The 576,716-nt window shown below is 40.5% G+C and overlaps 5 protein-coding genes, 3 non-coding genes and 1 pseudogene across 15 annotated transcripts; 7 read left to right on the top strand and 2 right to left on the bottom strand.

Annotated features, from left to right (window-relative positions):
• Positions 1–39,415: 39,415 nt before the first annotated feature.
• Fbxo3 (F-box protein 3) lies at positions 39,416–71,136 on the top strand. Of its 2 annotated transcripts, none has more exons than XM_076847030.2 (11): positions 39,416–39,542; positions 43,709–43,798; positions 46,146–46,309; positions 54,411–54,525; positions 55,773–55,977; positions 56,662–56,707; positions 60,196–60,280; positions 61,114–61,236; positions 63,171–63,286; positions 65,062–65,252; positions 69,968–71,136. In XM_076847030.2, the coding sequence occupies exons 1-11, from the start codon at positions 39,439–39,441 to the stop codon at positions 70,139–70,141; spliced, it is 1,413 nt and encodes a 470-aa protein (XP_076703145.1). In that variant the 5' UTR covers positions 39,416–39,438; the 3' UTR covers positions 70,142–71,136. The 2 variants fall into 2 exon arrangements, with proteins under 2 accessions (XP_076703145.1, XP_076703146.1); XM_076847031.2 differs by lacking the exon at positions 69,968–71,136 and adding an exon at positions 66,305–69,937.
• Positions 50,800–50,938, top strand: LOC143393284 (small Cajal body-specific RNA 21). Its single transcript, XR_013090580.1, has one exon.
• Positions 71,137–80,032: 8,896 nt separating the features above from the next.
• Positions 80,033–100,871, top strand: Cd59 (CD59 molecule (CD59 blood group)). The gene is made up of 5 exons (XM_076847029.2): positions 80,033–80,128; positions 80,675–80,750; positions 88,909–88,993; positions 92,713–92,814; positions 99,736–100,871. Exons 3-5 carry the CDS (start codon positions 88,927–88,929, stop codon positions 99,960–99,962), a joined length of 396 nt encoding a protein of 131 aa, XP_076703144.1. The 5' UTR covers positions 80,033–80,128; positions 80,675–80,750; positions 88,909–88,926; the 3' UTR covers positions 99,963–100,871.
• Positions 100,872–112,254: 11,383 nt separating this feature from the next.
• On the top strand, positions 112,255–114,355 carry C2H11orf91 (chromosome 2 C11orf91 homolog). Its single transcript, XM_076847028.1, has 2 exons — positions 112,255–112,876; positions 114,163–114,355. The coding sequence occupies exons 1-2, from the start codon at positions 112,387–112,389 to the stop codon at positions 114,246–114,248; spliced, it is 576 nt and encodes a 191-aa protein (XP_076703143.1). The 5' UTR covers positions 112,255–112,386; the 3' UTR covers positions 114,249–114,355.
• Positions 114,356–136,040: 21,685 nt separating this feature from the next.
• Kiaa1549l (KIAA1549 like) lies at positions 136,041–386,497 on the bottom strand. 3 transcript variants are annotated; one of them, XM_076844328.2, is made up of 21 exons: positions 386,251–386,497; positions 237,208–239,721; positions 236,204–236,812; positions 234,121–234,236; positions 230,147–230,366; positions 229,167–229,300; positions 223,261–223,423; positions 221,802–221,861; positions 216,475–216,626; positions 211,496–211,667; positions 202,892–203,055; positions 196,199–196,383; positions 190,120–190,247; positions 183,010–183,191; positions 179,960–180,177; positions 173,884–174,013; positions 157,763–158,113; positions 145,767–145,864; positions 143,308–143,456; positions 141,093–141,244; positions 136,041–136,322 (listed from the first exon to the last, which is right to left on the bottom strand). In XM_076844328.2, the coding sequence occupies exons 1-21, from the start codon at positions 386,495–386,497 to the stop codon at positions 136,041–136,043; spliced, it is 6,426 nt and encodes a 2,141-aa protein (XP_076700443.2). The 3 variants fall into 3 exon arrangements, with proteins under 3 accessions (XP_076700443.2, XP_076700444.2, XP_076700445.2); XM_076844329.2 differs by having other exon boundaries at positions 239,377–239,721; XM_076844330.2 differs by having other exon boundaries at positions 190,120–190,244; positions 239,377–239,721.
• Positions 386,498–406,127: 19,630 nt separating this feature from the next.
• Hipk3 (homeodomain interacting protein kinase 3) lies at positions 406,128–494,233 on the bottom strand. Of its 5 annotated transcripts, none has more exons than XM_076847022.1 (17): positions 493,707–494,233; positions 463,598–464,693; positions 429,245–429,368; positions 423,387–423,506; positions 422,343–422,429; positions 421,452–421,636; positions 420,093–420,252; positions 419,556–419,679; positions 415,557–415,678; positions 415,191–415,318; positions 414,940–415,101; positions 414,722–414,784; positions 414,132–414,428; positions 413,690–413,830; positions 411,897–412,132; positions 411,102–411,229; positions 406,128–410,058 (listed from the first exon to the last, which is right to left on the bottom strand). In XM_076847022.1, exons 2-17 carry the CDS (start codon positions 464,689–464,691, stop codon positions 409,582–409,584), a joined length of 3,648 nt encoding a protein of 1,215 aa, XP_076703137.1. In that variant the 5' UTR covers positions 464,692–464,693; positions 493,707–494,233; the 3' UTR covers positions 406,128–409,581. The 5 variants fall into 5 exon arrangements, with proteins under 5 accessions (XP_076703137.1, XP_076703139.1, XP_076703138.1 ...); XM_076847024.1 differs by having other exon boundaries at positions 415,191–415,315; XM_076847023.1 differs by lacking the exon at positions 493,707–494,233 and adding an exon at positions 492,893–493,228.
• Positions 459,731–459,837, top strand: LOC143393170 (U6 spliceosomal RNA). Its single transcript, XR_013090490.1, has one exon. It is a non-coding gene; the product is annotated as a U6 spliceosomal RNA (small nuclear RNA).
• Positions 494,234–521,899: 27,666 nt separating the features above from the next.
• Positions 521,900–522,033, top strand: LOC143393316 (U4 spliceosomal RNA). The gene has a single exon (XR_013155355.1). It is a non-coding gene; the product is annotated as a U4 spliceosomal RNA (small nuclear RNA).
• A 41,016-nt stretch (positions 522,034–563,049) lies between these two features.
• LOC143393196 (U6 spliceosomal RNA) lies at positions 563,050–563,148 on the top strand (annotated as a pseudogene).
• The last annotated feature ends 13,568 nt before the right edge of the window (positions 563,149–576,716 follow it).

Raw genomic sequence — 576,716 nt, 5'->3', positions numbered from 1 at the left:
AAGGCACTAAGCAATTCAGTGAGACCCTATCTCTAAATAAAATACAAAATAGGGCTGGGGATGTGGCTCAGTGGTCAAGTGCCCCTGAGTTTAATCCCTGGCACCAAAAAAAAAAAAAAAAAAGAAAGAAAGAAAGAAAAGAAAGAAAGAAAGAAAGAAAAAGAAAAGAAATAGAGGATACATTAACTGGCTACTCTCATTTCTCTCCACCCTGATCTTATAAAACATCTTGCCAGGATGTTTATGAGCCAAACATTACCCACACGGGAACCTGGTTGAACAAGGCCCTTTCCAGAAACACGCAGCATTGGGAAAAATGTGGTGGCCAGATGTCTTTGAAGAAGGACAGGGGCACATAACATTAGTGCTATGTGGTGTAAATACAGGGTAGAGTTTGCCTGGGGAGACCCGTTGTCCTACAGAGAGGAGGGTGAGGCTGGGCAGAGCTGGCCTGGACACAGCCCATCATGCACTCTGAAGACGCAGGTGGGGTGGAGGGTTAATGCCGCGCTCTGGAGCTTGCTCAGGGTGGAGTTTCTGGGGCTAAGAACATCGTGACTACAGGAGGAGGAGGAGGGGAAAGATGTCCTTTTGCTCTTAGCACCACTATCCTGAGGTTGTGACACTCTCATAAGTTGTCAGACCTAAAGAGTCCCCAGAAAGGTCACATCCCTTCCATGTTCTGAGGGTTTCAAGAGGAAGGATCCCAAGGGAACTCCCTGGATGCTGCCTCCATCTCTGCCCCAGCCCATCCTCCCCCAGCGGCATCTTTCTAAGGCCCAGCTGTACCGCATCCCTCCCAGGCTCAAACCCTTCCCAAGTCTTCACTGCATCCAGGTTGAACCCTGGCACACTTCATGAAGATCTTTGGTTCCTCGGTCTCCTGTCAAGGTCAGTGTCCACATGCGGTGCCCTTTCTGTGTCTATGGGGGCAATGCCCATGGCTCTCCACACCTTAGATGGTTTCATCAATGCCCATGATTTATCCTGATCCTCTGGTTTGAAATGTAACCCCCACCATTCATGGGCCATTGAAGTCCAATCAATCTTTCACTTCTGCCGAAATCTCCGGGAAATACTTCTGGAATTCTAGCTCTTCCTCTCTCCCTACTCTGGTCTCCTGGAACGCACAGGCCCCTGCATGGCTGGGACTGTTCTCCAGGCGATTCCTACAGGCAAGTCTGGACTTCTCCTGCCCATGAGGAGATCCTTGAGCCAGGGCCCTCAACCCTGAGCGCAGAGGGGAGGAAGGGGAGGAAAGAGACATTCCTTAGTGTCCTCTCAGGGTCTGGCCAGCTTAAATATGGAAGAGCATGTGCTATGGAGGAAGAAGAACTGAGCCAAATGTCAGGGTCCCTGGGTTGTGGTTCTGTCTCCCAGGAACTCCTAAGCCCACTGTTGATCCTAGAGTTGTGAAATGGGAACAAATGGGCTGGGCTAAGTGATTCCTAAAAGCATTCACACTTTTAAGAGACTCAGTGTTTTCCATTAGCGCTTCTCAACTTTGCATGCCAAGAACACCTGAGGAACTTCTAAAGTAATAGCAGTGCCTGTGCCACCACTCCCAGGGATAAAAAGTGCAACCGGCTTGAGGTGGAGGCCACGCACCAGCCATTAGCTCTTCCAGCTGGACATGATAACCGACACCTGTGGTCCCAGCTTCTCAGGATGCTGAGGCAGGAGGATCATGTGAGCCCAGGAGCACGGGGCCAGCCTGGGGAATAGTCAGCCCTGTCTCAAAAGCAAACAAAACCTTCTGAGATGATTCTCACATGCAGACAGGGCTGGGAACCTGAGAGTGACAGATTTGGCAGGGGAGAACAGCCAATTAAGATCTGCTGATTTGGGGCTGGGGATGTGGCTCAAGCGGTAGTGCGTTCGCCTGGCATGTATGCGGCCCGGGTTCGATCCTCAGCACCACGTACAAACAAAGATGTTGTGTCTGCCGATAACTAAAAAAAGTAATAAATAAATATTAAAATTCTCTCTCTCCCCCTCTCTCTTAAAAAAAAAAAAAAAATCTGCTGATTTTACTCCACATGGTGGCGTGTGCCTATAATCCCAGCTCAGGAGACAGAAGCAGGAGGATCCTAAGTTCTAGGGGCCCGCGTGGACAAGATAGCGAGCCCTATTTCTATTTTAAAAAATTAATTTTTACGCAGGCAAAGTTATGGCTTCATGCTGTCCCCTGCTGGTCATGCCTCTTACTTCAGGCAGAATTCTCTGCATCTAAGGGTTGCAAACTGGAGCAGGAAAAATGTAATGAAAGATAGAAGAGAAAGGAGGAAGAGGAGCAGCTTGGCTTCTCTGTGACCCACGGGGTCACAGACTCACAGGTGTTCCCCCTTACCACTTTCCCCCGTGGTTAGTAAAGTGAAGGGCTGGGGATGTAGCTTAGTGGCAGAGCATTTGCCCAGCATGTGCAAGGCCTCGGGTTCGATTCCCAGCACTACATCAACAAACAAATACATAAATGGGAAAGTGAGCCTAATAGGTAGTCAGGTCAGCATTAAGCATGAAAAACTCCCTCTAGCCCCATAAACGGGGTGTAAGGGGACTTGAGAAGGTCCCCTTAGTGTCCTCTCAGGGTCTGGCCAGCTTAAATATGGAAGAGCGTGTGCTATGGAGGAAGAAGAACTGAGCCAAATGTCAGGGTCGCTGGGTTGTGGTTCTGTCTCCCAGGAACTCCTAAGCCCACTGTTTATCCTAGAGTTGTGAAATGGCTTAGGGAGGAGCAGAGCCGAGCAGGAATTTTGAGATAATGAGAGTAAAGATAACGAGGTCTAGAAAAAGGAATAGTCAGCATTAGCCTTATTATTATTTACCAGTCATTGTCACATTGGGCAAGATCATCTCTCTGAGCCTGGGCAATCCCTGCCCACCATACCACACTACTTGGCTAATAGACATGTCTCTAATGTCTAATGTACTAATAGACAAGTCTCTGTCAAGGGCCAAGGAGCCTTAACAGATTCCAAATTCTCCAAACCCCTGCCCCCTTGATACACCATGGAAATTTCCACACATGGTTGTGAGCCTTAAAAACACGAGGGAGATTGTTGCTTAACATAAAATTAAAGAGTGTGCTTGAAAGTATTACTTCATCATCTCAATGTGATCTATATATATAATATTTATAGAAAATTTAAAAGTAGGCAGGTCTTCCAAGCTTAAAGCTTACAGGTAAGGCTCGGCTCAGGAGGAGTGGAAGTAAAGGGGCGGACTGAACAGCTCCCAGTGTGTGGTAGGACATGTGGCATGAGTGTGTTTCATGGATGAGGACCACACAGGGCAGATGAATAAAATCCCTGAGAGTCTTTGGCATCAGCACTAATTATGCCAAGGCTCATAGCGTCACATCCCAAGGGAAATGTATAGGATACCTATGGCCTCTGATGATGGCCAGGCACCACCCACAAGTGGACATCTGTAGCTCTTCTGTCACTTTCTGGGACATCCTAGGAAGACAGTCATGAAGGGAAATCTTCTCAATGTTCATAACTTTGGGCAATGACCCCGGTAGTGCCCTTTGCTTAGAAGGAGAAATCTCCAGAAATGCAATTATATACAAATTTATGGGCTGGAGTCTACCAGGCGACCGGCACGCTGGTTTCATTAAAGAGGTTCGTAGCATAGAAGTTAACTAGTGAGATGGAAATAAACACACAGACTCAGTTACCTTTTTCTATGACCAGGTCCCAGACGGCTCTCCCCTCTGGCTCTCACCTCGAACCACCCGGTGGGACAGCAAGGCTTACTCAGGACTAGCAGGAGAGAGAGAGAGCACGCCAGGGAGTGGCCTTTTATTGGGGAACAAGAAATTCAGGGGAAAATTCCATCCAATGGTCGAGGGGGACAGCATTCCAAGGTCAGCGTCAGTGATTGGTCTCAGGGTCAATAGTCAGTCACACTCCCACACGGACAGGCTCTCGCACCTGGAGAGGGTGGGGATTAGCTCCAACACAGAGAGCCTCACACCCAGTCAGGGAGGTGCCCAATCACGTGCGAGAATGGCTTCCCACACTGGAGCCAATGCATGATGATGGTGAGGACTGCACAGAATGGTATGCATTAAGCTTTCCAGTGTTTCCACATGTTCACTGGCCACACCCCCTCTGTCTTGCACTTGATCCGGGCAGTCTCAGCTGCTCCCTTTCCTGAATTCCTGAGACTCAAGTGGGTCTCCTTAGGCTTGTCCTTGCCCCATCCTAAATCGCACCCCAGCAGCGCTCTAGTCTGCAACCTTGTTTCTCTTTCTTGAAGCCTTACTAAGATTTGCATTTTTTTGTGAATTCATCTACTCACTGAATGAGCTTTCCCCTGAGGACATGGAGTTCAGGATCCCTGAGCCATGTGACCAGCTCTGATAGATGAAAAGCAAGAAGGTGAGCAGAAACCTGGTCTGGACAGGTCCAGAAAGTTACAGGTGGCCAGAGCTGCCCCCCAGTTCGGCCCTGCTGGCCTTCCTCTCTGGTGTATGTCTTAGTTGTCCTCCTTGCCAAAGTCACAGGTGTGCTGTGGGCCTCTTGTTCCTTTGTGGCTCATCTTGTCAAGGAAATTATTCTTCAAGACCACTATCTCTTCTTGGGGGAAACACTTTTTGTCTTTTTGTGGGGTTGGTGTTGGGGATTGAACCTGGGATCCTGTGCATGCTAGGCAAGCACTCTACCAACTGAGCTATATTCCCAGCCCCACTTTTTGTCAATTGTTGAACGACCTTTGTTGGCGGGCCTCTTCCACTTTCAGGCTTTTCAATCCGAATCCCTCTTCGATTATCCATTTAGTAGAATTTCTACCAAAAAAAAAAAAAAAAACAAAAACCAAAAAACAGTTTGAAATACTAAGCAAAACTTCAGGTAGCATTTATTTTGATTTTGGAAGTAATCTTATAGTTGTAGAAATATCTTTTTTAGGGGATTACCAGGGATTAAATCCAGGGGTGCTTAACCACTGAGCAACATTCCCAACCCTTTTTATTTTTTGAGACAGGGTCTTGCTTAGTTGCTTAGGGCCTAAGTTGCTGAGGCTGTCCTCAAACTTGCAATCCTCTTGCCTCAGCTTCCCAAGTCACTGGGATTATAGTGCCTGGCTAGTTGTAGAAAAACTTGCAAATTCTACAAAAACAAAATAAAGTCATCTGCTACCTAATATCGCAGGGGAATTGTGAGAATTTTGTAATATCTTCCTTTTGGATTTATAACTAGTTCTAAATAATAAAAGCATACTTTAAAAATATTTGAATGCATTATACATTCCATTTCTAATCTTTTTCAGTTCTTTGTATTATTTCCCTATGTCAGTTTTTCCCTTAACTACATGTATTTAGCAGCAATATGTGTTTTTGATCTGTTGGAGAATTATAGAAGGTCATTATTTTAAAAGTGAATCAAGTTGGTTGGTGGCACATACCTGTAATCCCAGTGACATGGGAGGTTTAGGCAGGAGGATTGTAAATTTAAGCCCAGCCTCAGCAATTTAGCCACTGTCTCAAAATAAGGAATAAAAGGGACTGGAGAATGTAGCTCAATGGTAAAGCACCAGAGTTCAATCCCCATACCAAAAATAATCAACACAAGAAATAATAAACAATGATCATACCTAAATACTTCATTTTAATTTCAAATGAACCTATTTCCATTCACCAATGTTTTGGTTGTGGTCTGAAAGTTCTTTCTTGCAGATCAAGGTCACTTATTTGAAGTTCTTGCATAAACCATACCCAGCATATCCAGTTTTGATTTCTGTAACATGGATGGAAAGCAGAAATGACATGGCTACCTGCTGAAGTGTTTGCATGTTTCTCCAGGCTTGTGACCAAGTACAACTGGCTTAAAGAGGAGCTCATCTAAGACATGGCTGAGTCTTAGATGGCATGATGCTGAGGTTTTTGGAGCCTACATGTGCAGGTTGGCCAAGAGAGTCCTGTCAGCCACTAGCATTTTACAGGAAAGCACAGAATGGCAGTTAATTTGGCAAATAAATTACTGGAGTTGAAAAGCATCTGCCCTTGCTGCTTTGTGTATAAGCCACAGGTTGTTATCCAGTCCCCAGTTGTTGGGGATTCCTACAGTTTCCAGTTTTATCATCTCAAGTTCACACAAATCCAGGATTCCTAGGATGCATTCCTGGAGCATTTATGTGCGTGCTTTTATGTGTTTGAAATACTCATCTTTGAGATGCCAAAAATATGTGCCAAGTTCTGCTTCCTTCCATCAGAATGGAGAAGAGCAACCATTTGAATTCCCTTCTAACATCACTCAGATCAATAATGATTTTAAAACCCACAAAACTTGTTTATCCTGATAGGTAAATTTATCAATTATATCCCATCCGGATGGCATCTGTTTTATTTATTGTTTTGAGATGCAGGCAGGGTGGGGTGTGGGGGGACCTCCCTATTTTGCCCTTGGTGGGCTCAAGTAACCCTCCAGACTTAGCCTCCTGAGTAGCTGGGAATACAGCAAGTACCACCATGCCTGGCTTCAGATGGAATATGTGTGATTCAGAAATGAATACTTTGCTTTTAAAACATTACATTTCCTTGTGAATTAGTGAAATACCCTGTGCTGTTTTTCCTTTCAGCTATTTCTATAGTTTGTCTCAGTTTGCTTCCAACGCATAAATTAAGGATGCTAAACCTTTTCCCATTGTTGACAGGAAAATGTGAACGTTAGCTTTGCTTCTGTCATTGAGAACAAATTGCAAATATAAACTCATTTAAACAGAAGCCCAAGGGGAACAGACCTGAATTTTAACATTGAATACAGGTAATTTTGTGCAGTTTATTTTTTCTTTCATATGGTTAGTTAGCTTATTTAGTGTGAGCATCCAGATTATTTGAGGCCCAAGCTCAATGTAGTTGTAGTTTGTATATTCTTGGAACTCCTCGGGGGAAAAGATACCTGGATTGAGTCCCTCATCCCCATGCTAAGGAGTCTGCATTTGATCTGTGAGTGGAGAATCCCACCCCTGGCCTAGGTCCAGCCCCAGCCCTCTCCATACCATTCCCATGATGGAACACCCATGGCTTCATTCTATTGGGCTAAATCATGTCCAGAATACTTGGCCCTCACTACTTGGTCCATTGGAGCAGTTGACATTGTTAGCCTTATAATCCTGGCCTTTAAGCATTGGCTGTCGCGACCCCTTGCCCGCAAGGAAGACGCAACTCAGGAATCTTCTTTCAGCAGTTTATTCAGGCCTTGATTAAAGTATCTTTTAGTGACCCCCCTCTCTCCCGAGCGCCCAAGCACAGCCTAATAAAGCCTCCCACGTACCAATCTTAAGCCGCCACGTGGATCTTTCTTATAGGGTGGCAAGGGATAGCGTGCCAACTCTCCACAAAAGAATTTGTTTACCACAGGCCACAGTGGAAGCCGGTGCCATCTTCTAATGGCGGCCACAATCTACAACAATGGCTTACCACAATTGGCCACTCCCCACAGCCATTTTTCCTACCTAAAGCCATCGGCTTTAACTGCTGCCCTCAACCATTATCCAGTCAACAATCCCCTCCCCCAGTCCTGTGCATACCCCTGCCCATTCCCTTGATCTACCCGTCTTGGCTTTATGCCACTGGGATAAGCTATTTCCCCAATGCTTGGCCTGAAGCCACTTGGTTCATTCCAGCTGGCTTCACAGATCAGACCTTCAAGTCTTGCTCTATACGGATTGGCCACTACCCACTACACTTTTTTCCTCCTGGAATATTGGGCCTCCATCCTGTCCTTGACAATTGTCCACCCCAGCCTCAACCCCCATTGGCTACATGCTGTTGGCATTCAGCCTTGTCCTAAACACTTGGTCCTTTGGAAATAGATCTCTATATCCCTGGCCTAAAAGTCTTGACTGTTAAGTAAGGCCACTCCCCATTGTCACCTTTGCCACCAAAATCCATGAGCCTTAATCAGAGGCCTCAACTGTTTTCTACTCATCAGCCCGAGCCCCAGCCCCAGCCCAGCCCTGTCCTGACCTCTTCCCATCCTATCATCCAGCCTCCTTGGCTTTATCCATCTGGACTAAACACATGTCCAAACATTGCCACAAACTCTCGACCCATTCCAACCAACTTCTTGGCTGGCCTTCCAGTCCTGGCCTGTAAGTTTTGGCCTCTTCCCATGGCCACTTTTTCTATCATGAAGGCATGTGCCTGAATCAGTGTGCTCAGCCCTTTTCCATTCACCGGCCTCAGCCAATGCCCAGTCCCAGGCTTGGTCCCTGTTGGGGATGCAAATCAAGTCAAGATGGCGCCTGACAGTTTGCCGGGAGGAGTGGTTTGTGAAGCAATGCCAGCAAGCCATTGAGATGGTGGGGATTCCTTATTGGCTGACTGCTGTGTCTAGATGATTTTAATTGAGTCAAGCTGTGTGTAATCAGTTGGGTATATATACCTCTGCTGTCCCACAATAAAGCGGCTCCTGCTACCTCGAGTGCCCACTACTTTGAGTTCTCACTCAGTTCCTGCTGAGTTCACTTGCAATAAAGTAGTCCCATTTCAACCTTCAAGTTGCTTGTCACCTCTCGGTTATTTTGTCCAGCCAGACTGCGGCAGGTCCCAGCTGCAGCCTTGTCTATTCCATGACCAAGCACTTGACTTCATGTTGCTGGGCTAAACTCAGCTCCCAGCAGTGAGCCTCAACCATTATTATTATTATTATTATTGTGTAGGGGGACACAATACCTTTATTTTATTTATATGTGGTGCTGAGGATCAAACCCAGGGCCTCACACATGCCAGGCAAGTGCTCTACCACTAAGCCACAACCCCAGCCCACCTTAACCATTCTGTGAATGCCTGCTATTTTAGTGCACTTGGACGGTTCCGTCTTGCCTTTATATCTTGGGTTTGTTCCACTGCTACTTTCATCCTGGTGGAAGCAACTGGTCTTACTCCCTTTCCTTCACCCTCCTGAGCTCTCCAGGCCCACTGCAAGGCCCAAACCCTACCCTTCACCCCAGCCAGCACCATCTCTTCCTAATCCATCTTTGAGTCCCATTCCTGTGACCTGATCCATGTCCTCTTTCTGTGGTATTGCACACTTCTATTCATCCCCATCCACATGTGTACTTGGTCCATCTCTAGAAAATATTGTAACCCGCTGAGATCTCAGTCTTGAGATGTAACCATCAGATTTTGAGGGACTATGGTGGAGTTTCCTTTGTTACTTCAAAGCTATGTGAAAGCTGGGCATGGTGACACAGGCCTGTAATCCCAGCAGCTCAGGAAGCTGGGGAGGCAGGAGGACCACAAGTTCAAAGCCAGCCTCAGCAACTTAATGAGGCCCTAAGCAACTCAGTGAGACTCTGTCTGTAATCAAATATAAAAAAGGGCTGGGGATGTGGCTTGGTGGTTAAGAGGCCCTGGGTTCAACTCCTGGTACCAGAAAAGAAAAGAAAAAAAAATGGTGTGAAGATTCATGTACTCACATTTTACTTTATTGAGCATCTGTGTCAAGTCAGGTGCTGAGGAATGCAGGTCACAAGACATAGCATCTGTGCTTCAGTCTTATAGACCAATAAGCTAATGAGGAAGCTACTATTTGGCAGTGGAGTAAATGGATCACCAAAGGCCTGCAACCAACTTGTGTAATGGAGGGAAGTTTTCAAAGGATGGGTCCTGTGAGCTCTCACTTCTTGGATACCTTGGAACTCCTGAGGTAGAGATTTCCACACAGTGGGAAGGCATCTGGGAAAACTTGGAAGAAGAGAAGTGGCAATACACTATAGGGAGTAGATTTTAAGGAACAGAAGAGTGATCAAGATCAATTCCAGTCCAGTCATTCTCCATCCTGGCTACACATACAGTCACCAGGAGAGGTTTTGAAAATGCTGATGGTGAGGCTCGGTTCCTACCCCAGGCCAGGTAAAGAGAACCTCTGAACCATGTGTAAGTATTAGGGTGCAAATTCACAGCCAGAAACATCTGCCTCAGTTGTAGTCTTGCTCCAGGTTTACTGGGGGAGGGTTGCAGATGGTGATCCTGCATGCAATTGTATGAGTCATTGAATATCTATTTGAATAAATACACATTGGATATGTAATTGAATAAATGCAGAGTGTCTGGCACATAGTGAGCATTCAAAGCTGCTGTTCACTGCCATTATTTCCCAACCTTTCCTTTGTCATAACTACTGATAATCATTAGTTCTGGTTGTCTGTAGTCATTGGAGGGAGAGAAATAATGGAGCATGGTTTAATGGCCTGCATGGAGGGTGAAGCTGTGTCAGGGGAAGTGGAAGGCCATGGAGTATGTTTGGACTGGGCATGGCTATGTGAGGGCCATGATTCTGTGATGTTGTCTGGGAGAGACCCAGAGTGTCTCTAGAGGTGGAGATCAGATTCCCAGATTAGGGAAGTAGTGAGACACCCTTCCTAGTCTCTGGATACATAAAGGAGGCTGGGAGCTGGGTGGGGATGTTGGTAGATGGGACCAAGATGGCGGACGGGAGTTGGAAGGCAAGTGAAGGGCACTCTAAATGAAGGAGAACCCTGGCAGTTTCCATAGGAAGGGTTTGTGGCAGGAGGGTTCCACGGGGTCTGGGAGTTAGTTGGTGTTTGGGGGACATCATGGAAAGTATTTGTATGTAGCCTGTTGTGGCAACACAATACTGATTGCAGAGGGCTTGATCACTGAGTTGGGAATGAAGAAGTAGAAAGAATCATCTTGGGAATCACCATTTCAAAGCGTAGTTGAATAATATGGACTCACATTGTCCTGTGCTTCAGAGAAATGGCACTTATACTCCAGAACTCATCACTGTTGTGTAATTGAATTTGTGCAGGTGAACCTTCTAGATGTGCTGGTTTAGGGAGTGAGATGGGATGGTAGGGGCAAGGCAAGTCTGGGTAGGGCATGGGCAGTAGCCAAATGAAATTTTTACTGTGGCCCAAGTTGTTATTTGAACTCACACTTAAGCAATTGAAGTATATTTTACCTACTTCCAAAAAATAATGAGTCTCCGCCAATTTGAAACAGACTTGTTTGGGACTCAATTAAAATTGATGAAGAAAATTTTAGTGAAATGAATCTATTTTATGATATGTCTAATTTAAAAATAGTTATTATGTTCTATTCACTGTGCACATCTCTTGGCATATATTCTCTTTTAGGAGAGGACTATCATTCTGAAAGTGAGCCTAGTAAGATACATATGAATTTCCTTAAATACAGAAATATAATTAAGCATCAGAACATTAATTTTTATTTTGAAGGATCTCATAATCATTTATTATTGCTTGAGTATGTATTAGTCATGCTAGTATTGCTAAGGATGCATGTAAATTTTGGATTTTTGTAACTTAGACATATACATATTTCTTGTAAAAATGTATTTGAAAATATCAAATACATTCACAAGTACAACTTATTCTGCTTTAAGATTTAATAAAATGTGATCACACTGTGAATATGGTGCTCCTAAATATATATCTTTTGATAAAATGTGAATCTCAAATTTACTTTAAGAAAACATAATTTGTGTATATAGAACTTATGTATGTATTTTTCCCCTAGAAAGAACTTGAACAAGTGAGTCCCAGGCTTCTTTCTGGGGGACATTTTTGTAAGTCATTGTGAATATTTAAAAAATGCAATATCATGAATAATTAATTGTTTATATAAAATAAGTAGCATGAGTAATGATCTTGCATCATTGATAATCATGTTCCTTCTGAATGTTATGGAGTTTCTTTAGTGTTTTTTTTTAAATATTTATTTTTTAGTTGTAGTTGGACACAATACCTTTATTTTATTTATTTTTATGTGGTGTTAAGGATTGAACCCAGGGCCTCGAACGTGCTAGACGAGCACTCTACCACTGAGCTACAACCCCAGCCCTCCTCCGTGTTTTTTGAATAAAACGCAAACAAGTCCTTTTTTAAGAAGTATTTTCCTAAGCAAATATTAGGACCACACAGGTGTTCTCACCTGCTCAGTGCAGACTGAAGGTGGACCTGTGGGTTTTCCCAGAGTGGCTAGGAACTGCTCTGGTATTTGAGCTTGTCAGAGAATTTGACATCAGGTATCAGGTGAGGATGGAATGGGTAAAGGATGCCTTCCTGGCTAACGGTTTATTTTCACACCTTTCTTCTTGAGTTGATGGAGGTTTCTTGGTTGTTTTGTTTTTGTTTATTTTAGCTGCTTCCTATGTTGCAAAAGGTTTCCTTGAACTTGGCCTTCGGGAAACCTGAATTTCAAGTTCAGCTGTACCACTGCTTTACCATCTTTGTATCTGCTTTTCCAGTGGAACCTAGACCAGTGGTTCCATTAAGCTCTTTCTGATATTCATATGATACATATAAAATATCAAAGATATAGTTGTGAAAATGAGGATAAAAACATCTAAGGTGCTGGGTACCTGGGCATGTGGCTCAGTGGTAGAATACCTGCCTAGTATGGGCATGGCCCTGGGTTTAACCCCCAACACTACAAGGAAACTGTGCACAAGTATTTGGGCATGGAAGTCCGCATGTGAGACACTAGTTTAACTTTCTCAAATTCTTTATAAGAAAGTTACTGGTGCCATACAGGGTAGGTGCGTTTTTTGTCTGTAGTGGTTTTGGAGAAAGACTTCTGAGGATTCCGGAGCCAGAAGTACAGGTGAAATGTGCATCAGCCTCTGTGGCCTGTCTCTTCAGATCTCTGTGAAAGTGTCTCCTTGCTGTAGTTTTGAAGGAGGAAATCAAGAGAGAATGCAAGTTGACACGTTCACTGTCTGAACTCTGGTCATTCTTATAGGGATGTTCTGACAGTTGGTGCTGATGAATTTCAAAAACAAAACTCTTTCCACCTTAAGGATATTTCCAGATCTGGCAGGTACTCACTCATCTGAGAAATTCATGATCATCAGGAAACCTCCTCTGTGCTGGAAGTTACTGCAGAATGGAAAGAAATAAAGACCAATGAGTGAACCACTAGATAAAATTATGGTGAAGATATATACTTTAACAACTAGCTTGGATTCGAGGCAGGGGTATACATTTCTCAGAGACAGCATCCTGATTGTTTCATAATAATGTAATGCGTTCTCATGTTTGATTTCTCGATTTCTTAGAAAGCAATTGTTTTGCTAAACTTATAACTAGTCCCAAGATGCTGCTGAATTTCAGAATTAATATGCAGCCATGCAAAAGTGTAGTATCCCGACTTTTTTTCTTTTTATACATATATATTTAGTTGTTGATAGACCTTTACCTAATATATTTACTTATATGTGGTGTTGAGAATTGAACCCAGTGCCTCATACATGCCAGGCAAGCGTGCTACCGCTAAGCCCCAGCCCCACCCCCAGTCTTTTTTTCTTTCAAAAAGGTTTTAAATTTTTGTGAATTTTTATTAAAATATTCCAACCACATCAGTGTCAAAACAATAAAAAACTGAAAGTTCGAGCATTAAAAGATTAATGGAAGGAATTGCTAACAAGGGAAATTGAGCTTTTTTTTTCCTGAAAATATTTTTAAAATAGCTGATTGGAAATAATTGTCATTGGATTTACTCTTACTCACTATCCACACCATGCTTTTGGTTTCTTTCAAGTCACTAAATTATTTTTAAAATTTGTTTTTGTTATGTGCTCTGAGCGGGTGCCAGATCTTACCTACTACAGAAGTCTATTCGGAAGTTCATTTTGTTCACCTCTTTGTAATTTGTTTGGGTTTAGATTTATGAGAAGTTAAAAACATGTTTTGATTTCATGAAATTAAAATATATGCCATGAGGACCTAATTGCAATGATTCAAGTTGCTTGATTTTATTACAGGGGACTCGACCCCTGTGGAAACCCCCAGGTTGATCAGAGGCTTTCTTGACCTTTGAATGCAGACAGTCTTTTATAGTTTCCCAAGGTCTCTTTGCCCTGGTGTCATTTGAGTCTCTTAAAAGAATAGCCAAAGAAACCAATGGGCAAAACCAGGTGGAGGGTCTGCCAAGTTGCACAGAGGGTCAGCGTTAGAGCCCGGCCCAGAGCCCAGTTCATCTCCAACTCCTCTACCATGTTCGTCCCAAGGCCTGGAAGAGGCAGTGGTTGGGATATAAGAGGTTGCTCTTTAGTTCCCCTTGTAAGCTGATCAAGCCCCGACGCATAACCTCCAGATACAAGAAGCAAACGGCAGCCTTGCTGGATCTAATTGATTTGCTAGAGCAGCTCACAACTCTCAGGGAAACACTTCAGTTTATCAATTAAAGGTTTAGTAAAGTATACGGATGAACATGCAAATGAGAAGATGCATAGGGTGAGGTCTGGGAGAATCCTGAGCATATCTGCACAAACAGAGGCTGGCCATCCTCCTGGGATGTGGATGTCCTCGCCAATGAAGAAGCTCTGAACCCTGTCCTGTTGGGGTTTTGTGGAATCTTCATTTTATATGCATGACTGAGGACATCCTTGAACATTGGTGATCAATACAACTTTTAGCCCTTCTCTCTTCCCTGGACTTTGGAGTTTGGGAAAGTCCCACCCTCTAATCTTGCCTTGATCTTTACTGTGACTTAGTCTCCAGCCACTAGTCATTTCATGACAATATGACTTCCAAGATGCCACGGATTTTAGGAGCTGTTTCTCAGGAAGACCAAATATATATTTCACAATATCACACCTTCTGAAGGGATGACACTAAAACATCAAAGAGATATTGCAAACAAGTTACAAAATGGGTATTACCATCCATTGCAAAATGTGCTTTCCCCCCAGATGCCAGGAGATGGCATAGTGGAGACTAGCATTCAGATCTCTGATGTTTTGAGCAGTCACTAAGATAATGTCTGTGTTCAGTACTAACATTTAGATAAAGTCTCACAGTATGGGCGAGGACAAAGCTGTAGATTTTTCTTTTTGAGCTGTATGAATTACTTTTGGTGTCTGATTTTTCTTTATTCTAATTTGTGTTATCTTATAAAAACATTCCCATTACATGAATTATTACTGTGAACATTATACTCTGCTTTACATTATTATATGAAATAGCACTCTTTAGTCCTCAAAATGGAAAGCAGTGATATTTTGGGTATTTAAAAACACTTTTAAAGTGGTTAAAATGACAAATCATGGTGTGCTTTTTTTTAAATTAGTCTTTTCATTTTAGTTGGCTGTGAATCATTGATGTGTTCGATTCTTCATCTGTTTTTAGGTGGAGTAGAGAATAAAAGCTTGTTAACAGTATTCTTGGATGCTGAAACAATGGCAGGAAAAGGAACAGAGTATTGCCACAGCCTGAAGTTGACACAACAGCTTGGCAGGTGTCATCTCCCCTTAAGTCTGGGGTGTGCTGGAAGGTGGGTGGGAATGATCTTGATTGGTCATTTCGGTTGAATTGAGCTGTGTCCCTGGAAAGGGCAAATGTCTAGGATGATTCATGATCCTGGGTGCCTTACAAGCCTAAGCTCAGAGAACTTGCAGGTGCAGCAGTGAGCACGTGGCCTGCCCTCAACACAGTGAAGATGGTTTGTGCAGTGAATGAGAGGTAGGGATGGAATCCCAGCTCAACTACTAGCTAGCTTTGGTGAGCAAATTCCTAACCTCACTTTCACTTCTCTGTGCCCATCCGACAAATGGATGCAAATCCCCCTACATCCTGGGCTTCTGGTGATGATAAAAGGAGATAATGCATGTAAAGCACCTGGCAGGCAACAGGGTTCAGTAAAGGATTTGGACATAGAATGTCCCAGAAAGGCTCAGGTGTTAAAGGCGTGGACTCTGGCCTGTAGCACTATTGGTAGATGGTGGAGCTCTTAGGAGGAGGGACTACTGGAAAGTTTTAGGTCGTTGGGGGCATGCCCTTGAAGGGGACTGTGTCTCTTCCTCTTTCTATTTAGTTCCTGACTAGGAGATAAACTGGCTTCCTCCGCCATACATTCCTACCTGGGTGGTGTTCTTCTCCACAGACCAATCTTGGGCTGACTAATCTTTAAAACTGTGAATCACAAACAAACAAAATGTTCCTCTTTTTAAGTTGATTATCTCTGGGATTTTGTGACAGTAGCAAAGAACCAACTAACATAGGTAAAGTCCTTCTGGTACTTGAGAACTGACTGGTAGCCATGAACCTTCTGGACCTTTCTGTTGACCCTAAAGCAGTGTTCAGGGAGGCCCTTTGTTAGTGCCTGTGAAATTCAAGCAGCAAAGAAGGGAAGGGAGAAAGCAGAGCCCCAAAAGGGTAAAGGGATTTTTTTTTTCCTGGTCTCATTTTAGAAAACTGCAAAATTCTTCTTTTGTTTTTAAGTACTTCTTTGTGTGTGTGTGTGTGTGTGTGTGTGTGTGTGTGTGTGTCTGTGTAATTAGCCTTATTAGCACATTGTTGTACTCAAACCAATACAAAACTTTTTATTTTTTTATTGCTATCACAATTAACAAAAGTACTGTTCCTTTTCAGAATCCTTAATAAGTCAGTAAGAGGTATTCATATTCATTTGGAATTCTATTTTGGCTTTTTTTTGGGGGGGGGGTATGAGCATTGAACCCAGGGGTGCTTTGCCACTGAGTCACATCCCCGACCCATTTTGTTTTTTTATTTTGAGACAGGGTCTTGCTAAGTTGCTTAGGGCCTTGCTAAATTGCTGAGGCTGGCTTTGAACTTGTGATCCTCCTACCTTAGCCTCCCAGGTCACTGGGACTGCAGGCCTGCTCCACCATGCCCAGCTATTTCAGCTTTTTATTCCATAAAGTAAAAGTATGTAAATTCCCTAATAGGTTATATCAAAAGTCATAACACTGTGCTGCCTCAGGATGCTTTTCGGATGCAATGGGCCCATGTCCTGAACTCCCCAGCCACTGTTCCAGCAGGACACTTCAGGATCCTCGCTTCTCATCTTTGGATACAGAAGCTTCAGTATTAGAAAGGAGTGGGGTTCTCTTCCAGCATGTGGTGTGGGTACACACCACCCAGAGATCTCTTCATTTCATGGAGAAGGTCAACCACATCTCCAGAGAGTCCAGTTGAGTTTCGCCCGCCTTCCGAGATCACCAGGCCAAACACTACAGTGCTTGACTTTCACCCGGGACCATTTAGTCTGGGTAGGAAGAAGGAATAATGGACCTCATTGATACTTGTTAATTGGTGAAATGATGTGAGGATTTGGAGGAGGGAATGTATGTACTGTCACCATACCAGCATTATGTATTTTGATGATTAACATTTTGGGTATGTTTGTTTCATATGTTTAAATAAAAACCACAAATTATGAATGAAGTGAAGAAAAAATCTGCCATTTGATAATGCTCCTGTGTCCTTGAATTATGACTTCTCCACAAGTCATTTTCTAAAGCTTCTATTCCTTGAGTATTGTCACCATCCCTCCTGGTCCAATAGTTGGTTTTGATCCCAGCTCTCTGGTGCTTGGATTGAGCGTAAACCAGGGTAAACCAGTTCCCCCAGGTGTTTGCACAGTTATGAGACAAACTGCAGGACTCCTAGCCCTTTTACTACAGGAAAGACCAGCTTCCTCCCTTCCAGGGACAGGAGGGTATGTTTTTATTTAAAACCAGGTGGATTCACATTAATTTCTCACCTGTGCATCCCTCTTCACAGGAGAGTTTTTTGAACATCCTAGGGTTCATTTGGCTATTTTGTTGTGTTGCTTTTGGGGAGGGGGGGAGGCAGGGTTGTTTTTTTTTTTTGTGTGTGTGTGTGTGTGTGTGTGTGTGTGCGCTTTTTCAGGTGGAAGCAACTTTTCACTGCATTCTTTAAAGGAACCACTGCATTTGCACAATGTTCTCATGCAAATGAGGGTTTGGGGCACTTTTCTTCATTCATTGCCTGTCTTCTGGGTAACCAGAAGTTTACTGCTGGGGTTGTGTATTTTCAGCTGACTGCCTTCCTTCCCCCATACTACAGTTGGAGAACTTCTAATAATGGTTCTGTAACTGGCAATGATAAAATAGAGGTCCTTGGCCAACTTTGGCCAATAGTACAGAATAGAAGACACAGAGACAAACCCACACATCTACAGCCATCTGATCCTTGATAAAAGTCCCAAAACCATACATTGGAGAAAAGACAGACTTTTAACAAAGGGTGCTGGGGAAACTGGTTATCCACATGTTGAAGAATAAGACTAGATCCTTACCTCTCACCCTACACAAAATCAACTCAAAATGGATCAAATATCTAGGAATTAGACCAGAAACTATGCAAATTCTAGAAGAAAACATAGGCTCAACACTCCAGCATGTAGACTGAGGCAACGACTTTCTCAATCAGACTCCTAAAGCTCAGGAAATATTGCCAAGAGATAATAAATGGGATGGCATCAAATTAAAAAGCTTCTGCACAGCAAAGGAAATAATTAGGAATATAAAGAGAGAAGCTACAGAATGGGAAGAGAATCTTTGCTAGCTACTCTCTGACAGACAATTAATATCTAGAATATATAAAGAACTCAAAAAACTTTACACCAAAAAAAAAATCAAATAACCCAGTTAATAAATGGATAGGCAAATTAAACAGACACTTCTCAAAAGAAACTCAAATGGCCAACAAATATAGGAAAAAATGTTCAACATCATTATCAATTAATTAGAGAGATGCAAATTAAAACTACACTGAGATCTCATACCAGTCAGAATGGCAGTCTACAAGAATATAAACAATAAATGCTGGAGAGGATGTGGAGAAAAGGAACACTTTTACACTGTTTGTGGGATTGTAAATTAGTACAACCACTATGGAAATCAGGATGGAGTTCTCAAAAAACTAGGCAAGGAGCCACCACATGACCCAGTTATAGTTGGTATTTGTCCTGAGGAATTAAAGTCGTCATACTACAGTGACACATGCACACCCATGTTTATAGCAGCATAATTCACAATAGCCAAACTATGGAACCAGCCTAGGTATCTGATGGGATTAACTTGGTGTTGACTCAGGCAGGGGGGTGTGGCTTGAGAAGGTGGGTCACTGGGGGGCGTGGCTTTGGGGTAGATATTTGTATTTGGCAAGTAGAGCTCTCTCTACTTCTTGATGGATATGTGAGCCACTTCCCTCTGCCACACTCCTCTGACATGATGATCAGCCTCACCTCCAGCACGGAGGTGTCTGTGGCTGTCGATGGACAGAGACCTCTGAAACTGTGAGCCCCTCAAATAAACTTTTCCTCCTCTACAGTTGTTCTTGTTAGATCTTTTGGTCACAGCAGAAAAAAAAAAAAAAAAAAAGCCGACTAAAACAATACCCATCAACAGATGAATGGATAAAGAAAATGGGGCATATATATATATATACACACACACACAATAGAATTTTATTCAGCCATAAAGGAAAATGAAATTATGCATTTTCAGGAAAATGGAACTAGAGACCATTATGTTAAGCAAAATAAGTCAAACTCAGGAATTCAAGTGCCCTATGGTTACTCTCATATGCAGAAGCTAGAGCGGAAAAAGGAAAAAGAAAGGTGGGGGCTGACTCATGAAAACCAGAGGGAGATCAGCAGAGGAAGGGACCATGAAGGGGTAAAGGTGGGGAAGGAGTAGGGGACGAGCTAGGGAGTGACACTGGCCAAATTTAAATTGTTCTATTGTGTGCATGTATGAATATGTAACAGCAAATTCCATCATTATGTACAACTATAATGCACCAATAAAAAAATGTGGAACAAAAAAGAAAAAACAAAAAAAACAAAAAACATTATTAATGTATTTCATCCTGAGTTAAATTGTGGGTACTGAATTCCAAGGTTCTTCCTGCTTTGAACCTCCAGCTCCCCTGGTGAGCCCTCCAATGCACTCAGATTTAATGTGTTCCAGTGATGCTACAAATCCCGCCTGCCAGCCATTGTTACTCTGTGGAAGTCCATTCTCGCTGTTTCCTCTGATTTCTGGCTTGGTTCTCATTTTTATAAGGAAGGATACTCTGTGCTTGTATGGCACTGTTTTTGAGCAAGCTTAGAAACCTGGAAGATGATTTTGTTACTTATGAAAACAGCTGCAGGGAAGGGTTTGGACGGTTCAGTGAACTCTAAAGTTTTCCTTAGCCACAGACAACATTTGGGCAGGAAAATCTTACCCAGAACCTGCACTGGTAAAGCGCTTGAAAGTGGAGCTTCACTGGTGCAGGGATTGGAGTGGAGGGCTTCTGAGGAGTCACCAGGAGGCCTGTGGGTTCCCTAACCTCCCCTCAGGGGAACGGGAGTGCAGCAGAGAAGATGTTTTCTTGACTCCTGAGGCTGTTGTACAGGAGTGTTTCTCTAAATCAGCTCCAACATCACAGGAGTAAACCACTTCCCAATTCATCCGTGTGGTATGTTGTATCAGCCCCTTGTCTTGGCAGACACAGAATTCAAATCATAGAGGCTTAATGTATTTCATCTGAAGCAAGAGACTTGCGAATTTTGGACCACCCCCTGCATTATTGCCGCAGTCTGGCTGGGCACAAAAATCACGAGCCACTCACAGCCTTCTAGATTCAAACAGCAATTCTTTATTCCCGAATTCACACTGGCCCTCTACAAACACGTTCTGGGGAAATCCACGTTCTCTCCCAAATCCACCTCCTCTGCCTCCCAAAAACTCTCTGAATCCCGGGAGAACTCAAGGGGAACTCAGGCAGCAGGATACGCCCTATTCCCAGCAGGAATAATCTTAAACCTGGAACCACCCTAAACCCGGATTGTCCTAAACCGGAACGTCCTAAATCCAAGGAGAGCCTACCGCCCTGGTCCTTGAGCAAGGTCACCTTCCACGAGTCCTTCCACTAAGCAACATGGGGTACGCTGGCAAGGAAATTGTCATACCTACTTGGCTAATGGCTCCCAGCACATTATGAACATGTGTAATTATTTAGAAGCTTATGACTTTTAATTTTTTTAACTTTTAAAAAATTGTAATTGGAGAGCCATGTTCAAAGGCTAAAGATGTTCTTGTTTTGTTTTGTTTTGTTTTCTTCTCTAAATGAGAAGCAGAGCCTGGTAGGGGGTGCTGAAGGGACACAGCCTGACCTGTAAACAGGGCTGTGGGGCCTGGCTGCCCTTCCTTCCCTCTGCCCAGATCTGGTTTCTCTGAGTTCCCTCACGGAGGTCATTGTCACCTGCTCCCCTGGATTTCTGCAACACAGCCGCTCCTTGCTCCTCGTGCTGGCATGCCCCACATTGTCCTCTCACTGTGGGCAGCTGCTGCCGGAGAGTTTGGGATCCCAGTGCTGAGGACGCCTTTTTGCAGCAGTGAGCAGGGTGACCTGGTTTTGGTGACCAGGCTACTGGGACCAAAATGAGCACTGGCTGGCATCCAGGATGTGTGCACATGAGCCCGTCCACCCTCATTAGCATGCTGAGGCCATGGAGTGTCCCTGTGCTTTGGGAACTGGCCTGTGACATGAGGGTGGAGCTTCACTGAAGTCAAATGTGCTCTGATGCCGTTGTTTGTGCCTCTCTCCAAACTCCTGGAAAATGAACCCCCAGTGCAACAATATTAAATTCCTGGCCTGTGCCGGGTGATGAGTCAGGAGGGCAGCGAGGTCATGAGTGGATGGCTGTTTGTGTAAAAGGGCTGGAGAGAGGGACTTTGGTCTCTTCCATGTTTCCACACTTCTTCCCTGTGAGACAGCTAGACCTGACTTCTTCCCATCCTCCAGAAACCAATAGAAATAAACTATATTGGTTTCTAACTTCATTTCATTGTGGTCCATGAACATACTTGGTCTTCTTAAATTTATTGAGATTGTTCTCTGGTCTGTCATGGAGAAAGTCTCCTGTGAGAGAACATGTTCTGGTATTTTGGGGTGCAGTCCTCTATAGCTGTCTGTTAGGTTTGGTCAGTTTACAGTATTGCTCAAATTTTCAGTTTCCATGTTCTGTCTAGTAATGCAAGATGGGTATTGAAGTCTGCAACTATTGTTCTAAGTTTTTGCTTCACATGCTTTGGAGTTCTCCATATATATAATAGTTTCATCTTTTTGATGGGTTAATCTTTCACTTTTAAGTCTTTTTTTTTTCTCTCTGTTACTAAGGAATAAACCCAGGGTGCTGGGAGCCATCAGCCAAGTAGGTATGACAATTTCCTTGCCAGAGTACCCCCATGTTTCTTTAGTGGAAGGACTCGTGGAAATAGGACATTTTGCAGCTACATTGCATGTAAGGTGACCTTGCTCAAGGACCAGGGCGGATCCGTGTTTAGGGTGTTCCCGGTTTAGCATAATAGGAGATTAGGGTGTTCCCCGTTTAGAATAGGGCGTATCCTGCTGCCTGAGTTCCTCTTGAGTTCTTAGGGTCAAACAATATATTTTGGGAGACAGAAGCCCAGAGGTGGATTTGGGCAGAGAACGTGGATTTCCCCAGAACGTGTTTGTAGACGGCCGTGTTTGTGGACGGCCGGTGTGAGTTCGGGAATAAAGGATTACTGTTTGAATCTACAAGCTGTGTGGAGGCTCGTGATTTGTGCCCAGCCAGAGACTGCGGCACCCAGGGCACTTAACCACTAAGCCACATCCCCAGCCCTTTTTAATATATATATATATGAATATACATATATAAACATAAATAACATTAATAGAAATATAAATTAATAGAGTATATTAATTTGTAATATAACATACTAATTAAATATGACATACTAATTAAATATAGATTAATATAATATATTAATAAATATATAATATATTAATGTTAATATAAATTAATGTATTAATATTTTTTTAGTTGTTGATGGACCTTTATTTTACTTACTTATTTATATGCAGTGCTGAGAATCAAACCCACTGCCTCACATGTGTGAGGCAAGTGCTCTATTGCTGAACTACAACTCCAGCCCCCCTTTTTTATATTTTATTTAGAGACAGGGTCTCACTGAGTTGCCTAGGGCCTCCCTAAATTGCTGAGGCTGGCTTTGAACCCCTGATCCCCCTGCCTCAGCCTCCCAAGCTACGGGGATTACTGGCTTAACAGTGAGCGCCTGGCTCAGCATATATTTGGACTGTGTTTGCTTTTTTGAGTTTTTTTTTTTTTAATTTGGGATTTTTAGTCCACTCTGCCAATATCTACTTTTTAATTGAAGTGTTTAACCCATTTATACTTATGCAATTAGTATCTGGTAGGATTTACGTCTGCCATTTTGCCATTCAGTTTATACGTATCTTTTATTGTTCCTCTAGTCTATTTCATTTGATCCATGTGATCCCAGGACCTTTTACTGAAAAAATTGAACCTTTCCTCTACTGACCTGCTATAGACAGCACTGTTTCCATAAGAAACAATATTCTCACACATCTGGTGCTCTTATGAGCTGTTTTATTGCATTAGTTTGCTTTGTTTTCTGTCCCTGGTACAATATCACACTGAACTAGTTGCTATAGATTTATATCTGGTAGGACAATTCCCCATGCCTTGCTCTTCTTCATCAAGGGGTTTGACTTTTCGACTTTTCCTTTTCCATATGAATATTCAAATACGCTTGTCAAGTTTTAGTAAGATATCTGTTGGGGTTTGTATTTTTCTTGTTGAATACTCAGATTAATTTTGGATCATTTATATTTTGGTGCTACTACTGCTTCAAATATATTTGTAATAAATTAAAAAAAGTAAAAGCTCTCGTTTTGTTTAAGTGTTCTTTAACGTCTTTACATAGTTTTTCAAATAATCTTGCATATATCTGTTGGATTTACTTCCAGGTGCTTTCTATTTTTCATTGCTATAGTGAATGTAATTTAAATTTCAGTTTTCTAATTTTATTCATGGGTAGAAATGTAATTTTCTATGTTGGTTTTATACTGAGAAAACTTAAGACACATTCATATTCTAAAAATTTTCTGTAGATTCCTTTGAATTTTCCAAACATATAATTGAATCATCTACATATCATGACAGCTTTTTTTTTTTTTTGTACTGGGGATTGAACTCTGGGCTCTCTACCACTGAGCTACATCCCCAGCTCTTTTTAATTTTTATTTTGAGACTGGGATGGGATCTTGCTAAATTGCTGAGGCTGGCCTCCAATGAGCAATTCCACTGCTTCTGCATCCTTAGTAGCTGGGACCACAGGTGTGCTCTGCTGGTTTCCAGGATTTTCTTTTTTTTTTACCATGTATTTTAGTATCTTGCTTTTACTTCACTGACTAAATCCCTCAGTGCAGTGCTGAATTGAAGCAGTGATAGTGGATAGCCATGTTTCATTCTAATTCTCAAAGGGAATTTTACAACATTTCACCACTGAATACACCAGACATGCAAGATGATGAATTTATGGATAGTAAATTCTAGAAGAGTTAAAACTGTCTAGAAGACAGTTAAAACTGTCTCTATACTACCTATAGAGACAGAAAGTAGATCAGGCGCTTGGTCTGGAGATGGAGGAAGGAGTGACAGCCAGGATGAGGGACTCTCTGAGGGTGATGAGGATGGAGAACATGTGACAGTGGTTACACAGATTTAGACACTTATTAAAACTCATTGAACTGAAGGACAATAGTGTCCATAAATCGACTGGTCAACAAACATGAAAAAATATTCGACATCTCTAGCAATTAGAGAAATATAACTTAAAACTACGATGGAATATTACTCAGTCATAAAGAAGAAAGAAAGTATAGTATTTGGTGCTAAATGGTTTGAACTGGAGACTATCATGCTAAGCAAAATAAGCCAATCCCAAAAAACCAAAAGCTGAATGTTCTCTCTGATATGTGGATGGTAACCCACAATAAGGGGGAAGGAGTAGAAGTTCATTGTATTAGATAAAGGGAAGTGAAAGGAAGAGAAGAGATAGGTATAAGAAAGACAATAGAATGAATCAGACATAACTTTCCTATGTTCACATATGAATACACGACCAGTGTAACTCCACTTAGCTCCACCTCGTTTGCTGCTGGGAGAGGCAGCCTGGTGCAATAGAAGGAGGTGCTTTGAAGGTGGGTCCATATTTCATTTCTAGCCACAGCCCCTCCTAACTTTGTGTCTTTGTGTTTCTTGGATTCTCTGAGGCCCAACTTTACTAACTATAACATTGCATGAATGTGGGGAAGCTATGCCCAAAATTTTTTTTTCGAAGGGGCAGGGTACTCTGCTCAGCTGTTGTGGTTACATTTCTTTCCCTGGGGTCTAGTGTTGGGAGGAGCTTCATTTCTACTAATAATATTAACAGGGTATCAAGTCACACTCCTTCTCCCATTCCCTTTCCTCCAATGGCTTTGTGGGTGATTCTTCCATCCATCCACCAACTACAGTGTTGCTCCCTCTTTACACTCTGAGGCCACCTAGGGCATGCTGTTATTCAAGAAATTACCAAACAATGTAATGGTTTATTGTACAGCACTTTTGGAGAGAGCCTTTGCTCTATTTTGCAAGGTCTTTTGAAGTTCAGCTTGAAGGATACATATTTTCTGCCCACTCAGACTAGAAGCATCTTGTGGGCAGGGTCTTCTCCACTTTCTTTGCTTCCGGTGTAACTCTTGTGCTTTTTAATACTAGCTATGCCAGTGACATTTCATTAAGAGTTGTAGGGGACATAAAGATGGATCAGCGATAATTGGGAGGTTGAGGTAACTTCTTAGGAAAAGAAGTGCTCTATACCTCACTCTTATTACATACTTATTTTAAAATGCCATAATGTAGACATGGGATACCCAACAGATAAATGCCTAAAAATTTAAAATTAAAGTATTTCCACTGGGATCTGGGCACGATGGTGAACTCCTGTAATCCCAGGAACTTGAGGCTGAGGCAGGAGAATGAAGAGTTCAAAGCCAGCCTCAGCAACGGTGAGGCACTAAGAACTCAGTGAGACCCTGTCTCTAAATAAAATACAAAATAGGGCTGGGGATGTGGCTCAGTGGTTGAGTGCCGCTGAGTTCAATCTCCAGTACCAAAAAAAAGAAAAAAAAGAGTATTTCCATTGGGATTTTATGGACTTCCATTCCTCAACACATTTAAATCTTGCATATGGTAACCTGGAACTGAATATATCTTTGCATGCTAACATCTTCAGCTAATTACAGATAAGAAATAAAATGGCATAGTTAATTTCTAGGAAGTCATTTCTATAATAATTACTAATAATATAAAACAGCCTTTAAAAATAGAGCACCTGAATCAAAAGAATTCCAGCTGTAAAAGAAAGCATATTATTAAAATTGATAAAATTGTATAATTAATCAGTCTAGAACTGATGAAGCATAGAAAAAAATTCTAGACCTTGAAACCATCCCCGCTAGATACCGCCACACCTCTGTCTCTGCAGTCATTTTACTTGGCAAATCCTACCTTTAGCAAGATGCTCAACTCAGCTGTCACTTTCTGTGCAAAGCTTCCCTTCACTGATGTACCCACTAAATTAATCACTTCCACCTGTGCGCTTGTGTTGGCAATGATGTTATCCCAGTTGATCCCACTGTGAATGTCACTCACACGCAAGTTTCTCTTGTCTGCCGAACCATCACCAAAATGTGGGCTGATTCCAGGAGTGTGAGTGCGTGAGTGTACATGTACATACACAGCAAGATTTTGAACTTGCCAATTTCACTATTTCCTGTCCCCGGTTCCTTCCATTCTCATTTCACCTTGATTTATCTGTATCTGCTTCCCCTGGGTGTAATTTATTCTTTGTTTGTTCTTGTACTGGGTATTGAACCCAGGGGCGCTAAACCACTGAGTCACATCCCCAGCCCATATTTATATTTTATTTAAGAATGCGATCTCACTGAGTTGCTTAGGGCCTTGCTAAGTTGCTGAGGTTGGCTTTGAACTTGAGATCCTCCTTCTTCTGCCTCCTGAGCCTCTGGGTTTACAGGCATGCGCCACCGCGCCCTGCCTAACTTCCCATTCTTTTGGTTGTGAGTAGGGTGGAGTTACACTGGTCATGTATTTGTTTATGAACATAGGAGAGTTATGTCCTATTCCTTCTATTCTTTCCCATTCCGCCCCCACCCCCAGCCCCGCACCTATTATGAGTCAGCTTCCACGCGTCAGAGAGAACATTAGGTCTTGGGATTTTGTGATTGGCTTATTTCACTTACTGTGATAGTCTCCAGTTTCATTTATTTAATGACAAATACCATAAATTCATTCTTTCTTATGGCTGAGTAATATTTCATTGTGTAAATGTATCACATTTTCTTTATCCATTCATCTGTTGAAGGGCAACTATGTTGGTTCCATAGATTAGCTATTGTGAATTGAGCTGCTATAATCATTGATGTGGCTGCATCACTGTAATATGTTGATTTTAAGTCCTTTGGGTATAGACCAAAGAGTGGAATAACTGGGTCAAATGGTGGTTCCATTTGAAGTTTTCTGAAGAATCTCCATACTACTTTCCAGAGTGATTGAACTAATTTGCAGTTCCACCAGCAATGTATGAGTGAACCTTTTTTCCCCACAGCCTCACCAATATTTATTGTTACTTGTATTCTTGATAATTACCATTCTGATGGAGTAAGAGGAAATCTCAGTGAAGTTTTAATTTGCATTTCTCTAATTGCTAGTGCTACTGAACATTTTTTCATCTATTTATTGACCATATGTATTTTTTCTTCTGTGAAATGTCTGTTTAGTTTCTTTGCCTATTTATTGATTGGGTTATTTGGTTTTGGTATTAAGTTTTTTGACTTTTTTATATACACTGGAGATTAGTGCTCTATCTGAGTTGCAAGTGGCAAAGATTTTCTCCCATTCTGTAGGCTTTCACTTCATGCTCTTGATTATTTCCTTGGCTGGGAAGAAACTTTTCAGTTTGATACCATCCCATTTATTGATTCTTGATTTTACTTCTTGTGTTTTAGAAGTCTTGTTGAAGAGTTTGGTTCCTAACCTGACATGATGGGGAGTTGGGTCTATTTTTTTCTTCTAGTAAGCATAGAGTCTCTGGTCTAATGCCTACATCCTTGATCCACTTTGAGTTGAGTTTTGTGCAGGGTGAGATAGAGGTCTAATTTCATTTTATTACATATGCATACTTAGTTTTCCCAGCACCATTTGTTGAGGAGGCTGAATTTTCTTCAATGTATGTTTATGGTGTCTTTGTTTAGTATGAGATAACTATATTTATGTGGGTTTGTCTCTGTGTCTTCTATTCTGTAACATTGGTTTTCATGTCTGTTTTGGTGCCAATACCATGCTGTTTTTGTTACTATAGCTCTGTAGTATAATTTGAGGTCTGGTAATGTGATGCTGAGAATGGCTTTGAACTTGTGATCCTCCTGCTTCAGCCTCCCAAGCCACTGAGATTATAGGTGTGTACCACCATGCCCAGTGTTATTTTCTAATTTCAGCAAAATGCTTAATATATTTTTTCTCTTACTTGCTCAAAACAAAACAAGGTTTTAAATTTGCTCTAGGTAAGTTTTGGCAGAGAAATAAAATTGCAAGTCATTCTGGCTGTCTTACTGCCACATAATTTTATAATATCTGTTTTAATTTTTTGACCAAAGAATTAAGAGGATGTTTTTATTTGCTTTTTTAAGGTCAATGAGTTTTTGGATCATGTACTTATTATACATTCCTGATTTTACTGTATTGGGGCCATAGAATGTGGTCTGTACTGCTACATCTGGAACTCCATGTTTTGTCTCTAGGTATTTTGGGAGCCACTTAGAAATACATGACAAATGAAAAAAGCTTGTGACTTTTAATCTAGTAATTCCACATCTAAAATGTATGCAATATACACAACTAAAACAATTCCAACAACAAAGGTATATGAATATTTATCACTGTGTTGTTTATTGCAATACAATTGGATAATTTCTAACTATCTCAGTAGGAGACTGATTTAATATGGTATGATGCATTCATATTAAGCAATACTCATCAGGCATTTGTATTAAATGCAGATTAATGTCTCCTAAGAAGGAAAAGTATTCATAATTTGCTTTTAAAAGTTTATACAACAATATAAGCATAACCCCCTTTTAAAAACCACAACATTTCTTATATGTCTGTATGAGGAAAACACACAGCTAAGTTGCAATGATATTTGGGAAAGATACTTTTTTTTTTCCTTTTTATAGTCCCACAAGTTACTTGTGTAATGAAAAGAACTGTTTGTTGAATAAACAGAGGTTTGCAGAAGATCTCAAAAGCTAAATTAAAGAGGTTTGATAATATTCTGTGGTTATTTATTTATTTATTTATTTATACCAACCGGGTACTTCCCCAGCCGTTTGTATTCATTTATTTATTTATATTTTGAGACAGGGTCTTGCTAAGTTGCTGAGCTGGCCTCAAACTTGTGATCCTCCTGCCTCAGCCTCCCTAGTCATTAACATTACAAGCATGTGCCACCTCATCTGGCTGTAGAAGATTTAAAAAAAAAAAAAAGGCAAAGAATGAAATCATTGCTTTGGGAAGAACTATGTGGTAAACATTATATATATATATATATATATAATTTAAGTGGATAAATATAATTATGTACTTCAAGGAGAGCAATTGGGAAGCTATTCTGACAGCCTGGATGAAAGGAAATATCAGAAACAGGGAGACATAGGAAGATTCAAGGTCCTGTGGAAGCCTGGAGCTCATTATAAAATATGCAAATTGCAGATTAGTTCATGATGACTTTTGCTTTTTCACAAAGCCTGCTGTAACAACTGAATAAAACAAGGAATAGTTACCCTGGGAATTATCTGAAGCAAAGTCAGCCGGTCCCTGATCTGAGTTATGAGATCATTCCCTTCATTCTCTAAAGACACAGTGAGGAAAGAGGAGGGTAGCATCGCGCTTTGCATTAACTACCTTGTCTCTTGGCTTATGCCACCTTTATATGATGTGTTTGGTGCTGAGCCCTGCAGGGCTGAAAACTACAGTTCTCTGATGTTGAACTTCTGTTGCATACTGTCAGTGGGGGGTACTGGTGGGAGACTGGAAGGCTGCAGGAGTTGGAGGATTCTCTTGTTTCCAAGTTCTACCAGCCTCCCTTCAGAGCTCTCAAGTGCTCTGATATGCAGCCCGATGGTGTCCTTTCAGGATCCAAAGCACCCACTGTGAGGTTGTCCTTGTCAAAGGTCCAAGTACCAACCAGGAGACATCCCCTTTGAGTGGCTTTATCAGGGGCCTCTATAATCTGGAGAGGTCTTATGTTTAATGTTGGAGTCCTGTATTCTGTATTGACTCTGCCAGAGTACCCTACATGCCCCGTATTCAGCTTGTTCTTTGAATAAATTATAAAATATTGGCAGTTAGAGTTATTTTTCTATCACAACATTTAAAGCTTAAGTTACTTAAATGCAAGATAGCTGAAATTGTATCTCCACATAAAGCTGCAGACCATCCCATATGGTGTTTTCCACAAATTTGGATGAGGCTAGATCAAAAAGGAGAAATGAGCATTGATAGTCCTGAGTTTTCATAGTCAAGAAAGGAAGAAATCTTTCTTTGGTCCAAGGTCCAAGTCACAAACAAGTAACCACCACTAATTGTGATAACGTGCTTGGAAAACCAACCAGTCCTTGAAGCCTCATGTAATAACCACACCTTTGTAGCTCAGCTAATCACCAATAGCCCCAGGTTTCTGAAAACCAGCCAATCAGTGGCAAACAGTATTCTGCTGGCCAGCCCAAGAGGTTATTATTGAACATCTTTTTTTCATTAGTGAGTGTTCAGTGGACCAGAGAATAAAACGAGTTGAATGTTCCAGGCGCGGTGGCACACGCCTGTAAACCCAGTGGCTCAGGTGGCTGAGGCAGGAGGATCCTGAGTTCAAAACCAGCCTCAGCAACAGTGAGGTGCTAAGCAACTCAGTGAGACCCTGTTTCTAAATAAAATATAAAAAAGGACTGGGAATGTGACTCAGTGGTCGTGTGCCACTGAATTCATCCCTTGGTCCCCCTTCCCCCCAAAATAAGAGTTGAATGTGACTACTGTATAAACCACTACAGTATAAATGAAATGGTCTGCAAATACAAGGAATTTTCTAGGCAAATGTAAAACAAGGAAATATTAAGGTGAGCCAAATCATCAGAAAGTATAACTTGAAAAACTAGGTAGGTAGTTTATGTGCTTGTTATTTCAGATAAAGAATGAATACTCTTTTTTAGTGTACGTCCTATGTGGTATTTCTATTTTAATGTACATATGCATAGGCAAGTACAAATAATTCAAATTTAACTGGGTTTCTTGGCATTTGTTGTTTGATTCTCGTTTAAATTTTTTTTTACCCCCCCTTTTTAAAAATTTTACTGCTGGTGGTGCTGCTGGTGGTGTGTGGGCACGTTAAATCTGGAAACGCTAACTTCAGAGCATTTGCTGTGAGTTACCAGGTCTGAGACATCATGTGTTCATGTGTGGCCTGTAGACATCATGAGTTCACCACTGATGGACAGACTGGCAGAGTTGGCCAAGAGTACAAACTTACCCAGTAACACTGGCGGCTTCCATGTGTTGAATGAAGTTCTGGTCGGGTGTTCCCAGTCCTGATGGCTTCATTACTTTGGTGGGTCAAAGTGGAGATTGAATGGGCCATTGTAGATGAACCTGTAGACGAACCAGATGACCTTGCTTACTCCATCAGGCCTTTTACTCGGCTCTTTAGCTTTTGTCTCCTAGCCTTTTCCAGGGGTGTGCCATACTGGTAGGCCTTCACTAATTCAGTCTTTGGATGGCTCCAGGTCCTGACAAAATAGTTAGGTGGTTAGTGATGTTCCTGTGTGTGACGGCCTGGGAGAAGGCTGCTCCCATCTCCTGCTTCAGGTAGGAGGGTTGCATGGCAAGGATTAAGGCCATCCTTTCCCTGGGTTGCTCCCAGCCAATGACTAAGTCCAACAGGGTCTTAATGTTGGTCCATCTTGGGGTCTCCACACTTCTTCAAAGGACAACTTTGGCTTGAGGACTCTTCCTCATCTTAGCTGAGAGATTCTCCGAGATGTGGTCCGCTCCAACGTTCTGCCCAATCATCCTTCTTTTGTCTCTTCATAAATGGCCCATGCCTGTCATCCCAGCAGCTAGGGAGGCTGAGACAGAAGGATTGCAAGTTCCAGGCCAGCCTCAGCAACTAAGCAAGACCCTACTCTAAATAAAGAAATAAAAAGGGATGGGGATGTGGTTCTGTGGTTAAGTGCCCCTGGGTTCAATTCCTGGTACCACAAACAAACAAAACCCCTCCCAACAAAAACAAGTGTTAGGCCTGTGTCATGGTCTCAAGGCTACTCCTGCTCCCTCCCTTTTGTCCCTCACAAGCCTTCCCACTCCTGTACCAGTCTACCTTTCATTAACTTAATCCTGTCTTGGCATTTAGTTCTTGGAGGATTCTAATTGAAATACAATGTGAAGGTTTCTTTCCATCAATCTTGGAGTTGTCTATTCTATAGCCAAAAATAGCACCTGGCATTTGGCTGATGTTTCAGCACATCGAGTGTGTGGGCCCCAACAATTTATGACAGTGGTGTGTGTGTTCCCCCATCTCAGAGACAAGCCATCCGTGAGCCATGCCTGTCAGATGGGAGTCTTACCAAAGAGTCCCCAGTGAGCCCAATGGCTAGGTTTTCCAGTGGGTGGAACTTCCTGTGTCTGAAGGATAGATCACCACCTCTTCCTGAAGTTGGGTTAAGGTATCAGGGACCAGGTTGAAGCTCTGTTTGCAGATGCTGTTTCCATTTTGTACAGAACTGAGTATTTCCATTCAGATAGGACTCAACATGAGGTGAAGATATGAGGTGTCAGAATCTTCATATTTCCTTTCCAGTAATATTCTCTTTTCCCAGAGGGGATTAGTTTCAGCCTTGGTAGCAGAAGGAAGCCCTTGTGGACTTGACTGGTAAGAAAGTGGAATCCCAATTCCAAAGTCTCAATCCACTGTGAGGTTGATCCCTACAATCTGTGACTCCGTGGGTCTGAAGATGATGATGGGAGACTCCAGGACATGGTTTGCTTTGCTGATGATTGGATTGCTTTCAAGGTTTCTGCCATAGGTATCCCCCCCCCACACACACACAATGTAGTTACTTATTTCTTATGCAAATCCTATAGTAAAATTCTTAGATATGAAGAGTGCTGTTCCCAAAACAGGTCAGTGAGAGGTTGGGCCTCCATCCCTGCCATCAGCCACAGGAGAAGAACCTTGACTTTAATATTAATAGAGAACAGGATGTCTCTTTGGGCTGTGGCACAGGAAGTCCCTGAGAAGTTCACCTGGGAGACAGGATTATTTCTTCTTCCTTGGAAACCCATCCATTTTGGGCCAACTTTTCTAAGATAAGGTGCAGTGGAATGCACACAGTACACTCAGTCGAGGTGTTATCAATAGAAAGTGGAAGGTTTGGCTCAAACTTGCAGTTGTCACTATATTGGCATTTTTTCAACTCACTGATAAGATATACTGGGGAGTTTGTTACAGCACCACTTGCCTTGGTGGATGAAGGCAAATGACATCATAAGTCTTCTCAAGAAATAGACAAAGCATTCCAAGGAACATAACAGAGTTCAGTGAGGAGAGTACTAACAGAGCTCTGAGCTGGACTAAGGAACCAATTGGGAACCAGGCATCCAAAGGAGTCTGCACAAAGGAACACAGTCACATAGTGAGGTGCCCAGGGGTTAGCACCAGAGGGGAGCTGTTACTATCCCTGAAAGAGCAATGTGAGGGGGCAGTTTTATCTGGATCAGGGGATCTGAAGATAGGAAAGAGGGAACTGGGCACCAGGCATCCAGAGGAGTCTGCACAAAGGAACACAGTCACAACCCAAACCTCCACAGATGGAAAGTAAATGCCTTGATTTCTCTTTTCTCTTTCCTTCCCCAGTATTCCACTGTCGAGGGCCATCTGTGGGCTGTGTGTGGATGACATCAGCATCATAGCCAGTGAGGGGGTAGATCTGGCATTGGAAACTTCCCATGGCAGTCCCATCAGAATAGATCACCCAAATGCAAGAGCATGGGAGATGGGGTGACCTGCTGCAGCCACTCAGCCTCTCAGAGATGGGTGTAACCTGCCAAGATGCCAGTCAATCTGCTGACTGCAAGACACCCTGAAGCAAGACTCCTCCCCTGAAACCTTATCCCTGCCTTTGATGCATCCCCTTAAATAAACCTTGGGAGCCATTTTTTTTAATCGTCCAGCCCCAGCTCCTGTGTGAGCTGGATCTATCAGAGTCTCTGCTTTAAAACTATTTTTCTGACTCTTTCTCTTTTGTTCTTCACGAATCATTTCTGACTTATTTTTTTTCTGGTGGCTTACACCCTCCTGGGCAGGAAGAAGGACTCTCTGGTGAGGCACGGGCAGCCTCTCCATTTCCCGCCAATGCTTACCATTGAATAAGCCCCACCAGGCTGGATAACAAGGAAGCCCAGGTGAAGGAGTTTGTATAGATCAGTCTTCTGGGGTACAGAGAGGGAGAGAGCCTGATTTTTCTTCTCTTCCTGTAGAATATAAAAAAGCAAATACTTGCCCATGCAAGCCTATGACACTAAGTGTCAGTGCAAGATCAACAGTGGCCACTGAACTGTTTAAGCTTCAACAGGACACATGCTGACTCTAGACACTAAGGGCTGCCCCAGCCATGTAGCGCTATTGAACTGGTGGGTGGTGGTGTTCAGCACCCTGGTCAGTATTACATCTTGGTTGAGAATAGTGCATTTTGTCTTTGCCTGGTGGGAGACTTTATTTCAATAAAGCAATCTTGGCAGGCTTTGAGATTACGGGCCATTCTTGGCTGTAGACACACTTAGTCCACCATATTAGAAGACACAAATAGGGAACACTTAAAATATATCCAAATGGCAGTTCCAGAAGGTTCATGGGCTGTAAGAAAACATGAACAAAAGGAAAAATAAGTGACATTTGGTGAATTCAGGAATATTTAAAGTTTCTGCCTAAGAAGGGAGCAAGCAATAAGTCCCAGAACTCAGTTTGAATAGTTGCTAGAACTGTGCCTATAAATCTTTTACATCTCTTTCATGATTCTCATTGGCCAAGAAATTGGCTGTGGTTTTGCTTCATGGGAGCAGCTAAATCCATTCTTCATCACCCCAGTACTTTTCTCCTTCTCCCTGATCTCAGTACACTGATGAATTTTCCTGGGCTCTGAAGAGGTGGGTCTTCTTACCAATCACCAGCAGCCTTTCAGCTCAGGTGGCTTTTTGTTTTTGTTTTTTGAATTTTTTTAGGGGGGAGGGTGCACTTATTTGGGGAATTAAGGTCTCAATGTTGTCCTCCCGTCCCTCATTTCCAGGGCTCCCAGATGGCTCCAAAAACACGTAGCTAGCCCTGAGTCAAAGTGGAGCTTGGGGCACAACTGACATGTAGCTGCAGTTCAGAGGCTGAGGACGCACAAATCCAAGGCTACGTGCTATAATTGCAAATTGGAAATCAGGGCTCAACAGAGAAGGAGGAGAATGTAGACGATCCTCTTGCCCCATTCCATTGCCCATCCTAGATTTCAGCTCTCTTGTCCCATTTGTAGGACCCCCCCTAGGATTAGGCAGAGTAAGACTAACACATCCCAGAAAGCAGCCAATGGAGCTGGACCCTGAACTATTGTGTTTTACATATGGGGAGGGGGTACATCTAGCCCATTATTTAGAAGAACTCTCTAGAGCTCAGCATCTCCTGACTTCCTGTCATACCCCAAGCTAACTCACTCTGCTGAGGCAGCCAGTTACTAAACCATGAAAACGAGGGGGAAAATGAAGATCCATGGCCATTTGGATCTGTCTGTCCCCAACCAAGCTTTTAGGGAGTATACTTTTCACCTTCTAAAGAAGAGTCCCAGCACTGTTTTCTTCTCAGTTCCTGAGCCCAAATGCTACACATGATAAAATGTGAATTAATGTCTGAAGAATTTATCTGAATGGCCCTTGGGAACTTCAAAGCCAAAGCTACAATGTGATTACCAAGAAGTAGGGTATTGTCTGGTAAGGACTGTTCTAGTCAAGGTGACACTGGGGTCCTGAAGTAAGTATATTTATTTCTCAAGCTTTGTTCATTCTATTCCTGAGGAAAAAAAAAAAAAAGGAAACTTTAAAAATAAATTCCACATACGAACATAGGAACAGCAGCCATAGGCATGCTTAGTCATATCTGGTTGCAATGGATAAGGAGTTATAAGGGGCACTGGTCATAGGCATGCTTAGCAAAAATTGGTTGCAATTGATAAGGAGCCAGCTCCATGGACATGCACAAAGAACATGCTCTGTTGTAATTACATCATCTCACTGGACATGACCAAAGGACATTGGGTGAAACCAATGTCTCATTAGGTGTAACTAATAACCAACGAACAACACCAACTTGGAATTATGTTTCAACTGTTTGTCCTGCCACATCAAAGAGCTTTGCTCTGAGGACATCAGTGAGACTGGCCGCCTTGCTGTCTGTCCCCAGATTGAATCCACTATTCCCTGACGTCCAACAGTCGGCTGGAGAGAACCGTTAGACAACAGCGTCTGCTCTTCAGTTAAGAGAAGTTGCATGGCATCGGGACGTAATTTGGGGCTCCTGGTTGCCCTAGGATTGTGTGATTTGCTTATAGTGTTTAATTAGTGTGCATTGAATGCTAGTTGGGGTGCTCCAGCACACCCAACACTTTTTGCATTAACTGTGTTTGCATTGGTGTGATCAAATACATGCTTGCATTTAAAGACAATCCTCCTTGATTAATTATAAATAGCGCTGCTCGAAAGAGTCGCTTAGGGCCTTGCTAAATTGCTAAGACTGGCTTTGAATTTATGATCCTCCTGCCTCAAACTCCAAGTTGCTGGGATTACAGGCGTGCACCACCATGCCCAGTTCCTTTCCCTCTTCCTTAAGCATAGAAGACCTGGATTAACAAGTCCTGGGCTCTTCCTTCCTATCCCTTTATCCAGCCATTATTGGTGGCAGAGTGGGGTCAATAGGAAGCCAACAACCAGGAAAGGAAGGGCTGTCCTGGATCCTAACTACCTGCATTGCTTCCCCAACCTCCTTCACCTGTCTCATAACATGTTGGAGAGAAAATGAAGTCTGGGTTGAGGCTACCTCCTCAGGAAGGCCTGGTCTGTGGCACAAGGGGCTGGCAATCCAATGGTATCTTCCAAAGAAGGAATGGCAGAGGGTGGCAGTGTAGAAAAGAGAGGCTGAAGGCGCATAGTGCGCGTAGTGGGAACTCTGGACCCAGTCACGAGGGAGAAGCAAGTCATTCATCTGACTTGCTTTTCACCTTTTAGTGGTATTCATGGTGGGAATTAATTTTTTTTTTTTTTTTTTTTTTTTTTGGTACTGGGGATTGAACTCGGGGCCCTTTTCCGCTGAGTTACATCCTCAAGCCCTTTTTATAATTTTGTATTTTGAGAGAGGGTCTCACTAAGTTGCTCAGGGCCTCACTAAATTGCTGAGGCTGGCCTTGAACTTCTGATCCTCCTGCTTCAGACTCCCAAGTCTTTGGGATTACAGGCATGAGTAACCACACCCAGCTGAGAATTAACCATTTAAAAATAAACAAAAACATGTGTTCAGAGATACAGCTCTTCCCTTTTGCTTTAGACTTTACTATGGCTTGCATGGCCTTATTTGATTTTGTTTTTATTTAAGATTTCAGTGTTTTGTTTTCATGGAAACTTTTTTTTGCATCAAATTTGATTTTTTAAAGACATGGCATTAAAATATTATTTCTCTTGATTACTGAGGTGTTTTTTTTTTTTTTTTTTTGGCACTTCTCTTCTGTTTTATGCCCCAGACAAGTGCCTCTCTCACTTCACCTTAGACCTGGTCAAGACAGTAATATAACTTCATTTTTTGGTCTTCTGTATTAGGTCATAGTTTAGAGCAAGTACAAGAGCAATGAGATAGTAGAAGCAAATGCAGTGTACCTGAAAACCCCACCAGTGTTTGGATTTAAAACAAGTAGCCTATCTGAGAGAGAACTAGAAATAAGCAGAAATTAGGATCAATTGCCTTTATAAACATTTACCTACATAATAGGCACGATTCCCTAGTAAACAGAAAAGACTGCTGTCTTGGGCCAACCTGGATTTAAATTTTCTACTTATCAAATGCCATACTATGTCCTGAGTTTACAAGGATAAATAAGTCTGAGTTTACAGTTTGGAGAGACAAACAAATAACAACCAACCTGAACCCAATTCAGTAAATAATATATATGCATAGATACTTTGGAAGTTCAGAGATATGGGCAAGAGGTTATTTCATTTTTCTGGGCAAGGGTAGGGGTTATAACTATAAAAACAAAACCATAAATAGAAGGCATTAATGACATAGTGAATTGAGAAAATAGACTTTTTGGAGAGAGTGAAGGAGTTTATTTGCACTTTTCCAAATACCAGAGAAACTTTCTCCAGGACATGACAAGTAGAAAATTTAAATCCAGGTTAGTTCAAGAACAAGTTCAGCAAACTTAGTGACTGCTGTATGTATAAGCTTGGGAAATATTTATTGGGTATCTAGCCAGGCACTTGATAAAAACAAAGGGTTATTATCATCTTTAATTCACATTAGGAGGGGTGGTTTTTAGAGATGAGGAGCAGGCTCATAGAATTTAGATAAGGTTAATTCGTCCAACATGTCACTATTAGTCAAATAAATGACAGGTACGTGAAGTCCAGGTCTTCATGGACTCCCCAAGCCCTCACCTATCCCTACACCACACTGCTCCTAGAAAAGCAACGGGAAAGAAATCCGACAAGGCATGTGTTCTTTGGTTCAGGATCCGTTATACTTACTTCTTCCACTCCCATTTTAATACCATCCTGGCAAAGCTGAAGAAACAGCCATCTTGTGCCCCTGTCATTATGCCCTCCGGGGGTCTCAGTGCATCCCTCTAATCCTCAGAGATCTAAACCTTAGCCAAATAAATGAATTTAAAAATCTATTTACTATGTACTTTGCATTGCCCTAGTAGGCTGACAAATAGCCAAATTAAGCGACAGAGACGACACTTGAGTCAGTCTTAAGAATACTTGTTGCTTGAGGAGGGGATGGTAAAATTATGCCCTGGACGATCATCTGCCAGCTGGGAAGACGAGCCTTCTTCAGCGTCCCTGGCTGATTCCTAGTCTTGCTCCAATCGAACGGACAAGCCTGGGACCAGCCCTGCTGTGTGGGAGGGACACGTGCGACCAGGGAGGCTGAAGTGGGAAACGTAGAGTTCCTGGTTGGGAAAACGAAGAGAAGCGACGGGTTTTGGGGCCCAAGGACAGGGAGTAGTTAGTGTGCGATTTGGGGTGAGTTTTTGGGGATTCCGGGTGTAAATCTGCCCACGAGGGACTGAGGGGCTGCAATAGAAGACTCGGGAACAAAGGCTGACAAAGATCTGGGCAGGTTTAGGAGCTGCAACGAGAGGAGGGATCTAGGTAGGTGGGAACACCAGCAGAAGCAAATGCTGCGGCGGAGAATCCAGCGCCCGCCCGCAGCCCGCAGCGGAGGCGGAGACGGGGGCGGGGCCTCCCCGGGAGCCGCCCCGGGGTCCGCCCTGAGGGCGGGGCTAGCTGGCAGTTACATAACAAACCTGTGCGAGCGGATGGGGAGCGGCTCGGGCGGCGGCGGGGGCGGGGCCGGGGCGGGGTTGGGGCGGGACTAGGCTTGCACCGGGCCAGGCAAGATGGCGGCCATGGAGGCCGAGACGGTGCCTATGACCCTGGAGTCGCTGCCCACCGATCCCCTGCTCCTCATCTTATCCTTCTTGGACTACCGGGACCTAATCAAGTAATAGGGCGGTGCGCATAGCCGGGGTGGGAGAAAAGGCGGTGAGGCAGGAGGGAAGGAGGCTGGGGACGCCGACAGGACTGGACCCTGGCGGCACCAGAAGGTGACGCCAGGGCCGCCCTTATCTTGCAGAGCCAGCTGGGCCGGGGGAGACCGGGCGGAGAGGGCCGGGCCCTGGGGTCTTTCTCCCGTTCAGGCCTCAGGCCCCAGGAGACAAGAGCTCTCTCTTCCAGGCCTCGCCGAGGCCCAATTGCAGGGAGAAAGGTAGCGCCCGGGTGCCGCCCCGCCGCGACCCGTGGACCACCGCTGGTTCCGCAGAGGCCCCTTTGGGTCTGGCCCAGCCCTGGACGCCGTAGATAAACCCCTGTCCTGGCGGTCGCTTGTCTCTGTTGGCCTCCTCGCCTGCAGAATCCTTTGCCAGCGTGGGCAGGTAGAACGCGCAAGGAGGCAGGCGACCCCTGACCCCCCAGGTGCCGCACCCGTCACGGTGGTCTCTGGCAGAGGTTACTTCGGACTTGTGTGTTTGAGAATTGTTTTGTTCTCAACTGTCCTCCTTATGACTGGACGCTGGAATTTTGTATTTTGGTTCTGACTTCCGGTGATGCGATACAGGTGACTGTCTTTCGCAGGGTTTCCCACTTTAGAGCATCTGTTCCAAAAATAAACACCGGTTGCTGGTAAAGGTGGTTCAGTTCTTTTAAGAAATTGGGATAGTCTGGAATGGAGAAAGAAAAGGCGCTTCCTCGACCCCCGGGTGTCAGGATTGTTTACATCCTTGACAGCGTGGCTTTGAGTTTCTTGTGCTACCTACCATGAATGTTTGCAGAGGAGACAAAGTCGCTCTCTGTTCTGGTAGGCAAGGCCTGTTTCGATTTTTTTTTTTTTTTAATAACCGTTGATTCTAGCCGTTGATGATTGTGGTTTGTGTTATTAAGGGTCCTTATAGATATACATATTACTTGGAGTTAACAGATAGCTAGATGTTGGTTGGCCTAGCTAAGTGGTTTCAGAGGGATATCTCTAGTTTCTTTCTGGCACCTATACTAGTACCTGCTACTGCTTTTATTTTTCTAGAAAAATGATTTTTTTCCCCCTACTCAGGCTGTATTAAAGAAGAGAAATAGTTTTTCTTCAGGAAAGACTGTTCAGCTCGAACTGCTTTAATCTGGAATATTCTGTTGCTATGACCTCTTGCTGTCTAGACACCCCACCCCCTTTTGATTGCTGCCAGAGTGATCATCCCAAGACACATCTGGCTGTCATTCTCAGTACGAATTAAAACCTTAAAAACCTTCATTACTCCTTATTTACAGATTATAACCCAAACTTGTGGGGCATATAAGGCTTTTATCATCTGGCTTATTTTCTAAGGCCTTTCAGATAGCAGAAGCAAATACAGTGTACTTGCTTCTTTTTCATTTTGTGGCTTAAGCTCTTGACCTTGCTGGAAATATCTTGCTCCCTTCTTTTTTTTTTTTCTTTCTTTTTTTTTCTTTTTTTCTTTTTTTTTCTTGTTTTTTTTTTCTTTTTCTTTTTTTTCTTGCTTTTTTCTTTTTTTTCTTGCTCCCTTCTTAACCTGACAAGGTGAAATTCCTCTAAGACCTTCCTTTACCTTCTTCCTCCCTGTACAGAATTTATTTGCCATACCAAAAATATGGTATGTTCTCAAATGTAAAAAATGTTTTTATCTTTATATTCATCATTTATTCAACAGATTTTTGTTTTTTGGAGTACCTTCGGTGTGCCAGCCTATTAAATGTTAGGGATACAATAGCGAACCAGGCAGATAAGGTATCTCATGGAGCTTACAGACTAATGGGCAAGATGGAAAGACAAGTACATAAGAGGTGCTTAGTGCTTGGAAGGAAATAGATTGCTCTGTTAAAAAGTTGGGAAGAAGAGACAACCGATTCACAGCAGAAGGAGCTGCCATATATGAAGCAAGGCATAGTGCAGTACTGGCAGAGGGAACAGTGTTTTCAGAGACTGATGGGATTTTAACAGCATGGCCTATTGGAGGAGCTAGAAGGCTGGTGTTGTTGGAGGTAGGCAGTGACTCACAGGCAGACTGACTTGAGGCTGGTGAGATCATGTAGGATCTTGTGAGCCAGAGGGAGGAGATTTTATTCTAAATGCATTAGGTAGCAATCAGAATTTTAAACAGATGCACCTGACCCCTTGATAAATGCTTGTGGAAATCAGTTGAGTTGAATACCATTGAATTTTATGCACAGACGTGTCCATGTACTTAAGCTTCATCCTTGTACCATATAGTCCAACTTAACAAATGTCCAGCCAATTGCCAAGCACTGACAGGTTTAGGACATATTTGCCCAACTGTATTGGTTTAGATTGGATTAATTCACTGGGCTCTTGGTATAATATCAGTTACATAGTTTCTCCATTCCAGGTTGATTTATCACACACCATTTTCTACCTTCATTGTGTGTCACAATAACCAGTGGCAAGTTTTTTTAATAAAAATTTTTCTTTTATTAGTGCATTGTGGTTATAATAGTTATAACCAAACTATAATAGTTTGATTTATTTTGACAAAATCATATGTGCGTGGAATTTGATTTACTCCATTTCAATACCCAGTGCTCCCTTTGTCCCTTCCTTCTTTTCCACTCCCACTTCCTATCCTCTACTGGTCTTCCTTTCACTTATTTTTTGGGGCAGGGGGTACTGGGGATTGAACTTGGGGATGCTCAACCACTGAGCCACATCCCCAGCCCCAGGGTCTTACTGAGTTGCTTAGTGCCTTGCTTTTGCTGAGGCTGGCTTTGAACACGAGATCCTCCTGCCTCTGCCTCCCGAGCCACTGGGATTATAGGCATGGGCCATTGCTTCCCGGCTCAATCATTTTCTTTCTTTGGCACTTTATAGATATGAACAGTGGTGGAATTCACTGTGGTATGTTTATACATGCATATTGCATAATTTTTGTCAGATTCATTCTATAATAGTGGCACTTTTTAAACATCCCAATGCCTAGGGTACAGCTCTCACTTTAAGCCAACTGAATCAGACCCTAGAGCAGTAGTTTCAACCTTGAAGTGCATCAAAGTCACCTTTGGTTCTCATTCCCAATTCTTTTATGTTGTTTAACTACTGGGGCAAGAAGAGGGAGAGTAATCAAGAATAGGGAAAATGGAACCTGAATTTGTAAAACTAGAGGAATTCTTGTGTTTACAAAAGTTAGTTTGGTTATTCCCTGAGCTCAACAGAAAAGGAAGAAGATGCTGTTTCTATAAAATTTGAAAATCAAAGGCTGATATGTTTATCATAGATAGATAAGTTTTTAACATGCCTACTTTTGGCCTTTTGACAAACTCCATGTAATGTAAGATTTCATGAGTTGATTAGTTATTGCCCAAGTGAGATCTTTGTATATCTACTTTCTATAAGTTATGATTTCTAAAGGATAGAAATCCACTTTCCTAATCTTTTCTAATCTTAGGTTCAGTTCTTTTTACAAATTAAATATGGTAGGGTCGCATTATGGGATTAGAGCATTATTGTGTTGGTAATCTCCATATAATAAGAAAATCATGTGCTTCTAGTAGTTCATGTTTTAGGGCAGTTGATAACTTGTGTAGCCATAAATGCCAAATAGAACTATAATGATGTAGATATTCTTTTTTAGGGGTGGACTATCCAATAGTTGCTTTAATGAAAGAATATTTTTTAGCTACAGTATTTTTTTCCTTTAAGAAAAAATTAGAACAAAGCAAAGGGCATCTTACAGATCTTGAAAAACACCTGAAAACCACTTTGTTTACACCTGAATAATGTTTCTTCCAATACATAGAAATGATTGCTATTCTGATAATTACTACTCTGATAAATGTAGAAAAGCTCCTTGATCTGATGTTGACTCTAATTCTATATATGTATTTATTTTTAATAGACTCTTGGAAATTGCAATTGTAGTGGTTTCAGGATTTATGTGTGAATCAAAATAGTTAAGATTTTACTACTCACAAGGGGTTATACTAACACATTAAACAAAATTTAGAAAATATTGTTTGTATTTATAAGGACAGCAAGTGGAAAATAAGTAAAAGGAATAAAACAATTTTCTAAAGACTATTTTCATCTTTACTTTAAAAATGTTTTTAAAATTTTTATTTTATACTAATTGTGAATTTGGTTACCACCAGTTGTTGCTATGTCAGTCGAAGACTCAGCCAGCTATCAAGTCATGATCCACTGTGGAGAAGACATTGCAAAAAATACTGGCTGATATCTGAGTAAGTATTCAGGGAACAGGTATTTTTTTTTTATGTGTGAATGGGGTTGGGGGATTAAATTTTTTAGAATAAAATTTCAACTTATGTTTTAATAGATTTGTAATAATTGTACATGTTTATGGGCTGTGGTGTAATAATTTCATACATGTGTATAATGTGTATTAACCAAATTAGGCTAATAGTATTTTCCTCTCCTTAAACATTTATCATTTCTTTGTATCTGGAAACTTCTTTTAGTTCTTTATAAAATATTATAAAATATATAATGAATTGTTGCAAACTACTATGCTATAGAACACTCAAAATTATTCCCTGCTTAACTGTATCTTGGTACCTGTCATTCAGCTCCATCTGATTCCCCTCTGTTCTCTCCTTTCTAGCAGCTGATGGGGAACATGCATTCTCAAAACTTGATCCTTATAACACTATTCTGTATTCTCTCTAGACTGTATCTCTATATCTCTAGACTGTATCTCTGTATCTCCTCTGATGGCTGTTCTTGTGCCTGCCGATAATTTTGGTATGCTCAGTTCTTGGCCCACCATTCTCTCCCTCTGTGAACTCTGCATGTGTTGTTCCAGTTCCTGGTGACCACCTGAGAGTGCTCCTAACTCCCAGACCTGAGTCTCTCCACTGACATCCACCACCCAACCCCAGGCTCTAGGCTTGTTGTCTGCTAGACTTTTCTCTTGGCTGTTCCACCCAGGTTAACAAATTTGAGAGAATAAAAGTGTAGATAAAAGTGAGAGTTGGGAAAGGTGAAAGGAAAGATGGGAATACTAACACCTTTCTTATCAAGGATAGTAACAAAAGTTGGGGAAGAAGTAGAAGTTTATTATTTAAAGCTGCAAGCTTTTAGTTCTATCAGATTAAACATTAATAACAGAGCTGTCTCATGTATGGAGGAGGAACTGAGAAGGGGGTATTTGAAGTATTGCTCTGTCCTTATCTTTCACTTTGAGATATTGACTTATATTTCCTTTGAGGGGTAGGGCTTAGAATGGGAAACTAGGTTTTTTTTTTTTTTTTTTTTTTTTAACCACAAGTCCTTTGGTACTTTTAAATTACTTTTATTTTATTGTTGTTGTTATTATTATTTTTTGTGGCTCTAGGAATGAAATCAGGGCCTCATACATGTTAGGTGAGTGTTTTACCACTGAGCTGTCCCCAACCCAGTTCTTGAGTACTTTTTAGTTTTTAATATTTATGTATAATTTAGACTAATAAAAAGATGCTTCCCTTTTTTCTTCAACCCCCATTAAAAAAAAAAAAAAAAGCCCACCTCATTTTGTTCTTTTCCCAGTCCTAAACCTATCCTTTTGTGTTTCTAGTCTTCATGGCAGCTGCATCTGTCTAGGTATCCAAGCCAGAATTGGGAATCATCTTTGATCTCCTGTCTTACATTCTTTCAGTTACCTTCCTGAGGTTAGCTTCTGTATATTTCTCATGTCTTCCTATTCATTTCACCTCGCTTAGTTCAGTTCATCTTCTCTTACCAGGACTATTGCAAAACCTTCCTAACTCCTCTCTATGCCTCTAGTTTATATCCCTCAAATCTACCCCATTAATCTAAAACCACAATTCTGCTTTTTTAAAAAATATTTATTTTTTAGTTGTAGGTGGACACAATATCTTTATTTTATTTTTATGTGGTGCTGAGGATCGAACGCAGTACCTCACACATTCTAGGCATGCACTCTACCACTGAGCCACAAACCCAGCCCCAATTCTGCTTTTTAAATCTCCCTATTGAAATCCTTTAGTGGCTCTACGCTTCCTACAGGAGAAAGCCAAAGCTCATTAGTAGGTGACCTTCAGGTCCTCTGTGGCTGTTCTGTCCTCTCCCACTTGTACTTTATTCTTTCTTCCAAAAAAAGTGTCTTTATTTTTTATGCCTTCAGTGGCTAAATGTTTGCAGAATTATACCAAATTGAAATGTTGAAATATATAGTTATTTTAATGCTTTGTGATTCTCTGGCTTATTCTGTTATTATCATTAGATTCTAAGTGTTCTCTAAAATAGAAGATACCTTTTTAAATTTTGTAGGGGTACTATTCACATTAGTACCCCTACAAAATTTAAAATTTTATTAAGGATTAGAAAACTTACAAAAAATTAAGTAGAAAGTAAGAAAATAGTGACTCAATCCCATCATGTCAGCAGTAATTCCTATTACAATTTTTGAGGTATGTATCACTTTTTGTTATCTAGTCTCCCATTGTGGCTAAAATAAGTGAAGAAGAAAGGCAAATCACAAACTCCCAATAAAGTGTGTTGGTAAGTGTTGAAAATATATCCTGGTATTATTTGAAAATATTTTTAATCTCATTTTTAAAATCTGTTTAGGGAAGAGAAAACACGGAAGAATCAGTGTTGGAAATCTCTCTTCATAGATACTTACTCAGATGTAGGAAGATACATTGATCATTATGCTGCTATTAAAAAGGCCTGGGATGATCTCAAGAAATATTTGGAGCCCAGGTGTCCTCGGATGGTCTTATCTCTTAAAGGTACTGGAAATGCAGGGTCCCCCCCCCCATTTGGTTACTATTAGTATAAATAGATTATTTTAAGTAACTTTGAATCTATTATCTGTGCAACTGTGCTAATCTAACCTTGTCTGTAATTCACCAGTCACATTTGGCCAAGGAAGCAGAATACCAGTATTATTAAATGCACCTGTGCTGTAGAGCCTGCCCTGTTTTTGTTCAGCCTTGGGACCCACATTGTTATTTACTAGAAGAGAAAGCTGAACAACTCCTTTCATCTTTTTGTTTGTTTTATGTAAAGAAGTTAGTAATGCTATGCTAATGCTAAGATTGTTTAACTATTGTGATTTCTTTTCTTTTCTTTTTTTTTGTGCTGGGGATTGAATCCAAGGCTTTGTGTAATCCAAGCTTGGCAAATGCTTTACCACTGAGTGGCATCCATAGCTCTTCTTATTTTTTTATTTATTTTGAAACAGGTTCTTGCTAAGTTTCTTAGGCTGACCTTGAACTTGCTGACCTTGAATTTGCCTGAGATTACAGGCTTGCCCCACCACGCCCAGCTTATCATTTCTTTTTGAAAGTTTTTTTCTTTTTCTTTTTTTTGGTGTGTGTGTGTGTTTGTGGTACTGGAGATCAAACCAAGACTTCACCCATACTAGGCAAATAGTGAGCCAATGAACTACCCACAGCCCAAAAGATAATTTTTTATTTGAAAACTTTTTATATAGTATCGGCATTCTTTTTATTTTCAGTACAAGTAAATGTTAATCTAATATTTGGAAAAATCCTGGGTCTTTAAGAATATAAGAGCAGTATAATAAAACTTTATGCTTATTTTGATATTTACACAAAGTGGTGAAACTAAGATTTCAGCTGAGGTTTATTTGACCCCAGAATTCTGTGTACTTTCTACTATACTATTATTGTCCAATTTTGGCAAGAAATATTAACAAGTTATCGTAATCTTATTGGTTAACTAATACCAATGAAAATGCATAGATATATTGCCACTTATCTGCTTTGTCTTCCAACATTTTTCAGATTTCTTCAATGAAAGAAATGTACACATGTTTTGGTTTTATTAAGCTAAAATTGGAATCCATTCTCAAATGTTTTCCTTTATTTAGAACCAATATCTCTTTTGAAATAGCATTTCTTTTCTCTTTCATATTTCCATTATAATTTACTATGCAAATATCACTTTCATACCCATTGTGTCTAAACTGAATTTCTAGAAGGTAGAAGAAAATTATTTCAGTAGAGAGGGAGTAGAGTAGAGCTTTGAAGAAAAGAACCTTGGTTAGTGTTTTTAATAACATGTTTGCTAGGAAGAAAAGAATAATATTATTCAGCTGGTATGTGGTATGAAATATTTCAAGAGGACAATAATTCTGAAAAACAGGTATTTAGTGGTGATAAGTTAAATAGGTAATAGCTTGCAGTAGCTATTATTTATTAAGTATAAGCTAGGCACTAAATTGAATATTTTGTGAGTATTCACTTAATTTGCAAAAATCCTATGAGACAGGTAATTCTATCCCCCTGCCCCTGACCTCCAGTGCTGGGACTTGAACCTAGGGACACTCTACCACTGAGCTACATCCCCAAAATATTTTTTGTTTTGAGACAGAGTCTTGCTCACTTGCCAAGGCTAGCCTTGAACTTGGGATCCTCTTGCCTCAGCCACTAAGCCCAGCTGTATTTTTATTTTATAGGGGAGCTACTTAAGGCATTAAAAAATGACATTGTTTTCCTTCACAAAACAAAAGGTAAAGCCAGGTATTGAATATAAGGCTGACTCCCACCAAACTGGTTGAAGGGAGAGAGGATCTATCCTATTTTGTTTAGAATGTCTTAAGTCTCTTTAAGGTCTAGTCCAGTGTTGGGACATTTGGAATATGAGAATGTAGACAGCTTCTTCTCTCTTTTTTTTTTTTTTTTTTTTTTGTTGTTGTTGTTTTGCATTCAATTTGGTATTCCTAGGCTCTGCTGTTTTGTACCTAGCAGTTGGAGGTAGGGGTAGGGTTGTCAGAGAACTCCTTGACAGTTCCTGCTTTACTGCCAGGTGCCAGTTCTCAAGGACTTGTCTTGAATGGAACAGGATAAAAATCCTTGGTATCTACAGTGCTGGGAACTCTAGGAGCTCTGGGCATATGCATTTTACAATTTTAGCAAGAGTCTAGCTGCTCACCTCAGATGCCTCATTCCCTGATTCAATTTCAAAGTTATAGAAGTGGCAGATAAGAAGGATAATTGGTGAGTAAACAGGCATTAGGCTTGGGACACATTTTATGAAGCGTACCTTCAAATTTCATATTTATCTTACGTGTTGGTTTAGAATTTTGGAGTTGAAAGAGCATTTAGAGATTATTTAGACTAGGGGCTGGCAAACTTTTTCTTTAAAGAGCCAGATTGTAAATATTTTAGGCTTTCTGGGACACATGGTCTGTTGTTCAACCTTGCTATTTCAGAAAAGCAGCCATAGACAATACATAAGCAAATGGGTATGGGTAGGTTCCAATAATACTTTATTTATAGAAATAGGCAGCAGGCTAGGATTTTTAGCTTGTGAACTACAGTTTGCCAATCCCTAGTTTATACTAGCACACTCATTTTGCAGGTGAAAAAGAGCCGAGTGTAAGGCCCTATAACTAGTAGTAAATGATGGAGGTAGAAGAACTCCAATCTGGGTTTCTTGGTTTCTAGTAGCCTTTCACTGCTTCCTCATTTGAGTAGGTGAAGGGGGAAGGGAAGTGAATGAATATTTGTTAAGTACCAGTAAAATACTTTATTAAATAAGCACATGAAATCTTATATAATCCTCACTATAATTCTTTCAGGTGGGTGGTGGTATTATTCCCATTTGCAGATGAGAAAACAAGCTGAAATAACTTTTCAGTCAATAAGTAATAGAGCCAAGATAAGAACACTGACTGTCTGACTTCCAAATTCCATCAGAGTAGTATGCCTCTTTCAATCTTGATTTTACCACATTATAAATATCTATTTCTTTACATTTCTCTTTTTTATGTATTGTTTTGTTTTTACTTTTTTCTCTTTTCAAGAAATTCTTAGTCTCTTAATCTTATATGTTAAATATCTAATATCTACAAATGTTAGTTTATTTAGTTCAGGCATTCATCTTGGGGCCTTATAAACTTTTTGTTTTAGAGTAGTTTTAGGCTTATAGAAATGTTGCAAAGATAGTTCTATATATCCCTCAGTTTCAGTTACTCCTAATATTTCACCATATGGGACATTTATCAAAACTAAAAAGTTATCATTAATATGTTGCTACTAACCAAGACTTCATTTGGATTTACCCAGGTTTTTAAATTTTATTTATTTATTTATTTATTTTATTAATGTCCTTTATCTGTTCCAGGATCTTGTCTAGAATAGCACATTGCATTTAGTTGTCATGTTTCTGTAATTGTCTATGGCAGTTTCTCATTCTGTCATTCCTTGTCTTTTTATGACTTTGACAATTTTGAGAAATACTCATTAGGTATTTTGTAGAAAATTCCTCAAATTGGTTTTGTCTGATATTTTACTCAACATTAGACTGGAATTATGGATGTTCAGAAAGATTCTTGTAGAATTGAACTACCTCTCCCATCACATATCATACATGGGTACAATAATGATGTTAAAGGATGTACAGAAATGTGCATAAATCACAGGTGCTCAACTCACTGAATTATTCAAAGTGAACATGTTCCTCATAATACTCCCCAGATCAAGAAAGAAGAGTCTCATTTCTACCTAGAAGCCTACTGATATCTCTTGCCTTTTTTGTAGAGTCAACCAACTGTCCTGATTGCTAATGCCAGCGATTTTTTTCTCTTTGAACTTGATATAAATTGCATGGTTAAGTATGTATTTCATATGAATTGTTTTTGTTTTGGTTGTGAGATTAAATGCTGTTGTGTTTAATGGTAGTATTAGTTAGCTTTTCTTAGCTCTGACAAATACCTGGAAGGAATTATTTTGGCTCATAGTTTCAGAGGTTTCAGTCCATGATTGGCTGATTCCAAGGCAGAAACATCATAGTGGTAGGGAGCAACGGAGGAAAACTTCTTAGCTCATGGCAGCCCAAAGCCTGGTACAGTCATGTGTCCTTGATTGTAGGCAGTTCTATGAATAGAATTGATTTTACACCTGCCATTGGGCCATTATTATATGAAACAGGTGAAGGAATTTTGCAGATATAATCCCAAATTAGTTGAATTTGAGTTCAACCTTATCAAAAGGGAAATTATCTTGAGTGGGTGTCATTTAATCAAGTGAACCCTTAATAAGGACTGGCCCTTCCTGAAGTGCCACCAAAAGAACAGAATTATACCAATAATCAGTGAACTTGGATGAAGATCCCAGGCAAAAGATTTGTAAAATGAGCTAGCAGTCCCAATTAACATCCTGATCTCAGCCTTGCAGGACCTAAACAGAGGATCCAGTTGAGTCGTGGCTGGGCTTCTGACCTACAGAAACTGAAATCATAATGAATATCTTGGCTCAGTTTCCTGGGGGTGGACTCAGCCTGTTCCACTTCCCCTCAGTCGAGCCTAAAGTAAAGAGGCCAGGTGTCTTCTTATATGGGAGAGATGTTTAAGAAAGGAACCTTACCTGGGCTGTCCTAGCCTCACATTTTCTTGAAAAGCAAAAAAAAAAAAAAAAAAAAAAAAGAGGTATTTTAAGCTGCTACTTATAACAGCAATAAAAAACAAGTATACCCAGTATGCTTGTAGATAGGTCTTTTTTTCCATTTTGGTTCTGTCACTTTAAAAATTATATTTCGAAGCTGTGTTATTAGGTTCATAAAATTAGAATTATATGACCTGTGTTGTGAATTAAACCTTTCTGTCATTGAGAAAAGCCCTCCATTAGCTGCAATAAAGCTGTTTGCCTTAAAGTTGTGCGATTTTAGGAGAGCTATTTCAGCATTTTTTTCCCTTCTGTATCTATGTAAAGTTTTATATCTTGTATATAATTGTGTGGTGGTCTTTTTGTTTGGGGGGTTTTGTTTGTTTGTGGGGCTAGGAATTGAACCTAGGGCTTCCTGAATGCTAAGCATTTTAACCTGGTCTGTCAGTTTCTTTTCATTAAATTATTTAGCCTATTTGTGTTTAGTGTTTTTCTAATGTATTTGAATTTAAATATCATGTTCACTGTTCTTTGTGTTCTTCCTAATTATGTTTTGTTCCATTCCTTCCCTCTTTTATATTTCATTTTTAGGGCTTACCTCAGATGTTAAAATGTGCATCCTTGACGTATTAAAGAATAATGTAAATCAGTGTTTTTACCACTTCCTGGACAATTAAAATTGAACTTTGGAGTACTTTCATTCCAGTCACCTTCCTCCTGCCTTTTGTATTATAGTCTTTGGGGGAGGGGAGTGTTGGGAATCAAACTCAAGAGCCTTGACCATGTTAGGATCTTGCTCAACCTCAGTCCCTAGAATTATAATTTTTGTGATCTTAATTTTCGGTAGTTTTAAAATCCATGAAAACATTTTATATACATTCACTATTATTTTAGAATAACCAATTTACTTTTTCTGATTGTTCTTCATTCCTACCTGTATGTTCATGTTTCCATTTGGGAATATTTTATTTTTCCCTAAATAATTGTGTGTGTGTGTGTGTGTGTGTGTGTGTGTGTGTGTTACCAGAAATTGAATTAAATTCATGATGCTACATCTCTAGCATTTTATATTTTTTGAGACAGGACCTTGCCAAATTGCTGAGGCTAGCCTCAAACTTGCAATCCTCCAGTTTCAGTCTCCTAAATCCCTGGGATTATAGGCAGGGGCCACCTTGCTCAGCTCCTTTTAGTTTTTCTTTTTTTTTTTTGTATTGAGGATTGGACCCAGAGGTGTTTAATCACTGAGCCACATCCCCAGGCCCATTTTTTATATTTTATTCAGAGACAGGGTCTCCCTGAGTTGCTAAGTGGTTTACTGAGTTGCTGAGGCTGGCTTTGAACTTCTGATCTGCCTTATCCTCCTAAGCTTTGGATTACAGGCATGTGCTACCGTGCCCAGCAGTCTTTCAATAGGGAACTGCTACTTCTGAATGTTTTCATATTTTCTTAGTCTAGAAATGTATTTATTTCATCTTCCCCAGTGGAGAATATCTTCACTGCATATAGAATTCTAGGCAGCACTAATTTTTTTCACCACTCTGAAGACATCCTTCTTCTGACTTCTATTGTTTCTATTGAGAATTCAGTTGTCAGTCTTACTTTGTTCCTTTGAAAGTTATTATATCCCCTTTCCCCTCCTCTAACTGCTTTTAAGATTTCTCTTTGTTTTTGACTTTAGCAGTTTCACCAGTGATTTGTCTCAATGCAATTGTAGGGTGCTTTTTGTATCATGGTTTGATATTTTCATCAGTTTGGGATATTTTCTGCGACTGCCTCTTCAAAACTGCTGCCTGTTCCTGGTTTTCTTCTTCTTCTCTTTCTAGGATCCCAATGCATGTATCTCAGATTTTTTCATTGTGTTCTCCCAGTGTGTCTTACATTCTCTTTTTATTTATTAAAAATAATGAATATTAAAAAGAATATTAAAATATTACATTATTTTTTATTTTCCCACCTCTTTTTGTCTTCTGATCCAGTTTTCAGTTTATCTTTCCTTTTTCATCTTTAAACTTATAATTTGCTGTTAAACCCTTTCGGTGTATTCTTTTTTTAAAAAGAAATTTTTTTGTAGTTGTAGATGGCACAATATCTTTGTTTTATTTATTTATTTATATGGTGCTAAGGATAGAACCCAGTTCCTCACACATGTGAGGTAAGTGCTCAACCACTGAGCTACAACCCCAGTCCCCTTTCAGTGTATTCTCAATTTTAGTTATTATAATCCTTAGCTCTAAGATTTTCATTCAATTTAGTTTTAAATTTCTAGTTCTCTCCTGAAAGTCCTGTCATTTAATTTATTGAATACATCAATTGTCATGTTTCCTGACTTCAGTAACTGATGTATTATAGATTTGGCTGTATTTTTTCCCCTCAGGTCAGATCTTGGCTTTATGTAAACCTTGGTTTTTTTATTGTTTGCTAGACATTACTTGAGCGTGGGGAATAACATTATTTTCTTCTAGAGATTTATTTCTGCTTTTGATTGGCAGCTCATCCTTGGACAAATCACCTCGTTCCAATCAGACATTGGAATCCGGGCTTTATTCTTTGAGGATTGATCTATTTTCATTCACCCCTATCCGTAGGATATGACCCTTCTGGATCCTCGCCAACAAAACTAATGTTTTTGAAATCAGTTTGTGTGTATGTGTGTGTGTGTATACATATTTTTTTTCCACCTCAAGTCAGATCTTGGTTTTATGTAGACCCAGTTTTTTTGATTGTTTACTAGATATCCCTCTCTCTTTCTTTAATTCTTTCTTTTTTTCTTCTTCTTTCTTTTTTTAACCTTTGAGCAATGCAGCACAGCTACCTAAAGTGTTGATCAACTTGGGCCATTGTTGAAAGTGGATATCTTCTTCTCTTGGTGTTTGCTATTCCTTCCTATCTTTAAATAAAATCTAGAATATGTGGCAAGTTTTTAAATATGCAAAATTCAAGTTAGTGGCCTCCTCATAGCATGAACTACACCTTTATGTTCCCATATTTCACATAAAAAGACTGTTAAAACTCTAGAGCAATATCAGTTTAGAGACTTTCTGGAATTTTTTAATTTTTATTTTAAATAAACAGATTTTTAAAATATTTTATTTAAAATAAACAGATTTTATTTTAAATAAACAGATTTTATTTTAAATAAACAGATTTTTAAAATATTTTATTTAAAATAAACAGATTTTAAAAATCAGATTTAGAAAAACAAGATCTACCCCAAGCTTTGTTCTGTATTGTAATACAATTATTGTGCATCTCATGGGTGCCCCCATTCCACATTTTAATGAGTCCTGTTGAGAGGAAATGAAAGAATTTGCTCATTCCATGTTTCAAATAAATTTCAATTCATTTACCTGTATTTCAGTAATACAATTTGGACAGAATTCTCTTGTTGAGAGATTGTTTCAGAGGTTAGCAGATAGATTCTATTTCTTTTTAGATTGCTTTGTATCTTCATAATTCTTTCTTTGGTGTGCATTTGCAGAGGGAGCTCGTGAAGAAGACCTAGATGCTGTGGAAGCGCAGATTGGTTGCAAGCTTCCTGATGACTATCGGTGCTCATACCGAATCCACAATGGGCAGAAGTTAGTGGTTCCTGGGTAAGGTGTTCAATGTTATGGTTATTTTAGTGATGTAAGTTACTTTCTAGAATGAAAGTAAATAAATTGTATTTCTAGTTACCCTTAACAGTTAAAGCATTTATAGGAATTTCTTCTTCCTCCTTACAGCAGTCATTATACAAAATCTATAACTTGAATTTAAGTTTATCAAAATAAATACATCTCATAAAGATACCATTTCAGGGGCGCTGGGTTCGATCCTCAGCACCACATAAAAATAAAATAAAGATGTGTGTCCACTGAAAACTAAAAATAAATATTAAAAAAATTTCTCTCTTTCTCTCTTTCTCTCTCTCTCTCTCTCTCTCTCTCTCTCTTAAAAAAAAAAGTGAAGTCTGGTGAAGGAAGGGGGAAATGAGTAAGAGGGGAGAGGGCTTAAGTATAATTGTGAATATGTTGTAATTAAACTGTTAAGAACTCTTGACATGTTCATCCTGCTATAGGCCAGGTAAATTGTTTGGAGAGTTTGATATAGATTCTATCTAGTCTATATGTTAAAAAAAAAAAGTGATAATTTGGGTCTGCGGATGTAGTTTAATGGTAGAATGCTTGCCCAGGCATGCCTGACCCTGGGTTTAATCACCGGTACCAGAAAATTTTAAAAAAGAAAAGAGTTTTATCTTTTTCAAGTGCAACATATAATTGAATGGCCTAATTAAGACTTCTAAAAAGATGAATCACATTAGGAACCAACAGGTAACCCTTTACCTATGTTATTGTCCACATATATGAAGCAAGATTGATTTCTTTTACCTTGCAGATTTCAAGTTTGTGAAATTTGGGACATAGTTTAGGCCAGTTTATCTGATTTACAATGTTTAGCCTGATTATTCTGTCTGGTTTCATGGAGTAAACTAAAGGATGTATCAAGATAAAGTTATCAGAGAATTTATCCCTTTAAAAATTAAATTAACCATACATATAGCAAACACTGGCAAATGAATAGATCATGGCAAGATGGATTCTTTAAAGAAATAAAATTACGCTTCTTTTTTTTTTTTTTTAAGCTGACATTTAGACAATTTAGACATTTATTTAAATCAGAACCTTCTGTCTGATCAAAAAGAGTTTGAATATGTAGAACTATAGTGTTTTGGTTTTCCCTATTTAGAATTATGCTAATCAGTACTTATAAAGTCATCAGTATGAAATTACTCATCAAAAATATGAAGCATAGCTATTTGTTTGACACTGTGAGTTTTTTCATTTCATTTTCATCTCCTCAGGTTGTTGGGAAGTATGGCGCTGTCTAATCACTATCGTTCTGAAGATTTGTTAGATGTCGATACGGCTGCCGGAGGATTCCAGCAGAGACAGGGGCTGAAATACTGTCTCCCTTTAACTTTTTGCATACATACTGGTTTGAGTCAGTACATAGCAGTGGAAGCTGCGGAGGGCCGAAACAAAAATGAAGTTTTCTACCAATGTCCAGTGAGTAGGAAGTGTTAATGTGGTTTTTGGGATACATACTAACAAACATACAAAGATGTGCTTTAGATGTTATCAGAGTTGTAGAAGAGATACAGAGCATTGTGCATTTTAGTCAGAGAGCTGATATTCTGACATAATGGTATGGAATGCCAAAAGAAAATTTTACCATGGGCAAACATTGCATGCTATTGTATATGTAGACCGAAAGCTGTGATTTGTGTTAAGACATTTTAAGTTTAAGAGAAAGTAATGAGGAACTTCTTGTTGAAGTAATTAATTGTAACATATGCTTCTGACTTTTAATAAATTTAGCTTTAGAACATCCCAGAATTGTTCAGATCTCTTGACTCTGAAACCAAAAGCCCTTTCTTCTAGGCTAACAAGCCATATATCTTATAACCTCAGCTTCCTAATTATGTTCTTAAGGAGAATTTCCTAAGTTCACTGGAACAATATTAGCACTACCTAAGTTTATTTTATTGAGAAGTGTCCTGCATTCTTCCAAGGACTTTATAGAAAGAGCCTAAAAAAGTATAAGAATCGGAACTAAAAGTGTGAGGAATATCTGAATGTTGGTTAGAACACTAATTTTTATTATTATTATCTGTTTTGCCTTGTTCCAAGAAAAGATCCAGGTAATGAAATAAATGTATTTATATCAATTACATTCTTTTTCTCATTTAGGACCAAATGGCTCGGAACCCAGCTGCTATTGACATGTTTATCATAGGTAGGAGAAGAAAAATGTCATTTTTTTCCCTTTCTTCCTCCCAGTTAAAAAAAAAAAAAAAATGAGTTGGTAAAACCTTTACAGTTATGAGCAGCTGGCAGTTTTATACTTGGATGTTTTAGGGCTTTTGGTTTATAAAGTACTACATGTCAGCTATCATTGGGAAAAAAAATTGTGCCCTATGTTATCTTGTGCTCTTAATGCTCTTTATAGATCAGTGAGATACATGGCATTACTGTATGTGTAGTTTCCTTAACACATACATACATCTTCCATTGATCATATTAATATATAATTGGAGATAGAGTTATATAAAATGACTTTATACTTTTTCTTTTTTGGTGCTAGTGGTGTAGTAAGATAATGATAAATCACAATAGAGACCTCAAGAAGCAGCAGTCTTCAAGACCAGTCTGAATTATGTGCTTCAGAAACTCCTTGGCACAACTAGTTTTTCTTGGCCATAAAAGGGTGTTTCTTACAGTTTCCCTTTGGTACTGGAGATTGAACCCAGTGGCACTTTACCACTGAACCTACATCCCTTTTTCATTTTTCATTTTGAGACAGGGTCTTGCTAAGTTGTACAGTATAGTCTTGAGCTTGCCATCCCCTGCCTGAGCCCAGTAGCTGGGATTATAGGTGTGTGCCATCATGCATGGTTTTTAAGAACCTTTCAGTTGGTATGCAAGTGCAGCTTACCCTTTTATTCTTCATTCAGTCTTATCAGGTTTACCTTCTATCTATCTAACAGAAGCTTCCTAACCATCCTGGTTTTTAAAGGCATTGCTGGCACATTAAGCATCCCAATATTAATAGTAAAGAGGGGTTCTGGGAGGGTAGCTCAGTGGTAGAGAATGTGGTTAACATATGCAAGGCCCTGGGTTCAATCACCAGCAGCAGCAAAAAAAAAAGGCCTTGCTGGTTAAGTTGTCTGTATTTAGTATTTAATTATATCTTCTAATTTAACTCTTAAGCAGAAAATTAGTGTCCTCTTGTTCCATTCTGTGACATAGCCCAGGTTTGTGGCATACTTTATAATATCAAGAAGATCTCAGCAGGCATGGTGGCACATTACCTGTAATCCCAGTGGCTCTGGAGGCTGAGCAGGAGGATCGCTAGTTCAAAGCCAGATTCAGCAAAAGCAAGGTGCTAAGCAACTCAATGAGACTCTGTCTCTAAATAAAATACAAAATAGGCTGGGGATGTGGCTCAGTGGTCGTGTGCCCCTGAGTTTAATCTCTAGCATCTGCCTCCTCCACCCAAAAAAAAAAAACAAAACTTACCTAGTAAGTTGTAAAAAGCTTTTAAATTTAGGCCCTAGCTTTCAACTCACTCTGACTCATGTGGTCTCTGGTTTTAAGTTAAACACTTTCTGGAGATTGTGCACATGCTGGTTGCCCCCCACCCCCCACCCCTGGCATCTTTGCATGACACACCTTCAGAGATGACCATCACAGCTTTAGCTCAGTAGTGCTACTCAGTTCATGAACTAGAGGCTGCTGGGACAATAAGGTAAGCTGCTGGTAGGCTCTGAGTTTCTTACTTAGTTTGGTGTTTATCTGACACAGTACAGAAGAAACCATTGCAACAGAGTACTAACAATAGTCTGATAATGCTATCATAGAAGCTGGGATTTCTCCTAGAATGGGAGAGCAAGGAAAGAGATGTGAGATCACTGAGGAGAGAGGAAGTGGGAAGTCAGTGCTGGGGGAAGAGCAGCTTCTTTTTATTATCTTGGCAAAACCCACTACTACCAAAGAAACTCACACATGGGCTTAGTTTAGGAGGTAAATTAAGCAGAAATTAAACATGTAAATTGCATCTGAATTCAATTAGGTTTCAGTTTCATGGGATGATAGCTCTAGGCATTCAGTGCTCTATTAATAGATACTTAAGATGAGCTTAATAGTGAATGCTGCCTACTCTGTTCTTACCTTAAAGAACATATATTGGTTTTGTTTTGTAATAAGTTAAAGTACACTTAAGTATATCATGCCAATTTCCTTTTGATGCAAACCATAAAAAACTCGTTTCTTATGTGACATTTCATGAGGTACACGAAATGATTTTTAAAACTCTTCAGCGAAATTACTAGTTCTAAAAATGTAAACTTGAGTAAAAATACATTAAAATATGTAAAGTAAGAAATCTAGTAGAAAATGAAAAGAGGCACATGCAAGGAATAAAAAATAAAATGTAAAATTATACCTTCTATGATTTTTTTCCTCTTTTGTAGTACCTGGGGATCAAACCCAGAGTCTTTTGTGAATTTTAACGATATTATTCATATACCTCCCTAATATCTTATTCAAAATGGATGGCTGGGGCTGGGGATGTGGCTTAGTGGTAGCACGCTCACCTAGCATGCATGAGGCACTGGGTTCAATTCTCAGCACCACATAAAAAAAAATAAAATACAGATATTGTGTCCACCTAAAACTAAAAAATAAATATTAAAAAAAATGGATGGCTGATCAGCGATCTTTGGACAAATAGCATTTAATAAATAATGGGTCAAGTCAGATGGGCCATTAGGAGACATTGAGGAAAAAGCCAACCATTATAGTTTACTTTCTCTTAGTGCCTTTAAAATTTGAAAGCTTTGTATTCTCAGATTTAAGCTAAATTATATATTTATCATACCCTAAATAAGATAATAAGAACTATACATTTAGCATTTAACATTCAGTTTGGTGGATGCAGAACTGAGTTAATTGAAACCAGATTACAAAGAAATTGATTGAACACATTAATTAAGGGATTAATATGTGTTAGGCATTGAGCTGTATTAACAATAAATCACAGGGTCTGATGGAGCTATGTTGTATTACCTAGCTATATAAATATAACTCATCTAAATACTTGTCATTGATCCTGTTACTACATTCTGGGTCTGGACTCAGCTGTTCCCATAATTCTTTCCTGCTTCAAGCTGGTCACTGAGAATATAAAGGTCATTGAGCAACTGAATATGTAGTCGTATGCAACTAGACCGCTTTGGGATTGGCCTGATGCCCAGAACTCTACAATGCCATGTCCTTGGTAAATGACCAGACTAAGCCTGGCTTGTGCCAGAATTTTGAATGTGAGTCGGGATGTAACTGAACCAGTATGTATACTGTTCATCTGCGAATAGGTGCTGGTATTTTTCTTATAGATTCTTCCTAGACATTGCTGTATCTCCTTTGTCTTATGTGTTTTAGAAATTATAGGCAGGTTTTTCATTATTGTACCAGAAAGTGTTATCAAGTATATTTAAAAAATAATTTGAAGATAGCTGTGGGATTCCCAAACAAAAATTGGGAGGAGGGAGAGGGAGAGAATTCTAAGGAAATAACGTAGATAGAGAATAGATATCTCTAAATAGTTCCAGTTTTAGTATCACACCTTAAGCATAGAGAAATTATAATTGTTTCTTGTGTAGATTTTGCAAAAATGATTTGTCCTTTTTTTTTTTTTTCTTATTTTTCTCCCTTTCCGGCTTATAGGTGCTACTTTTACTGACTGGTTTACCTCTTATGTCAACAATGTTGTATCAGGTGGCTTCCCCATCATCAGAGACCAAATTTTCAGGTATTTCATTTGGGGCTTTTTGGATGGAAATGATTAAAATTCAGAAAAAGCCATTCATCACAGATCATGAGATGAAGTTTCCCCAAGAAGGTTAATAACAGAACCTCTCATTATCTTGAATCTTATTATTTTATTCTTAACTTCAAAGCCAAAACATTTAGATATTTAATCAGTTAGGATTTTTCTTATCTTGGAGCATGCAGACAGAAAACTGACTTTAATTTAGAAGCTATGAATCAATATTAGGTATATAGTTTCTCTGGGGGAAAAAAAGACTCTTTGCCAATGAATAGATTTATTATGAACGGCAAGACAGCAACTCCTGACAAATATTTTTTATTATCTCTAAATGGAACATTTAAGTGTTATAGTTTAGTATTAGAGGTGATATTGGTTCATAGTAGCTTTTGTGGCAGAAACAATATATTAATTACTTATTAGATGCCTTTGGTATAGAGACAGGAACAGTAGTTTAATTGTACATTAGAGGCTCACAGTACATACTTATATATATATTTTATACATTTTTTTTTCTTGTCAGAGCCATCATTTAGCAGATGTAGCTGGATTTCAGATATTTCCAAAATTTTCTTTTTATTTTAGTTTCCAAAATAATTACCAAATGCAATCCATTATTTGAACCACTGGTCATTGTCCTTGATTGCTGTCATTACTAAGCCAGAGTTTAATATATTTCTAATTTTCTTTTAAATTTAATATGATTTCAATTTAAATTTTCATCCTAAAGTATAAGCAATTGTGCATTGTATCTTTTTAAACCTTTTGTGGAATTGAAATTGTTTTTAACATATTCAATTTTTAAAATTTTCTAGATATGTTCATGATCCAGAGTGTGTGGCAACAACTGGGGATATAACAGTGTCAGTTTCCACATCATTTCTGCCAGAACTCAGCTCTGTCCACCCACCCCACTATTTCTTTACATACCGCATCAGGTGAGAATTTTAAATGGGGCTGCCTTTCAGTTCATGGTGGAATATATCTACTAAGTGGGTTGCTCTTGCCCCATTTGACGTGATATATAAAAGGCTTTGTACATAAGGTCTGGTGTATGCTAGACAAGCTCTCTACTACTGAGCTACATCCCTAGCCCTAAAATGCATTTTGAAAGATAATTTCTTGCTGAAATTTGGAGGAAGGTAGATACATAGAGTTTTTGTAATGGACTTTGACTTTATTATTAACCTCTAAGTTATTTAAATTATTTCTTGGCCATATACTGGGTATAAAGTATTGTGCCAGGTACTGTGATTATAACTGAGTTATAATCATCAAAGCTCTATATTAGAATTGTAATGAATTCTAGAAGCTGTCAGTTGCCAAACATAAAACCTTGCATTTTAAGTTTCATCTCTCTTGTCTATATTCAATTGAAAAAAATCTAATAAATATTTCCTGAGTGCTGTATACATGTTATTGTATACAGTTATAAAATAGCAAATCTTTAAAACTTACTTTTGTTAGAAGTATTCTGTGTTATGACAGTCTCTAAGGGAGTAAGGATACTTTATTTTAAAATACATTTTTATATATTTTATACATTAAATGTATATTTTATATGTGTAAAATATTTATGTTTCTATAGAAAAATATTTATGGATATTTATATTCTAAAATAAGATGCATATTTTATAAAGGAAATGTTTAATTTAAATATTTACAATATATAAAATATATTACATATGTTAAATATATATTTCATTTTAATATATCTATAGAAAATATTAAGCTGTTTATTTCATATATAAAATGTAAAATTTTTAAAAGTATTTTTTTAAATATTATTTTTTAGTTGTAGTTAGACACAATACCTTTATTTTAATGTGGTTCTGAGGATTGAACCCAGGGCCTCACACGTGCTAGGCGAATGCTCTACTGCTGAGCCACAACCCCAGCCCCTAAAAATATTTTTATATATTTTAGTATATAAAATGCATGTAAACTGGGCACTGTGGTGCATGCCTGTAATCCCAGCGATTCTGGAGGCTGAAGCAGGAGGATCACAAGTTAGAGGTTAGCCTCAACAACTCAGTGAGCCCCTAAGCAACTTAGTGAGACCCTTTCTCAAAATAAAAAAAATTTAAAAATGACTGGGGATGTGGCTCAATGGTTAAGCACCCCTGAGTTCAATTCAATCCCCAGGCTGCCTCCCCATCCTGTCCCTGCCAAAAAAAAAAGGGCTTCTATACATACTTCAGGTATTTTAATAATATATACCCATGAGAAAGCATCCTGGGATTTTGGTATTACATGTAGCCTTTGAAATGTCCAAATATAGGTATAGGTGGTTTTTGTTTTATTTAATTGAGATCCTTAAAATATGTACTTATAGGGCACTCAAAGTGAAAATAAAAGATAGCAGATTCCTAGAGAAAGAGGGAGATGATAATATGGAGAAACAGAAGTGAAGTTTAATTCTGGTAACTGTTGACATTTTGCTTTGAGCTTTTTAGAAGCTGATGGAAACGAAACAAAACTGGGAAAGAAATACCATCACTTCTTTGGATATTTTTTAATGGCAATATACTCTAGAAAGCATTTGCTGAATAGATCTTTATTTGAACAGCAAGAGAGTCTTCTTACCATTGTATTTCTTTATATTTATGTTGCCCTTTGTAAGGTTGATCCTCACTGAAAGTTAAGTGCACAAATTGAGTGAAAGCATTTCTTGTGGGGGAACAACTGTTTAAGCCAATATCTCTGAGAACTTAGAGAAACTTAGAAAAAACTTAGATAATATTTGACTTTTGTTTGGGTTTCTAGTTTCCTTTGGAAATTTTCTTTCATGTATTAACTCTTAATACTGTAGCTCTTAAACAAAAGAAAACACACAAATTTCAGATTTGTATCTTTTATCATTTTTCTCCAGGATTGAAATGTCAAAGGATGCACTTCCTGAGAAAGCATGCCAGTTGGACAGTCGCTATTGGAGAATAACAAATGCCAAGGGTGATGTAGAAGAAGTTCAAGGACCTGGAGTAGTTGGTATGTAACTGAAGTTTTAGGTTTACACATCAGTTTATTCAAAGGAATTTTAGACTTTGCCTCCATAAATGTGTTGTATAGATGTTGTTGTCAGTTAACTTTTCTAAGGCTAGGGGTGTAGCTCAGTGGTGTAGTGCTTGCCCAGCAGGTGTGAGGTCCTGGGTTCAATCCCTAGCAAAACACACACACACACACACACACACACACACACACACACACAAAGTTAACTTTTCTAAAATTATACCAAACTCCATTGTTCAGGCATTGATTTCTCTTCCTGAGGCTCATTTGGGGTTAATATTCTTGCTTTCATTGTTCTTTTTTTAAAAACTGATTATTCATTATTATATTTTGTGAGTTAAGATAGCATAAACAGAGAAAATAGATTTCATGTTGGTAATCTTTTTGAAGTTTGGAGGGAGATGTTGAAATTAATAGCACAGATGTTTTAATTATTTGAATTTCCTTCACTTTAGTTCTGCTTACCATTGACATTCAACTTTTTTAAAAATTATGATGGGGGGAATAAAGATGTAGCTCAGTGGTAGAGTGCCTGCCTAGTATGTCCAAGGCTCAGGGTTTAATTCCTAGCACCACTAAATAAATAAATTAAAAAAAAATTAAAAATTATGATTATTCTAAGTTTCTGAACTATCAGAATATTTAGGATTCAGTATGTGCTTTAGGAAAATAGCATCTAAGCTGTATACTCTTATTATTAGTCCTGCATGTACATAGCATTCAGTTTAATGTTTTCTAATTCATTGCCGTGAATAAATATTCTCCATTTGTTTTGTTTATCTTTTGCAATAATGAGGATTGAATCCAGGGGCACTCTACCACTGAGTTACACCTCCTGCCCTCTTTCTTTCTTTCTTTCTTATTTATTTATTTATTTTGTGAGACAGTCTTGATAAGTTGGCAAGGCTGGTTTCAAACTTATGGCCTTCTGCCCCAGCCTCCTGAATTGCTGGGATTACAGGTATCTGCCACTGTACCCACCTCTTCGTGTTTATACAGTGAATTTTTCTTTGACTGAATCTAGTGCTAAGGAAGTTTATTAAGCCATTCTTCTTCTTCTTTTTTTTTAATTTGGTCTATTGGTGTAAGGACTCCCACTTTGACATTTTGTCTGTTCTGAATACTTAGGATGACAGTTCTCAACCTTATGTTTTATTCTCTTGCTGCTGTTAAACAGATTACCCTTATCCCTGTTTGAGCTACTATCTGGGACACTTTTTCATTACTCATGTTTGTTTTGGTCCTAGGAATTGAACCCAGGGATGCTTTAGCACTGAGCTACATCTCCTGTTCTTTTTGTTCATAACTTTGAGACAGGGTCCCACAAAGTTACAGAGGCTGGCCTAGAACTTAGATTCCCCTGTCTCAGCCTCCTGAGTAGCTAGGATGGTAGGTGTGGACCTATAATCATCACACCTGGCTTATTACTCATGTCTTAAATATTTCGTTTTTGATGCCTTAAAACACTTTGAATTTATGTGCCTTTTTTCATTTTGTTGTGATTTAGGCTATATTCCCCATCTGCTACATTGTAGAGAATTTGGGGAATATAGGAAAAAATGTCAAGAGGAATAAAATATTTGCTTACAATTCCCTCATTGTTAACATTTTGTTGTGTGTCAAGTTATTCCCCACCCCCAAATTGTGCGCTTACTTTCACATAATTTACATAGTGTCTTAGAGAACAGACCTTATTTACTGTAATGGGGAGCTAAGTTTTCTACTTCGGTGTATTTTTACTGTTTTCTCTGCAGGTGAATTCCCTATCATCAGCCCAGGTCGGGTGTATGAGTACACCAGCTGTACCACATTCTCTACGACATCAGGATATATGGAAGGATATTATACCTTCCATTTTCTTTACTTTAAAGACAAGATCTTTAATGTTGCCATTCCCCGATTCCATATGGCATGTCCAACATTCAGGGTGTCAATAGCCCGACTGGTAAGTTAAATTTTCCCCTCTAGTGTTGATGTATATGACTTTGTAAAATTAACTCTACAGAGGATCTTTGGTTAGGCAGACAAGCAATTTGTTAGTAAGTTTCTACAGAACCCTGGACATTCGGAGGAAATATGGAAGTATCTTGGGCATGTGAATATGTTAGGGGAGATGAACAGCAGATAAACTAAACTCACTACTCTTCAGCCAGAGAAACTACTGTTAACCTGTTCTAAAGAGTCATCTTCTTTTCCACTATTTCCAGAAACAGTTCTGTGGTCTAGATATCTTAGAAAATGAGAAGTACCACGCTAGACTGGTTAGATTGACTTTATTTTATGAAGACTGGGAAGTTGATTTTTTTACAATTTTTTTTGCTAAAATTCCCTGTGTAGTAAAATAAACAAATATTCTGTAGCAATTATGATAAAGAGGGTAAATGGGTAGATTTGTATTTTTAACAGTTTCTTTCTGGGACCATTTCTCAAGTTAACCACGTATATTTTTAAAACCTCATGTTTAGGGTTACCTTATAACAGGCATAAAGTAACCAATTTTATGGACTATAAAATGATAAAAGGAAAATTATGAAGTGTAGGACTGAATGTTCAGATAATGCTCCCATCTCCTGGACTGGTCCTGATGGGTGGGTCTGAAATAAGTCTGGAAAGACGGATGTGATATTAACCTGACCCTGAGATGACAGTCTCAACTCCTATTCCGAAAGAAAAGGATGATGATGAGCCCTTAGGCATTGATATTTGTTTTATGGTGAAAAGAAACTACAGTCTGGATTTGGAAGTGAAATTTTAATTTTCTTCCAGATGGAGGAATACTAGAAATTGTATTTCCAGTACTAGAAATTTGCCACTTCCTGTGACAGACTTCCATTTTTTCACTAGCCCAGTGTCTGTCTGAGATTGGTCTATCTTATTCTTAAATGGTTGATATTCATCTGTGAAGCTATATGGGACTGGAGTTTTCTTTGTGGGAAAAATTTAAAATATAAGTTTAATTTCTTTAATATTCATATTTTCTATTTCTTCTTGTTTCAGTTTTGGTAATTTGTGCCTTTCAAGGAATTTGTCCATTTCATCTAAATGTTGAATTTATTGGCGTAAAGTTGTTCACAATATTCCCTTGATATCCTTTTAATGGCTACAAGAATTGTAGTCATATGTCCTCTTTTGTTTTTAATATTGGTATTTTATAGCTACTCTTTTGTTCATCACATGATTATTATCATTTTTGTTGATTAAAGGAACAACTTTTGGTTTCACTGATTTTTCTCTATTCATTTTTCTATTTTATTGATTTCTATAGTTATCTTTCTTTTTCTACTTTGGGTTTAATTTGTTCTTCTAGCTTTTTAAAGTAGAAGTTTATTGATTTTAAATTCTAAGCACTGTTTTAGCTGTATTTCATAAATTTTGGTGTGTTTTTGTTAACATTAGTTCAAAATAGACCCAATTTCCTTGTAACTTAATTTTGACCTGTGACTTTTTTTTACCAGTGTGTTGATTTCTAAACATTTGGGAACTTTTCAGTTGTCTTTTGGTTATTGTTTTCTAATTTCATTGTGGTTAGAAAACTTCCTCTGTATTTTCAATACTTGTAAATGTTTTATGGCCCAATCTTATGTGAAGAATTTACATATGTTGGTAAATAATCCTTGTGTATTTGGAAAGAATGTATATTCTGACATTGAGGGGAATATTAATATATACAGGTCAAACTGGTTAACAGTGTTTTTCAAATATCTGTATATTTATTGCCTTGGGGGGAGGGGGACCTTTGTTCTGTCAACTACTGAAGAGATGATTGTTGAAATTTCCAACTAAGATTACAGTTTTTGTCTATTTCTCTTTTCTGTTCTGTCAGACTTGCCTCATGTATTTGGAAGCTTTATAATTGTGTACAAATGTGCTTAGGATCGTTGTGTCTTTTTAATGAAGTGATTCTTTTATTATTATGAAATTTCCTTCTTCATCTCCATAACATACTTTGTCCTAAAGTTTAAAGAGCACTAAAGCTTGTTTGGCAGCTAAGCTACTGTTGGGTCATCTTAATCCTTTTGAGGATTGTTTTCTTCAGTATTCGATGGGGCAAGTGTAAAGTGCTCTCTACTTAAGGACAGTCATTCTCCAACGTTTCAGTTTCATGACCCTCTTAGACGCTTAAATTCAGTAAGGGCTCCAAAGAACTCTTGCTTACATGGGTAACATTGATAATTATATTAGAAGCTAAAACTGAGAAGTTTAACAATATTTACTTAGCAGTTCCTTTTAAAATTACAATAAACAAACCCATTACATGCTCAACCCTCTCAACCATATATTTATTTACTTAGAGTTTTAGTTTCTTCTTAAGCACAAATAAATATATTAAATCTTGACCTGCCTTATGGAAAATGTTTCTTCTCAAGGATGAGAAATCAGTAAAGAGAAATGAGAATTCTGGACATAATTCTAACTGACATAAAAAAGGCAATGGAGGTTGTATTTGTCAACCTTTGGTTTCTATATTAGTTTTCTTGATATGTAAATTCAATTGTTTTGCTCCTTTCTTTTGTCCTCTACCAGTCTGATTAATTAGAAGGCTTAACATTTCCTTTTTCTTTATACTCTGCCATTTTAAAAAATGCTGTTGGTCAGTCTTTGTCTTTCCTTGCAGGCAGGTTGTTCATTTATTGTGCTTGTCGGAGGGTGTTGTAGAAGCTCCTGCTTCTCATTTCTGTCGCTGTATTCCTCTTTCTATCTGCTGTTGATGCACAAGCACTTTCATTTGAGCATCTCCCTCTTTAGCCACATGAATCTCTCTTAAGTTTTTCTGTTTTCTTCATTATCGTAATTAATAATCATACTACCTGGAGCTCATGTTCTAGTATTTTCAAAGTCTTCCCCTTCTTGCCTTTGGGACTTACTGAATTTTAAAGTCGTCATTCCTTAGATTAAAAAATAATAATAATGGGATATCTTATACGTCACATCTGTGTATCCTTTCGGATTGTTATTGTTAGTATGAAAATAAAATTCTAAGTGACCCAAATCCTTTCTCCTACATTAATTCATTTTCTCATTCAACAAATATTTGAGTACTGTAGTCAACAATACAACCAAAATCCTTGCCTTGAAATTTACATTCTAATTAGAAGAAAAGCTGTAACAAACACTGTGTGCTCCTGTCAAGTAGTAACGAGTGCCATGGAGAACAGTCAGGGGATAAGGAGTGTCCTGTTGGGCTCTGATGTAAAGATGTGTCAGGAAAGGCCTTGGTGACACATAAGCTGAGACATGAAAGGAGCAGAGGGCGCCGGGTGGATATGTGCAAGAAGAGTGTTCAGCCAAGGAGCAGCAGGTGTGGAGGTTCTGACGCAGTTGTGTGGCCGGTGTGTGAACCAAGGAGGCCAGTGCAGCTGGAGCTTCATGAACGAGGAAGGGAGCAGAGCGGGTGAGGTGAGGTCAGAGGGTGGGGGTGCTGGATCATAGAGTGCCATAAGAGCCCTTTTAAAAACAAGAGTGGAAGGACTTTCACTGACATCATGCCCGAAGTTTCCAGTTCTCAGATTACCAACTAGAATTCTGTCTGATATATCAACATTTAAGAGTTGTTATATCAGACAGAGAGAAAATTGGCAGTCAGGAGTAAGTCAAGGCTTGCTTAGAGGTATTGCTTGAGCAAAACTGAAATTTCCAAGAGATGTTTAGATAGTGCACATTCATCATCACTCCTGTCCTGTTCTAGAGCCTCCAACAAGTGACTGTTAGAGCAGAGGCTGCCCTTTCCCCACAGTGTGGATCCATCTTAGAGGTACACTTCTAGTGAATTGGCAAGTGACACTGACTTCTGAAGCTAAGTTAGAAAAGGGCAATACGCCTTCAGCCTAGTTCTCGCTCTCCTGGAACACGTGCCTTTGCTGCCCTGAGCCACCACACAAGAAGTCTAGTTACCATGAAGCCGCCGTGCTGGAGAGACGTGTAGAGACACCACTTAGAGAGAAGGTGGTACCAGGAGCCCCAGCTGTTTCAGTCTGGAGACTTGGATTACCCCAACCTAGTACCAGACATATGAGTGAAGAAACCCTTGAGGTGACACCAGTTCCAGCCACCATCTGATTGTGACATCACAAGTACTCGAACAACCTCATTGAGTACTTCCCAGATACCCAACCTGCAGAAACCAGGAGAGATAATATATGACTGTTGTTGTTTTAAGTCACTAAAAAAATAAAGAACTTTTTAAAGTTAGAGGCTACCGATGTTTGAATTAAAATGATGTGTCTTTTTGGAAGGAGCTCAATAAAAATCTTTTGAGACCTCTTTCTGACAGTGCATTAAAGTTACCAGTAGAGGTCATACCTGATATTTTCACATCCTCTTTTCTGTAAGTATATAGAGAAACCAAGAATTGTTATGTAGTACATTAGTAGGAGAAGTTCAGTAAAACTTTATCTTGGACTGTTAGTAGTCTACTTGCTATATTGTATGAATTATAACTACTGTGTGGGAGGAAGTATTGTCTTAGTGAAATATGTCTACCATCATAACAATATATATTTTAGTCTGCATCAGCTTGTGCATTATGAAAATTACACTCTTATAGTCTGTCAAAACTCATTTGGGCCATGTATGGATTCTAGATAAATGAGAATTTGCATTAAATTACTATAAAAAACTAATGGACAATAATCTTATCAAAAGATTGTTTTCTCTTTCAAGGAAATGGGTCCTGATGAATATGAAGAGATGGAAGAAGAGGAGGAGGAGGAGGAAGAAGAAGATGATGATGAGTCAGCCGACATGGATGAATCAGATGAAGACGAAGAGGAGGAGAGGAGGAGGAGAGTCTTTGACGTTCCCATTCGCAGGCGCCGCTGCTCCCGCCTTTTTTAGCCCGCCTTCTGCTGGCGGAAGCACTGGATGACTCTAGTCTGTTAAATAGAATTCTCAATAATGTAAAATAACTAAATTGTGCTTGGCATATAGCAGGAAACTAGCATGAAATATTGTTCCAGGCCCTGGGTCCTGGGCGACACTACATTAGGAATTGGATTGTTTTGGTTTGCTTTGTGGTTTTGAGGTAGAAGAGGAATTGGGAATTTTCTTTTCCAGGAGTCAGTAAAGGAACAGGCAGTTCCCATTTCTAGCTAAGGAACAGATAGTTCTCTGTTTTAAAATATTTTCTACTTACAAAAAAATATAGAAATGGAGAGGGAATTGTTTTGAAATAAGGATTTAAAATGTAGCAGAAATACCTACTCAAGGATAGAGAGAAACTATGTGACTGAATGATTCTGTGAAAAGACTTCTTACAGTTGTGAAATATTTAGAAATGAAAAAAAATTTGTAATTAGACTAATTCATTTAGTGATTCCTAATATTTTGTACTCACGGGGAACTAATTGACTAAATAACTTGAATGCTAATGGTTTGTCCTTTCTTAGACAATCTGTCCTTGAATTTAAAGTCTTTGTCACTAAGACCTTGAATTTAAAGCTTTCATAATTACAACCTTGAATTTAAAGTCCTCAACATGATGACTTTGAATTTAAGTTAAAGTCCTCACACTCTGATGTTTATCTCATTATTTACAAAGGTATCACTTGGAAATGTAGTGTGTGAAAGTATGTAGTGTGTTATTACCACAAGTTTCTTCACAATGTCTCATGTTGTCTAAATTTGTAAATACTGCTTCTGTTTAGTTTTTCATTTATACACTTGACCGTCTAACTTTGTGATAAGTGACATGAATTTTATGTTAGGATTAAGGATGTTTTCCTGAAACATGGATTTTTTTTTTTTGTAATTATATAATTGAGAGTTTGGAATGAAATCCTTAAGTGTCAAAAACTCATCTTTTAAAAACAAAGTTTGGTTGCAATCCTGTATTTTGTGTAATTGCCTATTTCCCATAAGTTAAAGTTAATAAGCCTTTACTCTTAAGATGGAAGGTGGCATTGACACTCATTGGCCTGCAGCCAGAGTATAGCAGAGTCATCTCCTAGCTTTGTGTCCTCTTGTGCTCCACCTTCCATTTTCCCCAGGAAGGGTTCTTTTGTAAAGAAAATAGTAGAAAGAGAGAGTAGTGTTCAGGCTAAGCAGCTGTAATCAGGGACCATGAAGAAAAACTTCCCCTTCTCTGTTGACTCATAACAAAACATAAAATACAGCCAGTCATTTGTCCTGCTTTTTTTTCACAATGCTGTTTCAGTCAACAACGGACCACATATACAATGGTCTGCAGCCTCATATATCTTGTGTTTACCGCATCTCTTGAATATAGCGCTCTCTCTCGTGCTTGATTTAATCTCATGTTGTTTTGTTCACCATGGCCTCTAAGCGAACAGAATCCACTAATACTGCCATTAAGAGGCGCTATCTATGTCAAGTGATTGACCTGCAAATGAAAAGTTATTGAGGACTATGGAGGTGGGAAATCAGTAATGGTTATTGCTCACCAGTCAGCCATCCCACCATCACTACCATCTTGAAGAACAAGAACAAAGTGATGGAAGCTGTTTAAGGATCTGCTTCACTGAAGCCAACAAGACTAGCAAAAATTCAAGACAGGTTTCTATTTGGTATAGAGAAACTTCTAATGACCTGGATTGAAGACCAGGGAGAGAAGTTCATCATGATTGCCAGGGTCCTTCCCCAGCAGGGTTCAGGGAGTCCTGAAGGATGAGTGGTGTCAGCGCAAAGGATTGTTCCTTTGATTGTTCCAGAGAGAGAGCTCTCATGTAGCTTTCCCTGGGTCATCTTTTATTACAATTTTTCTCATTATGGATTCAGAATACATCATTGATTTTACAATTTCCAGATTTTCCCAAGATGTGACATTTCCTTAACAATCATTATGGGTATAGAAAAATGTGTCATCAGTTTACATTTTTCCAGGATGTGACATTTCCTTATCAATTTTATGGGTACAAAATCATTAATAAAATATGTCACTAATTTGCATTTTTCAATTTCCCCAAGATGTACTATTTTCTTATTAACAGATGCCAAACTACATAATTTAAGTCTCCCAACCTATCGTTAACCTTTAAAGTACACCTGTACTAAGATCCCATCTAAAGAAGTCCCTTTGAATCTTATACTTAAAATATCCTAAAGTCTATAAACTATGCTTACAGCATCTTAAGGACCCATACAGCTAAAAACTTAAGAATTCTAAACTTAAGACTCTAAATAAAATAATATTTCTAACATTCTAAAAATGTGTCTTTAAAGCTACTTTAATTAATTCCCACATTTATTCTCAAAATTGGTTGAGCTGCTTTTGTTAAAGCACAACATAAAGAAAAGACCACCAACTTCAATTTAAATCAAAGCAAGCTTGTGTCCAGGGCTGTCTCTCCCAAAACCCATGGGAATAGAAGACAGCCCTGCAGCTCTCTAGGAGTGCAGCTTATAGCACAGAAAGCTGCAAAAAGAGGGAGGTGTCTTGAGAACTTAAATAGGATTTTGACAAGCATAACACAAAGGCAGGTAGTAGGTTTAATAGTCCAGCACTTAGGGAGTAAATTTAGATCCCAAAATAAAAATTTATGAGGCACCACTAGAGTTGCAGAGAGGGTTGTTATCTGGTCAGGGAAAACCAGGCATGGGTGAGTTCAAGGCATGGACAGGCATTCCAAGCAAGTTTAGAAAACGCAGTAATTTATAATAAAACCCAAATTAACTTTTCATAACCTTTGTGGCGAGATGGTTCCCAATCTTAAGAGGGAATTAGGCTGGGTTGATCCCTTTCTCAAAGAGTTTGTTTCTTGTCAAGGTGCACTATTTCTTTTTTTTTTATCATCTTAATATATTTATTCAATCATCACACACTGCTCCCTCACATTCCCTACTTTCTTTGTTTTTAATATTTATTTTTTAGTTGTAGGTGGACACAATATCTTTATTTCATTTTTATGTGTTGCTGAGGATCGAACTCAGCACCTTATGTGTGTTAGGCAAGTGTTCTACCACAAAGCCACAACCCCATCCCCACCATTCCCTGCTTTCCCACTTCCACGTATTAAGGAGCTAAGGTGAACTCAATACATTAATCTACTTTAAAACATTTCTTAAAAGCTATACCAATATATCCTGATCACCATTTTAGGAAAGAATAAAACAAATCCTGTAGTTAATAAAAAGGGAAAATTATAATGGATGGAGATTCTTGAAGTAAGGGGAAAACGATTTTAAGTGCAAGATAAAACATTAGCTCTCCTGGCAGATTTATCTATAACATTTCTCTGTAACACAGGAGACAAATAATTATTAATCAAAGCAGTAAGACACCATTTTTAAAGGAATGCTTTGAAGGCTCACAGGGAGAAGGAGTTTTATCTGTTTTTGTGTGTGTGTGTGTGTTTTTTTTTAAAGGCTAGGTAGGGTCTCCATAAACGGAGATGAGGGTGCAGGGCAGGAGAAGGTGCACTATTTCTTATACCTTTGTAATCTCTTTCACTGAAAGGCAAGTTCCAAACATCAGTCCACTAACCGCCAATATTAACTATGCTCATCATAAGTCCCTATGTGAGGTAAAAGAGGATTTATAGAAAAGGGGGGAATGTATCTTTATTTGCCTTAACTTTCCTAAGTGTATAACATGACTTTCCCTTAATCAAATAATGGTGGGTTTGTGCAATAAGCATAATAATTAGGCTTTATAAGGAGCCAGAGATACGGGCTTGGGTTCTTAGTTGATATAATTATTAAGGTGGTGCCTAAAGTTCTCATGACCTTTTGGAGGATGACTGTTGTTTATTATCAGTTTTGTCCTCAATGTGCTTGAGATAGTAGAAAAAAACCTTCTGTCCTCGATATGCTGAGAAGTAGTAAAACAGCTTTCAAGGCATGAACTTCCTGTTATGTTCTAGCTATCAGAAATTCAATTTGGCCTGGCATTAAGCATACTCATGCTTCCTGTCAGGAATATGAGCATGAAAATGAAAAGTCAAATTTACATAAAAAAGGGTCTCATGGTTTCGGTTTCCCACCAGTGAGGCTTTGCCAGCACTTATCATCACTGTGACATTGTCAAGACAGTGGGAGGGGGCGTGCCTTCACCAAATCGATAAGAGAACAAATTCAGCTGAGCATCGATCCCACCAACAAAGAGAAAAGACAACAAATACAAGTTGCAAGAGATTACTTCAAGAGAGATACTGAAAAAAAACAAATCCTTGAAATAAAAGAAACAGTAAGCCAATTAAAAAACTCAATAGATAGCATCACCAACAGACTAGACCACTTGGAAGACAGAATCTCAGACAATGAAGACAAAATATAGATTCTTGAATAAGTTGACCTCACAGTGAAGATGGTAAGAAACCACAAACAGAACATCCAAGAATTAAGAGATACCATCAAAAGACCAAATTTAAGATTCATTGGGATAGAGGAAGGTTCAGAGATTAAAACCAAAGGAATGCACAATCTCTTCAATGAAATATCAGAAAATTTCCCAAGCATGAAGAATGAATTGCAAGATCAAATATTAGAGGCCTATAGGACACCAACTGTACAAAATTACAATAGATCTACACAAAAGACACATTACAATGGAAATGCCTAGTATACAAAATAAGGATAAAATTTATAGGCTACAAGAGAGAAAAATCAGATTACCTATAAGGGAAGACCAATTCAGATCTCAGCAGATTTTTTCAAAGCTAGGAGATCCTGGAACAACATATACCAAGCTCTAAAAGGTAATGGATACCAACCAAGAATCTTATATCCAGCAAAATTAAGCTTCAAATTTGATGATGAAATAAAAACCTTCCATGATAAACAAAAGCTAAAAGAATTTACAGCAAGAAAGCCTGTACTTCAGAACATTTTTGGCAAAATATTCCATGAAAAGAAAATTTAAAACAATGAAATCTGCAAAGGGAAGAACTACAATAAAAGGAAATCCAACCAAAGGAGAAACCAAGTCAGGCAAAACACCAAAAATAAACAAAACTGACTGGTAATACAAATTATATCTCAATAATAACCCTAAGTGTTACACTCTTAACACTTACACTCACCAATCCAAGACATAGGCTGGTAGATTGGATTTAAAAACAGACCCAACAATATGCTGCCTTCAAAAGACTCATAGGAAAGACGCCCACAGACTGAAGGTGAAGGTTGGGAAAAAACATCACTCACATGGACTGTGGAAACAAGCAGGGGTTTCCATTCTCATATTAAATAAAGTAGACTTCAAGCCAAAGTTAATCAAAAGGAATAAAGATGGACATTTCATACTGCTTAATGGAAACCTACATCAACAAGACATCACAGTTATAAATATATATGCACCAAACCATGGAGCATCTACATTCATCAATCAAACTCTTCTGAAGTTCAAGAGTCAAACAGATCACAGCATAATAATTCTGGGTGACTTTAACACACCTCTTTCACCACTAGATAGATCTACCAAACAAAAGCTAAAGAAAGAAACTATAGAACTCAATAACACAATCAATAACTTAGACTTAACTGACATTAATATAGAGTATATTATATCCATCAATGAGCGAATACACTTTCTTCTCAGCAACACGGATCCTTCTCTAAAATAGACCATATGTTATGCCACCAAGCAAATCTTAGTAAATACAGAAAAGTAGAGATACTACCCTGCATTCTATCAGACCACAATGGGATGAAATTAGAAACAATGAAATTGAAACAAAAGAAACAATTGAAAAAAATTGAAAAAAAATAAAATTGATAAACCATTAGCCATGCTAATAAGGAGAGAGAAAACTCAAATTACTAATATCTATGATATATTACAATGGACACTACAGAAATACAGAAGAAAATTAGAAATTATTTGGAAAATTTAATAAAATTTTATTAAAATTAAGATTTAATAAAATTTTTTTTTATTTTCCAATAAAATATAAAATATCAAAGACATCGACAAATTTCTAGAGGCATATAGTATGCCTAAACTAAATCACGATGATATACACAATTTAAATAGATCAACTTCAAGCAAGGAAACAGAGGACACCATTAAAAGTCTATCAACCAAGAAAACCCCAGGACAGGATGGATACAAAACTGATTTCTACAAGACCTTTAAAGAAGAACTGACACCAAATACTTCTCAAACTATTTCATGAAATAGAAAAAGAGGGAATGCCAGGTTTCTGTTCTCGTTGACTAAAAGGCTCAGGGGTCACTCCAGTTGAACTGGGCTAACTGGGCTGCACGAAATAACCACACAAGAGACATAAATACCTTTTTCTTTGGGGTTGCTGTAATGGCTCCTCTTACCTTAAGGATCCATGGGAAGAGAGAGCATGTGCTGACCCCTTTTATTGAGGAGAAGCTATTCAAATGAGGCAAGGGGTCAGGTTTCAGGGAGCTGAGTCTATCTTCATGATATCCACTGTCAGGAGGTTGACTGACATTTGGGTAGGCCACACCCAAGGGCACAGTAAGAGAAGGGGACACACACACACACACACAAGGCACTTCCATGGAAGATTCTATCCTAAACACTGCAAGGGGTTATATTACAAAGAACAGGTGAGCATAGCTTCACCCATGGGGCTGTAGCAAGACACACCCATGCATGAGACACTGACCCTCGAACCCAAGAAGGGTGGGGAAAGCTCTGCCACATTTCTGTGACTGAGCGCCTCAGCATCCAGCCGGGGAGTGTGACTCAGTCATATGCAAGGTTGGTCTCCCACAAGGAAACACTGCCAAATACATTCTATGAGGCCAATATCATCCTGATTCCAAAACCAGACACATCAAAGAAAGAAAACTTCAGACCAATATCTCTAATGAATATAGATGCAAAAGTTCTCAATAAAATTTTAGCAAATCAAATACAAAAACATATCAAAAAGATAGTGCATCCCAATCAAGTAGGGTTCATCGCAAGAATGCAGGGTTGGTCCAATATGTAATTCCTCACATCAATAGACTCAAAGATAAAAATCATATGATCATCTCAATAGATACCAAGAAAACATTTGATAAAATACAACACTCCTTCATGTTCAAAATGCTTGAAAAACTAGGGATAACAGGAACATGCCTCAACATTGTAAAGGCTAACTATGCTAAGCTGAGGCCAACATCATTTTAAATGGAGGAAAATTGAAGGCATTCCCTCTAAAAACTAGAACAAGTAGGGATGCCCTCTGTCACCACTTCTATTTAACGTAGTTCTTGAAATTCTAGCCAGAGCAATCAAACAGATGAAAGAAATTAAAGGGATACAAATAGGAAAGAAAAACTCAAATTATCACTATTTGAAGACAATATGATTCCATACCCAAAAGACCCAAAACATTTCACCAGAAATCTCTTAGAACTAATAAATGAATTCAGCAAAGTATCTGGATATAAAATCAACACCCATACAGAAATAAGCTATTTCTGTACATCAGTGACAAATCCACTGAAAGTGAAACTAGGAAAACCATCCCATTTACAATAGCCTCAAGAAAAATAAAATATTGAGAATAAATTTAACAAAAGAGGTGAAAGACCTCAATGAAAACTACAACACGCTAAAGAAAGAAATTAAAGAAGACCTTAGAAGACAAAAAGATCTATCTTATTCTTGGATGGGCAGAATTAATATTGTCAAAATGACCATACAACCAAAAGCACTATACAGATTAAATGCAATTCAAATAAAAAACCCAGTGGTATTCCTCATAGAAATAGATTAAGCAATCATGAAATCCATATGGAAAAATAAGAGACCCAGAAAAGCCAAAGCAATCCTTAGCAAGAAGAATGAAGCTGGTGGCATTACTATTCAGACCTAAAACTATACTACAGAGCAATAGTAATTAAAACAGCATGGTGTTGGCACCAAAATAGACTGTAGACCAATGGTACAGAACAGAGGACACAGAATCTAACCCACATAACTTCAGTTATCTCATATTAGACAAAGGTGCCAAAAACATACATTGGAGAAAAGATAGGCTCTTTAACAAATGGTGCTGGGAAAACTGGAAATCCACATGTAACAAAATAAAATTAAATCTCTATCTCTCACCATGCACAAAACTCAACTCAAAGTGGATCAGGGGCCTAGGAATTAAACTCCTATGGTGAATTAAAAACAGAATCAATAAATGGGATGGATTCAAAATAAAAAGCTTCTTCTCAGCAAAAGAAACATTCTGTGAGGTGAATAGAGAGCCTACAGAATGGGAGCAAATCTTTACCACAAGCACATCACATAGAGCACTAATCTCTAGGGTACATAAAGCACTCAAAAACCTTAACAGAAAAAAAAAACAAATAACCCAATCAATAAATGGATCAAGGAACTGAACAGACACTTCTTGGAAGAGGATATACAATCAATCAACAAACATATAAAAAATGTTCAACATCTCTAGTTTAGAGAAATGCAAATCAAAACTAAGATTTCATCTCACTCCAGTCAGAATGGCAGCTATCAAGAACACAAACAACAATAAGTGTTGGCGAGGATGTGGGGAAAAAAGCACTGGTGGAACTGCAAATTGGTACAGTCAATGTGGAAAGCAGTATGGAGATCCCTTAGAGAACCTGGAATGGAACCACCATTTGACCCAGCTATCCCTCTCCTCGGTTTATACTTACTTAAAGCACTTAAAAAACAGCATACTACAGGGACACAGCCACATCAATGTTTATAGCAGCACAATTCACAATAGCTAAATTATGGCACCAATCTAGATGCCCTTCGGTAGATGAATGGATAGGGAAAATTTGGTATATATACACAATGGAACATAACTCAGCATTAAAAGAGAACAAAACATGGCATTTACAAGTAAATGGATGAAGTTGGAGAATGTAACGCTAAGTGAAGCAAGCCAATCCCCCCAAAAAAACCAAAGGCCAAATGTTTTCTTTGATATGAGGACACAGAGGTATAATGGTGATGGGTTGGTGGGGAGCATGGGAGGAATGGAGGAACCTTAGATAGGGGAGAGGGGAGGGAGGGGAAAGGAGGGGATAGGAAAGGTGGTGGAATGACTTAGACAGTTACCCTAAGTATAAGACACCAATGGTGTGAAAATATTCTGTGTACAATCAGTGTCTTGAAAAATTGTGCTCCATGTATAATATGAAATAAATTACATTCTGCCATCATGTATAACAAATCAGAATAAAAATTTTTTTTTGAAAGGCTACCTTTCAGGTGTGCCCCGATGGAGTGTTGAAATTCACTTGTGAATTTGGGGAGATAGTCACTTCCTAGTGCTTCTGATGACATCTCCTTCCTATGGAGAACAGGTCATCTGGCTCCCTGCCTCCAGGTTAGGGGAGAGGGAGAAGAAGCAAAAAGAAAAATCATGTCCCTTTTAAAATAAGCAGCACGGGCTATCTTCAAAAGGTGAAGTGGACTCCTGCTACAGTTCTAAACTGTAAGCTTCTAAACCCAGAGCAGAATTTTGTCCAGGTTCCTAGCAAGATGACAGGCATCCACAGGGCTGTGGTTGAGGAACTTGGAGTCTGCGAGCAGGAGGGAGCCTCAGGGCTAAGTCCCAGACAGGTCACGTGGGAACAAGGCAGGAGCAGTTTGAATACAAACACCTTTTGGAAAACATTAATATCTTTATAAACTTTTTTTTTTTTTTTTAGTGGGGGGCGGGGATCCGAAGTCTTTCGGAGTAGCTTGTGCTTATTTTCGGTAACAAAAGCGAAGAGGCTGCCAGAACTTGGGTCCCCCGGGGTCTGAAACGTTAGTCGAGTCCCGGCGGCAGCGCTCGCTGGGCCCGGGAAGGAGGCGGTCACCGAGCCCGGCCCGGAGCGGGTGGAGGCGGGGCCGAGCCTGGCCCGCCCAGCGGTGCCGCGGAGTACCCAGGCCGCGCTGGCTGCAGCCTCCTCGCCCCGGCGACTCCGGTAAGCCCCGGCCGTGCCCGCTGTCCTCCGTCCCCGGTGCGCAGCCCCCCGCGGGTGTGCCCGCTGCCCTGCGCCCCGGCTTTCAGCTGGGCAGTGCGTCAGAAGCGCGCGTGGTGAGGGGTGGCCCCTGTTTACCAACCAGAAAGGCCAGGGTGGGACACCCAGAAAGAGCAGGGTGGGGCGCCAAAAAGGGCGGCGTGGGCGGAGCAGCGGGACCTCGATCCCAAACTCCCGGCCGCCTGCCTGCTCGATCCCTTTGGGATCCGGAGCACCGGCCCCGACCTTTACCTCCAGAGAAGCTCTGGCCGTGTAGAGAGGAGGATCCCCGAATCAGCCTCCGCGCGAGCAATGCCCTTTTCTTCCCTCGGAGGTTGAATTTTGGAACTGCACGGCAGAGACCTTTGTTTTCCCAGATCTGCTCAGCTGCACCCTCTTTAGAGCCAGAAGGTCGAATTTTTTGACAAAAACGTTAGGGAGTGCCGTTCACGAAGAACGGGTGCTCCCTAGGAAATTGCCGCAAGCCATTAAACCTCATTTTCTCATCAGTAAAACCGTGGACCTCGCTTCATATGGTGGTGGCAAGGACCAAGTGAGATCGCAGAAAGGCCCAGCCTGGCACCTGGTAATTGTGGCAATTTTTTCAGGTCTCCCTGTGATCTCTCAGCAGTTTTTCAGATTCCCCACTGGAGGGAATTTACTGCCTCGAAGAAAGCACACAAATCTCTGTCAGGGAGGTGGCAACATTTGCCCATAGATGGCTATTTATAGTTCCTGGGTAATTTATAATGGCAGGCAAGGAGGAGTTCCTCAGTACAAACCCAACTTTCCTGAAATTTGTGGCATGTACTTTGATAGTGAAGAGTAGAGACTTTGCTCTAAGGAAAACATTTCCTTCTGCTGAGAGGTTTGGAAGATGAAAGATGGATTTTTAGGGTGGGAGGACCTGGATGAGAGACCAGAGATTTGAGTTCCTGGAACAAACTATAGGGGTGCCCTTGTATGGGAAACTGCAGATTTGTGTGCTCTCAGGTCTGGGTGGCTCCTTCTGGCCCTTTGGGTGGCTGGGAGGGGCTTTTCCATTATGATGGTGCTTTTTTTTTTTTTTTTTCCCTCTCCCTGTTGATGTCATTAGTGTTTTGAACTGAGTAACTGATCTTGGGGTGCCTCAGCATGTTTGGCAATAGCATTCCAAGGTTTTAAGGACACAGATGTTTTAGGTCCTTGACACTACTAACACCAGGCTCTGTTAAGCCCCTTGTGAGTTACCAGACTCTGATGAGTAGAGGTAAGATGAATCCAATGTGGCTTTGCAACTTTCCTATCACCCTAGGATAGGTAATTTCACACCCACACTACCCCCTCCCTCTGGGAGGAGGCCTCTATTAATTTCCTATAAAATGAGGACATCAGGAGTTTTAGAATCTGTCTAATCTTGAAGATCATCAGGCCCAGGCTCCCAGGAGAGTAACTGTTCTTGTGGGTGACAGTGAATCCTACAGAAATTTCAGATGTTAAAATTTGAGGGGAGAAGAGGATTCTTTCCTTTATACCCCTCAACTGAATGTATTTCAGAAACTGAACTCGGTAGTCTCCCACCACAGAGTTATGATTCTGAGCTCAGATCTCCGTTTAAATAGTGTTCCACCGCTTTGCAGTAATGAGGTTGCTATGTTAGTTTTCTTTTTCTTGTTTGTTTTGTTTTGTTTTGAGATGGGTTCCTGCTGCACAGCCTAGGCGGTTCTGGAATTAAAGCCACTCTCCCACCCCTACCTCCCAAGTAACTGAGGATATGGGAGTAGCTGGGACTACAGGAGTATCCCGCCACGTCTGATTTACATTGGTTTTTCCTGGCTTCGGAAACAAACTACAAGTTTAGCAGCTTAAAAAAATACAGACTTATTAACCTTGCTGTTCTGTCCTCTATCTAGAGTCTGACACAGGTGGCACTGGGGCCAAAGTGGGGCAGCAGCCTGTGCTCCTTTCATATGGTGGTGGCAAGGCACCTGCACACACACAGTGGGCTCACGAATTACTATTGGAGGGATGACCAGGAGGCAGAGGCCAAGACTGAACCTACTCCCTAGTACTAAATATACCAACCTGTGGATGCCTTCATTCCATCACTGAATCATAATGATGTGGTGGGGAGACTCCTGAGGCAGGAGGATCATATTTCAGCTTCCGAAATACATGCTTGCTCACCTAGGTTACTGGCAAATACAATCCTTGTGAGAGGGGGACAGGTCTGGTTTCCTTTCTGGGTGTGTGTGAAGGACCAGTCAGTTTCCTTGGCGTGGAAGCTTTCCTGTCTTAACAAGAGGGAGTTGAGTTCATCTCTCCTCCCTCTTTTTCTGTTGTCACATTTTCTGACAGAATCTGCTGTATCCTCTCTGACTTTGAATGATCCTCTGATTATATTGGGCCCCCTGGGTAACCTAGAATAATCTCTATAATCTTAATCTCATCTAACAGCCACTTGCCATGTAAAGCTGCCTCTAGTCACAGATTAGAAATGCAGACATCTTTGGGGGCAAGAGGTAATATTCTGAATACCACAATTGTGTCAACTGGCTCTCTTTCAGCCTCAGTTTCTTATAACTGGAGCAGAGATTACATTTACTTTATAGCATTGTTGTGAAGATTAACTCGGTAACTATGGCAAGAGTCCTCAGCATAGCAACTGATCTATAATATTTGCTCCCTACATAGAAGTTAACACAGAAACAAGGGCTTGCCTAATAGCTTGCATTTGGTAACATATTGCATTCGATGGTGTGATCACATGCCGCCTGAAGAGAAGAAACTTCTCATTTTTTAATCAGAATCAGCAGCTCCTTTTACAGCCCTGCTGGGACACCCTATATAAAGTAGTCTCGCCCTTGCGCCAGGTCACTGTAGCCTAGTGGTTTCTAGTGTGGATTCTGGCCCAGCACCTGGGAACCGGCTAGAAATGCACCTTCCTGGGTGCTACACTAGACCTACTGAATCCCAGGTATAGGGCGGGGTGGGGTCTGTCAATCTGTGATTTGGATGTTCAGTGAAATTGATAGCTAGTATTGTAACCCCCAACCCTTTATTTTCTTCCTTTTGTCCCTCATTGGTGCCCACCCCTACTAGAGTATAAGGCTCTGACCTTGATCAACAGCAGTAGCAGGTGCCCAGACGCACCTGCACACACACAGTGGGCTCACAAATTACTATTGGAGGGATGACCAGGAGGCAGAGGCCAAGACTGAACCTACTCCCTAGTACTAAATATACCAACCTGTGGATGCCTTCATTCCATCACTGAATCATTACTTATTTATTTATTCAGTCATTTATTTTAGGGATACCAGGAATTGAATCAGGGGTACTCGACCTGAGCCACATCCCCAGCCCTATTTATATTTTTTTAAGAGACAGGGTCTCACTGAGTTGCTTAGCACCTCGATCTTGCTGAGGCTGGCTTTGATCTCACAATCCTTCTGCCTCAGCCCCCTCTCCCACGCACTGGGATTACAGGTGTTCACCACCACGCCTGGCACTAAATTGTTATTTAAAGCGTTAAGTGCTTTCTGTTCAAGCATCTCTGGGTTGCTAATGTATATACAAGGTAGGTAAACACATACAGTTTTAATGATATGTTCAGATATCATATGTTTGTGCTATTTAGGGAACTCGGGGCTTTTGGATGGTCAGTGTCACATTTTTGTTTTCCTATTTAAAACAATGGGCTATAGGCTCACACTATATTTTCTACCTAAATACCCCAAACATTTGCTACTCAAAACCTTTTCAGTAAGGGATGCCCATATTTGTAAATCATCTTGCCACTGTTTAGCTTCCCCTTGCATTTCAGGTGGGTGGAAATGAATAAATAATTGTCAAGTAGTTTTTATTATAGAATGAGAGTCTTCAGTCCTTGGGCAATCTGGTTTTTGCCTCTTACTGTCTTCTGTAGGAATCTTCACTGCAGCATCTCTATTCTGCAACCTCTGCTGCCCGAGTCTTTCTAACGGATGGGAAGCTTTTTACATTCCATCAAGAGAATTGCCTTCCAGATGTGCTGACCATTAGTCCAGGGCCCACCCTGGCATGTAGCAAGGCAGATAGGGCAAACAGCTGATGTTCAAGAAATCCAAAATGCTTCCCTTGTTGATCCTAATTTTGTCTTTGGAAATTACATGGAGCCAGGTGCCATGGCACAATCCCAGCAAGTTGGGAGGCTGAGGCAGGAGGATCGTGAGTTCGAAGCCAGCCTCAACAAAAGCAGTGCTAAGAACTCAATTTGACCCTGTCTCTAAAAAGATATAAAACTAAATAAAATACAAACTAGGGCTGGGGATATGGCTCCGTGTTTGAGTGCCCCTGAGTTCAATCCTCTCACCTCCTCACCCCCCATAAAAAAAGTCTTCCTCAGCAGTTTGGAGTCAGTAACTCTCTCTGGTACACTTTCTCAAATAGAACACAGTCCTGGTTCCTTCTACCATTTCTCCTGGCTTTTGTCTGTTTTGCTATTCTGAAAAACTGGAAGAAATTCAGAAATGTAGCATCTTGACTAAAATATTATTCCCAGGTCAAGTCTGAGCCAGGACAGAGTGAACTCCAAGGTTGTGTGTACATTCATCTATTTGTACATTCGTCTATTTGTCTCTGAAACTGACACAGGGCATTATAATCTGGGTTGAGTTTTTTAAACCTTCACATCTTATTTTTATATTCTATCTTCATGTAAAATCATTATTGACCACTTTACAAATTAGGAACTGAGGGAAAGGATTTGACTATTTCAAGGTTGCGTAATTAGAAGCAAACCAATATTATAATATAGGTGTCACTTTTAGGAAAGACTAGAAAATCACCCAGGTCCTCATTTTTTTACAAATATGGTCTGTTATATTTCAGACCTAGAAAACACACACACACACACACACACACACACACACAAAACTTGTTTTTTAATCTTGACTGTTTTGAGAGCCTGTATATATTATTTCATACCTAATCAGGCAGAGTCGTAGAAAAATGAAGCTAAGAAACCAGCAATGAAATGATGCATAAGTACATTAAAATAATTTCTTGTTTTTAGAGATTTTGTATAAAAAATATTTGGTGTTAGAAAAAAGTTAAGCAGGAACAACTGCTCCTAACTGTACCACTCTATTAAACACCTTCCAAAATATTCAGAGGAATTGATACATTATTCCAAACATTTTTTTATGCAGGTGTGTGTGTGTGTGTGTGTGTGTGTGTGTGTGTAAATAGATATAAATACGTTTAATAGAAAAAGTAATAAATTATAGCTATTTTTAAACTGAATTAAACCTTGTGAGCACCTTCCATTCCAGGAATTCTTCATGCCTCTGTGTATTCAACCCCATACCTTGGACTTTTGCTCTTTTAAACAACGATTGTTTAACTTTGTTATTTGCTTATTCCTGTGATGAAAAGCCTATTTCCATTGCCCATTAAGGAATTTACTTTAGAGTCAAGTACCCAGAAAAATGTGTCCTTAGACATAAGCCTGGCTTAAAGTGTGATCTGCAACCCCAAAATGGTATTTTTCAATAGGCCTCCCATCTTATCCTGAGGACCCCAGTCAGAATACCTTTGGGCTGTTTTTGGGAATTGTCTACCCTCAGAGGAAAAAGGCTTGTCACTGTCTTCTTTGGGGATTGTCAGTAGTGCATTCTTTGGAAGAACTAAGCCTTTTTGGGAATAATATCAATATTATTAGAATAGTTATGTCAGTATTATTAAAATAGTCCATAGGAACGGACACACTGTTAATACTGAGTCTTGATGTTTTTAGAAAAGGGAGAAGTTGACACCTTCTGGGTGTGCCTTCCTTTTAAGCTGTGCTTGGTCTGGGTGGATATTGATAGCACTTCTGGTTTAGCCACCATGTTATCTACACTTAACTTATGGGCGCCTTTTTTTTTTTTTTTAAATAATGGAGGGTATTTTAGACTAGGGAGGAGGTTCAAACCATCAGATTGAGTTTTGGTTTTCTTTTAAATTCTGAAATAGATTTACCAAAAGATAGCTGATAGTGCACTATTAAAAGGGCATCCGGGCTGGGGTTGTGGCTCAGTGGTAGAGCGCTCGCCCAGCATGTGTGAGGCACACCATATAAAAATGAGTAAATAAAAAAATAAAGATATTGTATCCAACTACAACCAAAAAAAATTTTTTTTTTTTAAAAAAAGGGAAACATCTGCAATGTGTTTATTTTCCTGATACTTTTGATGATAAAACTAACACTTGGTTTCTTATAGACTATTCAGGGGATGGGTGACAAAAGGTAGAGGATCATAAAGAAAAAGTCACAGATAATCCTGTTTAATGGTACCTGCTGTCAACATCTTGGGATGTTTATAAAATTGCTTTAACCAATCAGCTGTTCCCTTTTCTGTCTCCCCACCAGCACACATGCCATACAGCCATGCTGCTCTGGGAACCCCGTGTTAGTAGTGCTGAACCAGTCCTGGCATCAACACCACCCTGGCCACTTCCTTCTTCTGCCATCTTTGCCTTCATGGAAGCAGCTCCAGTGACTACTAGCTAGTTATTGCAGAGTCCAAACTAAGACTTCAAACTCCCCTTGCAACCCAGAAACCTGAAGGCTACCTTAGGTTTGGGGCTTCCATCTGGAGAGCCATCTGGAGAGTTTATCTTGCTTCTTCGACCAGTGCTACCCTTTGTCTACCCGCCACTTCACCCTCCAGGACTCCCTCCCTTCTGATTTCTTCTTCCTGAAATGATGCATAAGTACATTAAAATAATTCTCTTGTATTACTTCTCAGTAATACCAGTAGTGTCTGCTGCTTTTGGAGTGCCTTCTCTGGCCAGGTATCATGCTGTGAAGCATGTATGACTGTCCCCATGGAGGTCCCAAGTAACATACAGCAAATAAGTGGCAGAGCCAGAACTGTTCAAGGCATTGTTCAAAAGCCTCCAGAGTAGTCTCAGAAGCCACACGCTTGACAAGTTCACGGTCTTGTTCCTGCTCTCTTCTCAGGCCAGTTTTTTCTAAAGCACTTTATCACCACTTTGTCATAGAAAGGTTCTGGGTAAGGGATCCAGTGTGTTATAACAGTGCTACTTATGTCAAAGACCTAGAGCTAGCAGGTCCAGCGACCTGACACCTTGCTGGTGCCTAATCCAAGTAAGGAGGCTCCTTCCCTCCTACTCTGTTGGGAATCCTGACCCAGCACCTATTCTGAACTTTTAGAAAGTGCCTGAAGTGCTTTTGCTCTTTGGGGACCTTGGATCCATACCCCTATCTGTTGGGTACCTTGACTAACCTGAGTCTATCTTCTTTCTACCCAGAAACCCCAGAGCATGGGGAACCAAGCAGGAAGCTGGCAGTATGCCAAGGGAGCTGGAGGAAGTTCCACTTGTAAGGAAAGGCCTGGCCCTGGTTGTCCTTGACACCCTCACTTTTTTTTTTTTTTTTTTTAAAGATAGAGAGAATTTTTTAATATTTATTTTTCAGTTTTTGGTGGACACAACATCTTTATTTTATTTTTATGTGGTGCTGAGGATCGAACCCAGCGCCCTGTGCATGCCAGGCGAGCATGCTACCACTTGAGCCACATCCCCAGCCCAACACCCTCACTCTTGAGCATGACTCAGCGTTTTCTTTTGTGGACATCACCAGACCCTGCCCTGTGCAGCTTCTCAGTCCTCCACTGGCCTTCATCCACCACTTCCTGCATAGCACTGCCCTTCAAAGATGTGAGAGATTATGGTCCAAAAGCTTTAGGGACCGCTGCCTTCCTGACCCAGGGGAGGGCAGGTGACTCTCCCCACCAAGGCCCCAAATGTCTGCTAGACCTGTCGGGCTTAGGGGAGTAGAATGTACAGCACCTTCACTTACAGCATCTGTCACCTCCTTACTTCAGGATAGGCCCAGGGGTAAAGGGGTGGTGTTGGGAGAGTTCCTAAATCTGCTACCAAAAAGCTTTGCACTTAGGCCAGTCTAAAAAGCTTTTGTGCCTTGTTTTCCTTATTGACTGAAAAGAGGGCTCAAAGCACTCAGCCTTCCCTTCTCAGATGATGCTTCCTGCTGTGTTAGTCACTTATGTAATGAGGACTAGTCACTGAGGTTGCCCAGACCCTCTCTTCATATCCCCAGGGGGAACAAGGACGTGTCCCCATGGCATCTGTTAGGGTGGGGAGCCACAGCTTCCATGCATGCTAAGCCTTTGCCACCTGTTGGGCTGCTGAACACATGCTGCTGCCTCGTGGGGACATTCTTGGTTCTCTTTGTGGCCTGGTCTGGCCCTCCAGCTCAGCCAGCAGGTTGGGGTGGTGCCAGCAGAGCAGGAACTTCAGTTGTCATATTCATTAGTTTTCTGGTATTTTCACTAGGCAGAGCAACCCTCTGGACAAGAGAGTGGTATTCCCACTGCGTAGTAATGAACACTGAGGCTTGTAGGGACTGGGTTTATTCGAGGGTACATGCTAGCTGAGGTTAGAGCTGGGGTGGGGTCCAGCTATGGACCCTCACTGACTGAGCCCAGTGAGCTTGGGTTCCCCCATAGCTGCCCCTTTGCCCAAGTTGGGCAGCATTTTCCAGTGAGCTGAGGTCTTGGGGAGGGAGAAGAGGTCCAGTACTGGGACCCAAGAGGACCCCTGGGTTCATGGCATCCTAGCCTGGAAGTTTCCTGGTATTGGTCTGTCAGCACCTTCCCCATGTTTTCTGAGGCCCCTTTGACCTTGTGCTCTGGGTTTTGAGATAACCAGCAGTCACTCGTTGTTCTGTAACAACTCCTCTTGTCCCTTTCTTACAGACTCTGTGGACCATCACCATGAGAAGCAGAGGAGGACTCACCCTACTCGGAGTCCTGCTCGTTCCGGTTGTCCTCTGCCACTCAGGTGAGTGGTAGAGAGTCTCTGGACACAGATACGCACCATCCTGCCTGCCTTGGTCCTGAATTTTCTTCCTCTTAGGCCTCTGGGAGACGAAACTGTCACGACGGGCCTCAGTTTCCACCCCAGTCCCTCTTCCAGGCCTGGCTTTGGTTTTTGTGCCTCCAGTGTTACAGGTCTGAGGTTTTATGACACCTCCTTCCTAAGCTGTGACCTTGCTGTCACTGGGACACCTTCCTGAGTTACAGCCCGTCCTGAGTTACAGGGCTGCCTTTTTCTGGGCAGGGGAACTGAACAGCTTAGGTTTCACCAAAGCCTATGGTTTCCCACCACAAGCTACCTGAGGATTGCAGTGGAAGCCTGCCTTACAGTGCTGGGCAAGTCCCTTCAGGTCCTTCCCAGTGTCCCCAGAGCCTTTTGAGCTCAATCCTCCACTCTGTGGCTTCTCCTTAGCAACAGTGATGATGATCATAGTGAGAGCAGCAGCTAAAGCTTAGAGCACTTCCGTGCTGATCAGTCTGCCAGTCACGGTCCTTGTATTTACGTGTTTAACCCTCATGTCAACCCAATGGAGTAAGTACTGTGTTATCCGTGTTTGACAAATGACAAGATTGAGACTCAAAGAGAAGAAATAACTTGTTAAAGAACACCCAGAAGTGTTTCACCAGAAGTGAACCCTGGGTGCCTGTCTTCACACCTATTCCAGGCCCCCCCTCCTGGGACGCCTGTTCTCCTGGGCTGCCCCTTTCTGAACCATCCTTCCCCTGGTTCCTGGAGGAAGTTGGCCCGAGTCTTCTGTAATAGAACAATGGTGCCACTTGATTTTGTTTCATCATAAGGATCTTCCTGCCTGTGTCCTGTTGGTACAGCATCCTGGCCACTTCTGATGCCTTTCCTTCTGGGGTTGGGGTGGAAGGGAGAAAAAGAAGTGGCAATATAATGAATAATTAAAAAAAAAAAAAAGGTCTCTGCAGTGTTGGGTGTATTCGTAGTCACCACATATTGATGGCTTACTGTGTACTAGGAACCAGGACAAAGCCTACCTCATCTGATCCCCCCAGCCCTCCATGAGGGGCCATGCTCTTGCGCTAATTGGACAGTGGAAGAGACTGCAGCAGGAGAAGTAATTTGCCCAAGGACACACCTGACTGCTCTCTCCCTTTCTGAGAAAAAAAGAGAAGTCAGGATTCCCCTCCTCACCCGCCTTCCTCATCACCTCCCGTAAGGAGGTTATAATGTGGTCCCCCTGTGTCACAGCACGGTGTTCCTTCCTCAGTTCTTCTATCCAGTGTATTGCCTGTAATTACGATAGTAATTGGAATGTGAAGTTCACCCACACACACGGGAGAGAGAGAGAGAAGAAGAGAAAGAGGAAGAAGAAAAAGGGAGACGGACAGAGAGAAGGGAGGGGAGAGAGAGAGTACCCTTGCTGTTGCCCAAGACACCGTGAAACCTTGGGGGAACTTTTGTGACACAGGCCATTATGTCATAGGCAGAAACATCTCTCAGGCAGAAAATGACATTTGATCCTTACAATGAAGCAAATCAAGTAGCACAAAGGTGCCTGCTGTTACAGAGGTTGAGACTTAGGACAACTTCCTTTAGGAATCAGGGGAAAATGTCCCAGGACCAAGTGGCCCTGAGGGTCAAATCCCGTCCGCCTTTGGTTAGAAGTCAGAATATCAGACCATTCACTAATTACTTGTGTTTGATCCTGGTTTCCCCCCAACGTGTACCCTTTCCTTCTTGTCCCACTCGGGACAATTAGAAGAACGTCTTGGTTAAACCATACTTGGGGTTAGAACTGGTGGCCTGAGTCGCGTCTCAGTTCCATTACCTAGCAGTTGTGTGACTTTGGGCGGGCTAGGTGAATCTTAGTCATGGATTTCTCTTGCAATATGGAGTTGAAGTCCCTTGACACCTTCACCTTATAACAATTCTATGAAGGGCCTAATGCATAAGTGCACAGACATTTGGACATTAGATGAATACATTAGATACGCAAATTTCTGCCCTGCAGAAATTCCAAATATGGGCCTCGACCCCTAACTAAAGGTTTGTCAAAAAGCCAAATAAGCTCTGGTTCCAGCCAGGATAAGATTGACGCCTATGGGTGATCTTTTAAAATGGCCCTCAGACAGCCAGATTAATACCACACCTTCCCTCTTCCAGCTCTTTGGGTCTTCCATTCTTTTTTTGTTCCAGGGATTGAACTCAGGGGCACTTAACCACTGAGCCACATCCCCAGACCTATTTTGTGTCTTACTAGAGACAGGGTCTCATTGAGTTGCTTAGTGCCTCGCCGTTGCTGAGGCTGACTTTGAACTCAAAATTCTCCTCCCTCAGGCTCCAGAGCCGCTGGGAAGACAGGCGTGTGCCACTGTGCCCGGTTCTATTCTTTCTTCTCATGTGTACATACACGTCGGGCACAAGGAAGAGACTGTGAGAAATGGTGTTCTCGTGCCTTCTGTTATACCTCTCCACTCGCCTCGGTATGGCCAGTGCTGCCCCTGGGGAAGAGTGGGCAGAGCGGTCTGATGGAGCCCTGCCTACAGGGTTGGGGGCCTGCTCTAGCTCTGCCGCTTTGAGGCTGAGTGTCCTTGTCCTTAGTTGGGTCACTTCCTCTCTCCAATCATCTGTAAACCGAAAGGGAGGAGTTTTTTTGCCCTGATTTTTCAAGGGGTTTATCTGGAACCTTCCCAAACCACAGGATCTCCTGTGGGTGGGATTTCACACCTGAAAAAGCAGATTTGACCATTTAAGTGCTGTAGAGAGCTTGACTCTTCACTGTGCTCAGGCAGTGAGGATCCACTTTCTGTTGGACTTCTGGAAACTCTCCTCATTCCCTGGAGATGACCTTAGAACTAGAAGTCAGCTTTCGGGCTCCAAAACCCACCCCGGTTTAATCCTAACATTCTTCTGTGAAATTTTACACGTTTCATCTTTGAAAATGTCTTTTTACAGGTAGTCACCACTAAATACTGAAGTCATAGCAGAAGCCACGTAGTGGCAGGAAGGTCATTCTCTCTGGTCCTAGAGAAGGGCGTATCCACATGACTCAGGGAGATTTCCTTTTGACTCTGGATTCCTCAGCTTCTCCCCATTACAAATGTTGACTGTGACTCCTCTTCTTTTTTTTTTGGGGGGGGTCACTATTGTGATAAAAATAGAGAAGGAAAAATAACCCAGGAAAACCCATGGTTTAGCTGGCAAAGATGAGTCCTAAGAACCTGACTACTGGCCCTGGGTTAGTACCTTAGTAGGGAACAGGTCAATGATCATACCCTATCCCAGAGGTTGTCCCACTTTCTATAAAGGGCCAGGCAGTAAATATTTAAGGCTTTGCAGGTCAAGAGACAAAATCAAGTATATTATGTGGGCTCTTATATAAGTAACAAGAGAGGAAACAAAAAAAATTGATGTACAAAATTCACAGTGCAATAAATGACTACAAATATATACTGTATGTTTGCTAATGAGAGGAATAGAATATTTTTAGGGAGGATCATGAACACCCATTTGTTTCCTCCAAAGTAGGTTGTTGATCATGAAATCCTGGTCTGGATGGTTACCGTGTGGTTCATGATGGAGGCTGATTGTCAGGCAGGGAGGAAAAGTGCTGAGCTCACTCTGTACTTGTGATGGTAGAAACCTCTGCCTTACTTTTATTGGGTGAAGTCAGTATCAGTGTAACAGGTCCTGACAGGTTTTCTTTCTGATTGTAGAGTTTGCCCTGCAGTGCTACAGCTGTGTTGACCCTGTTTCCTTCTGCAACGAAACCACCCGCTGTCATTTAGACTTGGATGCGTGTGCCATTGTTAAGGCTGGTAAGAGCTTCCCATTCCCTGTCTCCAAAGTGCAATGAACCCATGGGAGCCTGACCAACGTGTGCCTCTCTTATTATTCAGCTCCTATTCAACAAGTAAAGTTCTCAATGATTGTCGCCAGCTATAGATAAGACTTTTTTAAGCATTTGCCATATATTTTTTTTATTGAATACTTCTCATCTACCTCTCAGGATGATCTTTTATCCTCATTTAATCAATGAGGAGACTGAGGCTCAGATTAAGTAATGGACTAAGGTCAAGTAACCAAGTCAGGATTTGAACAAGGAAATTCATCTGATTCCTAAATTTGTGCTTTTAAACCGTGATACTGTGCTGCCTCCAAAATTTTTGAAAACCTCTGAGTGGCCAAAATCCCAAACACTGACAACATCAGATAATGGCAAGGATGGGGGAGAAACAGCAGCTCTCATTCATTGCTAGTGTGAATGCAGAATGGTCCAACCATGGATTATAGCTTGGCAGTGTCTTATAAAAGCACCATTTTGATTCAGCAATCTCATTCTTTATTCAAATGGATTGAAAACTTATACCCACATAAAAATATGCCTGTGGAGATTTACAACAGCTTAACTGATAATAGCCAAAACTTGGAAGCAGCCAAGAGGTCTTATAGTAGATGAATAGATAAATTGTGGTACTTTCAGACATTAGAATTTTATTCAGCATTAAAAAGAGATGCGTTATCAAGTCATGGAAAGACACAGAGGAATCTTAAATGTATTATTAAGTGAAGGAAGCCAACCTGAAAAGTTTACGTTCTGATTCTAGTGACATGACATTCTGGAAAAGATGAAACTATGGAAACAATAAGAAGGTCAGTGGCTGCCAGGGGTTATAGCAAAAGGAGGGATAAATAGGGGAAGTACAGAGGGTTTTCAGAGCAATGAATTACTCTGTATGATAATGGATACATGTCATTATATATTTGTCAAAACCCACAGTATTTATGCAATTGTTAGGATATTGTTTGTCCCCCACCAACAAGATCCATGTATTGGAGGCTGAGCCTTCAGTATGACAATATTGGGAAGTGGGACCTTTAAGGGGTGGGGCCTAATACAGAGTCCCTTGGGCGTTGGGTAGGAGCCTTCAAAAGGAATTAAAGTTGCTCTTATGTAGTTCTTATGAGAGGGTTATTATAAATTGGCTGAGCCTGACCCCACCGAGCTTTCTGGCCTCCTTTTTTGAGATATGAACCTTTTTCCCACACATGCCCCTACCATGATGTGATGCCACCCTCTTTAGGCCCTCACCAGAAGCCCAACCAATGAGGAGGCCCAATCTTCACTTTGAACCTCTTGAGTTGTAAGCTGCATAAACTCCTTTATAAAGTTAGCCGATGTCAGGCATCTCATTAAAGTAGGGAAACAGGCCAATACAATACACAACACCAGGAATAAACCCCTAATATAAATTGTGGGCTTTGGGCAACAATGATGAGTCCATGTATGTTCATCACTCATAACAAGTGCTATCACACCAGTTGGGTTGTCGCTAGTGGGGAGGTTGTGTTTGGGTCTCTCTATTTTCTGCCCAGTTTTGCTGTGAACTTAAAAGTGATCAAAGGAATGCAATTTATATTTTCTTTAAAGGTCATGTAAATCTCAAACATTTTTCTTCTTCTCATAAACATAAGTCCCAAAAACTTGAGCCAGATGTGTAATAACCAGAAGTTTTTTGAAATATGGTCATCCCTCCATATCTGTGAGTTTCTCCTCTGGGGTCAACCAACCACAGATCAGAACTCTTTGAAAAACAAATAGGGGCTTGTGTGGGAGAAAGGTTCATATCTCGAAAAAGGAGGCCAGAGAGCTGGGTGGGGCCAGGCTCTTGTCTACACTACTATGTACATACTTTTTTCCTTGTCATTATTCCCTAAACAATACAGTACAATGCTATTCTCATAGCATTTACATCATATTAGGCATTATAAGTGATCTAGAGATACAAAGGGTGTGCACGGGTTATGTGCAGATACTACCCCATTTTATGTATGGGACTTGCACTTTCTCAGATTTGGGGCATCTTCAAGGGGTCCTGGGACCTCATTTTTCCCCCCAGCTGTAGAATGGGAATGTTTACCTCCAGGATTACTGGAGCAGTTAGAAGAAAGAATGAATATGATAGTATTGGGCAAAGTCTAGAAGAGAGTCAGGCATTGAATGCTAACTCAGCCACCACTCAGTGGCCTCCTGACAGTAGTAACCCTGTTAAATGTACTTAGAGTCTTAGAGGATGATGACAGTGCCCTGAATAAGGGCCACACCTAGAGGTGCTTAAGACAAGAAACTATTGCTTTCAGTAAGTTTGAATCAAGCCTTTAAGATGGGGAGGTCGTGCAAGCAGAGAGAGCCTCTAATGCTGTGAGACTGATAGAATCCACTTGACTTTGGGCAGTTCTGATGTGGTTTATCATTCGAATGTGATAATTCGAGTGCTTGGCACGCTGCAGGATGCATAGTAAGTGATTAATTGGTAGCAATTATTAAGAAATTGCTCTCTGTTCTCCTCAAGCTATTAGGCTTCACTAATTAAAATCATGGCAACTTTAATGCTTTTGAAGCTCCGATACTTAATTACTATTACATAAAGCAGTATCTTGTCCTATTGAACATTAGCTTCTCCTGTAATATTGGAAGTATCTATTTTAATAGGCATGACTCAAGAAAATAGAGCCATTTTGAGAATGATGGCTAGCTTCTGCTTCTGGACTAAGAGATCATTAAAATCCAATCCCAGTACCCATCCTTCCTGAGGAAGAGGGCAGGATAGTTTATATATACCTGCAGTTATGAACTTAGAGATGTTTTGTTAAACCCCAAGCTATGAATGAAAATAGATAAAATAGTTACACATCTTAAATAAGGAAATGGGCACTAGCACAGAAGATAAGAAAATGATTCTGGGGCAAAGATGATACCTTATTATATGTACAATATAATCCCTAGTATCTGGCACACAATCTGACACAAGGACACTGTTTTATTGGGAGAGGAGAATATATCATAACACCTCTTTCTCAACTAATACATTTTTTTCATTCAACATGCTTTTTATGAATATTTTAAAAACACTATAAAATCCTCATCATATATATTTCTGCCCTTAGTTTCCTACAGTGCCCATGGATATTTTTCTAAAAATGGGACTGTCATGGTATATGCTTATGGAAATTTTTCCTATACTACTGAGTAGTCTAATGATTTTAAGTGAAGTTTAAAATATTTTAAAAATAAGTCATTCATATGATAAATTTAAAAAATCTTGTTTCCTGTAGAAATGTAAATGAAAACTACTCTTCCATGAGGGTAACATTGGATTCATTCCAAATAAAAAATATTGCATTTACCCCATGCATAAATACTTCATTTATGCAAATGGATATTCTACATACTCTTCCACGTCTGTTCTTCTTCTTTTTTGAGATATTCATATGCCACAAACTGTGCATTTTAAAATGTACAATTTTAGTAGCTTCTAGCATATTTACAAGGTTGTGCATCTATCACCACTGTTTAATGCTAGGATACTTTTGTCACCCCAAAAGAAACCCCTTACCTATTAGCAGTCACTTTCCATTCCTCCCTCCCACATCCCTGCCAGCTACTCATTTAATTTTGTCTTTGTATATTTGCCTGTTTGGGGCACTTATGTAAATGGAACCATAGAGTATTGTCCTTTGTCACTGGCTTCTTTTACTAAGCCTTATATTTTCAAGGTTCACTCATATTAGAGCAGCTATCAGTATGTCACTTCCTGTTATGGCCAAATATATATTTATAACATTTATGCATAAGCTCTTGTATGAGCATAGCTTTCCATTCTCCTGGTTATTTAGACTCAGGAGTAGAATTGCTTGATCATATGATAACTCAATGTCGAGGAATAGCCAAACTTTTCCAAGGTCTCTGCACCATGTTACATTCCCTCCCACCATGTCTGAGGGTTCTAGATTCTTATTTACTAGCCAACACTTGTTGTTTTCTTGATTGTCTTGATCTTATCCTCCTGGCAGGTATGAAGTGATATCTCATTGTGATATTTCTTTTTTCTTTTAATATTTATTTTTTAGTTATAGGTGGACACAGTATCTTTTATTTTATATTCATGTGATGCTGAGGATCGAACCCAGTACCTCATGCATGTTAGGCAAGCTCTCTACCTCTGAGCTGCCGCAGTCTGGCTGGGCACAAAATCACGAGCCACTCAAGCAGGAACAAACTTTATTTTTTGAAACTGCCGCCAATGCTCCGTGTCCGGGAAGATTCCCAATCGACCCACGCCGCGTTCTCCCAGAACCCAAGAGGAGGGTCCTCCTCCGGAATTCCCTCCTACCGCACTTCCCCAACCTATGGGAACTCTCCAGGAGTCCCGTAGCAGGCCGTGGTGGACAGCAGGAGTCCAATATCCATATGAATGCAAATCTTAACATAATCATATCATCTCGATGGCTTGCTGGTGCCACCTTTCAACCAAAAATCCCATGCATCATATTACTTGGCTGTGGCTCTTAGCATCTCCCCCCTTCTGTTTAATTAAGCAACAAGCAATGTGGCTAGGGACCGTGCCTGTTAGGTTTGTCCAATTCAACATATGGTTCTTACCCGTCACTGACTACCAGTCCAGCATATAGCCATACTTGTGGATAGGCCTATGCATCAGTGGGCGGGGGGGGGGTGAGGTTCTTTGCCTCACCTCTGTTGGCCTCCAAAATTAGACCATCACTAGTAGAAGGGAGGAGGATACAGAAATGCCAGGACATCAAGTCAATTGACGGCTTCTAGGAAAAATTGCATCACTGGTGACACATCAGCAAAGATACGCCAGCACTACCATAATTCGCGACAATAACAGATAGATCACAATGCATACAAGTGATACATCGTCCAGGCAAGTTCTGTAAGCAGTTCAAAGCGGGGGAATCTATCAATATGTCTTAGCACTGAGCCACAACTCCAGCCCCTGATTTTGGTTTTCTTAATGATTCATGATGTTGGGCATCGTTTCATGTGCTTGTTGCCTCTATTTGTATATCTTCTTTGGAGAAATGTCTATTTATTGCCTATATTTCTGTTGGCATGTTTGTTTTTTATTCTGGAGTTATAAAGCATTTGAAGAAATTATGAAAGAATTTCATCCCATGGAATTCCATGCAGATAAGGAATGACATAGGCCCATAAGTTTGGTGTGGAAACAGCCTGAGTTAAAAACAAAACACACATGAAAAAACTACTTTCCTCCTCCCCCAGCTCTATGCTTCTGCTAAAAGCTAGATGTTTTATATATTCTGGCTACTAAATTCTTATCACTTAATTTACAAACATTTCCTCTCTTCCTGCATGTTGTCTTTATTTTTTCAATAATGCCCTTTGAAACACAAAAGTTTTTAAACTTTGACTTAGTCCATTTTTCTGAATCCTTTTTTAAAAGTCGAAATGTGTTTTATTTTTAGACAACCTAATGACATGTTTTTTTTTTTTTTTTTTCACTTTCAGAATAAAGGAAGGGCTGACATCAGCCCCATTTGGCTTAATTCCTGATGTTGTGTAGCTAATAAGCAGCAGCCAAATTGGTCAAAGTCAAGTTTGTTAACATTTTCCATTTCTAAAGGATCCATAAAGAAAATCATGCATGGGGTCACACACTCCTAACTATAGCCTGAGGGAGCAAACCTTCTATCTAGATTCATGTTTTTACCAATAAAGATGGTGTAGTTTTGAAATAATCAGGGATATACTGGATTTGTTCTGCACTTCCTGTCATAAAAGGTTTTACTCTGGCTGGGCAAGGTGGTATACACCTGTAATCCCAGAGGCTCGGGAGACTGAAGCAGGCGGATTGCAAGTTCAAAGCCAGCCTTAGCAAAAGTGAGACACTAAGCAACTCAGTGAGACTCTGTCTCTAAATAAAATACAAAATAGGGCTGGGGGTGTGGCTCGGTGGATGAGTGAGTACTTGCCCTCCTCCCTCAAAAACAAAAGGTTTTACTCTTTCTGGTCTGTTCTTCAAATTTACCTTTGATGGATTTCATGTGATCTCTGAAGTACTTCTCATAGGCCTCTTCTGTGAGGCTGGTTTCCAGCAAGTGATGGTTCATGACACATCAACCCCAGAGATGGCAGTACATAGGTACCTTCACCCTTGGGGCCTTCAGTAGAAGCCTTTCGGCCAAAGAGAGACTCACCAGTGCCAACCTCTGTCCCTCTTGAGGTCTCATCCTCCACCTTCAAGCACAGCCTGTCTGCAGTCCCCTAGACGGTGTAAATGTTTGAGGCACCTGACTGGAGGGTGATACCAGCTTTTATCTTGGGGAGGAGGGAAGTTGGTCTTTTGTGTTTTGTTTTAAACTCAGGCACTTATTGTGCCCCAACAGGCCTGTGTTATTCCTTATCTGCATGGAGCACCGCTGTATGAAATCCTTTCATAATTTCTTCAAACACTCTTTAATTAGCAGACTCTTTGCTTTTCAGCTTCTTCTTGCTATATGGATAGTACTTCAGTGACCATTCCTGAGCTTCTATTGTTTACCTTTTGTACATCATAACCTTTTTACTTCATAGGGTAAACTCTAAAAGTAGAATTGCTGAATCAAAAGGGATTTTGTTTAAAATCCTGGTAGATAATACCAAATTTCTCTCCTAAATGTATAAATGCCTAAATGTGTAAATATGCTCTCCTCCCCCTCTTCCCCACCCCCTTCCATCCCACTCATCTCCACTGGCTCTGACAAGACAGGTCTTATGGAAGAGTTCTCAGTCCCTCTTACGCCCCAACTGTGAGGACCCTTTTTGACTAGATCTAATTCCACAGAGTGAGTTCCCAGCAGTAGAATGGAGGGTTCAAGGGCAGATTCAGAACTCTACACAGTTGATTTCTTACCCCGTGTGTGTCTCCCCACAGGGCCACGAATATATCACCAGTGCTGGAAGTATAATGATTGCACTTTCGAAGAGTTTTCAAAAAGATTAGGAGAGCCTGAGCTAACATATAGATGCTGCCAGAAGAAGCTGTGTAACCGCGACTTCGAAAAACCAGTAAAAGGAAAAGGGGGGACGGTCACCTTATCAGGGAAAACCATACTGGTGGTGCCGCTGGTTCTGGTCACATCCTGGAACTGTTTTCTCTGATTCAACACCAGGAAGGATTCTGCAGGCTGTCCCCTTCTCTATCTTTCCCATTTCCTGGCAGCTGCCCTCCAAAGCCTTTATTCTTTTTCCACTGGATCCTGCTGGGAAGGAATAAAATTGTCCGTCCTGGAACAGTTTGGATAAAAGAAAGGAACTCCAAGAGACTTGGAAGACGAGTCTTGTGCTCAGGGAAGGTGCACTTGACAGGTTTGAGTGAAGCATGTGCAACTCCGTAGGTCACATGCTCCTGCCTCTGCTCTTGGGAGAACCAGCTGTGTGGGGATAGTTTATGTGGGTTCTTAGCAACCCTTAGGCATTTCCCTCTGGTTCCTTGGGAAATAGCATGAGCAGTACTTTCAGGGGACAGGGGGATTCTTTTGAAGACTCCCCGTCACAGGAATTGCTTCTGTTAACCTCAGAGCTCCTGTGTTGCCGTGTAGGCACACTGAATATTCTAGATGTTGGCTATCAGTAAGAAGCAATGAGATTTTTTTTTTCTTTTTTTTTTTTTTTTAATTTGTTAAGGATCAAACCAGGGGCCTCTCGCATGTTAGGCAAGTGCTCTACCAATGAGCTACCTCCCCGCTGCCAGAGCAATGAGGTCCTTAATGCAGAAAGAGCGGGTTCACGGCGCTGTTCTCAGCTAGAAGACATATGGCAGGGACCGGGTAAGGTTCCTAGATGGCAGGGTGTACAAACACAGGCTTTGTCTTTAGAGAGAATTGGGGAATTTGAGGTTTTCCATGTGTCTAAATTTTGTGTGGGCATTGTTGTCTTTCACTAGAAAGATTTAATTGCCTTAATGAGTATTTAAGCTCTATTCCCTCCTTTTTCACCCTGCTTGGAAAAGTGGGATATCTTGACTTTGCCACATGTAATTTAAGAATAAACGTTCTATGCCACACCACATGGCTGGGAGTACTAAGTGTGCCTATTTTAACTGTTACTGTTAGGAAGACGTGTGTGTGTATGTGTGTGTGTGCGCGCGTGCGTGCACATGTGCATATGTGTGTGTGCTCATGCATGTATGGAATGCATGCAATGGGAATAGCCTTTGGGGCTGCCATGTGTGATTTCCCAATGCCATCACTAATAGCAACAGATCAGGAAGCATATTTTACCCGCCTGTCTGCATTCAGTGTGGTGATTCCTAGTTAACTCAGCACAGATGATATAAAATACATTCATGTGGGCTATTATCACGTTAAGGCGAGATTGCAATAAATCACCAAGTTGATCTTAAAGCAGGAGACAAACTTTATTCACCAACTGGCGATCTGGATCCACCAGCTGGCAGGCCAAGGGGTAGGCTGCAGGTCTACACCCTTCGACCCCCTTCCAGGGTTTAATATGGTTTTATAGTCCAAAACCATATTAAAGCATAAGTGGCTGTTACTATGATTCAAAACCATAAACAAATGTCATGAGATCTAAAGTCATAAGCAGAGAAGAGAGTGGGTCAAAACATCCCTAGTTGAGGACAAGTTAAAGACAGTCAATTTCTGACAGAGTACATTGTCCAAGAAAAATGGGAGCCAAAGAAAGAACACTTTTACATTATATAAGTATTTCCATTTTGTGTTGCCAAATGTGCTATGCTAAGCAACTGTTGATGGGTACAGAGGTGGGGCTTTCCCTGGGAGAAGCATTTCTTACATGACTGGAGTTTCAGGGCAAAATGGAGTCTCTTTGGTCATTGCCTATATAGCCTGACCCATAACAATCATAGTCACCAATGTTGAAGCTTTTGGAAGCTCTTCCTTTTGCCTAAACAATGGTATATCCCTTTCGGGAGGATAAAAGTTTCCCTTTTCCCCATGGTTGTTACTGTATAATTCTTAAGATCCCATAGGCTTAATGACATGTGTATTCCTGTGTTCTTGGTTGTATTTAATAGCATAGCATGGTTTATGCAGATGCAAGAGGAATTTATTGATTAACTCGAAAATTCTTGATTTTATATCTGCTCTACAAGTGAAATGCATTGTGTAGTCTTTTAGATGATAATGCAAAAAATGTTGCTTTTCTGAAAATAGAATATAATCAAATGGATGAGTGTGGTTTATTGGTCCAGATGCAGTATGCTCAGCGATGGCAAATTGAAGAAGGACATTTGGGCAGTATTGGTTTTCATCTGTTTATGCCACTACCTAAATATTGAAAAGCAGAGACTTCCTCACCTCTGCCTTGAGTGATCCATGGTAACACTGTTTTTCTTCACATCATCAATTCAAGACATGACTAGTTAGGACTCTTTCCTCAGTAGGCCTTTTTCTGCCTGAGGAAGTACTGATGGTGCCCACAGCCACTGACTGAGTCTCTTATATTTAAGAGTTTTAAGGAACAAGAACTGATTTTGACTCACTTATGCAGAAAATGAAATTTTTGGAACCTTGTGGGGAAATGCCTCCAGATTCCCCAAGGCCAACAGTCCCTGAAAAGTCTCTCAAGATTCAGATTCCGATATGAGACTGTCTGCCTGTTCTCTTGGGACACGTATTCACTTCTTGGCCCGAGTACATTGGGGAAAAGGTAGTTCTTTAATGCAGAATCTGGGTGCTGCTAGGTGGGGAGAGGGCTTCTGATCAGTTAAACTCAGCAAGCAACATATAGATTGCCTTAAGCCTTGAGATTTCTTTCTGTAGAACATTGCTATGATAATGCCACAGACCAAGGTTGAGTCCTGGACTCAAAAGCAACAATGAAGAGGCCAGAGAGGAGCTGAGTGTGATCTAGAAGATCTTAAATCTAGTGATCTTTGCATGGCTTTACAGAAATTGTCATAGTATCAATATTGGCTAGTGACAACTCCATTGGGTCTTTTTTGGGGAATGAGCCTTGTGTGCAAGGTACACATCTGATGGGTGGGTAAGTGAAACTCCTTTTATGTCCTGAAGGGTGCTGATCATTGTCCAAGTTCATCTTGGACGTACTGGGCTTTAAGGTATGGGTATATTCTTCTTGTGTCCTCATAGTCAGCCCCATGACTGAACATCATGTGGTGTATGTCCTGATATGAGTCTGACCAACTCACGAGTTTTGGACTTTCGGCTTCCTGAGAGAATGGACCAGCTTTATACATCTTAGTCCTCAGCAGGACCAGATGATTTATCTTGCACAGTAAGTCAACTCTTTATTGGTGTTCATACCTATTGATGCACATAGGTTTCTATTACTTGAACATATCTGAATTAATGCTAACAGTTCTTCTTGTTAAAGGATTCTTGTGCTGAGAAGGCAAAGCTGCCTGAAGGTCATACCCACCTGACATTCATTTCAATGAAGGCAGCTTTTTGGTGAAGGGTTCTGAGCTCTGTGTCTTTTTTTTTTTTCTCCCCTTGTTCCAGGGGCATTTAACTACTAAGCCACATCCTCAGCCCTTTCTATATATTTTATTTAGAGACAGGGCCTCACTAAGTTGCTTAGGGCCTCACTAAGTTGCTGAGGCTGATTTTGAACTTGTGATCCTCCTGCCTCAGCCTTCTAAGCCTCTGGGTTTACAGGCGTAAACCATCGCCCCGGTCTGAGCTCAGTGTCTTAACAGCTCAGTGTCTTAACAGCTCAGTGTCTTAACGTACATTTTCATCCATACTATCATCTCACTTTGCATAAGATGAAACTACACTTGGAGAAGTTAGCTGAATTGCTCAAGGCCACCAAGGCAATAGTTTCACAGCTCCCTAGGTAAACCACTCTACTGTCCTACTCATCTGCACACTGTCTTTAATGTACTCTCCAGGCTAACTTTGAAAGGAAATCTGGAATAAACCCCTGGTGCTTTTGTGCTTTGAAAAAAATCAATTGCTGTCTTAGGAAAGCAAACATTAAATGCAGTCATTTGTTCCTGAAAAATTCCCCAACAGTGTGAGCTTCACAGGACCTCATTAGACTTTTCTGGAAACAGAAGATCATTTCAGAACACAGTGTCTGCCACTGTTTCTAAATGCCCACTGTTTCTCAGAGAGATTTCATTTGAGGAAGGCAGCAAAGTGAGTGGGTTTAGTAGTTGGGAAATTGGGTTCTGTATCATCCACTAATTTGCTAGATCTCTGATTAAAAGGTTTTTTTTGTTGTTTTTTTAAAACCTTTCTAAGCATTGGCTTTTTGCACCTACCTCAAGAATTGTTGTGAGGCTCAAAAGAATGCACTTGTAAAGGGTCTGGCAATAATAAAGATGCTCAAATATATGAATGTTATGGTTTGGATCTTCAGTGCCTTCCAAAAGCTCCTGTATAGAAGGAGGCTTGGTCCCCAGCTGGTGGTGCTATTGGGAGGTGGCAGAACCTTTAGGGGAGAGGTCTAGTAGAAGGAAGTTAGGTCACTGGGACCTAACTTGAAGGGGATCCTGGGACTCTGGCCCCTTTCTCTTCCTCGTTGCTTCCTGGCCACCATGAGGTGAGCAGCTTTGCCCTGCCATATGCTCCCTGCCATGATGTTCTGCCTCACCACAGGCCCAAAAGCAGTGGAGCATGGTCAGGTACTTCAGAAACTGTCAGCCAAAATAAACTTTTCTTCCTTATAAGTTGTTTATCTCAGTTTTTTTTGTCACAGCAATGGACAGGTGACTAGAGGTCTTGGACCTCCAGTGAATCATAGTACATTTATCGCACTGGCTGACATAAGTAGAAATGACTAGAGGTCTTCTTTTCAAATTTCTTTTATTATTCAGTATAAAAATTTATAATAGATAGTCTTATTTATCTAAACTAAAGCTGTTCGTATACATTCGTATTATTTAGGGGCAAGATAAATGACCACACTGAGTGCCTTAATTTCTTTTTCTTCTTATTTTTTTTCCTGTTTTTTTTTTTTTGGTACTGGGGGTTGAACCCAAAGGTACTTTACCACAGAGCTACAATCCCAACCTTTTTTATTTTATTTTTAAATTTAGAGATGGGGTCTTGCTAAATTGCTGAGACCAGTCTTAAACATGCAATTCTTGCAGTTGCTTATCTCTGGATTTTTTAATGGAAGAAAATCAGACTCTATCAGATGATACTACTCTAAATTGGACTGTGTATTGTTTGCTTGCAATTCTGGCTTCCGCCTTGCAAGTTGCTGGGATTACAGGCAAGTGTCACTACACTCAACTAAGTGCCTTAATTTCTAGGTAGGGGTCTGCAGTGCTCATTGGCGGTAAGGATGTTTTCTTTTTTCCCCAGCTGCTGGGTGGATCTCTGAGTCTTTAGAGAAGAGGGAGAGGATGTGCCCTGCAGAAAACAAACTGGAAAACTCCAACTTCCTCAGCTGTGGGTGGGGCGTTCCTTTCTGTGATCAGCTCCTCTAGGGCATTGCTGTTCCTGCCCTTGCTATTCTTAGTTGTAGCTTCTGTTTGTTGAGCCTACATATAATCATTGCTCATTGTCTCCACTGACCCCACCAACCTGGTTGTGGGCTTACAGATAGGTCGATCAGGCCACCTCAAGTGTTTACACCAATAGGATGGTGGTGGCCCTTATTGGTTTAAGTAGCTGTCATATTCAGTGTGATCTGGTGTTGTGGCCGGAACTGGAATTTTGAATTGTAATTCATATTCTCCACCAGTATGGACCTAGTGGGACCAGGGAACATAGTGGTCATAACTCGAGAGCTTCTTATGTGCCAGACCCTACTTTAAGCACTGTTAATATACCAGGTCACTTGATTTTCTGAATTTTTATTATGAATAGTATTGTCTATACCCAAACCCTTAAGAGTGCTTACAGATTATAGATGACAACACAAATTTACTGACTGGGGCTCAGAAGCTTGCCCTTGGATTCAGTAAGATCTAGCCTTATTCTAATGCCCTCTCCCCTTTTCTATTCCTTGAACTAGTTTGAGAAAGTTTGTTTCTGGCCACCAAAAATTTCTGTCCAGAAATTTGGGGGAATTACATCTATCTTTTTATGTTGGGGGGACTATTAATACAAGTAACCTACTCTCCTCTAGCCAAAATTTCTCCCAAAATTTGACTTGCATGGAGTTATGCAAGGACTGAAAAAGAAATTTTTTTTGGGGGGGGGTTAACAGTAAACAATACACAGGCATTTAACAGTAAATAATACATAGCCCACCTTAGAGTGGTTTAATCCAATGGAGTCTGATTTTCTTCTATAACCGATCCAGAGATAAGCAACTGCAAGCCTCGGCTCAACGCCTGACAATATCAAGGCCGGAATCTCAGTGATATTCTTGTTTTTTTCCTATGAGCACAAAATAACTGCACAAGTTTTTGCGTTACATTCAAGTTCATGGCAGGAAGAGAAAATGAAGGGGAAAGTTCAGTCATTTTTGTCTCTCTTACTAGGAAAGTAAAATATTCCCCAGAAAACTCCCAACTATCTTCTGATCATATCCTCTGGCTGGAGCTGTGTCTTGGGGGGTGGGCGTTGGCAAAGCCTCTGTGGGTGAAGGCAGAAAGGGGCCTTAAGTAGATAAGAATAGCCTGCCAACCTTGTTGAGCACTTGATTCCTTCCTGTTCCTGAATTCCTGAAGTTGCCCTGGTCTCTGCACCATTGAAAAAGCTAGTTCTTAAGCTTTTGACTCCATGAGTCATCTTGTAGCCCTCTGGTAAAAATCTGTGACGAATTCTGTGGCTACCTACAGAACATTCTGACACATCTATTTCTTTCAGTCAGCAACATGAGAACTCTTAAGTACATGGTCAATAAGTGTTGGAGACACAGTTAGCCCAAAGTAGCCCAGCTAGTTGATGCTGGTTGGGGGGTTTAAACCCAGCCTGTTTATCTTCTAGGCTTCTGCACACACTATTTCATTAAAATACCTCCAGGGTTCAGTTTACTAAAAAAGAATTTTTTTCTTACCCTGCAGCTGTGTAGGAACACATCTACCAAATAACAGGAATAAGGGCTGGACTGCATTTTTAAGAAACTTGCTTGTAGAGGGAGGTGGGCCTGAGTTCCCACCTCTAGACCCACACAATGGTTCATTCAAATCAATAATAAAGGAAGTCTGTTCTGGGTTTCTTAGACTAGCTTGGCCCTTAAATCTTGGTACAAACAAGCCTCCTGCTGAGAAGAGAGGTGGCAGTCCAGAGGTCATGAACACAGCCTTGCCTTGGGTGCTGGGGGACAGTGGGGCAGCTGTGGAGGGTGAAGAGGCACCACTGAAGCCAGCCTGCTGACTCTGATGCTAACCATCCATAGGACTTTGGGTGAGTTACCTGCCAAGTCTCAGCTTTCTTATCTGTAAAATGGGAAAAATGGCACCTACAGCTTTGGGTTAAAAAAAATATAAATGAGTTAAGACAATCACCTGAGACATTGTGGCCTTTCTCTATATGCCTATTATCATTGTCAGAGATACTCAGCTTCTCAGGGAGGGCCTTGCCAAATTATCTGGAGTAGGTTTGGTTTTCTAGGGGTGGTATACCCCCTCTGCTCCACTGACCTCATCAATTCACCAGTGCTCAAGGCTTCAGCCCAGCCTGTGGCTTTCCTAACCAGGCCCTGCACTGGGTTATATATAACTGTATAAAAACCCCGGCCATACTTTAGGAAGCACCTACTATGTGTCTCCAGGACTGCTTATGCATACTTTCATCAAGTACATCAACCCCCATGAAGCAGTTATTTAGTTGATAGATCAGAAAGTTGAGGTTGAGCTGGGTGCTCGGGAGGCTGAGGCGGGAGGATCATGAGTTTGAAGCCAGCCTCAGTGATTTATTGAGGCCCTAAGCAACTCAGTGAGACCCTGTTTCTAAATAAAATACACAAAAAGTCTGGGGATGTGGCTTAGTGGTTAAGTGCTTCTGGGTTCAATGTCTAGTACCAAAAAAAGAAAAAAGAAAGTTGAAGTTCAGAGAACTGATCTGACAATCCCATGTTCACAGAATCCTAGATTCAAACACAACTCTGTTGTATAGGTTGATGAATATCCCTAATCCAGAAATCCAAAATTCTCCCAAATCCAAAACTTCCTAAGAGCCATATCTGCATTCCAAAAGTTTCAGCTTTTGGAGCATGGATTACAAATTTTTAGATTAAGGGGAGTTCAATCTGTAGTCTATGCAAATACTAAAAAAAAAAAAAAAAAAAAAAAAAAAAATCAAATTAAAAAACCTCACAAAAATAAACACACACAAAAACAAAACAAAAACAAAAAAATCGCCTCCAGAATCTGTAACAATTCTGGTCTGAAGCGATTTGGGAATTTTTTTTTTTTTCAGTACTGGCGATTGGATCCAGGGGTACTCTACCACTGAGTTATAGCTCCAGCCTTTTTATTATTTATTTATTTATTTAAAATTTTGAGACAGGGTTTCACCAAGCTGGTGAGACCTTGAACAAGCCTTGAACTTCCAATTCTCCTGCCTCAACCTCTTTGAGTCCCTGGGATTATAGTCATGTGCCGCCACACCTGGCTGTTCCAAGCAGTTTGGATAAGAGTTATTCAACCTGCATTCCAAGCCACAAACACTACAGGACCCCAAAAAAACTGCCAGGCACCCATGGCTGGCAGGGTGTCCAGACGCAGAGCTAAAGCAATGGAAGGAAGCTAGGGGAACAAGCCAGAGGGGGCATTCTATATTATCTCCAAAGGAAGCAATGGGATGATGGAGGGAAGCAGGCGAATGACTCAGCTGCTCCCTTCCCTCCCGGCTGGAGAGAGCTCTGCAAACGAAAATTCCAAATGCCAACTGCAGCGGCAGTGATTCAGCCTGAGTTAAACAGAGAGTGGAAGTCAGAGTGTTGGAGAGGAACTTCTATGCCCCAACCGACTGTTGAGTTTGGCAAAGAAAGAACCCACCTGCCTGACCATGGCCTGTTCTTTGCTCTAACTGGAAAGGCTTCAGCCCAGCCTGTGGCTTTCCTAACCAGGCCCTGCACTGGGTGAGAGGGCTCTGTCCCAGGTGTGCTATTAGCAAGCCCACGGCCTTCCAGATCTAGAGCCACTTCCTGCAGCTGACCTTTATTGCAAAGGCCTTTCCATTGGTTCCACAGGAAGGTGGGGCTCAGAGTGTTTGGAATTGGATCCAGCTCCAACAGCTGGTGCTTAATGGGGAATGTGAGTAAGAGGCAGGTGACACAGAGCTTTGAAATCCAGGAAGGGAAGGGTTTTATTTAAGTTGTATTTAAGCCTGCTGTATCTCTGCATCACCAACCTTAGTTTTCAGAAGATTTATTTGCACAAACTGTTATGTGCCAGGCTATATGGGAAATGACTAAATAGACTCCATTTTTTTCTGAGACTCCATGTCATGTAGGAAATGCTTCTCCGGTGGGAACACCCTGTCTCTGTCCCACTGACAGTTGCTTAGCATAGCATACAACTATAAAGGTGTACTCTAATTCTTGGAGGGTGTCAAAGGGTGTAGACTTGCAGCTTGTCCCTTGGCCCAACAGCTGGTGAATCCGGACTGCTGGCTGGTGCATAAAGATGGTTTGATCTCCTGCTTTAAAATCAACTCAGTGATTTATTGCAATCTCGACATAACAAAACAACCTACAGAATTTTGCCTTATCTACTGTGATTTCTTATTACCCCCTATGGACTTTATCTTCAGATTTGGGGTTATCTCAATGTTTGTTGATTGAGGCACTTGAGTTTTATTGTGTAGTTGTTAGAGAAAACATTTTTTGTCATCAGTTTCTTATTTAAATAACTACCAGCAATAACTACATGAATATAATTAAGCTATCCAGTATAAAATCTATTCAGATTATCTCGGAGTTAAGGGTGGGAAATCTGTTAAGCTTTTCCTCTTCAAAAGGATATATACATGTAAAAATTTGATTATATTCCATCATTTACAAAACATAATGGCCGAATCTCTTTCCCTTCTAAGGACCTTCAATACATAATAACAAAAGCTAACTTTTGGGGCTGGGGATGTGGCTCAAGCGGTAGCCCGCTCGCCTGGCATGCGTGCGGCCCGGGTTCGATCCTCAGCACCACATACAAACAAAGATGTTGTGTCCGCCAAGAACTAAAATAAATAGATATTTAAAAAAAAAAAAAGCTAACTTTTACTGAGCAAAATATCATGATTAGGCATTTAGAATATCTCACATAATCTTGCCAATCCAAGTGAGTAGGTGCCATTACTATTCCCATTATATAGATTAAAAAACTGAGGGGCTGGGGCTGTGGCTCAGTGGTAGAGCGCTTGCCTGGCATGCATGAGGTGCTGGGTTCAATCTTCAGCACCACATAAAAGTAAAATAAAGGTATTGTGTCTACCAACAACTAAAAAAATACATTGAAAAACAAAATTGAGGTCCAGAAAAGTTTCATTCACACAACCAAGTACATGTCAATCCAGGACTCAGTCCCAGATCTAAGTCCAAATACCTGGCTCTTACCACTATGATGGTTCTCTACAGGATAGAAAAACATTTTTCCTCTACCCTCTTGGTTCCAATCTATACCTGGGGCCTGTGGATTAAACTGAAAAAAGAGTAACAGAAGAAAAGAATTATTACTCACATGTACATAGGGTAGAAAGGAAGGGGTAGCCTAAAAAAGTGGTTAGGCTTGAGAACTTATATGCCACTTACCAAAGGGTGATAAATTGTGGAAAAGTGACCAGAGAAAGGGGGAAAATGTTTGGGTTTCTAGGGACAATCAATTATGGGAAGGTAAATAAATAGGAGAAACTGCTGGAAGGCAAGATTTGTTAGGCAGACTGAAGTTAGTACCTTCTCCGGTAATGAGTTCTCCTTTTCTTGGCATGGGACAGGAGGAAGGACATCTTCACAATGGGAAATTTATACTCTGATTTTAGGCAGGAAGGGGCAGACAGGGTTTCTTTTATGACTGCTGTTTCTCAATTGCTTTTGCCTCAAAATAATTCTTACACCATAAGTTGCATATTTTGGGGTGGTATCTCCTTTAATTCCCATTACATATAACACTATTTTAAAAGTTTCAAATATTTATCAGTTCCCTATGAGGTTTTTGGTTGTTTGTTTTTGCAGTACTGGGGGTTAAACCAGTGTGCTGTACCACTGAGCTACATCCCCACCCCTTCTTATTTTTTATTTTTAGACAGGGTCTCACTAAGTTTTGAGGTGGATGTCCTGCCTCAGCCTCTAGAGTTGCTGGGATTACAGGTCTGAGTCAACACGCCCAGTTATCAGGCCATATTATATGCTAAATATTAGAGGATCCTTGGGCTGGATTTTTGCCTTCAAGGAGCTCACAGCTAAGTGTGTGTGTGTGTGTGTGTAGGGGGGCTCCCTAGTTGCAGATAAGCCTCTCTGTTTATTTCCCCTTGCATTTGGGCATAGTTTCTAAGTTTCAAGTGCTTCACACATTGAAGCATTGTTCTTCTGCTTGATAATCACAAATAACTCAAGGAGACAGTCTGTTCTCTTATTTCTATTTGATAGAAAACTTACTTAGAAGTCAAACAACTTGCCAAAAGTTATCCAACTTGGACATCTGTCTGCTTTGTAGTTACATGCATGCACACACACACACACACACAGACACACACACAGAGCAAGTGTATATATAGCATTCACTTGTGGAGCTGCTACTGACTCTGACGTTGACTCCTTATGCATTTACACCAACGAACATTAGGCTGAGGCTCTCAAGGAAAATTTATTTCCCCCCAGTCTATGACTAATACTCACAGGCTATTCGTATGCATACATAAGCACGTCCCTTGGACAGAATGTCCAGGTCTCTCATGAAGAACAAGTGAACTGATTGAGGTGGGTCCAGCAGGATTTCCTTTTGTGGGTTATGGTGTTACCTGTCAGCCCCTGATATTGTACATTTGGTAGAGAACAAAACTTCATCATTTCCTTCAGGGCCATTACAAATCCAGACCAGAATTCTGTTTTCCCAAAATCTTCTACGACACTGCTAAGTGTGCCGGAGAAACATGGATTGGTTCTAACAGCCATTCCCAACCAATCCTCTTCTCCTTTGCTTCGCCACTGTGGGGAATGAGTAGTCAGCCGCTTTTTTCTCCGGGGCTCTGCAGCGAGGAGTGGTTACTAAGGCAATGAGGGAAGTGTGCTGGCGCAGGGGGAGACTGTTGGGAAACATTTTCTCTCCCTGATAAAAGGAGAGAAAGGCTGAAAAAGGCTTTCTCTCGCAGCCTGGGCCAACTCCTTGCTTCCAGTTTCTGTGTAAGATGGACACGTACCGGCTGGAGGAACCGAAGAGCAGCGGGAGCAGCCGAGGACCAGGCTGGAAGGCAGCGCTGCGTTAACCTGCGGGTTAGGCCTTGGGGCGTGGCTTTCCCACCACAGAGGCGAGCCCTGACGTCAATGGGCGGGCCACGTTCTGGGGCGTGGCCTCCGGGCTTCAGAGCACCGCCTGTCTAGGGCGGGGCTGGAGAGAAAGGGTGGGGCCGCGCTCCGTCGGGGCGTGGCCTGTGGAACCCGAGAACCCCGGCGACACGGGGCCCCGGCGCGAGTCTCTGGGCGCGGGGTTCCTCCCACGCAGCCTCTCATTCAAAAGATGCCGAAGGGGCGGCGCGGCAGTCAGAGCCCCACGATGAGCCAGCGGCCGGCTCCGCCCCTCTATTTCCCTTCCCTCTACGACCGCGGCATCTCCTCGTCCCCGCTCAGCGACTTTAACATCTGGAAGAAGCTCTTCGTGCCGCTGAAGGCGGGCGGGGCGCCGGCCGGTGGGGTGGCTGGGGGCCGACCCCTGCCTCAGGGACCTCCGGCCCCGGCCCCTCCGCCGCCTCCTGGCCTCGGTCCCCCCAGCGAGCGCCCCTGCCCTCCGCCGTGGCCCTCCGGCCTGGCCTCCATCCCCTACGAGCCACTGCGCTTCTTCTACTCGCCGCCGCCGGGCCCCGAGGGGGCTGCTTCACCCCTGGCCCCCGGCCCCACCACCCCACGGCTTGCCTCCGCCTCCCACCCGGAGGAGTTGTGCGAGCTGGAGATCCGAATTAAGGAGCTGGAGCTGCTCACCATCACTGGGGATGGCTTCGACTCCCAGCGCTGTGCGTGACCCCCTCAGGGGCCACCTGAGCCCATCCTTTTTTGCCCTGGCTCCCTCGTTGGCGCCATGCTGAGCCCCACAATGTGGCTTTAGGCTCAGACTCCAGTCCCCAGGAGTCCCTGATCCAAAATCTGTCCCCCAGAACCCAGACCCGCGCCCTCATCCTGGATTTCAACCGACTCCTCCCTGCAACCACACATCTGAAATTTTTGGACCCTGTAGTCTCAAATTACATCCTGAACTATTCTGTTAATCTGGATTCTAAACCTCACACCTGAAACTTCACCAGCCACTACCCACATTCTGAACTTTAATCCTGCACAATAATACCCCATCCCTGAGTAGGGAGCTTCACCTACCACGGACAGCTCTTATCTAGAGAAGTTAACCTTTAATGTTCACTCTTAAACTGGAGTCTTCTGGAGGGAGGTGGGGGAAGTAGGTGAGGTTCAGTTGTAGTGTCTATAAGGGGAACCCCAGAGACATTCACTTTTCAGTGCCGGAGGGCTGCCTCCCTGTGTCCCTTTAGTCCCTCACCAAGGTCCTGGACTTTGCCATCTGGTTTTAGATTCAAAGTCTTAGGGATATGGACCAGGCCAGATCAGGTGTGCTCATGTGGGCAGGTATCCTCTGGTGTGGGAGCCAATGTCTCCATGTCGAAGGGTAAAATGGTTTGGGGCCTTTTGCACAGTAGAGTGTTCAGTAGCCATAAACTGCCCTTTCCCACCCCTGTTCTGGCTAAAGACTACTCCAACTGCTGTATACCACTGGTTAAACTGGTTGCCCTTGCCACACAAGGAAGGGAAGTATGAAATAACCTAAGTGCTTAGGTCCACGGGGCCATGAGAATGGTTCTGATTCATCAGACACCCTGTAACATACTTTTTATTATAGCCATGGAAGGAAAACAATCCCTAGAAAACTTGGGTTTGTCTAACCCCTAGATTTCTTTATTTTAAAAAAAATTTAAAATTTTTAGTTATAGATGAACACAACACCTTTATTTTTTATGTGGTGCTGAGGTTCAAACTCAGTGCCTCACGTACTAGGCACGTCCTACCACTGAGCTACAACTCCAGCCCAAACTCCTGGATTTCTTGACACTGTATTTCCCCATTAGATGTGTTTTGGCTATTAGGTTTTTCCCACCCACTCCCCACCCCTGCCTTGGATCACAGATGGTTTGGGGCTCACGTAGGGAGCACAGTTGCTTCCTAGAAGCTTGCTTAGGAAGAGTTAGGCAAAGTCCTCCTTTCTACTACAGCTGTTTGTTTTGCTCTCCTGCAGATAAATTCCTGAAGGCGCTAAAAGATGAGAAGTTACAAGGACTGAAGACCAGGCAACCTGGAAAGAAGTCGGCCTCTCTGTCCTGAGCTGCTGCCCTCCAGAGCTGGGCAGCCGCCTCCATAGGTGTTAGTGCTTAGATAATGTCTCCCATTTGTTGTCATTTCAAAGATGGTTATTTTCTGTTCTGTATTTACTGCTGTTCTTGTTGCTCCCAGCACATACTTCACATACAATACCCACTTGTGTGGTAAATCTCATGGTCTCTCTCCTCTGTGCCGCTGCTGGGGGAAGTCCTTATAGGGTATTGAAGCTGCTGCTAAGCCAGCATTCAGCGTTTCCTGACATGAGAGGAAGGGCCCCCCAATATCACCACATTCACACAAACCAGAAGGATGGATGTGTAGGAGGGAATTAGAAGAAACCAAGGGCAATAGATATTTGGTTCTGCTGCTGTATCTCTAGAGGCTCAGAAAGGTTCTTTGAGGACCAGAACTAAAACCAGATGTTTTTCCCCTAAAAACATCTTTTAGTCCATGCAAGTATTTAGTGTTTTATTTTTTTGTTTTAAAAATATTTTTTTGGAACACAAAACTCTCTACTAGTCTTATCAAAGCCATGATCCTTCCTAGAAATTCATGTGTAGTATTCAAGAAATACTTGTCAAGTGCTGTTGCATATCCATGCCCCTTCCTTAGAATGGGGTAAGGAGACAGACTGACAGGTAGTATTTTAAATAAGCAAACCACAATATGGTATCAAGAAGATAACATGCTTAGGAGGATAAAACAAAGTAGTAGGGTAAGGACAAGATCAGAGGAAGGCAAAGTAGAATTTCAAATAGGGTTTCTTTTTGGAGGGGACGGGTATTGGGGATTGAACTCCGCAGCACTCAACCACTGAGCCACATCCTCAGCCCTATTTTGTATATTATTTAGAGTCAGGATCTCACTGAGTTGCTTAGCATTTTGCTGTTGCTGAGGCTGGCTTTGAGCTCTAGATCCTCCTGCCTCAGCTTCCCCAGCTGCTGGGATTACAGGGTGTGCTACAGTATCCAGCTCAAATAGGGTTTCTTGAGAGGTATTTTTCAACAAGATTTGGAAGAGATTAAGGGTCATAGCCATGAAGAAACCTGGAGGAATGTTCCAGGCAGATGGGCCTAAGGTGGGAGCATGCCAGCATTGTTGAAAGGCAGCCAACAGCCCAGCTGACTGGAGCAGGAGGTGAGAAGAGAGTGGTGGTGGTGAGTCCAGAGAGGCCCATGTGTGTAGGATCTTACAGCCCTGATGAGGACACCAACCTTTACTCCAAGTGGCAGTGGTTAGATGGCTTTCAGCCAAGGTGTGACATGACCTGACTTGTAGGTTAAAGATTTTTCCTATGCGCTGTGAATAGACCATAGGGCTTTCAGCTGGCAAGTGGGAAAAGCATTTAAGAGGCTGTAGTGATTAGTGGTCCTAAAAAAAAAAAAAAAAAAAAGATGCTGCAATGAGGGGGTTGGAATACAGGGTTACTGAGGTCTGAGACAGGAGTCCACAGGTTTGGGGGAGAAGATCAGCTGTTTAGTCTGAGATAAGTGAAGCTCGTCTATCTAGACATCTAGACTTGGTAATGGAGATGCTATGTAGCTGAGGGCTATTTAAGCCTGGAGTTCAGAGGAAGGCTTGAACTGGGGCTATAAGTTGCAGAGTTGCTGGGCATGTAGGTGTATTTGAAGGGTGAGATCAAGTGAGACCAGCAAGGGAGTGAGTGTAGGAAGAAAGAGAGCCAATTATAGAGTATCTCTAATCCCAAATCCAAGATGCTCCAAAACCAAAAACTTTTTGAGCATATGTGACACCATAGTGGAAAATTTCCATCATGAAAGTATTTTATGGACAAAATTACTTAAGATATGGTATAAGACTTCCTTCAGGTTATGTGTTGGCCCCCTTTCCAACACTGTTGCATTGAGGATTCATTTTCCAGCGTGAATTTTGGAGGGAATAGGAACAGACCATAGTGGGAGTGGGGGGCGGATTTAGCTCCTAGCAGAGAGATTGACTTTAGAGGAGAGTACGGATGATCCATCTGCAGTAATAGGAAGCTACATCTATGGTATAGGGGTGTAGATGCCAGTAAGTCAGGTGGTGGGAACCCTGGGAGTTGTATATTCACACACAGAAGCATGTGCAGCATGCTCCAGCTTAGGGATGCAAATGCGCATGCTTGCAAGTCTGGAAACCCTGCAACTGAAGACAGGAAGCCAAGGAGACTATGGAGAACAGACACCTAGCTCCAGTCAGTATTGCCAAGATAGGAATGTGGGCACAGGGTAAGTAAGGGCTCCTTGTTTCTCAATCTCACCTGTGAATTCAGATCTTTACAAAACACTATGCAGGTACGTAGACCAAATAAAGACTATATAAATTCTCCCTAGAGTTGGCAGACTCAGCTCTGCCTACAGGAGCCCTCCCACCCTGCGTGGGGATTTGGAGCCCTATCTCTCCTTCCTGGAAGATGCCAGATTCGAGCCCAGGCTGATTGCTGCTAGAGAAGCTCTCTTGCTTTCCCAGAAAATTTCAGGCTCACCAGACCAATAATGGGAAGGGGCTGAAGAATCTTAACGAGAATAAGAATAAACCAAGCATGGAGAAAACCCAGTACAGAGATCATATGAAGACAGATATGTCCGGGGGGCCTTGTTTTTCCATTCTCTCTCCAGAGTCCAGACAGCCCCACCCAGAACATACTCATAAAGTGGCCATTTAGTAAGTACCCACATGTGCTAGGCACAGGAAGCCAGTTGATGTGAGTGATCTCATCTGCTGCTCCCCACCACCTTGTGACAGATGGGTCCTATTCTTGGCATGTTTTAAAAGTGAGGAAGTAGTGTCTCTGAGAGGTCAAGTGACTTACCCTCAGGCACAGAGCCAGGACATGGCAGGGCCAGGGTGGAACTCAGGTCTGTAAGACTCCTCTGTGAGGTACAGATGCAGAAGCTCCAGGGGAGCTGTAAAACAGAAGCATCTGGCATTTCTTCCAAGAAGTTCAGATCCCTTTGCATCTCTTGGTGCCTTGGGAATAACAGGTGACAGGGCAAGCCATCAAGGACAGTGATCCTGGTATCTTTTCAGCCCTGATGCCTCAGTGCCCACACACACAGCTGTTAAGTGAACTTGCAGCAGGACCCTTTGCTACAGCATAGGTGAACTACGCAGCTGCCATTAGACCTCATTCCCACCAACTCCCACGGGCCCATTTCCTGCAGACCAGACTGGAGAAGCAAATAGGTTCACAGCTTAGTCTTAAAGTCCCAGCTCCCAACAGCACTTGGGAGTTCTTGTGGAGGCCTTGAGTGGGCTCAGTGGGAGCCAGGGGTATGGGTGGGGCAGGGGTGGCCTAAGTGCCATCCATGTGGCATATGTCCTTTCAACCCAGGTTTAAATTCTGGGTTTCCAGTTTCAGGGGAAAAAAGAATCTGGAAAAGGACAAAGAAGAGTTCACAGTAGGAGCATATAATCAATATAAAATTTCAGAAAGAATGTTCAGGTTCTGGAGATCTGTTGTACAGCATGTGACTATAGTTAATAATCATATGCTAAAACAATATAATCTCTACTTACTGGCAATTTCTAGGCATCACACATAACATTAAGCTTTTTACATGGACCATTTCACTTAGTACCTATAATGATCCTGTAGGGTAGAGACTGCTATCCTCATTTTATAGGTGGCCAAAATTGAGGCACCAAGAAATAAAGTAATGTGGCCACAATATTACAGCTAGTAAATACAATTCAGACAGGGGCCAGTTCCAGAGCCTGTGTTCTTACTTGCTGGGCCACAAAGCCCCCATGCGCACACCCTGAACAGAGCAGAGTGGGAAGTATGGGTGACGGTAAATTGGGTTCTGGCAGGAAACAGTGACACACAAAAATTGGATAATTCAAAAGAGTTTAATAAAGCAATGGTGCTAGGCCAGGGGCAGTGATGCACGCCTGTAATCTCAGCTAAAATCAGAAGGCTGAAGCAGGAGGATTGAAATGAAGTTTAAGGCCTGCCTTACCAGTTTAGCAAAACCTTGTCTCAAAGGAGGGTGGTAGCGCTGGGGATATAGCTTAGTGGTAAAACACTCTTGGGTTCAATTCCCAGTACTCCCTCACCCCTGGCCCTCAAATAAATAAAGGGACTATATTACAGACTGACTGACTGTGCCTCTTACATGTTGAGACCTATGCCCGATGATGGTGTTAAGAGGTAGGGACTTAGAAGTTTGACTAGATCTCGAGGTAAGACACTTATGGATGAGATAAATGCCCTTATAAAAGAGTCCCCTCTCTGGGGATTCTCTGGGGACTCTTTTATAAGGGTATTAATCTCAGTCAAAAGGCCTTTCCTTCCCTCCTTCCACCATGTGAGGTCACAGCTAAAAGGCACTATCTAGGAACCTGACCCTCATCAGACAGAATCTGGCAGCACCTTGATCTTGGACTTAGCCTCCAGAATTGTAAGAAATAAGCACCGGTTGTTTAGAAGCTATCCAACATAACTCCCCATCACCAACAAAGACAGGCTCTTGACTATGAAAGGCAGGGTGGGAAACCACCAGCAAGAGTAAGGGGAGGGAGGAACAGGGAGCCTCTGTGGTAAAAGACCCTGCAGAACAGGAGGTGTGGCCCTTGCATAAAGCCACAGTCAGTCCCAGTGACCCTGCAGGGAAGGAGCACAACTTGCAAGAGATCAGGGTAAGGAGAGTAGGTCCAGGATATTTTAATAAGCATGAATACTACCAGGCATGTGTTTGGGACTGGCTGGGTTGCTGCCCACAACTTACCAAGTAAGGGTGGGTGAGTGGATTGCAGTGAGTTCCTAGGAATGCACGGACCCAGTCCTGGCATCTACCACTCTCCCCACAGCTTGGCCCAGTTTTGGTCATAACTACTGTTATCAGCATCCAGTAGGATGGGGATTGTGTGATTGTCAGCTTCTCCAGAACAACATGGAATGGAAGAGGTTGTTCCCCCAAAGGAAAATATGCACTGGGGAGTGTGATGGCGGGAACACCACTTGCCAGGTATACTGGATAAGCAGGGTGGCTTGGAGGAACCAGTATGTGTGGCTCACAAGAGCAGATTATCCAATGTTCAAGAATTTTGTGAACTGTTAAACACAACTATTATTAAAAAATTAAATGGCATTAACTTACAATTGAACTCTATTTAAAACTAAGATAAATATTGACAGTTCATCATTTCCTATATACGGATATGTATATTGCTATATTTCACTATTATCTGTGCTCTTGAGGCTGTTTATGCCTAATGCATCTGTAGGTTGGCAATAACTATGTAATGGTATGCCAATGTGAATGCCTTCCTAATGATGTTGTGTTGGCACCTTGAAGTTGGCCACAGTGAGAGTATGTACATATGGAAATTGTCAGATTATGGAAACTGGCAGATCAGGGTTGTTTTTGCCCCCCAACAAGAGTTGGGTGTTTTACACTTATTAGCACAACTCCTGCTAAGTGGGGGACAAACGCACCACTTAATTTATGGCTGAGTTGAGAGACTGTTGCTTCAGAATGTTCAAAGTTGAGCTGAAAATAGAAGTGAGGCTTGCAGCTGCTTCCAGCCTGGTTTGCCCACTCAGTGACAGATGTGGACAGGCAGGAAAGAATTTGGTCCTGCCTGCCCGCGATGACAGGCTGACCTGGGTCTGCCTATTATAGAGACTCAAGGAGAGGATGGAAAAACGCAGGATGGTACTGACTGTCTACCGATGGAAATGGGGCCAAGGAATGTTCTAGACCTGACCTATCAGATTAGCCATTTCTACCTTCCAGAAACCAGGGTAAACAGAGGAACAGCCTGTAGAGGAGGGCTGAGCCCTTCCCCTCCAGCGGCCGCTGAGGGAGAGGATGGAACATGAAACCTAATAGAACACGCCGCCAGCTATTTATATCATGATCTCTCTTTTCCATCCTGACCCCTAATCCTGACAGGAATACAGATTCCAGCATGTTGGAAAAACTTTCTGCTATCTTAGTCATCTCTGCCTCATGACATGTGACAAAGGAGTCAGGCCTGAGGGACTGTGAAGCCTGGTTTCTGGGAACAGGAGGAAGAGAGATCCAGTGGCTGCTTCAAAGCTTCCTATCCCACTGAGAGCTATGCTGGTGCCTCAGGACACTGGCCTTTTCCCTTCAGTGGTATCCTGATTCTGTCACTCACAGGTATGTGACCTTAGGAAAGTTACCTAACCTTTCTGAACCTCTTTCCTCATCTGTAGAATGGAGACCATTCTCCCAGGATGGCTGTGTGTGGTGGGGTGGACGACAAATAAGACAACAGATGGGAAACTTCCACGAATTGGGAGTCCCAGTCTGCGGAGGACACAGCCCTCACTGTTGAGCTGCATGGGTGTAGGAGTGGTGGGGGCCGCCAGGCATGAGCTGGAGAGAGGCCAGGCCAGTAGGAATGGAGAAGCACTGGATTTTCCCCACCCTAGAGCTCAGCCCTCATCCAGTGGTGAGGGGGTGAGTGCCTGGGAGGGAGGCAGGCTGGGGCGAGGGTAACTCTACTAGAGCGAGCCAGCACATTCTTCCCACGCAGGATGGCATCTCACGTCCAACAGACAAGACCAAAAGGCTCCACCAGAGGTGGTGCAGAAGGGAGAGCTGATGGCCATTAACGGGTCCTTTCATTCCATCCATGGATATGAGCACACCCATGCAGATGGCCACGTGGCACCTGGAGGGAAGGTGACTAGACAGGAATCCAGAAAATCTATGACATAAAGCAGGAGAATCTCCTAGTCCAGGGCTCTTTTGGTTATGCCGGGGGAAGGGAGGACAGAGGGCCACCCCAGCTAGCTAGCTTCCTTAAGTAGGGCTCTTTGGTTATAAGCAATAGAAACTAACCAAGGGGAACTTCAACAATAGCTGTGCCAACATTTAGGAGGAACAGAAGGGGACACTGCTGCTGTCCAACTCGGCTCCAGCTGCCATTTCTTGGAGAGAAAATGCGTTTGGCCCAGTCTGTGTCACGCTGCCATCTCTGTCCACGTTGGGGAGGTGATGCGGGTTCTGTGGTTGCAGCCCCTCCCCACCTCGAACCACTCGGAGCTGGAGAGCAGTTTCCTACCCAAACAAGGACCCTGGCAGACAATGCCACCGCATGTCCCCTTCCTGAACCTCACGTGGATTGGCATCTGCCTGGAAGCCACCAGGAACCCAGGCCACTCACCTCCCATCTTGTTCTGCTGCCCCCTCCTGCCTTTTGTAGTCAGCTTCCTCACAACTGAGCTCCTGGGTAGCTCAGAGGAGTGACGTTGGGTTCCAGGTGGACACAGTGGTGAGCAGGAGGTTCTCTCTAAAGAAGAGCAGTGTGCAGTCACATGACCCTGGTTTATGTGTCCCCAGATTGTGAATCACATAAGTCCCTCTCCAACTCTGGGTGCTGAGTGAAAGAAGGGCCAGAGAGAGGCCAGGTAGAACCTGCCCTTGGAAGGAAGCAGAAACCGAGATGTACTCCCCTCCAATGGCTGGGGTGTCACTTCTTCTAGGGAGTCTTCCTGGATTCTTCTCCCCAGCTTGGGTTCTGTGTCCCTGCTCTGAGCTTTCCTTTGCACTCTGAGCCTCCTGCCTCCTGGGACTTATCACCAGCTCCCCCGCTCCTCTGTGACTGGGACAAGGTCTGCTGTCATCATCGTCCTCCTGAGCGTGGGGTTTTTGCACAACACTCCTGTGCTTGTTGAGTATGTGGATGGCTGTGGACCAAAAAAGGAAACACAGCTCCTGGTCTTACAGTGTGACTTAAGGCCCAATCTGAAACATTAAAAACATTGTTTGAAACATTAATTTGCATAATCACAAGAAAGAATGATCACAAAGTCACAAGAAAGGATGATCTAGATATGACAATATCCTAGGACCATCTGGGTCAGGTGGCTCTTTATGACAGCATGGAGGTTCACAGTGCCTTGAGTTTTTGACTGAGATTAGGGATGGGTCTTAGATAACCCTTCGTGTCTGGGAGATGGTATATAATGTAGTGATTAAGATTATTAGCTCTGGGGCCAGACTGCATTGAAATCCCAGCATATATAAGCTGTGTGACTTTGGGAAAAACTACTTAACCTTTCTGTGTCTTCATTCTGTCATCTGAAAAATGAGGGGATTAATAGTACCCAACTTCACAGGTCAGAATGAAGTTTAAATAAGTTAATGTGCAGGAATCTTAGAATAACGTCCAGTTTAAAGCACAAACTCAATAAATGTTTGTTACCCCATTGATCTTTTCACAAAAAGGATAATAATAATCATGAATAATCACCCAGGATTATTAATCTCCTCTCAGAGTTTAACTAGATCCAGTGCAAACCTTCAGTAGCTCTGGGAACAATGCATGCAGATTTTCATGCAAATGTTCTTCAAATAAAATAGGTTTTTAGCTTCTCTGAGCCCTTTTTCTCACTTGGAAAGTGTGTAGGAAAGTTCCCTCTGCCTGAGGCTGTTGTCAGTTGACTGAGATGATAACATACGTTCATTGCTTGGCTCTGGATGTGGGTGCAGCCCAGGTTCACACCCTCTCCTTTGCTTCTTGGGTGCACTGAGCAATTTGCATCAAGGTTTCCAGTCTCCTAATACAAACTTACCACCAGGTGGCAGTAAAGATTTAGAAGTGCACGGAACCCCTACCCCCCCCACCCCCCAACCCACCCTCTAGTCTTCTCACATCCAGGGCTGACATTTAGCTGTCTGTTCATCATTACCTAGAAGAAAATCCAATTTGGAAACCTTTGGGGAGGTGGAGACTGCAGCCACTGAAGACATTCATTGCAAAAATAAACACAGGGGCGGCCCTGGCCTTTCCCAGAGGCTGCAGTTGGCCTCCTGCTGAGAGCCACAGGGCACGCTGGGTATTCACCCCAGGAAGATGTGCTCTTTTCAAAACTGGTTTCAGGGTGAAGAACCCAGTTCATGTGAATTACAGAAGCCTGACCAGACTCATTGACTCCTTTTTCTGGAGGCTGGAAGTCCAAAATTAAGGTGTCAACTGATTTGATTCTTGGTGAGGACTCTCTTCCTGCCTTATGGATGGCAACATCACAGTGTCCTCGAATGACATGGAAAAAGAGAGAGCTCTGGTGTCCCTTCCTGTTTTTATAGAGACACTGATCCCTCAGGAGGGCTCCACCCTCATGACCTCATCTAAACACAATTATCTCCAAATAATCCACCTCCAAATCCCGTCACTTTAGGGATTGGGGTTTCAGTATGGGAACCGGGGGCAGGGCGGAGGCAGGTTCCTTTCAGAGCACTATCTAAAGTATGTACCCAGTAACTGTGTGCTCTTCTGCTGTTTAGCTCCCTAGTTCCTATTATGCAGGCATACATCTAATATCTATACTAGAACTAATGACTATTATCTGTCACTTTTATTATCCATAATGGCTGGATGGTCGAAATGAGCGCTGATAGAACTTTCTGTAACAATTGAAATATTCTTTATCTGTGCCATTTAGTAATGGTAGCCATTAGCCACATAGCTATTGAGATTTGACATATGGTCTTTGCAACAGACCATATTTTAAATTTTATTTAAATACATTTTAAATTTTAAATTTATTGGATTTTAAATTTTATTTCATTTTAATTGTTCAGAATTAAGATCAAATAACCTCATGGAGTTAGTAGCTACCATCATGGACACCTGAGGTCCATTTGCTCCCTTTCTATGATTGATTAGATCGTGCTGTTTGGAAAGAGGGAAGCTTTGAGTTTTAAGAAGGGTTGGTTTCTGGGGTTTACTGTTGTGGGGGCAAAAAAAAAAAAAAAAAGATAATAAGGCTCAGAGAACTGAATTAACTGCCTAAGGTGACCCGGAGGGTCCATGGTGTGGCCTCCCTACATCTCCAAGGCTCCAGGTGGTAGTTCTTTCTACCAGGTAAGCCTCCAGGAATCCAGGTTCCTTTCTTCTCCCTCCTGGAGGTGACTTGGCAAGAGTCATTTGATCATTAGGACAGGCTTACTTGTTCGTAGTGCTCTGCTTAAGCATGTGTGAGCGTGCATGAGCATGCATGTGTGTGAGTGTGTGTGAGCATGCATGTGCATATGTGTGCATGAGCAGGCCTTTTGCAGAGGTCATGCAGCCTGTTACATAGGAACGAGGGTGATGTGAGAATTTGAACTATGCCCATCCAACCCCACATCACAGATTGGGTGCATTTCAAGGACTGAAGTCATTGCATGGTCTTTTAGGAACAGAGCAAAGATGCTTAATGCAACCATTGCAACAGGGCCAGAGGGCACTGGAAAAGGTGTCTTGGGGTCTGAGCACAGGATGGGAGGGTGGTGGAGTTTCTCTCAAGCTCTACCGTAACACCACAACCGCCAATGTCAACTGTCAACAGTGAAGCATTGTCTGGTGCCTGTCCCTGTGCTGAGCACTCCATGAACAGCATCTTTTCATGAGGAAGATGTTCTCGACCCCATTTTACAGAGACACCGAGAGGCACACAGCTAGGATTTGAGTGAGCTGCTCCAAAGCCCGAGGTCTTAAACCTTCAGCTCGTTTTTTAGTAACTGGCTTCAAACCATTATTGTCTCCCTGTTTCCTTGTGCCCACCTCAGTGAACTGATACGAAGGCTATCTGCATGGGCAAATGTGATGATCACCGAGACGGGACTCCAAAGTGAGGACGAGCAAGTTTTCTCTGATCACAGGGGGGTGACCTCCACCTTCAGGACACGGCAGCAGGCAGGAGGGCAGTCGTATGGAATCTCCCCTGATGCCCTGCCATTCTAAGCTTGCTGCCACTCCTTTAAACGCACCGTGCCCAGGTGCATCTTACGGAGATGCTGGGACCAGGGCCTTACGTCCTGGGGCATCGATTGCCCACAACGGCTCCCAGGGTGGGAGAGAGTTATCACCACACTCAAGAGTATGTGGAGGCTGTGAGTGGGTCCCCTCTGTGTCACCTCGGCCAGGTGAAGAGCTTCCCTTTCACAGCACCGTTCACGTCTGCCCAGGTGGAAGTCTGCCCTCTGCACTGGTGGCTTATTGGTGTCCCAGGCTGTTGAAAAAGGAGGTGGCCCACGGAGGGTGGGTCGGCTGAGGCTGAGTACAGGAGCCACTCCTAGGTGATCGATGGGTGAGGCAGCAGCTCTGGAAGACACAGAGCTCCCCATGGCTAGAGGGATCCCAGCAGAGGCTACACAGAAATCAGCACTCTGCCGTGCTGACTGTGGACAATGCTGTGCAGTGGTCAGCTACGCACTCTCTTCTCCCCCCTCTGCAGTGCCTGTGGTCACTGGGTCTTCTTTTCATTCCATAGAAAAGGCTCAGAGAGGAGACGTGAGTTACCTGGAGTCACACAGTCAGAATGCGGTCAAGGCAAATGTCAAACCGAGGTCTGGAAGGCCCCAAATCCTAAGGTGGGTGTTACAGTTTGGATCTGGAATAGCCGCTGAAGGCCCAAGTGTTAAAGGCCGAGTCCCCAGCTTGGCGTGTGGTGGAAACTTTAAGGGGTGTGACCTAGTTGAAAATTTTGTTTCATTGGGGATGTCTCTGCAAAGAGGTGGGACACTGTACTTCTGGTAAAGAGGTAAGCAGCCTTGTTCCATTGGGTGCTTCCTACCATGATGTCCTGACTCACCACAGCCCCAAAGCAATAGGGCCAATTGATCATACACTGAAGCCTCTGAAACCATGAGTCCATATAAACCTTTCCTCTTTTTAAGGTGATTTTCTCAGGTATTTTGTCACAGTGATAAAAAGCTGAGTCACATAGCAGGGATCCCTCTCAAGTGTGATCCCCATGCTCGTGACATAGATTCGGAGCCAGTGTAAAGTCATTTCACGTTCCACAGTACAAAGATTTTGGTGCCTTTCATCCTACATGTAATTTAAAATACAAACAATCCTAAATGCTAAAATAAGAATAAAGAAGTTCAATAAAGTTGAATCCTCTACCACCACCATGCTGCCCTTTTTTTCCCCTAAAAATAACCAAAAACAAACAAGCAAACAAAAACCCTCCCCATCTTTCTCTCACTTCTCTATTCTACTCCCTCTTATTTTGAATACCTGCCTTTTTTGAAGCCCTAATTATGTTTAGTCTCTGACCAGGTAAATGATATCACATATAAGATTTATCCTGGTGATGGCTTTTAATCCAACCCCAAAGTTGGATAAATCTCACCAAATCCCCTTCCACCTCAAGGAGCCTGGGATTCTATCATTTCAAAGTCAGCAAGCCGCATTGGTTCATCCCATGACCATGTCTGAGGCCCTGAGAACACTGCAAATGCTCGTTAAAATAGTTTCCTTGTGGGGGAAATGGGAGAAAGAAATATTGTGAGAAAAGACAAAATTGCAAGCACAAATATCAGCTGACACTTTGGAAGTAAGGTTACCAGTAAGACAATGTGCTTTATTTCACATGTAAATTTGCCAAGAAATAAGCACAATTAAGCTAAATGGACTTGTGCGGCAAAGAAAAGAATTAGTGAAAAGTTCTACTCAGTGTGCCTGTTTGGATTTGCTCCATAGAATGATATGTTTCAGAGGCTAAATAATAATCTGATACATTTTGAATGCCATGTTATGTATAGAGGCAAAATAAGGTGTTTAGGGGATATGTTTCATCCATAAAGAAAACATTCCCTAATGTTCTCACTTGGATTGCATAGAGTAATTCCCACACGGCCATCCCTTCTCTTATACCGGGGCTCCTGATTTCATTGGGTGGCTACAGCTCAGAAATTTGAGATTGTAACTAACATTTGCTGATTCTTGGCAGTTGGAAATTTGCTCTCTTCCTCCCCCTGGGGGGGATTCTGTGGGCATCTTACAAATTGGTTCAAGATAATTGAGAAGGAAATCAGAAGGTGCAACAGCAAAGTGTGTCCTTTTCTAAATCTAAATGCTTCCAGAAAGAAGTGGATTTGGGTTTTCCTCTGGCTGGCTTTTATGGGTGGAAAAGGCACTGAATGAATGGTGAGCCTTTAATGTGCTGGGCTTTGGGTCACAAGGACTAATATCCTTGACCATGAGCTCTAAGAGGCAGGAGCTGCATCTGCTCACGATTGAATCTCTGTCACTTAGCACTGAGTCTGAAGCACAATAGCGCTCAGGAAATGTTTACTCAACCAACGATGGATAAAAAGGATGGCTCCCTCAAAGGTTCTATCAGAGTTTCCCAGAAATTTAAATGAAAGATCAACAGGATAAGCATGCATGTCCCTGGGAGAAAGACAGTTCTAACAGAAGGACAACCCTGAAGCCCTTCTCCAGGGCTAACGTCTGCTCAGTTATGGTGTCTGGATTCTGGTCTCAGCCCTTACTAGGTCCCTTTCTAAAAGAATTGGTCACAAAGAAGGCTTAAGCTAAAAGGGAAGCAAACTTTTAGTCTCCAGGGTCCCTGAATGTTAATACACAAATCAATTTTGGCGATTTGAAGGCTCTTCACTTTTCATGGTCTTAAACCTACCCAGTCCCTTCCATTCCTGCTGCTGAAACTTGACCTAGAAAACGGACTTCTCAGGAGCTCACAACCAACCTCTAGCTTCATCTCTATGAATCCCAGCAGAGGGAGATAAAGCATAAAAAAATCCAGCTCAACATTCAGCTTACTGGAAGACTCTGTGCCCCCCGTCCAGCTATTTCCAGGTGTTCCATAGGCAAGACATTTGGTGGCAGCCTTAACTTTATTTTAGGTCACGTTGCCGTTGTAAGGATGCAGCATCAAGGGCGTGACTCCCACAGGCTCCGTGGATGCCTCCAAAGCCTTATTCTCCCGGATCGAGAAGCTGGTGACAGAGCGGGCTTTGTGAGAAAAGCAAATTCTGTTACACCTTGAGTGAAGGCCCTTCAGGGTCCAGAGCCTACGAGATCAAATTTGTAGTGAAACTGTCGCCATTAACAAAACTTCATTTCCATTCCAATGAGCCAGATGGCCTCTATCCAAATGTGGATTTGTGCACAGGCAAACTCAAACATTGAGATGTTGAGAAAGCAACTGTGCAAGCCAATACTGGTCCTAACTGTACCTCCAAGAGGTCAGAGAGAGACTCCAGGGCACTTGTCTCCTAGTGTCTTAGTCTGTTTGAGCTGCTATACCCAATGCCATAAACGGAGTGGCATAGAAACAATAGGAATGTATTTCTCACAGTTCTGATCTGAAAAGTCCAAGATTAAGGCAGCAGCAGATATACCATCTGGCAAGGTCCTGCTTTCTGATTCACAGGTGGAGGAAGGAGGGCAGGGATCTCTCTGTTTTATAATCTCATCTCCTTAGTTCTCCACCTCCAAATACCCTCATATCAGCTGTTAGGTCTCGACATATAAACTGGGGGAGGGGCCACACAAGCACTCAGTCCCTGGCACCCGTTCACTCTCCGCGTACGTTTTGCCGGTCCTTGCTCTTCACTCGTGCTTTGGATCCACAGCATATTCCTTCTGGTTCCAGTGGTCAATGGAGCTCATGAGTCAGATGCATCATATTTGCTCACAGAAGCCCAGAGATTGTCCATTGGATGGAGGTTGCTGTCCTGTCTCTGGAGGGGACCCAGCAGGGAGGAGGGAGATTTCCATGAGCCTTTTCTAGCTCCCTGGGTCTGTGTCTACCTTCCATTCCTGGGACTAAAGAAGGCATCATCCCTTGCTTTCATTTGATCTTTTCATTTGTCCTGAAATCCAAGAGCCACCAGGGTCCAGGAGGAAGGATAGAGAGGCGTAGCGAGCCCCTGAGTCCCTGGATCACCTGTACCACCTCCTCTGCAATGGTCCCCATCCTATTGGGGGTTTCACTAAAAGCTTCACCCTCAGCATTGCTGCGAGGCAGTGGCTTCGGGTCATCTTTTGTGTATTTTGATTCCTCCTTCCACAGGAGCAAAGAGAGGAGTACGAAATTGCTCCTTCAGTCTCTTAGGTACTTTTAAAGGACTTAGAGAGCTTCAGCAAGCTGGGGTCTAGTGAGAAGCAGTCCTGTGCTGCTGTCCAGGTCTCCTGGATTCTCCAAAGCCCTGGGGTTGTGACTCAACATTAGGCACAGGGACTCCTCAGAAGCTTCCAGAATTGGCTTGCTTATCTGTTTTTGTTAAAAGAGACAGACTTTCTTATCTCTTCTCTGAGTTTCGACCATTCTGTTTTGACATGTGCTGCTAATAGATCCCATTTCTTGTTATTTCCTAAAGAGAGAATCTGGTTGGGTCTCTCCTGTCCATCAGTGTAAGTCAGAGGGCAGAGCAGGAGGCCTAGACCATGGCCTCTGGGTGAGGCTGAACATAGGCAGGTGTCAGAAGTGCTGGGTTTAGCACAGGGTGTGAATAGGTGCTTTGCGGGGGGGGGGGTGTCTGTGTCCTATTCCCTACCCCCACTCCCAGTCTCCTTGGAAGCCACTGACTTTTGCTCTGAGAAGGACACCTGAGCGGACATTGGCTTCTTCCTCCCTGGGGCCCCAGTTGCTTCTCTGGGGCCTGTGAACTGCCAAGGGCACACTTTTCTTTTGGGCCCATGAGCTCATGCCCCAAGTGGGATGGCTTCTGGAACCACCGGGGGTCCTCCAGGCCTGCCCCTGCTCTTCAGCACCCCCAAGCAGATCCCGTTGTGGGGCTGGGGTGTGAAAGAGATGCCACCTCACCATCTGGAGGAGGTAGAAGGAGAAGCAAGCAGGTGTGGGGTATGAAAGCCTTTGTCATTTTATTTTACAATAAAAAATTCTAACAGCATATGAACACTCTGTTCCCGGCAGAGGCAAAGGACATACAAAGTTAATTAGAAAGCAAAGCATTAAAATAACAACAGCTACATTCAAAGCTTCTGCTCAGTACTTTGCCCAATGTGTCTAATGTGATTGGAAAGAATCACGGTCTGGGCTTTTCACCCAGAGTGAAAGCACACATACACGGACTTACACGGACTTACACACCCTCCAACTCCACGTGGGGCTGGCTTTTGTGAGCAATCCCAAACTTAGGAATTTCTTTATTTTTCCTTAAGCCTTGTCATGGAACACATGATAATAAAAATCCATTCAGTGGTTGGAGGAGCTGAACTATTTTGCTGGTTAAAACTGAACTGTGAAGCTAATACTTTAGTGGGAATTCCTTCAAATATATTTCTCAAACCATTTTCAGATACCTTTCTTTAGGGGTGGGGTACTGAGGGCTGAACTCAGAGGCACTCAATAACTGAGCTACATCCCCAGCCCTATTTTGTATTTTATTTAAATCAGGATTTCACTGAGTTGCCTAGCACCTCACTGTTGCTGAGGCTGGCTTTGAACTCGTGATTCTCCTGACTCAGTCTCGTGAGCCACCAGGATTACAGGCATGAGCCACCATGCCCAGACATTTTTCAGATACATTATGCTATGGGTTCCTCACAACCAGCACGGGAGGTAGGAAGTACAGATGTTATACCCTTTCTATAGATGAGGAATTAAAGACAAATTCAAAGTGAGTTGCTCGAAGTCTAGAATATTTACATCTCTTTAAAATTCCCAGTCCATTGATACTCCTCTGATTCTCTTGGGTACAATTTTTTTTCTCCACTCAAATTGTGTGGGGGTGGAGGTGAGTTAAGACAGAAGGAAAAGTTGAGGAAAAGTAAGGCGAGCCCAGGGTTAATTTATGTAAAATATATCAGTGGCCTCCCTCCATGATTTACAAAAGTCTGTGACCAAGGTCAGAGAATGAAAATAATCAATATCTAGATTTTATTGTATAATGGCTCTCACTAAAGTATGGGTCTGACCTTTGGAGACAAATTCTGCCTTACTAAAAATTTCTTTATCTTTAAAACCTGCAAACCAAAGTGACTCAACATCTCCCAAGAGAATTTGTTTCTGGCACAATTATATTTCCTAAATATTCCTTCTCAGAAACATTCTACATTTTAGTATTTATCAACTAGCATTTTTCCTCCTTGGTAGTGCTGAGGATTGAACCCAGGGCCTTATGCATGCAAGGCAAGCACTCTACCAACTGAGCTATATCCCCAGCCCGTAATGGTCTAGCATTCTGTAATAGTTCACCTAAGAAATCAAGAGACCTTTCAATTCTCAGGACACTAACTTATTATATCCGGAAGGTCACAGCCACTATAATATCAGTTTCACTTGAAACCAATTTTGTTTCAAAAGTCTCTATTGAGAGGCTCATTGGTTTTTTCATCCATGCAAGTGTGTGGCCATGAGCCACATTAATAGCACCTGAGCTAAGATCATGCAATTCAATTTACAAGTATTTACTGTCTGCTGAGCAAGACATTGTGCTAACTGGGCCTTGGTCAGAAATCCCTTCTTAGGCCCAGCAGCAGTATTCAGTAACTGGTGTTGGGGTCAGAGGTGCCAGGGCAGTTCAAGCCAGTCTACTAGGGTCTCAAGTGGATGTACTCTCACCTGATATGCAAGTGAGAATGCTCTTTATCTCTTTGGCAGCATCCATAGGGATTGCTCTCTGAATACTGCCTTCTCTGTAGCATTCTAGCAGGACTCATCATTTCCAGTGTGCAGTAGGTTCCCTTAGAAGATCCTGCTCAGTCATACTCCTTCCTTTGGGTACTAATCCTCCCCACCTGTAAACTCCCCCTTGAAACAGTCAACCCAGGAAGGCATCCTTGTATGACAGGACCTTGACTCCCAGGTCATGGCTGATTGGATAGGCAGGCACCTGACCCCAAGGAGGCTCACCCAGAGCCAGATGAACTGGACCAATCAGATTCTTCAGAATTCACCTGCGGGGGCACAGAGATGCTAGTCAGAGTGGTGGGCTCTGGGAAGGAAGGAAAGCTCGAGTGGAGTGGGTCCTGGGGTGAGTTTGTTAGCTACATATTTGCTAATGAGTAAGCCACAGGAAGCACGAGATCCGAGCAGATGTGCGGAGAGAAACGGATGAGCTCCATGAGGAGAGACCGTGAAGGAGCAAGAGCGCGAGCATGCCTGGGCGGCTGCCTCCATCCCTTGCCTCCAGGGACCTGTGTTTTGTTTCTGTGAAATGTTCCTGAATTACCTCCACACTGTGCGAGTGTAAATGGGTTTCTCGTCCTTGCAAAATTCCTTGACCAGAACACCTCTGAGGTTGGACTGAAGGGCAGAATTTAACTTCCAACACATAGACCCCACTCAGTCAGTATTCCAAGCCAAATTATTATCCTTCTTTAAAGTCTTTAGCTGTATTTTGTGGGGAAACTCCAAATTATTTTCTGGTGTGTGGTAGGAGGAATTTAGGGTTAAGTTCAGATCCTGTCATCAAACTTTAAAAATTGCATTCATTGAACATTGAGCACCTGTGTGCTACATAGAAAAATTTATATGTAATCAGTATTAATCAATATTAAAAATTTTGATCCACTTCTCTAATTTCTGTCTTAAATTTAGAAAAGCATTTCTTTCAGAAGGTATTTAGATTCCTCGCCCCTTCTTTTCTACAGGCTCTCTCTCAGAAGAGCTTTTTTTTTTTTTTGTCTTAAATCATATATCAAATGATTTCCTTTCTTCCATCAAGATTATTCAGAAACTACATGCCCTTTTGCTGGATTCTTAAAATAACAAACGCACAAGATAACTTCTCCCCAGACTAGAGAATTGATTCTTATATAATCCACCCTTGAAGAGGCAGCTCTTCCCCACAGGTAACAGTTGCTGTCTTGTTATTGCACATGCCTCAGATCACAGGTGCTAGGCCACACAATAGACTTCTGTGTTCCTGCACCTCTGGATTGCCTCCCCGGATGCAGAGTATGGCATCTGCTATCTCACAATGACAAGCTGTCAGTGCTCTCCTGCCTGTGCCAAGATAAGAAGTCACACACCCCGTCCCCCCCAGTTCTGAACAAGAGTTGAGGACACCATTTCCTGGATAGGACTCTCTGGGGGGAAAGCCAAAAATGCATTTCTTTTTCATGAATGCAGAAAAACTTGCATCAAAACCAGTGCTGAGAAAATGTTTATTAGGCCCCAAAGGTATTGTCCTCTGTACACTGTATCCAAAGTTCCTGACATACTCCACCATATGTTGCCTTGGCAAGAACATTACGGAGTCCCTCATATGACCCTTGTCTATTTTTTAAACTTGCAGGCACAAAGGAATGTGTCGCCGATGTGTGCAGGCAGCATGGAAGATGGAGAGCAAGTTGGATGGTGAATCCTCAGGCTTGGGCTAGATCCTCAGGCCAGTTTCTCCACTCGTCCAGACTTCCTCCTCCAAGTCATGGAGGTCCATTATGGCTTCTGCGTCTGCCTGGAGGACCACGATGAACACGAGGTCACTGCTGCCTCCTCTAAGCTCTCACGGAATCCTATTTTTACCTCCATGAGGCACTCTTGACTATCGGTCTTTTCTCAGAGTCACCTGTCCAGGCATCTGTCACCTCCATAAGGTTAGGAGACTCTTCAGAGAAGGGAACACACATCGTCGTCTCAGAAAACCACACAAGGACTCTGCTTCCCCATTGGTGGGAAAACAGGAACAGATTTCTTTTCAATGTAAGTTTTTCCTTCCAAATACTTTTTCTTGAACCCGTGACGTCTGATTTAAGAGAGTGTCTGATATAGCACGCTATATTTGAGTTTTCTCAAGCATTTCAAGTGGGGACCACCTATTTCTGCAAAGACTGTGATATCTAGAGCTCCATCCCCTTAGCCATCTGGAGTCACACCACTGCAAACTATAGATTTATGGTCTGTGTGTCACTGGAACATCCAAAGCTCAGACACTGTCTTTTGAAACATGTACATATATTTCAATGACACTGAGGTCTTGAAATTTCATTTTTGCATACAGTATTTCCAGGCATTTACCAAGCAGACAAAGTACTGGGTTAATATCATTGCACTGATGAAATATTGATATTATTGATAAAGCAGGACAATGTAGCTGATTTTATCAGACTCATACCATTTGCATGAAAAGGCTGAGTTTCTTTGGCTCTTTGTTCATTCAAGTGCATTGGATGCCTATTTGGATAGCCTTAGGCATCGTGTGAATCTGTCAGTAAAATCTCGCACTGTCCACAGTGTTCTGCAAGCTGACTTAGGTTTTGGACTACAACAACTGGCCATTGGTAGAAATATACCATATATACACGTGGAAATTACAAAAATACATTTTATTTATAGCTGATTTCTTTTTAAGTAACAAAAAACTAACACTATGAAAGATCGACCAGCATACTAAAAGGACACTACCTAGTATCATCCGAACAAGAGTCTTGTTTGGGGAATTCCATGACACATCATCACTAAACATTCCAGAAAGGGCTATTTGCCATTGGAAATAAAAACAGCTTCTTGGAAAAGCCTGTGCTTTAACAGCTTGAATCTCCCATTCAAATATGGTTCTGTTCCTACTCTTTTCGACTTTTCTATTTTTACCTGCTTCTTTCAGTAAAGACCAAAGAAACTCATGAGGACAATGGGAAGGTGGGCTCAGAAGGGAATGGGCAAGCTGAAGCTGATGGATCATGGGTAAAGGCAGGACAGGACCTCGATCTCCAACAGACACCAAGCAAGCCCCCAACACCATATGTGGCTCCCAAAGTCAGGCAGGGAGCCTAGTGCCCCCGGTCCCTCTGTGACCCACAGTCAGTAGCTGTCTTGCTTGCAGGACAGGTAATCAGTGGTTGGCACCCAGTGCTGTGGGCAAAGTCTTCCATCCAGAGGTCTGGAGATCAACATCTCCATGCCAGGGAGAGTGACACGGAACGTCCTGGTCACAAGGTAGGACCCCTGTCACTTCAGCAAGTGTCTTCCTACATCCATCAGCTATGGAGAACTGGTGAACTCCACACACTTTGTAAAAGGTTATTTATGTTGAAACTCATATCAACAGATTTCCTATATTTGGAAGCTTCTATAAACAGAGGCCGTGGCCTGGGACGACTATGAGGTTACAACTCGAGTTTCTAACAGGAATCAGTGACTATTTCCTTTTGTACCATTCGGCAGCACATGCTGGTCATCGCTGTTGAAGAGATAAGATTTTCTTGGAAAAGTCAATGCATCTATTATCCCCCCCAAAGACAGAAGCTCTGTTCTTGTGCCACCTTCAAAGCCGGCAAAAGAAAACCCTCCACAAATAATGTTTTTCTTTTGTAGGACCCTAAAAGCTCTTGGCACTGATTCTCTCTTTCCATTAGATCCCAACTTGGAGGGTACTCTATTTCCAAAATGACAACACCTTTTAAAAACTCTGTCAACACAAATCCACCATTCCTGTTCATCTTCTCTCTTTCTCCACCTTTAATTCACAGGGAAGAAAGATATCATGGCTATTTATAGGCATAGCCACTGGTACTGATTTCCATCCAATTCATTTGACTTTGAATCTGAGCCTTTAAAAGCAAAGGGACTCAAGTTTCTTGGCTGGAGTCGGTGTCTCCCTTACAGGCTAGAGATGACGTTAGTGATCATGGCCGTGGCTGAATGAGAGAGTACAGGCTGGTGTTTAATTCACACTCCTACATTGCCTTTAACACGGAAAGAGTTAACATGCAGAGGTCACCGAAGATAGAGCTGGGTTCTCCCCCTTCTGGTGATTTATTAAAATGTAGCATTGGACAGGAATCTGTACATTAGCTAGTGCCTCTCGTGACTAAGGCTCCTTAGGGAAATATACCCTAAGGATGATTCAAACACTCGGCATAACAGAGTATCACTCACATGGTCCCAGGCAGGGACGTCTTGACCCACCGTCAGTTGCAAAAAAAACCAAGAATCTAGTCGTTCATGAACGTCCACTGTTTCTCAGAAGCCCTCCTCTTCACCTTTTCTGAAACTGAGGGTGAGATTCACCCATTATCTATGTCTCAAGTCCCCACACACTGGGTGTGAGTGACCCAAAGCCTGCTTCCTTGGAGTCTAGAAGTGCAGAGTCCCACGGGGCTAAGGCATTAGACCTGGAACTCAAACATGTCCGTCTGCTTCTTGGCCAGCTTGGCCACCTCCTCCCGGATGGCCTTCACCAGGGCCGCGGTGGAGATGTTGGTCAGGGGGGTGTCGGGTGGGTCGTTCTCCGCCAGGCTCTGCTGCGAGGCCGCTGCGGAGGCCACGGGGGCCTGCTCCAGGCTGGGGTGCAGGTTGGTGGGCTGGCTGTACTGGCGAGGAAGCCTGGAGGGTGAGCTCTGCTGATACCGGGACCGGGGGTAGGCCTCGATGTACCCGGGGAGGGGGACCTGTGGAGGACATTGGGAGAGAAGAGAAGGGCCTGGGATTAGGAGGGAGCTCACGTCACAGGACACACTGGGTACTGAAGCAGGAGGGGATGAGGACAAGGAAAGGGGTTTAAAAGAAAACAGAAAATGGAAGCCAAGTACCACTGTACGGATACAAGATCTAGAATGCGTTTAGAAAACAGGTCATTTGGACTCACTGAATATGCTGGTTGGATGAATTAAATAGGTGTTTTAAATCTTGCTGAAAACATTAGGACTATATCTGAGTCTCCATCTGAACCTCCTGGCTTCCTTATTAATTTAAGTATAATCCAGTCACTAGAACTATTGCTTGGGAGTGCAGGGGTTTCTTCTCTATAATAGCTACAAATCCTGGAACCCTGTGCCAAGGGATCTCCACACATTATCTCATTTAATTCTCAGCAGCAGCCCAGGAGTTCGGTACTGTTATCCTTATTTAACAGGTGAGAATACCGAAGCAAAGTGTGCCCCCCGGTTTTCAAGTGGCAAAAGCCAGCAAGCCACTGGGACATGCTTTGCACAACCGCATCTGGCTCCAAGGGCTGGGAATTAAACCCTGCACTATGGTGTCTTGGATCCAGGATATGATCTAGTTTCCTGAAAAAAAAAAATGTTCTCTTTTCATTTAAAAATGAAAGACACATTGTTCTGTACTTAAATACATGGAAACTCTTAGGAATAAGGACAAGGCAAGGACATGGAATTCAGAAGTGACTCTTCCACAGAAAGGGTGCCACAGTTGGAGATGTTGTTCTAGGCTAGTCCACAGAGACCTTCATGTTCCATAATGCAGGCTGGATCACTGCAGAATGAGTGACACTGCTGCCACAGCACAGGGTGCTGTGGGGAAGGGGGCATGTGTGGGCAGCTGTCTGGGAGAGGCCACAGGGGTCAGTCTACTTCCAGGAAGATGGAACAGGGAAAAGCAAGTTCAAAGGCATGGTGGTGGGGAGGGGTGCAGGGAGGTTAATGACCGCAGAGAGGTGCAGGTCCAAAAGCCACTGAATGCCAGACCATGACATTGAGCTTCCCTGGTGCTTCTGCCTATTTTCTGTATCACACTTCTGAGGAACGCAACCCGTTCCCATTCGAAACAGACATGCTCATCTGGGCGCTGGGTGAAGATGGAGCCGGATGGCTGCCTTAGTCTGTTTGGCTGTTATAACAAAATCTCACAAACAGAAGTGTCTAGAAACAACAGAAACTTATTTCTCACAGTTCTGAATGCTGGAAAGTCCAAGAGCTAGGCACTGGCAGATTCCATGTCTGGAGAGGGCTGCTTCCTGGGTCATAGACAACGATCTTCTCACTTTCACACGGCAGAGGGTGAGGGATCTCTCTGGGGTCTCTCTTATAATCCCCTTCACCTGGGCTCCACACTTGTGGTCTAATCACCTCCTGTCTCACCTCTTTATACCATCACCTTGGGGTGACAGGATTCAACTTTTGAATTCAAAGAAGACTTTCAGAACATAGCAATGGGGTTGGGTGATGAATCAGAAATTTTGGATGAGGGACTATATGGCAGGAAAGCAGCGCCCTCTCTTCCCTGCTGGAAGTTCTGATGACCCCTACCGAGAAGGCCAGCTTCTAAGATGCACAGCTGACCCTGGCGTGGGAACCACTGCTGGGTGTCAGGCAGAGGGAGAGTCTGTGCTTTGGAAAGGACACTCTGGGGAGGATCTGCTGAGGGTGATGTGTTCTGAGGCTACCCGGTGGTCCAGGATGCAAACAGGGTAAGAAGTCATTGGATCAGTATCCTAAGTTTGAGTTTGGGGCTTTAACTTCCCCATAAGACCTAACAAAGATAAACAGAGGAGTAAATAGGTGGCAATGGCGGGTCTCTTTATGTAGGACTTGTAGGTTTCTCTACCTTGTAGAGGAAATTCAGAGTTGGACTGTCAGAGTCCTTGGGCCACAAGAGCTGGGAATGCACAGGTGACCAGGAACCAAGGCCAGGGTACGGGATGCACATTTCAGATCTCAGCTCAAATTTCCTTGCTCTTGGGGACCTTTACCAGGCTGACATTAGCCCAGGCCCCTGTTAGGTGTTTCCTGCAGTTTCTCTACTGTGACAGTCATCCCTCCTGATGCCCTTGCCTGTCACAGGTCATCAACTTTGTGAAGGCAGGACGTGGCCTCGCGTACTCACTGCTGCACCCTAGTGGTCAGAATTTGCACATCACACAGCAGCGGGTCCCCTGGAGCCTGGGCTTAATCACTGAAGGATAAAGAGCAGGTGTCAATCAGTGGAGAAGGAAGCAGCCACATCCCCTCGTCCTCATTTTAAATTCAGCTAACTGCACATGCTGGTGTGAAGAGTCAATGTCCGACTCTTGAGACCCCCTTCTCTGTGGCATCAAGACCTGGTGGCCGGGACAGGTTAGGGACATCTGAGTCTACTGGGGTGGCCTTAGTAATATCCAGAAGCAGGGATGATGATAGAATATACAGGCTGGTGCTTTGGGATGCTTTTCCTTCTCACACTGGTGTGGAGGGTGTGATCAACCCTCCCCCAAGGGAGTATCTTTCTTAAGCTGACAACTGGTCCTCTGAGCTTCCTGCATGATTTCTCACATGCTCTCAATCCTGTCCTGCCCAGCTTGCTCCAAGCTCCGGGCACACTTCCCTGCTTTGCAGGTGGTAACTGGGCTTCAAGAAAGACCATTTAGGTTGCAGCATCATCTTCTATCCATTAGAAGAAACTGGAAGGAAATTCATTCTCTTTCACACTGAGGGGGATGAGCCCAGAACGATCCAGTCATTCTGTAGGAAGGTCAGGTTTCCATTTACTGGGCTCCATTTCCTTCAACTCTAAGGAACATCTAAGGAACTATAAGCATCTGAACATAGCTACAAGCCTAGCTAAGTTCTCATTTGAAAGTATCTTGAGAGCAAGGTCAAGGATTTAGAAAATACTTCCTTTTACCAATTCTCTCATAGCACCCAGTGTTAACACTGCACACGGCCAGTGAGCTGTCAAAGCTGTGGACTTACTGCTGGTTTGTACAACTTACCTACTTTCTGAAAGTATTACATTATTTTGTAGACTTTTAAGACTATTTTATGGAGTCAAATAAGCTCTGAACCAATCAAATCATAGCCAGTGATGTCAGAAAAGCAGAGAATGAATAAAGAACGGGGGTGGGGGGGCAAGCCCCCTAACAACCAAAATAGATGCTATAAAGTTCCACAGTAAGATTCACAGACTTAGCAGCAGGAACTCCCTCTAGATCCTCTCTTAGAGCTTATTTACTTCAACTTTATAAACAATTATAATGAGCTCAGACATGCTTCATTTGCAGAGAATAGCACATTAGGAAAAACACATTCAAGAATCTGTATTACTGGAAGTGGGGACATTGACACCAATATAAAGTGCCAGCTGGGAGCAAAATCAGGCAAAGAAGAACCATATTAAGCCACGGCAATAACCCCCCAAATTGGAGTAGTTTGGAGATACTTGACTTAGGGGCAATAATCCTACCAACCATTGGAGCTCATCCTACAAATGTTCTCTTGGTATAGTGAGGCCTAACGATGCTGAATGGTTCACAGAAGACAAACGAAATTATGTCACGTCCTCTTTTAAAGAAGGGGGAAGAATAGGATTCATTTCAGAAATATCATGCAAGATGGCATACAGTTTTCAATGTTTTGGAAGTCAAAGGAGTAAGCTTTGGTCAACAGGAAAGCGAATGCATGTAGGTGCTGTCATTTAAATGTCATATCACTGTAGGGAGGATAGACACTAATGCTGAGTTGAAGCTGTAGGAGGAGAGTCTGGACTTTAGGGAGAAGGTGAGCCAGACCCTGGTGTCAGGGTATTTCCTAACTCTAGGATTAACTCCAAATGCTGAGACCAACCTAAAATGAAATAGAGCACCAGGGAACCACCAGGCTCAGCCTGCCTTTCTCATCCACAGTAAGCAGTGTCACCCAGGGACTAGATGACCCACTCCAAAGGCCACCACTAGGTTTTTTTCCCCCTCATAGAAGCCCCCTTGCAGGTGACCCAGAAGGCAGGTTTGGGCTTGAATACCCAGGTAGGTACAGACGGTACCATATACTCCTACTTGTGATGAAGGAAGAAACCAAAGGATCGGACAAGCCAGTCCTTGGCTGGAAGTCAGGCAGGAAGTCTTAGGATGTATATACAAGGTAATTTCAGTCTTGGGTTTCTAATGCTTCATTTGCTGGCCTTGGATCTAAAATTTTATCAATTCTGACAGCTAAAAGAAACAAGTTTAATGAATACTTTGGAGTCATACAGGTGCAGGTATAAATTCTGACATCAGCACCTTACTCACTGTGTAGGTATTAGACAAGTCACACCACCTGACTGGGCCTCAGTTTCCTCATCTGCAAAATGGGAGTAATCATGGGACCAATAATACCTACCTAATAGGATTTTTGTGAAGATTAAATAAGATTCTATACATATGACATCTAACATGGTGTCTGGCACATAGAAAATACTTAACCCATGGTAGCTATTATTATAAAAATTCACTTGATGAAGGTCTCTTGGTAGGTGGTAGAATCTGTGGTGGAAACAGGTCTCAAGTTCCTCTGCCAAAGGACACCCTGTCTTACCTCACTGCGTCTGTTAAATGACTGGCTTGGCCATGTGGTTAGTGTGGGGGGTGCTGTGATAACCCAGCTCTGGGGCTCAGGCTTTTACTCCAGCGTCTCCTGAAAGTGTGACCAGCTGGTAAAGTTTTATGAGGGCATCAGCAAGGGTCTCACCGAATCGGCCCACTGGCTTGGGAGCTCATTCTCTCCCGCGTAGGACATCCAGGCTGGGCTCCTGTAGGACGAGGGAGGCGTCGGGATGAAGTAGCCAGTGAAGCCAGGTCTGTTGGCAGCTGGGATGGCGAACACTGCCGGCACCGTGTTACCTGGCGTGGAAGAGGTGGGGGAGAGCAGATCAGGAGAGGCTGGATTCTGGAATCCAGCACCACCCAGAGCCAAATAAGGCCAGTTTCACAGGATGCCTGGCTGTCAGCTGGGCTTGAGATCTTGTTAGGTCAGATCTGATGGAGTGGCACTTGTTCTGGGCTGTGACGCTGGTGCAGCTCTATCTAAGGTACAGTGATCCCTGGCTGTGATGGCCGAGGCTCCAGGGAATGTAGTAGCAGGGACAAGTGTGGGCCAGAGGAGTGGGAACCAGGCCTTCCTCTTTGTAGAACCCGGCTCCTTTTTAATATTTTATTTAGAGACACTGTGCAGAGCAACAGGGGGTGCCATGCTCAGGGGACTTGGCCTAGAGGCCAAATAGGGGCTAAATCCAGCCTGTGCCCTTTTGCCAGGTGTGGGGTCTGCACTCTCCTGGGGGAAGGACAGACTTTTGCTGGGTTCTGGACGTTTCCCACCTTCCCAACCCCTGAAGAGGGAGTGGTAGGCCCAGCTGGCAGCCATGGGGCCTGCATCTGCTCAGACTGGAGGAAGCTGGGAGCCAGGGGGGACTCTGGCATGGCCCTAGCTACAGAATGAGAGGAAAACATTCTGGAGATGGGGTTCAGGGAAAGCAGGAAACCTCCTCCTGCAAGCCCAACCCCGGTCACCTGCAGTATGGGAGGGCAACCTCTGCTGTAACTGACAGGCTCTCTAAGCTTTAATGGCCAAACTCCCCCACTGAGCCCTTACAACTCCCTCATCCCCATCCCAACACCCCTGACCTGCTGGCAAGAAGAAATGACACCCCAGGGTCTGGGTGATTTCCTCACAGGAGCATGCAGGTTTGGGGATTTATGTTGTTGTTGTCTGTTTTTTTTTTTTTTGTTTGTTTGTTTGTTTGGTTTTTTTGGTATGAGGAATTGAACCCAGGGGTGCTTAACCACTGAGCCACATCCCCCAGCCCTTTTTAAAATTATTTTATTTAGAGACAGAGTCTGGATAAGTTGCTGAGGCTGGCTTTGAACTCAGGATCCTCCTGCCTCAGCCTCCCCTGAGGCTAAGAGAATGCATGTTTTTAAAGGTCCAAGAAAAAGAATTGAAAGGAATGGACTTCACCGGTGGAATTCCTGAACGCTATGAAGGCTTTTACTAAATGTTGTCAAATGGGTGTTTGCAGTTTTTGTCTAAAAGGTATGGTTTGAATGAATTAAACACTAACTACGTCATGTACAAACCTTGATGTTCCATTTGGACTTGGCTTGTCATACTGAAAAACTGGAAACAACACTTAATGTCCACCGAGAGGGAAAGGCGGGATTGAGGCGAATCATACACAGAACATCATATGGCAGTTTAAATGAATAAGCTAGTTAGTATGTAGGTAGCAATCTGGAGATATCTTGCAAACAATGTGGAATCAAGAAAACAAAATGCAAAAGGAAATGTATAGCATATCACTTATGTAAATTTAAAATGCATGACATGAATACATACTATTATATAGACATGTATTTGGCAAATGATCAAAACCCACTACTCATGGTCTGTGAATATCTTGGGGAAAGGGAATTAAGAAGGGGGTGGATAGCTGTAAGCATAAATCTAATTTACTTTTTTCCTTCCTTCCTTCCTTCAATAACTGGGGATTGGACCTAGGTGTGTTCTATCACTGAGCTGCATCCACAGCCCTTTTTAGTTTTCATGGCAGGATTTTGTTAAGTTCCTGAGACTGGCCTCCAACTTGGGAGTCTCCTGCCTCAGCGTCCCCAAGTAACGGGGATCACAGGTGTGCACCACTGTGCCCAGCTGTAATGCTTTAAACGAAACCCCTCACAGAACATACACTCTGATTTCAAAACTTGGTGTTTTGTACAGTTTCAAATCTTTTAAGATATAAAATCAGTAGCTCTTCTAGATGGGGTTGTGAAGTCATGAGGGGACTCAGAAATGTGGAAGCTCTAGTTCCCAAGGGTGGCAGGTGGAAGGTGGAGAAGATTTGGGGGCCAGGATGGGGAGGGGCTCTGCAGTAGGGACCAGGGCCCTGGGGCTTTCCTCCTCTGCTCACCTGAGTAATTTAAAGCAGACTGATCCAACTGTGTCACGGACACGGGGCCTCTGGACACTTGTGCAAACGAGGCGCTGTCCTGCAGCTGGGCTGGCTCAGGACCTGCGGACTCGGCCATTCGGGTCTTGCTGCCTATGTCTGAGGTGGACCTGGGTAGGGCAGAGGGGCTCTGTTAGCATGGTCCCCAGACCTCAGGTGGCGGGGTGCAGCATCCCTAATACCTTTGGTAGTAGGCTATGACCTCCAAGCCCCACAGGGGTGGAGTCCTGGGGACTAGATTTGTAGGAGAAGCTCAGACTTGTAGGGTGACCAGAGCTGGAGTACCTTTTACATGTTCAAGGTCAGTTCTTCCCTAATGGTGGCTCTTGTTCCTCTGGACAGGAGAACATTTAATTTCCGGAAAAGAAGCAAAGCAATTAGCACTGGGTGTTAGCTGGGGTCGGTCAACTTAGGAGGTGATGACTTCATTGGCACCAATGAGAAGCCTCCATCTAGAATGTGGGGGCGGGGGGGCTTCTCTTCACTGCCACTAGCACAGGTGACCAGGTCAGCAATTGCAGGGCCACATTTACTACTATGGCAGGAAGTGGGAAGCCCAAGACACTGGGAAGTTCCGGCTGCTCTCAGGAGCAGGCAAACAGCACTTTGGGAACATTATGAATAAAAGAACCTCCCCTCTATTTTTTGGTCCCACAGACAACCAGAGAATCAGGTCCACTTAACACATCTTATTTCAGTAGGCAAATAAGAGTGGCAGCCCAGTGGAGGGGGGACCCAGACGTCCCTCCAGCTACAGAAGGTGCATCCCCAAGGCAACTTTCCTCATCAGCAACCTGTCACCGAAGGGACTTTAGGGTCCTCTACAGTTAAATGGGAAGGAGGGAGAGGTGGCTACAGCCGGTGGCAGGCTGCCAGCCCACAGGGCCACCCGTGCAGACAGAGGAGTGGCTGTCACAGTAAGAGCAGAGAAGAGCCGCTGCAGGGAGAAGACAGGAGGCAGGTCTGGGTTCGCCTCTTCTCTAAGCCTGTTTCCTTTTTGTAAAATGAAAGGGGTGGACAACTCCGCTTTCAATGTTCTTCCTGATCTAATTCTCTGGGTTTCTGGCCTCCTGGCGTTTGGCAAGGATGGCAAATGGTGCAAAAGGGTGAGGAAGGAGACGGTGGTGGAAAGAAGGATGAAGAAACAGACGTTGGCCATGGCACAGATGGTGACGTCAAGGCCCTCCAACCAGAGCTCCCGGGGTAACAGAGAAGCCCCTCCTGTTCCCCAGGAGGGTTAGATGTGGGGGTTGCAATGATCTGATATCCAGCAGGGTGGGTGGTGGTGGCTCAGACCTCCCTCCGGCCTCCCTCCCTCCCCTGGGCTCCCACATACTGTTCCAGACTTCTGCTACTATTTCCAAAGCCCCATCCTAGGAAAATTACTGGGTTCTGCTCCATACACTCTTCTGAGACTCCCTTCTGAGAATTCCAGAGCTTTTGAAATCATGTAGGCCATTACAGGGGCCAGAGACGCAAGGCAACTTGCCTGGGGATACACAGCATATTCCTGGTAGATCAGGGACTGGAACTCTGCTCAGCTGCTCCCCAGCCCACCCTGGTCTCCATTGGCACCCAGGGGTGGTGTCTATACAGCTCCACATTCTAAACCACTGGAATTGAGCCAAGATCTTTTTTGGGTGCCACTTCTATTTTCTTCAGTATTTTCAGAGTCTAGGCCTGTGGTCCACAGATGAGTGTTACTAGTGTGTTGGGGGAGGCTGGGGAGGGAGGCCCAGGGAAGTGGCCCATGGGTACCCCCCAGGGCAGAACTCTGGACAGGGGGATTATCCCAACCTTTCCTAGTACTCATGGCTTTTATATTTCTTGTCCGTATTTGTTAAAAAATGTGTGCTTCTTATATCATTACAGAGCACAGAAAAGGTTTAACACATGCCTCATACGATCCGAGTTCCTATGTTTTCAGCTTCTTCCTCTTAGACATCAGGAGTTGGGGGTGGGTACTCAGAGGCAATCTTCCCTGGCCTCTCAGACACCACACTTAAATAGCAGAGCAGCCGCTGAGTGTCCAATGTGGCTGCAGGAGGCATTCGGACTTGTACCAGCCACTGTGGCAGCCTGTGTTGGAGTCATTTTTAGATGTTCAAGGTCAGGGTCTGGGCTTTCAAGGTATGGGGCAGTTGACCTTGTGTGTGTGTGTGTGTGTGTGTGTGTGTGTGTGTGTGTGTGTGTTTGACGATAGATTAGCAAGGACTTTGTATTCAGGATATTTAGGAAGTCCCAAGAATTGGTCCACCGACCCTCCCCGGGCCCCACTTGGGGTGCCACGGATACACAGGTGTCTGAACAGGTGGGTGCCTTGAAAGGCGCAGAACAGAAAAGACATTTCCTGGTGCTGCTGTCCACAGGACCACACCTTCCCAAATATTCCAAACATAGCAAAGAAAGGAACATGTTACCGCCTGAGAGAGGCAACAGCCACTGGGCCAGTCCGGGGAGGTACAGGTGGAGGGGGAGAGCCCATGACCATCTCAGGAAGCTGGGAAAACCTGTAGGCCTGTGGAAGAGACACAAACGGAGCGAGATCTGTTAAAACCCAGCGTCAGACGGCACGCAGGGTCCGCCTATGGAAGGAAGAAGTGAGGCTCCAGGGGCCTGACCTTCCTTCCCCTACCCTCCCCCTGCTCGGGCCACCGTCTCCAAGAGCCCTTCAGTGTTCCTTCCTAGCACACAGCCCAGCTCTTAGCTCTGAGCTGCCTTAGCCAAGCTCCTTCCTGCCTTGGGCTTTGCTCCATGCTGTTCCTTCTCCTGGGGATGCTCATCTCTCAGTTCTGCCCCTGGAGAAGGTCTTTCATTTTGGCAAAGACTGCTTTCTGGTATTGTAATGTCGCTTGGTTGTCTATTACCTGCCACCAGCTCACTGTGACCTAAAGGCTGTAGGGGCAAGGGCTTTGTTGTCAGAAACCTCCTTGTGCCTGGAACAGTGCCTGGTATACAGCAGGCAGTAAGTATTGGATGAGTGAATATGATTGACTCTCTTCTGAAAGGCAGGTTTAGCAAGGGAAAAGCAATGGTTTTGAGGTCAGGAGGGATGTGTGGAGGTTCTGATAACTAGATTTTATTAGATCCATCTATAGGCAAATCAGGTGAACTTCTCTGGACTCCTGTATCCTCCTCGGAAGTGGGGACATTGATGCTTTACCCAGAGGGCAAACTAAGAAGATAGGCAAGTGAGCATAAGTGCAAGGATTTTGCAATCTATAAAGTGCTATTCAAGGATAAGGGATTGAGACTCTTACCAAATTAATGATTTTCATCCAAATTTGAGGGGATAAAAGAAAGATAGGTAAAGATGGACAGAATCAGAAAGAGTCAGGCCGCCGCTTCCTTTAGCAAGATAAAAATATAGAAAAGCTCTCTGGGAAGACAAAGCTTAAGTAGTGCTTCTCATCCATGTCTTTCTTCAGGCATCTTGCCTACCACAGCTCTCAAAGAACAGGATGACAGGACTTGAAACCTGAAAGCATCAGCATCAAAAGCTGCAGCACTGGGAATCCACAGCAGGATTCTTTAAGCTGAATGAGGTCTTTCCCCCTCCAGCATTATGGAAGTCTACCCACCTGGAAGGGCCACACCAGGAAGAAGCAATGAGGCTCTGGGCAACATGTACTTTTAAATGCACTGCGAAAACTGCAAGCTGTGAGGAAAGTCTTCAACAATACCTCCTCTGTCTACCTCCTTCCCCAAACACCTCAGCAAACTAAAACAAAACCAGGAGCTGAAACCAGAGGTGGAGATAGAAAGTACTAAGCAAATATAAAAGGTGGGATTACCCAGACGATAAATGCCACTCTGATAATCGATTAAGAGATCAAGCCTCGGAACTGGGGACATTAAGGTCCAGTCTTGGTACTTTGGCAAGTAGAAGCGATCGTAAGTCCTTTTTGAAGTGTCTCAAAGTAGGTTCTCAGGATTAGTACAGATTAAGATGAAGCAAAGAGGAGGTCATAATCCAAGACCATAAAACAAACCAGGAGAGAAAAAAAATGAAAGACTGTAGGGGAAAAAAATACCCAGATGTACAGGGCCTGAAGTTTCCAGATACAAGAAATAAAAATGTAAGATATGTTTTAAACAAATAATTGATCAGAGAGATGCTATCAGGAAAGATCCAGCATCCATGAAAAACAACTTTCAGCTGGGTGCGGTGGCACACGCCTGTAATCCCAGCGGTTCAGGAGGCTGAGGCAGGAGGACCGCAAGTTCAAAGCCAGCCTCGGCAACTTAGTGAGTCCCCAAGAAACTCGGCAAGACCCTATCTCTAAATAAAATATAAAAAAGGGCTGAGGGTGTGGTTTGGTGGTTAAGGCCCCTGGGTTCAATCCCCAGTACAAAAAGCAAAAACAAAAACACCTCCAAACCTTTTAGAAGTGATTATTGAGATAAAATATTCAATGTAGGGGAATTAAATAATAGATTAACATGGCTGAAGAGGGAATTAACAAATCTGAAAATAGAATTGTGGAAATTACTAAAAATTAAGCACAAAGAGACAGAGATAGAAAACATAAAAGATACGGAAGATAGAATGAACAAATCTAATATGCAAGTATTAGATATTCTGAGCCATGGCTCAGAATGTGAGAGACTGAACGACAGGCAATATTTGAAAAAGCTATGGCTCAGAATTTTCCAGAATTGATTAAATAAGTAAGTTAACACTTTCAGGAAGCACAGTTGTATCTCAAGCAGCATAAGCAAATTCAAACAGAACATACATCTGACTACATTGTAGTGAAGTGGTAGAATACCAAAGACCAAGAGAAGATCTTAACAGTAGACAGAGAGAAAAGGCATCCCACCCACAAAGAGATGGCAACAAGGCTGACAGGTGCCTTCTCATTTGCACTCAGAAGACATGAAAGGCAAAAAGCGCTCAGAGAAAATCATTGTCGACCTTGAAGTGTATCAGCAATACCAACTTTTCAGTAGAAGAACAAAAGAAAACATCTGCCCAGATCTGGGAGCACTGACTGAATCAATATGGAGAGCTATATTACTGAGCTGCATTTCCTTTTTTTTTTTTTTTGAGGATCAGTTAGCTATGTATGCAAAGGCCGATATCTGGGGAACTGTATCTTGCCTCTCCACTAGACAAACATATCCATCTCCTCAGGGTACCCCTTCATTACCAAAGCGCCTCGCACCTGGTGGTGCTAAGTTACTGTTTTCTGAATGCTGCTGAGTGAACCACGAATAAGAAGATCCAGACTCTCATCTTGATTTAGCCATTCGCTTTCTAAGAAAAGGTCACTCCTTCTCTCTATACCTTGTCTCTCTGTTGTTTCATTTTGTTTTCCTTATGAAATAGGTCTTGGCCTCGCTCATGGACTTCCAAACCTATCTTCAGTCGCAAAACCATCCTGAAAGACCCTGATACAGAATGAAAGCAGAGCTTTTCTGGCTGCTGTTGGGAGGAAGTTCCCTGGTGAATCTGACCCTTCACTTACTTTCATGGTGCTCCCTGGGGGCCTCCCTGAACCCTGAAGTCACACGGACAGTTTCACAAGCCTTCTTCTGGATGCCCTTTAAGTTCTATGTTCCGTGATTACCCATAAACTGACAGGTGAGGTGTTCCTTTCCCGAAATAGAGAAAGGAGCTCCCATCTCTCTCCTCTCTTCTGGCCTTGCTGTGCTGCTCAGCAGGGGAGGCAGACAACCTATTTTTATCCCGGGTTCTTGGAAGGTTTATTCTGCAGTCAACATGATTTCCCAGCCAAGAAAAAGCTTCCTCTGCCTGTCTGTCCTATAGCAGAGTAAACGTTCTGAACCTCTGATGAGCACCAAGGGAGTGCTCTCCGAGGGAGATTTTTGCAGGAGGAAAGCAGGACATCAGGCGGTCACCTTGAGGCTGTATCCTTGGGCCCTTGGAGCAGCCTGGTGGGGGGTCGGGAACATAAAAACCAGAGATGCAGCCCATGCCACGTGCTCACAGCCCAGGGAATCCTCTTTATTGGGTCTTCCTACCTCCACTCCCCACCCCCGTGTGCAGGCTCCCTGTGGTTCAAGCCCTCTCTCCTCTGCACTCAGCTCCCTTCCTCGGTACTTGGAATCTAGCTTCTGTTGGCTGCTTTGGGACTAGGACCCCACTGGATTGCCAGGTTCCAAGTTCCCTGTTCCATGACTGTGGCTGCTCAGGGACACCATCTTTTGGGATCCTTGCCTCTGACCAGGACAAAGACCAGACTCAGGTTGGAAGGCAGTCTTTGGAAATGGGTCTTCAAGGATGTAGGTGTCTGGGTGTGACTAGAATCCAGCAATCGAAGGAAGGAAGTTGACCAGTCTGTTGAAAGTCCCAGGCCTGACTGTGCTGGAGTAGAAGGTGACAGGAGTGGATCAGAACCATCTTCTCTAGCCATCTCAATAGAGAGGGAACTCAGACCAGATCCACTGTGTCCTCCTTATGTATGTGCATCCACCCAGGAGGAGGGGTCTGTAGACAGAAACTTCAAGGGAAGCACTTCAGGGGTGAGGCTGAAGGAACAAGCTAAGGGATTTTTGGCTTTTGGTGGATGAAAGTAGACCCACGGGCCAAAGCCAACTCACCTTCATGAGAAGCAGTATTAGTCAGCTTTCTGTTACTATAACAAATACCTGAGATAATCAACTTATAAAAAGAAAAGGTTATTTTGGCTCACAGTTTTGGGGATTTCAGTCTATAATCAGCCCTGGTGCTTTAGGCCTATGGTGGCACATCATGACAGAATAAATGCTCACCTCATGACCAGGAATTGAAAGAGAAGAAGACTGGGATCCCCCCATACCCTTCAAGGTCATACCTCCAGCAACTTGAAGACTTCCCATTAGGCCCCACCTCTTAAAGGTACCACCACCTCCCAATAGCACCACGTATGGGCACCAAACTATTCACTCATGGGCCAGATTCAAACTATAGTAGAAGACCTTATTTGATGCCAGCAAGTTAGCCCCAGGTTGGAGTGGATGCTCCAGTCTTTCCATAGCCAATGGCTACACTGGGCTTCACAGCAGTGTGCTGATCCCAAGTGTGCTGCTCCAGGCAGAATAACATCCACCTTGTTCAAATCCAGCTATAAATAACTTCATATCCTGGTTTCAGGGGTAGAATCTTCTAGAAAAACAGTTCTTATTTAATTGAAAGCAGGGACTTGGTAATTAAAGTCTTAACTCCAAGGTGGAGAAAACAAACAGACCCAGTGCTTACCTTGACCCAAGAGCTACTGATGGAGCATTATCTGAGGTTTCTGAGGTCTCAGGGATCAAGTTAGAAGGTTCAAGTTGGGAAGAGAACAGGAGACACTGAGACCTCTTACCTTAACAGATGGGATAGGAAAGCTCAGAGAGGTCAACTGACCTGTTCAAAATCATGCTGCCAGTTAAGGGTGCTGTCTTGAAAGTCTGAGCTCAGGGTTCAGTGAGGCAAAGGCCGTGGGTTCTGGTATCAGACACATCTGAGACTGAATCTTGACTCTGGTCCTTTCCAGCTACTCGGTTTCAAGCAACTTAACTTCCTGTGCCTGCTTTCTTTCTTTTTAAAAAATATATTTTTTTTAATTGTAGGTGGACATAATACCTTTTTATTTTATTTTGGTGCTGAGGATCAAACCCAGGGCCTCACACATGCGAGACAAGTGCTCTACGGCTGAGCCCCAGCCCCTGGCCTACTTTCTTATTAGTCGAAGCAACAGCATCATATCTGGATTTCAAAGTTGTTTTAAAGAAAGGATTTATATCTTAATGCCATATTTAGCACACACTAGGTACTCACTACAAGCTATCCCCTTGTTTCTGAGACAGAAAATTATTCTGATAAAATTAAGATTTCATTTTTTCTTCCATGGTTCTTGGATTCTCTGTTCCGAGCACCTGGGACCTCCCACCTTTCTGCCCCAGGGAGGGAAGATCATAGCAAAATGAAGTTGGCCCAAGGTCGATTCTCACTGGAGCTCACCAGTCAAACCTGCTAAACGGAGAGAACCTAGGATTTTGACTCTCAAGAACTTAAGTCCCAAATCACTCAGGGTTTAAGATGGATGCCATAAAAAGAGATCTGGAAGAAGTGAGGGACATTTGGACTATTCTGCCCCAGTGTTTGGGAAACACCCTCCAGATAGGAAGAAGAGGAGAGTTGGGGGGTGGGCCACAGCGCTAAGATGCCGAAGGGTCTGGAAAAGTGGCCGTGTCCTGCCTCACACCCCAAGGAAGAGGTAGAGGAGAGATTTAGGGAATGTGCCGACCAGGACCCGTGCCCACCTCTAGAAAGCCCATGAATCCGCAACAGCACAGGATGGTCCCCCACCCCTCCACACACAGGGTGCAGGACAGAAGAGCAGGCTGTTCAGGAGCCTGTGAGAGGGCCTGAGGCAGTGCCATGCATGGTGCCAGAGAGGGGAGAGGGAAAGGAAAGGTGGGTCTCTCGGGGGAACGAGGAAGAAGAGGAGGAAGAAGGGTGGGGGAGAAAGGGAGACAGGGGGAGGTGGGGAGGGGAGGGGGAGAGGAGACCCAGGGCTAGCAGGCAAGCAAAGCAAGGGAGGAGTCTGGCAAGAATTCAGGATCAGGAGGATGAGGGTCCAGCTGTCCTCTGCTGGGACTAACAGCACAAGGATTTTTCCAGGGATGCCAACCAGAGGGGTTAGATGAGGAAAACTGGGACCAGGCACTACAGCCTCCTTCCACCCCACCCCCACGCTTTGCACATGTAGGTCCTTGGAAAACAGAGAGGAAGAGCCTGAGCCTGGCTGAGAGGACTGCAGAGGGACAAAGTTGCTTTTCTTGCACCCTGAGTTTACGGGCTAAGTGTTCTCTAGTCTTCCGCTTTCTCCCCACTCCCTCTTCCCATTTCTATATAAACTGCGGGTGTTATTCACTTGAGTGGTGTGTCTAAGTTTAGTGGAGTATGCCTTTGATATTCAGGGATGATCTCTTAGGGCAGTCCAAAGGCAAAGTGCCCATGCCCAGGGAGGCCACTTAGGACAGAGGGACCTGTCTTCAAGGACTCCTGAGAGGGAGACAATGCACAATTACCAGTGATTAGTGTGGACTCCCCTACCCCAGTTTCCCACCCATACTGGCCAGATGGGTGTTCAGGACAGATTTGAATCTTCTTTGGAGAAACATAAGCAAGGTGACATCTCTTGAGCCCAGATGTTGGGGCAGATGCAAACACACACCTGATATGCCTACATGTTTCATCATTCACAAAGGTTTGGGGGGGCTTACTATTTTGTTTTAGACAGGAGAGAGAAAAAAAAAACCTCCAACTTTATCTTCATGGAAATGTCTCCCTTACTCATCCAATGGCAGGGATGGATAGAATTCCCTTAAACAGGGGTCAGCTTCCTTATAGGATGATACTCCAATATTTTGGAGATTCAGCTCCCATGAGAGCCTAGAAGCATCCCTATAACTCACTCTGATCAGGGGATGAAAAGGGTGTGGGCTTCCATGTTAGACTGCTCTAGCTTCTCGCCCCAGTTCTGCCATCTATAGCTCTACAGTTGGCCCTCTGTATCCAGAGTTCCCATGTCTTAGGAGTCAACCAGCTGCAGATGGAAGATATTAGGCGGGGAAGAAATTGTATTGGTACTGAGTACATGTGGACTTTTCCCTTTGTCATTATTTCCTAAATAATACAATAACTATTTACACAGCATTTACATTAGCATTTACATTAAGTATTAAGTACTCTTTAAGTTATCTACAGATGATTTCAAGTTTATACAACAATGTGTGTAGGTTAGACATGCAAAGACTACATTATTTTATAGTATGGACTTGAGTGTCCAATTATTTTGGTATCCTTGGAGGATCCTGAAATAAAGTCCCTGGGTATTAAGGGATAGCTATGTGAACTTGGGCACATTTCTTGACTTCTCTAAGCCTCAATTTCCTCACTGGGTACTTGGGGATAATAACATTGACCTCAAAGGATGGTTGTTGGATTAGAAGAGATAACGTCCACCCAGCACTTCACACTAAACAATGGGAGCTCAGCAGATGGCAACTGTTGCTGTGGTTGTTGTTGTTGTTATTTTTTCTGTTAATTCCACCTGTAAAGAGTCTAGTTGGGAGGGTGTTTTCCTCTGCTGCCTTTTGTGGAATCCCAGGAAGGTTATGGTGGGATGTTCTCATTCCACTTCGCACAGAGCCATCATGGCTGTTAGCAGGATTGGATTGGTCATTGAGTCCAATTTCTTTACCGATACTAAGGGGTAAAAGATGATCAAAGTCTCCTGAACTGCATTACAGACATCCTAAGCTGCCAGCAGCAACTCTTTCCATGATATAAACGCCATCCGGCTGCCCCAGTGCATTGAAACCACCAGCTTCCAATTATCCCCTGGCAGAGCTCAAAGCGCTTCCTTTTTGGAAGTTGAAAAGTAATCATAGTTATATCATTCTAAATTGCTACCTTTTCTATTGATTTCCACATTATCATAGCACAAGGAGGCTCCTTGAGAACTTGGATCGAGAATCACTTTTACTGTGTATTGTTAGGTATTTTCTCCTTTCATGGACATTGTTGGCCAAGAAGGAAATCTTAACAACCTTCAATGTTGTTTGCGTTTAATGGTTCATCTCTCTGCGGTGTTTTCTCAGTCCTTTTCCATTTAAGGTAGCTTAATTTTGAACATATATAATGCTAATGTTTTTGCCCTCCGTGGCACAACTTTTAATCCCCAATTATAGCAAGCAGAAGCACCTGATTTTTCATATGTCCCTCTATACATTTTTTGGGGTGGTTTTATTAAGTCGAGGTGTAATGGTGATGGGGTATGGTGTTTTCTCACTTGTCACTGGTTGGAAGACTTGTCCTGCTTATCCAAGCTTTTCTCTCTGACACCCAGATCTCATTCTGGATTCCCAGAATTTGGCATCCATCCAGAGGAGCCCAGTTTTTCTTGAGAAGTATCTTCATGTAGAAGCAAAGCTTCTCTGGGACTCTTGAGTTGGGGCACCAAGGGCATGAAAGAATTGAACAGAGTAAGAGGAGGAGCTGTGTTCTCAGAAATGTTAGGAAATGTGGGAAACGTATATACATAGTGGGCCCAATGAAAGGGAAGGAATAATTTGATAATAAGGCTAACATTTGTTGAAAAATTTGATGTGCTGGTCACAATACCAGGCACTCTGAATAGTACCACCTAAGAAATATTGGGTGCTCATGAGGCACGAAAACCATGCTAAGCATTTTACAGGAATTAGCATTTCATCTTCAGAAGAGTCTGAGGCTTTGAGCTGCAGTCACTAAGATCAGTCAGTTGGTAAGCATCATCCTACTTTTAGCTGAGGAGACCAGGAAGGATGAGACAATGAGATTGAAGTTAGTGATAATCAACACAGAGTAGATATAGGCAACCTTTTTCAGAGGACAGCCACCTAAGAAGTACATATAAACATGGTATAAAAAAAAATTAAGAGTGTTTTCTAAACCTCACCGAGGAAATTCCCTCTCCCTGCAAAAAGGCAGGTATCAATTTAATGTGCAGTTAGTAGAATAACATAATCTTGAAAACTGAATATGACTGTCATGAAAAGTATTTTGAGATGACAGATTTGTAAAGCCAAGTGAGAATTTTTCTAAGTCTTTCTGAGAAAAAAAGAGTGCATAGATTCAGAACGATGGAAATGTGGCCAGTGGTGGCCTCGGAGTTGCTGGAATGCAGTGCTTCTTGAATGTACCCACCAAAGTTCCCCGATGACAGACTTAAACTTGTGTTCCTGAGATCTGGGCATTGCTCCAAGGTTCTATTTTATCCTAAAAATTACATAAAGAAGAGGCACAAATGGGCAACAGAGATGCTCAACACCATTAGCCATTAGGGAAATGCAAATCAAAACTATAGCGAGACACCATCTCAAGCTCATTAGAAGGGCAACTGTAAAAAGACCGGCAAATAACAACTGTTGGTAAGGATGTACAGAAATTGGAATTCTTGTGCACTGTTGGTAGAAATGTAAAATGGTATAGCCACCGTGGAAAACAATATGGCAGTCCCTCAAAAGATTGAGAACAGTTTCCATATGACCCAGAAATTCTACTCCTAAGTATGTACCTAAAAGGAAGCAAGGACATAAGATACCTGCGCTAGGTTCATAGCAGCACTAGTCACAACAGCCAAAAAGTAGAAGCAAAAGCAACCCAAGTGCTCATTGGCAGACGAATGGATAAGCAAAATGTAGTGCATACATACAGTAGAACATTATTAATGCTTGAAAAGGAGGAAATTCTGCTGTATGCTTACAAGGACCAAACCTTAGGACATTATGCTAAGTGAAACATACCAGTCATAAAATGACAGATACTAAATGATTCTACTTATAGGAAATATTTAGAGTAGTTGCATTCATAGTAACAAGTAGAATGGTGGTTGCCAGAGCTGTGGGAAAGGAGGTTAGGGGAGTTATTTTTTAATGAATACAGAGTATCCGTTTTACAAGATGAATTGAGTTCTGGAGATTGGTGGCCCAACAATGTGAATGTACTTCGCACTACTGACTGTACTAAAAGTTGTTAAAATAATGTTATGTTACATATACTTTACCACAATCAAAATAAAAATCATATTTGTATATATTATAATCATATTTATATATAATTATATATATTAATTATATTAAGAAAATTTCTCTATATTCCACCCATATTTCAGAGAATGAATGTAAAAAAGAATCCTGTGTTTACCTTATTTCCTTTATTATTTATACTCTGGATTTGCATTATCATGAACTAGGAGGATGACTATAAGGACAAGGAGTTCTCCTTCTGATCATGTCTTGTTTTCCCCAAGCTGGTGTTTACCTCAGGAAGGAACATGTAGACCAGCGAGCCTGAGTGGCCTGAGCCACCCCATTTCCTGCCACTCGCTGCAGGTTGGTAAATTAACATTCTTAAGAATGAAGCAGCTGAGAACTTAATCAGCACAGATCAAACTCCTGGGATGTGATCCCCCTGGAGTGAAGGGACAAGACAGAAATGCTCAACCTGCCAACCTAAGGACAAAGCCTTGTGTTGATCTCGACTCCGAGTACTGCCACCTCTCCCCAAGGGGTCCAATTTGAAACAAACTTGGGGCTCCCCTGTTAACACACTGGGGAGTGGGTGGGGGAAGATAGTCAGGTGACAGAGAAGGGTGCCAAGCAGGAGACAGGATTCAAAATGCCAGCAAAGAGAGACTGAGGGACAAAGAGCAGCATCCAGGAGAGACATCTCAGTGGCCTTAAAGGGGGAACATGGAGCAAAGGAGAGCAGTAAGGAAACTCACCCTAGGGTGCAGGCTATAAGGACAGCAATTTATTAAGTGCCAGAGAAATGCAGATGTTGAGGTCGGCACAAACCCACAGGTGCCCTAAGTAGACTACTACAAATGAGATAAATAATGTGGATGGAGAGGTGATGTAACAAGCCGGTTAAGAACATGAGTTCTGGTGCCACACTGCTGGGCCCTGGGTCCCAGTTCCACCCATTCCTGGCTCTGTGCCTTGAACAAACTGTGTATCCTTAGATTCCTCGCCTGTAAAACAGGCATAAAACTAGTATCTGTCTCAGAGGCTTGTTGTTAGGTCACGATGAGTAACTAACACACAAGGAACACTGAGATCGGTACCCAATATCAGTAAAGCAATGGCACACACACACGTCACAATAACAATTTACCAAGCTCTATTTAGGAGCAACTCCCGGGATGGGGCATGGAATCTATATATGCACAAAGCATTGTCTTAGCATGATCTATGGTTTATCCAACTACAGGTCCTTATAAAGATACAGGTAGGTAGTATGGTGATAAATGAAATTCAGACTAATTCAGATCGTTATCCTAAATCATGGGAGCAATTACTACTAAATGAAATGATTATGAATAATACTTCTGCAGGGTTACTGTGAAGTGGGCCTTCTACTGGTACCTCACAAACATCAACTCATTTAACTTTCATGAGAACTCTAGGAAGAAGGTTAAGTTTCATATTCATTTTTTTCCCACTGCTAGAGAATGTAAGTAACTTGCCCAAGTCCGGAGGTCAGCAGGGGGTAAAGCTGGGATTCAAAGTCAAGCCACCTGGCTGAAGCCCAGACTTCGGGCTATCAGCCTGCACAACCCCTTCACATGCGGCTCTGTGATGCCTTCTGACATTTAAATTGGGTTTCACAGTTGAAACTGTAGGAAGACACCAGCGAGTGAAGAATGAGGTCAGGCCTTCCCAGGAAGGACAGTAGAAAAGAAGATCCATTCTTAAATGTGCTATGGTTGGACATAAGGGATTCTCAACAGGAATAAAAGGCTTGGCTTTAGACCAGGGGTGAAGAACACGATGGGGATGGAGAAAAATCTTTGCTTTTAAATCCCAAGGTGGCTTATCACTAGAAGTCCTTGGAACCCACAGATGATGGCAGGCAGGGGGACGTCTGACTTACCGGCCGGGGCAGACTGTACTGGTACATTTCTGGGCGGTAGGTGGGCACCCACTGCACCCCGGCTCTGGGCCGGGTCATGGTCCCTGGTGCACTGGTCACCACCTCCGAGTAGGGCAGGTGCTGGGCAGAGCCATAGGCCTCCTGGTGTCGGCTCTGGCCTGCGTGGCCCGCGGACGCCAGGCTGAAGGCCTCCTCCAGGAGCATGTGCATCTGTTGCCTGACCTCGTCGATGGAGGGCTGGGAGCTCAGCGTGGAGGTCTCCGAGTGGCCTTTCACCTGCCTCGACCTGGCGTAGCCCCGCGGCTCGTGAACTCTGTCAACGTTGGTTTCCTCTATAATTTCAGGTTCAGTCTGTGGGACCAAACAAAGCTCATTAATTCCTCGGTGAAGCTCTCTCCCATGAAGGTGGCCTGTAAGATTTATTCTAAAATATTCACTTGGATTGGCAATATTAGAATCAGTGCTAATTTAATTCATATCCTAGGTGCCTTACCCAGGAATTCACATGAGAGGGGCTGTCAGCACGCATTATATGAGAAGGGCCACCCTCCAGCTGTCAAGGTGCATGGGGGCCCTCCAACCAGAGACCCAAGTGCCGCAGACTTGGCTAATTAGCATAACCATTAGAAATGGCTTTCATTGATGAAATTAGTCATATCGTCTAAAATCTTTTATACCTTTGGGTATAAGAATCTGGAGCATCCTGTCATCAACACCCCAAGGGATGGCACTTTAGACAAACTCTTTAAATAGTCCTGAGTATAGCCAATTGGTTAGGGAATTTCTGGATGCCCGATGCTAGTTATAGGAGAATAACACAAAGCTACTTTGAGATTGCTGTCTCAATGTGTGATGTGTGATAAATTAGAAACTCTTGAGGTGGGGCTCCCGCAATCTGGGTTTTAATAAGCACTCCAGGGGATTCTGATGTCTGCTCAAGTTTGAGATCCAGTGATCTAGAATGTTCTCTTGCCTTCCCCCATGGGTCCTTTCATTCAGGGAACAGCTGCAGAGCCTAGGTGAGCAGAGAGCTGGGACTTCGTTGACTCCCAGAACATGCTCCGTGGACTGGCAACTTCTGCTGGCCTGCTGATGAATGCTAGGCTCGTAAATGTCTGCCCTTTGTTCTGAGATTTCCGTGCCTCTGTTAGCTAGGATGCCTGTGGGTCCACCAGAGTGACCCTGCACAAACCTCAGAATGCAAGAATGCAAAAAGCCAGAGAGAAGGGCGTGGTCAGTCAACACCGTCCTCTGCTTTGCAGTGCGTGCCACAGCAGGAGCCAGATCTATGAGGGGCACTGAGAAGCTAGAAGACTGGGCATTACAGATGATGCAGCCAGGAAAGTTGCTTTAGGTTTTTGGTGTTTCAGCTTTGTTTTTGTCTTTTTTTTTTTTTTAGTACTGAGGATTGAACCCAGGGCCTCACACATGTCAGGCAAATGAACTACCACAGCTGGGCGTGGTGGCCCACACCTGTAATTCAGCAGCTCAGGAGGCTGAGACAAGAGGATCACTAGTTCAAAGCCAGCCTCAGCAAAAAGTGAGGTGCTAAACTTGACCTGAAATTAAAAATTCTGTCCAATTTCCCAGGACTTGAGTTTGAGGTTAAGACAGAAAGTTCACCTTCTCTAACACATTTCTTGAATGTTAATGAGCTGTATGACCCTAAGTAGGGTCTCAGTGAGACCTGTCTCTAAATAAAATACAAAAAATAGGACTGGGGATGTGGCTCAGTGGTTGAGTGCCCCTGAGTTCAATCCCTGGGACCCCCCTGACACCCCCCCCCAAAAAAAAGCACTACCATAGAGCCACATCCCAGCCTGGTGTTTCAGTTTATTTGATAAAATGAGGATAATACTGCCTCTAAGGGTTTTATAAAGATAAAATAAATGTGCATGTAAAGATTTATAACAGTAGCACAGGGTAAAGACACAATAATGGTAGTCACTGTCATTATCATCATCATTATTACTTTTACTCATTCAAATGCAGATATTCTTTTGTAATTACTATGTGTAAAAGAATTGGATGTATAAAATGAGCACATCAAGAAAATGCCATTAGGAAAATCATTACTATTCTTCTGCCCTTAAATATTACACATTAAGGTCAAACTGTGAAATATTTCATTTTTAAAAGTGTAGCATTCAATTGATACATGCTCATTAGAGAAGATACTGAAAATACAGAAAGCACATAAAAGAAATTCGACGTTTCCTGTGATCTGATCACCCAGAGTTAGGACTTGGCTATAGCTCAAGATCAAAAGTAAGGTTCTCTATCAACTTTCTAGATTTAGTAACAAACATCTACTGTAAGAAATCTAAAGTACTGCTTTTATATTGGATTAGGGAGTCAAATATAAAATTACCCTTGCAATAACAAGAATTCAAAGACATGTCACGATGGGTACATGTCCCTAGGCCATGGGCTAGGGGACACATTGGGCTCTTCTGCTGTTAAGGGATTTGCAGGGAAAGGCTTGTGATCGCTGTCTGAGAAGTGTGGTCTCTGAAATCCAGCAAACCTTTATCTCCTCCTTAAAGGAGGAGATAGATACAATAATAATATCAGTTGGCCTTTCTTAATAGCTCATATAACTAGACACTATTCTAAGAGTTTGATTCTTTCCATCTTTATAATAACCTATGAGATAATATTAACAAGGATGATCATTCCCACCTTTTTTTGCCTGGTGGTACCTTCTAGGATAAAGAATTCTGTAACTTGTAAAGAAAGTTTCTTCATAATGCACAGAATATTCTGAACTGAATTTCAGAGCCTGAAGAGAGGGAGGGGTTATATAAGTAAGGTGGGTGTGAAGAGGCCCCTGAGGAGACTATTCTCCAGGTTTCCACTGCCATCCACCCCACTCCACAGAAATTAACCTCTCTTCTCCCCAGAGGGTTTTCATTCTGCATTTGGATGGGGGCGTTAACTGGAAGGTCCAGAGTCACAACCCAAGTATGATCTCATTTGGTTTTCTCAAGCCACATTCTAAAGAATCCTATTCTCCTTCAGTTCTCAGTTGATATTTCAGCCTCTCAATATCTACAGACGGAAACAAGACTAGCTCTCACTATACCCTAGCTTCCTCTCATCACACTTAGATTCATTTAATATCTGTCTTGTGCCAAACTAGACACTTCCTGAGCCCACTGCACCAGTTTCTTGGGAGCCTAGCAGGAAGAACTTGGCATTCAACAAAGCTGTGAACTTGACCTGAAATTAAAAATTCTGTCCAATTTCCCAGGGCTTGAGTTTGAGGTTAAGATAGAAAGTTCACCTTCTCTAGCACATTTCTTGAATGCTAATGAGCTGCATGATCCTAAGCAACTTCCTGAACAGACCTAAGCCTCAGACTCCTCATCTGTGTCATGCGAAGGCTGAACTATGATCTGATATTTGCCACCTTGTGGACTCTGTCTGCTCTGGAAGGTGCTACACTACTCCCATTGACATTCTTAAAAAAAAAACAAACAAAAAAAAAAAACCTGATGTCTACTTGTGAAGGGAAACCCCTTTCACCCTCCCTGCCTGCAACACATGAGGAATATGTTTTCTCTTTTACTTAACAGACAAGTGGTGGTTTCAGCTCTATGCTAAGTTCTGAGTTGGGGTAGTAAATACTGTAAGTAAGAATATCATGATCCAGCTCTCAGGGAGCTCCCTAAAGGAGGAGATAAATACAACAATGATAATATCAGTTGACCTTTCTTAATAGCTTATATAACTAGATACTATTCTAAGAGTTTGGTTCTTTCCATCCTTATAATAACCTATGAGGTAATATTAACAAGCATGATCATTCCCACCTTTCAGATGAGGAAACTGAGACATTGAAAGATCAAATATGTTGCCCATTGTTGACAGAGCCAGCAAAAAGTTTGATTCCAGCGCCCAAGCTGTTACCCACTGTACAAATCAAAGCAGATCCATTACTGTACCACATTGTGGGCTCTGGATGAAGGACAGACAGACTTCTGTGACCAGGGGGACAGAAGATAATAATTATTGAGATAGTCTATCTCAGAGATGACTGTAAGGATGAAAATCATGAATATGTAAATATGAATAAATGCTATGTGCCAAATACAGACGCAGATCTGGCACATAGCACTTATTAAATGTTGCCTATAATTGTTGTTATTTGCCTCTTTGGATAGACTGGGGGCTCCTTTATGGTTGGGCCAGTGTATTGTTAATTGTTGTATTTATAGACCTGATGTCCAGGGCCTGGCCAGAGCTAAAGCCAGTCATTGGCTGTACAGTGAAAGAAATTCATGTAGCAGGTGCTCACATCTATTTGAGGACCTGTGATGTGCCAGCCCACATGTGGGTGAGGGAGGAGTTTCCATGGGTGTCCCCCCACTCGGGGTCGTACAGCAGATGAGCCCATTTTCAGATAAGGAAAACCGTGCCTATAGACATAACTTGTTCTGAGCCCTTTGTTCCCGCTTGCACATTTCTGAATATGCCTTTTTCTTGGGGAGACAAGAGCAAAACCCTCCAGTGTTGGCTGATGGTTGGCTTGGGTGCAATGTCTGGGGGCCATACATAGGAGAGAGAATACATTTTTAAATCTTTTTACCTTGGAAGGTACCATACTTGCTTCTCCAACCTCATGTTCTTAAAAAGTAACAGGGGATTATTTTTTAAAGTTCATTTATAAATTAATCAAGATATATTTCAATAAAAAAATTTAAAAATTAATCAAGGGAATGTCTGTATATGAAAAAATTAGGAAACATAGGTAAGCAAAATGAAGAAAATTAAAATCCACTCTAATCCAACCTCCAGAAATAACTGCTGTTAATATTTTGACCTTCCTCCATGTCCCTCCAGATGCTTCTGATGCCTATGACATAGGATGAAGGTTCAGAGTGCTGTACAGTGCCACTCCCTGTCCCCTGCCCCAACTTGTAGCTCCCACCCCAGGCCACAACAGAGAGCGATGGCTTGGCCCCTGTCAGCCTCTCTCCTTCCAAGGGAGGGCCACCCTTTGCCACATAGATTCTCTGGGCTTTGTGATGGAGAATAGGGAGTGGGGGTGTGATACTTCAGTATGGGTTGCTGGATTTTGGGGGGAATTTCCAGAGAGGTTCAGAAGCAGTAAGTGGTACGTGCATGGGAGAAAAAATAAGAGAATTAAATGCATTACCAAGCATGATGTATTTGTCTTCACATATATGAAAACCATGAGTAAAGCAACAGAGATGTTTTAAAATGGCTTTTGTTAGCATAGTCATAATTCTTTGGGTCATCATTTCCCTTTCTCTTTCTTTATTATTTATTTATTTATTTATTTTGGTACCAGGGATTGAATCCAAGGGTGCTCAACTCCTGAGTCACATCCCAACCCTTTTTTTGCTTTTTGTTTTGAGTCAGGCTCTTGCTGAGTTGCTTAGGGCCTTGCTAAGTTGCTGAGACTAGCTTTGAACTTATGATCCTCCTGCCTCAGGCTCCTGAGTCGCTGGGATTACAGGTGTGTATCACCACCACACCTGGCTGGGTCATGATTTTCGAAATAGAACACACACATTTGTATGTATGTATGTACGTACACATGGACATTTTTAAAAAGCAGGTTATTTTATAAGTAATATTTTGAAAACTTTTTAATCCAACAATATTGTAAACCAATGTGTCGCCAATAAATACATTTATTTGTAGGGAAGAACTTTAAGTGACTTCATAGTATTCCAATAGATGGAGTCCACTGTTTGGGTGGTTTGCAATATATCACTATGAAAACAAAGCTGGAGGAGGTTTCCTCTTGATTCAAATTTTGCATATAATCATGTATGCATCCTTAGGCTAAGTTTCTAGGTGTAGAATTACTTGTTCAAAGGATGTGCATATATTTAAGGATTGGGGTAGTTACAGTACATTGTAGCTCAGCAGTAAGGACCATGGTATTCAGCAGAAATTAAGACCATTCCCTCTCCACGCATGTACTCTGGACCTCATATCTGTGTTGTGCTTTATGGTGCCCACTGGATAGAACAAGCACCTGCTCTTCTTTCCATGTTGTTTTCAAAAGAACAAACTAGTCCACAGGCGCAGGATGGCCCAACATGGCTACATATCCATGTAACTTCAGCTTCTCTTTGAAACACTATAGGAACAAAGCTGAAGGATCCTAGAGCCCTGCTGAGAACCCGTCAGTGTCTGTTTTCTGGAAAACAGACTTATCATCTAGTCCCAGGACATATCTTGTAGCCCTCAATATTTATCAAAACTAAAAACTAGTTTTTGATCAGACAACCAGTGAAAAATAAAAACTACTGATAAGAGAAAATATTAAGGTTCATTATCCAGAACATGCATAATAATTTCTACAAATGAAGAACAAGAAGACATCCTAAGTTAAAGGCTTAAAAAGACACCTCAATAAAAGAAGATACAAACACATGGATAGGTACTCCACATCATTAGTAACTAGGGAAACTGCATCATTCCACACTCAGTGGAGTGGCTAAAATTAAAAAAACTAATGACAGCAAATGTTGGTGAGGTTGTGGAATAGAATTAGAACCGTCATACTGTTGGAGGGAGGGGAAATAGTACACATTATTTGCAATCTGACGGTAGTTTATTAGAAAGTTTAAAATATACCTATTCTACAACCCAGAAATTCTACTCCTACATATTTATCCAAGACAAATAAAAACATATGTTCACAAAATGTAGGAAATGTTTATAGTTTTTTATTTTTATAATAGCTCCAAATTGGAAACAAGCCAAATGTCCAACAAAACGAGGATGAATAAGCAAAGAACATCAGATGTGAACTGTGGAACAGTACTCAGTTAATAAAAAAAAAGAAATAATACATTGATTGATATACATAACAGTATCGATGAATCTTGAATAAAAATGCCAGGCACAAAACAGTATATACTGGATAATTCCACTTATCTGAAGTGGAAGAATAGGCCAAACTGTGATGGTAGGTATTCCCATGAGATGATAAAGATGGACTGAAAGGAAGAGTGAGGAAATTTTGGGAGTAGGGGACCCATGATAAAAATGCTCTATATTTCGACTGGATTGGTGGTCACAGGGTATACACATTTGTTGAAATTCATCATATTATACTCTACAGATTTGAACAGAGCTAGGGATGTGACTCAGTGATAGAGTGCTTGCCTAGTGTAGGTCCTGGATTAGATTCTCAGTATTGCTAAAACTTTCTTTTTGAACATTTTCTCATATATTAGTCTTGCCATAATAAAAAAAAAATCAAGATGGTAGCCATTTGCAGTAGCAAATGCCTATAATCCCAGTGTCTGGGGAGGCTGAGGCAGGAAGATCGCAAGTTCGAAGCCAGTCTCAGCAACAACAAGGCATTAAGTAATTCAGTGAGACCCTGTCCCTACATAAAATACAAAATAGGTCTGGGATGTGGCTCAGTGGTCAAGTGCCATTGAGGATGGGCTGAAATAACATAGCTGCTTTTATGGGGATGGTCAAGGAAGACCTGTTGAAGAGGTGATAGTTTTGGAGACCTGAAGAAAGGGGGATGGCCATGTAACTGTCACAGGAAAGCTTAAGAAACAGTTCTGAGGTAGGAAAGAGCTTGTAGTACTTGAGAAAGAGAAAGACCTGCTGTGGAATGAATTGCATATAGTTATGTCCTCATCTCCAGTGTCTCCGAATGTGACTATATTTGGAGATACGGTCTTTATAGAGGTAATGAGGTTGCAATGAGGTCGTTAGAGTGGACCTTAAGCCAGTGTGACTGATGTCCTTCTAAGAAGAAGACATTTGGACACAGACATGTACAGAGAGAAGATGTGGTGGGGGCCCCAGGGAAGATGACCATCTTAAACCCAGGAGAGAGGCGGGAACAGATCCTTCCCTTGTGGCCCCCAGGAGAACCAACCTGGCTAACACCTTCATCTGGGCCTTGTGGCCTCCAAGATTGTGAGAAAATAAGTTTCTGTTGTTTAAGCCACCTAGACAGTGCCCTAGCAAACAAATACATGTATGTTGTGCAGAAGTCCCAGGTGTCAGGAGATGGGACAGATTGCCCAAGGTCTTAAGGGCCTGAAGACTGGACTGTTTTCAACAGATAAGAGGAAGGGAGTGAAGAATTTTAAGCAGGAGAGAATTATGATTGGAATTTATGGGAAATCATTTAGGAGGCTCTTGCAGTAATCCATACAAAAAGAGACGGCATTAGGGTGGTTGTGGACTGAGAAGTTGTGGGTGAATTCAAGGTATCTTTCGGAAGAGAACTGACAAAATTTGCTGAGAGATTAGATGTGGCAGGTGGAGGAAAGGAAGAAGTTGAGGCCGAGACCCCTTACCAAGAAGGGAAACCGCGCTATGACGAGTCTTCTTGATGCTCTCTGAGCTCCTCCAGAGCGAATCTTGCTCTGGGCCCTTCCACTAGCTATTCCTACTGCTCTGAATGCTCTTCCCTTGGGACCAGCATGCCTGGCTCCCTCATTTTAGGTTTCTGTCAGAAGTCACCTCCCTAGAGAGGCTTCCTGCCAGCCCTGTAATTCTCCAAGCTGTGCCTGCTTTCCTTTCTGTGAATGAGTGGAAATCAGTCCTAAAAGCCTGAGGAATTTCTGCTGCAAGATCTTCAACAGTAAGTGACATGTCCACATGTCTGTAATGAACCAGACAGTCTTATCTAGAATGGAGTTGGAGAGGAGAGCTGAAGGGCCGGCCCTTAAGACCACTTATTCTAGAAGTTCTTAAATTACAAGCCCCAAAGTGGGCAGATGTCTTACAATGTCGTACTTCCCAGGACACACAACGTCACTTGGCCTCAGCCGGGCACTTTATTTCTAGAGCACAAAAAAATCTGAAGGCCTTCTCCAAAAGTTGCCCCAAATCCCCGATTTTCAACTTAGTACTAATCATAGCTCCATCCTGTAAGGAGAACAGATTTTGAACAAAATCTGCAACTTCCTGGCAAGGACCCTACGACCAGGTGGGGGTTTCAGCAAGATACATTTCTGGGCCATCTGGCCATGATGAAATTAATCTGGCTCCATGTCCATTTCTCTTCCCACCAATTAGGGTCCTCTGAGCCACACAAAACCGTGCTGCTTCTCTGCTTAATGCCTATTCTGGCTGTAAAGGGTCTACCACACATGCTGCTGCCCACTGAGGAGCCAGATGCATATATAGAAAGTTGCTTCTGGAAACCAAATTTCAGGAAGTCTTCTCTTTGGCTGGTGGGCTGAAGAGGACAATCATGATTACAGGAGCAGAGAGACTTTTGTAGCAGCTTCCTACTGAGCCCACGTCTCAAAAGCTTCTCTACCAATAAAGGGAGATGGGTTCCCTTCAGAACAGATGGGGGTTCAAATAACAGTCTGATGATTTCTCTTTTGCAAAAGTGTGTAAATGAAATTTTATTTTATTTTTTAATCTTAGGAAAACATCCAGTTGCATTCCACCTGTCTTCCAATGATGACCCTCCATCACTGAAAGGTATGGGGCTATGAAGACAGTAGCTGTTCTATGTTTCAGGTGAGCCAAAAAGGCATGATAGGATTTCTTGCAGACTTCAAAGCAGAGAGGGACAAACTCTGTTTCTTCCAAAGAATGATCCATAATTACACTGAGAACATGCAGATAGGACTGTCAGGGATAAAAGAAGGCACTCGCTGTTCTCAGGATTACTTACCGCTCCCAAAGTAAACCCGCCCCAGCCTGCAGCAGGAGTCTCAGGACCTGGCTCCAGCTCCTGTCTTTCTACCCCTGGAACCTGCAGCCCTCCACTGAGCAATGGGGATTTAAGTCCTGAGCAGGTCACAAGATCTCACCTGTTTTGACTAAGAAGCCTTATGGTTTATGCTGTGTTTGGGAAAGTGTGACCTTAGAGGTCACTAAAAGATGAGAGGCTGGCACCAGAGGTCAAGGTAACATGGAGGGGTATGCTGGGTTTGCTCCTTAGAAAGTCAACCACAAGTGTTCCTCAAGTGGTGGCCTTAGCATCTATCGTCACCTTTCCCTGTGTCTCAGCCAGGAGTTCTGGGTGGGCATAAGACTGCCTCAGGTCCATCGGTGAGGCCTGACTCAGGTAAATCAATCAGTGTAGCCCCTGCTGCTATAGTGACCGATACAGGGTTGGGCATTTGACTTATGGGGGCTTAATCAGAATAAAACCCGTATACCATTGTTTCATGATCCGGAAAAGAGAACTCTCTCTTGTATTGGCCAATGCAGGTTGGAGATGTGAGAGCTGGGACTACTACAGCCATTTCTTGCGGGAGTGAGCCAACTTGAAGTTGCAGCCCAGGCATAAGGGACTACAGTGCTGTAGAATGCAGGGGAATGGCCTGGATCCTCAGGCGAACCATGTCTGCATTTAATGTAACCAACACATTCCCTTTATGTTTTAAGACAGTTTGAGTCAGGTTGGGTTTTTTGTTGTTGTTGTTACTTTTAGTGAACGCATCCTAACTGATAACTACCACTTAAACTGAACTCCAAACAGTAATTTACATTGATCTACAGTTTTGATAGTCAATCAAATGAACCATTTCTGTGGCTCAGAGTTATAAATGGGGCACATTTAAAACTCCTCAGCTTAGGAGTCACCTCTTCTCGTTGACACACTTGTTTGCTCATTTGCTCAACAAATAGAGACTAGGCATCCTCTCTATGCCAGTTCCTATTCTGAGTGCTGAGGTTTCCAAGATGAATAAAACATGATTCCTGCCCTTGAGGAGTCAAATGGGGAAATGAAACAAATAAACCAATAAACGGAAGCTGGGGTTAGGGACTGATTGGGGTGAGAACTACACTGGAACACTAAGGATGGGCATCTAAGCCAGGGCCATGGGTGTGGGGGCTAGGGAAAGATTCTGGAGAAGATGATATTTAAGCCAAGTTCTGAAAGCATCACCAGGTGCATGTGTTTGCCTCCCAGGGGACTGTGGTAATGTCTTGAGATATTTGGGGTGTCACAACTGGGAGGGGCTACTGGAAGCTATGGGGTAGAGGCCAGCGGTGCATAGGATGGCCCTCCATACACAGCCCGAGTGTCAGTAGTGAGAGTGCTGAGGATACTTGATGCTGATGAAGCAGGTGAGAAGGGGGTTGTGAGCGATGAACTTGTGCACCAACATGAGACAGGAAACCCAACGCCAAGTGTGGGGAAGGGCGTTCAGCCTGGAGCCACGGGGAGGGTTAAGGAGTGAGGAGCATCAGCTTGCAGGGCATGCCTGGGCTCCACAGCAGGTGAGTCCCAGGTCAAGAGCTTAGATGTCTTGGGCTCAAAGCTGCTGGGAGCCACTGAAGGATTTGCAGCAATGGTGTGTTCCAGGATTCCCCCAGCAGCGTTTTGGCAGCTTTAGCCTGGTGAGTAATGGGGACTGGACCAGGCAGCAGCCCTGGGATAGACAGGGAGGAAGAGACCTGCAAGAGGAGTCCCTCCTCTCCTCCAAGTTCATGGTCACATCAGGTTGTGACCTTTCTCCTCCATTCATCTGTGACCCCCAAGGGCAGGCATAGAGTTCGAACATCTTGTCCTTCCGCAGAGCCTCACTTAGGTAGGTAGGGTGGAATTCCATGGGGCGCTTAGATGCTAATGCTGGTGGAGAAGGTAAAAGTTGTGGAGAGTCAAACCCTTGAAAATCCCTTCAAATGTCTTTTGTGGATACATCTTAGGAGTAATGGGGAAAAGGAAATGTACAATGGATAATACAAACAGGATACGTGAAAAAAGCTAATTTTTAGCATGGATTTAATGGTCTTTTATTTTTCTTTAGGGCCTCTACTGGTGAATTCGCATATGTTAAATGCACACCTGCTGTAAAGGCTCCACCAAGCTCAATAAACCTTTGCTAGAGGCAGTGAAAGGTATAGCAACTCCCAAGGCATATTCTTATTTTGTCCACTGTTCTCTGGCTTCTACAGAGGTTTGGGGGCCTCAAGTGGACCAAGCAGCATAAGGGAGTGGGAGGAACTAGTAGTTCTGGTCATGCTGCTCACAATCGGAGGACTGGTTCACCCAGCAGCAGGGAACACTGCCAGCCACCAGGTCTCCGATGTCAGCTCCTGCTAGATATCTGTCCTTGGCTAAAAAGAGTGCCTCACCCAAGGCCACCCAATGACTGATCCATACTATTGTACAAAAGTCCAGCTGTTTTGCCCAAACCTGGGATAAGTCTGCAGTGCCATCTGGGCCACAGAGCACCCTGTGGGGTTAGCCAAGACCCTGTGGTATCTGTACCATGGTCCAGCTTTTAACTCTGTCCAATCCTGCCTCCTTCTCTTCCCCTACAGGTGTTCGGGACATGCCGGGGACCCCAGCTTGCAATCAGGAGGCTTTTATTCACTGCTTTCTTATTTTCTACATGATTTTCATTCAGAATATAACATTAGAAAATACTTTTTTTGCTTTTACACATAGAATGACATTTTCTTTTCCACGACATTTTATTGCCTGAGTTAGTTTGATGATATAGTCTGGCCTTGTAGGACTAATCAGTTTGGGACATCTTTTTTAAAAATTGCATTCTCAGGCCAGGGTTGTTGCTCCAAGGTAGAGTGCTTGCCTAGCACGTGTGAGGCACTGAGTTCGAGCCTCAGCACCACATTAAAAAATAATAATAAATAAAATAAAGGTATTGTGTAAAAAAAAAAATACTGCATTCTCTTAGCTGGACTCTTAGAAAATTACTACCACCTGGGCCATAGTTACCAGTGGGAATACATTGGTTGATAGAGTGACCAAGAGGTTGTGAATTATTGCTGCAAAACACAATGAATCCAAATTCCTTGGGGTTTAGTCTCTCTTCTGCAGGTGTGAACACCTCTCGCTCTATGGGAAATGTTGTAAACGATCCAGGCTGCCATCCATCCTGGGGCTAGGATTTGCCTAGGTAGCTGTATCTGTCTGCTTATTTATGTATTTATTCACTTATTTTTACATGCAGACTTTTCCTTTAGGACAACTCTGGAGTTGTCAACTCTTGAGAAATTCAGAATTAAATAAACCTTCTGGAGCTTTTGTTTCACTGTTGTCAATCTTTCCTAACCTGGCAGAAATGACTGGGTATTTTGGCCTGCTTTTGAGATCCCCAGACCCAGTAGGAAGAATGACATGTTCCAACTGAATGACAGGTTCACTGCTGGGCTAATGGATTCTTTTGCCAAGAAGGAGGACCTTGGCATTTTTAGAAAATAACTGAGCTCAGAAAATGAAGGCATTGTTTAAAACTATGACTTGCTTCTTTTTCTACTTTATTTGCTGGTCTATTTTTTGTTTGTGTGACTTATGCATGTAGGACTCCTTCTGAAACCCACAGAGGTCACTTTCAGAGGTTTGGAAATATAGAACATATATTACGGGATATGAGGATAGGCACATAGTAAGGAGAGGTGTACATACAAGCCATATCGCATGATGGTTAAGAGGATGGGCCCTGGATCTGGGTGGACAAATCATAACTTCTCTGAACATCAGTTTCCTCATCTATGCAATAAGCAAAATAAGAGTATCTACTCACCTGGAAACCATGAAAATTCAATTTGATAATATACATAAAAAATGTCAATAAGGCTTGGTCTATAGCATGCAGTCAGTAAATGATAGCTACTTTTCATAAAAAGTATAAAAGTTTTTTGTATAAAAAAACACAAGAGGAGCTACAATTAAGTGATTTCATTTTTTTTTTCTTTTAAACAGTGTGTCACTAAGTTGCCCAGGCTGGCTTCACTCATCATAATCTTGCCTCAGTCTCCCAAGTAGCTGGGACAACCAGGAATGTGCCACCCTGCCCAGCTAGCAATGCCATTCTTAGGGTCAACAGTCTAAATTTTAAAACTGTTCCTCAATAGCCTAAATTCACAAAGCTTTTCTGTAGATAACTGTTTCTTCTTAAGGAAGCTTATATTTCTGTTTTTGAGATCATGAATACTTCTCAAAGAAATGTAGATTTTTGAAAACTCTATTAGAATGAAGAGGTTCTCCCTAAAGTTATCTGTATTTGGAATATCTGTACATGTCTGTGAGGGGTGAGCAGTCTCCTTTTAAAAATTTAAAAATTCTCTCTCTCTCCTATTGTTCTAGGCAATTTACTAACACAATGTTCTAAAGGTATCAGGTAAGTACTGAAAGTCATGTCAGATTCTCATTTAAGCATTTTTTTTTTAAAATAAAGATTCTCAGGGACTCTCTGGTCCATTTTGTCATTGCTAAAAGTGCCCATGCCTAGACTTTCACAAGAAACCTGTTAACACTAACCTTGAGATAAACTAAAAATCTTTGATCCCAGGTGCTTAAGCAGAAAGTAAAGTTCCTCAAACTCAGTAAGCATTCCAGGAAGATTGTTCACTCTCGGGGGTTGATTGAAAACATGAAACTTATGCTGATTTTTAATTGCACATTGATGATCAAATCAATGAACGAATTTGGTAAAAAAAAAAAAAAATTATCTACTAGGATAGTTTAAACTACCAAAAAAAGATGTGCTCAAAATTTCTAGAATTTGGGGCTGGGGTTGTCGCTCAATGATAAAGTGCTTGTCTAGCACTTGTGAGGCACTGGGTTTGATTCTCAGCAACATATATAAATAAATAAAATATAGGTCCATTTTAAGTTTTAAAAAAATTTTCTAGAATTTTATAAAAACTAAGCTATCAAACAATTTTAGGAAAAAGGAAAAAAAGAAAGAAAAAAAGAAAGGAGTCTCCCCACCAACACAACATCAAGCTTAAGTGTAAAAAAGATCACTAGAAAAGGAAATTAAGCAGAATATCCCTATTCTTTGATTAAACCATTAAAAAAAATCTCATTTTAAACTTTCGTGGCAAAACTACAAACTACAATCAATTGCAACAGTGCAATCTCAGAAAGCTAGCACAAAGCCATATACCTATCCATTCTTTAATGAGTGCCTACTATATGCCAGGCACCATGGAAGATGCTAAGCATCCATGGCCCCGAGTTTATATCCTAATGATGGAGACAGACAATTAACATGATAATTTCAGAATGACAATGTGGCAAGTAGTGACTGATCCCAAGGGGAAAAGGTAGTCTTGCCTTCATATTAGTATGATATATTTAAGAAATTGAGTGTGATTTTCAAATAATAGTTTCTCAAATTGTAACAACTTTCTCTAGACATATTTAAATTATAACTCTTCTTAGAGAAACTTTTCAATTTGTAATCAGAGGAACATTTTAGGGAAATGAGAAAGAATTTTTTTTTTTTTATATTGGGGTTTGAACCCAGGGGTGCTTTACTACTTAGCGACACCCCCATCACTTCTATTTTTTTTAACCTTCCTCTTTTTTTTTTTTTTTTTTTTTTTGAGACAGGGTCTTGCTATATGGCTTAGGACCTCACTAAGTTGCTTTGCCTGGTCTTGAACTTGTGACCTTCCTGCCTTGGCCTCTGAAGTTGCTGGGATTATAGGCCAGTGCCTCCATGCCTGATAAGAAATATGTTCTATTAAACCTCAGAGTATATCAAGCCCCTTTCAAATTGTGGGAGAGGGAGAAGCATTATTGAACTGTTCACATGAGCTCATGGTGCAATTCCAGGTCCAGGATGTATACTTGACAGGAGGCGTCCAATTGCAGCTTCTCGTCTGGGGAAGTCTGAAGGGCTTAGCAGAATTTCTGCAGTTTGGATCTATCACAGCACATAAGCATGTGCTTTGTCACATGAAATCATCTACTCGCTCTGTTGGACATCTCATTGTTTCCATGGCATATGAGGAGTTATGAAATCAGGAACAAATCCAAATTTTCATCACTGCTATGGATTAAAAGAAGCCCACGTTCAAATGTATTCTCACTCTTTTTCATGGGTCTTACTGAGTTTCTAAAGACAGAGGGGGGGAAAAATTAAGGACATTTAGAATCTCCATTGAATTTAAGGCCAGTAATGTAAGATGGGAAAATGGAATTAGGGTAGCAATTTATAGCAATCATAATCCTTTCTGCAATAATTTGTTACTCTGACATATTTCCAAAGAGGCTTACTTTGGAAAAGAGATAATAAAAAATTGAAAACATTTGAATGCATTTTAAAATTCTACAAACAGGTAGTAAATGAAACGTTATGGGCTGTTCTATCCTCTCTGCTTTTGGGGGAAGCAAAGCTCGCGCTCAGCCCAGCCCACCAGAGACTTACATCATATCCACTGTTACGGATGCCACGCCGGGGTCGCTCTCGAGTGACCAGAAGGTCCATCTCGGTTTCTCCTGGACTCGGGCTGTTCAGAGACTGCCGGCTTCGGTAGACAGAGTTCTTCATCTGTTGCCTGAAGAAAATTCAACAACTGTTATGATGCAGCAAATGCCCTGACAGATGGAATTCTCCACTGATCCAAAACTACAGGCAACCAATGAAGGGTTTGGATTTGCTTCACAAATCTCAAAACTGATGGTGTTTGTTCCCTGGCCAGAACAGGCTATAGAAAGAGTAGAATAAAGATCCCCCTCCCCAAAAGGCTGGAACTATATGGTTGAATTATAAATGTTCTTTTGTATGGAGACTGGGTAATTATAATCAATTGCAACAGTGCAACCTCATCTAAAATTCTGCTAATGGCAAGACCAGGGGCTTTGCCTTGACCCTCCAGGACAGCTAACGCTGGCGCAACCAACTTGCCTTTGCTGACTTTGTTGACTGAGCAGGTCTCCCATTCCTTTTACTCAATCTGATTTCGAGTGCAGGATTCTATGTGTCAATAAACCCTGTAGCCAGTGGGCTGCTTAATATTGTGATTAGTGATAGATTTCTTTTCTACAATTTCCACAGTGGATTCCCTCTTGGGTTTAAGAAGCCATAAATCGAGAGGCAATTTGGGGCCTGCCATGGTTTAGATCTTAAATGTCTCCCAAAAGCTCATGTGTTGAAGGCTTGGTCCCCCAAACCAGCAGTGTTCAGAGGTGGGGTCTTTGACTTCATCAATGGATTCATCCATTGTTGTATTCATAATTTAATGGACTATTGGGAGGTGGTGATAAATTAGGAGATGGGGCCTCCTTGAAGAAAAGAGGTCTTTGGGAGTGTGCTCTTGAATGCTCTATTTTATCCCAGCCCCTTCTCTTCCTTCTCTCTCTCTCTCTCTCTCTCTCTCTCTCTCTCTCTCTCTCTCTCCTTCCAGGCTGCCATGATATGAATGGCTTTGTTCAGCCATGATGTCCATCTCAGTTATTCTGTCACACTGACATAAAGCTAACACAGGGCCATCCATCCATCCATTCTTTAATGAGTGCCTACTATGTGCCAGGCACCATGGAAGATGCTGAGCACCATGGCCCCGACTCTCTCAGAGTTTATATCCTAATGATGGAGACAGACAATTAACATGACAATTTTAGAATGACAGCGTTATAGAGAAAAACAGGGGCTATGACAGAGGGTGCCTGGGATGGAGATGACCTCAGATAGAGGTCAGGGAAGACCTCTGTGGGAGGTGGCATTTTTAGCAAAGTCCTAAATGGAGTCAGCCCTATGCTAATGTGGGTATAGAGTATTTCAGGCCAGGGAGTAGCACATTCAGAGGCTCTACATAGCTACTTCTAGAAAATTCAACTGATGAGCAGCATTGCATCTCCATGGTTTGTGATTAGTCAAGGGGTGGGCACAAGACCCGAGTTGGTTTGATGAGACTGAGTCCCTGGGCTTTTACTAGGGCAACTAGGAAAAGGGGCATTCTCTTGGCATTGAGGTTTCTAAAAAGATAGGGACACAAGCCTGGAATTACTGGCAGCCAGTTTGCAACCATGAGTTTAGAGCCTCCCTTCAAACCAGGCTGTCAAGGAGTAAAGAGAGAGCAAGAGCAAATGCAGAAAACATTGTATGTCCTCCTTGATCCAGCCACACTGAATCCTTGACCTTGACCTTTTAACAATGTTAATACTACATCCCCTTTTTATTAGATTTTATTAGAGATTGCCAATTAGCTCATTGAGAAAAGATTCACTAATAAGGATGGTGGTCAAGTAAGTAGTAGGATTGACAACGGAGATTTCAGGAGGTTATTGTGTAAGTATTAGAAATACAATAGGGAGATGGTATAAGCCATTTCAAGAACTGTGAACGTGGGTAAGAACTAAGACACTGGAGTCTAATCTTCCCTCAGAGAAGATGTGCCATTAGGATGCACAGCTCCACCTGAGGTTCAACACAGATCTCCACTGACCAATATGTGCCTGGTATATGGATAGCTACTTAGAATTAGGCTTTCAGGTAGAGAAACTGCCTAATTCGATCAAATGGAGTTCCATTAGGTAGACTCATTTTTTTGCTGGTATTTTGCTGTATTTTGGAAAAGTTAATAAATTTTAGAACAGGCAAACTTGAGAAGTAAGTTTTTTACCTCTGAAAATATTGTTGTGTGGATAATGATGAGTTTCATTTGGCTTTTCAAGAGCTTGCTAATCCCAGGGTTGCTAAGAAAGTCGTTCACAAATTGAGCCCTGGGGCTCCGTAGAGATGGCCTAGAGGTTCCATCAGAGCAACTCTGTCTTTATAGGTCACCGCCTTCAGGTGGGTCCCCAGATGTGCACTCTATGGTGATTTGGGTGCCAGGGGTTAATTTGTGAGGCAGTGCCAGAGGAATGGGGAGGAAAAGGAGGGAAGCCATCCACTGTGGAGCAGATGAGAGTCTGCTTTGGGTACCTGGGACTCAAACTCATTGGAGAAGTGTGGGAGATGGTTGCTTTAAAATATAGGTTTAGTTATTATTCAGCTCTGACAAGGCTGGAAGATCAGGAGATGATGAAAAGGTAACTTGTTACACCCGCAGATCTCAAGAGGAGGGGCTAGGTCACACCCCGGAGAGGCCACCTAGGGAAGCACCAGGTTGGTCAGGAGGCCAAGGAGTCAGGAGAAAACATGGGCGAGAGACTTTCTTGTGGTTTCCGTGGGAAGTAATGGGCAGGGAAGGAGCAGCCTTGTCGTGGGCTAGTTTGGATAATTTGGGCAGATTTCTGAGGCAGAGGGCTCAGTCATCTGGCACCTGGCCCTGGGGTGATTTGGGCAGGTGGATACTGGCCTAGAATGGGAGCCAGTGAGATGGTCTAAAGGAGGTGACCAAGGCGTGGGTTCTAGACGGGTTGGTTTGCCTATGACAAGTGCATCTGCAGGTTAAGTCCTCCCCTACCACTAGGAACTGGGCAACCCTGGGAGGGACAGTTTTTTTGGAGTCAGCAAAGACTCCTCGGTCTAAGCACCGAATACAGAAACCAGAAAATGTGGTTATCACAGAAGCATAGCTGACACCTCAGAGTTCCCCTGCCAGGGCTATTTATCCATCGATTCCCATTTGTCATCAACTGAGGATGCTGCATAACACATTGACAACTCACACTGCTGAGAAGAGCTGTTAGGTGGGATTCCTACAGGTTTATAGAAAGCAGGCGTGAACCGGGGCAGCAAGATGGGAGCCTGCACAACCGCACCTACCGCACTAGTGTGCACTTTGTCTTGGTAAAAGTTTATAGTATAAAATGGAGTGTTTCTCTGATTCTAGAAAAAAAAGGGCCATGAAAATTCTTTTAAAAGATTTAATGATGAGTCAACATTTGGAATCTAAGCTTTGTAGCTTTTTTTTTTTTGACTGAGCTTCAGTCTGAAGGTAAAATTACTGATGCTACCTCTGGCCTGGAGAATGTTTCTCTCCCTGCGCCTGCTGTGGTTGGGTCTCTGGAGAGCTGTAGAGAGAATAGCAATTAACAGGTAACTCTAACCTGTGAAAACAGATAAACAGCAGGCAGCCTCTGGAGTCAAGGGCAGAATGTGTCAAGAATTACACCCTCAAGCTTACAGGGAGTCTATCTCCTCTTCTTTTCTGATAATCTTTCTCCCCCTTCCCATCTCCTAAGGATCCTATCTCCATTCCTATTCCCAGGTCACCCAGTTTGTGATTAACCATTATTATTGTTCCATAACCTGGTCAAAGTTTTTAAATAAATTAGTTTTTGGTGCTTCAAGAGTCATTGAATCATTTCTTCAGTGGACATGTACTGAGAATTAGTGACATATGCCCAGCAGCAGCAGCAGGCCACCGACCAAGGCCTTCCGCATCTGGCCTGAACCTGTGCTGGACAGTGCAGAAGACAGGTCCATTCATTCTTTGTTCATTATCTTTTCATTAAAAAAAGCCATCATTGAAATTGTTTTTGCTCAAGTAACTGTCAAACTAAGTTCCTCTTCTTTGCACATGATCCTCGATTCATTTTCCCTGAGTGTCAGCAGGAAACTGAGGAAAAGGAGGTCTCAGCCCCGACTATAAGAGACCACTAGAGTAAGGGGTCCCAAACTGCAAAGTAAAAGTTGAAGTAACCTCCAGCCTCCAGAGAAAATCCATATCTTCTCTTCTTTCCTTCAGTCATCAAGTGCAGGAAAGCACATGCATCATGAACCCTGTCCCGGTGTCACTTTATATCAATAGCTTCCATACCAACCAAGCCTAATTGGAAGCATGGTAAATTAAGCTCCAGTTGAGAGTTTCCTCTTTTTCTTTGTAGAGAATAAGTTATGCTGATTCTATTCATAAATTTTCACTCCCCCTCTCAAGTTGATTTTTGTGGCTTTAATCCAAGCCTGTCATGTAGTCATTTTTCCTTTTGATAAATACCCCATTCAGGCCAGGAACTGCCCTAGTGAGCCCCAGCTGTGAGCATGGACCTGCAGTGGCTCTGTGACAGGTGACAGTGGCAGCATGTTCAAAGCTGGGGGAGGGAAGTCACCAAGGAGAGAGTGGGTGTAGGAAAGAGGCAGTCTTGAACCATGAAAATGGCTCAGGGAGGCAGGAAGGGGAGAAAGGTGGGTGTGCTTGGCTTCGCTAACCTGAACCTCTTCCCAGGTACGCGAGGGCACTCTGCTGAGGTGGCTTGGAAGGCAGCTGCTATGGGTAAAATGTTCTTTTTCCTCCAAAAACCCATGTTGAAATTTGGTTGCTGCTTTGGCAATGTTAGGAGGCAGGACATTTCGGGGGCGATAGGGCCACCAAGGCTCTGCCCATGTGAATGACATTAACCCATGAAACCTCAAGTTTTCAGTTCTTTCAATGAAATTGGCACAGATGCATTAAAATAGGCTGAAAATCATAATCTAGAACTTAAATGTTATTATATTAATTAGCTCTAACATGAAGATATTCTAATACAATTATACTCTTCCTATGTAATTGTATTATACATTATGTACTATATTTAAATATGCATAGATGTTCCACTTCAAGGGCAATGGGACAAAATGGGTTAATGTCATTACAGAAGGATGAGTTTGGCCTCCTCTTGCCCTCTTTGTCCTTCTACCTTCTGCCATGTGATGATACAGCAAGAATGTTCCTGCCAGATGCTGGCATCTTGACCTTGGACTTCTCAATCTCCAGAACTGTGAGAAAATGAATTTCTGTTCATTATAAATTATCCAGTCTCAGGTGTTCTGTTATAGCATCATAGAACATATTGAGACAGACGCCAATTCAAACCACCTACACTAGCCCTACCTCACTAGGCTAGGCGCCCCCTTTAGATCACCGTGACAGCCCGCATTTCAAAAACCCATAAGACTTGTGATTATCATTTTTAGGGTAATTATATTTCTCTCCCATCAGACCTTAATTTCCAGCAATCAGCCTGTCTGGTCCCTATAAAATGTTGAAGGAATTGAAGGAATAAATGAGAACACACAGGGTCATGACAGTATGCAGCATCCTGACTGGTACCTAATATAATAATGACAATAAATGTTGAAAAGTTGAACAAATCTATGAGTGCACAAAATGAACCAGCACGGAACGCTGAGCAGCAATGTGATAAGCACTTACTAAGCACGAATAAAAAGGTGAAGCATGAAATTTGCTTTTCTTATGCAACAGCCACTAACATAATTGAAAAATACAATGTCTCTTGATCTAGAAGTTGCCTTAATATGGTAGGTGATAATTATATTTTCACCCAGCTCTGAAATGGCTACTGGTTTGAAAATACCATTAAGGCAAAGGACAATTATGGTTGTTTGCCTTGGTATTTTTTTTTTTTTTTTTTAATGGCTTCAATTTTACACTCTTCCTGACTCATCATAGAGCATCTGCTTGCACACTCTGGCGGGGCCCAGATCAGCAGCCTGCAAAGATCACAGTCCTAAGGCACCAGATCAAGGGAGCAGGTCTGTATTGCCCAGGGCATCCTTAGCCCTCATCCCACATATGATACAGCAATCTAAAGCAAATTCTCTAGAGCCGCACCTGTTTTTAGACTCCGCGAATGGAGCGCACAGTTCCGGGTCTGGATCCAAAACATGCTCCATTTCCTTTGGGGCTTTTTCATACATCTTTTTCCTCTCAGTCAGACCCTTGTTTGCCTCCACTGGGGGGAAGTCATAGTACCCCTTCCTCTTGGCTTTGAGGCGCAGTTTGTTCCGATAGTGCTCGATGTCTGACTTCTGTTTCAGGGCTTTGTTCACCTGGAGGGAGAGACAGTCTTAGGCCACACCTGACGCAGCATGCCCGATATCGGGGAGGCATTCACCAGAAGGTCACAACTCCTGGAAAAGAGCCTGGGCTTCACCTCTGGTCCTCTGAGCCAACCAGACTCACCTGGGTCCCCTTTTCACACCAGCCCACAAATAGCATGGAGCCTGGCTCTCACCCGGTCACCTGACCCCTTCCATCAGGACCCCCTTCTCCCCTGTCCTGGGTGCTGCTCAGGCCCAGGTCTTACTCTTCACTCTTCGTTTTGTGGTGCTGGTCCTAATTCTTTCTTCATCCTTTTGGTTCCTTGATGTGGGGACCTTTGACCTGGTTCACCAGCTAGTTTTTATGTTCTGAGTCTAGTTCCAGCCCTGAGAAACCCGGTGGCCTCCCTTGGCCGTCTATCTGAGGCCCAGCTGGATGAGACCACTAGTCCCTGAGGCCTGTGGTTGGGATGACTGGAGAGGGAAGGGAGGACAAGTGTCCTGCTCCAGAGGCCACACTATCAAACTGCACAAGGATGAACATTTCAGTAAATCAGAGAGACCATTTTGAAGCTTCATCTGGCTGCTAATGCCAACCAGGTCCTGCTGGATGGGGCAAAGCCAGTCTAGTTTTTTAGAAAGGAACATGGCTAATGTCCCTCTGACCTGTGAAAGATACAGGCAGATGACCATGATTAATAAATAACAGAACGATAAGGAGTTTACACCCACATTGCTGAACTTTCTTTGTGGTTGTTATGTTTTCTTTAAAATAATCTTTAAAAGAATTTCCTGTAATTCATAAAAGGAAAATTTATGGCTTTGGGGTTATGTTTTTTTTCCCCATTTAAACCGGTCACCCATGAGAAAAGAAGAAAGAAAATTATAAAGCAATCTGTGTCAAGCTCCACAAGGCAGCAAATTACAGAGAACAGTTCAGGGCTCTCTTCCAATCCAAATGCCAGCAAGGTCCATTCCTTTAACTACCCAAATGTAGCAAGAATTCATTTCTGGACAAGGAAAATGCTCATCTGTTCTCCTTCTGTGACAGGGTGATGGGCCTGGGAAGAAAAGGGAGTGGTAAATCACATCTATCCCAGATTTGGAGTCTGTCTCCATGATGCTCTTATGATTAAGATGGGACAAAGAGACCCAGGCAAGGCAGCCACAATTAGGTAGAGGGTCCTAATTAAGAGCAGCTAATTCTTATTGGCCTCAGCACCCTGCATGTCTGATGGCAGAATTGCACCCATGGAGATTCAGTGGTTTTGAGAAGGCATCCAGGCTATCAAATTATAGAGCCAAGGGGCACAAAGTACATGATCAACTAATCCATCCTTGTTGATTGATGGTAATAATAAAGTGCTTACTGTGAGTTAGGCATTGTTCTAATGCTTTACCTAATGCCTCAGAGCAGCCCTATTTTATGGATGAAGATGCTGAGGTACAGACGATTTAACTAACCTGCCTAAGGTCACCCAGATGGCAAATGAAAGGGCTGGGATTCAAACCATGGTGGTGTAGCTCAAGAGACTAATGCTATTTTTTCACCAATGGGCTAAAATTTTTTTTTTTTTTAAAGAGAAGGAAGGAACATTGGACATGGAGCCCGGGCACCTGAATATCACGGCTACCACAGTAATCTTCACTATGACTTTGAGCAAGCCATCTGATCCCTTGGGCTCAGTTTTATTTATCTAAAAAGTTAGGAATGGATGCTCTATGAGTCTATATAACTGGTTATTTTTAAAAGTCAACTATCACAACTTTAGGCCAGCTCAGTCTTTCTGCCCAGAGGCACTTCTTCAATCAGGTTCATAAAATGCTTGTGTAAGCATCCTGGATAGTGGAATAAGGACAACCCCCGGTGGATGTTTACAACACCTGGTTGTACAGGGACTGCGACACTTTCTTAAGGTATGGTAATAAAAAGACTTTAAAACTTCAGAAATCTCCCACCTGTTGGAGGTAACATCAGGGCGTAAACCAACGAGAGCCATGATCATCCCGATGGCTTGACATTAGAGGAAAGCATCAGAGTGTGAGTGCTTGTGCGTGCTCACACGCCGGCACCCCTGTGTAGCCTAAGTGTTCACAAGCAGGTTCCGTGTACACCTTCTTAAAGGTTCATAAACATTTTTAACCCTCTGACCATTTTTCTGCAGAAGACAGAGGATGGCAGGTAATTTGTACCTGACTTCTTGTTCTCCCTTGGAGATAACATGGGCTCTGCCCCTCCCTCACCATCTGTCAGTCATCAATTATCTATCAATTACCTATCACCTGTTTATCTTCTGTCCTCATCTATTATCTCTCTATCTAATTTTATTTGGTAAATCATCGCTTCCTAACATACATTACCAATTTTTTTCAAACTCCAAGGAAAGTTGATTAAATCATGTTACCCATTGGTATTCTCCGCAAAGCAGCCAATGGGTTGTTTTGAGCTTTCTGGAACGAATAAATGCCATTTCAGAGCCTACAGTGGGCCCCATCCCTGTCCACACAATGACAGATTCTCCACTTCCCTCTCAATTCACCCCCCTCCCGTCACCATCACAATGGCATCCTTAATGGAAATTTGGGGGTGTGAGGCAGAAGGCTGTATGCGTGAGGGGCAGGGGAAGTAGGATTTCTGACGTTCCTCTTCATAACCAGACTTTTTAAAAGGCTCCCTCTGGGCTTTCAGAGAAGGCAGAAAATGCTCTGAAGGCATCAACCATGGAGGTCTACCACGTGCAGAGGCAAAAATGACCTTGAGAAGCTGAGGTCAGCTCAATACCCCTTACTCCGAATCCCTGAGGTCTAGCCACACTCTGCACAGGGTCCCTGGATGCTCACCTCCCCGTTGAGGACGGCTGAGGTCTCCTGGCTCCTGTCCGAGGTGGGGTGCACCACGGGGAGGGCTGCGGGTTTGATTGCGATGAGCTGCACAGACCCAGAGGACGTGTCGAAGGGATCAGCAGCCACCTTGCCAGAGTTGTCAAAGAGGACAGGTCCCTCCTCTTCATCACTCGCTGGCACTGAAGCACAACATAAACACATTGATTTTACTATGATGCAGGGGTGCAGCGTGGCCAGAGAGAACAGGCTGCAGTCTTGGCACCTAAGGACGCCACTTGACTCAAAACGACATCAGAGACAACAGCATCTGGATTTGTGTCAAGGGCTCACTGTGCTTGTGGTTTTCTTTTAAATTTCAGATTGGTGCTATTTATCTGCCCCCTCCCGTTGCATTATCCATGGACAAGAAAGAATTTTAAAAGTTCGAATTTAAACAGCAAACACCATTCTTCCAAAACTGTGACAAAATGCATTTGAAAATGAAAAAAAACTAAATTTGTCCTCTGTTTGAGTTGGAAATGGAAAAAACAAATTTGGCCAAAGCCCGCAACTATTCTTAACATCTACCATCACCAGAGGACAAGCATGCAGTCAGTTCTGGTTACCAAAGTGACAACCTTTTGTATAGTGCCAAGATGGCAAGTCTCTCTTGATCCACTCTCATTCCTGTTAATACTTTTTTTTTTTTTTCTTTCTGAAGGCTTCTTCTCCAAGAATTTGGGTTTTGGTTTCTTTCATTTGTTTAAAACAAAAGAAAGCTATAAAATAACCACCAGAGAAACAAGTTAATTAAATAACTAATTAAATAGACTGATTACCACCAACACTTGGTTAAATTAATTCCCCAATCTGACAGATAGTTCTGCTGTGATGGCTGAAAGACACCAGTTGGCTTTGTGTTTTCCCAACTGAGCTGACAGAAGAAGTTCCGGGGCCAGTGGTATCTTGCTGATTTCCTTGTTCTTAAAGCATATTCCCAGGAAGTAACTATAGGAATGACAGCTTATTGAGCGTGGCTTGGCAAGAGATAAATTAAGCCTGTTCAAACAACTACACCAGCAGACAGTTTAGAAGTAAAATAGGTGTTATATAAAATATGAATGTAATGGAAGTGTATTCATCTTTCCTCCTGCCTGCTCAAGAGACTGGGATGTTGTTTAAATTATTGAGAAACACATAGTATGTATCATCCTGTCACTTATCATAATCACAGAAGATCTGTCAAATTAAGCCAAGTAAATTGTTATTTTACAGTGTGGATAAAACACCTCCGAGTCTAACAATGGGTTATAATTAGACTTTTTTTTTTTAGAGTTTTGTGGACTGATTTGCGAAGAGCAGTTTACCAAGCAGCCAATGGACAATCTCTCTTCAGGCATGTTGCTAGATGTGTATATATTTTTAGAGGGTAGCTTAGCTGGGCACCTCTTGTCTGGTCACCACTACCATTTCCCACCTGCACGTGGTAAACAAACCATATGAGATAACCAGCCTCTAAATTGGCTCCTAATAATTCTCATCTCCTAATTCTCACCCAATGAATAGAACTGATCTAGGAAACCAAGAGGAAATTGCACAAATGACAGTGTGTTACTTCCAAGACTTGGTGGTAAATTGTGGAAAGCAATCCGTGGGCTGTGTGTGGACTACATCACACACCGCTGCCTAATGAATAGGTGAATCTGGTGTCTGAACTTCAAGTGGACATTTCCTCTGATTGACTGCCCAGACACATCATGAGCCCTATTCAAGCTGTGTCCCAGGTCCCACACAGCACAGGAGATGGGATGACCTGCTACAACCACAGCCGAACAGCCCCTCTGAGATGGGTGTGGCCTGCCAAGATGCCGATCAACCTGCTGACTGCAAGACCTCATGAAGCAAGACTCTGCCCTTGAAACCTTACCTTTGCCTTTGATGTATCCCCTTAAATAAACCACAGGATCCATTTTTCTAATTGTCTAGCTCCAGCTCCTGTGTGGACTGGATCTATAGGGCTCCATCTTTAAAACTATCCTTTCTCACTGTTTGACTTTTGTTTTTCACTAATTATTCTAGATTTTAATTTCTCAGGAGGATTATCCCTCTGAGCAGGCAAGAAATCCCTGGTGATTGCACACCACTCTGCGAGAGAAAATAATAATTAAAAAAAATACCATGATGGCTTCCACCTTGCTTTCTGGGGAAAACCAGCAGCCATGTTAGGAGGACACTCAAGCAGTACTATGGAAAAGTCCATCCGGCAGGGAACACAGGCTTCTTGCCAACAGCCACGTGAGTGAGCCATCTGCAGGCTCAGTCAAGATGTTAGTTGACCTCAATTTACACCAACATCTTGACCATGACCTCATGAGAGACCCTAAGCCAGTATCACCCAGCTAAGCCACTGCTAAATTCCAGACCCACAGAAATTATGAAGACAATAAATGCAGATTGTCATTTTAGGTCACTAAGTATAGGGGCAATTTTGTTACATGTATACCTTCTAAGCAATCACCTACCTTGGCATTTCCACTCTTGTCCCTTTGCCCCTAAATGCGTATTCCCCAGCAGCAAGGATGGATGAATTTTGAAAGGGAACAAGATCACATTATGCCTCTGATCAGAACCGTCTGCAGACTTCATCTTTCCCCTACAGGGACCAGGGGGAGCTGGTGCTGGCCACCTCGCAGAGCCCTTCTCCTACTCACTAATCCATGCTGCTCCATCACAGTGACCTTCTCAGAGGCCAGTCAAATAAGAAGAGCTCAATACTTTTTTGCAGTCTAGCAAAGTGACAAAACCATGCATTTCTATTTTCACCTGCTCTGTGTTTTGCTTTAGCCTTCCCCTTCTCAGACTGCAATTTCTAAAGACCTTTCCATGCCCAGTACCTTCTTACTTTTCAAGTTGCAGCTTGAAAACTATTTTCCCTAACCACCAACCTACAACCACCCCTTGTCATCTTGTTATACTTTCTTCATTGCTCTTAGCATTACTGATTTGATGTACTGACAATCTTCCCTTGCCCTACCACTAGCATAGAAGCTCTACTCCTGCCCATCTTTTCAAAGGCTGATGCTTCTTGCCTTTGAATGGTGTTTCCCATGGATCTGGCTTTCAATAAGTATTTGGTGAATAAATGAGTGAATGAATAAATGAATGGCTCAGTTTTCTTGACTTGGGAAAGGAGATATGAGGGCCAGAAAAACAGGTGCCAGTGCGGATGTTAAAGTTATGCTATCACTAAACCATTCAGAGGGTGAAGAGATGGCATGGAGCATTTTTATTGCTTCTGGGTTTGACACCTTCACCTCTCATGCTGTGGGCAGTATGATTATAACAGGACAGGAAAATGACATTGTATAAGCTTCAGTTCTATTTCTACTTCAATTTGAAAAAAAAAAAAGTCATATCCAGATTTGTACAACAATTCCTCTAGGTTTTTAAGATTAATTAGTTATCCTCTTTCCAAAAAGACTTTATAGAAAAATACATTCAAAGACATCATGTTAAATATTAATGCATTAAATGTTGTGTGAGAACAGCAGGTTCATGGGGATTTTAATACATAATTAGTCCCTAAAGTAAAAAGCATGGAAGGATGCTAAGGGCAAGGGCTACAGTTAAGCTGAGGAAGAGTCTTAGGATGCTATCAATACAGTAGATGCCACTACGCCACCATTTCCTATCTTGTTGTACTTTATTTGTATTCCTGGTTTTTATTTCAGTAAATCAAGTTGGAAAAAGATTTCATTCTTCATTGGCATGAGGAGAACCCTCCCATTGGAGGCAGAAATGCTATTCAAACAAGTTTTTTCTGAAATGTTCATTAAAGCCAAAGACAAATAATCTACAACTAGAATCACTGCCCTCTGGTGTGATTTGATATGCTGATTACCATGGTGTGATCTTTCCACACATATGCAGGTGCCGAAAATCACATGGTACCCTATGAATATCTACGATTATCATTTGCCAGTGAAAACCAAAATGAGTAAAAGCAAGCCTCCACATCATTGGGAGAACAAAGAATAAATGAGAACTGAAACTGTTTTTGAGCTAGTATTTCTGACATTCTTCCTTTATGTCCTAATTCTAGACCTTTCCCTAAGACCCCTGCTGAGAAAGCAATTGACTCTAATGCTTTCTCCTCTCAAAAGTCTCTAATGCTTTCTCCTCTTTCCTCATTTACCCATGGCTGTTAGATTCTGGGCCTGACAGTGAAATCTGAATGACACAGAATTTAAGGAGGTTGTTTCCTCCTAAATGGATGAAGAAAAATATGCATATTTTATTTGAACTTAACTCTCTTTTGGAAAACACCTTTCAAAGGTTTAAGCGCAAATGTTTATATTTGGTTGAGGAAAGCATCAAATTGTTCTTGTTGTCACATCTAACTTTCCCATTTATATTTCAACATCTTCATGAAATCGACTCTAAAACTGCATTGCAGCTATGGTCACTAAGAGGCCATTGGGTACAAGGAGCTGTGGAAGTGATGTTGCTAGCAGGAGAGTGTCTTTTCCTCTTAAAGTTCTTATTTTCACAAAAGAAGAATATTAGAAGCTGGTGCAACCAAACTGGTGGAAAATAAGAATAGCTTTAGAATGTCAGCCCAGCACATTAACATTAATTAACCTCTGTAACCCTAGCTTCTAGAACACACACCAAGCCATAAGACAACAGTACTGGAATATTCCACACCAACAGAAGAATCTGTTCTCAGAGGCCAAACGAGAAGAGCTCAATACTTTTTGCAGGCTAACAAAGTGACAAAAACACTCCTTTCTATTTTCTCCACAATCCCATTCAGTATTTTTTATCCCCCTCCCTCCCTCCCTCCCTTCCGTCCATCTTCTAATCCAAATACATTATTGACGTTTATTGGTTAACTCTTATCTAGTATTACAATAAAAAGGAGCCCTTTGATTAGAAAAAGACAAATGTGGGTTTCATAAAAGATTGATTCTAGAATGCCAATGTGGTCCTGCACTGGTTGAGTTTTATATAAAATGAGTGAATTGGAAAATTTTAATCTTTCTAAAATTTCTAGTTGGAAATTTTAATCTTTAACCTCACTGAATGGAAACTTACAGTAAAACAGAAACAATCACTGAAAATTCACTGTGTTTACTTGGTAAAAGTAAAATGTGAGCGAGTAAGCATTCAACCTGGGAAGGATAGTTTCTTAATAAAACAAACAAAAACCTCAACCTCGTACAGTAACTGCATTTTATTCATACACCTATCTATTGCTATTTCTGGACCTGCCGTTTGTTTATTTATTTTTGGTTCCTTTTAGTTATATCTGACAGTAGAATTCATTTTGATATAAATGGACAAGCACGGAATGTATCTTATTCTAGTTAGGACCCCATCCTTATGGATGTACATGATGGTGGGATTCACTATGATGTATTCATATAAGATGGACCGCCTATGTATAATCAGTGACCTAAACATAATAAGGAGGCAGGCAGAGCAGGTGAACAAATAGGAACAGTGAAGGACAGCAGGGACACTTAGAGCAGGTCAGAGTGTCTCCAGCGGGGCCGGGAGTGACTCGGTCAATAACTGGCTGCTTCCTCTTCCTCCAAGGATTAAATACAGGAGAGGGCAAAGGGCATCATGTTATGAATGTCTACTCATTGTCAGAGAAGTCTGTACTTTGCACATTTTGAGCAGGAAAAAGGGCATAGGATAATATGTACATTGATTCCATTTCATAAAAGAAAACAAAGCAAGATAACAAAACACAAAGATATGTGCATGTTATTGTATGCATAGTAAAAAGGTCGGAGAAAGACAAACACTGAGTTATTCAGAGTTACATGAGGCCTGAGGTGGGTGAGTGGGGAGGGAGGGTAGAATAATATCATCTGGACTAGGGGTCAGTGACCACTGCAGAACTTCTATCCCTTGGTACCTCAGAGGGTTGGTTCCAGAATACCTACAGATAACAAAATCTGTGGTTGCTCAAGTCCCCTACATAAAATGGCATAGTATGTCTTCCCATGTACTTCAGATCATCTCTGGGTGACATGACAGTTTAAACAGGTGCTTTACAAAATAACTGGAAATAAGGATGGGGACTATGTTTTCTCTCTGGAATGCAAATCCACTCTGTGTGTCTATCTTTTTTTTTCCTTTCTCCTTCCCGCCCCCTCTCTCCAGAAAAAATAAGTGACATTTGAAAACAAAATAATATTTTGGCACTAGCTTCAAGAGAGAGTTCCTGAACTTCACTTCATCAAATTCCCGTAAAAGAAAAGTACAGCCAAGCACAGTGCCAGATTGCTTAGCTTTTCACCTGGCATTTCTGTACAGCTCCACCTATAACCCTTTGAAATCCAAAAGGAATTTTCCCTGATCTGAAACCAGCAGCACCAAGCGCTTGTACTCTGTCTCCAGTAAGCCAGCCTCACGAGCAGAAGGACCACATGCGGATGAGGGTCAGAACAAAGGTGGGATCAGGGGAGGGGGGGATGCACATTGATGTCCAACAGAGATGATCTATAGCACAGTAACGGAGCTCAGGCAACCCAGAAATAGACCTCAAACACATTCTTTATGGGGAATGAAATAATCTGTGTGAGACGGAAACTAAACACTTAAGTTTCCCAGAAGAATTCAGCATAAAGCTGATTTTTTTTTTTTTTTTTTAAATCACAGATCTGTTCATGGTCCCCTGCCCCAGATGTATTTGCAATATCTCGACTCACTGGTACAGACTGAACCCCCTGAAACTCATCAGGGGTATCAGGGTGAGAAATTGAAGAAAATCTCAAAGAAGGGCAACATTTCTGAGACCTGCTACCTTAATGGACCCAAAGCTAGAAATCATGTGGACTCACTGAAGAAGTTGAAAAATCTCTAAGCAAACATCAAGACGTCCTGCAGAGGGATTTTCTAAGGAACTGCACAATTCCTTAAGAACAGAGTGCAGAGAGGGGAGGACGGGACAATTCAGAGAAGGAGCTATGGTGATCACCTAAGAGGTTCACAGCTGACTGGGGGTCCTTGTCGTGCAGAAGAAAGAGGACCCGGTTCGTGCAACACATGCGCAGACGTGTGCGCGGGCACGCGTGGGAGGGGCTGGTGGTGCTTGGCGGGAAGGCTTCTCACCATTTCTCTTCCTTGCTTCCTCCTTTGTCACTTTCTGCTGTGCCATTACGTTCTGGGGCGAGCGTCTCCCTGAGCTGGGCTTCCCTGATTCGTTGCTGATGACAGAGCCAGTCTCACTGGGCGACCTGCTGGAGGTAACCATAGCAACAAGGGAGACCGTGTAAGTTTCGACTAGAACAGACGCCTCTCAAGGTTATTTGCACAGTTGATGTCTGTAGCCTTTCGTTCCAGTTTTACCAGCAAAGAAGAAATGATACAAGAAAAAAAGACAACAAAACCCACCCACACTGCTGCATGGGTGAGGCTGGGGGTGCTGAAGCGCACTAGTCCATGCCTGGCTCCGCAGACAATTAGGGGAGCTCAGCCCTCAGTCCCATCGAGGTTTCGTTAACACCCTGGTGACTATGGAAACAATGGCCACCGTGATTGTGTAGCACGTCCTCCTTTCAACACAGAGCACTTTTGATGCTGAGTGTTTGAATCCCCTGGGCATCTTCAGACATGTATAGAGCACAGTTCTCTTTGGCTACTCTCTTCATGGTATTGACCTTAAAAACTACAGATTAAGTCACTCCACAGGGTCTTCACTCTGTCAAGTCTCTCTCTCTCACACACACACACTTACACAAAGGAAAAATCTACTGAACATTTCCCAAACTGAGAGGGGTGTGTGGAACTTTAACTATAAGAACTATAGGAACCTTTAACTATAGGAACTAGTAAGCACTTCTATTTTGAAACTGCCAACTTGAGATATTTGTCCCTTCAGAAATATGTATCGTACCCATTCTTTGTGCCAAACATCAAACCAGGTAAACAGGTCTATAGACACAGTGATGCCAATCCATATTGAGCACTCTCATCAGGAATATCTTCTGTGTGCCAAGGACTATGCCAAGTACTTCCAGAACTGGTCAAGAGTCACTAGAATGATCCCCTGATTTGGTGACGGCCAGCCTCATACAGAAGAGGGGAACATGAAGCTCATGACCCTGAAGAGAGCTGTTGGGGCAGAGTTGGGCAGTGGTGAACCAGCCAGGAAACCAGGGCTGCCCTTCCACCCACACCCCAGAACACCCTCCTTCCCTGTCTACAGCAGCCACCCCATTGAGGGCAAGCCGTGGCCTTCTTTCCTTTCCTCAGGGCTGGATTCCAGCCTTCTGGAACTCTGGGAAAGTGGGCTCTCAAAAGTCCCCCATAGGTTGGCACTCTCTGAGCCCTCAGATCATGCCACTGTGGGTAGATGGAGCACTCCTCTCTATGGAAGATGGTCAGCAGGCAGCTACCTAGTTAGGACTAGCCTCTTAGTCTTCTACTGTCAGTTGTCCAACTAATGCCAAAAAAAAAAAAAAAAAAAAAAAAATACTGGCATCTGGATCCTACAACAGAAAATTGACTAGAATGAAAGCCCCTGACCTATAGGCAAGCAGCTTCTTAGGTAGATACTGTGTGCCCTGCAGACACTCATTTTCCTCCTCCTCCTCCTCCTCCTCCTCCTCCTCCTCCTCCTCCTCTTCCTCCTTCCTCCTCCTTTTCCTCTGGGAATTTAGAGTTCTCAGTTCTATACACATTAGCACCTTAAAAGCCACCAACAGTGAATGTTGGGATACTTATAGGATAAGATAGCATCTGTTGAGTGTTCTATAGGACACTAGAGCCAAAGTTCCACACACCCCTCTCAGTTTGGGAAATGTTCACTATATTTTTCCTTTGGGGATTCTAAATGCACATTAGCATACAAAAGGCTTTGATCAGTTCTATCAAAAATAGGCTCATCTAGTTCCATTAGCATTTAACATAGCATTTTCCCAATTTATTTGTCCACAAGTCTCTTTCACCATGAAACCTTTTAACATCCTATAAAAATACTAATACAAAGGGTATAGTCTAGGAAAACATGGATTGGGCATTAATTTGTTGAATATGTATTATTATTTACCTAATAACTATTTGTTCACTGAATGCTGGATGTCAAAATTCACATACACAGAGAAGACATATGCCCTTGGATTGTTTTCAGAATCTCATAGTTAAAGGTACCTACTCCCCCCATTGGTTTTATTGGAGCAAAAAAGTTTTCATTTAGGTGCAGACAGGAAGGAAAAAAATCTCTTTGTAATCTGTTTTTACATTTGCAAATTACTGAATGATTTTTTGGTGGTATTTTCATACCCTTTCCATTCCTTCATGCTGAATCAATTTTCTGACTCCTTGTTCTCATTCCAAGGAAAAGTGTCAATGAGCGAATTTCTATAGAGAAAAGCTAAGTCTGCTGTATTTTTTGCATCAGTTTGTAGAGCTCTGTTTACATGAAGTCATGGACTCAAAACTCCTGGTCAAGGGCTGAGGTTGTGGAGCAGTGGTAGAGTACTTGCCTCACCTGTGTGAGGCACTGGGTTTGATTCTCAGCACTGCATACAATTAAATGAATAAAATAAAGGTCCATCAACAACTAAAAAATATTCTTTAAAACCTCCTCTTCAAAATTCCCATGCACACAGGCACTCACATAACAGTAATATAAGTGATTTTGAAGCACAAATGCACCACCTGTGGGATGGAAATCTTACTCTATTGAACTATTGAACTCAATGGTTCCCATTCTGAGTCTATGTAGATGTGGATACGAGAGGACTTCTTTGGGGTCGGGAACTAATCAATTGATGAATAATTATGGCCAGTAATTAATTTAAGTGCCCTTTGCAAATTGCTGAATATTCCTATGAGGTTGGTTCTCCATTCTGGCCTATCAATTCCAGCCAGAGACCAACAAAACAACATCACCAAGACCCTAGATGGAAGAAAAAGATCCTTTTGCCACACACCAGGCTATCTAGAAGTGACTGAATCCTCAGATTTCTGTTTTAAAATAATTTTAAAAAACATGTTAATAATTACCAATTAATTGGTTTCCCCTATTTTTAATCTGCAAAACTTTTTTTGGACATCGAACACACCCATCCTGTGAGGCCCTACAGTCCTTATCGACTGGAATGAGGAGACAGATGTGGCAAGATAGAGAAACCAGAAGCATGAATTTGGTGTTTAAAATCTTTCTGAATGATCTTGAACCATGACTTGACCAGAAATGAGGTTTCTCCCAAAGCCTAGGCAGTGATATAGTCAATCCTTAGTAAAATTATATTTTTATAGTAAAATAACGAAGCTAATAACTCATGCAGCAGTATAGGCATTATTTTAGTTATCTGTATTTACCTCATAAGATCATATTTCTTAATAAGAATTTGATAGTAAATAAATGAACTCAGCAAGAGGTGACTCCTTACTAATCCAAAAAATGCTTATTCTAAAATTTTGTAAAAAATTAATCTTTCAATAATTTACTCAACTCCAATAGACCTCTTCCTGGAAGTGTTAAAATCCTAATTTTAGTAATACTAATTCTTTCTTTTCAGTATCTTCTGAATAGGTAATAAATAAGTTGTTGATATGTCTTTATCATACTTGGCAAAGATGAGGGTAATTGCTATAGGTATTATTACTTGCAAGTCAGTTCAGATAAATCATCTATTGCTTCTCTGTACATTTCAACTCTGCTCTGCTCAGGGTCTCCTACCTGCTTAATCCATTGCAGTAACGGTCACAATTTGTTTCTACTTCTCTATAACCAAGTTTTGTGGCCTCTTCTCTCACACTGTCTCCGAACTTGACCATGTGACTTGCTTTGGCCACCAGGACAGTAGCAAAAACATGACCCAAACAGAGACTTGAGAAATGCTTACATTTGGAGGCTTGTTTTTCTTGCTGCCCTGGGAACCTTGGAAAGCCAGGGCTAGCCTGTTGGAGGATCAGAGACTAGGTGGAGAGAGGCCTCACTTACCTGGGCTACCCCCAGAAAAGGTTATCAGCCAGTAGGTCAGCCTAGCTGACTTGATCTCTGTCACCTGGCTGGAGATGCAGGAGCAAGCCCAACTGAGACTGAAGAACCAACCAGTGGAGCTCAGCCCAAACTATCAGCTCACCAAAATCATAAGCCAAATAAATGGTGTTTGTTTTAAGCAATTAAGCTATGGAGTGGGAGGTTATAGAACAACGGATAACTAATGCACATTCCTTCAACCTTCTTTCCTGCACAAGGTGAAGTCCAACCCTCTTTTTGAGGTATCAAGAATTTCTGGAAGAAAATACAAGGTTCCTGCTTGACTTACTTGCATATCTCTAGGCATCTCAAACTCTCCATGCCCATATCTAAACTCTTCATCATCCCCTACAACATTCTTCTTCAGTTTCCAACAGAATAAATGGATAATTCACTCTTCTCAATTTCCATATCCCACAACACTCTATCAGCAAATCTTGTCAGCTCTTCCTTTAAAATATTTCCAGAATCCACCCCCTTCTCACACAATGGCCCAATGGTCCCCATGCCTTCTCACCTGAACCACTGCAGTAACCTCCTACAGGTCTCTCTGCTTCCACTCTGCACCCCTGCGGTCTCTTTTCCACATAAAGCCAGAGTGAGCCTTTAAGTCATGTTGTGTTGTTGCTCTTCTCAAACCCCTCCAGTGATTTCTGACCTTTATTCAATAAAATTCCCAGTCCTGACTTTGGTCTGTAAAGACTGACATGAGCAGCCATAGGTAACTTCTCTGACTCACACCACTACTTCCTTCCTAGTTCACACCAGCCTCCTTGGCCTTCTTGTTCTTCTTTAAGCACATCAAGAAGTTCCCTCCTCTGGGCTTTGCACATACTCTTCTGTCTACTTAGAACATTCTTCCCACAACAGCCTCCTGGCTGACACCTCATTTCAATGGGTGAGGTCTTTCTTAAATGTCATTTATCAGAGAGGTCTTCCCTGGTCTTGCCAACATAGTTTTCTTCTTTTATTTTATCCACTGGACCTAGAAATGGACCTTTTCTATTCCTCTATTTGTTTATTGCCTGTTTCTCCACACCAGGTTGTAAGCTCTGTGAGAATAGGAACTTTGCCTTGTTCGGTGAAGTATTCCTAGTGCCTGAGAGACAGACAGCAAATAAGCAACTGTTCGATAAAGGGAGGAAAGAAGGATGGATGCAGGCAAGATGTGGCTTTTCTACCTTGATAGTGATCTCAGGCAAGGGAGAAGGGGTTGGCATGAGTGTTGGTTTTGCCAGGCAACAGTGCCTGCCATGGGGCTCATGACCTCTTTATGAGGCCAAGTCCTAATAATAAGTCTTTGGGTCTTTCACCTAACCTCTCCCATCTATCTAGATTGTATTAAAAGTAGGCCTTCAAAAATGCAGGCTGGCCATCACTGTCTCCCTGGAGAAAATAAGGGTCCGTCTCAGTCTGGGGCAGCCAAGACCATACACAATTTCAATCCATCTTCTGGTTTTATCCTTTGCTACACCCCAATCACTGTGACCTCTAAACTCCAGGAAAACTCACCATTCAGGGGACATCCTTGTCCTTACCTCCCAGCTCTTTCAGATGGATGCTTTTATCTCTTCCCAGGACCCAGACCCTTCCTGCCCTCAGGGCTGAATCAAAACAACCTGCTCCATCCTGTCTCCCTGAACAGCACAAGGTCCTCCCTCACCTCAACCACAGCCCTTTACTCAGACCCCACTGCGGGCACCCACACATCGGCATGCTGAGTGTCCCATTATTTATCCCTGTCTCCTCCATCACGAGATCCTTGGGGTCAGGAATCAATCTTACACATTTTTGTAGGCCTCCTAATGTCTGTCAAATGCTCTGTTCATAGTAAAAACTTAATAAATGGTTTTTGCTGAAATCAGAGAAAATACAACAATCCTGAATCAAAGGCATTGCTTTTTAAGAGACATTAAAAACACAAGGGTGATATTACAGCCAAATTTGTTAGAGCAAACAGAGGGGCTGAATCTTCACTGTTGAGGTTGAGCCGCAACATAAAGCCTCACAAAGGGCAGCTGGAGTGGAGCAGGTGTTGTGATTCTGTGATCTCCCTTAGTCTCCTTTTCAATATTCAAAATGAGCAGGGAGGGGAATTTTTAAGGGGAACAGCAGAATTCACTTGAGACCCACAGTTCCTCTCTTCATCCATTATTTCTCTTGCTGACACTGAGAAGCAGCAGTGGGCCCCGTGCCTACCTTTTCCTGGTTTCCGTGGACTTGGCTGTCTTGATGGTGCTCCCGTCCTGAGCGATGTCTCTTTCCTGAGGAGCATCTCTAACGGGCAGGGGGAGGACTACCGTTTCCTGAGTCACAGGAATGACCTCCTCATCTGCCCCTTGCTGGCCCAGGTGCTGCTTGGCATAGTCAAAGCCTTGCACGGGCTGCAAAGAGGACAAAGGTCTGTCATATTTCTAGAGAAAAATTTTCTAGACAGGCAGCGACATGCATGTGATGGGGCCCAACTTAGCTTTCTGATGAATCAGAGTTAACTCAAATCCCCATCATGACTCTGTCTTGCAAAACCAGCATCTGTTTTAGTTCTTTCCAGGTACAGAACCTCTACAGAAAAGACTTGCTCAGAAAAAGGAAGAATGTAAACAAGATGCAAAGTGGTATGTGAGAATACCTTCTCCAGGACTTGAGACCATTTTTTTTTTTTTTTTAACTTGGGATTGAAACCAAGGAAACTTTACCACTGAGCTACATCTCCACCCCTCTTTATTTTTTTTTATTTTGAGACAGGGTCTCACTAAATTGCTTTGGGCCTTGCTAAATTGCTGAGGCTGGCCTCAAACTTGTGATTCTGCCTCAGCCTCCCAAGTCTGGCATTAGACCATTCCTTTTAAGTCAAGGATACTGATAATTTGGAACAGTTGTTAATTGATATATTAAAGTATTCCAGATCCTATTATCTCCTGCCTTGAAGTATTTGACTCCCCTTGAACTCTACTCCCATATAAATTTATTGTGTAATAACAAATGCATGGCTTTTCCAAGTCATTTGATTTCTGAACGTCCATTTTCTCGGGTAAAAAATGAAGGCAATCTTATCTGCTTTGCTTCCACTGTCCTCGAGTATCAAAGTGGAACACAAATCTGGAAACAGGGAAACATGGTACCACATGTGATTAGTAACAACATGGAACTGAGGGTATCACTCTTTGATCTAGACTCCTCCCTTAAGCAGACTGGCTGTCCTATAATTCATTCCTGGGAAATTAGCAAGGCTTTTATTGTACAATATCTGAAATTCCAAGTGAATAAGACAGTTGAGGGCAAAATCCAACAAGCAGTAGTCGGGTAGTGAAAAATCAGGAGGAATGTTTAAGCAATTCCTGCAGCATCTCTATTCCATTTTTTACTGCAATGCAGTATGGTACAGATTTGAAGTGGGACAGTGTGATGTTGAATGGCAGGTCCAAAAGCAGGCTTCCTGGATTCAGATCCTGACCCAACCACGCATTAGCTGTGTGACCTCAGGTAAGTGATTGACATTCTTTGGCATCAGTTTCTTCACCTGTAACATGGAGATAATAATAGGGATAATAATCCCCATGCCATGAAGATTAAGTAAGTCAAGCTCATCATTTAGCTAAGAGCTTGGCACATAGTAAGTGCTCAATCATTGGTGTTAGTTATGACCATCTACCTTCCTAATAATCATATCTCAGGTGAAATGAACTTTATCCATTCTCTTCCAGAAGATCTGGAGATGAGAGTCAACCCCTACCATTTAGAGTCTATCAGAACTTGATCTGACCAGGAGCTCCTCCTTTGGCAGCTAAGAAGCACACCAGATTTAACAACCCACCATCTAGAACTGTGGCAAACCTGTCAAACTTCACTACTGCATCCCAGAACAGGTTGGAGTTTTCTTGCTGCATCCAGCAAAGATTGAGAGAAGACAGGCAGCCACATGCATGTGAAGGAGCCCAACTTAGCTTTTTGATGAATCAGAGTTAACTCAAATCCCCGTCATTACCCTGTTTTGCAAAATCAGAATCTGTTTTAGTTCTTCCCAGGTACAGAATCTCTACAGAAAAGACAGAAGCTGCCCATCGCTTTGCTGTGGACAAGTCTCCCCAATTCCCTGGGGAACTCACTCTGGGATGAGTGGTCTCCCTTTCTGAGACACACTTTCTGACCCCTGTGTGACCAGTGGCACTTGGATGCCAGGACCAGATTTGAGTTTCTGAAATAGTATTTGCTAAGGGAAGACTGTGTCCTCCTCCTCCTTCCCCTTTCTGGGTGCTACAGGAAACAGAACCAAAGGAGCCTTTGGGTGTCTTGATAAAGTCCCTAGAATACCAAATCACCTGCTCCTCCCACAACCAACTGGTCATTCAGATTCAACTTCTGGATATTTCTGGAAGCTGTTTCACTGTCTCTGGCCTCCACCTTGTGGTGTCCATTGGACTCCTTTCCACGGTCACCCTTGACAAGTCTCCAAGGCTACCTTAAAACCATATCTGTTCATATCAGTTCATATCACTCATTCAATAAAAATGCTTTGTGTCCCCCAAGCTCTTTGGTGGCAAGGCTTTCAAGGCCCTTCACATTTTGGCCAAATGCACTTGCCCAGTCTTATCTTCTGTTGGCCCCTTTTCTGCCACCCCTCCTTCCCCCCATGATCCACTTTTGGTCCAACAACACTGGTTTGTGTCAGAGACTCTGCTTGGGGATGGAGACGTAAAGATAATAGTCACTGGTTCCTCACCTGAAGAAGCTCATGATTTCAGCCTCATTACTATTACGGGTCCAGGAGTGGACACATCATTTAAATCACCTCAATGCAGTCTCAATATAATATAAAAAGATAAGTATTATTGAGTCTCCATTTTATAGATGAAGAAACTGAGGTTTAGAGCAGTTAAGCTCACACAGCTGCTCTGTGATAGAGGCAGCATATGAATCCATGTGACCCAGGGTCAGGACATCTACCCATTGCTTGAAGATTCATCCCAGGTCCCCTCCTTCCCTTCTGCAGGTACCATCTTGGTTGGGCAGCTTCTGCTGTACTTCTGGTTGGTCTTTCGGGGGCACTGGAAGCCTCCAACAGCTAAGATTTTCCAAGAATCTAGTAATGGAGAGAGCAGGCTATGATCCTATCTCCCCACTCTCCCAACTCTCTCTGGATTTGGCCCCTTACCCTTCCCTGGATACTTCAGGTGACAGTTCAGTTACAGGTGTGTGGGGAGAGGGACAATAGGGAACAACAGCTTAAAAGGTGGTCGTTGTTATTAGGTTCATCATAAGGATTCTTACCTACGTTCAATATTTACAGCACACAAAACACTGATACCTCATTTTGTCCTCACAATGAACCCATGAGGCAAGCTGGACAAATGTCATAGTCTTAATTTTCCCAGCAGGAATACAAAAGCTCAGAGAGATTCAGTCATTTTCCCAAGATCACACAGGTAAGTGGTGAAAAATGAAGAGTAATGGTCTTCCAACCTTTAACTTGCACATTACCTAAGATTAATTAATTGCCTGTTGGGCTCACCCTAGTGACTTCATGACAACCTCATGAAGTATATATAGTTAATGCAATGAGTTTTATAAAATTGTCAAATAAAAATAATCCCCAATGATTTCAAAGACAGACATATTACCAAGACCTATTAAGAAAAAAGCATGTGCCACAATAAAAGCCAACTTGTATGAAAAATGTATTACGTACCAGGCAGAGCTCAAAGCAGTTTACACATATTAACCCACTTACTCCTCACAACAACCTATCCATGAATATTGTTACCACCCCCATTTTACAGATTGGAAAATCAAGGCACAAAGAGGTTAATTTTAAGTACCTTCCCTGAGTTCATACAGGTAGTATGTAAAAAAGAGGAAACAGTTGACTTAGGACCTAAATGTTCGGTCCCAAGCAGAAATTCATGTCAACCATTGCAGGCCCTCCAAGCTCCATCCTGCACCAGATATGGCCCTAACTACTTTCTCCCAAGGATGTCTGCTCTAGGGAGCAATGTTCTCTTTAATTATATAAGGAGGAAACTGGGGTTGGCGGGGGTGGGGGAGGTTGTAAATCCAATGACAAAGAATACAGAGAACCAGGAGGAGGGGAGGTACAAACATCATGCCCCTGGCCTGCTCGCATTTACCATTTTCTCAACATTCCACCTGCAGAAGCCCAATTGGTAGCCTGGTGACCAGGGGGATGTCTAAGTACCTTGTCTCTGAAGAAGGGGTGCAGGATCCACGCACTGGCCTCAGCTCCCAGGAAAACCACGCTCACCTCCTCTGCTTAGCATGTTAAGTTTATTACGGAGTCTCAGGAAGGGTCCCCAGGACTTCTCTGGCACAGCATCCTGCATGCTAAAGATGCAGTGATGTCCCCTGGGCCATCCACCTCGCCTATGGATTGGTGGCAAAGGCTAGCTTTCTCATTCTGCCTTGTCCCTTGGCATGGTTGCATTCTGCTCACACACACGCGCGCGTGGTTGTGAGAAGCGATGCAGCCACTCTCTGCTCTCTCAAACACCGCAGTGTCCCTGGCTTGCAACAGCAGCACTGCAGTAAGACAGAAGCAGTTCCACTCTGCTGCTTTCCCATGACAAAGGGGCTTTGGAGATCTTAAGTGCTTCGCCTAGCCTTGTCGAGGGAGAAGACATTCAGCAGCAACAAACACAAGAGAAAGCAATCAGCTCCAGGGACATAAATTGACTTGGTGTTTGACATCAGCCAGGTATCTTAGGAAGCATGCTGCATGGGACACCAAAGGAGCTGTGGAAAGCCACAGTCATCTGTCCCAGCTCCAGACAGCTTCTAAGCCAGAAGGGATGCTGCAGTCGTGTGTTGCCCAACTCATCTTGGCAGATGAGTAAGGTTTTGGTTTAATCTGCAACACAAAGATGCCACTTCCCACCCCGACGTGGCATGTTTTACATTCCTGGACCCAGCTGCAATTAGATCCTGGTAATTACTGTCACGTCTGAAAGGCTCATGTTGTAACCCAGCTAAGACAGAGTGAAATCCTTCTTCTTGGAACAGTTGGTACCCTCCTTACCAACATCCTGCGGCGGGCGTCTGGCAAGCAGGTGCCTCTGCATCAACAGAAGCAGAACAATATTCTTTGGGGTTCAGCTTCTCAGTGGAAAAGTGTCTAATCAAGCTGCAGCTTCACAACAGGTGTGTGGGTTTAGGAAACAATTTAAAAAAAAAAAAACCTTGATTTGCTGAAGTGAGGTGTGATTAGGAAGAAAAAGTGAAGGCATGTATGCATGACCCCCAGCAAGGACGGTCACCGTGGCCAACTTCCATTCCAATGGATATGAAGCATGAAGGGTGACTGGCCCTTTCCACACAGACCAAGCCCGGAGGTTCAGAGCAGGCAGCTAACACTCCCTGCCCATATCAGGGGTCAGGCAGGTATGGAATGTGCAGATGAGGGCTCCAGCCACCCTTACGCTGTTAGCTATACGACTTTGGCCCAACCCCAACGCCTTCCTTTCCCTTGGGCTTCTTGGCAGTTAAATGAGGATAATAAAACCTGCCCTGACTGTGACCTACCTCACAGGGCTGCTGTGAGGACACATGGGGTGAGAGACCTAGAAGAGCCAGCAAATTGTAAGACATGATGTAAGCACTGGGCGTCACAGTAAGGCTATTTCCCTCGGAGAACATCACGGAGCAGCTACGTGACCAGGAAATCAGCCTTCAGAACTTCCTCCGTCCAGCCCCCTCCCAGTCACCAGATGTGGACTCGCAGAGATATGCAGGTGACAGAGAGGGGACGGCAGGCACTCTAGGCCAGGCGTCAGGAGAGCCTTGGAACTGATGTTTGATGGGCATCCAGCACTAGCCATGTTCCTTGTCTATCACGGCAGCCACTGAAGAGAAGTCACTCCAGTGGGCGGAACAGTTTGAGAGTTGACGTGCCCCAGGGAGTGACAGTGACAGACCCTTCTTTCTCACAGTTCTAGAGGCTGGAAGTCCAGGAGAAGGGGCTAGCATAGCTGGACTCTGGCAAGGGCCCTCTAGCAGGCTGCAGAAGCCCACTTCTTGTGTCCTCCCATGATAGCAGAGGCAGGGAGAGCTCTAGGACTTCTATTACAAGGGACCTAATCTAATTCCTAGAGGCTCCACCTTCATGACCTAATCATCTCTCAGAGGTCCTTCTACCGACATCATGGCGTCGGAGGCTGGATTTCATTGTATGAGTGCAGGAAACACAAATATTCAGACCACAGCACGCTTGATTCTACGGTCAGTTCTGCTACTCAAGAACCATTGAAGGAATTACGTTTCACATGTAAAAGAAGGGAATCTGATTAAATTATCTCTAAAGTCCTTTCAGGTCTCTCTAGTTCCTAGTTTTCTGCGTCTCAGTTTTCTCATCTGTAACATAATGGTCCTTCCTCCAAGGGATGCTGTGAGGGTTAGAGAATTGCTATCTGAAAACCAGCTGGATGCCTTTGTGGCCAAGAGTGAGCATCAGATAAACATCAGCTATCCTGTCCTGATTATGAAATAAAGGGTCTCCTTCAAAATGAGACGATAGCCAGGCACAGAGGCATACTTATATAATTTCAGCAACTTGGGAGGCTGAGAGAAATGTTGGATATTCAAAGCCAGCCTCAGTAACTTAGCAAGGCCCTAAGCAAATTAGTGAGACCATGTCTCAAAATAAAATAAAAAATAAAAAAGGGTTGAGGATATAGCTCAGTGGTAAGCACCCCTGGGTTCAATCCCTAGTACCAAAAACAAATGATAAATAATAAATAAATAAATAAATAAATAAATAAATAAATAAGGACTATAACAATGGCTCTGAAGACACTTGCAGTGGCCACACGAGCCAAGAGGGAAAGGCAGGCAGAGCCTCTGCAGGCCCGAGGGGCCTGTCCTCTCCCCACTGCCTCCACATACCTTTGCTCTCTGCGGCAGGTTTATCATAGTGTCTGGCTTGAAGTCGTTCTTGTTCTTCCTACAGAGCACAGCAGTGATGATGATGATGATGACCGTGACCACGGCGATGGGCGCCAGCACTGCCGCAATGATCCACAGGTTGTTAGGGGGGTTCTTCACTACAGCTGTGGAGAGAGCCAGCGGGAAGCAAGTGACAAGGAGCAGTGGGAAGAGGGAACCCAGAGAGCAATCCTCCCAGCCCCAAGTCAGGAGATGGGAGGAGGCCGCAATTAAGAGGGTTCAAGGTCAAAATGCTTCTGCTTCTGCAGCGGCAGCTGTGTGACCTTGGTCAAGGGACCCAAGTCTTCTGAGTCTCAGTTTCCTCATCTGTAAAATAGGTTAGTGTGATGTTTTCTTGTGCTCCCTAGTATGTGCTCAATAAATTCTAGCTTCTACTATTATTTAAAAAGAGGAGAAAAAAACATGATCAGTATTGATTTTTCTCAGTGGTCATGTCCAAGGGTCAAAAAGGGGAGAAGAAAAAAGAAATCTGAGAATTAGAAGTGTGTGTTGGAGACAGAAGGCAAAAGCCACCAAGAGGGGCTGGAGTTGTGGCTCAGTGGTTGAGTGCTGGCCTAGCACGTGTGAAGCACTGGGTTTGATCCTCAGCACCACATAAAAATAAATAAATTTAAAAAAATAAAGGTATTGTGTCCATCTACAACTAAAAATATTTTTTTAAAAAAAGCCACCAAGAGATGACTCTAAATATTGTTTGGATGACAAAGCTGTGTTTGTCCAAAATCATCAAGTAATGCACTTGAAGATACATACATTTCACTGTATGTAAATTTTTCCTTAAAGCAAGTCACAAATGAATGTTGATCTCTAATCAATGATATGCATACTGAAGTGGACAGAAGTCCCTCAAGTTTGGAACTCACTTTTAAATGCATCCTCCAAATACATAGATGGATGGATAGAGGAATAGTTAAACCAGTCTATGATAAAAATATAGTAAAATTCTAATTGTGGATTCCAAGCAGTAGGTACATGGGTGTTTGCTGATAATTCTTCCAATGTTTTGGTAAATTGGTTAGGAAAATGATAGAAACAGGAGATGAAGGAGTCTCCCCCAGAATCATTGATGGGGATTCTTGGAAAACACTTCAGCCCAATCAAAAGGACTAATATGTTTTCAGAACTGAAGTAAAGAAAACAGTAACTTTAAAAGAAAGTAACAGTCTACATCCAAGCGCGGTGACACATGCCTGTAATCCCAGCAGCTTGGGAAGCTGAGGCAGGAGGATCGCTAGTTCAAAGCCAGTCTCAGCAGCTGTGAGGTTCTAAACAACAACTCAGTGAGACCCTGTCTCTAAATAAAAATACAAAATAGGGCTGGGGATGTGGCTCAGTGGTCAAGAGCCCCTGAGTTCAATCCCTGGTACAAAAAAAAAAAAAAAAAAAAAAGAAAGTTTAACAGTCTACAGACTAAATTAATGAAAGGGAGTGGGGTCTGTAGGAATCCAGAGAAAAACTGAAGGGTAGGCAAGGACTACCCTGGGGATGTGTCCCATGGCAGATGTGGGTGAGCTGGCCGATGGCAGGTCTATCCTAGTGGCAAGATGGCTGCCACGGGCTGATTCAGCTTGGTGATGCTGACCGTGGGTACCACCCAACAGGGTGGATAGGGTATCAGCAAGTTAGAAGGAGAAGTCCCATCTCTGTGTAACTGTATTTCTAGCCCATATTTTAACTCTAGTTTGTGTATTCATTTCTTGTAAAGTCTGGTTAGCCTGAGCTGGTCCTCCTTATCCTCCTCCACTCTGAAGACTACTAGACTTTAACGCTCAGGACCTAGACCCTGGAATATAAAGACCCCCCTGGTAAGCCCCACGTGGGGAAGGCCTGTCTGAGGAGCCCGCCAGCCTTCCTCTCTGAGTCCAACCACCTCCTGATTTCTGCGGGTTCCTTGTTAACCAAGGAACCTGTCATCTGGCTGCCCTTGGGCTTCAAATACTATTAGAACCAAAGAACTTCTTCGTCTACAGTTTTTAATCAATCAGTGATTAATCACATTATTAACTTCTGAAAACAGCTCATTAGGTAATGTGCTTCTGTTGACATTACACCCTTAATTGCTACTGCTTTTAGCAATTCAGTATTTATATGTGAGTTTTGTGCCATTAACATTTTTTAAAGCTCAGAGCTTCTATGAAAAATATCAATATACTTCTTTTGGCTAGGCTATTTTATCCCAATAGATAAAAATGTATAGCATACCCCCCCCAATAAAAGCACATATCTACATGGAATATAATATATATATATATATATATATTTTTTTTTCCCCCATTCACAAGAATGAAATATTTGCATGCTCTGATCTTACTCAGTTTTATTGTCTTGGTGGATGCCATTTTTCTTGGTGCAATATATAAAATTCCCTCACCTCTATTTCAGTGGGGAAGAGAATAGATTTATCTTATCTTATATGCACTAATAAATCCATTTAATGGTCAAAATGTTAGGTCAACTGAAGTCATCCAAACCCAATATATTCATTGGCACATGATCTGAAGGTACAAAGACATGCACCAAGGTGAAAAGGAACAGTGGTTACTTAAACTGCAAGAATTTCAGGAGAGGACAGAAGGGAAAAGGAGATGCTGGGTTCTGAGTGCTGGGCACAGGGACAGGTCCTTTGTCTGTGAGCTCTTCTTATTCCAGTTTGCAGGTGAGGAAACTGAGCCCAGGGAGGATGGACACTTTGATAGGAAGTCATTTCTCTAAAACAAATAGTTTAAGTTGGTTCTGAATTAACACATATGAACAGAAGTGTAAGCACACACACACACACACGTGCACACACACACAGTATTTGTCAGAAGGAATAAAGTCAAAGTGTCTAAATAATCTAAGCACAGAATAAACTATTCTCATGTGGACAACTGTTGAAAGGAGGAAGAATCCACTTGAAACTGTTTCTAGCTCATTCCTGTGGCCATTCGAGTCCACAGCTGGGTGGGTGGATGCCAGGAGACTCTGCCCAGGGACCAGTACTCAGCCCATGTAGTTCTCCTGCTTCCGGTGGCATCTCATCCTACTCAGGGTCCAACCTGTGAGCCTAGTGATGGTGGCCTGCTGAGAACCACGGCCGAGTCTGTATGGCCCCTGGCATTTTGCCAACAGTATTGATTGACAGGCGAGGCATTACTATCCGCCTCTGCCGCTACTTTTGAGTTCTCGCACTATTTTGGAGTTCTCGTGGGGATTTCTGGGGATTCCCCGAGAGTTCCCATTGGTTGGGGAAGTGCAGGAGGAGGGATTTCCGGGAGAGATATTTCCGGCTGGGGGTTCCTGGATGAGCCTCGTGGCATTTCGGGAGAATTCCCCAGGAGCGTGTGTGAGGTTTTTTCTTGCAGTTCAAAAATGAAGTTTGTTCCTGCTTCAGTGGCTCGTGATTTGTGCCCAGCCAGACTGCAGCAGTGGCCCCCTCTGTGCCTCAGTCCTCATCACACCACTCTGTCTCTCAGTGACCTCACTGAGCCTTGAACCCTCCTCCACTGCTGGAACCTGGTCCCCAGCTGTCCTCAGGGCTGCTCCCTTCCTCCCTCTCTCTCTTCAGGTGGTCTCTCCAGGGTTACTTCCTCAATTTAAAATTGCAACCAGTATCTCCTCCACATCCCCCCATCCCGTCCCTGCCTGCTTTTTCTCCATGTCACTAGCATCTAACATTCTTCTTGTTCTGTGCAACTAGTCTGCCCATTCAGGAATGTTAGAGCCACCAGTGCAGGGATTTTCTTTTTTTCTGTTTCCTTCACTAACGCTCTACAGTGCCCAGGGCAGTGCCTGCCACACAGTAGGTGCTTAATAAATATTCCTTGAAGGAATGAATAAAAGTGAGTCCTCGACGCTCCACTCTACTGTGTCCTTTAAGTGGCATTTCTGGGAAGATGGTCTGATGGCCACAGAAGTCAAACCACTCTGCATCTCGTGGGGAGAATGTTCCCCAGTCCCTTAGCTGCCCAACTGCTTTGAAGAACCCCTCACTCTAGATCTGTAAATGGAGCTGATATCAGCCTGCCCCAGGGAAATCAGCTGCTTCCTAAGATGTCAAATGCCACCTCCTCTCCAGAGGTGGTGAGGCTCAAGCGGGCATCACAGGCTCCAGTCTTGACGCTGGGACTAGCAATTTAGAAGGCCCTAAAACACAGGATGCTAACCTTCTCTCTTTGGTGGGACAAAGCATTCAAGATTGGGACCCTCTGTTCAGAGACCTGACCTGGGATTAACATTGGAGACTGATTTCAAATCCATGAGAAGGCAGGGTTTTTAAAAAAGTCTGTCCCTCTATTTTATTGGACCTATTTTCTTCCTCATCTGCTCCCGGGAATGGAGGCATTTCCCAGACTCTGTCTTCTTCCATCCTTTAGCACCTTCTCCTTTAGCATCCTTCTCCAAGCACCTACATTCTGGGGGAATTCTAATCTTAACTCAGATCTATATACATAGCACAGCCTGACCTCAGAGGTTCTGCACACCCCCCTCTGCTGGGGTCTTACAACCACAGGTCTGTCTTAGGACCCTGCAGAGGGTTTCATGAAGATTGGTGCCTCTACCTTCACGAGAACAAAGTCAGGTGGGAACTGGGCTGGATAGGCCAAGATGGGTGGGTTGTGGAACCTGCTTTTAAAGAGCTCAAGAGGGATCAGGTAGAAAACAACTTGGCTGAGTGATAAGTGCTGTGGGAGCCCCTGGGACTAAGGAAGATGGACACTATGTCTCAGGATCAGGGAGGCTTCATGGTGCAGGGAATGTGACAAGAGATATTCCCACATGGCCGAAATGTTAGACATGGAGAAGGGAGTCGTGTGGCTGGACAAGGAGCCCAAAAGCAGGTTGGGAGGAGACCTGAGCACTTGAGACCTGCTGTGAAGGCCCTTCTGAAGGAGTTTGGGTTCCATTCTGTGATGATGGACAGCCACTGCTTGTGAATGGAGTAGATATCAGATCGGAATCCACGTCTTACCACAATGACTGTAGTGGCGATGTGGAAGGTGTATGCCCAGGAGAGTGACAGGCTGTCATTCAGAAGCTGCTGCCACAGGCTGAGCAGGAAGGAATGAGGGAATGGAGAAAAGGAAGTGGATTTACAAGTTACTGGAGAAGAAAGCTGAGAGGACTGAGTGGGTTTGAAGGGGACAGAGGAGCAGTAAAAGGGAAGCAGCCTGGAGCTGGGCAGGCTGGGGTCTGAAATCCGAGCCACAGTCAAGCCTCCCCACCCAGGCTCACGTCCAAAGGCTCCATGCACCTAACCTGATATGCCCGCCCTCTCCAACCCCTGCTCTTAGCTCCTTCCACTGTCCTCATCAACTGTCATCAGCAAAGTCCCCTGAGCCTCAGCCTCTTCCTGGACACATATGCCTTCAATGAGGCCAGTTCTTCATCTCTTCATGTACCAGAGGCCCGAAGCAGAAATGAGGGGGTCTCAGACCCATAGGCTAAAGGAGTAGATGGACTGGGACGGGAGAAGTGATGGGCAGGAAGAGACAATAGGCCAGGTGCAAAAATGTCCAGTGAGCGATGGGGCCCCTGTGTGTGTGTGTGTGTGTGTGTGTGTGTGTGTGTGTGTGTCTAGAGATGATGTAGTGAGGAAGAGGAGCTTTGAAAGGTCTGGGATTTTGAAAGAAAAGAAGAAGTGGTCTGGGCATAGCAGGCAGGATGAGGAGGGGTGTCCTGGAAACCTGTCGTCATGCTGGCCAGCTTGTTCTGTCACCCCCGCTCAAGTGTCCCACACAACCTCCACTTCGGCCACCAACTCCATTCAGTATGCCCCAAGAGAGCAGAAATGATCAGAGAATGTGTCCCCAGGCTTCCGTTACCAAACATGCCCTGTACTTGGCTCTCTCTCTCATTACAAAGGATGAGCTGCCCCTGTGGACCCCTCTACCCTCTACCGGTGAGCTAGATCCCAGCCCCTTGTCCACTCAAGGACTTTGCTGGTTCAACCCTCCTCTCTCTCCTGCATTGTCAAAACCTCCCTGTCTATTACAGCTCCCCCACTAATATCCAAACTCACGCCAGCATTTCCCAGGGGCCCCTCCAACAACTGCCCCATTCATTTCCCTATTTGTCATCACTACTTCCCTACCACAGTGCTCCTGGGCCAGCCTCATCCCAGATACCTCTCCTGCCAAGATCACCAACAGTTCTTCATTGTGCCTTGCCTCTAGAGGATATAAATGGACAAGCCCCCCATCCCGCTTCTGTGAGATACACTTTCTCTGCTTACATTCTGAACCCCTCTTTCCTGGGTGTCCTCCCAGCCCCCTGCCACTCTTCCACACACAGACTCCACAAGATTAAGGTTCATCCTTTTTTCTCGAGCTAGACTCTTCTGGTTACCCTCACTACTCCCTTAGCTCTAAATGTCACCTGTATGTTGATGACACCAAAGTTTACCTCTCCTGAGCTCCATGCGGATGTCTAGTAGACATCTCAAACCTGATGTGCCTAAAACCAAACTCTCAGTTCCACCTCTCCCATTCCCACTCCAGCCCCGCTGAGCCTCTTTGTCCCACACCTTCTGCATCTAGCCAAACAGCCTCACAACACATGCTCAAGGCAACACAAGGAGTCACCGTGACGTCCTCTGATCCCCACCTCCTCCTGCTGCCATACAGGGAAGCCACTACCCTGCCCCACCAGCTCCATCCCCCACTTCCCAAATGCATCCACTCCTTTAGTCTCTACTTCTAGCACCTTCACTGTCTCCTGGCACCTGAAATGGCTTTTGCACCTGTTCTCTATGGTTTATTCTCCACCTAGAGAGAGAAAGAGCTGTGAGCAGAGCCTGGGAATCCACACAGAAGGTGCAGCAAAATAGAGAAAGCAGGTTGACCAGAGATGAAGACAGAGCCTACAAAAAGGAAGGGGAGAGGTGCAAAGGAAAAGAATCTTGGTTCCAAATGTCATTTCAAAAACCAGATTGCAGAGCAACCATCCTCATCCTACACGAAGGTGTGCCTTGAGGATTATTCTGGCCAAGCATGACAACTGTGGGCAGCACCATCCCCCTGGAATCAAAAGTCATCCCCAATGAAGGATGGAGATGAGGAGGAGAGGAAAATAATGAGGCAGATGCCCGGTTCTTGAGGAGCACGGACACCGGCTAGGAAACCCGTGGGAGATAACCTTCCATGACCTTCCATGCTCAGGGATGCCATGCACTGAGATTTCTGCCACATGCAATCTCTCACCTTCCTACCTCTCCTGTTTCATTATAGCACTTGTTTAGGTCCCCAGTGCCTGAGACACCAGGGAACCTCCTCACTGATCCTGCTACCTGCTGCCACCTCCTGTCTTCTCCCATCCTGGATGCTGCTAACCAATTAACCTCCATCAGTAAAGGGTTGTTCCAAGGAGGTTACGACCCTGCTCAGAAATCTTCAAAAGCTCCACACAGCCCAATATATACCATCTCCTTCCTCTGCCATTCAAGGCCTGAGTTTTCCAATCAATACACCTTTCCAAATCCATCAATTCCCCCACCTGTTTCTCCCCGCTCCCCCAGGCCATCTGAATCCCTTGTGTTTCAAGTTCAGCTGGTACTTTTCCTCTGCATTCGTTTGCTCACCGTGTTCTCCTTTCAGAATGCACAGTCCCTCCTCTCCCTGTGCTGAGCTCTTGGAGTGCAGTAAGATAAGAACACAGGTTTGAAGTTGGACTGATCCAGATCTGTATTGGGGGACCTAAGTCCTGGTTCTGTGATGCTTTTCGGAGTCTCAGTTGCCTCTCCTTTGCAGATGAATAAACATGGCCCCAATGAGAGTAGAAGGCAAGGGAATCTAGGTAATTAGCAGAGTAGCTGCCACAGGGAGGGGCTCAAAGAGGTGGCTATTGTTTTAGTCTTTTCTCTTTTGCTTAATTTCAGATGCCCCTTCAAAGCCAATCTTCCCTCTGTTGACCCCCATGTCGCACTGCCTCGTCCAGGCTCGTCTTACATTAGACATCTCTGTATCTGCATGAACTCCCTGGCTCCTTAAGGGCAGGAACCAGGTCTTGCCCATTTCTGTATGTCCTTCAGCACTCGGCTCAGTTCATGCAGGACTCTCTATAAATGTTTGTTGAATAAAATTATCTTTAATTCCTCCAGCACACACATGTAAATCTCAGTTGTAGTAATTTTTCAAAGCTGTTCACTAATTATACTGAGGAGGAAGAGTAAGCAGCACTTGGGGGCAGAGAGATAGCATTTTCATCATTTGGATATTACAAAACATGTCCCTTACCCAAAACCTATTGCTTTAAACAAAACAGTCAATATCACTGATTGATTTAAGAACCTTCCATAACAGGGATGTGGGTGTGGCTCAGTGGCAGCACTAGCATGTGCAAGGTGCTGGGATGGATCCCTAGCACCCCCCTCCACCACACACACACACACACACACACACACACACACACACACATACACACACACGCACGCATGCATACAAGAACCTTCCAGAACAGAAATACATTTAGCTCTGACACTATTAAAATGAGTTTTGAGAATCACTATGACTCACAGAAAACACTGAACGGCATTAAAAACACTGAACGAGAGGACATGTCTCTTACGGTCAGCTTGCAGAAGGACAACATGATGCAGGGTCAAGGCCATCCTTTGGGAGTCAATGGTGCTCAGGATCTTGGCAGCTGCGGTCCCCAGCAGGGGCTTCCCATTGTACAGGGTGTAGTAAGTCAGCTCTGCTGGGTCCTTTGGTCCTGGAACACGCTGCATCTTTACCATCTTTCAGAAAAAGAGAGGCCACATGTTTACGGGGCATCTTGCAAGGCTCCTGCAGGCCCCCGGGCGGTCAGCAGGCTGAGTGGCCCCACACCCTACATGTTACACAGCCACCTTTGTTACCTCCCCACAGCCAGCGCCTCAAGAAGTCTGCTAATGCAGGAGCGGGAGACTGGGAGGAGAAGGAAGATGTGAACATCTGGAAAGAACAGTTTGAAGCTGGAGATGAAAACATGCAATAGTGATGTTTCCCAGCCCCCACAGAGCTCTGGCCTCATTAGAAAGTAGGACTTCACGTTAATTCAGGGCACGCTAGGTTGTTCTCAGACAAGATTTTTAATTTCAAATATCTGCAATTGCCAGAAAGAAAAAAAAAAATGACCTGTAGGTCTGCATTCCAAGCTATCTTTGATAAAAGCAATTCTCGATAACACTAAATTCATTTTCTAAAATGATATTTTTTTACTTTTCTTTACTATGAAAGTGATGCATACTCAATATAGAAAAAATTTGAAAATACGGAAAAAGCATTGATGAGTGTAATAAAAATGATCTATAATCCCTCCTCTACCCACTAATTACTGTGATCATTTTGGAGTATTTGCTTCTAGTCTTTATTTCCACACAAACCTTTTCTGTGTTATTTTACAAATTATTTATCATACTCCCTCTATCATGTACCACTATGTTTTACTTCCATTATTAAGTGACATGAAATATTTCAAGAACTTACATGTTTATTTCTGCATGGCATCTTGAATGCCTAACTCATAAACTTATTTCACAAATCCCTTATTATTAATAATTTAGATAGTTATTACTTTTCTATTCATGTAATTAGCAATTGATAATCATAAGTACAGAAACATGAATTTTAATGCCTGTATAATGTTCTACTGTATGCATTCCTGGTAAACTTAACTAACCATTTATCAGTGCACATTTAGGTTATTAACTTCTGCCCGGATAACTAACGATGGATAAACATTAAACTGAAGCATAGTATTTTCCAAAGTATATACTATATATCTGGAATTTTGTAAAGTATTAAAAGATATTGCAAAATGCTCAGAGCAGCTTTCATCATAATAGTGAACACACTGAAAATTCAAAAATCACTAGTAGACTAGATAAATGCGTTATGGTAGAGCAATTCTAATGAAATACTATAGATCAGTGAAAATGAATGAACTGTGGCTATTGGCATCAATGTAGATGAGTATAGAAGTCTGATATTGGGTGACAGAGACAAATCACAGAACATAAAATTTAAAACAGGCAAACCACATGATACACTACTTAAGGATACACACATAGATGGTAAAATCTACACAGAAAATACAGTAATAATTTAATATGGAATCCAGAATCATGCTTTACTCCAATAGGAGGGAAGAGAGTAACATCAAAGACACATAAAACCCTTCTGGAGTAAGAAAGGTAATGATCTGACCCTTTGGGTTCTAACTTCTTTTCATCAGTATACTTTAAACTCTGATATTTTTTACATTCTTCTGAACATAGACTCTATATAAAGATTCAAAAATGGACATTATTACAGCCCAATAAAAATGGGCAAAAACATCTGATCTGACACTTCTCAAAGGAATATATCTGAATGCCCAATAAGCACATAAAAATACTCATTGGGGAAATTAAAATTAAAAATATGAAACACTACTATCTACCTACTAGGATGGCTAAAATAAGGACTGACAATACCAAGTGTTGATGAACATATGAAGCAACTGGAACTCCATGCCTGGTTGGCAGGTATGTAAAATAGTACCACCATTTTGGAAAAAGGTCTGGTAGTTTCTTATAGAACTACGGTATAAAAAACCCTGTGAACCATAAATTCCACTCCTGTTAACCCAAGTGAAATGAAAATTTGTGACCACAACAAATGTATAGAAGAACATTAGCAATAACCTCATTTAATAGCTACAAACTAGAAAAAGACCAGGTATCTATCAACAAAAGAACATATAAGCAATGGCATTACATTCACACAAGATAATATGTTTCAGTTATTCAATGTAGATGAATATATAAGCCTGATATTGCAACATGTGTAAATGTTAAAAGGTGACCTTCCTTCGTGAACATGGAGATTTAGATAACTAGAATTTAAAGGTATTCCTCTAGTTCATTTGATATTGCAACATGGGTATATCTCAAAAATAGTATATAATACTCAGTCAAAAAAGTTTTATACAAAAGTAATACACTATATAATTCCATATATATGAAACGCAAGAACTTCAAAACCAATCTGTGATTTGGATTTTATGGAAACGTGTGTTGTGGAAAGTATGTGGAAGTATATGGAAACGATATATGTTATCATTTATATAAGGTTAATCATAGAACCTCTATAATGAGTATAGGAGTGTTCACTGTACAATTTTTTCAACTTTTGCTGTGAGTTTGAAAAAGAGTTCATAAAACAGATATTATGCAAAATAAGGGTTTTACTGACACTTTAAATTTGGAAATCAGTATGTTGAACAGAATTAAGGAGATTAAAGAGATTCCCCCCCCCTTTTTTTAAGAGTTTGGGAATGCAAATATAGTTTGGGAATCTTCAAGAAGGAGTTATAAGATGCAGTCTTGCAGTGTTGCTCAAACCAATCTGGCTAACAAGCCCCTCTGCCTCCATTTAGCTTACAGAACTATTTTCTAGATACTTCCTGGAAAACATTGCCCTCACTTTTTTGTCTTTGTGTTCACCTTTACCTTCTTGAGATAAATTTCTGGGAGTTAGCTAAAGACATCTAGAAGTCTGTGACTCACTTGCCTCCAGAAATTTCATGCCAGTTTCTCTGTGTGGAAGTGCCTGTGTCACTGTGTCCTCACCCATGCTGGATAGGACATTTTACTAACCTTTGGTAGATAAGAATGACATCTAAATGGTAGTTAAGGCCTGCATGACTTTGATTATAGATGGAGTCAAACATTTAAAAGTGTTTACAGGTTATATGGTTTCTTCTTAGGATCCAATTTTCCCAATATATGAACTAGAGGAATACCTTTAAATTCTAGATATCTAAATCTCCATGTTCATGAAGGAAGGTCATCTTTTAAAATTCTCTGAGTACAGAAGAAAGGCCTCTAAGTTGGATGATTGAAGCAACTTAGAGTAAATGCTGGGAGAGAAACTTGGGCATGCTTTTCCTTTCCCGATAGGTGGAGAAGTTAGTGCAACCACGTGGAGGTGAATGATCATTCAGATATCTACGAACGACACTCAATTTCTTCTACCTAGGGTTTAGGGGTGATGTCAGAGGATCTGCAGAAACAAACCCCTACTTGCCTCACACTGACTTCGTGGGCAGCTACAGGACCAAGGGCTTTGGGCACTTGAGAAAAGTGAGAGAAAACACCTCTGGAGCCCTTCTAGACATGCAGAATGGGTTAGGTTTCTCAGGATTACAAACGACACCAGGACTGTTGTGTGGTCCTTTTCTCCCCCTTTGGCTGATACAAATCCCCCTGCACAGACATCCGACCTCCTGTCTGCCATCTGGAGAAGTGTGGATTATAGGGCTTATTCTATGGAACCTACAGAGGGAAAATCACAAACCCAGCACGTGAAATTAACTGTCCCTTTACTTTGTGATGAGGTCGTCACAGACCACAGAGATTTTTCAGAATCAAAGCAGCAACCAATAAGACAAGGGGCCAGATTCCCAACTGTGAATAAGGGGACGTGGCGTGGTGTCAGGGGCATGATGCTGACTCACGCAGGGAGAGAAGATGGGTTGCTTAACTTTTATGCTTGCAAGGGATGTGATCTGCAGGCGGACTGTGACGGTGTCTGCAATTTCCTTCAAGATTTTCCTCATTGTGTGACACTAGGCAAGTGGGCTAGATGAGGTCAATTATCAATCAGGAGGTCACCTGCCCGGGGCAAGCCTGCTAGATTCCAATTAGGGAGGCCCACGTATAGAGGCACTTCTATAATTTGATATCACGCTCAGCATAATAATTTTAGTTAATTAGCATAACAGATGCTAGAAATGGGTTCTCATTGGTGAAGTCAGTAGTATTCAAGATATGTGGATTGGTTAGAATATGCTAGAGACACTCCCACTCTTATGGGAACTGGGTATCTAGGGAGGCTTAGAAACATTGCCCTTGGGCATGGCTACTGCCTTGAACAGACCCCACAGAGGAGTTTCATGCTCTTAGTTTACCTGAGAGGTGCAGGAAACTGACAGGAGGGGGAAAAGAGTCCGTGACACAGTGGGTGACTAAAGCTTTCTTCTGTGGGAAAACTCTGGAAATGTTCTTAAAGAAACATTTCAGAATTCCCCTCGCTAGGAGGTGAGGGAGCTGGGGTATGTGTACTGCCACCACTGTCTAATTCCCACGCACTTCAGCCATCATGGCCTGGGCAGGCGGGTTCCAGCATCCCAAGTGCATCCCTGCAGTGAAGTTCTGCGGCGGGCTGTTGAAATTCCAGCAGGCATACTTACTGATGGTAAGAGGGTGTGAGAGCAACCTAGAGCCTGCTCCATCTCTTGCCTAAATCACTCTGTGTTCAAGTCTTCACTGTAAGTTTGGTGGGTTCTATTTTTTAATTGACTAATATAGACGATGAAACTTCATTTCAGAAATATCTCCATGTATGCAGACTTTGTTCTGAGATCTCCTTCCCTCATAAGCTAGCTATTTGACAATGTAGGAGGATGTTTATGAGCCTCAACTCCCCCAAACCTCAGAGTAAATGGCTCAGCTGGTGGCAGCGTGGATGTCCCCTGTACAGCCCAGGAAGCACAGTCCCTCACAGTTCTCCCACACCTACCTGCACAGTGTAGCTTCCCAGGGTGGTAGCCCGTTTAAATCGCCGGCCTTGTTGCTGGGACATCATGAAGAGCTGGGCCAGGCGTTGCTCCATAACCCGGGCAAAACTCTGGTTGTAGAGGCCCACCAGCGAGTTGTCCACGCCCTGCAGCACTGTGGAGGCAGAAGGCAGAGGGGTGCTCAGAGGACAGACGCCCTGCTGACCGGGGACCACCATCTGCCCTAGACAGCCCTAAGGGTCACTCTGCTCTATCTCATCCTTACCTCACTTCACCCTCACAGCAGCCCAGGAGTTAGGAATCACAGTCCACCTCTTATAGATGTTGAAAAATTTAATTGACTTATCTAAGTCCACACAGCTTGTAACTAGCAGAGCCGGGGTTTAAACCCAAGCCTGCCTGACTCTAAATCCTGGGCTCTTTCCTCCAGGAGCAGTGACCTCTCTTACAGGGCTCTGTCAAACCCAGACTTCATTTAAGATGACTTGTGTTGCTAAGAGTCCATATGGGAACACATCAGATCTGCAGGTCAGCGACTTGGGGTTGGGGGCTGGTTCCTACTCAGAAGCCCTGGCTCAGGGCTACCTTGATGTTTTCTCTCTCAACAGCTTTGCTGAGGAATCTCAACTCCATCCTGCAACTCAGCCCCTTACATCTGGGCAAACCGCACATTCAGCATCCCCATCTCTCTCTCTCCTGCAGAGTCTTGTTGATGCCCGCCCCTCTAGCTACCTAGTCTCCCAGGTCCTCTCCCAGCTAAAGAATAGGACAGCTTAATGGAAAGAAAAAACTCTCTACACTGGCTCTCGCCAGTTGTGGGACCCTTGACAAGCCACCGGCCATCTCTGGGTCCAAGTTTTTCTCTTTAAAAATGGAATAAAAAAGTGTACATTTCCAGTGAACATATTCCTAGTGGACTCTGAGGTTTAAAAAAATAGGATTTTTTTTTTTAAGGTGGGTTCCTTCGTCCATGGCTAGGTTTTGGTAATACTCAGTATCTATAATCAACATGTAGGTGTTGACAGGGGAGTTCCAGGTCATGGGTAGTACATGGAGGGGGCGTTAATAAGCACTAGGGCTGGGGCTGGGGTTGTGGCTCAGCGGTAGAGCACTTGCCTAGCACGTTTGAGGCACTGGGTTCCAACCTCAGCATCACATAAAAATTAATTAATTAATTAATTAATTAATTAATAAAGTCATTAAAAAATTAACACTAAGCCATTCTAGGACTGCTGAGGCCACTTCCCCAGTCTAGTCTTTGCTCCATGTCCCTTTGGAAGCACACTTCACCTCAGATGAGCTATTGAGGCCTTCAAACAGTCACACCAAGACTTCTAAGTACTAAAAATACGATCACTTTCTTAAAGAGGCCAAAACTGACAAGGGCTGGGAATGTAACAGAAGAGCTTCGTTTAACAGAGTTCATTTGACCACAGTGTGGTCGAGCATGGTTAACACCGCCCGTCCACCAAGGTACGGAAATAGCTTGTATATAAAAAGGGTGCTGTCATTATGGCACCCAGGACAGCAGGATGCTGCCAGGGGCCACCCCAAGGATCACATCCTACACGGGGCCAGACAACACAGTCAACCACAACAACACACACAATAACAAGACGCAGAGCGTGAAGCTGCAAGGGATCAAGAGAGAAATAAACCCGCCTCTAGGTCTCCAAAATTACTTCTTTGAAGCCATAGATGCCAAATAATCCCCCCCCCCTGCCCGAGGGTGCACAGCAGCTCTCTTTTAGGGCCCTTGTTCGAGAGAGACTCCAGCTCATCTGTCAGCTGAATTTCTGCACAGGCAAAACTGCTACGCTGTGTGATTGAGGGCCCCCAAAGGACTCTCAGGATTCCTTGGGTGCTTCCTACCTGGGGGATGGGAACTTTCTGGTTCAAAGATAGTTCATCTGGTAAAATCACAGATCAAACTGCTGGAGTCTTACTCCTACGTTGGCCTCCCTTGATCAGTGGATGAGAGTGAGAGAGGGGACCCCTTTTGGATTATTTATGGAACTTTCAGCCAAGACTCAAAGGCAGACATTAAATAAAGGCAATAGTCGAAGACCCCAAGGTGATGACAAAGTCCGAGAAATGGATACTGTGATGTCTGTTCAATACGGAATATTTCTTATGCCACTGAATTATACACTTAAAGAGGTTAAAATAGTTATTTTATACTAAAAAATTGAAAATGCCTCTAAGGAGTGCAGGAGGCTGTGGGAGCCACCTGCAGAGGTACAGGAGTCAACACCTGGACAGTTCCCACATGGTTCATTCCAGCTCCCCTAAAAAAGAACAGGTTCTTCTTGGGGGAGCAGCTGGGGAGGGCTGAGGAGTTGCAGGCAGAGGCTTGAGTTTGAGTCCTGGCTCCCCCTTCCTGAGTGTTCTTGGGTATGTCACTTGGTTCCCCTGGGCCTTAGTTCCTCATCTGAACACCTTATGATTGACTCTTTGTGAAGAGCAGATGATTCTTCTAACGCAGTGCCTTAGCACTTGCCTGCGTGTGAATAAATGGTAGCTATTGCCTTTGCCACAATGGGCCCCTTCTCATCACTACAGGAAGAAATGAAGTGAGAAGACTGGAACTATGTGGCTCCTCTCCCTTCCCCTGAAGAGTACGGCAGGCCTGGGGCCTCTGGGCCTCTCCATCCACCCTGTGGGCAGTGGTAAGGGAGGTGCGCCCACCTTTCTCAGGGTGACACAAAAGCTCGGTCACCTACCTCAGCACCTCTGACAGACCCCTGGCCACCCACCTCAGCCCCCACCACTGACTCAGGGCAGGAAGACAGGTCCCTCGCTATGTTCAAAGGAACCCCATCCAGGGAATTCCATGACTTTCACATCACTGTTCTCTTACTCCTTTATTTATAATCACACCAGGCTCTAAGATTCACACAACCAGGCCCAGTTCAGCCTCCTGTGCTCAAGATGAATTGTTTTATTTGTGGTTGAACAAAGATTCTTCATGCTCGGCTGAGACCTCTCCCTCATCCTCAAGGAGAGAGTGTGCAGCACAGAGGGCCTGACTGACTTGCTTAAGGACACACCAGGGTAACTAAGAGCAGAAATGGAGAACTGATCCATCCCTTCCTGGGTCTTGTTCATTTTGTTTCTGGAGTGCATTAAAGAGATGAATCAGCCTGAGATGGGATCTTACCTCTGTTAGGTAGCAATATCGAGCTGGATTTTTCTATTTTGCCTAACTTGGGTCCCTGGAGGGCAGAGTAGCCCCCGTGTTCTCTGTAAAGGAACTGTAGGGTCATCCTAAGCCAATGACTTTCCATCAAGGAGGGATTCACCCTCTGGGAGAGAAGTATACAGTGTGCAAAGACATATTCAATATAAGTTTAGCTGGAAAACATGTCAGGGTTTTAAAGTATAAATAACAGAAAGGGGAGTTGCAGCTATTAGCATCAGTGGAAGACACGGCACCTCTAATGCCCTGGAGGAAAAGCTAAAAAGTCCTTTCATCTCTCAGCTCCCTGTCTCCTTACCCCTTCTGTTGGTGATGCGCAGATTGGAGGTGACCACCCAGGTATTCAGAAAGTGGTCCTGGGTGGAAGGAGAGGCAGAAGGCCAGGCTGAAACCAAGCTCCAGCCCCTCCCAAGCACAAACCAACGGATCCAACCAGCCCCAAACACAGTGATAGTGGCAGCTCTATTCTGATCACCAACTGCAAAAATAGCAAAAAGGAAAGAGGGTCGTCGCATAGTGGGCGGGCAGGGGGATGACCCAGGAGAGCCCTGGAGGCAGGACACTGGGGGGGGGGGCTTCCTCTTAATGTTATGGCACTCAAATCAAGGCAGAGCAAACACAGTGAGAGGAGGAAAGGGTGATGCAGGTGGCTGTCAAGGACAGGCCGAGTTCAAGAGTGGCTGCAAGGCAAACCTTCAAGTTCAGAGAAGGGGGAAATAGCTGTCAATGAAAAGGCACCATTCCTTGAGGAGGAAACACAGTTTTGCAAATGTTACATAACCTCCTGGTTCCAAAACTGTGTCGCTGGGTTAGCACTGTCTCTCTCATGGGCATAAACCCTGATGGGTGGGTTTTTAATTTTCTTTAAAACATGTCTTTTTAGTTTGCCTTCTATTTTACCAGGTGAAATAATCTGTATATTGAAGGCTCTGTGTGCGTGGTGGGGAGAATTTTCTGAAGTTTAGAAGAGGTCTTGAGTAGGCCACATCTAGCAGGGACAGGTGCCCCTTAGCTGGTATTTTAGGCACAGCCCAACTGCAGCTAGTGTGGGACAATAGTATGCATGGGACGTTTGAGACCAGCCTCCTTCCCCAGACGTGGCTTCCAAGCCTTGTAGGAAATTCTCCCCTCCTTGAAATGGGCTGAACTGTGTTCCCCAAATTCACACGTTGAAGTCCAAACCCCAGGTACCTCAGAATGCAACTGCACCTGGAGAGAAAGTCTTTAAAGAGGTAATGAGGTTAAAATGAGGTCATGAGGGTGGGCCCTAACCCAACATGTCTGGTGTCCTTATATGAAGAGGAAATTAGGTCACCGGCAGAGGGAAAACCAAGGCTGCCAACACCGATCTCAGACTTGGAGCCCACAGAACTGTGAGACGGCAAACTCCTGCTGTCTAAGCCCCCAGCCTGCGGTGCTTTGCCGTGGCAGCCGCGGCACACCCAGATTCTTCTCTCCACACTTCTCCCGTGGATGACTGGGCTGGTCACTCTACCTCCTACAAACATCTGCTCTCTCCCTTTGCTCTCAATTCTTGTTTCCCTCATTTTCAGAAGGCACTGTCTGGCTTTTGAAAAACATAAATGGAACATTTTGGCTGTTTCATAAAGTTCAGCTGCAAAATGTCAAGGTTAAAAAAAAAAAAAAAAAAAAGGACACACCACCCAAACATCCTGGTGCTTCCACCCGCCCTCACTGTCAGAGTGTGCCAGGACGGGTGTGGGGTGGGACTCCCACTGGGCAGGAGGAGCATCCAGCCCTCCTCTGATTTTACTTTAGTTTTTACAAGGCAGTGCAGAAAGAACTACCATCTGTACACACAAGGCCATCCACAAGGACGTGTCCTAGACATCCACAGAGTAACTTCTGATAGGTGGAGTTTTTGCAAAGAGGAAGCACTGGGGATGGAGGGGGGCTTCCAAGGTAACAGTTTTAAAATGTTCAATAACCACCATCAGTGTGCGGGCTTTCCTTGGCTTGTTTCCACACACTTCTGGTCCTGGAGAAATAACTCCTTGACATATAAGACAGGACCAAAAAAAAGACCAATCCTTTCACTGAAAAAAAAAAAAAATCAAACAAACCAACCCCCACAGCATGAAGAGGGGGAGGAACAGAATGAGAGATTACCTGTAATCACCCAGTAGTCTCTAGTTGTTTCTGATGTATCAAGGTTGGGATATTCCAGTGCTAAAACAAACAAGAAACACACTGAAGTACTTTTATAGGTTTTACATGTAAATATAAAACAGAGAACTGACTTACTGTTCAGAAAATGAAAAGTCTCCGTTAAAGGTGAACTTTCCTATAAAAAGTGTTTAGGGCTTGTTGAGTTTCTGCTCTTTCAGTTTTCCATCCAAACCTTCTCCAATGGAAAGTCTTCATTATCAAGAGCGGCAGCTGCCACCTGTGTTAGCTGGTGTTTGCTCTTTAAAAACCATCCAGCCATCAACAAAGTCATCAGGAACTGTTATATCTTGAATGGATTTTTTTCAATGCCAAGAACTTACATTGTAGCCAAATGCTTGTAACAAAAGTTCTCCTGCTATGTTACCAGTATCATGACTATCAGAGTCAACAGGTGGAAAAGAATCAGTACAGTGTCTGGTATACAGTTCATGCTCAATAAATCTTAGCTGTGGTTTTATGAGAATATAAAAAGAATGAGAGAAAGCAAATTTGCACATGCTTCCATGTGACAGAATGTCATCTTTTACATCATCTTTTCCCATAAAATGCATCTTTCCTCACCACATGGAAGCTTGCAGAAGCTCACCAAATATATATTAAATATTCAAAACTAATCTCAGTGGCTACTATGTGCTAAGTACATCACCTACACATTATCTCATTTATTTATAGCCTCAGAGACAACAGTAGAAAGAACTTATGAAACAATTTATGTGTTTACCGAAAAACTTGCCCACTGACCCTGTGAAACGTAAGAGTGATTTAAATTTAGGAAAACAAACCTTTATTTCCTTTGACTCCTGAGTAAGTGTTCTGGTACAGAATGTAGGCTGCATTGTTGTTGATGCCTGCTGCATGGTAATGAGGATTACGTAACTGAAGAATTCAGGGAGGTGAGGCCACAGACTATGGGGATTTCATCAAGTCACAACATTGACTACAAGTGGGCTGCATTATGATATCTATAGCCAGGGCAGGGCCTGAAGTTCCGGGAACATTTGTTAATGGCAGAAGTGGGAGAAATGCCTAGAAACCTAGTTTGCTCAAGGACAGCTGCCCTTGCAGGCAGTACGATAAAGTCAGAAGGCAGACTGCCAGGGTTCAAACCCAGGTGACAGCTCTCACCAGCTATGGGAGAGTAGGTATCTTGTGAGACTTCTTGGAACTTCAGTTTCTTCTTCTAATTTTCCACTGGCCTTGTAGGATGGTTGTGAAAATTCAGAGAAACAAGAGAGTTGTGCAACATACTTTTCATCAATTCAGACTCCACTTATTGCACGTTTGGGTGGTTATTTTATGACAGTAAGGGTAGCATGTGGTCTAGCACAAGAGAGGTTTGAGGAACGGAGAAAGGCTTCAGGGAAGAACAGGGCCCCTGGAGGCGACGTGATGTACTCACGTTCAGCGATGGTGAGCGGCGGGTAGGTGAGGTAGAATCCCACCAGCTCGGCGGAGAGCTGGCTCAGGAGACTGCTGGCCACAGTGCCATTGAGGAATGTGCTCTGATTGCCCACAACGTACACCAAGGTGACGGCCTGAGAGGCGTTGGACGTGCTCACAATCTGAATTGACACAGGAGGAAAGGGGAGGGAGACGTGCAGATAAGATGAGGGTCTGTTTCCAGGAGGCCATGGAGGGGGAGTTTAAGCAGAAGGTCAGGGTAGGAATGAGAGGACGGAGGGAAAACAGCAAGAAGAGACAAGAATAACGACCGTCATCGACAGTGATTGCTGGCTGCACGCCGGGCATTGCGCTGAGGGAGCATCGGTTCCTTTCATCCTCGCCACAACCTTACAGATGAGGAAACCGAGGCCCAGAATGGCCGAGGGATTTGCCCGGGGTCCCACAGCTCAAAAGTGACTAAGTCAAGATTCAAACCCAGGAAATCTGACTTCAGACCCTTAACGAGTGTGGTTATCTTTCCTGGGGGCTAATTTGTCTCATTTATGAGAAATTGACTTTTATGATTCTGGAAATATAAAGTAGACGATGGGGCTGGGGATGTGGCTCAAGTGGTAGCACGCTCGCCTGGCATGCGTGCGGCCCGGGTTCGATCCTCAGCACCACATACAAACAAAGATGTTGTGTCTGCCGAAAACTAAAAAATAAATATTAAAAATTCTCTCTCTCTCTCTTAAAAAAAAATAAAGCAGACAATAAGAATTGTTAAATATAAGGAAGACACAACTGCTCAGACAGGCAAAGCTGGAGCCACATTTGCAGAGTTTAAAGTCTGAAAGGACCAGGAAGGTACGGTGTTACAGAGCAGATCACCAACGTTATCATGGCACAACAGACTTGATTCAGAATTGAGAGCAATTACATCTCCTTGTGATCTACTAATTCAATATCGAACATTTTTAAAATCCTGAGATGGCATGGTTTTCTTTTCATATTTTGTCCAATTCAGTTTTTTGGTTGCTGGAAAATGAACTTTTCTAGGTCAATGTATGGACAAAAATATCTCCAGATGAGATTTGAAAAACACACGCAGGGGAAGTCATTCGACTCGCTGAGACATTGTTTGCTGGGTTCTGTGCAGTCCCTCCCCCTCCAGAGCCATTTTTGCCACCCACCCGTCTGTCCTGCTCATGTCCCCAGGGCAGACCCTTGTGGACCACCTCATGGGCTCCTGTGCCTGCTGGCTTCAGCTAATGGGGGCTTGGGTAGATATGCCAGAGAGGGCAGCAAGGGAAACCAGGGTGCCCATCAATCCGCTGTTGCTGCTGCCCCTCCTCGTGCCCTCAGGGCCCAACAGTTAGAGCCTAGGGTACTGCGCAGTCCTTGCTCTCACATCCAGAAAAGGATGCCATCTACTAAACTTGCCTCAGATCACCTCACCTGAGTTTGTCCTGTCCCCACGGCCAGCGGGCCGATTGATACCTGGACTTTCTAAAACCTTTGTGCTAAGACAACATCTCTCTCAAACTTGACCCTGAAGAAGGCTGCTGAGATGAGTTTCTCCACTTTGCCTCCCACTTTTCCCCACACTTGAAGTTCTCTTTCAATTCTCTAACCCAGAGCCATATTCCCACAATTAAAGATCAATTGAGGAGACGTGGTGGGCACGGTAGGCTGAGGCAGGAGGATCATGAGTTCAGAGTCAGCCTCAGCAAAAAAAGCGAGGCACTAAACAACTCAGTGAGACCCTGTTTCTAAATAAAATATAAAATAGGGCTGGGGATGTGGCTCAGTGGTTGAGTGGCCCTGAGTTCAGTGCCCAGTACCAAAAGAAAAGAAAAAGATAAATCTTTTTTATGTGGCTAGAATGTGGCTTATCGACCCCAAGTATTCAGGCCTCTGTCCAAGGTACCAAAAAGTAAAAGAATTTATCCATTCAGCTCTTGATGGACACCTGTGTTGCTTCTACCTTTTGGCTGTTGTGAACAATGCTGCTATGAATACAGGTGTACAAACAACTATTTGATTCCCTGCTGTCAATTCTTTTTGATACATACATGCAGCAATGGGCTTTCTGGATCATAAGACAATACTATGTCTAATTTTTAAAGAATTCACCATTTGGTTTTCCACAGTGGCTGTACCCTATGTACATTTTCACTAGCAATGCACAAGGGGTCCAATTTCTCCCCATCCTCACCAACATGTAGTATTTTCTTGTTTTTTAGAATGATCATCCTAATCAATGTGAAGAGAAGCTCATGGTTTTGCTTTACATTTCTTTAATGATTAATGAGGCGGGCCATCTTCTTAAGTGCTTACTGGCTATCTATATATCTTTTTTTGGAGAAATATCTATTCAAGTTCTTTCTCCATTTCTAATTGAATTGTTTGGGTTTTTTATTGTCGGGTTGTTGGAGTTCTTTACATGCTTACATGTCCTGGATATTAACCACTTATCAGATATATGATTTGCAAATATTTTTACCTATTCTGTGGGTTCTCTTTTCACTCTGTAGGTAGTGTCTTTTGATAGACAAAGTTTTTAACTGATGAAGTCTGATTTATTTATTGTTTCTCTTGTTGCCTGTGCTTTTGATGACATATCCAACAAATTGCCAAATATAGTGTCATGAAGTTTTTCCTCTGAGTCCTACAGTTTTAGGTTTTCTAGTGAGGTCTTTGATCCACTTTGAGTCAATTTGAGGAGATGATAGGTTAGGATCCAGCTTCATACCTTTGCATGTGGAAATCCAGTTTTCCCAACTTGTTGAAAAGACTAACCTTTCTCCCACTGAATAGTCCTGGCACCCTTGTCAATGATAATTTGAGCATATACAAGAGGATTAATTTCTGAGCTCTGCTTTATTCTGTTGGTCTCTGTTTGTCTCTATGCTGGAACCATGTTTTTTTTGGAGTAGCATAGCTTTTTGATTTCTGTTTTGAAATCAGAAGTTGTGAAACCTCCAAACTTTATCCTCTTTGAAGATTCCTTTGGCTATTCAAGGTCTCTCGAAATTCCACTTGAATTTTAGGATGGGTTTCTCTATTTCTGCAAATAAAAGATCACTGGGATTTTGATAGGGATTACATTAAATCTATAGATCCCCCTGGGTAATACTGACATCAATTTTTACTTTCCCAATCCATGAACATAGGATGCCTTTCCATTTATTTGATCTTCTTTAATACACTCACTTTTTATAACCAAGAAAACTGTGACCATTCTTGGTAGCTACACAAGCTCCAAAAATAAGAGGTCCATAGGTCTGAGACCAAAGCCACAGCACTGGTCCCTGAGAGTCATGCCTGTCCTTCAATAGAAGCAGCTCTTGCAGGGGACACTTTCCTATCACGTCTTTACTCTCAGGTGCCTGTAGCTCCTGACCTGGTCTCTGACTTCTCACTCACTCACACAACAATTCATTTAGCTAATTAGTCCTTCAGGCTGATGGAGCTGAGAGCTGTTGTTCTGGCTGCCCAGCACCCATTCTCCCTTCTTCTAGGACAGCACCACAATACCCTTTGGGAACCACCTCTCCTGTCCTCTCTGTCCATGTGCTTTGGATGGGGCTGCCCCACCCAGGCTCCAGGAGTGGGCATCTGAGCTAGGCCTGGATGATTGGGACATTTCATCTCCTTGGCCACAGTCATGGATTCAGAAATGAACACAGTGGATCCAAGGAGAACCAGTCCCAGGGTTTTGACTGAAATGACACCAAAAATGGTACTTTGATACCACAGGACTATAAGCAGTAAGGATGAGGCGCCAGAGGCCACCAGACAGTACCAGAGAAAAACAAGCCAAGAGATGAAGAGAGAGCATCATGAAGAAATCACTGCAGCACCTGGATTTAGTTGTGCCCAAAGTAATTAAGCTGTGAACTTTTCAGCTGTGTGAGCTAATTGCTTCCTCTTTTTTTTTTTTTTTTTTTTTTTGCCTTATAAGCTTGGATTCTGTCACAAACAAAGCAGTCGTAATTGAATCAACTGCAATCTAGCCCATAATACCAAAGCTAGACAAAATTTAAAAGTCATCTTTTCAGTGATTCTTAATTAAATATTTACATGATCATATTCCATAAAAGATTCAAGGTACCTTGCACATTTTATTTAATACAATAAAATGGAAAGTTATTCATTACAGAAGCACATCCTAGAAAAACAGATAAAAAGACAGAGATGTGGTTAGCATGTAGTTATCTATGTGTGACATAGGGACAAAAGGGCTGCTGAAGTTATACAACAGATTTGGTTCTGGGTTACCTCTCATCCAAGGCAAAAAGCAAAATAGTTAATAAAATGATTGATTTGATTATCCATTAATTTCAATAGCTTTCAAAATGTTCAAGAGCATCTAAAATCTATTAGATGCAATGTTCAAATCACTGTTGTAGTCTTTTCCAAGGAAGCTTTGTTAGTTGGTTGACAAAATTTCATCTAATGGTGCATAATTAGCACCTAACAAAACAAGAGAGGCTTCTTAAGGCCAAGGGCAGCTTATTTATCTTGGTGTCCCTCCCAGTGATTGATAAATAGCAAGCACTCAATAAGTCTGTGCTTCCTGAATACAATTAAAGTATGCTCTGCTGCCAAGATCTAACTAGGCTCATGCACCTGTGAGAATCACAAATCCAATCAGAAAGAAAAAGCATCCCCACAAGACAGCTGAGTCACACTCCTTACATAAATCTTAAGTCTCTGACATATTTTTAGATCCTAGTCTAATATGAACTAAATCATAATGAGACACTTCCCTATACACTTTGGATGAAACTAGAAAAAGAAAGCTGCTCACTCAAATTAAATTGTATGCTTTCTACATCATATTGGTTTTGCTGATAATTCACTTATGCTAAATGTCAATTTCAAAAGCTCTGGGTCTAATTGCAAAGGCTTTAGTCAGTAGTCAAAACAGAGACATTGAACAGTAGAGTTAATTAGAGAAATTTGGGGGGTGGATGAATATCATTAAAAAGCATCTGTCCTTAGTGGGATGATATCTATGTAATTGAAGAAACTGGATCTGAGAAAGGATGTCAGTGGTTTGTGCACTGTTATCCAGGAAGCTGAAATACATGGTTACCAGAAGGGGGATTTCCCTGGGAAAAAATTCATGTGTTTGCAAAAACTTTTGTGGAGGCCCTCATTGCCATATTGCAGAGACGCTGGTACAGCTTAGTAGATAAGAGGATGATCTTTTGGCTCAAGTTTTTGTTCCATTCTTTTCCAACTATATGACTTTCTGGAAGGTTCATAACCTCTCTCTTAGTTCCCTGTCATATAAAATGAGGGTAAGGATAGCTCAGAAAGATGTATTGAGTATTTTGTAGCAAAATATTTGTAAAACCCACCATGGTTCCCAACATATTGTAAGCCCTCAATACAAAATGAGTGTGTGTGTGTGTGTGTGTGTGTGTGTGTGTGTGTGTGTATGTGTGTGTGTGTGTATGAGAGAGAGAGAGAGAGAGAGAGAGAGAGAGAGGATTGTTCACGTGGCTATCAGGAGTACAATCCAATGTAAATCACAGAACAGGCAAATCTTTGATGAGTTAGCTATTTGAAATGGATTCATTTCACATGAGACATTTGGTACATTTTACATAGTAGACTCTAGTTTGATTTTTTTAAAATAGTAAGTGTATTAGAAAGACTCAAGGAAGCATCACATGAGAAAATTAATATAAAACCCTTAAAGCACAGCAGGTACTCAGTGACACAGCATCCCTCCTGTCATGGCCAGACCCTAGACAGCCTCACCCATCCCTTGACTGTCTACATCATCTGTCCAAGTAGCAAGTTACACTTACACAAGACTGCTCTGAAATGGGGGACCCAAGTCATTTCTTACCAACATTTGCATTTTGATTGTCAACTACACAGCCTAAAACCCCTCCTCCCTACCTGAACCATCAGGTTGCTTTTGGTATTCAGGACCTTCCTCTCAGCATCCTGGAATGCCTTCTGCAGCCGCTGCTCCATGGTCTGAGCAAACTTGCAGGAATGTATGTTATCTGACTGGCTCACAAACTGTAGCACTAGAATGAGAATGAGAAATCAGCACTCACCAAAGCTTTACATCTCAGTTCCTCTGAGTGGATACCTAATAGCTCCTAGTAGCAACCATCATCTAAAACAGTATGATTTCAGGTTAGAGAAATTAGGCAAATAAACGGTTAGACCAGACAAGGTTTGATTTTGAAAGTGATTTGTAACAAAGAACAAATTTAAAGCATGATCTAACCTGAGAATCCCTCCAATGCAAAAGACGTTGTGATTTTATTTGGATAGAATATACACACATCTGCTCAAAGACCAACAAATAATAACCTAAGAGAGATCATGACTTCTATTTCTTTGAAGGGACAGAAAAAAAAATCAATCGACCTCCATTACTAAGTTGATTGTTTCCATTTCAATGGTTTCTCCACTCTTGTGGTTTACAAATGTTGCAAATCAGAAATCACCAGGGAGCTTGAAAGAAAGAAAGAATCCAAGGTCTAAGCTCAGAGATTCTGATTCAGTGATATTTGGGATCTACAGCTCCAAACTACAGATTTTATGGAGACTCAACTTTTATTGGTGTCCACTGGTAATACAGGGAAAAAAAAAGCAATATGGTACTCAGTGCTCATATGTACTAATCATAAGTTGGGAAGAAAAGCTCCTAATATGGGACATTTCTAATAAACTCAGATTAGAAAAGTTTAGGCTGATGAGAAGGGCACTTGAACATTTGATTAGCAGGACACTTTAAAGAAGGTACACAGGGACTTTAAAAGATGGCAGAGCAGGCGGCAATGGAGTTTTTAGACAGGTATCCACTCATTGTACCACCCCTGATCTTAGACTGCATAGGAATCCTTTCCTTCTGAGTTACTTGCCTGTTTTCAGCTGGAAGTAGCCTGCAGGCTGGGGTTTCCATGAGGAGGCAAGGACGGCCACAGACTGTAAGTTTGGGGTATGTTGCTTCAGATCTGCAGTGACGTTGCTGACTCCATAAACACCCAGCATTTCTATCACAACAGCAGGCAAGTATACCAACCTTCCTTTGGTAGCATAATAACCAACTGTGATGTTGTGAGAATGTTCCAGAATGTCCACCTACAAAACAAATGGACCCCCAGAACTCACTGTTTATTTCCGAAGTACTGTAAGTTCTTAGTGCTTCTGAGAACCACAACTGTTACTTAGCAAGGCAGGGGAATAGGATTTTCTCCTTCCACAAACATTCTAACCATCTTGTACATCATGCATGGATTAAAGCAGAAATATGACAATGCAACAAAATAAAATTTATATCAAATCTATGGGACTGAATTAAATCTGTTTTTGTATATTTTGAAGTGCCTCAGTATAATCCTGTGAGCACTCATTATTACCTGAAAGGAAGAGAAGAGATAGTGGACAGACAAAATTTCCAGCAAATGGGATGCTGGGGAAAACAGTTTTATTATGTTTCTCATCATTTGTTAGAATTAAAAGGCAGACATGATAAATTAAGTGGGGCATCTTTAGGAGATGGGTCAAGAAGTAAACAAAGTAAATTCCTTAATCTAGAAGCAGAGAGAAGACTTGTTCAGACTTGGCTCTGTCTTTGGCTGGGACACTGGTTGAAGGCCAGGGCACGAACAAGTCACAGAGAGTTTGTCTCACAGCTGAGTCAAGGAACACCCAATGACCTGAGCTCTTTCTATCTCAACAGGAACATTTGGGGGCTTCAGAATTTATTCTTATTTTGTTTTCCTTTTTTGAGGTTTATATTAAGAGTTCTGAGTGTTTTTTTTCTTTATATATATAAATATAATGCTTGTTATACAATCAGCATTTCTGGAAGACAGAATAACAATTGCCTCTAATATATCCACCATCACTGTAATATAATTATACAACAACTTCTAGGTTTATTTCCTTTCAGTCCCCCTAGTAATACATGTATATTTCACACATATAAATATATGCATGTATATACATATATGCATGCACTATAGATATTGCTTCATAACCTACTCTTTCCACCATTTATTTATTTATTTATTTATTTGGTGGTGCTGGTGATGGAACCCAAGGCCTTGTGCAAGTACTCTATTGCTGAACTATATCCCCAATGGGGTTTTTTGTTTGTTTGTTGATTGGTGTTTTTTAAAAAAAAAACAAAAGAATTTTATTATCTCATAGTTCTGGGGGCTGGAAGTCTGAGATCAGGGTTGGCCAGCATGGTAAGATTCTGGGGAGGACTCTTCTTCCCACTCTGCAGACAGCTGCCTTCTCACTGTGTGCTCATGTGACCTTTCCTTAATGGGCACTTGCAGAGTGTCCCCAGTTTTTTGTTTTTTTTTTACTGTGGCAAAGTACATGTCTCATACCATCTACCTTATTAACTGTTTTTAGCTGTACAGTTCAATGGTATTAAAAACATATGTAATAGGTACCCAGCACCACCACCCATTTCCAGAACTCTTTTCATCTTGTAAAACAGAACCTCTCATGTCAGGGTGTTTTCAAGGCCTGCTTTCCCCCTCATTCTTGCATATCCACCAGAAGAGTCATGTGGGACTAGTGGGGGACATGGCTCAGTGGTAGAGAGCTTGCCTGGCATGCATGAGATCCAGGGTTCAAGCTCCAGCACCACAAAAAGAAAAAGATAAAAATAAAAAGTGTCATGTGTGTTTTCCAAAAAAAAAAAAAAAAAAACAAGGTAATGGATTTTGCAACAGGATGGGTGTGGTTTGGTCCCTCCAAGGTGCATTATCATTGGTTCTTTACTAAAGATGGTGTAAAAGATGATAGAATGAGATGGACATCATTATCCTAGGTACATGCATGACTGCACGTATGGTGTGATGCTACATTGTGTACACCAATGAAATGAAAAGTTGTGCTGCAGTTGTGTACAATGAATCAAAAATGCATTCTGCTGCCATATATACTTAATTAAAATAAATAAATTAAACAAAAAAAGATAATTGTAGGTGAAATAAGAGAAGCTTCATGGCAGACCATAAACAGCTGAAATGACAGTCAACTCACCCAGTGAGAGAACCGCTCCCCTTTCAACCCTTCTAGTTATCTCAAAGAACAAGCCAAAGCCAGGTCAGGAACGATTTGCTTTCAACACCTCCCTGACCCTTGCTAGTTCTTCTCTTTAACAGACAAAGAGACATGAAGAACAGCCTTGGATTTAACAAGCTGTTTGGGTCTCATGATTCTCACTTTTACCCCAATCTTTATTTGTGGCAAATGATCCTTATTTCCACGTATGGTGGTAATAGCAAATATCCTTTCAAAAGAAATGCATTTAAAATGTTTAAAGTGAGGGATGGGGTTGTAGCTCAGCTTGCACTTGCCTAGCACATGTGAAGCACTGGGTTCAATCCTCAGCACCATGTAAAAATAAATACATAAACCAAAAAGGTATTGTGTTCATTTACAACTACAAATAGTTTTTAAAAAATTTGAAGTGAACTTAGCCTTAAATAAGAATGAAATTATGGCATTTGCTGGTAAATGGATGGAACTGGAGAATATCATGCTAAGCAAAATTAGCCAATTCCAAAGAACCAAAGGCCAAATGTTTTCTCTCATATGAGGATGCTAATTCACAAGGGAGAGAGAATAGAGGTGTTTTGGATGAAACAGGGGATAGTAAAGGAAGGGGAAGGGGCATGGGGATAAGAATCATAGTTGAATGAATCAGACATTATTACCCTGTGTGCATATATGATTACACAACCTCTGTTAACTCTACATCACGTACAAACAGAAGAATGAGAAGTTATGCATTTTACTATCATGTATAACCAATTAGAACTAACAAAAAATATATTTAAAGAACTGAAAGAAATAAACTTAAAGTGAACCAATTTGGTCTGAGGTGAGGTGCAGAAAAGACGAAAGCTGTGTGGGTAGTTGGAGAACGGCTGAAGTTTATTGAAAACTTCATCAGGTGACTAAATGGGAACATTCACATTTCAATGGTCAAGTAAAATTTCTGGAGCAGAAACCACACAACCATCCCATGGAGTATGTTTCTCTTGTTTCTTTCTTTTTCCCTCCCTCCCTCCCTCCTTCTCTTCCTGTCCATCTTTCTTTCTCTCTTTCCCCTCTCTCTCTCTCTCTCTCTCCTTTAGAATTGTAGAAGAGAGACTGACAAGGGCCCATAAACTATGTACCAAACCCATGGCTAGCCCTTGGTGTGGTGGGCGGAGAGGGGGCCACTGAGCTGAACACAGCTGTAGATCAGAACATCAAAGGAAGAAGCCGGAACAATATTTCTAAGTGGTATAAAAGGGAGTCCACTGACTGCCAATCACATTTACTGCTCTAACACTTGGAGTCAAACCAAAAGAGTGTAAAACAAAGCTTCCATCACTTGGACATGCCACCCAAATCAGCCAGCAGTTGTTAAACAGTACTTGGCATTGAAGTGTTCAGGGGGGGGAAAATGTTTACTTCCCTGTGTGCTGCTGGCAATTTTAGCAAAGTTGGACTCAATTTACAAGTCAGAATGATTTTTAAATGTCCAGAAATAAATCACTATTTAAAATGGTGTGAAAGATAAAAGAAAAAGCATTGGATGGTTTCTAGAAAATTATACAGACAATATTAAATGCTCTCCCTACACAATGGGAAAATGGAACGGTTTAAAACAATATATCCAGGCTTAAAAAAAAAAAAATCAACATAGGCAATTAGTCTCAGTTTCCCATCTCCAGCCACAGCTATTTACCAAAATGAAGAAAGATTCCACTTCTGGAAAATGTGGGTGTGGGGGGGGAGGATGAAGACAATCTAAACAATACCTGGACCCCTGAGGGAGGTGGAGACGGGTTAGCTGGGTGCAAAGTGAGGAGCTTACGTGAGCAGAGACGTCGTTCTGGTGGAAAGCCTTCCGCAGTGCCTGCGTGAGCCCTCTGGCTACATTGAGCTTCAAGGACTCAATGCTCTGCCCTCTCCTTTGGGTTATAAAGAGAACTGTGGGGGGAAACAAGCATGGTAATCAGAGTAAGGTCCCAACATCGTGAACATGCCCTCCCCTCCTCTGGCCACCATCTCCTACAAATTCTGAGCAAAGCTGAGAAGCAAAGGCCCACCAATGAGGGGATTGGCTGGGACAGAGGCTATGTTGGTCCTGCTAAAGTTTGAAGGAAAGAAGGTCCTAGCCATTTGTGTGGCCCTGATAGACAAAGATTACGCTGGCTGGTGGCACTTCATTTCTGACCTGTGTTGCCTCTGACCTTGAAAGCCAGGCTCTCTGGGGCGGGGCCCTGCTCTGGATGCTGCAGCCCCAGACAACCCTGAAACTGGAAGGACGGAGACAGGGATGGAGGTACAGGATGGGGAAGAGGCATCTGTGATTGAATATGACAAGTGCTATTGGAAGGGAAGCCCAGGGTGCTGTTAGAGCTTCTGAGAGGAGCATCCAGCGCTGAGTTGAACAAGGGGCTGGGATCAGGGAAGGTTTCCATGGGAACTGATGCTTAGGCTGAGTCTCAAAGGATAATAGGAGTGAGCTAGGGGAGGGGAGGGACTGCCCCCACCCAGTACCAAGTGTAAAGGTGCAGGGGTCAGAAGTGAAATACTTCAGTGTGCAAATTTTAGGGCAACAGAAAATGAGGAGTTCTCAGCAAAGGAATGCATTTGAGAAGGTTCCCTTGACTGTAGACTCCAAAGCAGATTGGAGGGTGGGGTTCTGCAGGCAGACAGAGGAATGTGGTTAGTGTTGCAGAAATTTTGGTGAATGAGGACGACAGCGTGAACCCAGGAAGTGGTGGTGTGAACCAGGATGAGAGACGAGGTTTTTCAGGAGGGAGAACTGAAAGCAGCTGGTGGCTGGTTAGACATGGCTGGGGCTGCGGGGAGGGAAGGAAGGGAGAGGAGAGGAGGCATGGGGGTGGGAGGCTGCCCCTCAGAGGAGAAGGCGTGGGAGAGCGTGGGGAGGGGGAGCGGAAAACCAGATGGGATCATTTATTAAGAAGCAGAAAGAGATACTGTACTTTCTGCTAGGCCTAGTTTCACAATTTCCCATTTTAGAAAAGGATATGTCTCAAGATATAATTTCATTTAATTCTTTGCGGGGCGAGGAGGAAGGCGGGATGCGAGCATTCAGCATTGGCATGCTCTCTCAAATAATTTGTCTAATGCTTTTTATAGCAGACACTACTGCACTATTAAAAGCACCCTGTGCATTCGAGGGCTGCTCTGCTACCACGGGGAACTGGGGCTAAAAAGACAGCATCCCGCTTTGCCCACGGTTCTAGGGCTGCCTGCAGAGCTTTTTCAAGAAACTCTCCCCCTTAAACATGAAAAATAAACCCGGGGCTCCCACCTTGTAAACCGTAGCTGTGCTTTTTGTATCTGCTGATTAAGAAAACATGACAAAAAGCTTTTCTGAATTCTGCAGCACTTTCCAAGACTTTGTATTAAACAAATCACATCATTTATTCATGCGAGACATCCCTGATGCACTCTGCAGGCAAAACACGATGCACGTTGGCATTCTTAGACCTACGGGAAACACTGTGGTTTCCCAGGGGCCTCTCATGTCAGGACTGATCCTAGAACTAGAATCCATGTCACCTCATGCTCCTCCCCTCCTTTGACACTTGTTGAAGATCAAGGTTTCTCAACCTCAGCATACTGATATTCTGGGCTGGATTATTCTTTTTTTTTTTTTTTTTTTTTTGGTCTGGGGCTGTCCAGTGCATTGTGGGGTATTTAGCAATATCCCAGGTCCCTATCCCACTAGAGCCCAGTAGCAGCCCCTCCCACCAAGTGTGATAACCGAAAATGTCTCCAGATGTGGCCAAATGTCTCCTGAGGGAAGGAAGACAAGGTCACCCTGGATGAGAAACATTGATCTCAAAGAGAAACAATCCTGCTACCTCTCTGAGGCCGGGCTGTGGCTTTCAAGTCCAACTGGAAGGACAGTGGCCTCTCACCTGTCTTCACCAGGAGTTTATCAGACATCTGACATTCCAGGTTGGGCGCCGTCTTGCCAGTTGTGACCACCGCAGTGGACCAAGCAGGGAGAGAAGCATCCGTGTTTTCTGCTTGCAAAGGGGGCAAGCGGGTGGCCTTCACTAATGCTGTAATGGAGGTCAACGCTGCGGTGACCGTCAGCGGGCGAGGGGTGGATGCCCTTGGCGTCTCTGGCTTGGTGGGGTTTGGGAGGCCTGTGTGCATGGCTTGTGGCTTCCTGGGGAGGTGTGTTGTGGACAACAGGCCCGAGGCAGCACCCGTGTCCCCCTGCATGGCTGTGTGTGTGCTCATGGTGTGTGCTGTTCTGGCAAACATGTAGGTTGGCGTGAACGGGAGGGCTGTATGGATCGCCCCTGCTGTTGCCTTTGGGCCAGATGCTGCCTTGTTGGTGACATTTTTAGCCAGAGCAGTGGTGGAACTGCTCTTGGTTAAGCCGCTGCTGCCGGTGCCCTTGGCAACCAGGGCCGCAGACAGTGCCTGTGGACTCGACTTCCTCAGAAACAATGTGGCTGCGGCCGCTGCTGCTGCTGCTGCTGTTGGTTCCACCTTGGATGACACCGAGGAGTCCACTGTAAAGAGAGAAGAGGCAAAGCTCGTCACTGGCCGGGAATACACACGCCACTTGTTCTGATGATGAATGGAGGGAACCTATGGGTTAGCTGGGGTGAGGAGTGGCAGCTCTCTGGGCTGGCAAGCAAAACAACTTAGGCTCATTAAGGTAATTAACCCTAATGAGAATGCCGCTTACAGCCAAGCCATGGTTGGTAAAAAGGGCACAAATTCTGAATACTTAAAAAAAAAAATGAAGTGGGTAGAGGATCAACTACGTGTCTACTTGGGCTGCTAACTCTCACTTCTGAAGGGGAGGTATGTGCCTTCAGAGCAAAGCTGGCTGCTGAGCTTGAAGATGCTTTGGTCCCGAAAGCAGTCATACCTGTTTTTTGGGTACCAAGAAACAAACTACCTGCATTAGTGGTTGCACCTGTCCATTTCTTGGGGTGCTGAGAAGCTTGCAGCACTTTGGAGGGGGTCCTGGGGAAGGCACTGGTTGATAGAGGAGGAGATTCAGCAGCTGACTGAGAGCCAAGATTGCTCCGGAATGACGTGGAAGCATTTATTCTGGGTGATGGGTAGATGTCACTGGAAATGTGGGACCCTGTATCCATTCCATCAGAAAGCATGTCCTGCAAGCTTGTTGTAGAAGACAGACGTGGCCAGGTCAGCCAAAGAGGATGGCTTGACTGGGCAGAACGTTGACTTGTGGATGGGTAATATTCAACCTTGGCTGTTTGGAAGTCTCTGGGATGGTTGTTATGGCTTGTGGGCCAGAGGTCTGTATGATTTCCGGCCAAGGTGACATCCGACTGCTGCACAGGCTGGTTGGTGCTTGTCCTAAGGACCAGATCTTGGATGTTGAAGCCTTCTGCAGCCACTGATTGCCCAGCAGTATCTTTGATGTTCTTAGATTTTACTGCTTTGGCAGCTGAAGTTAAACCCCGGGGAAGAGAAGTGGAAGCTGAACGAACTTCCCAACTGGCGGAGTTAATTGTGTGACCATTTGGACCATCACTTGTTTGCTGCTGCAAGCCAGATATTGTGGAGTCTCTGGAAAGCGTTCCTGTTTTTGCTGAAAGAGAACTCCAGAAAACATCTGTGGTTGTTGGCTTTTTCATGACTCCCATTGTTGAGAAATCATCAGCATCAGTGGAGGAGGGAGATGCTGTCACCTGCTTGGAAGCAGAAACGGGCGATTCAGAATGGCCCTCAGCAGCTGTGTCAGTCTCCAGCTTGGTGCTGGCGAAGCCAGGAGATGGGAAAATCATATGGGTGGTCTGAATGGTGGGCCTGGAGGCTGGAGGTGATCCTGAAGGAAGGAGATTTGTTCCTGATGTCGTAATGACGGGAGATGACATAGGATCAGCGCTGAAGTCAGAGCGGAATCCATTTACAGTGTGAGGACTCAAAACTTCTTTGCTTGGAATAGTCACATTTGCCTTTTTATTTTTCCCTAAAAAGGCTGTCACGCTGACCTCTTTCTGCAGGGGAAATGTCCAAGTTGTGGAAAGAAGATCAGGAAGGTTCCTTGAAAGGAACAAGTCTGTGGCTGCAGGAGGGGCCCCGTCATTGCCTCCTTCTTGAGCTGTGGGCATTTCAGGTACAAGGGATGGCAAGGTACGCTCTTCTGCAGGCTGAAGGACAGCGATCATGGAGGGAAGGTTGCCTTTCCCATTTGATGGCGATGCGGGAACTGTCCCAGAAAGGATGGCTTGCCCTTGACCCAGAGGAGTGAAAGGCAGCAGAGCAGGCACCAAAGATGTGTGTTCGGTTGAAAGGGCAGGCCTTCTGGAATTCTCTGGATCTGCTGACAAATGTGGTGGGTTAGCAGGGTCACTTGCAGTAGTAGCAGGGGCTAGCTTTCTGCTGGTCATTTCTATGGTCACTGATTCTGTAGTCCGAAACAATGAAAGCTCAGCCGCCTGGGTCGCTGCTGCCGTGCTCTTAAAAGTTGGCAAAGACACCCCATTGTGCGCTCTTTTAGCCCCCGCAGTGTGGATTGGGTGGGTGGATGCAGGACTTGAAGCCACTTCCATCATGGACCATGAGGGGGTCCCACCTGGAAGCCGAGGAAGACCTCCAGGTGCTAGGGTAGGGGGAGGCAGACGGGCCAATTCTGCCATGGAGCTTAAACCCCCAGGTGTGGGTGAGCCTGGAGAGTGGGAACCCTCTTTGGGGGACAGTTCAGAGTACTGCTTTGTGGAGGATCCAGAAAAACTTAGATGAGGGACACCTCTGGAACCCTGGGCATCTGGGGGTGGAATGTGGTTCATTTTGTCAAAAGCTGGGATTAGGGCATTAGCTACAGTCTGAGCTGAGGAGGAGTCGGGGGGAGCTATTTGGGGGAACAAAGGCACATGGGTGGGACGCTCTGCTGGCTTAGAGGAGGTGATGGAATGAGGTGAGTTGGAGGTCAATGGAGAGGATGAAGGTGGAGGAGGAAGTGGGAGCATATCTGATCTCAGGGGATGCTCCGAAAGGGAAGGAGTCCCTACCCGCGGCTGAGATGGGGGGACGGCACTCAAGGTCACCGATGGGACTGTGGACCATGGGGGAAGCATGCGGGCGTGAGGCAAACCTGACACGTCCGCTGCTTCTCTTCCCCCTGGAGGCCTGGGTGGGACCAGGGACTCGCTGGAATCTTTAGAGGGCTCCAGGGAGGCGCTCTGTCCGCTGCCTTGGTAAAGGGAAGGAGAGAAGTCCACGTGAGCCCTGGCCCTGCGGTGTGCCCTGGGCGGAGGTGTCCGGGCTAACTGTAGCAAGCTCGTGTTATCAGGAGACTGTTCCAGCACATTCTTGATTCTGTCCACTGCCAAAGAAGACTTGACTTCCGAGAAAGGCCATGTTGGTGAAATTGGTAACAACTTCCCACGAGGAAATGACTCCGGGGTTGGGGTGACGTGGATCTGCAGATTATCTGCTCCTGTGAAACAAAGTATCTGCAGTAAGGCATTGGAATCAGGAAGGTGCTGGAGGAGTGGGCAAGACAGGCCCTTCCTGGTCTTAGAGCTTATTCAAACAACCCGTTAAATCTCTACAAATATCCACAGGATGGGGTTGGTGAGAGCATTCTTTGATGAAGGGATGTTTAAGCAAAAATGTGAAAGATATTCACATATTTTTTTAAAAAAATCTACCTTCATTCATACCTACCTATAAAGTATCAATTATTAAAAATAATAAATAGATGGGAGAAAGGCCAGTGGAGTAGAAGAGGGGGAACAGGATGCAGGGAAGAAGGAGAGGGAGGAAGGAAGGAGGTACTGGGAACAAATGACATTCCATGCACGTGTGACTATGCCCAAAGGAACCCCAATATTATGAATAGCTATAATGCACTCATAAAAACATTTTAAAAAAAATATCTTGTAGCACCTATGAGATTTGAACCATAAAACTCTCAACTTAGAAAAAAAGGTAGCTACCTGTCAATGACCAAAGACACCAAAAGTAAATCTCCTCCAAGAAACTCATATGCCCAACACTCTTAAAGGACTATGCATCTGAGCGTGGATCTTCTTTTAGGTCTCTAAGGCATCTCCACTGAAATATCTGAGGTTGCCTGTTTGGAATGATGGCGCCAATGAAACATATTTCTCTTCTTGGGTTTAAAAGGATCCCTGATGTTATCGTTCACACCGTGTCAAGTAGCAAAGGAGATTTCTTTCGGATTAGGCTGTTTCAGAAAGAAAAATGACTCACCCAACCTAGGACAGGAGACACCTCTCACAAGGCCTGGTGTCACTATAAGCATCTGCGGAGACCAGAGCTGTCAGAACTAATGTGTGAAACCACAGGCAGGGGAGGGGGGGCTCCACAGGAAACGGGGAGATGAAATTTCAGGAAGCTGGGAACTTCACCTATCCTATCTGATGATTCCCCTTTCCACAGTTCCTGAGGATTGGTAGTGCAGAGTAGCTAAATGTCCTTAATTAATATTTTAAAGATTCTTCTAGAACCTTCTACATAGGGCTATTTGATATAAACAATAGGTGAAGTCAGAAACTATAGGTCTGCTCATATCTTCAGCCCCCTGAAGCTGTATGTGAGTGTCTGCATAACTGTCACATGGAGATGGTGACAACAAGCACATCCAAACTACCCTCTGGGCCATGGTGAGCAGCAAATGAAATCATCATTGCGGTGGAAGGACAGATTTCCAGAGACGCACTAAACAAATGAGCTGTTGTCATAGGCTGTGTGCCCTATGTTTGAGTGTTCAATGAAAGAGGACACTGTGTTCCAGACAAGGGACACCCTTTGCCGGAAGCCACATAACTGATCAGGGGCAGAAGCAGGTCTGGATGTAGAGGCTCCTTGCTCCTGTGAGGGGCTTCCTCTCCACCAGGCTTTTCTCAGGTTGGTACCTATTCTTCACATGGCATTCTGCCAACCAAAAGAGCAAACAACTAAAGCTAAAGTCTTATTACACTGGAGCTTTTAGAATCAGCAAGATTTTCTGCAGTCCCAAAAGCTAAGTAGTAATTTTTCCTTGAAATGATCTTTTTCCGTTGCCTTTTGTAAGGTTTGGAAAAGTAAGGAGTATCTTTCACTCTGAATTAAGGAAACACATGAAAAAAAAAATTTCCCGACCCTTTGCTTTCTTGTTTTTAAAATTTCTCATTCTTGGAATTTTCAGATGCTCAAGAAATTGTCCTCAAGTCATCTTTAGAACATGCTGGGGTGTAAGCCAATACTATAACCATCTTTAACGGATTTGTTGATGATCCATTTTGTAAGCAATACCAAGCCCTTCTGGGCAAGCCATCTAATAAGCCCCACTTAGCCTGAGTGGCTCCTTATAACCAGATCAGAATCATCAGGGCTCCTACCTGCAGAGCGCAAAGCTCCCTCTGGCCTCTGCCAGCCAAACCTCGCCCTAAACACAAATCAATGGCAAGATGTACATAGCTTCAGGACACCAAAGTGTACACAGTATTGCGTTCAAGTACGTGCAAACCTTGGGAAATGCTTCATAGTTTGCAATGGATGTGCTTCTATATCACCACATGCAGCCCAAGGAGCCATTCACCCCCAGGCAGTTGCAATGTTACGTGGAGGGCCGATACCTCAATCCTTCCTGTTCGTAGCCTCAGCTTCACACTTTGCAAGCAATCTGGGAACATGGGTGAATATAGAATCCATATAAGGTCATTCTGCATTTTCATGTTTTCCAGTTACATTTTAGAGTCCATTTTTATCGCTTGGATGTTGAGTAACATTTATACATGATTTCTTCTTTTGTACTTTCACGGAAATAGATTTGACCATGAGTTCAATTCATGGATTCAAGAGTCAAAACAAGAATTTATCTTGTTTCAAATAAATAGCCTTGTAACTCAAAAAGAATGCTGTAACCCAAGTACCTTTTGCTTTCAGTAGGATGGCTCACAAACTCTTGCATAAAAATCTTGCCAACAGGACGGAAGAAGAATGGGTCATTGGGTGATAATGTAAGTGTTTTGTATCTAACTGAGTGATCACAACCAACGAAGACTGATGAAAAACTCCACAAAAAAGTGAAGAAAAATGGTCTCTAGTGGATTTATTTCTACTAGATTCTGCTGTTTTCCCAATTAGAATTTGGTGCTCCCCAAGATAGCTTTTATTGAAACTCTGTTTCAAACGCCTCCTGGGGAAAAGTTTCCACAGACCATTTTGAAGAGTTGAATGCTACCCTCCCCTGTGAGAATCCCGGATGCTGTTCACCATATATTTCTATTTCCACCTTCTGAGCATGTAAAGTTGTGAAGTTTCAAGGCTAAAGTTCAGGCTACCTTTGGGGTTGGCTGAGGCCATGTGACTGGTTCTGACCAATGAGGTGTGGGAGGAAATGGCACGCTTCACTTGTGGGGTAGGACATTTAAATGCTGGAGGAAGATCCTCACTTTTTAAAAGGAAAGACCTGTTCTGTCAACAACAACAACAACCAAAACCCTAGAAGTATTATATTCCTACAGGTTGTTGCTAAATTTGGAAAAAAAAAATGGAGGAAAAGAAAGAAATTAGAAGTGTTAAACATGATTGCTGGTTTGCTGGTCTGGGTCCCTTGGGGACGAAGATAATAAAAGACCCCTCTGACAAAGGATGAAAAGGTAACACGAACAAGAAATTAGCCTTTGCTGTCATCGTAGTTTGGGTATTTTTTGTTATTGAAGCACAATTTACCCTAGTCTATTTAGAAATTGGTTCCAGAGTGGATATGGAACTTGATGTGTGTATATTTCCATGTACATCAAGTAAGATCTAAGACTAAGATCTCTGAAATCATGAGCACTCACATAAACGTTTCCTCCTTTATAATTGTTCTGGTTGGGTCCTTTTAATCACAGCAGCAAAAAAATCTGACTAAAGCACATCCCTACCCTCTCTTCTTGTGGGTTAGCATCCATATATCAGAAAGAACATTCAGCTTTTGGTGTTTGGGGATTGGTTTATTTCACTTAGCATAATAGTCTACAGATCCATTCATTTACCAGCAAATGCCATAATTTCATTCTTCTTTATGGCTCCATAAAATTCCATTGTATGTACACACACACACACACACACACACACACACACACACACACACACACGTTTTCTTTATCCATTCATCTGTTGAAGGGCACCTAGTTTGGTTCCATAGTTTGGCTGTTGTGAATTGAGCTGCTATAAACATTGATGTGGCTGTGTCAGTCTAGTATGCTGATTTAAAATACTTTGGGAGATGTTTTACATCATAAAGAGGAAACCAGTTTCTAAAAAGGGGTGCTAATTCTCAGACAGCAGTGAGATTCCTGGGGCACTCAAGGCTTCTCGACTGGCAAGGCACAGCATGCTGAGGCAGTAATTTTATTGGAATATCTATTTATTGGAATATCTTATTTATGAAGAGAAACATGATCTTGAGTAGGATACAACAGTCACAGGACTTTTTAAAGGGAAAACCAGGGCCTTCAAGGCACGCCGACAAACGTTTGCACCTGACGCTGACCCTGGAGAGTCAGTTTACCCTTCCCCACAATGAGAGTATTCTGACAGTAAAGATGCTCAAAAAGGCTGAGTGGAGAGGACCCAAATCTGTCTAAACCATGCAGAAAGGGGGCTGCGGGTGTGATTTAGCACTCCAGGAACAGAACCAGGGCCAGGGGGAAGAGGCACAAGGAGAGATTATATTTGATAAGAACAGATTTCTCCAATTATTAAAACTATGGAAAACAGAATGAGCTGGCTTCAGGTCAGTGAGTTCTCCACCACTAGAAGAACCCAAAGGGGCATGTTTTAGATTGACTCACCTCCACCTTCCCTCCTTCCCGCCTCCATTTCTTCTGTCCATCTGTAATATGTGCTGTATGCCAGACACTGAGTAAAGGAATGTCTTAAAGAAAAAAACATACATAGTCCATGGCTTCATAGAACTCACAGTTGTCGGGGCAGATGTGGATGTAAAGCAAACATTCTCACAAGTGTAAAAACGACAGATGAAAGATGCATCATCCTGAAGAGCATGCAGTGGGACTCGATCAAGGAAATGAGGGAGCACATTACTGCGGAAGTGACTATCAAGATCCAAAGGATGAATAGAGGGCTAATCAAGCAAAGAGGATAAAGGAAAGTATTCCACATAGAGAGATAAGCAAAGGCAAAGGCCTGGGGCAGGTAATAGCATGAGGACAAGGAACCAAAAGAAGGTAGCCACGGCTAGATTGGGAAGACCAAGGTGGGCATAAGATAAGGCTGTAGAGGTGGGTTGGCCAGACCACTGGAGCACTGCAGGTTTTAGTTCAATGGAGAGGATGAGGGAAAATGATGTTCAGGAGCAAATTGGAATGTTGGATGAATCATTTTGTCTGTGGAGTGAAAAATTAACAGCATAGGGGCAAGAGTGAGTGACAGGAGTCCTAAGACACCTGCAGAGGACCAGGCACGAGATAATAGGAAGGTTGTAAAGAAGAGTTGAGCCATGGTGGGAGATGAAAATAGATAACCCCTAATGGTCCCTTTTGATCCTCAGAATTAAGCATTTTAGTTTTCCTCACATTTGTATTTCTACAAATATAAATACAGCTTTAAAAAAATGGCTGCAGATTCTCCTTGATGCCTCCCACTCAGAGGGGGAGACTGTATCCCCTTCTTGAATCTGAATGTGCTTGAGTTTGTTCACCAGAGCGTGGCGGGAGCAATGACACAGGACATCATGAAGGGCCACGCCGCAGTAGCTGGGTGCCTGGGATGGTCTCCCACACTCCCTCCTGGAACCAGGACGCCCCTCCACACACAGCCCACGCCCCAGCAGAGCCATCCCAGCCACTCCAACCCCCAGTCCGGCTAGCCGCACCTCCCCAGCACCCCAGCCCAGGCACGAGAATGGAGCAGCTTCCAGATCATTCTATCCCCAACTCTCTGAATCACCCCAGCTGTTCAAATCTTCCCACTCGAAGGCCCAGACATCGTGACGCAGAGACACACTTGTCCCCAACGCCCTATAGGAATCCCCCAACCCATGAGCATAACCACCCTCAGGGAGCTGACAGACAGAAGCTGGCACTCCCGTGTGTAGCCACGGGAAATACATTCTGCTGATGACTTGACTGAAAGTGGATTCTTCCCCAGCCGTGCCTCCAGATGACAATGTGACCCAGCCACCTCCGTGACTGCCGTCTGAGGCCCTGTGCAGAGGACTCGGGGAAAGTGGCCCCAATCCCCTGACCCATGGAAAAATTGAGGTAATCAAAAAAGGTTAAGTCCCAAAAGTTTGTGGGTAAAATGTTACATAGCACTAGAAAACTAACCCAGGTAGGAAGCCGGGAGCTATGGAAGGTTGTATGTAGGAAGAAGAAACAGAGGACAAGATAACCGGATTGAAAAGTAGCGTGAAGGATGGTAACAGGTTGACGTCCAGACAGTCAAAAAGAAGCATGAGTATGGGTTAGGGTTAGGGTTAGGGATGCAGCTCAGTGTTAGAGTGCTTGCTCAGCACATGTGAGGCATTGAGCTAGATTCTCAACACCACATAAAAATAAATAAATAAAAATAAAGGTATGGTGTCCATCTACATCTCAAAAAATTTTTTAAAAAAATAAGCACAAGTTTGAGTGGAGTATGGAAGGGAATGGGTTGTGAAATGAGAAGTTTAATACAGGGCCTGGGACTCAACTGAGAAATTACCTGAATAGAACACAGGACCCTGCAGGAGCAGAAATAAGGCCACAGCAGCAAACCATGTTGGGATTAGTGCTTTGAGAACAGGCTGAAAACTCTTAGGTCAAAAATCCCACTTTTCAAGGGGGAAAAAAATACCGAGCTATTCTACTCCAAATACCCAATTCTTGGTTTTTTTTTTTTTTTTTCTACAAACTCCCACTGACTCCCCAATCCTCCCTCACCCCTCCCCACAAAACATGACTTTTTTCTTCTTAGAATGACATGGATTAGGAAAATGGAGAGGAGATGGATTTATGTTAGAAATAAGAACAAAAGCGAGCAAGATGAAGCCCCTCAGAACACTGAAATGTGAAAATGAGCTGTCTTTTAGCATCTCAAGGAAACGAGAATGGGTGGTCCTACAAAACCCGATTCAACGAACAATTTATACACGTGCATTTTAAGCTAAGTTTCTTCGAACCAGGTTTAAATAAAATCATCCTTCTCAAACCTTCTAGGAAGTAACAGTCACTCGTGGAAGAATATCAGCTTTAAAAATAACTTGCACAAATGGGGTCAGCGTGCAGAAGCAAGCACATGCAAGTTCAGTGCCGATGCTTCTGTGAGCTGAGCAAGTCTGCATAGAGTCCCAAGAACTTAGCCTTGAACTAGAAGCGTCAGGAAGTAGTTCCTTAACAAGGTGAAACTTGACCAAAGAGTTGATAAACCTGGGCCAGGTCTGGACACCCAGAGCCGGTCATTGACTAGTATCTAAAACCAGGCAAATTGCCTCCCTGGGTTCCTAGACCCCAGAGCCCGGCGTGGTACCACCCAGACACAGGGGGACAGATCCTTCAGGTGTCTGTCTTCCCGAGCATCCTGGCGTTGCTACCTCATCATCGTCTGTACTTGTACACAAGGCGCGGACCCCGCTGGGGTGTTGCTATGTCCATTTCCCCCATGTGACAAGCAGAACTGGAACCTTAAAAAGGCACACAGAGCTCCTCTGTTGCTGGTCCCTCCCCTCCAGGCCTCTCTCCCTCAGCCCCTGTGCTCTCTCAGTGCCCAGCTTGTGGCTGTTTTTGTCCCAGACCCTCCTTTCCAAAGCCCCCGAACCTGCTACTTCAGGAGTGTTTGTGCAGGTTCAGTGCTATCCTGGACGGCTTGCTGGTTTGCTCAGAACCACTCAACCACAGTCGCAGCCCTTTCCCAATCAGCACTGTTCCTTTCTTTGACTGATGGAGACATAAAGGAAAAGAACGTCCTGCTAGGCCACCCCAGGTGTAAGCAGGGCTGGGTCCAACCACAATCATGAGATGGTCCACTGCCTGCCGACAGGTTTCCATATCACAACACTAAGAACACACACCCAGTCATCGACTGCTCTTTCATGTAGAGATTGAGGCAATCAAGGAATGAATGTTAACATCCATGTCAACCCTCCCTTTATTATGTATCAGAGGGGGAAAAAAATATCTGCATGTGCCTATGGGGCCCTAGACGCTGCCTGAATCCAAATCTTCTCCTCAAATTGCTAACTGTGTGATCTGTGTGATCTTGGACATGTTACTTAACCTCTCTGTGCCTCAGTTTCCTTATCAATAAAATGGGAACAATAACAGTATCTACTTCATAAAGTTGCTTAAAGGATTAAAATGAAAGGATACTCATAATGTCTGAAAACAGTGTCTGCAACACAGTGCTGAAAAAAATGTTAGCTATTATTGGTATTATTATCCTTATATGTTCAGCCCAGAATAGGCATGAATGCACTCAGAGGCTTCCCCGGAGGACCTGGATGCTAGTCACAACTCAGAAATGCCTGCAAATCTTGCATTATCAGAATCCTGCACATCTAAACAGGATTGTAGTTTGCAGAATAATTTCATGTCCATCATCTGGTTCTTCACAGTACCCATGAAGTCGAAACGAACATCAGTATTATCATCCCTGTTTTACAGGTGAGGAAACTAGGGATGAGTGAGCTCAAGTGCAGGCTTGGCAGCTCTCTGCAACACGTGGCAAGAAGCAAGGTTCCCTCCGTGTGCAGGTCTGGGTGGTGCACTGCGCCCCCAGAGTGACCTCCACAGATGGAGCCCACACGTGGCTTCCTCTTTCTTCGGAGTTGGCTGATGCATCTTCAGCAAACATTACTGAGCACAGCTCTAAATCACAGAGACCTGTCAGGCTTCGATTCCCAGAAGGTCAAAAGAGATGGATTAAAAGCCATTGCTATGCTGAAGCTTCCATCCCACACCCGACACCCACTTACGCGTCAAAACCTGGCAAGTTCTGGAGTTAGGTGCCTGAGATGCTCTTGCTGAAGAGGATTCCTCTTGGGGCTCTTTAAAACGAAATGCACCAGTTAATAGAATCCAATTGCCATTCCTTGAATCCATGCCAGCAGAGAGGGTTCTGTGCACGGCACGGACAGAAGCATTTTAACTTTCAAAGCTCTTTCACAGCTATCTGCCTTTCTAAAAAGTTTATTGCTTTCAAATCCTTTGTGAAACAGGTTTAGAAATAAAGCTGATCCCCACCCTCCCATGAGACCAGTAATACAATTTCACTTTCAACTTTGTAAACCTGGGTTTATATGATCATCACAGAAAATTTAGAAAAGACAGAAAAGTAGGGGGAAAAGAAGAAGAGTCCTATTCCTCCTTTGTCCCCTCTAACAGGCATGTTCTAGCAGATCCAGAAAATCGTGATTCATACGGTAGGGAATAACTTACAGGCTTTGAAAGCCCGTGTTTGTTAAATTTATAGATCTATAGCCAGGTGCAGTGGCACACACCTGTAATCCCAGCGGCTTGGGAGGCTGAGACTGGAGGATCATGAGTTCAAAGCCAGCCTCAGCAAAAGGTACTAAGCCACTCAGTGAGACCCTGTCTCTAAATAAAATACAAAAGAGGGCTGGGGATGTGACTCAGTGGTCGAGTGCCCCTGAGTTCAATCCCTGATATAAAATAATAATAATAATAATAATAATAATAATTATTATTATTATTATTTATAGACTTGTGATCACACTGCACATCCAACTTCATATCTTTTTAAAAAACTTTTAACATTATATTAAAATCATCTTTTCATATTGGGTAAGGCTGCATGTTACTTCCACTAAGATGTGGCCCTTACGATTTGACTGAATATCCTCCAACTATTACAACACAAGTTGCTTATAAATAAACGTTCAGTACGATAAATAATGGTCTCATCTCCTTTTAATTTTGGCATTGCAATCCTTATGCAGCAAATAGGGCAGCCACAAGTAACCTTGTCTCCTGGACTAGGGTGACACACACACAGAAGGTCACTTGGGGGGAAGAATATTATCTGTATCCAGAAAAGTAACACAATAGTACTTGGGAGGTCTCCCCTTTCTTCCTCCCCGGGTATCTTTCTGATGGGGTCATTAATAAGTTTAAATTCAATCATAAGAAACACAATTAACCACCAATAACCAATCTGCAAAACTGGGACAATCCTATCAGCAAACCTTCCCAAAGTTTCATATTAATTTTTGCTATTTTATGTTAATGGCCCAAGGGGGAGTTGAGTCTGCTTCAATTCATTAGGCAAGAAAGACTTTAGGGATACAGGAAATTCTGTACCTAAAGAAGAGCAGCCAGAGGGTTTAGAGAGTTGGAAAGAAGAAACAACATGTCTGGTCCTCACACATTTGGAAGAGATTTGAATGTAAGCCTCTTCTAAGAGATAATCCCATAATTAAGATGTCATTGTTCCCACGACTCTTTATTTTTAGCTCTACTAGAGTACCTTCCCCTTTCTGCTTAATATTACAGCCAGTAACGTCCCTTATCTGCTCAATTATCTTGGTCACTTATTCCACAACTACTTATTGAACGCTTTCTCGGACACTTCATCACAAAGATGTTGAAACTGCAAACCTCTCTATGAAGGTCAGGCGTCACAGTGTAGGGTGTGGGGTCTGGAGTCAGAGTAGCTCCGTTCCTGGCCCAACTGCCTCGCTCCAGCCGGATGAATGCAGGCAAGCTACGTGACCTCTCTGTGCCTGTTCACTCCTTTCTAAGATATGAATGATGCCGTTCTCCCAAAAATGTTTTGAAACTTGAAGACTTTAATCCATGTCGAGTGTTTGGAACATCTCCTAGAGCGTGGTCAGCTGTTAGTTATTATGATTCTCATCAAGGAGCACAAAATCTAATGAAGAGGTTTTGGAGTTGTATCTTCTCCCTAAATTATAACAGTTTGTGGCCATTTTTTTTCTATCTTCTCTGGAACTGCTCCTGTTTCCTACAATGGATCCCTCTTCTCCAACAGCAAACCTCCAATGAGTGCCTGTGTAATCAATCCATCTGGCTTTCTAAGCATCCTGAGGCTCACTGTGCTTCTGCATTAGATTTCTCCCTAAAGTCTTCTTATTTCTGCAAGCAAATATGTGGGGTTTTTTGTATTCTTTTGTTTTTGTTTTAGTTGTTGGTTGACCTTTATTTTATTTGCTTTTTATTTGTGGTACTAGGATGAAATCTAGTGCTTCACACATATGAGGCAAGCACTCTTCCGCTGAGCTACCCCCAAGCATGTGGTTTTGAAGAGGATTTACACAGCAAGGTTGCAAACAGGACACTTCCCCATGAAGAGTCCTCCTAAGTCTAACTACAGTTTTAATTGCAATGCCAAGAGGAGAAAGAGAGGCAGAAAAATATGCATACACATATGTGTACTTTACATATATTTTGTATTTTCTTAATTCAAAGAATTCTTAACATTTCCCCAACATTCAGTTGAAACAGTCAATGCTATACCTAGAGAACAATTCATTGCCTAGAATGTTCTCCTAGAATATATTTTTCCTAAAGAAAGCTATTTTTTCATATTTAAAAATGAGAGAGAAAAAAAATCCTCTCTTTCCTAAAAAATTAATAGTTAATAAAAAATAAAAGATGCAACCAACACATTTTAACACAAAGAACAGTCAAAAGGATAAATAAATTCAAAAGCTTGTCTTCATGGGCTGGAATTGTGGCTCAGGGGTAGAGAGCTCACCTAGCACACGTGAGGCACTAGGTTTGATCCTCAGCACCACATAAAAATAAAATAAAGATATTGTGTCCACCTATAACTAAAGAAGAAGGAGGAGGAGGAGGGGGGGGGGAGAAAGAAAGAAGGAAAGAAAGACAGAAAGAAAGAAAGAAAGAAAGAAAGAAAAGAAAAGAAAAACTGGTCCTTTAGTCTTTTAGGGAAAAAACAAAGAATAAGATAGTTAAATCATTCATACATCAAATTAGGGGGGGAATCAGACGGGCTGGGGTTGTGGCTCAGTGGTAGAGCACTTACTTAGCATGGTGAGGCACTGGGTTCGATCCTCAGAACTGCATAAAAATAGATAAATAAATAAAGGTATTGTGTCCATCTGCAACTAAAGAAATAATCATAAGAGAATTCTACATGCAAGTCTATGGCAAAACATTTGAACATTTAGAGGAAATGAATAATGACATTGATGACCAAAATTAATCCAGAAATGGAAAATTTAAACAGACAACCAACTAGGAAAAGGAAACTATTATTGAAGATGGCACTAGGCCAGGTATATTCAGCTAAGTTCCACATAACAGTTTAAAAACAGGTAATTTCAATGTTATCAAAATAATTCAGGTCCTTGAAGTGCATGGAAATGTCTCCTCTTCATTTTATAAAACTAGTTCTATTTTTTTGTACTAGGTATTTAACCCAGGGGCAGTTTACCACTGAGCCACATCCCCAGCCCTTCTCACTTTTTTATTTAGACACAGGCTTCACTATGTTGCCGAGGCTGGCCTTCATCTTGCATTCCTCTTGCCACAGCCTCCCAAGTCGCTGGGATTACAGGTACATACCACAGTACCCAGCTAAATTTTAATAATAAAATTGAATAGAGATATTTTAAAAATATTTTTTAAGTTAAAAATGATCCAAATATGTAAATGAATACAGGGCAGCCAAGCAAAAAATGAGTGGATGGGTCATTTATGGAAGATGGCAGAAGTGAGCTAGGCAGTGATTCCCAATCTCTTTACAATGCAAAAAGGAGGCAGCAAAGGAAAAGCAGAATTGAGAGGGCTCTTAAGAGAAAGAAGCTCACAAAGTAGTCCTCCACCTAAAAGAAGAAATGAGAACTATACCGAGAGATGGGCAAGCATACAAACAATGTGAAAAAGCAAATAGCCCATAATGCTTCAAGAACTGACTTAACTGACACCATAGTGAAGAAACTGTCAGAGAAAGAGTTTAGGAAGTTCATAGTTACAATGTTCTATGAGCTCAAATAAGAAGTAAGGAGTGACATTCGACAGAAAATACAGAAAGTGAAAGATCGCTTTGGTAAAGAGATAGAGATTCGGAAAAGAAACAAATGGAAATCTTGGAATTGAAAATCTCAATAAACCAAATTAAATATTCAATGGAAAGCATCACCAATAGATTAGACCATTTCAAAGACAGATAGATGTAAGGCTCTGAAATATAAGCTAAGGGGATGCTCAATCTTTTCAAAGAATTGATATCAGAAAACTTTCCAAACTTTAAAAATGAGATGTAAATTCAAATATAGGAGGCATATTGGATTCCAAATATACAAAATCACAATAAATCCACTCCACACATTATAATGAAAATGTCTAGCATACAGAATGAGAATAAAATTTTAAAAGCTGCAAGAAAAAAACAACTGGTCACATTTAGAGGTAAACCAATCTGGATTTCAACTAGTTTCTCAAACCAGGCCCTGTGTAAGCTAGGAAGACTTGGAATAATATATACCAAGTTCTGTAAGTGAATGGATGCCAACCAATAATACTATAGCCAGCAAAATTAAGCTCCAGAATTGAAGATGAAAAAAAAATCTTCCATGATAAACAGAAGCTAAAATAATTTATTACTAGCCCTTCAACAGATGAATAGATAAAGAAAATGTGGTACCTGTACACAGTAGAATATTACTCAGCCTTAAAAAAGAATGAAATTATGACACTTGCAGGTAAATGTATGGAGCTGGATAATATCATGCTAAGCAAAATAAATAAAGCTCAAAAAACCAAAGGCCAAATGTTTTCTCTGATAAGCCAATGTTCATCCATAATGGGGGATTAGGTAAGAATGAAGGGGCTTTGAATTGTGCAGAGGGGAGTGAGGGGAGGAGGAGGGGTGTAGGGATGGGAAGGACGGTGGAATGAGACGAACATTATTACCTTATATAAATGTATGATTACACTTCCGGTGTGACTGCACCATGTACATCCAGAGGAATGAGAAGCTGTGCTCCATTTGTGTACAATGGGTCAAAGTGCATTCTACTGTCATGTATAACTAATTAGAAAAAATTTTTAAAAAGAATTCATAACTGGAAAGCCTGCACTACTAAACATAGTCAATAAAACACTTCATGAAGAAGAAATGAAAAACAGCATAGGGAAGAATAGTCAATAAAAGGAGAATCAAGCCTGATATAAACATTATAATAAATCAAAATGACAGGAAATAAAAATCATCTCTCAATACTAACATTGAATGTAAATGGTCTATACTCTTCAATCAAAAGACATAGGTTGGCAGATTGGATTACAAAACAAGACCCAACAACATGCTGTCTATAAGAGATTCACCTCACAGGCAAAGATATCCACAGATTGAGGGTAAAAGGATGGGGGAAAAGGTACCATGCTCATGATTCATGTAAACAAGTATATCAGATAAAGTGGACTTCAAGCCAAGATTAAGAAAAGGCAAAGAAAGTCACTTCATACTGCTTACAGGAATCATACACCAATAAGATATAATGATTGTCAATATTTATGCCCGAACAATGGAGCATCATCTATGTACATCAAACAAGCCCTTCTCAATATTAAGAATCAAATAGAACACAACACAACAATACTGGGTGGCTTTACCTTGCCTCTCTCACCACTGGATAGATCATCTAAATGTAAATTAAATAAAGATTCTACAGAACTAAAAAAAATATAATTAATAATGTGGACTTAACAAACATCTACAGAATACTTTTCCCATTAATGACTGAATTCACTCTCTTCTCAGCAGCACATGGAATGTTTTCTAAAATAGATCGTAGTTTAGGCCACAAAGCAAATATTAGCAAATACAAAAAAAATCGATATAATACCTTGTATTCTATCAGATGATGATGAAATAAAATTAGAACTTAATGAAAAGATAAAAAACAGAAACTAACACCTGGAGATGAATACATTTTTTCTAATGATGAATGGATAGCAGAAGAAATCAGGGGAGAAATAAAAAAATTCTTAGAATTAAATGGGAATAGTGAAAAATCATATCAAAATCTCTGGGGGTAGTATCAAGGCAGTTATAAGAGGAAAATTTCACAGCATTGAGCTCATACATTAAAAGAATAGAAAGATAGCAAATAAATAATCTAACATTCCATCTCAAGACCCTTGAAAAAGAAGAACAAATCAACACCAAACCAGAAGAAGACAGGAAATAATTAAATCAGAGCTGAAACCAATAAAATCAATAATAAAAACATACAAAGGATCAATGAAACAAAGAGTTGGTTTATTGAAAGGATAAGCAAAATTGATAAACCTCAGCCAAACAAACAAAAAATAGAGCAGGGGAAAACTCAAATTAACAAAATTCAAGATGAAAAAGGAAATGTCACAACAGACATTATTGAAATCCACAGGATCATCAGCAACTATTTTGAAAATTTATATCACTATAAGCTAGAAAATCTTGAAGATATGTTAAAATTCCTAGAGACATACGACCTACTAAAATTGAACCAGGAGGGCAGAGAAAACTTAAGTAGATTAATATCAAGTCATGAAATTGCAGCAGCTATCAAAAGCCTTCCAACAAAGAAAAGCCCAGGACTGGACGAATTCTCAACTGAGTTCTAACCTTTAAAGAAGAATTAATATCAATCCTTCTCAAACTATTCCATGAAATAGAAAAATAGCGAACCCTGCAAAGTCGCCAGTATCACCCTGATACCAAAACCAGACAAAGACATAACCAGGAAAGAAAACTTTAGACCAGTATCCTTAATGAACATAAATGCAAAAATTCTTCATAAAATATTGGCAAACTGCATACAAAAACACATTTAAAAGATAGTGCATGCATCATGATTAAGTGGGTTTCATCCCAGAGGTGCAAGGTTGGTTCAACATATGGAAATCAATAAATGTAATACACCACATAAATAGATATCAGGACAAGAATCACATGATGCTCTCAGTAGATGCAGAAAAAGCATTTGACAAAGCAGAGTATCCATTCATGTTTCAACACTAGAGAAACTAGAGATAGAAGGAAATTATCTCAACATTATAAAGACTATAAACAACAAACCCAAGTATACTGAATGAGAAAAACCAATAGCATTTCCTCTGAAAATAGGAACAGGACAAGGGTGCCCACTTTCACCATTCCTATTCAACATAGTCTTTGAAACTCCAGCCAGAACAATTGGGCAAGAGAAAGAAATTAAAGGGATACAAAAAGGAAAAGAAGAGCTCAAATTACTTATGTTTGCTGATGACATGATTCTATATGTAGAAGACCCAAAAAACTCCATCGGAAGATTTCTAGAGCTCATAAATGAATTCAGTAAAGTAACAGGATACAAGATCAAGACTCATAAATCAATTGTGTTCCTATACTCCAATGATGAATTTGTTGAAAAAGAAATTAGAAAAACTGTCCCATTCACAATAACCTCAAAAAAAAAAATACTTGAGAGTCAATCTAACAAAAGAGGTAAAGGATCTCTATGATGAGAACTATAGAACATAAAAGAAATTGAAGAAGACCTTAGAAGATGGAAAGATCTTCCGCGCTCTTGGATAGGCAGAATTAATAGTGTCAAAATGTCCATACTACCAAAAGCACTATACAGCTTCAACACAATTTCCATCAGAATTCCAGTGATGTTCTTCACTGAATTAGAAAAAGCAGCTGTGAAATTCACTGGGAAAAATAAGAGACCTAGAAAAGCCAAAGCAATCCTTAGTGAAAAAATTGAAGCAGGAGGTATCATAACATCAGACCTCAAATTATACTATAAAGCTATAACAATAATAAAAAAACAGCATGGTTCTGGCACCAAAACAGGCATGAAGACCAAGAGAATATAATAGAAGACACAGAGACAAACCCACATAAATACGGTTATCTCATACTAGACAAAGGCACCGAAAACATACAGAGGAGAAAAGATAGCCTTTTGAATACATGGTGCTGGGAAAACTGGAAACCCATATGTCATAGAATGAAATTTATTTCATATCTGTCACGCAGCACACAACTCAATTCCAAATGGATCAAGGATCTAGGCATATACCAGAAATCCTGCAACTTTTAGAAGAAAATATAGGCCCCAACACTCAAACATGCGGGCTCAAAACTCACTTCCTTAAAAAGACTCCTAAAGTACAAGGAATAAAATTTTTAAAAATCAAGAAGTAAGATGGCATTAAATTAAAAAGCTTCTTCACAGGAAACAATTAAAAGTGTGAAGACAGAGCCTACAGAATGGGAGAAAATCTTCGCCACCTGCTCCTCAGACAGAGCATTAATCCCCAAGATATACAAAGAACTCAAAAAACTTAACACCAAAAAAAAAAAACAAAAAAAAACAAAAAAAAACCTCAAATAACCCAATCAGTAAGTGGGCAAAAGAACTAAACACACATTTCTCAGCAGAAGAAATACAAATGGCTAACAAATATATGAAAAAATATTATGGAATTAAAAAACATGTCCAATATCTCTAGCAATTAGGAAAATGTAAATTAAAACTACATAGAGATTTCATCTTGCTCCAGTTAGAATGGCAATGATCAAGAACACAAGTAACAATAAATGTTGGTGAGGTTGCGGGGGAAAGGTACACTCCTACACTGCTGATGGGACTTCAAATTAGTGCAACCACTCTGGAAAGCAATATGGAGATGCTTCAAAAACTAGGAATGGAGCCACCATATGACCCAGCTATCCCGCTCCTCCATATATATCCAAGTTTGAAAAATCAGCCTACTACAGCAATGCAGACACATCAATGTTTGTAGCAGCACACTTCACAATAGCCAAGCTATGGAGCCAATAGAAGAATGGATACAGAAAATGTGATATATATATATATACACAATGAGGTATTTCTCGGACATAAAGAAGAATGACTTCATAGCATTTCCCAGCAAATGGATGGGAATATCGGGCTAAGTGAAATGCCAGTTCCCAAAAGTCAAAATTCAAATGTTTCCTCTGATATGTAGAAGCTAATCAAAATAAGGTGGGCCAGGTTAAAAAAAAATAGAAGATCAGTGGAGTAGACAAAGGGGAACAGGGAATAGAGGAGGGATGGAATAGGAAAAGACAGTGGAATGAATCTGACTTAACTTTCCTATGTACACAAATTAAAATACAGTGAATTTCACCATCATGTACATCCACAGGACACTAATAAATGAATAGCAGAAAGATCAGTAGACAGAAGGGAACAAGGGGAAGGAGGAGGGGAGGGAAAAGGGAAGTACTGGGGGCTGAACTAGAACACATTATATACCATACTTTTATAATTATGTCCAAATGAATCCTAATGTTATGTATAACTATAAAGAACCAATAAAAATAAGAAAAAAAAGTATGGTCAAGGTACAACAGATTGCAATAAAAAAAAAAACCTATTACACTCTAAGATCACATTTCTGCACGTATATAAAAATTATGTGTGTATATAAATACACATATAATAGATAAAAAATAAATAAAATATTTCTTTTAAGCAACAGTAAATTATTTAATAATATGTATCTTGTCAATTACATAATAAAAATTTCATAGTCATAACAGCCAACACAAACTCATACATAGGCATATATACAAACACACACACAAGGATAATGTAAGACTTGTCACATACTTCGGGGACCAAATAGTATGATCCTAGACCGACTCTGGACTCTTAATGTTTTCCCAAAAGTTATCACGTGTAACCCCAGTCTTGTATCATCTACATGTTTACAGAATAGGCATAGAACTTTATTCAGTCTGGATTTCAGAGTATGTTGTGGTTTGAAATGAAAACAACCCTTTTATTTTAGGGATGTCCAGACAACCTGACATTCTCTACAACTGACAATGAGCAACGGTAACTAAGTCCAGACACCTTGTTCCATTAAATCCATTTAAGGGGGTAAAAGGAGATTCTGTGTTCAAAATCATTTAGGAAATCTCTTCGGGGAGATCGACAGTGCATGCAAGCACAATAAAGAAAGTCTGCAAAACCTTGTGGTAAACAAAAGTTCTGTTGAACCCAGAAAATCCCCAAAGGAGTTGACTGTGGAACTCTTTGTTCTTTTTGTCTTTTTGTGTGTGTGTGTGTGTGTGTGATACCAGTTGACATCCCACGGCTCTGAAAAACACCTGAAGAGAATCCAGCTTAGATCATTTCGGAGTCAAAGTTGTTGCCCGTGAGCAGTACCAGACATCAAGAGAGGAAAAGCAAAGAATTGATGGGTGGACCGAATCCGTTGTGGAATTAAGAAACATGTTCTTTGTCACTCTACAGCTGACAGTCTTCTACTTGCTTATTTCCCTGTGTCTTCTATCAGGCTTGTTCGTGAATTATTAATGCACTGAGTCAGCATACAGATGAACACAAAGGAATCTGTATTACATTATAACGGATGTTAAGGACCAGCATTAGCACACGGATTGGGCCTACATTTCTTGTGGCATTAAGTCCGTTTAGGTAAGATGATAATAGCAATACCTGATTGTTTTCCCCTCTGACTGGAGACCCAAGAAAAATGATCTGCTAAAGAAGTCTAAGGGATGTTTCATGGAGGTTGATGTTCTTCTTGCAATTAGACACTAAAGGCTGAAAGTATCCATTTTGGGGCCAAAGAAGGCAAAAATATGTTGCTAACATTAATAACAAATATTATTAATTCTTAATTCCATATTCATTGGTGATGATTAGGTGTCAGTTTTACTACAGAAGCATTAATATGAATAACACTTTTCAGGATGTGTAAATTCAGATTCTTTTTTATAAAAACAAATTAAAGTGCAACTTTATTTGGACTGAATAATAATTAAACTGATTGCCTCTAAGATAAAAAATAAATAAAATATTTCTTTTAAGCAAGTAATTTTAAGACATTTAAAAGCATCCAAACTCAAAAAGATATACAATGTGCTCCTAGAAAATACTTTTTATTTACAGCTTATTTGCCCTAGGTGGTTACATATGTGGTCATCTCAAAATAGCATTTACTTTTAAAATTCTATAATTCAGATACTTCACTAGGGAGGCTACATTCTTCTCTTATTTAGTATAAACTACTATGTTAAATTTATCTCATCAAAAAGTTCTATTTCTATCTATCTCTCAATGCTTCATCTTACACAGTAATACCAATACCATTAGACACGATTGGATTACACAATCCAACCCATATTGGCAATGGATTTTCCCCCATCCTTCAGTCTCCTTCAGGCCAATCTGTGACTAGCAACTGAGTTTCAAGATGTCTGGCTGGAAGTAGTGTGTCTATAGAGAAGGAGCCAGAATACCGTTGCTTTCACTACTTGGGTTAACCAACACAGATGCTGTCGTGGTCTGAATATGAATTGTCCCCCTAAAGCTCCTGTTGATGCAGGAATGTTCTAAATGATTGGATTAGGAGAGCTGTAACCTAATCAGTCTATCCTAGTTTGAATAGATTGATTGGATGGTACGTGGAGGCAGATGGGGTATGGCTGGAGGAGGTGGGTCACTGTGGGAGTGCCCTGGAAGGATTCATCTTCCCTGAGACCCCCTTTCCCCACTTCTCTCTCTCTCTCTGCTTTCTTGCCACCATGAGTAGAGAAGCAATCCTCCACCACACCCTTCCACCATGATGTTCTGCCTTACATTTGGTCCAGAGCAATGGAGTTGGCCTACCATGGACTGAACCTCTAAAACCATGAGCCAAAGTAAAATTTTTCTCCACTAAGTTGTTATTGTCAGGTAATTTGGTCACAGCAACGAAAAGTTAACACAGATACCATTTTTTTCCAGGAAAAGCCTAGACCAGACTATACGCATTTGGTGGAATCTGTGGGGAGACCCCTCGTCTGCCTACCTTCCACGTACTTGAAAGATAGGAGTCCTCCACAGGCAAAGCATTCTGCTACATACATGAACCCAGCCTTTCTACAGGGATTCAGTAAACCTGCTGAGCGCCTACCACATGCCAGGCTAGAACACCTACTGAATATTTCCTGTGGTCCTGCAGTTCTCTGTTTGTCATCGTGAACACATTTAAACCTCACAACAGTACTATCAGGATAGTGCTAATACTCCAGTTTTAGATGCAGAAGAAGGTATGAAAAAAGTAAAAAATCTTACCTAAAGTCATACAGCCTACACATGGTGGAGCTGTGATATTATCCCAGGGTGGGCTACTCCAGCCCTAGAGTCCATATTCTTCACCACAACTGTTTCCTGCCTCACTACAGGAGCCCCAAATAATATGAGGTCTCTACCTCCGAGTGTTTGACAATTTCCTTAAGGAACTAGAAAAGGCTCCATCCACCTTTTCAAGGTGCGAATTTTTAAAAACAAATCACTTAGCATAAGGTTTCCAATACCATTCCAAATTCAAATCCTTGATGCAATGTTCTCACCCAATCAAGAAAAATAACTACAATGGAGAGGCGGGGGTGGTAATGAATACCCTCTATTTTTAATGTCAAAATCTCCTCTTCTTTCTAAAGAATAGTTATCACGTGCAGCTATTGTTTTGTCTATGCTGTTACTTGATAAAATTAAAAGTTAGCAAATCTAACTGAGTTTTTCAATTTTTACTGTTATTACTGTTCCACGAGCTTTCCGATTCTGAAAATCAATGATTAACGTTTGAAGACATTATGCTCAGTGAAATTAGCTACAGCTGAAAGACAAATACTGCACGACCCCACCTATATGTAGAATCTAAGACCATCAAATGCAAAGAAGCAGAGAGTAGAATGATGGCTGCCAGGGGCAAGGAGAGAGAGAGAAATGGGAGGTGTTGATTAAAGGGTGCTGAGCTTTGGTGACACAAAGTAGATTAAGATCTGGAGACAGGCTGTACAACATAGTGCTTATGATTAACCATATGGGGCCATACATTTAAAACTTGGCTAAGAGGGTTGATCCTATGTCAAGTGCTACTACTACAACAGGGAAAAAAGGGAGTGGAAGGACACTTTAGGAAATGATGGATAAATTTAGGGCTTGATAGTGATGATGGCTTGATGGTTCACGAGTACGTGCTTTCCTCCAAACACAACAAGTTGTGCATGTTTTAAGTATGTTCAGCATTTTGAAAGTCAAGAAATTGGCTTTAAAAAAAGATGATGACATGACATTTTCTTTGATAGCTAAGTACCACCAAGAAAGGGATCTCGAATTTCTAACACTGGGTGGATACACTGGAGGCTGGAAGGAAAGGCAAGGAGGGTCTGTCACAGGATCGGCGACCTCAGTAGAATATTCTGGCTCAAAGGGCTTTGAGGGGCTGCAGTGGATGACTCAGGACAAACAGCCTAAAGTGGAGACTTTCTAGGAGATGTCACGCTCGCTCTCCTCCTCTCATGGCCCCTAACGAAAGAACAGCTCTCCTGAGGGTTTTTGCAGCTTGTAATTTTCCACACCTTTTGCTCCAGTGTCTTTATACACGTTCAGCTTCTTCAAGCTAAGTCTATTATCCTCAAGATAAATAACCTACAATTCCATCTCCCACCCTGAAGTAATTGTTAACTATTATTTTCAGAGTAAATAATTGTTAGAACCATTTACCGGTGAAGTAGTGGCATGTTTTGTTGAGTTCTTACAATTACCAAGAGAAATTGAATGTTTCTTGTGGCACACTGGTTGGGTTGTTAATTACATATAATTGAGTCTGAGATCCTAGCTTTTTTTAAAAATAAAAATAATTAATGTCAAGCATATGCTACTGAAGCATATAGAAATCAACATTTTTCATAGAGTCATCTTCAAATTTTAATTTCTCTCCAAAAAATGGATTGAAATATTGTATAACTACATTTGTCTCAGTCAGATGAATCTATTGGCTGAATTGCTTGCATGATAGCGATGCAGATGTCTTTATTCAGAATTCTGAAATTTTAACTGGTTATCTGTCATGTCATCCTGTATCAGTTTCTATTTTTAAAAACATCCAATCTATTTAAGAATGGGTTTCTCAAGAAAAAGTACTACACATGTGAAAACAGGTAATTTAATGTCATAAGAACAGTTGGAGAAAAATGAGATTTAATAACAAAGGTAAAGATTATTCTATATCTTTAAATGCAACTTTAGAGCATCTTAATAGCACTGAACAATGAATCTGACTTTATAACTTCAAAGTAAATAGAAAGTAAAAGAATAACTTAGTTCTGTGACTCCAAAAGTCATCGAATTTCACAGATCCTGGGCTTATAGCCACTAGGACAGGACAACACCAGAGCTAATCTTGCTGCAAAAGTAATTAACAGATTAGCACAAAGTAGTCTCCAATATGTAGTCAATCTGCAGTGATTTTATCTACCTCAGTGAACTCAAAGGTAAAGTTAATGTATGGTACATGATCATACACGGAGGAAACAGTGAACACACCACACTCAGGCCAGAGAATCCAGACTACAACTGTGGTTCTCCCCACCTGGTTCCTTCTAAACCACTTTGCCTCACTGAACCTCAAGATCCTCCTCTGTGTCATAAAAACATAAAACTAAGTCACCTTAGCTGCTGATCTTAGTGTGATTCAAACCAAGAAATCTTTTTGTGGTGGTTGTTGTTGGGGGTTGTGCTGGATTTGACCCAGAGCCTTGTATGTGCCAAGCATGTCCTCAATCACCGAGCACAGCCCCAAGACATTATTTTTAATGTAGTTTTTATCATGGGACATAGATTAATCTTGCTCAACAAAAATTTTTATTTGCTTTGTCTCTTAAATCTGTCAGTGTCCCCCATTTACCCCTTCCATGCCTTTATCCTCTTCCAACGAAGAACCTGGGCCTTGATCCTGAAAAGTATCCCCCAGTCTGAACTATGCTGGTGCACGTTCATGGTGCAATTCAACATGCCCTTCTGTGCTCTATTTCCTGAAAATAGGAAGTTGGTTCCAGAAATGGATGCATGTAAGTCCTCATTTGCATTAACTTACAACGTTTGTAAGTAAGAAGTAAATAACAACAGCAAGCACTTATATTCAGATTGTATGAGCCATGTCTCCACTCTTCCTCATTTGCCTAGGGTGTGACTTTTTTCCCAAGGGGCTGTGAGGTGTAACAGACAATTCTCCACCAACACCAAGGGAGCCAGCTTTGGGCTTTAGGCACTGGAGACATGGATTTCATCCCAGGTCTGGTCTTTGCAAGTTTCCCTGTATTCTTCTATTGGCATTAGTCTCCTTTCTTCCTAGACCTACAGGTGGGTGTGTCACATAAGGTGGCAGAAATAATAAAGACAGGCTTTCTATAAAGTCTAAACCCATCTCTCCTGGGGAAATGAACTCCAGAAGGCAACTCTACAAACAGCATTTAGCAGGAAAGGCGAAAAGGGGTGGATGTTCCCCAGCATTGTCAAAGAAATGATTCCGCCACCAGCCATTACAGCTGCATCATCTGCAGAAATGAGTGTTCCATGGGCAGAGCAGATGTTCCAAAGCTGTGTCATTTGTAAATATACACGAGAAACGTGAATTGAAGATGCGACCTCACTCCATATCATATTTGAGAGTAACAGCAATTAGGCACATTGAAGATAATTTGAGCTGAGAATGCAAGGATCTTTCTTCAGTCTAAATATAACCTTAGAAAACATATTTTTGAAAAGTAAAAGAACTCTCCCTGTTGCCTGCCACCACACAGTTGCAAAGTGAGCCAGTCTACTTCTGAGGAGTTCAGGCTCACAGGGCTGATTTCACTCCTTGGTTAAATATATATATATATACACACATATAGTCAATTCTTAAATCACAGGAGAAATTAAAGGCTGGACTGGATAAAAGTTAAAAGTAAACAGGGTTTTAAAAAAAAAAACTATTTGTAGGACAATTTGGGGGGGCGGAAAGGCAGAGGAGAATATTTGTTTTCCTTCACAATTTCAGGGAACTAGGACAATGGCTTACATATTCCATCCCTATAAGGAAGGAAAGAGGAAGAAGGGCTGGCAGACCTGTGGGCCTCCATTTCTTGCTCAGAGACAGCTAATTCATCCTATCTCAAGGGCCTCCTCCAACTGATTGGCAGTGGCTTGCCTGGGCTGTTGTGAAGGATCCTAAGTACAGTTCCATATCAGCAGGGAAGGTGTAAGGATCCATTATCCATGTCTGCCAAGGGTGCTGTATTTGCAGAGTAGCAACATCAATAGACAGATTTAGCATCCCTTTGCTTGGGACAAGGTGATCACTAAAATTTCTTCCAGAATCTAGTCCAGCTTCATTTATCTTTAGAAGATGAAACTAGGCCCAAGGGTGCTTCTGTAATTTGCCTGAGGTCTGGGGCCAGAACTAGAGGCTAGTCTTGAACTTCCTATGACAGTGTTCTCTCCACTGCTGTAACAGACGCACCATGTTACTTTTCTAATTCATTGACTAAAAAATAGAGAAGATCAATGAAGTGAGGAGAAGCCAAGGGAAGATGTTAAAGAATGATTGAGGGACTAAATGAAAAAGAGAAAAAAATCAGCAGAATTGATAGAGATGGGCCAAGAAACAGACTTGCATTCCAGGCTACAGTTGCTCTACAAATTATCTGTTTCCACACCTAGCGAATCAAAGACACTGACAAGTTCCCTACTGACAGCTTCCTCCTGTCCACCCACTTAGAGGACCTACCTGGATCCCCACCTCCATCTTTGAGCATCTACTCTTGGCCTTGGCCGGGCAGACTGACTTCTGGTCACGTACCTGTGGCTTCCTGGCCACAGATGCTGAGACCAGGAATGGATAAATACTTGGTCCACGCTGGGCTGGTTGGACTTTTCCTTGGGAATTTGAAACTGGGACCTGGAGACACCTGTCATTTGATATTGGCTGCTTGACTAAGGAAGTGATCTAAAATGGGAAGCCATGCTGGATCCATAACAGAGAATGTTGGTTTGAAGAGAGAGGGAAGGATACAACAGATACAAAGAGCTACAAGAGAACATGTGACCTTAAGAAAGGAAACTAGAGAGATTAGCTTCCCTGCTTCCATATTATTGGGGGACCTTTCTATACTCCAAACTTCTGGCTCCCTTGTGAGCTTCCCAGAATCTAAGCTTTTGTGTTTCAAATGCCTCAGGTCAGTTCTGGTCCTTGGAAACCCATGACCACTGGCTAAATCAGCTGAACCTTCATTAGTTTCCATTGTCTATAGACACAGTGACACTGTTGTGGGGAAGAGAGAGAGGAGAAATGGTGGCCTATTAGGGTGGGGGAGAGAGAGAGAGGAGAAATGGTGGCCTATTAGGGACTCCATAACATCAGAAAATCTAAATTAATATGCATACATTTTCAATAAAATATTGCCTTTTATACACCAAGTAAGAATTATGGCAATAAATCCAATTAAATAAGATATCTCCAATATAAAATCTGTCTTCATGATTAGCCTCACAATCCAAAGTTTCTTTTTTTTTTTTTAATTTAATTTTTTTATTATTGGTTGTTCAAAACATTACAAAGCTCTTGACATATCATATTTCATACATTGATTTAAGTGGGTTATGAACTCCCATTTTTACCCTGTATACAGATTGCAGAATCACATCGGTTACACATGCATTGTTACCATGCATTTCATACACAATGAACCTAGAGTTCAGGCTGCAAAATCCTAAAAATGTGGCATCCAGTTACTATTCAGGAGTTACTAAAAATCCCAGATGGTAAAGCCTGTAAAATCGACTGCAGGAAAAAAAAAATCAGTGTCTGTCTCCTGAGCATGATTCTGAGGCTGCAAAGTTGGCTGGTTGACATACGAAGAGTTCATAAAACTGTGATTAAATAAAGACACCAGGCAAAGCCGTTTGAAGACTGCCTTCTTTTATGAAAGCAGGATGAAGTCAGAAGAAACCAGCTCTTTTAAAAGATGAAGATTTTCTATAAAGGTTGGATTTTCAATAAATTCTTCCAAATCTGGCAGAGAAAAGGAGAACACTGAAGGGAATAACCTGTGGCGATGTCACCAGCACTGGCCACTGTAGACAAGTAAAAAGAATGCGGCTTGCAAAGGGTTAGTTTCCATCACAAATTCTGGGGGACAAATTATCTCCAGATGAAATTTTACATTGTTTTACATTTTTTCAGTGATTTTGCATAAAATGCTACTCTAGCTTTATTGTTTATTCTTATTCTTGTTTGCTCAAAAACCACATTTAGTGCTTGATCTCCAAATAGATGAGCCTCTGGTGCTTTTCCAGGTTATCAGTTTTTAAGTAGACCGGACATCTCAAAAAAAAAAATAAATAAAATGATTCCAGTGGTGAAGAGAGGCCATGTAGCTCACATTGCAACAAGACTCAACCTTCCCAAGCAAAGCACCCTTGGAACCGGCACAGAGGGCTAGAGCATCAACATCTTTCTCATTTACTTCCTTAGACAGCAGCCCCTGAAGATGCCTTAGATTGGAATATAAGTAAAATAAACTAGGAATAGTCAATCCGGTCTTTATTTTAATTTTCAGATGGTAAAGGGTCTTGTACAGACAGATGACTAATAAATGACCTTCATTTTGTCCTCTGGTGTTCAATTATGTCTATAAAAGAGGCTACTTGGAACGTCTCTCTAGCATGCATTCCCTTCTTCAACAAATGCCCCCACCCTGCAATCATGAAGGTCACTATCATCCCCTGGTCCAAGAATAACTAGTTTCCCCCAAGGGAAGGCAATTGCTTTTGGTCTCACAAAAATCAGATTGTCTCTGGGCCTCAACCTCTTAAAGATATACATCAAATTCCTAATGCTACTTCCCACTAGTCTAAGGACCCAGGCTGCAAAACATGAACCCTCAGAGGACACGTGCAAACTATATTTAAACCATAGTACTGACCTTGGATATGAGGATCTTCTCTCACCAATCCCAGAAGCACTCTTTCTTCTGGGATTCCATGCTATACCCATGAAGTCTTCCAATAAAATTCCATCCTGATTCATCTAGAATGAAAGTTACTAGCTACCAAAGACTCCCTCCAGGCAACACCAGTGGTCCAAGCCTGATATTATAAACCATCACCACCATACCTCACCTCTGTAGGAAAAATATCCATTTCTCTACAATAAGACTCATTTTTTCAAAGGCACCAAAAATATACATTAAAGAAAAGAAAATTACTTTCTTCAACAAATGGTGCTGGAAAAAGTGGAAATCCGTGTGTAGGAGAATGAAATTTAACTCCTATCTCTCACCCTACACAAAACTCAGCCTCAACGTGAATCAAAGATGTAGGTATTAGACCAGAAACTCTGCATTTACCAGAAGAAAATGTCGGCCCAACACTCCAACATATCAGCTCAGGAGCTGATTTCCTTCACAAGACTCCCAAAGCAAAAGAAGCAAAATCAATAATCAATAAACAAGATGGCATCAGGCCAAAAAGCTTCTTTACAGCAAAGGAAACAATCAGGAGCATGAAGAGAGAGCCTACAGAAAGGGAGAAAATCTTTGCCACTTGCACCTCAGTTAGAGCATTAATTTCCAGGATATATAAAGAACTCTAAAAACTTAACATCAAAAACAAATAAATAAATAAAACAACCAAATAACCCAATCAACAAATGGGCAAAGAAACTGAACAGACACTTCACAGAAGAAAAATGATTTGTCAACACATATACGAAAAACTGTTCAACATCTCTAGCAATCAGAGAAAGGCAAATCAAAACTACACTGAGATTCCATCTCTCCCCAGTCAGAATGGGAATTATCAAGAATACAAGTAACAATAAATGTTGGTGAGGCTGTGGGGGAAAGGTACACTCACACATGGCTGGTGGGAGTGCAAATTGCTCTGGAAAGCAGTATGGAGATTCCTCAGAAAACTTGAGATGGAACCACTATTTGACCTAGTGACTTCACTCAGTGTATACCTGAAGAACTTAAAATCAGCATACGAAAGTGACACAGCCACATCAATGTTTATAGCAGCTCAATTCATAGGAGCTAAGCTATTTAACCAACCTAAATGCCCTTCAACAGACGAACAGATAAAGAAAACATGGTATATACACACAATGGAGTACTACTCAGCCATAAAGAATGATGGCTTTCTTGCATTTGCCAGCAAATGGATGGATCTGGAGACCATAATGCTAAGTGAATTCCCAAAAGCCAAAGGTCAAATGTTTTCTCTGATAGGTGGAAGCTATCCCACAGTTAGGGGGTCGGGTGAGAGGAAGAATAAAAGTTCAGTAGATTAGACAACGGAGAATGGAGGGAAGAGAGCAGGGACAAGAATAGGAAAGACAGTGGAATGAACCTGGCATGATTTCCCATGTACATATATGAAAAAAACACAGTGAATCCCACCATCATGCACATCCATAAGCATGGCATCCCAGCTGGAATAAGATATATTCCATGCTTGTATAATTTTATCAAAATGGATTCTGCTATCATGTACCCCTAAAAAGAAACAATAAATTTTTTTTTAAAAGTTTCCCTTCTCTCCCATAGGATTTTCTATTTCATTGAAAGGTATTTGTTTTATTTCCACTTCACCCCACTTTGCAGTCTATTTGTGAACAGCTCTGTACAGTCCAAACACCTTGGAACATTAAAAATTATGCTTCTCTTGAAGATGTGGTTTTATTAAAATCTACAGATTGAAAGGAAAGTTTCCCAGCCCACACTTCTGACCAGAGTGTGGGAAGAAACCAGGAGAAGGCACTGCTGATTTCTCTGTCCTCATGGCCTGAGGTCAGTTACCCCACATAAGCCAGCCAGGGAGCACTGGCAGGAGGGGACTGGAGCCAGTGTGACACAGACAAAGGTTACGGGCTCTCAGATTTCTCAACACTGTGCAATTTTCTCTTAGCTGTCTTTTCTCTCTTCGTTCTCACTGAGAATGAACGCGAGCCTCAGAATTTGACAGATAAAGATTAAAATCCCAGCTCTTTCCTTACTCGCTGTGTAACCTTGGGCAAGTTACTCTACCTCTCTCTGTGCTCCAGTATTCTCACTGATGAACTTGCCCCCTCAGCTGATGTGAGAAGTAAGGGACCTGATGCATAAAAGGGTTGAGAATACTGCCTAGTTCCTAGGAACCACTTTTTTTTAAAATTAATTTTTATTGTTGGTTGTTCAAAACATTACATAGTTCTTGATATATCATAATTCACACTTTGATTCAAGTGGGATATGAACTCCCATTTTTACCCCGTACACAGATTGAAGAATCACATCAGTTGCACATCCATTGATTTACATATTGCCATACTGGTGTCTGTTGTATTCTGCTGCCTTTCCTATCCTCTATTATCCCCCCTCCCCCCTCTCCCCTCCCCTCTTCTCTCTCTACCCCCTCTACTGTAATTCATTTCTCCCCCTTATATTTTTTCCCCTTTCCCCTCACTTCCTCTTGTATGTAATTTTGTATACCCCTGAGGGTCTCCTTCCATTTCCATGCAATTTCCCTTCTCTCTCCCTTTCCCTCCCACCTCTCATCCCTGTTTAATGTTAATCTTCTTCTCATGCTCTTCGTCCCTACTCTGTTCTTAGTTACTCTCCTTATATCAAAGAAGACATTTGGCATTTGTTTCTAAGGGATTGGCTAGCTTCACTTAGCATAATCTGCTCTAATGCCATCCATTTCCCTGCAAATTCTATGATTTTGTCATTTTTTAATGCAGAGTAATACTCCATTGTGTATAAATGCCACATTTTTTTTATCCATTCGTCTATTGAAGGGCATCTAGGTTGGTTCCACAGTCTTGCTATTGTGAATTGTGCTGCTATGAACATGGATGTAGCAGTGTCCCTATAGTATGCTCTTTTTAGGTCTTTAGGGAATAGACCGAGTAGGGGAATAGCTGGGTCAAATGGTGGTTCCATTCCGAGCTTTCCAAGAAATCTCCATACTGCTTCCTAGGAACCACTTTTAAAAAAATTGACTATTGCATTGATTAATCATTATTGCCACCATGGCACATCGAAAGGTAAAAATGTAAAGAAAAGGTCAGCCAAATTCAAAAGTTTCATTGTGTTTATAAAAAATAATGAACTTACTGTAGAATAATTGCTATGTCCATCAGGATTTTAAACATCCATTCGTTCACCAGGTGCAGTGGTGCACACCTAGAATCCCAGCAGCTCTGGAGGCTACAACAGGAGGCTATGACATGTTCAAGGTCAGCCATTGCAACTTAGCAAGGCCCTAAGCAACTTGTTGAGACCTGTCTCAAAATAAGAAATAAAAAGGGCCGAGGATATGGCTCAGTGGTAAAGTACCTCTGAATTCAATCCCCAGTACTGGGGGAAAAAATCAGAAAAATTTTAAAAATCTACACATATAATCTTAATTTGCCTATTTTTAAAGCTATAAAAATAGTTCTCACACATGATCTAATCATTAAAATAAACAGCCTGGCTGCTAGAATTTTTCCTGACCATCTATAGTGCTAAAATTAATAATCTGAGATTGTCATATATGTATAGTACATTAACCAGATTATCCAGAAGAAATAGGGAAGTTACTTTAAAAAAAAAAAAAGACATGAAGGAAAATTCTTCCTCAAAAGAAGCTCAAGAGAAATGATATTCTTAAGCTAGGTCATAGTTAACGCTTGCTGTATACACACTCACCATATGCCAGGGTAGGTCACGGCAGTGCTGCAAGGTAGCAGCCCTTCATATACTTCATTTTACAGATGAGAAAGCTCTAGTTCAGAGGCCTGATGCTACTAACCTAAGCTAAAGAGGGTAATGTGTGCTATCTGAGATGGTGCATTCAGTCCCCAGAGCCCAGGCCCTTGACATCTGCTCTGTTCAAGGGAATTCTGCCCATGGGCTCTCAAGAGCACCACAATATCAGAGTGTATTTGGGTCTGAGACTTTAGAGGTTTCCATTCTGGGTGCCAAGGTTTGGCACATTGTGGTATATGACCAGATAGCTTAGATTCACCTGGGCAACCGTGAGTTTCAATGTTTGACAGAACTGCACACAGGCATGCAGTAACACTGCATGGATGATTCACTGATTAACAGGGGATCCTTCAGTGGTCTCCCTTAGCATCTTTTAGTTGGAAAATTAGTTCCTTTCTGAAAGGAAATTCATTTTACAGAGCACCAAGTACTTACATATGTTTGACATATGATATCTCGTTAATCCTTCCAGTGGCACCTGAGTGAGGTATTACTGTCCCCACATATCCCCTTCCAATACAGAGAAGCCAGGGTAAGCAGGAAGGGGTTTACTGGGGATAATAAATGGCTTTAAGGAATTTGTTGGGAGGCTGAAGAAATAGCCTCCAGAGATAAAGCTTCCAGGAAGGCACCAGAGACATGGCAGCAAGAAGCCGCACAGCTATGGCCACACTTGCTAGAGGAGCAGTAGGTAAGGAAGGTAGGCCTCTGCTCCTGGTTGTCATGAAAGCTCATCAGATTGACCTACAAGGTTCCTTGCTGAACGGAGGCCATGGAAAAGTAATGTTAGCTTTCCAGCTTCGGAGGCCTAGGAAAGCATGCTTGAAAAGAGGGTAGAGAAAACGGAGCTTCTGATGATGGCCTGTGGTGGTGGTTTGCAGCCTGTCTTGGCAGTTCTCAAAGCTGGCTTCACATCTGCACCCAGGCCTACTGGGCCAAACTGTCCACCTTTGGGCCATCCACACTTGAGGAAGGGCCAATGGGGGGACCCCCTGTACTGGTTTTATCTTGTTTCTTACATTCCATGAGCTCAAAGCCTCAGGCCCCCATATGTTTGGTGATTTTCCTAGGTGTCCTGGCCTCCCCCTCTTGCTGTATCCACCTTTTGACCAGCATCACTGCACCTTTGCTTTTTGGGATGCCTGCCCCAGTTCTAGGAGCCCTCTGGCTTCAGTGAGCATCCCAGGAGCCTGAGTACATTATCTGGATAGCTTGGAGACAAACAGACCTAGGATTCTAGCAGCAAACTCGGTCCTGCCCTATACCATCCCAGTCAGACCTCATGGCACCAACACATGAAGGCTCTTTGGGCATTTTTCCTGGCCCATTGTGATCACCGATGGGCTATAAGCAGTCGGTTTCCAAAGCCTCCCTCCAAATTTACCCTCATTTGATGCTACATACAGAATTCTCCCCTGTATCAACCCGGCACCAGCAGAGCAATTACTGAAGCAGAGAAATGAGTCCCCAAAGGTGCCAGGAGAAGAATACAGAACAGCCTGGTGCGGAGTCATTTCGACTCGCCTCCAGTTTCTGAGAATGATCAGAACAACATTATTGAGGGCAGCCCGGGATGGCAGAGGTAGCTACATTCATTCCAAACACACATCACACCGTGTCCTGGCTATAAATTCCAGCGGCAGCAGGTGTGCGCTTCAGAGGAATGACTTCTGCAATTAAAATAGTGACATTTTAATGGATTATGCAGATCAGCTAAGGTTCTAAATCATAAACCTCCCGCCTTAGATGGATGGAGAGTGCGGGCCAAGCGAGAAGAGACAGCATAAACACTGTGAACATTTCACGGTTCCTTCTGACCTTTTTATACTTCACTGTGAAGCTGAACGTTGACCTTCACTTCCAGGGAGCCTTCTTTCTGCTGCCTGGCAAAGACCATTCTCCATCTTTGTAATAAGGGGAGCTGGCTGGACCTGCTGCTTCACCGGCATCTCAAGTATTACCTGATGTGGTCCTCTTATCTCTGGAAATGAAATAAGCTGTCTTTTTTGGTAACAGAGTGAGACGTGGGGTAAGTGTGGAGCGGGTTCAAGGCTCTCGGGAGGTAAATTGCACAAACAGAAACCAAAGAGGGACCTAGAAGATGGCTTTGGTATTTTCTGTTTGCAAATAATGGAGATAAGATTTGGAATGTCCTCTCAGACCTAAAGCTAAGAAGATAAGAAAGGGGTCCTACTTTTAAAGACTGTTGGCATTGGGGAGACAAAACTACCAATAATAATAATAATAATAATAATAAATACAAGGCAGTGAGTACAGAAAGTGCCAGAAGAGTGATAGAAATAGGGAGGAAGGAGATCTATAATGGGGAGTCAGAGAGAAGGGGGCTCACTTCAGAAAACAAGTCACCCCCAATAGTCATTTAAGAGCTTTCCCAAAGGAACAATAGAGCTGGGAGGAACCAACAGAGACCAAATGCTCAATCATCTCATTTTAGACAAAATTAAATTTAAGCCAGAGGTTAAATAACTTCCCTAAGAGCAAGGAAATGGGCTGCTGCTCTAAGACAGGGGGTGGGTTTCCACTCTCTTCTAACACCACACTTTCTCTCTTCATTGAGAGAGTGGTTCCCTTGGGGCTGGGGATGTGGCTCAAGCGGTAGCGGGCTCGCCTGGCATGCGCGGGGCCCTGGGTTCGATCCTCACCACCATAGAAAAATAAGAATAAAGATATGTGCCCACCTAAATAAATAGATAAAGAGAGAGAGAGTGGTTCCTGTGGAATTTTCAAGGGGGTAGCAGGAAACGTCCTGGGTGCATTACAGATGTACCCATGCAGCTGTGTGATGTGGGATGACGAACAAATGTTAAAGAAGCGTAGGATGAGCACAGACATGGTGGAGAGTGGGGGGGGGGGGCGTGAGCTATGTCTGTGCTGGGGAAAAGCACTTTGTCCAAAGTCGGGGGTAGGCAGAAAGAGGACAATGAACCTGAGGAAGCACTCAAGTGTAATTTCTTGACTCTGGCGCCCTGTGTATTATCCCAACAGCCATTAATCTTCACCTTTCGTCTTTGATCTGTGAAGAGCAAAGTAGGGCAATTTATTTCTCCTCCTCTCCCTGCCTCTGCTCCCTTTGAGGTTAGGAGTCTAATGGGCAGTAAAATGATGAGGGAAAGAGGAGAGGCCGGCACCTGCAGCTCCTCATCCATGAAACCGCCAATCCTGGAGGGTGAGGCTTCAGTGCCATCTCGTAGTGGACTATGAGAATGGGCTTGCTCCATACCCGGTTCGACTCCCTTCTAGTTTGGAAAGCTAAAATCCTTATTAACCAGAGGCCCTGGCAACTGAGGTTTTGTGTATGAATTGAGTTCCATCAAGCAGATGCACTGCTCAAGAGTTCGATTTAGTCCTAAGTCCCATGCAAAGCAAGGCAGGGCGCGGCACGTTCATCCTGCTGCTGTGGGGTGTGGCTGCAGCAGAAGGATCCTTGAGGCATCAGCTATGGTAGCAGCTTCGTGACTTTACAGAGGGGTCAGCTAGCTACCTTGATAGCCTCGCTCCTCAAGATGGTTTTGAATGTTATTCCTAAAAGCTTAGCTTAGAATCTGTTCTTCAGACTTCCCAAAGATTCAGTAAACAAGCCCATATTAACAGTTATAATCCACCCCATTCCTACGTAAACTAGCCACAGTGGATTTAATTGTCTGAAAGTGAGCCCTAACAGAGTCTTATATTAATACAATAAAATTTTGCTTGTAACGAGCCCTGGTTTATGATAAAATAAGAAGAAAAGGAACTAACAGCTAAGTGCTCCTCTGTTCAAGGCATTTTATACATATCATATGACTCAAAGCTCAAAATTACCTTGAAAGATAGGAATGATAAAGACTTGAGCTACACCACTGATAGATACTGCCAGGGTTCAGACAGTGGACCAGAAATAATCTACCCACACAGCTTCCTGTCTATGCCAACGTAAATCTGAAGCTGATTTCATGGACAGGAATTTCTAATTCCACTGTCTTCATCAATATGACTGCTTTTCCAGGAAACTCTTGGCCAGCAAGATGAAAGTGGTAAACACAGTCATGACTCTTATATCAATGTTTCAGTCAACAATGGACCATATATATGATGATGACTCAATTCTATTGCCTAGTGATGTGGTCATCTTAGTCTGTGTAAGTACACTCTATAACGTTTACACTATGATAAAAAAAAAATACCTAACATTGCATTTCTCAGAATATCCCCACGGTAAAGTGACATGTGACCGTAATCTCAACATTCACGTTAGGGGTTTCCCAAAAACTGCTCAATTTTTCAATATGTAGCATCAAACCAAGACTTTTAAAACACTTGCCTTGCTGTGTCCATTAATCTTAAATTCTTATATCATGTTCATCACCCAATCCTAATCAAGATCCCCCTCAAAACCTCTAAAATCGCCCCAAGTCAACTCTCCACCCTCTGGGACACTAAGACTCCATCAAGACAGGGCTCACCTGAGTGAAGCAAGCAAGAGACCCAGCCTTGCCCGAGTAGTGGGTGGCATTTCAGGGAGTCATGGATCAGCAAGGGCCAGATGTCCCCGTGATCTTCCCACTCTACCTTGCTCCTTTTCACTTAAGGTACCAGCTATTAGTCAGTTTCCCTGGATTGAGCAGCTCAATAGCTTGGTGGAGAGAACTTTAGAAGAGTCGGTCCCTATTCCCCCTAAGGGCCCCAGCCCTCTAAGGGCTCCCATTGCTGGTGGGACTATAAATTGGTGCAACCAATATGGAAAGCAGTATGGAGATTCCTCAATGTTGAGTAATATTCCAATATTCCTACCCAGTACCCTGGCCTCCATGTTCCATCTATACTTCTGGCCCTGATTTTGGGGGCGGGGGAAGTGAGGCTCCTGCAACCAATGGAAGGTTGACATAGGTCTACCTTAATGTAAATTTATGAAAGCAGAACTCCAATATCAAATGGAGCCTATTTTCAGAAACTCTTCAAACATTTTTATGACCTTTCAATGGACTTTAATCTGGGTGTTTTAGAATGTGAAGGTAAGGCAATGAAGCAACCCATCCGTTCAGCAGAGTATCAGATGGTTTTCTAACTCCTGTGCTTTGCAACTCCATTGTGTGTTTTTAATCACATCTAATCTCTGACCATAAGTCAATGAGACTATTGTAATGAGACAATATTCATAATGCCCTATCTAACCTGTGCTTTATATCTCGCAAAACACTGTATTGTGCAATACCTTCATTCAAAGTCATGTCAACTCAACTCGTCCCTGTTTTACAAATAAGGGAACTGAGCACCCCTTCCTCTTAAGTGGCTAGCAAATCAAGGGCAGGGCAAGGGCCCATCCCAATTTCCTAACTTCAAATACAGAGCTCTTTCCAGAGCTCAATATATCAGGGCAGGGCAGCAAAATGAGAAAGCAGTTATTAGAATTAGGTGGCCTAGGCTCAAATCCTTTGCTACTTTTAAGCTGATGATCACAGGTAAATTTCCTAACTTCTCTGATCTCAATTTCCTCATCTAAAGAATGTGGAAAACAACAGAATTCACAGGGTTGTTGTGTTAATAAAATATATCATATGATTTACATAATTCGCTCTGAATAGCAAGCAGCACATGATAAGTACTCAACAACTATAAGCTATTATTGTGGAGGCACAACATTAGAATCGTTGACTTTTCTACAGAAGTAGTTTGTAGTCCTGAAATCAATATTCCAGATGCCAAAAATCTGGCCATAAAAAACAAATGCAGAACTGTACCTACAGGTGGGAAGTATGGAAAAGAAGGCTCCTTTTCACTAAGTGTTACAAACATTGATATATTAACCTCCCTGGGAGCACAGATAGTGAAAGAAAGGAAACTTCCCCATTGCTTGCTTTGCTCAGACTAGAAATAATAACAGGAGAAGGAAAAGACAAAGAAGTGAAGACTCAATTTGGTGACAGTGGGAACAAGAGACAATCAGAGGGAAATGGAGAGGGGACAGGACAGGAGCAGAGAATAACCTGGATATCTCTCTCTCTCTCTCTCTCTCTCTCTCTCTCTCTCTTTCTCACACACACACACACACACACACACACACACACACACACACACACCAATTTACAATTGATTTGGAATCCCCTGTAAATCAGCATGTGAATGTCATGTAACAGTAATAGGAGAGAAAGGTTGTGTGGGTATCAGAATATTGAGCTGGTTAGCAAGGAGAGACTAGGACTTTACCATTGCAGAGTTTTGACCATCAATCATTAAAGGTACAGATAATAATCATGCACTATTGGTGAGGACTTGGGGGGAAAGGCACCCTCTTACATTGCTAGTGGGATTGTAAATTTGTGCAGCCAATATGGAAAGCAGTACGGAGATTCCTTGGAGAATTTGGGATGGAACCACCATTTGACCCAGCTATCTCAATTCTCAGTTTATACCCAAAGGACTTAAGAACAGCATACTACAGGGACACAGCCACATCAATGTTTATAGCAGCACAATTCACAATAACTAAACTGTGGAAGCAACCTAGATGCCCTTCAATAGATGAATAGATAAAGAAACTGTGGTACATACACACAATGCAATATTACTCAGCATTAAAAGAGAATAAAATCATGGCATTTGCAGGTAAATTGATGGAACTGAAGAATATCATGCTAAGTGAAGTAAGCCAATTCCAAAAAACAAAGACCAAATGTTTTCTCTGATAAGTGGATGCTGATCCACAATGGGGGTGGGAGGGAGCACGGGAGGAATAGAGGAACTTTGGATAGGGCAAAGGAGAGGGAGAGAAAGGGAGGGCATGGGAATAAGAAAATTGGTGGAATGAGACGGACCTCTTACCATAGGTATATGTATGTTGACACGAATGGGTGACTCTACTTCGTGTACAACTAGAGAAATGAAAAATTGTGCTCCATTTGTGTACTATGAATCAAAATGCATTCTGTCATGTATAACTAATTAGAACAAATAAATAACTAATTATTTTTAAAAAAGAATCATGTACTGAAGATTCTCCTCGCAACCAACTAATAAGCTTAAATGAACAGAACGTTCAAATGTTAAGATTCACTTTGGAGAGTTTGGGCTTGGGATGTTTTGCTCTTTATAAGTTGTCTACTTCTGCATAGAAGATACAGAGCCCTGTGGTGAGTACCTTGATCCCCCCGCCAATTATAAGAGGTGTGATTGGGTCAACTCACAATCTTTTATCAGGTTTCTTTAGTTTTAAAGTGGGAATACTAATATTCTCATTCAATGTTATCTATTGTTTGATATTTTCCAAAAAATATTAAAACTCCTTGAAAAATGGCACCTAATAAATTAAGTTCCAAGGTCAATTTGGAAAACTGAAGAGTTTCATAAAGCAATTGTGCTTAAGAACAGATCAGGGAGAACCCAGTTCATATATCACCAAGCTAGAGAAGAGTTAAAAACTTTCAATAAAAAAAACATTCCATAAACCAAACTGCCACTCAGACTCTTTTCCTGTCTCTCAAGTTACTCTCCAAGCTTGAAAGTACTAAAATAAAAATTCCCAATTAAAACTGACTTCTCATGAGCGATGGGATGTAGTTCTATTCAGAAGCTAGTGGAGCAGAATCTCATTAGGAATCATGCCCTAGCAATAGAATCACTGGTGTAACAAGTGGGAAAATGAAGATTGATTCATGAAGACTAGAAGGCTAACCTCTGTGAAAGCAAGACGCAAAGTTCTGTTTGAGCATCTCTGAAAATCCTCCTTCTCTCAAGTTTCTGAAATCCTTCTCTGCCAGTGTGCTTGGAGAGTTTGCTTCCCTGGTCTTTCTTCTCATACCACCCCTCAGCTTTCCATACCTCCCTCCACCAATGGCTTCTGGGCACCTCCGATTCTGGGTTGGGTTCTGAGACCAGACAATCTGGGCTCAAATCTCAAGTCTACCACTGACTTACAAATGACCTTGAGCAGCACTCAACCTTCCTGTGTCTCAATTATCTTGCCTATAAAATGGGGATGATAGGGGGGATTGTAGTTCAGTGGTAGAACACTTGCCTAGCACATGTGAGGCACTGGGTTTGATCCTCAGCACCAAATAAAAATAAAATAAAAATATTGTGTCCATCTAAAGCTAAAAAAATAAATAATTTAAAAAATAAATAAAATAAAATGAAGGTGTTGAGTCCATCTACAACCAAAAAAATGGGGATAATAATAGTAGTCACCTCATAGACTTGTTCGTTATTAAATGAGTAAATACAGGTAAAATATTCAGAATGGTTCCTGGCACATAGCACTAAGTAGATTTTAGTAGTTGCTATTATTATTAATTACATATAATATTTTCCATATATAAAGTTCCCAAGTAAAAAGATAAACACTGATTGGTAATTGCTGATTATTGTTTCATAGTACTTACTAGTATCTCAAGTATTTATGTTTATTTATCTTCAGTCATCTTCTACAAAAAATGTTATCTCCATGACAACATTGACCTTATACTTCTTGTTCACTACTCTATGTCTGATTGTCAAGTACAGTTCCTAGAACACAGAAGGCTCAATAAACATTACCAGAATAAATGAAGGGCAATTACAACTATCCTTCATCATCCAAATTATTTTAATTTCTGAGATTGAATAGCAAGTTTGGACACTGAAAGATACCATGTTAGCCAAATATGTTTAATTCCTGATTTTCTGATAGCACAGTAGCCAGAGTTTGGAGAGCAAACATTTTCATCTGAAAATGCTTTTGTAGCTGTTTGGTTTCTGCTTTTGAATGACAAAGGATGTCTGTATTTGAAGAAAAGGGAAAACAAAAGTCTCTATTTTTCTCCCTGAAAATTTTTGCAAGAAAATAGCCCCTTTCAGTCATTTCTGTCCACTTTGTTCTGTGTCCCCACCCCCTCTCTTTGTTACCACCCATCCTGACATTTAGAGCATAATCCCTAGGAGTGGACAAGGGATGCTTCAGCACCACGGACAGCACCACATGGTCAGGAGGCCTTTTGAACACTTCATTGTATGGTTCAGAATATGAGGAACTCACTTGTTCAGAGTGAAGGAAGACCCCATACAAATTCCTTTACTTTGCTAAGTACTGTGTTGAATTTTAAAGGGCAATAATTCATATGTGTCTTTTTGCTTCCTTTATTACTGGGAAATGAACTTGATTTCTCTGTAAAGAAATTAATAGTTATTTGCCAGGCACTGTGTTGGGAATATATATATATATATTAACTGTAATGGCACTGGGTTTAGAGCCAGAAAACCCTAGATTCAAATATTAACTTCACCTTTGGAAAGTAACTTCACTTCCAGAGCCTCTTTTTAAAATCTATGATATGGAGACATTCTTTCCTATTTTAGCCTTGAAAATCCAGACCAAAAATCCTCTTCCTGAGATGTCTCCATATCTTTATATGTAGATTTGGGTAACAACTGCTTACTGAAGGTCAAGTGGGAAGTAGGAAGCAGCCAAGCTCTAAGGAAGGAATAACTGTGTTAATTTTGGGAGGAAATGAGTCTATCCTGGTGCCAGGGAAAGGAGAGGGCTAGGATGCAGGGGTTGGATATGCAGTTGGGGAAGGGCATGAGCCAAATCCGAAAGGGCTGGGAAAGTTAAACCAAAACATTCAAATACATCAAAGCTTTAAAAATCTTCCCTAATGGCCTGGACCATGTTTTCTATTTCTTTCTTACTCACAGCCCAATAGTAACTACCATAGGGTTGGCACATAGTGAATACTTGATAAATGCACATTTATCAAATGAATGGTGCCGGGAGCCATCTGTGAACTGTGCATGAACTAAAATGGTGCTGAAGCCATTAGGCAGGAAAGCCTGGTATCGGGAACTCCCAGCAACAACCCTGCTGCTTTGAGAATGCCTGGCTCATGTGGCTTCCTAACTAGCTCCATCAAAAGTTCAGCACAGCATTGGAGATGGGGTGACCCACTGGAGTCACACAACTTCTCGGAAATGGGTATGGCTTGCCAAAATGCCAATCAACCTGTTTACTGCAAGACCTCTCCCACTGAAACCTTATCTCTGCCTTCGATGTACTCCCCCTTAAATAAAGATTCAGAGCTATTTTTCAGTTGTTCAGTTCCAGCTCCTATCAGGACTGGAAGGAAGACCTATCAGGCGCTCTGCTTTATCTAAGTTCTGGGTCTGTCTCTATTTCTTACTAATTATTTCAGACTTTTTGCTTTCCAGGAGACTCATACCTCCTGAGCAGGAACCTACCCTGGCAGGGTGCTGGCCACCCTGCAATAGAATGATTTTGATGAAGTTTAGAAAGCAGCTAATGACCAAGGTGTCATCCAAAACGGTTGCCTCTGCAATCATGATCTAGAATCTAAAGTGGAAGTTAAAAAGAAAATCAAGGTCCTACAGTTTGATCCAAAAATTCACGGCACAAAACTAAGATGAGAGATGGAGGTGTTTACCCTGGTTTCAAGGAAGTGTACACCTCTGCATATGTCATTCTTGTCAATCAATCAATCAGCAACTATTCATTGAGAGCCTATAGTGTGCCAGGCACTGTTCTAAGCCACAGAAGTAGGACAAACACAGACCTGTCTTCAATAAAGTTTACATTCCAGTGTAGGAATACATATCCCACCTAAATAAGTACACTATAAGCAGCCCTCACTATTTAAACCAGTGAGCATCCAGATGCAAGTCTGGATGGTGAGAGGTGTCACCCAAAGCACTGGCTACTCTCTGAGCTTCATCAAAAGAATAACAAAAGTTCTCTTGAGTAATCAAAGTTCAGAGGGCAGGGATCTGCTTAATAAGTAATTGTATCCACTCAGTTCCTGAGTTTGGATAGAGCAGCTTACTTGCCAAAATAAATTGGATAAAGAGAACAACCAAGAGGAGGAGAAGACCTTTTCTATGCAGTGGGGTATCAAGCAGGATTTCGTCTTTTAATTGTTCAGTGCAGTGGGCCAGAAAACAATGAGCAAAAAAGATTCTACATATTCATATTTAAATTCAGAAGCTTAAATACCTATTCAAGGTCAGCTATCTGCCAGACTCTTTACAGGGCTCTTTGGTAGTCAAGAGGATGAAGACCCAGCCTCACCACCACCACCACCACCACTACCCTCCACGATTAAAGTAAGAGGACTAGGGACTACCAGTGGAGTCTTGCAGGAAGTCCACTGTATGTGAAGCATCTATTCCCTCTCCTCAATCCTTTACAGAGAGGCAATGGTTATTTTCACATTATGGTAAATCACCTCCAAAGACAGCTCCCCATAACTTCTCCCTTCCCTATGTGTACATGCTCCATCAAAAGGTGAAGTCTCTTTCTCTCCCCATGAATCTGAGCTGGACTTATAATTGCTTAGGCTAATAAAATGTGATAGAAGAAATATCCCAGTACTTTTAAGTCCAGGGTTTCAAAGTCCTGGCAACTTCTGCTTTTGTCACTGGAAGGAAGTCAGCTGCCATGTAAGAAGTCCAACTACCCTGAAACCTCCATGCTCTGAGGAAGCCCAAGCTTCATTGAGGAGAGACCAGGTAGAGGGGAATGGAGAAACTTGGTTACATGACTCCAGTTATAGCTATCCATGCTGGTCCTCTGCTGTTAAGCCATCCAGGACATAATGAAGTATACACTAGCCATCTCCACTGGGTTCTGAGGAATGGCATATATCAGAAGGTCATGAAGGGCCCAGCCAGCTTGAGTGAGTCAAACCATACATCATATTCCAATCGGAGCAGGGGCCACCACTGAAAATCTTCAGTGTAGTCATTGGGTTGAGACTTAGAAAAGGGAAGGAGGGCAGAGTGAATCTGGGGCAAGCTCTGTGGGTGGTGGTGGAGACAGAGGGTGTAGGGAAGCTTTCTGGGAAGTCCCTGGATTATACTAGTATGCTTTGACATTATTCCTAAGTCCCATTGACAAGAGAAACTTATTGTGCTAAAATTACCCATTATTGAGGATTTATCAGAAGCCCAGAATCCTTTACATCCTAGATCTCATTTAATTCTCACAAAGGATACTATAAGATCATTTCTATTAGTATCTCTATTTCTAGCTGAGGAGACAAGGCTCAGAAAGCACACATGTTCAGGACTTGTTCAAGATCACACTATACCAAATGTTAGAGCTAGGATTTGAATCCAGGACAGCCTGGCCTGGAGCTCAAATCAACATCAAGATCTGGCAACTGTCATGCAACAGCTGTTACCTTAATTGCATATTTAAATTCTAAAGGACTTTAATTTTCCATAAACATATTTATTCAGCACAAAATTCACTGGTGCTTTTGCAAAAAGGTTAAATAAATATAAAATGTGTTTATACTGATGGGATATTGCCTTGTTTTGTTGTGTGGGGTTTTTAATATTTTAATTTTCAAAATCTATTTTTGTAATGTACATGGGGGGGAAGGAAAGTATTAATAAGTGGGTTGCAATCTTCCACCCTTAGAGATAATAAGAAAAAGCAAAATGAATAAAGAGGATGTTTAAGAAGTTTTACAGTACTTTGGGGTTTTTACTTCAAACTACAGTAAAGATTCTATTTCCTTTTTTTATTATTTTGGAGTTTTGATATCTCTTTGAAAGTGATGTCATACCTAAATTTGGCTCCAAGAAATCTCGGCTTTAAACTAACTATAATAATGACTTTTTAGTTTTTCTCAAAAGGAATGTCCCTTGCTTCTTAATAATGTTATGTATTTGGCTGTGGCAACCTAAGTTATTTGAAGAATGTTGGGGCTTTACTCTGGGGTGTGCTGTCCCCCACTTTGTTCTGGGAAGCATCCTAAACACTGGAAACAGAGGAATGTCTTAGAAAGGAATACAGGAGACACAGGAATTTTTTTTACCAAGTCCCTGCTCTTGTGGTGTTGTAATTCTGGTGGGGAAAAAGAGTTGAACAGGACAGAAAAATGATAAGTCTCTGAAGAAGAGGAAGTAGGACAATATGCTGAGGAGTGTCAGGATACCTTAAATTGGGTAGTCAAGGAAAACTTCTCAGAAGAGATGACACTGTAGCTGAGATCTGAGCAGTAAGGAGTAGCCAGGGGAAGATTTGAGATAGTCCAGGTAGAGAGAACATCCACTGCAAGGAGTAGACTTGGTGTGCTGAAGGGACTAAAAGAAGTTACTGTGTCATGAACCTGATTTGCAAAGGGAAAACTGAGACAAAGCAGGATTGGAACAAGGAAAGACTCAGATCACAGGGCCTGTGGTCACCATAAGATTTGGGGTTTTCTTTTATTGGGATGGAAAGCTATCAGCCAGATGCAGTGGCACATGCCCGTAATCCCAGCAGCTCCTGAGGCTGAGGCAGGAGGATAGAGAGTTCAAAGCCAGCCTCAGCAAAAGCCAGGCACTAAGCAACTCAGTGAGACCCTGTCTCTAAATAAAATACAAAAAAAAATGGGCTGGGGATGTGGCTCAGTGGTTGAGTTCAATCCCTGGTACCCCCACCACCAAAAAAAAAAAAGAGAGAGATGGAGAGCTTCCAAAACTTGAAAAAGTGGTAGTGATTGACAATCAAAGTTGCATATTTAGAAAAACACCCTGGATATATGGGGGAGAAGGGATTGTGGTGTTAGGGGGATGAAGTCGGGGACAATGGCAAAGGTGGAATTGAGGCAAGCTGTTAGGTAGTTGTGACAGTGGCCTGGGAAGATGTATAGTAATTGAACCCAGGGGATGGCATGGCCCTACTGACAAGGGAGTGGATTTGGAAGCCATCCACACGGAGACAGGAAGAACGCATCTGGGAGTAGAACTCAAGAGCTGTGCTTTGGGCATGTTAATCTGAGACGTGTATTAGACTGGAAAGCATGTCTGCAGGAGCAATTCCAGACTATAAAAACGGCTGCCATGGATGGCCACTCTTGTGCCTTCCAATCCAGAGACCCAGGGATCCTAAGCCCCTACCTCACAGACAGAAGTAGTTCAGCCCCTTCAAGGTTGGTTTGTCTACAGAAGAAAGAGATGTGACAGTTTTAAAGGAGCAATTGCGATCTAACTTCTGATCTCTGAAAGTAGCCTAGGAAGGAGGTGGATACACTTGACAAGGGTCCCCAAGGCCTGGATGAGTGTGGATCATCTTTACAACAAAGTTCAGCTCTCCTCTCTTAGCACTTAACAAGGAATGTATTTCTTTCCTATCAAACTCACTCAGCTTCACATTTGACCATGATTAAAAGCGATGAGACTCTAAATGCAGATAAATTATTCACGGCATAGCCTACCAAATTACAAATTCTTTCTTCTCACACAAAAGATGCGTGAGATGTCTCTGCACCTCTGCTCAGCTCCTGAAATTCAGCCACGCGCCCAGGGGAAAGCCTCCAGCCAAACTGGCTTTATTTTTCCAGATTTGCCACATGATCAAAATGAAATCTAGCTTTTGGAAATTTTTTCATTTTCACTGGCCACTTATCCCCTTCATTTTCTAAAGCCCTATTTTCTCTCCTGTGATGCCAACTGGAAAACCTAAGGCACTTAGAAACTCTGGGAAGTTCCAGAAAGCCCTTGTTGCCAGCCTTCTTCGAGTGTCTGAAAAGTGCCCAATTTTCACCATTTGCTGCCAATAAGTAACTGTGTGACTATGTATTAACTTACCTCTAGCAGGTCTAGGGAAGGGAGAAGAAACATGGGTATTTAGAGTGTCCTTTTACTTAAGCCTTCCAGGGATTCTTTAAAATTTTTCCTAATACCATACAAATCCCTAGTCCTTTGTATTAGTGGAATAATGTGCTTATCTTCCATGAGTGGATCTGGCCTTTCCAGTAGGAGAGGAAGAATATTTGTTGGCTTTAAGCTCTCAAATCACTTCATCTTGGTTTGCTTGGGAAGGTGGCTCACTGCGTTAGGTTCATAGTAAATCATATTCAAGGGCTGGGGATAGAGCTCAGTGGTAGAGCAATTGACTAGCATGCACGAGGCCCTGCGCTCCACCACATACACACACACACACACACACACACACACACACACAGTAAAACATGTCCATGGGGCTGGGGAGGTAGCTCAGTGGTGGAGTACTTGCCTAGCCTGAGCAAGGCCCTGGGTTCCATCCCCAGCTCCTCAAAAACAAAAAGAAAAGAAACATGTCCAAACCATGGCTTTTTGGTTCAAAGCTGGGGTCATCTGCTACAAGAAACAAAATCAACTCTGGTTAACTTAAATAATCTTACGATTTCAAGGAAGACTTTTAGGAACTCAGGATCAAAGAGACAAGCAGTGAATTAGGTATGGAAGCTGGTGCAGTTCTAGAGGCTCTGGAAGCAGCCGGGGCATTGGCAGTAGACACTCTTGCTGCACGTTGTAATTACCAGGGGAGATTTTGAAGCTTTTGGAGCATACTGATATCTTGACCCCATCCTCCGAGATCCTGGTTCCATTGGCCTGGGATGTGGCTGCTCTCAGCTATCAGCAGTGACTGTATCCAATCATCTTCAGTCCTGAGTCATGATGTTTAAGACTAAATTGGCTTTGTTTGATTCATAAGCCTGCCCCTTGGCTATAGACAGACAAGGCACCTGGTGCCAGATCCCCTGGACTAAAGAACTGAGGAAGAAGAAACTCTTCCAAAAGAGACAGAAATCTTAGGAGGAAGATAGATGTTAGGCAGCCAAAACACCAATTCACCATAATTATTCTAGATATAACAGCAGTAATGTAATTGATGTACAAATACATGCTCTTTTATGGGAAATAGTCCTCATGTTTCTGAAATTGTGTGTTTTACCGAATCATCCTTTCAACAGAGCAAGAACTCAGGGCAATAGATGTGAGATGCACGGTCCCAGCTGCAGCTCGAATGCAGAATTCCCCATGCTGCACTGAGCCAATCCCCTGGGGAAGCACCAACACTGTCCATCCTCACTTTCAGAACCTGGAGATGCAGGTCAGACAGTGAGAAATCCTGTTTTCTGCCTGTAAATTAGAAACTATGACAACCACACAGCCTCACACTACAAGAAAGCATTGTGTTTTCCTGATGATGAAGACAAGCTGTATGATGTCTCCCTCTTCCTCCACATTATTCTGCAAATACTAATGTTAACAAAGAAGAAAAAAAGTTACTCTGATCAGTGCTGGGAATTATCCACCAGCATGATTTGGTATTCATCTGGTGACAGTACTGCAGGCAGAGAGAATAATGAATAGGGTGTGTGGGATAGCTTTTGATAGGAAACATTGTACCCAGGCCTGGGACAATAATAAATCAAATCTCGCTAAAGAAGCCGAACTAACACAGTGACCTAGGCTAGACAGCAGTTGACACTGCCAATTGTCCCTGAGGTCAGTTCAACATCAGTTCAACGTTTGAAAAGAAGTCAAGAAACTTCCCCTGAGTAACCTAAATAACAAGAGAGAGAGCAACCACCCATGTAAGCTCCATGTGGGATCAGATGAGGGAGAGAGAGAGAGAAGGAAAGTTCCTAAGTCCTGCCACTTCTTAACCCATACCCTATTCCTCATGTCCCTTCATTCCAAGGGTCCTTAATCTGGGGCTCAAGGACATCCTGAACTCATTGAAATCATTGGTGAAATGTTGCAGTAGGTGTCCCCTGGGCGGAGGTTCATCAGTCCCAACAGATATTTTTGAGACGGTCAAGGACCCACAAAAGTGCTTAACCCCATTGCTCCAGGGAAACTCCACGTTCACCTCCTCCCCTATTCTGACCACTTCGCTGGACCTCACCCTCTACACACAGGCATCGTCTCCAAGGCATTCAAACTTGTGACAGAAGCCAGCTCTGTAATCTAGCCATTGGCAGCCACGTCCTCTATCTGTGGCAGTGGTTTGTCACTGGTCAGAACTGGGCAGACAACTGGCCTCAGGGGCTCAAGGCGGGGGCGGGGAGTGTCTTCATGAAGTGGACTGATACCCCTCCATTTTCAGACAGCTATGAACCTCAGAGATTCCTATTTCTTGGAGGGGAAAGGGACAGAGCTTTCTCTATAGAAGAATTAAAATGACCAAAGGGTTATGTTTACATTATTGGGGCTGCGAAAGCACTCCCAGGTTCAAAGCCTGGGACTTACAGGAAAATAGACAACTAGGAACTGCCGTTAGTCACTCTTGGTTGGTTGGAAAGTTATGGATCGTGTAGACCAGATTCTTCTTCTCACACCCCCCAAATCAACCTGAGCCCTGCATTTTCTTTGGTCGTGCATCACACTGTAGGGCTACGTGAACAGTGGGGCACCCAAGAGGATTAACGCCCTGTGCACCTGCCCACCATACAGCACTCTACAGTGCTACGCCCTTGACGGTGGACACCTCAAGGCCAGGATTCCATGAAGCTTCTTGTCACACCTGCCTGTGTGGTCATTAGTCATCTGCCCAGGACACATGGATTCAGCAACTCTCATGAATCAGGCACTAAGCCAGACATAAAAGTTTCAATTATAAATGGTCTCGGCCCTCAAACAACTCAGATTCTAGGTGTGGAAAATGACACTTATGCCATTGGCTTCAGTGAAAAACAGAAAGAGAAATGACAGATAGGAACAAAGTGCTAAAAATAAATAAATAAAAAGGAGGAGGAAACAGGGTGACTTTATTTGCTACGCAAGTACCAGATCCTTGCTGCTCCAAGTGTGGTTGACAGACTGGTGGGCGTTACCTGTGGGCATTACCTGCAGGCTTGCTAGAAATGCAGACTCTCAGGCCCCCTCCCAGATCTGCTGAAGTGCAATCTGCACTTTAATAAGGCCGTGGGCAACCGATTCACGGGCGTATTGGAGTTTGAAAAGCATGGTGTTCAATGTCAATGAAATGGCAGGCACCTGGGTCCCCTGCTCACATTTCTAACTGCAGCTGCAACTAGGAGGTGCCAGGAATGATCTGTGTGAATGTCTATGGATGCAGGATTTAGGAAAATCGGGCTGCTTGGAAGTAAATAAAGTAGTTCTACTAACTCCCACACCAGACACAGAACCTTCACAGGCTGAGCCTTGGGTAAAAGAGATCATCAGTCCTCCCCAACATTTTTTGCTGCCTAATCACCTAAGTCCGATGGTATACTATTAATGAAAAAGAGAGAGAGAGAGAGAGAGAGAGAGAGGGAGAGAGAGAGAGAGAGAGAGAGAGAGAGAGAGAGAGAGAGATGGAAACGCTGATCTTCTAACTTGCCCTGGGAAGATACAAAACTTATTGAGTGGTTATGAATACTGACTCCCGAGTGACCATGTATCTTAATGACCTTGGGCAAGTCATTTAATTCCTCTTACTGCCTCTCAACTGCTGCTGTAAGAAGTAAGACCTATCTCAAAGACTTCTAGGAGAATTTATTGAGATAATAGTGTGCAAGTTGTCTAGATCACTGAGTGCTCACAATCAATGGTGTTTGATGTTTTCATTATCATTAGCTACTTCAGTAGATTCTGGCCAGTTGTTCCCCAAACTCATTTTTCTAATCACACAGCAAGACTATATTTTCCAGACTTCTATTCTATTTGGAGTGGTCAAGAAATGTCCTGGCCAGTGGAACACAGTAGGAAGAGACAAACGTCACTTCCAGGCCTGGCCCATTTAATCTCTTGTGTGAGCCTCCACTCTTTTTTCCCATTTGCTACCAGATGTCAATGTCCAGGGTGATTTGGGGAACTATGGGATATAGATGGCAGCATCTCCACCAGGCTGGATCCCTGAATGACTCTATGGAGCAAAACTATATGGTCTCCATTATAACTACCTTCATTACGGACTGGACTATATGTGAGTGGGAAATAAACTATTGTGTTGCTATGGACTTTGTTCCCAGCCAGAATTTATATGTTGAAGCCCTAGTCCCCAGTGTGGTGGTGTTAGGAGATGGGACTTTGGGGAAATAGTTAGGATTAGATAAGGTCAGAAAGCTGGGGGAGCCTAAGATGGAAAAGAGTTAAAAACTCCACACATGCACTAAGGAAAGGCCATGTAAGCACATAGCAGGAACCCTGCTGTATACAAGTCACGAGGAGAGCCTAGAAACAAACCATGCGGGCGCTCTGACTAGGACTTTAAGCCTCCAGAACTGAGAAAGAAATCCCTGCTGTTAAAGCCAGCCAGGCTATGGTATTTCCTTACAGAAATCCAACCTGACAAAGAAATGTGAAGTCAGACATTTCAGGGTCCGTCTCCTACAGTGGATACAGCTGGCCAGTACAACATTCCGATTTTACACAGTTTACCTCACAAGGTTGTCGGGAGGATTTCACAGCATGACAAATGTGGAAATCTATAGTAAACTGTGGAGAGCTGTGTGCATATGTAGAGAGATGGAAAAGAAGATCAGATGGAGGAGTCAGGACCAAGTTCAAACCCAAGCATGGTTGCATGCGAACTGGGTGACCTTCTAAAAGATTCACACTCTGAACAGATCTAGAAAACAGAGATAAGAGGAACACAGGGCTGGGCTTGTAGGTCAGAGGTAGAGCACTTGCCTAGCATGTGTGGGGCACTGGGTTTGATCCTCAAATAAATTAAATAAATAAACAATAAAAAATTAAATAAATAAACAACCACATATAAATTAAATAAACAAATAAATGTGTCCATCTATACTCTCTCTCTCTCCATATATATGGAGAGAGAGAGTGTATGTGTAACACAGTGCTCTAAAGCAGGTAAGATGAAGTCTTGTAGATAAATGCATCTAGAAGTAAAAGTGATTCTTCTGAAAGTGATGTGACTTGGTGGTTAGGAACCAGTCTTTCTGAGGTCAAACCTCAGATCCACTACTTCCTGGTTAGAAACCTTAGGCAAGTTAATTAGCCCATATGTGTCTCAATTTCCATATTCATAAAATTGGGATAATAATAGAATCTACTTCATATGATTCTTATGAATATTAAATAAGTTGATAAATATAGGGCTCCTAAAACAGCATCTGGTACATTGTAAGCAATTAATAAATATTGTTTACTATTAGTATTAAATAGGACATAAGAATTATAAGTATCAATTACTCAAAATCCCTACTTGGCCCATTTCATCCTCTCTTCCCAGTAAAACATACGGTATTTGATGGCTGTATAAATATTTTTGACAACTAAAGTATTAGGCTTAGTCCTTTTGTCATCTTTTAATATTTGTTCTTCAAGAAAATTGAGAACATACCTGTAGATGGATTGTCTCACATTCATGAATGACCCATAGTGTGGGTCAGAGGATGATCCGTTTGCTCGCTCTCTCTCTCTCTCTTTTTTTTTTTTTTTTGGTACTGGGAATTGAACCCAAGGGCACTTAACCACTGTGCCACATCCCCAGCCCTCCCCCACCCCTTTCTTGTTGTATTTTATTTAGAGACAGAGTCTCATTAAGTTGCTTAGTGCCTCGCTTTTGCACAGGCTGGCTTTGAACTTGTGATCCTTCTGCCTCAGCCTCCCTAGCCTCTGGGATTACAGTGGTGCACTAGTGTGACTAATTTTCTTAAAAAGGAATGTGAGTAACATAAACATAAAAGACTCACAACTGCAAAAGTGGATCTCACCGAAGTCCATACTTACCAGAGAAATTCTAAAATGCAAAGTCTTTATTTTATAATGAGAAAGCTAAGATTGTGACATGTTAGGTGATTTGACCAAGATGACTGATAATAAGATCACCACCACAAAAGGATGGATCAGAACCCAAGTCTCTTAATGCCCAGTTCCTGAATTATGGAAAATGGAAAGCAAAGAACTTTTAAAAACAAATGAAAATGCTTTGAAAGATGATTCTAGGACATTCAACTTTCAAGACTTTAACCACATAAAAGATGGAGTTCTTCTTCCCCAGGAGTCTCCCCAGCCCTCCCTGAGAAACTGTGGATCCCACACCCTTCACACCATACTCCTTTCTGAGGGTTCTTAACCCTGAATACAGGTTGGCATCACAGGAAAAGATTTCTGAAATACGGCAATGCCGGGGACAGACTAAGTAAATGAAAATGCATGAAGATGAAGCCCAAGAATCACTTTTTGGAAAGTTCCCAAGTGATTCTAAAATTCATTCATGGTTACAAAACAATGCTCTGGCTTATGGACTTTTGAGAGCAGGAGGGAAAAGAACAGCTACCAAAACTGAAAGCTAGAAGTTTGCTAGAATATCCCAATCCGTGAAGCTCCTTGGCATCCACTTGATCATTCAGTAAACATTCAAGATGTTCTGTCCACAAGATGCCAATGGTACAAGAGCCAGGGACTTGTATAGCTCATCATCTACCAAATGTCTTCAACTGGAGGACTCCTTGATCAATACAAACCACCTCCCCACTCCTCAGCCCTGCCCTTGCAGTCGGTCTCTATGATCCACAGAATCTTGCACATCATCTCCAGGTGATGCTTAAAAAGACAATTAATGGTCTCATCACATGAGATTGTCCTTGCTGGAGGCTGACCTCTAACATTTGACATCTAACAAAACAACCAGTCTTTCCATTATGAGACATTATCCTTTTCTCATCAGTGGGCATCCTAAAGGTCAAGGCAAAGTGAAAAATACAACTTATTTATGAGTGAGTGAATAATCAATGACTAAGGCCATCATGTAATACTTGTTGATATTCATCACATACAGGCTCCGCTGAAAATGCTGAAAGCCACTTGCTTTCATGGGTCCATAAAGTGTGTGATGGCAATGTAGTAGTTCCCAAAAGTGAAACTGTTAAGAACTGATGAGTTCAAGTAAGTCTTGGCTAAACGGGCTGAGAATACCCGCGCCATCAGCAGTGATTGGGTTCCCGTGATATACCTAGACACCAAAAATTGAGTTTTGCGGGAAGCTCCTTGGTGGAGTTCTTCACAGATATTTTTCTTTAAATCTGAAAAGACCTTGACACTTGAAAAATGTGAGAAGGATTGTTTGATGTAGGCAGCCATTCAAAGAATAATTTGTCCTTCGTGAGATAACAAATAAAAAGCTCTTGTGGTGTCTCTTCTATCAAAAATCATTAATTAGCCTTTAATGAAATATTATTCTGAATACAATATCACTTTTGACAAAGACTTAATTAAATTAACTATGGCTAGTATAATTTCACACATAAAATATATGCATAAGTAGTTAAATTGTTTTTTTCAAGTTGAGCAGCAGGAACCCAAGGATTTCCTTGGACTCAAATTTGCCAAAATTTAAAAAAAAAATGCATAAATTGTCTTAAACCAAGAGAAATGATAATAGAACAAAGCAGTTGGAGCAAATATGATCCAAAGCCAAGCTTAAAAGTAACAGACTCTCAAAATCTGTGTGACTCCACAGAGTCAATTGATGAGATGGCCAAATGTTCTACCTCTTGCTCCAACTTTTCCAATGGGCAGGCTGGGCTGGGACCGGGGGGTCTTTACCTAAGAGGATGGAAAGCTACACTGCTCCTGTAGCAAATTAAGCCCCAGCATGGGTCCTAAGGTGTAAGATGCTAGGTACTCATGAGTTAGCAAAAAGCCATCTCTGCACCTGACTAATGACAGGTATCAAAGTCAAGGGGTAAAAGAGACTGGGAGGGGGTTGGAAAAGGGACCCAAGCCTACTGGAATCAAATAGATGAGAAGTTGGTCCCAAACAATGGTTTCAACTAGATTAATTATCTTGGGACTTTTTGAAGATCAGGAAGGTTATGATGCATGTCCACTTATTTTAAAAATGCACAAAGGAATAAATTATCAAATCAATATTAGTGAAGTAAAGAAACCAGCGTAGACTTGTAAAATCTAGAATGGGACTGAAGAAAAGGGAAGTGAGATACAGCAATGATCCCGAGGAGAACACACTTCCCCTCACCTCTACTGTTCCCTGTACAAATCCCTCTATATAAATAATCTCATTTCACTCTCATAACAACTCTGTGATGACAGCAGTCATAAATCCCATCATAGAGTTGGAGAAGGCAAGTTACACACACAGGAGTTCAGTGCAATGGTCAAGGTCACCCTGGCTGGAAGTGTTTAGAGCCCACGTAGTCTGGTTGCAGAGTCCTTCCTCATTACCATGCTCAGCCTTCCACACATGGTCCTAACTAGAGACAGAAGGAAGACCCACACCATATGAAAAGGGGGGAGAAAAATGGAAAATAAATGCAGCAATCCCAAGATTATAAGAGGGCTGTGATTATAAGACAGGCAGATATCAGTGAACAGGGCTGCAGAGTTAGCCTCAGAATCAAGGTCAAAGCAAGGTCTAGAGATCTGCACTTACCATGTTTCTAAATGTGAAATTCAAGGAACACATTCTCAAACCACCCCCAAAATTGAAAGTTGAAATAATAATGATAGAAATAATAGAAAATAAATTTCAGAAACAATAGAAAAAATAAGACAGCAACTTTCACAATTGAGAAAATTTTAAAAATCTGGAAATCATGGTCTCAAATCATGGACAGTATCTGTTCAAGGATAGTTTCCAGATTCAAAAGACCAAGATCAATGGCTGAGCAAATTTCCTCAGTTAGCAAGATAAGCAAGAGCAGAGAACATCTGTCTGTCCCGCGGCCTTCCTGTTGTGCCCAGCTAGAAGTGGGAACACTTTCGCCTCCACGATGTCTCTTTCACCATCTAGAAGTGTCATGGCCTCTACTGCCTCAACCTCTGAACAGTTGTTCTGCCCACATCTGCCCTGGAAGTCATTCTGCTTGAGACCGGAACACCAACCTTCCCAAAGGGTAGGATTCTCCTGCTCCACAACTTTCAACTTTGTCCACCCTGTCAAATAAGATTTCTGTTACCTCTGGCCTCCCAGGGGAACTTCTCCAAGCCCCTTGTTCTAGAAAGGATCTCAAATAACAGAGTAATGGTATTATTGGCTAGGTTAGTTTATGAAGCAAAGGTCTTCAAACCAGTAAAAGAAAAGAACTATTGTTAAATTCCAACATAACTAAAAATGATTTATTGTACTTTATTTCCTGTTGTTGCAAAATTACAAATTTCAAACAGGGCAATAAATTATGCATTGAAACCATCTAAATTGTATTAAAAATGAAAAGATGAGATAATATTCTTACTATCGAAGAAACAAAAGAGGCAAGATCAATGGATTTGAGAAATGAACAAGAAATAAGGCAGAAATATAACAAACATAACTGATAAAAAGTTTTACCACTCAAAACTGCACATCTAAAGTGTGTATATAAATGTGTCCCAAAAGCCCACATTCTATTCATAAGGTAAACCAGAGAAGAATAGTCCACTGAACCCAAAGGAGTCTAAACAGGAACAATAAACAAATAAAGTGAAATGTACTAAAGAAAAACAAACTAAAACAGCTTTAATATATTAATGAACTAAAATAATAAAGCTCAGTGCTGGCACTGTTCAATGAAAAAGCAAGTAAGTTGCAGATGGTAGGTTAAGCTGAGGGCAGAGATGGTGCCACATCTCTTGAGTAACAGTGAAGGCCAATTCCTACTTGCATCCTAAGAGGGAGACAGATATCTGATGGAGGCATGCTAGTAGGGAACAGAGCCATAAGGACCCCAGCCTTGGCAAACAATGGTGGTCTCAATGCAAAGTCCAGAACAGGGGAATAAGAAGACACAGTAGTAGTTGAGCCACAAGCATCATGGGACTAAAGACAAGAGATCCTTCCCCCAGATTTCTAGAACTCTCTTATAACTCTGTTACTACCTGGGGAAAACAAACAACATCTGAAACATTGAGTTGCCATTTGACTCAGGAATTACACTTCTGGGTCTACACAAAAGAGAAATGAAAACACACATTCGCAAAAAAACTTGCCCACTAATGTTCATAGCAGCATGATACATAATAGACAGATGGTGGGAACAACCCAAATGGCCTTCAACTGAGGAACAGGTAAATGAAGCAGGACATATCATTATAATGGAATGTTAGTCATGAAAAAGAATGGATAACATGGATAAACCTTGCGAACAATATGCTCAGTGAAAGAAACCCATGAAACAGGCAAATCCATGGAGACAGGAAAGAGACTGGCAGAGGCTAAGGGCTGAGAGAATTGGGGAGAAATGGAGAGTGACTTGTATGGGTACAGTTTATTTTCAGAGCAATAAAAATGTCCTAAAATTGATTGTGGTGGTGGTTGCACAACTCTTTGACTATACTAAGAGTCACTGAACTATATACTTTAAATGGATGAACTGCATTGTATGTGAATTATATTTCAAAAAAAAAAAGCTATCTAAACAAATAGACAGCATTAATATGAACCTCTCTCCAGCCTTCTTAAATGGCTTGAAGTCAAATCTAAGTTGATTTAGGAAACCAAGCCAACAGGCTGTTTCTTGCAGCCCAGGGTTTTGGAACAAGTTCCTGCCTGTTAAACATATCTCGATTTGAAACGGAGACCCCAGGGAGGCTCTGAGCCTCTGTTCTCCCACCTTCTCTTGGTCCTGTGAGTCCTGCCTTTTCTCCTTCTTTTTCTCCCTTTGAAAAATCAGTTTTATTCTCTATCAAAATGTGACCAACACTGGCTCCTATTTTCCCCTCCCAACAGTTCTGCTAAAATCACCCGCCTCGGTGCACCTCCCAGACCTAAGGTCCTGCTCTCCACGATGGAGGAAAGGCCTGAGAGCCACACACTCCCCCTCTTCAACGCCAGCCCAACAGAAAGCCTTCTCTCGTCCGCCACGGCTGCTTTCGCTTCAGATTTTTGAATGCCACTTTCAAATTTCCCACTGATTTTCCATTCCTGGCACTGCGTACCCTCTCTCTTTGGCTCAGCCCCATCGAGGGCCAGCTTGTCATCTGTGCAGTCCAGACCTCCTGCCCACTGCTGCCCGACTTTCTGGATGAAGATTCCTTTCACCCCTTGCCAACTTCTCTCACCCTGGATGTCCCCGGTCCCCTCCCTCCACAAGCCATTTGTAAACTCCAAGCTCTGGCTTCCCTTCCTGGCCAATCGCAGATGAGGAAAGGCCAGGTGGTGGCTCCCAGGTGGTCTTGAATGCCCTCTGGCCTCTCCTCAGAGCCTCCCCGGTCACCACAAGTGCAGCTGAAGGCTCCTACCCCAGGAGCCCCCAGCCCGGCTCCAGTTGGCAAATCCATGGAAGGTGCCCAATTCCCTGACCTGGGCTCTGCCGCTTCTCCCAAACCAAGGCAGAGGGTACAAAGATAGCCCAGCAAGCCCTGGTGAAAAAGAAAACTCCAAAGATATGCAGATTTGCAAATATCCTCTGTATGTCTTAATGGCTTGAGTTCAAACACTGACCATGTCATTTCCTGATCAGGTGACTTCAGGGGACAGACAGCATGCAACCTCAGCATCCTCATTGGTGAAAGTGTGACTAATAATAATCATTGCTCCTATATTTTGAGAATTATATGAGATAATTCAAGTGAAAGGCTTGGGAATGCAGTCCTTCTATTAGTTTGCATAAAGCAAAAATCATAGATGACTGTTTACATGAGGGACAACATAAAAATCAGATGTGACCAACTCTTTAAAAGGACAGAAATGGAGAACTCCTCCCTTGTTACTATGCAGCCTTCTGCAGGCAGAGCCTTAGCTCGGAAAATCTGCTCCGTGTGGTTATGATAGCTCTGCAAAGCATGAAACCACCTCTTTCTGTGTGTTCCTCCCCTCAACTGGTTCAGGCCAATCTGTGATTTTTTTCCAAGACAAAACTACAATCCCTGCAAGATACAGATTTACTGAAACCTTTGCCCATCCAAGAACTGCAAAGCCAGCCAGGCCCGTCAGGCTGAAACAGAACGTGCCTCTCGGAGCCTGTGAACACGGAGTCTGCCGGCAGCTGCCGCCACAGAGTGGCAGGTGGTGTGAAATTGATACCATGTCATCAGTGAGTTCAAGGTCAGGAGCATCTGCAGGCCACAGAAGTCAGTGATTTCAATGTTGCCCGGGTCCCTGACCCCATGCCTTTTTCCTGTAAGGAAGTAAATTCAAATCACGTCCTCTAATGTGATAAGCCAACATCCCCCTGGCTGGACCATGACCCTCTGTCTCAATGGCCACCTGTCTTCCCTGTAGTTCACAGGTCTCCGCACCACACAGTATTTTAGTTGAGCAGCTACACTGTTCCCTGATTCTGTGAGCTTAAATAGGTTCCTGGAGTGATGTGTGTTGTGTGTGAATTTATATGTTCAGCAAACATTTATTAAGTACCTACTGTGGGTCAGGCATGATCCTGGGCGGCATGAATACAAAAATAACACAGAAGCTCGCAGTTCTGGGAGGCAGCTAAGGGAAGGAGCTTACAGGTGACAATCCCAGGAGGGCAGGATGTGCTCAGACACAGCCATCTGAAGGGATCACCCTCCAAGTGATCCCGATCCAGTCTCCTGTGGTTCCCAAAGCAAATGACACCTTTGAGGGGCTCAAAAAAAAAGTGAGAAGTTAGCCAAAGAGAACCTTGTGCAAAGGTGTGCGTGTGCCTGGTCCCCCACGCAGACACGCTCCACGGCCGATGATTCATTGCGATGGCTTTCTAAAAATTTCACATTAAACATCTCACATCTTGAGATGCAGTGTGTTCCGTCCCATTGGGCAGAAGGTCAGAAGGAGCATTTCTGTGAGTCATGCCTCACTGGATTTCCACATCTTGTTAAGTGTCTGCTCGCTCTTTCTGGAGGGCCAGCCTGCCTGCCTCTCCGCCACAGTGTGCCCAAAGTTGCAGGCCGTCTCCTCCGATGGACACAATTCGCCCCCTTGGGCTCAGGTCCTACCAAGGAGGTTGTGGGGAGACTCCTCAGACAAGAGGGTGACTTAGCTCTCCCCCCTGCTATGGTTGTCCTGCTGTTACAGCAGGACGACCTCCTTCATGAACACTTCCGTCCACCCGGGTTCTCTGCGCTCTCCTTAACTAACTTCCGATTTGCCATCTGCACTCATTCCTTCCCTCTCTCACTTACTGAGCTCTCCTTCTATACCTAGCCCTTCCAGGAGCCAGGGATAGAGCGCCCGACAAGACCCACAGGTGTGTTCTCGTGGAACCTGCTTCCCATGGGAGGGAACAGACGCTGGACAAGCAGTAATCAAGTAAACAGAAATGACAGATGCCCATGAAGTGACGGCTCCATGAAAAATCAAAGATAAAACAGGGTGATGTGTTTCTGTGTGAGGTTGATAACGGTGTTTTTAATAGGGTACAGAAGAAAGGCCCTGCTAAGGTGGCATCTGAGCTGAGACCTGGATGATAAACAGGAGCCGGGGTGCATATGGATTGGGGGTTGGTAATGAACTTAAAAGACAGAACTGCAAGGTCCTGAGAGTAATGAGTTTAATAAAATCCAACATGGCAACTAGAGGATGGTGAGCTAGAAGGACAGGTTAGAGAGGCCCGGAGGGGTGGGTGCCAGTAGGTCATCTTAAGGAGTCTGGATCTAAGTATATTGGAAACCCATTGGAGAGTTTCCAAAACTCTGACTTAAGTTTTTAAAAGAGACTGCATCAAAAGTCCTCTGAATTTTGGCCTTAGAGCATCTTATCTATTCCTTGTCCTCTCGGATAACCTCTCTTGACCATTTGGCTTATAAACTTGAGATTCTCTCCAGTCCCATGTCTTGCTCCAGTCTCCCACCTCTGCACAGTAAGAGATGAGGGTGATTCCTGACTAGGAGCACACCCCCCATTCAGTCACCCTGCTGCCTTGTTCCATAATCAGCATGGCCTCTGTGCTCATTAGCAACATCCCTGATTGCAGAGCAAACTTCTCTTTCAACAAAATTGCAGATTCTCATTCCCTTGACAGTGGCCAAATTGGCATCTTGCCATTTCAGCACAGTAATAGATTCCCAAGTGCATCCTTCCCAAGGATTGCACCCCAAGCCAGTTGTATAGGGCCAGGTTTCAAAAGATAATGGGGGGGCGCGGTGGATCTAAAGCAAAGCTTCCCCCACAGGGCTGGGCACATCTGTGGAGATTTTGAAGGATACAGATGTTCCTGACCCACCCCAGATTTAATGAATCACAATGGGGTGGAGGGGGCAGGGAAAATCTTTTTCAAAGCACACCAGCCAATTCTGATGTGCACCTCTGTTTAAGGACCGCTAGAACTGGGGAGCTGGGGAGAATAGGCTATATTTGTAAGCTCATCACTGCAAATCCTTTTTTTGAACAAGACTAAGTAAAAAATAAACATTTATCTGTACACTAGCAGATACAGTACCCAAAGAGGCAAAACTATCCCCTACTTATATGCATTCAGGCTGCTTAAGAAGAGGAAGAGAGGAATTAGGTGTTAGTATTCTCAGCCCTGACTTCCTGCTCAGCAGATCCCTGCAGGAGAATGAGGAGCCTCCTCTTTATTCTCACAGCTCTAAATGTTCACAGCTCCACAGCAAACCCACACGATCAGGGGTTTTCACATCACATTCTCTGAAAATCCATGTTCTGTAAGGCTTCCAATTCCCTTGGATATTCCTCTGAAAGTTTAAAATAGTGCAGCCCTCCTTAATTAGCAAAAAAAAAAAGTCAAACCCCTAAATAATTAGGATTTCTCTGTCTTTCCCTACCCTTCAGTGTTTATGAAGATGACAGGTCCTGGCCTGGAAGAAGCAGGACCAAAAGAAACCGAGCAGCAATTAAGTTGTAAACATTTAATTTGACAGGGGTTTATTGACACTTACTGGGTGCCAGTTTCTAAGCAATACACTTCACTTATGCCATTTCATTTCACTGTCCAACCCATCTCCAAACAGACTCTTAACATCATCTCCTTTTTACGGGGAGCTTGGTAATAGGCCTTCCTCAAGGCACAGTGCTAAAGATAAAGAGTCAAACCCAGAGCCGGGTCTGAAGAGGGTGCTCTTTCAGGTGGCTCTCTTTCAGCCTCACCTCCCCACCCTCAAGTGGCGCAAGGAACAATGGCAAAGAAAAATGGGTGTGTGATTAGATTATAAGGCTGCACATGATCAATGCTGCATTATGAAAGGCACGCGCACTAGGATCACGGAGATGAGCAAATCCGATCCGGGGTGAATTTAAGGCTTCACACGTAGAGTGACATCTTCATTAGGATTTCCCAACAGAAAGCAGGAACTGACCAGTGGAGGAGATAGAAAAAGTTGGTTCCAGGTGAACGACCCAGATGAAGAATGAGAAATACGTTCAGGGAATGAGGAACAACGCAGAAGGACCAGGGGACCAAAGGACTAGAGAGATGGGGACCACACCTTTAGACAAAGGGGATTATCAAAGGCTCCTGGGCTCAGACTGGGATGACAAAATGGGTTTTGAGAAAATAACTAAGCTCAGGGCACTTGAAGCTGCTGATAATGCCCATGAGCCCTGCCTTTCTCTTCCTCCCATCCCCTCTGACTTGACTCCTGCACGACCTTTACCACGTGCCTTGGTCATCACCTCCTCCAAGAAGTAGGATTGTGCCAGGATTGAGTTAGGGGTCCCTCCGAGGTGCTTTCTCAGTGTCCGAGTTTGATTCTACTGTACTTAATATCCAAATTCTCTGTTTGCTTCCTGCCTTTTCCCCCAGATGGAAGCTCCTGGAAGGTAGCAACCATAGTTATTCATCCTTGGGTTTCTAGAAGCCTTGATTTCTTGTCATTTAACAGATGCTCATCAAGTGTTTGACAGATTAAATACTCCAAAAACTACAGTCTTACATTTATGACCAACTGCTCTTCAATAAAGGCACCAAGACTATTGTATGGGGAAATAATCATCTTTTCAATAAATGGTGGTAGAACAACTGGGTATCCACGTGTACAATAATGAAGTTGGGCCCCTCCTTCGCACCAAAGAGAGAAAAAAATGAACTCAAATGTATGATAGACCCCAATGGAAGAAATAAAACTATAGAAACTTTAGAAGAAAAAACAGAAGTAAGTCTTCATGACTTTGGATTGGGCGATGGTTTATTGGATATGATAATAAAATCACAACCAACAAAGGAAAAAATAGACAAACTGAACTTCATCAAAATTTTAGAATTTTTCTTCAGAGGACACCATTAAGAAAGTGGAACCCACAGAGTGGGAGAAAATATTTGCAAACTCTTCATCTGATAAGGGGCTTGTATTCAGAATATATAAAGAACCCTTCCAACTAACCAGTGAGGGAAAAAAAAATCAATTTTAAAAAGTTCTCAGAGGACTGGGACTGTAGCTCAGTGACAGAGCACATGCTTGGCCAACGTGAGGCCTGGGTTCCATCTCTAGCACTAAAGAATAAAGAAGTAGCCACCGGGTTTAAATAGACATTTCTCCAGAGAAGATGTAAAAATAGATCAAAACCAGAATGAGACACCATTTCACATCTACCAAAAGGGCTAAAATAAAAACGATAGACAATAACCAGGGCTGGAGAGAATGTGGAGAGATGAGAAACCCCACACATTGCTGGGGAGATTGGATAATGTTGGAGCTACTTTGGAAGTTAGTGTGGTTTCCTCAAATGGTTAATTATCACTAGCATATGACCAAACAATTTCACCCACAGGTATCTACCTAAGAGAACAGAAAACACATGTGTTCTCTCTGTGTTGTGCGGACCACTCATACACGGATCCTCAAAGCAGCATTATTCACAAGTGAACAAAAGTTGAGGGTGGGGACAGGCATCCGCCATCCAACAAACAGATAAATAAAATGTGTTGTGCCTATACAATATAATAGCATTCTGCAGGAAAAAGTAGTAGAGATATCTGCTAAAATATGGAGAAGCGCTGAAAACATCACATTAAGTCAAAGAAGCTATGCACGAAAGACCACACATTGTCTGTAGGGTGCAGAACAGGCAAACCCACAGATAAGAAGGTGGATTCATGGGTAGATTAATTTGAGACAAATGCATATATTCTAAAATTAGATAGTGGTAATGATTGTACAACTTTAGGAATATATTAAAAACCACAGAATTGTATGCTTTAAGTAAGTGAATTGAACAATATACAAATTACATCTCGATGAGCTACAGTGTAAGAAACAAAATTAAACAAATGAACAAAACCCTCCCCGGGGGGCCACCTTCTGCCCAGAGCCCTTGAAGCCCATGGCACCTTGCTGTATTGTATTCCAACTCTTACTTCCTACCTTCCTAGGGACATTTTGAAAACTGTTGTTGATGTTCCTACAACATTTTTTTTTTTTTTAAGTAAGCTCACTCTCTTCATTCCACACAGGACTAGAGAGCAATAAAGCATACTTACCGAAAGTACAACGACACAGAAGCCAGAATTATGATTATGGAAAGCCATATTTTAGCCAGGAAAGGTTCATTACAATACATATTTTTAAAGCAGTACTGAGAATGCTAATCAACACTCACAAATTTGAATCTTCTCACTGCATACATGATATTTTCTACTCAAGTCTTATAAATAACCAACATCACTCACCAGTCCATAAAAGAGGACAATCAGACAGGAAGGGACATAGAATCAGAATATTGGAAGAAGATAAGTATCATTCCAGATGAGGTGACAGTGACAGAACTGAGTCCACAGGTATGTTCCAGGTCCAAAATGACACAGGGGTGGGTCCTGGCAGGTGCTACACCAAGTGCTGGCCTGGTGACCATAATAATCCTTCCTTGCATTTAGTATTTCCCCATAAGTAGAATGAATTGGATTTCTTTTTGATGATTTTTTTAAAAAACCTTGTGACACCCTTCGAAATCACTGGAGCTACCCTGGAGCATCAACTGTTCCACAAAAATCTTTGGTGCCATGGAAACTACTGACAGGAGAAAAATATCAGAACGCATACCCCTTGTAAAACTTCCAAACGTGCTAAAATCAGCAGTTCTCTTTGGAACGCGAGAGTGTAATATGTGCCAATTGATCTGTTTTAGAATCCAAATGGTTTTTGCTCAAACTGCTGTAGCCCCACTGGGCGATGGAAAAAAAAAATGCTTTGGCACTTAAAAAATGATTAAAAACTCCCTGCTATTTATAATGATGGAGAAATGTCACTGAGAATTAAATGTTTTGTCATTGGAAAAATGTGGTCGTCTGGAAAAGGCTATAGATACACATAGGGAATTAATGAAAGGGTGGCTATAAACAGCGTCCCTGCTCGAAGGAGTTCAAAACACACGCTTTTCTGTTTGGATTTTGTTTTGTTCTAACCGCGAGGTTTCCCACGTTCTTTTTCACCAGAACTCTGGGAGGGTATGAGACAAGCAAGCCAGGCTTCTAGGGTTTTTTCCCTGTGTCGCTGCCAAATGTCACCATTATTTTATTCTCTGCATTCTCAAAATAAAGTCATCCTCTGTCACCCACGGTACACTTTCATTAAAGCTGATCTAGGAAAAAAAAAAAATGGAATCGACTACGTGGCCCAGCCAGAGAACGAAAAGAAGACAAAATACCAATGGCAACTCTTCTTGGGATCTGACGCTGGGGACTTGGGTGGGCGTCCAAATTCCCAGGGTAGCCAGGGCAAACTACTCCACTGGCAGCTGAGATCCTTGGCTAAACTCTCCTTCTCCCACGTGGAACTTCTACACTTACCAAGCAAATCTGCTAATCTACTTTGTTCCTACCACTGATCCCACGCTGCAAAAACCACCCCTACGTCCTTCTCCTCACTCCAGGGTGAAACCTTGCCTTTGCTCCACGGTCACTCCCTTGACAGGTGCTTCTCTCCAGAAATGTTTCCCCTGCTTCATTGGCCTGGGTGTGCCCGTATCCTGTTCCCTACTCGTCCATCACAACGTGCTTTACTGTAGAAGAAAAGGTGCTGTCATCCTCAACTCAACAAATTCTAGACTGCCTTTCCCAACCCTTAACCTCTTCCTCTGACTCCTGATAACTCAAAATTTCAGCAAGTACTCTTTTGTTTTTTAGGTGTAGGCCATTAAAAACGCAGAGGAAAGCTAACCATTTTTTTTCAAAGCATATTTTTATAAAAGTATGAACAGTTCCTATTTGCTTCCTATTGGCATATGAATTTATGATCTACTAACTCAGTAATGTTTAGCAAGTTCCTCTACGTGCAGTCAGGGTGCCAGCTACTGAGAACTCAATGGAGAAAGAGTCAAGCCCCTGCCTGCAAAGCACACATAGGCCAAAAGCGGAAGGAGATGAGTCTCCCCAGGGTCAGAAAACTTTTGTGATAAATGCTCCGACTGGGTCACATTCAGGAAAGGCCTGATCAAGGCTCTGGAGTCAGGGAATTCTTCCTGTCATGGGATTCTCTCACAGAGAAACATGGCACTATGATGTTTAGCAGGAAGCATCATTTATTAGTGTCAGTACTGTCCCTACCACATTCCTACAGGAGGTGACAGTAAAGAGGACGAGAAGGTCAAGTTGACATTGGGAGCTTGGGGTGGGTGGTAGAGGAAGGATGTTTGGGGTAGGGAGAACATCTCTGGCTCAGAGACATCTGACTTGTTCTTAGATTTCCTAGATCTGTAAGACATGCCCTGGAACTGGATCAGAGGCTTGCGGGGGAAGGAAGAGGCAGAGCTAAGGGTCAGGCTGAATCCTAAGAGCATCACAGGAATTCCACAGAGCAGAGTCAGGCAGTTCAAGGAGGGGAAGATGCAGGGCAATCAAGAAGGGGTTAGCAAGCCTGGCTACAAAGCGTAGATTTTATCTTGAGGCCATCAAGAGTCATTAGAGAGTAGAAAGTGATTGGGTAGATGTATATCTAGAAGAATCATTCTGGCTGCAATACAGAGAGCGAATTTACAAGAACATGAGAGAGACAGGGAGACAGGATTGCTGACTTATATAACCAGGCGTGTCTCACACACACACACACACACACACACACACACACACACACAGAGCTCTGCAGCATTCGAGCTGTAGTGAATCACGGCTGGCTCCTCTGCATCCTCCATCAGGATGTAAGAGGGGCCTTACTCCTTGGCGTCTTCTGGGCCCTGCACAGTGTCTGACAATTAACAAGTGTTTGCTGTTTGCTTGAGCACCTGCGTGAATGGATGGAAGGATGAATATGAACCAGTGACCAAGGCCCTCGGGATGTATTAATGGGTAGATGATGGGCAGTGGAACCAGGTAGGTCTTCATGAAATCACAGATCCAGGATTGACTGACAGTGTGATACTGAACAAGTTACCCAACCACTTGGAAAACTGTCTCACTTATAAAAAGAAGATAATGACCTACAACTATCATAAGAATCAAATGAGACAGTGCCCCAAGCAAGGGTGGGGCACAGGATGGTGGGCACAGAACAAACTTATTTCCACCCCTTTCCACTTTGGCCTCCTTCCCCATGGCACAGTACAGGGCTCCAGAACTACAACCAGAGGAGAGAGAAACTCTGAAGTAGAGATTCTTAGATTTTACCTGAGGCACTTATAAAAGAATGCTTTTTTAATTAAATTTTATTTTTTTACACAAATGGAGCATGACTTTTTATTTTTCTGGTTGTACATGATGAAGAGTCACCCCATTAGTGCAATCATACCATACATAAGGGTAATAATGTCCGTCTCATTCTACCATCTTTCCCCACTCGCTAACCTCCCCCTATCCTCTGCTCAATCCAAAGTTCCTCCATTCTTCCCTTGCCCCCCTCCCATTATGGATCAGCATCCACTTATAAAACATTTGGCCTTTGTATTTTTTGGAATTGGCTTACTTCACTTAGCATGATATTCTCCAGCTCCATCAATGTACCTGCAAATGCCATAATCTCATTCTTCTTTATGGCTAAGTAATATTCCATTGTGTATATATACTTCAGTTTCTTTATCCATTCATCTATTGAAGGGCATATACGCTATTTCCACAGTTTAGCTATTGTGAATTGTGCTGCTATAACATTGATGTGGCTGTGTCCTTGTAGTATTTTGTTTTTAAATCCTTTGGGTATAGACGGAAGAGTGGGATAGCTGGGTCAAATGGTGGTTCCATTACAAGTTTTCTAAGGTATCTCCATACTGTTTAAAAAAAAGAATACTTTTGAAAAATTCCTTGTTGATAAAAGAATTGGCCAATCTTTATTACAGCAGCTACCGAGGCACCACACAGCAGGAATTTTTAAGAGTCGTTGAGAGCCAAGAAGTTAAAGCATCTAGGCAGGGTGGCAGAGAGAGCAATATAAAATGACATAGAAACGTCCCCCGTAATTATACTCAGCCGAGTAGGAAAAGGCTCAGACTATCTGTGACCTATAATTACCAACAAAAAACAGTCCTTAATTTCAACCAAGCCACTCTTTCAATGGTATCCAGGGATTATCCTGAGAACAGATAGTTGTCATTTCTTTCCCTGTGATGCAAGAACATGTGAGTAAGGATGAGTTTTTCTCCTGCACTAGAAGTTGGTGCTCAGCATGATTTATTATTCCAAGCGGTTTCAACTAGTGGCAATTGTAATTAATGCATCCCATAGCACCAATTATCTTTTTTTAAAAAAAATTCATTTGCACTGGCTTTCAAAAAAGACTAACAAAACAAAATAAGTAATGTTGAAATATAAGAGGGAGAATGATTAAGAGGAGGAAAGCAGATGAGTCAACAAGGATGACTATTCCCCAAGACAGAGTGAGAAGAAAAGAAGGTAACGACATTTCATGACATTCACATGCCAAGTGGTGTATCTACATGGTACTTCCTGCAGTTCTTTTAATAACCCAATGAGGGAGATGCCACATTTCAATAAATGCAAGGCATCATTTAAAAAAAAGAAAAAGCTGACAATTCAACCATGAAAAAAAAAAAAAACACTGTGAGTTTGGAGATGTTAAAATATCACAGAAGGTACCGCTGAGAATCAAGGAAACGTAGCATGATCATTTTTACTTTGCAGGCAAGAAATTGAAAAACAAGGAAGTTACGAACCTTGCTCGAGGCTACCAGTTGGTAATACAAGAACTGGATCTTGCACCCAAGAGCTCAGAGCCCTGATCACTACACTGTCTTCCTAGTGCTGAGTCTCTTGCCAGCCTTGATAACGATGGCCATGGGCCAATGGTACAAATGGACACAGGTTGAATTCTCTTCTTAGGGAAGCCAAAGATTTTCCTAATTCAAGACCCAAGAGGGAAATTTCTTACAGATATTCCGTAATGGGTTTCTTGCAGATGATTGTATTGAGACCTTCAAGAACAACTAGGTTAATATAGAAACACAGGCTGATGAAGATAATCTTCCATGACTAAGATCATGCAGTCCAAGAACATCACCTCTCATAGTCTGCTATGACTTTTGGATAAAACTAACCACATTGAGAGAAATAAAGAGTATGCCTCTTCAATTATCTTCCCTGAATATCATTGATTTTCATCTGGTGTATACTAGAAACTGATGTATTAGATAGTTCAAAATACCCTACAGCAAAGAGCTCTGTTGACTAACAAACTCCATCCACATGGTGTTCCATGTTTGAATTAGGAATTTACTAGACACCACCTGAGTCAGACGCTCTTTGGGATTCGGCACATACCATGCTCTCTTCCAGAAAGAGTCTCCAACATGAGGCTCAGCAACCCTGGACAGCAAGAAGGAAACACAGACTTCCTTCAGCAGCATGCCCGGATGAGTTATCAAGCTCTGGAGATGCCTGTGTCCTAAAACCAGCTCGGATACTTGCTGGGTAGGTGATCCTAGACAAGACAAAAACTCCTGATGCCCCCCACATTTGCGTCTGCAAAGTGAGAAGCATACTATACCTCCCAAGGCTGCTATGGAAATGTAATGAGACAATTCACATGAAAAACTTAGTACGTCTGGGACATTGTGAGCACTCTATAAATGTCAACTGATTTTATTATTGGGGTAGATTTTTTTTTTTTACCAGATAATTAATTTAGCAAGAGTAACACTCAGGTCCTTTGGGGGAAAATGTTGCACAGGTGTGAGCCATTTTGCTATTCAGGCATGAGGCAGAGTGAGATGCCTGGGGACAAACAGCAATCACGAGGTACAGCAAACACCTACAAGATCCCAGTCCAGTGATCCTGGATGCCTGCATGCTGAGGAGGCAGCCTGGGATGTGGAAAAACCAAACTTCAGAGTCAGGCATTTGCTCAAATCCCAGCTGAGCACTCACTTGCTACACAGCTTTGGACAGGCTGATTAACCTCTTTGCACCCTGTTTATAAAACAAGGATGACATCATCTAGCATGCAGAGGCACTGGACCTGGGAGTGACATGTGTAAAGTGCTGGGCATACTGTGTATGCTCATTATTTAATACATATTATTATTATGCCAGTCTACCAGATTTTATTCAAATATCGATTCTCCTTTTTATTGAAATGGTGGTCTATTGAATGTTTTCTTTTTCACCAAAAAGACCATTTCTTATAAAAACAGGAAGTAGAACTTATTATTTTTCAGAGACAGAATGATGTATGTATATCAACCCTCTAATTCAATTTTCAAGCTATTTTAATCTACTTTTAAGTACCTCAGCAAAGCAATTTCACTGCAGGAAAAAAAAAAAAGAGAGAGAGAAAATATAGGTAAATAAGAGGAAAAAGTAATGTGCCATAACCCTACCATGCATTTTGGTGTCTACACTCCCAGAATATTTTTCTCTGAACATACACATATACATGCACACTCATTTTTAACAATCCCACACAGCAAATACCAGGAACCCCATTTCCCTCATTGGCACAGTCTCTGCAAGGAACAAAATGTAAATGCTTAACAGGGATTTTTTTGTTCACATATTTATTTAGCAAAAGCACATAGGTAAGGGAATTATTTTTAATTAAACATAATCTCCCAAGGCTGACAGCCTCTCCAACATAAGTAATTCTCCCTGCCACCAACATTATGTAACAGGTCTCAGGAAGATAAATACACACATATTCACAAATCGATGCTAAAGCAGAACAAATTCAGTAGACATATACATACTCAAGCCAGTTAAAGACATGGTTGAACATGTCAGAACACATGTACCACTTAATGGTCTTTTTGTTTGTTTTCTTTTTAAATGTTTTTTTAAATTTGTTGCACAATAATTATGCATAGTAGTGGGATGCATTATGACAGATTCATGCACACACGTAACATAATTTGGTCAACCGCATTCCCTAGGACCTTTGTTGACCTCCCTTTTTCCCTAACCCCATACCCTTTCTCTCTTCTACTCGTCTCCCTTCTATTTTCACAAGATCCCCTTTTTTTCCTTGTTTCTCTCTAGTTTCCATATATGAGAGAAAACATATGACCCTTGACTTTCTGAGTTTGGTTTATTTCATTTAACATGATGTTCTCCAGTTACATCCATTTTCCTGCAATTGACATAAATTCATTCTTTTTTATGGGTAAATAAAACTCTATTGTGTACATACACCATATTTTCTTTATCCATTCATCTACTGATGAACATCTAGGCTGTTCCCATAACTTGGCTATTATGAATTGTGGTGCTATCAACATGGGTATGCAAGTATCACTATAGTACGCTGACTTAATTCTTTAGGATAAATATCAAGGAGTGGTATGGCTGGGTCATAGGATTATGCTTCCATTCCTAGTCTTTTGAGTACCTGCCATACTGATTTCCATATACCACTCCATGTTTTTAACCAGTAGATGGCCCCAATATGCCGAGAACCCATTAACTTGCCCTCATATACACACACACACACACCTATGTGAATCCTGCCAAATGGATTTCTTTTCCTTCCTACGTGGCCACCCTCACAAAGCCAGGCAGCAGACTTGAGCTTCACTGTTGTATAGCGACCAGTTCTGAGCTCTTCAGAGTCAGGGACACGCACCAGTCACCCTCCTTCCCTATCCCCTACCTCACCTCAATCTCCCACTGAGAGGTCCTGCTGAAAAGCCAATTTTCCATTTCCACTCCAGTGAAGCAGGGTCCCTTCCTAAAGCCAGCAAGCGTGTGGGACTGATTGTTATTTGCTATACTGGAGCAATACAGGCAACCCTGCCCAAAGCAGCCGTGGTCAGTGAGTGTTCATACATTTTAATCACACTTTTTGAAAGGAACTTCTCTCATGAAAAGTAGAAAGCATGGTGAGACAGCAGAGAAGGTGTGCCGTAGGCTTCTAAGGGAGAGAAGAAACAAAGATAAAAGGGGCAGATGGATGAAGGCTATTTCTACAAGCCAAACAAGGGGGAAAGGCTGATAGATGGTATGAATGGAGGCCATGAATCAGAATCGTTCTCCATATCCTCCCACACACTGTTTTCTCAATTCCTCATTCCTTTTATAATGGCAGATAAAAGTAATATGTTATGCTGCTAATAGGATATTGTTGCACCGAGCAAACCCCTTTGAGCTGAGCATGATGAGATAGGACTTATGCGATGCGAGACAGTGCACAAAGAAATAGCCAAAGGCAATGTGACATTAGGTGGCAGATCTGTCAAATAATGGCTTTAGATGTGTAATCACTTCCAAAGTAGTTGACACAAACTACCCATCAGAAAGGACCTGCCAGGCTCGCTGCCTCTCCCAAAGCATACACACGGAAATGGGGAAATGGACCTCTGAAGGGGTGGGCTGAGAGTACGGATCCAGGTGAATACAGACATAACCCCCCCGCCCCCAAGAAGGTCAAAATAGCAGTGTCTGGGTTACTGGGTGAAGCCCAGAATTTTTTTTTCACCATGATCCATTTGAACTGCTGTAAAGTTGAATTAAGTTCTGTGCTAACATCCAAATACCCAAATTCATTCACGGCCTATTTTAAAAGTCCACCTTATAGCAGTTGGAAATTGCAGTAAAACCTGGGGGATTTGGGATTATAAAAAAGCAGTGTAAGTAATAAACACGTTGTTTAAGAAGCTTCATACTTCTCATCTTGCCAATCCTACCATCCCAGATGTCACTTTCAAACACCAGTTTCCCCAAATGCTCGACACTATTCATTCTCTGCTTTCCTTCAATCTACATAGAATTTCCTGTGGGGGAGAAAAGAACCAGTCCAGTGGTCATCTGGAGCTCTCATCCTGACCACCAGCACAGGGGCACCTGTCACTCCATTGGTGCAGTCGTTAATGGAAAACACACTTGCCTAGGTACAACCTGCTCCTCCTTCCTTCTTCTTTTTCCATTGCCTGTACTCTAAATGGGATTGGTCCTACAATCACAGGGATCCATCAAGTTACCAACCAACAGTTATTCTTAAGTGCTGCTCTGTGCAAGTATCCAAGATAGGCCAGGCTTGACATAGCTCCCCTAGGAGACCTTCATCTCCCTACTGTTAGCCAGTCCTACATCAGCAAACCAAGCCTTCCTACAACTGCAGATTTTACCTTAAGTTCATCTGATTCTTGGATTGAAAGAATCCTAATTAGGATTCCTAACTGATCTAGAGCTACCTTCTATCCCCTGTGACCTGAAGCTATCCAATCATCCAAATTAATGTGTTTACCTTCAGTTCTACTCCTAACATTTTCAGAACTTGAGGCAAGAGTACAAATGGCAGCCCAGCTGCCATAAATGTAAATATTTAAAAGTTATAAATCAAGACAAATTATTAAAATAAAGTAGGTTCTATCCTATCTTGATACTGATTCCTTCATCATGACCTGGAATCAATCTTTAAACTTCTATCCCCACCTCCTCAGACAGCCATTTCTTTGTCATTCCTGGGTCATAAGAGTACACACACTGGTGTTATAGAATTCCAGAGTCCTGCATACCCAGAACCTAACATAGGTTCTAGATTCTAGAAGAATGGGCATGGGTTCCTAGGGAGAGCTGGCCCATTGATTCTGCAAATACAGACCAAGGAGGGCCACAGCAGGACACCTACTGCCCAAGTTTAAGGATGACACCACTCACCTCTGTGGGCATTTCTTGTTTTACTTTCAAAACCTATCTCAGAAGATATCCCCATCCGAAGGACATCTTACCTGACCAACACCCCCTCATTCAATAGGCTTAATGAATACTTACTTGTTCAATGAATATTGTGGAAACACCCTGTGAACACAGATGACTTATAGTAGAGACTGAACTTGTGATTATTTGTTTTTTCTCTTAAAAGAGACTTAGACCTTGTAGGCAGTAGCCACGTTGAGCTGAAATGCCATGAGCTCCTGGTTCCCCATCGAACACATACAAAGTGGATTCACAGTGAGAGGCCTGTGGAATTTGACCTCCCCTGGCTGAGAGGTTCGGAGTTTTAATAGCTGTTAAAGGAGACTTCTGTGACCTCAGAGTTATTGCAGCTCCGCAGGGCAAAGCCATTCAACAGATGCCAAAGCTCTCATATCTTGCACCTCCTTGCCAGAACTTACTAGGAAACGGAGCTGCCAATTCTTCCAAGCTCCTACCTCTAAGCTCTGTAAGAAGTTAAAGATTTCACTAGAAGAAAATTACCAGTGCGTTTCATATTTCAACACACCCTCATCTATCTCCCCTGGATGAGGGGAATTTTCAAAGTTTAACTTTGAAAATTAAGAAGGCTCAGCAATGAAGGTCCAAAAGTGTTCTGGAACAAGTCTGCAACTGTGCATCAACCAACCTAGAAGGTCTTGACAGCAGAACACGCTGTGCAGAAAGATCATGCCTCATGCTTGATCCTTGACCTTCCTCTCCCACATCCCCCAACACCCTCCCTACAGCCGCTAAGGGAAGGCTGGGGAGCACAAAAGTGGAAATGAAGCCCACTACAAGCCTTTCCCTACCCCAGACCCATTCCCAGACCAAGGGAACCTGGAGTTGAAGATGGGGAGAATTTTTAGATTGGATGATTGCATCAAATTGGATTTTGATGTTTACATTGGATTGATATTTTTTATTATCTGAGAAAAGAGACTTCTTTGAGAGTACCTAGGAAACCTAGAGATGAAAAGAGAAGGACATAAGGACAGCAAAATGGTCTACCCATTCCCTACCAAGTTCAGCATGTTGGATAAGCCAATTAGACTTTCACTAACTCCCATGTATAAAACACTCAGACAGCTACAGACACTCATGGACCATTATGAGATTGTCATGACCTCACCTCCAACATAGCACCAGGCCCTTGGGGGAAAAATAAATTAGGTCATCAATTTGAGTTTTGTAAGACTGAGAAAGTCACTTTGTTCCCTGCTCAAATTATAAGTCACCTATTAAACTGATTTTTGTCCCTCCTCTTTTCATTTTCAATTCACATACATCATGAAGACTATCAACCAACTAAAGAGGACTCCCCTTGGTCAGTAATTGAACACCTTTACCTCTCCCATAACTCACTGCTCTTTCACCTTTCCTAAGAGACAACTTCTTTATCATGAGCATCGCTCACAGAGAAGACCATTGGTGAACTAGAGAACATTTCCTCCTAGGATAAGTTAAAACATGATAGTATCTGACCTTAAAATGTTTGTTTGGAAGGCGTTATTGAAAATTTCCCAACTCCTTCCAACATATATCTAGCAGGATGAGCCTTGAAAAAATGTAGAGAAGCATACCAACCACTTAGCACAGAATTAACCAAGAACCTTGTGACCTCTGTGATTCTTCCAGAACCTTCCACACAATTAGAAGCCTCACATTTTAAATACCTTTTTCTGGCTGCCCCCAAACTATGCAGAAACTTTATACCCAGGAAATCATCCAGAAATAGCATTTTTCTTTGATACTAAAAGAACCACACTCAAATATTTAAATGACACAAACCAAATAAAAAACCAATGCTGAAAGGTATATATATGTAAAATGCTTTAATCTTCACATGAAACCTTGTTGATGTACTCCAGCCCTCAAGAATCTTGACTCCTCCTGACTTTATAAGGCAATAACATCCAAAAGAATTCTCTGTAGTAATGGAAATACTTTACATCTGCAAGGTCCAATATGGTAGCCATTAGCCACGAGTGGATAGTGAGCAGATGAAATATGGCTAGTGCAACTGAAGCCCTGCATTCTTTGTTTTATTTAAGTTCAAATAGTCATCATATGTAACCATTTTGGATAGTATAGTTTGACATCACTTGTCATTGTTGGTGATGGAGAGAATTCCCTTGAAGAAAGAGTTGTGTAGCTTATCATGTTTTCTGGAAAACTAAGGAGCAATCACTAAACCTTTATTTTGACAAATGGTTTTCAAATTTTTTCTAAGCAGCGATTCCTTTTCATCTTCTTTTTTCCTTTCAGAAGTTATTTCTTCTATGACCATGCCACTGTTATAGACATTAGGATGGATATCTTTCCAAAATGATTTAAGAAAAAAATACAATACACACATGTACCTTCTTAAACAGCATCCACTGAGCATAATTTAATCTTTCCTGCAGGCCTCAGGGTCATTGTTATGAACACAGGCTATCAGACTCAGAAGAAATACATCAATTACTATAATGCACCTTAATGCAATGAAGCCTTCAGGGTCACTGAGCTCCATGGGACTATTTAGACCTACTCCAGGCACAGATTTTTATAGCTTTCTGTAGCATCTGTTGCCTAGCTATTAATGTCAAGCTCTATTACTGTCAGGTTGTCTGCCTATATTTATTTATTGCCTACCTTGTTTCAAAAAGATGGTTGTTGCTTGTGTCAATAGTAGCCTCTTTTCCCCCTATCATTTGTTATCTTTGATTTGCTAACTTAGAGATGCTAGACCTGGAGTTACAAGTGTCCGTAAAGTAAGAATAGTGAGGGTATAAACAAGGATATGAAGCGTTATCAGAAAACTTCAATTTTAATTCCAGGACCACTTAATATCTATTTCCTCAGCTCAGAGCCTCCTCTGCTTACTTGGTTTCAGGAAGAGAAGTTGCCTAGGAGGTACATTAGGTCTTAGTTTTCTGCTGGGAGGAATATTATTCTTGTTCTTAATTATTATTTAACTTTTTACTCAGTATTACTGTTTCCCCAAATAGAATGTAAGCATTTTGGCAACAAGGGTAAAAACCTAGGGGAATAGCAGGAGAAAGAATATATTATTCTTATTTTTACTGCCTACAATATTTTTCCTAGCATTAATCACCTGCAAAGAATCAACTGGATGAATGTTGGGTGAAATTAATGATGTTTTTGACTTTTGACTTAATTTTCATAAAGCTTATGCATAATAAAAAATGGTTTTCAAAGTTAAACATTACTCTAACCTGAAATTGCAGATGCTCAATAAAGATTAAGGATGGATATTTCTTAACCATTTCCATCTGATTTGTTAGGAATTCAAGTTGAAACTTAATTCTCTTAGCCACATTTAGAGTCTAGAATTCCCTAAGCAAAAGTAAAATTATAGAAATGAACCCAATATTCCAGCAGCATTTTCCCAAATCACCAAGTATGAGGAAAAAATAACATCCCTGGTTCTAGATATTTCTATGAATGCAGCCAAGGAGCAAATTAGTTCTTTCAGGCAGCTCCATCACACTGCTGAGGGACATTTAAACTCATAATCCACTAGATGCTTTGCCCTCCGGTCTTACTTTAATAATTATTCACCCCCTATTTTCTATTCTTGCTGATCATTCTAAAATTTGGAAAAAAACTAAAACTAAAACTCTTTCCAAAAACATGTAGAGCTCCCCTCCCACCATCATTAACAGGTGTTCCTTCCAGAAATCATGACTCCGTGAAATCTCAAATTGTGGCAGCTCTGTCATTCACTGGCATGGCTTCATCCATCCTGTGGCATCGGCAAGAATGCAGCTTTAGCCTGAAAGAGCAATGCTAACCTAAGAGGCTGCACCAAGTGCATGTGGCTTCCTGGGAAATAATGGGACTCATCAGAGAACTCACAAGTGGGAGTCTGGCTGGAAAGAGTTTTCCTGAAGCTTAAGCATGAGTATATTCAGGCCATGAATGAGTCACCAGGATGGGCACTAGGAAGGAAGACTCCTACTTCGTAAAAAGGTTAGCGGAGGGCATTGGCCCCAACCTGAACCTACTTACCCCAGGCTCCAGCAGGAAGTGTTAGGGGTGGGACACACAGTGAGGGGTGAGGGGCTCTCAGAGAAACGCCTAACAGGCTAAACTGTGGAGCAAGAAGCAAAACCAGCTCATCAACAGCCAATCACCACAGGGCTTCTCAACTCTCCATTTCACATGGGGCAGCCATGGTGGGTATCTCCCTTTTCCTGCTATTTCTGCCCAGCCTTCTCCTACCTCCTGGACAGGAGAAGAGCAGGAGAACCAAAGGACTATCATGTGAGAAAGCTGGTGAATGCAGGCTTTTTTTTTTTTTTTTTTTTTTTTTCTTAGCCTATGGAGTTTGGAGGAGTTTTGTTTCATTTTGCTGGAATTAGAGGGCAACTTCTTATTGGGCTCTTTGATTTAGAAATGGCACAGTACGATAGGAAAAACATCATTTTTGGAGTCAGGCAGACTGGAGTCCAAATTCTAGCTGAAGTGCTCTTGTCCACATTATTCGCCTTCTTGGCCTCAATCTTTTCATCTGAGATCGTGAGAGAATTGGAGGTAAATATACATAAATGCCCAGGACACAGTTAGCACTCAATGAATGGTAGCTAATTGTTCTAGCTTCCTCTGAACTCTAGGGGAAGTTTAGCAAGGTCTAAAAGAATGAAAAGAAAGAGAAATTGGTTATTTGAAGATTTGTCCAAGGGAGAGGAAGGTCTTTGGGGTTTTTGTTTGTTTGTTTGTTTGTTTGTTTGTTTGTTTTCAGTGCTTTTTAAATTGTCTGATTCAGTTCCTTACATTGGAACATGTTCTGGAGAGAAATTCAGTCTGCTTCTGCTGAACTAAGGCTGACAGAGAGAGGAGGGTGCAGACTTGTCACAATGAGACACTTCTGTTTTCTGTCTTCCAGACAAGATCAGAACAACCCTTCAGCTACAAAGCAAACAAATTAACTCAAAGTGGAGAGTGAGCAGAATTTAATGACATTTATGCACAATGATCAATTTGCCACAGTATGTGCAATAAATAGAAATAATGTAGGGGGAGATGGCCATATGTTAGAGAAACTTCAGGAAAATAAACATGCTTCTTTATGTGTGCACGAATGCTTATAAATATATCCAGGTTGGTTGTTGATGCTGTCCTCTTGTAAATAGTTGAAAGGAAGGCCCATAGCATTTTACACCTTCCCTGAGGCAACATCCACTTTCAATTTCATAAAATCTTCTTGTAAGTGGGTCCCATCTGCCCTGCGAGGGCTATGTCTTCCTTGAGGGAGACTTCGTATCTTCTTCCTTTTTGAATCCTCACTGAGGTGCATGTAGTAGGTCCCTATAAAGAAAGCTGCTAAAAGAACAGAGGACAGGAAACCTAATGGACGATCTAAAACCTGAGCATGTGTGTGCATTGTGTGTGTATTTTTAAAATATTGTTTTATTGCCATCAGAAGGAGTGGCCCGTATGAGGTGGTGGATGAGCTGGGCTTAGGCTTTGTGTGGGCAGTGAAGAGAAATGGAGGTTTGGAGGCTGGACACATTGGGTGGGTCTGGAAGCTATGCCCAAGCACTCTTCTGTTTTGCTTGCAGAGTGGCCAGCCATGATGGAGTCATGGCAAGACACAGCTATTTCACCAATCAGATGACAGAATTCTTGGAACTCTAACGGCCCGTCACAGCTGAGGTTCAGTTTCTTCATCATGCAGCCAAGGACACTGGAGTCTTTCTGGTTCCTGGGGAAGCAGCCAGTTGTGTATTCATGAAGCTTAGGAACTCCTCCTTGGAGAGTTTACCGTTGTTATGGTCTGTCCATAACACTTCTGGAAAACAGCTAGCAGGGACCTGATGTGCCTGCCTCTCAGTCATGGGAGGGCTGGAGATTTTTGCAATGCTAAAGCAAAGGACCACATGTTGTGACTTCAGAGGAGTGCAGAGAGCTCCCCGGAGGGTTTCCTAAGGATAGTTTGTTAATTGCACCTGGATTAAACATGTATACTTGCCCATCTTCATCCCAAGTGGTTGTGTATTTTTGTCCTTCTTCATCTTCAAGATAAGCAATGTGTGAAGTTATAATTTAATGATGTGTTCAGTGATGCCAGTATTATCAGACTCATGGTGTAACTAACATCTATGGAAAAATTATAAGTAGACCATGAAGCCACACTACCATGAAGCCACTGATGCATCTTTGCAAGGAATTATTTGCTCAAAACAAACAGTGATATATGGCAAGTGGGTTGTCTGGAAAGCTGATTCCTTCTACTTTGTCACTTGTGTATGCTTTCTGCTGCATCAGAGCTGGGGGGTGGGGGTGGGGGGAATTGGTGAGCTGGTAAAACATGTAGGATTTATCTTCAACCTTGTTTTATATTTGCTCAAAACTGCTGTCTTCTTTTTCTTCCAGATCTAGGATTTCAACTGACATGTCCCCTAGTCATCTGGTGACATTGACCCAGGCATGGACAGCATCCCCACAAAACCCCTGACGTTTGTGTTTTTTTTGTGGGAAGAGGATGTGACCATCAGGTCAGAAGGGATGTTCAGAAGATGATACGTCCAAAGCACCAACCAAAAGGCACATAAGCAGACTCGCAGACACATACCAGGGCAAAACTGGGTTGGGTAGCCTCATAATTGCTAAAAACAGAGAGCTACAAGGGGAAAAAGTTGTCATTCCTAGAATTCCTTGATAGGAACTGAGAGGCAGCAGGTAAGGAATAAATATTTCTCTTTGGAAGTCTTGAATGGATTTATTCAAGTGGTTTCAAACTGTGGCTCTATTTAATACTAATCGGACATAAATGAAAGTGGCTCATTTACCTGGCTCTGTCTTTGCCCTGCCAACCTTCTCAAGGCAGGTTTTAGGTAATAAGTGAGAGGCCGGGAGTGCAGCTCAGTGGTCTGGCATGCATGAGGTCCAGGGATCAAACCCCAAACCTGGGATCTTTCACCCAAAGTGAGATCTGTCCTCTATTATTTGAAGCTGTCGCTCAATCCACCATTTCTGGCACTACAGAGTGAACTCCAAAGAGGAAAAGGAGGGAGTAATCAGGATTCAGTTTGCATAAACAATCTCCAGAGATCACATACAGTCCAAATGTTGAAAAGCAAATTTCTGGAAAGTTCCTTGGTTTCAACTTTCTGTTACAAAAGAACAAAGTGTGTTCATTACTGACATCTTAGGAGGAGTGTGGGGAGAAGAAAAAAATACTCATAGTCCTACCACACAAGATAACTACTCTTAACTTTGTATTCTAACTTAAGATCAAACTTGACTTCCTTTTTCTCCCAGTAGAACCAAAAATTAATCACCTCTGTAAAATATGAAGGTCTATTCTAACCATTTGCATTGATAAATGTGAGCAGAGCTGGATAACAAGAAAAAAAAAAAAAAAAAAACCAAGTGAGTTACTAAGGGGGAAAATGGAGAGCCATGAAAATTCCTGTGGCCAAGTTGCCTCCTCTGAAATGGTTTTCAAAGGTGGTGTTAATACTTTCAGAATACCTGAACACGGAGGAACTTCATAAATGCAGAATTTGGAAATCTACGAAGGTTTTTATCTTTCCTCTGAGCAGCTGTTTCCTAAAGTTCACAGACAGGGCGCAAGCAGGGAGCCACAAGAAAGCGCTTTCCAACATTCCTGCACTGAGGGAGAGCACTAGGAAGGCAAGAGCTGCAGAAGCTCTCAGCTGGCCCTGGAGCACAGCAGCATAAGCAACACCCCGTTCATCCTATCCTCCTTACTGCACAATATCCCAAACCATGGCTCTACTTAGTGCTGAGCTGACATAAAAAACATCTTCAAGTCAACAGAGATGCCAAAAACCACATCTCATGTCGACTCTATAGAGAAAACTAAAATGTCTCGCCAATGAAGCAAGGAAATATATTTTAAAAGATAAAACACAGAAAGCATTGAGGGCAAGGTTCAATCATGGGAAGGGCCTGCGACTCTGGTATTCGCGATTCTGTGTACGCTGTGATGGCTGCAGCACAGAGAACATCTATTAACAAGTGGAGGGTTTTGTTGTAGTTTTTGTTCTGTTTGGTGCTGGGAATTGAACCCAGGGCCTCTGCCCTGGCATGGAGACAAGCACGGTGCCACTGAGCTACTCCCCAGCCCAACCAGGAGAGTTTTAAAAAACAGCTCCCAAGAAGCTTCCTCATGTGTCATTTTTAAATATCAATCAGTAAATAAAAGCAGCAGCTAGAATATGCTCTTTGGGTCTTGGGATTCTAGAGTTGGTTTCACACACTGCACAGAGAGATGAGCATTGTCTAGGCAGCGATGACCTTGACCTCTCCAGTCCTTGCACGTGGACATCCTGTCTTGAATGCCCATCCTCAATTCATCATCCGCCTGGCAAGCTTGATTCATACCGCAAATTCTCTGCCAAGCCTTCTCTAATCACCTCCTCCCTCGCCCCAGGAAGACCTGGAGATTTCTTCCCCTCAAGTTTCCACAGCATCTTCTGCATACTCTACCCACCTCACTTCACTCTCATATTGATTAGAGGGATCAGTTGAGCCCATAATACGTGCCAAACATGATTCTACACTAGGGGTATGATGGTGTAAATGCAAAATCCTTGACATCCTAGAATTTATATCTAGAGACAGACTCAATAAACATAAAACAAGTAGGGTTTAGTGATGTGAAGGAAAAGTAATATAGAGAATGCTAAAATTATGTGTACATGTACACACATGTATACATGTGATAGATAAAAATTGATTAGTTAGATGTGTGGATTAGATGGATGGAAGCATAGGTATCTGTTAGTCAGTTTCCATCACTGCAACAAAATACCTGAGATAATCATCTTAAAAGGAAGAAAGGGTTTTTTTGTGTGTGTGTGGCAGCGAAGTATATCATGGTGCAGGGAACATGTGGTGGAGGAGTCTGCTTAGCTCATGACAGCCAGGAAGCAAAGAGAGAGATACAGAGAAAAAAGAGGAAGAGAAGAGGGACTGCAGTCCCAATATCCTCAATGACCCGACATCCTTGTACAAGGCTCCACTTCCTAAAAGTTCCAACACTTCCCAATAGCACCACAGGCTGGTGATAAAATCTTTTAACACATGGCTTGTGAGAGACGTTTAAGATACAGTTAATAACAGTTATCCTGAATACCACGTACGGATTTCAGAGAGTAAATCCTGAAAGAATGTTAAGTCATTTCATTAATTTATGAGCATATGTGCAGCTGTCCTGACCTGTCTTAATTGTCACCAAATTATCCTCATACAGGTACAGACAGCAACAACATATTTATCTTCTTGGCCTTTTCCCACCAAATCCTTTACTCCAGGCTCAATGGCTGTACTTCAAGCTCCCACCTGCAGTTCCTTCTGCCCTGGAGACTTCCTGCCCTCACACAGGAGGCCAAACCTCTTCTTTTCCTTTAAGACTGAGCTCAAGTTTCACCTTCTCCTTTCCTGGCAAGACCGCGTTGCCAAACGAAGATCCCTGTGGAAGTCTTCTATTTCAGCTCTCTTCTTGAGAGTCTTCCCCTCCAAGCCTCCAAGAGAGTGCACAGCCATCCTCACCTCCTTCATATGGTGACCTTCCACCGTGAATCAGAGCTCAGCTGGGAGAACAGTAAAATAAAACAAAACTGATGGTGGCTGGCATCTGAGGCTAGGTCCTAAAAGGCACTGTGGCTCCTGGCTTGGCCCCTGAGATAACCCCCTCTAAGGAAAGCCAGTCACCAGAGCCCCAGGCAGCTCTGTGGGCAGACCCACGTGGAAAAGAAGCAACTTCCCAGTCACATGAATGAGCCACCTGGGAAATGCATCCTCCAGCCCAGACAAGCCCTCAGAGGACTGGAATCCTGGCCAACCATCCTGGTTGGAAACTCATGACAGATGCTGAGCAGAGCCTCCCAGCCAAACAGATTCTGAATTCCTGACTCCTAGAAACTGTGAGCCCTAAGTAATAGCTATCATGGTTCAAGCTAACAAGTGTTGAATAATTTGTTATAAAGGAAGAAATAACTAATATATCAACCAACAGCTGAATTCTATGGAGACGGGAATTGGGCCCTTCCTTTCTTCAGCAGTTCCCAGCAATCCTGGCATGGAGCAGGAGTCCAAAAATGTTTGATGAGTCGATGAAATTTTGTAAAAACAACCCTGACAACACGTAGTGAGTCCTGATTGTTCCAGGTATTGCTGCAAGTACTTTAATCCTATAATCCTGTTAGACTAGTATACACACATTAGCAACAACAACAAGAAAAAACTAAGCAACAAATAGATTAAATAATGCGCCAAGGTTGCACAACCCCTTGTTGGGCTTTGAACCCAGGAACCTGAACCCAACATATCGCTCTTAACCATTGTGTGGAATTATTTCTTGATGATAAGCTACTTGAGGTCAGAGAACCTATCTAATTCTTCCCTGCCTCCCTCATGGGACCACAAATGTGGAGTAAATGAATCAATGAATAAATGAATGAGCAACAGCAGACATCCCTCTCACACTTGATTACAGATCCTCTCAATAACTGACAAATTATTTCTCATAGTCTCTATATTAACCAGTTTGTCTGTTTCTTCTGGTTTAAAATCAAATTCTAAATATAAATCGGATTTCATTCTTGAAAGGCCCTGTGAAATTTCACTGAACAACTGCTGTGATCCAAATTCTGATTCTCTGCCACCTACTGCTCCACTGTTCTGTTGGCTTTGTCTACCCCACCCAGCAGCCACCCCCACAACCGAGGACCGAGGAGAAAATTAGGGTATCAAGGTGCTGTCATCCGATCCAGTGCGTATTGGGTTTTCTTCATCCCCACGGCCCTACCCTCTGCCTCTCATCCAACTGAGAACTTCCAGAACATAGGGTCTGGTGGTGCTGGCTGCTCCACTCTAGGAAGACTCCAGTCTTCTGTGTATTTCCACTCCTCACCTTAATTCCCAGCAGGAGGAGTGACTCGTTCTTCCACCATTTATTATAGGGCATCTCTGTGCCAGGCACTCTATGAGACACATGCCTCCAGGAGTCACAGACCAAGGAAGGGAGCAGAAGAGAGGACAGCCAGATAGAAAGCAGTGCTTCTGCAGCAGAAACAAGAGAGTAGGCCTCCAAAGACACTCTGAAGGCATGCGGAGCACTCTGCGCTCTTGGCCTCCCCACTCTTCACAGCCTCCGTTGGTCTTATTCAGGACAGGCGTAGCTGCTGAGAATTTCTTTTTGGTGCACAGAGTAATGTATTAATGAGACCTGCTACTTGACAGGCTTAATGAGTGCACATTCTTTATAGGCTCTCACTTGGTTTCAGTATCAATAGCTGTTAAAAGCAAGGACAGTTCATTTTTTTTTTAATGAATTAATTAGAACACTAACACAGGCATGTGGCAAAAGAGTTAAACAATACAAATAGATACACAATGAAAATTAAGTCTCTCCCGTCTCTTCCCAGACCTCACGTTCTCTTCCCAGAAACAATCACTGCTACCAATTGCCAGTGTCCTTTTCCAGAAACATCACAAGCTTTATGAATGGATGGCCTTTCACAAATGAGGACACACTGTGTATCAAGCCACGCCTTTCCTTTTCCACTTAATGACACAGAGTTCAATCTCTAAGAGCATATCTATCTATTCCTTTTTATAGCTTCAGAGGATTTTGATTACACGGAAATAACATAATGAACCAATCTTCTAAAGATATTCAATTAGATTGTTTCCAATTATTTAAAGCAGTTTGATGTTTTCTTAGCTCCTAAAAGGAACAATGAGTAAACAATATTTCATTCTACTGGGACAGATAATAAATAAGTAAATCACAGCTTTGCAAGATGAATTGATTTCATTCATTTTTCCCTTCTTTTTGCTTGATTTCTGAGGCCACTGTTAACATGTAAGGTTGATAACTTCAGGTAGAACCCATCTCGTCCAACTTTATACCAGAAACCCTTTGGGTACAAAAGTAAGAACTTAGGATGTTCCTATATAGGGTACCATGTTGTTAACACGCAGAAACACTTTACTCAAATATATGGGACTATGGACCTAAAGTGCCCCTGTATAGTTGGTGCCATCTCCATTTCTTATTCTAAAAAATTGAGGATATCAGTTATATCAAAACTATTTTTTTCTATCACAAATAGAGACATGATTTAAACATATAACATACTTTAATAATCTGGATACCCCTGTGAATAAAGTTATACTTTATAAAGTTGGTTTCCTTTATAAATCTATGAATTTTTTGTTTTATGTACTAAAACTATCATTCAAAGAAGGATCCAAGAGCTTCGCTAGACTGCCCAGGGGCTCTTGGCCCACAAAAGGGGTAAAATTCTCTGGCTCCTAGTGAGTTAAAATTCTCTGGCTGCTAGTGAGTCTGTTTGGGGCATCAAGAAAAATAAACTACTTTGAAAAAGTCTCCCCTAAGAATCTCTAACCAACAGCCCCATTCATACAAGTTTAGGTCCAGAATTTACACTGCCAGTATAGTTTGGAAGAATAATAACAACAACCTGAGCTGAAAATGTGATTAAAGCAGCCCTGGATTGGCATTGTCTCATGGCTGGAACAAGTGCAAATCCATTCTCTCTGGAGAAAGTCAAATTAATCACAGGACTCTTCAATTCCCAGAGATGAAGTTTCTAGGAACATGAGCTTACAATCAAAAATCACTAAAAACCAGACATGGTGGTGCACACCTCTAATCCCAGCTACTCAGGAGGCTGAGGCATGTTGATCACAAGTTCATGGCAAGAATCAGCCATTTAGTGGGACCCTAAACTTGGTGAGACAGGAATGCTCAGCAAGGGGAGGGCCAGTCTAAAACCTCCCACTAGGCCCCTCCCCTTAAAGGTGTCACTGCCATCCTGAGGATGAAGGTTTCAACACCTAAATCCCTGGGGGACAAACCACATCCAAAGCCTGATGTCATGTTAAGTCAAGATGAGGATAATTGGATTCTAAGGCCTGTTCATACCTTACGTGGAAAGAAGATAAAACTATTCAATTAACTTTAAATAATTAATTTAATCAACTTGTTAATACACATGTTACAACTTCTAAGTTAATTACTAAAAGAATAGAAATAGTGTTTAAGCTAAAAAAATAAATAAATGAAAAAAGAGAAAGAGGACAAAAGGAAAGAGAAAAAGTAAGGTAAAGAGCACATAAAATAAGATGGTTGAAAGTAGAGGGTACAAAAAGATATATCAAGAAAATAACCAAAACAAAGCTGGCATGGCTATTTTGATATCAGCTAAAATAAATTTTGAGTTAAAAAAAGCATAAATAAAGAGAATCATTTCATAATTTTAAAAAATCAATTACTAGGTCAATAAATATTTTAAACTTTCATGAACCCAATAACATTGGTTCAAAGTACATAAAGCAAAAACTGACAGAAGAAGAAATATTTGGTTAACCCACTATCATGGGAAGTTTTTACCATACCGCTCAGTAACTGAAAGAAAAAAGATAGCAAATAATTAAGAAGATTGTAACAACATAGGTAGCAAGCCTCATTTAATAGACAGACATACATAACATTACTTTGAAGATGTGAAGAATGCAGAGTCTTTTCAAGCATATATGTTTATAACTATAAATTTTGACAATGCTTTACACAACAAAGAAAATCTCAATAGATTTCAAAGACTCAATATTATGCAAACACATTATCAGAATTATTATCACCATTAAATCTGAAATCACTAACAGATAAATAACTTATAAAATCAAAGCTTACATGCCTTGAAATATGCTAAAACAGAAGGGGCCTAAAAATGTCAAATTGAAAATACTTAGAACTAAACAATAACAAAAACATCTATTTATCAAAATTAATGAGCTACCACTAAAGTAGTATTTAAGAAGAACATCTATAATTCTAAATGTAAGATATATATATAAATAAAAGGCCAAGGGCTGGGGTTGTGGCTCAGAGGTAGAGTGCTCACCTAGTATGCATGAGGCATGGGGTTTGATCCTCAGCATTGAATAAAAATAAAATAAAGATATTGTGTCCACTTATAAAAAGTAAATATTAAAAAAAAGAAAGGCTGAAAATTAACGAACCTGCAACCAACATGAAAATTAGAGGAGCCACCCATGGAAACGAACACCTATAATCCTAGTGACTGGGAAACTGAGGCAGGAGTTTGAAGCCAACTTCAGCAACTTAGTGAGACCCCCATTTTAAAATAAAAACTAAGGCGAACTGGGAAGGTAGCTCACTGGTAAAGCACCCCTGGGTTCAATTCTCAGTAACAAAAAGACAGGAAGGAAGGTTGGGAGGAAGGGAGAGAGGGAAAAGAAAGAAAGTAAGAAGGAAAAAACAGCAAAATACCAACAAAAGTGAAAGAAAAACTTAAAAAAAAAACAGAAATTAATGGAACAGAAAATACAAGCAAAATGAAAATAGGAAAACTTATAATTCTGGAGACTTAAGAGATAAATCAACAATCAAACGTGTGGATCTCATTTAGATCTGATTCAAACAGAAATACTGTAACAAAAAAAATTTAGGTTGGTAGAAGAAATATAAACTGACTAAACATGTGAGAATAGTGTTCATTTTGTTTTAGGTATTAATAATATTGTGGTTATAGTCTTTTCAGTGTCCACATCTTTTAGAGATATATACCAAAATATTTACAGATGAAATTATATGATTCTTGGGATTTATTTCAAAAAAAACTTAGAAGGAATGGTTCAGATATAGTAAGATTAGCCATAAATTGAAAAAATACAGAGTCTGGGTGGTGGATACATGAAGGTTTATATTCTTCTTTTTTTCTTTTTCATATACCTAAAGTTTATGTTATAAAAAGTCAAAACAGACTAGGGGTGTAGCTCACTGGTAGAGCACATGCTTAGTATGCATCAGACGTACTATTCAATTCCCAGTACCAGAAAAAGGAAAAAAAAATCCAGCAAAAGATATAATAGAAATGAATCAAGCTAAAGTTCAAAAACTAAAATTGACATACCTCTCACAAAATTTATCCACAAAAATTAAAAAGGTAAAAATGAATTAGGAATTGAAAAGCAGAACAAAACAACAGATGCAGTAGATTCAAAGATATTAAGGAATATTATTTACAAGAGTATACTAACATTTGGAATTTTTATGAAATACAAACATTTCTAGAAAGTTTATGAAATACAAACATTTCTAGAAAGTAAAAATTACCAAAATTGACTCCAGAAGAAATGGAAATCTTGGGCTGGGGATGTGGCTCAAGTGGTAGTGCGCTCGCCTGGCATGCGTGCGGCCCGGGTTCGATCCTCAGCACCACATACAGACAAAGATGTTGTGTCAGCCAAATACTAAAAAAATAAATATTAAAATTCTCTCTCTCTCCCTCTCTCTCATTCTCTCTCACTCTTTCTTTAAAAAAAAAAAAAGAAATGGAAATCTTGAAAGATCCTATAGAAAATAAAGAAATTAAATTAAATATATTAAACTTAAAATCTTTCTATAAAAGAAACTCCAGGTCTATGACTTTATAGCAGAGTTCTACCAACATTTGAGAAACAAATAATTCCAGTTGTGTATATAAACTCACTGCTGCTAAAGGAAAGACCACGTCCTAATATAAACTACTATCTACAGCACAAAAAGGAAACTAAATCTAGCAATGTATGAAATTTACAATATATGTTATGACCAAGATGGTTTGTTCCAGAAATGCAAACCTGGTGAACACAAAAAATTATCCATGCAGTTCACTCATTAATTCATTGAAGAAGAAAAACCATATACTTTCATCTCAATTGATGCAAAAGAAAAGACATTCAAATAAAATCCAGCACCCTTTCATGATTTTTAGCAAACTGGAAATAGAAATGAACTTCCTTAATCTAATGAAGAGTATCTATCTACAAAAAAGAACCCAATAACAAAATAAATATTTTTAATATTTGAAAATTAGAACCATTTTCTTTAAAATCAAGAAGATGATGAGGATGATTCTAGCCAGGACAAAAATATAAGAATCATATAACAAAAAGAATTGAAGAGAAAGAAAGAAAACTCTTGGATCAATGGATGATAATATGGTTTATACTGAACATTCAAAAGAATCTGCAGATTAATAGAACCATTAAGTGAATGTGACATATCTTCTAGTTTAAGATTAGTCTGCACACACTGCATCCCTATGTTGCACCAAACAATGAGAAAATATGATTTATGAAGTCTTCTCTTTTATAACACCTAAAAAAGACAGAGATGGGAAAAATCAAAGGAAAGAATGTACAAGATGCTTTCTACAGATTTAGCGCATTTTCAATAAAACCCCAACAGACTGATTTTCAAATGTATATGGCCAAAGCACTCTGAAAAGCGGGAAACAGAAGAGTCTACCACGTTCATGAGTAAGAGCTTATTATTTAAGATACAATTGTAGTGGACAAGGTTAAACTGACCAATGGAAGAAAATTAAAAGTCTAGAAAGAGATCTGAAACTACGTAGATATCTCATATATGACAGTACTGAGGACAGAATGAACCATTCCATTGGCTTTATGGGGCTCGGGTGTAGAAGAGGAAGAGGAGTTCTTATCTAAAGTAAACAAACAAATCAATACTTGATGAATGAAGGATGTAAACATGACAAGAAAAAAGCTCTAAAACATTTAAGAAATCATAGAAATATGTTCATGAACTCGCAATAGGGAAGGGTTTTCTTTTTATAAAATACAAAAGATTCATTCAGCTACATGAAAATTAAGAACTTCTGTTCCAAAAATGTCAAGAAACCAAGGGAGAGAATAATTCATAAACTGAGAGAAGATATTTATAATTCACCTATCAAAAGAAATAAACATCCAGATGACATAAAGACTGCCTCAGAATTAATAATGAAAATGGGGAAATGGGCCAAAGACATGGACAGGTATTTCATAGAAGTGGAAAAATAAGTGACCCAAGAACATGTGAGCAGAGGCTCAACGTCCTTAGTAACTGGAGCAATATGAGTTGACGTCACAATGAGATACCACTTTTACACCCATAAGCGAAAAAGCAGAATGACAATGGCAAGTGATAGTAACGATGGAGGGTAACATATACCATGGCAGGACTGTAAACAGAAGCAACTACTTTGAAACAGTTTAGCATTATCAGGTTAAACATGGGCATTCCTAATAATCCAGAAATTCAATACCGAGGGGTATACCGAGAAACACATGTATACGTACCCCAGTAGAAACGTACTTGCAGCATTGTCCAGGACAGTAAGACTGGAAATTTAAATCTCTACCAACAACAGAATAGATAAGAAAGCTATGTCGTATTCATAAAATAAAACACTGCCAAAGAGTAAAAATGAATGAGTGACAGCTACACATATCAACATGGTTGGAACTCAAAAATATAATGCTGAGCAAGGGACAGAAGTATCCATATAGTGTGGTTTCATTCATATAAAATGAAAACCAAGCAAAAATTAACATAGTAATTGTTATGGTTTGGATGTGAAGTGTCCCCCAAAAGTTCACATGTGAGACAATGCAAGAAGGTTCAGAGGAGAAATGATTGGGTTGTAAGAACTCTAACCCAATCAGTGAATTAATCCCTTGATAGGGATTAACTGGTTATTGAAATGGTGGGGTGTGGCTGGAGGAGGTGGGAATTTGGGGCGTGGCTTTGGGATATATACATATTTGTATCTGGCGAGGGGCGACCACTCTCTGCTTTCTGATCAACATATGAGCTGCTTCTCTCTGCCACATTCTTCTACTAAGAGCCCAGAGGAATAGAGTCTGCTGTCTATGGATTGAGACCTCTGAATCCGCAAGCTCCCAAATAAACTTTTTCTCCCCTAAAGTTGTTCTGGTCAGGTCCTTTAGTCACAGAAGTGAAAAAGCTAGCTAAAACAGCATTTAAGGGATAAATATATAGGCAATCAAATGATGAAAAGAAAAAGCAAAGGAACAAATAACACAAAATTCAGATTGGTGATTTTGTCTGTGGATGAAAAAGAGAAATGAGATCAAGAAGGCTACAAAGGTACCAGAATTGTTCTATCATGAAGTCACATGGCAAATGTATTAATTTAATTATTGTTCTGGAAACTATACAAATGTAAATGCACACACTCTTGTATGACGTTTCAAAAAGTAGAGATATATAGGTGCATTGTGAACTTAGGAGATTCAGAAAGAGGAAGTGAGTTGGGGATCTACTACTCCAAAAGGAAAAGCTAGACACGGATAACCATGAATTGTTCAACTAAGAGATGTTAGACATAACTTATGTTTTTATTTTCATGCAAACCATAATTGTTATAATTTACATGGCAACTCACAGGATAATATATATAATTCTATATGCAAATGAAATAAAACTCTTCAAGGTAAACACCCAAACTTACAATTTCAAAGGGAATGGTAATATCGCCATATCCATTGTGAAATATTATTATCGGGCTTCTTTTATAATAGCACATTAAATAATTTCCACCTTCTATCTAAGACTTTTTCTCTCACAAATAAATGCATATGATGGATCAGATGGGCCTGTACCAAGCAAGAATCACAGTTTCCAAGAGTCCAAAGACTACATCTTAAAAGACCTTCAATTCCCTTCACTTTGATCACAGAGGAGTAGGAAGGGGGAAAGTTAATAGAGGAAGAACACTTTTCATTCCATGAAAAGTGCTTTCAGGAGGTACAGCCAAGTAATGAGTGCTTTCCCATGAAAAGCAGAGACTCGTATACCCAGATCCCCACTCAGAAAGTTCAAGTGACACAATTCTAAAAAGTAACATGGCGTCAGATCACTGGTGTCACAAGTTCTGCTTCAATGTGCTGCCTCTTGGTGGGCACGGAAGGCCTTCTTACCATCTGCATCACTGTGTTCCTGGGCCTGTTGGCCAGTGTGAGCACTGCCCCAGCACTTGGGGGCACTGCCAGAAGCAGCAGCCCTCCACCGGTCACCCACCACCACAACTGAGTCTTGGCTTCCATCTGCTGACACTGCCAGGTCCATCAAAAAATACAGACAAGATCAGGGTTCGAAGGAGTTCTGCCATTGTACTCCAGGCATGAAATAAGGAGAAACCAGGGTGACAACCAGCATGGGACATCAAATCTGTGTCTGCACTGGCTACCAGCTCCCCAGTTTCCATTAGACAGGCCAGTCACACCAGTGAAGCCACCAGCCAACAGAGTCAGTAAACCACAAGCTTAAGTGATTCTCCTCCAGAAATGACCAGTAATTTGATGCCATTAACTCTCTTGAAAGCATATGGCTTCTTCTAAAATGACCCATGCAAAACAATTCCTTGTCCAAAGGAAAAATTTTTTAAAGATTTTCAAATTTGCTCATTTTGATGTCTAGAGTTGGGAGAGAAGGGACAGGGACCACTCAGGAGAAAATGGTCTGAACAGGAATAGTGTAGGAGGCCAATATAGCATGTGACCAGTCTTTGCCTCCCCTTTTGATCAGTGTGGCACGGTCAGTCCGTCACCCTGTGATCTGGTTGCTTAGGTGACCAAAGACAGTAGCCCCGATCTTTAGGGTTGAGAAAACACAAATGTGTCTTCTTCGTGCCTGGGCATGCCTTCCCACATCCCCAGGGATCGAGTTACCTCACCTGTCCTTGTAACCCTGCCCCCCTTGACTTTCATTGGATGGAAATTTCTAAAGAATCTAGAGTCCTTCCAATAAAGTCCACTCCAAAACGTGCTCGCTGTCTCTCACCAGCCTCTCGTGAGATTCCTCGCTCTCCCATTTGGGGAGCTTGAGGCCGAGGGCAGAGGAGCCGTCCCGAGGCTTGATTTAAAGGTAAATTGTGTGTCTGTGTTTTATTCTGATGCCTTAGGAATTTCACTCGAGCGACCTCTAGTTAGCTGTCTGCGCGGTCGTACATGGCAGAATAGGGAACAGTAGGCACGTGGCAGTGGGCGAACAGGCAGACCAGGTCCAGAGGAATCCAGGAAGCCAAGTAGGAACCAGAGAGGAGGTCCCTTTATCCACTCTGGGCAAACACCTGGTTCTCTATACACCTGACCCATAACCACAGGATGACTTCCCAGCTGGCCCACTGGAGGGAGGAGAAAAGGATCCTAATAAGTATTAGTCAGATCTGGTCACCATGGGTGCAGGAGCTGGGTGGGAAGGAGCGGGTGGTGTGAAGGTCTTTAGAACATTTAGCTCAGGGCTGTAACAGCATGCCCTACCAGGAGGAGGGGAGGATTTGTAACAGGTACCATTTGGCCATGCAGCGGACAACTGCTTCTCATTCTTATAACCATCTCATAAGGTACAAAGCGTGATTTCCCATTTACCAATGAGGAAAGGTACAGAGAAGTGACACATATGTCTCTTTGCTAGAGGACAGAGCCAAGATTCAAACCCAGAACAGGCAGGCTTCCATGTCTGATTTCTAGGACTGCACCTCCTAGTCCAAGGCTCTCCAACCTCCACCAGAGATGGATGCCTCCCAGAGACCAGGTTTCTTGAATATCCACTCTTTCCTCTTCCAGCATCTTCTCATAACTCATTTTTTCTAATCTTGGCTGAGAGGAGGTAAAAGCCTTTTTTTTTTTTAATTCCTGTTCACATCTATAAAAGGCCACAACTCCAGAGTAAATCCACTTTGTCAAACTAATCCATTTAAAAATAATGTGTATATAGGAGAGTGCTCTAAAAAGTTTGAAGTGCTTTAGAAAGGGAGGGTAGAATATTAAAATAATTACTGCACTTGTCCAAGCAGGCCAACTCAATGGAGAACATTTTAGGACTGGGATATTACACACACAAGTCTGCAACATGATAAAGGGAGGCAGCTGAATCTATGGCACAGAGATCTGTCACAATTCATGTGTATCAAGGAAAGCTCCCCCTTCTCCTTTCATGTTATGCAGAGGGTATCCCACGTGGGATTGAAGGACTCATGGGGGCTAGGCTGGGTATCAGGAGAGACCTAGGTTTGAATCCTAGGTCTGACTCTGACTAGTTGATGCCCTTAGCACAGTAAAGGACTCCTTCACTCCCCCTTTCCCAACCTTCCTTCCCCGTCTCAGTTTCCCCAGCCAGAATGTCTGAATCTGTGGTGGCCAGATACAGGGTGCCCCGATACTTGTCGTTTTTTCTGGGTGCATCTGTGAGATTGTCTCTGGATGAGATCAGCCTTTGACTAAGTAAAGCAGACTGCCCTCCCCGCTGTGGGCAGGCCTCATCCAATCCACTGGAGAATGGAGTAGAATTCAAGGCCAAGGAAGGGGGAATTTTTTCTGCCTGACAGTTTCCAAGCTGGGACATTAGTCTTCTTCAAACTCAGTCTGGAAATTACACACCGTCAGCTCTCCTGAATCTCAGCTCACCTACCATAGCTGCTGAACTTCTCACATCCGTAACTGCGTAAGCCAGGACCTTATATGTTGACCTACTACATATGTATTATATATGTTATATGTGTATTGTACAAAATGTAGATTGTATCTTATATATGCTTTGTATGTAAAATATGTTACACATATTATGTTATACATATAATATCTTATACCTTAACATATATATAACATACAATGCTTATATAATATATATAATATTACAATGCATGTTAATACACATTATGTATAACAACGTAATAATGCATATTATACATAAGATAGAATACATGGTCTGTTGGTTATATATAATATATACAGACAGTCCTCAACTTTTAATGGTTTAACTTGTGATTCTTTGACTTCAGGATGGTTGCAAAGAATTCCCATATGGCCGTTCTGTTTTTTACTTTCAGTATTCAATGAATCTCATGAAATATTCATCAATTCTTATAAAACAGGTTTTGCATTAGATGTTTTTGCCCAACCTTAGGCTAATGTAAGAATTCTGAGCATGTTTAAGGTAGGTCAGGCTAAGCTATAATATTTGGTGGGTCAAGTGTATTAAGTGATTTTCAGTTTACAATATTCCAACCTATAATGGTTTTATCAAGACATAACCAATGTAAGTAGAGGAGCATCTGTATAGTATATGTTAATTTTTATCACTAATTCTCCATTCCATTGGTTTTGTTTCTCTGGAGAACCCAGACTAATGCACTCTCTCTAGGTTACTTTGGAATTAAACTAGAAATACTGTTAGGCAAGAGCCCAAGACATTTTAAGACCTTAATGAATACATTTGGCCCCTAAATATTTAACATCCCAGTCCAATGAATCTTTTGAAGAAAATCATACCTCATAAGTATGTAGAGCTACAATATGATAATTAAATTCTTAAAGAGTATTATTATAAAGCAGAAAATACAAAGAAGCATAAAATATGAAGAAGAAAAACATTTTTTAAAGGCTACAAAACTGTAAAAATTTAGGTGACTTCACTTGCAGTCACGAGTTTCTTCATTTTCCCTACCATACTCTATGTGTGATTTACAGGGACTGTAACTATGGTGACATCTAAGAAAAACTACCAAAAAAGAACTGATGCCAGGGTCTAAATTACAGCCCCATTTGCTTCCTCACCTTGGGTTTTACCACCTCTCTGTAAAGCAAATGCCCATCTCATCCCTATTCAGGTGGCCTTTGAATTTGCTGAACTTAATTAGATTAAGTGAAGGCCCTAATAATCAGGCATTAGGACTCAGAGTTAATAAGCCACAGGCATTACAATTCTTCTTGCTGTGCAAACCAGAGAAACACCCTTGGAGAGGCTACAGGGAAAGGGTACATCGTTCTGTGCCTAAGAAAACAGGTCGAAAGACCAAAGTCCTGGGTTTTTCCAAATGATGTTTTATTTCTCCAACTTCCAGAAACACCATGGTTTTTCTTTTGACTATTTCTAGGAAAAGAAATATCAAACTACCGTTTTACATAGTGGGCTGACATCATTCCTTCTATTTTTCTAAATTCAGAATAATACACAGTGCATCAGAGTGACTTTCTTCTGGGAACACTGATCATACAAGTGGCTCTCTCTCTCTTCTAGAGGCTTTCCAACTACATGCTCAAGTGGAATCATTTTTTAAAATCTATTGATCACAAACTGTTTGAATTACCTTAAAAAAAATCTTTCCAAGAATGCCCATGTTATTGTTTTGAGCTTAGGTAATGGAAATAGAAGGAAAAGACACTTTGATCATTCAGAATCTCAGTAGTTTTATAGAGGACAAAATTATCTTTGCGCCCAGAAAGGACCAGATACAATTTCTCATTTATAGGGTTGGGACTGTAGCTCAGTGGTAGAGCACTTGTCTCGAAACTGTGAGACACTGGGTTTGACCCTCAGTACCACATCAAAATAAAGATATTATATCCATCTACAACTAAAAATATATATATACATTTTTTAAAAAATTCTCATTTATAAAACATACTTGGGACTGCATTCCCAAACACATTTCCAAATACAATTTTCCAAAGCTGTATCCTAATTAGAAGTCATCATGAGGCAGGTTCAAGTGAAATGGGATCTCCCAGTTGTCACTTCAATGACTCGTAAATTGGCCATGCTGTGAACAGCACGGTGCTGGGTGTTTGGGTCTACCGTGGCCAACAAGACATAAATACTCCCTGCTCTTTCAGAGCTGCTTCTGACAGGGTCAAGATAAGTCTGGTCCTAGAACATGATAGTGGCCACCTATGGGACTTTGCTGTCCCTAAGAAATAGAGACAAAAGCAAAGACAGAGCAGACTAGAACTGTTTCAACACTTCTAGGAGAAAGGGCTTTAAAATTTCCCTCTGCCTTGCTTACGATGATAAAACTATGCAAAAATACTCTATTGCAAAACCACTTTCCAAAATCAAAGAATAATTGGCCTGATCTTCCCTAAGAACAGCCTCAGGTTAAGCTCAGGCCTTCTGAATGCACCCATAGTCGTCCTACCTTCTGTGATGTTTTATTAGTTTGGGGGGAAAGATTTGGATTACATAATATTCACCACACCTACATCACCCAAAACAGAACTTATTGCAAATAAGAGTCTATTTCAGCATTTCCCAAAAGTATTTTGTGGAAAATAGCCTATAAGGGAGGGAGCAGAGAAAGGAGGGAGGGAGGGAAGGAAAAAGGAGAAGGAAGGGAGGAAGGAGAAAGGAGGAAAGAAGGAAAGAATGTGGAGGGGAATATTGCAAAAATATCCTCTCCCTTGAGATTCATAACGAACACTGGCACATTACAAGACAGGAAAAGCCCAAAGACCAATGTTCTGCACCAGGCTAAACTACAAGTATTGCAGCTAAAGCAGTGAATAAGTAAACCAGAATCCTTGGTTCCGAGGCATTCATTGACATTTGAATATGGGAAATCAATAGATAAATGTGTGTTGAGGAGAAAAATAAAGCAAAATAAGGGAGATGGGAGTAAGGGGAGGACATTGCTATTTTCAAAGTGACATTTGAGCCAAGACAGGAAGAGAAAAAACCCATGTGGCTTTCTGGAGGAAGCTCTGCTCAGTTGCTACAGCCAGGAAGGAGAGGGAGGGAGAAAGGCGGGGGAAACAGGATATGCAAAGGCCCTGAGGTAGGAGTGTATTTGGCAGGTTTGAGACACACAGCGTTAGCATGGCTGACGTGGTATAGCAAAGGGGAGGGTGATAGGAGATAAGTTGGAAAAGAAAGTCACAGCCCAATCAAATAGAGAATTTGGCTCTAAAATGAGACACAACTGAAGGCTTTGAGCAGAGTTGTCACAAGATCTGATTCCTGTTTTACCAGAATCTCTCTGGCTGCCGTGTTACACATAGAATAGACGGTGGAGGAGAAGGGAAGAGGCAGGTAGGCCAGTTCACAGGCTACTTCAAGATTCCAGCTGACAAGTGATGGTGGTTAGGTGACTGCAGTGGAGGTTGGGAGCAGCAATCAAAGTCTGAACAGATGAGGAAGGATGGAGCCAGGTGGAGCAGGAAAAAGAGAGAGGGCAAGGTCAACTGGACAGTGGGAAGGATGGAGTCGCCCAGGAAGTGGAGAAGAGGTCTGAAAGCATCTCAAGAGAGAGGGGTGGTCCGTCCTTCAAGGCTACTAGGAGAACGGTGGCACGAGGGCTGACAATGGACTCGTGCATTGACCAAGCAGGAGGCCCGGGTGACCTGGATGAGGGCAACTGTGTGGGATGGTCAGGAGGAAGGCAGGCTCAAGAGAATGGGCCACTCAAGGATAAAAAGACAACCCAACCTATTTTTAAATGGGCAAAGGAATTGAATAGACATCAAAGATACAGAAACGGCCATTTGGTCATTACTGAAATGCAAGCTTAAACCACAATGAGATCCCACTTCACATTTACTAGGTGGCCATAATAAAAATTTAAAAATAGGGCTCTCCCCCCCCCTTTCTCCCCCCTCCCTCCCTCTCATTCCTGGCTGGAGCGACTGAGCAGAGCTCCTTCATCACGCCCTCCCACCCTGTTCTGCCTCACCTTGGGTCCAGAGCAGCAGAGTCCGCCAACCATGGACTGAGTCAAAATGAACTTTTCCTTCTCTAAAAATTAAAAAAAAAATTTTAAATAGGAAATAATCATCACTATTAAGAATATAAGGAACTCAGATTCCTCACATATTGCTGGTAATGATACAAAATGGTGTGGTCACTCGATCCATGTGCCAGACCACAGCAGCGCATGCCTATAGTCCCAGTCACTTGGGGAAACTAAGTCAGAAGGACGAATTGAGCCGAGGACTTCAAGGAGACATATAAACATATGTATATATGGATGCAGACACAAGAAGAGGTCTGAAGCTGCCCAGCTTTGTTTGTGGTTAGCGGCTGTGAAGATGAGGAGGGAGCGAAGGGGAAGTGTTGGGAAGTGATATTGACCAAATTATGTTGTTTATTCTGGGCTTGTATGAAAATATAGCAGCAAATCCCATCATTATGTACAGCTATAATGCACCAATTTTAAAAAGGGAAGAAAAAAAATGTGAAACCTAGAATTATCATATGACCCAACAACTTTACTCCTAGAATTATTTCCAGAAGTATTGAAAACAGATACTCCACATGAATGTTCATAGAAGTGCTATATTCCATAACTAAAAGGCAGAAACAACTAAATTCCATCAGTGGATAAGTGGATAAACAAAATGTGCTATATACAATGGGATATTACTAAGCCATAAAAAGGAATGAAATTCAGATGCATGCTACAACATGGATGAACTTTGAAAATTTTATGCTGAGTGGAATAAGAGCACATATTATATGGCTCCACATATATAAAACATGCGGAAGAGACAAACACACAGGGACAGAAAACAGGGCTGTGGTTGCTTGAGGCTGGGGAGAACAGGGAGTGACTCTTGGACACACACGGGATTCCTTTGGGGAAGATGATAAGGTCCCGGAACTACACAGAAGCGGTGGCCGCAGAGCATTGTAAATGATCTAAATGCCCCCACTGAGTCATATACTTCAACACCAAAATGGCCCTTTTAGTGTCAAGTAGATTTCACCCTAATTCAAGAAAAAGAAAATTGGTAAGAGAGGAATTTGAGACTGTCTGTAAGAAAACTCTTCCAAGGGGGTTTGCCAAAAAGGAGAACAGAAATGCAGGACACGGGGAAGGGGATGTGCCGCTCAGGGAGGGCTTTTCGAGATGGAAGTGAAATCCTTTGCCTATCTGCCGTGGGAAAGAGGAAGACTGAGTCAGGAGAAGGGCTGGCAGGGATCTCTGAGGACAGGAGGGCGTGTGACCTCCTGCACAAGCACCAAAAGGGATCCTCCACGCTCTACTTGCCTTCCCTGAGATAACGGGAGATTCTGGGAGTGGGAAGGTCTGAAGCAGCCCCCCAGGGAACGGGCAGGTGGCTCGGCTAGGGAAACAGAAGCATTGCTGGGCAGCAGGGAGAGCCAAGGAGGTCCATGGAAATGAACTGAGGAGAGCAGGCAGCTGTGGTTTCCTCCAGCCACACTCACAGCCTGGGTAAAGGTGGAGAGCTTCTGGATAGATTTGTCCCCAAGCTTCCCTATACCTAGGTGGCCATAGAAACCTACTAAAAGTCCCAAAGAACCTGCATAAAATGCCAGTCTATGCTTAAACAGATAACAGGGGATAGGAAAGTCCTGGAACCCTTAATTTCTCTTTTCTATCCAAATGATCATGGGCCGGGCGCCTGCAGTGCGGTGACTAGGCTGACTGGGGTGCACCCATGAAGAGGAAAGGGGACCCAATGGGCCCAGCTGTCAGAGCTGAGCTTGGGAGCCAGGAAAGCACTTCAGCTGAGTGAGCTTGGACCATGGAATCTCTCTGAGTTGTAAAATAAAGTGGGGGAATATTGCCTGCCCTTCAAGGATGCCATGAGGATTAGTGATGATCAAGCACTTAGCGCTCGTTTCTGGCATATTAAAGAATTCAACTTGAGGAGGAATCGTCATTACTAGCCAGTCAGCTATCGGCCAGATGAACCACGTGAAAGGTGGTAGGTCCAAAACGCCCTCACATCCAGGCACCCCGCCCCACGTGTGGCAGCAAGGCCACCTCAGAGCTAACACTCTTTGCTCTCAATGTACCTCCAGGGATTTGATCACCCAAGACTCAGCTTGACTACTTGCGCTCCAGAATAAACTTGGGTTTCTAGCTCCTGAGTTCATGAGCGACAAATGAAGCCCCCTCAACTGCCTATAAAACAGGGCGTTTCACAAAACTCTCCCAGGCAGCCCAATAATGTGTTTTTAACTTTTGAAGGAATTTTAGACTTGCAGAAAAATTATAAAACCAGCATGGAAAGTTCAATACCCTCCCCTCCGTTTCCTCTAGTGCTAACATCTGACATACCCATGACACAATTGCCAAAACCAAGAAAATAACACTGGTCAGTTACTACGAGCTGCTCCACAGACCTTATTTCAACGTCTCCAGCATCACCTCTGGTGGACTTGTCCCACAGTGCAGTTAGTGATCAAGTCTCCTCAGTCTCCGCCAATCTGTAACAGTTCCTCAGTCTTGGTCTTTGCTGGCCTCGACTCCTGGTGAAGGGGACTGACTGGTCAGGTATTTTGATTTGAGTTTGTCTGATGTTTCCTCCTAGTTAGACTGAGATTGTGCATTTTTAATAAAAATCCCCCAGAAATGAGGTTTTACCCTACATGTCACCTCTCATTACTGGTGATATAACCTTCGCTAATTTGGCCCAGGCAGTGTTTGCTGGGTTTCTCCACCTAGATCAAATCTGATGCAAAGTGAAACAGAATCCCAGTCCTTCTTAATAGTAAATAAAAACAAGTAGATGTCATCAACTACACAACAGCAGATGTTACTATCCACATGTAGCCAATGAGGTGTGGAGTTGGGACTTAGACTTGGGTGCTCCCAGTCCAAACACTATCTTCTTTCCACTCTCATGACTTCCCCTGGATGTCCCTCTTATATTTCTCTTATTCCAAAGCTTGCTTTCTGTGAGGAAATACTATAATAAATCACTCTTATAATCCCAGAGTTTCTCCAATGAAAACTACAATGCAAAGTAAAAAAACACGATTATCAGAGAAGCAGACACGAGCAGGAAGGTCCTGATGCATGATGGTGACCCAGGGACGCTTTCCAAGCCCACACTTCATTTGATGCAGATACAGAGAACACCTCAGCAGAGACTGAGCTAACCAGGAGAACCAAGAACCTCCTGATCAATGAAATTCTTCAGTAGGCCTTGAGAACCAAGAAGAAGAGCGCTAAGAAACACAGGGAAACTTCTCTTCTGCTCTAGGTAATAGCCGTAAGCACATCTTCAGATCAATTAACTCATCATCTTAGTCTCTCACAGCTCCTCAAGACAGAATTGGATCACATTTTAATATCCCTGCCCTACCAAATGAAGCAAACGAGACATAAAGAGGTAGATTTGAGACTGGACTGAAATTCAGAGTCAAGGTTTCATTCATTCTTTCATTTGATAAGCATTGATTCTCCCCACCTCCTGCTTTCTATTCTCTGTGCTGGGGGTGCAGAGATACTGGAGACCCACGGTCTCTGGACTGGAAATTTAGGCTTCTCCCATGCTCTTCTCACAAATTCCAGAAAGGCAACAGTTCCCCGACCCCATTCCCCACCTACACTCCCCATCCGGAGTTCACAGAATCTGGAATTCTATAGAAGCAGCTCGGTTCTGTGATGGCAGATGTAAATTTAAAGCTTGGATGAAGATCCTCATTCTCCTGCTTAATCTCTTCTGTTTGTCCTTCTCATTAGTACCCATAGCAGGTGTTATGGTTTAGATATTAGATATTAGGTGTCCCCCAAAAGCTGATGTGTGAGACAATGCAAGAAAGTTTAGAGGTGAAATGATTGGGTTGGAAGAGTCAGCCTAAACAGTGCATTAGTCTGCTGATAGTGATTAACTGGGTGGTAACTGTAGGCAGGTAGGGTGGGCCTAGAGGTGAGTAGAGCTTTCTCTCTGCTTCCTGACTGTTGTGTCCTGAGCTGTTTTCCTCCTCCACCCTTCAGCCACCATGTCCGGCCAGAGCCATGGATTCGGCTATCTGTGCACTGAGACCTACAAAACCATAAGCACCAAATAAACTTTTCCTCCTCTATATTATACCTGGAGGAGAGTGGTCTCAAAGTGTGGTCCCCAGACCAGAAATAGCAGTGTCACCTGGAAACTTATTAGAGAGGCAAATTCTAAAATCCACTGAATCAAAAACTCTGGGGTGAGATCCAGTAATCTGATTTACCAAGCCCTCCCGTAGTTCTGATCCCTATTCAGGTTGGAGAAGCACCACTGGTTCAGACTGGTGGTGTTAAGTAAAGGCCAAATTTCATCAAAACTCCCACCAATTCCATTCCCAGCCAAATTCACATTATCATTGATTGTTGTTATCCAGCCTCTTCCCCACAACAGAAAGGATTGATTACAAACAAGGATATACTGAAATGAGTTGCTCATCTGCTTTATAAATCATTAATAATGCTTGTCCAAAGGTCTGTAAGGTATTAAAGTGAAAGTGTTAAGTCAGTATTTCTCAAATTTTAGTGGGCACACAAATCACCTGCAGATCTTGCTAAAATGCAGATCTGAAGCTTTAAGTCTGAAGCTCGGCCTAGAATTCTGCATGTCTATCAAGTTCCCAGGTGATAAGCCTGTGCCGCTGGTCTATGGTCCACACCGTGAGGAGCAAGAATCTTCATGACTCTGGAAGTCTAAGTCCCTGTTGTAGGCCATCATCTCTCCATCGGCTAGGCTCTCCTCTCAGGTCTGTTTCCCCAGCCCCACAGTCTGTTGTAATAGCCCCTCTGCTCACAGTCCCCACCCTCACCCCCCGCCCCCACTCCTCTTTCTCTTAGCCGCTGAGTAGGTATTTCCATAAGTGCAGTCTCCTCCTCAATCCCCAGTGAGAAGAGGGCGCAGCAGAGCATTCCATGCCCATAACGCCTTCAGAGGGAATTAATGCACTTCCCCAAGTACTCTCCTTCCACCTCCAAAGGGACTTTTCCAGGCAAGAAGATGCAGCTCATTCGTTTGCCGAGCTAACTATCCATTATCTAAAACAATCTATTAGCTTTAGCTTCATCTGAGGCTGCAAATCAATAGGCATTCCCCAGAGTAAGAGGGACCCCTGTCACCCTCCATCAGACAAGAACAGACAAAATCCCAGCTGGGACCACTGCATTAATTCAGTGAGGAAAAAAAAAAAATGTAATGCTTGGAATTCTGCACTTCTCGAACAAGTGGAGAATGGTTTCAACCTGCTGTACAACGTACCTGTCGCCCATTTCACGAGCTCATTGAATAGTCTGTGGTTATGAAACGTTTATGCTAACAAACCTGCAGAGTTGCAGCTTGAGACTCAACTGTAAATATTTACTAACCATAGCCATCCAGACTCAGCCTTCTCTTTGCCTAAAGGGTCCACTTTCTGGTTTTTCTCTGCAAGGTGGTTCAGTCTCCACTCTCTTCATCCTTCCCTCTAAAGGTAGTTATTACATAAAGTTGTTTGATGAAAATCCACATGACCTCTTTAGAACAGCTCGACTAAGATTAATAAAAAGATTTCTGAGACACAAATCCGGATCCTGAACGTTTGAGCTCAGAGTGCAGGGAGGAGCTGTGAAAATGCTCTCTCTATGCACGAGATCATAAAATGATGATTTAATCACTAGGGAATATTTATCACAAATAACGTCAGATGATGTACTGTAAAATTTATGCAGCTAAAAGCTTGGGTGTACAATATAAAGAGATGGCTCTGAGACTCTGAACTTCTTGGCCCAGCACAACTGTTTAATTCATGGAAGCCTAATATTATGATAGGTTCTTCCTGTTGAGAAAAAAAAAAAAAAACCTTTCACCATATTATATTTAATGTGTATACTCAACAAAGGAGAAAAAACATAGCACCATTCTGATAACTCTTTAACAAAGGACCAGAGAAAGCTCAAGGAATAATAAATCTGGCTATAAGGAAAAGATGAGAGAAAATAGACTGAGAATAGAAACACTTTGAGTCTTCAAAATGGATTTAAGAACCACCGAGATATCTGTAGCGTAAGCAGAATCCATCACGTATAAAGACTGACTAATAAAAATTTCAGAGTATGATGATAATTACATAGCTGTCCCCCAAACCCATTACTCAGTTCTCATAAACTTGCCACCCGGCACTGAAGCCATGATCATTTTCTGGCTGGCCACTTTAGTTTCTATATTGAGAAGAAAATATAAAGAGATGAAGCGAGAATTTCTGCCATGGAAATGAGACACCTGAACTCCAGTCTCAGACTCTCCTAGTGTTTACAAAATAAGCTAAGCTGAGGTCCACTGCTAACACGCCTGTGATTCCACGTAAAATTCTGTTTGAAGCTGTTTTCCTGGACTTGCAAACAGCTACCAGAGGGCTGCTTGTACTTTTGAAAAATACAAAATCTCCCCACGACTGCTCAGTTGACTCATGTCTATCCAGACTACAGGACAGTTCTCCAGATGGACTTGGACCAACCCAGTTCTCCCCCTTTCTCACTTGTTGTTCTCAGGAATAGCTGAGGCACAAGCTGGGAATGAAACATCTTGAAATAGGAAAGGGCCCAGGCTCTTTTCCAGCGCCCCCTAGGAAGAGGTTGACCTTCAGTGCTTCAACTCAGTGAGCCGCACCTCCCGACTCCCTCTACCCCAGGCATCTTTCCTGAGCCTTGGAGGACTGACTGACAATGACTCCTAGACTCCTGTTGTCCCTTCATGTCACTTCTTACATGCATGGATGTTCTGGTCTCAGTGGGCTCAGACAAGTTAGGAACTTGCTGCACAGAGACCACCTCCAGAGCATCGTTCCTGGATCCAGACACAGAAGAGACACAAAAACCAAGTCAATGTTCCAAGAGGATGGGGGCTTGTCCACCTTCTCCTCTAGTATAACATAGTGAGAGTACCATCTAAAAAGAAAGGGGTAGCTGGGTACAGTGACGCACACCTGTAATCCCAGAGGCTGGGGAGGCTGAGGCAGGAAGATCGCATGTTCAAAGCTAGCCTCAGCAAAAAGTGAGGAGCTAAGCAACTCAGTGAGACCCTGTCTCTAATAAAAATACAAAATAGGACTGGGATGTGGCTCAGTGGTAGAGTGCCCCTGAGTTCAATCCCTGGTACAAAAATAAATAAATAAATAAATAGAAAAATAAAAATAAAGGGGGAAGAGAAAAGGAGGGGAAAGAAGGAAGAAGAAAGTAAGGAAGGAAAGATGGAAGGAAGGAAGAAAGAAAAGAAATAAAGAAAAGTCAAGACTAGTGTGCACTGCCTACCCTCGACTGAATATTATTTGGCGACATGTATATGAAGGGTACTCACACAAACACGCATCCATACTGTGGTGTCGTATACACCGTGCTTCTTGCAGTGAGTTGCAATCAGAAAGTTTGAAAAACATAAATGCAGCATTTTATAGATCTGCATGGTCCAAGACAACACCCCTTAACCACATGTGACTATTGAAACTTAAATTTAAAATTTTTAAATTTTTTGTGCCTCCGTTGTGCTAGCCACATTTCAAATATTCAATAACCCCATGTAGCCAGTGGCTACTTAACTGGATAAAACAACCCTAAAATATTTCCATTAGAACAATGAAAGCTCTCTTGAAGGACAAAGTTACACGGCATTCTCTTTCGGAGTTTGTGACCTCTCTAATGTCCCCTGACGGAATTACAAGTGTGTCCACAATGAGTAGATGAATGGATTTTCTGAATAGAAGGCTCTGAATTTATTTTGTCTCACAACCCAGCTGGCATCCAGCTGCAGATAAAACCAAAATATACTGAAAACTAACATCCACCAGCCATACACACAGGCTGTTAAGTGTCAGCCTCAATGTCCTGCTTCATAGAGTAGCTATTAATAAATAACCACACAATGTTGATCTCAAGTGAGAAGTACTTATAGGAGGAAAAAAATACAAAATTCATGGAATCCTAAAGAATAGCACATCAGGATTGGGAACAGCCAATAGTGTGACGTTTAAAAATTTATTTCCAGCCCATGAGCAAAGGCTAAAACCAAATCCAAGGAAGGTGTAAATTCCCACATTGGACTCTAAGGATTATCAATGTTTTCATCAGAAGTCCTGCAGTGCAAGAAGGCAATGACCCACCAGAGGGAGGGTTACTACACCTAGCTCAGGAATGGCCACCCTCATTCAGGAAGGGTCCTCAGTCTGTGGGCTCTGGGGCTGGTTGCTGCTTGAAAGGGGTCTTTTAAATGCAGAAGAATCATTAGCATTTGCTGGCTTGTTCGCTTTTGCTCACTTAACATGGAACAGTAAGAAGTCCATGAATATGAGGGTCCTATCCTGGACTTTGACTTGTCATTGAGGTTACAAGGACAAAATGATTGGTCCAGCATGAGCAGTGTATGCCAAGAAGAGAGACAGATGGGGATGTGGCTATTCCACTGGAGAACCCCAAACAGAAGCTGCTCCCTCTTGGTCACAACCAGAAAGAGCAATGTTCATACTTCCCACTGCAGCAGGACCTTGGTCCCTTCCAGCTACAGATCTGGACGATGTATTTGGCTCAGGTGGAGGCAGCCAAAGAAGGACCACCACTGAGCATGCAAGCCAAGGACAGCACATCCATACATTCAGAAGCCAAATTCAAAACAGGTTGTCGGATGCCTAAAACTAACAATGAGGTAGAATATTTGGAACCGTTTGTGAAAATCCATCATGGATGGACACCATATTCATACAATCCAGCTACATACTGTGCAATCCAGTGCCCAATACAATACCCAGGACACAATGAACACTCAATATTTTTGAAGAAATAGATGAATGATTGTATAGGAAATGTATAACACCATGTACTAACCCAATAGAGCTACAACTTCTCCTTCTGAAATGGAATAAGACACAGGGTAAGGTAGACTTGCCTTCCCCAATATTTCCGTGCTTGTGTGCTAATTGAAAAGTGGTGGTTAATAAAAATACTAGGTAGAGGAAAGAAATCATGAAAGAAAACATTTGTCGATGGTAGGCATTAAAAAGAACATAAAAATTAAACAAATCGTCACATGAGCAACAATGTGGAGCATATCAGAAACACAGTGTTTAACAAACACAGCTGCAAAAGTATGCATGCTTATGAGTCCATTTGTATGAAGTTCAAAGAATGTCGAAGCTAGTCCATGGAGTTAGAAGTCAAGACAGCGGTCACCTGGGTGGGAGCAGTGATGATGGGAAGGACTTCTGGGGAGACAGAAATGTATGATCTCTCCACGAGGCTGCTGGATCCATGAGCATGTTCACTTCTGAAATTTTGAAAATTCAGTGCTGCACTTTCATGAATTATTTGCATATCTGTATTATGTTATACTTCAATAAAAAGTTTGCTTTTAAAAAATCATTGTCCTATTTGCAAAACAAAACATAAAAACTAAAAGGCAAGTGAAAAGCTACCTGTCAATTGAGAAAAATGCCTACAACATATGTTAAAGATTTAATATTGCAATTCTATAAAGATAAAGTACATTAACAGAAAAATGGGCAAAGGACACACACACACACACACACAGTCCTCACAAATAAGGCAAAGTTCAAGCTGTCCACTGGTACTCAAAGTGCACATGAAACAATATGATGTCATTTTCAACCATCAGATTGGCAAAGGCCTGTTGTTGTTGTTTTGCTTTTTAATGACAATGTCCAGCAATGCAAGGCGCAGAGGGATGGCCTCCCTTCTGCATTGCTCACACACTTCCAGAAGACAATTGGCTAGCCTGAGCCAGGAGCCTTAAACATGTGCACCTTTGATCTAGTAACTCTAGTCTAGGAATTTATCCTGAAGAAAAAATCAGAGATTCAGCCAAGGATTTATATGAAAGGTTTCATCCCATGTTTACGGTAGGAGTAAAAAAAAAAGTCATCTATAAATCCATGGAAGGAAGAGTAAATGAACTACATTTTAAGCCTATGATAGACACTATGCATCTCTTTATAATTTTTTTAGTTGTCAATGAAACTTCATTTTATTTATTTATATGTGGTGCTGAGAATCAAACCCAGTGCCTCACACATGCTAGGCAAGTGCTCTACCACTGAGCCACAACCCCAGTCCCTGTGCATCATTTTTTTAAAAGTCCTTTTATAAGATTATCTAATCATCCATAGAATATTCATTTAGAAAATTACCATGTTATAGAATAAGACTTTATGCTAGATCTATACTGCACATAGTTTCTCATATACTTTTTTCAAAAGTATCTTTTCTGAAGATACTAAGGGATGGTGCATAACTTGTTCATAATGATGATATTCATACCTATGAATTATTGATTTTAACAGACTTCCGTGCTTGTGTGCTAATTGAAAAGTGGTGGTTAATAAAAATACTAGGTAGCATGCTTTACTGAATTCAGAAATTATAATGTCACAGATGCTTTGCCAATGGCTATCTCAGTTTCCAGGGCATTTCCAGGGAATTTAAAATAGTCTCTGTTTCCATAAATCTCCAGATCCTGGAAATTGTTCTTTATGTAAATATGAACACCCCAACCTGAGCCACCAGACATACCCACAGTCTCACCCTCTGCAAAAAGACAGTCTGAAAGGACAAATAGGCAAAGATGGATGTGACACCCGAGCCTCAGTGTGCTGTACAGAAGTTCGTGTTAACAGTTGGTGAGGACCCCCAAAGATGTTAGATTTTCATTATAAGCATCACTTTCTTTGTTTCTCCTGTGCCTAAAATAGCACCTGTCTGGGCTGGGGTTGTGGCTCAGTGGTAGAACGCTTGCCTAGCACATTCAAAGCCCTGGGTTCGATTCTCAGCACCACATAAACAAAATAAAATAAAAATAAAACTATTAAACAAAATAAAACTATTGTGTCCAACTAAAAAATAAATATTAAAAAAAATAGCACCTGGGCTGGGATTGTGTAGAGCGCTCGCCTAGCACTGGCGGGAGCCGGTTCAATCCCCAGCACCACATAAAAATAAAGGCATTGTGTTGTGTCCATCTACACCTAAAAAATAAATATTTTTTAAAAATTGTACCTGACCTGTTAATAAGGGCAAATAATTTATGCAACAAATAAGTAAAGGTAATTGTTATGGTTTGTATACCTGTTGTCTCCAAAAAGCTCATGTTTGAGACAATGTAAGAATGTTCAGAGGTGAAATGATTGGATTGTAAGAATTGTAACCCAATTAGTGGACTAATCCACTGAATAGATGACCAGGTGGGTAACTGTAGACAGATGAAGTGTGGCTGAAGGAGGTGGGTCACTGGAGGCATAATTTGGGGGTTTTTATTTTGTTCCTGGTGCGCAGAGTTGTCTCTGCTTCCTGGTGCCATGTCCAGAGCCACCTTCCTCTGCCACACCCTTCTTTCATGAAGTCTGCCTCACCTGGGGCCCACAGCATTGGAGTCAGTCAACCATGGACTGAGACTTCCGAAGCTGTAAGCACCAAATAAACTTTTCCTCCCCTAAAATTGCTCTTAACGAGTTTTTTGGTCACATCACAGCAGGAAAAAAAACTGACTAAAACAATAAGCAATTTCATAGATTGTACCATAATTAATTAAAAATAAAAAGAGCAAAGTTTTCAGAAGTTTTAAAAATTACTTACTTGCTAAGTGAATGTGTAACAATCCTAACTTAGGGTTGTTAAGAGGATGCATCATCTCCTAGAATTATTCTACCTCTAACAAAATTCATCCCCCATAGACTATTCTGCCAAATTCAAAACTATTCTTAATAGAAAGATTCCATGTTCCATAAACTTGGGAAATTCTGGGCTAAATGAAGTAAACCTGGCTTCTTTGCTGCCAAGCTTCTCATGTTTTAGGAAGTGAGGGTGAATTGTTTATCTTTAGCATGGGATGTCTGCTGCAGCATTTCCCTTCGCCATCTGAAAAGGAGATGCTTTTAGATGGAGACTCCATAGGATTCATGCTCCCCAGAATTGGCTCCAGAAAATCCTATTCATATCTCTCTTGGAAAGCCTTCAAATACACCAGGATCATGTTTCGCCCTGGCAATGGAGGACACTCGTCAGGGCTAATGCTGGAATCAGAGATCCCGGGTTCAAACCCTGTCACGGCCCTTAGTAGCTTGGGTAAGTTATTAAGCCTCTCTGAATCTCAGCCATCTTGTTTATAGAAAGGAGAGTAGCCCCTACTTCAGAAGGGACTGCTGTTGCTTAATATACTAACATGTCATCAGTTCACATAATATTTCAACAAATTAAGACATCACAATAACAAGTTGGATAGACAGCAACACATTTAGGTACAAACACAACTGATCCTCACCTGTGAGAGAAGTTATCAGCCTTCCAACCATGGGTAATCAGCACACTATGCCATTAGCCCTGGAGCAAATAACCAGCACCAATTAATGCAACCAGCTGGTTAAGTAGAAGTATGTTGAGTAAGAGACTCCCCTATATCACTGTGCACTTCACTACTATTCAATAGCAGTGCCATAAACACCATTGCTTGCCTCCTGGTAACCTCAGCATAGTCCAACCCACACAATCTTATTTATAGCAAGTCTCTAAGGGTGTTAGTAATTCAGGGAATGCCTATATTAGCAAGATTTAGCCCGCACACTTGGTCTGCAAAACAAGCCCCAAGAACAATGCGTGTAATTCTTTTCACAATTTGGATACACATAACAGAAGTTATTCATCTAATAACCCAAGAAGACAAGTTTCCGATAGCTACTGGACACACTGTTGGATAAACATAGATTTTTCTTCCTGTATACTTTGCATAAAATATTCATGTAAGAAAGAGAACATTAGCTGATTTCAACGTCACCACTTTTATTGGCTATAACACAGGCTTAGAAACTTTTAACTCTAATGGAAATTAAATGCTTTGCATTTGAGATGTTTCCTACTTTGACCTCTAAACACTAAAGCAACTAGAAGCCCCACAAAGCAGAAATGAGAATGTGTCACTGATCCGATGCTACGTTTCAGACCCGCAGCTCTCAGGAAGAGGATGTTTCCCCTTCAAGGTCACAAAGTGCAAGATATCCTATGAGCAGCGAGGACAGGAGGCATTGCTGGACCACAAGAACCCTGCCCCTCCACAAGGAAGGCAGGAGGGACCCAAACGGAGGATGCACTTTGCAACCAGCCTCCAACTTGGTTTCTCAATGATCTTCAGTGATACTTGATCTGAGAACACAGGGGAGCTTCCTTCATGCAATCACAAGTTCTTAAAGTGCACACGCACCCAAGGACAGTCAGAAAACAAGAGGAGAGCTGACTCTCTCAAAGCAACATCATAACGAACTCTGCTCTGTCATCCAAAAAGGAATCTGCACCTGGGTCCCTGCCACTTGAACTACACCAATCAGTAAGGCAAAAAATAAACACACACACACACAAAAAAAAAAAAAAAAAAAAAAAAAATAGAACAAAATAAGCAAAGTTGGGCAACGGATCAAGAGTTTCCAGCTTCTAATTTTGCCCAAGTAAGGTCACTTAATACATTAAATCTAAACAACAATGACTCTCATGCACTAGCAGAGAGGTGCACCATCTAGCTACTAGAGAGGGTCACCTGGACAGCGAGGGCCACCAACCAGCAGCAGGCATGCCCCAAGATTCTGATTCAGGTTTCTAGTGTGGGGTTAGGACTCCAATGTTTCTGAAAGCTCCCCAACTGGTTCTAATGTTCAGCCAGGACTGAGAACCATCATCAGGTTCTAAAAGAAAAGGCATTCTAAAACCAATAAAATAAGGTTATAGTTTCAGGTTACAAGACGGCCATTAAAAGTAAATGAAATGGGGCTGGGGATGTGGTAGAGCACTCGCCTAGCATGTGCAAAGTCCTGAGTTCAATCCCCAACACCACAAAAAAACAAATAAATAAAGGTATTGTGTCCAACTACAACTAAGAAATAAAAATATATATTTAAAAAAAGTAAATGAAATCAGGGTTGGGGGTGTGGTTCAGTGTAGAGTACTTGCTTCATACCTGTGAGGCACTAGGTTCAATTCTCAACACTGCATATAAATAAATGAATAAAATTAAGTTCATCAACAACTAAAAAAAAATTTAAATAAATGAAATCAGGCTTATAAAAAACACTCTATATTAAGTTTGCATTTCTTGTTTCATTTCTAACGACCTAGGATAAAGAGCCTGTCGACCAGCATTTGGGCCATCTGGTCTACACCAACAGACTCTACTTCCCATCACTTTTTTTGTGGGGGAGGCAGTACTAGGGATTGAACTCAGTGGCACTCAATTACTGAGACACATCCCCAGCCATATTTTGTATTTGATTTAGAAACAGAATCTCACTGAGTTGCTTAATGCCTTGCTTTTCCTAAGGCTGGCTTTGAACTTACCATCCTCCTATCTCAGCCTCCAGAGCCCCTGAAATTACAGGTGTGCATCACTGCACGCAGCCCACCACTCTTTTTTGTTGTTGTTGATTTTTGCATATGGTATAATACAAAGATCCAATTTTACTCTTTTGCATATTGATATAGAGTTCTCTCAACATTAATTACTGAAGAAGCTGTCCTTTTCCCATTGTATTATTGGAACTTTTGTTGAAAATCAATTGTTTGTACATGTATAGATGCATCTCTGGGCTCTCTATTCTATTCCATTGTTACACACACACACACACACACACACAGAGAGAGAGAGAGAGAGAGAGAGAGACACAGACACACACACACACAATTTTTTTACTTCTATTATTTTTCCATCACTCTTTTTGAAAGCCCTCAGAACATGGTTTGTGCCCGCTTCACCCTATGAATGAATCTTTGCCCATGAATGAATCTTAAGTAGCCAAATTCAATCATGTTTCTTCAACTCTCACCTCTACTTCTTTGCAGCATTTAACAGGATAAGCAGATCTACCTTCTTGAAATAGTCTTCCAGCCACCAAATGGCTTAGTTCCCAACAAATGATTCCCTAAACACATCCTCCAAGTCCCTGCTTTTGGTTTTACTCATGTTGTTCCCCTTCCCAGAGCTCCCTCCTGTCTTCTCCACAGTCCCAAATCCTACCTCGACTTCAAGGACAAGATCAAGTGCTACCAACTCACGACACCCATCTGCATTCCACGCACAGGCCCACAGCAAACCAGTAGAATTTAAGATGCAATATTAATTCTAAGAAGTGAGATGAGGCCATTGTTTTAGTCAGCTTTTTTGCTGCTGAGACTGAAAGACCTGATCAGAACAACTGTAGAGGAAGAAAGGCTTATTTAGGGGATCACAGTTTCAAAGGTCTCAGTCCATAAGTGACAAGCTCCATTCCTCAGGGCACAATGTGAGGCAGGACATCATGGAGTGTGGCAGAGGGAAGCAGATCAGATGGTGATCAGAAAGCAGGAAGAGACTCCACAAACCAGATACCAAATACACACCCTAAAGCCACACCCCCAATGCCCATTTCCTCTGGCCACACCCATCTGTCTTCAGTCACCACTCAGTTAATCCCACCAGGGGATTAATTTTGCTGATTAGGTTAAGACTCACAACCCAATCATTTATCCTCTAAACTTTCTTGCATTGTAGCACATGTGAGCTTCAAGAGGACACCTCATATCCAAACCATAGCAGCCATGACCTTGAGAAGCCAACCTCAAGGTCAAAGTCACGAAGACCAAAAACACTGGAAAACAGAGTACAAGATGGACTGCGGCAGTGTTCAGAATCAAGATGGCTAATAGTACCTCGTATAGTAAGAAACCTGTTAGAAGGATTCATCTAGGCACTACCCTAAAGAGCCTGTGATAACAGCAAGGGATTTTGAGTGATCTCTGGGTACTTGCCTAGGACCATGGCATTAATATCTCATTTAACCGTCCTAAAATCTGCATGAGGAACACACGGCCATCCCCAGTTACAACAGCATACATCAGCAATGCCATTAAGAGAGTTGCCAAGGAGCACCCACCTGGCTAGTAAGTGGCTAAACCAGGATTTGCATCCACCCTTTTGCACACCCCAAAGCCTGTGGGAAATCTCTCAGTGACAATCCACTGCCTCGTGTAACGATAACTTCTCCCACCGGCTTAGCTTCCTTTCCCAAAACATAAGGGCATTGGCCCTAGTGATTCCCAAGGTCCAGACTCCAAAGCTAACATTCCCCAGGTCTATGCAAAAAGAGAAGGAGGCAAAAGGAGGGACACCGCGGAGGTCCTCGAACAAAGAAAAACAAGGCAGAAAGGAAGGCAGTGATATCGGACACAGAGGTATCTCAGAACACACAAAATGCTCTTTGTGGCTCCCCATCCCAGACTCCCTCGGGGTTTTTTCCTGGCTGTTTTAAGTATTCTTCCTACTCTGAGACACTGTAAGGTAACTTTAGATTGCATTGAATTTTCTTTCCAAATCTCATCTCAAAATGCCCTGAGGACTTAGAGAAAACTACCATGGAAATAAAAGCACAGGGAGAGAGGTGGGAAGAAAGGGTGAGAACACCTCAGAAAAGCAAGTTTGGGAGTTTCCATTTTAAATTGAGAAAGGAGATGGAGGATAATGATCACACAAAGTCACCCAAAAGGCGTGCTTTCCAACAAAAAAAGGATAAATGAGTGAAGAGGTAGAAAAGAGAAAGCAAGCAGGATGACCTCGATTTATTGATTTTCTTTCACCTTCTTGCTTGTTTATGGGAAAAGTCGCAATTCAAAGTGTGTGACAGGAGAGCCTACCCTAAGTGAAATTAGTGGATTCACAGGAATGTCCATGAAGCACAACAGAGGAGGGAAATATCTTGGGAGAAACGCTATCTACTTTAATCACGAGGAAAACCAACAAGAAAAACAAGGAACTCAGAAACCCTCTCAATGGTAAATGTCATCCATCTCCTTCCCCATCAAAGGCCCTTAAGAGAACAATAAATTATAAACCATCACCTCTCTGGCATCTGATGAAGGGTTTTGCAAAGCCATCAAACTAATCCTTTCACACCTGAGGACCTTGAAAAGTCAGCTGTGTCACTGTTGACACGATTTGGATTTAGTGATGGAAGCACAGTTTTGAGACTCTTTTCAAGGTTCACGAACCCTTCCAGAAAAAGTGAAAAATGAATAAATACAAATGCCAGGCCACCTGCCCGCTCCCAGCATCCAGCATTCGCTTTACCTAACCTCTGACTGTTGGGTTATTTTAAGTAAAATTTCTCCTACGCAAGTTTGGGGCCTTTTTCAGATTTCATTTAAGGGTGGGATGCCTATCTCACAGGGTCAGGAAGGGAGGCAGCCACCCTCTGACGGAGGAGAATCCAAATCACCTTAGGCAGGTGGGGCTGGGGCACAGAAAGCCGGAGAAACTTGCTCATATAACCATCTATGTGTTGAAAACTTCCCTGAAAGTTTGGGAAGCTCTAAAATTTAAGTACATATAAAATCAGGGTTGGAGAACATTGGGAATCATTGAATCCAATTTAGCCAATGGGGACACGCAGGCAAGTGATCAGCCCAAAGCCTAGGTCCTACAGCTGCCAAAGGCAAAATCCCCCGAACTATACCCCTAGCTTAGAATTTCATCTCTCCTTCCCACTGCCTCCTGCCCCACCCCCAAAATGATTAAAATAGCTTCCCTACCAGTTCCAGAATGCATTGGAACTCATTTATTGCTAGAAAAAAAAATGTGTTGTGAAAGACACCTTCCAATCTTTCTGTTTTGTAGATAATAAATATTTGTTCCTTATTTAGAATAGAATTCATTGTAGTTTTTCCCCCCAGAAAGTATGTCAGTAACAGGGAAAAATTGCTGTTATCTTAACAGACTTTAAAGATGGAACTATCTTGCTTGCGGGGAAGGGTATTTTTTTAAGTGCTGGGGATGGAACCCAGGGCTGTGCACAAGCTATGTTCTATCACTGAGCACACCCCGATCCCTGGAGAGGGGGCGAGGATGAGCTCTTGGGTTTGAAAGGTAACCCTGCAGACATGGGTCACACAGACTAAAAAGCTGACCAAAGAATTCAACATCTCTGAGTGAAGGCTCGTGAGGAACTTAAGGGTAAGTGATGAAAGGGAGAGATTGGAGCAGAATGCTGCAGGTTTTAGGGTGCTTAGAATTTTCCAGACCTTTCCAGAAGAGAGGCACAGCATTAATTTTGCAAAGCCAGTTGCTTTTTTTGCAATGCAAATTCTCTCTCATTACAATCCTTGAAGTACCTGTAAATGTTAAGGTGGACAGTTTGAAGAGAAAGGACAGAACTCTACGTCTTTCTAGCTAGATATAGGGAGAACAGGGATGGAGCACCCTGAACAGAGCTAATTCAATGGAAGCAGCAGCTCAAAGGCAGCGGTGAGCCTAAGAGCTAGGCCTTGGGGAATATGCAGAGGTCTTAGAGCCTTATCCCTCCACAGGAGGGCGGGCACCAATCTAAGTAGGGTTTGCCCAGCAAGAAGACTTCATCTGAAGCTGGGTATAGGAAAGCCAAGGTTAACAAAAGAGTTCCAAATGAAGAATACAAAAAATCAGTAGCAAAGTAATTGCTTCCTGGAAGGTGCTGGGTTCTTTTCAATTCCATTGGTGAACAAAGACAGAAGTGGGAGCTAACCCCTCTGGGGCAGCCTAGGGCTGGAGGGCCTAAAGAAAAAGGAGTTGCAGGGCAGACAAAAAATGTGGACCTGCCCTGAATTTCACACACTCCTACTCCAAGCAGCTTTGCTTCTCTACCTGAATTACAACCAGGCATCCCAGTGTTAGCAAAGAGGGTTTAAGTGCGTGCCTGGCTCCCCAGCTTGTATTCACCTGGCTCTAAAAGATATGAGGTCATTTGATTTAGACCAAAGATCCCCGGAAAACAAAGGCACCAAATGGAAAGCCCAGGGGTCAAGGCCTCCACCCCTCCTCTACATGTGCACATTCGTGTTGCCATATGGCCTGTGCACGTGGGAAGCACAGGTCGGAGCCTGCAGGAGCCCCCTCCCCTCCCAGCCATCCTGCAAGCCAGCCAACCAAATGAAAGCAACACTGGGTTCCTACCAGAAAGGGGATCAGTGGGGGTGCTGGGGCCATGGGATTCTGGATATTTTCCCCTCTTCCCTGCATGCCTGTTTGGGGGGAGCAACAAGGTCTTGTCCTACTCACAACAATAACAAAAAAAAAATGATAATAAAATGTTAATCATGTTACTAAAGTGAAAAAGACAGGCTCATCACAGTGGCCATTTTTCATTCTTTGACTCTTGCTGTAATGAATCCGCTTTGCACCAAATGCTGGAATCAGTCAAAGGAGGGGTGCACCTGGGTGATAATAAATAGCCCTACTTGGAAAAGCCATTAACCTTCCTGTAGTAGACCAGGCCCTGACGCCTGTTGAACAGGCTTCCTCTCCCGAAGAATGGAGCTAATGATTCCTACAACACAAATAAGAGATTATTCCCAATGCGCCTGTAGGGAGGTACAACAGAAAAGATGTTTATTCTTGAGCTCATTTGCTTAATTTATTAGAGAAGTTTCATTTAAATCCTCTATTCTTTGGATTAGGCAGAGGGGAGAGAAGGGAGGGGAGGGAGTGTGGGAGTAGGAAGGATGTGGAATGAATCAGACATTATTACCCTATGTACATACATGATTACACAACTAGTGTGATTCCACATCGTGTACAACCAGAAGAATGAGAAGTTATACTCCATATATGCATGGTGTGTCAAATGCATTCTACTCTCATGTATAACTAATTTAAAATTTTTTTAAAAAAAGAAAATGGTTCAGGAAAAGTGAAAATTAGCCATTGTGGGTGGACATAGCTCATGCAATTATGACCAATTAAGAATAGACTTAGGGCTTTTGAAATTCTCTTTGGTAGCCTTATAATAAATTACATGTATGTAAAAATAAATAAATCCTATAGTCTTCAAAATCACTGTTTAACAATTATGTGGCTCAAAATAATGCTGGTCATCCCATAACATCTTTTCCATTAGCTCTATGTATGCTCATTACCACAGAGAGCTTATCTGTTATATATTTTGGCATTGATGTATTTATGATATTTATTCTATCTACATCAATGCTTTGATGATATTCTATTTCTATTTCTTACTCTTCTTTTGTGCACTGAAAGATCCAGGAGGGCAAGAAGGCTTATTCTGTTTGCCACTATTCACTTCATTCCAATTACCAAGGACAGTTGTGGAATCAATGATTTGATATAAACCAAATCCAACCCCTCTCCAAAAAAAAAATAAAATAAAATAAACAAGAAAAAGTGATTTCTGGGTTGTTATTTTATCTGACTTTATTTTTTCTCTTTTGAAATAACTTCTGCTTTTCCCATGATTCTTGTAATTATAAGTATTCTATAGTTTTGGTTGGTTAAACCTGAATTCTGAGGTATTATCTGTTCGTGACTCTCATGACATTTTCTTTCTGTTGTTGTCGGGGGGTTCTTTTTCAGTGAATTGCTGAACTTATCTGGCTTTAAATGAAGGTTTTATTAAAACTCCTTCACCAAGTAAATCCTTTTTATGTGCCTCACCCAGCTTTTCACCTTCTCGTATGTACAAGAGATTTAAAGGATCCACTCCCCTGTCCCTGAGATTCTGCAAATATTAGCTCCATTTAAGAACAAACAAGATAGGACACATCAGAGAGATCTGACACAAAGGACCCACATTCAAAATAATTATCACTAATTTCCATGCACTGGGTGCCTGAACCCGGAGCTTTCAAATGCCATTGAAAATAAAATATCTAAATTGGTGGTTATGAAATCTGTTTTCATCACAGGCTCCTTCAACAGCAGAAAAAGTGTCCCTCTCTCACAGAAAAACACAGGTATGGTGGGCACCAAATTTAAACATATAATTTCAAGAATTTATAGACATCCACATACACCGTGTTTTTCCAAGTATAGATTGTCATCCATTAGCGGATCACAAAATTGATCTAACAGGTCACGCCCAGCTTGAAAGGGAAAGAAAGAAAGGCAAAAGGAAGGGGGAGGAGAGGTAAGACAAGTGCTATTTCCTGGACCCCCCATCTTTGTGTGTGTGTGTGTGTGTGTGTGTGTGTCTGTGTATACTGATCAAATCTTAAAATGTAGTTCTTCTTGTGCACTTTCATCAAAATAATTTAGAAAAGACTAACCTACAGTTTCACATGCCGTGGGTACAAACGATTAAGGATGAAACTGTCATCTTACTTGCTGCCTCACCCAGCACCTCAGAAACAAATACTGGCTCTTGAGTGAGCTGTAGCCCGAAGAGGAATATGTGCCAAGATGAAAGTGTGAAACAGAACTCTAAGTTTGAGGTCCTCCAAGAAATTAAGCTGTACTGGAGCAGGGTGTGAGGACCAGAGTGGGACCCTAATAGTTGAAGGCTGAAAACTCAAATGCTTTAGGAGCCAGGTGGGTGGCACAGGTGAGAGAAGCACACCTGAGAGGGTGGAATCTGCGGTTACCTGGAAAGAGTACACCCCATCTAAGGGGCAAGGAAGAATGTAGCAACCAGGGTTTGGGACTTCTGGTTTTCAAAGACAAGCCACTGATCTAGATCTTTGTATGAAATTCTCTGCTCTTTAATATAGGCAAATAAAGCCAAAGAAAATATATTTTAAACACGGTACAGACTAGCACTATGAGTCAAGTCAACCATCTATGGGCTGGATAGTTTTCAGTCTCAGACTGAGGAAGAAGATAATGATTTGTTTTATGATGTAGAAGATCCGTGGAGGATGGACTGAGGTGGAACGAGGAGGGAGGCTAGGGACAGAACTGCCAGTGAGGAGGCTTACAGAAACCATCCAGATGAGAGATCGTATCCCTGAGTCAAGGCTGTGGGAGGGCGGGGTGCACACAGGGAATATGAAGGAGTCAGAGCTGACAGGACCAATCAGATGTTCAGGATGAAGGAGAGGAAAACGACCATCATGGCTATATGGTTCCTGGCTTGGGTGGCCAAGCAGATAGAGGCTCCGTTCACAAAGACGGGAATGCAGCCAGTGGACCAGGTCAGGGGAGCAGGTTGGGATACAGCTGAGCATGAGGTGACCAGAGAACTTCTCACTGGAAACGCCCATAGCCCATAAGAGAGAAGAGGGCCGGAGTGCGGACCATACTGCACTGGAGACTGAGTCATCAACACCTAGATGCTGTTGAAGCTAGAAGACAAGGAGGCTGGACAGAACCCTAGGCACACCCACCCACACTGAAGGGGTGAACAGATGAAGGAGGTGCTGCAAAAGTCACTTGTTGAGAAGGTAAATTGGGTGGCTACAAGCGGGTTAAAAGGCTCAAAGAGAGTCACTTGAAAGAACCATCTGGGGAGATGGACAATGGTGTTGACACAAAATTCATGGATGGACTGAAAGTGGCACTGAACAGCCTGCTGAGGTAAGCAGGGTTGGAGCAGCTGACTTAAGGAATACGGGAAACCACCACCATAAGGTCACAAAACTACATGTTCTATAGTGAGCAGCTTGTGGGCTAAGGAGAAAGAGTGAATGGCTGGACTAGTCCCTGGCTGAGGGTACGTAGGCTGGGGACAGAAAGACAAGGAGGCAGAGACATGCATGCCAGTGGGGCGGGATGGGGTGGAAAAAGAAAGCTGACTGGTGGGGAGGACAGTGGGTGAGGAGAGTCTGAGATTTCCGACGTGGCACAAGTTCCCGAGATGGGCCAGAGAGTGGTCATTGGGAAAGGGTGGCTGAACTGAAACAAAAAACAAAGATGGTTCATGTTAAGATGTCAAGAAGCATTTTAAAGCTAGAGGAGCGAGCTGGATTATAAGACATGGATCCTGGTGTTGCTTGGACAGATCGCAGGGCGTGGTTGGCATGGAGAGAAAGGTTTTGAACAATGTCAGTTCTTCAATAAATGAAGCAGATACCTGTAAAGTCAGGTGGAGAAGGCAAGAACCCCAGTGGAAGAGGAGGCTTTGAATGAAGGTGAAAGAACAGAGGTAGCAGAGAGAACCAGAAAATTCCAAAACAGCTTCCCACCCGCACGTTCCAGTTAATGCCAGAGAACAAGCAACCTCATCACAGAACTCAAAATACATACATCAAGTCCCAAAATACCATGCTGTTCATCCTGTGTGTTCCTCTCCTTCTACTTACAATCTGTTCTCTCCCTTCTCCTTCTTCTTGTCTTCTGCCTATGCCACAAGCCTCCCAAGGACAGGCAAGAACTCTACTCCAGACAGGACATGTAGACGGGAAACAGGACACGAGGGCTCTATCTGGTTGAACACCATGAGCATGTCATCCAATCCATGTGTGTCTGATGTTATTCTTCTAGAAAGTGGGACTTATATTACTCACCCCAGTTGGGTTGTTTAGGAAAATATGATAATCGAAGCAGGAAAATGGTTTACAAGGCAATTTTATTCCTTCATTTTACTGGTGGTACTTAAAGAGGTTGCGAAACCCTAAAATGAAAACTTCAACATTACTGGTTACTTAATTTGACCAAAATGTGTCTTCTTTGATCCTAGTATCTTATCTGTAAAATAGGAGATGGATGAAATGATTGTCACCTGTTCAACCAACATTTCACTTATTTGCTTGGTTGGCCGGTTGACTTGCCTCTAAGAGATTTCTTCTGTATTCTAATGCCCAGTGGCACTTCTTGGGCCAAGCTTCCCCCAGACCAAGATTCAGCCTAACATCTTATTGATATTTATGACTATACCCTAACAACTAACAATCCCTACAGTTAGCGGGCATCTGGTAACTGTTTGATGGACAGGTGAGTACTGCAGATCTCTTAGATGGAGTTAGTGGCCACCATGAAAAATAGGCTGGATAAAAGAAATGGTGCAGCTCTAAGTCAAGGGGGACACAGCCCCAGCACACAGTAGGCACTCAATAATTACCATTAAAGAGATGCATGGTGTAAGAAATTTATTGGAAATTTAAAAACTGAGTATGTAAGTGCAGAAATTCTAACATCCCATCTCAAATCTGGTTCTCTGGCATAAATTTATATGAATTCCATAAAAAGTAGCTGGAAACCAAAACATTATTTTCAATATTGCCACCATGTGAAATGTAGCAGCCACCAAGGGCAGGGAAAAAATGACAGGTTCCTAGGACAAATTCATAATTCACCAAACTCAAAGAGCAAGTTCAGGACCATATCCCACAGCATCTAAATTTTATTTAGATGCGGCCACACTATGACTCAGGCCTCTGTGTGTGTGTGTGTGTGTGTGTGTGTGTGTGTGTGTGTTTAAGTTTGAAATAAGATCAAAGCATAATTGATGCCATCTATATGTAAGTTTTGAAGGAGTTCATGAAAATTCTTTAGAATTCTTAGCAGTGTGCTTGAATCTCAAGCACCATGGGGGGAAGGGGGAGAGGCAGAATGATCTAGTCAGTTCTCATTATCCCCAATAATAGCAGATTAGAAATAATATCATTTAATGGTTGTTTGAAATCTGAAACCAGGAGACAGAAATGTGGATATCCTCGTGGCCACAGCCATGCACACTCTGTGGCCATTGCCAGAGGTACTACAAAGATGGTGGACATCAACAGCCTCTGTAATGCAATGTGTGCTGATCAGGCAAAACTGCTTTATCTTTTCCCTAGGTCTGCGATTCAATTCACCAGACAGAAAAGGAACAGACAGTCAAGGAGAACACCTAACACAGCCATGGACTGGCCTTGGATTCACAGGGACAGATCCGACATCGTGCTATATAGGTCTGAGGCTTTGATCACCCCTCTAAGCCTCACTTTCCCCATCTGTAAAATGTGAATAATTACAGTTCCTACTTCATAAACCAGTTGTGAAGATTAAATCCCTCCATAAGCATGTCCAGCACCCAGCACAGTGTGAGAAACACAGTGACTGCTGACAGAATACGTAGCCATCACTATTACTATAACTTAGGTGTAGCTATAACAGAGTTGTTTGGTAAAAATATTCTACAGTTCTAAGGTTATTTGAGTAAGAACATTTTAAAGATACTTTTATTCCACAATTTCCAATGTTTCTGAAGCAAAATAAAAACTGTTTTTTTTCCCCTCATTGGAGGCTGAGCCCAGGGTTGTTCTACTTCTGAGCTTTATCCCCAGACATTTTCATTTTTTTATTTGAGACAGGTTCTTGCTAAGTTGCTGAGGCTGGCCTCCAACTTGCCATATTCCTGCCTCAGCCTCCTGAGTAGCAGGGATTTCAGGCAGAAGGTACTACATGTACCTCCATGTCCAGCTCCAACTTTTCTTTTAAAGATTCTATGGCTGGTGAACAGTTCTCTAAGACCTGCTTGTAAAAATCAACTAATCGAAATTCCTGGGGGTACCTAGTCCTGTCCTAAGACCATAAGGTCCCAAATCACAGCAACACAGTATTTTTTGCCCTTTCAGGCAAGTCCTTAGCATTAGGGACCCCAGCAGTCCAATCCCATTGTAATCCAGGGTAAAGTGGATGCTAAACTTGATGCCTCATCCATAGGAATAAAATGAAATGAATTCCTCTAACATTCATTCTCTGCACTACTTATTTTGTGCCTGGGTACTCTACCTTCCTTAGTCAACTTGTTATTTTCAGACAATCATATATTTGCATATGCTCCTTAAAAGAGCTATTGGTACCTACTCTAGCAGCGGTCTTATTTAGCACCTTGAACACGTCGTGTAAATATTTGATTGGTTCCTTTCTACACTCTTGCAGGTATCCTTGACCCTGTAAGATATGCAGCGCCTAAAAGGCAGAAACTAACAAGTCTGTCCTAGAAATTATTTTTCTACTAATTAACACTAAATTCAGAACATAAATGTCTTCTTTAAAGATGGGCTGAGAAAATTAACTAACTGACGAGGAATCAAAAGTTGGTTTCCTATCAGCATGAGCAGAGTTAGCTCCTTTCCAGCAAAGGCTGGCTTTAGCACACCATTAGCCAAAAAGTTGAGCCCCTGGGTAGATGAAGCTAGAGGGCAAGAATGTGATCAAAATATGGCCATTCTCCTCTTTCTACAGCTTTGTCATTCTGAATTCACAACATGGAGTGAGTATAATCTGGAACCATTTCCAAGGTGTGGAAAGAGATTCTTTGAAAAGTTAAACAAAACAAACAAACAAAAAAAAACAAGGTGGGCTCAGGTGACTCAGAAGAGATCTCAGCAGACAGCATGCAAAGCCAAGATAAAGCCTGGGGGGCGAGGGGAACAGATGGCAGGTGGGCAGCGGGCAGAGCCGGGGGGATTCAGAACCACGGCCCTCTGGATGGCATTCCACCATGGGAGATGCCTATTTGTAGGAGGTGATGTCCATTTCACCAGATGGCCAGCTCACCTCCTGGGGGCTCAACCACCAGGTAAACTTGGTGACTTATAAGAATTTTATCTTCTTGGAACAGAGAAAACTAACAGCAGATGAAACTGCATTACTGTAATCCTTGGGATTAATAAAAATAGAATCCTAAGAAGGTAAAGAGGTTTGAATTATTTTCTCAAGGTTCTCCTTCAGTTGCATGACAATAAACCTGAAAATTTTAGAACAGAGAAGAAAAGTATTTCCCATTCCTTCCCTCCCACCCCCCACCCAAAAAATAAAATAGAGCATTATAAAAAAGAAATAAATAAAATAAAGGTATTGTGTCCACTATCTGGAGCTGAGGAGAGACAGGAGACATAATTGACGGTTAAATGTTTAACTTAGACTACATATAAAACACAAAAATGGCCTATAACGTGTAAACTAGAAACATGTATCCAAGGAGTGGGAAACCTTGATGAACTGAGTTACACATGTGATTGCAAAAGGCAGAAAGAAAAGACAAGAGGGTCCTCTCAGGGGCTGTAAAATGGTGGGATAATGGGAAATTTTTCTTTTTCTTCTAACTAGTTTGTGAATGGAGGAGTGAGTGACCATGGCGTAGCCAGCAGTGTAGAGTACTGTCCATGGGGAAGGACCAGTTTCTTGCTTTGTTTTTACCTTCTAACCCATCACCTACCAATCTGTGATTCTACAGCTCATACCATCTGCCATGAACCACGTGAGTTCAATCACACCCAAGCTAGTCTAAGGCACAAGCCCACTCACCTCCACCCAAATGTCTCAAAAATTCTATAGCAGTTCCTGTAAATGTTTCTAAATACTGCATGCACCAAAGATTGGTAAGAAGCAGTGCAGACGAGCAACTGTAGAGTAGATGCGGGTCTGATGTTACCTTTTCTTATTTGTTGGTGGTGCTGAGAATCAAACCCAGAGCCTTGTACAGGTTCAGCAGGCACTCTACCACTAAGCCATACACTCAGGCCCTGATGTTACTATTTAATGACTGACTGATTTGGAAATGTTAGTGTTCAAACTAGCTTAGTAATCTGTAAAATTAAAAGCATCAATGTAAGCAATCTAGGTGATTTTTCTCCTTCCAAAACTTTATTATCAACTAGGCACAGTAGCACACACACCTGTAATCTCAGCTACTCAGGAGGCTGAGGCAGAAGGAGTAAGAGTTCGAGGCTAGCCTCAGCAACTTAGCAAGACCTTGTAAGGATGCAGATTGAATTAAAATTCCTTGCATAAATGATTTTCTCAAAATGAACCCAAATACTTTTTATAATTATCATTCTCTAATTAAAAAAAGAAAGAAACCATAAAAATAAATAAATAGATAGATAGATAGATAGATAAATGTTTTTAAAAAGATCCAGGGATAAGGCTGGAGTTGTCACTCAGTGGTAGAGTGCTTGCCTAGCACATGTGAGGCATTGGATTCGATCCTCAGTGCCACATAGCCACATAAAAATAAATAAATAAAATAAAATAAATGGCTTGTGTCCATATACAAAAAATAAAATAAAAAAATCTGGGCTGGGGATGTGGCTCAAGTGGTAGCGCGCCCGTCTGGCATGCGTGCAGCCCGGGTTCGATCCTCAGCACCACATACAAACAAAGATGTTGTGTCTGCCAAAAACTAAGAAATAAAATATTTTTAAAAAAAAAAAATCTAGGGATGTGGTTCGGTGGTAGAGCACCCATGAGTTCAATCCTCAGTACTAAAAAGGGGGGAATATATATTATTAAAAATGTTATCTTGAGGGGCTGGGGCTTGGGCTCAGGAGTAGAGCACCTGCCTATCATGTGTGAGGCCCTGGGTTTGATCCTCAGCACCACATAAAAAATCAATAAACAAAATAAATTGTGTCTATCTACAACTAAAAAAAAAAGTTATCGTGAAATAATTGTAAAAACAGAAGAATTTTTTTCACTTTTAGACAAATAATGATGAAGTTTTAGACAGGGAGTAAACACTAAAGCAAACATTTGACACCAACACTGTCAAATAATAATTGATTATTTGAAGCTATTTGGAGGAGGAAAAAAGGAAAGTTAGTGCTGCAAATAAGTTAAAGGAAACAAAACGGGTGTGTTTCACTCTCTCTCATTCACCTGGCTCAGGCTTTGTGTTACCCAGGGTGTCAGAACAATCCACTCAGGTCAGTTCTCTCTAGTCAACCCCCCCCCCCCCCCCCCCCCCCGAAGTCCTCCTGATTAAGCCAACCCATCAGAAATTCTACCAGCACAATCCACATTAACCCTTTCCTCTCACAACCCTTCTGGGACTATCTTAATAATCTACTTCTTTGGATTGCTTACATAGCTCTACTTTTACATTATTTTCCCATCTTCCCATGGATATTTTTCTGGCAAAGGGAATTGAAGTGAGTCTGGAGAAACAAGGAGACCTGTGACACCAGCGGCCCCTTCAATAAGTGAGTCCGTGGTCATGTGATAAAAGACAATTCTTGCAAAGGTAATCACATTTCTTGCTGCCCAAACACGGGCACTGTCACCCCCAACTGCTCTGGGTGAGGTCTTCAAGCTGTTCAGTGCCACAATAACTAGCAGAGATGCAGCACCAGGCACGAGAAGGGGTGAAGGATTTTGTTTGTAACCTATGGGGAAAGGAGAAAAATAGAATCAATGGCTTCCACTCAAGTCTCAAACCTGCTCCCAAATAAATCAGAGAGTCACAGCAATAACAACAAAACTTCATGTCAAGTGTTTCACAAGCAGGAACTCAAAAGGTAGGAAAACAATCAGACTTCTGCCCTCCATGCTGTGCACTGCTGACAGATGTCAAGGTGACTTTGAAAAGTAATGTTAACTTTTTTGACAAACAGAAGACTGCAGATCATGATCCATTTGGAGTACAACTGAGTTCAATATAATCAGAATCTGTTACCTACAGGAAGAAAAATCTTACCTTGAAGTAGAAACCATTTGTCTACCAAAACTGCAAGAGATTGGAAGCAGCTGTTTTTCACCCTAGCAGTCAACCAAGAAGCAAATGTGTTACATTTTTTTCATCAATATATTGATGGAAGGGAATGCCAGAAAAATACTGAACATGCAAGAGAAGAAAAATGCAAATAATCTTCACATTTACATTCTTTCTAATCCTATGGCTCCCAATGCTGTCCAAATCTTAGCATCTCTTTCTTAAGATAGCACCTAGTTTACCAACAGTTAAGTACTTAATAAACACCAAGTAAATATTAACTATCATTATTGCCCAAGATAGCAGGGAGAGTCCTTCATGTAATCAAGACTTACTGAGCACCTACCGTGTGCCAAGCACTGCTCTGGCTCTGAGTATTGAGCAATGAACAAAACAGATTAAGTCCCTTTCCTTGCTGGAGCTGGTGATAGTGATTTGAACCCAGGTTTCTTTTTGTCAAAGGTCTGTTGCTGTTAAACTAGAAACTACAAACCCAATGCCCAAAGGGTCAAGCAGATGAAATAAATAAGTGGAGTTGGATACCAGCTGGCTGCTCACCAAACCTGTTTCCTTTCTTTCTGGGCACCCTCTCAGATCATATTTCCAGCTTCAATCTGCAGGTAGATGTGGTCAAGTGGCTGATTGGTTTGTGGAGGAATGAGATAAAGTCTGAATCCATGAAATAGAGTAGATGCCCGTCACTTTCAAACCTGTTACCCCTTCTCTTCTGCCTTCCCTCTGCTGGCTGAGGGAAAGCACAGCAGCTTTGGAAGCCCCAGAATGAAGATGAGAAAGCCACAGAATGGTAGGATCCTGGGTCCCAGAATTGGGGCTTAGAAGAGAGCTCTCCACCAATCAGGGACTCTCACTGGGTCTTTGTGTGAGTTAGAAATAAAACTCTATGACTGACGGACGAAGTGGTGCATGCCTGTAATCCCAGCAGCTCAGGAGGCTGAGGCAGGAGGATCATGAGTTCAAAGCCAGCCTCAGCAACAGCGAGGTGCTGCTAAGCAATTCAGTGAGACCCTGTCTCTAAATAAAATACAAAATAAGACTGGGGATGTGGCTCAGTGGCTGAGTGCCTCTGAGTTCAATCCCTGGTACCCAAAACAAAACAAAACTCTATGTCTTAGAGCTATTAGACATTTGGGGTTGGTTTGTTGCGACAGCTAGCCCATCTTAGCAGGAAGGACAGATATCCTATCTAAAGGAAGCCCCACAAATCAGCTTCAGCCCAGTGTTGCTATTCCCACGGTGGCTATTCTTCCGATCATTTCAACAGAACCTGGAATTCCTGATGTATTATGGAAAAGCTCTTGGTTTTTACACAATTTTTTTCATTTGGGATTCAGTGGCAGAGCACTTGCCCAGTGTGCACAAGGTCCTGGGTTTGCATCCCAGTGCGTGTGTGTATGCGCACCCATACACACACACACATATTTTTTTTTTCTAGTTCATTTGGCAAGTGTTCAGTTTCTAAAACATATATGTAGACTGAAGACAGTCCCTGGTTTTGTGCTCCCTACACTCCGTCCCACCACTCTTCTAGTCATACCTGGTGGTCAGAATGGTCAAGAAAGGTTTTAAGTCCACGCTCAGGAAATAATGCTGAGTTAATAAACTGGAAGGCATCAAATTTAAAAGCTTTTGTGCAGCAAAGGAAAAGGCTAGATTGTGAAGAGAGAACCTACGGAATAGGAGAAAGACTTCGCTAGCTACTTTTCTGTCAGAGGATTGATATCTAGAATACATAAAGAACTCAAAAAAACACAGATAATCCAATCAATAAAAGGGCAAATTAATTAAACACATACTTCTCAAAAGAAGAAATACAAATGGCCAAAAAATATAGAAAAATATGTTCCACATCATTTGCAATTAGAGAAATGCACATCAAAATTACACTGAGATTTCATGTCACCCCAGTCAGAATAGCAGCCACCAAGAATACACACAATAATAAGTCCTGCAGAGGATATGAAGGAAAAGGAATACTTTTACACTTGAGGTGGGATTGTAAATTAGTTCAACCACTAAAAAACAGCAAGGAACTTCCTCAAAAGACTAGGCATGGACTCACTATATGACCAGCTATATCACTCCTTGATGTTTATCCTAAAGAATTAAAGTCATCATACTACAGTGAGATATGCACACCCATATTTATAGCAGCCCAATTCACAATAGCCAAACTAGGGAACCAGCCAAGGTGTCTACCAATGGATAAATGAATAAAGAAAATGTGGTATATATACACAATGGAGGTTTATTCAGCTATAAAGAAAAATGAAATTATATCATTTGCAGGAAAATGGATGGAACCTGAGACCATCATGTTAAGTGAAAATAAGTCAAACTCAGGTCAAGGGTTGTAGGTCTTCTCTCACATGTGGAAATTAGAGAGAAGAAAGGTGGGAGAATCTCATGAAAACCAAAGGGAGATCAGTAGATCAGAGGAAAGGGATCAGGGGAAAGAAGAGGAGAGACTGGGGGATGATATATACTTGCCAAATTATATATTTATATTGTATGCATTTATGAATATGTAACAACAAATTCTACCATTGTGTATAATTACGATGCACTAATAAAAATGTGAAGGAGGAAGGTTTTCTACAAGTTTTTAACGAGTGAGAACATATCAGAATATTCACTTTCTTTCTCTACATATACTTCAGTTATCCTGGGTGTATGAGCAAGACCATGTGGTAAGACAAATAGGACACCATCTCAGCCTTCAAGAGAGTGACTCTTGAGCTTTAGAGGTTTCCAACTCTAGAACTTAAACTGACTCCAGTTATCCCACCTTCAATCAGTTCAAGCAGCACTGCTTCCTGACCTTCCTCCTGCATTGTTTCGGCTGTTCCTTGGGGCTGGCTTCACTCTATTCTTCCCTCTTGCTCTGAGCAAGTGGCCTCACTAACCACCTAGCTCCTTGTTTCTTCTAACAGAATATGTCCTCAGCTATAATGGAGATAGCTTTACACATTGATCACAGCTGAGAAAGGGTCCCCTGTGCCCATGTACCTGGGTTTCCTTTGAGAACCACTGCTCTAAGGAGTTCTCAGGTTGATGGAGAAGACAAACCACTAGACCATCTAGGGCGGCACCTAACACCTACAGTGAACGTAGAGAGGATGTCAGGGAAGGGTGCCTGAAGGAGGCAGTCCTGGAGTTGAATCTTGAAGGAAGAGCAGATGCTAACCAAGCAGACAGGACCGTCAAGGACTTCCGGACAGAAAGGATAAAATGTAAGGGGCATGAAAGGGCTTTGGGGAAGAGACTGCAGATTTAGCTACAGAGTATACATTGGAGGTGACTGGTTCATAAAGGACACAGATTGCTACCCAATGGGAGTAAACCAAGTTATGAAAGAGGATGCTGTACTGAAGGGCTTGGGTAGATACATTTTAGGAAAACCTCTGACAGAGGATAAGGCTACTTTGAAGGCTGCAGTCTTTCTCTCTGGTTCAAGAATGAACCACACTTGTTCCCACCAGAGAGGACAGCACCTGCTTCTCCCTTTGTCCCAGATCCCTGCCTGGTTATCCCCTAGTCATCCTTCTGACGTTGGCTCAAATGCCACTTCCTGGAGAGTCTTCCCTAGCCCTCCAGTGTCAGTCCCCTCCTCTAACCTCCCCCAGCACCCTGGGCTTCCCTGTCACAGTAACCATCCCTGTGAGTAACTGGCTCATGTCATGAATATGATTATCAGCAGAGATGAGCAGGACGAGGGGAAGCCCACTACCTGCCACATACCAAGTGCTCAATAAAGACTGTCTGAATTAATACATATATGGAAAATCGATTTGGTAACAACAGACTTCATTATTTAAGACTGCATGGCATATCATGCTGATAGGGAAATTATCACCAGGGAGTGATAAATCTCTATTGTGAATGTGGAATGGATATTTATTAAACAAAGAAAACTAGCAATTTATAAGATAGAAAAACAAAAAACAACAGTATAAAAACTAACCAATGGTGAAAAACATCACCAGGGTTGGGGGTTTGTAAGGCTAGAAGTAAGAGTGGAATGTCTGTAGAGGGGCAAAAGGGAATTTACTTCCCAGGGTCATGGTCATGTGCTGTATCTTGACAGATTTAGGTTACACAGGTGTATACTCAGAAATATATCTTTAAGCCAGGCCTGTAATCCCAGCAGCTCAAGAGGCTGAGGTAGGAGTATTGCAAGTTCAAAGTGAGTCTCAGCAATTTGGTGAGGCCCTGAGGAACTTAGCATGACTCTGTCTCAAAATTAAAAGTTAAAAAATGGGCTGCAGATGTGACTCAGTGGTTAAGTACCCCTGAGTTCAATCCCTGGTATCAAATAAATAAATATAAATGATATATAAATATATACATATTTATATGACATATATAAATATGTATAATATATATTTATTTTTTTAAAGATTTCTGTCTTTCATTATATGTGATATTTACTTCAAAAAGGAGCCATAAATAAATATTGAGTCAGGTGTGGTGGTACATGCCTTTTGTTGTTGTTGTTGTTGTTAATATCTTTATTCATTTTTATGTGGCACTGAGGATCAAACCCGGGGCCTCACATGTGCTAGGTGAGCGTTCTATCGCTGAGCCACAGTCCCAACCCGGTACATGCCTTTAATCACAGCAATTTGGGAAGCTGAGGCAAGAGGATCACAAGTTCAAGGCCAGCCTCAGCAACTTAGGGAGCCCCAACCTCAAAATTAAATAATAATAATAAAGGTCTAGGGATGCAGTTCAGTGGTAAAACACCCCAGGGTTCAATCTCCAATTGGAGGTGGCTGGTTCATAAAGGACCCAGATTGCTACGCAATGGGAGTAAACCAAGTTATGAAAGAGGATGCTGTACTGAAGGGCTTGGGTAGATACATTTTAGGAAAACCTCTGATAGAGGATCAGGTTACTCTGAAGGCTGCAGTCTTTCTCTCTGGTCAAGAAGGAACCACACTTGTTCAGTCTCCAGGGTTCAATCTTCAGTATCAAAATAAACAAATAAAATTTAAAAACCTAAATATTAAACTCCAATAAATGGCACTTATGCTGAAGAATTTAGGGGTGAAAAGTACTGAGGTCTGCAACTTTTTTTCAATACATCAAAAAATAAGATGAATTGAGGATGGACAGAGAAACAGATAGATGATGAGGCAAAGAAAACTATACCTATATAGTGAATACCTGTGGATTAGGTATTCGCTCCATAGTTCTTTCAACCCTCTTAGGTGTTGGAAAATTCCACAAAATGTTGGAGGTGAGAACTGCCTGGTATAATGGCAAACATACTTACAGTAGTCAGATCTCCTTTCAAATCCAAGCTGTGTCACTTAACAGCAATGTGCCCTCAGGCCAGTGAGATTCTCCAAAGTCCTCTCCATGCAAGAAGGGCAAGAGCCGTCTAAGAGTGTGGTCATGGAGATTAAACAAGACAAAATCCTAGATCCAGTACCTAACATCAGAGTCTCATTTCATAAATTGTTAGTCCTTTTATTCGGAAGTCAACATATCCACAAACTAGGACAGATCTTCACTAAAACATAAAATAAGAATCTTGTAACATTTTTCTCTTGGTCTATCTCAAGGGAAATTAAAAGGATAAATTAATTGTGCTATTTTTATAGGTAACAGACACTGACCTTCCATCAGTAGGACACGTGGAGTTCCATGTCTAAGGAGAGTGACGGATCCACATGGCTGATACTTTCTCACTCGGTCTCCTGGTGGCCAACACCACCGTTTGTGAGACCTGGCCAGGGTCAGCAGCGGCCACATCAGAGGGAAAGATGGGGAACATCGATGGAATGGTAAGTGGCCTTGGAAGCCAAGACTCACTGTCTCCTTGCCAGTTGTGCAAGGGGGAAAGAACCAACCACACAGCCATGAGCTCTGACGGCGTCTGACGCCTTGTCAGAGGGGGTAGTCACAAGATTGTCTTGGCTTTTGGCATAATTATGTGAACTAAGAGATGGCCTCATGATCATAAATAAAGCCTGCAACTGAGACTGACAGTGTGTAACCAACTGAAAGGAGTCTCCCAGAGAAGACTTTTCATTTATTTGATACCAGGGATTGAACTCAGGGGTACTTAACCACTGAGTCACATCTGTGGATTTCCTACCTCTGGTTTGAAAGGTAGGAGAAAGGAGCCTTCTCTTGACACCACCAAGTGAGGAGGAGGTGCTGACGTCTGAGCGCAAGGAAAAAATACACCTTCCAGTGCCAGAAAACAAAACCAACGGCCATCCAAGAAAATGAGGTCTGGCATCCTAGAGTCAGTGAAAGTTAACTACATGTCACAAGGGAGATATTATAATCAAAAGAAACTGCCATGCTTTAGAAAGCATCTTTGTGGGACTATAAGATTGCACACTTAGAACTATATACCTCGAGCTCTTGGGGGCTGCTTTCACCCCCTCTACCTGGAGATCTTATTTTCTTGGACTGAATGATAAACCCACCTGGTGGGTTGGCCTGTGAACCCCTTGGCTTCATGGTGACTTCCAGTGCAAGCTGCCCCGCCTCCAGTCCATCTGTGGATAGGAGCTTCTTCGCTGGGCTAGGACCTGATCACACCCCTGCTGAGCCAATTGGACACCTCGCTTCCCAGCACTACTGTTGCACTGGTAGCTTGAAATCAGTCATCATGGGAATATTTATATTTATACCATGAAATTAGCCAACCCTATAAATCCAGCCACTCATTGTTTTCCAGAAAGGCAGCAATAAAATCAACAAGGAAACCTGTTTTTTTTTTATTGCTGTGAAGGAGGAGACCAACTTTGGGAAGTCTGTCCCACCCATTCGATCTTACTTAAAACTGACCTCTGGTTGAAAGAGGGGTTAGGCTAAGACGGCCATTTTTGTAACATGTGCTCCTTCTTTCTCTGGCCTCTGCTGATCAGATGAGGGGTAGATCCCTATCTCCACTGGCCAGACTGCAGCAGCCTGATTCTCCTCCTGAGAATGTGGAAGCAGAACAGAGACTGGATGCTGGACACTCAAACTGAAAAGTCCTGCCAACTCTGACTGTGGCGAGCAAAGGCCCCATGCAACATTCAGTTATGGGGAACCTGCTATGTGGGTCATTAGAGAAAGCCAGTCTGCAGAAAAAGGCAGAAAGATGAGCCCAGCCTTAGGAAGATGGATGGGACCCTGAGACACAGAGTACAATGAAACAGAATGAGGAGTATGATCCAACAGCCTAGTTTGAAATACTGTCTCCAACGCTTAGCTCTGTGTGTTAGTTTTTTCATTGCTGTGACCAAAGACCTGACCAAAACAATCTTAGAGGAGTAAAAGTTTCAGAGATCTCAGTCTACGGACAGCCAACTCCATTGCACTGGGCCTGAAGTGTGGCAGAACATCACAGTAGAAGAGTGTAGAGGAAGAAAGAGCTCAGGACTTGGCAAACAAGAAGCAGAGAGAGAACTCTGTCACCAGGGACAAATATAAACCCTAAAGGCATACCCTCAGTGACCCACCTCCTCCAATCACACCCTACCTGCCTAAAATTACCACCCAGTTTATCCATATCAGTAGATTAATCTTCTGACTAGATTATAGTATCATAATCAAATCATTTCACCTCTAAACCGTCTTTCATTGTCTCAAACATGAGCTTGTGGGAACACCTCACATCTAAGCCATGATGCAGTGTGACACTGAGTGAGTTACTATTAAGTCAGTCTGCCTCCATCTCTTCTCTCAAGCAGGAAGATTAATAACTAAACTTACTTCATAGGGTTGTTGTGAGAATTAAATGAGCTGATACAGATAGTAAAAACTCAAAAGCGTAAGCTATTATCTCTGTTAATTAATTATAGTACCCACATGGCCCAGTTATATTTCATTCCTATTCTGAATATGTCACAAGAGATTCCCCGGTGGCCTGGAGGCCCATACTTGAGCTAGTTTGTATAGCTAGGCGTCTGTCCCTCAATCAGAGAATAATGGAAAAATAAAAAATCCCAGGACCACCATGCAACCTTTAGCAAATCACTTCCTCAGTCCTCCATTAGAAGTGGCATGAAATTCAAATGAGAAAAGAGACTGGGAGCTTCAACAACTGTGAAGTGTTAACACCTAACTCTGGGGACTGTTTTCCTTACACGCCTGTAAGGAAAAGTAAATATATTACATTAGCCACAAAAATGGAAAAAATGCTTGTTTAAGATACTTTTATTGCTGAAACAGACACAAGATATAGTCCCCATTCTGTTGAAAAAAAAAGTTCAGGGTCTGTAGGGTTTGCCAGCTTGCTTTATGTGTTCATCTCCATTATTAATAAGTTAATAACAGGAAAATTCCAAGGACAGCTCTGTGGTGCTGATTTTTTAATACACTTTCATCCAGTTTTAATTATATTCACAATAATGCTCCTGATTCAGATCCTCCTATTCTTCTCAAAACAAAGACTCACTCCTTGATAATGAAGTAGGTGGGTTTGGAGATATTTTTGCTCAGCTCTTTTCCACAAGGACTTATAAGCTGCACGATTAATTTCAACACATTTTTCTTCTCAGACTTCTCATTGTTTCTTTGATCTTCTTGAGGTGCTGTTGTCGTCTGGTAAATAAAAAGACACGTGCCAGAGCAGTGGCATTCATTCCCTGGAGCAGAGGTAGAGGCTGAGGTGTGGGGGCCCTAGTTTCATTGGAGGTCCTTAATAATTGCACATTCCACATGGAGAGAGTAAACTTAGAAATATTCTAGACCTTCCGGTCTACTGATATTGCATAAATACCAAAGCCATTTTGTGTTTCTGGCATCAGGAGGCTTTTTTTTTTTTTTTTTTTCAAGCTAAGAATAGACTGAACATATATAAATCAAATCCCCCTCTCGTGGTTAGGACACATTAGGCAAGGCCTCGCCTGACTGGACAGAGAGGCAGGTGCAGCAGTGACCTTGAGCTATGCTAGAGGCAACGCTTGGCCTTATTTACATCTACATTAGCTGGTTCAAACACGGTGCTCAATCCCACTGTGTTTAAAAAAAAAAAATCCATGAATTCCCTTAAACATCTGTGGGAGCTTCTTCTAGGGAAAGAAGCCAAGAAGTAGTAAAAATGGAAGGAAGAGTCTAAGGAGATGTTTTAATTCTAGGTTTGAATCTGAGCTGTGAGTTTAAAGCTAATCTCTTTATAGCAAAAGGTTTTTCGATATGTTTCCAGAAGAAGTTCAAATTCTCTCATGACAAGATTTAGCTATCTTGGAAAGACAGCCACCATACAGTGTCAAGTGAAAAATGTAAGGTGTTAAATATTACACCCTTTATATCTTAGAAAAAATATAAGTGAGGCTATGGATATGGATATAAATATTTGCAAGAAAAAAGATCTGGAAGGACCCAGCACAACTCTAGGGAATAGCAATGAGGCCAACAGGGCCTTCTGCATTTCACTTGAGTATTGTTCAAATTTAATAAAGTATGTTTAGTGTACATTAAACACTTTATTATGTGTATGGTATGGATGGAGGAAGAGGTAAGAAGCCCAGTGGGCAATCCCACCAAGATATCTGCTTACAGCTCATAAACACACAGCCAGGCACAGGGGGAAGCTGGGAGAATCTTGAGGCTCTTAGTCACAGGGGATAAAATACACTGAAAAAAATGAAGTGAATTCATAAATAACAATCAGCCAGCAGTGATCTCAACTTCCTGAACATGTCCCAAGCAATTTCTCCTCATCCCATCTATTCTTTCTAGACCTTGAACCAAATCTCTGTGGTGTCTTGTAGCCCTGGGAAACAAGAAAAGTATTAGAAGTCCCTGGTGTTTTTCATTTTAACTAAAGAAACCCTGAATGATCTTCAGTCTCATCTGTAAGACCACAGACATTAAAGGAGAAATAATACCAATTCTATACAAATACTTCCATAAAACACAAGAGGAAATACTTATGTACTGTCTACAGTCCAGCATTACCCTCATATAAAACTGTAACAAACTTTTCAACCAAAAAAAAAGTTATAGACCAATATCTCACACAAACATAAGACTTTAAAAATTCCTACCAGAAATAATTAGAAAGTCAGGCCCAGCTGAAATGACTAAGCTGGTTCAACATTCCCTAGACTAAGTTGTCTTTTCACAGATTAAAGAAAAGAAATCTTGTGATCACCTCTAAAGATACTGAGAAAACATTTGACAAAATGCAATTCCCATGCATGACAAAAATCCACAGCACAATAGATGTAAAAGGGAACTTCATCAGCCTGATAAAAGACCTCTACAAAACGACAAACAAAAATTATAGCTGACATCTTACTAATAGTGAAAAACTGAATGTTTCCCCCAAGACTGGGATCAAGACGAGGATGTCCACCTTCCTCATTCATATTCAACAATGTACTGGAAGTTTGAGCCAAGGAAATAAGGCAAGAAAAGGAAATAAAAGGCATATAGATTTGAAAGAAACAAACCAAACTGTCTTTAATCACAGATAACATGATTTTCTACTTAGAAAAATCCCAAAGATTCTACAAAAAGCTGCTAGAACTAAAATGAGTTTATAGATGGGTCATGTGCTATAAGGTAAATGTTTTTTGATATGTTTATACAATATAAAAAATTTAAGTACTGTTTATCAAAGCCTTGAAGCACATGAAATACACATGTACAAATTTATATGCTAAATTCTATAAAAATATTCATGGAAGAAAAGATTATATAAGTACATGGAAAGATATATGTTCACAGATCAAAAAAAATCAGTATTATTAAGATATCAGTCCTCCCCAATTGATCTGGATCCAAAAAAAAAAAAATCCAACAAGAAAAATTCCAGCATAACTTTTAAAATTTTTTTTTAGTTTTAGGTGAACACAATACCTTTATTTTATTTATTTTTATTTTTATGTGGTGCTGAGGATAGAACCCAGTGCCTCACAGTGCCTCACAGATGCAAGGCAAGCACTCTACAACTGAGCTACAACGAGAGCATAAGACCTAGAAGAGCCAACAATTTTTTAAAAAAAAAAAGAGTGGACAAAGAGTACTTATACTACCTGACTTCAAGACTCGCTATAAAGTTAGAATAGTGGAACTCAAGTGAGTGGCAATTTTACTCTCCAGAAGACATTTAGCAACATCTGGAGACATTTTTTGATTGTCACCATGGGGAAGCAGGGAGTTACTGGCATCTTCTAGGTAGAGACAAGAAATGTCCCACAATGCACAGTGTAGTCCCCACAACAAAGAATTTTGAAGCCCAAAATTCTTTGGACTTCAAAATTCTTTGTTTGAACTTCAGTAATGTTGAAGTTCAGAAGACTGAGCTAAAGAAATCAAGACAGGGTCATATTGGCATAACAGAAAAAGTATAGATCAACGGAACAAACTAGAGCCAGAAAAAAAACCCATGCACATATGGTGCCAAGGTAAGTCAATGGAGCAAGGGTAGTCTTTTCAATAAATGATACTAAAGCAATTAAACATCACATGAAACAAATTAACCTTGACTCTAACCTTGAACAATATATTATATGAAATGGATCACAGACCTTTAAGTAAAAATTAAAATATAAAACTTGCAGAAGAAATCGTAGATGTTTGTGATCTTGGGTTAGGCAAAGATTTCTATGCTAGGATACTAAAAAACAAAAGAAAAAAAAACATGACCCTTAAATTAAAAAGTTGATAAAGTAAAGCTAATCAAAACTGAAAGCTGCTATTCTTTGAAAAATACTACTAATAAAAAAGAAAAGCCACAGAGTAGGAGAAAATATGTGCAAAACATATATCTGAAAAAGAACTTGTATCCAGAAGATATACAGAAAGTTCAAAATAATAACAAGAAAATAAATGATCCAGTAGTTTAAATGGGCAAAAGATTTTAACAGACACTTCAAAGTACAGTCATAGATGGCAAGGAAGAACGTGAAAAGATACACCAAAATGACATCATTAGTAATAAGAGAAATGCAAACCATAGTGAGATACAGCTAAATAACTGTTAGGGTGCTGAAATTTAAGATAAAAGGATAGGGGGGAAAGCTGACAATATCAAGTCTCAGTGAAGATCCAGAAGAGCAACTGAAACTCTTTTTTCTTTTTTTTCTTTTGGTACTGGGGATTGAACTCAGGGGCACTCGACTACTGAGCCACATCCCCAGCCCTATTTTGTATTTTTATTTAGAGATAGGGTCTCACTGGGTTGCTTAGCACCTTGCCATTGCTGAGGCTGGCTTTAAACTCACAATCCTCCTGCCTCAGCCTCCCAAGTTGCTGGGATTACAAGCGTGTGCCACAGCACTCAGCTCAACTGAAACTCTTGTACATTGCTAATGAGGATGCAAAACTCAATAGCCAATTTGGAAGAGTTTGGCAGATTCTTACAAGGTTAAACACAAACCTAAAATAAGATCCAGTGATCCCACTTCTAGGTTATTTACTCAAGGGGGGAAAAAAAAAACTGCCCATGCAAAGACAATTATACCTCAAACTGGGAACATCCCAAATGGTGAATGGATAAGCCAACTGGGGTACAATGAACCATTATTCTGCCATTAAAAGGACAGAACTGGAGATCTAGGCAACAACATGGATGATGCTCAAGAGCATGAAGCCAAGTGAAAGAAAATGGATACAAAAAGCTACCTACTGAGCCATCGCATTAATATGACCTTCTGGGGAGTGGGGAGTGGGGAGTAGGGAGAGGCAAGATTTGGGACAGTTTACAAGTATCTTTTGAAAAAGGCAAAACTACAGGGATAGGAAATAGAATGGTGGTTGCCAAAGACCTGATGCTGGGTGGCAGGGTGGACTGACTACAGAGGGGCAGGAGAGAGCCTTCAGGGAGATAGAAACATTCTACATCTAGATAAAGGTGAGGGATCCATGAGGTCTACTTCTGTCGAAACTCAACATACAGCACACCTGGAAAGGCAGATGTTATACCTTAATAAATTTGATTTTTTTAAAAAAAAATCTTACGGCTCATGGGTGTGTTCTTTTTGTATGGCATGACATTTTAAAAGTCAAAATTCACTCATGAGCTTGAAAACAAGGAGGTTCTAAATTAAGATCCAAGTTTTCTTGAGAATTCAGAACCATAGCACTGAGCTCCAATTCTTCCAGGCTGCAGCCAACCAGCAGCAACCTCCTTATGAAGTGTGGGCACCTCCTGTCTTGCCACAAATCCCTGCCTGACCTACTTCATGGAGGTACTGCCACCTGCCTCTCCACCAACCTGGGTAAGGGTTTCTTGTCCTGGGTTACTGACTGCTTGAGGGCAGGGGCCAGGCTGGGCTTATCTTCCACTAAATACCAGGCATCTAGCAAAGAGCCTGGCAGATGCCAGGTGCATAGCAAATACTGCCAAATGCATGTGACTCATTCGCCACCTTCCCACCAGCTACAATAACTGATATCTACGACACCCAGATTGCTGACCGCTCCTTTGGTCCTGAAGTCCTCAAAGAGAGTCATCATCCGTGGCAGCCATCCCATAGCCTAGAATAATGTGTCCTTCTGTGTGTTTAGAAATCCCCTCTAAGATGTTGTCAAGCAACAAAATGTTTTAGGGTCATTCCAACTATTCATTTTTGTCTGAGAAGAGTAGAGTTGTTGTTCTAAAAGGGGTGGGGGGGGGTAGGGAAGGAACGAAAGAAAACCACAATGTGAGCTCCAAGGTTAATGAAAATGAAAAGGGAAACATGCACATTCTTCTGGCACATTCTCAGATCATATTCTAGTAATTTAAGACTTGGGATAAGTGGCCTTCTGAGAGGCTCTCCGCTCATCTTCAGAATTTCAGGATCTCAGGGTTTCCACAGCAGTGTGGATGCGTGGCAGGGAGGGATATCCAACTTCTATTTTAGATCAATATTGAAAGATCGTGTTCCCAAGTCATCTTTACTTTATGGGGAGTGGGGAGTAGGGAGAGGCAAGATTTGGGACATTTTGCAAGTATCTTCAGGGGAAAAAAAAATACCATTCAAATGTTCTTGCTGTATATCATTAGTGTTAAAAAATAAGAAAATATGAATATATGTAATCATTTCCCTCATCTTAAACCTCCATGGACCTATTTCTCCTATTACTCTACTTTTCTCTGTAGAAAAGACTCTAATAGGGTTGTCCTGTTTGCTGTCTGGATTTCTCTTCTTCCTTTCTCTCTTGAACCCACTGCCATCAGGCTGTGTCTGTATCTCTCTTAGTGATGCCAAACACTTCCACGTCTGGAAACCCAATGTGCATTGCTAGTACCAGTCTGGCCCCTCTCTTAGCAGCATCTGGGAAGCTGATAGACTTCTCCTCTTCAAATGCTTTCTTCACTTGGGTTCTGGGACACTGAATACATTTTCTTCTCTTCCTACCTCTCTCCCGTCATTTCTCTGCTCTTTGGCTGGTCCTGCTTCTCCCTGAACCCACAAATGCTGCAGCACTTGGGAGCTTACTACAGATCTCCTCTCTTCTCTATACCAACTCTCCAGCTCCCTGATGATAGCTCCCAAATTTATATCTCTATATCTGATATCTCCCTACAATTCCAGACTGCTTTGTTCAACTGATTACCTTATATCTTTGCTTAATAAACATTTCAAGTTTTACATGCCCTAAACGAACTCTGTACTTCCTACCCCAAAACTGAGCCAACTGCAACCTTCCCATCTCAATTGATGGTAACTTTTTCCCAGTTCCTTGAGCCAAAAACCCTGGGAGCTCTATTGGTTCCTCTCTTCTTTTCCCACCCTCTTACTCTATCTGATAACACTATCACCTTTATCTTCAAAAGATGTCCAAAATCTAACCACTTCCACCACCTCTCCTGCTACAACCGGTCTCAGCCATCTTTACTGGCACACTGGATTTCCATACTAGCCTCCCACCTGATCTGCCTGCATCCTGCTTGGCCTTATAGTCTTTCCTCCCGCTATAGGTACTGGGGATTGAACTCAGGGACGCTCAGCAACTGAGCCATGTCCCCAGCCCTATTTTTATTTAGAGACAGGGTCTCACTGAGTTGCTTAGTGCCTCACCCTTGATGAGGCTGGCTTTGAACCCTTCAATCCTCCTTCCTCAGCCTTCTGAGCCACTGGGATTACAGGTATGTACCCCAATGCCTGGCACCAACTTGATGTTCTCTCTCTCTCTCTCTCTCTCTCTCTCTCTCTCTCTCTCTCTCTCTTGTAGATGGACACAATACCCTTATTTTTTATTTATTTATCTTTATGTGGTGCTGAGGATAGAACCCAGGGCCTCACACATGCTAGGCACACACTCTACCACTGAGCTACAGCCCCACCAAGGTGATTCTTTATGAAATCAGATTATGTCTGCTCTTGTTTAGAAGTTTCTATGGCTTACCACCTCACATGGAATAAAATACCAAGTCTTCTCCACAGCCAGTACGCGCTGCATGACTCAGCCCTTGCTCCTCTTCAGCACCATTTCTTGCTACTCTCTCCTTCTTCCTTCAGTTCCACACTGGCTTCCTGCTGTCCCTCAACCACCTCAAGCCTTTGCATGTGCTTATCCCTCAGCCTGGAATATCTGTTCCCAAGATAGCCAGTTGGCTCTCCACTCCAGCGTCATCTCAACCTTGAAGCCTCCCCTCACCACCCTAGATAAACAATGCACATATGCGGGTGCTAGCCCCCAGATTTGTCCTTCTTCAGAGAACTTACCACCGCCATTTCTACACTTATTTATTTTCAATTCTACTGAAAAAGGACCCATTGACCAGCATCACACAGGCACGTGTTAGAAATGCAAAATCTTAAGATCTTATCCCAGACCTATGGAATCAAAGCCTGAGTTTTTACAGAATCTTCAAGTGATGTATATGCACAGTAAAGTTTTGAAAGCTCTGGGCTAGTTTCTGGTTACCAGGAGAATGGAAGCTTTTCTGTTCCTCTGAAGACTGATGTACTCAAAACATAATTAACTAATTAACGAGTGAACAAATGAACTACGTAGCACCTGTGGAACGGGAAGCCCAGTTGATGATGTGTACAAAGAAGTTGGAGAGGGCAAGAAAGAGAAAGAGATCACAGAGCAAAAGTATGGTATTGTATGTAATTTATTTATTTATTTATGTGATGCTGAGGATCGAACCCAGGATCAAACCCAGGCTAGAGCTTTCCCAATATCAACAAACCCATCTTTAAAATAAATAAATAAACATTATTTCAAAATGCAAATACATTCCTCAAATCAAGCAGCTACTCACAACCTATTGTGGATAACTTAGATGAAATAATATTCTAGCATCTAACAGAATCAGCTAAGGCAGGGGATGATACAAGAAAGCTGTAAAATTTAACAAATTCCTGTTCCCGTGCTGAGCATTCTAACAGGCAATAGGGAAACCAGGAGGAATCGGATATAACAAATTGGTTGGTAGTTAAGAAGACTGGAAAGCCAAATCTGAACTTCACCATTTTGCCTGAGGCCCGGATGGCAGGAGAGAATGGAGGGCGTCAGCATTCCCTGCTAAAAAGAAACTTCTCCTACATCCAAAATAGAAGCGACTGCCTGCAAGCAAGGGTTCCGTGGAGATGGGAATTAGGAGAGGGAGTCTGAAGGAGGACACTGAACATGCAGCAGCTTGTTCTTTGTGTGGGAAAGAGAAGGACCTCAATACTAAAGCCAGAGAGGCTGGGGTGGTGTGGGTGGGAGCAGGCTTGGAACACACTGCAGGGGCCCCAGGACACAAAGGTGCTAAACAACTGCAGCAGTATTTTCTGTAAACAAATCTATTTTTTGCCCACTTTTCAACTAAGACAAGTGTCTGGCTTAGCCTTGCTTAGAAAACAAGGACCAGGCCAGGCACAGTGACATACACTTGTAATGCCAGCCACTTGGGAGGCTAAGGCAAGAGGAATGCAAGTTTCAGGCCAGCCTGGGCAACTTAGCAAGACCATCTGGAAATAAGAAATCAAAAAGGTTGCGAATTTAGCTGAGTAAACCACCCCTTCCTTCAATTCTTAGTATCACAAAAAGAAAGAAAGAAGGTGGGGTGGGGGTGGGGGGGTAAGGGGAGGAGGGAGGAAAAAGAAAAGAAGAAAGGGGGAGGGAGGAAAAAGAAAAGAAAGAACAGCAATGATGCAGTGATGAAGCCATTGCAAATGACATGTCCATAGCAAGCTAGCCCTTTAAGTAGGACCTCAATTGTCACAGGTTTGGCATCAGACATTCTGCAGTGGAGGATAGTGCTGAACCACAGCTATCCATCAGAAAAAGTTCTAGACTAGGTTCTTTATTGAAAGGCAAAGGCCCCAGGCAAGTGGCATCTGTTTTGCCCTCCTCCTGTCATTGCTTCCTTCCCCAAACCCCTGGAGATGCCTGTATGAAGCCCAAGACTCAGCCACCCTGGGATGAAGCTGCTGCAGGTGGAAATCAGAGAACAAATGAAAGAGGGAGGAGGTAAGACAGGGAACACACTGTTTCACTCTTTCATTGAGAAACCAGTCATAAAATTAGCAGCAAACACAGAGGAAATGATAGAGCTCAGTAGATCCACAGGTGGGCTGAACCACAGAAAACTGATCATCAAGGGTAACAGCAAAAAGGACATCCAAAAAGCACCGAGGAAGCAACAAATCACTCCAATGAGAAGGGAAAAGATGAAGGACTTTGGGGAACAACATCACTTTAATGAGTTTTACCACCATTATAATCAAAGTGTCTTTCTTAGCCCTGTGTCCTCATGACCCCTACCCTAAAAGAAAAAAAGAGAAAAAAGGACACCAGGGCTAAAACCAGAAGATGTAGATCAGAAGTCCCCTAAGTCAGACTGTGGCTGTCTGAAAGAGGAGCCACGCAAAATCACAGAGGTTCAGAAGGGTCTGAGCACAAAGGTTGGAAGGGAGATCAGAAATGAAAAAACGATCAGAGGAAATCATCTGATATCACGCTGAACAGGAACAATACATGAAAGCCAAATTTCACATATTACAGATGGCTGAACAGTTTTTGGTATCTACACTCAAATGAACAACATGCAAAAGTGAATATCTCATACACAATTTACAAAACTATCAAGGATCTGATACATTTGAAACAAAAACTGTCTATTTCTGAGCCAATGGATACCAAGGCATTTATATGTGTCTTACTCAGGATTTGTTCTTCAACTATTGTGTCAAATACACACCACTGAAAACAGCTAAAGATGGTAAACAGTGAGGGCTGCAATTCTTCAGCACATTGACTACTGAACTTTGTAACCACCATAATCACAATAGAAAATCCCTTAACCATCACTTGCACACCCTCAAAAATACTTCATGTCAGTGACCCTTTAAGTGTTTCATGGAAAGTGGGCCTTAAATAAGCTGTTGAAGACAATAATTATTTTTAACCTGAAACCCTCTTATCTAAGTCAGTGTGTGAGCTCCTCCATCATTAGGAATCCTAATCTAGTTTGGGGGAGGGGCACACATAGAAAAAAAAGAGGTCCTCATTAGCCCTTGCTAAAATCCCCAAAACTAAAGGAATGAATTCCCTGAAGTGGGAGCTCTATTCCTTGATAAACTGAATGTACCAAGAGCCCAGAATTCCATCACAAACACAAAAGCCTGCCCTTTACAAGTGCCATAGTAATCATTCTTATTTCAAAGACAATTGTTGACTACACAGTATAAGTTTTGAAGCACTTTTGCAGAATAATTCCACCCAAACACTTACAATAGATTTCACAAAAAAAAAAAAAATGTCCAAGGAATTACAATAATCTATTTCTTAGCGATTGTCCAAAGGAAGCCGAGAAGCCAAGCATGATCTCTTTTAACTAGCCTCCTCCAAACAGTGGGTTATATACTTGAACAATGCCTGAATTCTTTTGCCAGCTGCAATCAATTATTTTAGGTACCTGAGTCCCAAAAGAAAAGGTATCCACTATCCACACAGAGTGGGGAAGGATTTGGGGGAAGCAGACATGGAATTGCTTAAAACTCTTTAGCCATTCCATGCAGTGAAGACAAAGTGGACGTTCTCAACAGTAAGCCCCAAATCTAGTGGACGTCCCCACCTGAAACGTGTCCTACTAAAACACATCCCTTTGAAGGTGTTCTAAACACTCCATGTCTTTATCGAACTGAAGCATGCCTGCGGGACCACTAGGTAGGAGATGCAACTTGTCCAGAAAGAAGATAGGAATGCGCCTCTTTTTTCCCTCCCCGCCCAACGGTGCCTTCCCGGGAGACAGATTTCTGACTTCCGCCGCTGTTGCAGCAGCAAAGGGCGGAGAAAATCCCAGCACCGGTGCCGCAAAGATCTCTCCAACCACCGCCACCCGCTCAGGTGCTGGCCCCGACGGGCAGCCCAGCTACTCCAGGAACCGCCGCCAAGTGCTTACCCGGGTCCGCCCGGCAATGCTCTGGAAGGGCCACCAGCAGCAGGAGTCCCAGCAGCAGCGGTGGCAACGGCAGCGGCGGCGGCGGCGCATCCTGGGACCCACGGACTCCGGGGCTCCTCACGCCCCGGCAGCGCGCGGCTCCCCAGCCGGCCTGGCCGAGCCCATGCGCCCGGGGCCGGTCCCTGGGCCCCTGCGCCGCCGGCCCAGCTTCCCTCGGGCCCCGGGGCTTCGCCTCCTGCAGAGCCATGGGGACCCTTCACACATCCAGGCCGCTGCCTCGCTCCACACCGCGCCGGGGAACCCAGCCCTCGGCGCCCCGGTCTTCACCGGGCATCTCCGGCCATGGCCCGGGCGCCGGAGGGAGGGGGCGCCGGGCGGCGCGACTTGCTCGATCGTCCTGCCTCTGCCCGTGGCGGGCTCCGGGGAGCCGCGGCTTCACCCGTGCAGGGGCAGGGGCCGGGGCCGCAGGAGCCGCGGCTGGCGCGGGCCGGGATTCCCACGGTGCCTGTCACCGCACGCCGGCGCGCCCCGGGAAGCGAGGGTGGGACGGGCGCCGCCCGGGGCTCCCTCCCCGAGGCCGGCTCCTACAGATGGAGGGGGCGAGGCTGTGAGGATCCCGGGCTGGCGGCCGCCGGACGCGCTCGGGTCCCTCCCTCCCGCCGCCGGTGGCCGCCTCTCCGCCCCGCTGTCTCCTCTCTCGCTGGTTCGCTGGGTTCGGGGACCAGCTCGGGCTCCAGCTCTCGGGACGCGATTGCTACTGCAGCTCAGAGCGGCGCCTCATTGACAAAGAAAGCACGTAGCACCGGAGCAGGCGAGGGAGGCGAGGCAGGCGCGCGCGCGCATCCCCGCGCGGATCCTCCGCGCGCCCCCCGCTCCCGCGCGCCCTGCCGAACCCCAGGTCCAGAATCGGACCCCTTCCGGCGGTTCCCAAATCGCGGAGGTCCGCATGGGGGATTTACTCCGCCTCGTTTTTCTTTTAGTCCCCCATATAGAGGGAAGGTCGGCAGGAGAGGTCGTCTGACCCGGGAAGGGGGGTATATGTGGTCATGGTCAACCTGCTGAAGCCGCCAGAAAGCTCTCCAGCTTGGATTTTGGAATGGCTCTTTGTAGCGGGGCAGGAACGCTTCGTGCTGTTCTTTCACTACTTCTCTGAGGGTCGGGCGGACACCTGCATGCCGGTTTTTACCCCGGAGGAGCTGAAGCGGCTGTGGCCTGCTTGCAATAAAACACTGGATTGAAACACATTAGACATATTTGGTGCAACCATAGAACGTGCAAAGCAGTGCACGGGGCATTAGGAAAGCCAGGGAGAAGACTTTTCCAAAAAGTTCCTCCCCCCCCCCAAAAAAAAAAATAATAGAGTTGGGGCAGTCACTACCCTGTGGGACAAATTGCCAGAGTGAGTTTAATTGCTCTCTTGCCACAAGCTACCTAATTCGCAGGCACTTCATACATCCTTTAGTCAATAAATATTTATTGAGCACCCACTGTTTGCCAGCTACTATGTTAGGCGCTAGGAATAAAAGCAATAAGGAAAAACATCCCCTCACCAACCTGGTGAAGTACAAGCTCTATTCACCCAACAATATTTATTCATCCAACAATAATGCCTGTTATTTGCCAGGCCCTGTTCCAGACACTGGGCCAACAGCCATGAACAAAAGCTTTGTAAGTAATAGAATATCAAACAGGGATAAATACTATAGAGGAAAATCAGTGCAAAAAAATTTAAAAAATAAAAAGCAGGGAGGGTGTTGCAATGTTAAATAAGGTGAAAGGGGGCCTAACTGAGAAGGTGACATTTGAGGAAAGACCTGAAGGAGGTGAGCAGACAGCCATGCTAGAAGAGCATTTCAGATAAAGAAACCAATAAGAGCAAAAACCCTTAGGCAGAGCTGGTGGGGTGTGTTCAAGGCCCAGCAAGCCCACCAGGGGGTCTGGAAAAGTGTTTATCTCCTTTATTGTGCATGGATAAGATAGAATTTCATCTAAGACACATTTTTATCTTCTCAGAAGTCAGATGTGTCCAACAATGAGTCTCAGGTTTGTTGAAGAAACTTCTTGTAGTGTCATGTCAGTGCTCAAAATTTTCAGATTTTGGAACATTTGAGATTTCAAAATTTCAGTTTAGAGATATGTGAACCAGTAAAGTTTACCCAAAAAAACACTGAAACACTTCTGGTACTGAGCATTTTGGATAAAGGATCCTCAACGTGCCTTGTTGAGGTTATCACTTAATCACACTCTGATGAAATTAGTTCTGCTGTTTGAGTTTATTGTAAGAAACTTGCCTCTGGTTGAGGCAATAAAGCAAGCCACAAACTGGTCTGAGAAACTATTGAGAAAGTCATTTCATGGCAAGGATTCAGGCAGCATCAGAAAACAAGAGTAATCCCAGAAAGAAGATGGGGGTAAGGATGGCAGGCAGTCGAAAGTCACAGGGACAGACACAGGATTTAGAATCCAGCACCTCTGAGAGAGAAGCGAGCTGAGCAGAGGTGGGAAGAGGGGAAGAAAAGCATAGGTTTGCTGGGCATTGGGGGCTTGAGGCACACCTGTAATCCCAGTTATTTCTGAAGCCTGAGGCAAGAGGATCACAAGTTCAAAGCCAGCCTCAGCAATTTACTGAGGCCCTAAGCAAGTCAGCAAGAACCTGCCTCAAAATAAAAAATAATAATAATAAATAAAAAGAAGAAGAAAGGACTGGGGATGTAGCTCAGTGGTTAAGCACCCCTGGGTTCAATTCCTGGTACAAACACACACACACACACACACACACACACACACACACACACAGGCCTGGAGTGGGGCTGCTTGTTTGAAGCCTAGAACTCATATTAGAGGGAGAATAGGAGGCAGAGAGGGGAAAGAACATGGAAGCCGAATGTTCTTTCATTGGGCTTTTCCTCAAAGGGAGGGAAATGGAGAGGGGACCCTCAGTAGCACAAATTCCATACCAGTCTCTCATTTAAGGGCTGAGGACACAAAGGTGGAGATAACAACGGAGAACATGAACCCTTTAACAGCTGCAACCAGCAACACCAGCTGACCTGGTTCACCTGAAAGGTTGAACATAGTTGATGTCTCAGAGAAAAGACCCAGAAGGGGAGAAGTCTGTGGGTGAAGCAAGAAAGGCAGGACTCAGCCACTGTCAGGTTCTCCATGAGAGGAAAGAGATTTGGGTGGTAACAGCCACGGAGCTGAGAGATAACAAATGCATATCTCAAAAAGTTTTCATCTGGGTTGGAAATGTGATATTCCCTTCCCCAATTTTTTTTTTTTTCAAGACTTGGACTAGTGATTGGGGAAATTTATCCCTCTGATGGGCTGGCCTCAACACCAGACACCATCCTTTTTCTTGAAAAGCCCCCAGACCAGCAAACAGAACAGGCATATACATGGGTAACTGTAGAGCAACATGGTAAGCACGCAGTAGAGATCTGGGCAGGTCGTTCATCACTGTGGTCGGAAGGGGAGTGCTATTTCTGCCTAGAGGAGGAGGAGAGGTAAAGAAGAAAACATTAAACATTGAAACTTTCCAGGCACAGCAAATAGCCAGGTGGACAGACATGACAGTTTGCAGCCTTTTGCAGGGAAGGGAAATACCTGGTGAGGGTAGCAAGAGGGACCTTGGGAATATCCTGCTTCAAGGCAGGAGAGCTAAGTTGGAGGCAGATACAAAGAGCCAGAGATCTATCTGAAGGTTGTTCCTTATGCTCATCCAGTTAGGAACAATTCTGGAAGGGGTTTCTGCTGGAGCAGGAAGCTCAATGAGATCCTTGAGAGATGAGTCTTGAGAGAAGAGTGAGTGAATGTACACACTAAAAACTGTGCAGATTTAAATTTAGGCTGTCTACTAGCCATATAACATTGGGCAAATCACACGATCTCTGTAAATCCCATCTATAAAACTGGAATGATTGGAGCAACTCCCTCATTGGGTTGTCTTAATGATTGAATTGGAACTGTCAATCACTTAGAAGTGTACTTGACACACAGTAAGCACTCAGTCTTATATATTATATGAGAATTGCAACCCTCTTAAATCATAAATCCTTTGTTCATTTTAGTCTACTTAACTAGGGCTTGGGGACTTTCCCTGTGTGCAAACTCATTGTTACATAGCTCTAAAAAGTCAGTATCTTTCGTGCAAAGCATTTCTTTGTCAGGGAGAGGGGGATAGATCAATCTCCAGGCAGTGGTTTCAGGCCAGCCCTTGAAATTGCTACCATTACGATAGGAAGGAAATATCTGGGCCTCTACTTTCATTCTTTTTGTATTAGGCACATCTTTCTCCTGTAGTCCTAATCACATACTGACTCTCCTTGAAACTCTATGCTGAACTCCTGCTTGCATGTTACTGGGTCGGTCCTCTAGGATTCCAACAGTGAGTGAGGTTTTGCCCCTATACTCACTGAGCTCGATTCTTACAGTCAAATGGGAAAGAGGAGTAAACACAGAGTTGTTCATCTGCCCGCAGGATGCTGATTCTGTAGGCTCCTGTGCTGACAGAGGGGGCTGGACAGTGCTGACAGAGGGGGCTGGAGAGGCAAGCAAGAGTCATACACCATGCTGAGGAAGTAAAACATATCTTTAAAAACCATGGTGGTCTACAGTGTCATGGGGTATATTTCAGGCATCTTATGGTTTCCTTATTTATTGGGAGGCTTGGGGTACCGGGGATTGAATTCAGGGGCACTCAACCACTGAGCCACATGCCCTGCCCTATTTTGTATTTTATTTAGAGACAGGGTCTCACTGAGTTGCTTGGCACCTTGCTTTTGCTGAGTCTGACTTTGAACTCTCGATCCTCCTGTCTCAGCATCCCAAGCTACTGGGATTACAGGCTTGTGGCACCCCGCCCAGCTTATTTTTTATTTTTTTTTATTTTAATTTTTTTAAAATAGATAGATTAGAGAGAGAGAGAGAGAATTTTAATATTTATTTCTTAGCTTTTCGGCAGACACGACATTTGTTTGTATGTGGTGCTGAGGATCGAACCCGGGCTGCACGCATGCCAGGTGAGCCTGCTACTGCTTGAGCCACATCCCCAGCCCCCCAGCTTATTTTTTAAAAAAGAAGAAATTTAAAATGAAATTTAAATATGGTTTTCCTTGCTTCCAGGGCCCTGAAGAAAACTCTGGATATAACTGGGATGGAGCACTCACTGGGTCTCACTGTCCTGAGTCTGAGAAAAGTGTTTAACATAGCCATGCGGGTGCCCTAAACACCAGAATGGCCCTAGAGAGCCAGAAGACGCTGTTGAATTAATGTCGCTGTTGAATTAATGTTGAATTAATGAGGGAAGCAGGGAGCTATGGGAAAGTTCTGAGTGGAGGAATCGTGAGTGTGACTCTTGGGAAGATGGCACTGGCCTCTTAATAGAATGGGCTACAGGAGGGTGAGATAGAGGAGGTTACTGCAGAAATGTAGGTCATTCTTACTTCCCATGGGGGAGGGGAGCTGAGGCACTGGTGCCTCACACATGCCAGGCCAGCACCCTACCCTGAGCCTCGTCCCTAATCTTCTGTTTCCTGGTTTCCCTTAAAAACAGTTTCCCACGTTTGTCCCAAGGCTCAGGACAACAGGTCCAGCAAAAACAGTGACAGCATCCACCTGGACCAGCTGCCAGTCTCCAGGTGGGTGAGGCTCATCTCAGTCCTCATGGAAGATCCCACCGCAGCCTAACAATTCATCTTTGTTGACTTGAACTTGACTTCCATTGATGACGTTCCAACTCCCCCAGGTTCTAGTTAATTATCCTCCAAGTCCTTCAGTAGGAGGAGAAAGTTTTTGTTTTTGTTTTTTTAAGCGATCAAGGACCAATATGTCTGGCTAATATTTCTGCTGATTCTGGGGCTCATTCAGAGTAAGGATTCTAGTCCAGTCTTGGGCACTAGGAGGCTACCTCATTTTTACCATCTCTTCACTCTTCAGTTCCTACTTCACTGTGTTTAGTCTTGTAATCTGGCTCTGTAGGCTAGGAGCTAGGATTGGCCATTGAAAATCTCACTGATGTCCAATCTGAGTTCAAGCCTAATTCCATCACCTAATAATTAGTAACCTTGAAAACAGTTAAAACTTTGTATCTCAGTATCTCTTCCAGAAATCCAGAGATATCTATCTGTTGTGAGGACATAATGTATTTGTAAACAGCATTATTCACAATAGCCAAAAAGTGGAAATAATGCAAATATACGTCAACTGGTGAAAAGATGAATTTGGTACAACAGAATACTATTCCCCAGTAAAAAGGGACAAAGTACTGATACATGCTACAACACTGATGTATCTTGAAAATATTATACCAAATTAAACAATCCAATCACACAAGGCTACATATTATATGATTTCACTTATATGAAATGTCCAAGGGAAAAAAAAGACAAACCCAAAGAGACCAAAAGTAGATTATCAGTGGTTGTCTGGGGCAAAAATGGGATTGAGCATATAAAATTATACCTGAATTGAATATATATTTTTATAAATAACTTTAAAAATGGGGAGTGACTAAATGGGCAAAAATTTTCTTTTGAGGGTGAGAGAAACGGTCTAAAATTAAATTGTGGTAATGATTACACAACCCTGTAAATATACTACAAGTCATTGAATGGTACACCTAGAGCCAGTGAATTCTATATTGTATAAATCATGTCTTAAGAAAGCTGTTCTAAAATCAAAAACTGAACCTTGCACAAGGTGCTCAATAAATCTTTGATATTATTGTCATATAAAGTCTTCCTCAAGCACATAAAAGGAAAAGGACTTCATAATTAAATTTTTGTCTTAAAGTTCTATCATTTTTAAAGGTCTGTAAGAAGTGTATTATAGACAACACATATTGGCACACTAGCAATAAATGTCATTCCCTCAGACTACCAAGGCCCCTTTTCATTCACAAAAACACTTCCATTTAATTAGGTGGTCCGATGGATGCCCCTTCAGATTGGATGAAATCATTCCCCTCCAGAGGCAACAAGTACACTGAAACATTTTCCATTCTCCAACACCTGTTATGTGCCAGACAGCAGATACTTCCTGTGTACTAACCCAATCACATCTATCGTTTCTTCATAATGCCTAACTTGAGCCATCGTTTCCACCTTCCTCCATTCATTACTCTGTATGTCCAACACTCAGCTCATGGGGCTACGAAGATAAATTAGACAAAATCCATATCCTCAAGGGTCTCAGGATAGAGCTAGAGGGAAATAAAATTATTAAGGAATTATTTATGTCACAGATAAAATGGCATAAGGAAAGAGATAGTAAATCTCTTCCTGGGTTAGAGAAGGCTTACAGAGGAGGTGACACGTGAGCTGGGACATGACAAGCAGACAAGATGAGGGCAAGAAAGAGGGCATTCCAGCCTTGCAAACATGCAGAATGATAAGCCCACAGGTATCTTTAAATGACACCAGGCCACTAACACAGCTGTTTAGTAAGGAGCATTGGGAGTTTCCATTGATGAGGCAACTGAGGGACATCACAGAGAAGTTGGTGTTCTCCTAGGAGATTTGGACATTGACCTGAAAGTGATAGTGGAGTTTTGGGTTTTTTATTGTGGTTGTGGGGGTTTTCTTCTTTTCCCTCCCTGGTACTGGGGATTAAACTGAGGGGCACTCTATCACTGAGCTATACTCCCAACACCCTCCTTTTTATTTTGAGGAGGGTCTCATTCCGTTTCCCAGGATGACCTCAAACTTGCCATTCTTCTGCTTCAGCCTCCCTGGTCACTGGGATTACAGGTGCACACCACCATGGTAGTTAGGATTTCTGAGCTTTAGGGAAACTGGTCAAGGACTTACGTTGAAGCTGATTTGATGTGCGGACCTCTGTTTTTGCTTAGACCGTATATTTACTTGCACCTGTTCCATGACCCGAAGCTTCTCCTGTCACCTCCACTGCTATGATCTTGATCAGAACTGAATTCCAGAAAGATCACCCAGCATGCATGAGGAGTGGACCAGAAGCAAGGAAGTGAGTTCAGTTTAGACAAGTTCCTGGGTTCGAACTGAATGAGGATGGTGAGGAGGCAGGAACCACGTTCACTCTGAGAGGGTAACTAATGATGCCAAAGAGGAGGAAGAGAGGTCAGGAGGAAGGACAGGGAGGATAAAAAGTAGCTTTAGGGGAAATGAAAACGAGAGCTAAACAGCTAGAGGCGATGTTCACTGGGTCAAGTTAGTGTACATGCGGACTACATGGGGGTGTTGTTGAAAATGAAGATTCTGATCCTTGGGGTCACACAGAGACTGCGTTTCTAACAATCTCCCATGGGATGCCTATGCTCCCCAACAGACCATGCTTGAGTAATCTTAGAGAACATACATTTTATCTCAACAGAAGAATTTAAAAAAAAAAAGTTCTTGAGTTTGGAGGTTTTTGAGAAGCTACTTCCTATCTTCTCACAAATACAAAAACCACCTTGCTTCTACTCTTTACTTCCACGCAAGATGATTGCACTTCTCCACAATTACCCTGTGTATCCTGCCCTGATAGTTCTTCCTTAGTCACCGATGTTCGGCTTGGTCATTTTGGGCTAATGATATGTGACAGAAGGGACAGTGGGCCAGTTCTACTCACAAGCCTTAAGAACCATTGCAAGGTCCAAATCTGTTTCCTTTCCCTCGTGCATTAGGAGGGTATGTCCAACAGTCAGGATTCCTCAATCACAATCCTAAAATGAGTTTAAGTGACCTGTCACCAGGAGTAGAGCTGCTACTACTCGTCTGGAACCAACATATTAAGTTCTATAGATAAACTTGTGTTGGTTTTAGCTACTCAGACTTTGGGGTTTATTTGTCACTGTAGCATTACCTAGGCAAAAGCTGACTAATGGATTCTATCAGCTATTAATGAAAGGAAATAAAGCTAGGACAGACGTAGTATAGTTAAGACAAATGTTGTACTTTAAAATAAAAGTTATTGAATTTTTAAGCCAGGTGTGGTGGCCCAGACTTACAATTGCAGCATCTAGGGAGACTGAGGCAGGAGGATCACAAATTCAAAGCTGGCCTCAGCAACTTAGCAAGGCCCTATCTCAAAATAAAACATTAAAAGAGGCTGGGGATATGGCTCAGTGGTTAAGCATCCCTGTGTTCAATCCCTGGTGCCCCCGCCAAAAAAGTTATTGAATTTTCAAACATCTTCTTTATGTATACCAAGAAGCTATAAAATAAGGCTGTAGACTCGTTGTAATCCTTTAGATTATTTTAAGGTAAGTTTTCAGAAGTGTTTAAAGAACATCGAAGGAACTTGGGAGGATTCTAGTCTTTCTGTGAACTCAAGTCACAGCCCCTTCACCATCAACATAAATGAAGTACTAAGTACTTAATGGGATTTTGCAAGAAAGGGCTGGATCTGGCTTGTACCACCTTGGGAGAGCTGACCATTACATTTTTCAGGAATTTTTGAACTGGTTGTTAAACAGAGTCATTACTTAAGTTTCATGAAGCTACCATTAAATTATATTTGAAACAATAGTTAATACAGGCAGCCTTCACTTTACATGGTTCCAATACGCACAAATTTAGTGAAATAATATCAGTCTGCCTACAACTCAAGTTTTAGTTACCACAGCGTAGTAACCATGAATGACTGCACAAAGCACAAACTTGACTACAAGCCTGCAGGCCAAAAATCGCTAATAATAGACATGCTTCATGGACAATCTTCTAAAGACGGATCATCTGTCATTCAGTTCACTCAGACAGCAAAGCGGGTGGCTGTGTTACTTTCTTATCTTCCAGTGACAAGCCCACACAACATTTTACAAAAATGGATAACCAAAAGAGAGAACTGGTCAACCAAGGTGAAAGTACAACAAAGAAATGAAAAGTGATAAAGCTGGCAGTAAAACTGGACCCGAGAGTAAATGGATTTATAGAAGTAAAGCTGATGGTGGGAAGGTGGACACGCGCACTGTTCAGGAGACTGGACAGATGCAGCCAGAGGAGCTCAGGGGAGGCAGACCTATCAATGTAAATGAGCAAAGTGGTTTTGACAAAAAGGATAGATATCCCAGAGAGGAAGTGATCCTGAAAAAACAAATTCTCATTAGAGGACTTCCCAGAGCTGTTTCAATGACATTCAAAACACAAAGGAATTGATCCAAATTTAGAAAAGAGTGTGATACTTTGCCAAAGTATAGAAAAGGTGCATCTCAAGTTATATGGTGAGAACACAATGTTTAAACTATGAATATGTTTTTTTTTTTGAAAAAAGAAACAGAATACTTTAATTATCAATATTTCTAGTGTTTTAAATAAATATAATATATAAAATTAGTTTTATTATTTTTTCATTTCCCTCCACACTTATCACCAACAATAAGACTTTGTAATACCTTAGGGAAACTGTTAAAGGTCATAGAACAATTGTGATATTTTTTTTCTGTTGATGACAATAACTTTGAAGGACTTCAGCTGGCACAGTCACTTTTATGGTTCCACACCATAAAAGTGAGGCCTGCTTGTGCCCAAAACTCATCTCTTTCTAGTTAGTACATTCATTTTGCTACTATGGTGTGCTCTTGCAGTTACTTATATCTGCTGTGTCTTGTGTGATGGTGCACTTCTCTTTTCAACTCTATGTTCAGTGACAACACCCAGATAGCCTGCAATTGTGCATGATGGGAGTTTTTAAACCTGGAAACTGGCAATCACTGCAAAGTGATTTATGGTTTGTTGATTGTCTAGACTTAAAATGATAGAGAAAAAGGTTAATGCAAATTAAATGTAAAAGTGTTTATCAGTAGCTGTACATTACAAACAGGAAAAAATTGAGGGAAAGCATATGCTTCCAATATTTGAACACCATCATTAGTTTGAGCAAAGAATTCATTCATGTCTTTGATGAACAAGCGAACTTCCAATATGTGTCTGTTGCTTCACTTTGATCATAAATGTAAAGGAAAATGACAGGGAACATTCATGTCAGGACTACACCTGTTCATCAGTAATATGAGCGACTTTGTTAAATCTGATAGTAACCAAACATTTGCCTGATTTTGTCAAATCATGGTTGAGTTATAACCTTGCTTATAGATACAAACACTCAATCAATTTCCTTTGACTCATTCTATGAGAATATGGATTTGAAATAAAAACTGTCAAATACACTATTTTCATTTCTAAATGATGTGCTAACATATTCTCTATATGAATAGAATTTATAACAACATGTAAGCACATATGCATACAGCCCTCCCTCCCCATCCAGCCCCTAGACCACCACTGGATTCAAAGCCCCAAAATTTCAACATTGTAAGTTTTTTCTATGTATTTCATAAATCAACTATTGAGTATCTCTAAGCCTTTTCCTTCTTGTGTAAAGTTTTTTAAAACTACAGAAAAAAAAAAGATTTTGGCACAGGAAGGGTATAAGGTATATATCAAAGGCTCTGTCTGGTAAATCTAGGTATTGAATGACTGTTACTCTGTTCCTCTTACCTTAGGCCTCCCTTCCCAAAGCTGTCAAGTCCTATGTTTTATTTCCATTACTGGAAATAAAAATGATCTACACATTTTGACTACCTGGCAGTGGAGGAATGATTGGATGAATGGATGTCTTCCTTTGATTCCATGACAAAACAATCAGTCTATGTAGTAATTTAAGAATTTCCTGAAATTTCTGAGGCTCGGAATACTTTCACCTTTCAAAATATATTTATAAAAATTAGAAACTTCTCATTATATTGCCCATGGAATATAGCTTACACTGCCCGAATTTCTGCTTTGTTATTTTCCTCAAAGTTTCTAAGTAATCAAACTTGTATGAAAAATTAGAGGACTCTCTCTCCCCCTGCTGGCCAGAATACAGCAGAGCAGAAGGGGATTAAACAGAATTACCAAATGCCAAAACATAAAGGAAACTCAGTTGCTAGCAAAGGAGACATTCACAGACCAATTCAGGCCTTAAGACACTTGTTTAGTATACATTGTCTTTAAATTTTTTAAATTTTTGATGGCCAACATTTCTTTGTTTTTTCTAAAAATCTAAAAGTTGGTGTGAATTGGATCTGCCATTCAATGTGCACTTCCAGATTCCCTTGCACCAGGCTTACTCTCTACTCTGCTATGGTCCTTCTGGGTTGGCTTCACTTCACTGGTCTGCCTGGCTGTATTGCTAAATCGGTCACCTCAAGCTCTCCGGTTTGCCAATGAGTAAACTGAAGCCCAAACTTGCTCAAAATCATACTACCTAATTAACAGCAAGGTAGATTTCAACTTGGGCCTCCTAAATTCCATCTAACATATGAAGAATGATTTTATCCCTTTATTAATGAGTGCTTTAGTACCTACTGTGTTCAAACATAGCAAAATGTCAAAGACACAGACTCTACAAGAGAAAAATAGAAGAGCAGATAGGAAATCATAAGAAACATGGTGAAAATGCTAAAAGAAGGGATGAGAGGGGTCACCATGGTAATGCACTCTTGAGGTCCTACTCTCACCTCATTACTTGGGTCAAGTTCATCATCTTTGCAAATAGAATACAAATATCACCAAGATTTACCAAATAGGCAGGTGCAGTGGCACATGCCTGTAATCCCAGGGACTCAGGAGGGTGAGGCAGGAGCATTGCAAGTTCCAGGTCAGCCTGAACAACTTAGGAAAAAACTCTCTTAACAATAAAATAAAAAGGACTGGAGGTGTGGCTCAGTGGTAGAGCACTTGCCTTCCATGTGTGAGGCACTGGGTTCGATCCTCAGCACCACATAAAAATAAAGACATTGTGTCTTTCTACAACTAAAAAATAATAAGAAAAAGAAGGGCCTGTGTAGTGGTAGAGAGCTCCAGTACTGAGGGAAAAAAAAATTCCTAAGTAATGCCCTCAAACCTTGAGGTACACATTTATTTGGCATTCATTGGAAACAAGTGCTCAGTTGTGGAGAAACAGTACTAAACACTACATTTATTAGATTACTTCCTCCACGGACGGCCCCCGAAATTGTCACTCACCCCTGCCCCATTTGTGCTGACTTTGTAATTACCCTCTGGAGTCGAGAAGAGGTCTAGATCAGTAATAGTCACAGGCATGCATAATAGTTGCAGGGCAAGCAATGTCTCCCCACAGACATGGGAATCATATGAGCTTAGGAAATGGCAATATGGGATTAAAACTAAACCAAAAGAAGAGTAGAAACTAATCTTGATCAGTAATATCCAGGACACCCCAACTGGACACAAGTATAAGAGAAAAGATTTATCTTTATATGTAAGTCATAAATATTACTCAAACTTCATCCGTTGAAACTTGGGCTCTTTGAAGAAATGGTTGATTCCAGAATTGAGGAAAGAAATGCTTAAGAGGAACCTAAGACACCTTATTGGGCCAGAAACAAGGAAATATTCAGACTAAGTAGGTGGTGTGAAAAGAACTCAAGTCATGCTGGGCATGATCACACACACCTGAAATCCCAGCAACCTGGGAGGCTGAGGCAGAAGTCCAAGTTCGAGTCCTTCCAAGCCTGGGCAACTTAGTGAGCTTCTGTTGCAAAATAAAAAATTAAAAGGGCTGGAGATGTAGCACAGGGGTAAAGTGCCCTGGGTTCAACCCAAGTACCAGAAAAAAAAAAGAAAAGTCAAAACTTCAGGTTGTGAAGATAATTAGTAACTTTAACTTATTGAATAAAACAAAATTCAGGAATCCATAATAATAACAGAAAAAGAGAGCAAAAGGAGAGAGAGAGCACATGCACAGGAGAAAAGCCAGAAGCCTGTTTTTGTAAATAACATGAGGTCATGAATGTACAATGACACAATTCAAAGCCACCGCTTTGCAACCTCCAATGTAATAATCAATTCAGACTTCAATGGATGTTAAAAACCCTGAATAAAATGTTACTGATGCTGTCTAAATTGCCCCAAGGATGACAATGAGATTCGCTAGTAACCTCTTGAGCCAAGTGTCATCCCTGATAGTTTACAACTTGAAATCATGTGCTTCCCAACTTGATGCAATAAGGACGCAACTCCTGCAACTATCCTTGAAAATGAATGCTCACACTCATCAAGGCTGGAGACCCAGCTCAACTTTACAGAAAACACAGAGCTGGTTTGCATGAAAAAAATATCAGACAAATCCAGAATGTACAATATTCTAGCTTGAATTCTTTAAAAATGACATTAAGAAAAAAGATGGAGGACCGTTCTGAATTTAAAGTAGTCAAGATTATTTGCAGGTAAATGGATGGAGTTGGAGATATTACACTAAGGGAAGTAAAACCAATCCCAAAAAACTAAAGGCTGAATGATTTCTCTGATTAGTGGATGCTGATCTATGATGTGGGGAGGGGCATGGGAAGAATGGAGGAACTTTGGGTTGGGCAAAAGGGAGGGTGGGGAAGGGTTATGAGGGTAGGAAAGATGGTGGAATGAGATGGGCATCGTTACCCTAGGTACATGTATGATTGCACAAATGCTGTGTCTCTACTTCGTGTACAACCAGAGAATTGAAATGTTGTGCTCCATTTGTGTCTCAGTGAATTGAAATGCATTCTGCTGTCATGTACAACTAAGTAGAGCAAATTTTTTAAAAAAATTTTAAAAAGCAATCAAGAGACATGCCATGATCGAATGCGATGAGTGAAACTTGACTGGCTCCTGGAGTGGGGGGAGAAGACTATAAATGATATTCTTGAAACAACATGGAAAATTTGACTACAGACTGAAAATTCAGACAAATGTTACAGCATTGTTAGTTTTGCTAGATGCTATGATTTCATGGTTAGTTGAAGAATGTCATTATTCTTACAGATGCATGCTGAAGAATTTGAGAAGTGTGATTACCCATAAATGTTCAATTAGAAAACTACATATCAATGTATAAAGTTAATGAAGCAATGTGAGCTGATGAACATAGGTGGTGTCATTTGTGTTTGCTGTAGTATTTATTTAATACAAAATTACCTAGGGTTTGGGATATAGCTCAGTGATACAATACTTGACTAGCATGTTCTAATCCTCAGCACTCCAAAGAGAGGAAGGATGGAAAAACGGAAGGAAGGTTGGAAGGAAGGAAGAAAGAAAGGGAGGGAGGGAGGGAAGGAAGAGAGAAATTGTCAAAGGTATAGAAAATCTATATAGGGAGAAAAAAGTGAGTTCTTGGAATTCTCCATCATCATTGAAGAAACAAGCTATGGGAATAAAGCAGATCCCTTTTAAATTGAGCATTTGGGCATCCAAATGTTTCTGAAATTTGTAAAACATGCAAAATGCTTATGTTATAAACTGAAGTACAAAATATCGGAAGCTAATTTGCCTGTATATTAACTACCTGAAAACTTTTGTGACTTTTGAAAATGTTTTTCTGAATTTTCGAAGCATGTTGTAATCATGTATTATTTTTATGTTGGCATAATATGAAACATTAACACCTCATTTTTCTATTCCAAATAACCCTACTTCTAATTAGATTTGTGTAGAGTCTCAGATAAACACAATAAAAGTCTGGCACAAAAACTAACATGAAATGAACCACAGACCTAATAAAAGCAAAAATAATAAAACTAAAATACAGGAGAATGACTTTGCAACTTTGCAACAGGCAAAATATCTTAGGACACACACGCAGCACGAACTATAAAAAGAAACATTGATAAGATGAACTTTATCCAAATTCAAAACTTTGCTCATTCAAACACTATGTCAAAAAAAAAAAGGATAAGTCACGACTGAAAGAAAATATTCATAATATAAACAAGCCTCTTAAACAAAGATTGGTATTCCTCCATCTGTCAGGTGGACTCCTTTAACAACAGCCTACTGGTCTTCCAGCTTCCACCCACCCTGCAACTACTTTCTATGGGATAGTGGACTGATTTTTAAACACAGGCACTAGGACAGGCTTCATAGTTAAGTCATAGGTTACTCAAAATATTTATGAAGTATCTATGTCTTGAGCATTATATGCTGGACATTTATCAGTGGCAGAACAGAAAATCCTTTTGTTCTTATGGATCTTATGGTGGGAATGATAAAACAGCTAAATAAGTTCATCTAGGGTAAGTGAAGAAAATAGAGTACAGCCAAAAAGTAACAGAGGGGGCCAGGTCAGAGAATGCCTCAGTGAGGTCCACTTAAGAATGCTAATCAGGGGCTGGGGATGTGGCTCAAGCGGTGGCGCGCTCGCCTGGCATGCGTGTAGCCCGGGTTCAATCCTCAGCACCACATACAAACAAAGATGTCCGCCGAAAACTAAACTAAAAAATAAATATTAAAATTCTCTCTCTCTCTCTCTCTCTCTCTCTCTCTCTCTCTCTCTCTCTCTCTCAAAAAAAAAAAAAAAAAAAAGAATGCTAATCAAAAGTGGATTAGCGAACGCAGTGCTGCACACCTGTAAATCCCAGCGGTTTGGGAGGCTGAGACAGGAGAATTGCTAGTTCAAAGCCAGCCTCAGCAACTGTGAAGTACTAAGCAACTCAGTGAGACCCTGTCTAAAATACAAAATAAGGCTGGGGATGTGGCTCAGTGGTCAAGTACCCCTGAGTTCAATCCCCAGTCCAAAAAAAAAAAAAAAAAAGCAGATCAAAGACTTAGGCACTAGAACAGAGACCCCTTGCCTAATAGAATAAAAAGTAGGCCCAAATCTTCACCATGTCAGCCTAAGATCTGACTTCCTTAACAAGACTCCTAAAGTGCAAGAAGTAAAATCAAGAATCAATAAGTGGGATGGATTCAAATTAAAAAGCTTCTTCTCAGCAAAGGAAACAATCAATAATGTGAGAAGAGAGCCTACAGATTGGGAGAAAATCTTTACCACATGCACCTCCAATAAAGCGTTAATCTCTAGGATATATAAAGAATTCAAAAAGCTTAACACACACAAACATAACCCAATCAATAAATGGGCTAAGGAACTGAACAGATACTTCACAGAAGAAATACAATCGATCAACAAATATATGAAAAAGTGTTCAACATCTTCAGCAATCAGAGAAATGCAAATCAAAACTACACAAAGATTTCATCTCCTGTCAGAATGGCAATCATCAAGAATACAGGCAACAATAAATGTTGGTGAGAATGTGGGGGGGAAAGGTACACACAAAAAGGGACTGCAAACTGGTGCAACCTCTATGGAAAGCAGTATGGAGATTCCTCAGAAAACTTGGAATGGAACTGCCATATGACCTAGCTACTCCACTCCTGGGTTTATACCCAAAGGACTTAAAATCAGCATACTACAGTAATACAGCCATGTCAACGTTTATAGCAGCTCAATTCACAATAGCTAAACTATGGAACTAACCTAAGTGTCCTTCAATAGATGAATGAATAAAGAAAATGCAAGATATATATATACATATTTTTCCCCCAATGGAATATTACTCAGTTTTAAAGAAGAATAAAATTATGGCATTTGTCAGTAAATGGAGATGGAGAAAATCATGCTAAGCTAAATAAGCCAATCCCACAAAACCAAAGGCCAAATGTTTTCTCTAATATGCAGATGCTAATTTACAATAGGGTGGGGGCACTAGAGAAGAATAGAGTTACCTCAAATTGGGTAGAGGGAAGTGAAGAGAGGGGAGGGGAGGGGATGTGGGATAGGAAGAATAGCAGAATGAAACAGACATTATTACTTTATGTATGTATGAGACTGCATGACCAATATGATTCTACAGCATGTACTCTCAGAAAAATGAGACATTATATCCCATCTATGTATATCAAAAGTGCATAAATGCATTCTACTGTCATGGATAACTAATTAAAACAAATTTTAATTTTTTTAAAAAGAATGTTAATCAACTATGCAGGGGAAGCAGCAGCAAGTACAAAGACCTAAACTCAAGAATGAGCTTTTATATACGTGACTGCATGACCAATGTAATTCTGCAACCTGTATACTCAGAAAAAATGAGAAATTATATCCCATCTGATTCAAATGTATGATATGTCAAGATCATTGTACTGTCATGTGTAACTAATTAAAACAAATTTAAAAAAAAAAGAATTGAGCTTTTAATATGAGCAAAACAGGAAATTGGCCAGCATAGCCAGAGCAGTATGTAGATGGGGACAGGAGATAGAAAATGCAACTGTAAGATGGGTGTGTAGCCTTTTGTCAAAGAAAGGAGTGTAAATTTAATTCCATGTCTTTTAAGACACTGTGAGAGGGTATTAAGTGAGCAAACAACATGACCTGATCTGTATATTTTAAGATCAGTCTGACTATCCCATGCAGTAGGTTACTCTTGTGAGTGGAAGACCAGATAGGCTGTTGTTACCGTTGTCCACATGAGAAGATGAATACCAATCTTCTTTCAGAGGTTTATATTATGAACATTTTCTTTCAGTTTGTGACTGTCCTCTCATTTTTCTAACATGATGCTTGAATGAGAAATTTTATTTATTGGCTGGTTTAAATGTGTTGTTCAAAGATTTTGTTTTCATCCTATTACCCCCCTTTAGAAACGATTTTTATATGTTTTTAGTCCACTTAATTAGCTGAATACTGCCAGGTATGGTGGTGCATGCCTGCAATACCAGCAATCTTGGAGGCTGAGGCAAGAATATCATAAGTTTGGGATAAGCCTCAGCAATTTAGCAAAACTGTCTCAAAACAAAAAGGGCTGAGATATAGTTCTGTGGTAAAGCACAGAACTTTACAATAATACGGGAACACAATCAATCAATATACTTCTTAGAATTTCCAATTGTCCAACTTACTTTCAAGAAAGTTGCAAAATTAGGTTTTCATCTACATGTAGGATCAGTGCATTGGCCTAAATGAAAATGCTCATTATACTCTTGAAGAACTCACCCTCACAATAACTAAAAGAAGTAAAAAGTATGTGTGTAATGAGGATATGTGGCAACTAGAATGCTCAGAAACTGCTAAGTATAAATTAATTCAAGCACTTTGGAGTACTACTTGGAAGAATCAAATGAAGAGAAACACATGTACCTTATGATCTAACAATGCCATACCTACATATATATTCAAAGGAAATGCATGCATATGTGTGTTCACCAAAAGATATGGTTAACATTCACAGCAGCACTAACCATAATAGGTTAAAAAAGTGGAAACTATTCAAATGACCATCAACAAAATAGACAAACCGTAGTATGTGCTGCATACCAGACAGCAATGAGTATAAATGAAAAAACTACACACAAGATGAAAGCATCTTACAAATGAAGTGTTGAATGGAAGAAGGCAGATTCTAAATAGTTCACAAATGTTATATTTCAATTAAATGTTTACTAAAAGAGAAAAAAAAAACATATATTCCCTCTGGTGTGTTTTGGTTTAGCATGCATGAGACCCTGGGTTCTATCCCTAGCATCAAAAACCAAAACTTTTAATCACTGGTGAGTTCTGGGTGGAAGACTCTCCCCGAAACTTTCCTGTTGGTGATTCCCTAAAGATAGTGGGGGGAAAAGTGAAAGTAAGGTTGTATTTAGGACATAACAAACTGGTCTACTACAACTACATTCTTTTGAAGTCTAATGTTTCATATTTTAAAATCTTATGAGAATTCCCTTTTCTTTGACTATGTGTAATAAAGAGAAATATTTCCCTCAAAAATACTTGAAAAAAACCTAAATTTCAAGGAAAATGGATCACAGCAAACCTGTGGTTCCTGCTACTTCTGGCACACATCTCAGACTTCAGTTTAAAAAGAAACAGTGAAAAGTAGATTAGTTCTGGTTCCTGGTTCATCTGAGATTCATACTCCAACTGTGACTCTGGGCAAGTGACCTAAATATTTTGTGCTTATGTCCTCATTCATATAACTATCTCACAACTATCTTGAGTTAAATGAAATGAGGTAAATAAATTGAGTTCTTAGTACTGTTAAATCTTTTCTTTCTCTATCCTGTAAGCAGTATTGAAGTGGAAAAAAAGTCAACAAACTGTTTGCTGCAATATATATATTTTAATTCAAAGTGAATCAACAGTAATACACCATAAATTCTTATTTTTGACACTCACCAAAATAGTCACCTGGAAAACCCGCTTTTTGTGACAAAGTACAGAAGGCTTGGTCACATTTAAATCACTGAGAACTAGAGAGAAATACTATCGCAAACTGTAATAGACATTACATCCATAAAAATTTTCCCAGTCCTTATTGTAATATTGCACAGTGCAATTGCTACATGGCAAACTAGTGTAGCATAGAAGTCAAAGCAAAAACAAACAAATCAAAGAAAGAAAGCCACAAGTCTAAAATTGTTAAACAGTTAACAGTTCAAACTTGGTAATCAAATCTATATCATTGGGTTCATTAAAACAAATCTTCCTACACCTTGCAGTGTATGATTTAACTTTCACTTAACACAAACCAAGTTTAAAATTAGTAGTAGAGATTTAAAAAATGAAAAGTTTTTGCTAACATAGTAATGTTTAATTAAACACCCTGAAAGAAAAAAACACTAAATATCAGGATATTTGATAAAAAAATAATTTGCAAATTAAAATAGTATGCAAATATGCAACCTGGAAATCATGCAGTGTTTTATTTAAGAAAGCATTAAACCAAAGAAAACTGTTAAAAATGGTTTTAAATAGGGTATAAATCCAGATTCCATGTCAATATGCTAAATTTAGACTTTAGCAGGATTTTGAAAAGTTTAAACACTTTAAAAAGCCCATGATTGCATTAAGAGCAGTGTGAGTTAAATGCGATATGCCTTTAACAATATTATTACTGTAGTATGAAAATGTCGACCTTTACCATTTAGTCAATTGTTAACAAGACTACCTCGGCCTTGGAACTTAAATAACAGAATATACACCATTTCAGGGTAGCAAACACAGCCCTGAACAAAAAGAAAACTGCACTGGTTTTGTACCTGTGAGATATGATCAATCTTTTGCACTTGGTGTTTCTGAAACATCCGTTGCCAGCATTGATTCTTTTCTAAGAAGTGAGCAGATACCAGTAATCTGCTGGACCATATAAATAAAATTAGAAGGCTGTGGAGGGCAGCAAATTTACTTAAATAGTGACTCCATAAACATGTCATCTGTAAATAATCTTTTAAATTAATCTTAGTCTACTCCTTTTTAAGTGTATTATATATATATATATATATTCTATTTATATAAAATGCATAGAATTGATTACTAAAAACACTGAAACTTGTGGGGAAAATTAAGTCCTTCATTTTCAGTGTGACTAAAAATGTACTGCTGGTTTTTATTTTATGATCTAATACTGTAATTTTTAAAATCAATTTCAGGCACATTTATTTCATTGATGATTATTAAATAAAACACTGCTTGTATTAATGGAGTAAAGAAAAGTTTATCCATTATTAGCTTATCATCAATGCTGTCCTAGAGCTGTCCTAGTGGTATGCAATTCATTTATTAAACAAACGCTGTAAATCCAAAACATTTGGAGAGTTTTACACTCAAATGCTTCGTACTGTTTATTCCAGTAAATGTTATAAGATTATATTCCAGATTTTTAAGGAAAAAAAGTTAAGTCAAGCCTGCAAGATACAGCTTTCTCAAGTGTCTACAATGCCAGTATGAAAATAAAAAATTAAGTTACATTGATACATCCAAGTTTTTTATATGCAGTGATGAGCACAAACATTAATAGAGATAAAATACTGATGCAAATAACACACCCCAAAATAACATATGCAATTATTTTCCATCATTTACAATACAGTAGTTACAATGACACTTCAAACAGAAAAGCAAAGTAAAAAAATCAAAACCCCAACTTCTATTTCATGTAATTAGACTTATACAGAAATTAGAAGGCTAAATAACAACTAGTTAATCACCTAATTTCACAGCTATCTGAAGTGGCAATCGTTATATAGCAGCTTATCTATGATACATTCAAGATAAATGATACAATTTATTACTTGTCTGTAAGCTAAAACACAGCCTCAGTTTAATACCTTTCCTTAAATTCCACCTCTACACTACAATATACTTGAGGTCTATGCAAAAAGTAGCTACCTTTTATATAGGAAATGGATGATTAAGTCTTTGGTGCTGTAAAAGCAACTTCATTTAAACATCACCACCATCACCACCAAGGGGGAAAAGGGGGGGAGGGGACCCAAGACACACTTCCTAGGAAAAAAAGCATGTAATTTCTGTCCCTGACGGAATGTATTAAATAAGCAACACCACCAACAAGCAAAACAAGTACTACAATGTAAAAATACTATAAAAAAATAACCAAAAAAACCAAAACCCCTCTCACATGCATAAATGAAAATTGCACACAAAGAACTCACATCTTTTCAAGCTTCAATAGTAAATATTCTGCTACTATTTATTAAATACTGCATGGTTTGCCCAAGCTAAGATGAAACCACATCATGAATCAATGAGCATTTTGCATTTTCTTTCATTATCTACTCAATGTCATGCCTACTGCACCTCTAAACATTTTATTAAGTCCAATTATACAGCAAACACTTCCAAAATAAACTTAGATTGTATTGCAGTTTCACTTAACAGTATATAAAATGCTGTGCTGTGACAGTTATCAACTATCCATTAGATACTGTATCAATTTTTCTTAAGCACTACTAACTGCTTGCTTTTCTTGAAGCTAGATCATTCTGAAAAATCAGACAGCAGAATTCAGCTATAGCAAACATGCTGCCCCCTTAATAAGGAAAAAACAGCTACTATCTGAAATCATACCACACAAAACCAAAAATGAACACTACTCTATCAAAAGAAAACTAAAGAGTAGGTCTGAATTTTAAGTGCTGCAGTCCTCAACATTTATAGATAGGTAATAACATTAACAACCTCAAATATTTAAGGCACTATGTGTGGGAACGGTTTACAATGCAGCTGAGATTATTAGAACAACATTAAGAGCAAAGTCTAGGCAACGTTTTGCCCATGCAAAAGACACATGCAAATGTAAAGAACAATAGCTCAATTTCTCAGGTTAAGTGACCCAACATTTATACACTAAGACACAGATAATACAATTCACTTGTATGCTGTAATTCTGACATATGTGCATCTGTTGCTCTAAGTCTGTACACAGAATGGCTTCCCAAATGTGGACGTGTCTTGCACTAGTTAGAAGGCAATTTTATAAAAAATAGCAGGAGCAAAACTGGACTTCTGCTCCCATAAGTCACCTGTCTAGAGTTACTACATAAGAAGATAACATGACCAAAGACAAGTTATACCAAATGTGCAAAACACATTAAAAGTGAGATTTTTTAAAGCTCAAAGTTGTTTAAATTGCACCCAAGTCTACATGATTCAAAAATAATTTTCTTGTGCCATGGCTAATTTTTATTAAATACCATGTTTTTATTTTTAATCATATGTTTGTATCATTGAGCTTCCTCAATATACTTTTTTTTTTCACATATATGGATACTGACTGAGTTTTGTTGGACTCAATGGAAATCCAGTATATGCAGGTGATGCTGCAATGTAAGAATGTGGTGGGAAGATTGGTTTGTATTGAGTCTGATGAATGGTTGGGGATGGTAACAGACGGGGATTTATGCCCACTGGGACTTGGTGAACTATGCCACTGGGATGGGAGATATTATAAGTTGGATGCTGTAACATAGGTCTTGAGGTACATGGAGAGGCTAAGAGGTGAGCCACTGGTGCAGCACTACTGAGGGTAGCTGATGATGGGTATGGAAGCAGAGTAGGCTGTCCTCCAAGGTGCGTATTTCCAGCCAGGTGGGCATGTACTGCTGTATGGTTAGGACTTCCATGAGAAAGAGTGAATGGATTACTGGTAACACTAGTAGGGATATAAGCTTGCTGTCTTCGATGCCCAAAATTTCCATTCCACTCTTGATGCCCAGATCCAAAGTGTTGAACCTAACACAAAGAAAAAAATGATTAATAACATATTTTAGGGGCTGGAGTTGTAGCTCAGTAGTAGAAAGCATGGGTTCAATCCTCAGCACCACATAAAAATAAAGGTATTGTGTCCATCTACAATTGAAAATAAAAAGTATTTTAAAAAACAAAAGCTTTAAAATAAACTTATAAGATCAAAGGACAGAAAGAAGGAACTGTGACTAATTAGTCAACAGTAGATCTCTCAGAACGTTAGCTTACATTAATATAAGCAAAAGAGAGAAAAACACCAAAGAGATACATACACATGTGTTGTAATATTAATTACTACATATTATTATAGTATTAACCCTGCCCCTACTGCTGCTAGTACTATTACTGCCCCTAGCACTACTAACAGATATCATTGGAGTACTTATTATATATAAAATTAACATTTTATTAAATTCCAGAACAATCCCATTATATAACTATTACTTCCCATTAACTGTGATTCTGATTTGTTGAAGCGACCTGGCCAAGGTAATATATACAGTGTGTGGCACAACTAATATTTGAACCCAGGTCCAACTCCCAATATTTGTGATTTTTTCCTCTTCCCAACTAAAACACAACTGCCAAGCAGAGTGTCCAAGAGATGGGAAAACCCCAAAGGTCAGATGATCATCTCTACTAACACATAAAAACTATAGCTATGAATCTATGTGCATATGTTCTGATTTTAAAGAGTTAGAGACAACAAATACTAAAACTTTGTCTAAGAGGGCTACAGATATAGTTCAGTGGCAGAATGCTTGCCCTGCATGTTCAATCCCCAGCATTCCTCCCCACTCCAAATTTGACTGAAAACTTAACTGTATTAAAAGAAGAATATAAATTCTATGGATAATTCTATTAATCATCCTAGTAAGCAGGTTACACTTTAGTCACTTGGGTAATGAAAAGGGGAAAATTTATTAAGACTGCTTACAGTTTCAGAGTCCTTGTTCCTCTAAGGATGGAGGGGGAACACCTCTAAACTTGAATACTAAACACCTTTACATATTCACATATAAACTTACTTGGCTGAAGTTCAAATGCTGCTGCTGGAATGCTGATGTCAATTTTTGCTGACGATTACCCACTGTGGAAGGCTGGTTTAATCTTCCAGGGGCAGATCGTCCTTTTATTAATGGCTGGCATGTAGAATCTGGCAACAAACAAAATATGAGAGTTGGTCCTTTTTCCTCCCCTAATAAAAATTAGAAAAGTCTTTACATATTTTCCACAATAGTGCCTTAAGAATCTTAAAATTAAATAAAAAGAAAAGAGAGCTGGGTGTGGTGGCACATGCTTACATCTCAGCAACTCAGGAGGCTGAGGCAGGCAGGAAACAAATTCAAAGCCAGCCTCAGCAATCAGAGACCCTGTATCAAAATAAAAACTAAAAAGGGCTGAGGATGTGGTAGAGCAGCCCTGGGTTTAATCCCCAATACCAAAAAGAAAATAGAATAAAATAAAATTATTAAATTTTAAAAAATAAAGTAAAGGAGCTTATGGTTTCTAAGCACTAGATGATATCAGAAGAGATTTCATCCATACAATACACAGGGCAAAGATAAAGCAGAAGTTCAGAGATAACTTTTGGCAATCGTATTTTCTGATATTCCTAATAAATTAAGACCTTTTAAGGACAATAAGAGGGCTGTAGCTGTAGCTTAGTGGTAGAGCGCTTGCTTCGTATGCATGAAGCACTGGGTTCAATCCTCAGCACCACATAAAAATAAATAAATAAAATACAGATATTGTGTCCATCTACAACTAAAAAGATAATTTTAAAGAAAAGACAATAAGAGAAACAGGAGGACTCAGTTTACCTGTGTTTGCCATATGCTCATGGGCATTTAATCCATTTTCTATTGCCATTGGTGGCACCACAACAGTACAAACAGCTGGCTTGGTTTCTATGTCAGCAGAAGTTGCCATGTCTGTGTTTTGATGAGTGTCCTCCACAAAACTGCTCTCTGCAAATGGACTGTCATGCCCTGAAGAGTCTGATGTTGGAGAGCCATCAACAGTATCACAACCACTTTCTTGTTCTTCATCTGACATACTACAAGAAAGCAGTTTTATAAGTAATATTTTTAACATTAAATCTGATATTGTGGGGCTGGGGCTGTGGCTCAGCAGTAGAGTGCTCGCCTAGCATGTGCAAAGTGCTGGGTTCGATCCTCATCACCACATAAAAATAAATAAAAAAAGATAGATAGATCTGATATTGAGTAATATCCAGGCTCCAGTAAACTTAAAAGAATCTTACTCAGCTATTTTACATAATTATTCATTTTTCCTTTACCAACATATCATGTTTTCAAAGAATTCGAGACCCTAAAACTCATTCTCTATTCAATCATTAAACCCAATTCCATCCTGTTTTAGAAAAATCCTTCAGTACTGTATTTTTTCTCTTTTCTCTTCCCACTTGATCCTTAGTGGTACTTCATAAAATTCTCCTTTATAAATTCTACATAATTTCATCTAGACAGAAGTATTGTTCTGGATAATTTAAATGAAATGTACAAACACACTAGCATGTGACTGGGATATTTTAGACATGTGCCTTTTCAAAAGTCTTCCAGATTGCTCTACAGGCCTAGGCAGAGTCTCAAATTTCTTCTACTGTTGATTGTTCTCAGGCCCCAAAAGATCTCACTGTTTAGAGTTTCCACATTACTGTTTGTTTTAATCACTCATTTCATACAATTTGAAGCATCTCTTTTTATATGTACATTTTATTTTCCTTTTTTACCTTGTACGCATATTTATGTGTATATGCATAATTTATGTGTGTATATTAATATATAAGCTGAACACATCAATTTCCAAACCACATTATAAGTAATTTATAAGAAGAGAATATATTAAAAAGACTTTATAACTTCCACAGAGCTTTGCCTATTAGTATTTAATGCCTTGTTTCCTGACTAAGGAAAAAGAGAAGTGTTCAAAATTAACTCTTAAAATTTTTTAAAGTATTATTGTTGACAAAAAAATTCTAAAAACTGAAATCCAATGTATTTCATGAAAGTTCTTGTGGCTTATCTATTAAGATGTTAACAGATCATGCTGGTTATGAGAAGCTTACTGTCTTAGTGGCAGTACATGTCCCTAGCTAAAAATAGGTCTAGAAAAGGAAATATGGACAAAACCACACAAACACATCATCAATGATTTAAAAAAAAAAAAAAATCACAGTGGCTGCTCTATAGATAGTGGGTCAGTCAGTAATTCATTACGCAAAATATTCTTTTTTTAAATTTTGTTCCAACAAATGTTTTTATTCAGAATTTATCACATAGTAGTCTCTGGAGCTCAAGTTGAAAAAGTGGACTTTTTTTTTTTTTTTAGCCCTTTCGAAAAACAGATGATTCTTTAAAAATTATTTCATAGAAATTTTAATTTTTCATTTGGAATTGTTCTATAATAATGAAAAAAATTCTACTAAAAACCTGAATCCACAAAAAAGTGATCTAGTTAAAAAATCATGTTTAAGAGAGAATTCACTGTGGTAAATTGACAGATACTTATTAACTTACACAACAACAAAAGAAATTATAGGCTTTTTAGTAGATTTAATATTTATTACATACTATTATTGAAATTCTCTTACCTGTTCGGTCTCTTGCAAGGGGATGGGCTGGACTGCCCTGAGGAGCTGGTGCTCAGAGTACTATCAGGACTACTTAATGAACACATCCGATCAATATTCAAAGTGCTCTGACAAGCTTCACAATCTAGATTACCTTTACATCTAGTGGAAGAGGGAAGGGGAAAATATGGGTAAAAAATGAGAAGATACTCTCAAAGTAACCAGAATTTACATTTTTAATTTAAGGATGGGAAATGTTAAGAACGAGCTACATGGACTAAAATTTAAAGCTTAAAAATACAACAGTAATCACAACAAATTTGATGTAGCATATCCACTTTGTCTAGAACCTGATTATTTCATCTGAAGGTTTTACTCCAAACTAACAAGGTTGTCACAGGTATTTTTCAGCACTCCAGGGGCACCACCATCATTCTTTAAGGATGCTGAGTTGGGCACTTACTCTCTGAGCGAATGTCTTGGTGAAGTCTCTTCCTCATCAGTGTCACTGCTGATAGTGATCACACTCACTGCAGGACTCGGGGAATCCGCGATGATGATGGTTTGCCGCTGCTTTTCTGAAACCGATGAATCAGAGTCCTGTCTGACAGACGCTTCACAGCAATCTCTTGTCTCTACTTCTGAGTTATGATTGTCCTGTGTTTCTACACAACTTACTTCCTCAACATCTTTTCCATTTATTATCTTTGGAGAAATAAATGCTGAATGTGGGATACTGGTATTCTGCAATGAATTACTCCTGCAACCAAAGGAATAATTTGTAATTTCTATAATCAAAATATGGAAATGACATTTCTCTAATATATCTGTTGAACTGAACAATGCAAACCTTCACTTGTTCAAGTGTGTGTACATAATGCACTGACATATCAGGAGTTTTTTGTGAAATATAGAATATTTCTAAAAATATTAGTGTAGATTGCATTTATATACATTTAAGTGGCCATATTTGGTAAATGTTATATTTGAATGTCTACAATTGCTACGTTATAGGTAGATAATAAATCAAAAGGGCAAGAAAGACAATCTTACCAACAGAAAGCATTTATTTCCTCTCTTCCTGGCTCCCATTCCATTAGTTTTACCAAAATACCTCTGAGAAATCGAGAAGGGAGCTCGCTTAGTGTTTGTAACAAAGCTATCAAAGAGGTCATTTTGAATACAACAGAGTGACCCTTTAGTGTACATGCAAAATTCATTTTAAAGATTAAATCTCAAAATGCAAGAAAAGTTGAAGTACCAATACCCACCTGTTCTGACACAGTTTATTTTTCTTGGTAGTGGCAGGCTGAGGCCAGACAACATGTGCAATGCCCACACTAATTGGCTGAGGGGCTGATAAAGTTATCTGATTTGTTAGAAGAGGCTGTGGCATCACTGAGTTGTAATGATTGCTGTGTGAAATCATTTTCCTAAAGAAAAAGTTCAGAAAAATTAAATCTCTTCTTTATAGAGATCTATTTTTTTCAGACTATTCACAAATCTCTTGTTTTGAACTTACCCCCAGTCTCCAAGCCTTTGTGAAGCAGCCACACCCTCAGAAGTTAGTGTAGCAGTAGCAGGAGCCATGGGTGTTACCTGCTGCCAGGCAGGTACCAGCATCTGCTGTGTTCTACCAGACCATGTCTGCTGTGTCAAAACAGAACCACCAAACAAAAGCCTCTGAGTTATAGATCATACATCTCAAACTCAAAATGTATTAAAGTCACAAATAACAATTATAAAAGTTAAAGGCAACAAATATCCTACAAAAAGGATTGAAAGTGACCCAATAGCACAGGCTGATAATAAAACAAATACATCAGTGCCTTTATTTATATGTCAAGAGGACAGCTCACATGCAAAAACATAATGAATTAAGACCAACCTGAGAGAGAACTCCTGGTCGGATCTGTAGAGGCTGCACAGCTGGGGCCTGAGTTACAAGTGGAACTGTATTGTCCACCCTTATTGAATAACTGGTGGGTTTACCATGTGCTGCAGGAATACCTGTGAAACGATTCAGTAAGAGAAAAAAAAAATTTCCTCTGATTTAATTTATAAAATCATTCTAAATGTAAAGAAATAAAGTCTGGGTTTATAAAACCATTCCCTACGCAAAACTTTCATAACTCTAGTAAAGAAATGCACTTTCTATCTACTTTGTGTTACATCAGTCCAAAACTGTTATAAAGTTATCTGGCCTCAGCCTGCCACTACCAAAACAAAAACTCCTTGTTTTATGAATGCTACACAAAGTTGAGTCATTTATTTTTCTTGAAATTTCCATTTCCCTTTGAAGTTTGCTACTGTAGTTTATTTTCTTTTCAGATCGTTCTCCCACTGTAATGAAGGCCCTAGAAAGGTAAAGGTACTTGACATCCTGATACCCTGGCAAGTAAATGTTTTTATCATACAAACTTTTAACTATGAAGCTGTGGCAGGATCTGACATACTTGACAACAAAAGGGGGATATAGTGCATTTCACAATTCAATGGACAAGATGGTTTGTAAAGGGGATGGAAATTCCAGAGATTTCCAAATTTCTGAATGGCATATACATTAAGGAAAAGCAAAATAATAACAATAGTAATAATAATAATAATAATTTATTCTGCCTAATTTGATGACATAACAAAGCTTTGCCCAATACGGCTTAAAGGACAAGTACTCTAGTCCTTGAGAGCTGCTGGAACTCCAGAACAAATATGTTTCCCATTTAACAAACAGATCTACCTAATTATCCATGTGGAAAATTAAAAGTAGGCTTGCCAGCAATGTTGTTTTTTTTTTTTTTTTTTTTTTTTTTTTTTTAAAGAGAGAGTGAGAGAGGGAGAGAGGGAGAGAGGGAGAGAGAGAGAGAGAGAGAGAGAATTTTCATATTTATTTTTCAGTTATCGGCGGACACAACATCTTTGTTTGTATGTGGTGCTGAGGATCGAACCCGGGCCGCAGGCATGCCAGGCGAGCGCGCTACCACTTGAGCCACATCTCCAGCCCTGCCAGCAATGTTAATCCCATCAATGTTAGTATTTCTGTTCAATGTATTGCAAAGTGCCTTTCTTGTTTCAAAGTTAAGTTGTGTCTTACACAACTTAACTTTGAAACAAGAAAATATAAGCATGATACCCCAACTGAGAGCTTTAACTAACAAGATTCTAGGGACATCATCCAGGGTCAAAAAATAATTAACTAGAATAAATTAACTACATAATTCCAGACTACTGTAGTAGTTACTTCCAATACCTTGCAAGACATGTGCTGTTAGGCAATTTCACACACCTGGGTGAACAACATAGCATTGTACTACCTAATGAAGATGACTACCAAATCTCCTGGCAATGTAATCTCCTGCTCACCCCCCACCTACCACCGCAGTACTGGGGACTAAACCCAGGGCCTTGTGCCTGCTAAGTAAGCACTCTACCACGGAGCTATATCCCCAACCCCAGACAACATGACCTTAAGGAACCACTGTCCAATATGCAGCCCTTCAATGATGAAGTATGTAGCGCATGGCTTAAAAATATTGTAGGTTTTTGAATAAAGGTGATGTTGGCTGTTTTTTCAGTCATAAAAGAAAAATATAATTGTTTTCTTTTCCTACTGAAAAACAATCTTACATTTTTTTTGCACAAATATAAGTGCTAATCCTAAGGTGACTTTTATCTTAGTGCCAGTGTATTCTACTTTCTCACTCCACCTAAAAAGCTAGGTATGGATTACATTTTACAAAAGTCTAGACATTTCTTTTTCCTAACTGATTTTCTTGCCCCTTCCAAAACGTATGCCTTGATAAGAAAATTCTTTAAGAAATGGAATATAAGCACACAAGCAGTGAAATTATACCAGGGCAATAGACAATTTCTTCAAGGAAAGAAAAAAAGCATAATTCACTTTGATAAGGAGGAAACTCCCAAACCCAAACAATAATCAAATTGCCCTTAAGTTCTCTTTATTAACAACGCCTGAAGTGAGAAGAATTCCCTTATATCTTCTCTCTTCAATAGCAATGGTTTAGAATCCCAACTTTTTTGACAGTTATTAAGTTAGCTTAAACTTGGTCTTTGATTAGATTTGCTTTAATGATTAGAGAAGTGGGACATAAAAGTTTATAAAGATTGTTTTATTACAGAGGAGAATCTTGCTGGAATGCATCTCACTCTAAAATGGTAGGTTTCATTCAGAGGGGAGGAATGGCTAAACTTTTCAGGTTACTAAATAATTTTAAATGCTTGTTTCATACATATAACTTATACTCAGATTTGTTAAATAAAAGTTTGACTAAGTCTTCTACACTAAAGCACTTTTGGGGGAGGGGGTTTCTGGGGATGAACCCAGGGCCTTGTGCATGCTAGGCAAACACTCTACCTCAGCTGAGCTACATCCCCAGTCCTATTAAAGTATTTTTTAATAAGCACAATCTTACAGAATCTATGTACAAATATCTATATATTATATTAATAACATAAATACATTATCTATACACCATGGCCACAGTGTAAAATAAAAAAATTAAGTCAAAGAGATAGGCATAAAATTTATTTCAAAACACAGTCTAGGATCACACCAAAATTACTACTCCACAACTGCACAGTAATTACTTTTAAATGTTTCTTACAGATAGACTGGCACATCATGAAGGGAAGGGGTAAGAAATCCAATACTGAGATTTTCTATAGTGATGCTGAGTTGGGGAAATTGTCTACTTCTAAGGCAGATACTACATGATAAACCACTCACATACTTGCTACCATATGTACAGAAGAGTTACTTTTTTTAATCAATTATACACCATATAAAGAGTTAAAGGATTTGTCTAACCTTATTGAAATGTTTTAAGACTGTTGCTCAACCCTGTTTAGAAATGTATCTGATAAGTCTCTTTTTTTATACATAAAAAATAAGCTCTGAAGAAGGAAAAAAAAATGCTACTCCAAATCTTCATGGAATACACCACAGTGTGGGGTGGATGACCCTCCAACTGCCTCTGGTACATGGGAGAGATTATCAGAACCAAAAAACCTGTTTGTTAACATAGATTATAAATTTACCTAAGAGAAAAACCAGAACGTCTACCACACTCACTTTCAGATGATATATATACATATTGATTAATTATGCAAATATAGTAAAATACTAATGCTTGTTGAATCTAAAATAGAAGACATAATTTTTTTCATTTTCTATGTATTTGAAATTCTTACAGTAAACATTTGGAGAAAAACACACACAACAGCAGCTTTAAAGAGGGCTAACAACTTGATAATGTGGGCAATTTTATTACTAGAGATAGCCATTGGTCACTGCCACAGATACTCAAGGCCACCACTAGATCACAATTTCATCTTGAGAATTAACCATTTGTCATTTTTTAAAAATGCTTTCAGTTACACAACCTTCCAACTTAGACCTTATATGAAAATCCCATATGATCACACAACTCAAATTGACATGTAGATCAATGAAAGACCACATATACTATAATGTTCCCTTAAGATTATTGCCTAGTGACATGGAAGCCATCTTAGTTTGTGTAAGGATGCTCTATGATGGTCATAATGACAAAATCACTTAACAGCACATTTCTCAGAGTGTATTCCTATTGTTAAGCAAAGCATGCATACATATTAAAGAGCTGAGAAGAAAGCTACCAAGTAGAACAGTAGTTTGACTTGTTTTCACATGTTAATACAACCGAGTCAACAAACATGTTCTTGGTGCTTTGTTAGGTCATATGCGAGATACCAAAATTTCTCAGAAGTTGCTCAAATGCTTAAGTGAAATTTAAAAATTAAAAAAACTTCAAATCCAGACTCCTGAGTTGTTGGGACTAAAGGCATGTACCACCATGCCTAGCAAAGTACAATTTAAATGAAAGAATACCTTGAATAGCTGGGGGACAGATAATCAGTGTCTGCTGAAAAGCATCACCACAACCAAACTGTGCAGTTCCCGCCTGCAGGGGTATCCCGTGGTGTACAACAGAGTGAGCAGACGTGGTTAATGCCTGAAACAACAATGCACAACACATTACACACAGCAGTGTTCCCAATGCCACACACATTCCTGAAAATCATAATTCTACAATAAAAATTGACCCAGAACATGAAAAGAAAAACAAATTGACCCAACTAAATTAAATTTAAAAACTGATTTGTTGAACTCTACTTTTGGCATTGTGACATAGAAGAGCAAGTGGAAGATATGGAGAGAATGAAAGAGGAAAGTAAAAAAATGAATTTGAACAGATTTGGTCCAATCGTTAGCTTGAAATTTCAGATTTAATAGAAAAGCTATACCATGTCCTCCCAGCATTGTAATTTCACATGCCAACAAGAAACATTTGTCTACCTCAAAAGCAAAATGAATACTCATAAAAATTTTTTAAGAGTATAATTATTAATTACCACAAGTTCTTACCTGACTTCTTAATGTTCCAATTTTAGTAAAATTTGCTGTCAGAGTAGCAGTGCCACTTGAAGCAACTGGTCTTAAAAGTGAAGTTTTGTTGTGATGATTTGGGTCACATGAATTTGGGTGGGACTTACAAATATCCATAATATGAAAACAAGACTTCACACTGCAAATGAAAAAGTTAAAGATGTTATATTATTTTAAGTGCTTATAGTAGTTTAAAATTATTGCATATTAACAAAAAAAATTTAGAAAATAAAATTCTATGATTTGCATTTAATCTACCTATTTCCAATATTCATCCTTACTAGGATATCCTATGAGGAAAAAAATGAATTTAAAAGCAAGGAAAAATATTATTATTACCTGCAACATTTTAAGACAAAAAAGCAATAGTGGGGGACTGAGGTTATGGCTCAGAGGCAAAGCACTCGCCTAGCATTGGAGAAGCACTGGGTTCAAGCCTCAGCACCACATGAAAATAAAATAAAGATATTGTGTACACCTATAAATAAAAAATATATTTTTAAAAAAATCTAGTGGGTATTTTGTAGATAGCATACAACATTTTTGACCCTTATTTTAAATGTTTTTTTCTAAGTTTCTGTTTCTCCAGACTAATGAGTTAAATTTATCAACTATGTAGTTACAATGTTATTTTCAAAGTGGGAATCAATAGGACATGCTTAAGTATTTGGGGTAAGTAATGGGGCTTCATGAAAATATCAATTTTAAGGACAATTCATAATAATAAATAGTGATTTATTCCTATGCCTTCTTTGTTAAGTCATCTTAAAATAGTAAATGAAGCTGTTTTATATTATTTACTTTATTCCCCTCCCTTAATAAGGAGGTCTAGGACTCAAAAAAATATGCACGATTTGCCTAAGGAAACTCTGATAAGACCTTCAGATTTTGAGCATATATTATTATAATCTATCAAAAAACTCCTTTTCTCTTCCAGAATGCAGGGAGCAAAGGTATGAAGGGAATGGAAAATGGAGTTTGAAGGACACGAAAGAACACAGAATCTAAGGTCTGTAAAAACTGAAATGTGTCTTGGTAGAGAAAACTGATAATATTTCCTTTTACATATCACAGGTTACTAAGGTAAAAATGCCATGTAAAACCAAAACCACTTGCTCTTATTTTCAGTATGGTTCTTTTGGAGAAAGAACATTGAATTGCAATTCAAATTTGTTCTATTTCTACTCTACCATCTACATAAACTTGGCCAACTTATCTATTTCTTTTAACCCAGTTTACATATATGTAATGAAGAAGAATCATTTTTTAACACATTGATTTTCTAGAGATCTATATTATTTTTCAAGAACCAATACAAAACATTATAAGCAGACATACTGGTTGCTATGAGGAAAATCTAAAAGATGTTTCATATTAACAAAAGGATGGTTCAGCGTCTCAACTGGAGTAATTCTTAAATCTGCATCAATCAGCAACATTTTCTTCAATAGGCTAACAAATTCTCTTCTATCCGCTTTCTCAGCCAAAAGATCACTTCCTTCCAAATCCATCACTGTGTTCACCTATGAAATCAAAATTTCAAAACATCAAATAAAAATAAGTCTTAGAGGGTAGGAGATTTAAAACATTATAGCTTTTTAAAAATATATTAAAAAATAGGAAACTACAATGATTTTGAAATAAATAAAAACAATTGAAATTAACAAATCCTCAAAGTATTTCGAGGTACCAAACAAAATTCAAAGCAGAGGAAAAGCAAATAACCATTTCTAATGTAGGAAAACCAAGTCTGCTTGCTAGGATTTTTCCTTTTGAAGAAAATACTTTCTACTAAGTAATAAGATAGCTAAACTAAAAATTTGATAAAGACATGCAATTTAGCTTCTGAAAGTTTGAAAATTTAGAATCAATTTCATTTGAAAAACATAAATACAGCAATTACTCTTCAGTCATTTAGAAAATGAGTAACATGCTGGAGACAGTAGTATACTACTGTAAATCCTAGGGGCTCGGAAGGCTGAAATAGGAGGATCACTAGGAGGATCACAAGTTCAAGGCCAGCCTTGGCAATTTAGCAAGGCCCCAAGCAACTTAACAAGACCCTATCTCAAAAGACAAAAGAAAAAGGGCTGGGGATGTGGCTCAGTGGCAAAGTGCAATTTCCCAGTATCAAGAAAAAAAGAAATGATTAACATATTTTGGCACCCAAGGCATTCAAGACTACATTCTTAAGCTTAGAAGATTAACAAATGTAACTGTGGTACTCACATGCGCTATATCATCTAGACTGTTGAATATGTACTTTCTGGCTTCTTTAGACTTCATTCCTGTCTCAGCTTCATGTTCTTCCAGTGTCTTATTACATACATCAAAGAGAACAATAATATATTAGTAGCCACCATTTGCAAATTTTTATGTCTTTAATCCTGGCACATTTAGTCTAATACATTGAGCATTCTAAGGCAAGTGACATTTTCAAAAGAGCAACAATCAAAAATATAATTTTTAAAAGCACAAAAAAGTTTTAAAAAAAGCCTTGCTTTAAGCAAAGAAAAATATTACATATATAACAACTCCTTTTAAACAAAAACTATTTATAAAGTTAATCATTGAGAATTTACTGATTCCGCCAAAGACTCTAGCAATAGAGTCTTTGGGATAGGCAGTAAGTGTTAGATTTAGTTCTTAGATTCAGTTACCATCCTATAAAGCTTAATAATATAGAACTGATTAGACAAGCACACAATACAAATGTAGTTATGCATATAATAATTAAAAAATCATTAAGAGCCAGGTTCAGTGGCAAATATCTATAATCCTAGTAACTTAAGAGACTGAGGCAGGAAGACAGCAAGTTTGAAGCCAGCCTGTGCAACTTAATGAGACAGTGTCTCAAAAGACAAATAAAAAGGGGAGCAGGGGTTGTGGCTCAGTGGTAGAGCGCTTGCCTTACATGTGTGAGGCACTGGATTCAATCCTCAGCACCACATATAAATAAATAAAGATATTGTGCCCATCTACAACTAAAATAAATTTTTTTTTAAAGGGCTAGGGGTATATATCAGTGGAAAAGTTCAATTTCCAGTACCACATCAATCAATCAATCAATCAATAAAAATTAAAGGTGAATTAATTACACTGTTAGGTTAGAAAATGAGCTATTATTCTGAGAGAACTTCCTTCTTAAAGAAGGATTTTAAAAAGTTCAAAAGGATAGAATGTAGTAAAATAAAAACAGGCATAGAAGAGATTACCTGTGCAAGAAGAAATTTAGAAAACTGTTTTTATAAATATTATTTTTTTATGAATTACCTTTAATCTCCAACCAGAATGAGACATATCTGTTTCTCTGCAAAAAAATCTTGTGGACTTCGTACCCACATTTAATAACTGTTCTCCTGGTAAACCTTGAGTCTGAGAAATATATCGAATCTGAAAAATCATTTAAAAAAATACAGTTAAATTCTTTCATGCAATAGATGTTATTTGAACACTTACCTTAGCCACTATGCTAGATGTTGGGTCAGACATGAAAAGGTATTATCTGTGCCCCCAATAAATTAATAGTCTAGTGGGAAATATGGTACAGTATTTAAAGTACCATAATAAATGTATGCTTCATGCAAAGACAAAAACGGCATACCTAAAATAATCTTATAGTCAAAGATCCTTGACAAAAACCTTGTACTAAAATTACAATACACATAAATATGGAAAATCAAGAGAGAATACCTAAACATTCAAAGCCTGGAAGTACAGAGGTTCATTAAGGGAAAAATGGTTAAGAAATAAAATTGAACTAGCAGACAAAACCTTATCAACAAGTTAAGAAGTTCCAATTTTGTTCTAGGAGGTGATAATGGAAAATCAATGGAGAAATTCAAGCAAGAAACTAACAATTTACTGTCCTGTGCCCCCATCCCCTCCCCTCTGTTAAGTACTAGGGATTGAACCTAGGGTCTCTACCACTGAACTACATTCCCAATCTTATTTAAAATTTTTATTTTGAGACAGAATTCATTATGTTTCCCAGGCTGGCCTCAAATTTATGATCTTTCTGCTTCAGACTTCCAAATCATAACTTACATTTTTAAAGTAATGCCTAAGAATGGGTAAGGAAATAAGGCCACAGGAGACCGACATACAGGGGCCTGAATTGAGAGACTGGATGGGGAGACAGTAAGTAGTGCATTCAAGAAATTTTGACTGAGAGACCAGATGTATTACTACTGAGGGAGTCTGGAGTCCCTGGCCTATGTGTAGTTGTTTCTAACATAGTTATAGATAAGCTCTCCCAAGGAGCACACTAAAAACCTTCAGCCTCAGGGACTGGTTGTTCTGCTTGGAATACTTCTCCCAGTGTCCATATGGCTCTCTCACTTCCTTCAGGAATAGGCTCAAATGTCACCTTTATCCACAAGGCTTTCCAAACCAATAAATAAAAGCAGGCTCTGCCTTTCTCAGCAGCCCCACCCTTCTGGACATATTTGTCCCCACTATGCTTTTTACCATCTGTTATCCTATACATTTACCCCATTCTCTATTAGAAGCTAAGTTCCATGTAGGGAGGGACTCTGTTTATGTACATATATCCCCAACATCTATGACAGTGCCTGGTACACAGCAAGCCCTCAGATATTGGTTCTCTCACTCATGATTGGGAATATAGAATAAACAGAGGTTTAAAGGGAGAGAGATGCCAGGAATGGTGGTAATCCCAGCTACTCAGGAAGGTGAAGCATGAGGATTACAAGTTTGAGGCCAGCCGGAACAACTTAGTGCAACCACGTCTCAAAAATTTAAAAAGGGCTTCGGATATAGTTCAGTGGTAGAGTACCCCTGGGCTCAATCAATCCCAGTAACTAAATAAGAAAAAAAAAAAAAAAAGCATGGGCTATAGCTCCTTGCCTGGAATCAAAACCTAGGGATGGGACACCAGGAGAGGCTGAGGAATTTGAGAAACCAACACAAAGACTATGAAACCCATTCAAGTGACTGATTAGTCAAGTCCAAAAGATCACCAGGACCACAGAAGGGGGACAGAATAGAGCAGGGTTTGGTTAGGCCCTTTGACCTTTTTTTTAGTTGTTTATTTATTTATTGGTGATGCTGAGAATCAAACCCAGAGCCTCACACATGCTAGGCCACCACTGAGCCACAATCGCAGACCCAGGCCCTTTGACTTTTAATCCTTCCCCCATATTGCCTTGGGAGCTCATGAGGTTGTATGGAGGTCCACTGTTAATAGTTTCTGGATTCAGACTTTCTATGTTCAATTCCTGGGCATAGGGAAGTATTTAACTTCCCCACAACCTAGTTTCCTCATTTATAAACAAGAGGTAATAGCATGTACCTTCTAGAGTTGTTAAGAGCATTAAATAAGTTCATGTAGGAGGGACGAGAATAGGAAAGAGAGTAGAATGAATCAGATGTAACTTTCCTTTGTTCATATATGAATCTACCACTGGTGAAACTCCATATCATGTATAACCACAAGAATGGGATCCTAATTAGAATAAATTATACTTCGTGTATGTACAATATATCAAAATACACTCTACTGTTATGTATATCTAAAAAGAATAAATTTTTAAAAATTTTTTAAAAATGAGTTCATGTAAAGTATTAACAGTTCCTGGCACATAAAAGAGTTCAGTAAGTAATCATCAGTAATATTACTATCACTCACTCAACTGCCACTGGAAGGCAAAAATAATAATCATAATTTTCTTTTTTTTAAGTACCAATATTGAGGCTGGGGTTGTGGCTCAGCGGTACAGCACTTGTGTAGCACATGGGATACACTGGATTTGATACTCAGAGCCACATATAAATAAATAAAATAAAGGCCTATCAACAACTAAAATATATTTTTAAAAAAATACCAATATCCTGTTTTGAGGGTCCAAGTTTATCAAGGAAACTACTAAAATAGCAAACAGATAACAGAGAAAGGTATATGCCACTGGCGCTCATATCACATCCTAAATTAGACAATCCAAATCTAAGGAGATGGGAAAGACTATGAAAATCAAACACATTAAATAGTCTTAAAAACTTATGTGAGGGCTAGAAGTGTAGCTTAGTGGTATAGGCCTAAATGTCATGCACAAGGCCTTGTATTCAATCCCAAGCACCACCAACAAAAAAGAAAAAGAAATGTGAAAAAAAAAATCTGGCCAGGAATTGAACCTAGTGTCCTACACATATAAGCAGGCATTCTACCACAGAGCTACAGTCCCTGCCCCTATAAACATGTTCATGGATGCAAAAAAGCATAAGACTCCCAAACCAATGTAGGATTCTTTTTTTTAAAGAAAATTAAGGGTAGAGGAAAGTTCTCCTATCTTGAACTTAAACATTTAATAAGACCTATTGAGCAAACATCTTACTTGAAAAAGAGTATAAAATCTAAGACTAACCACACCAAAGCAAGGAGTCTAAACCTTCGCTACTATTCATTTACATTTATATTTTAGAAAATCATTTATTTTGAAACACTAAATTGAAAATTATTCAACTAATGATGTTATATTATTTTTTCAAACTCTTTAGAAGCAAAGTTACAAACATTCTGAAAATATTGTTAATCTACATCAGATAACACCTGTTCCAGGTTTTGTTGGAGTTTTGTTGTGGTTGTTATTGTTGTTGTTTTTTTCTTTTCCTTTCTTTTGTTTAACCATCAATAATAGAATTTAGAAAACTTGGGTTTGGGTCATTGTGTTGTTTCTAAAATTAGCATTGTGACTTGACAAATCAATGTATTTTGTGGTACCTCCATTTTCTCTCCTTTGAAAACTGGGAGGACAATGAATAGATAATCTCTGGGGTCCTTTTAAGTACTAACATAGGTAGTCCAAGAATAGATGTGTTAAGTCCAAATTCAGAGTATAATAACAAATCAACTTTGGAATTGCCACTAGATGGTGTCCTGTTCCAGAGTAAAAAGCATGCCACAGAGCCAAAAGTAGCGGTTGACTGGTTCCTCAGCACTTCAGTGGGATGATGGGACTTTTTGATGAGATTACCAACTCTTTCAGAGGTAGCAATAGTCTAATATCTGCATCAAAGTTAGAAGCTGGGTAAAAAGCTAAAAGAGAGAGAGAGAGAAAATATGGAAAAAATTTTTAAAAAAACTATTTTTGGGGCTGGGGATGTGTCTCAAGCGGTAGCGCGCTCGCCTGGCATGCGTGCGGCCTGGGTTCGATCCTCAGCACCACATACAAACAAAGATGTTGTATCCACTGAAAACTAAAAAATAAACATTAAAACTAACTCTCTCTCTCTCTCTCTCTCTCTCTCTCTTAAATAAATAAATAAATAAAAATAAAGATATTGTGTTCACCTAAAACTAAAAAATAAATATTAAAACTAACTCTCTCTCTCTCTCTCAAATAAAGAAATAAAGAAATAAAGAAATAAAAATACAGATATTGTGTCCACCTAAAACTAAAAAATAAATATCTTAAAAAAAGAAAAGAAACTGTCTTTTAAGAGGTATCCTACATATGGAGGAGGGAAGGCAGAGACTATAGAAAACCTGACCTAAAAGAGAAAGTTCAAGGGCTGGGGATGTGGTCAAGTGCCTCTGAATTCAATCACCAGTACCCGCTCCTCCCCCCAAAAAAGAGAAGGTTCATGGGTTGAAAATCACTGGAAGATGATAAAAGTCAATGCTAATATCTAATAAAACTACATTTATCAATACTAAATAATTTTTAAAGTCATCTCAGGAACATTCAAGTCACTCAAATTAATTATCTCTTATATATTCCATTTGATATAGAAAACCAAGCCCTAAAAAACAGAATTAAAGAACAACATATTATGTGATTGTCATGTGTCCTTTTAAAATGCTCTATTTTCGGGCTGAGGTTGTGGCTCAGTGGTAGAGCGCTTGCCTAGCACATGTGAGGCCCTGGGTTTGATTCTCAGCATCACACATAAATAAATAAAATAAACAAACGTATTGTGTCCACCTACAACTAAAAAATAAATATTAAAGAAGTTCTATTTTCTATTTTTTTCTTGCTTAAAAGTTAAATACCATATCACCTAAATAAAAATTACTATTATCCAACATAAGCTTATTACCAAAAAAAATTATATAACGACTTTGATGATTTTGACTTACATTTCCCATTAAAAAGAGTTGACTCGATCTCCCAAATAAGAAAGACACAAAAAGAATAATGAATAATGAATAAGAGGGCAGTTTCTCCAAAAACAATCTTCATATTAAAAAATCTAAATGCTAGTAAATAATATTGTCTAGTAACCAATGAACATTCCTAAAAACCACTATGAAGGGATGGCATTGTGGCTTAGTGGTAGAGCACTTGCCTAGCATGTGTGAGGCACTGGGCTCAATTCTCAGCACCACATATAAATAAATGAATAAAATAAAGGTCCATCAATATCTAAAAATATATTTTTTTAAAAAAAATACCATGAAAAGTAGATTTCATGAGGTAATTTCGTGGATCCTACTTAGAATCTTTAAATAGTATTTAAAAAGACTTCTAGCACGATTAAAAAACAGCTGAAAAGATAGACAAGGGTTCAAGTAACTACAGTACTTGATAGTCTATATAATGGCTGTTGGTTTAAAACAAGAAGTTATGATGCCTTTAGAAGTCAGTGTATTTGAGAGGAGCTCAGATTTCATATGTTAACAAAGTTTGTCATGAAAGTAAAACACAATTATTTAAATGAGCACAATCCAGACCTTATATAACTACAGTATAAAATGAGATGTAAAAGATTCTCTAAAGAATTCTAGGGCTGAGGCTGTGGCTCAGCGGTAACACACTTGCCTGGAATGTGTGAGGCACTGGGTTGGAGCCTCAGCACCACATATAAGTAAATTAAAAAAAAGAAAGGTCCATTGACAACTAAAAAAAAAAGAATTCTAAAGAATTCTAAAACACTGGTTTGGGGCCTGTGAATTGTAACTACTTTAAGAAATTTGACTTCAATATTACAAGAGAGTTTTGAAAATCAAGAATCAATGTTAAGATCTTGAACTTAAATTCTATAATAACAAGTTTTGCCAGTTGACAAAGATACTCATGTGATTTGTATACTTGGGTCCACATACCCTTCTAAGTCTATTATTATTCTTTCTTTCTACCAATTCAACTAGGTTACTATGATAGTTCTATTACCTGATCATACTCCAAGGCTCCCGGATAGAGCGGCCATCCAAGGAATAATTCTGCAATCACACATCCCAATGACCACATGTCTATGGCTTCACAAAATGGCAACCCCAATATTATCTCTGGAGCTCTGTGGAAGGGAAAAATCAGTCAGGGTGGTTTTCATTTAAGATTATCTGGTTTCATCTGATATTCTAAGAAATGTTATCAAATGGCAGAGGAATCATTTTCTACTTACTTTGCTCTTTCATAACTCTTTGAAACACAACCATAATCCTGATTTAAGCTGAATAGGGCGCCATTAGTACATCAATCATTGTGATAAAATCTCATGAATTTTTTATACTTGTACAGAGTTTTATTATCATAACACTTTAAAAATAAGAAAAAAAAAACAGATCTTGTTTTTCAGACTACAGAAGACTAGAAATAACACACAATAAAGAAAACTGGCAAGCGATTAAATACATGCACCATGACATCAACATGACTAAAACCAGACAGTGAGAGATAAGAACAAAGGAAACAAAACAAAAGCCGAAGACTAAAAGTGGATCTAGACCTAGGTACTACTTCAGTACACAATAATAATAAATGTTCACACAATTGGGGTCATTGATCATCCACAAAACCATGTTCAATGTATTCTCCCCTGAAAAGTAGAAAAATATGGACAAAAAATTAAAAGCATTTTATTACTTAAAGGACTTTGGTTAGAGTTGGAAAATGTACTTCATGAAATATTATCATTCCCAGATAAATTATGTAGCTACTTCATATGGCTTTCCCGGGAGAAGCTTCATGTACTGCAATTGCAAAGGAAGTCACAAACATTATAGTTATCCTGGATTTGTTCGTATGTGTATATGTGTGCGTTTAATTTAAAACAACCTTGAGGGGCTGGGGTTGTGGCTTAGTGGTAGAGCGCTTGCAAGCCTAGTAAGTGTGAGGCACTGGGTTTGATTCTCAGCACCACATATAAATAAATAAAATAAAAGTCCATTGACAACTAAAAGAATATTAAAAAAAAAAAAAAACTTGACATTACAGAGAAGTTGCGAGAATGGTAAACAAATATTTCTCCCAAAATCACCTGAGAATAATTTGCCACATTACTGGATGCTTTGTCTTTCCTACACACAAAAATATTCCCCTAAATATCTGCAATATAATTATAAACATCAGGAAAAGAACAATGATATATTGCTAACCATCTAAGTCTCAGAGCCCATTCAAGTTTGACCGATTATACTAAAAATGTCCTTTTAAGCAAGCAAAAGGATCCAACTCAACATCAATTGTGCATTAACATTTAGCTGTCATTTTCCTTTGAGATTTTTTTCAATATATAATGTTTCCTCAGTGTTTCCTTGATTTCCATGACCTTGACATAAAATGTTACAGGCCTGTTACTTGTAGAAATGACATTGAATGTGGTCTTACTAGTGTACACTCATAATTAGATTCAGGCTATAAATCTGTGAAAGAAATATCACAGAAATTTGTTTTCCCATTATACTGTATCAAATAGCACACAATTTTGATATGTTCCATCATCTCTGGAATGCCCTCCAAAGTCTCACATGTTAAAAGTTTGACTCCTAGTGCAGCAATGTTCAAAGGTAAAGCTCTTGGGAAATCAATGGATCATGAGAGGTCTAAACTCATCAATGGATTAATCCATTGAGGGATTCATGGCTGAATGGATTATTGGGAGGTGATGAAAACTGTAGGAGGTAGAATATAATAGTTAAAGGGCATGAGTCATTGAAGTCCAAAATATAAATCCAAGGTACTTGGAAACTATACCTTGTCTCTGCTCCTTCCTCTATCCATCACTCCACTCTGCTTCTGGGCTGCTATAAAGTGAACAGTCCTGCTCCACCATGCCCTCTTCACCATAATGTTCTACCTCACCACAGACCCACAGCAGTGGAGTCACCTGACTGTGAAACTAAACCTCTAAAACTATGAGCCAAAATAAAATTTTCCTTCTTTCAGTTTTTTTTCCAGGTATTTTGTCACAGAGATGAAAAGGTAACAAAACACCTTCCATCACTAATAATTTTCACTGTGATCACTTAATTAACATGGTATCTGCTAGATTTATCCACTACTGAGTTCCTCCTTTTCTCTTTGTAATTAACTATTTATGGGGTTTCAGTTTGAAACTAACCCATTCCTTATGAAACTTTATATTTTGTTAATTTATTGACCTCCATGAGTACAGATTAATGACTCCTGTTTCATTCAGTAGGTTATAATTCATTGATATAATTATTCCCAGATTTGACTGCTTAGAAGTCCTTTAAAGTTTTATATGATTTTTGACATGTCCCCACATTTTCTGATTATTTCTTTGCTTTCTGGCACAGCAAGATAGTCTAGGTTCATGTTGTTCTTTTCCTGTTAAGGCTCCAGAAGCCACCATTTCTCTGAGGATACCCAGTATTTCTTTTAGTGGAGAATGATAAGTTCAAATGAAGATCAGAGAGCTATGGATTCTCATTACTATTAAGATGATTTCCAGGGCTCCCAGTATGAGAGAGAGAGAGAGAGAGAGAGAGAGAGAGAGAGAGAGAGAGAGAGAGAGAGAGAGAGAGAGAACGAGAACACACACATATATAGGTACATATGTGTATATATACATAGTTTAGAAGAATAAACTGTTGATTTCTTAACTGAGACTTCTGGTTGTTATTATCTTCTAAGGCAATAATTTGTTTGTTTGGCTCAGTCAAGTGCTTGCCTAGTAAGTGTGAGGCACTGGGTTTGATTCTCAGCACTACATTTAAATAAATTAAATAAAGATCCACTGACAACTAAAACAATATATTTTTTTTTAAAATGTGGTCCCTGGGAACTGTTTTGTACTGAGGATTGAACCCAGGAGCACTCTACCACTGAGGTAAGTCTTTTTTTAAATGTTTTATTTTGAAACTGGGTCTCACTACATTGATGAGGCTGGCCTCAAACTTTCAATCTCCTGCCTTGCCCTCCTGACTTGCTAGGATTACAGATATCTGCTACTGTGCCTCTCATAAGACAATAATTCTCAAGCTTGGCTGCACATTATAATCATTTGGCCCTGGTTACACCCTACACCAATTAAATTGGACATCTTGGAGTAACAGGGTATTTTCAACATACAGCAAACAAAATTAAGAAGCAATGCCCTGCACTCAATAAATTAGGCCAATGGGAAGACCACCCTATTTTCTCCCTGTATCTTATATCAGAATAAATGAATTGTTTTCTATTATAGATTTGGTATTTGCACAGCAAAGCTTGTACTCCTGGCTATCTGTGGCTATAATTAATGGTTAAGATTCAGCAGATCTTTAGTTAATCCAAAAGTATTTACTGAAAAACAAGAGCCATGGAGCAATGCTATGAAAGATCTTCAAAATATAATTATAAGAAGGTTTCATTCTTTTGACAAAATAAGTGGTTGTGTGGATGTATACACATGAATTGTGCTCAGATGTAACTGAGTGTGCTAAACCATATTGTAGAAGAGAAAAAATAAGTTATACTAAGCTATCAAAAACCTATATATTCACAATATTATATAAAAGAAGCTAGAAAGAAACCTCATTTCTCAGTTCGCTATTGTAATACTCAGAACCTAACAAAGAAAATGCACTCAGCAAACATTTCTCAAATAAATCATTCCAACATAGTTTGAGGTACACAATGGAAGCATCACAGTGACATTAGGGTTTGAAGTAGGTCTTGAAGAACGCAAGTCTACAAAGAAAGAAAAAGAACTAGATATAAGAGTTTATTTAAAAACACATATCAACTTAGATTTTAAAAGATGCAAAGCAAAACGGCAGTTCCAAAAGGATGGCGTCAAGAAGAATTTACTACTGATTTTTAATCATGTAATAATCTGAATCCTAAAGAATTATTAAGACTAATAGGACAATCCCAATGTATATAAAAGCTTTATGGTTACTTTGAAGCATGAAAAATTCTCCGTAGGATTTAAAATTTGTTAATATAGAAATTTTCAATATTGCATTTGGCAATGAAAGAAAAGTAAGAGAATGATAGCACCTAGGATATGCAACTTAGAGAGAAAGAAGTATGAATTCTGGTTAAGTCTAAGAAAAAAGTTTCTGTCAATCAGACCAAAACCAGTGAATTCATTTTGCCATTTGATACCATCTAATGAATGAGCCAAGTTTCTGACAGTGATAATAATATAGAAATATTAAACAGGATTTGCATACAGCCACTTTAGCTATAAAATCCGAGATATAAAAGTTACATTCACAGAAGCAAACTCAGTTCCTTGTTTTAAAATGTGAGTGAATTTTAACTAGAACTGTTATACAAACGCATTATCTGTTATTTTATCAGTTCAGTTCCTCTGAGAAGCATATTAGATGTGCCAAAAATCTTGTTGAAAAGATTCCTACAAGGGATTTTGAGGGAGGAATTAAGAGTAGGTAATCAGAGCTCTCAGACCTTGAGGTCTGAAACCTCCAGAAGAAGAGAGGCCAAGAAAGAATTGAGTGAAGAGAACCTCCAACAGCAGTGCAGTGACAAGAAAGGTAAGGTCAATGACGAGTCCCTAAGCAAAAAGGATCTGTTAGAGGAGACCTGGCTAGCAAAAATAGCCCAGCTGTGGTAAACTAACCATGTGGTCATTGGCTCAGAGAGCCAAGAGGAAGTGGGGCTCTTCACCTGAGTACCAAAGCCTGGTCAGCTGCTCCAGGCAGGAGGCTCTCAGGATGAAGGATCTGAATGGCACATTCCATGGCTGCCACACCTAGCTTCCAAAAAAGTTTGTATTTTATAATACATAGACATATCATAAACAAAAAACACAGTAAATTTCTCTGCCACTAATCATAGCATGCCATATATTTTCTACATATATCACAGGTTAAAAGTTCAGAAATAATACTTTAAAACACTTCCATTCTAGATAACTGCCAGAGATTTGAGAGTTCTACAAGATAGTTTAACCTCAGAAAATAAACTTTTGAGTACTCATCTAGCATGTGCAGGGCCCTGGGTTCAATCCTCAGCACCACATAAAAATAGATGAATGGAAAAAAGGTATAAAAAATTTTTTTTAAAGTGATCATAGCATAGTGATCACATAAAAAAAAGTGATAAAGGATTCTGAGTAGTGGGGCCACTCTTAAAATAGATCTCTTTTCTAATCCTACAGGAAGATCTTCCACTTATTTTATCATCTACCGTAACTCCCTTCTGAGCACCCATAATGTGGCAATGTTGAAGATATGGGAGGGAATGGACATTATTTGTGTTTTGAAAATAGACCTGGTACACATTAAACACGCCTATTTAATGGGGAGTACAACGAAGCCTGATGTTTCTTTTATTTATTTATTATTTATAGTTGTAGTTGGACACAATACCTTTATTTTTATTTTTTATTTTTATGTAGTGCTTCACACATGCTTAGGCAAGTGCTCTTCTGCTGAGCCACAACCTTAGCCCCACCTGATGTCTCTTTCTATAAATAACAACACAATTAGAAGGCAACCGTGAAACCCACAAACCCACATGGTCTATAAGTCATAAGGTACAAAGGTACTATATATCTAAATGCTGTTTTACTTTCTTATTTTGTTGTATATTTTAACCCAAGTTTATCAACATTCGTTATGAGCAAATTTTTATTGCTTCTCTAAAGTCTTGAAACACTGATATAAACCATAGGTTAAGACTTAAATTTGGTAAGCTGAAAAATCTTGTAAATGAGTATGCAGGCCTGTGGATGGTTTGTGAGACTTGTGCTAGACTTAGAAGACAATGTTCACAGTAGATGCTTCAAAACAATATATAGTAAAATAAGAAGTTACCTGAAAAGATGACCAACAATGAAACACTTTATTTGCTTTATTCCATTTTTGCTTATTTGTTTACTTATTTGTCCAATAACTGGCTAAAGAAACCCAACCCTGTTAGAAAAAGGGATGTCTTGGTCCAGAATCTCAATATATTTAGTTAAGAGTAATTATATTTCTAATAATAGATAGTTCCCTTAAGTTACCATTTCAAATACCACTCAACGAAAGAACTTGTGTGCTGTTCATGGTCATTAAGAAAATATTGCATGTAATCCCAGAGGCTCAGAACTGAGGCTAGAATATTTCAAGTTCAAGGATAGCCTTAGCAACTCAGCAAAGCCCTAAACAACTTAGCCAGACCCAGTCTCACAATAAAAAATTTTAAAAGCAAGTGATGTGACTCAGTTCGTAAGGATACCTGGGTTTAATTGCTGGTGTGAGAGAGAGAGAGAGAGAGAGAGAGAGAGAGAAGAGAAGAGAAGAGAAGAGAAGGGGAGGGGAGGGGAGGGGAGGGGAGGGGAGGGGAGGGGAGGGGAGAATATTGGTCTGCGGGGGCGGGTGGGGGGGCTGGGGTTGTGGCTCAGAGATAGAGTGCCCGCATACCATGCGTGGGGCACTGGATTCAATCCTCAGCACCATATAACAATAAAATGAAGATGTTGTGTCCACCTATAACTAAAAAAAAAAAAAATTTTTTTTTTTAAAAAGAAAATATTGGTCTGGGGCTGAAGCTCAGTGGTAGAACACTTGCCTAGCCAATGTGAAGCCCTGTATTTGAACCACAGCACTGAAAAAAGAAAAGTAAATACCGGTCATAATATAGCTCCCAGCTTGGGTTTTCCTGCATACAGAGAATGCCAAGGCCAACATGAATATCTATTTAAAGTCTTCACTTCTCAAATAAACTAAGCAGAATGCTGATATACCTCAGCTTCTTAAGAGTTTAGGGATAGAACAATACAGACATGGCCAGATATGGTGCTGCACAACTGTAATCCCAATGACTCAGGAGGTAGAGGCAGGAAGACTGCAGGTTCAAAGTCAGCCTGAGCAACTTAGCAAGGCCCTAAGCAACTTAGTCAGACCCTGTCTCAATAAAAAATAAAAAGGGCTAGGGGTGTAGCTGAGTGGTACAGCACTTGTCTGTACAGCATGCTTGAGGCCTTAGGTTTAATCTCCAGTACTTCCCACCTCCTACTGCTGCCAAAAAAGATAATGGAGAAATGCTGCATCAACTTGAAAAAGATAAACTCAATAAACAAAACTACTAAAATCAGAAGTCTTCTCTGAGCTAGAAGTAGGTCTGGAAGAAATATTTAAAATAACAGATTAAGATTATTCACACGTTACACAACTCACCCATTTAAATGGCACTCTCCAATGGTCTTTAATGTATTTTCAGAATTATATAACCATCACCCAATCAATTTTAGAACACTTTCATGACCCCCCCTAAAAAAAAAAAAAAAAAACTATATCCACCCCTCCCCCGCAAAAAAAAATCCTGTATCTATTAGTTGTTACCCTCCAGTTCTCCCAAACTACCCTATCCCTAAGTCACCAATATCCCTTCTCTCAGAATTGCCTATTCTGGACATTTACTATTAATGGAAACATACATATGTGGTCTTTTATAATTGGATTCTTTGACTTGGCATAATGTTTTCAATGTTCAACAATGTTGTTGCATGTATCACTACCACGAAAGGCCATGTCAGCTCACCAGGCTATTGCAGAAGAACAATATACTCCAGTGCTAAAGAAGGTCAAAGCAGAGTTTATGCCAAGAACAAGTATTGTCTCAGAACTGGTCAATACAGGAAGAAAATGCCCTTTATGAATATATATCAGAAAGTGGAAAGTAGGTACTAATCTTTACAGGAACTACAGATTTTTCTGTTTTATTCAATACAACAGGCTTTACGATCGAGCTAATCTTGTGCTATTCATTCTTCAAACATCTAAAACACTAAAAGAAAACAGTAAGAACCTCATGGCCATAGTCTAGTAATCCAATATAAAAGAACACAGATCACAAGTGCAATTCCCTTTGAGTGACTTTCATAAGACCTTTATGCTATGGTGGTATTAAAAATATATTTTAGAAAAAAGCTAATTTGGAAATACATTTTAGAAAAGCTCTGGAAAGATAAGTATTGGATCCTGGTAAGGAAGCATTGATTTCAAATAATAAAAATCATCTACATAGAGCTAAATTTATAACACTCCTGAGTAGGTACACAGCTGTCCCTCAGTAGCATGTAATTTAACTGAGCCTTAGTATTTTCATTTTTAAAATGGAATTTTACTAAACTTACATATTCAAAAGATTTTCTAAAGAACCAAGTAAAAGAATGTGTGTAAAATGTAAAGTAGTATATGCATTTCCTTAAAGTATTATTCATACTTTCATTGTCCTAATTCACACTCCTTTCTTCTCAAACCTCCACCTTCTTCCCATCCTGATTCCTGACTACTGTCCTTGCATCCCACTTTATTGAAATAAATAGATGTAATTTGAAAGACAGTTTCTACATTCTCACCACATCCACTGGCCCACCTGCATCTGTCAGTGGGCTGCTGCTATCAAGATAAGGCATCCAGGCTCACTTATTGAAGTACATAGCTCCGCCGATTTCCACTCTCTCTCACCACCATTATGTCCCTCTCTATGCGACAATTCTACAGCTCCCACCTTGAAAGAAAAAAGAAATTCTCTTGATTACATATCTTCCTTCAGGCTTCGCCCCCTCCTGTTTTCCTTTACTCTTAATCCTTCTTGAAAACTGTCTCCAATGGAATTCATCTTCAACTCACTCACTTCACCAAAATATAGTTCCTCTCCTGGACACCATCAGTTACTGCACTGCCACATCTTCCATTTACTAGACTTGCATTATTGAATACAGCTGATTATGCACTCCTTCTTTAAAAACTACGTGCACTTGGCTTCCAGGATACCAGGAGAACACTTTGTTCTTCTTAATTCATTAGCTTTCCCTTTTCAGATTCCTCCGCTAGTTCCATATCATTTTCCCAACTTTCTTTTTTCTTCCATCCAGTGCTAGGAATCAAATGTAGGGTTTCAACCATGCTAGGCAAGCAATCTACCACTAAGCTACATCCCAGCCCTCATTTTACCAGTCTGCTGAGGCTCAGACTTTGAAAATCTATCTTCTCTCTACATTCACCTCCCCTAGTGATCTCATCCAATCACAGAGTTTTAAAGCCACCTTTATTGTAAAGACTTCTGAATACGCATCTCCAACTGAGGCCTCTCCTTGACTTACATATCAAATTGTCTATTCAATACCTGTTGAATTTCTATTACACATCTTAAATTGAATATATTCAAAAAGAATTGATCCCCCCCCAAATCCACCCACCTCCAGCCTTCCCCATCTCAGTAATTAACAATTCTATTCTTTTTAGTATCTCAGGCCCAAACCTGGGAGAAGTAAATATGCCTCTTGTCTTTTATTCCCCACATCTACCCCAGCAAATCCCCTAGACTATCTTCAAACAGGTCCAGAATTTGACTACTTTGCTCCCCTTTTACCACTACTACCCTAATCCAAGCCCTCATTATCTTATCTGGATTAATACTAGAACTTCCTACTAGTCTTGTTTCTGTCCTTGTTTTCTACCATCTGTTCTCTATCTAGCAGCATGAGTGATCCATTTTATACACAAATCGGACCTCATCACTTCTCTTCTCAAAATCCCCAATAGCTTGTATCTTAGTAAAAGTCTAATTCCTCACAATGACCTCATGAGGTCCTGCCTTCACCTATACTGTCCAGCCCTTAACTACATCTGATATTTCTATTATTCTGCCACTTGGTTTCTCTGATCCAGTTATACTGACCTTATTCTTCTTTCAAACCTTGGTTCTTAAAACCATTACACTTAAAGATACCTGGGGGAAGACGGTTCCAGGAAGACAACAAGACTTGATCCCTTCACCTGTATTTACTTGGTTTTCTACTTTAAGGTCATTGTATTACAAAGGCCTTCCCAGAATACCTTAAATAGAAGCCTTCACCAAAACAGGGCACCTGCACTTCACCTTTATCCTGCTTTGTTGTTCTTTATAACATTTTTTATCAACTGATAAATATACTTGCTTATTGTCTCCTATCCTCAGGCCCTACTAGAATATAAATTCCATGGGGGCAAGAACTTTTGTAATTTTTTTCAATGCTATAACCCCAGAACGCTGCCTGATATAATAGGCACTTATTCATTATTTGCTTACAAGAGCTGCTAGCATACATTCATTCATTCACAGGAAAGAAAAGAAAAATTTTGTTCAATCAAATGTACGAGCTCAACAGGTATCAATCCAAGGGACTCTTATATGCTAGCCACTTCACATTTAGGACATCTGATGTATTTTATGACTATATAATAAAACAAATACCATTCACTGAGCTTTAACAACAGGCCCAGCACTATGGAAATAACATTATCTCATTTAAAGAAAATATACTAAAAACAACATATTGTATTGTTCTTCTGTCCCAAGATAAAAATCAAGGTAAATAAAATGTTGAACAAAAGCCCCCGATTGAGCAGAGCCAACACAGAATCTTGAGAAATAATAAATAACTGTTTTCTAAAGCAGCTAAGCTTTGGAGTTTGTGACATAGCAATAGATAACATACACATTGCCGGAAGTTTCCCAGAAAGTAACAGGACTGAGATTTAAATAACTGTTTCCTAATCCTCTTCTCTATACCATACTAGCTCCCGTTATAAAATCATTTGACTCAAAAACACAGGCAGTCAAACAGAAAACCTAGAAAATGATCCAGAAATCACTTTTAGTAATTCAATTAAATAATGCTCTCATTCTATTTTTTTACAGAACTGAAAAATACTGACCACTGTTTCTAACAGTTCCATAACATGAGAAACCATCTGTAACAGGCCTCATATGATCCTTACCTCTCTTGGACAATCAAAAGAAAAAGAAGTATTAAAAAAAAAAATGGGAAGAGGGAAGGGAAGGAGGGCACAGAGAGAGAATTTTTAGTGTCATAAACCCTTCTAAAAATATGCAACAGTAATTACATGAAACACATAACACTATGAACAAGGTAATGTTGTGTTTTATAAATTATTCATTTGATATTCATACAAACCCTTTTAATAGACAAAAGAAATAGACACAGGAGTAAGCAACTTTACTAACTAAAGTCACGTAGTAAGAAGTGCACCTGTGACTCAGATCTGAGTTTTATGCCTTCAGAATCCATGCTTTTAATGCTTTTCACTAGTATACACTGAAATAAAAACTTCTAGGATTACTAAAACTATTAGACTTTAATCTTACTGAAAGTTCTCCCATGCCAATGCTATATTTATCATTACTGTGTTCTTTTTAAATAGATTCTGAAACTAACCAGAAGGGCCTGGAAATGTGGCTTAGAAGAAAAGCATCTGCATCATATTAATGAGGCCCTGAGTTTGATCTCCAGCACAGCACAGTAAAGCAAAAACAAAAACTAAACTACAACTAGTGAAAATCTGTGTCTATTAGAAGAAAAAGTAGGCCCTAATCTTCATCATATGGAATTAAGGCCCAACTTCCTTAATAAGACTCCTATAGCGCAAGAATTAAAACCAAGAATAATAAATGGGATGGACTCAAACAACAAAGTTTCTTCTGAGCAAAAGAAACAATCTGTGAGGTGAATAAAGAGCCTACATCCTGGTAGTAAATTTTTACCCCTCACACATCAGATAGAGCGCTAATCTCTAGGGTATATAAAGAACTCAAAAAGCTAAGCACCAAAAAAAGAAATAACCCAATCAATAAATGGGCCAAGGAAATGAACAGACACTTCTCAGAAAAGGGTATACAATCAATCAACAAGCACATAAAAAAATGTTCATTAGAGAAATACAAATCAAAACTACTTTACGATATCATCTCACTACAGTCAAAATGGCAGCTATTATGAAGACAAACAACAATTTGTAGGCAAGGATGTGGGGGGAAAAGGCATACTCGTACATTGCTGGTGGGACTGCGAATTGGTGCGGTCAATATGGAAAGCAGTATGGAGATTCCTTGGAAAACCAGGAATGGAACCACCATTTGACCCAGCTATTCCTCTCCTTGGTCCTACCCAAAAGACTCAAAAACAGCATACTACAGGGACACAGCCACATATAGTAGCACAATTCACAATAGCTTAACTGTGGAACCAACCTAGATGCCCTTCAGTAGATGAATGGATTAAAAAATGTGGCATATATACACAATGGAATATTACTCAGCAATAAAAGAGGATAAAATCATGGCATTTGCAGGTAAATGGATGAAGTTGGAGAAGATAATGCTAAGTGAAGTTAGCCAATCCCAAAAAACCAAATACTGAATATTTTCTCTGATATAAATAGGCTGATTTATAGTGGGGTAGGGAGGGGGAGCATGGGAGGAATAGAAGAACTCTAGATAAGGCAGAGGGGTGGGAGGGGAAGGGAGGAGGCAGGCAGTTAGCAATGATGGTGAATGTGGTGGACATCATTATCCAAAGTACATGTACGAAGACATGAATTGGTGTGAACATACTTTATATACAAAGATATGAAAAATTGTACTCTATATGTGTAATAAGAATTGTAATGCATTCCGCTGTCATGTATTTAAAAAATAAAATCAATTAAAAAAAGAAAGTGAATTCTATGCACGTATGAATAAAAAAAGTGAAGTATGAATATACTTTTGTTAAGCGAAATCTAGCTGACATTTTACTGATCCCTCATCGTGATCTTGACTCTGTTACTCAGCTAAACCTTAAAAAAATCCTTCACATTAAATATGCAGACATCTTCTGGACACCTCTTAGTTTAAAAAAGGATCTGACTGTGGGAAACACTGTGTTCCTAAAGATAACTGTAACGTCCTTTTACAGAGGCAGTTGGGAAATGAGCTCAACAGTGGATGTGACCATCTACTAGTAACAGGGGTGATTACTCATAAATACCAATTCAACTGCAATAAATCCTTGAAAATTAAAACCCTGTACTTGGCAAAAGACAGAAAAGATTCAAAATGCTTATAAGTACAGAAATAGATAAATGTGGATTTGTTCAAATATAGAAAAATGTCAGGTTAAATAGAAATTCAAGTTTTTTCAGCTACTATTAATGTGAAATCAACCTGGCAAGGAGGATCAAAAGGTACATATTTCCACAATATTTTAATTGTTACTAAACAAGCCTCTCCTACTATATAACAAAAGCTCAAGCTTAAAACTGCCAGTCACCTAGATATTGTATAAATTTTACATTTTTCCTATTATCATTATCAAATTAGATGTTAAATAATGAATCCATGCTTGGATTTTGCAGAAATTTCACATTTTTCCTATTATTATCATCATCACATCAGATGTAAGCAGACTTTTTTTTTAAATATTTTTTTTAAAGATAGAGTGAGAGAGAGAGAGAGGGTGAGATAGAGAATTTTTTTTAATATTTATTTTTAGTTTTCGGCGGACACAACATCTTTGTTTGTATGTGGTGCTGAGGATCGAACCCAGGCCGCACGCATGCCAGGTGAGCGCGCTACCGCTTGAGCCACATCCCCAGTCCAGCAAAACGTTTTTATTTCCATTTACTACAAGGAAATTTTCTAGTAAAAAGACAAGTGGGAATGTGTTGCCTTAGGAAGGAAGGCATACTGGAAGGCTCCGTCTCTGATAGGGCACGCCACAAAGGAGACTCTTCAAAGTACATCAGGAGAACTTACTCTAGAGGACCTCAGAGAGTGTGTCCAAATCATAACGCAACTGAAATTTATGAGAATGTGAAAGAGCATTTTCTACAGGTGGAACTTCCACAGTAGAATGATCACTAAAGTACATTAGTGAGTTTATTTTTGGCACTCTTGTGAATATCCCAAAGAATGGTGACTTTTTTTAAAACCACCAACAAAACTCAACTCTCTTAAAAAAGCAAATAGATGTCAAAATAGATGATTAACCACTTCTACAAATGTTTTCAAGTTATGAATGTTTTTGATATGAGAAAATTGTTGCCATAAAAAATAACATCGATACAGAATACTAGTCATGAAAGTTGCTTTTATGACTACAGCTGAAACTATCCAATAACATTTTGAAATGTAATCAAAGTACAGGCTCTTAGATCCTCATTCAAATGTAGTTTGTATCGTAGGTCAAAAATAACGCAATTAAAAATATCCTTACTGCATGGCCACTTAATGTTTTAACTATGCAGGACAATGATCCAGATCAAAGCACCAAGTACAGAGAACAGCAATAATAAATATTTTCAAAGCCCATTAAATTTAAAACCTGAAGCCAGGTGCAGTGGTGCACGCCTGTAATCCCAGCGATTTGAGAGGCTATGACAGGAAGACAGCCAATTAGAGGGCAGCCTGGGCAACAGATTCTGTCTCAAAATAAAAAATAAAAAGATGACTGTAATCCCAATGGCTCAGAAAGCTGAGACAGGAGGACCGCAAATTTGAGATCAGTATCGCAATTTACCATGGCTTAACCCTGTGTCAAAGTAAAAAAATTTATAAAGGGGCCACCAAGTGTAATCCCCAGTAACAAACAAACAAATGAAGGGTTTGAGGGCATAACTCAGTGTGGTAAAGTGCCCCAGGGTTCAATCACCAGTACTGGAGTAGGGTGGGGGTGCTGAAAAGAATATAAGATGGCAGATATTTAGTATACATGACCAATATATCAAATATATAGTTTATAGCTTAATATCAAATAATATAAAGTATCCATGTATGATCAGTAACTAATGTTTTATAAAACTATAAGTCAGAAATGCACTTTATTTATAGACAGCACTATCAGCTTCATTTTATCTACTAATAACAGCTTCAAGATCACTCAAAATTCTTGTAATATAAAAAACTATGAGAATATTAACAAACATCCAGAGAGTAAAGCTAAAGGGCTGCATTCAAAAGATAATATGAAAATATCTGAAAAATTAAGGAAAAACACATTTCGGCTAGAGGCTGAAAGTGGCTGTTCTTGACTTCATAGTTTATATCTATTGAATATAGATAATATTTATCACAACTCATAAACATGCACTATATTAATTAATATATGCATTTGTATTTTACATTCCTTATAAATATTTTACTCTATGAGATAATAAGAAAAATTGTAATTATCCTTATTTTACATATGATTAGGAGGGAAAATAGAGAACAAACCACTGTTTCTTAAATTTATTTCACTATGAAATATTTTAAAATTATAAAATATCATCAAAAACACCAACAAAACCTCATCATCTGTAAGATATGTCTATTCTAAATAAGAAAAAATAACTGCAACAAATGATTTATTTTCTAATTTTATGATAATTATTGGGAAAAAATGTGAAGTGAGCAGTTATGAGGAGTCTGATTCTTTGCTAAATGTTTTATAAAGGAACTGGAGTTGAGGCTCACTTGTAGAACACTTGGTTAACATGTTAAAGTCCTTGGTTCAATATCCAACACTGAAAAAAAAAGTTTATTGCTGATAACTTCATTCAATCCTAACAAAAAGCCCCTGAGGTAAACAATATATCATCCCACTTTAGAGTTGAGGAAACTGAAGCATGAAATTAACTTTTAAAGTTCTGGTGGTTAGTGTTGGGGCTTATAAGCAAATGAATCAAGACTTTCACAACAATGTACAGAAATCACTTTTATTTTATAAACTATTAAAGGTATTGTTATAAAATGCATTATTTATTCATAAGAACACATGCCTATTCCTTAATGAGCACATGTGAGATTAGACACTGATTCACTGGGTGATTTCTCAATACAATTTCATGTACCATACCAAATTTCTTTTGCTCGCTCTCTCTAGAGTCCATCACCCCCCTTTTTAAAAAATTTTTTTAGTTGTAAATGGACACAATACCTTTATTTTATTTGTTTATTTTTATGTGTTGACGGATATCGAACCCAGTGATTCACACATGTTAGGCAAACAATCACTGAGCCACAATTCTGGCCCCTCCACACACACCCCCCCTTTTTTATTTTTTATTTTCAGAGAGGGTCTCACTAAATTGCTTATTCAGACTGGACTCTAACTTGTGATCCTTCTGCCTCAGCCTCCCAAGCATCTGGGATCACAGGTGTGCATCACCACCTACAGTTTCTTAAAAGTAAATTTTATTTAACAGCTAAACTAATATATTCAGTATTTTCCTTTCACTTTTTCCCTCATAATTATTTATGATGACATAGCTTTAAACTTATTGAAACACCCAGAACCAGAGTTTCCAAATGCTAACACATTATTCTGTTTGCATTATCCTTCTCTCTCTTTTTTAGATATACACAATGAATACTATTTTTCTGAACCATCTGAGATTTAAGTGGCAGAAAACATACATCTTTACCTCTAAATGCTTGAATCCGCACCCACTTCCTAAACACAAGAAGTCTCTTAAATACCAGTATATTTGTGAAAATCAGGAAATTAACATTAGTACAATAGTATTCAAACTTTGCCAATTGTCCCAATAATGTTTTCCTTTAGAGCAAACAACACTTTTAAAAAGTAAATAAATCCCAGACTCACATCTCTTTAGTTTTGCTTATCTGGAACAGCTCTCCTTGCTATTTCTGTGGTTTTCATGACACTGTCATTTTTGAAGAGTACACACCAGTAGCTTTGTAGAATGTGGCTCAATTTGTGTTCATCTAATGCTTCCTCATAAAGATTCAGTTTATCTGTTTTCAGCAGGAAGACCACTGGAATGACACTATCATCCTAATATTTTTAATTTATTTATTTTAATTTTTTTTTTAAATTTTTTTGTAGTTGAAGATGGACAGAATGCCTTTATTTTATTTATTTTTATGTGGTGCTGAGGATCGAACCCAGTGCCTCACGCATGCTAGGCAAGCGCTCTACCACTGAGCTACAGCCCCAGTCCTCATCCTAATATTTTTAAATGTGCATATCAGAAAACTTGCCTGAGATTAATTTTCAAAGAGCACATTTTAATGCTTCTCAGAAAAGATTCTTATTAGCTGATAGAATCAAATAAATACAGACTTTGGAGTCATGGAGATCTGAATTCCAAATCCTAACTCAGTTACAATCTCTAAACACCTCAACAAATTATAAATTTCATTACAGCCTCAATTCACTCATTTGTCAATGAGGGACTGCTAAGGTTTGGGTAGACTTTGTGTCCAACGATTCATGCAGTGGAAGTTGGATTCTCAATATGGCAGGGTTGAGGTGGGGAACATTTAAGAGATAAGGCCTTGGGGGAGGATATTAGGCTTAGGTGCTCTACCTTCATGAACAGATGAATGCTGGTCTGCAGGAATGGCTTGGGTGAGGGAGTGGGTTCTTTCTCCAAGAATAGATTGTTATTAAAAAAATCAACTCAGCCCTTCTAGTCTCTTGCTCCACACACACCCCTCCTGCAAAATCTAGTTCCCTTTCCACCATGTTTCTAAAGGGGGCTTCTCCAGAAATGGCAAACGCCTGTAATCCCAGCAGCTCAGAAGGCTGGGACAGGAGGATCCCGTGTTCAAAGCCAGCCTAGCAAAAGCTAGGCGCTAAGCAACTCAGAGAGACCCTGTCTCTAAATAAAACACAAAAAGTACAAAATAAGGCTGGGAATGTGGCTCGGTGGTCAAGTGCCCCTGAGTTCAATCCCAGGTATCCACCCCACTATCCCAAAAAAAGAAACAAGAAGCAAGAGGAATTACATTATCAACTATGGTAATGATACGTGATACTGGCAGAATAGACAAATTTGTTACTGCCAGGCAGTAGAATAAATAATAAATGGTGCTTAGTTAAGGGGTATCCATACAGGAATAATGCAAATTAATCCCTACCTCATACCTTACACAAATATAAATTCCAGATGGACAGCAGCTCCAAATTTGAAAAGGTTAAAAAAAGAAAGAAAGAAAAAAGAAAAAAAAAGTCTTAGTTCGTAAAGAATACTTTTGAAAAATAAAACTACATTTAACAATATCAAAATCAAGACCATATATTCATGTAAGATAAGAAAGTGATAAAACAAGCCACAGATGGTACTCTCCCTAAAGGTTTCATATTGGGAATATATTTTAAAATAATACACACACACACACCAACAAGAATAAGACAACCAAGCACACAGAAAATTAAGCAAAAAACACTTCATAAAATAGAATGCACAGTCAGTGAACTTGACACGGGAAGTAGTAAGACGAGCATGTTCACACTGTGAAAATCTATCAAATTACTTAACATCTGTGTCTATAAACTATCTTATACTCAAAAAATGGGTGTATTAATCATTATTCACACAAATTCAATGTTTCCCAAGCTCTCAAAGATTCTGCACACATTCTAAAATAAGCAGCAGGGAATAACTATGAGATACTCCCTATCATCATATCGTTGTGTGTGTGTATAAGGTACTGGGATTCAACCAGGGGTACTTAACCACTGAGCTACATCCCCAGCCCTTTTGATTTTTATTTTGAGACAGGGTCTCATTAATTTGCTTAGGGTCTTTCTAATATAGTAAGGCTGGCCTCAAACCAGCAATCCTCCTGCTTCAGCCTCCCAAATTGCTGGGATTACAGGCATGCACCACCACACCTGGCTATCTGCATAATATTCTTTTAAACCATGCCACTCTTCTTTTATAGCTCCTACTTATGAAATATATACAATATTCCCAAGACTGTATTACATGCTTTACATGCATTGTGGATTTAACCTTCACAATAACCTGTGAGGTAGCTATTATCACCATCATTTTATAGATGAGTAAATTGAGGCTTAGAAAGATTAAACAACTTGCTTGAGATGACAACCACAGGTGGGAGAACCAGAATGAACCATATGAACCATATGAACACGTGAATAAATATGGTAACATAATTAGTTACTTGTCATTATTTAAGCACCATCAGACTTCCGTATATTGTTTCATCTATTTTATGACTTACCCTATTCTATCCCTTCTTGAAACAGAATATTTAATGCCCCATGAATCACTACAAAGCATAAAGTTTTCTTACAAGCCCTTAAAATGAATACTGTCATATCCAAAATATTAGTGTCAAAACTTTGCTACATATTCAATACGATGCTATTTGAAGAAATTATATGCTAATGAAAAGCAATTTAGAGCAAACAACTTATTTTTAATAAGTTTAAACACATACTTCAATCTTGTCACATAGCTTCACCACCATATTACTCAAACATAAATTCTCTCATGAATTTATTTCTCCTAAATACTACAAAATGGTATCCTGTTTTCAGGTGATTTTTATAATCCTGAATTGCCTATTTCTGCAATAATATTTTGCCATTTATACAGAAACTATATCCTTAGAGTTCAAATGAAATTTTCATTTTTTATTTTACTATGACTCAAAAGCAAATGCATCATATATATCTATACACATATGTATAGATATAAATTAAGTAAAAGTGTTATTTATAAATGTTGATACAGCAGTTCCCACTTAAGTATACTGGGATTCAGTTGCTTCTTCTATAATGTAAATTAGGGTAAAAGTCTATGAAAAATATTTTCTTACAGTTCTAAAATTATTTGCTTCTGTATTACAATGGCCTTAGTACAAATGTTTTATCTTTAGGAACTACTGATGACTCATTTAGCCTTGAGGAAGGGGGAAAAAACACATAAATACCAATTCACAATGCCAGAGAGCATTTTGTTAGAAAATAAAATCACTTCCTATTATAGCAAGAGTGGACAATCCAGAGACTCCTGAAGTCAGCAGAGATGAAGGACTCATGTTATAAGGAATTAATTGCCAAACATACTGAAAATTAACAAATGCTATCTGTGAAAGGCTATTACACATGTTTAAAGTATTGAAATCCCTTTGTTTAGCACCTTGTCACCTTTTTCCAATTGTATATGGCATGTCAAGGTCCTGACATAATCTTGATGCACTGCAATTAGGTTTCCAAGACATAGTTTGTGATATTTGATGACAAAGTAGATTCATATTAGGATTTAAGGTGAAGAAGGAACAAAGAAGTAATGACAGTTTTCAGTTGAGGACATATATCACTTACTAGTTAATATGTTGTTAGTAAAGTTGCAGGACACCTAAATGACCCAGGAAGAAAGTCAAGAAAGCAATTTCACTTATAATAGCATAAAAAATAACAAAATATTTAGAACTAAATATAACTAAGGAGGTAATAGACTTTTTGACTGAAAACTATAAAACACTACTGAAATTTAAAAAGACCTAATTCATGAAAAGATATCCCGTGTTTCTGGAGTAGAGGATTTTAATATTGCTAAAATGGCAGTACTTACTAAAATATTATACATATTCAATCCACCCATATCAAAATTCTAACAGTACTTTCATAGAGATTTTTTAAAAGCCTAAAATTCATATGGAATTTCAAGGGACTCAAAATTGCCAATCTGGAAAATAACAATTAAAACGGGAAGATTCTTACTTGCCAATTTCAAAACTTACTACAAAGCTACAGAATCAACAAAAGAGAGTGCAGCTCAGTGGTAGAGTACTTGCCACGCATGTACCAACCTTGCCTTGAGTTCAATACTCAGCACTGCCAAAAAAAGTTAATAAACAAATAAGTAACCAAAAAACTAAATCATCACATCTACAGTCAACTCATGTCCAACAAGGGTCTAAAGACCATCAATAAACAAAGGACAGTCTCTTCAATCAGTAGTGCTTGAAAAACTGAATGTCCACCCATATAAAAGAATAAAGTGGAAATCCTACCTCACACCAAAAATTTAATTCAAAATAACAAGGAAGACTAAATTTAGAAACTAAAACAACAAATTGTTAGAACAAAACTTAAGTAGAAATCTTCATAAGCTTAACTTTTACTATAGTTTCTCAAATTTTATACCACAAGCATAGCCAACAAAAGGAAAAAAGTATATAAACTGGTCTTTATCAAGATTAAACAATTTTGGTCACATAATGATTAGATAAACAGAAGGAAACAGCCAAACCAAAGAACTCAAGAGTATGTACTCCTGGAAAACTGGACAAATAGTTCCTTTATTAATCCTGACCTGTAATGTGGGAAGATCAGAAGATTTGAGGAGAAAGATTAACTAAACATGAGTTAATGACATCTAGATATTGTCCAAGAAGACACTCAGAAACTAGGTGTTCAAAAGGAAATGTGGCTAGATATTTCAAAATTAAGAAAACTGAAGTCAAGAATAGAGTAAGATCTCCAAGAGGGAACTAAATTTTTTTAAGGGGAAATGGACTGAGACTGAATCTTGAAGACAATATTCATTTGAACTTTTTCAAACAATAAAGTTTGTCAGAGAAATGAAAGAGGAACTTGATGGTACAGCGCTAGGGAAGCCAACAAAGGAAGTTTCAGTAACATGAAGCACAAACAGTGCTATGACAGAAGTCTAGCCAGTTGAGGCCTTAAAAAAACACATACAGTGGTGTACACCTGTAATCCCAACAACTCAAGAGGCTAAGGCAGGAGAATCACAATATTGAAGACAGCCAGTCTAGCTCAATGGTAAATCACTCCTGGGTTCGATCCCCAGTACCAAAACACACACACACACACACACACACACACACACACACACACACACAAAGACATAGGGCCCTGGGTTTGATGCCTAGCATCACAAAATAAATCAATTTTTAAAAAAATTATATTTATGTAAGTATCTATGAAATTACGTTTATATGGCAAAAAAAAATCCATCATATTTGGTAATTAACAAGTTATCAATGTCTTTCCCAAAAAGCAGTTTGAGGAAGATAGGGGGAAATCCCCAGAGTATGGGATGAAAGAGGTAAAACTAAGCTCAAATGAGTTCTGCAATTTAGTAGCCATGTACTACTCAATAAGTTGCTTAATGAATCTGAATCTCAATTTCCCTATCAGTAAAATGAAGATAGTATTACCACTTACTATAGTTATTATAAGGATTAAGGATAATTATGTAAATTTTCTAGCATAGTGACTGGGACTAAGTAGATAATCAATGCCATTCTTTCATGAATTCTGTTCACTTTTATATTCTCAACCCCTGAATTAAAAAAAAAAAAAAAATCTACCACTATGACATGACAGAGAATACAGATTTAAAAAAAAAAAAATTTAGGGGCTGGGGATGTGGCTCAAGCGGTAGTACGCTTGCCTGGCATGCGTGCAGCGCTGGGTTCGATCCTCAGCACCACATACAAATAAAGATGTTATGTCCACCAAAAAAAAAAATAAAATAAAAAAATTTTAATGCAGAGAAAAGTGGTAAAAAAATTAAAATTCAAAATTAACTTTTTTTCCTATTCAAGTCCAATCATCTTAAAAAAAAGATGTATCTTTGTGATAACAAGAATGAGAAGGGCATTTTCACATGCTATTAATGAGATTATAAACTGGAATAGTACATTTCTGGAAGGAAGCATGGCACTGTCCATCAGGAAAATTGTCCACCAACCTTTGACTTAACAATTCTCCTTTTAAAATATGCTATGGAAATGTCCCCGTAACTATCCAAGGTCAAATAAGAAAGTTCTCTGTGGCAATATTGGAAAATTAAATCTATATTTTAGAAGTCTGGTTAAATAAAATACATTTTATAAAATTACAAAATGGACAGGCTGGGGTTGTACCTCAGTAGTTGAACATCTGCCTTAGCATGTGAGGCTCAGGGTTTGATTCTCAGCACTACATATAAATAAGTAAATAAATAAAAGTCCATCAAGAACTTGAAAAAAAAAAAAAAGGAGAGAGAGAGAAATTACAAAATGGAGCCGTGATACAAGAGAAATTATTCCTGTTTTACTTCATACCCTTCTTTATTAATAAAGGATTTTTTTCTGACAGCCTCCATTACTTACACAATTTAATATTCTGCAACATGTACACTTGGAAAAATGAGAAATTATACCCCATTTGATTCAAATATATGATATGTCAAGATCATTGTATTGTCATGAGCAACTAATAAAAAAATTAGATCTAAAAAAATATTAAATCAAATAATTTTTAACTATATTGGCTTTTAGATAAATGAAACAAAATTTTTTTGTGATTCAGTTTTTCCTCACAAAGGAAATATTTATTCTTTTGAAGATCAAAGTTTAGTGCCTATTAGATTCTCTCTCCTAAGTAATACAATCTCTCCACACCAGCTGATACCTAAATTATTCACTGGCCACTGAACTGGCACTCTTCCATGGTAGCACACCCATTGTTATTAACATTTGGGGTGCTGAATTCCTGGGAAGATGCTAAAGACTCAGAAATGGAATAGGCACAAATGCTTAGAGGTATATGATGTCAAGAGTGACACCTGATCCATGATATCATTACATTCTATTGTCATAGTACATTCACAAGCTACACATACCTTTTAAAAAGGCTAGATAGCCCAAAGAAAATCCTGAGAACCTTTGAAATTTAAGGCTTTATTCAATAGAATTATAAGCCATTCTCCCTACAGAATAGGAGAAAATCTTTACCACATGCACATCGGATAGAGCATTAATCTCCAGGACATATAAAGAACTCAAAACACACCAAAAAAACAAAAAAAACAAAAAAAAACCCAATCAATAAATGGGCTAAGGGGGCTGGGATTGTGGCTCAATGGTATAGCACTTGCCTAAAACGGGCGGGACCTGGGTTCGATCCTCAGCACCACATAAAAATAAAGGCATTGTGTTGTGTCCATCTACACCTAAAAAATAAATATTTTTTAATAAATAAATAAATGGGCTAAGGAACTGAACACTTCACAGAAGAAGAAATACAATCAACAAATATATGAAAAATGTTCGACATCTCTAGCAATAAGAGAAGTGAAAATCAAAACTAGACAGGCCATCTCACTTAAGTCAGAATAGCAATTATCAAGAATACAAGCAACAATAAATGCTGATAAGGATGGGGGAAAAGGTACACTCATGCATTGCTGGTGAGACAGCAAATTGATGCAACCACTGTGAAAAGCAGTGTAGAGATTCCTCAGAAAACTTGGAATGGAACCACCATTTGACCCAGTTATTCCACTCCTAGGTTTATTTATACCCAAAGGACTTGAAATCAGTATAATACAGTGACACAGCCAGATCAATATTTATAAATAGTTCAATTCACAATAGCTAATGAATGGATAAAGAAATTATGGTATATATACACAATGGAATATTACTCAGCCTTAAAGAAGAATTAAATTATGGCATTTGCCTATCAACAGATGGAACTGAGAATATTAAGCCAATCTCAAAGAACCAAAGGCCAAATGATTTATCTGATATGTCGATGCTTATTCATAATAAGGCGGGGTGGGATCAAATAGAGGTACTTTGGTTTAGACAGAAGAGAGGAGGCATGGGGGTAGGAATGACAGTAGAATGAATCAGACATTATTACTCTATGTGCATATATGATTACACGACTTGTGTAACTCTACATCATGTACAACCAGAAGAATGAGAAGTTATACTCCATTTATGTACGGTATGTCAAAATGCAGTCTACTGTCATGTATAACTAATTATAACACATTTTAAAATTTAAAAACTAAAATTTTTAAAAAATAAAAAGAAAGAAGATAATAAAAATGTCTTCATTAAGCTATTTAACATATATTTACAATTTTAGAAGATGGCCTTTCAAATCTGATACAAAAGATGGACCGATCTAGTTTACATGGCAGTATATTTACATATTTTATAGCTATAATGTGTTGAGAGCCACAGCCGAAGGGGCCCCAGCAAACTTCCAGCTGCCAGCTGATAATTGGCTCACAGCGGCCCAAGCAAACTTCTAGATGCCAACTGATTGGCTCCTCTGCAGTGATGCTCATGGGGCTGTTTCCCGGCCCTTTCAGACCACAGAGCTGCTCACTGGATGACTTTTTTTGGCTCTGCCCACGCGACCCCAATAGGCCTCAAGAGCAGGAGGAGTGGGGGAGGTTGAGAGACTTGTGGGAAGCTGGTGGTGGCAGTTGGGCTCTGAGGGTTTTTCCTGAGGAACTGTGTGGTGTGGTGTGTGTGTTCTAAAAATAAAGTTCGTTTCTTTTGACAAGTGGCTCCTGAATTGTGCCCAGCCAGACTGCGGCAATAATGTATAGAATTAATATCACTTTATGTTTATGACCAAGTTTTTTAAAATTAATTAATTAATTTGTTATAATTTGTTATGACCAAACTTTTTTAAAGTGTTTTTTTGTGTCAGGTTCATGATGGTGCACACTTGCATTCCCACTGATTTAGAAGACTAAAGCAGGAAGATGGAAAGTTTGAGGCTAGCTTAGGAAGACTAGGAACACTCAGTCTCAAAAATTTAATTTAAAAATTAATAAAAGGGAGGCTGAGAATGTAGCTCAGTTGTATTGCACCCCTGGGTTCAACCCCTACCACCACAAAAAAAAAAAAAAAACTAAATATAAAAATGTTTTTGCCCTATGTCGGACTAGTACTATTGAGCATTATATATTACTTACCATCTTATAACTTAACATCACACCTATAATGCAAGAGAACAGTGCCAACTTTAACCCATTAATGTACAAACATATAAAGTTAAGTATGTGCCTCAAAGTCAACCAGTAATAGAATTTGGATTAAAATTCAGAGTTCATAGTTTGCTAGTTCTACCCCAATTCTATCCTATTATTCATCTTATTTTTCCTTCACATTACTGAAAAAGAAATAAAGAATCATCAGAGAGGAATTAAGTGGGAAGAATAAAGTACGAACTTATAATGTGGGGAAATGATTACATGAGAAACATCATTTGCTATTTCATTTCAAGAAGGATGGAAAAAGTAAGGAGGAGGGCTGGGGATGTGGCTCAAGCGGTAGCGCTCGCCTGGCATAGGTGTGGCCCAGGTTCAATCCTCAGCACCACACACAAACAAAGATGTTGTGTCCACCGAAAACTAAAAACTAAATATTAAAAAATTCCCTCTCTCTCTCTCAATATTTAAAAAAAAAAAAAAAAAAGTAAGGAGGAAACAGGAATGGAAGGAACTTACAAGCTACAAGCCCAGAGGAATGACAGATTTAGAATGTTAGAACTGAAACAGCTGCAGATAACCCTTAGAGGATCTAATACTCAGAATGTGTAGATTGATTCCAATGCTATTCCCAAACAGACAGAATTTAGTACATGGCAGAGCAGTGGTAATTCTTTTCTTTCTCCTTTTTTTTTTTTTTTTTTTAAAGCTGCAAAGAGGTGTTTATTGCAAGCTAGCTTGGTCCTCCACGTGTACACAGCAACTGGTGAAGCTGAGAGGCCCCAAGCCCAGGGTTTGCAGCAGTTTTATACACTCTTTGGGGAAGGCAGGGACTTCACATACATCACAGAATCTCTTAGCAAATCATCACACACAGCAGGAAAATCATAAAACAACTCTAAAACATGATTAGCACATTCACTGGTGGGAACAAGTTGGATAAGGGTGATTGGTTAGTACAAGAGGGGGATTCGTTTGAACTGATCGGTTTAAGCCACAAGGGGAGTACGTGCTGAACTACATGGTTTCCCAACATGTTATCAACCACCATAAACTACTTGGGGGTCATCTGGCATCCCAGCTATTTTCCCTGTCTCATGCTGATTGGTGGTTGCTAGGGGGTTGCTATGGGTCCTCACCTAGCCTGAGTCAGGGACACCTGGCTCCGAAGATCTCTCCTGTTATTTGTAGATAAAAACTCAGCAGGAGTACTAGGAGTACTCTGTGGGTCTTTCCAAGGACAAGGGTCACGCCCCCTTCCTTGGACAGGCTTTGCTCTGAGGTGGAGGCTGGTTTTTCATCCCCCCCCCCCCCCCCCCCCCGCTTTATCTGGAAACTTGGGAACCAATCATGGCTCCCTCAGTTGGGGGTCTATTTGGCCAGACTCTACATCTTGGTAAACAGTAACCCCCAAGGGACAGTCTTCAGCTTCCCAGAATCACTCAAAATTGGCCTCCTAGATCCAACCTGACTCGATTTACCTAAGTACACTATCTATTTCTGGCTTCATTCCACCCTCTAATTTTAGGAACACCTTATTGCTGTAAGGAGAAGGGGCGATGGCTCGTTCTGGCTGCTTCAGAGCTGAGAGGGTACATAGAATGTGAGGGGTCGATGACGTGGGGGACATGAGTTCCCTTTTAGAAGTCAGTTCAGTTTGAAGTCTGGTTGGAAAAGAACAGGTTGTAAAGTCATCTGGGGATGGGTGCTTTGGCCGGTTTTCATTACCTCTCGATCTGGGCATCTGGGTAGGCTTATAAGAGGGATTCCGGACAAGTCCCCATATGTTATGCTCAAATTCGGGACCCCCAAAAGACCACCAGAGACCAAGATGGTTGTAAGCATCAAAGAGGTGTTTATTGTGAGCTAGTTTGCTCCTCCGCACGCACACAGCAACTGGTGACGCTGAGAGGCCTCTCCTTCTTTCTATGGATGTAGTCCCTTAAGCACTGAACTGCAGAGGTCTTGTCTAAAATATATTTCATGGTAAAGAACTCAAGATAATGTTCTAAGCAAGGTTATAATACTTTCAGATTTTTCAATGAGATACATTTATGTTTTCCCAAATAAAATATATACATTCAATCTACGTTAACCAGCTTATTTTATGTTAAGGAAGCTCGGGATATGTTCGTTTTATGGCTACTAAAAAGGAAATTTTAAACAATGAAAACAAAATGGGTTTCTTAATATAATTCTTAAGCTTTCCCACTGAAAGAGCCTTAAAAAAAATAACTAAATGAAGACTAAGCTCATAATCCCTCTAGAAAGGTCTAGAGATATAAGGGGGCCTGTGAAGTTTTTTTGTTTGATTCCATAATATGTTTCATCAAAAAAAAAGTATTTATTTCTTCAAAATTGAAATCCTATAAAACTGACATCAAAAAAGATCTATCATACTTATCCCACATACCTTACAGACCCATGGATAGAAGCAGGACTCAGTTTTGGAAGGATGCCACTTGTAATTACTGAAAAGAGTTCAAGGTGAGGTTGGACAAATAGTGTTGGTTTCTATAAAAATAATACATGCCTTAGTAGGGAGTTACATTAGAAAACATCACAAGTTCTTTCCAGTTTTAAAATCTGTGAGTCCACATTCCAGTCATTCACAGGAAGGACAAGCACTCCATTATGGCTCAATGTGTGCCTATTCCACATGCAAATACACTACTGTTCTAGGTACAGGTATAGCCCAGCACAGTGACACAGCAGCCAGGAAAGATTTCATCAAGGAGATAATAATATCTAAGATAAACCTTGAAGGCTGAAAGAGATGGTTTCTTGCTCCTCCTTTGAAACATGCATAAAGCATCTTTAAAGTATTATTAGCCAAGGGAAGCTCGGAGAAAAACTGTACTAAAAAACTGAAAAGGGAAGATAAATAATAACATAGACATACTACTTATTGACCACATTCATTAGTCAATCTACATTCTTAAATTCTGACATATAGTAAAGCTAGTATTACCATTAAAGTTCTTAACTGTAAGATCAAGCTTTAGGGGGGAAGGAGATGAAGATATTAAAGAAAACATCAAGGAACCCTGAATGGCCAAAACAATTTTGAAAAGGAAAGAAAGGTTTTGGAGCACTCAAACTTCCCAATTTCAAAGTATATTATAAAACTAAAGTAATCAGAACAGTATGATACTAAAATAAAGATAAACAAATAGATCAAAAGAATAAAGAAACCAGAAATAAATCATTGCATATATGGATAAATAATCTTTGATAAGTGTGCCAAGACTACTCAATGGGGAAAGGACAGTTTTTTTCAGATGGTGTTTTGAAAATGGCATATTCAGAGGTGAAAGAATAAAGCTGGAGCCTTATCTCACACCATATTTAAAAAAAAAAAAAAAAAAAAAAACTGGCACTGGGGCTGTAGCTCAGTGGTGGAGTGCTTGCCTAGTCCAGTGAGGCACTGAGTGAGATCCTCAGCACCACATTAAAAAATAAATAAAGTATAAAAAAAATTTTTAAAGCAACAGAAAAAACTAAAGATAGAAAGATTCATAACACTGGGCTTAGCAATTATTTCTTTTATGAGACATCAAAAGCAGAAGAAACAAAAGCATAAATAGAAAAATGGGACTATATTGGGACCGGAGTTATGGCTCAGTGGTAGAGCACTCACCTAGCATGCATGAGACACTGGATTTGATCCTTAGCTCCACATAAAAATAAAATAAATATATTGTGTGCACCTATAACTAAAAAATAAATATTTATTTTTTAAAAATGGGACTGTGACAAATTGTAAAAGTCACATTTGAAAAAAAAAAAACCTTTTAAAGACTATAAAGGCAACCTATGGAACAGAAAATATTTACAAATCCTGTATCTGATAAGGAGTTCCTATTCAGAATACATAAGGAACTTCAACAAAACACCAACAACAACAAAAAAAAAATCAAATAACCTGTTTAAAAAATGGGCAAAAGACTTTTCTCCAAAGATGATATTCAAGTGGCCCACAAGCTTATAAAAAGATGCTCAACCTCACTATGATCAGGAAAATGCAAACCAAAACCACAACAACATAACAATTCACATCTATTAGACTAGCTACTATCCAAAAGAAAGAGAAGGGGAAAAAGTACATTTATACAAAAACTTATTCTTGCACATTGTTTGCAATTGCAAAAAAACTAAGTCGATGTTAGGAAAGTGGCTAAATAAATATCATATCTACATATATCAATACATACATATAAATATCATAATCTACATAAAAAGTACTATTCAGAAGTAAAAAATAGAATTAGAATGAGCTCTATCAACTGACATGAAATAACTTCCAGCAAACATGGTTAAGTATAGTCAAGTGTAAACATGTATCTATAATACATTATCTTTCTTGAAAGAAAAAGAATTTTTAAAAATAATACATTTGTCTGCTTATTTGTACCAAAACACACACACACACACACACACACACACACACACACAAAGTCATAATGTAATGGTTATCAAAACAGCTGGATGGGAATAAAGTGGAAGGGATGGGGAGAGTAGGGACAAACTTTTTGTATAGTTGTGATTTTTTAGAACCATGTTATTGATGAATCAACCACCAACAAGGACACAAAGGGACTCAAAATGGTATTCAACCAGAAACAAATGGACCTAACTGTATTTCAAATAAATAACATGGGAATGAAGGTAGTAGAGAGGACATTTAGAAAGAAGCTATGCTGAGCAATTTCGGAACACAGTATTTTGACTTCATACTCCAAATCTAACACCAAAGAATAAAATAATTATAAATGTTATACTTGGATAGTAAATAAGAAGGGTGAACAACTCCAAACTACTTTAAATGTATTCTAGAATTGAACAAAAAACATTGTGGATAATGAGAGCCTGCTTCTCAGTGTCAGAGATGAGATTATGCAAAACGAAGAAAGACAGAATGAATTCTGAGGTATCAGATTTGGACATATCAAACATGAATTCATGGTTTTAATATACAGATAAATAAATACATACATACATCAACAAACACACATGCATTTTCTAGCTTTACAACTCAAAGGGGCTGAAAATGCAGTCATACCCTAATACTACAAGCATACTTGGCATTAGCATCTAGATCTTGTTTTCTAAATAACCATTCTCCAACAAAAGTATGCTGCCATCTGCAGCATGTGTACTAAAATTTGAACAATATAGAAAAGATTAGTATGGCTCCTGTGCAAAGATGACATGCAAATTCATAAAGCATTTCATATTTTTTTTTAATTGACACCATCACATAACTTAATGTAGACTGGCTCTGTTTATGTTGGGATTTATGCCAACCAAACATCACTTTTATGAGATCTAGCCCAAAAAGCACAGTCTCAATCTAATCATGAGAAACAGACAACCCAAATTGAGAAATAATCTACAAAATAAATGACCAGCACTCTAGAAGTGTCAGGGTCACAAAGGCGAAGAAATACAAGGAACTGTTCCATATCAGAAGACTGTAGTAGAATGAATCAGACGTTACTATCCTGTGTGTATATACGATTACATGACCAGTGAAATTCTACGTCATGTACAACCATAAGATTGGGAAATATACTCCATACACACACACACACACACACACACACACACACACACGTCAAAAACATTCTACTATCATGTACAATAAATTTTAAAAACTTAAAAAGCTGTTTACCAAAGCACAATACATGCATGTATGAAAATGTATGGGGCTAGGGATATAGCTCAGTTGGTAGAGTGCTTTCCTTTCATGCACAAAGCCCTGGATTCAATCCCCAGCATGACAAAAAAAAGTCATAATGAAATTTATTAATTTGTGCATGTAATATGTTATAATTATGATTTTAAGGATAAAGCTTTTTAAAATATTTAACTTATAAAGATGAGAAGTTAGAAGTAAAGCTAAGAAATTTAAGGGAAAGCACTTTGAAAACATGAAGAAGTATGCATACATTGTATTCTACTATAAAGTACCCTACATAAAATATTGTTTTATGGGTCTTTCTATGTACCTTAATTTTGTTACAGGAACTTTGTCTTTGACACACTAGGGTCTAAAAAAAAAATGAGAAATGGGTATGTCCTAAATAAGAACTGGCAAGATAAATTAATGTTTTTACCACTCCATACCTTTTTGTAACTATTATAATAGAAAGTTTTTTTGTTTTTTATTTCTCCCCTGAAGTGCAGGGGATCAAATCCAGGGCCTTGCCCATGCTAGGCAAGCACTGTACCACTGATTTATATACCCCAATCCCCAGAAGCACTTTTTCATTCAATTAGCAATTAATGCTAAATTTGTAATGTAGCATAGAATCTAACTGCCACACAGGTTCCTTTATAGCCCACTTTCTTGTCTCTGTGCTCTGAAATGACTCAGAACCACAGGCTAAAATTCTATATTTAAAAAAGAAAGAAATTCATGACCTGAATATTGCCACCACACCTCATAAATACACCACCTTCTGCTGCTAAAACCTTTTATGTATTCAAGAGCCTATGTGTTCTTGACAGAAACCATGCTCAAGCAGCTGAATTTAGAACATGCTGACCTTGAGCAAATCAATGCCCTTAGCATGTACTTCTGGCTTCTATCACTGCAAGAGCTAGACAGCCTCACCATCTATAGTAGTCAACAATTTCTGGCCACTGTCCCCTGTCTATTTTAAGATATCCCTACTACATTTGTGTTGCACAGTTCAAAGAAATAGAATAACACATCCTGTGTGCTTAAACACAAATCATTTACCTTGGAAATCAGAGCATGTATGTTTCTAACATGCTTAGCTTGGAAATATTTGACACATTTCCTGTTTTCATTTAAAATTACAATGTCTTTTTGATAAAAAGTGAACTCAACTACTATGTATAACCAAAAGGCTCTAGTGAAAAATCAAGTATAAGACACTCTTGCTTATTATCCAATAAGATTTGTAAGTAACTTAGTCATAAGCTACGAGAGAAATGGCAAGATTCCAAACATAGTGCAAGCAAATATTTAAAGAAAGTAATAGTTATTCTCCATTTCCACACAAAATTACATAAGACATCAAAACAATCCTATTAAGGACCACACATTTTCACCAATCTACCTTAATAGAAAACTCTCAGATCTCAAGTAAAGTTTATTTTCAATTTTTCAACTGAGCAACATCAACCAAAATGTTAGCACTAGTCTTTGTTTACAAATACAAACCTTACTTTTTTTAAAATTATAAACATAGGACCTGTAGTGTAGAATAGCTATTGTCTAGCTTCTCAAAGTTTGGTAAATAATTTAACTGAAATTTATATATAAACATAAATTAGAAACGGCTAATTGTACTTAGCAATTATTCATAGCTTTTTTTCATCCTCAACACAGACGCTAATAGTTGTGCAAAGTCCTAATGCTAGAAACTGGTATCATAAAATATTTAGCTTTTTGCTTTTTAAAGGATTTTCTTTACTCTCTTGAAACATCTAACAAACCAACAGACATTCTCAAGTATAAAAAATAAATTAGGGTTTTTTTTAAACTCTCATCAAAAGATTTCAAACACAGAAAAACACACTAGGTATAACGGCATTAAATCTGACATGGAGAACAAAGTAGGACCCAAATAAAGTGAAGTCATTTACTAACAAGTGAACTAAATATAGGACTCAAGCAGCTGGAGTTTATATAACATGCTAGTTTACTGCTAAAAGCTCTTAAGACACACTCCATAGTGACAAAGGGAAAGGGAAAAAAAAGAAAGCACTAATTTCATGCTATTAAATATGACTTATGATAATTTTTCCAGAAAAAAAAACTAAAAGTTAATCTTATGTCTTATTAAGTTGAAAACAAATTACCAGGAGCATCATAGATCAAGCAAATCTAATCACGTGAAATTAAATGAGGGTTACAATGTCACAACAGTGAATTACCTTTTAAACTACCTAAAAAGTTTTAAGAATGATGTCTAGCACTCTAATACTAAAAAACACATAATACAGAAAATACTAACTACAGACGAGGCTATATTGCTAATTCCTAATACATATTTTAATAAACTTAATTGTCACTAAGTTAAATGATAAACTACTGACAGAAGGACATTAGAGTTTACTTTTGTAGCAGCTAATTAATTTCTTTACTCTGCCCTGGGTAGTAAAGCATATACCTGCAAGGAGGCTAATCAAGGTAATCAGAAAGAGTATAAAGGCAGGTGCAATACCAGAAAATACCCCTTGTTGGGCCAAAATAAGCTTCGTGTTTGTTTATGTAGTAACTTTTGAATGGCCAATATTGCTTCTATATCTGCCCCGTTGTACTGGGGATCATAGGGCTCTAGAGCACACCAAGACCATAAATATGTTTAGGCCAAATGAAAATAACTTATTCTCAAAACATGAAACTATGAATTAAAAAACATTTTCACACTCATGAAGGAATTCTTGGCATTCTGAATCCTGGTAACTCTTAGCCCCTTGGACTATTTTACCTCAAGCTAGTGTTACATTATTCATGACATTGGAGCCTTTGTTAATATTTACATGGAAATTGTTTTCTTCTTCAAATTTCCCCCCAATGGCACCACCACCAAAATAGCATGACTCATAGCATATATGTAGAAAAAAAATTCAAGATAGCCATGGAAGAGTATTCTAATCTTAAAATCATTAATCAGAATAACTATTTGAATTCTTTTAATTTTTCTAAATGTTCAGTTACATGTGGTTATAGCTTTAAACTATTCTCAAGGCTGAAATATCCAAAGATAGATACAAAAATTACTTTAACATTTAAAGACTTCTATTTGATCATCATTAATCGCATATCATTTCTGGCTATAATGAAAATAGCCATATATCTTGAGCATGGAACTCATAGAGATTTTTCTATTCTCCTTAACAGATTTTATGTCTCAATTTTTCAGTTATCTTTAAAACCTCAAACCTTAACTAATCTTGTTTTGATTTCCTTCCAAATACATTCAAAAACTTCACTTAGCAGAAATTCAACATTGTCACCTACCTGTAGTACCGAGATTGTAGATAGGTTGAACAAACAGTCTTTGAAACATGACTGGCTGACCCAAAGTCTATTACTTTAACCTTGTATGGCTGCCGAACAGGATCCACCAACATAATATTCTCTGGTTTGAGGTCAGCATGAATTAAACCAAGACTTTTCAATTTTTTCAGTGCAGTGGCCACTTGTTGAAGAATGGGCCGAATCACTTTTAGTGGCAGAGGACTGAATTTATTTTGTTTCAGAAAGTCATACAAATTTTGTTCCAGCATCTCAAAGACTAAGCAAGTATGGTTACGGTGCTGAAAGCATTCATAAGCTCTTACAAAGTTATATTCATCAGCATTTTCAGTACTGAGCCTTGCTAATATGCTCACTTCTATTTGACCTTGACGTGCATAAGAAGGGTGATTCTTCAAAATTTTAATTGCTACAATTTCATTTGTCCCTCTTTTCCAGCATTTAACTACCTGGCCAAAAGTGCCTCGGCCAAGAAAATCAAGGACTTCATACGTATTTTTCATGGAGCATAAGACTTCATGCTGTACTAATTGATAGTCACCTTCTCCAGTGGTACAATTCTGTTTTGATCCTGTGGTTGTTGTCACAACTGTCACCGGATTTCCCATGTTGGTTTGCAACATTGCAGGAAGTATGGACAATTCATCGACAATCTGCATTGCGCTGCTGTGATTATCCAACTCCTCACTCTTGCGCTTCAATCCACATCGCTGGGGGCCTTCTAGGAAATGTAACCTGTTTCGCCACGCCCCAATCTGAGGTGCCTCTGCTCGAGCTTGCTGAGCTTGAGCTGCTATAACCTTTGTAGCACCTGCAGTATTTTTTAAAACAACACTAGTCTGCAATGAAAAGTTCTGTCCTCGGGGTCTATTAAATGGTATCTTTGACTGAAAAGCACTACCCTTTGTGGGAGGATGAGAATTTCCAAAGTTTCTACCATTCACATAGGTCCGTGGATAGCTTCTTTCCTGGAAAACACAACTGCTTGGCTCTACCTTGAGTTTCTTCACACTACAAAAGGCACTTGACTGAGTTTGATAAACATATGGTGGGTAGACCAAGACTTGTGAGGCCATACCTACAAAAGAAGAAAAGTAAACTTTAACTACAACGTATTTTGGGTTTTTTTCGTTTTGTTTTTTTTTTTTTTCAATTTTAAATCTCAGGAAGAAAACTTTCCCTTGTCAAATCCATAACTTGTTTTTAAAATCATTATTATAAAATTCCATTAAGAATTTTTCCCCTTGAAAAATATAAAGATCCTTAATATCTCCATGTTAGTTAATTAACACTTCAGTTATTTAACGTATTACACAAAAGAGCTTATTACACAAAGATTTAAGTACTGTTATTTACTCAAGAAACACTGAGTAGACATAATGGCCAAGATAATTCATAGAAAGGGTACCGACCATTTTTCCCAAAAAAGAAAAGTATAGACCCCTAAACTGTACACATGTGACCAAAGTAATGCATTCTGTCACCAATTAAAATTCAAGAACCAATGACAAGGATATAAAATATTCATTACAAAAATATAAGTTTATAGGCATAGTCATTAAACCTAAAGCTCAAGAACTGCCTCAGAGATAAAAAACTATGCATCATTTTAAAACATATCTTGGCAGGGATTTTTAACTAAAAAAGACGCCCATTTCCTGAACAGGTGATCTTACATTCTATATGCTAAGTATATTATCCTTTGATCTAAAGTGTCATTATACTACAAAGACAACTTAATGACTTTGTACTCTGTTACCCACATGTTGCCTCTCTTCTCAATTTGTCTTTTATTACATGGATGGGTATTTCTTTAAACTTCCTCCAAATAATAGTCATTAGTTCACTTATATTTGAAAAAGAGGTTACTTAAAGCCATTCCAAAGTTCCCAAAGACTAAATGATACTATATTTATTTTATCCCTGCATCCAAAAAGGGATTAAGGTAAATGAGGGTAAAATACCAAACATTCTAACTAAACCATGAAGTACATAATGATATCATAAATAATATTTGATTCCAATTTAACACATATTATGAAAAACATTTTACTGACATATAAGATTTTCTTCCATATGACTTTATTTTGCCAACTTATAATTTATATAATATGAAATCGATCCATCAACTGCTGGCCTGTATATATTAACTCAAAACACACACACTCAACAACAGATCCTCAGGACCACAAACTAAGATAACCTTATTATTATATAGATATTCAATCCACCATCCACTACTTGGTCTAGCACACAATATGTATTAGACGATAAAAATGCAATTAGGCAATATTCAACAAAATTCCAAATGGACTTATCTTCTGATCTATAAATTCAAGCAAATTATATATTCATAATGTTCACTGTAATCCAATATTGTAAATAACCAAAATATCCATCAAGAATGCACTGGTTGAATAAATCTTGAAACACGGATACACTACCGTCTTCAAGAAGTATGAAAGAGGTCATTTTTCTTTCCTTTTGAATGCAGTGGTCAGAAGTTATGATAACTGGAGAGCCATCTTGAAACCATGAAGTAAGAAACTAGAAGATTATCTAGCACAAAGGCATGGAAGAGCCTACGGATGGAAAGAGTCGAGGTTCCTGATGACATCATTAGCGTACTGTACCTAATTCAGAACGCTCATGTCTCTTGAGGTCTAATGGAGGAGAGAACCTGGCAGTAGAAGAAAAGGAAGCAGGAACTCTGAAGTTCCCCATTTAGCCAGGAGGATCCCCTGAAAAGATGACCCTCAACAGGCCATCCGGTTTTCCATGTAGGGCCACAGCTAATGGTGGCTGTTGGCATTCCTTGACTTATAGCAACATCACTCCAATCTCTGCCTGTCTTCAAAAAAAAACTGGCATCACCATGTTTATAGTTGTTCTCAATGGCTCAAGTCACAGACCTGAGACCAGCTTTCATCAGTTGCCCACAGCCCATAGACATGAGTGGCAAGAATGGCTGTTGTAATACATGGCACTAGAAGTTTGCTAGTCATATTATTATGGCACTAGCTAGCAGGCACAACCTGCTTCTCTGACCAAGGTTCAGTTCATAGAATGACTACAGCTGGATGTTGAGTCCAAAGCCCTGCTTCCCATCATCCTCTCCCACCTGTTGGGTTTGCCTTGAAAACATTCTGGACACTTTCTGGGACTGTCTTTATTTCTCAAAGGAAGGGTGAGTTCATTTCCAGATTCCCTTGTCTGGTGGTTTAAAAACTGCCACAGGGCTGAGGTTGTGCTCAGGGGCAACGCACTTGCCTAGCATGTGTAAGGCACCCAGTTCGATTCTCAGCACCACATAACAAATAAATAAAATAAAGGTCCATCAACAACTAAAAAATATTTTTTAAAAAGTTAAAAAAAAAACTGCCCACAAATTCTTTTTCACTCTATCAGTTGTATGATACAGATCAATGTACCTCCCCATGATTTTGGCTGGACTCATGTTTGACTGACAACTCCAAGAGAGATAACTGTGATTTCCAAAGCTATATTAGCAAACACATTTGCCATGTTGCTTGAAATATGAGTGTTTGCAGCCCTGAGCTGCCATGTAACAAATCTGACAACCCTGAGACCACCATGGTGTAAGGAAGCCCAGACTGTTAAGAGATGCCACATGTAAGTACTTGGGGCAGCTTATGTGGTCATCCACGTCAGTGTGGAAGGGTGAGTAATGAGCCTCCAGCTGGTTCTGGCCCAGACATGGAGTCATCTCCCCATACCAGAAAGGAAAGACAAGACATCCCCACAGTACCTGTTTGAAGTCATGGCCCACAGAATCCAGTCTAATAAATGGATTGCTTTATATCAATAAAAAAAAAATAGCCAGACATGGTGGAATGCCCTAGTAATCCCAGAATTCTAGAGGCCAAGGCAAGAAGATCGCAAGTTAAAGGCCAGTCTAAGCAACTTAGCAAGACCCTGTTTCAAAGTAAAAAATAAAAAGAACTGGAGAAATAGTTCAGTGATAGAGTGCCCCTGGGTTAAGTCCCCAATACAAAAAAAAAAAAAAAAAAAAAAGTATTTACTGTTATGACCTGATTCCCAAGATAATATTGCTATGTAAAAGAACCAAGATTCAAATGTGTACTTTACAGTAAGGTATTTCCATGTGTTTAATTAAAAAGGAATATTATATTTTTTTAAGCATTGAATAACTATAGATTCTGTAGATATATAAAAGAAATTGTGAGTTTCTTTGCCTTAGAGGAGAATAACAAGAATACCAGAACAATTAAAAGATTTGCTTTTCACAGTAAATCCTTTTCTACCACTTTGTTTAGTGTATGGTTCAGGAAGGGAGTAGTGGCAAGTACTCTACCACTGAGCTATATCTCCAGCCCCTCCCTTTAATTTTTTACCACATACAAATATTACCTATCCCAATAGTTTTTTAATCATCTAGGAACCTATTATAATGTATTATGTTTCATAATGATAAAAGAGATTAATAATGTGGGATTTGTTCAAAATAATACAGAACAGGGGAAAGTAGACAGGGATATGGATAAAATGAAATTAACCACAAATTGTTATAGAAGCTTGACAATGGGAACATAGGTGTTCATAATAACATGATGTCTATATTTGAATGTTTACATGTTTCATTAATAACCAAACAAATAAACAATGAAAATTCTACCCAGAAAGAGCTGATGCAGTAGTTCTGTAATATAGTCCAAGCATCTGTTTATGTATCCATGGGCACTTGATTCACATTAAATCTGAGAACCAATGACCTAGTCTTGGCAAATGAAGTCCTACCAATTCAGTCCTCAAGTCTGGGAGTTGGGGGAATATGAAGTCCTAGAAAACAGGATTAATGCATACTACTCTAGGACAATGCATGCCATGTTAAATGAACGTGTTACTTGAACAAGTAAGATCTAAGTAATTAACCTAGAGCAATTAGAGAAAGTGATATTATTTCTGAATCTTGCTCTTCCTATCTTTTCTTTCCTAATACACAAGTTAGAAGGCAGACAATCAACCCAAAACCCCAACTTGGATCAACAAAGGGAAGCTTAGGAAAAGTCATAATCACTCACCAACTAATTCACTGTACTCTGTAGGACTTCTTTCAAAGGGGACTGTAGAAAATAAATAGATAGGAATATCACATAATATACAAACAAAGAGCAAATATCAGAAGAAGGTGGAGGTGGTGGTGCTGGAGACAGACCATTAAAAAAGAACTACAAATTATTAATTAACTTGACCACTTCAAGACCCTGCCACATCCAGGTATTAAGTTCTTCCCTTCTCCTACCCTCCATCAGATAAACTAATGACCTGATTAAGACCATGTTATACGCAGTGTTTATGTATTTTACTGCTGTATACCCAGGAGTTACTATAGCCCACGAAGTCCAAAACACTGCTTTGACACAATATTATTTCCTACTATTTTTAATTGCAATATATACTGTGTTACCCTGAGAAGCTATATTATTCATGACTTTGTCATTTGTTCTTATCAATTAACTAAGTTTTGAAATACTATCCCTTTGTAAGCTAGAACTGCCTATAAAATATTACTCAGATGATAGTGAACACTCCTATTAGAGCAAGAAATAAGCTTCCATTCCTCGGGCTTCGTCATTCAGGTACTTTAACCTGCTATGTGCCCAATGTTTGTATCCTGCCAAAAATTCATATGTTGAAACCCAACCCTCAAGTTGATGGCATTAAGTAGGAACTTTGGGTGGTAATTAGGTCATAAGGGATCCCTCCTTATGAATGGGAGGCATGTCCTTACAAAAAAGGCTGGAAGGAGCTTGTTCACTCCTTCACACAGGTAAAATCACTCCTTTGGCCATGGGAAATTACAGCTAGAAGGAGCCATCTTTGAAGCAGACAGCCAAACCCTTACCAGACACTGCACCTGCTAATGCCTTGATCTTGGGACTTCCCAGCTCAGACCTATGAGCAGTAAGTTTATGCCCATTATAAATTACCCAGGGGTTTTGTGACAGCAAACTAAATGGAAAAAGACAGGCATTACTCTTCCATTCCTCTAATAAACTTCAGACTATCTAAACCCTATACAAATTGTTCATTATTTCACAATTATTAAACACAATATAACCAATACCAACACCCACAGTCATGGGTCTGCCAACTACTAACCATAGTGAGATATTTTTATTTTATTATTATTATTATTATTACACATAGTATCATTTCCTTTCTTCTGAAAGGAAATGGAGGGGACAGAAAGAAATACTTTGCTAACATATCCAATTTATTAGGAGAAAACTTCTAAATAATTTTCTGCCAAACTTATGCACAATTTTATTAAGTGTTCACTGGCATAAAAAATATTCAATAAAAGGCTATAATGCCTTGCATCATCCTTACTCAACTTTCTTCTCCTTATTTAAATCTCCAATTTAAAAATGTTTCTTTTTTAATTGTAGTAAAATATAACATAAAACTTACCATTTTAACCATTTTTAATTATACTATTCAGTAGCAATAAATATTCAGAATATTGTACAATCATCACCCCCATGCAAACATTTTTCCTCTTTCAATACTGAAACTCTTTACTCATTTAAAAAAATGATTCCCAGCTGGGCATGGTGGTACATGCCTGTAATCCCAGCAACTTAGGAGGCTGAGGCAGGAGGATCACAAGTTCAAAGCCAGCCACAGCAACTTAGAGAGGCCCTAAGCAATTTAATGAGAACCTGTCTCAAAATAAAAAATAAAAAGGCTTGGGGATGTGACTCACTGGTTAAGGCCCCTGGATTCAATCTTTGGTGACAAAAATAATAATAATAATAATAATTCTCTATATTACCTTCTCTATAAACCCGGGTAACCACCACTCATTTTCTGCTCTGAGGATACAACTATTCTAGTTACGCCTCATATAAATAGACTCATCTACCTTTTTGTAACTTAGCATATCTTCAAGATTTATCCATTTTATACCATGTCAGAATTTTCTTCCTTTTTATGATTGAACAATACTCCATTGTGCATATATGCCACATTTTATTTATTCATTCATCCATCAATAAGCAACACATATGTTACTTCTACCTTTTAATTATTGTGACTAATGTTGTGATGAACCTGGGTATACAGGTATCTCTTTGGAGATACTACTTTCAATTCTTAATTATTGTGACTAAATATTTCGATGAACATGGGTATAAAGGTATCTCTTTGGAGATACTACTTTCAATTCTTTTATCTATATACCCAGAAGTAGAACTGCTGGATCATATGGTAATTCTATTTTTAATTTTTTTTTAGTACTAGGGATATTAAATCCAGGGCCTCACACATACTGTGCCAAAATTCTACCACTAAGCTGCGTCCCAGATCTTTTTTTTTTTTTTTTCTTTTTTTTTCTTTTGAGACAGGGTCTTAGTAAGTTGCTCAGGCTGGCCTTGAACTTGTAATACTCCTGCATCAAACCCTGAGCAGCTGGGACTACAAGTATGCATCACCATGCCTGGCATCTATTTTTAATTTTCGGAGTTACCACCATACCATTTTCCATAGAGGCTCTACCATTTTATATTCCCACCAGCAATGCACAAAGGTTCTAACTTCTCTACATCCTCACCAACATTTGATACTTTTTTTTTCTTTTTCTTTTTCTTTTTGCTATACTAAGGATTAAACACAGGGCCTCATGTATGCTGGGTAAGGGCTCTACTACTAAGTGATATATCCCAGTCCTCTTATTTTCTTTACCTCAAAATAAAATAAAAATAAAGGAAAGGGTTGGGGATGTAGCTCAGTGGTAGAGTATCCATAGGTTCAATGCCCAGTACTTGAAGGGGAAAAAAAAAGTAGTTATAATTACTTTATATCTTGTATGGACTAAACTAGCAAATATCCACTTAACTTCAATATGATTACCCACCTCACCCTACCCTACCCAAAAAAAGAGAAGTACTCCACCGAAAAAAAAAAAGAGAGAGAAAGCAAGCAACCTAGATTTCTCCAGTTAATAATATCCAAAATTATAATCACAGAATAACCACCTGTGAATTTTTCATGAGAATTTTATAAAGTTATATTTGTCACTTGTTATATATATTTCAATAGTTTCACACCCACATGTTCTAATTATTCTCCTGAAGGGCTAGAATTTCCTTCCAGAGAACAAATATAAAAAGAGGAGGGAAACTCTTCACCAGTTATAGATATTTCCACCTTTCCATTCCAAAAACTGAAGAGCAGAAAAAATCTGAGTCTCTAAATGTCTCAAAATATTGTATATACCCAGGTCAACCTACACAGATTTATATTTTTATACCTTTCAGTTTAAACTTCATGCTACAATTTTTAACAAATTAATCATCAATGCTTGAAAGAAAAGGAAGTTTTCTTCAGATAAGACAAAAAAAGCATAAACGATGAGAGGAGAAAACTGACAAATTTGACTTTATTAAAATTTAAAACTGTCAGCCTAGGTATCCATCAACTGATGAATGGATGAAGAAAATTTGATATATATACACAATGGAGAAAAATGAAATTACATCATTGTTGGGCAAATGGATGTAACTTGAGAACACTGTTAACTAAAATAAGTCAAACTCAGAAGGTCAAGGGTCATATTTCTTCTCTTATATGTGGAAGCTAGAGAGGAAACAGGGAAAGAAGGTAGAGTGGGGGAATTTCATGAAAATCAAAAGGACACCAGTAGAATAAAGGAAAGGGAACCAATGATAGGGAAGAGGGACACAAAGTAGTCAAATTATATTGTTATACTGTATGCATGCACTAATATGTGATAACAAATCCCACCTTTATGTACCTATAATGCACCAATAAAATGTGGGGAAAACTGAAACTTTCGTTCAACAAATTACATTAGAAATAAAAATAAGCCATTGAAGGCTGGGGTTGTGGCTCAGTGGTAAAGTGAGTCTAGCATGTGTGAGACACTGGGTTCAATCCTCAGTATTGTGTCCATCTATAATTTAAAATGTTAAATTTAATAATAAATTTTTAAAAATAAGCCCTAGACATGAAGAAGATATCTGCAATATACATAACTAACAAAGATGTAAAGTCATAATGTTTGGCAAAATGTGGTAGAAAATAGGTAAAAGATATAAACAGGTGAGGGACTGGCAGAACATTTGTCTAGCATGCAAGAGGCCCCAAGTACCATCAGCACAAAAATAAACACAGGTATATACAGGTGACACCCAAAGGACATACAAACCAAAAGACAAAAATAAAAAAAAAAACACCCAATCTCACTAGTAATGAGGAAATTCTAAATTAAAAACACAAGAAGAAGTCATTTTACATCCATCCAACTGGAAAAAAGAACAATAACCAGTGCTGATGAAGAGTGAAGCAACAGAAACTCTTAAATACTAGGTAAAAAGTACAATCACTTCAGAGAGCAAGGCATATTCTATAATGTAGCAATTCTCCCAGGTATATCCCCTGTCTAGAGAAACACTCACAAATAAGTACAAAGAAACTGGTAAAATAATATTCTCTACAACATAGTATGTGATTTTTTAAAAAATGCTGAAATAAACTAATTGTCAGAAAATGACTGGAGGGGAGGGGAGGGGAGGGGAGGGGAGGGGGGATAATAGAGGATAGGAAAGGCAGCAGAATACAACAGACACCAGAATGGCAATATGTAAATCAATGGTTGTGCAACTGATGTGATTCTGCAATCTGTATGTGGGGTAAAAATGGGAGCGCATATCCCACTTGAATCAAAGTGTGAAATATGATATATCAAGAACTATGTAATGTTTTGAATAACCTACAATAAAAATTAATTAAAAAAAAAAAAGAAAATGACTGGATATTGTATTTTGTTTGTTTTGTACAAGAGATTTAACCCAGGTGCACTTTTACCACTGAGCTACATCCCAAGCCATTTTTTATTTTTTATTTTGAGACAAGATCTTACTTAGGGCCTCGCTAAATTGCTGAGGCTGGCCTGGAACTTGCAATCCTCCTGCCTCAGCCTCCTAAATTGCTGGGATTACAGGCATAGGCCACCATGCCCAATTGTATATTGTATTTTATACAATATACAATATACAATACCAAGTATATAACACAAGTGTGGCTTGTAACACAATCATCATATATTTATGTGCAACAAGAAAATTAAAAAATAATAATTGTAAGGGTAAGACAAACTGATTTTAAGATGCATGCCAATTTCAAAAATGATAAAATTGATTGTGCGCAGTAGAACTGACAAAGTGCAGTAAAATAAACAGAAGTTCCATACATAAATATGGCTGATGTTGATCTTACATTCTCATCTTCCTAAATCTCAAAACATACTGAACAAAAAACAAGTTACAGAAGAGCATGTATCATATATTATAAAATACCTTTTATTAAAAGGATACAAAGTTACAAAATCATGCCTCAGGATCCAAAGGGGATCAGTTCCAGAATACCTCAAGAATACTTAAAATCCAATGGATGTTCAATTCCCTTATGTGAAATGGCACATTATTTGCATGTAACCTACACATATCCTCCCATTTACTTTAAATCATCTCTAAATTACTTATAATACTTAATACAATATAAAACAATTGTTTAAGGAACAATGACAAGAAAAACAGTCTACATGTTTAGTACAGACGCAATTTTTTTCTGAATATTTTTGATCCATGGTTGGTTAAACTGACCAATGAACACACAGATGTAAAACTTACAGATATGGAGGGCTGACTGTACTGTTTCCAGGTATATTAAGTATCAGGCAAAAGCATAAAAACATGCATGGAAATTATAAACATGCCGGGAAGAGAAAGGGAAAGTGAGGAACGTCAACTATATCACTTTCATTTTGCAAACTGGATGCAAGCCACATAGGAATTGATTCTATTGCTATAGTTTCACAGACTGAAATTACATTAATTTTTAAATGACAAGGGGAAAAAAATGTATGAGAATATGAATAGCTTCTTTTTAGATAATTTTGTTAAAAGTTATAAAAAACAACTATAGAGGCTGGGATTGTGGCTCAGCAGTACAGCACTCACCTAGCGTGTGCGAGGCCCTGGGTTCGATCCTCAGCACCACATAAAAATAAATAAATAAAGATATTGTGTCCAACTAAAAAATAAATATTAAAAAAACAACTATAATAGATACATTTTATTAATATATCCAATCAGTCATACCCTATTTTGTTCATTTTTTTTCTAAGTTTTCTTTCTAATCAAATGAAGGCAAGAACAGGAAGATCTAACAACAAAAAATTTTCATCAATGAGTTCCTTCTAGCAAGAGGCAAACACATGTACATACAAAACTACAACACCAATGAGGGTGGTAATGTAAGGATCCAGAAGGCACAAAGAGCAAAGAAAAGGGATGACTGACATATGACCTGAAGGAGCATGAAAGGATTCAGTAAGCAGGTAACCTATGGTCTAAGTTTTGAATACTGACAGGAAAAGTCTATGTAAGAGTGATAGGATATTCCATGTGCTAAAAAATTAACAGCTCTGTAAGGGCAGAAAATATTGGGGGAAAATAACATATTAGTTTTAGTTGGCTAGAACAGAGGCCCAAAAATTGCATTAGTCAAAACTAGCACAGTGTATCTTCATAGGGCCCACAAGCTAAAAATGGCTTTTGTAAAGGGTTTGGGTTTTTGTTCGTTTTATTTTTTGTTTGTTTGTAATACTAGGGACTGAATCCTGTAAAGAGTCATTTAAAAGAAAAAAGTAGCTTGTACAGAAGTGACACGTCTATAAACCAAACTACTTGGAAGGCTGAAGGAGGAGGACCACAATTTCAAGGTTAGCCTGGATAACTATTTTGAGACCCAGTCTCAAAATAAAATAAAAAGGGCTGGGGATGTAATTCAGTGGTAAAGCCCTTGTCTAGCATGAGCAAGGCCCTGGGTGTGATCCCCAGTACTGGGAAAGAAAAAAAAACAGGGAAATAGTTGCAAAGCCTAAAATATTTTTAAATAGCCTTTTAACAAAGTTTGCCAACCTCTGCACTAGAACACAATTGGCCAACAAAGGGGCAGCTGGAAAAAAGTCAATCACCGAAAAGGACAACCTTACAAAGAGGTTAAAAGGAGGACAGAGCTGAAGAACCTTGTCTTTCATGCTAAGGAGCTATGGGGAATGTGGTGCCTCCAAAGGGGCTTTAAAAAGAAAACCAATATACTCCCATTTTTGTTTTAGAGTGATTCCTCAGGCAAACTGTGAAGGAAAATAAAAAGGAACAACACTGGAGACAACAATAGAAAGACTTCTAGAATAGTCCAGATGATAGTTGGTTAGAGTCTGAACCTAGGCAGAAAGAACTAAGAACTAAAGTCAAGAGCACTGGTTATCAACAGGTAGCTAGGAGGAAAAAAAAAAAAAAATCGAAGAACTCTAAACAAAGGAAAGAATTAACAAAACTGTGTTTCTGGTTTTCAAGAACTGAGAGCCAAATGATAACAGGAAATACAAAAATAAAGAGAATGGAGAGGAAAAACTGACCACAATTTCAGACTTGCTCAGTTTGAGTGCCTTGTGACTTAATCTGAGTTCCCTGCCTTCAGATAGTTCACTTGGGAAATTAGGCAGGTATGAGACATGGTTTAAAAAAAAAAAAAAAAAAGTCAAGAAAGAAAAAAAAGGTAAAGAAATAATGAAATTTTAAAATTCACTATCTAGCAACAAACAATCATAATTCAAACAAGCATTACCAATGGATGTAAAAACTGAGGTGTGAGGTAGGCAGGGTAGTGCATGCCCATAATGTCAACAACTCGAGAGACTAAGGCAGGAACATTTTAAGTTCGAAGACTTACAATTTAAGGAGATCCTGTCTTAAAAAAATTGAAGAAAAAAAAAGCCTAGTGTATAAAGTTTGAGAAATAACAGGATACTGCTGTTAGGTGACAATTTCTATGGGCTCTTATGTTTCTCCCCACATTGCCTCCCTTTTAGAGTCTCTTTCTAAGGATATTGTACAGCAAATACTTGGATCATAGACAGTGTCTTTCTCCTAAGCAAAGGGCACACTGTTTAATGTCCAGTATGATAAAGATGACACCCCTCTCTCTTTGCTTGGGCAAAGGTCAGGCAAGCTTATGATCCCTGATAAAAGAAACCCAAGTTTCCTAATCTTGGGATTCCTCTCCAATTAATGCAACTCATTTTGTACAGGAGTCACCTGGCCTTATTCACTCACTTTCCAGTGGAAAGTGAGTCAGGAAATCAACCAACACAAAGACTGACACACTGGCTACTATAAATAAGAAAATCCTTAATCTCTGATCCAGGAGTCTCCTACCTTCTTCCAACATCCCAGGCTAACTTTTTACTGGCAAGATCCTTTATAGTTCTTGACACTTAAAGTGTTTTAGAGTTTCAAAATACGGCACATAACCAAGTGATCAAAGTTAAAAATCACTAGTAACAGAACATATTCACTTGATGCATCTCCTCCCACTATGTAAATGTTTTATTAGGCTAGAACAGGGGCCCAAAAATTACAATGGGCAAAATCAACCTAGCCTATTTCTGTATGGCCCACAAAAACAAACACATTCATGTGACATTCCTAAATACAAAAGAACAAATATATCCAAAGTGAGGTTCACTCTATTAACTAGCAGAATTCCTCAAATAAAGATATCAAAACAACACAAAGAAAAAAAAAAAAAAAACACAAAGTCTGAGGAACTTTTCAGATCACAAAAAACTTAAAAAAGATTCCTAGCTGAACTGTCTTTGCTTTTAGGAAATAATTAGGGTTAAAGAAATATTAACATTATGGCAACTTACTCAAAAAGTTCAGGGGAAAAAAAGGTTAAAAAAAATGTGTGTGTGTGTGTGTGTATATATATATATACACACATACACATCGAGAGAAAAGGTAAAGGCAAAAGGAAGAAAATGTTAACGAAGAATCTAGATGAAAGACATACATGAATTCTTTGCTGTTCTTTCAACTTTTCTATAGTTCTCAATTTTTGTCAAATGATGAGTTAAATGGAAGTAATTCTTCATTAGATGTCAAGAATATGAGTGATAGGCAAATAGTATCTTTTGGAAGGAGGCTGGTATTCAAGGGTCATTTATTTGTGAAAGAACTGCTAGATACCTTAGGCATGGCCCAGAGCAACTAAAACTTAAGTCAGGCATACAAATCCCTGGGATTATTAGGCAGATTTGGTTAAACTATGATTAGCCAGATTTGGTTATGAAAAAAAGAATTCATATGCAGCATATGTTTTCATTTACAAGTATTACTTAATTCTTAATATTTTTGAAGCTTTTGATCATACTATAATATCCTCAATCAACAGACTAAAAGTACATTTTCATTATGTGATCCAATAACTTTTTGACAATAAAAAAGGCTTTTCATTTTTGAAAAGACAGAACTCTAGTCTATACAAGTTATTAGAGCCCTATAATATAAGGCTCTAATAACAGAAATTAGAAAGTATCACTACACGGCCATAATAGACAATAAAAAGGTAATTACATTTATTTGCTTATAATGTATATCTAAGAAAGAAAAAACATGTTTTCTTAGAAATAAAAAGCAGGATATATGAGAAAATAAGTTGTTGGTGAAAAGAGTACATGAGTTTAACACTTCATCCATCAATTGTCACTATTTTAAATACCTATCATTAACTCGTTCTTTCACCAATATTCTACCCAGGAAATAACACTGAACTATTTCACATAAGAAAGAAACATTTTACATAAATGAACCACCCCATAATTTAAAAACTTCATAAACTGAGCCTACTATCTGAGGTGCCTACAAAACATTTATTTGAAAAAATACTAAAGTCTTGGGTATTTTCCAGCAGTATTGTGAACAAAGCATCTAGAGAATGTGTTGACTGTAACACAAATCAGCTTGTTAAATAACAAGCTTCATCTGACTTAGCAAAACATTCCAACTTTTGGAATAGAAAATGACCTGCTGGACATTTCAAAGGTGCTAGAAATCACCCTACCAGGACAAATCCATACTTTAACAGGTCTAGAAAATGGATTACTCTTAATAAAATGGATAATTCCCTAGATCTTTTCAAAGTCACACAAAGTAAAAAATCAGAAATGAAAATATTGACAGGTTGGCTAAAGATAAAAAGCCCACCTGAAGCTCTCTTTCTTCAGAGTAACAATTATAATTTACTTTATAAAACATGTTCAAAAGAAAATGCTTTCTTTAAATTCTTCATTCAATGGCTAATAGCTACCAATGGGTTGTTAGAAAAAGTAAACAGTTATATAAGTTTGGATTATCTTAATAGAGAGCCAAGTGCACGTTTTTCTACTCCGTAAGAAAATATGCCAAAAGAAAACCACAAAACTTTTATTTAAAATATATTAACTGGAGCTGGGGTTGTGGCTTAGCAGTAGAGCACTCGGCCTACCACGTACAGGGCCCTGGGTTCCATCCTCAGCACCACAGAAAAAGTAAAAATAAATAAAAGGGAGATATTGTGTTCAATTACATCTAAAAAATAAATATAAAAAATAAATAGATAAAAATAAAATATATGTAACTAACTTTCAGACAAATACAAAACATTAAAGATTGAGAAAGCAAAGGTCAAATGATCTTTACCAAGATCTCCCAACCCAATCTATCTATGAAATAAATCAACAGATGAAGTCAAATCCTAGATAAATAATTTGATGAAATGCCCACAGCTAACAAAGCAATAAAAGAAAAAATTCTGCTGACATATAAAACTTTGTAAGAGATAATGATTCAAAGCTCTGAATGAACATTTATAGAATCAACATCAAGCTTTACAAAACTTTCCAAAAGTGTGAGCTAAACTAAAAAATCTTTTATAGATTCCCATTGTGTAGTTCCCATACTATAACATTCTACATTCATAGCTGAAAGAGAATTATCACTCTACAGTAATTTACATCGCAAGAAGGAAAATTCTACAAAACCAACAAAGTGTCACAGTGGCTGCTATTAGCCCCCTTTCTCACATACACACACAAGTTTTTCATTTGAAAGAGCTAAAAAGCAACACTTACAGCATATGCTTAATTATGGTACTTGGTTATTTTCAAAGTTTTATTAAAGACATCTGAGGACTTTTCAAATTTTAACTGTAACAAAAAGTCAATTATTTGTACTTTCCAAATTAATATCCTATATGCTTTTACTGTGTTTTACATTGCTAAATTCAGAAGTATTTTTTTCCTACCTGGATTTATGTTGCCTGCCTTAGCACTTTATTTTAAGTGCTCTTTTTTTAAAATATTTATTTTTTAGTTGTAATTGGACACTACACCTTTATTTATTTATTTTTATGTGGTGCTGAGGATAAACTCAGGGCCTCACACGTGCTAGGCAAGCACTCTACCACTGAGCCACAATCCCAGCCCTCTCTTTAAGGAATTTAAAAACCCTTCTAATGTAGAAACTCTTTTTTTAAATTTCTTTCTTTCTGCCAGGTAATCCCAGCACCTCCTCTTAGGAGGCTGAGGCAAGAGGATCATAAGTTCAAAGCCAGCCTCAGCAAAAGACAGGCCAGGCGCTAAGCAACTCAGTAAGACCCTGTCTCTAAATACAAAAAAGTGCTGGGGATGTGGCTTAGTCCTTGAGTGTCCCTGACTGAGTTCAATCCCCAGTACCCAAAAAATAAAACAAAAAACAAAAATTTTTTTTTTGGGGGGGGTGGATTTAATCCAGGGGTCTTTTATCACTGAGCTACATCCCCAATCCTTTTTATTATTATTATTATTTTCAATGTTCAGATGGGGTCTTGCTAAATTGCTTAGGGTTTCACTAATTGCTGAGCTGGCTTTGAATTTACAATCCTCTGGTGACAGCCTCCTGAGTTACTGGGATTACAGACCTGGCTTCTATTTTAAATTTCAGAGTTTCACTGTCAGTTCTTCTTCTTCAGTACTGGGGCACTCTACCCTTGAGCTATATCCCCAATTCCTTTTATTTTGTATTTTGAGACACTGTCTCAATAAATTGCTGAGGCTGGCCTCAAACTTGCGATCTTCCTGTCTCAGGCCTTCACCCCCCACCCCCAATCCAATCCCCAGTAGCAGGGCTTACAGTACACCACTACCTAGGCTTGTCACATATTATCTTGTCAACTGAAGATGGCCTTTCACCAATGGCTTCAGGAAAGTCTGTGGCATCAAGCCAAACAACATGAGGAACAGAAATGAGAATATGTTTGTCTTATTTTCATGATTAAATTTGAGGAAGGGGACAGGGTGGAGATCTACAATATGTCTTCTTTTTTTTTTTTTTTTTTTTTTTTAAAGAGAGAGTGAGAGAGACAGGGGAAGAGAGAGAGAGAATTTTTTAATATTTATTTTTTAGTTTTTCGGCAGGCACAACATCTTTGTTTGTATGTGGTGCTGAGGATCGAACCCGGGCCGCACACATGCCAGGCGAGCGCACTACTGCTTGAGCCACATCCCCAGCCCTACAATATGTCTTCTTAAGAAGGCCAGAAAAAGCTAAACAACAACAACGTAATTTAGAAAGTCTTAAAGAGGAAAGAAAACAAGCAGCTTCTCAGTACCTCAAAGAAATAACACTGAATTCTTAGAAATCTATTAGAACTGCTTCTATTTGGCTCTGGCTTCCTCTAATCATTAACTTTAAGTGGCACATTGTTACGTTGCATGTATAGGCTGTACGTTAAAACTACAAACTGATATGAACTTACAGTCTCACAAATATCTATCTTTCACAGCAAGTCTCATAGAAAAACTTAAGGTTTTTGTTTTACAATTAGTTGTAAAAAGCCACATGCCAATACATAGTACTAAAAATTACACATATCAGAACTTATAGAACTTACTTCTTCATACTTATCTGAAAAGATTTCTAAGTACACACCAATAACACATAAAAGATATTAAAATTTCAGTTCAAAGTTACAACTTATAGCTAATACATTTTAAATTCAAAAATAAGACTAGTCATAGTATCAAGGAATAAAATAAAGAAAAATGGGCTTTATCAGTTGACTGAAAATGGCTGCAAAGTAGTTACAGTTTACTGATGAGAAACTGATTCTCAAATAACTAAAAGTGCCAAAACTGACCTCATACAATTTTTCAGGCATTTATACCAGACACTATACAGAACTTCAGAAGCAAAAAGAATGATTACCTATTAATTATGAATGATGTATATATCAAAAAGTTATTCAATAGCAATGTTTACCACAGTAATATTTAAAATATTATTTATTCATAGCACCATGAAAATTGATTAAGAAAAAATTACCACTAAGCCAGTAACATTACCTGGAAACATACTGTTAGAATAAATGGGTAAAGTAATATGAATTTTAAAATGTTTTATTATAAAATCAAGAAAAGCACACATTATTCATACCAGGAAGAGGCTGAATTTCAGTACAGCAATCATCTTTAAATTGTTTGATTATTATAAAATTTAAAATGTTCAGGGAAAAATAATCTATTTTCTTCCAGTTGTTTTAATGTATATTTTATTAAACAATCAAAATACATGTATAACCTGACATATCCATTTGTTCTTTCACAGGGTATCTTAACTACTATTTTAAATAACAATGTACTGGGCTGGGATTGTGGTTCAGCAGTGGAGTACTTGCCTAGCACATTCGAGGCCCTGGGTTCGATCCTCAGCACCACATAAAAATATTGAGATAGATAAATAAATAAATAAATAAATAAATAGAAATATTGTGTCCAATTAAGAAAATAAATATTAAAATAAATAAATAACAGTGTACTGCCTTTCAGTGGGTGAATGGATAAAGAAACTGTAGTACATACACACAAGGGAATATTACTCAGCAATAAAAGATAATAAAATCAGGGCATTTGCAGGTAAATGGATGGAGCTGGAGAATATAATGCTAAGTTAGCCAATCCCAAACAACCAAATGCTGATATAAGGAGGTTGATTCATAGTGGGATTGGAAGGGGGAGCATGGGAGGATTAGATGAACTCTAGATAGGGCAAAGGGGTGGGAGGGGAAAGGAGGGAGATGGGAGTAGAAAAGATGGTGGAAGGAGATGGACATCATTACCCTAAGTACATGTATGTACAAAAACACAAATGGTGTGACTATACTTTGTATACAACTAGAGATATGAAAAAGTGTGCTCTATATGTGTAATATGAATTGTAATGCATTCTACTGTCATATATAACAAACTGGAATAAAAAATAAATTAATTTTAAAAAATGTACCATTTTACTATGTGCATATCATTTACTGGATTGCTGTTTTTCCAATTTTTTTTCACCATTTATTCAAGTTGCAATGAACATTTTCACATAAATGGTTTTTTACATTTTTAATTTTCTTAGTATAGCATTCCCAGAAAGGAGACTTTGATAATGACAATACTGCCAAATGGTGCTTGGCAGGGTGCAGTTGTTCAGTTCTTATTAATACACCCACAAGATACAAATATTTTCAGATTTAAAGTTTCAAAATCAAACTGTAATAGAATGAGGATGCCAAATGTAGAATACAAAGGAACAAATTTGGAAATAAGATAATCAACTCAATTTGAGGTACCGTGGGGCAAAAAATATAGAAATCATTCCACAGTTCGAAATATGGGTTGAAAGCTCAAAACTGTGTAGGAAACATTATAGACTCAATCTTCTGAATGAATACATAAACCGTGAATAAAACTACTGGGCAGTTTAATGGGAATAATTTTACTAGAACAGAATGGACAGAACTACACCGAACAAATGTTGAAGAAATTTGGAAGAAACAGAAAAAGGAAACATTCACAGATTTGAGGAGGCCCACTTGGAAATGGCTGCTTAAGATCCCAGAAAGTTGAGAATGTTACAAGGTTAAAGGGAAAGAGTCAAGAGAAAGTGGGTACTTGACATTCTTGGACAAACTAAAGATATGAAAAACACAATCTAGAATTTAATCCACATACAGAATAAGGAGTCATCTTAGAGGGATGAAGAACCATTTCTTTCCTTGAGAAAGGAATAAAAGCACACTTGTGTATACTGGTTGCACTAGATTCAGAAGCTCATGCACACTGACCTCAGTACAGGAAACAGTACGGTTTTGACAAATCAAATGTGCAGATGATACATTTACAAGTATTTGGTCAGGTACTTGTAAAACTAGACAATAAAGATGTCATACTTCGAGTAAGGTATTTAAGTGAAATATAAGCATGTCAGTATTTCACTGCTTTTATAATAACATATTTGATTCCCCAATAATCTGTTATGCACTTGCAATATAAAACCTGTAGACCATGGTCCCCAACCTGAAGGAACAATTCAGATACTTTCACAAATGTTTTAAATATAAACTTTCCCAATAATGGTCTGTAACTTCTAATAATCATGAAGTGAGACATTTCATCTTCTTCCAATCTAATTAACAGGAAACAATTTCAGGCTAGATATATCATATGCAGTAAAACACTTTAAAGAGATTTTGCAAGTTAAATAGCCACTAGAAAGCCAGGAGTGGTGGTGTACACCTGTATCTCAGCTGCTCAGGAAGCTGAGGCAAGAGGATCCCTTGAACCATTCTTTCCTTGAGAAAGGAATAAAAGCACAAGGCCAATGTAGGCAACCATGACAAGACCCTATCTCAAAAAAAAGAAAACTACGAGCCACCAGAAATACTTTCAGAAATGTCACACTAGGCTTAAACAGGACAACTGGCAAGTCAAACACTCCAAGAATTTTCTATTCAAAGCTATTGGCAGCAATTATGTTACAATCCCAACACTCCCTAAGTGAGCTTCCATACAGAATTCACTTTTAAATACATATGTTTAAAAATATCAAAATGTCACCAAATTGTCAAGTTTCATTATGTAGATTATACATAATTATAGTAGGGGTAACACAACATAATACATGCCCTGTGTATACTTCTACTTTAAGGGGCCCAGGATAAATCAGGCTGGATGTGTAACTCAGTGGTAGAGTGTTTGCCTAAGACATAGCAAGCCCTAGGGTAGATAAGTAGCACTGCAAAACAAAAGAAAAAGTCTATTTTTAATCTACACAAATGAAGTAACATCTCTTTCATATAGTGGTTTCAAGTAAGTTACAGCTTGTAATTTCAACAATCTTAAAGGTATCTTTCAAAATGTTTTTGCTTTTAATCTTCTTTCCACAGGTTGGCAAAGGAATGAAGTTTGGAGGACATTGCATTCCACATATAGGAGGAAGAAATATAGTTAGAAAAGGCAAACCTAGGGCTGGACACAGTAGCACACACCTGTAATCCCAGGGGCTCAGGAGGCTGAGGCAGGAGGATCGTGAGTTCAAAGTCAGCCTCAGCAAAAAAAGTGAGGTGTTAAACAACTCAGTGAGACCCTGTCTCTAAATAAAATACAAAATAGGGCTGGGGATGTGGCTCAGTGGTTGAGTGCTCCTGAATTCAATCCCCGGTACCAAAAAAAAAAAAGAAAGCAAACCTAACACAATTTTCTCAAGCAATATGAGAACTGTACATGTCCAGAAAGAACATGGGAGAACAAGAAAATTGGATTAAACTAGAACTAAAAAACAGGACCTTCTCTTGATTTAAATTAACATAGTATACTTATATAAGACAATTATACTATTGGCTGCACATAGTGACACAGGCCAGTAACTCCAGCAACACACAAGACTGAAACAGAAGAATCGCAATTTTGAGGCCAGCCTGGCACCACAGTCAGCCCTTGTCTCAAAATATAAAAGAAAAATCATGTAGCTTAGTAGGCCCTGGATTTGATCCCCAGTACTGGTGAGAAAGGGGGGAAGAACTTTTTATCAATTTTATTTTTGTTATAAACTTTTTTTATCAAGGCTAACCAGTTTAATAGTCTAATTGTTTGATTTTGCTATACTGAGAATAGAACATGTACTAGATAAAATATTTTTTAACCAGGAATGGAGGCATACGCCTGTAATTCCTGCGGCTCAGGAGGCTTAGGGAGGAAGATCTGGAATTCAAGGCCAGCCTTATCAACTTAGTAAGGCCTTAAGCAACTTGGACCCTATCTCAAAAAATAAAAAGGGCTGGGGATGTGGCCCAGTGGTTAAGCATCCCTGGGTTCAATCCTCGGTACCAAAAAAAAAAAAAAAAAAATGGTTTTCATAAAAAATATTTTATAGAAGGGAGAGCAGTGGAGTAGGGGAAGGGAATAGAAGGGGAAAGGGAGGAAGAAATGGGAAAAGTGAGAAACCAGGGATATGAAATTGACCAAACTAAGGTATTAAGGTATATGCATACATATGTAACTACATCACAATGAATTTTACTTTTATATATAACTATAATGCACCAATTAAAAATTAGGAAGGCCAACATTATACAGGAAAGGCATCAGGAGGAAGGAGAAGAGAGAAGGGGAAGTACTGGGAATTGAAATGGAGCAAATGATCTTATATAAATTTATGAATGTCCAAAAACTCCACTATTATGTATAATTACAATGCACTAATAAAAAACCACTTAAAAATATTTTATCAGGGGCTGGGATTGTAACTCAGTGGTATAGCACTTGCCTAGCATGTGTGAGGCCGTGGGTTAGAGTCTCAGCACCACATATAAATAAATTTTTTAAAAGTTGTTGACCCCGACAACTATAAAAATATTTTTAAAAAAAAAATATTTTATCATTTTTGTATCTGCTGTAATAAAATTTTATTTTTCTGTGGCTAGTCTATGACCCAGCTACAAAAACTACTTAAAACATACTAAATAGAATACAAATCCAGTATTTTAACCCAGTATTATCCTTATCTAATTTTATATTAAAACATAAACTACAATTAATATACTGCAGGGAAAAAAATAACAATGATACTAATACTGTCTCCACCAAAACTGTCTAATTACACTTGACTCAGAACATGATTTCTGTCATTTTGAGAATATAGTGAAGCACAGCATCTAGCCACGGGCTATATGGCAACATAACCTATAATTTTCATTGTGACTTTATGTCACCAAACCCTATTCAATTTCCCAATAGAAGTTGTAATAAATTATATACTTAAAGCCCTCAAAATTACTAATATAAATTATATTTTGGAAGCTATGTCCCTGGAAAGTCAGGTTCAATTTTCAATGTTATCACTCTATCTAACTTATTAACTATTTAAAACTGTAGCGTTATATGTCTAAAGTCATAGAGTTTACCAAACCTACAAGATTCTCCTTGTATTATTGAACAGACAAAACACAGTTGAAACATACAAATATGAAATGTTTCGGCCTAAACATTTCATGTAACTGCTTCATAAGACAGGAAACATTTTATGAGTTATTTCCTGCAAACGTTTCAAAAATTACAATTTTGTTTTTAAAATGTCTAAAATATTTTGTATAAATTTACTAATAATTTGCAACAAAGTATGGGGAAGTTAAAGAATTTGAAGTTAATAAAAATGTTTTTAGCAAATCAAACACTTTTGTTAATTTTTAAGGTAGAATAACTGGCTACTTAAATACAATTAAGTTTTAATCAAACATTAAGACAATTTTCTTGGTAATTCATATGTAATCAAATGTAATTTATAGTAAATAGCTATAAAATTTTTAAAAGGGAATGACATTCTAATAATCTGATTATTTTAATCCCTATTATAACTAAAAAAATTTTTTCCATTTAGAAAATGTGCTCTAGCATTATCAATCATGGGGAGGATGAAAGGAATTACATGTGACCAACTCTGGCAATCCTTTACTTTCAATAAGACCAAAAGGTAACACTAAACAATTAATCTATCACAACTTAGATTTTTGTCCAAAAGACAAAAGTTATAGCTCAAAAGAGCAAATACTACATTTCCCTTTATTCTTCTTCCCGAAATTAAGTCTCCAACTTTTTCTTTTAAGTGTAATCCTATTGTTTAAAAAGAAAGAAATAAAGATTAACAGAAAAGAAAATGAAAGGTAAAAATAAATCTGGAAATCTAGTCATTTAAAAAAAGAGATGCTTGGGCTGGAAGTATACTTCCAGGGTAGAGGACATGCTTGTCATATGCCAAGCCTTGATTCCATGCCCACCAACAACAACAACAAAAAAAAGGTGGGGGGGATGTTTACATCAGAAGGTAAAATGGATTTTGTGACAGGTATCAAAAGCCTTGAGTTTTAATTCATAGTCTGAAAAACCTAGATTCATATGATATATATATAGCTTAGTTTTGTTTGTTTGGGTTTCGTTTTTGGTTTTGGGTACTAAGGATTGAACCCAGAGGTGCTTTACCACTGAGCAACATTCCCATCCTTTTTATTTTATTTAATTTTTTTATGAGGTGCTAGAGATCGAACCCAGTACCTCATGCATGCTAGGCAAGCGCTCTACCACTGAGCCACAACTCCAGCCCCCCCAATCCTTTTTATTTTTCACTTTTTTATTAACTTATTTATTTTAATGAGGTATGTATTTTCAATGTTATCCCTCTAACTTATTAACTATTTAAAACTGTAGCATTATAAATCTAAAGTCATAGAGTTTACCAAACCTACAAGATTCTCCTTGTATTATTGAACAGACAAAACACAGACAGCAGAATGCACTTTGATTCATTGTACACAACTTTTCATTTCTCTGGTTGTACTCATTATAGTGTCACACCATATGTGGAGTCATACTTGTACCTAGGGTAATGATGTCCATCTCATTCCACCATATTTCCTGCCCCCATGTATCCTCCCATTATTTTTCATTTTGAGACAAGGCCTCCCTAAATTGCTGAGGTTGGCATGGAACTTGCAACCCTTCTGCCTTAGTCTCCAGAGTCACTGGGATTTCAGGTGAGAGCCACCGCACCCAGCTTTAGTATTATTCTTAAAGATCTTCAAAAACTAAAAATGAATCTTATAAGTTATATTTTATGCTTTCCATGCTTCTGATTTCAGGTTAGGTCTATAAGATTTTTTTCAAGTTATATGAAAAGTTTATCACCTTTAAGTTCTACATTAAGGGAAACTGTTTCAGATTGGAGACATAAAACTAAGGACAAAGAAAGAGGCAGGGAGGAAAAAAAGGATTTTAAAAATTAAGTTATTTCACAAGACTGATTATTGAGTAGATACCACCAGTTTATTCTTGGTCATTCCCTGAAGCTATCACAAATTTTTCTGTCTTTATTAACTATGTGAACTCAACATGAGCACTTAAACATATTTGGTCTCCCAAATCTAATTAAGCCTAACTCTTCCCCCTACTATTTCCCAGCTTCGCCCTTCTTACCTGCCTCACATCCTCCTTCCTACTCAGACTCCCAGGGGAGTGAAAATTTTCACTTTAGAAAATTAGAGAAATCATATGATTTGAGTTAACAAAATACATTTAAGATCAAAAGTACTGTCCTTGGTTTCTTTCATTTCAAAAACTTTCTGTTGGTGGGGGGGTGGCAAATGCCTGTAACACAGCAATTTGGGATGCTGAGGCAGGAGGATCACAAGCTAAGGCCAGCCTCGGCAACTTAGTAAGACCCTGTCTCAAAATAAAAATAAAATAAGGCTGAAGACATAGCTCATTGGCAAAGCACTTGCCAAGCACACATGAGGCCTTGGGTTCATCCATTACCGGAAAAAAAGGAAACAAAAAACAAACAAAAACTTTGTTGGAAAACAAGAGCTTTCTAAAGTACCGACTTGGCATTAACTACCCATTAAGACAAAATTAGCCTGGCATAGTGACATATGCCTGTAAGCCCAGTGACTTGGGAGGCTGCAGCAAGAGGACTACAAGTTTGAGGCCAGCCTGGACAGCTCAGCAGACAATTTCAAGGGGTGGCAGGGGTTTGGCTGGAGATGTAGCTCAGCAGTAAAAGTATCCATCCAGTACCATGGGGTGGAAAAAAAGGCCAAGTAAATCTGCTCAGTGTCCCCAAACCACAGAAGCCACCCTAAAAATACAATCTTGACAATACTCATCTCTTCTAATTTCCTCACAAGTAATAAAAGCAGAAGCTCTTGGTCCCTAACATAACAGTGGTGTCTCAGAATCAAGGCAATATGCTGTCTTTGTTTAGCGACATATGGCCCAAGTACCAACTGAGAAGAGTCTGATCCCCTAAAAAACTCAAGGTCTAATTTGACAAGCACTTATATAAAATTTACAACATATATTCTCCAAATATCTATTCTACTTTGGTCCAAAATGAATGAGATCCTAAAGACAGCTATGACATAGCAGCAGCACACTAATACTGTTTTTCCCCAAACCACTCTTAACTGTCCCAACCCAACCGAAAGAAGTAAACTATATATACTTCCTTAAGTTGGACACACATACTCTGACTATCCTAAATCTCCAATGATTCAAAACTATCCTTATTCAAGTTATGTTAAGTGCTTAAAGGTACTAGGCAAAAATATGTCTCCCCAACCCCTTTTAGTACTGGAGATTTAACTCAGGGTGCTTCATCACTGAGCCACATCCCTAGTCCTTTTTATTTATTTTTTATTTTGAGACAGGGTCTGGCTAAGTTGCTTAGGACCTTACTAAGTTGCTGAGGCTAGCTTTGAACTTTCGATCCTCCTGCCTCAGCCTCCAGAGCCCCTAGGATTATAGGCATGTGCCTCCATGTCCAGCAGCATATGTCTTTTAAACAAGTGGATCCAGAATCAGTAAGGGCATTTAAGATAATTTCTCTTGAATTACATTTGTATCATATAAAATTTGCCCATGACAAAGTTTCCTGCAAAAATTTTCTTTTTTCCCACAAAGAAAAATAATACTACATCCCAGTTACAGAGTAGAGGAAGGTAACTTTAAAAATTAAAAAAAAAAAATTTTTTAAAAAACAGTTGATATAGTCTTCCATTTTAACAAGTTTTAGTAGTTTGTCCTCAGAAGTAACTTCCAAGTTCACCATACCACATTGGAAGTCTCAATTTCAAACATTAAGAAACTAGGACAGCTGCAACCCACAAATTTTAAACAGAAATATTTATTTTGCAGCAACAATAAAATGATATATCAACTTATTCTGTGTCCTCTAATAGTTAGGACACATGAATTAGTAGAAGGATATTTTAAATATGGAGAATTTCAAAGTTCTTTAGAAATCCTTTAATCTAAATGTTGCCATGACATCTTTTCACATCCAAACACAGGTGAAGTTGTAATGGCAACTACATCTCTATGCCTTTGAATTAACCATCAATAGTGTAACTCTAGTCTACCTATCATCATACTTGCTGAACTGCTACAATGAGAACAGCATTTAGTAAGTTAACTCCTTTTACCTGACAAACTTAACTTCAACAGTGACCAGAATCATTTTTATCATTCAAATGGAAAATAATATTCAAACAAGTATGCCATTTACATGAATATGAATCATGTTTGAGTAACAATATTTCCACATTCTGAAGTTAGCATTTTCCCCTTCCTCCTTCCGTATTACTTCAGTGTTCATGAATCAATATTTAAAAACAAAAGTTCAATCAAAAAGTTAATTTAATAGCTGATGTTTTTTAAAGTTGCAAGAAAAGAAAAAAGAGCTGGGCATGGTGGTACACGCCTGTAATCCCAGTACTCTGGAGTTTGAGGCCAGAGTATCACAAGTTGAAGGCCAGCCTCAGTAACTTAGCAAGGCCCTAAGCAACTTAGGGAGAACTTGTCTCAAAATAAAAAGGGCTGGGGATGTGTTCATTTTTAAGTGCCCCTGGGTTTAATCTCTGGTTTGAAGAAAAATAAATAAAATAAGAATAAAAAGTGTTGGGGATGTAGATCAGTGGAAAAGTGCCCATGGGTTCAATTCCCTTACAAAAAAAAAAAAAAAATCTTTCAATACTTTAAATGTAAAGCCTATATATCGGCGCCATACTTGCTACTTTATGGTATTCTACGACAGAACATCTAGAAAATTAAAATAATATGATCTACAGCTTCTTTTCAAGCATGTTTATAAGAATTATCTCATACAAACCATCCACTTTAATGTGACTTTAAAACCCCATGCCCAGAAGCCAATGACTGGTTTATAAACAAGATAATGAGTAGTTCAATGGAAAAAATATTATGACAATAAACTAGGACTGTCTCACCATGTTATGATCTGCTTGCCTAATATGTATGTTTAGCTACTGTAGTCAGCAATGTCCAAATATAAATTTGAAACATTTAATGGCCAGCCTGTTCTAGACTTCAGGCTCACCTTACCTATTTAAAACATAGTTTTTAAATATACAGTTCTCCACAAATATTTTTTTCTTAGAAAAGAGTGTGGAGTAGAGAAGAATCTAAGGAACAATTTTTCCATAAATACCAAAAAAACACCCAAAAATCAAATATTTTTGCACATCTTTACCTTAACACACATAAAAAGAATTTTTAAATTTAAGGAAAACAAAGCTCATACAGGTTAAGCATTATATTTCATTTAAAAAAAGTTCCCTACACATTATGAATGCAGCCATGAATATACCAAGAAATGCCTTGCTGACTTAAAAGAACTCTGGTTGGTCAAATTTCAATTACTAGTAAGTGGCATGAAGGCATAAAATAATCAATAAAATTATAAAAACAATTTTAAAGGTCGGTCATATTTTGTTTACTTAAAATACTAAGCTTAATCATGATCTATCTAGACCTTATCATTGCTCATTGTATAAAATTAGCACTGCACTTGCAAACATAAGCAGAATCTAGACTTATCAAACATATGGTGAGATTTGTCCAGCTTCTGAAATACTAAATGTGTATGGAAGATTAAAATATTTTTTCTTGGGAAACAAACAACCCTCCCATCCTGATTAAAAGTTTTCATCAAAAATCTGATCAGAAAGAAAGGGAATCAAAATCAAAATCAACCCGGCAATCAAAATCTTGACGTTAACTGAAATGGTCTGAGTATAAGCATTCCCATTTTAGAAACTACAGCGAAAATAGAAAAATAAATAAATAAACCAGCCGATCTCCAAACAACTAGAAGGTACGCCTAAACACAGACTGGTTTACCAGCTAACTTCCCCAGCCCGGTACCAGAGAGACCACAAAACAAAGTTGACAATACAACCAACCATGAGCTTTGCTGTAAACTGGACGATAATCTGAAATCTGGGGCGGGGGAAGCTGTGCTGTTGCTAATAGAAGCTCCTTATAAGCAGCGAACTGACAGGTGGAAAAATAAATTCCCCAGCAGGCCAGCAAGAGGTTGTGAAAACACGGTTCAAGGACTGAACGTGTTGTGACTACTCTGCAACAGGTCCAAGGTAATTTACGCACACACCCTTTAGCGCAATTCCTCCAGCACGGAGGAGACTGGGAAACAGGCTTTCCCGAGAGCCACATACCATTTTAAAACAGCAGTCTCCTCCCCGACAGGAAAACCGGCATTCTCATCCCCAGTCTTTCCGCGACTTCTCCCAGTGCGGCGAAGGAAAGCGGGCGACAGCCACCGTAACGAGAGAAGCCGGCAACAGCCCCGCCGCGCGGCCGCCACGCCTTCCTCCCGCCGCCGCTGGGGACGCCGAGCCGCGGATCACATTTCTCCTCCCCAACAATCACACGCACGCACGTCCCAAGAGTTGACACCCTCCAAACCCGCGGTTCCGCGACGCCGGTGACGGGGCCACAAAGCCCAGGGCACAGCCCCTGGCCGGGGCACTCCGGCGGCGTGCGTGCGCGTGTTTGTTTGTTCTCCTAATGAAAGGAAAGAGGTCTCCGTAGTTACGGCCTAGGGCCGCGCAGGGGAAGAGAGGCCCCCCTGTGGGGTTAAACAAAACTTCGGTTGCTGGGAAGAGCCGTTGCGCAACCTTGGCAGGAGGAGGCCGGGACCGCCCGGCCGGCCAAGGCGGCTTCCCCGAGGCTGCGCCACCGCGTGCAGGAACCACGCGCGGCCCCCGCGTCCGGGGGCCTCGGGCCTGGCGTGGCGCCGGCCTCCGAGAAGCCGCTGGGGCTGGGCCACACAGCCGGAGCTGGGGCGGAAACCCGGGGTGCGAGGGCGCCGGGGATGCAGATGGGGACACCTACGCGCGACGGGGGCGGGCCGCTCCGTGGGGGGGATCTGGGCCCACCCAGGTCCGACAGGCGGGTCCGCTGGCCACCCAGACGCAGGCCCCCGATCCTCCCATCCGGGCGCGGGTGCCCCTCGCACAACTCCCTTACCTTCCTAGAGGCCCGCGCTCTCCCCTCTTCGGGCGGCCGCAGCCCTGAGCATGTCCGGGGTGGGTCGCGGGGCCGTGCCGGGAACAGGGAGCCAGGCGCTTCAGCAAGCGGCACCACCCAGCCCGGGCTCAGCCCCTCTCCGCGGCCGCTGCCATCTTGTCCTGGCGGCTGAGAGGAAACCGCGAAACACCCTCCCCCGACCGCGGCTGCTGCTGCTGCTCTGGCTGAACGCCGGGCCCGTCTCCCTCATCTTCCTTCCCGGGGATCTGGGGTGGGAACAGCTAGACTGGGGCCAGGGAGAGTGAGAAGCCGGCCGGCCGACCTCCGGCAACTGGGCCTACGAATGGCGCGGGATGCGGGGCCCACGGCGGTTGGGCCCCATTCCTGAAGCCCCGAGGGCTGCGAGAGGAGGAAAAGGAAGACAGCCGGAGAGGCGGCGACGGCGAGGCCCGCAGCTCGGTCTCGGGGCGCCGCGCTGCCGGCAGTCGTCACCAAGGCAGCTGCTGCCGGCCGCCCCAACCTCGGGCCCCTCCTCCGCGCCTGCCGATCTCGGCCGCCGCCTCCGCAGCGCCACCGCCCGCCCGGCCGCGCAGCGCGCCGAGCCCGGGCGGCCCCGCTTGGCTCGGGCAGCGGCGCCTCCGCGAAGCCCCTCCCCGGGATCCGCCCGCAGCCGCGCCCTTGTTGCTCGGAGCCCGCCGGGTTGCTAGTGCGGTCCAGCCCTGGGCTCCCTCACGCCATCCCTCTGGCAAAAGAATCATCCGCCAGCCCCTCTCTGCGGTTCTGAACCTCACTCAAAGCCCACTCGGCCAGAAATACAGATTTAAGAGAAGATCCTGACACCCAAAGAGGGGATTGAAACACGGAAGCAGGATTTTACAGGCCTTTCCAGATCCCGTAATCATAATTCCCCTTTCTATCCTTGGAAGTGTTTCTTGGCAGGGTTTTTTGTTTGTTTGTTTGTTTTTGTTTTTTTTTTTTAAGCGTTCAAAAATAAGAAAAGGAGAAATGCTTAGTCAAATGAACAATCTCGATCTTTTCAGAGGTCCTTCCCGGTCCCCAACCCAAAACGTCGAGAAAATTGTAAATACAGGCTAAAGAATAAGGGAAAGGCCCTCTTGGAAATTTTCCAAAAGCACCTCTGCAATCCAAAAGCCCATAATTGTCAAGTTTACCCACCTCTATATGGATAATTCTCCATTGAGTTAGTTCCACCCCCAGAGGCTAGTTTCCTCGCTCCTGGAGACTAGGAAATCAACAGAATGGCCCATTTCAACTCACGTAATCATAGAACCATAGAATTTTAGAGATGAAAAACCGTAGCGATCCTAAGTCCAAATTCCTACGCTAAGATAGAGGTTCAAAGTTTAGGAGACCTGAACAAGGTTCTGGAGCAAGCCTCTGGTCTCTACTCCCTCTCTCCAACTTTTCCCTAGGAAAGAACTGACCTTCTAAGCACCCATCCTTAAGAGTCAATTTTCTTTGGCACCTGTTTCTTCTGGTTCCTTATGTTCTGAATTAATGTCTAACCTTTGGAGAACCCAAGCACCTTTCTCTCAGGGATGGAAGTGTCCTTCTTTGCTTCCTACCTTCCTGTGGATTGAGTTTCCCATGAATGTATTTATTCCCAGACATTTTCTATTGCAGTATCTGGGGGCAGGGCAAAGGGAGTGACAACTTGCTGCATATATAATACTATATATTTTTTCCTTGCTGCTTTTCAAAGAGGAGAGAAGAGTTTTTGGAGAAAGCCTTTCAAAGAAAGGGTTTAGTATATCCTGAGGCCACTGGAAACAACATTTTCAAATGAGGGGTGGGTTTTTTTTCAACTAAGTAAAAAAAAGTCTTTCAAAATAGAAAAAAAAAGACAATGACTTTTTCATAATGAGAGCACATAGAATCCATTTCTTTTCACTGTTTATAGTTACTTTTGATTTTTTAAAGGAATAATCCAAAGAACCAAAAGAAAGGATGAAATCATTACTTAAAGGAGAAAGTTTAGAATACAGAAATCTATCCAACAAAACATGGAAAATATACTGCCACACTTGAAATTTTCAGAACGTTTGTTAACATTTCTCTAGGCCACTTCTAATGGAAACATTCCTTCTCCACATGTGGTCATTGCTACATTTATGAAGAAGCTGACAGTGGGAAGAATTTTATTTTCTTTTTATCCCTATGAAGTACATTAGTTCTCACTACACTATAAATTCCAGGAGGAGATTCTGTCATCTTTTTTTAACCATCAAATTACTAATGCTGAATACAGTTCCTGACTAGTGAATGTTGCTACGTAAGTAAACACTATTGATTCAAGCCCTGCTCCACTTTATTTCTATTGACCCCTAACCTAATCTCTACCTCTAATCTCTTCCTCCTGGAATCCATTCTGAACAGGAACATCCAGGTAATTATTCAAAACTCTGATGTAGCCATTTTATGAAGTTTGCTTTTTAGAAAAGTGAAATTTTTCATAGTGCTAAGTTCTTTTAAAATGAAGGTTACTAAGGGGCTGGGGTTGAAGCTCAGTGGCAGAGCACTTGCCTGGCCCTCGGTTGGATCCTCTGCACCATAAAATAAATAAATAAAAATAACACAAAGGTATAAAAAATGTAGGCTACTGAATTGAATATGGAAAAAAAGTTAAATAGTCTTTTTCTATAATAATATTACTGAATGTGGGGCCCAGTGGCACACATCTGTAGTCCCAGCTACTAGGGAGGCTGAGGCAGGAGATCACTTGAACCCAGGAGTTCAAGATCAGCCTGGGCAACATTGTGAGACCACATCTCAAAAAAAAAAAAAAAAAATTACTTAAATATTTATTAGGTTCCAGGGACTGTGATATGCTTTGAGGATACAATGACAAAAGGAGACACCCTGTGGACTTATGCTTTCTCAGGAAAGTTGGCTATTATACAAATAATTACAGTATTAACAAACATTATTAAAAAAGTACAGGGTGCAATGACAGAATAGAACAGGAAGATCTAATGAGATGGGAGGTAAGAAAGCCATAGAAAATCTGGTTCACTTCTCATTCTTTAGGGGTCAACTAAATACTTCTTTGGGGAAGAATCTCAACTTCCCTAAGCCAAATTCCCATATAGCTTTTCCTTACAGCATTCATCTAAATTGTAATTTTACAATTATTGTCTAGTTATTTGATTAACATCTACCTCTTCCACTAAGCTGAAAGTTCTGGAAAAGTGGAGTGCATTTTCTTTGTACTTCAGTGTTTCCCCAGCAACAATGCAGAGCTACATGATAGATGATCAACAGGACCTACCACGTCCAAGGCCCAGAGCAAAGTAAAAAAACAGGGCTCCCTGTTCAAAAATTATTGAGGCTTAGAAGTCTGTGCCAGAAGAGCATTAAACCGTGCTTAAGGAACTTCTAAACACCTCTGTAACTACGGAAGCCAAATTAATGATGAACGAATGAAAATTGAGATCTGAGGGATGTGTAGGAATGAACCCGAAGAAATGACATGCAGAAGGAAAGATACATGCAAAACCATATGGGAAAAATGCAATGAGAAACTGAGACAGCTTTTAGTGAGATGTGAAGACAAATCAAAGCAGATGAGGATAGAAGGAGAAGCAAAAGCCAGACTAAGATTTAGGACTTTATCTTCCAGCAAAGAAAGTAAGGGAAAGATTCAAAGAGATGCAAGCATAATCAAAGCAGCCATTTCCATTGTGTGAGAGAAACATGGGTGGAAACTATGTGTTTCTTCTGCCCACTTTTCTGTTATTAAATACTGCTTCCAAGGAACTGTCATTCAGAGTAAAGTGAATACCCACGTAGTGGTTTAAAGCAGTGTTTTAAACCCTACCTAGGCTGGTCATAGTGGCTCACGCCTGTAATCTTAGTGACTAGGATGGCTTAGGCAGAAGGCCAACCTTGGCAACTCAGTGAGATCCTGTCTCAAAAAAATAAAAAGAAAAAGGTCTGGGGATGTAGCTCAGTGGTAGAACGCCCCTGGGTTCAATCCATAGTACCAAAGGAAGTGGGGTGGGGATACTATGATATGTATGTTGTCTCCCCCTACTACATCCCACCCCCACCCCCACCCCTCCACCAGCCAAGGAATTTTTGTCTGCTATGTTGATTTGATCTTATATACCAGAACAGAGCCTGGTATAAACTCAACAAATATTCATAAAATGAAAGAATTAATTTTTTTATGTAAGTAGTAATAAACTCAACTGCTTGATCTCAAGCAGTCAGTCATTTGAGATCACTGACAAATGAAATCCATGACTTCTTTACCTCTTTGCCTGTTTTAGGTCTTCACCATCCCCAAAATTATTCTGTCCAAAGCACTTGCCTTGTGTCCATCGCTTACTGGACCACAAGAAGGTGTTCATATAGAGAAGCAACTCTCTCAGCCTTAGTAGATGATGCTGGTTCTTCTGTCCAAATCATTGCAGTTTCAGGAAAACCCTTGGAACTTTGTCAGAGCCTGAGTCTCTAATCCACATTCATCCTTCCTCAAGGAAGTTGGGTTTTGGATTTGTCCCTCCACCCCCTACCCCCCCACACACACACACCAGACCTAAATATCTTTTCTTGCCATTAAGCCTTGAGGGAGTGAGAGGTAACTAGTCAACTGAAGAGCTCCCTAATTACAAATCAAAGGGGGAGAGTTCACCAAGGGTTCTGTCTCCTCCCTCTGGGAGGTCCTGGCTACCTTATGCAAATAATCTGCCTTCTTCCTGGAGATCAGCTTTATACACCTGAGCCTCAGGGAGGGACAGTGGAGATGGAAAAATAACAACAACAAAAAAAAACCTTCAAAAGTACGCCTCTCCTGCCCACATTTGCATCATGAAAAAGTCCACTCATTTAACTCTTTGCAGTCAAAGATCTGTTTCTCTTCCTAAAATAAATAAATAAATAAATAAAGCAAATAGCATAGCGTGGAGGCTGAGATAGAAAATTTAAATTCAAAGCCAGCCTTTTTCTATTAGCAAGACTCTGACCTTCGGAAGGAAAAAAAAATTGAAAGAAAGGGCTGGGCTCAATGGTAGAGCACTTGCTCTAAGCCCTGTGTTCAGTCACCAACACACACACACACACACACACACACACACCAGGCAAAAAACTCTTCTCCCTGAATTAATACCAATGAAAATAATCTCATATTAATCTGGAAGTTCAAAATCTTAATCTGTGAGTTAGCTACTACTGTCAGCACAAAGCAAAAATCTTATACAAATTCAACCCTGGAAATTTCCTAAATTACCCATAACATATCATATACATTGTTTGGATATGCAACCTGATACAATAACATGTATATATTAATGATATGCTACTATAAGTAGTCATAAATTTTCATGTTTCACCTCTTGAGGTATTTTACTTACTTTATTTATTTATTTTCTTGGTACCAGGGATTAAACCCAGGGGCTGTTTACCAGGGACTGAACCCAGGAGCTATGTCCCCAGCTCCCCCCGCCCCCGCCCCTTTTAAATTTTTTTATTTTTATGACTGGGTTTTGCTACATTGCAGAGGTTGCCCTCTAGGTGCAATTCTCCTGCCTCAGCCTCCCCAGTAGTTGCTGGGATTCAAGGCATGCGCCACTGCACCTGTCTTGATCTTGATATTTCCTTGCTCACAAATCTTCTATTTTTTCACATACTAAAAATGTCTATATTTCTTGGCTTGACTATTGAGGTATATTACAGTTGGACCTCATAAAGCCCTTTTAGTGTTCTTTTCTTTTTCCTTAACTCTAATCTTTATTTGTCCATGTCCAGGCCATTTCTGCCATCAATATTGCTTTCTTGGGGCTAGATGCATGGCTCAGAATTTGATTGCATTGCTTCACATGCTTGAGGCCCTGGTTTCAATCCACAGTGTGTGTCCCTCTCATCCACTGAAATCATGTACATCCTTCAAAGCTAAATGTTCTAGGCTGAGCATGTGGTTCAGTGGTAGAGTGCTTGCCTAGCATGCACAAGGTCCTATATTTGATCCCCAATACTGCAAAAAGAATCAATATCAAAAAATCTCCCAAAGCTAAGTGTTCATTCTTCCAAAAACTTGGATTGTACATCCCATTCCTAAGTGATGCTCATTCACCCCACAACACTTTTTAGTTCCTCCCATAAAACAAGCTCTGTTCTGAGTGCTGTTATTAAATAATTCAAGGATGATTATCACTATGGTCACTGTACATATGAGGAAGTTAAGTACAGAGACATTAAGAACCTTACCAAGGTTCTGGGCACTGTGGCGCACACCTGGAATCCCAGTGGCTCAAGAGATTGATGCAGGAGGACTGCAAATTCAAAGCCAGTCTCAGCAATTTAGTAAGGCCCTAAGCAACTCAGGGTAACCCTATCTCTAAATAAAAAATATAAAAGGGCTGGGGGATGTGGCTCAATGGTTAAGAGCCCTGAGTTTAATCCACGGTACAAAGAGAAAAGAAAGAATGTTGTCCAAGTTTATACTGTATATTAGCTGTCTGGTCTTAAAACAGACCAAGATAAACCTCTGACCTCTCGCCAAATTACAAATTGCACTAAATATATTTTTGATATTTTTATAAAACATGTGGTCAGAAAAGAGATTATCATTCTCCTTAGGAAGAGTTAAAAGTGAGGATTGTGTTCCTGACAAATCTCAACATCAAAGCATGGCTATGACAAACACTGAATTAAAAAAGAAAAGTAGAATTTTGTAATTCTGCTTGACATGTCCATGGAGAAGAGTGGCCCATCTTTTACAGGTGAGGAGAGATTCAGCTAAATGAGAACAGGGGCTCAAATACACCTGTTACCCCAGGCCATATAGTTCCAGTCCTCTGGCCTCAGTCATCCCATTGATAACAGCAAAATGTCTGAATGACTGTCTATATACCCCAAATAGGAGCTGCCTGATGTATTCCCAAATTCCCTCTTCCATCTGAGCTAGGGAAACAGCCCCAGTCCCCCATATTCAATATTGAATGCCTGTCTCCGGTAATAAATCACCCATTCTTTCTTTCTGAGTTCATGTGCCATAGTAAAATGTATGAGGAAGTACAAAGACCATTGGGAACAAGCTGTTCTCACCTAACAGAAGTGGCATGTTCAGTCATGCATAGTGGTGTAACACTGACGACCAACTACAACAAAATCACTGCCTGCACACTGGGCTCCTACTGGGTTAGTTAAATGTCAGGCACTTAAGAAGAAATTCTTTGCATGAGAATCTGTCCTTCTACAACATCACCACCCACCCTGTGGATCCATCAGTCCAGCTTTCTAGAGCACAGGAATAGGGAGAGGTCCTAGGTACCCAAGTGGATGAAGCTAGTATACATGAACCTTGAGGACAGCTGAGCCTTTAAGACTTCTGAACGAACAGGAGGGTTCTATGCACATTTGTGAGCCTGAGACTGGTACTCTTCTTCGTTCCTTGGTGCTTTTGCTTGTGATGCCCCTTACCTTACATTTCCCCCAACACATCTAGTTTTCTCTCTCTGCTCAAAGACACCTCCTTCAAACTATATTCTGGTTACCAAAAGAGACCCTGCCCCTCCCCTGCCACAACACACAACACTACTATTGAATCCAGAATTAGACAGGCAGTCTGTAGATCAAGGAGGCCAATTTGAGTGAGTCCAGAAAGTTGGAGAGGTATTAAAATGCTCATGCCTTCAGAGCCCTCTTCCACCCTTATCAAGATAACCTGCTTCTGCTCCAATCTGTTGCTGAGGTAACCTGTCCCAGGGATTGTCCCCCTCTACAGGGAGTTGTTAATTACTCCCCCTTCCTGCCCAGATCACTCCAACTTGGCCCCTCCGGCCTATCTGCTTCTCCCCTTTTGGCCATCCCACTGAGCATCTCCTGGGCCTAGGCAGAACCTAGGAAAGAGAAAGAAAAGGGAAGAGAGCATGAGAACAAAGGAAGCCTAAGACATATATAAAGGCAAGACACCCTCATTTCTTGGGATACCAGAATATCAGCTATGGCCCCCTTTTTCCTCCCAGGAGAAGTCTGTGTTTCCCCTCTTTAAATAAACCAAATAAACCCTGCTTTTTATGGTTGACTTGGTGTGCTTCTCTAATGTTATACTTCAACCTGTGAGGGAGCAGAACTTGTCACCCATAACTGGTGGTGTCACTTTTTCCACCTGGCATGCAGAGCACCTGAACACTGAAATGACTCTGTTTTATTTTGTTTTGTTTTGGATACTGGGGATTTTATCACTTTACGACTGAGCTACATCTCCACCCCTTTTTATTTTTAATGAGACAGGGTCTCACTAAGTTGCTAAGGGTCTTTCTCAATTGCTGGGGCTGGCCTCAGACTTGCAATCCTCCTGCCTCAGCCTCCCAAGTTGCTGGGATCACAGGCATGCAACACTGGGCCTGGCTGAAATGAATTTTTGATAAAAATAACTCATTCTCCAAGTAAATTAAAGTTTAATCTTAAGAAAAAGCATGCTATTTAAAACACACTTTTATTTTATGTTTTAAAATAGCCAAAGCAACCAATAACCCAAACAAAGCCTTCACTGGAAGGAGAAAAAGGTACTTCTCATGAGACTTTGCTTCCATTTGTCAGAAAATTGTCCTAATATGCCAATTTTGTTAAGGCAACACACTTTCCTTCCATCTGTCAGAAAAGTGTCATAATAAATATTCAGACCTATGTTTCTACTGCATGAATGGTGCCGGCTCCCACACAGCAACTCTGTTGAAACAGACTTCTTTTCTTGTCCTTTGTCCCTCTCAGGAAATGGAGCAGGAACAACCAGGACTCAGGAGACTATATGACTTGGGACAGATGCCTCCAAAGCATTTTTCCATTTTTTTTTGGTTTTTTTTTTTTTTGTGTGTGTGTGTGTGTGTGCCACTGATTGAGCCCAGAGATATTTTAAAACTGAGCTATACCCCCAGACCTATTTATTTCTTATTTTGAGACAGTGTCTTGCTGAGTTGCTTAGGGCCTTGCCAAGTAGCTGAGGTTTGTCTCAAACTTGAGATCCTCCTGCCTCAGCCTCCCAAGTTGCTGGGACGATAGGCATGTCCCACCATGACTGGCATTTTCTCTCATTTTTAACTTGTATTTTTTTTTTTTTTTTTTGCAGTGCTAGGGATCAAACCCAGGGCCTCACATATGCTAGGCAAATGTTCTACCACTAAGATATCCATAGTCCAATTTTTCCTCATCTTTGAATTTCACATATTAATATCTACCTGGCAAGGAAGATGAGGATTAAATGAGATAGCATGTAAACTTAATATGGTAGTATCAATGTAAGAGTTAGCTGAATCTGAATATTAAAAAAAGCCTCATTTGCGACTCAGAGTATAGCTCAGCAGTAGTATTTGTCTCTCTACTGTGTAAAAGGCCCAGCACCACAAACACACACACACACACACACACACACACACACACACACGTCTAATTTCAAGTTAATTGGAGAGTATTTCATGGTCTCACTGCTTATCTGTGTCCCATTTGAGATCAGCCCCAGAAGTAGGGGAAAAGAAGGGACAATCTGAGCTACAAAACAAAATACTTTCCATCCCATCTTGGCTGCTGCCTTTCTTCCTCTTCTCTATAGAGAGGAGGAATTAGTCACTCTCATAGTCCTCACTTCTCACCTTCACTATATTCAATTTTGTATCTAGACCATAGTTTTTGTTCAACTTTGAAAGGTGCCATTTTCCCTGATTTTCCATTATCTTGGTCTCAATCAAGAATTCCAATCAGAAATGCCTCCACCAGAAAATTTAAAGTCCTGACTGGCATAATCAAATATCAACTAAAATGTCTGCTCAAACCAAGTTCACCTTTTCCCTATCCCCAGTTGATCCCAATTTGCCTTCAATAAATAAAAGTATGCCTATCTAGGTCAATTGCTTACTACCCATATGCGTGAATCATATATAGCACAATAACTATACATACTAGTGAATATGCAGGTTATTAACACTGTACAGCATCGCAGTATTTTATTTTGGTTTTTGCAGTGCAGGAGATTAAACCTAGAGCCTCTCAACATGCTAGATAAGCATCAGACCTCTGAGCTACACACCCAGACTCTGTTTGGTTTTTTTGTTTTGAATAATTTTTTTTGTTATACATGGACACAATATCTTTATTTTGCTTACTTATTTTATGTGGTGCTGAGAATCAAACCCAGTGCCTCACATGTATGAAGCAAGCGCTCTGCCACTGAGCCATAACCCCAGGCCAATCTCTTTGTTTCTAAAAACACCAAATGCTGCTCAGTATTTTTAGTCTTTGGTATGTGTGCACGTGCACGTGTTTGTGCCCACACAAGTGTGTATGTGCGCAGTATGCATGTGTGTATAATCTAACACAGAAACCTGCTCACAGCTTCAAAATAAGAGGAAGTATTATTCCTATTTTATTGCTAAACAATAAAATGTTGCAATAATTTTTCTTTTTTTAGTAGGAAAAGAACATATGTTCCAAAAGAAATATGTGTGAGAGAGGAATCATTAAAGGGCTTACAAGATTATGGGGGAAAATAGTCAAATGTGAAAACAACAACAAAAAAAAAAAGATGAATTTTCCTACATAAAAATGCTATTAGTTCAATTTGCAGTAAAATTAAAGTAAATGTGCATCAAAACCTAAACAAGCATTCTTCTTCAATCAGCAGACTGAAAATTATAGTATAAAGGTCATTTTTGGTCTGCAGTCAGACAAAGGAATTTCATTGGAAATGAGGAAGACAATTTATTCTTTTCATAAAGTCAAAATGTCTTGAAACTATGCAATGGAAAATTTAACTTGTTTACATGTAGGTTATTTTATTAAAATAAAAGTTATATAATAAGGTAACATAATGATATTCAATGTTCTTTGATTAATATGATAGAAAAATAACACATTGATTATCCAGACTGAGAAAATATCAGTTTTAAATGCTCAAAAATTATACACTAAGTTATTATTATTTTTTTTTTAATTTTTTTTATTGGTACCAGGGATTGTATCTAGGGGTGCTTTACCACTAAGCCACATCCCCAGACGTTTTTTATATTTTATTTAGAGACAGGATCTCACTGAGTTGCTGGGGGCCTTGTTAAGTTGCTGAGGCTGGCTTTGAACTCACAATCCTCCTGCCTCATCCTCCCAAGCCACTGAGATTACAGGTGTGCTCCACTGCATGTAGCTTCTAAATTCAAAGACTAAGATGAGCAAAAGAACATTCTCTACTTTCTCTTTTTTTTGGAGGTGGTGCTGGGAATTGAACCCAGGGCCTTGTGCACATGAGACAAGCACTCTACCAACTGAGCTATATCTCCAACCCAAAAGGTCATTCTCATGATTGCCCTTATGTTTATAAATTTGTTGTCTCTTGCTCCAGGAAGATTCACTTTATTTATTTATCTATTTATTTACTTACTTACTTACTTATTTTACTTATCTTGTTTATTTATTTAACTTGTGGTGCTGGGTTGCACCCAGAGCCTTCTGCCTGCTGGGCAAGTGCTCTACCTCTGAGCCGTATTCCCCAGCCAAAACATTTTTAATAAAACTTAAAGACTTCACGTCTTCTTATCTTTGCCATTTTTCTATTATTGGAGAGAGGGGGGGGCGGCAGGATCTATTCTAATACAATTGGAAGAAACATACAAAATACATATTTGTGAGTCTATTATCTCCTATATCTATGCTATTATCCTTAACTAACTTAAATGCCCTTGTAATAATTTGTGCCAAGGGGTTTTATGGGTTGGCATATAAATTAGAGAAGATAGAGGCATTGAAATCTCCCCAGTCAGAGTTGGTGTCAACTGTGACATCAAATCATCTTGCACCTGCACTACTGTTTCTCCATCTCTCTACCTTGGTTTCTTCATCCATAAAAAGATACCATTGCCAGGCACCCTACTATGTATCTGTAATTCCAGCAATTCAAGAGGCTGAAGAAGGAGGATTGTAAGTTCAAGGCTAGCCTTAACAACTTAGCCAGACCCTCAGCAACGTTAGTGAGACCTGCCTCAAAAACTTTTTTTTTTTTTTTTTTTTAATAAAAGGCTGGGGAGGTAGCTCAGTGGCAAAGCATCCTTGGGTTCAATCTCTAACACCAAAAACGGGGGTGGTGGTGGCTGAGGATGTCACTCAGTGGAAATGCTCTTCTGTATTCAATCCTTAGTACTGAAAAAAGAAAAAGATAAAACAAATATTAAGTATCTAAAAGATTAATGTCATGCATACTCCATCTTAAAATACCATGTTAGGGCCTGGAGGTGTAGCTCAGTGATAGAGTGCTTGCTTAGTATGCAGGAGGCTCTGAGTTTGAGTACCACATCAAAAAAGAAAAAAAAATAGGAAAAACGGTGCTGATGTAAAAATATACTAATTTAATGAATCTTAACTCTGGAACTTAAAGAACAGAAAATAACTTACTATTCCTTTTCCATTTAAGGGAAATAAATTAATCAATGACCAAAATAAAATGTGTATTTAACAAAATCAGGTATGTTCACTTTAGTTCAGTCCCTCTCTGTTGGATACAAATATTTAAAGAATGAATTGAGCTGGGCATGGTGACACACACCTGATATCCCAGTAACTCAGGAGGCTGAGGCAGGAAGATCACAAGTTGGGAGACAGCCTGGGTAACTTATCCAAGACTGTCAGCAACTTAGTAAGATACTGTCTCAAAACAAAGAATAAGAAGAACTGAGGATATAGCTCAGTGGTAAAGCACTCCTGGATAATTCAATTCCCAGTTAAAAGAAAAAAAAAAAAAAGGAATTGATTTTCATGTGGATTTTCTGCTAAAACCTACATCACATTATTTATATACATGAGCATCCACATGTATGCACACACATACAACCTGCTCATTTTCATTTTTTGTCTCTGCATTTTAGTATTTTTCTTTTTTACCTATTTTTTATTTTAATTGACACATAATAAATTGCACATATTTATAGAGTATGGTATGACATTTCAATATACACATATACAGTGAATAATTGTGTTTCTAAGTACATAGGCATCCACGTGCATACATACAAAGAGGTGCTCAAAGCATGTTCATTCCTATTATTTACACCAGTACTTATCTAGAGATGATATAATTTCAAATTAGTGGGCATCAATCTAAGCAAATTAGGAAGTTTTGCTTTTCCTGCATTTGCAAAACAAATCCAGCCTTTCTGAAACACAGTCCAACACTGTTTCATCTTTTGAAATGAGGAAACAGATGACTAACTTAAGGAAATCCTAGACTAGATATTTATAAATTCAAAGATATCAAGGTTGTTATGCTTCTTTTTAAAACAAGCCTTTTCTAAAGAAGAATTATGACTAATAAAGTGTGAGTACAGGCGCACAGGCAGGAAATTTGATAAAAATCCAACAAATTAGGACACAGTCCAGAAAATCTCTTGGGGGTTATGTTCCTTGCAAGTAGATAAATATCTTTCTAAAGGTTAATGTTCTTTAAAGAGTTTTCTAAAACTGGCATCACCAGACTGTGGCACATGACATTTTTGTTAATCTTTTCTGGTCAAAATTAAAAAAAAAAAGATATTCTGAAAAGAAAAGAAAATTCATTTGTAAACACTGAATTAAGAAGAGTTTTTAAATTTTTTTTATTCCTAGTCACAGGATCAAAACTAAAGCTAAACTCCTCAAATATTATTTAGTTTGCTACAACAAAGTTTCCTTTAATGTTTTGCAGATCACAACTGCTATAATGCCAACAAAAGGATCTACAGTTCAGTGGGGTTTAACTTCTTATCAAATGTTACAGAATAGCTCTATTTGCTCCTGAAATACTGGTTGTATTACAGCTCTGCATCTGTCCCCTGGAATTAGGTTGCAAAAGGCCCAACTTTGCTTATGTTTCACTTTGTTTCTATGTTTTCAAGTTCTTGTAACAAAGGCTTACAATCCAGGGAAATCCATCACTAAAAACAAAGTATCAAGTAGAAGAACAGTTTTTTTGATGTAGTAGACAAATATTAAAAGGATTATTTTATTTCATAGGACCATCATAAAATTTTAATACATCCTTACTTTTCTTTTGTAAAAAAGAATAGTAAATAACTTCAACTGATAGTCTTTCCTTAGAACTACTCACTTCTCTTTTTCCTTCATACTATGTATACCCATAATAAGAAATCGAAAGTTCAACATAGAAAAAATTTCAAATAAACTTTTTTAAAAAACATTTATTTTTTAGTTGTAGTTGGACACAATATCTTTATTTTATTTATTTATTTTTATGTGGTACTGAGGATCAAAACCAGGGCCTTGCACAAGCTAGGAAGGCACTCTACCGCTGAGCCACAACCCCAGCCCCAAACTTTTTTTTTTTTTTTTTTGTACTGAGAATTGAACCTAGGGACACTTAACTACTAAGCCACATCCTCAGCCCTTTTTATATTTTATTTTGAGATAGGGCCTTGCTAAGTTGCTTAGGGCCTTGCTGAATTGCTGAGGCTGGCTTTGAATTTTTGATCTTCCTGCCTGAGAATCCCGAGCCACTGGGATTACAGGCATGCCTATGAGGCCCAGCCCAAAAAACTTTTAATATGACTTTTAAAACCTAGAAACATGTACATAAAAGGAGAACTTTTAAAACATAAATATATAGCTCCTGCAAATCATTAAGAAAAGACTACTTTGGTTTAAAAATGAGCAAAGGTATTTTTCTACAAATAAGCTCTCATACTTGTGAAATAACATTATGTGAGTATGTTCTCTGTACCATTGTTTGTAATAGTAAAAATTAGAAACAACCCAAATGTCCCTCGATAAAAAAAAAAAAAAAAAAAAAAACAGTTGAAAAGCCAGGCCTGATTGTGCACACCTGTAATCCCAGAGGCTCAGAAGGCTAAGGCTAGAGGATCAAAAATTGGAGGCCCACCTCAACAATTTAGCAAAGCCCACAGCAATTTATATTGAGATCCTGTCTCAAAACATAATAAGGGCTGGGAATGTGACTCAGTGGTTAAACGCCCCTGGGTTCAATTCCTGATACCAAAACATTCACTATCCTTGTAATATATTTAAATTCAATGATCTCAAACATATAATCTTTATTCATCTATTTTTTATTTTCTTGTCTGGACTTTGCAAATTTCGCAACTTATACAATTACAGTCATACATTCCTTCCCCTTTTGCCACTTAATTTATCAAAAAGATACTACTTGTAAACATTTGAAATCTGAAAGGTCACTTCTCAGTCTATTCCATCTTAGCATTACTTTGTAGTCTTTATCTTGGCAGAAGACACCTAAAATACTGTACTACTTTTCATCACAAAAGCAATAAATCCAAGACATCTAATTAGCAAATGCATAGTCCCATTTCAGACAACAAGCAAATTTGTTGAAACAAGTGTTTATGGTAAACTCAAAATGTTTTTTGTTGTTTTTTAAAATGTGAAAGAAATCTGCAAAGGTAGCTTTTTATTTATTGGTTTTTAATGTAACATTCAATCAAATATAGAGTCAACTCAAAAAACAAAATGTAAAAGTCAGCAGTAAATAAACTGAATTAGGAAAACATTTGTAAGGGCTGCTTACCAAGTCTCCACTTAAAACAGACATTTCCAGCTCTTATCAGAAACTGAAAATTTTCAGACATTGAGGTATCCCTAAGAGATCTATCTGCCTGTCAGGTTCATTATAACTAAAGTACACATCTCCCGGAAAATGGCCTCATAGAGTTTTAAAAGCATGAGAAAGGAAAAGTGACATCATCCTTTTGATTGTACCCTACCCAAAACTTACAGATAAGTTTTATTTGAGTTTGTTTTTCTGACTGTTGAAAATAGGCTGATTGCAACAGAGGTGTCAGATTGCTTCTCTCCATGTGAACTTCAAGTTCAAATTTAGGAAGTCATTCTGTCATCAGAACATGTTGTACAAATTAACAATAGATTTCTAAGCCATAAACACATTTTAACAAATCTAATTTTTGCCTAGGTTGTTCTTTTCCACATCTCATTATAGATACTTTATAAAAGTGATTGTTATTATCATGGTTCGCTGGAAGTAAAATAGCTTATCAGAGTTGAGATTTGAAAGAGAATTTTCCAAGAACAACATAGTTTCTTGGCTTTCAATGTTTTGAATATTCCTAACATAAGACAGTCTTTTCAATAACATACTGAAGGGAAGAAATTCCTATTACAATTTTTTCTGTTCACTTAGATAACACTCACTTCTCAAGACCCTATAAGAATAGGACAAAAGGCAGGTGAGTTTTGATGAGCAAAGAAGTATGAGGCATGAAACAGTGCTTAGAGAGGAAACAAGTTAGAAGAGTTAGTACTGTCGGCATAGTAGGAAGTCTTGGGCACACTGAATGGTTACAGTGTTATAGGAATTCAATAAAGAATTGATTTAATTTTTGGTACTAGGGATTGAAGCCAGGGGACTCAAACACTGAGCCACACACCCCAGCCACCTTTATTTTCTATTTTGAGACACAGTCTTGCTAAGTTGCTTAGGGCCTCACTAAATTGCTAAGGTTGGCTTCAAATCTGCAATCTTCCTGCCTCAGTTTACAAGTCATGAGATTATAGGCATTCATCACCATGTCCTGCCTCAATGAAGAATTTAAGTAAGGGAAAACATTTTTTTAAATCTGGGCTTTTTGTTTGTTTGTTTGTTTGTTTTGTACTGGGGATTGAGCCCAGGGGCACTTAACCATTGAGCCATATCCCATTGAGCTAAGAAGGAGGAGGGTCACAGATTCAAAGTCAATCATAACGATTTAGTGAGGCCTTAAGCAACTTAGTGAGATCGTGTCAAAATAAAATATAAAAAGGTCTATGGATATGGCTCAGTGATTAAGTGACCTTGGGTTCAATCCCTGGTTACCCCCGACCCAAAAAAAAAAAAAAAAAAAAAAAAAAAGACAGAAATCAGCCTAAACAGTTGTAAGAAGTCTTTTTCAATGGAGGGTTTCCATGCCATTATTTGAAATTACAATGTATTTTGAAGTATGTTGGTGCCTACTGAAAACTAAACAACTTTCTAAAAGTACCTTCATTTAGTTTGAACACCTATAATTTTGGTACAACTAAAACTAAAAGATCAATTTGACTTCCCTCAGGTGTGTAGTGTATAACAGGTGCAAGTTTTCCATAAAGGAAATGAAGAAAGGCCTATCCTTGCTGAGCAATCATAAACAGATAATAAATAATATGTTCTTTAGATCTGAAAGAACTATAATTAAGTATTCCATTTAATTGGATTTTCTTATTAGATTATAAGATTTTCATTTATGAAGAAATTAAAAATCTTAAATAAAAATATCTGGTATAAAAATAACAAAAATAGGAGCTGGTATTGTGGCTCAGTGGTACAAAACTTGCCTAGCATGTGTGAGGCACTGAGTTTGATTCTTAGCACCACATATAAATAAATAAAGGCCCATTGACAACTAAAAAAAAAAAATTATATAAATGACTCCTAGGAAATTTTCAAATAAAAAAAGGTTTGAGCAAAGTTGCTTCTATTTTACAAAAAGTTCTAAATCATCATAACACCTTCTTTATAGTGCAGAATAATTTCTATTACCCCATAAAGTCCCCTCCATGAACTTGAATCTAAAAGAATTCTTCCTCTTCTGAGTTCATTCTGAACACAGAGATTCTACCTCTTAGCTGGGCATGGTGGTGCATGCCTTTAATCTCAGTCACTTGGAAGACTGAGGCAGGAGGATCACAAGTTCAAGGGCAGCCTCAGCAATTTAGCAAGAGCCTAGCAATTTAGTGAGATCCTCTGTCCAAAAGGGGGTGGGGAGGGGTGGATATCTCTTAGCTTAGCACTTAAATTATCCTAGTACAAGTTGGTTTAAGATTTCAAACTATTTGGAAACTAGAATCATTTTTCCTTGTACCACAACTAAAGTTTAATACAAAGGTAGGCCCCTTTTAGCAGTATCTACTTTGTGTCAGGGATACTGCTAAGAATTATTAAGATCCTCTCTACCACTTCATAGAGTGAGGATTCTCTTTTTGTTTATTTATTGTGGTCATAAGGATAGAACCCAACATTTGACCTATGCTAGGCAAACACTCTACTACTGAGCCATACTTCCAGCTCCCAAACAATCCTATTTAGAAGTAAGGAAACTGAAGCACAGCTTGACGCAAGGTGATCTGAAACCAAAGCTCAGTCTTTTAGTGACTGGAAATGGTGACAATGCCCTGGAAATAGAAATACTGGTGATCTGGAAAGGAAACAAATAAATAATGTTTTGTTCTATTCTGAGTGAAAATTATGTTTACTCAAACTGGAAACCTTGAGAATCACATCTTTGAACAATGAATACAAATACAATATTCCCTAAATCAGTGCCCATTTATTCCAAAGAATGCTACACCTAAGAAAGTCTCGTGTGTGTGTGTGTGTGTGTGTGTGTGTGTGTGTGTGTCTGTGTGTAGAGGGGTGGTGGGTACCTGGGATTGAACCAGGAGTGTTCTCCTAGCTGTATTCTCAGACCTTTAAGAAAAAAAAAAAAAATCTTGATAAAGGGTCTTGCTGTCACAAGCCCGCTGTGGGCTGTGTGTGGATTGCTTTGCCCACAGTAGCCTCTTGACGGGAGAGGCCTGGCTCTGCGAACTCCCTGTCAGGGATTAAACGCATGTTGCAGGTGAGCCTCTGCCTCTAGCTCTGCCTAAGATCCCACAGAGCACCTGAGATGGGTGTGACTCACCAAGATGTCAATCAATCTGCCCACCAGGAGACATCACAAAGTAAGGCTCCACCCTGAAACCTTATGCCCCTCTGATGTCTCTGCTATAAAATAAAGGAAACATGGGCTCATGGGCCGTTTCCAGGACTCTTTCCCAGTGTGAAAGCTGACCCTTAAGGTCCAGAGGCATCCCTCCCTCGATTTGAAAAACTTATCTCTGTATCGAGGGATTTTTCGCCACTTTCTTAGCTTAATGTTGAAGCCAGCTCTTTTGAACCCAGTTCATCTCGTTTAGGCAGGTTGATGATGAGATCTTGCTAAATTGTCCAGGCTGGCCTTGAAATCCTCCTGCCTCAGACTCCCAAGTAGCTGTGATTATATAGACATGCAACACCATACCCAGCTAAATATGCCTTTTTTTTTTTCTTTTAAACCAGAGGATTAAACCCAGGGATGCTTAACCATTGAATCCCATCTCTAGCCCACTTCATTTTATTCATTTATTTTTATGTGATACTGAGGATTGGACCCAATGCCTCACACATGCTAGGCAAGTGCTCTACCAACCGCAGCCCTCCCCCCCCCCCCGTTTTATTTTATTTTGACACAGGGTATCAATAAGTTGTTTAGGGCCTCACAAAGTTGCTGAGGCTGGCTTTGAACTCTCCAACCTCCTGCTTCAGCCTCCCAAGTTGCTGGAATTATAGCCACCATGCCCTGCTTTTGAAAGAATATATTTATCAGCCCAGCACAGTGACAAACACCTGAAATCCAGTCAATTTGGGAGGCTGAGGCAGGAGCATCACCAATTTGAACAGCCTAGGCAATTTAGCAAGATCTATTTCAAAATAAAAACTAAAACAACTGGGGATGTAGTTTAATGGTAAAGCTCCCCTGGGTTCAATACCCGGTCCCAAAAAAACTTAAAAAAAAAAAAAAAAGAAAAAAAGAAAAAGAAAAGTAATAAAAGCTTGTGTTTATCAAACCCTGGGTTCCATGGATTTTTTTTTAAGACTGCCCTAATAAATGAGAGAGAAATAACTCTATCTTTAAACTCTATAAAAATTCAATGCCCACACTGATTCCTTGCTACCAGAGTATTAGTGAAAAAGATGAAATTGCAATTCTATGTATATAGTTTTACTATGGTTATTGGTGAAAGGGTAAAAAAGCATTGCCCAGTATTTCATATTTCCAGAAGTTTGTTTCTGCAACAAACTCCTGGTCCTGGTCTATTTTTATATGAGCCTCAGGGAATCAAGACCGGGAAATATGCCTCTAAGGACACATATCGGAATTGAGTTTTCTTAAAGTCAACAAGTACTTACTGAATCTTTTGTGAGCCAAGCGCTAAACTACTAGGCACTTTGGGCGTCGCAAAAGAAGCCTAAAACCTAGTTTTGTATGTTAAAAAAAAAAAAAAAAATCCATTCTCAAAATCCAAGTTCCTCTTTTCAACAGGTACCACCCATGTTGTAGGATATTTTTACCCCCTTAAATATATATGTGTATTGCTACATTTATTAATGTTGAATGTTATTTTATTTATGTATCTTATGTGGTAGTCACTGTAGACCAGTGAAAATAAATGGGGCCAGAAATCAGGTCCTGTGATGGTTCAGAAAGCTAGGCTTCTCACTAGTTCAAAGGGCAACCTAAAATTTAAATATTTACAGTGTGTGACTTTAAAACACTCCAGAAAACAATTCCACTAAATGTTACTCAAGAACCTCAAGTGTCCCTCCCTTCTCACTATCATCAAGTCCTCCAAACGTCTTAAAAAAAAAAAAAAGGCAATTACATAATGTTATGTTTGATAGAAAAGATTGTTGTATGGTTTTTAAATTCTTTCTTCCTCTTTTTTTTCTCCTTTCTTTACATTTTCAATCTCTACTTGGGAAAACTGAAGGCAACTTAAATTTGAATCTAGCATTAATGCAAAAATCAGTGTGAAACCCTTCCCTTGAATAATTTATAAGGAGTTATAAGAAAAGTTCAGGTTTTTGCATTGGGGGGAGTAATTCCATGATAGTGCACTTGCCTAGCATGCCCAAGGCAGGTTCAATCCCTAGAACTACCAAAAAAAAAAAAAAAAAGTTTAGATTTTTATTTAAACTTAATATTTGTAACAGAAATCCTTCCCATTGGTATACAGCATGTTCATTTTTGTTTCTTTGCTAAATATTTACCTACTGCTTTACTCCTCTGTTTATATGAACACAATACAAGAAAGTCAGTTCTGTTGAATAAATTCTTTAAAAATTTCCAAACACCTATGAGGAAAGGTTAGAGAAAGTAAACAAATAAAAGAAAAACAAATTGGAAACTAAACTTAGCTGTGAGAAGCTTGGCTGGGCTCTTTCAAAACAGGCTCTAGAGACACAAGCAACAGACAGATTTTTTTTTTTTTCCCAGAAAGGTCTGGTATTGTGTTTCGTTTTCTTTAAGTCACTGGCTAGTATTTAACACTTAAGTCTATGGAAGCATTGGTTAAGATTGAAAAACAAAAAAAATTTTATCTGTTCCTTTTAATTATACATGACAGTAGAATGTATTTTGACATATTTTACATACTTGGAGTATAATTTCCCATTCTTGTGGTTGTACACGATGGGAAGTTACACTGGTCATGAATTCATAGGTGAACATAGAAACGTTATGTCTGATTCATTCTACTAAATAGACAGATCTTAGAATGGGAGCTAAGATGTAAAATGACTCTTACAAGTCTTTTAAACCACTAGTCTGGGTGGCCCAAGAGTCAGAAGTATTCTTCATAACTAATAGTTCTCTAAAGTTTGGTCATTGAGCTTGGAGTATAGCTCCATGGAACAGAATGTACTTAGCCTGCTCAAGGTGTTGAGATTGATCCCCAGAACCACAAACAAAAATCACAAAAAAGTTTAGTCATTTCAAGTTAGGTCCTTTCTCTGTGGAAGAGTTTGATTTAATTACTCAAAAGTTTCAAACATTACAGAAGTGTGTAGAGTAATATGGTGCCTCTGAATTCCTGCTCTAGTTCATAATTCTCTCCTCAAAAATAGCCATTATTAAGCTGGGCATGGTGGCGCATATCTGTAATTCCAGCATCCCTGGACTTGTTCATTTCTTCAAGAGTTCTGGTTTCTTTTGGTAGAGAATGGTATTTAGAAACCAGAATCTGAGTATGGGTGTGCTCATTGCTTGTGGATGTTGCTACTCCTAGGTTCTCTCAAGGTTCTTTCATCTTTTCTCCCTTTTCAAATTTGTAATTCCCTTTCTGACATTGAAAGACCTACCTCACATTATCCTGAATACAGTTACTTAACTGATAAATCTGACTTTACATAGCCAGTCTTCCATTGCTGTTGTTATCCTTTTCCTGAGCAGATACCTTCCACATCCTGCTTTCTCTCTGAAACCCCATGCTGGGCCCCTCTATGCATGAATGGTCTCTTCACTCTGTTTAGTCTCTGGCTCCCCAGGAAGATGTCCTGTTCGTACTATTTTACTGATTTATTTTGTTACACTTGTCCTCCCCACCCCTTTTTTTTGCCTTCTCTGACTTTAACTGAACATTTTATATCATTCCATTTTGTCTCCTGACACAGAGGACAATTTATACTCTTTGTGTGTATGTTTGCGCACACACATGTCCAGGGATTGAACCCAGAGGCATTTAAACACTGAGCCACATCCCCAGTACTTTTATTTTTTATTTTGAGACAGGGTCTTGCTAAGTTACTTAGGTCTTTGCTAGGTTGCTGAAGCTGGCTTTGAACTCATGATCCTCCTGCCCCAGCCTCTCAAGTCAGTGAAATTACAGCAATTTGTACTTCTGGAAAAAAAAAAAATTAAGTCAGATATTGTGGCACACACCTGTCATACCCAGAACTCAGGAGGTTGAGACAGTTTGAGGTCATCTTGAGCAATTTAGTGAGACTCTGTCTCAAAATAAAATTTCAAAAAGTGCTGAGCCTGTAGTTCAGTGGTAGAGCACTTGCCTAGCATGCAGGAGACCCTGAGTTCCATCCCCAGCATGATCAAAAAAAAAAAAAAAAAAGAAAAGAAATTACTGGTTCCCTTAGAATTTATATGTGTGTGTGAGAGAGTATGTGTGTGTGTGTGTCTTATTTACTCACTTTTTTGGTACTGGGTATTGAAACTCAGGGGCACTCAACCCCTAAGCCACCTCCCCAGTTCTATTTTGTATTTTATTTAGAGACGGGGTCTAAATAACAGTGAGTTGCTTAGCACTTCACAGTTGCTGAGACTGGCTTTGAACTCACAATCCTTCTATCTCATCCTCCTGAGCCACTGGGATTATAGGTGTGCAGTTATAAAAAACAGTGGAGAGGAATTGAGAATAATCTGTTATAAGGTACTATACACAAAACAGAACAGCATGTTTTCAAGTTGGATTTACATTAGTTAAAAATACATATAAATTCTATATTTATATTAGTTAAAAATACATGTAAATTGTATATTGTATGTATATTTGTGTAAGTATATATGTATAATTGTATATTTATATGTATTTTTAAGTAATATAAATCCAACTTGAAAACACCACATCGTTCTGATTCATGTATAGTACCTTATAACAGATTATTCTCAATTCCTCTCCACTGTCTTTTATAACATGTTATAAAAGAGTATATTCATTTCTTTTTTTCATATGCTTCAACAACTCAGTACATTGCTTTTCAATATCTTTTAAGTAAATTTAAAATTATAAAAGTTTTATTTTTTTATCATTTATTCTTTCTCTGATGCTCTTTCTTTCTGTATGAAAAGCTAATTTTGACCTATATAATTTTCCTTTTGTCTGAAATTTTTCTTTTAATATTTCTTGCAAGAAGCCTGCTTGCAATGATTTTCTTAGTATTTGCTTGAGAAAGATTTTATTTCTCCACCAATTTTTTCCTTTCCTTTTCTTTTCTTTTTTTTTTTTTTTTTTTTTTTTTTCTTTTTCTTTTGTGTGTGTGTGGTCCTGCCAGGGCCTTGTGCACGCGAGGTGAATACTCTACCACTAAGCTATTTCCCTGTCACTTTTAAAGGATAACTTCACTGAATATAGAATTCTAGGTTGGTGGGGTGTTTTTTTTTTTTTTCTTTTAACATTTTAAATATTTCACTCCACTCTTCTTGTTGACATAGTTCTGATGAAAAGTCCACTCTTGTTTTTTTGATAAGATGATCTCCCTCTCCTAGCTTCTTTCAAGATTTTGTCTTTGGATTTCTGTGGGTTGGATATGGTATGGCCAGGTATGTATTTTGTTCCTCCTATGTGGATCCAACATCCCACACCAGTTCTCCCTTCCCTGTAGACACTTTGCTTGGGCTCCAACACCTTGTGCTGATCAAGTCCTAAACAGGGAAGCTGTCCTCACCCTATTCCGTCCCCTCCTTTTCACACGGGGCTGCCCCCCCTGCACGGACAAACTTATCAGCCTGTGGGGTTCCAACATCCCTCCTTAGGCTGCTCCTTTTCATCTTCCTTGGTCTCTGATGCTCCGGACCAAGCTACCCCTGTGAGTTGATACCCTCCTTGCCCAGTTGGATCCTGGCACCTGTGGGAATGACCTCTTGACCATGCTTGGGTTCTGATGTTCCTCACCAGGACGTGCTTCCGTGTGGATGCCCTCCTCCCTTCGAAGCAAGTCACAGTAGTAATGTTGTTTTCTTCCCAATGCACCCTGCTAAGTGGCACCTGATTTCAATTTGTCCCATTAGGGATGTTAACTTGATAATTTGATTAAAGCGTTATCTGCCAGGCTTCTCAGCTTTAACCTTATTCTTTTCTCTAAGTAATTAGCAAATATTTTACGGAGACCATGCAAATTTTCTTCATCAAACATTCCATTTATTCAGTGATTTACATCAGTATAGACTTAGGGTTTTCAATTGTATTCAAGGGCTGTAATCTATTACTTCTGCTATTTATTCTGATGTTGATGTTGCTCTAAGTTTGGCCATGGAAGTTCTTTTGAACTGGCTTTTGCATCCTCTGACATATCCTCAGCATTCTTTGAATACTTTGTTTATTTGGGGAGGGGGGTTACCAGTGATTGAACCCAGGGACTCTTAACCCCTGAGTCACATCCCTAGCCCTTTTTATTTTTTATTTTGGGACAGGGTCTCTCTAAATTTTTTAGGGCCTTGCTAAATTGCTGAAGCTTGCAATCCTGCTGCTTTAGCCTCCTGAATTGCTGGGATTATAGACATGTGCAACCATGCCTGGCCTACTTTCTTACTTTCTTATTTTCTAATACAATAAGATGTTCTTATCGCCTCTTGTACAAAGCTAAGAAATATATGCACACCTATATGTATGTGTGTTTGTGTATATATATATATATATATATATATATATATATATACATGTGTATATATATATATGTTTATATATTTTTTCTTTGTATACAATGATTTGTATTGATATATAATATGCATAACATAAAATTCACCTATTTATTTTTAAAATTTTTTAATTGTAATTGGACATAATACCTTTATTTTATTTATTTATATTTTTATGTGGTGCTGAGGATTCAACCCAGTGCCTCGCACATGCTAGGCAAATGCTCTACCGCTGAGCCACAACCCCAGTCCATCACCTATTTATTTTTGAGGCAGGGTTTCAATATGTTACCCAGGCTGGCTCCCAACTCCTGGGCTAAGTCATCCCCAGCTCAGCCTCTCTAGTATCTGGGACCTACAGGCATACACCACTGTGCCTAAAAAGCTTACCATTTAAAAATGTGCAACTCAGTGGCTTTCAGTGCTTCACTTCATTTTGCATCACCACTGTCACTATCTGATCTAATTCCAGAATAAATATTATAGATATTCCTTGACTTACTATGGAGTTAGTCCTAATAAAAAATACATCATGTGTCAAAAATGCATTTAATACACTGAACCTACCAATCACCATAGCTAAGCAAACGAGTATGGTTTGCTTACCCCTCTGATGGCTGAGAATTACAGCTCACTGCCCCTGCCTAACCTTGTGAGAGTATTGTACTGCATATTATTAGCCTAGAAAATTTTTAAAATTCAAAATTTCAAACATTTAAATTATAGTTTCTACTAGATGCATGGTGATTTTGACCTTTTTTTTTTTTTTTTTTTTTTTTCAGTACTAGGGATTGAACCAAGGGCCTTAGTCCATGCTAGGCAAGGACTCTATCACTGAGCTACATACCCAGTTCTTTTTATTTTATTTTTGAGAAAGAGTTTCCCCAAATTGCCTAGGTTGGTCTTGAACTTATGATGCTTTTGCCTCAGTCTCATGAATAGCTGGGATGAGAGTCCTATGCAACTATACCTGGCTTACACAACCATCTTAAAATTTAAAATTAAAGTCAAAAAATTAAGTCAAATGTAACTTGGGGATTATCATTAAAGTCAAAAAATTAAGTCAAATGTAACTTGGGGACTATACAAAAAATGTAACTTGGGGAATTTCTGAATATCAAAACCCAGGAGTCATATGAACCTTAATGCATTCTGCTGTCACATATAACAAATTAGAATAAAAAAACAAAAAAGTTAAACAAAAGGAGTCCACATTGGTGCTTCTGATCCCAATCCAATAGGATTTATTTTCATTTACTTCCTTTCTGTATTTATTCTTCCTTTTTCTAATAATAAGAAACCATTTTCTCATTATCCTCACAGTCTTCATTGTTTTCTGAGTCCCTGTATGCAACCAGTCTCCCATCTCTGCCATCCCCTCCACATAACACCATTCCGCCTACCCCTGCTCAGCATTCAGCACCCACCTTGATCAGAGCAAAGGCTCCCCTGACCCCAGCCAGAAGATGCTGACCTTGCTCAGTCTCCACCTAATAACATTAGGATTGAATTGATCAGGAAAGGATAAGAAGGGAAAGGAAGAGAATCGAGCAGACAACTATTTTTCCTTTGTTAATTTAACTGGGATATTACTGTGGCCTAAATTAATAGGTGTACTCAACAGTACTGTGTATGCCTTTACGGTGTTGTCACCTTCAGGTATAACCAATCTAGTCTGAACCCACTTGTCAGTTTTTGCATCAATATCTCATCATGGACCTTCTCTCTTTACCCTTAAAGAGGAAGGGGATTAGACATTAATCACCATGACCAATTGTTAATTCTACATCTTAAATATCTTTGAATAGCTAACCTAGGCCAGGGCAGGTGGAGTAGGACTATATTAAATCATTAGTGCAATAAAAGGGTAGGAGATACCAAACTAGAATATTTTAACAAAAGAGTAATAATATAAAAAAAGGTAATATCAATCTTTAAAAAATTAGTTCTTTAAATCAACTCTCAGTACAGGTAACACAAGATTATATAAGAGCATTCACCATACCTAGCAATAGTTAATAGTTTCATGCAAAGCTCAAAAAATGTTTCAAAAATGAGCTCTGTAGCCTATCTAAAAGGATCTCTGAACGAAGCGTGCTGATATGGTCCTGTTATCTCAGTGGCTCAGGAGGCTGAGGCAGGAGGATTGAAAGCTCAAAGCCAGTGAGACCTTGTCTTAAAAAAAAAAAAAGTAGGAGGTGGGGATGGCTGGGGATGTGGGGCTCAGTGGTATAGTGCCCCTGGATTCAATCCCTGGTACAAAAAAAAAAAAAAAGTTTACATTAAAAAAAAAAAAAAACTCTCCATGTAGTTTCATTTAAATGGCATTAGTGAATCTATTGTAAATGGTTCTAGTTTGATGTGTTTAATTTAATTTTTTTTCCTTATAAAAAGATCCAACCTTTGGCATCAAGGTTGATACATTTCCACAGTTTGGCATTATGTATTGAGAATTACAAAAACGATCATGCCCTTTAACCTAGTAAGTCTGCTTTTGGCAATATATCCTAGGGAAAAAAATTGTTAATGCATGAGATTGCAGCCCTAGCTATAATAGTGATATGTATAAAAGCAGCCTAAATAAGTAACAATAGCAATAGGGACAAGTAAATATGGATTATTTTGCAACCATTAAAAATTATAATTATGGAAACTATGTGATAACTTGGAAAATAGCTTATGGGACAACATCACTTGAAGTAACCAGGGTACATATGGATACATGCATCATGATTCAACTATTTTAAACTGTATTTTTAAGGTCAGACAAAATGGAGAAAACATGGAAAAATAAGAATGATTAGGTATACTATGGAGATTTTCTTTTTTAAATTCCCTCTACTGTTGTACTATTTATGTTATAAATAAAAATCAAGGTGGAGCAGTGGAAAATCCAACTTTGTTTTAGCTGAATTAGGGATAAGGCTGGGTATCGTGGTACATCCCTATAATCTTAGTGACTTGGGAGGCTGAGGCAAGAGCATCACAAGTTTGAGGTCAGCTTTGGCAATTCAGTAAGACCTTGTCTCAAAAATAAAGTCAAGTATGGTGGTACATGCCTGTGATCTAAGCTACTTAGGAAGCTGAAGACAGGAGAATTCCAAGTTCAAGACCAACCTCATAAATCAAGTGAGGCCCTAATCAATTTAGTAAAAGATCACTTAAAAAAAATTTTTTTAAAGGTTAGGGATCAGTTTGCCCAGTGGCAGTGTCATAGCCAATGAAGCTTATTCAAGGCATAATTATTGCTAATTGAAAACTTCTTTCCCAATATCCTACCATGGCAACTTGAAATATAGATAACACTGGTAATTTTTTAAAAGGAGGTGGGGGTGGGCTGGGGATGTAACTAAATGGTAAAGCCCCACTAAGTTCAATCCCCAGTATCCTAAAATAAATAAACAAATAATAAAAGGTTAAGAAGATTCCTCCCTCTTAGGACAGGTGAAATTGGGAGTTAGAGTACCCTCAGAGGTGGGTGATAAAAAGTCACACCACCCCCCATCTTCATCATTGAAGTTCACATTATTGAGCATCTACCATTTTTCAGGCCTTGAATTAAAAGCTTTTTCAGGCAATTTAGATATCACGGGATGGCCAGCAACCCAACAGAGCAGGTTCCTGCTCAGGAGGTGTGAGCCTATCTCTGGGAAAATAAAACTATCTCTGGGAAAATAAAAAAGTCTAAAATAATCAGTAAGAAATAAGACAAAGTCAAAGATTAGATTTTAATAGCAGAGCACTTGATGGGTCTTCCAGTCCTGATAGGAACTGAAACTGAAAAACTGGAAAACGCCCCAATTCTTTATTTAAGGGGAAGTACATCAAAGGCAGGGATAGGGTTTCAGTGGGAGGAGTCTTGTGTAGCAGGAGTCTTGCGAGAAACAGGTTGGCCTTTGGCAAGCTACACTCATCTACATCCAAACAGCCAGGGTTACCCTTCTGGGGAGCTGTATTTGAACTTGAACCATGAGCTAAAACAGGGAACCTACATGAATTAGGTATTCTCCTACCAGTGGGTTCTGCCTGGGAGTTCCCAAAACCGGACTTCCCTGCTTAATGGCTCCAAGGGTGCTCAGTTCACACACAGCTCATAGATGGTTTCCTGCATATATCTTTAGTTAAGTTTATGTGTTGTCTGAAACCACAGAATCATGTAGTCAACTATCTCTTCTTAAACGTCTTACAGGCATCTCAAACTAGCACTTTGGATCTTTCTTCCCAAACCTTCTCTACCCACGGTTTCCCCCATCTCGGTTACTGCTACCTCCATCCTTCCTGTTGCTCAAGCCCAAAGCCTGGGAATCATACCTTAAATCTATCAGGACATCCTGCCAATTCAACTTTAAAATATGTTCAAATTTTGAGCCCTTTTTAATCATGTCCATTGCTAGCATCCTGGTCCAAATGACCTTGCCTTACTCAGTTGACTAGTAATTGATTTCCTTGCTTTAATTCTTGCCCCTCCTTCAGCCTATTCACAGCACATGGAAAACATTGGGGGGGGGGGTCCTTTTAAAACCTAAGTCAGGGCATGTTAGCATGTGCTTAACATAGGTTCCATCCTAGCACCAAATGAACAAAGAACAGCAACAAAACTAAATCAGATCAAGTATATTCCCTGCTCAAAATTCTCCAAGGACTTCCCATGATACTCAGAATAAAAGCCAAAGCCCTAACAATGGCCAACAATTCTCTATATCATTTGTGCCCCCTTGACTTCTCTGAAGTACACTCTTCTCCCTTTAGGTCATTTCACCCAGCAACATTAGTATCTTTACTTTCCCATAAAAATGTCAGTCATTCTCCTGCTTCAGTACCTTTGCCTTGGGCCCTAGCTGTTCCTCCATCTGCAATCAGCTCACTTGTAAGTCCACATGGCCTACTTTTTCATTTTCTTTAAGTCTTTGTTCAATGTCACCTTTGTCACCTTTGAATAATGCTACCTTGACCATCCTATAATTCTGAAGCATATCCTCACCCCTTCCAATACACCAAATCTTCCTTACTCAATTTTTTTTCCCACAGCAATCATCTCCTAAGAAATACATTATTTATTAAACCTATCACATATTACTTTTTTATTTATTTTTTAGTTTTTAGTTTTCGGTGGACACAACATCTTTATTTTATTTTTATGTGGTGCTGAGGATCGAACCCAGGCCCCGCACATGCCAGGCAAGCACACTACCACTTGAGCCACATCCCCAGCCCTATCACATATTACTTTATCCTTCTGTTAAACTGCAAGCCCAGTGAGGTTAGAGTTTGGGTTTTTTGTTTGTTTGTTTGTTTCATTGCCTAATGAAGAAATTTAACTACATTGTTGCCATTTTATAGAGCTAGGAATATTCCAGAAGGCATATTTCATAGCCATTATCCTATACTACTGTAACAACTCCAGCCAAGACCCCAGGGAGAAAAAGCAAAGCTACAGCATATAAAATAAATATAAGCTCAATATGATAAGGAATATGGTTATTGGGGTTTTTGTTTGTTTGTTTGTTTGGTGGAGGGGGCAGTTATTAAACCCAGGGACATTTAACCACTAAGCCACATCCCCAGCTCTTTTTAGTTTTTGAGATAGGACCTCACTAAATTGCTGAGGCTGTCTGCATTGTGGTGGATAGAAGAGTTGGAACAAGTTTATATTACCATAAAAACCTGATAATCACATAGATGTCACAAGTCAGTGCTGAGCTTTATCCTGAAGTGAGAGGAAAGTGAACATATAGTTCTGATGGTCTGAGGGTGAGATGAGGTGCAAAGGGAAGGGAGAAAGGATAGGCTACAGAACATTCAAGAGCGAGGAATCTCTCCAAGTCACAGCTTGATCCCAAACATTCATGGATATTTTCTATTCCATTCAATGACACCTCCATATTTGTTATTAAATTCAGGTTTCTTTGTTTTGTTTTGTTTTGTTTTGTTTTAATGTGGTGCTGAGGATCACACCCAGGGCCTTACACATGCCAGGCAAGTGCTCTACCACTAAGCCACAACTCTAGCCCCTTAAATTCAGGTATTTTAAGTGATATTCTCACTTACCATTTAGAAACATTTAGGGATCCAGAAGATATGTTCTATTTCTCTGTCCCTTTTCTGTCACATCACTCCATATTTTCAGGGATATGACCCATAAGTGGCCAGCCAACTCCTGCCTGAGAACCGTGATGCTAGGTCATCAGAGCCAAGATCCCCTAAGGAGCTGGTGAATGAAGGTGCTCTTTATACATTCCCATATGGTTGAAGCAGGGATATTCTTGGAGGGGAAGGAGAAGCAGAGCATGCTAGTTTGTTTGGATATGGAAGGGAGAGACACTGTTGAGTGAGAGATGACACAGCCTTCCAGGCCAGTCCCAGGGGCCCACTTCAGACTCCCAGGGGGAGTAATCTGGGTTTTTGTTTGTTTGTATACCAGGGATTAAACCCAGGAGTGCTTAACCATCAAACCACATCCCCAGACCTTTTCATTTTTTTTTTTTTTTTTTAATTTTTGGTTGTCAATGGACTTTTATTTATTTACATGTGGTGCTGAGAAGCGAACCCAGTGCCTCATACATGATAGGCAGGCGCTCTACCACTGAGCCACCACCCCAGCCCGGACCTTTTTAATTTTTTAAATTTTGAGACAGGGTCTAAGTTGCTTAGGGCCTTGCTAAATTGTTGAGTCTGGCCTTCTGCTTCAGCTTCCCGAGTCTCCCGTGTTACAGGCAGGTGTGTCGCTATGCCTAGCTACCAGGAAGAGAAATCTGGAATAAAAAATAAATCAAATAAAACAACTGCTGCCCCTTTTGAAACCCAGCAGGAAACTGGAAGCAGAGTTTAGCTTGTTTTCCTGAAGAGCAGCCCTTCCATGGAAATGAGACAGGAAGGGTGGGTACATGGGGTGCAGGGAGGGGCTGAGGAGCCTAAGTACCATCAGGAAGGCAGCTCATAGATTCCAAAGCCAGGGCACAGGCATTTCCAGGGGATGGAGGTGAGGGTGGGTGTTGAAGTTCCAGTAATTTTGCTCTTGTGCCCTAAACCAGAGACCCATAGTTTTCCAATGCAGTGGGGGGGTAGGGGGGTGAGGGAGCTGGGCATGGTAAGATCTAGAGCTAGAGCTGTTCATAACTGCTGCTCACTCACTGTGGTGACCTGGGACAAGTGGCTTAATCTCTCTAAACCTGCTTCCTTATTTGTAAAACGGTGAGAAATGGTACAAAACTATAATCATAGAGACTTAAAGGAACCATTTATGCCCCTGGCTTGATACAATAAAATCATACATAATAATAGCATTTCTTTTTTCAAGCTGTGGTTCTTAAAGCAGGTAGAACTTCTCCAGAGGCATTCTGGTTTCTATAGGAGCATTTTAAATGTCACAATGATTGGAAATGCTACTGAGATGTAATGGGCAGAGGTCCCAGATGCTATCTACATAAAAAATCATCCTATGTCCCTTTCAACATTTACTGTGTGTGTGAGTGTACTGAGGATCAAACTCAGGACCACTTTACCACTGAGCTATGTCAGTCATCAGACCCTTTTATTTTTTCTTTTGAGAGAGGGTCTTGTGGCGTTTTCATAAAATGAAAAACTATAAAACTTATAGAAGAAAATGTTTCCGTTTTCTAGGTGACCTTTGTATGGGGATAAGATTTTTAGACACCAGACCAAAAACACAATCCATGGAAGAAAAAAATAATTAAGCTGGATTTTTTCCCCCAATGGGGATTGCACTAGGGCCCCACACATGCTAGCAAACAGTCTACTATGAGCTATATCCCCAGCCCCGCATTTTTAAATTTTATTTTGCGACAGACTCTCTCTAAGTTGCCCAGATTGGGCTGAACTTTGCAATCCTCTTGCCTCAGCCTTCCAATAAGCTAGGATTACAGGTGTGCACCACTTAGCAGTTAAGATTTATTTTAATAAATTAAAAACTTCTGCTGAGCAATGGACACTGTTAAAGACTGAAAAGGCAAGTCACTGATTGGGAGCAAATATTTGCAGAATACATCTGAAGAAGGACTCATCCAAAATACACAAAGAACTTTTAAAAACTTAACAATAAGAAAATAATCCAAGTTTATTTTTAAATTTGCCAGAGTATTGAACAGATAATTTACCAGAGAAGATTTTTAAAATGAAGCATAAACCCCTGAAAAAAAATGTTCAACATCATTAGTCATTAAGGAAGTTCAACTAAAAACTATGATGAGATACAGCTATACACACACAAAAAAACAAAACAAAACAAAACAAAAACCTGATAAACTGATAAACTGGAACTCTTTTTTTTTTTTTTTTTTTGGCAACTGGGATTGAACCCAGGGGTGCTTAACCACTGAGCAATATCCCCAACCATTTTTATATTTTATTTAGAGACAGGGTCTTGCTAAGTTGCTTAGGGCCTTGCTAAATTGCTGAGGCTGGTTTTGAACTTGCAAGCCTCAGCCTGCCGAGCCGCTGGGATGACAGGCATGTGCCACCATCTTGCCCAGCTAAACTGGAACCCTTGAGTATTGCTGGGGGAACATAAAATGATACAGCCATATTGGAAGTCATTTTGACACTTTCTTAGAAATGAAAATATTGTGGGGGCCACTACTACTGCATCCTTTAGGTCTCATAAGAATGGCACTATTTTTTCATTACCCCCAGAATATATAATGTATTGTTAATTTACTGTCTGAGTCAGGTAGGGGAATGTAGGAAAGAAAGAGTAGTTTTAGAGGCATAGCCTTCCTCACTGTGATTGCTCTTATTTTTAGACCACGGATACCAAATAAGGGTGTATGGAAGAGGATTCTGCCAGGTGTGGTAGAACATGCCTATAATCCCAGTGACTCAGGAGGCTGAGTTAGGAGGATCAGAAGTTCCAGGCAAGCCTCAGCAACTTACTAAGGCCTTCAGCAATTTAATGAAACATTGTCTCAAAATAAAAAAATAAAAAAGGACTGGGAATGTAGCTCAGTGGTAACACACCCCTGGGTTCAGTCCCCAGCACCCAAAAAAAAAAAAAAAAAAGTATTTACCAAATCAACACCACAGAGGAATGAAAGAGGCAGAGAGAAAAGTTGATCTGACGTAATCACAATTATTCAAGAGCTCCGTAGTAGGGTTGGTCTTTTAGAGTTACCCCAAGTTGCAGCAAGGGGAACAGTCCTAGCATTGACCTTTGCATCCACTGGATGTGAACTGGCTGAACTTGGAACTATGTGTGAGGTGTCTCTCTTCAGCCAAGGGCAGATTCTAGACAGGGACTCAGCAACGGCTGTCATCTGCCAACACTCTTAGCAGCTGAGGAAATAAGTGCTTCAGTTCTAAAGGAGGAGAATCTGAACACTACTTAAGTGAGAGGTTTGTTTCTGTCTCCCAACGGTCCAAAAGTAGAAAGAGGAATGGTGGTTGCCAGGGGCTGGGGGTGGCGGGCAGTTGTTTAGTGGTGTAGGGTTTCAAGTGTCTGTTTTATAAGATGAAAAGAGTTCTGAAGACGGTTGGTGGTGACAGTTTCACAACCATATGAATGTACTTAATACCACTGAACTTTTGTTAAAAATGGACAACATAGGCCTGGGGGGAGAGCTCAGTGGTAGAGCATGGGCTTAGCGTGTGCAAGCTCTGGGTTCAATTTCTAGCACCAAGCACACACACACAAAATGGTTAAGATGGTCAGATTTATATTATGTGTATTTTCCCAAGATTAAAAGAAAATTGGAAGCCAGGCATGGTAGTGCACACCTGTAATCCCAGACACTTGGGAGACAGAGGCAGGAGGATCACAAGTTTGAAGACATCAGCAGCAATTTATCAAGACACTTCCTCAAAATCAAAAAGGGCTGGGGTTGTAGCTCAGTGGGAGAGTGCCCCTGGGTTCAATCTCTAGTACTGGAAGGAAGGAAAGGGGGGGGGGGCAGTGTAAAAGAAAGGAAGAAAGAAAGAGGAAGAGAAAAAGAAGTGAATAGCTATATTTCCAACACCTTTCATTTTTTATTTTGATACAGGGTCTCACTGAATTGCCAAGTCTTCCTCAAATTTACAATCCTCCAGACTCAGCCTCCCCGGTCGCTGGGATTACAAGTATGCTCCACCATCAGGGTTGATTCTGCCCTTCTTACAGGCTCTGAAGCAATTGAGGCTGGTGCTACCGATCCATGAAGCACAGTTAGAACAGCAAGATGCAAGGGTATTGTTTTTGTCTGAACAGTCCAAGTTGTGTTGCTATCAAATATGACTTTTGCTCAAGAGAAGTGGGAAAGAGAAGAAATCAACAAGAAACTTCCTTTTAAGCAAATTACTTGGAAGTTGCACAAATCACCCTGGTTCCCATTTCATTAGTGAGAATTTAGTCATGAGGCCACACCAACTATAAATCTATTACTGTGGACACAGGGGAAATAGATTTTGGAGGGTAACTAACAATCTTCCTTATATCTTGTTTTAAGTCTCAATTTCTTCATCTATTATATCAGGACATTTATTTATTTATTTTTTACCAAAGTTTGAACCCAAGGTTGCTTAGGTCCTCTCTAAATTGCTGAGGCTTGCTTCAAACTTGAGATCCTCCTGCCTCAGCCTCCTGAGCCACACTGCCCAGACAAATCAGAACCATTACACCTCTAACATTAAGGGCTTTGTGACACAAAATGTCCTCAACTGTGTAAAACTGGATTCTGTGCTTACTTACGGCTGCTTTCTTGTTGTGTGAGAGAAAAAAAAAAATTATGTAGAGACATGGAAGTTTTGTTGTGTTTGTTTTGGTGCTAGGGATTGGACCCAAGGCCTCCTGCATGCTAACTAAGCACAAGTTGTACCTCTGAGCTATACTCCAAGTCCCAGGGAGATTTTTTTGTATTTTGTTTATTACTTTTTTTGTTTTGTTTTGTTTTTGTACTGGGGAATGAACCTAGGGATGCTTTTCCATTGAGCTACATACCCAGCCCTACTTATTTTTTATTTTGAAACCTTATTTATTTTTATTTTGAGATGAGGTTTTATTAAGTTGCTTAGTGCCGCACTAAGTTGCTGAGGCAGGCCTCAAACTTGCAGTCCTCTTGTCTCGGCCTCTGGAATTACAGGTATGCATCACCATGGCTGGCCATTACTTTCTTTCTTATAGTGGAAATGAAATACTCTGGAAAACACAATTTCAGGTATGAAGATGAAAAATTGAAGAAACCAGGAGAGGTCTGAAATGTTCTGCAGGGGGAAAAGGAGAGATTTCAGAGTGTGGATCCTAGGGGCTGGAAAGCTAATTATAAGCAGGCAGGTCTCAGAAGGCTGCCTAATAAAAGGGTTGAAATGAAGAAGGAGTAGCTGGTATCGGGGGATGAACTTGAAGGAGAATAGAACAGTTTGATGGCAATTTTTATTAAATTTTACTTTCTGTTAGATGATGAAACCCTCCCATCCATCTTCTCTACGAAATCTTCCCCTGGACCTTGTAGAATGGATTTTCTTTTGAGAAATAAAGAGGTGCACTGTGTCCTACCCTGCAAAGAGCACAAAGCAAGAAAAAGGCCATCACTGGGTTATAAAATATATGAGATGCTCTTGTTTCTCTTCAACACTTGCTTTCAAAGTAAAAGAGAAAACAACACACACATGACGAAAAAACAGGCAGGTTGCCCTGCTCTGCCCAAGGCTTCCTGGGTGTCTGCTGGCAATGATCCAGGACCTCAGGGACAGTCACATGCTGGTTTTTAAGTTTCCTTCCAACTCTGTGCTTCCATGACTCAAAATCATATTAAACAGGGCTTAAGTAAAGAAGAATCAAATATAATTTGTCAGTTTGGTGGTTCCACAAAGGCAGCCCTAGGCAATCTGAATAGAGACAATGTAATTGATATAATTAAAAATAAATTAATTAAAAAAAACAGAGCTAAGATCTGGGAGGAATTAAAGGCAAAGTGACTTCTTCTTGGCTTGGAAATGTACATAATTACATTAATTCTTCACTCTGTGCCTTGAGTTATAATTTTTTTTTAAAAAGTTCTTCTTTAAAAATTTGTTTTTAAAACAGACATCTTAGCCAGGTCTCAGCAAAAGTGAGGTAATAAGCAACTCAGTGAGACCCTGTCTCTAAATAAAATACAAAATAGGGCTGGGGATGTGGCTCAGTGGTTGAGTGCTCCTGAGTTCAATCCCCGGTAACCCTTGCCAAAAAAAAAGACATCTTTTTCTGCATTTGTTTTTGCTCTTACTTTACAAGAGAAAGCTTCTTGGGACACAATTATTATATATAGGAAATAGATAACAAAGACACATGGTACAAAATTTAAAAGGAAGGAATAAAAGGCCACACAGTGAGATGTCTCTCTCCCCATTGCTTACCTGCAGCCCACAAACCCCTAGAGGTAGGCAGGCATCCCTTTCTTGTGTGTCCTTGAAGAGGTATTCTCTGGATATGAGTTAAATTGGATATCTAAGACTCCATCTTAATTTCTGCTGCTGCCTCAAAAGTTGAGGACAGCCAGCTGTGGTCACAGCACACCTGGAATCCCAGTGACTCTGGAGGTTAAGGCAGGAGGATGGCAAATGTGAGTCCAGCCACTGCAATGCAGCGAGACCTTTAGCAACTGAGAGAGACACCATAACAAAATAAAAAGAATGTGTGTGGGGGGGGCGGAGTAAAAAGGACTGAGGATGTACCTTAGCAGTAGAGTGCCTCTGGGTTCAAACCCCATACAGGAAGAAAAAAATGATGGGAAACAATAAATACCACATACACTCACATTTCAAAGAGAGTGGCTATCTCTCAAACATGATTTATGGTGGCAAGAATCCCAAACTGACTTTGAAAACCTTAACCTATCAACTTGCATTGAAGTGGCTGGAAGAGGAGGATTTTCTGTAAGGTAAGGTATTTTCCCTTACTTTAGACCCTGAAAAAGTCTTCAAAAACACTTCCTCTAGGCCGGGGCTGAAAAACATCCTCCAAGGTTTGAGGGACACTGCAGAATCTAAGGTGATAAGTTCTGGGTTGAGATCTGAAGAGATAAAGAATGCAAAGGTCCAAGCTTCCATGAGGATGCTTTTCCATGAGCAAAAGCCAACCTGAAACGAGCTTTAAGAGGACATGTTGTAGCCATACACAGTGACAGTGCTGGTAATTGCAGCAACACAGAAGGCTGAGGCAGGAGGATTTCCAGTCCAAGTCCAGCATCAGCAATTTAGCGAGGCCCTAAGCAATTTAGACAGACCCAGTTTCAAAATAAAAAATAAAAGTAAAAGGGGTTGGGATATGACTCAGTAAAGCACCTCTGGGTTCAATCCCCAGTACAAAAAATAAAGCAAAACAACAAAAAAAATATTTCCAATTTAGGCTGCCTGGAGGGACATGAGACCACAATAAAAGGACTTTGTGATAAACTACTAGATACCCAAATTATGGGTGTAAGTGGTCTGCCAGAGAAAAGCTACATCACAGGAATTGCAATTGGAGCTTCCTAGTTGGGGGATATCTGAGAAAAAGAACCAGAGTTTGTACTCTTAGAATGCCCCCGAAGAGCTGGGTGTGAATAGGGAGGCAAGAGAATCAAAAGTTTGAGGCTAGCCCTAGAAACTTAGCCAGGCCCTAAACAACTTAGCCAGATCCTATCTCAAAATAAAACATTAAAAGGAGTGGAGATGTGGCTCAGGGGTAGAGTGTGCCCAGGTTTAATTCCCAGTACCAAAAAAAAAAAAAAAAAAAAAAAAAATCCCTGAAGTCTCGCCAATGACCTGTACGGACGAGATGAGCTGGGTTCAAAGAAGCTGGCTGCAACCTTAAGCTAAGAAAATGGCAAAGAAATCACACAACACTCGGACATGAGTTTCTCAGATGGAGGGTGGGACTGCTGTGCCACTTCAAGGGTCCTCTTCCAAGCTGGAAGGCAAGAGAGCGTGCCCCCAGAATCTCTTTATTTTTATAAGGGGGACACACAAAGGAGCTCGATGGAATGTTCTTCACCAAATAAGGCAGGGGATAAGGTTTCAACTTCTTTGCCAAGCACTGTCCAGTGTGTGACCTGGGATGCCAGACCAACCACCCCCCTTACTCAAGGCTGAGAGAGGATGGTCCCCTACACAGAGGAAATCAATCAAAACTTTTCCTTTACTTCTCCCTCTTTTTTTCAATCCTGGTAGAGCCAAAATGGTTAGGGCAGCAGGGGAGCCACAGTAGAAGACCAAGGAGAGAGAAATCAGCAGCCTCCCAGCCCATCCCTTCCTCCTGCTCAAAGCACAGCAGAGCTGGAAGAAGGGAATAATATCTAACTTACACAGGGGTCTGGAGTTTCGATCATTTACAGGACTGGCCAATGTAACAACAGAAATGAAACTTACTGGTAACAAAAGTGTTCCCAGGATTTTTCATTATCTAAGTGACAAAACAGTTATAGGACACCTATACAAAATTTCTTGGAAGTTTAATAAAATAACAATTGGGGGTGGCTTCTGGGGATTGAACACAGGGAAGCTTTACCACTAAGCCACATCTTCAGCCCTTTTTTTAAGACCAAAAAAAAACCATATATATATATTTTTTTATTTTGAGACAGGGTCTCGGTTATTTAGGGCCTCCATAAATTGCTAATGCAGCCATCAAACTTATGATCTTCCTGCCTCAGCCTCCCAAATTTCTGGAATTAGAGACATGCACCACTGTGCCCCACAGACTTTTCTTTTTTAATTATATTTTAACTGGGTGGTTCTTGAACATGGGATATGAAGGGAAAGGGGAGGAACGAGAGACAGGTAAGTGAGAAATGAAAGACAGAGACCAAGACAAGAGAGTTTATTTGTCAAAGCTGACAAATAAAGGCACACCTCTCCATAGAGAGGGGCAAAACAGGCTTGGGTTCCAGGACTTTTATGGGGAAGGCTCAGGAATCAGAGCTGAGCAGGTCCTAATGCAGATGGTTAGGGGTTGGGTTGGTATGAGGGAGTGGTGAGCCTTTCTCAGGAACATCCTTGGGCGGGAAAGCAAAACTTTTTCCTTGAAATGGTGGCTGTCACTTAAGATGGCCTTCCAGGTGCTAAGCAAGGACCTTACAGGAAAAAAAAAAAAAAAAAAAAAAAAAAAAAAATATATATATATATATATATATATATATATATATGCAAATTTACTGCATTCTTTTAAACAGCTGCATAGTGGGCCATTTTAAGGATGTACAATGACTCTTAGGATTTAAGTCTTGATCTGGAAGCACTAATCTATAAAAAGGTATAAAATATTTTAATGCTTCCACTGTACTTACACATTTTATAAGAATTTCATGCAAAAGATATTTTCATTTTAGAGGAATTTTATATTTTAAAAAAGACCCTCATTGCTAAATTTCAAACCAATCCACATCACATTTAATTATCCACTAGATGATTGTCATTATGATCAAGTTAAATCCATTCAGGAACTCTGGCTATGCCACATAAAAATATTTTTCACCTGTTCCAAATGGTAATCTTTTAATACCAAAGAGGGTGGATATAGATCAGCTATTTTAAAATTCATTTTATGCGCCGGGCATGATGGTACATGCCTATAAGCTCAGCTACTCAAAAGGCTGAGGCAGGAAGACTGCAAGTTGGAGGCCATCCCAGCAATTTAGCAAGACTCTGTCTCCAAATAAAAAATAAAAGGGGCTGGGAATGCAGTCCAGGGATAAAATGTCCCTAGGTTTGATTCCCACTCCCCCCGCCTCCAAAAAATCACTTTTTGTCTGTTAAAAAATATTTTGGTGCTTGTTATGTGTCAGAAACTGTTCTAAGTATCCTTATAACAACCTAGGATAGGTACTGCCATTATGTCTAATTTACAAATGAGGAAACTGAGACCTAGAGAAGTTATTGTGGCCAAGGTCACATAGCTACCAACTGATAGAGCAAGAATTTGAATACAGAAAATCTGGTTTCAGAGTCCATGATCATAGTAACTATACCATGCTGCCCCCTGTGACTGAGTATAGTCTATGTATCACTACAAGGGTGAAGACCTATGGTGTGTTTTCTTTTTCCCATATTTTTATTGGTGTATTATAATTGTACATAATACTGGGATTGTTACATCTCTGTACATGTATATAATTTAACAATATAATTTGATCCATATTGTTCCCCACATTTCTCTCCCCCTGTCCCTTTTCTCTCCTGATCTCCCTTCAATTTTCATAAGATCCTCCACATATCCTTTTTTTTCCCCTTTTTCCTCTCTTGTTTCCATATATGAGAAAAAAAATGTGACCCTTGACTTTCTGAGTTTTGCTTATTTTGCTTAACATAATTCTCTCAAGTTTCATCCATTTTCCTACAAATGGCATGATTTCATTCTTTATGGCTGGATAAGTCTCCAATGTGTATATCACATTTTCTTAATCTACTTATTCATTCATGGATACCTAGGCTGATTCCATAATTTAGTTATTGTGAGTTGTGCAGTTGTAAATATGGGTATGCATGTACCATTGCAGTATGATGATTTTATTTCTTTAGGATAAATATGAGGAGTGGTAGAGTTGGGGTATATAGTGGTTTCATTCCTAGTCTTTGGAGGAACCTCTATAGTTGGTTTCCATAGTAATTGTATTAATGTACAATCCCACCAACAATGTAGAAGTGTTCCTTTTTCCTCCACATCCTCTCTAGCATTTATTTTATTATTGTGTGTATTCTTAATGGCTACCATTCTAACTGGGGTGAGAAGAAATCTCAGTGTAGAGGCCTTTTTGTTTGTTTGTTTTTGGCATTGGGGATTGAACTCAAGGGCACTTGACCACTGAGTCACACATCCCAGCCCTATTTTGTATTTTATTTAGAGACGGTGTCTCACTGAGTTGCTTAGTGCCTCGCCTTTGCTGAGGCTGGCTTTGGACTCTGGATCCTCCTGTCTCAGCCTCCCGAGCCACTGCCATTACAGGTCTGTGCCACTATTCCTGACTCAGTGTAGTTTTGATTTGCATTTCCCTGTTAAAGATGTTGAACACTTTTTATATTTGTTGGTCATTTGGATTTCTTCTTTTGAGAAGTGTCTGCTTAGTTCATTTGCCCATTTATTAATTGGGTTATACTTTGGGTGAGCTCTTTATATATTTGAGTTTTGTAGATTCTGGATATTTTTTTTTAAGAGAGAGAGAGAGAGAGAGAGAGAGAGAGAATTTTTTTTTAAATATTTCTTTATTTTTTTTTTTTTTTTAGTTTTCGGCGGACACAGCATCTTTGTTTGTATGTGGTGCTGAGGATCGAACCCGGGCCGCACGCATGCCAAGCGAGCGCACTACCACTTGAGCCACATCCCCAGCCCCTAGATTCTGGATATTAATCCTCTATCAGAAGAGTGGCTGGCAAAGATTTTCTTCCCACTCTGTAGGTTCTGTCTTCATATTCTTAATTTTTTTTCCTTTGCTGTGCAGAAGCTTTTTAAATTGATGCCATCCCTTTAATTAAGTCTCGGTATTATTTCTTAAGTTTTAGGAGTTCTATTTAGGAAGTTGTTGCCTGCGTCTATGTGTTAGAGTATTGATCCTGTATTTTCTTATTAGAGTTGCAAAGTTCCTAGTCTAATTCTTAGATTTTTGATCCATTTCAAGTTGACTTGTACAAGGTCGAAGATAGGGATCTAGTCTCATTCTTCTACATACAGATAACTGGTTTTCCCAGAACCATTTGTTAAAAAGGCTATACTGTCTCCACTTCATATTTTTGGAGACTTTGTCAAGGATCAGATGACTGTGTCTGTGTAAATTTGTCTTTGTGTCTTCTATTTATTCCATTGTGTCTGTTTTTATGCTAGTATCATGTATTTTTCTTTTTTTTGAGTTGGGGGTACCAAGAGTTGAACTCAGGGGCACTCTACCACTGAGTTACATCCCCAGCCCTATTTTTTGTATTTATTTAGAGACATAATCTCACCAAGTTGCTTATCACCTTACTTTTGCTGAGGCTGGCTTTGAACTTGTGATCCTCCTGCCTCAGCCTCCCAAGCTGCTAGGATTACAGGTGTGTGCCACTTTGCCCCGCCATATAGTTTTGTTACTGTAGCTCTGTAGTATAATGTGAAGTCAGTTATTGTGATGCCTCCAGCATTGCTTTTTTTTTGCTTTGATTTGTTTTACCTATTCTAAGTCTTTTATTCTTTCTAATGAATTTTAGGATGATTTTTTTTTTAGTACTTTGAAGAATGTCATTGGTATTTTGATAGGGACTGCATTGAATCTGTATACTGTGTTCACGAACATGGGAGGGATTTCCATCTTCTAGTGTCTTCTTCAATTTCTTTCTTCTGTGTTTTATAATGTTCATTATAAAGCCTTTTTACCTTGGTTAGATTTATTCCTAGGTTTTTCCATGGTCGTCATTGTTGTTTTTAGGCTACTGTGAATAGGATTTTTTTAATGATTTCTTTCTCAATAGGCTCATTACGGGTGTCTAGGAAAGCTATTGATTTGTGTATGTTGGTCTTGTATCTTACCATTTCGCCACTTTGTTTATTCGCTCTAGCAGTCTTCTGGGGGAGCATTTTTGGATTTTCTAAGTATAAGCCCATATCATCTGTGAACAGTGATAATTTGACATCTTCCTTTCCTATTTTTACCCCTTTTGTTTCTTTCTCTTGCCTAATTGCTCTGGCTAGAATTTCTAGCACTATATTGAATAGGAGGGGTGACAGTGGATGCCATGTCTTGTTCCTGATTTTAGAGGAAATGCTTTCAGTTTTTCCTCATTCACTATGATGTTGACTTTCGATTTGTTACATACAGCCTTTATGATGTTGAGGTAAGTACCTTCTATCCTGAGTTTCTTCAGTTTTTTTTTTTTTTTTTTTTTTTAGCATGAACTGTATCAAGGTTTGTCAAAGGCTTTCGCTGTGTCTATTGAGATGATCATATGATTTTTTGGTCCTTGACCCTGTTTATGCAGAAAATCCATGTAGTTGGTGCAAATGTTGAGTCATCTGGCTTGACTTTTCCAAATTAACTCTCCAAAGGCTGCCACCCCTTAACATAAAATCATATTCCACTTTTCCCTGTGAGGATACATTTGCACCCAAATAAGAAATCACAATAAATAACTCAACCATGTGATTTAGTTCTATTTATGTGATTAATTACATTTATCAATTTGTATATGTTAAACCATCTTTGTATCCCTGGAATGAAACCAACTTGGTCACAATGTATAATCTTAATATGTTGTTGAATGTGATTTGATAATATTTTGTTAAGGATTTTTGCATCCAAGTTCATGAGAGATACTGGTCTGTACTTTTCTTCTTTTGATTTATTCTTCTCTTATTTTGGTATCAGGATGATACTGACATCATAGAATGAATTTGGAAGTGTTCCACTCCTTTCCATTTTATGGAATAATTTGAGGAACATTGGCATTCATTCCTCTTTAAAAGTCTGATAGAATTCTGCTGAGAATCCCTCTGGTCCTGGGTTTTTCTTGTTGGAAGTCTTTATCTTACTGCTTCTATGTCATTGCTTGATATCAGTATGTTTAAATTTTTCTATAGCCTCTTGGTTCAGTTTTTCCAGGTCAAATATATTTAGAAATGCATCCATTTATTTTGGATTTTCCAATTTATTGGAGTATACATTTTCAAAATAGATGATCCTCTGGATTTCTGTGATATCTGTAGTGATTTCTCTTTTTTTATCCCTAACTTTATTAATTTGGGTCTTCTCTATTTTTCTTTTGGTTAGTTTGGCTAAGGGTTTACCAAATTTGTTTATATTTTTAAACAATCAACTCTTCACTAATGGATCCTTTGAATTGTTTTTTTATTCTCTATTGATTTTGGTTTTGATCTCAATTATCTCCTTCCTTCTGCTAGTTTTAGAAGTGGTTTGTTCTTGTTTTTCTAGGGCCTTGAGATGCATCATTAAGTGTTTTATTTGGGATCTTTCTGATTTTCTTCTGTAGTAGAAGAAAGTATAAATTTTCCTCTTTGAACTGCCTCACAATGTTTCAGAGGTTCTAACATGTTGTAGCACTATTCTTGCTTGATTCAAAGAAGTTTTGAATTTCTCCCTTAATTTCTTCTATCACCCATTCTTCATTCAAAAGTGTATTGTTCAGTCTCCATGTGGTTATGTAGTTTCTGTAGGTTTATTTCTAATTTCATTCTATTATGATCTGATAAGATGCAAGGAATTGTCCAATTTTTTATTTTTTTGCATTTGCTAAGAGCTGCTTTGTAACCTAAAATGCAGGCTATTTTAGAGACATTTCCATGAGCAGATGAAAAGAAAGTGAATTCAGCTGGTTTTGGATGAAATATTCTACAGGTGTCTGTTAATTCCTCTGGCGTGTTTTCTTTTTTGCTGTACAGGGGTTGAATTCAGGGCCTCCCACAGCCTATATAAGTGCTCTACCACTGAGCTATAACTCCAGCTTTTTAAATTCTGAGACAGGGTCTCACTAAATTGCCTAGACTCGCCTCTTACAGGTGTGCACCACTGCTCCTGGTTTTGTTGTGTTATCCTAAAGCAGAATTCATCACCAAAGCTATAATTTTCTTTTTAAAAAAATATTTATTTATTTTTTTAGTTTTCGGCGGACACAACATCTTTGTATGTGGTACTAAGGATCGAACCCAGGCCGCACACATGCCAGGCGAGCGCGCTACCGCTTGAGCCACATCCCCAGCCCCCAAAGCTATAATTTTCAACAACATCATCATTAACAACAATATTTGATGATATACACACACTACTCAGAGGATACCATGCTGACTGTGGATAAGTGAGATACAACACAACCTCTGCCCTTGAAGGGGCTTAATCTAATTTCCCTATTAGTTCAAAGAAAATTTCTAGAGACAGTGTTCTGTGGAGTTACCAGATCAGTTCCAAGAGGGGTGCAGGGAAGAGAGCAGAATAAGAGTCTTGATCATTACATCCAAACGAGGAAACAGAAATCCAAGATACAAATTCAATCAACTTGGAACCATAAGATAGTTAATATGTGAGATTGTTCAAAGCCTACTAAAGGAAAAAGATCTGGAAGCTTCATCTGTGTGAGAGTTTATGTGTTGGCCACAAAAGGTTATCAGCAGCCTGTAGAGTTATTGTGATGAGAAGAGTTAAAAGAGCTCATTTGGAGAGACAGCCACACTTGACCTTCTAATTCATGGAAAAGTCAAGGCTCAAACTGGCTACTGCTGACTTTAGGTGGTGCTCTTTTAATAGTACACATATAATTTATAAACATGATTAACTGATTTTGATAAGCATCAGGCAAGAGATGGCTAAGGCAAAAGGAGAAAACTCAAATGCCAACCAGGTAACCCCAACTTCTTGGGAGATTAAGGCAGGAGAATTGCAAGTTCCAGGCTAGCCTTGGAAACTTGGTGAGATCATATCTCAAAATAAAAAGGTCTGAGCTGTGGCTGGGCTCAGGGGCAGAGTACTTGCTTCGCACACATGGGGCCCTGGGTTCCATCCTCAGCACCACATAAAAATAAAGAAATAAAATGAAGATATTGTGTCCATCTATAACTAACTAAATAAATAAACAAAAATTAAAAAGATCTGCCATTATAGCTGAGTGGTAAAGTTCCCCGGGGTTCAATCCCTAGTACCATTCACAAAATAACTCAGATGCCCACAGAGGCCAGGCTGGTGATTTTAAATGAGAGTAGCAGGTACAAGTTGCCAAGTGAAGACTGCATACTCCATTTGACACAATTCAATAGCCCCTCTGGTTGCAACAGCCCAGGATTTAATTGTTTAACTGTTTCATGCTGCAATCATTGTGTATGCAGTAAGCAATCACTGTAAGGAAAGTAGTACTAGCTGAAAGAGCAAATACTAGAAGAAAAGGTGAATAAACATACCAGTTTTATTCTCTCTCTCTCTCTCTCTCTCTCTCTCTGCATTTTATCGGCTCTTTTTAGTTATACATGACAGTAGAATTCATTTTGACATAAATATAAAAGCATGGACTATAATTTTTTTTTCGAATTCAGTCCCTAGTCCTTCCTCTTCTCTTCCCTCTGCCATCCCTTCACTATTCTCTTTTGATCTTGCTGCTGTTATAGTTTTTTTTTTTTTAAATTAAGAGTCTTGTGGATGTACATGATGGTGAGATTCACTGTGGTATATTCACCTGTGTATATAGGAAAGCGAGATTAAGGCCTTTCCCTATCCCATCCCTGATTCCTTTTCTTCATTCCCCTTTTTCTACTCCAACCAGTTTTATTCTTTTCATATCCTAAGGGGAGGGCTGGGATGTAGCTCAGTGGCAAAGTGTCTGCCTTGCATTCACAAAGCCCTGGGTTCAACTCCCAGTTCCAAAAAAGACCAAAAAAAAAAAAAAAAAAGAACCCCACCAAATAAAATAAATAAATAAGATTTAAAACAAAAACATACCCTAAGGGGAAATCAGGCACATGAGGGTAGGTGAGTCTCCCACAAAGGATATGTTTCTGACAATGGCAGAGATGGTTAGATTGTAGACTTGTTTCCATACCCTGTTCCCTGAGTATGTAAACAGCCTTCAGACTTATTTTCAGTGACAGAAAGGGACTAGTGGGGGGAATTAAGCAAACTGGATCACAACATAACCAGTCTTGGTAGGATGAGGTGGAGGAGGAACTCCAGGAAATAGAACAGGTGGTGACAGCTGTGAGGAATAGAAAAAATGAATGCTGAATGCCTTAGGAGCCAGCTCAAAGCAAGAAAGTAACTGAGTGACGTGGCCCAGAAGTGGGAATAGAGCTGGAGCTTCTTAGCATTGCCCATGAGGTTCTGAGATGATGCCCAGTGATAACATTTTTAATATTTTTTTAGTTGTAGTTGGACATAATACCTTTAATTAATTAATTTATATATTTTTTTGTGGTGCTGAGAATAGAACCCAGTGCCTTGCATGTACTAGGTGAGTGCTCTACCACTAAGCCACAACCCCAGCCCTGATAACAACATTTTAAAAGCAATCAAGTTGGAGAAATGATGAAATTCTGCCCAATTGCATTAAATAATTCAATAAAAATTACAATCCATGTAGCTTGTATAAATGTTTGGGTCATTTGGTTCAAGTTCTCCAAATTAACTCTCCAAAGGCTGCTGTCATTTAACACAAAATCACATTTCACTTTTCTTTGAAGATACATTTACAGCCAAATGAGAAATTGCGTTAGAATAGCTCGATCATTCATTATTTTTCTCTATTTAAGAGACAGTTGTCCTAAATTTATTTTCTAGGTGTTTTTGTTTGTTTTAGTACTAGGGGTTAAACCCAGGGGTGCTTCACCACTGAACTACATCCCAAGCCTTTTTACTTTTTATTTTGAGACAGGGTCTCCCTAAGTGGCTGGAGAGTCTCACTAAATTGTTAAGGCTGGCCTCAAACTTGTGATCCTACTGCCTCAGCCTCCCCAGACGCTGGGATTACAAATGTGCACCACCATGACCAGTCTACATTTATTTTCTTTCTCTGCTACATATCTAAAATGTTTGTCTTTATCTTATTTTTTTTCCACTGGTACTAGGCATTTAACCTAGGGGTACTCTACCACTGAGCCACATCCTCAGCCCTTTTTATTTATTTAGATTTTTAAAATTTGAGATAGAATCTTGTTAAATTGTTCAGACTGGCCTAGAGCTTGCGATCTTCCAGCCTCAGCCTCCTGAGTCATTAGGATTATAGGCCTGTACTGCCATGCCTGACCTGTCTTCATCTTAGTCATGTGGAAAATAAAGTTATGAAAATAAAGCAATGAAATTTGAGGAAAAGAAAGAAAATGATCAATTTTTTTCAGGTTTACAAGTATGATATCTTGTAATTTTTAAGAGAAAAAATTAAGAATTTTAAATTTCAACACTTTATACCTATTTCATAGGGTCCTATTTGTTTCAAAAATTCTACATATAGAGCGAGTGTGGTGGCCCATGCCTCCAATCTCAGTGATTTGGGAAGCTGAAGCAGGAGGATCTCAAGTTCAAAACCAGCTTTAGCAATTTAGCAAGGCCCTAGCAACCTAGCAAGATCCTGTCTCATAATAAAACATATAAAGGGCTTGACATGTGGCTCAGTGGTAAAGTGCCCTTCAATCCCGTCCCTTGTAACAAAAATAAAATAAAATAACATTCTAGGGGCTGGGATTGTGGCTCAGCAGTAGAATGCTCGCCTAGCATGGGCAGGACCCAGGTTCGATCCTCAGCACTACATAAAAATAAAGGAATTGTGTTGTGTCCATCTGCACCTAAAAAATAAATATTAAAAAAATTCTACATATAAATTCTAGGAAAATAACAATATGTGGCCACCATAGTTATTTTTATATGTCACAATTTGAGGAAAAAAGTTTCATCATTTTTACAGGCAGCCAAGAAAGAACTTCAGGCAGTATATTATGTCAAAAACATAGTTCTTTATTTTGCAAATATATTATTTGAATCTGTCATGCAACTAATAAATTATAAGAAATGATTGACATAATATCAGACTGAAAGTTTCTAGTAGGAGGGATAGATACTCTGTTTGCAGTTGCATTAATGAAAAAATACACTGGGTCTCTAGGTGAATGTTAATTACATATAAGGAGATTTGCCTAATAAATCCTCTGCATCAGAATTATCCAGAAGCTTTTATCCAAATTCCTTGTCAGGTCACTTCAAGGCACAGTGAAGTTTATTAGTAATTCTAATTTTCTAAAAAGAAGTTAAATATATTGCAATGTGCTACCAAATTACTTAATACAAATGGAACTGCCTTTTTAAAATGTTTCTGATTGAATGGATCCATGTATCTTTATCCAAAGCCCCTCCAACTATAATTAAAAATAAAAATTTAAAAGATGGCTGTGGAAACAAGAAACAGCCATTTTTTTAAATAAATTGAAACGGTACCTTTTTAGATGCTTAGCAAATTATGATTCATGTATTGCAAATAGATTGTGGAAAAAAGGAAGTATATTATATTAAAATATAGATAGCTATTCCTTAAGGGCCTTTTTTTCCCCTTGGATAAATTTAAAAGATTCCAGAATGTAGCAGGTGGGTAGTGCATGCAGTCTTACAGCCTAAGCAAAGCAAACTTAGGAACAGATTTTAAAATATAGATTAAGTGTTTTCTAAGCTACTGCTTGCCTACGCTAGCCAGCTGAAGGCTTTAAATAATTTAATCCCTACAACAACTGCCAGCTCCAACTGGTAGCCTTAAACAAGGACTGGATTCACTGAGGACTCCAACAGGTGCAGTCTAATAGTGATTCCCTAAATCTGCTACTGTTCTATGTTTGTACATGTGTAGGACACTATATTCTTAAATTCAACAGGACGCTGATTAAATTAAACCAAGTGCTGTTTGTTTTGTTCTATCTTCCACTATCATATTACTTAAGAAGTTCTTCTATTTTTCTCTGAAGGAATACTTAGCAACATATGTAGCACTTGAGGTTGTCTTCAATGTTGCTTTTCCAAGAAAGTTCCTCCTTCTTTTTTCTTTTTTGTTTATTTATTTATTTTTATTTTTTTGGTACTAGGAATTAAACCCAGAGACACTTAACCACTGAGCCACATTCCCAGCCTTTTTTTATTTTGACACAGAGTTTCACTAAGTTGCATAGGGCCTTGATAAGTTGCTGAGGCTGACTTTGAACAAGCAATCCTCCTGCCTCAGCCTCCGGAGCCACTGGGATTACAGGTGTGTGCTACCGAGCCGAGTTAAGGTCCCTCCTCTTATAGCTTTAGTTTGGGAAAGCAAATTAATAAATGACTATTCTATTATTTCTCTTTTTCTCTAAGTGACTTTCATGTATCAGTATTACTGATTAACAGAACTCTAACCCATTAGAATTGCTCAGAAAAAAACTTTTTTGCTTCTACCCACCCCAACCCCAGGACTGGGGATTGAACTCAGGACCTTGTCCACCACTGAGTGATATTCTTAGCTATTCTATTTTATATATATATCACTAAGTTGCCCGTGCTGGCTTTGAACTTGTAATCCTCCTGCCTCAGCCTCTTCAGTAGCTGAGACTACACATGTGTGCCATCAAGCATGGCTCTCTTTTGGTTTTTACACATTTATTAAGTGAATAAGAATGTACTTGTCACTTATTTATTTAAATATATTTACAGAGCCAGATGCGATGTCACACACCGATAATCCCAGTGGTTTGAGAGGCTGAAGCAGGAGAACTGCAAGCTGAAAGCCAGCCTCAGCAACTCAGTGAGGCCTTGAGAAATCAGTGAGATCCTGTCTCAAATTAAAAGAATAAAAAGGGCTGGAGATGTGGCTTAGTGGTTAAGTGCCCCTGGGTTCAATACCCAATACCAATAAATAAATATATTTACAGAGATTATTCACACATACTTAACTTTTAAATAATCAAAATGAGATAACTTATCTTATAAAGTTAACTTGGAAAATCAAACAAAAAAACATGACCTACGTATTATTATATTATATGAAGACATTTGCCAGCAAGGTTCAATGGCAGATGCTTATAATCCCAGTGACTCAGGAGGTGAGGCAAGAGGGTTGCAAATTCCAGTCCAGCCTCAGCAATTTTGTCTCAAAATTAAAAATATAAAAATAAAAAAAGGCTAGGGATGTATCTCAGTGAGTGGTAAAGCACCCCTGGGTTCATTCACTCCCCAATTAAAAAAAAAAATAGTAGACAGTCATGGTGGAACACACCTGTAATCTAGCTACTCTGGAAGCTAAGACAGATCAGCAGAAGCTCAATATCAGACTGGGCAATTTAGTAAGATTCTGTCTCAAAATAAAAAATAAAAAGGGCAGGGGATGCGGCTCAGTGGTTTAACACCCTGGGTTCCATTCCCTGCCCCCACCATCCCCCAAAAAAACAACATAAACACAAGATTTAAAACTAAAAATTCTAGAAGAAAACATAGGAAAACTCTGCAGAACATTGAATCTGGCAATAATCTCTTGAATATAAAGCAAAAGGCATGAGTGACAAAAGAAAAAGTAGACGAAGGGGGCTACATTCAACTTTTTAAAAAATCTTTTTTGTCTTTGTGTGGTAGTGAGGATTGAACCCAGGGGTGCTCTACCACTGATCTATATTCCCAGCCGCATGCCATTTAAAATTTTGAGTCAGGGCTTTGCTAAATTGCTCAGGCTGATTAGAATTTTCCATCCTCCTGCCTCTGCTTCCTGAGTAGCTAGGATTATTGGCATGTTCTACTACACCTGGCCAAAATTTAAAACCTCTATGGGTTAAAGAATGCAATTAGGGCTGGGGTTGTAGGATGTGTGAGATCCTGGGTTTGAATCTTAGCACCGCATATAAATAAATAAATAAAGGTCCATTGACAACTAAAAAAAAAAAAAAAAAAAAGAATGCCATTAACAGAATGAAGAAACAACTTATAAAAAGCATGTTGGTGGTACATGCCTATAATCCCAGCGGCTCAGAAGTCTGAGGCAGAAGGATCGCAAGTTCAAAGCCAGCCTCAGCACCTTAGCAAGGCCCTAAGTAAGCAAGACCCTATCTCTAAGTAAAATATAAGAACGATTGGGGATATGGCTCAGTGGTTAAGTGCCCTGGGTTCAATCCTTGGCACCAAAAAAAAAAAAAAAAAAAAAAATGTTCACACATTTTATGTCTGGTTGGGTTTATTACCAGAATATGTAAGGCACTCCTACAACTCAACAACAATAACAAAGATAAAACTAATTCTGAAATGGGCAAGGACTTGAATAGACATTTCTCCAAAGGGGCAATAAACATGTAAAAGCATTGCTAAACATCAGAAAAATGAAAATTAAAACCACAAGTATCATCTCACATCCATGAGAATGACCACTATAAAAAGAAGAGAAGAAGCTGGGTGTGGTGGCAATTCCAGTTGACTTGGGAGGCTGAGATGGGAGGATGGCAAGGATAAGGCCAACCTCAGTAACTTAGTGAAAACTGTCTCAAAATAAAAACATAAAGAGCTAGGGATATAACTTAGTGGTCGAGTGCCCCTGGGTTAAAATAAAACAAAAAAGAACATAAAATAATAAGTGTTGTCAAGGATACGGAAAAATGGGAACTCTGTACTTATAGTGAGAATGTAAAATTGTACAGCCATATGGGAAATAGTATGGAGATTCTATTCAAAATAGAATTATCATATGATCCAGCAATTCTAATTCTGGGTATATATCCAAAATAACTGAAAACAGGATCTTGAAGGGATATATTTGCATGTTAATGTTCATCCTGTCATCATTCACAATAGCCAAGACATGAAAGCAACCCAAATATTAATCAACAGATGAAAAAGAAAATGTGATATATAGGTAAAATGGAATAGTCCTATGAATTATTCAACATACGAAAGAAAGATGATGAAATGTTCTAGGTTAAAGGAGATAAAGTAAAAATCAATTAAAGGAGACAAATTGAAAGACAAATTAAAAATCCTGTCACAAGCTAAACATCAATGAAACTTGAGGAGTTTTTCTAAGTGAAATAAGCCACTCACCAAAAGACAAATACTTTATGAGTATATCTAATCTCTGAAGTTTCTAAAGTAATCAAAATCATAGAAAATACAGGGAGAGCATTTACCTAGCAGTCACAAGGCCCTGGCATCGATCCCCAGCACCAAAAATCACAGAAACAGAAAGTAGAAAGAAGGAGTTCTCCTTTAACCTAAAGCAGCCCTGCTGTTTGAACCCAGGAGTACTTCACCACTGAGCCACATCCCCAGTCCTTTCTATTTTTAATTTTGAGACAGGGCCTCCCTAGGTTGCTTAGGGACTCCCTAAGTAACTGAAGCTGGCTTTGAACTTGTGAGCCTCCTGCCTCAGCCTCCCGAGTCACTGGGATTGCAGTCATGTGCCACCATACCTGGCTAGCCCCACTTTTTTATTGCGGTGCCTGGGATTGAACCCAGGGCCTCACAAATGCTAGGCCACTACTAAACCACATTCCACAGCCCCTCTATCTTTAATTTTTCATTCATAATATTGATGTTTTTAAAGGCAGAGCAATTATTTTGTCAAATGCCAATCAATCTGGGTATGTCTGATGGTCCTATGATTAGATATAGATGTAGTATGTTGACAGCGTACTACATTGTTGACTTGAGTCCTTTTCCTATCAGGGGGAATACTGTAAAGGGTTAATTCAACTGAGTTTGGGTTATTGAAACTGCATGGTCTGAAGAAAGGATTGGATTTTGACCTGGGCTCCTGGGTGATAACCTCTGACCCTTGTAATATCCTGCTTGATAAGAATGTTTTTGTATGCCTTAGACATTGGACCATACCATATCAGTTTGATCAGACAGTGTATGATAACAATTCCACTTATGGTAAACACCTTTGTGTGTGTGTGTGTGTGTGTGGTGCTAGGGATCAAACCCAGGATCTTGTACATTCCAGGCAAGCACTCTACCATGAAGCCACAATCCTAGCTGGCCCAACATCTGTTTTAATATGCCTGAGGTCCTGACTATACTGGATAGCTAAGGTCAGTCACATGGGCACACATGCCTATGTGTCTAACTCCCAATAAAACACCAAGGCTTGGGTCAAACTTCTTTTGGCTGACAGCACTTCGCACATGTTGTCACACGTAGTTGCTAGAAGAATTAAGCACTGTCTTCATGACTCCACTGGAAGAGGACAGCTGGAGGTTGCACCTGGTTTCTCCCATGTCTAACCCATGCTCCTTTCACATTCCTGATCTTAATCTGTAGCCTTTCTTCATAATATATGGTAGCTATATGTATGACAACTTTATTGAGTCTTGTCAGTCCTTCTCGTGAATCATCAAACCTGGGGATATTTTGAGGGATCTCAACACAGAATTCATATCATGTCAATTTGCTTCATTATTGGCTTCCTCTAACATAATTAAGAAGTAGTGATATTTTAAGACTGTAGTAGTGATACTTTAAGACTGTACAATTGTTCTGTTTCCTAACAGTTTTCCACATAATAGTTTTAGTGTTTATTTATTTTATTATTATAATTGTAATACTAGAGATTAAATCCAGGACCTCAGGCATTCTGGCAAATGCTCTGCCACTGAGCTATACATCCTCAGCCATTTCATTTCATTTTACTTCATTTTATTTTTGGTACTGGGGATTGAATCCAGAGGTGCTTTACCACTGAGCTACATCCCCAGTCCTTTTTTTAATTTTTTTTTTTAGTTGTAGTTGGACACAATACTTTTATTTTATTTGTTTATTTTTATGTGGTACTGAGGATCAAACCCAGAGCCTCACACATGCAAGGCAAGCACTCTACCGCTGAGCCACAACTCCAGCCCACATCCCCAGTCCTTTTTACTATCTATTTAGAGACACCATCTTGTTAAGATGCTGAGGATCTCCTTAAGTTGCTGAGGCTGCCCTCCAACTTGGAATCCTCCTGCCTCAGCCTCCTGAGTTGCTGGGATTAGAGGTATGCACCACTGGGCCCAGATAATCTTTTACTATTTTTTTTTTATTTTTAGAAATAAAAAAATATATATTTTTTTTATTTTGAGAAAGAGTCTCTCTAAATTGCCCAAGCTGGACTTGAATTTAAGATCTCATGCCTCGGCCTCCTGAATAACTGGGATTATAGATATGTGCCACTATACCCAAATTAATTTTAGTATTAAATAATGATTATTGTATGGATCACTTTGAGGATTATAAAAAAGTGATTTCTGTTTTGTAATAACAAAACATGTATTCATAGATCCTTTTTCTTAGTCAATGAGTGGATCATAACCATTCCATTATTATTATTTTTATCTCAAATTGACCCACATTTAACAAGTGGAAGCTCTGAGCTGAATCCTATGTATTCACCAATTTTTTCAGCACTTCTTTACTGCTAGGTAGAAAATCCAAGTTAAGAGCAAGACTAATGAGCAATCCATTACTTTCTTCTTCTTCTTCTTTTTTTTCCCTAGTACCAGTGACTAAACCCTAACCTAAATCCTGAGTACATCCCTCGTCACATTTTTTTTTTTTTAATTTTGAAAAGTGGTCTCACTAAGTTGCCCAGTAGCCTGAAACTTTTAATCCTTCTGCTTCAGCCTACCAAGGTAGCTGAATTACAGCCATGTGCCACCACACCTAGCAGCGCATATTTTCTTTATCTCTTCTTTTAGTGATGGCCTTAGTTATTTTAACTCATCTTCTCAACAAAGTCTGGGATTAATTCCTATACTTAATTCCTCTAAGGAATCCTAGAACTTTAGAATACAATAATTTTTTTTTATTTGTTCTAATTAGTTATATATGACAACAGAATGCATTTGACGCATCGTACACAATGGAGCACAACTGGAATACATTAACTTTGATTAAATAATGCTAATTGTAATGCAACTGTGTCTGATATTTTAGTTCTGGATTTTTCCTCAAAAGTGAAATATTGCCGGGCACAGCAGCTTGGGAGGTGGAAGAGGGAGGATTGTGAGTTCAAAGCCAGCCTCAATAATTTAGTAAGGCCCTAAGCAAGTCAGTGACAACCTGTCTCTAAAATATATAAAGGGTTGGGGATGTGGCTCAGTGGTTAAGCACTCCTGGGTTCAATCTGTAAAGGTGAAATTTTTAAGCTAATTCTAAGCTCAGAGCCTGAGTTAAAGTGTAAAAAAAGATCGGACATTGTGAAGTTTCTGAACTGCAAGGCTTGGGTTGTAAAGTAAAAGACCATTGTTATGTTTATTATTGTTAAATTCCTCTGCTACTCCCGGAGCCTGTGATCTCTATAGCTGTTAGGACAATACCCGAACTGCCCAGTAAACATTCTCACTGGCTCCTCTCGTGGTCTGATAACTTGGGACTTTGAGTAGCCTGGCACGTAGGCACCTCACCCCAGAACCAATCAGTTTAAATGTTCACCCCGCTTAAAAGTAACCAATCACCCCCGTCCAATCTGTTCCCGCCAATGAATGTGCTAATCAGGTCTCAGAGTTGTTGTTCAATTTTCCCGTGCCCCGTGATGATTTGTTCTGATGTATACAAAGCCCCCTGCCCTTCCCAAAAAGTGTACTTAAGCTCTACTTAACCTCTGCTTGGGGCTCTGGGCTGCTCTACTTTTTGTTGTGCGAGCCTGCCTGGAGCCTCAGCGTGCTGAACTGGATCCTAATAAACTTCCCCTGCGGTTGCGTGAGGCTGGTTTCTTGTGGTCTCTTTCTCCGACGCTTCGCCGGACCCTTACAAATCCTTGGTACAAAAAAAAAAAAAAAAAAAGTAAAATATTATTTTATAGAGTATTCTTTAGATTTAGTCACATATTCATCAATATCATTGCTCACTACTAGTCTTGTTCTTATCTTGGATTTTCTATCTAGAATGATTTCCTTCTACTTAAGGAACAATCTTTAGAATATTCATTATTGAGAAATTTCATTGAAAACTATCCTGTTTTTCTTTGATTGAAGGTGTCTTTATTTTGCCTTCATTTTTGAAAAATAGGTTTACTATTTCTCAGGTCATGGAAGACATTGTTCCAATGACTGCTGGCTGCCATTGTTGTTAATGAGACATCAGTACTAGCCTTACCATCGTTGCTTTGTAGATGATTTGTCTGTCTTTTTCCTCTAGCTGATTTGAAGTCTTCTTTTCCTTTAATGTTCTGAAATCTTACATTAACATATCTGAAAATACATCAGGGAGCTGGAAATGTAGCTCCATGGTAGACTACTTGCCTAGCATGCACAAAGCCCTGGGTTGAATCCTGAGCACCACAAAATAACAATAACAATAAAATACATGGAAGCCAGGCGCAATGGCACACACCTGTAATCTCAGCAGCTTGGGAGGCTGAGGCAGGAGGATTGTGAGTTCAAAGCCAGCTTCAGCAAAAGCGAGGCACTAAACAACTCAGTGAGACCCTGTCACTAAATAAAATACAAAATAGGGCTGAAGACGTGGCTCAGTGACTGAGTGCCCCTGAGTTCAATCCCCTGTACAAAAAAAAAAAAAGTACACAGAACTTCCTGAATCCAGGGATTTATACCTATCATTAAAAATGGAAAACTCTTGGCTTGGGGTGTGGCTCAGTGGTAGAGTGTTCACCTAGCATGCACGAGACACTGGGTTTGATCCTCAGCACCACATAAATGTAAAATAAAGATATTGTGTCCACCTAAAACTTAAGAAAAAATGTTTTTTAAAAAATGGAAAATTCTCAGCCAAGTGCAGTGGCACACCCCTGTGTTCTCACAGGCCGAAGAAGGAGGCTCATAAATTCAAGGCCATATCTGGATGACTTAGTGAGACCCTCCCTTAAAATAGAAAATAAAACGGACTGAGGATGTGGCTCAATGGTAGAGCACCACTGGGTTCAATGCTCAGGACCATGCTGAAAAAGAAAAAGGATGAAAAAAAAAAACTGGAAAAATTTGAAATTTATCTCAATGTAATTCAGATATATTTTATTAATTGTTTTAACTTTATTTTTTAATATGTTTATGTTATTTATTTATATGTGATGCTGAGGATTGAACCCCCCTCACACGTGCTAGGTGACTGCTTTACTGCTGAGCCATAACCCCAACCCTTTCACTCAGATATATTTTTAGAACTTCTCATTCTATCCTCCAAATTTCTTCTCTTTCATGGTTTCTAGACTACATGTTGAATTTCTCCAGATATGTATTCTAGTTTTTTTTCTCTAACCTATTTAGTATAGTAATTGTAGTTGCTTTATAGACAGTGTCTGACTTCCCTGGGACTTAAATTCTGAGCAGACTTCCTCAGTCAAGTGATCAAACTTAGCACTGAACCTGGGATGATCTAACATTATGTACCTCATGATGGGTTGCAATACAAAGTATACAACTGCTGAGAGCCATTAGCCAAGTAGGTATGACAATTTCCTTGCCAGCATACCCCATGTTGCTTACAGGAAGGACTCGTGGTAAAATGGACTTGCCTTGGACATTTTGCAGTGACATTGCATGTAAGGTGACCTTGCTCAAGGACCAGGGCGGATCCGGGGTTTAGGGCGGATCAGGGTTTAGGGCTCTCCTTGGGTTTAGGGCAGTTCCAGGTTTAAGATGTACCCTGCTGGGAATAGGGCGTATCCTGCTGCCTCAGGCGTGCCCGCTCCAATAGTTCCCGTTGAGTTCTCACAGGATTCAGAGAGTATTTGGGCAGAGAACGCGTTTGCCCCCAGAACATGATTGTAGAGTGTCGGTGTGAGATCGGGAATAAAGAATTGCTGTTTGAATCTACAAGGCTGTGAGTGGCTCGTGATTTTGTGCCCAGCAAGACTGCGGCATGCAACATCATCTATCAAGTGTTATAATCAACCCTCCAGAGTTAACTTCCATCTTGAGAGAAAGAAAAATGGAGTACAAATTAAATGATTCCATGAGGAAATAAGACAAATCTAGAATGCAGGCACTTCAAAAGACAACAGTTCTGGAATTTTCAACAAATTAAATGCCATGAAGTAAAAAAAATGTATGAAGATTGGTTGATCTTTTGTTCAAAGACAATATAAAACGCATCATTTTGGAACAATGGATGAAATCTGAATATGATTGCATATGAGATGACACAGAATTACAGTTAATTGTCATGAACTTCAATTTTAAAAAGATTAACAAAAATGAATTGTATATGTACACTATAGAGAGTAAGAGGAAATATGGCAAATACTTATAGTTGTGAAGTCTGCGGGGAGAGTACAAAGGCATCGTATTATTCTTTTAACTGATCTATGTGTTTAAACATTTTTTAAATTAAAAAATAAAAATAAAAAACTTGAGCCAGGTTTGATGGCACATGCCTGTAATCCCAGCTACCTGGAGGCTGAAGCAGGACCATCTCAAGTTCAAGGCCTGTCTGGGCAATTTAGGCTATCTCACATTTTTACAAAAGAGGGAAGTAGGGGTATAGCTCTGTAGTACTGGATTCAGTCTCCAGTACTCGGGGCTGGGGAGAGCAAAGCATAAGACCCTGGGTTTCATGCCCAGTGCCAAACAAAAGAAGAAGGAGAAGGAGGGGGATGGGGGGGGAGGAGAGGAGGAGGGGAAGGGGAAGAGGGAGGGGAGGAATGGGGAGGAGGAGAAGAAAGATAGATATCTTGGGGAGAAAACAGACAAAAATATATAAAGAAACCTTACTGATAAAATGGTTAGACTAGGCAGGTTATTTTCTGCTTGCCTTATCAGGGGCAGGATCCACTACCCTCCCATCCCCCCTACCCCCCCCCCTTGCTGTCTCTAGGGATTGCATTATTTTGGCTCCTGGGCCCTCTAGCTTCTGGTTTGAGTCTCACCAGTAGGTTGGGCAATGGCTAGATTCTTCTACCCCTGGGAACAGCTTCTGTAGAATGTCCCTTCCCCCATAGTCATAGTCCTTGCCAGGTTCTGGTATTGGATCCATCCTCTTACCCCTCTGGCTGAGGACACTAGTTCCTGTGTGCTTCAAACTATGTTCTCTTACCCCTGCCCACACTTCTATTAATAACCATTTCTTATTAAATGTTTTTCAGTAAGCTCTTTCTACTTTTTTTTACTGCAATAAACAAAAAAATTGTTAACATTAAAAATATTATTTAACAGCTGTGCATGGTGGCACATGCCTGTAAACCCAGAAACTCAGGAGGCTGAGGCAGGAAGATTGCAGATTCTAGGACAGCCTCTGCCACTTTGTGAGACCCTGTTTTGGAGTAAAAAGGATTAGGGATGCAGCTCAGCGGTAAAGTACCTCTGGATTCAATCCTAGTACCCTCCCCAACAAAAGTACAATTTAACCATCTTTAGTGTACAGTTAAATGGTGTTAGGTACAATCACATTGTTGTGCAACAGATTTAAAAAGCTTTTCCACCTTGCAAAATGGAAACTCCATACTCATTAAATTCAGTCCTCTCTACTTTCCTCAACCCTAGACAACAACTTTTCTATTTTCTGTCCTTATGATTTATTTTACTATTATTTATATTTCATTTGACTAGAATCATACGGTATTTTGTCCTTTTTTGATGGTTAGCATAGTGTCCTCCAGCTTCATTCATAATATAGCACATGACAGAAATTCCTTCTTTTTAAATACTTTCATAATATTCTATTACATAACACATTTTCTTTTTCCATTCACCTGTCAATGGACATTTTGTTCCTTTGTATTTTTAAATTTATATATAGTACAATTCAGTCTTTTTTGGTGTATGGCCCTATGAGTTTGAAAAATTCTTAGAACTGTGTAAACACCACAATAAAGATAGCTAGAGTCAGGCATGGTGGCACATGCCTGTTATCCTAGAAACTCTGGTAGCTGAGGCAGGAGGATGGAAAGTTCATGGCCTGCCTCAGCAACTTAGTCTCAAAAGAAAAAGGACTCTGTGGTAAAGTGCCCCTGGGTTCATTCCCCACTACCAAAAAAAAAAAAAAAAAAAGTTATATCTTCCCAAATCTTACTCATATTGTCCCTTTGTAAGGAAACTCTCCCTCCACCTTAAGCCACTAATTTGGTCTCCAGCCTATATTTTTCCTTTTTCAGAACATCCTTTGTTGTTGTTGTTGAGACAAGGTCTCGCTAAGTTGCTCAGGCCCTCCCTAAATTGCTGAGGCTGGCCTCAAACGTGTGATCCTCCTTCTTCAGCCTCCCAAGCTCCTGGGATTACAAGAATGCATCACCATGCCAGCTCAGAATATCATATAAATGGAATCAACAAATATGTAGTCTTTTGAGTGAGATTTCTTTCACTGACATAATGCACTTGAGATTCTTCATCAGCACTATTCCATATGTAATAGTTCTTTTTTTTTTTTTTTTAGGAGTAAAGTAAGAGGATTTATTAGAGTAATAGAAAGAAAGCAGAGCTCTCAAGGAGGGAGGAATCCCAAGAGAGAGATATGGTTCTAATTGGTGAGTGGTATTTCATTATATAGAGATGTGCCACAGTGTGTTTACTTGACATCAGTTGAAGAACATTTGGTTCATTTTTCAGTTTTTAAAGATTATTAATAAAGTTGTTATAAACATTTGTGTATGTTTTCCCACCCTTTGATGGTACTTGAGATTGAACCCAGAGGCTTGCATGTTCTTAGGCAAGCACTCTACCACTGAGGTCCATTCCCAGCCCTTTTTATATTATTTTGAGACTGGCTCTTACTAAATTTTACCCAGGCTGGTGTCACACTTGTGATCCTCTTGCTTCTGCCTTCTGAATATGTGTATGGGTTTTTATTTGAACACAGATTTTTATTTATCCTGGATAAATACTTATAAGTGGAATTGCAATATCATATGGTAGTTGTAGGCATTCCAGTGCTCCAGAGAGTCAAGAGGATATATATGTGAGGAGATTGAAGAGATTTATTAGGGAATTGGCTTCTGCAATTATAGTAGTTGAGAAGTCCCAGAACAGATCATCTGCAAGCAGAAGATCCTGAGATGCAGATAAGTTGACTCAGTATATGTCCAAAGACCTCAGAACCAGGGAAACCAATGGTATAACTCTCAGTTCAAAACCGAAAGCCTGAGGATCCAGGAAGGCAACTGTGGTATAAATCCTGGAGTTCAAAGGCCAGGACCTCTGGTGTCCAAGGCAGGAGATGAGTGCCCCAGCTCATAGCAGGAGAGAGACCAATACACCTTCTGTATTTGTTCTTTCTAGGCTCCCAACCAATCAGATGGTGTCCATTCATATGGCGGTTCTTTCTAGTCCCCTCAGGCTCACATGCTCACTCACCTCCTCTGGAAACACCCTTAAAGACACTCTATCATATTTCTAGATATTCCTTAATCCAGTTAAATTGATAACTGAAATTGACCATCATGGTGTGCATGTTTAAATTTACTTGAGACTGCCAAACTGTTTTCCAAGGGGTCCGTACTCTTTTGCACTCCCACCAGCAGTGTATGTGTTCCAGCTACTCTGCATTCTTACCCACACTTGGTATTCTCAGGTGTCTTTTTTTTTTTTTTTTTTTTTTTTAAGAGAGAGAGAGAGAGAGAATTTTTTAATATTTATTTTTCAGTTTTCGGTAGCCACAACTAATGTCCCTGTTATTAAAATTTTAAGAGTTCTTTATGTCTTTTGGATATAACTCTTTTCTCATGTTTATCTTTTTTTTTCTTTTTTTTTTTTTCGTGTTTGGGGAGTGGGTATTGGGGATTGAATCTAGGACCTTATGCTTCATGTGCTCTTACAATGAACTACATTCCCAGCGGTTTTTGGTTTTGTTTTGTTTTGTTGTTGTTTGTTTGTTTTTCTTATTTATTTGACCCCAAGGTCAATCCTCAATACCAAAATAAATAAATATTTTACCCTTGAATTACATCCCCAGTCCTTTTAATTTTTTTTTTTTTAATTTTGAGTCAAGTTCTCATGAAGTCGCTTAAGGACTCCCTAAATTGCTGAGGCTAGTCTCAAACTTTTGATTCTCCTGCCTTAGCCTGCTGAGCTGCTGGGATTACAGGTGTGTGCCACCATGCCTGACTATCTTTTGATTTATTAATGATATCTTCCAAAGAACAAAATGTTTTCTAATTTTGACAAAGTCCAATTTATTAGTACTTTCCTTTTGATATTAAATATAATCTTTGGCATCATATCCAAGAATGCTTTGTCTAATCATAGGTTTAAAAAAAAATCAGCTGAGTTAAGTGGTGAATGCCTGTAATCCAGCTACTTAGGAGACTGAAGCAGGAAGGTTACAAATTCAAGGCAGCCTAGGCAACTTAGTAAGACCCTGTCTCAAAATAAAAAAGGGCTAGAGGTGTAGATCAGTGTTAAAGCACCTCTGGGTTCAATTCCCAGTTTTGGAAAACAATAAAAATCATTTGACTGTACTTGTGTGAGTCTATTTCTAGATTCCATTCAGTCCCATTTGTCTTTCTTATTATGTTTTTGCCAATATCAGACTATCTTGCTAGGGTTGTTTTTTGGTTTTGTTTTTGCTTTTTTGTGCAATGCTAGGGAATGAAACCTAGGGCCTCATGCCAGGCAGACACTGTACCACTGAGACAACATCTCCGTCCTTTTCTAGGTTTTGTAATTAAGTAGTACAAGTAAGATCTTCAATTTTGGCACTTTTTTCCACATACATTTTAGAATCAGTCATCACTACTGTCATTTTGATTGTAATTGCCTTGAAAGATCAATTTGATATAGATCGATTTGGGGACAACTGACAGCTTTATATTTAATAAGTCTAACATTGTCATCAAGCTTACTGCTATCATTTTCACAGTTGTATCTTAATATTTAAATACCTATGAAGGTAAGTCTAGAATTTATATTTTTAAAAGGACTTTAGCACTAAACAATAATGTCACTAACAAAGTGACATAACCAACACCTCAGAGGCATTTAAATTTATTAGTTTCCTGAAGTCAGAGACTGTAAGCCATTTATCTTTTGTATATAGAAGATTCAAAGTACAGAGTAGGACCTCAATTAAAGTTTGTGTGTTAAATATTTAAAGATGAAGCTTTTAAATAATTCTATTTATGTCTTCAGCCATAACAAGAGATTGAGCATATGGAATTTCCACTATGCCAAAAGAAGCAACTCCTTTCTAAGGAGAAACTGCAGTAATGATCCCTGGTGCAAAAGGAATAAGAGCAACTACCCCCAAACTTTTTACCCATCACAAGGCTTAGATTCTCGGAGTAGAAGGCAAATCATTTTATAGGCACGACTCACACAGTAACATATTGTACCTCACTTCTTGAATGCTGATATTCACCAACACAAAAACTTGATCCAAAAATGAAGCTTTACCAAAATAGGCCATGTTTGTTTGTCATTTATAAAAGTTATACATTGTTTTACTTGACTCTTTTAGTAGTTTTTTTGGTTTGGTTTGGGATAGAACCCAGGGGTGCTTAAACACTGAGCCACAACCCCAGCCATTTTTATTTTTTATTTTGAGACAGGGTCTCACTAAGTTGCCTAGGGTATTACTAAGTTGCCAAGGCTGGCTTTGAACTTGTGATCCTCCTGCCTTAGCCTCCTGAGTCACTTGGATTACAGGAGTGTATTATCGCACCCCACTAGTGGATTTTTTTCATTTTCTTTTTTAATGATGCTGGGGATTCAATCTAGGGATGCAAGCATGCTAATCAAGTGCTCTGTCAATGAACTATATCCTAGCCTTGGTCCCTTTTATTTGTTTGTTTGTTTGTTTTTATTTACATATTTAGCAGTCCTGGAGATTGAACTCAGAGGCTTCCTACCATCCCCAGCCCCCCCCCCCTTTTTTTAGCTGTAGATGGACACAAAGCTTTATTTTATTTATTTATTTTTATTCACTGCTAAGGATCAAACCCAGTGCCTTACACATTGTAGGTAAGCATTCTACCACTAAGCCACAATCCCACCCCCCACCCCCAGCCCTATTTGTATTTTGAGAAAGTGTCTTGCTTAATTGCCTAGGCTAGGCTTTGAACTTCCAATCCTCCCTCCCTTAATCCCATGGGATTACTGACATGCCACTGTGAACAGCTAATTTCTGTATTTTAGTAAGTGTCTACCATCAGGCATGATGGCACATGCCTTAATCCTAGCAACTCAGGAGGCTGAGGCAGGAGGATTACACTTTTGAGGCCAACCTCAGCAATTTAAGGAAGCCCTGTTACTTAGCAAGAATTTGTCTTTAAAAATAAAAAGGACCGGAATGTAGTTCAGTTATAAAGTGTACCTGGGTTTTATCCCCAATGCCCAATAAATAGAATAAGGCTCTGTCTGTATATTGATTGACACACCATGAAATCATTTGAGAAATACCACCACCATTAAGATGAATAAGTTAGTTGTTTATCTAGAATCATTTGGAAATGGTTTTGTCTCTGTTTATAGGCAGTGCCTTTGAATATACTATTAACTAGTGTCTAAATGAAAATTGTAACTACTAACTCATTTTAATTGGGTAAGGGTTTTAAATTTTTTTCCAATTATAGTGATGATTTCACAGAGATTTTTAAATTGTTTTTTAATGCTCCCTTTTGCCCAAGAAAAGACATTTGTCAAACAGTTGGCCGGGGTTAGGGGGTGCATGCTATAATTAAGGAAGTTAGCAGAGATAAATGAACTACATGGGACAAAAAGTATGACCTCACTGACAAAGAGTTCCAACAAACTGGCACAGAGATAATAAATACATACTTCTTGGAACTTGCTTTTTCTCTTTTCCACAAGTGTTTTCTCTTTAGTCACTGAAATATGAAGACATTTCATTCTCTCTAAATTTCCAGAAGAACTCTTTGTGCCAGGGATAGCACATTCCATCCTCCATGTACCAATACAAGTAAATAGTGAAATGACCATCAGAGGCCTAAGTGTGTCTTGCCTCATATGAGGAATTTAGAAGCATCTTGGATAAAAGTCACCATACAGAGTATAGTAGTAGTATTGTGCCACTGTGAACAGTATTATTACACCAAGATTATCAGGCACACATACTTTACTGAGAGCCCTTTGTATGTTAAATTTATGTGCTGAAAAGAGACATGGCATTTTAAATAATGTAAATTTATGGAAATCATAGATTTTTTTTCTGCCGGAAAATGAATAAATCCTTTATATAATTCTTATGACAAAGGATAACGAACAATAAACCTTATAGAAGCAAAGTTCTAAAATACTCATTATAATTATTTTTTTAAACAACACCAAGTGGTTTTCAGAGCTGGTAAAATCTGTTTTTAAAAATAATTTGCCGGGTTGGGGGTGCGGGGTTGTGGCTCAGTGGTTAGCATGCATGAGAGACTGGGTTTGATCCCCAGCACCACACACACAAAATAAACAAATAAAATAAAGGTATTGTGTCCATGTACAACTAAAAAAATATATTTTAAAAAAATGAGTTTTGGGGGCTGGGGTTGTGGCTCAGTGGTAGAGCACTTGTTTAGCATGTGTGAGGCACTGGGTTCGAGCCTCAGCGTCACATAAAAATAAATAAATAAAATAAAGATATTGTGTCCATCTACAACTAAAAACATATATATTTTAAAAAATAACTTCAGCCTTCATCAAAAAGAAGGAAGACTTTAAGAACATGTATGTGGACTCTAAGAATGTGTATAGTTTATTTTGTTTGTTTATAGTTCTGGGAATTGAACCCAGGGACATTGTACCAACAGGCTACACCCAGCACTATTTTTTTTTCTACAGACAAGATCTACTGCCAGCCATGGTGGCAAACACCTGTAATTCAAGCTACTTGGGAGGCTGAAATAGGAAGATCCCAAGTTTAAGGTCAGCTTTGAGAATTTAGTAAGACCCTGGCTCAAAATAAAAAATAAAAGCGCTGTGGGTGTAACTTAACGGTAAAGCATGCCTGAGTTCCATCTCCAGTACCCCCATAAAAGTTTTAAAAATATTAGAACAATAAATATAATTAAATAATGCCAAGATGCTTTAAAACTGTTTATCTTTAATAATTTTTTTTTCTTTTTATGGTACTGGAGATGGAACCCAGGGGTGCTTTACCATTGAGCTACACCCATACCCTATTTATTTATTTATTTAGAGAATCTCACTAAATTGCTAAGGGTCTCTTACAGTGCTGAGACTGGCCTCTAACTTTTTTTTTTTTTTTTTAAAGAGAGAGAGAAACTTTTTTAATATTTATTTTTCAGTCTTTCCGCAGACACAACCTCTTTGTTTGTATGTGGTGCTGAGGATCAGGATCGAACCCAGGCCGAACGCATGCCAGGTGAGCGTGCTACCGCTTGAGCCACATCCCCAGCCCTGGCCTCTAATTTGTGATCCTCCTGCCCCAGGCTCCCAAATTGCTGGGATTATAGGCATGTTTCATTATACCAGGCACGTTATTTATTTAATTAATTAAAACAATATTTTATGGTATGGGGATTTAACCTAGTGGCACTTTTCCACTGAACTACATCCCTATTTTTATTTTTTATTTTGAGACAAGATCTCACCAAATTGCTTAGGGCCTCACAAAATCGAGGAGGCCTGACCTCAAATTTTCGATCCTTCTACCTCAACCTCTGAATTGCTGGGATTATATAACCAGTCCAGTTATTTAATTTCAAATCATTTTAAACTCAAGTAAGAGAAGCAAATTAAATTTAGGAAGTATGTAAAAGATGAAAAATTTTAAAAAATAAAACCAACATTCTAATTCAAGATGAGTCAAGATTCACTCCAGACAATGTCATCATGTACATGGAGAATTCATTACTTGGAAGTGCTACACATGCTTTAAAAATAAAATCCCAGATATATCTGTGACCCTCTTACACAAGCTTTCAAAATATTTGCCCATCCCTCTACATAGCTGAAATCATATGCCTGTTAACCTTTTCTGTAAAATAAATCAGAATATAAAAAGAAGACAGAAATATTAGGGAAATACAGCTGTGGGATGAGAAGATCTGATATGCTTGATGGATTTATAACAAGTATGTAGATCAAATATACACCCAGTCTTTTATGAGCAATTTTGACTATGGGTTTTAACTTAGAAATAACTGTAGACATATTCAAAGAATTTTAAAAATCCAGGCAGTTGAGTAACAGGGATTTTGTTTTATCAGTGATGCACCATTGATTTTGCTTTTCAGATTCCAAAGGATCAAACTAGATTTCATGGCCAATAGATACATTTCTAAGTGTTTAAGACAATGGATAACACGGTACTTATATTATTTGGGTGCTTAATTACAATGATTTTCAGCAGTTTGTTTCTAACAAAAATTCTCATGTGAATTATAAAAATTTCTTTAACCATAAAAGCAGCACATTTATACTGTGGTAATGAGAAGGTCAGATATGCTTGATGTATTTATAGCAAGTGTGTATATTATATATCAAATATACACCTAGTCTTTTTTTTAATATATTTTTTTAAGTTGTAATTGGACACAATACCTTTATTTTATTTTTTTATGTGGTGCTGAAGATGGAACCCAGAGCCTTGCACATGCTAGTCAAGTGCTCTACTGCTGAGCCACACCCCCAGCTAAGATAGAGTGAGAGAGGGAGAGAGAATTTTTCAATATTTATTTTTTAGTTATTGGCGGACACAACATCTTTGTTTTGTATGTGGTGCTGAGGATTGAACCCGGCCCGCACGCATGCCAGGCGAGCGCGCTACCACTTGAGCCACATTCCTAACCTATGATTAACGTTTCTAATTGAATTTCCATAAGGAAGCAAAGTTTTTTCAGTTTGTTAACTCATTATGTGGAAATTGTATTTGTCTGCCACCTTGCGGATTCATGAAAACATTGCAACTGGCAAAAGTAACAATAAAAAAAATCACAATACATGTGTTAATAGTGTTGTATTGTTTTTGGAGCCGTGTTGGCTCCCAAATACATTTACATATTTATGGAAAATCAGATAGTAAAAAAACTGTGGATTAAAGCTGAGGTTGTGGCTCAGTGGTACAGCACTTGCCTACACATTAGACACTGGGTTTGATCCTCATCACCAAATTTGATTAAAAAAAAAGGTGGGCAGCACATATACTAAAATTGAAATGATACAGAGAAAATTAATATGGCCCCTATACAAGGACAACAAGCAAATTCATGAAGTGTTCGACGTTAAAAAAAAAGTGGAGGGCAAAAATACACACACATTTTCACTATAATGAAATTTATCCTTTCCTAGAAAACAAGCTTACCTTCTGCAAAATTGCACACTTACAATAGAGGACATATGAAAAAAATAGTTTGAGGGCTGGGGTTGTAGCTCAGTGGTAGAGCACTTGCCTAGCACATGTGAAGCAATAGGTTCCATCCTTAGCACCACATATAAATAAATAAGTAAAATAAAGGTATTGTGTCCCATCTATAACTTAATTGTTTTTTTAAATAGTGTGAGCTTGGTGCCATGATGCATGTCTGTAATTCCAGTAACTCAGGAAGCTGAGGCAGGATGATTGCAAATTCAAGGCCAGCCTGGGCAAGACCCTCTTTCAAAATAAAATTAAAAAGGGCTGGGGATGGCCACTGCACCTGGAGTTCTAGAGGCAGAGCCCACCTGCCTGCCTGTGCCACCATAGCCCAGAGTTCTGGAGGGACAGCCCACCTGCCCACCACCCCACACCTGCAGAGAGAGCCACCCTGCACTGGGGTTCCTTATTCACCAAAGCATGGCTCCACAGCCCAACATCAGGAAACACACAGGCTTGAGGCTGCCACCACCACGAAACTGGGATATCACCACTTCTACCAAGAGGCAACAATAAAGACCTAGTAAGATGTCACCAAGGTCCCTGTGGCCTGGCTGCACCAGAGGTTTCTCTACTAAGGGTGCTAACAGTTATCCTGGTACTGAGGTAACAGGGAGTCTTGCATGGGGTTGCCTATCTCTTGTTTCTCCTACTAACAGCTAAATTCTTATGATTATCCTCACTAATCATATAGTCTAATACCTCCATATTCTCACATCCTACCTCATAAACATCTCAGCCAACCCCTGGTGGAGGCGATCCCCCACTCACTGTCTTGACAGGGTCACAGTGAGAAAAAGTGTTGGCAAAGCCGCTCTCCCACTGTCTTGACAGGGTCACAGTGAGGATGAATGCTGGCAAAGCCACACTGGTTGGTGGGTAACCGAAACCATGAGACCCTTTTTTATGTAATTGGGACTTTGCATTTTCATGCTTATGTTTCTCACAGGAGGCATGAGCATGTTAAATGCCAAACAAATTAAATTTCAGATGGCTAGAACAGAACAGGTAGTTCAAGCCTTGGAGGCCGTTCTACCCACCCCTCAGCATATCAAGGACAAAGTAAAAGGCTATTCTTCTATCTTAGTACATTGTGGACAAACCTAATAATGGACAACAATCATCCTCTGAAAAACAAATTCTTTGAGAACTAGTGCACCTTGACTGAGAAACAAACTCTTTGAGAACTAGTGTACCTTGACTGAGAAACAAAGAAACTCTTCGAGAAAGCAGCTCAACCAGTTTTATGAGAATAAATTTAGGAATCAATTAAAATAGGTTTATAAGACACAGTTTTAAAATAATGTTAGAAATGTTATTTTATTTAGATTCTTAAGTTTAGAAATTCTTAAGTCTTTAAGTTGTATAGGTTTCTGATATGTTTTAAGGATGATTCATAAACTTTAGGATATTTTAAATATAAGATTTAAAGGGACTTTTTTAGATGGGAATTTTGAATTAGAAATAAAGTACAAATGTACTTTAGGTTAATGATTGGCTAAAGACTTAGAGTCTGGTTATGTAGTTTGGCATCAGTTAATAAGGAAATAACATATCTTGGGAAAAATAGTAAATCTTGGGAAAATCTGAAGGATGTAAATTGGTGACATGTTTTATTGATGATTCTGTACTTTGATGATTGTATGGCTGGGGGTCATATCCTGGAAGAATGTAGATCGGTGTGCTCTCAATCATGGTTAAGGAAATGTCATGTCTTGGCAAAGTTTTAAATTATATAATCAATGACGTATTGTGAATCTATAATGATGAGAAAAATTGTAATAAAAAGGGGACCCAGAGAAAGCTGCTTTAGCTCTCTCTCTGGAGATTGCTCAAACGGAACAACTCCTGTCTCGTCACTTCGCCGACGCCACTCCTCCTTCAGGACTCCCTGGACCCCGCTGGGGCTGGACCCCGGCAATTGGCGCCCGAGCCAGGGACCTGAAGGTAATCCCCTCGGCACCTGAAGGTAAGCCCCCTCGGCATTTGCCCCCTTGTTTTCGGAGTGGATAGGCCATTACCCGTGGGTTTCGCGAGCCCCCTGTTGGCAGAACAGGTGAGAGTGGGTAATTAGGTAAAAGAAAAATGGGAAATACAGAATCCAAGGAACGAGGATTATTCATTGATATTGTTAAACATTTGCTTAGAAAAAAAGGAGTTCAGGTTCCCACTTCACAATTACAGAGGTTTTTTCATTTTATTCAGGAATGTTGTCCTTGGTTCCCAGAAGAGGGAACCTTAGATCTAAAAACATGGGTAAAAATAGGAGAAGCTTTAAGAGCATATTACTCTAATTATGGACCAGAAAATATGCCTGTAGATGCTATAGCATTATGGAATCTTTTAAAAGATATGTTAGATCCAGCTCAAGAAGCTGAAATCTTAAATAAGATTAACTTAACTGTCCCTACTGAAGAAACTCCCCTAAGGAAGGACTCTAGAAGTGAAACTTACGTCCTGAAAAAAGATGAGGAGAAGGATCAGTCTTGTTTACAAAATAAAGATAATTTAGAAGAAGCAGCTACTGAATATCATAATAAAGAATTCTTTGCCCCCATAAGTACACATTCTTGCGGATCTTCTACCAAAAATAAATTGGGTTCCAAAATGAAAAATACTTTACCACCTCCTCCACGGAATGTAGGATTTAAAGGAGCTATGAAAGAGGCTCTACAATCTAGAGATTTAAGTTTTACTCTCCCTATCACTTTTGATTCAAATGATTAAGTTAATTTTAGATAGACAACATCCTTATTTTATAGGACATATTCAAGGACATTCTAACTTACCAGGAAAATTGTCACAAGGCAATACATTGGCAGATTCATTAACCAGACCCCAAATTCTTACTGTTCAGGAAGCTACAGCTAGTCATGCTTTACATCATCAAAATGCTTCTGCCCTTCGACAACAATTTCATATCCCTAGGGAATCAGCTAGAACTATTGTCAAAAATTGTCAAACCTGTCCATCATTATTGCCAACTTTACCCATGGGAGTTAATCCTCGTGGTTTAAGACCTAATGATTTATGGCAAATGGATGTTACTCATATTCCTTCATTTGGAAAATTAAGTTATGTTCATGTTGTTGTTGATACTTTTTCTCATGTGATTATTGCCTCAGCAAGAACTGGGGAAGCATATAAAGACGTAGTGCAACACTTGTTTATTTGTTTCTCATATTTGGGAATGCCTAAAGCATTAAAAACAGATAATGCACCAGCTTACACTTCAAATGCTTTTAAAAAATTTTGTGATATGTTTAAAATTTCTCATTCTACAGGAATTCCTTATAATCCTCAAGGACAAGCTATAGTTGAGAGAGCTCATCAAACATTGAAAGCTCAAATTACTAAACTTCAAGAAGGAGAATATAAATATAGTTCTCCTTATCATGTTTTACAACATGCTTTGTTTGTGATCAATCATCTTAATTGTGATTATAAAGGAGTGACTCCCATGTTAAGACATTGGGAAAGTGAAAAAATATCAGCAAAACCCTTGGTAAAATGGAAAGATCTTTTGACAGGTAAATGGAAAGGACCTGATGTATTACTAACTTGTGGGCGAGGATATGCTTGTGTCTTCCCACAGGACGCAGATTCCCCCATTTGGATCCCTGACAGACTGATTCGACCCTATGTCCAGCCTCCGGACCAGAAAGCGGAACAGATCGTGCCCTCCGAGTCTCCGACATGCCTCACCATTGACCACGGTGCCTGAGAAAGATTTGATGACTACCTTGATTCCATCTTTCTCTCGAATGAGCTTTGATGACCCTCAATCCTTATTCAGACGATCATCTTCTACAAGATTTGCAGAATTACCAACTTGGGGACAATTAAAACAATTGACTCATCAAGCTCGAGAACTTATTTCTACTCAGTCAAACCCCTACACTCCTGAAAAAATGTTTGCTGCTATGCTAGCTATTCTTGCCTGTCAGGTAACCAATGTGTCTTCTGAATATTATTGGGCATATTATCCTGATCCACCTTTATTTCATCTCACTACTTGGGGAAAAGGAGATATTAAGGTATTTACCAATAATACTAATCTCCTGGGGGGTAAATCTAATTCTTTTATTACTCTTATATCAACTCATAATTTTAGTTTTAAGGGTCATAGTCATTTACCTCCTCTGTGTTTTAGTTATAATATTATTCCAATTGTGGGCTGCATACCACTTAATTATAGAACTTTTATGACAAATTCTCCAAATGAGGAAAATGATATAAAGGATCTTTGGATGCTTTCTATTTTAGCTTTAGATTTTCCTGATTTTAAAGAAAATTTGCCTTCAGAAAAGCCTCCTTCTATGTTTCAAGATTGTAAAAAAGCTGAGTCCCATCTTGATCATTCATGGGTAAGAATAGATAGACAATTTGGATTTCCAATGTGGCATACATGTATGTTTATTGAAAGAGGATTTAAAATCTTTCCAAAAAATTCTTCTTTTCCAATATATGATTTTTCTATTTCTGAATCTAAATATGAGGCTTCTAAAATTTTATCGTCACCTTCATGAAATACTCCTCAAATACGAATTATTAGGAGCATTCCACTTGAACCCATGAATGAATGGTTCTCAGCTGGATGGGTTGCCCCTTTATATTTTACTAAAATTAAACAACATTATCAGGTTTATACAGAACTTTACAGATTATTGGCTTCTTTAGACATAATACATATAATTAGGCCTTCTTTAGTACATGAAAGTCATTTTGTTACAGCTTGTGTAGGATCCCCTTATGCAATATTACTTAAAAATCAAGGAACACTAAAGATTTCAAAATTAGAGGATGAAACTTATGATGTTGTTTGTGAAGGTTGTACATTAACAAATTGTATTGATCCTAGCATATCAGCATCCAATCATATTTTAATTGTACATAAACCTTCTTATGTTATGTTGCCTGTTAAATTAGATTCTGTTTGGTATGATGATCCTGGGTTACAAGCATTAGATTCAGTTAATCAAGCCTTAATTAGACCTAAACGTTTTGTAGCTACCTTAATTTTAGGAATTTCAGCATTAATTGGTATAATAGGGTCCATAGTTGCTTCCACCACTGCATTAGTTAAAGAAGTTCATACTGCTCATCATGTAAATCAGTTGTCAAAAAATATTTCTACTGCACTTATGATTCAGGAACATATAAATACAAAGTTAGAAGCTAGAGTTAATGCTTTAGAAGAGGCTGTCCTTTACATTGGTAATCAAATTCAAAACATAAAAACTCGAATGACAACTAGATGTCATTCTCAATATAAATGGATTTGTGTTACTCCTCACACATATAACTATTCTGAAAAAACATGGTCTCAGATACAATGTCATTTACGAGGATTATGGAAAAACACTAACTTAACTCTAGATATAGATGAATTACAGGAAAAAATTAAAGACATTAGCCAGGCACATATTTCAGAAACAACCATTCCAGAATTAGCTGACACTTTTGTTTCCAAATTAAACTCTTTAGTCTCCAGCAAAACTTTATTTTCTATTTTAATTAATAGTGGTTTAAGTATTTTAATTATTCTTGTCCTTATTTTTGTCCTTCCAGTCCTGTTCAGATTGCTGAGTCGTGAAATTCGTTCAGCCCATCTGGAACTAAAGTTACTTCATTTAAAAAATAAAAAAGGGGGAATTGGTGGAGGCGATCCCCCACTCACTGTCTTGACAGGGTCACAGTGAGAAAAAGTGTTGGCAAAGCCGCTCTCCCACTGTCTTGACAGGGTCACAGTGAGGATGAATGCTGGCAAAGCCACACTGGTTGGTGGGTAACCGAAACCATGAGACCCTTTTTTATGTAATTGGGACTTTGCATTTTCATGCTTATGTTTCTCACAGGAGGCATGAGCATGTTAAATGCCAAACAAATTAAATTTCAGATGGCTAGAACAGAACAGGTAGTTCAAGCCTTGGAGGCCGTTCTACCCACCCCTCAGCATATCAAGGACAAAGTAAAAGGCTATTCTTCTATCTTAGTACATTGTGGACAAACCTAATAATGGACAACAATCATCCTCTGAAAAACAAATTCTTTGAGAACTAGTGCACCTTGACTGAGAAACAAACTCTTTGAGAACTAGTGTACCTTGACTGAGAAACAAAGAAACTCTTCGAGAAAGCAGCTCAACCAGTTTTATGAGAATAAATTTAGGAATCAATTAAAATAGGTTTATAAGACACAGTTTTAAAATAATGTTAGAAATGTTATTTTATTTAGATTCTTAAGTTTAGAAATTCTTAAGTCTTTAAGTTGTATAGGTTTCTGATATGTTTTAAGGATGATTCATAAACTTTAGGATATTTTAAATATAAGATTTAAAGGGACTTTTTTAGATGGGAATTTTGAATTAGAAATAAAGTACAAATGTACTTTAGGTTAATGATTGGCTAAAGACTTAGAGTCTGGTTATGTAGTTTGGCATCAGTTAATAAGGAAATAACATATCTTGGGAAAAATAGTAAATCTTGGGAAAATCTGAAGGATGTAAATTGGTGACATGTTTTATTGATGATTCTGTACTTTGATGATTGTATGGCTGGGGGTCATATCCTGGAAGAATGTAGATCGGTGTGCTCTCAATCATGGTTAAGGAAATGTCATGTCTTGGCAAAGTTTTAAATTATATAATCAATGACGTATTGTGAATCTATAATGATGAGAAAAATTGTAATAAAAAGGGGACCCAGAGAAAGCTGCTTTAGCTCTCTCTCTGGAGATTGCTCAAACGGAACAACTCCTGTCTCGTCACTTCGCCGACGCCACTCCTCCTTCAGGACTCCCTGGACCCCGCTGGGGCTGGACCCCGGCAAACCCCCCAGGACCCCCTTTCACTATCAGAAATTGTAAACCATTACGCAAACCTATTGACTATATGGTTGAAGATAACTGAACTCATCATTTCTGTTTATAGTGACAAAACTGTAAATGTAAAAAATAGAAGATAACTGATACATGGCTGCACGTTGGGTACATTGAGTGCTATAATATTGATCTCTCCCTTAAAAGTGAGGTATTGGGAACCTGTAGGCACACTATAAGACAATAGGGAAGAAGCTGTAATACCTCAGATCTATACTGCATAAGAGGAAGACACATAGACATCATGAAAAAACAAGGGGGAAAGTGCCCCCAAACAAGTGAAGACACTACAACAATAGAATCCATAGATAGTGCAGTAGGTGAAATGTCATGTAAGGAGTTCAGAATAGACATAACTAAAATGATTTGGGAATTAAAGAATGACCTAAGTGGGCAGATACAGGCAAAACCCCATCACTCCAACAAAGAGCTAAGAGGACAAATTCAGGCAACCATCGATCATACCAACAAAGAGAAAAGACAGCAAATACAAGTTGCAAGAGATTACAAGAAAGAGATAGACACTGGGAAAAAAAATCATAAATCCTCAAAATGAAAGAAACAATAAGCCAATTAAAAATTTCAATAGATAACATTACCAACAGACTAGACCACTTGTAAGACAGAACCTCAGACAATGAAGACAAAATTTACAATCTTGAACATAAAGTTGACCTCATAGTGAAGATAGTAAGAAACCATGAACAGAACATCCAAGAATTATGGGATACCATCAAAAGACCAAATGTAAGATTTATTGGGATAGAGGAAGCTTCACAGATTCAAACAAAAGGAATGCACAATCTCTTCAGTGAAATAATATCAGAAAATTCCCGAAGCATAAAGAATGAATTGAAAAAATCAAATACAAGAGGCCTATAGGACACCAAATGAACAATATTACAACAGATTTACACCAAGACACATTATAATGAAAATGCCTAGCATAACAGAATAAAGATAGAATTTTAAAGGCTGCAAGAGAGAAAAATCAGATTACCTATAAGGGAAGATCAATTTGGATCTCAGCATATTTTTCAATCCAGACTGTTAAAGCTAGGAGATACTGGAACAACATATAGCAAGCTCTAAAAGATAATGGTTGCAAACAAAGAATCTCATGTCCAACAAAATTAAGCTTCAAATTTGGCAATGAAATAAAAATCTTCCATGATAAACAAAAGCTAAAAGAATTTACAGCAAGAAAGCCTGCACTACAGAACATTCTTGGCAAAATATTCCACAAGGAAGAAATGAAAAACAACAATGGAAATCTGCAAGGGAAGAACTAGCATAAAAGAAAAGCCAACCAAAGGTGAATCCAAGTCAAGCGAAATACCAAAAATAAACTAACGACGAATAACAAGTCATATCTTAATAATAACCCTAAATGTTAATGGCTTAAACTCCCCAATAAAAAGACATAGGCTGGTAAATTGGATTAAAACAAAAGACCCAGCAATATGCTGCCTTTAAGAGACTCATAGGAAAAAATGCCCACAAAGCGAAGGTGAAAGGTTGGAATAAAATATACTATTCACATGCCTACATAAGCAAGCAGGAATTTCCATCCTCATATCAAATAAAGTAGACTTCAAGCCAAAGTTAATCAAAAGGAATAAGGACATGTCATACTGCTTAATGGAACCATACATCAACAAGACATAACAGTTATAAATATATATGCCCCAAACAATGGAGCATCTACATTCATCAAACTCTTCTCAAGTTCAAGAGTCAAATAGATCACAACACAATAATTCTGAGTGACTTTAACATACCTCTTTCACCACTAGATAGATCTACCAAACAAAAGCTAAACAAAGAAACTATAGAACTCAATAACACAATCAATAACTTGGACTTAACTGACATATATAGAGTATATTATCCATCAATGAATGAATACACTTTCTTCTCAGCAGCACATGGATCCTTCTCTAAAATAGACCATATGTTATGCCACAAAAAAACTTAGTAAATACAAAAACGTAGAGGTACTACCCTGCATTCTATCAGACTACAATGGAATTAAATTAGAAATCAATGATAAAATAAAAAATAAAAGTTACTCCAACACCTGGAGACTAAATAATATGCTATTGAATGAACAATCGGTTGCAAAAGATATCAAGGAGGAGATTAAAAAATTCTCCAAAGTAAATAGAAACACCAATACTACATATCAAAATTACTGGGACACTACAAAGACAGTGCTAAGAGGAAAGTTCATTGCATGGAGTTCAACAAATAAATCACCTAACATTACATCTCAAAGTCCTAGAAAGAGAAGAACAAATCAACCCCAAAAGCAATAGGAGACAGGAAATAATTAAAATTAGAGCTGAAATAAATGAAATTGAAAAAAAGGAGAAACATTTGAAAGGATTGACAAAACAGAAATTTGGTTCTTTGAAAAAATAAATAAAATTGATAAACCGTTAGCCATGCTAATGAAGAGAAGGAGAGAGAGAACTCAAATTACTAACATCCATGATGAAAAAGGAAATATTACAATGGATACTACAGAAATACAGAAGATAATTAGAAATTATTTTGTAAATCTGTAGTTCAATAAAATAGAAAATATCAAAGACACCGACAAATTTCTAGAGGCATATGATATGCCTAAACTAAATCAAGATAATACACACAATTTACACAGATCAATTTCAAGCAAGGAAATAGAGGACGCCATCAGAAGCCTACCAAAAGCCTACCAAAAGCCCAGGACCAGATGGATAGACAACTGTGATCTACAAGACCTTTAAAGAAGAACTAACACAAATACTTCTCAAACTATTTCATGAAATAGAAAAAGAGGGAACACTTAAAACACATTCTATGAGGCCAATATCACCCTGATTCCAAAACCAGACAAAGACACATGAAAGAAAGAAAACTTCAGACCAATATCTCTAATAAATATAGATGCAAAAATTCTCAATAAAATTCTAGCAAATCAAATACAAAAACATATCAAAAAGATAGTGTATCATAATCAAGTAGGGGTCATCCCAGGAATGCAAGGTTGGTTCAACATATGGAAATCAATAAATGTAATTCATCACATCAATAGATTCAAAGATAAAAATCATATTATCATCTCAATAAATGCTGAGAAAGCATTTGATAAAATACAGCATTTCTTCATGTTCAAACACTAGAAAAACTAGGGATAACAGGAAAATACCTCAACATTGTAAAAGCTATCTATGCTAAGCCCCAGGCCAACATCATTCTAAATGAAGAAAAATTAAAAGCATTCCCTCTAAAAACTGGGACAAGATAGGGATGCCCTCTGTCGCCACTTCTATTTAACATAGTTCTTGAAACTCTAGCTAGAGTAAACAGACAGATGAAAGAAATTAAAGGGATATGGGTAGGAAAATAAGAACTCAAATTATCACTATTTGCAGACAATATGATTCTATACCTAGAAGACCCAAAACATTCCTCCAGAAATTTCCTAGAACTAATAAATGAATTCAGCAGAGTATCTAGATATAAAATCAACACCCATACATCAAAGGCATTTCTGTATATCCATGACAAATCCACCGAAAGAGAAACTAGGAAAACCATCCCTCTTACAATCGCCTCAAAAAATAAAATAAAATACTTGGGAATAAATTTAACAAAAGAGGTAAAAGACCTCTACAATGAAAACTACAACATGCTAAAGAAAGAAATTAAAGAAGACCTTAGAAGATAGAAAGGTCTATCTTGTTCTTGGATAGGCAGAATTAATATTGTCAAAATGACCATACTACCAAAAGAACTATACAGATTCAATGCAATCCTAATCAAAATCCCAATGGCATTCCTTACAGAAATAGAAAAGGCAATCATGAAATTCATGTGGAAAAATAAGAGAACCAGAATAGCCAAATCAATCTTTAGCAAGAAGGGTAAAGCTGGAAGCAATACTAATCCAGACTTAAAACTATACTACAGAGCAATAGTAACTAAAACAGCATGGTATTGGCACCAAAATAGATCTGTAGACCAATGGTACAAAATAGTGGACACAGAAACTAGTCCACATAACTTCAGTTATCTTATATTAGACAAAGGTGCCAAAAACACATATTGGAGAAAAGATAGCCTCTTCAACAAATGGTGCTGGGAAAACTGGAAATCCACATATAACCAAATGAAATTAAACCTCTATCTCTCACCATCAACAAAACTCAACTCAAAGTGGATCAAGAACCTAGGAAATAAACCAGAGACCTTTCACCTAACGAAGAAAAAGTAGGCTTAAATCTCCATCATGTCAGATTAGACCCCAACTTTCTTAATAAAACTCCTGTAGCACAAGAATTAAAACCAAGAATCAACAAATGGGATGGATTCAAACTAAAAAGCTTCTTTTTTCAGCAAAAGAAATAATCAGTGAGGTGAACAGAGAGCCTACAGAATGTGAGTAAACCTTTACCACAAGCACATCATATATATATATATATATATATATATATATATATATATATATATATATATATCACTCAAAAACCAAAAAAAAAAAAAATCCAATCAATAAATGGGCCCAGGAACTAAACAGACACTTCTCAGAAGAGGATATACAATTGATCAACAAACATATGAAAAAATATTCAAAATCTCTAGCAATTAGAGAAGTGCAAATCAAAACTACTCTAAGATTTCATCTCACTCCAGTCAAAATGGCAGCTATCAAGAATACAAGCAACAATAAATGTTGGCAAGGATGTGGGGAAAAAGGCACACTCATACATTGCTGGTGGCACTGCAAATTGGTGCAGCCAATCTGGAAAGCACTATGGAGATTCCTTGGAAATCTGGGAATGGAACCACTATTTGACTCAGCTATCCCACTCCTCAGTTTATACCCAAAGGACTTAAAAACAGCATATGACAGGGACACAGCCATATCAATGTTTACAGCAGCACAATTCACAATAGCCAAATTATAGAATCAACCTAGATGCCCTTCAGTAGATGAATGGATAGGAAAACTTTGGTATATATACACAATGGAACATTACTCAGCATTAAAAGAGAATAAAATCATGGCATTTGCAGGTAAATGGATGGAATTGGAGAATATAATGCTAAGTGAAGCAAGTCAATCCCCAAAATAAAACAAAAATCGAATGTTTTCTTTGATATGAGGATACTGACTCAAAATGGTGATTGGAGGGGAGCATGGGAGGAATGGAGGAATTTTAGATAGGGCAAAGAGGAGGGAAGGGGGTAAAAATGATGATGGAATGAGTTAGACATCATTACCCTAAGTACCTGTATGAAGACACGAATGGTGTGAAAATACTTTATGTACAATCAGTGACTTGAAAAAATTGTGCTCTGTATGTATAATATGAAATGAATTGCATTCTGCCATCATGTATAACAAATCAGAATTTAAAAAAAAAGAAAAGAAAACATACTAGGGATGTAACTAGCTTAGTGGTGTAGTGCCCTGAGATTTGATTTTTAGTAGCAACAACAGGTCCTCAAAATCATGTGATCCTGCTTTTCCCCAAACTTTTGGGTCATTTTCCCTCCTTAGTTATCTTAAATTCCGTACACAATCATTATATACTATCTTTTGCATACACCTCCAATTCACTTTTCTCTCTTTTGCTTCCTCTTATTTATTTAGGGACTAGATATTGAACGCGGTGTGACTTTATTGACAAGTGACTGCCTCAGTTCTTTTAATTTTCCTTATTTTGAGATAGAGTCTCCCAAATTGCTCAGGGTGTGGCTAAGTCTCTGAGAATGGATTGAATTTGCCAACCTCCTGCCTCAGGTTCCTGCATCACTGGAATTACAGACAATACCACAGTGCTGGCTCCCAAAAAAATGCATGCTGTGTTGTCTTCTCCCCTGCTTGAAAAACCTTTAAAGCCAGGCTATGGTGCATACCTGCAACCCAATCACTTGGTAGGATGAAGCAGGAGGATCAGATATTCAAGGCTGGTCCGGGAAATTTAGCAAGACCCTCAAAATTTAAAAATAAAAATAAAAAGAAGAAGGGCACAGTGGTGCTGGCATGTAATTCCAGCAACTCAGAAGGTTGATGGCAAGTTCAAAGCCAGCCTTAGCAATTCAGCGAGACTCTGCCAAAAAAGTGGGGAGATGCAGCTCTGTGGTACAGCGCTCCTTTAGCTCAGTAGTAAAGGGCCTGTGGATTCAATCTCCAGTACTGCCCTAAATAAATAAATAGATAGGTAGATATAGTGGCAGGAGTGATACAGTAACATGTAAAACATAAGAAATCATGCAGTGGGGAGGAGGAATGGTGAAATGTAGGTCAAAGGATACAAAGTAGGATGAACAAGTACACAACATGAGGAATGATAGATAGTAATGCTTTATTGTATTGGGGTTTTTGCTAAAAGAGTATCCTTGAGGTACTCTTGAACCTAAAGTGTGTTTGCTTGACAGACTTTGTTCTGTAGCACACCCTTGTGCAGAGGTAAAGTTTTCCTTGCCAAGCTACTTCTCAGCACCTGTTTGATTCCTTGTGGCACTCTGGTGTTTCTAATACAAAGAACATACAGATTATTTCCTGGTTG

The sequence above is a fragment of the Callospermophilus lateralis genome, chromosome 2 (genome assembly GCF_048772815.1).
Source record: "Callospermophilus lateralis isolate mCalLat2 chromosome 2, mCalLat2.hap1, whole genome shotgun sequence".
Taxonomy (NCBI): domain Eukaryota; kingdom Metazoa; phylum Chordata; class Mammalia; order Rodentia; family Sciuridae; genus Callospermophilus; species Callospermophilus lateralis.
The sequence above is the reverse complement of the archived record's forward strand: the minus strand, read 5'-3'. Positions and strand labels throughout refer to the sequence as shown.

Excerpts from the sequence above, each read along its gene's own strand:
- Cd59 (XM_076847029.2), top strand. The coding sequence starts at position 88,927 with ATGAGAAGCAGAGGAGGACTCACCCTACTCGGAGTCCTGCTCGTTCCG. Across the intron at positions 88,994-92,712 it reads GGTTGTCCTCTGCCACTCAG|AGTTTGCCCTGCAGTGCTAC; the intron begins GTGAGTGGTAGA and ends TTCTGATTGTAG. Across the intron at positions 92,815-99,735 it reads GTGTGCCATTGTTAAGGCTG|GGCCACGAATATATCACCAG; the intron begins GTAAGAGCTTCC and ends GTCTCCCCACAG.
- Fbxo3 (XM_076847030.2), top strand. The coding sequence starts at position 39,439 with ATGGCGGCCATGGAGGCCGAGACGGTGCCTATGACCCTGGAGTCGCTG. Across the intron at positions 46,310-54,410 it reads GATGGTCTTATCTCTTAAAG|AGGGAGCTCGTGAAGAAGAC; the intron begins GTACTGGAAATG and ends GTGCATTTGCAG. Across the intron at positions 61,237-63,170 it reads TTCTTTACATACCGCATCAG|GATTGAAATGTCAAAGGATG; the intron begins GTGAGAATTTTA and ends ATTTTTCTCCAG.
- Kiaa1549l (XM_076844328.2), bottom strand. The coding sequence starts at position 386,497 with ATGGCTCTGCAGGAGGCGAAGCCCCGGGGCCCGAGGGAAGCTGGGCCG. Across the intron at positions 196,384-202,891 it reads ACCTGCCGCAGAGAGCAAAG|CCCGTGCAAGGCTTTGACTA; the intron begins GTATGTGGAGGC and ends TCCTCTTTGCAG. Across the intron at positions 136,323-141,092 it reads CAAGCCAGTGGGCCGATTCG|GTCCCCCTCCCCGGGTACAT; the intron begins GTGAGACCCTTG and ends TGTCCTCCACAG.
- Hipk3 (XM_076847022.1), bottom strand. The coding sequence starts at position 464,691 with ATGGCCTCACAAGTCTTGGTCTACCCACCATATGTTTATCAAACTCAG. Across the intron at positions 413,831-414,131 it reads CCAAGACATTCGCTCAGAGA|ATGTAAAGGTAATCTAGATT; the intron begins GTAAGTGCCCAA and ends CTCTTCCACTAG. Across the intron at positions 412,133-413,689 it reads CCTTGCAAGAGACCGAACAG|TATGTCAGATGAAGAACAAG; the intron begins GTAAGAGAATTT and ends GCTTTCTTGTAG.
- C2H11orf91 (XM_076847028.1), top strand. The coding sequence starts at position 112,387 with ATGCCGAAGGGGCGGCGCGGCAGTCAGAGCCCCACGATGAGCCAGCGG. Across the intron at positions 112,877-114,162 it reads TGGCTTCGACTCCCAGCGCT|ATAAATTCCTGAAGGCGCTA; the intron begins GTGCGTGACCCC and ends GCTCTCCTGCAG.